This window comes from Jaculus jaculus, chromosome 3 (assembly GCF_020740685.1).
Source record: "Jaculus jaculus isolate mJacJac1 chromosome 3, mJacJac1.mat.Y.cur, whole genome shotgun sequence".
NCBI lineage: Eukaryota > Metazoa > Chordata > Mammalia > Rodentia > Dipodidae > Jaculus > Jaculus jaculus.
Window position 1 is genome coordinate 178,769,204 of NC_059104.1, and position 406,976 is coordinate 179,176,179.

Genomic DNA, 406,976 nt, shown 5'->3' on the forward strand with positions numbered 1-406,976 from the left:
AGGCGAACAGGCCAGAGAGAGCCCCACTTCAGGAGCCCCTCCACATTCCACGTCAAACGCTTATGCCCACCTGCACGCGAATGAGATGTGAATCTCAGCGAAGTGTTCTCAAAGCCACCGGTGGTGTCCTCATACCTGGTGACCAGGACAAAGCAAGCAATATCACCAGCACAGGATCTTCAGGAGCAGACCTTAGGTTTATCTCCTCTACCACTGTCTCTCTGGCACCTAACACGGGCCTCACATATGCTAAGTACTAGACATGTCTTTGGGAGAGGGGATGGATGAAGTCATTTCCAGCCTCAAGCGTACCTGACCCTCTTCTAGTCAGTATGAATTATTTACCATTTCCTTGAATGACACCCATACTTCTCACCCCTCTCCTTCTGCCTGTGGCCCAGGATGTCTTTACAGTTCCCTCTGGCTTCCTGGTACAGCCCCCACCAGCCTTCAAAGTGTTCCCGTGCCAGCTCTCTAAGGCACATGCTGTACGCATGCTGGAACTTCTGTCACACTCCAATCCTGGGTTTCTGTGTCACTGCCTGGCTTAGATGTGTCCCTCTTATTGAGATGTATTTAGGGTAGGGACTGTTATCTGGGCCAACTTGGCACCCCAGCAGCACATCACGGCCCGAGCTGGCTCTCAGCACATAGCGGTTGTGTGATCTGTACGGATGGACAATGGCCTGGTGGGGACACCTTTAGAGAACACCCCCATAGCTGATGATAAAATTCTGTATGAGATACTGTTTGCATGTGGGGGGAAAAAAATCTCATGGGATTGAGCGAAGGTGAAATGAGTTAATTAATAGAGGTCCACTGCTGCCCTCAGTATATAGCGGTTTAATTACTAGCGATTTAATTTCTATAGTCCTCACGTGCTGTGTCACAGCTTTGCTGTGGACGGCAGAGCATCCTGCCCCACCCCCGGCCAAGGCCCATTTGCCAAAGGCCTGTCTCTAGTATGGCACCACTGAGAGATCCTGACGGTTCATCTCGTCAACCCGACTGGGCTTAGCATCTCAGAGACACACCTCGGGACGTGTGTGTGAGGGGAGGAAGTTCTGGGTGTGGATTAATTGAAGAGGGAAAACCAACCCTGAATGTGGGTAGCACCATCCCATGGGTTTTGTGGTGCCAGACTAAATAAAGCAAAAATTCAGCGGAGTCCCAAGTGCTATCTGCTTCTCTTGCTTTCGGATTCCCCGAAGTGTGAACCAGCAGCCTCGTGCCTGGCCGCCATGACGGACCTGGACCACGAGCCAAGGTGAGTCTTTTCTCCCCCGACCTGCTGCATTCTAGACGTGCGGTTACACCAGCCAGAGACGTAGTTCATCCAGAGGTGCGGAAACCTCTGCCCTTACGAGGTGGGTCCTTGTCAGAAGGCCCTACATCTCAGGAAAGGGGGGCACCTTTAAGGGGGGTTCTTTCCCTCTCTTCTATCTTCTGGGTCTTGAAGTGAGCAGCTTCCCACCATGCTATGCTATGTCGCCTCAGAATCAGAGCAGCAGAATTCTATGCTGAAACCACCAAAATTATAAACCAAACTAAACCTTTTCTCTTCATAAGTTACTTTTCTCAGGTATTTTGTTACAGTGACAACATGGACTGGCAGAGGCCCAGAACTGCATTTGATTACAAAGCAATTCCAAGACAAGACTCATTTACTCCACTTGTCCTTCCGTGTGACAGGGAAGTGTTTTTCTGAATATTTTGATGCTGAAAGAGTTGTGCTTTTAATGTCTAGAATTTTTACTTCAATTGAAATCTCATTTCTTTACTGTATGGGTCATTTCTTCTTTTTTTTTTTTTTTCCTGGCTGAAGAGGGTTTTGTATTTTAGAAAATCCGAAAGAAAAAATCCAAGAAACTATGAGTAGTAGAAGTGATTTATGCCTGATTTCTAAATGCTACATGTGTTTATACATGTTAATTAAAAGTCAAAGAAAGCATGCTTACACAACCACGTATAACTTTAAGATATAATAACTCTGGATGAATGAATACACGATGGAAACCGTTTCTTGCACCTGGAAATGTCATTTGTGGAGTGACACCCTGCTCAGTGTCCTGGGTCGGGATATTACAGCCATGTTTCATAGAGCTTGCTTTTACTTTCTCCACAAAGTTGCCAACGGTCTTTAGTTTCTGTAAAGCGATCTTGCAAATTTCATTTACACTCCTGGTCCTACAATGACCTAACTATATATTTCCTGCAAATTAATTTATACACTATGCTCCAAATGGCGGGGGGGGGGGGGCGACGTCTATCCACACCAGCAGTCTCCCCTAAAATGACGGACATCCACCCGGCTACTTCTCACCTCAGAGACGTGTGAACTAGCTTCACCTTAATCACAGGCATGTCTCCAAAGGAGAAGAAGGATTCACTTTCCCCTCCTTTGGGCAGGCCCTGAGACTGGTGCGGGGTGAAGCGGGAGAACTCTGGGCTTGGCAAGCAGCTTACAGCCTCGGAAAGTCCTTGGCAGGAAGGAGAAGGGCATCTCCCCAAGGCTGCGGTGAGTGCACTGGGGGTGGCTGCTGCGAGGTGCTGTGCCCACAACGAGGTAGGAGCCGAGTGAAGAGCTGAGGGACGAATGCCCACAAGGGCGTGAGCAAGCTCGCCTGCGGCTGCTGTGTGGCATGCCAGGTTGGCGTTTGCAAAGCAGGCACCCTCCTCGACACTTCCCCCACAGCCCATCACGGGCAGTTAGAATACCTTCCTTCTCATCTCCTCCCCTCAGGTCTCTAATCGATGGAGAAGAAAACCATGGAGGCATGGGGGCATGAGGCTCCACCCTCAGTTGCCCATGTCTGTCTGTCTTTTGCCAGCCCCCTAGTAGCAGGGCATTGCAGTGGCAGTCGGGGCCTGGGTAGGACAAAGCCCAGCACGCACCTTGTCAAGCTGGAGGGGACATTTACTGGGAAGGGGGCACGGGGAGCGCCTGGCCAGCCCACACCCAGGGGACACTCGTGGGGAAATAAGTTAGCCATCTCTATTGCCTGTCTAGTGGCAGCGCGCCTGGGCCGGGCTAAATCTCCTCCCCAGCCAGCATCTCCGCTGCAGCCGCAGCAGCAGCGGGCTCTCCGAGCGCCAGCTCCTGGGCCAGGCTCCGCTCCAGGTCCTCCAGCTCCTGGCGCATTTCCTCGATGAAGCCACCTTCTTCGTACTCATCAGGGGCCTCCCTGGGCAGCAGACTCCCCTCATCCTGGTCAGGGCTGCCAACGAAGGCTGGCTTGCACACATACACCAGGCTGTGGCTGGGGAAAATATAAGGGCTGAGAGTCGGTGAAGATTCCAGCAGGCCGGGCTACCTGTGCATTCTGCAGGCCTTCCTTCCAGCCTCACCTGCGCGTTCCTTCCCCTCACTCAGCTCCCCAGTGTTCTCCATTTCCTGCCAACCTCTTACTGAATGGTCAATCGGGAGACTGTCCTCCAGGGGCGGCCACCGCTTTCTGGCTGCGGGCCTGTCTTTCCATGGCTAACGCTTAGCTTGGTAGGACCAGGGTGGGCACTGAGGGCATGGATGCGGGAGTTCACAGCTGCACAGAGCCCCCTCAGCCACATGCCCATCTGGGCTCCAGGCAAGAGGCAACAGTGAGGAACAGTGTCATCCCTTTACCTGTTGCAAACACGGGGGAGGAGGGGACATTGGCCTCCATGGAGAATAGGGGAATTCTGCCTGCCCCGTGGCCCTGGGCTCTGCGGGGACACAAGGCTCTGACAGGACAAAGATGGGTACGGACGCTGGCCGTGGCGAGATCTGAAGCTTTGATCTTGGCAGACTGGGATCAGTGGCATGCCCCTTCCCCCAAGCCTCTCCCCTCCCGCCTTTTCCTGCTCGTTCATCACAGGAGTGGGCTCCTCCTCAGTCTCTCTCCTCCGTCCATACCCTCTCCCTGAGACACCCTGAGGAAGTTTCAGTCACCCTCCAGATGCGCCCCCAACCTGCAGATCCGATGCTAACTGGTGACCTGGCATCCCCTGCCCTCGTGCCTGCCGTAGCTACACCGTGTCCACGTCTCCTCCTTTGTATGCCCTCTGCGTCATGTTAGGGACAGCGGGGGAGGTCCCTCACCTGTGCGGCTGGCAGAGGAGGCCGCTGGCACACGGGCATCTGTCCAAAGCACCCTCGGGTTCTAGCTCCCAGGTGATGAGGTCCAGCAGCCGGCCAGCAGGATCATGGCACAGCTCGTCCTCCACGGGCAGAGGCGTGCAGACGGGGAACAGCAGACCTGGAACCGGACGAGAGTCCCCGTGAGTGGAGGCAGAGAAATGGACACAGCCGCCCTCTGGTCCCTCAGCCCCCAGGTGAGGTTACCATGGACCCATAAGGGAGCTGGGCCACTGCAGACTGCAGTCGTGTTGGGGGAGGGGCTCTGCCTAAAGAAGGGAGCCGGGTTCTGAGGGCCAAAATGCCTTGAGGAATGATCGGTGGGACTGAAAGGGAAATAGGAGGACACAAGCTCCTTTTAGGCAGTTTTAATTAGGATCAGAGAGACCCAAAGAGAACTGAGGCCCCTGCCCCCACGCCCCAGCCCTCGCCACCTTGGCATGAGTGACAGCTGATCTAGACTCATCTACAACAGCTGCAGTGCCCTCCTGCCCACAGTCTAAAGTGCTACCCACGTGGGCTTGGCCCTGGAGCCCACCCTTCAGATCTACAAACCAATCGGGTCTTTCCCCGTGACGCTCCTGAATCTGATGAAAGAATGCATTTACAATGGCCTGTTTTGCCAGCCTCTTTCTCTGTGTGGGTGCCTCCTGGCCCTACCCTGTGCTGCTTGGATACACGTGAGCGTGGCTCCCCACCAGCCTGTCTGTGTGTGGCGGGGGCAGGGGGAAACAGAATACTGTTTCTTCAGCTTTTCTGCTGGCCCCTGCTTCATACTTTGGGGTAACTTCTCACTTCAGTTACATCTCTGATTCTCCTCTGGCCTCTGAATCCACCACGCGCATCTTTCCCCTACACTCTAGATCTGCCTGGTGTGTGCCTTCCCTGACTCTGGGCCTGCTACCTGCGTAATTTCTCCAAACTCGAGGTAACCACGGGCATAACTCTCTTTACTATTCACTTCTCATCAGGATGTCTCGCTCTCTGCTTTGATGTTTTCCCTCTGCTCTTCCTTAAGCCCCCACCATTTGCCCTCCTAACTTCCTTCCATGGGGGGGGGGGTGAAGCTCAGGGTGGGCACTTCGCGTTCCCTCTAACTCGCCCACACAGGCTCCTAGGCTCTGTCCTGTGCGAGCTTGCGGCCCCACTCCGGTCTTTCCCCCAAATCTCAATTTCTCTTAAACAGATCTCAGGAGCTACGCTGTTCCTTCCACATGAACGTGTTTCCCACTCTCCACATGCTTGTGACTCGGCTCTAGCCTTCTTCCTAGATCCCAGTTTCCCTTAAGGAAACCCCACGACTTGTGATTTCACCCTAAATAAACTCAATAATTCATGATTTACTCTTCTTGGGTCCGTTTTTATCAATTCTTTCTTCAAACAGGACAGGACCCAAACTTGGAATTCATAAATTTAGGGGAACCCTCCTGAACCTCCATCAAGTGAGGGTACAGCAACAAAAGGTCAGTGAGCCCCATGAGAGGAGCTGGGCCAGGGAGTGGAGGAAAAGGGGAGGAGGAGAGCTGGTGGGGGGGTGGTGAGGCCTTGGCAGGATTTCACCCTTCAGGAAAATCACCCAGGAAGAAGGTGGGGGAGCACCAGTGGGGTGGGGAAGGTTGAGCTAGGGAGGCGGCTGAGGGGGCCTTCCAGACACACGGGGAGAAAGGGGGTCTGTGGCAGCTCACCAGCAGGAGGCAGCGAGGACGGAGGAAGCGGGGAGCAAAAGGGGCAACTTGGAAAGATGCAAAGTGGGATGGGGGGATAGCTACAGTCCCACCCATCTGGGGGGTTTTCTTCCTGCCCTGGATTCATGCAGCCTTAAAAGAACTTTTATAGATGGTCTTCCCACCCAAAAGGAGATGCTGCGGTGCTGGGACCCACACTGAGCACCGGAGGCAGGAGTTGGCAAAGGTGTGGGTGGCACGCTGTGTGGCCCAACAGACCTGGCTTTGGAGCTTGGGATGGGCCTCCCCTGCAGCCACAGGGGAGTCAACACACCTTTCTGGAAGGCGCAGCACAGCCCAGGCTGGCAATCCCTCTGGTTGTCACAGATGGTCCCGTTGCTGCCTCGGATAGCCTTACTGGTGCAGTGACCCCAGACACACAGCTGGTCTCCACAGCACTCACTGTCCCGCGTGCAGAGCTGTGGGGAAGCAGGAAGAAACAAGACCCTGGAGCTGGAGGCATGTGTGTTTGCTTGCAAAGCCAAAGGACCCAGGTTCGATTCCCCAGAAGCCACGTAAGCCAGATGCACAAGGTGGCCTATGCATCTGGAGTTTGTCTGCAGTGGCTGGAGGCCCTGATGCACTCATTCTCTCCCTCTCTCTTTCTCTCTAACAAATAAATAAACATTTAAAAAAGAGGGCTGGAGAAATGGCTTAGTAGTTAAGCACTTGCCTGTGAAGCCTAAGGACCCCAGTTCAAGGCTCGATTCCCCAGGACCCACATTAGCCAGATGTACAAGGGGGCGCACACATCTGGAGTTTGTTTGCAGTGGCTGGAGGTCCTGACATGCCCATTCTCCTCTCTCTCTGCCTCTTTCTCTGTCTGTTGCTCTCAAATAAATAAATGAAAATTAAAAAATTAAAATAGAAAACGAGATCCTGACGCTTAAAGGCCTGCAAGCCTGGCCAGAGCCCAGCCTGCCATGGTGCCCAGTATGATGACTTGGTCGTCAACCTGCTCGCTGCAGGAATTAAGTAAGGACTGAGGGGGCACAACCTTCCTCCACAGTAGGCAATCCTGCCTGGTGGCAGCATCTAAAGCGATTCCACAGAGCCCAAGAAACAGGGACCCTTTTTCCCTGCCTGCCTTTGCCCCTTGCTAATGAAGGCATCTACCCTTTGGCTGCCATCATTACTGATGTCAGAACCCAGCTTCCTCCTCCTTCCAGCGTGGACTAAAGACTAAGAACTAAGGTGCTCCAGAAACCTCCAGACCTTCTGCGTCACAGAGGGCTGCTGATGCATCTATCTGCCTGGTCCTCAGGCTCTCCAGCCTGCAGCCTGGCTCATACCATCTAAGACAGTCTAATCCCTTTCTAGTATATTCACTCTATGAGTCTAGTTTCTAAAGAACCCCAATTAACACAGTCTGGCCCGCCCACCATGAAGATGGCTCACCCACCCCTCCCCAGCAGAGAACAGCTCTAGGGGGTGGGGTATTAGTGGGAACTGAAGAGGCCAACATGAGAAGAGACAGGTCACACCGAAAAAGAGCAGCTAATGAGATAAGTGCCCAAGCCTCTCCACCCTGCTCAAGAGTTTGAGAAGGATGGTGTGGTGGTTTGATCCAGCTGTCCCCCATAAACTTAGGTGTTCAGAATGCTAGGTTCCCAGCTGATGGAGATTTGGGAATTAATGCCACCTGGAGGCAGCATATTGGGAGAGGCGGGATTATGGGTGTTATAGCCAGCTCCCCCTTTGCTAGTATTTGGCATACTCTTCTGTTCCTATTGTCCACCTTATGTTGGCCAGGGGGTGATGTCCACCTTCTGCTCATGCCATCGTTTCCCCCTGCCATCATGGAGCTTCCCCTCGAGCCTGTAAGCCAAAATAAACCTCATTTTCTCGCCCAAGCTGCTCTTGGTTGAGTGATTTCTACCAGCAACGCAAATCTGAATGCAACAGATAGCTTGAAGGGTTTGCTCAATGGTTAAGGCTCTTGCCTGCAAAGCCAGACAACCCGGGTTCAATGCCCCAGTACCCACCAGTACCCATGTAAAGCCAGATGCACAACGAAGCATGTGCATCTGGAGTTCGTTTGTAGCAGCTGGAGGCCTGGCAAACCCATTTTCTCTGTGTCTGTCTGTCTTTCTGCCTCTCTCTCTCTGCTTGAAAACAAATAAAAATAATTTTTCACAAAGGAGTTTGCGGCCTGGACTAGAGCGAAAACCTACCTTGGGAAAAAAAAAAAGTGTGCGAAGGATACTTGGGTGTCTTTGATGTTCCTTCCCATCTCACACTTGTACCTTTCCTACTTCCAATCTGGTCAGGAAGGAAGGTGGCTCAGGCCACTGGGAGAGGCAGCAACATTACTGTGACAAGCTGGTATGCCAAGTTGGAGCTGGGAAGGCCCAGGATGGGGCTGGCATCCTGGTGCCTGGGGCCCAGAACCACATGGGCAATGAGATCAAGGGGAGCAGCAAGGGGTCCGCTGGGCTGTGCCCAGTGATGAGGGGTGGGCTGGAAGTATCATAGCAGCTGCCTCACCAAAGATGCTGGCAAGCAGGAAGAAGAGAATCTCTTTATGCTTCAAGTTAGGATCATGCTGTTATCTTCACTAAAAGCAAAAATGTCAAGAGCCTGTGGGCCTCCAGTTTTGTCCCAGATGCTGCTGGGCAAAGGGAAGAGTGTCCTTTACTCAGTGGCCTCATATTTCTCAGGGCAACCTCCACTGGGGAGGGCTCCAGTCTCCTCCGGACTACTTCCTGTGCCCTCTTACTGGGCAGATGTAGAAAAAGATCTGGGAAGTGGGCGGAGGAGGAGGAAAGAGGGGAGCCTCTGCCCCACCTGGGGGCTAGAGATGCATAGCACTGTGCTTACTATGATGGCTACCCCAGGACGGGGTAAGCGGAGGACCCCCAGTTCTCTCCTTCCTCCCCTTCTCTGCCATCCATGAGGAAGATGGTGTGACCAGAGATCATGGGATGAGGGGCCAGCAGGTTTGCAGATGGGTTCCTGATGTGTCCGCTGGGATGCTCCTGGTCAAGCTATGAGTCAGCCCTCTGTGGTCTCTCCCCATCATTAAAGGGTTCTTTTAACAGCCTAGCTCTGGACCCCTGGGGCAGTCTAGAGACCCCTGGCATCCTCACCGTCTGCTGGTCCCGGCACGGCTGGCAGGTGTACTGGAAGTTGGCGAACTGGCAGTACCTGGCGGGTCCACAGTCCTCGTCAATGATGCACTCCTGAAATGGCAGGAGGGGCAATTGTTATTGAAATGCAGCTGCTCGGACCCTCGGTGCCCAGGACACTTGGGGCTGGTGCCTTCTGCGTCTTCTTCACTCACAGCACAGGCCTCATCAGTTTGTCTCTGGCACTTCCAGAGGATCCCGTGCCCACCAAACAAACACAGCCTGCGTGTCATCTCTGCCACCGCCAGGGCCAGGAGCGTGACGACTGGAGTTGATCCTTCACACGGAGCAGCCGGTTTAATTTTTTTTGTTTATTTTTATTTATTTATTTGAAAGTAACAGAGAGAGAAAGAGGCAGATAGAGAGAGAATGGGTATTTATTTGAAAGTGACAAGAGAGAGAAAGAGGCAGAGAGAGAGAGAGACAGAGAGAGAGAGAATAGGCATGCCAGGGCCTCCAGCCACTGCAAATGAACTCCAGATGCGTGCGCCCCCTTGTGCATCTGACTTACGTGGGTCCTGGGGAATCGAGCCTTAAATCGGGGTTCTTAGGCTTCATAGGCAAGCGCTTAACCACTAAGCCACCTCTCCAGCCCAGCAGCTGGGTTTAATAAAAGGTGCTGGCAAGTCGCGAGCCCTGTGTGACTCACAGGAACAGGGGGAGCCCAGGCAGGGAAGCCAGCACAGGCTGTCCCATCGGCCTGTGGCCCTAGAAGCCACACCCTACCTGCCAAGAGCCCTTCACTGAGTCCTGGGGTCGAGGGTACAGCCAAGAGGCAACGTGAGTTTTGAGGTTAATAGTGGGACGGCTGGGTTCCCGCCCTCCCAGCCGAGGCCATCATCTCCTGGCCATCCGCTCCACTCAGCTTAGGAAGGAAGGCCATAGGTCAGTCCCCGACTCGGACTGAGGGCTAGGAAGGAGGGCAAGAGAAGAGGGTTAGCAAGGACAAGAGCAGTCACGCATCCTCCCCTTTCCCCTGGCTTCACTCTCCATCCCACCCGCCAGCAGGGGGCAGCTAGGGGTGGCCTTCCCCATACTGCCAGCTAGAAATGGAGGCAAAGAGAAGTCAAGGGGTCTCCTCCCCGCCCGCGATCCCAAAGAGAATATAGGTAGCTCAGAGTAGAAGGACACTTTCCACCAAAGCCCTTAAGCGCAGCTGAGAAGGGCCTCCCAGAAGGCTGATGTCCTGGAGCCCCAGCAGATCTTCTGGAAGGGTCCAGGGAAGAGAGGGACGTGCTCCCTCCGGCCCCTCCTTCCTGAGAACAGACGTGAAGCCTGACAGTCAGGTGGACCCTCAGTGCCTGGGGCTGGTCCCTGCCTCCACTCTGATGTGAGGGGACTCTACCAGTGGATAAAAGAATCTCTGGGGGACCTACGGCCCTAAGTAAGTGTGAGCTGGGGTTAGGCAGACAGGCCCTGACTAAGGGACAGAGGAGATGGGGCTCTGACACTGGGGGTAAGTGGCGTTTCTCATGTAGGTCCAAGTGCCCGTTGACCAACCCAACAGCTCCAAGAATACAGGGTGTTTGGTTCAGTGTGACTGCAGGCAGGGCACGGACCCACCAGTGTGGCACACTTCAGAACCTGGCCTTGCTCTGTTCACCACCCAGACAGACATTTGCACCACAGGCCCCATCTTCCCACAGAGCCTCTTGGAAGAGTGACAGGAGACCAGAGGAAAGGCACCTATGCTGGGCACACACATGTCACCCTCATACATCAGCTCAGGGCACATGAGGAACTTCAAACTGATGCCCAGAGTAGTCCAAAAGCAACTTGGGCAGGAGGAATGGCTTAGTGGTTAAGGTGCTTGCCTGTGAAACGTAAGGACCCAGGTTCGATTCTCCAGGTCCCACATAAGCCAGATGCACAAGGTGGCACATGTGTTTGGAGTTCATTTGCAGTGGATAGAGTCCCTGGCATGCTCTCCCTCTCTCTCTCATAAGTAAATAAAAATAAAAAATCTTTAAAAAGAAAAAAAGCTCCTTGACTCTGCTGTGAATTGTCAGTGAAATGTCAAAGGAGACCACACCTAAAAATGACATGAGATTACTCTCCTGCAGTTTTCCAAGAGTCCTGGTCATCTTGAGAGGGAGTGAGGTCGCATTGCTAGGTAGCTTAGGGTGCCTGGGCCCCTGAAAGTAGAGAACAGGAATGTCTTTGGGTCTATTCTTATCTCTTCCCTAGTTTTGTTTGTCCACAAACAATCTGAGCCCCTCCTGGGAGGGAGGTTCCTTTTCCTAGACTTTAAATCTAATCCTGACATTGTGGCTGACCAAGTTTAGCCCCCAGTTCCACGTCATGGCTGGCCTCCTCATGAGCCAGCCCTAGCCTAGAGCAGTCAACTGGTACTCTGGCTCCCCTGAGCTGGAAAGTGGGGCCCAATACCACAAGGTTATAAATATACTTACCAGGGGAGGGCAAGCCTCTCTGGGCTGGCCCCTGGTAAGGTTCCTTCGTCTTGGCCCAGGCGGGCCCTAGATGAGGCGAGCCCCCCCCACCCCGCCCCACACCTTACTCCCTCCACCTGGCAGGAACTCTCTGCATTTTCTTTTCCTTCCCTGTCTTAATCTAATAAAGTCTCTCTAAACCTTACCCTCTGGTCTATGGACTTTAATTATTTAAATTTATACGACAAAGATCTGGAGTACTTTAGATTTACTGGTGCGTTGGTGTACTGGTATTGTGGCAAGGAACCCCAAGGTTCCTGTTGCAATCTCAGCCCCTCCTGGCGGTCCTGCGAGATCAACACCACGGGGGGGGGGGGAGGGGGGCGATGACAGCCCAGCCCAGGTCTCCCCTCCCCCACGCAGCAGGGGATGCTTTTGCTTGTCACTTGCTCAGCAGCCCTGAAATGTCGGGAGTGATGCCATCGTTGATTTTCCCAGCAAGAAGACAGATGGGCTCAAGTCAAGGGGTTAGCTGAGGCCTGGCCCCTCTGTCCTGGCCCCAGGCCCCCACGACTGGTAAGAGAAGTCCACAAGGCTGCAAGCCAATCGTCCTTTGGTATCCACTGGGGATCGAGTCCAAGACCCCAGATACCAAAATCCATAGCTGCGCACGCTCTTCTATAAAGGGCACAGGATTTGCACCCAGGCTGCGCACAGCCTCCCGGACACCGAACACCACCTCTGGCCTTCAGCCCTAATGCAGTGCGGATGCTATGGAAATTGGGACACTGCGCTCCTGGGGACTTCATGACAAGGAAGGGGTCGGTACATGTTCAATATAGAGGCTGTTTAAAAAAATTTTTTTTCTCATCCAAGATTGGTTGAATCTGTGGGCGTGGAACTGGTGGCTAGAGGGCCAGTGGAAACTCACAGGCACCCTTCAATTCAGCCCTCCCTGCTCTCCCAAAGCAGACAGCTTGTCCTGCACAGCCAAAAGAAGCTCCTGGCTTTCGGAAACAGCAAGAGAACACAGTGGGAGGGAGGGCTGTCAGGCACTGAATTCCTTCTCTGACTCAGGCCACATTTTGAGGGGACACAGAGTGACTATGAGCCTTTAAAAGAAATTCATAATTCAGAACTGGAGAGATGGCTCAGTGGTTAACGCACTTAACCTGCAAAGCCTAAGGATTTGAATTTGATTTCCCAGTGCCCATGTAAAGCCTGATGCACAAGGTGGCACGCGTGTCTGGGGTTCGTTTGCAGTAGCCAGAAGCCCTGGCACGCCCATTCTCTCTCTCTCCGTCTGCCTCTTTCTTTCTCACTCTCTCTCTCAAATTAATAAGTAAACTCCTAATTCAGCTAGTAGAGTGCTTATAAATGCCTTAATCCCTGCACTTGGGAGGAGGATCAGGAGTTCAAGGTCATCCTTGGATATCTATGGAGTTCAAGGCCAGGCTGGGCTGCATGAGATCCTGTGTGGAAGGAAGGAGAGAGGGAGGAAGGGAGGGAAGGAGGGAATGGTAAGTCAACATGGGGGGAGGGAAAGAGGTCGCCTGCCAGGGGAGCAAACAGACCATTTGTAATGGTGTTGCCTCAAGACAGTGAAGAAGACATTCAACCTATCAATAGTCAAAATGCAGTCTTAGAGGATGAACTATCCTGTTTTCACCCAGGTGGGAAAAGCACTAAAGATGCTCTCCATGGTAGGCGTGGCGATGTCCACCCCACCTCCCCAAACCTGTGGATATGGGGGGCCATGCAGTAAGGGGAAAGCTGGAATTAAGGGTGCCGGTGGTAGTGATTACTTTTCTCTTCATTGTGATGAAATTCTGAAATAAGTAACCTAATAAAGGAAGAATGCATTTGTTATTTTCTTTTAAAAAATACATTTTATTTATGAGAGAGAGAGGAACAAAGCACAGGGAGACAGAATGGGCGCACCAGGGCCTCCAGCCACTGCAAATGGACCCCAGGCGCAGGCGTCACCATGTGCATCTGGCTTCCGTGGGTCCTTGAGAGTCGAACCAGGATCCTTTGGATTTGCAGGCAAATGCCTTAATATCTAAGCCATCTCTCCGGCCCCACATTTGATATTTTCCTCCCCCTCATGGTAGGGAACAGGCAGCTCCACAGAGGTGGGGCAGGAAGTGATAAGGACAAGAAGTTGTGGGGTGTTGGACCCTGTGCCTCAAAGCTGACCCCCAACACCCTGTGCCTCTCTTCCTCCAGCTAGGTCCAACTTCCTGAAGGTTCAACAACCTCCCAAAACAGAGGGGATTAAGCGCTCAGCCTGTGAGGTGAGGGACATCTCATATCCAAGCTATGACGGGTGCTAAGCCAGCAGCCTGAGACAGGGAGGTGACCGTGGGTAATTGAGGAGGGCCTGATGTCATTAAAAGGGCTTTAAAAATGGAGACGGTACATCAAAGACATCCAAGTAACGTTACGTGAGACATCACCAAGGATGGTCAGCTCTGGTTCTGCATACGGAAGGACCAAGGGACAGATTGTCCCCAGAGCCTCCCATAAGAACTCAGCCTGCCCACACTTTGACTCAGTGAGACCTGTGGTCAACTTCTGACTCATAAGAACATAATAAATTCATGTTGCTTTAAACCACCAAAGTTGTGGTGCTTTGTTACAACAGTAATAGCAAACTAAGGTGATGTCCAGCATGGGTTAGGTGTTGGGAAAACGGCATCACAAGGGGGCTTGGAGGGAATCAAGTTGAGCTGGGCTTTTTTAGTTTGAGGCCTGCCTGGGAATAGAGACTGAATTCTAAGTCAGCCTGGGCTATAGTGAGACCCTGCTGTGAAAACAAAGAAAGGCAGAATAGTACCATCTATGTGTGTGAGTGTACACAACAGATACATGTTGGATGCATGAAGTCACTTACATGTTCCTGTGGCTAAGCACTGGTCGTTAGCTGTGACTCAGGACCAAAGCAAAGAGCACACATCCCATAGATGTGACTTCTTGTTTCCCAAAAGCCCTTGTGGATCTAGATGCTCCACTGTGCGCTTCCTCTCCCACACGATCGATGAGCTTCCTGCCCCTGTGCCCAGGAGAGCTCACTGTTTATGACTCCCCATCATGAAAAGCACCCCCACCTCACCCCCACTACATGACAAAGCCTTCCCTGCAAAGTCAGAGTTACAGTTCATTTTTTTTTTTTTCAAAGAATGAATAAACTGAAGGAGGAGGAGCAGGAAAACTTGTGAAAAACCTCTGACAAGGGCTATAGAGATGGCTCAGCAGTTAAGGTGCTTGCCTCCAAAGCTTCTCGTGTTTGACTCTCCAGATCCCACGAAAACCAGACACACAAAGGTGAGGCAATCACAAGGTTGCACATGCCCACTAGGTGGTGCAAGCACCTTTATTTCTATTAGTGGCTGAGGCCCTGGTGCACCAATTCTCTCTCTTTCTCTCTCTCTAAAAAATAATAAAAGAAATTTCATATGATGATGAGCTATTAAAGAAAAAAAAACTCTGGGCTGGAGAGATGGCTTAGCGGTTAAGCACTTGCCTGTGAAGCCTAAGGACCCCGGTTTGAGGCTCGGTTCCCCAGGTCCCACGTTAGCCAGATGCACAAGGGGGCACACACATCTGGAGTTCATTTACAGTGGCTGGAGGCCCTGATGTACCCATTATCTATCTGCCTCTTTCTCTGTCTGTCACTCTCAAATAAATAAATAAAAATGAACAAATTTTTTTTTTTAAAAAGAAAAAATCTCTGACAAACTGGCACTAAAACTCTTCGCTTCCCTTGCTAACATGTTTTTGTTGTTAATTTTTGGTTTTATGAGAGACAAGATTTCAATATGCTATCCAGGCTGGCCTCAAACTCATGATCTTCCTGCCTCTACCTCCTGTGGCCTGGGATTATAGGCATATACTTCCATACCTGGCTTGTGGGCATGGTTATTTCTTCTTGACAATTTTTGTTTGTTTGTTTTTCAAGGTAGGGTCTTGCTATAGCCCAGGCTGACCAGGAATTCTCTATGTAGTCTCAGGCAGGGCTAGAACTCATGGTGATCCTCGTACCTCTAACTCCCAAGTGCTTGGGATTAAGGGTGTGTGCCACCATACCTGGCTTTGACAATTTTGATATAAGTACATAATGTATTCTGATCATAGTCCTTTCCCATCACTTTCTCTCGCCCCCCACTTCCTGCATCCCCCTTCCACTGACTCCATTTCTCCCTCAACCATGGTCCATTTTATGCAGCCCTAGCTGGCCTCCAACTCACTATATAGACAAGGTTGACCTTGAGCCTTTGGTCCTCCTGCCTCTACCTCTCAAGTGCTGAGATTACAGGCATAAGCCACCACGCTGGGTGGATATCAAACCCAGGGCTTCACGCATGCTAGACAAGTACACGTGGTTTGGATTATCTCCAAGAGTCGGTGAGCTCCTTACAACATTCTGAGGAGACCCAGCAATGTCGTTGCAATGGATCCAACAGCCCAGCTGGTGAGGGTGCGCAGCTGGCATCATTCTTGGCAGGTCCTGGGAGCGTCACCTTTAAAGACGTGTGCTCATACCAGAAGCCACAGATGCACAGCTGAGGTCTGCTGTTGTCATGAGACTGACAGAGGTGTGACTTTGGGCTGTTGGTTCCATTTCTATAAAGAAACAAGGTCAACAGAAGAAACTATTTGCAGGGCTGCCGTGTTGAGCCTGAAGTTGGAAGTGGTGGCCATAGCAACAGACAGTTCCCAGCCTGTTCCTTAACCCTCCACTGCCTGATTTCCATACTTCCCTGCCTGGGACCACCTTGCCAACAAAAAGGCAGGTCTTGGATTGGAGACATGGCTTAGTGGTTAAGGCACTTGCCTGCAAAGCCAAAGGACCCAGGTTTGATTCCCCAGGACCCATGTAAGCCAGATGCACAAGGTACTGCATGCATTTGGAGTTTGTTTGCAGAGGCTAGAGGCTCTGGCACACCCATTCTCTCTATCTGCCTCTTTCTCTGTCTTTGTCTGTCTAACTCGCTTGCAAGAAAATAAATAAAAATATTTTTTAAAACAGACAAGTCTCAACAACAGGGGTTCATGTTGCCACCAACTCTGCATCTCTGTCCCTGTGGTCATGAGGACTGATCACTGGTCCTGACTTACACAAAGAGGGTTCACTCATGAGCCGGAAGTACTGTGGAAAGGCTGTTGTCCTCACCAGAGAACCCCTTAGTGTAGGGGTGTGTACTGCCTTGCTACCTAGGTGAGAGATGAGACTCTTCAACTTTAAAGGACAGAGTAGAAGGGTAAGTCACGTGGCTGATGGCCCTTCAACAGAGCCGGCCCAGATCTGAGAAATCCAGCTTTTCTTTCCCTGCAACAATGCCAGTTTCCTCTTTCCTATGCTCAAGGGACACGTCCCCAGGTGGGTCAGTGTCCTGTAGCATCCCCCGTACTCATCCGGGTCCAGGCTGAGAAGCTGGAAACTGAGGCAAGAGGCCTAAGATCTGACAGGTGGGGAGCGGGGAAGCATAGGTGCTTTTTTGTTTGAAGCCACCGAGTGAGACCCGGCGTATTGAGCTGATTTCTGAGGAGTGGGGGCCTCACGGGCCTCCCACTTCTTGGGACCTAAGACGAGATACGGGGCTACACTCAGACGCACACCGAGGGCAGGACACAGGGCCCGCGTCTCCAGAGGCCGCAGTGTCCCGTCAGGCAGAGCAGGGCCAGGAATGCCCACCAAGGGGCGCGAACTCTCTCAATCCCCTCAACATGAACTGAAGTTCCCAGAGAAAAAAAGTCACATTCATGTTGAACATTCTACAAGGCCGACTGATCAGAACTTCAGTAATGAGAAGCTGGAATGTTGCAGATTCAGAGCCAAACTGTCTCGGGCTATGTGAGCCCTTTAATAGCCATTTGTGTGACCTAAAGGCCTTCGGACTATTAGATAAATCCTTCAGGAATGTACAAACTGACCCCAGCTTCCACTAACCCCAGGCTAAGAATATCATCCGAGGCCTATGACAGTTTGCTAAAACCAACCTGCCTGATTCTGATCTGTTACTATAAAAGCTTCGTGACACTGTTACTGTGTTGGAACATGGCACTTTGGGTAACATAAATCTATGCTTCCGGGGCCATGGTCACTCGCATTTGGCTCCAGATGAACTCTTATTCCCTTTGGTGGGAGAGCTGTGTTTCTCCACTGACATCCCCACGTCAGGTATGGAAACTGGCCTTGAAGGCTTTGGAGGATCGGCCCTCAATCACCCCTTGTCAGAGGTAGCATCGGGCATCCCTAAAGACACGCTCTCCCCAACTCCCAGGACACGTCAAGGGTTCTGGCCTCTCCGTATCAGCCTGTCTCCTCTAGCTCAGTCACAGCTTAGCCCCGCCTGCCTGGAGCACGTGTGGGACAGAAGGTCAAGACCACAGGCCCTGGACATCTGGACCCACGTGTTCCTGGGCAGTGACCCGGGCAGTGCAGGGCTCCAGGGCTTCACTGTCCTTGCGATCGCTCTCTGTCTGTCCCCCTCCCCACCACCACCACCTCCATATCACGACAGATAGCACAGAAGCTGGTCACGCGCTGCAGCCACTCCAAGGGGCCTGCTTTGTTGTCTCAGACAGAGGGAGTTATATTTAGAAAGCTCAGCAGGAGGCCAGGAAGCAGGGCTAAGAACAGCACGCATTTGGCTGGGACTCTTGGCTGGGACCTGCCCCAGTGTCTCAACACGATCGTGAAATAGTGGAAAATGGCAGAGGAGTTGCTCTGTGCCTGCGATTTTTCCAGTTCGCTGTTTATCTGACAAAAGATCCAAGGGAAGTAGAAGCCCAAAGCCCAATTGTGAGGGGACAGCAAGGTTCTCCGAGACATCCATGTGCAATTAGTGGAACGGCTCCCAACGGCCCGGCTCTGTGGTGGTCAGTATTGTCCACTTGAAAGTATTTAGAATCACCTAGGAGATGCACCCTTGATGTAAATAAGAGAGTTTCTAGCTGGGTTAACAGAGGTGAGAAGACCCACCCTACATGTGGACAGCACCATCCCATAAGACCTGGAGTCCCAAACTGAAAAAGGAGAAAGTGAGCTGAGCACCAGCTTTCACCTCTCTGCCTCCTGACTGTGGACTCAATGTGACGAGCTGCCTCACACGCCTGCCGCCACGCCTTCACCTCCACAGTGGACCACGCCCTCAAGTGGGAGGAGCCACACTAGACTCTTCCTCCCTTAGGTCCCTTCGTCAGGCGTCTTCTCACAGCATTGAGGAAATGTAGCTGATGCAGGCTGCATTTTGCAGGGAAGAAAGTGAGCCTCGGAGCCCACAGTCATGGGTGGGGAGAAAGCTAAAGTTTAAACACAAGTCCACCAGGCCCAAAAGGACTCATTCTTTCCACTGTTTCCTCTGGCCTCAAAATGACCCATTATGGCTTGCCCTGCCCAAAACTCCCATGTGGATGTCCTAACTCCTAGCATTTCAAAATGTGACCTAATTTAGATAGCAGATAACTGCAAGTTCAATTAGCTAGATGATCTGTGAACTGAGGTTCCCAGAAGAAAAAAAAAGTTGCATCTGTATTGAAAATTCTATAAGTCTAGAACTTTCTGACTGGGAAGAGCTGGAAGGGTGCAGATCCAGAGCCAAATTGTCTTGGTCCATCTTAAAAGGCCACTCATTGCCCCCCTCTGAGTCTAAACTGACATCCTTGTGGTTATCAGGTAAAACCTCTTTAGAATGTATTAACACAGGTTGAGGAGATTGCTCAGTGGTTAAAGGCACTTGTTTATAAACCTGCCGACCTGGGTTCAAGTCCCCAGGAACCAGGTTAAGCCACATGCACAAAGTGTTGGGTGCATACGTCTGGAGTTCATTTGCAGTGGCAAGAGACCTTGGCATACCCATTCTCTGTCTGTTTCTGTCTCTCTCTTTGCTATAACCACCTATCTGATATTCTCACCAGTGTATCTGAAAAGTGTTTTGATTTATAATTTTTTTTTCTGTAACTATAAAATCTTCATGAAGTTGTTACCACATTGGAACATGATATTCAGGGCAAGCTGAATCCATGTTCCCAGGCCATAGGCACTCATATTTGGCTCTGTGGTGGTTTGAATGGAATATGCCCCACAGGCACCTGTGTCTGGAATGCTTGGTTCCCAGCTGGCAAATCTGCAAGAGTTGCAGGGCTTTTGGGAGATGGAGCCTTGGAGAAGGTGTGTCACTGGGACCTTATAGTCTAAGTTCCCTTTCCAGGGACAGTAGTTCATTCAGACTCTTTCCTTCCCGCTGCGGTGGAGAGGTGACACTTACCTTGCTCTTTGCTCTTGCCATGCTTTCCCCTCTGTGCTGGCTAATGTGAATGTATGCCCCCCATAGCCTTAGGGATTTCTTTTTAAGGTTAAGCTTCCTACGTAAGTGTCCAGCAGCCTGCTGAAGGTGGTGTCGCTGCAGGTGGATCTTTTAGTCCAGCCCTACTTGGTGTGTGAAGAGCCAGTCGGAGCTCCGGCTGTTGGAGTTTGCTGGCTGTTGGTGGTGTCTCTCTGCTGTGGATGTAAGGAAGTGAGCCGGATTCTGCCACGATGAAGCTTCCCCTGAAATCTCTAAGCCTGACATGAACCCTTTTCTCCATAAGCTGCTCCTGGTCGGGTGTTTTGCCCCAGCAACCAGAAGGTAATTGCTACAGGCTGCAAGATAAACTACCTCTGACACCGTTTAAGATGACAGGTGTGGTTTTTATGTACATTAAGCCATTAGAATGGGTCTCAATCTAATATGGCTGCTGTCCTTGCAAAAGGTAGAAATTCTGACAGGACACATACAGAAGGAACACATATGAAAGGGCACCAAAAAATACACAATCTCTACACGCCAAGGGAGAGGCTGAGAACACACCCTTCCCCCAGAGCCGTAAGAGAGTGCCCACAGACATCTTGTTGCTGGGCTCTAGGCTTCCCAAACTCAGAGAGGAGAGAGCTCTGTTAATTGAGCCAGTCTGTGGCATATTGGCACCACAACCTCTACTCCAAACCCCTCCCTTCAAATGAGCTGACAGCCCACATCACCTGTCTGCTGGCAAGCGCCGGGCGGCCACAGTGCAGCTCTGCACGTTCTGAAGGAATGTAGACTTTGCGGACCAGAATAGTGTCGCCTGTCTGTGACCATAGTTAACAGGAGGTCGTAGGCTTTGCACCCAGCCTGTTAAGAATTCTGGAGTCTGGATGAGGCTTGTACTCTGTGGTTGGCTATCTTCTGATCCTTGGAGTGGAAAAGTAGTACTGGGTCCTAAATGACCCCCCCCCCCAAGATGAGTAGCTAGCCTTGGGGATGGAGTGAAAAAAATCCAGATCCTCTGAGCACCAGGGATGCATGCTAGGACGGGGGACTTGAAGCACCAATATCTTGAAGCCGGGTCCCAACAGGCCCTCTGCAAGCTCTATTGCTGCACTTGCCACACTGCTGGGCCACTCAAGACCACCAGGGCACTTGGGGCTCCACAGGTCTGACAGTCTCACTCCGGGACCCATGTCTGAGTTGAATTCAGGTTCACTTATGAGCTGGGCGATCCAGGGGGAAATTGCTAAGCCCCTCCGTGCCTCTGTTTCCTTATCTGTAACACGGGGAATCCCAGGAGACTGACGGATAGGCTAAAAGTGATGCTATGCACAGGGAGCCTTGATAGCAAACCTCACAGCAGGAGGAGCAAGGCAGCTCCGGAAGATTCTAGATACCTGCCAAGCCTCAGTAAGCTGATGGATCTTATTCTAGCAATGAATACTTTTTTTCTTTTATTTATTTTCAAGCAGAGAGAGATAGACGTAGAAGAGAGACAGACAGAGAAAGAGAGAGAGAATGGGCAAGCCAGGGCCTCCAGCCATTGCAAACGAACTCCAGATGTGTGTGCCACCTTGTGCATCTGGCTTACATGGGTCCTGGGGGATCGAACCTGGGTTCTCTGGCTTCGCAGGCAAACACCTTAACTGCTAAGCCATTTCTCCAGCCCTCTTTCTTTCCTTTAATGTTCAGATACACACATACACACACCCAGGACTGGTTAGCCAATGCAAGAGAAGCAGGCGGCAGAGAGAAAGTGTAAACGACCCACTGTGGCCTCCTCTCGTCATCACACCTGAGTGGAGAAGCACTTTATAGACAAGAAGAAATGGAAGCAGACAGACAAGGCCATGAGTAAGTTCTCTTGCCAAGGCCATGCATATGTGGCTGGGCGGCACTTGACTCCAGCCTCCAGCTCTGGAGGTGAGTGCAGATGTGGGAGGTGAGGAGGGCTGGCAGAGGGGAGTGTGAGGCAGGAGGACCTCTGGAGCTCTCAAAGAGAACAAGCCCAGGGGTTAAGCCACTTGCCTTCAAAGCCTAATGACCCAAGTCCAATTTTCCAGTACCCACGTAAAGCCAGCTGCACAAAGAGGCGCCTGCATCTGGAGTTGATTTTGAAGCAGCTGGAGGCCCCGACACACCCATTTTCTCTCTCTCTCTCCCTCCTCCCTCTCTCTTCTCCTGTTTCTCTCTGCTTGCAAATAAGTAAGTTTTAAAAAGAGAGAGGGCTGGAAAGGTTGATCAGTGGTTAAGGTGCTTTTCTGCAAAATCTAACAACTTGAGTTCGATTTCCCAGTACCCACATAAAGCCAGATGCACAAAAGGGGCACATGCATCTGGAGTTCGTTTGCAACATACACCCATTCTCTCTCTCTCTTATAAAAAGAGAAGGAGCCTATAAAAGGCACATCTGTCTGGGCCACAGTGGAATACCCCCAGCCTTAATGGGAGGAAGGACTGCAAAGTATCTGCCAGCTCAGGGCTGTGGGGCAACCTCACCCAGGGTTCTGGCCTGACCCATGCTGCAAAGATGTCCCAGTGGAAAACCCCAGGCAGGAGCCAGAGGAGGAGGCCAGCCATTATTATCCTGAAGTGCAGTGTTTGCCAAAGCTTGGGCTGACTAGGGCCACCCCTGCAATCCCACCTGCCTCACACACAGCAGGTGGTAGGCTTAACATCCCCACGGTTGAGGCTCCACACCCCAAGATTTGGGGCACATCCTGCTCCCAACCCTAGTCACACCTCTCTACTCCCCCTATCCTGTCCCACAGCCCCACAATGGGGCTCCTCTCTCGGGCTCCTCTGCATCAGGGGCAGGTCCTCAGGCAGAGAGAGGGTGTCCCAAAGAACAGCCCGGCCCTCCTCCTCCAGAACTTTGTCCCATGGCCAAGCCACAGAGCCCCACACCCCACGCCCACGCCCATACCCACGGGGCTTCCAAGAGCATTCTTCCAGCCTGAGGACTCCTGCTCAGCACTTTGAGAGAGAGCTTCAGCCTTCAGGAAGTTTCCCTGCCCAACTCTAATCAGGAGAGGGCCTGTTGCCCTGCCTGAGCTGGAAGCGGAGCCAGCTGTTTCCAGGGTGTTTGGATCTGCCCAGCCACTGCCCCTCCCCCAACCCTGCAAAGGCACATACACGGGTCTTGCCCGGGTCTGTCTGTCCTTCCCAGGCACCCTGCCGTGCTCCTCCTGCAGGAGGCCAGGATGCAGAGGGACTTCAATAAGGCCCATGTTACCCCTGCCCCAGCCAATGTCTCCTCATCCCTAGGGCACTGAATAGTATTTTACTAGACTGCATCCCCATCGCTTCATGGGACAGACTTATACTCAATACTGTTAGCATTACACAGAATTTGACCTGACAATCTGGCCCATGGAGAAAGGCTCCACAGGTATTTCTGGGAAAGCAGGAGCTCTGCACATGAGGATGAGGAGGAGAGCTAGTGGCCACGGGGGTGACTTCAAAAATAGCAATGAGGGCTGGAGAGATGGCTTAGCAGTTAAGGCGCTTGCCTGCAAACCCTAATGACCTGGGTTCGATCCCCAGTGCCCACATAAAGCCAGATGCACAAGGTGACACATACAGCTGGAGTTCATTTACAGGGCCTAGAGGCCCTGGTGGCCCATTCTGTCTCTCTTCTCTCTCTGCCTGCAAATAAATAAATAAATAAACAAACAAATAAATAAATAAAATATTTTTTAAATACATAAAAATTAAATAAATATTTTTAAAATTTATTTTTATTTTTATTTATTTATTTTGTTTTTCGAGGTAGGGTTTCACTCTAGCTCAGGCTGACCTGGAATTCACTATGTAGTCTCAGGGTGGCCTCGAATTCACGACGATCTGCCTCCTGAGTGCTGGGATTAAAGGCGTGCACCACCACGCCTGGCTAAAAAAATATTTTAATGGGCTAGAGAGATGGCTTAGCTGTTAAGTCCCTTGCCTACAAAGCCAAAGGACCCAGGTTCGATTTCCCCACGACCTACATAAGTCAGATGCACAAGGCGGGACGTGTGTCGGGAGCTTGTTTGCAGTGACTGAAGGCTCTGGTGTACCCATTCTCTCTCTCTCACTATTAAGTAAAAATAAAATAAAATTTAAAAATACATAAAAGTTAAAAGAAAACAGCCATGAAAGTAGCCAACAAGGGCAGCACAGTTTCTCCTGAGCACAGGTCAGAGCTAGGTGCAGAAGACCTGCCTTTCCTAGGCAGGAGGCTGACAGGGATCGCCCAAGCCCTGCACCCCGGGTCCTGGCCTGGGCTCCAGGAGCTCCTGAGGCAGGTGTGGTCATGGAGAAAGGTTCTCTGGTTCTGTGAAGAAACAGTCATGGTCATAGCAGCCCATGTGGACAGTTGGCCCACACGCCAGGGCAGCGTGACACCCCAGCATCGGTTCTCGTCACCTCCCCCACCTGCTGATACAGGATACAGGGCTGACGGCACTGACGCAGCTCAGCAATACCGTTGACATTCCTTCCCGTTGTACAGGCGAGGAAACGGAGACTCAGGCGGGCTGAGTAACTGGCCCAAAGTCACACAGCTAATGAGGAATACATGTGACAGTATGGCCCAGGCTGAATGTCCCTTGTAGCCCTGCCTTTCCTAGCCAGCCAGACCTCTGCCCACAAGCCCTTTCCATGAGGAAAAAGAACAGGAACAGAAGTGGGGAGCAGACAACCCGCCCCATGCAAAGTACCATAATTTGTATCTGAGCTCCCTTAAAGGTCCATATGCTAAAGGCTTGGGTGCCAATCTGTGATATTACTTGGAGGTAGTGGAACCTTTAAGAGGTGAGGCCTAGAGACAGAAAGTAAGGCCATGAGGGTGGGGGTGACTCCCAAGGGATCCACGATGCCTCCCCCTCCTCTCTGCTTTCCCACAGCCATGATGGGAATAGCTCTCCCCACCACATGCTGCCCACCATGATGTCTTTTTTTTCTTCTTCTCCAGATTGCCCAAAACAAAGGAGCCAAACTCACCACAGACCAAAACCTGAAAAACCACAAGCCAAAATAAACTTTGCCTCCATTAGAGTTGATTTCCAGCGACAGAAAGCTGATTGACCAGCCCCCACCCCCACGCTGGGAAAGCCACGAACGGCGAAAGGAGATCCCCTTCACCAGCCACCCACCTCTGCCATGCGCCATCCCCCCACCTTCCCCTGGCTCACCCAAGTGGAGGCGGGTAAGGCGGGACCTTGGAGGGCATGGCCTCTCCACTTATTGCTGCCTCTGCCCAGGCCCCTCCGGCCTACGGTCTTGCCCACTCCAGGTTGCAAGCCCCACAGGTGACTTGAGCACAAAGGCTTCTGGAAATGGCAGACAGCCAGACTGCTGCCAGGTTCCCGGGAGCCGAATCCAGACCTGAGTCCCTGGAGAGCAGTTGAGCACCAGACAGAAGCAGAGCCGCTGCGTGCTGCACCCCTTACCCTGCCCAAGGGGCTCTGCTGAGGCCGGACAGACAGGGCCAGGGGAGGGGGCTCTGATGGCAGGTTCTCGAGCTCAGACAGAAGGTGGGGGGGTTTCCTCACATGCAGCAGAAAGTTTTGCCGCCCTCACACGAGGGGTCCCCACTTCCCCCTCTGGGTTATGCCTCCTCCCCACAACTCAGCACAGAGAGGTCACTCTTTAGCCACCGGCCACCCTCTTTGCGCTGCAGCCCCAGGTGCCCGTCCTAAAACACAAAACGAACTGCACACGTCCTGATCATAACTGTTCTGAAAGCCGTGTCGCCCGAGGGCCCCCGGAGGAGGCTGAGGATTGGACTAATTCAATCAGCACATAATCGGAGGAGACAGTCCACCTTCCGGGCCCTGGAAACAGCCTGCATCTGCGATGCTGCGTAATAAAATAATGTGACAAGGAGGACGTGAGTGGAAAAACAGGCGCACGTCCCCTGGAAAGCAGGGAGTTAGAGGACTGGAAGCTGGAGCTGGGCAGCTCGAGGGCCGTCTCCCCTGACTGTACCAGGCCGAGGCTGGAACCCACAAAGCATGCTTCAACAACTGTGCCCTCGCGTGGCTTTAATCCTCTCACCAGCAAGCTCTGGACACCCAGCCTGGCTTCTTCCTACAGCAGATAGGGGGTAACATCGCTGCCCCTGGAAAGAGATGCTCCTAAGCCCAGCAAATGAATGAGCCGGCTCTCTGGCTGCGCCTGAGTGATGTCTCAGTTTAAACACCGAAGATGTCCAGTCTCTGGATGTGCTCTTTTCCTGTATTCCTGCCCTCTGACCCCAGCCATCGTGTGAGGAATTCCAGCTATGTGAACATGCTGGCGGCAGCAGCTGGGGTCCTGCATGGAAGGCATCTCTAGAATATCCCAGCATTAGACTTGAGTGCCCCCCCCCCCCCGCACCAAGATCTCGGTCACGGTGGGGCACAGGCAAACTGTCCATGACACCTTGTCCACGGAGCAGCTACCAAACCACAGAGGTAGAGGAGGGGCAAGAGTTAACAGGAACACAGTGCATCTGAATGTGCCCTGTGTGTACCCATCTTCCTGCTCAGCCCCACAAATGGGGTGCTCTCAGGGCTGGGTGGGGACTAACAGGGCCTGTGAGCAGATATGTTGGGTCTTGCAGGAGGGCTCAATAAAAGGGACCCCCCCCCCGGGCTGGAGCATGGTGGGCTTGTGTCCTCAGCAATCTCAGGTACCAACTCACAGAGACCAGTCTTCAGCTCCCTCTGCTTAGTGGTGAACTGTTCTTTTCCACTTTGACCCTCCTTGGCCTCCGTAGCTGCTCTCCGGGCCAAACCAGTGCCATGTTGGTTTCTGTCCAGGAGCCGCTTTGATAAAGGAAGCTGACATCTCCTTGAACCCACGAGTGTTTCCTAAGGTATCAGTCCCTAGACTGGGTCAACTGTTGATGCCCCGTGACCCTGGATGATCTCTGTCTGAGGCACAGACCGGCCATCAAGTCTGGCCAGAAGCTGCGGGTACACAGTGAGGGTCTTTGTGCTTGCTCTCTTAAAACTAACCTCCCAGGCAATAGACAGTGGAGACATTTGGGGACTCTGCATATCAGGAGTCACAGCACCCTTTCATCATCTCAGGGATAGGCTGACAGCCCCGCTGAAAGGAGACCTGTCCTAGGAATGTGACGGACCATCCTGGTGGAGCTGAAAGGCCCTTCAGGGCGGAGAGGCCCAGGGTGGCATGGGCCCTCCTTGAGCTGTCTCCCCAGGGTACAAAAGGAATGTCTCCCACAGGCTTCCATGCAGCCCTGGTCTGAGGGGCTCCCCCTTCCCACCCCACTTCCAGTCTCTCACCCATCCATGGCTGCCTCTGGCTGCTCTCATCTCCTTTCCCTTCCCCTCATCCTGCTTTGGGGGGATCTAGCAGCCGGGCTCACGTTTCCACCCGGAGCCTGCATGCCCCCACCTCCCGTCCTGCTGGCCCCGGCCACTTGGGCAACAGTTGCACCCAGATCTGCTGGTGCCACCAGCGTGGTCATCTGTCCTAGAGCAGAAACACTTAGCTTGTGAGAGGGGCAGAGCTACTGTCTGGGCAGCAGTGTCTAAGACGTTCTAAGACCAGGGCCAGGTCACAATGACACTCCACTATGACCATAGTCAGGGGCCACTGGCTCTCCCCTATGTCTCTCCCTTCAGAAAACTCCACACAGTGGCTTAATCAATCACCTTCCTTTTATCTGCAGCAGTCTAGAGGATTAAGCTTCATCGCATGCAAATGACCAAGCTGCACCCCGAGAGACTAGCACTGTCCATGGTGTCTTCATCCAGTCAAGGAGAGAGCAACGGGGGATTGAAGGCCCCAAACTTGGCAAGAGCTGGGCCCTCAGGGGCCGTTTGTGCTCAGCCACCCCAGGCTTGGCCTGCAGGACTCCACCAGGTGGGGGACAGAATTTCTCCTGTCACTCAGCTGCTTTCTGCCTCACTCATTGTGCCTGAGTCAGAGAGCTGACGGGGCCTGACTTCACTCCCTTTAAGGCTGCTTTGCCCTTGCCTTAGGAAGAAAATAATAAACGTGAGCTGCCCCTGCACCTCTTAGCACTTAGGCCTACACACCTCGCTTCCAGTTATCCCTAGACTCAGTCTCAAGGCACAAGGAACCAGAAGGACCCGGAAGGCATGGAGACTAAGTCGTCTGTTTTACGCACGCCGAAGGCTTGGGCACTGAGGACTTCATTAGGCAGCTGAGGTCGCCTCTAAGGCAGAACAAGATTCTAGGAGAGGCCACAGGGCTCCTCGGAGGAAGGTTACTTGACAGAAGCTGGGGAGCAGCAACTGGGCTACCTGGGGGCCCAGACCTGAGACACCTCTACATCAGAGATGGACCTCAACCCTGGCGTTTTCCAGAACCTGCACAAGTTAAGAATGTTCCCAGACTTCGTTTTCATGAATGTGGTTCCTCACCATCCTTAGGATTCAATCCACCTGAATGGGAAGTGAGCATTACTCGGGCGAACAGGGGTCAAGTCCCACACACAGGAGTGGGTACACCACTCCAGTGGAAGAAACAGATGGGGGCTGGAGGGATGGCTTAGCAGTTAAGGCATTTGCCTGCAAAGCCAAAGGACCCAGGTTCGATTCCCCAGAAGACATGTAAGCCAAATGCACAAGGTGGTGCATGCATCTAGAGTTTGTGTGCCATGGCTAGAGGCCCTGGTGCACCCATTCTCATTCTCTCTCTCTCTCTCTCTCTCTCTAACAAATAAACACAAATAAAAAAAGAGGGCCAGAGAAATGGCTTAGCAGTTAAGCGCTTGCCTGTGAAGCCTAAGGACCCTAGTTTGGGGCTCAATTCTCTAGTACCCATGTAAGCCAGATACACAAGGTGGCACATGCATCTGGAGTTCGTTTGCAGTGGCTGGAGGCCCTGGTGTGCCCATTCTCTCTCTCTATCACTCTCAAATAAGTAAATAAAAATAAACAAAAAATTAAAACAAAACAAAAACTCATTAAAGAAAAAGTAAGCAAAGATGCTGGGAAGTGGCTTAACTGGTAGAATGTTTGCCTAGTCATGCGCAAAGCCCTGGGTTAGGTCCTCAGCACTGCATGAACCTCGGTCGTGCATGCCTGTAACCCCAGTACTTGGGAAGTGGAGGAGCATCAGCAGTTCGAGGTTATCTTCAACTACAGAACCATAGTCCAAGGCCAGCCTGAGGCACATGAGACCCTATCTCAGAAAGCAAAATAAACGTAAAAATAGTAAAAATAACGATGTATTTCTTCTTCATGAGTTGAGCAGGTCAGGAAGGTAATTTCTATGCATACCCACGATTAAGAACCTCTGCTTCCAAGCTGCCAGTCTTATCACTCCTCTTTAAAAATACATCACAAGGGACTGGAGAGATGGCTTAGCACCAAAGGCGTTTGCCTGCAAAGCCAAAGGATCCCAGTTCAACTCTCCAGGACCCACATAAGCCAGATGCACAAGGGGGTGCATGCATATGGAGTTCGTTTGCAGTGGCTGGTGGCCCCGGTGCACCCATTCTCTCTCTGTCTCTCTCTCTCTCTGGTTCTTTCTTTCTCTTTCAAATATATATATATTTATATATATATATATATAATATATATATATATTTATATTTATATATATAAAATTAGTAATATATATATATCACATGTATGTATATATATCGCAAAAGGGGCTGGGTTGGCTCAGCAGTTAAAGGTGCTTGCTTGCTTGCAAGCCTGCTGGCCCAAGATCAATTCCCCAGCATTCAGCTAAAAAGCCAGACCTGAAACCAAGTGATATAAATGTTTGTGATCCCAACACATCTATGGCAACAGGAGGTGGAGTCAGGAGCATCCAGGAGCTCACGAACCAGCTGAGACTGGCACACACGCAATGGCCAAAACAGGGGAGAGCCTGTGTCAAGCAAGTAAGGCGGAAGGAGAGGAGAAACACCGGCTGTTGTCCTCAGACCTCCACGTGAGCTCTGTGGTACGCAGGATGCTCATGTGTGCACACGCGCGCGCACACACACACACACACACACACAGAATTATCTCAGCTTCCTTTAAAAGCAAAAAAAAAAAAGCAGGGAAAGGTAAAGAAAATGTAAAGCCATACAACACAAAACAAAGCTGTTTATCTATGTATAAAAGAAAAGCTGCTTTCAAATTCCCCCGGCTTTTCCCCTCGGCAATTACTCTTCCTCCCCCTGCCTTCCCCCAGCACTGCCCACAGAATTCTTCCACAGCAAGGATGCAAAAGGGGCTTCTGGAATTTTCGGCTTTTCAACTTGAGCCATCTACATTACAAGCCTGGAAAATGCCTTAATAAGTTTCAGCAGTGGAAAAACTGCGCCGGCCTCCTTTGGCTCTGAAGTGGCCACGATTTACTTTGTCTCCCCTTCAGGCGCCGGCAGAGAACACAGGGACCTTCAGCTCTAGGGGAAGGCCAAGTGCAGGTGGCCGAGGGCACATGGGGTCCTGCCCAGTGCCACATCCATGCCTGCTTTCCTGACAGCTCTGTGGGGCTGGCAAGAGTGAAGGAATGTAGCGAGTATGATCCAGTCACACAGGGCCTGGCACATGGTAGGTGGCCCCCAAATGAGTTTTCTTTCATTGCTCGTGACTTCTGAATTGTAGACAAGCTGCGGGGGCAGGGAGCCGTTCTGCCTCTGAGGCTGACTTAAGCCTTCTGCTACAAGACACATGTCCCCTGGGGAAGGAGGTCCCCAAAGACATCCCTGGAGGTCCCTGGAAGCAATGGAAACAGCCAAGGCTGGGAGGGGACTTGTGTCTGTGGGGCCCAAACTACCTCTGCTTGGCCCAGACAGCCAGAATCTCTGCCCGTCTCAGCCCTGGGGTTCTCCTGGCGCCAGGACGCTGGCTCACCTCTATCTTGAAACTTGGATGTTCCTTCTTTCAAATTGCTGCTCTATCTGCCTCCTCGTCTGAGAGGCCCTGATGATGGCACTAGGGAAAGTCCAGGCTGTCCTCCCTGCGGCTGCATTTGCCACGTCACACCACTGAAAGGTGTCGGCGGTCAACGCCTGCAGATGTCGCATGCCACCCGCTGTAAGCGCAGAAAATGCACCCCTGAGGAACCAGCAAGCATCTCCCACCAAGGGTAAGGACAGGAGTGTGAGTGAGAGAGAACACAGTTTGACCATCATTCTCCCCTGTGGTCCCCGCCCCTGACCCAAGGGCTCTGCCATCCCACGGAGAACACAGCCAGTGTGTGCCCGGCCACAGCTTATCCTTCTGTGAACCTGGCTTTCTGTTTCCAGCATGCGAGGGGTCAGAGCCCAGTGACATTTCGTGCACAGGACAGGGACTCACGCTGCAACTTTGGGGAACTTTTCAAAACAACCCTATGCCTGCCATCTCCCATGACTTTTTTCTTTTTTTTTTTTCTCAGAACTACATATTTTTACTGAGACGGTCAAGTTTGTATACACATTCATAATTGCGTTATCCTAGTTCTACCATTGAACCCATCTAGCATGCCTTCGGAATCTGACCTCTCCGAATGTCAGTGTCCTCTTTCTAAAATAATATCCACTTCACAGTGTGATGACGAGGATCAGAACACAGAGCACGAAATGGACTGGAGAGGTGGCACAGTGGTGAGCGCGCTTCCTGCCCAAAGCATGAGGGTCTGAGAGGGCTTGAGACTGCCAGAGTTCAAATCTCCAGAGCCCGTGACAACAGCTGGCAGTGGCCTCATGCACCTGTAACCCCAGTCCCCCAAGGGAGCAGTGACCGCAGGAGAATCCCCCAGGATCCTGCCAGCTCTGAATGAGAAAATAAAGGGTGTAAAGCACCAGCCTAGCCAGTAGTGGGGGTTAAGGAATGTAGATGAACAAATGCAGGCATGGAAAACATTCACCCAGACCATCTCACGACAATAAAACTCACTTATGCCCTTGCAGCTCTGTGCTCATAGCCCCAGGGATTCTTACTTCTGTTTGTATTTCCCAATGTGTTCACTCAACTACCCCAGGCCAAGCAGAGACCCAGGTAGTAACATGACAAATGAAGTCCTTAACTTCCTGGAGTGCACAGTATTCTAGAAAATTCCCTCGTCTTCACTCAATGAACTTTTTAATTTAATTTAATTTTAATTTTTTGTTGTTTTCTGAGGTAGGGTTTCACTCTAGCTCAGTCTGACCTGGAATTCACTATGTAGTCTCAGAGTGGCCTCGAACTCACGGTGATCCTCCTACTTCTGCCTCCTGAGTGCTGGATTAAAAGCATGTGTCACCATGTCCAGCTTCAATGAACTTAAATTTTAGACACACACAGAGAGAGAGAGAGAGAGAGAGAGAGAGAGAGAGAGAGAGAGAGAGAGAGAGGCAGAGAGTCAGCATGCCAGGACCTCTGGCCACTGAAAACAAACTCCAGATGCATGCACCACCTTGTATATCTGGCTTACGTGGGTCCTGGGGAATGGAACGTGGGTCCTTAAGTTTCACAGGCAAGTGCCTTAACCACTAAGTCATTCCTCTAGCCCTCAATTAACGGGTGTGGGTGTGAAGGTGCACATGTGTGCACATGCATGTGGAGGTGTGACATCAGGTGTCTTGTATCACTGCTCACGTTATTATTATTTTTTAATTTTTATTTATTTATTTGAGAGTGACAGACACAGAGAGAAAGACAGATAGAGGGAGAGAGAGAGAGAATGGGTGTGCCAGGGCTTCCAGCCTTTGCAAACGAACTCCAGACGTGTGCGCCCCCTTGTGCATCTGGCTAACGTGGGACCTGGGGAACCGAGCCTCGAACCGGGGTCCTTAGGCTTCACAGGCAAGCGCTTAACCGCTAAGCCATCTCTCCAGCCCTGCTCACGTTATTTTTGAGATTCTCTCACTCATCAATTCAGCTAGACAAGCTAGTCAGCAAGTCCCGGGAAGCCTCCTGTCTCTACCTCCATGTGGATCCACACTCAGGTCGTCATGCTTGCAAAGCAAGCACTTTACCAACTGAACCCTCTCCCAGGCTCCATAGCTAACGAACTTCTTTTTTTTTTAATATTTTTTTGGTTTATTTATTTATTTGAGAGTGACAGAGAGAGAGGCAGAGAGAGAGAGAATGGGCTCGCCAGAGCTTCCAGCCACTGCAAATGAACTCCAGATGTGTGCGCCCCTTGTGCATTTGGCTAATGTGGGTCCTGGGGAATCAAGCCTTGAACGGGGGTCCTTAAGCTTCACAGGCAAGTGCTTAACCGCTAAGCCATCTCTCCAGCCTGCAAACGAACTTCTGATTCCCCCACCTGGGACCTGTGAAGAGTCTTTCCCTCTGTCTTCATCATCTCCCTCAGCATCAGGCAGCCCATCTTCCTGCTCACTAACCCCCAGAGGCACAACATGTCAGAGGCTCCTACAACAGGAAATTCCCGGCACTCAGGGGCTTAAACTCTGAACTAAACTGGAAATGAGGTCCCAGATATGATCACTGTGTGATCTGGAGAAAAAATTACATCTCCTCGTCTGTATCATCGCATCGATACTTGGGAAGTTCACTCTCAAGAATAGGTGAAAAACGGGTTTCAAATACGTGGTGGTTGGCCGGGCGTGGTGGCACAGGCCTTTAATCCCAGCACTCAGGAGGCAGAGGTAGGAGGATCGCAGTGAGTTCGAGGCCACCCTGAGACGACATAGTGAATTCCAGGTCAGCCTGAACTAGATTGAGACCCTACCTTGGTGGGGGAGGGGGTTGAAATATGTGGTGGTTTGAAGCAGGTGTCCCCTATACACTCATGTGTTCTGAATGCTTGGCCCCCAGCTGGTGGCAATTTGGGAGGTGTCATCTTGCTGCAGGAGGTGTGTTGTTGGGGGGCAGGCTTAAAGGTAAGCCCACTCCCTTGCTAAATAGAGCTCAGCTCATTCTCTTGCTGCTGTTTTCCACCTGCTATGGCAGATATCTGCTTGGTTCTGCTCATGCCATGCTTTCCCCTGCCATCATGGAGCTTCCCCTTCAGACAGTAAGCCACAATACTTTCCTCCCATAAGCTGGTAACAACAGCAATTATCATTCTTTCTTAGTTCACTGTAAAGGTGCTATGTTGAGCTGCCTCAGTTTATGACTAAACAACTCTGCAATGGATTAGCAATGTCTGCCACAGGGGTGGAGGTGGTGGATGGTGCCACGTGCTTTCATTACAGGTTTTTAGAACCAGGGTCTCATGTAGCTCAGGATGACCTTGAACCCGCATCATAGCCAGGACTGCTAAGCGCTGGGGTTGCAGACATGTGACACCATGTCCATTCTCTATAGTGCTAGGCTTCACGCATGCTAGGCAAGCACTCTAACAACTGAGCTACATTCCCCAGGCCCGTGTGTGTGTGTGTGTGTGTGTGTGTGTGTGTGTGTGTGATGTGCCTCTAAACTTGGAGTTGCCATTTTCAGTCGCACTGGCTGGCTGGTTAGCCCCAGTAATTTGCCTGTCTCTGCTCCCCACAGGACAGGTTACAGGTGTGTTGCAGTTGGGTTTGTGTTGCTGGAAGAAAACACCAGACCAAGAGTAGGTTATGGGGGGAAAAAGGTTTATTTTGGCTTACCATCTTGAGGGGAAGCTCCATGATGGCAGGGGAAAATGATGGCGGGGGAAAATGATGGCATGATCAGAGGGTGTACATCACCTCCTTGCCAACATCGGGTAGACAACAGCAACAGGAGAGTGTGCCAAACATTGGCAAGGGGACACTGGCTATAACACCCATAAGCCCGCCCCCAACAATACTCCACCTCCAGGAGGTTTCAATTCCTAAATTGCTATCAGCTGAGGACCTAGCATTTGGAACACCTAAGTTTATGGGGAACACCTGAATCAGACCACCACAGGGTGTGGATGGCCACGTCTAGTTTTTTATGTGATTTTATGTGATTCTACAATTTTATGAGATTTTTTGGGATTGAACTCACGTTCGGGCCCTCACGTGTGAGCAGAAAGTACTCTAACCCGCTGAGCCATTTCCCTCCCCTCTTCATTATTTCTTTAAGTGAGCTCAACATGGCCATGTGAATTCTCCAATTTAGAATTGCTTGCCTCCATAAAATCCTTCGTTTTCTTTGGCACCAAGCCTGTCTCCACACATAACAGCTTTTCATCTGTTTGGTCTGGCACCTTGGTCACTGTCACCTTGCAGAAAATCACAGTTACTGCATTAGAAGCCATGGTAAACTTACAGCCGAATAAACATCGCCACTGATTTATCACATTCATAGTCCGTAAACTACTGCTTCCTACCCCTTGGGGTGCAGGAAATAAAGTCAGTCAGGGGGAGAATTTCCATTTATTTGGCATGCTTTGGGGTGGGGGGGTCATGTTATATACAGTCCAGTCTATCTTCTAATTCCTGATTCTCATGCCTTGGACTCCCCAGTGCTGGGATTATGGTGCATGCCATCATGCCTGGCTCATTGCCTCCTGCTTCTGCCATGACCTTCTCACAGTCACTGCATCCTTATCCCACAGAGCAGGACCCAGCACTGGTGCAGATCCCACCCCCTGCACGCCTCATGTGCCAAGCCCCACTGCCCGGTGCTCCCCAAAATCACACCCCAATGTTTGTTATCCTTTCTTCTCCAGGAGGTAGAGGTGAAAATGAACCTGAAACAGAGCAATGAGACTTCAGCCAACCTTTAGGGGGCTCATCTCCATCCATCATCTTCCCTTCTCCTTGCTGGGGCTGTGACCAGAGGACAGGCCTCCTGCTTGATGCGGGAAACCAGCTCAGCTCGTTGAGTTAAGGCACCGCGGGGGATTCTGTGGGCATGCAGACGGCCTCTGCCACCCCGGGCTGACCAGCTCTCTACTACTGCCCCCGTGTCCAGCCATGGGAAAGGAGCGGGCATGACCAGGGCCTCTGCTGGCACTGTGTGGACCCACTGCCCAGGAGGCCACCACTGACAAAGAGTCAAGACGCCATTAGCCACCTCAAAACCTCCTTGGAGACCTGTCACAAAAGACAAATATTGGGCTGGAGAGATGGCTTAGCGGTTAAGTGCTTGCCTGTGAAGCCTAAGGACCCCGGTTCGAGGCTCGGTTCCCCAGGTCCCACGTTAGCCAGATGTACAAGAGGGCGCACGCGTCTGGAGTTCGTTTGCAGAGGCTGGAAACCCTGGCGCGCCCATTCTCTCTCTCTCCCTCTATCTGTCTTTCTCTGTGTGTCTGTCACTCTCAAATAAATAAATAAATAAAAACTTAAAAAAAAAAAAAGACAAATATCACATGATTCCATTTACAGGAGGGAGCTGAGGTTGTCTGAGTGTGAATGGCTCCCATACCCTCGGGTGTTTATTTTGTTTTGTTTTTCGAGGTAGGGTCTCACTCTAGCCCAGGCTGATGTGAAATTCACTATGTAGTCTCAGGCCAGCCTGGAGCTTCCTGTGTGCTGGGATTAAAGGCACGAGCCACCACGCCCAACCCAGGTGTTTGAGATTAAGCTTCCCACTTACTCCCCAGCTGGTGGAGTCTTTGGGCGGTGGAGGCTTGCTGTGGAAGGTATTTCACTGGGGCCAGGCCTCGGGTGGATGACTCTAGCCTACCGTGTGTTCAGAGACAGCTCGAAACTGCTGCTCTGTCGTGGATGGATGATGTTGTGAGCCCGTTACATTCCTCCACCATGGTAAAGCTTCCACTCAAAACCGTAAGGATGAAAGTAAATCCTGCCCTCTCATAAGCTGGAGCTGCTCATTTGCTCTGTCCCAGCAATGAGAAGCCAGCTACTGAAAACCCAGAGCAGCCCGATTTGTGGAGACTGAAGGTAGAATTTTGGCTGTCAGAAGCTGGAGGGAGTTGATGCCTCCCACGTATGTTTTACAAATGAAGTATTGTGGGAAATGGTTGCACAGCACTCTGAATGTACTTTACTGTTGAACTTCACATTTGATAACGATTAAGATAATAAACTTGGGGCTAGAGAGATGGCTCAGCAGTTAAAGGTGCTTCCATAGCCCGACGTAAGGCCAGATGCTCAAAGTGGTGTATGTGTCTATAGTTCATTTGTAGAGGCAGGAGGCCCCTGAACACCTTTCTCTCTCTCTCTCAAATAAATAAATAAATAAAAATATTTTAAAAGATAGTGAATTTTGTTAAATATAATTTACTATAACGTAAAGTCCACTAAGGAAACAGGTTTTGGAGTCAGTAAATCCTCCTTTGCCAAGGACTAAAGTCCTGTTAGTGCTGGCTCTGATGCCTATCGGCTTGTGCTATTTCTCTGTGCCCCAGTTATCCATCTGTAAAGTGGGCTCTGTGGGTGCCCTTGTCACACAGGTTGTGGGAGGGCACTAGAGCTCCCCTGCACGGTACCTGACCCACGGCAGCACCGACTGTCGCCGTCTATGACACCAAGTGTCGGTCACAGCGCATCAGAACAAATAGGTGGACTTGGAGACGGACAGATGAATCGTGTCTCTTTCTGCGTCGCAATGACTGTTGTGGCTTGAAAGTGAAATGTACCTGTGAACTCATGTGTTTAAACACTTGGTCCCCAGCTGCTCCTGCCATTTGGAAAAGTTGTGAAAGCTATAGGAGGTCGGAGTCTTGCTGGAGGAAGTGGGTGACTGGGGATAGGCCTTGAAGCTATCCAGCTCAGCCCCACTTCCTGTTCATCCTCTGCTTCCTCACGATGCTGCAACGTGGTGTCTTGCCTTCCCACCACAGCGGACGGTATCCCCTCAAAACATAAGCCAAAATCACCCCCTTTCCTTCCTGAAGCTGCTTCTGGTCAGGTATTGTTCGCACAATGACAAAGTGACTGTTAGAATGACTACTGGGGAATGTGGAATGACTTAATATTGTTGTATTATTGATTTTTTTTTTTTTTTACACAAAACAAGATGAGCTCAAGTTTTGTGAGTGTTTCTGCTGGATGCTGTGGGCAAGGCAGGGCAAAGCTGCCCATGTCTGATGGTGGGCAGGGCGTAAGGCTGTTCACTTCTGGTGGTGGGCAGGAAGCAAAGCCCCCAGGTCAAGGCCTGGGAGGAGCCTCAGGTCCCCAGGCACAGTCAGCCACAGGCCTGCGGGAAGAAGCTGTCCTGTCCTAACATACCAGGAACCACAGAACTGGCTGCTTCTGAAGTCAATGCTATCGTCTAATACGCAAATCCAGCCGCTGTCACTTATCTGGCTTGGCCCTGGCAATGAGCAAAAGCAAAAAGTAAAAGTTTCATATTTCCAGGCCCAAAGCCAGGCTCTTGCGGAGCATGGGCTCTGCAATCCAAGGAGACTTGGGCTCTGAGCCTTACTAGGATCAATAAAGAGCCATCCCCAGGGACATCTCGTCCTCCTGGCTCCTGGCTCTGGGGAGTGTGTGCGGCAGCTCATTACCACATCCTGCACAGGAGGCGGTACGCAAAGCAGAGTCCGAGCTCAGCAGGTCCTCTCACTGCCCGGCCGGGCTCTCAAAGCCTCTCCTGATCCAACTCCCACCCCTCCGCAGCTTGACTGTTCCACAGACACACTCTCCTTTCTCCTTGACTTTGAACTAGTGATGCTTGTGGGAGGAACGCCGAGACAGACACCATTCCACCAAATACAGCTCTACTGCCCCCTCTTCCAGGCAGCCCATCAAGAAGTGGAAAGGCCTGTGTGGTGGTCTGAATTTAAGTAGCCCTGTAACCTCAGGGATTCTTGATTAAGCTTCCTACCTAGGCAGAGCCCTGCCGAAACAGGGGTATCACTGGGGGGGTGGATCCTGCGTCAAGCCTTAAGGTGTGGGTCCAGAGCCGCCGGTGTTTGCTGGAGCGGCCTGTTGTTTCTCTGCTATGGGTGCATGATAAAGTGAGCCAGCTTCCTCTGCCACATTGGAGCTTCCATTGGAATCTGCCAACCCGAAATAAACTCTTTCCTCCCATGAGCTGCTTCTGGTTGGGTGTTTGTGCCAGCAAGAAGGTAACTGCAAAAACCTGAGACTCCGCAAATTGCAAGGTGACATGAGACTGCCAGTCTTGCAAATACTGGCACAAGATATAATACTCCTGAGTCAGATGCCACAGTGATAGTCCTGGGCCAGCAGCACTGAAATAGCCCAAGTTTGTGTGCCAGGCCCTTGTTCCCAATGCCCCCCACTTGCACAAGGAAAAGTCCCAGGAGATAACACCTGGGTACATTCTGTCACACCCAAAGAATAAGAAGCTTAGAGAATCTCACCTGTCCTGATGGAATGGGAGCTCACTGCTATCTTCCATGGAGGGACAGCGTTTGTTTCTCTGCCTCCCAAGGCTGCTGGCTACACAGAAGCCTTAAAAAGACAGGCTGGGGCTGGAGAGATGGCTTAGTGACTAAGGCGCTTGCCTGCGAAGCCTAAGGACCCATGTTCGACTCTCCAGGTCCCACATAAGCCAGTCACGTGAAGGCGAGGCAGGCACAAGGTCACACACTCCCACTAGGTGGTGCAAGCGCCTGGAGTTCGATTGCAGTGGCTGAGGCCCTGGCACACCAATTCTCCCGCCCTCTCTCTCTCTCTCTCTCAAAATAAAAAGACAGGCTGGAATAAAAGGGTGGTAATGCCTCAGATGACCAAAAGAACAGAAAATATGACAGACCTTGCAGAAGTCTCTTTAGCAGAGTCCTCTCAGGCCACCTTGCCTTAGAAAGTATGTATCTATCCATGCACATGCCTGTAATCCCAGAGCTCAGGAGCACTTAGGAGGCTGAGGCAGGCAGATCAGACGTTGCAGTCCAGCCAGGACTACATACTGAGTTTGAGACCAGCCTGAGCTACATTGCAAGATCCTGTCTTGACAAAAGGGTGGATCTTGGGAGACAATGCAGTGGGTAAAGCGTTTGCCATGCAAGAAGGAGGCCCTGAACTTGATAACCAGTACCCAACAGAGAGGAGGTAGAGACAGAAAGATTCCTGGGGCTCCCTGGCCTGCCAGTCTGCCCTACTTGGTGATATCCAGGCTAATGAGAGAGCTCACAGGATTTATACAGCATTTCTGAAGAACAGTACTGGGAGTTCTCCTCGGGTACACACACATACCCCCATGACTGACTGAGAAATCGATTCGTTGATTTGGTTTACCACTAGCCTGGGTACCCTTGGATGTTAGAAACTACCTTTACCTGCAGGTCACATGGTAGGTAGTCAAAAGAATATACTAGTTAATGCCTTATATTCCAGGCACTATATAGTGGCCTTCACCTTAATTGTTATTTTTTTAAATTTTATTTATTTATTTGAGAGAGCAAGAGAGGGAAAGAGGCAGACACACACACACACACACACACACACACACACACACACAGAGAGAGGGGGGGGGAAGAGAGAGAGAGAATGGGCATGCCAGGGCCTCCAGCCACTGCAAACGAACTCTAGACGTATGTGCCCCCTTGTGCATCTGGCTTACGTGGGTCCTGGGGAATCAAACCAAGGTCCTTTGGCTTTGCAGGCAAACGCTTTAACTGCCAAGCCATCTCTCCAGCCCCAACTTATTTTTATCTTCATTACAACAGCATATGAAAGGGGAGTGTGTGTGTTTGAAACAGGGTCTCATGTAGCCCAGGGTGGCCTTGAACATAGTATGTAGCCAAGGATGACCTTGAATTCTTGATCTTCCTGCCTCCACCTCCCCAGTGTTGAGATTCCAGGTGTGTACCACCATGCTCAGATTTAAGGAACTTCTATTAACCTGTTTTACACGTGGGAAACTAAAAGGCACACAGCATGTAAGACATTTAACCCAAACCAGACAGCTAGCTAGCATCAGGGGTGCCATTTGAGCTGCCCATGCCCAGCCCTTCCCTGTGTCACTGAAGAGTTTCCCCTGCCAGGGTGGAGAGATGGAAGGAGGGAATGCCTGCCTTCCTCTTCCAGAGATGGAGGCAGTGACCCACAAGTGGTATCGCCTCGGCGTGACTCAGCCCATCAGTTCATACAGACTGATCACACCCAAGCCCTGCTGCGACTTCCCACCTCTTTATCTGCCCTTCGCGGGGTGGGAAGGTCAGGGGTGGATGGCATTTGGTTTTAGAAACAGCCTGGAAGGCAAAACTGACTTTTCTCCCTGACACCGAGCAAAAGGAAGGCATGAAAGCAACTTCAGAGGACTCTGTATTTATTACATTTCCCAAGCAGCCCTCTGCTTGGCTTTGCCCATAACCCATATAGAAGTGCCAGTCTTCAGGTGGATTTGCCAGGACCTCTGAGAACATTCTATGTGCCCAGCCCACAAGTCAGAGTTCATACAATGAAATTACAAAATCACTCAAAGATATAGACAGATGTTTAGACCAAAATTATAATTTACAAGGTCCTTTAAAAACTTTTATTTTTTGCAAGCAGCAACACAGAAAGAGAATGGGCATGCCAAGGCCTCCAGCCACTGCAAATGAACTCCAGATGCATGTGCCACTTTTGTACAGCTGGCTTTACGTGGGTACTGGGGAATCGAACTTGGTCAGTGCCTTAATAGCTGAGCCATCTCCAAGACCTAAAAACATTGTATATTGCAATTTATGGGGCTGGAGAGATGGCTTAGTGGTTAAGGCATTTGCCTGCAAAGCCAAAGGGTCCTGGTTTGATTCTCCAGGACCCACGTAGGCCAGATGCACATGCATCTGAAGTTCATTTGCAGTGGTTGGAGGCCCTGGCATGCCCATTCTCTCCCTCTCCCTCCCTCTCTCTCTCTCTCTCTCCATCTTTCTCGCTCTCAAATAAATAATGAAAACATTTAAAATATAACAATTTATTTTTTAAAAAGAAGTACTGAGAATAAATGACTAGTGTGTGCTGAACCCTAAGTGGGATGATACCGCCTCCTCCAGAGCTCAAGGAACAGGGAGGAGGAAGAGCAGGATGAGGAGGCGTGCTATAGAAGGCCCTTGCACTTGCGAACTCCCAGGAACTGTGGTTTGCTGCCAAGAATGAGCCTGTCAACATTCCATCCTTCAGAAGCTCACAAGACTCTTCCAAGAGTGACTACTGGCCCTTGATGCTCTCCAGTGGCCGGAAGTGGCCCACACGCCACTCAGTAACACCCCTCTCTCAGCCATGCTCAATCAAGCAACCCTCATTTAACACAGCGGGTCACAAAAAGAGACAGAAACAAGAAAGGAGGAGATGGGGGTTGTTAGAAGGGTTGGGAGAGGAATAAGAGAGGGTAAGGGGGGAATGGAATGGTCACATACATTACATGTATGCATGAAATTCTCAAAAGTGAAATTTAAAAAGGAAAACAAGACTGTAAGGTGAAACTCCTCTGAAGATTTATACTGTTAGCAGCTTGGTATGAATTTTGACAAACTTTTTCTGTGTTTTTTTCTAACCATATAAAAAAGATATTTTTATACACTATGTTGCATATTTCATATAACTTATATATGTTGTACTCTGAAATTGCTTTTCTTATCATTTTGTAGATGACATCCAATTATATTTTCCCTCCAGCTTATAGTATCTTAATATGGGATGTGGACTCATTTATAGTTGACAAATCCTTTTGTTGTTGTTGTTTGGTGTTTTTTGTTTGTTTGGGTTTTTTGGTTCTTTTTTTTTAGTTAGGGTCTCACTCTAGTCCAGGCTGACCTCAAATTCACAATGATCCTCCCACCTCTGCCTCCACGTGCTGAGATTCAAGGCATGCACCATCATGCCTGGCTGACAAATTCTTTTGGAAGGATATTTAGGGTGAGGAGAGTCACATGGTCACAAGTAACCTCTCAAGAACACATATCCACCCCATAAATATTGTTCACCCACATAGCTTGATTTGGGGAGAAGGTACCATTTCTCAGAATGACAGAGTTCCTTAGTTTTCCTAATAATTTTTTTCCTACTAGATTAAGGCATGAGGGTCTTATATTTGAAGAGACATCACAAAAGTAATTCAAAATATTAATCAAAAAACATAAAAGTGCCACATCCTTTGTATGTTTAGGAGGCAGAACAAGACTAAGTCATTGGCCTTAGAACAACAGGTCTGTTTTTCTCTATCGGAGTGGGCACACACCTGCCATCTGGGACCTCAGCCACTCTAACACCTGTCCCCGCCACATGGGACAGAACCAGAGGAACAGGGACAGGCGGACTCCCCCAGTGGCAAAACCCTTACTCAGGAGTTCCATAAGGAAATTAGCCCAGGGCTACACCTTCCCAGAGGCCAGAGGAGACCTCGCACACAGCTCAGCTTCCTGTCTAATTCCATTCTTTTCTCTGTAAACTGTCGCTGGGGAGGAAGCCAACTGCACCCCATCTTTAATTACTTTTCAGTCATGATGAGCATTCCACAAAGTGCTCTGTCAGCCTTGCCACACTGATGTTCACTCAGTCTTGTGATGGGAGATTGTCCCACAAAGAGCTTTTGTCAACTCTGCCACACTGATTCCCGCTCAGTCTGGTGAAGGGAGACTATTTGGCCCCATTTGATGAGGAAACAGCCACGGCGGGGCCAGGTGGGGCCCAAACACAGGCCTGCCTTCCACCTTGCTCAGACTTTACGCTACTTCCGGACTGACAGCTGTGAAGGGCTGTGTTTTGCAGGACTCCATCATTCAAGCTCTCCTGGTCCAGCAGAACTTCCCAGGAGGCAAGATCCCCTGGGAATGACCTCAGACTCCCTAAGAGGTCTGCACCCCCCCACCCCAACCCCCGTCAGGGACTAGCTTCTTGCTACTGCTAACGTTCCATTAACTTGACAGACAGCAGCAGAAATCGGGGTAGGGAAGGATCTACGTTGGAGGCGGGCTTTCCCCTCCACATTTCATTTTGATACCTGTGCTCCCAGAGGATGGGATTCCTACTGTCCCATGGGAAGCGAACAAAACGCCTTCCAAAAGCTGGGCCAGGATTTAACATGCCATTCCCTATCCTCCCCCGCCCCTCATCACCCTGCAAGACTCCAACACAAACAGCAAGCAAGGCAGTCTCCCAACACCCTCTTCAGCCCACCGTCCCCAATCAGAAAGCCAACACCGGTCACTGCACTCAACTGTCTAGTGGTTTTGCTGATGAAATCCGTCTCAGACGTGTGGACCAGTATCTCAGAGCTGGCTAGACACGAGTGAACCTGTAGCTTCCCAACTAGGTGTGTCCAGGTGGGAAAACAAACAGGGCTCACTGTTGTGTCACCTCAAAAAGTAAAACCCGAAAAACCAGCGCACACGTGCTGAGCTGCGTTGCCGCGAGCTGGGGTTTTAATCGGCGACACGGCTTTTCAAGTTGGCCACTTGGCTAACTGGACCGGACTCTGATAAATAAAAGCGTCCTATTGAAGTGTGACAGCTTGTCCGCTCTCTCACTTCCAACTGTCCCCTAATCCCCTGCACAATAGTCAGCCTGCCCACTGGCCCGTGAAGAGGCCCAGCACAAAAGCCCCCTTCGAGGATGCCAGACCATGTCACCATGAGCCAAAGCGCTCGGGTGAAATCACATCCCAGGGAGGGCTTCTCCCCCACCTCACACTTGAGTGTAAAAACAGACCCAAGCTTTGCATAGACTGTGGGCTTTCTAGACAGGCATATAGCGTTACTGCCTGTAACTTTACGTGAGCCTCCTCAGATTACCGTGCATATTAATACACGCACCACGTTTAAAGAAAGGAACCCACAGTGTGCTTGGTGATTGTTTTTAATTTGAATTCATTTGGGAGTTTTAAATCCAGAAAATTTAGACCCTGCTTAGAGTGTGTTGAGCTTAGATCCATTTATGATTTTGCCCTTTGGAACGGGAAACGCTCCTTTAAGGACGGTTTCTACAGCCTGAAGTGTGATATTCAGAACCAACTGTAAAAACCTGCTGATTTGCAGAACTATGGAGTGGCAGGTGACAGAGGTGACAGGCAGAGGCAGCACTGCATTTCTCTGAAGGCAGCCTGGTCTCCATGGCTTCCTGCGAAAAGCCGCAAGTTTCTATAGAAAGGGTCGCTTAAGACCTAGGTGTGGGGCTGGAGAGATGGCTTAGCGGTTAAGGCATTTGCCTGCGGAAGTCTAGGGACACCGATTCGATTCCCCAGGACCCACGTGAGCCAGATGCACAAGGGAGTTGGTTTGCAAAGGCTAGAGGCCCTGGCATACCCATTCTCTTTCTATCTGCCTGTTTCTTTCTCTCAAAAGAAAAAGAAAAAAGACCTAGGTGTGATAGCACATATTTGGGGCGGGGGGCGGGGGGGGGCAGGGGTAGGAAGACTTGGAGTTCAAGGACCAGCCTGAACTACACAGTGAAACTTTACCTCAGATAAAACCAAGATGGCAACTACATAGTTAATTCCCAGGTCAGCCTGGACCAGAGTGAGACCCTACCTCAAAAAAATTAATAATAATAATAAATAAAAGAAAAAAAACCAAGATGGTGCCTGAAACTGCTGGACCCCAGCTCAGTGTCAGGACAATGGTGAACGGCCTGGGACACAGAGGTAGTTGAGTGAGGAGGGCTGTGGCCACTGGAAACTAAAGCTCCCTTCCCTGAGGCTTGACAGGCTACTGGGACCCTAGTAAGGCAGTGAAATCGTCATGCCACCTTGGGCCCATGACACCCCCTCAGTGGCAGGTTGAAAAGCCCCAGTCTGCGGTCAAAAGCCCTGTGGGACCAGCCAGACGCTGGCCATGGGGACACTGGTTCACAGGTTCCCCTTCTTGCCAATCAAAGCGACATTTATTCTCACAGAGAAACTCAGTGAGCTCAGCTCTCCTGGACCTGAGTGGAAACCGAGAAGAACCTGAGGAAGTGAGGTGTGTGGTGGTACACCTTTAAATCCCAGCACAGCACTGGGGAGGCCCAGGTAGGAGAATCGCAGTGAGTTTGGCCAGCCTGGACTACAGAGTGAGGTCCAGGTAAGCCTGGACTACAGTGAGACCCGGCCTCAAATAAAAAGGAGAGAGGGCTGGAGAGATGGCTTAGCGGTTAAGCGCTTGCCTGTGAAGCCTAAGGACCCCGGTTCGAGGCTAGGTTCCCCAGGTCCCACGTTAGCCAGATGCACAAGGGGGCGCACGCGTCTGGAGTTCGTTTGCAGAGGCTGGAGGCCCTGGCGCGCCCATTCTCTCTCTCTCCCTCTATCTGTCTTTCTCTCTGTGTCTGTCACTCTCAAATAAATAAATTAAAAAAAAAATTTTTTTAAAAAGGAGAGGAAAAAAAACACCTTGAAGAAAACATGACCAGCCTCCCCCTCGTGGGACTCGTTGCTGCACTGCAGTCTACTGCCTTGTGGGACCACCACAGAGGGGTTCACGTTACATACCACACAAAGGTGCCCTGTTTACGTCCCCTGCCATTCGATGAACATGTCACTCACTATGTGGGCTTCCCGCATGGGACCCCCGAGCAGAGCCACCCACACTAGGAAAAGTCGGCACAAGTGACGACACCCAGCACTTGAACGCGGACAGCTGGCCCGTGTCCTAGGCGCGCTCTTGGCTCCACGGAGGTCTTGTGCCTTACCCACCCGCTGCTCTTAAGACAAGCATTCAGACCTGCCAGGATGGCCTCCCTCAGGACCAGAGGGGAGCAGAGTGCAGACTGTAGAGGCTGTGTTTGAATATACATCTTGCATCTCGTGTGTACCTGGATTCCCATCACCCACTAGGGAAGCATCCCTAAGCCAACCCGAATCATCAGGCTATAATATACTTCTCCCCGGCCCCCCCGTGGAAACTAAAGTCTTTTGTTTTGTTTTCCTGATTCACAGCTTTGGGAATGCTGTGGGTCTTTTCCAGTCCATGGCTTGGGCTGGCTCAGGCCGTCTGTCCCCCTTAACTCTCCCTCTAGGAAGCCAGCCCGTGCCTTGTGGCTGGTTTTTGGTTTCTCTTCCCGCCTTGGAAAACTGGCTTCCTGTCGTTCCTTGAGTAACCCTGTCTTTGCTTCTGAAGCTTCTGTCTTTTCAGGGATAAGAAAGATTGGAAACAAGACACCAAGCAGCCCCTCTCTCTCCAGCTCAGAAGGAAATGATGAACTTGTGCTTCTAGCTCGGAGCCAGGCAAACTCCCTCCCTCTCCCACCAGACCTCTTTGAAAGGCGGGTCACCATCACCACAGAGCCAGCTCCCCTTCCCTAGCCTGTGGTTAATGTTGGCCAGTTCACCATCGTGGAGCAGCAAGCCAAAACAAGCAGCAAAGCAAAGAAAGTTCTGGCTGCTAAGCAAAACGTTACCACCTTCTCATTAACAAGATCCTAGCTCTCTTCCAGCAGTAAGCTCGAAAGAGTGGGCATGCATCACAGATGCCCTTGGAAAGCTTAGGGGTGCTTCAGGCAGCAGCTGGGGAGAGGCCAGGTCCTGCTGCTCCTCTAGGAAGACACCCCGTTACTGAGGACCACATGTGCAATGGAACCTCCTCCAGCGATTTCCACCAGGTCAGCCCCAACCTGCGCTACATAGCACACCCCAGTCAACTTTACCAAATCTATCCCACCCTTGGAACAAGGCGCAGATAAATGCAGCGGCAGTTAAAGGAACCGGAGCCTGGAAGGCCTGGCTCCCTTCTTCCCGTTACACTACTGAGTTCCTAACACACTTCTGTTTTCAAACCAGCTGGCAAGGGCGATCCCAGGGGTTCTCGTCGGCTGATGAGTCTGTCCTCAGAGGCCCCAGTCAATGCACCTGGCACTTGTTTTCCTCTCAGAGCAGAGGTGAAAATGATAAGTGGATTTAATGTCTCTTATTTCTGCTGCCTGGCACCTGAGGCATGGACTGCCATCAGACTGCCTGGCACAGTCAGGAATGGAGCAGTGGAGCAAGTTGGCAGTAACAAATTGAGAGAGGAGAGGCAGGTTTGTGGGCACCCCCCCCCCCCACAGCCTGCAGACTGGGTCCCAGAGACACGTGTGCCACAAGGTGTGAGCTCAGAGAAATGAGGACTTACGTGGCTCCTCTTGCCTTCGTCCCCCACAGACGTGACAACCACCTCAGAGAACACCGTCTGTCCAGTCTGATTGTCGGTTACCTGCAGACAGAAAGGTATAAGAAGAATGAAATGAAGGAATTCAGGGGAAATGTCTGCCTGAAGTAAGGACATAGCCAGATTCTCCAGCTGACAGACAGCCGCCCAGGCTGTCATGCTAGAAGATGTTCACAATGCAGAGGGAACAAGGTGACGGAGGACAGCTCACAGAGTGGTACCCGACACCTAGCAAGCACTCCACAGTGCCAGCTATTTTTATCATCCTTAGGGCTCATCACTCGGCACTCAATGTCAACTTTCCCCCATGACAAAATTCCAGGCCGGGTGCCCCATCAGACAAATGCTTCCGTGGGAGGCGAGCAGGTTCCAGCCACAGTGGCCATGCTCCCGATTCTAGAGAGCTGCTTCCTCTCTCCAGGACAGCGCCTGCCTGGCATCTGTCCCTACTTCCACACCCAAGGGACAAGCATCTCAAGCCGGGCCTGGCACAGGACCGAGGCCTCTCCTGCCCCTCAGAGCCCAGGTGGAGAGAGATCTGTTCTTGGAGTCCTGGCTCCATTGCTGGCAGCTGTCTAGTCATTTCTTTCTCTGATTTGCTGTTCCAGCCTCCTTCAAGAACCCTGAATATCTACATGGCTGGCTCTTCAAGAGAACACAGGCTGATATAGTTTGTCCTCTAAGTGCTGCTAAAAATCACTCCTGCGCTATCTATCTCACACCAAGAAAGGCTGTGGCTACATCCTCTAGCTTGGCAATGACCTTATCAGGCCAGATGGGAAATGACCCTGCCTACTCCCCATGCAAGATAGCAACAGATCAAGGCACACCTAGACAGGCGGCAGACTGGGGGAAAAAAGTCTGCACAGAATTTTGGATGGACAACCAGCAAGTGAATGAATATTTAATCTCATGACAACAGAGGCTTCCTTTTTTTCCTCTTTCTTTTCTTTGGCATGTGTCTGTGTGTGTGGTGTACACATTTGTGCGCATGCATGTTGTTATGTGTGTGGGCACACACATGCGTGGAGGCCAGAGGTCAATGTTGGGTTTCCTCAGTCACTCTCCAACTTGGTTTTCCAACAGGCTCTCTCACTGAGCCCAGAGTTATTGCTTTGGCTAGGCTAGCTATCCCGAAAGCCCTAGAGAGATCCTCCTGTCTCCACCTCCCCAGTGCTGGGCTTATAGACGTATCACACCACATCCGACTGTTATGAGGTTCTCAAGATCTAAATTCAAGTTCTCAAGCTTGTGTGGCAAGCACTTTACCCACTGACTTACCTCTTCAGCCCAGAGGTTCCCTTTTTTTTGTCTTTCTTTTTTTTTTATTATTAGATATGGACATATTTTGTATGTAAACATCACATGTTGGTACAATCCTTCCCCTGCTTCTTGCCCCTTTTCTGAAGAGGCCTTCCTCATTGGGGATGCAGGTCAACCCCATGGGGACTGTGGGTCATGCATTATGGGGGCAGCAGTCAGTTATGGGGGAGAGGCAATGTCTCTGTCACAGGTTCCCTTCTTAAGACAGGGGCAATCACAGCTGTGTGCGCCTCAGGTAACAGTGAGGGCTCACTCACCATAATGGCCTCTATCGCAACCCTGACAGAAACACACATAAAACCCCAAGGGATGAGAGCCTCCCTCTGGACCAGCAGGAAGCCTCAAGTTAAATACAGGGCTTAAATGCAAAAGCAGTTTGTTCCTGACTCACCTCTTCACCTTACACAAGGCTCTCACTCCTTCTATTTTTGTTTTGTTTTGATTTCAAGGTAGGGCCTCACTCTAGCCCAGGCTGACCTGGAATTCACTATGTAGTCTCAAGCTGGCCTGGAACTCACGGCGATCCACCTACCTCTGCCTCCCCAGTGCTGGGATTAAAGGCGTGCGCCACCGGCCTTCTACTTTTAAAAATATTTTATTAAGCTACTTATTTGAGAGAGGGAGAAAGAGGGGAAATGGGCGTGCCAGGGCCTTAGACACTGCAAACGAACTCCAGAGGCATGTGCCACCTTCCGCATTTGGCCTTACATGGGTATTGGGAAAAGGGACCTGGGTCCTTCGGCTTTGCCGGCAAGCACCTTAACCGTGAAGCCTCCCTTTTTGGTTTTAATATGAATTTGTCATTCTCATTTACATTTTCTTTCTTTCTTTCTTTTGGTTTTTTCAAAGTAGAGTTTTGCTTTAGCCCAGGCTAACCTGGAATTCACTATGTAGTCTCAAGCTGGCCTCGAACTCACGGTGATCCTCCTACCTCTGCCTCCTGAGCGCTGGGATTAAAGGCAACAGCCACTGTGTAGTACAGATGTCAACAGGGCGGCAGTTCTCTCCAGGGACCTCCCTGTGAACTTACCTTGTGAAGTTCTCGGTGCACGTGGACGGTGTTGTTCCCCACGGTGGCGTCCGAGTTGGTCTCGTTGTGGTAGCTGGCAGGTAACCCTGACAGGCTCACTTCCGAGGACGTTTTCAAAGCTGCTTCTTCCGCCTCCATCTGTGGGTCAAAGAAGTGAATGAGCAAAAGCATCTTCTCCCGTGACAGCTGGGAGGAGACGTTCCCCCTTCTGCAATGACAAGGACCAATGACGACAGGGCGCGCCCACTAGGACAAGACGTTCTGCGGCACGCTTGGCATGGTAACTGGTTCTATTGGCTCTGAAATCTCACAACCTGCCTAGGAGATGAGCGCGAATGTCGCCACTTTGCCAATGGGGAGACTGAGGCTCTGAGAAGCAAGATAAATTCCCGAGACTCCCAGTGAAGGGTGCAGTTGGAATTTGATCACGTACCCTTGAGACAGTATTGGCCTCTGGACTGATGATGCTGGTGACGTGCCCCGCCCTTGGCAGCCTATCCTCAAGGTCACCAGCATTCAGGTCACCCCCCCCCCCCCAGCAAACACCACCGACTCTCTGGAGCATTCTCTGGCCACAGGAATGGACTCAGCCTTCAGAGATCCTAATAAACGAATGTCCCCAATGAACAACAGGCTAAGGGGAGAGGTAAGTACCTCAACTTCTCCTCTCGCAAGACAACATTTTTTGTTTTGTTTTGTTTTCCAAGGTAGGGTCTCACTCTGGCCCAGGCTGACCTGGAATTCACTATGGAGTCTCAGGGTGGCCTCGAACTCCTACCTCTGCCTCCCAAGTGCTGGGATTATAGGTATGTGCCATCAAGCATCACTCCCATCCCTTTAAGATCTAGATGACCACTCTTCCCACTGACCGGCGTGACCAAGCCAGCATGGGCAAGAGCAAAGACTCCTCAGATTTTGATGCAGCTCAAACACACTGAGCTAGAAGTGAGATGAAACCTTCTGGACTTTTACAAAAGCTCAATTCTGGGCCTGGAGAGATGACTTAGCAGTTAAGGCGCTTGCCTGCAAAGCCAAAGGACCCATGGAAGCCAGATGCGCAAGGTGGTGCATGCATCTGGAGTTCATTTGCAATGGCTAGAGGCCCTGGCACACCCATACTCTCTCTTTCTCCTTTTTTTCTCTCTCCTCTCCAACAAATAAATAATTTTTTAAGCTCAATTCAGATGATGTGCATTTCCTTTTATTGGGAGATAGCCCTACACAGCTCAGTCTGAACACCTTTGCAGGCGATAGTCTCTACCAGCTAGGCAGGAATTCAGAGAAGAAAGCAGCAAGGTTTCCAGAAGGAGGGAGAGGCAGGACAGGGCCGGTCCCAGGTGATGAAAGGATAGGGGCAGAAAGGGGTTGGAGCACACGCAGAACGCACGGGCAGAGTCAAGGCAGTCCGTACAAGCGTGGTGTGAGCCATGAGCTGAAGCACAGGGTACCTGCTGGCCCAGGAGGAAATGGTGGCCGAGAGAGGAGTCGTCAACTAGATGAGAGCACAGGAAGTTGGCCTGTTTGGTTCTCAACCAAACGGGGGCATCAGAGTCATGGCCAAACACCTTAAAATAAGCACACCTGAATCACTTCCCAGACCTGCCAGTCACTTCCAGAGCCGGGACCACAAGCATCAGTGAGTTTCTCAGAAGACAGGGAGGATTCCTTTCCTGCCCACCTCTCCACTGAAGAACCTCTGCTCCAGGTAACCGGGAGCTATGGCACGTGCGACACTGGTTGGGAAACAATTTAGACACTGGGAGAGGGAGAGGTTGAAGTCGGGGCACTGGCTAGAATCAGGTCTAGGAGAAGAGTGACGTCTGGAAGGACCAAGCCACTGAAGGTGGCCACAGGGTTAGGCAAGCAGCTGCCACCCCCAGCATCGTCACAGGGGAAGCACAGGGGGGTTCTGGACTCAGACAAAGTACATCCCAGCTCTGTCCCTAAGCGGCTGTGTGACCTTGGGCAAGATGCCAGATCCCTCTAAACCTTGGCTCGGTTTCTGCACAAAGAGGCAGATTCTGCCTTGCAGAGCAGACGTGAGATTGTAAGGATCATGAAATCTGAGTGCCATACCTGTCACGTGGTGACCACATGAAAGCAACGACTCTCCTAACACTGTCCTGTGGGAAAGCCATTTTGGAAGAACCTAGGTGGGGAGTTGCGGGGAGAGAGGGAGCCACGGCCATGTCTGAAGAGCCACATTACAACAACGTGGAGAAGAAAGAGGAAATGAGGATAGAGACAGGATGGGCAAGAAATGACTGACGTCTTCTAAGTGCGGGCACCTGGCATGTTTCGAGTGAGGAAAGATAGAGCTGGACGACAGAAGGAGAGGAGATTGTTTTAATGTTTTCCACACTCCCGCTGGAATCTGAAATATACAGCTTGGCTCTCTAATAACTAACAAGTTCCAAAATCTCCAGTGTGCTGGGGACTGGGGAGTCCGTCACTCCCCGCTCTCGGCCAAAGGCTGCTTCAGCTGAAGAAGCTGACGGTTCTTGAATGGCATTATGAGCTAAAAGTACAGTTTATAAGGGAAATTTCAACCACAACTATGACTACCACTAGCAAGAGAAACTCAAGCCTGAAGCAACAGTTGTTTCACAGAGGAGGAATGTGAATGCAGCTAAAAATGCCATTTATGGGATGGAGAGCTGGCTTAGTGGTTAAGGCGCTTGCCTGGAAAGCCAAAGGACCCAGGTTCAATCCCACGTAAACTGGATGTACAAGGTGGCAGGTGTCTGGAGTTCATTTGTAGTGGCTGGAGGCCCTGGCCTGCCCATTCCTTCTCTCTGTTTCTCCCTCTCTCTCTCTCTCTCTCTCTGTCTCTTTCTCCATCAAATAAATAAAATTTAAAAAATTTCAATGCCGTTTACAATTGGTTGGATCTGCATCTGTTAAAGGGGCACAGTAGGAAAACTGGGTACATACATCCAGACTGGATTGGGGTTCTACCTAGGACTCGGTGAAACACTCTGAAACGCACCAGCTGCAGGCATGGCAGGGAGGGATGGAGAGGTGAAGCACCTGTCCCCAACATGCTAATCACACACAGAGCAACAGAACAGGAGGACAGGAGCACCCCAGCTTGAGGCTGTCTGAGACTTGCTAGTAACGATCACAGAAGTTGAGCTACTTTGTCCCTTAAGAAACATCAGCAGCTTGTGGCAGCTGGAATAAATAAAATGCCAGGAAGTTACTTGAAAGCAGACTCATGATGTAACTATGTAAACGATGGATGCATCTGGCCCAGGTCCTTTCTGTCTGGTCCCCTTGGACAACTAAACAGCAACTATCCTGTGTTTATGAGATTTAAGCAGCTTTCTGGAAGTTTCTTTTTTTAAAAAAAAAATTAAAAAGCCAGTAGCAACAATCTATTAAAGACATATTCTATTCTAAGTTTGATTTTTTTTAATTCTTTGAATTTTTTTTTTCTTCTTTCTTCTGCAGTGCTGAGGATCGAAACTAGAGGCTTAAGCATGTTAGGCAAGTGCTCTAGTGCTGAGCTACATCCCTGCCAAAGACATTGCAGGGCTGGAGGGATGGCTTAGTGGTTAAGGTGCTTGCGCACTAAGCCAAAGGACCCAGGTTCGATTCCCCAGGACCCACATAAGCCAAATACACAAGGGGACGCATGTGTCTGGAGTTCGTTTGCAGTGGCTGGAGGCCCTGGCGCACTCTCTCTCTCTCTCTCTCTCTCTCTCTCTACCTCTGTCACTCTCCACTGCCCGGCGTCTATTTAATTCCAGCACAGTTCCCATGTCACTGTTCCTGGGTCAATGTCCCCTTCACTGTAAGCCCCAGCAGGCTGGCTTTTGTGGGATGGAAGGGGAAATATACCCCAATTACTCTCTCAGCAATTAATAGCCAGCTAAATGGCTCTATCCAAGGCGGGGGGCTATCAAGATGAAGAAGGGTGACCTAGCCACCTGGACATGTGGCCTCTCACTGGCTCCTTCGCAGGGATAAGCCAGGTCCTCTCCTACGCCAGGCTGCAGTCGCAGCTGGACTCAGAGTGAGCAAGCTTGCCCAGCCCAGTGTGAAACAGTGACCCCAGCCTGGGCCAGGAGAACAGGTAGCTTTCTCTATGTTGGGGTTCTCCTTAGGGGACAGAAGAGGATGCCAGCTAGTGTTTGGACCCCCAGAGATGGGAGAAGAAAGGAGGCAAGCAAAGTTGACCACAAGACGGGCTGGAGAGATAGATGGCTTTGGCATTAAATGCTTGCCTGTGAATCCTAAGGACCCGGGTTCGAGGCTCCATTTCCCAGGGCCCACGTTAGCCAGATGAACAAGGGGGTGCACGCGCCGCCTGGAGTTTGTTTGCAGTGGCTGGAGGCCCTGGCGCGCCCATTCTCTCTTTCTCTCTGTTGCTCTCAAATAAGTAAAAAGAAAAAGAAAAGAGTATACTTAATTTTTTTTTTTAAGTTGACCACAAGACCTGGTGCATACCTATTGCTTGACAAGTGCCCACAATTCTGTCACGGCACTTAATCCTCACAGGACCCTGAGGTTCTGGGTGTTAACCCTAGTAGTGAGTGAGTGAGTCAGGGGACCTCAAGCCTGAACTTCCAGACACTCGGGCAGACACCCGGGCTGCCCCTCTCGTCCGCATCCATTGCCCCTTGTGACTCGTTGCCCGGTTAGGATTTTAAGATTCTGGTTTTCTTTTCTGCACCACATAGATTTGAGGCGCAGGACAGACTGCAGCGCAGACTGGTGCCTTTTAGCTCTTCTTCCTCTACCAGCATCCCGACCGCATCTTGAGGAAGATGACACGGGCTCAGAGCCCACGGGACATGCTAGAACTTTTGACACGGGCTCAGTGCCCAGGGACATGCTGGAACTTGGAGCTTCCTCCCGCTGCGCCCCCAACACCCCGCCCCCCACCCCGTACCAGCCTCTTGGCAAATCCACAGAGCAGGAACACCAGACAGCCAGCAAGCCTGGCCCCAAGCGGGGAAGGCTGTTCCAACTGCAGCATGGTGGCCTCGAACCCCTAGGGGGGATCCGCACAAGACTGTCTTCATGGACAGGCTCGGACCCAGACCTTGGGGTTCAGGATCACCCCCCCGTGTCAGCGTCGGGTCACTACGCATCTGCTGTCAGGCTCTTCTCGGGCTCTCGTCTGCGGGACGCCAGGTCCCAGGCGAGCTCTGGGAGCGGGGTCGCCCTGGCCTCCCCCAGGCCTGCTCCCCTCCCGCTCCCCGCTCCGCAAGCCCCGCGCCCCGGCCGGCGCCCACCTCCTCCACGGCGCTGCGCAGCTTGTACTGCGTGTCCTCCATCAGCTCCCCCACCTCGCGGAACATCTCGTTGAGCGTCGCTTCCTCCTGCGGGTAGCCGAGAGCCGGAGCCGGCTCCGCGGGGGCCGTGGACGTCGCGGTGGGAGCGGGCGCGCCGGGCACCGCCGCGGCCAGCAGCAGGCACAGCAGCGCAGCCCCGAGCCGCCGCATGTCTGCTCCGCGCCCGCCGCCCGCGCGGCCCCGAGCGCGCTCAGCGCCGCGGGAGGACCACCTCCCCGCGGCCCGCCCCGCCTCCCGGCCCGCCCCCGCCTCCGCCTCCCCGACGCGGCTCCCGCGGGGGTGCAGGGGCGCCCCGACCCGGCCCCAGCCCCCTCCGCACCCCTATTCCGCTCTCGGGGAGAAGCTCCGCTCCGCGCGCCCCCTTCCAGCTCCGGGACTCCAAAAGCTAACAGCTGCAGCCACGGCTCAGCGCAGCTGAGCCCCGGGTTCGAATCCCCACCCTTCCCTCCACTAGCTCCGAGGGCAGCTCCAAGGCCAACAGCCCCACCCCCGCCCCAGCCTCTCCCAGCCCCCATCCGAGGGGAGCAGAACGCAGGGCAGCATCCTCCCCGTCGCCGTGGAAGCCCCACGAGAGGGGTCCTCCACCCCAGAGAGACCGAGCTGGGCCATCTCCCCCCACCCCACCCGCGCCGTCCCCGCCGACGCTCACCCACCCCGACTGGACCGAGCTGCACCGTGGGCTGGATCTGGCCGAGGGGCTGCGGGAGCGCGACCGGAGCGCGGAGATGCCAGGGCCCCGCGCCCCCGCCGCCAGGGAGGGGCTGTTGCCTAGCGGATAGCCTGCCTGGCCGCGGGGGACCTTCCAGCCTGCCTCTCGGGCCGCAGGTACCCTCCATTCTTCCGGGAGTCATGGCATTCCCTGCATCCCCTCCCCCCAAGCCCTCGGATTTTTCAGCAGCCTTTCCTGAGTCGTACCTTGCTGGCTCCAGGCCAACCTCCGCCCTAGGTCAGTCCTGCAAGGTGGAATGCCACACAACCTCTGGGCCCTCACTGGCTGGCCTTAGTTTGCATTGATTGACGCCATCCTCCAGCCAGGACAGCCCACTTGTGGCTGTAGGAATGGGTCACCTGAATGTTAGCAAGCTCGGTGTAGCCGAGCGCCCAGCGCCAGACACCTGCGGCCCTCCAAGGTCCACGACGGTGCACAGCCAGAGTCGTCTGGGCCGCAGGCAGATGGGAAAATGGAGATTCACATTGTACGCGTGTCTCCTAGTGGACAACGTGATGCAGGAGGGGTGTGTTGCACCTGGCGCTCGGATGTGTCCCTCACAAGATTCCACCTTTGTGTTATTGCCAGTCTCCTGAGTACCTGGAGCGAGGACGCTCGTTTCCTTTCCTTTTTAAATAAGTGCTTCGATTCTGTCATGGACAGTGGAGGAATTATCGGCAGTTAATGGGTGCTGGGGGAGGGGCGACATAGTCTTCAGTGGACTGTCCACTGGTAGGTTTCTCACAGTCCTTCAATACCCCCCTCCACCTATATTTATGTAAGCAACTCCAGTTAAGCTCAGTGGGTTACAAAGAAAAATATTGAAGTGGAAGTGGGACTAGCTGGAAAGAAAAAGGGGCCCAGCGGGAGGAGGAGAGGGGCAACCGAAGGTAATGGGAGGTGAATACGATCAAAATACACCACATAAGTGTCTAAATATCATCAATGAGGGCTGGAGAGATGGCTTAGCAGTTAAACACTTGCCTGAGAAGCCTAAGGACCCCGGTTCGAGGCTTGATTCCCCAGGACCCAGCCAGATACACTGTGTCTGGAGTTCCTTTGAAGTGGCTGGAGACCCTGGTGTGCCCTCCCCCCCTTTCTCTCTCTGTCTGACACTCTCAAATAAATACACAAAATAATTATCAATGAATAAAACAATCGTTTTAAAAGTTGACCAAAGAAGAAAGAAACAAGTGTTTTGGACACCTTTTCTCACTCCTCTGATTATTCTGCCTAGATACTCCTTGCTACCCCCTCCCACCTCCCTCAGTTTAGCTGTGGTCTCCTCCCCTTCCCCTTCTCCTCCCATCTCCTGTCTGGGTGACTAGCACCCTGTACTTCAGCATCACCGATTTTCCCTCCGGGATCAGCAGCTCCTCAGAGGCAGCAACTATGTCAAAGCAACTTTGAGTGAGTGGCTAATAGAGACCAATTCATCTTGGTGTGACCAGGCCTTCAGCCTTATATGCACATGGGCTCTGAGAAATGAAGGGGTGCTCATTTTATCCATAGCTGCTGATATATCAATATATTGAGTCATTATTAAGTCTGCACTATGCGCCAAGCACAGGAAATTAACCCATTGAGCTCTCAACAGCTTTGACCAAAATACCCAGCAAGAGGGCTGGAGAGATGGCTTAGCGGTTAAGCGCTTGCCTGTGAAGCCTAAGAACCCCGGTTCGAGGCTCAGTTCGCCAGGTCCCACGTTAGCCAGATGCACAAGGGGGCGCACGCGTCTGGAGTTCGTTTGCAGAGGCTGGAAGCCCTGGCGCGCCCATTCTCTCTCTCTCCCTCTATCTGTCTTTCTCTCTGTGTCTGTCGCTCTCAAATAAATAAATAAAAATTTAAAAAATTTATACCCAGCAAGAAGCAGTTTAAAGAAAGAAGTGTGACAGGGTGTTGGGGGTTCAGGAAAGTCCTTGAACCCTAAACCCTAGGTCCATGTCTACTTTTCTTTTATTTTTTTTTCAAGGTAGGACCTTGCTTTGGCCCAGGCTGACCTGGAATTCACTGCATAGTTCTCATAGTCTCAGGCTGGTCTCGAACTCACAGCAGCAGTGCTCCTACCTCTGCCTCCCAAGTGCTGGGATCAAAGGCATGTGCCACCACGCCCAGCTATGTCTAATTTTTAATCAAAGAACTGAATAAAATAAAACCGAGAAGAATAGTTATTAAGTTATTATATATATATATATAATATATATATTGGTTTTTCGAGGTAGGGTCTCACTCTAGCCCAGGCTGACCTGGAATTCACTATGGAGTCTCAGGGTGGCCTTGAACTCACAGCGATCCTCCTACCTCTGCCTCCCGAGTGCTGGGATTAAAGGCGTGCGCCACCACGCCCGGCAAGTTATTATATTTATTGAGGGAAGAGCCAAGGCACCCATGTGGCTAGAGATTCCCACATGGAGTGTCTGGGAAAGCCATGGGGAGAAAAGAAAGTCAAGGAGTCCTGCCACGTGGGGAGCTGGAGGGGTAAAGAGCCCATGTGGAGAGTAAGGGCTGGGGAGGGGCACCCCACCCCACCCCAAGCTCAGCCAAACTCAGCCCAGTTGATTGGTTAGGCTAGGGGCTGTCTCCGGAAGAGGCTAGCCAAGTTCTGGGGTCTAAGCTTGACCACCGACAAAGTTAGGATTAGATTTAAATCCTAGGAGAGACCTCCCTCCCAGGAGGGGCCCAGGTTGTTTGTGGGAAAACAGGTCTGGGGAACCAGACAAAGAGATAAGAAGTCACATCATCCTTTGATCTCTAGCAAGTGCAGACCACCCTGCCTTTTTACTTTCAGGGGTCACCCTAAATGCCTAAAAGAGCTGCCTGACTCCCTCGCACAGTACCACGGTGGGGAAGGAATGGCCGCGGGAGCTGGTGCTAACTGCCACACCACATCCGCAGTCAGGAAGGAGGGAGAAGAGCAGTAAGCGGACAGAGCTAGAAAACTTTAAAGCCCACCTAAAATGACCTACCTTCCTCCAGCAAGGCTTCACTTCCTAAAGGTTCCATCATCATCTTCCCAAACAATATCCCAACGGGGGACAGGAGGCTCAAATACCTATGCCATTTCACATCTGGACCACAACATGATTCCACTCCTAACTGCTGCGTATCTGCTACATCCCCCTGGAAGGGTCTGAGGTGACTTTGGAGCAATCATGTAGAAAACAAGCCTTTGGGGATGGAGAGATGGCTTAGTGATTAAGGTGTTGCTTGCAAAGGCAAAGGACCATTCAGTTCCCCTGGACCCACGTAAGCCAGATGCACAAGATGGCTCATGCATCTGGAGTTCATTTCAGCAGCTGGAGGTTCTGGTGTGCCCATTTTCTTTCTATCTGCCTCTCTCTCTCTCTCGTAAATAAATAAATAAAATATTAAAAAACAAGCCTGCAGGATCATGGTCATTTGGTAGAAATCACCCAACTAAGAGTAGTTTGTGGGAAAAGAAGTTTATTTTGGCTTACAGGCTCAAGGGGAAGCTCCATGATAGCAGGGGAAAACGATGGCATTAGCAGAAGATGAACATCACCCCCTAGCCCACATAAGGTAGACAATAGCAACAGGAGAGTATGCCAAACACTGGCAGGGGAAACTGGCTATAACTTCCATAAACCCGCCCCTAACAATACACTTCGTCCAGGAAGCATTAATCTCCAAATCTCCATCAGCTGGGAACCTAGCATTCAGAACACCTAAGTTTATGGGAGACACCTAAATCAAACCACCACATTCTGCCCCTGGCTCCTAGAAACTAATAACCATACATGAGGTAAAATATAATGCATTCAGTAAAACTTTAAAACTCCCCATAATTTTTATCAATTCCAATGATATTCATACATCCTCATAGTCCAAGGTCTTTTAACTGAGCCATAAAAAAGAAATCCCCCCCAAAACCCATAATGGCACAAAATAAATATTCACACTGCAAAAAATGGCATTGGGTAAAACAAAGAAATATTCAACCAATACAAGATTTAAAACAACCAGGGAAAACATCAAACTCTGGAGCTTCAAGTCCAACAACTGTAGCCAGTGACAAATCTCCAAGTCCAATAATTCTAACCAGCAAAGAAGTCTCTGGCATTCCAATTCTGCCCCTCCAGCTAGACTACTCACAGTTCTGGAAAACTTCATGGGGCCGGCAGCTCTCCTTAGGAGCCATCTTGTGGTCTCGGCATCTCCACTGGGTCTCCGCTGCAACCCACAGTTCATCCTTTATGGCCCCATGGGGTCTCCATGCAGGCATCCAGAAAACCTGCTTCACACTGCCCATGGCCATTTCCAAAACACAAGAAACACAAGACCGTGTTGCAAACTCAATGATCCTCTCTTCCCTGCATTTCTTATACTCCACAATACCAGATAGGATGCCAATTTGTTAATCCAGGGGGTCGGGATCATAAAGCAGACTTTGAAGAACAGGACACTCCTAGAGCACTCAGGCCCCTTCACAAGAGTCGACATTCTTCCTGTTGTCTCAGTGCAGGTCAGCTGGCCCAATCTCAAAGCTTGTAATCTCTCAATTGCAGCTAAACAGACAGCAGTTTTGGACTAAATATTTCTTTCTGTGTCATATCCCTCTGCTCACACCAGTTCATTTCTATGCAAAGCAACCCTGCACAACTTCTCAGGACATGGGCATAACAGCAAGCTTCTCACACAAACTGCCTTTAGCCCAATCCAAGCAAAGCTCTTTCTCACCCTCATAAGCCAAACCTCACAGTCCATAGTTACTACTGCATTCAGATCTTTTTTTTTTTTAATTTTTATTTATTTATTTGAGAGCGACAGACACAGAGAGAAAGACAGATAGAGGGAGAGAGAGAGAATGGGCGCACCAGGGCTTCCAGCCTCTGCAAATGAACTCCAGACGCGTGCGCCCCCTTGTGCATTTGGCTAATGTGGGACCTGGGGAACTGAGCCTCGAACCGGGGTTCTTAGGCTTCACAGGCAAGCGCTTAGCCGCTAAGCCATCTCTCCAGCCCTGCATTTAGATCTTTTGACTCTGACCAGACTACTCCATCAAGCTGTACTTACAGCACTGCAAGGCATCTCTTAGGCCAAGGTTTCAAATCCTCCCACAATCCTCTTGAAAATCAGCTGCAAAAGGCCAAAGCCACACAGTCAGGTGTCTAGCAGCAACCCCACTTCTGGTACCACTTTACTGTTGCAGTCATGTTTGCATTGCTGGTAGGAATCACCCAACCAAGAGCAGCTTGTGGGAAAAATAGGTTTATTTTGGCTTACGGGCTCAGGGGGAAGCTCCACAATGGCAGAGGGAAACAATAGCATAAGCAGAGGGTGGACATCACCCCCTGGCCCATATATGGTGGACAACAGGAATAGGAGAGTGTGTCAAACACTTGCAAGGGGAAGCTGGCTATAACACCCATAAGCCCACCCCCAACAATACACTGCCTCTAGGAGGCTTTAATTTCCAATTGCTATCATCTGGGGAGACCAGCATTCAGAACACCTAAGTTTATGGGGGACACCTGAATCAAATCACCACACTGACTCGACAGCAGTGCTCACTGGAATGGAAGCTTGTCTGGTGCCTTCTTTACACCAGCCACTCTTCTACAGGCCAGAGTACAGAGACTCTGAGAAGTCAGGGAAAACACCTGTTTTCTCGATGCTGGGGCAAAATACCCAACCAGAAGCAACTAATGGGAGAAAGAGGGTTGATTTTGGCTTACAGTCTCAAGGGGAAGTTTCACCGGGGTGTCACATCTTGTCACGGCAACAGTGTGAGCTGTGAACCGGGTGGTCTGGACTAATAAGCCTTGAGACCTGCCCCCTAGTGACATGCCACCTCCAGCAAGGCTCCACCTCCCAAAGGTGCCACCAGCTGGGGACTAAACAAGAAGGTTCATCATAAACGCTTGTGGCTATAGGGGACATTGTCCATTCAGACAATCACAGTGGGCAACCAGCCCCACGGGCAGTGAGTGTGTGCTTGGTTCTCACCAAGTTAGGACTTCCAGCCACTCTCTTCAACGTCTGGGCCTCCAAGCCCTGAAAAAGCCAAGGAAAATCCCCATCCCAGCATGCTTGGCGCTGCTCCCTGGGTAGTCGGCAACTTCTGCTTAGCCACGTCTTAGCTGTCTGGGGTGGATGGGCATGTGCGAGGGGCCTGGAGCTGCGTCTAGCGACACCGCCCGACTTGTCACTCGCTGTAGCAGACAGCAAAGCCGAACTGCAGGCCATGGGGCGTGTGAGGAACAGCGGAGGGCAGATCTGCAGAGCTCGCAGGCGCTTCCAGGCCTTTGCCTTAAAATGCTAGAGATCATCTCAGATGAGCCTTCTCTTTCACTGACTGAACTGCTGAGCTGTCCCACGTGTCACGTGAAGTACTGTGCCTTCTCCTACGGGCTCTCAGTGTGGTGAGGCCCATCCTTTGCAGCTAAATAGCCCCAATACCCATGAATCTACTGCAAAAAGAAAAGAAAGAAAACAATGGGCCTCAAGTAAAAATGCTCTCCCTGTCCAATTCGAAGGCAAACTTACCTACAGCCCCAGACTGGCAGGAAAAATTCCGGGCCACCTGTGGAGATGGGCACAAGTCGGGTCCAAACATGGTGTGGACTCCAAAGAGCTTGCATGAGGATGCAGAGGGCCCAGTGGGTGAGGGCGTGACAGAGCTGCTCCTGTCTAGATGGCTGTTATGCGATGGGGGAGCCTGGGCCAGAGCAGGGAGGGGCTGGATCTGCCCAGGGCCTATCTGTCTTATCCAGAGGAAAGGAACATTCTAGTATCCACAGTCCTCACTATTATTAGCTTTGGTGGTTTGAATGGCTGACCCCAATAGATTCAGGAGTTTTTAAATGCTTTAGATCTCTAGCTGCCTGGCTGGAGGAGGTAGCACTGGGGCCAGAGCCTAGGGTCTGGAATTCCATCCTAAAGATAGGCAGAGGGTCTGAGTTCTGCCAGAGTTCCTGGGGTGTGCTGGCTTCTGGTGGTATCTCTCTCTCTACATAAACCAGTGAAAGGGGACAGCCTCTTCCACCACTACGGAACTTGCCCTGGATCTGTAGGCTTCAATAAAGCCCTTCCTCCCATACCTTGCGCCTGGTTTGGAAGTTCATTCCAGCGAGGCAAAGCTGTCCACATTCACTAAACGCTGTGTCTACTAGGAACCCCTGGGAGAGAGGGTTGTTATTTTGTTAGTTTCGTGTGTTTGTTTTCTTTTAGTGTTGGAAGCACTTCCTGGAATAATTATTTAAAATTCTAAGCTGTCACATTTTCTCTATGAGGTCACTCTGGGTCATAAACTGGAATTCTGTTTCACGGGTGCAGAAACGGCAAGAGACTGGTGGTCACTTTTGAGACATTTCCTCGAAAGCGGCCACACAGCAATTTCACATCTAGCTGTCCACCCCTCTGGAACTGCGCCTGGAGAGGCATGGAAAATGGTGCTCTTAAAGCAATATTTGCAGTGGTAAAAAAGGTGAAGATCAGTTATCCGTGTTTTTCAGCACAAGAATGGATAAACTAGGGCTCTTAAAAACATCAGAATGCTGTGTGGCAGAAAAAATAATAGGTGACAATGATATCACTAAGCCTCAGAAAGTTGTGGAGTGGAAGAGGCAACTTGCCAAATGAAATGTATATGTGTTTGTATTTTTATAACAGAAAACACTAGAATATACATATTTTTTTGAGGTAGGGTCTCACTCTAGCTCAGGCTGACATGGAATTCACTATGTAGTCTCAGGGTGGCCTTGAACTCATGACGATCCTCCTACCTCTGCCTCCCGAGTCCTGGGATTAAAGGTGTGCGCCACCATGCCCAGCAGCACTAGAATATTTTGTTGATGGATGCTACATATAGATTTAAAAAAATGCAGTCATGTACAGCCTGCTTCTGAGTGGGAGGCAAAGGAAGACATGAGGACTTTCCCCCTTGGTTTTCTGAGACAGGTTCTTATGTAACCTAGAATGGCTTCATATTTGCTATGTAGCTGAGGCTGGCTTTGAACTTCTGGTCCTCCTGCCTCTACCTTTCAAGTATGAGGATTATAGATGTGTAACACCGGGCCTCACAAGACTTACAGCTTTTTGCAGTTGCATTTATGGTGTTTTATTTCTTTAAGAAATAGGGCATACCAGCATCGAGAAATTATGAAAAAGAATATTCAAATATTCAGATTTTCTTAACTGTGTCGGATGATTAATTACATGTAGATATATGGGCATATCAGTTTTATTATTTTCAGTGTGTTAGAAATATTTTATGAATAAATTGAAAAGAAGAAAAAGGCAGTTCCCTCACATGACAAACAAAAGTAAAAATAACAAAACTGAAAAGCCTTAGTGCCTAGCAGACATTTCTTAGCTCTGTTCTTTTATTTTTTTTAAAAAAATTATTTATTTATTTATTTATTTGCATTCAGAGAGAGACAGAGAGAAGAGAGACAATGGCACTCCAGAGCCTCTAGCCACTGCAAATGAATTCCAGATGAATGTGCCACTTTGCTCATCTGGCTTTACTAGGGAATTGAACCTGGGTTGTTAGGCCTGGCAGGAAAGCACCTTAACCACAGAGCCATCTCTCCAGCCCCGCTAGCTCTGTTATTAATGGAAATAATGACCTTTCAAGGCCCAGCACTGACCACCCTCGCTGAAGTATGGGGTCCACATGGAGCCAGTGTTGGAGAATTTTTTTTTTAATTATTATTATTTTTTTTTGAGAGTGACAGACACAGAGAGAAAGACAGATAGAGGGAGAGAGAGAAAGAATGGGTGCACCAGGGCTTCCAGCCTCTGCAAACAAACTCCAGACGCGTGCGCCCCCTTGTGCATCTGGCTAACGTGGGACCTGGGGAACCGAGCCTCGAACTGGGATCCTTAGGCTTCACAGGCAAGCGTTTAACCACTAAGCCATCTCTCCAGCCCAAGTGTTGGAGAATTTTTATTTTCCTGTATAAGAAACTCTTTCATCTGCCTAGCTGGTCAGGAGACTTCCTTTTCATATATGGTTGTCCCCCCAAGTCCTCAGGGGATTGTTCTAGGATACCCCCAGATATCAACACCCAAGAATGCTCGTCTCATATATAAAATGACTCATAGTAATTATACATAAACCATGAACATTTCCTTCCTGCCTTCCTTCCTCCTTTCCTTCCTTTTTATAATTGTATTAACTTTGGGTGTTTTAATTCTTTTTGAGACAGGTCTCATGTAGCCCAGGCTGGCCTCAAACTCACTTTGTAGCTGAGACTAACCTTGAACTCGTGATCCCCCTGGTCTCTTTCATTTTAATAAGAAAGTTCTCTTCAAGGTAGTCTGGCTTTAGAGAAAGTTATCCTCCTCCCTCATTGCAGACCCCTAAGAAATAAGACCAGCAGGCATGGCTCCCCTTTACTAGTAAACTCCTGACCCACAGTGCCAGGCCCTGATTTCTCAGAGCCGTCTCAGGTCCTGCTGGTAACTTGCAATTGTTCTGAAGAAATTGGTGCCAAGATTTGTCTCCATGGAAACTCCGTCTGCCTTTGGAAAGAGTGTCCACGTGGACTCAGGGTTTCCATGAGTAACAGCCACTGAATATCCAAAGCATACATTCATTTTGCCAAGTTTCTGTGGGTCGGTGCAAAGAGACCCACAGGACTTGATTACTGGCCAGTGAACCTTGGACTGGAGCTCGATAGGACAGCCTGGGCCTGGAGACTTGCTTCTTTACTTAGCAGGTGGATCCCCGTGTCTGATGCAAAGAAGGACTGAAAACCAAGAGAATTTGGTGGAACGAGACCAAGAAAAGAAAAATGAAGGCTTGGAGTTAGCAGATCACCGAAAGAAAGAAAATCTACAACGCAGTTCTACCCAGACCTCTCCACTGCTTTGGGTCTGAATGATGTGTTTGTTTCTTCTTTGGGAGCAATTAAAATATTTTTTTATTCATTTGAGAGAGAGAGAAAGAAAGGCAGATAGAAAGAATGGGTGTGCCTGGGCTTCTAGCCACTGCAAACAAACTACAGACACATGCACAAACTTGTACATCTGGCTTACATGGGTACTAGGGAGTTGAACCTGGGTCATCAGGCTTCATAGGCAAATTAAGGCGTTACCACTAAGCCATCTCTCCAGCCCCACGGGGCATTTATTTTTTAATACTAGCCACATAGGAAATCTTATTTTAGAAGCCCACTGAGAAAGCACAGGTGCCTAAGTGCTGTGTTCCAAGGCACTGATTCAGTAGGTGAGCTGGGATTCCCCCTAATACTGCAACCCATTTTGTTCTGCACAGCACATGGGAGGATCTTGGACAAGATCGTGTGGTCATCAGCCCCGCTCTCCACAAATCTTGCATGCCCTCCCTTTCCCTTCGTCTCTTGCCTGCAGCGCAGCGTGGCCAGGTCCGGTGGTGCAGGCTTTCCTTCAGCCTGGTCGGAAGCTCTAGAGTAGTGGGAAGTCAGCGGGACTGGGAGTGAGGCAGTGCTGGGTTCGGGTCTGGCTGGGACCGTAACCCCGCCATCCAGGGTTAGCGCTCCAATCACTGGGCCAGGAGCCATCACTCACTCACATTCCATGGGGACTCCCCAGGAGATGTTGAGTACCTGAGATTCAATCCCGGTTTCTAGGCACATGTCTGCCACTATTTGTAGGATAGATGTGCTCTCCTGAAGCTAGCAAGGCAAGACCCACCAGGTGCTGCCCTCAATGGCCTGTAGTTGTTGCAGGGAAGTAGGGGAGCTCTGTGGTGTTTTGCTACTTTAAGATCCTTGCGGGTTGGAGAGATGGCTTAGTGGTTAAGCACTTGCCTGTGAAGCCTAAGGACCCCAGTTCGAGGCTTGATTCCCCAGGACCCATGTTAGCCAGATGCGCAAGGGGGTGCACGTATCTGGAGTTCATTTGCAGTGGCTGGAGGCCCTGGTGCATCCATTCTCTCTCTCTCTCTCTCTCTCTCTCTACCTCTTTCTCTCTCTGTCTGTCGCTCTCGAATTAAAAAGAAAAATCCTTGCTTAAGGTCTTTCAGTGAAAAGGAATGAACAGAGGGGCTGGATTTACAGCTCAGTTGGTAAATGGCCTGCGTTCCGTTCTCAACTCTGCACAAAGCAGGTGTGGTGGTACACATCTGTAATCCCAGCACATAAGGAGGGGAAAGCAGAAGCAAAAAATCAGGCATTCAAGATTATCTTCTGGGCTGGGTGTGGTCATGCACATCTTAAATCCCAGCACTTGGGAAGCTGAGATAGGAGGATCGCTGTAAGTTCGAGGCTAGCCTGAGACTACATAGTGAATTTCAGGTCAGTCTGGGCAAGACCCTACCTCAAAACAACAACAACAAAAAAATTCTATATACCAATTTCATGACCAGCCTGGGCTACATGAGACCTGTCTCAAAAACAAAACAAACAACAATAAAAAAAAAAATGTGAAGGATAAACTACTAATATTATATACCCAACATTAAATGCACCTCAGAAGCATTATGCTAAGCAAAAGAAACTGTATTCAAAAGTCTCCTTGCTGATTCCATTTATAGAATATTCTAGAAAAGGAAAATCTATCAAGCCTGCAGACAGATCCTTCTTTGCAGAGGCTAGGACGGGGAGGGGTCAACAAAGGAGCTGGAAGAGACTTAGAAGCTTCTGTGCTTTGATCATGGTGATGGCTCATAACTAGTGTCTATTTATTGAAACTCATAGCACTTGTCACTAAAAGACTTAATTTAATGGATGTAAGTAATATTCAATTTAAAAAAAATAAGAGGAAAAAGACAAAGTAATCTGGGCAGCGTCAAGGCCAAGGATCCAAGTAGATGTATTTCATTCCTGATTCCTGACTTTTAAGTACATGTGATCTAATACAGCCACTCCAAACCTCAGTCAGCTCCCGAGGAAGAAGGGGACATTTTCAGGAAAGAGACTTCATGGCCAGATCCCAGCTATGGGTCTGCTTCCTTAAAGGTTCATAAGCTTGAATAAGCCAGCATTTCTCTCTATACTTTCCTTCTTTTTTATTTCTTGGTTTTTCGTGATAAGGTCTCACTCTAGCCCAGTCTGACTGGGAATTTACTATGGAGTCTCAGGATGGCCTCAAACTCACAGTGATCCTCCTACCTCTGCCTCCCAGTGCTGGGATTAAAAGCGTGTGCCACCATGCCCCGCTACTTTCCGTCTTTTTAATGTAGGTTCTCCTCTGTTATGACTGAGTACCAAAAACTTATGTTTAAAAAAAAAATCCTTGCTTAAAACAATCTGCAATTTAATTGTAAAATCAGGACCTTTAAGGTAGCTCTGTATCTCTTCTGTATCCCTGGTGACCTGGACGCCCGTTTCTCTACTTCTTTGAGCTCCGCTGTCCCCCTTGATAAAAGGAGGGCAGGAATGGCATTTATCTCATGGGACTTTTGGAGAAATAGTTCCTCCAAGTACCCCACAAAATGCCTGGCACACAGCAACCCCAGGGAATGTTGGCTGTGACAATGCGACCATCATCAACATCATTACCCAGCCTAGCTGGCAGCCTTTGAGCCTCTTATAAGCAGGGACAGAGCCCCTTTGTGTTAACCTACATGGGGTCCAGGGAAGACAGGGTGAGGGGAGTGACCACGGCAAATGTGCTCGGACCACAAAGGACTATGAGGGGTCCAGTAGACTGCTGGTTCCTCTTAGGCAGGCAAACTCTTTATCTGCCTCAGGCTCAGAGCTGCCAGGAGGACCAGGTCAGAAGTTCACGTAATGAGTATGTCCTGTGTCCAGGACATGCTCCCCACCATCCCTGAGTCTTGTCACTGGGGCTCTTACACTTTAAAACCGTTATTCTTTTTTTTAATTTATTTCTTATTGACAACTTCCATGATTGTAAACAGTATCCCATGGTAATTCTCTCCTTCCCTCCACTTTCCCCTTTGAAACTCCATATTAAAAAAATATATATTTTTGGAGCCGGCTGTGATGGCGCACGCCTTTAGTCCCAGCACTCGGGAGGCAGAGGTAGGAGGATCACCATGAGTTCGAGGCCACCCTGAGACTACATAGTGAATTCTAGGTCAGCCTGGACCAGAGTGTGACCCTACCTTGAAAAACCAAAAAAAAAAAAAAAAAAAAAAAAATGGGGCTAGGGAAATGGCTTAGTGGTTACCTGTAAAGCCTAAGGACCCAGGTTCAATTCCCCAGGACCCACATAAGCCAGATGCACAAGGGGGCACATGTGTCTGGAGTTTGTTTGCAGTGGCTGGAGGCCCTGGCACATCCATTCTGTCTTTCTCTGCCTCTTCCTCTCTCTCAAATAAGAGAGAGAGAGAATCTGTGTGGACATGCCAGAGCCTCTTACCACTACATGTGTCCAGTGGGCTTTGCAAGCAAGCAACTTTAACTGCTGAGCCATCTCCCTAGCCCCAAACTACTATCCTTGAACTGGGCATGCTAATGTATGCCTGTAATCCCAACACTTGGGTGAAGGCAGAGGCTCAGGAATTCAAGGACATACTTGGCTACATAGCGAGTTGAAGCTAGTCTGGGCTGTGTGAGATCCTGCCTTAAAGCGTCTCCAAATTAAAAAAAATAAAAGACTAGTATTCATTTCTTAACATTAAGGTCTAGATGTACTCTCCTGCATTAGGACACTCACCTCATCCTCACTGTGATGAAATGTGCACAGGATTCAAACAAATGAATCAGATGAACCCACAGTGATGTTGCCTAGACCTTGCGGAAGCCATGTCTGTTCATTGTGATTCCTCTATCTCTGTCTTGCTCTGCGATTCCTTCTGGGTCAGTGGCAGGCTCTAGCGGTGAGTCCATGTGCTTAACACCATGGCAACACCGTAACCCCTTGCCTGTTCAGCTGGGAAGCTCTGGGGGCTTCAGCCACTGGCCTGAGCTGGCCATTTCTGCCAGGAGCAGACATCTGGAATCTTCCAGGCTGGTGGCTGTCCAACTTCAGCAGGATCACCCTGGTGCTCAGCACAGGCTTCAGAGGGGACCCCAGACTTGGCAGCGCTGGGAACCTCCCGTGTGGTGCTTCCAATAGGATCAAGTACAGGGACAAAACCTGCAGAGCCCCTGTTCTTAACTGCTGGAGAGACGACAAGCGTCACCTGGTGACGAGAAGTGACAGATGGCCCGGTCAGCAGCACCCCAGCCTACATGAGAGAGATGGGGACTCTGAAAACACAAAGGCAAACTGGGATGCTTTCCAAGTTTCGCACTGCTTCTGGCCAGCAGTGACTTCTGAGTATTCATGATTGGGTTCAAATTACAGGATCAAGAGAGGAGGTTGGTTCAAAAGGCACTATCATGGGCTGGAGAGATGGCTTAGCGGTTAAGCACTTGCCTGTGACTCCTAAGGACTCCGGTTCAAGGCTCTATTCCCCAGGACCCACGTTGGCCAGATGCACAAGGGGGCACATGCATCTGGAGTTCGTCTGCAGTGGCTGGAGGCCCTAGTGCATCCATTCTCCCTCCCTCTCTCTCTCTCTCTCTCTCTCTCTCTGCCTCTTTCTCTCTGTCGCTCTCAAATAAATAAATAAATAAATAAATAATTTTTTTAAAAATGCACTATTACGGACCAGCACAGAGGACCCTCAGAGCTGGTGGGCCAAAGCGGTGTTTACAGAGCACAAGTGACAAAAGAAAGCAGAGCTAAAGAAACCAGTCTGAGGGCCACATCCAATGTGAGGTGGGGTCAGAAACACCGAGACCAGAAAACATCAGGTTGGAGATATTTCCTGGCCAGGTTGGAATGAGCAGTCAAAGTCCGAGTGTGCAAGAGGGGTGGGGGTGGGGACAGAAGAGAGTGGGCCACCCTCTCAAGCTAGGCACACCCAAGAGAGGGAGCTGATGACTCACAGGATCAAGCAGAACTGAGCATGTCTTGGAGTTTAAACAGGGAGGAGGGTGTGGTGGCATGCCAAGATCAGAAGTTCAAGATCATCCTCAATTGCATAGAAAGTTTGAGACCAGCCTGGGCTACGTGAGACTCTTGTCTAAAAAACGAAAACAAAATCTTAAATGTTAAATGAACATTAATTAGGCTTCAGGATTCACAATGACACGTTCGTTATCTTTGCCTATTAAAAGAATTAGGCAATTTTTTGTTTGTTTGTTTGTGATAGGGTCTCATGTAGCTCATGCTGGCCTCGAACCTATTTCACTGATGATGAACTTCATGTCTGATTCTGTTTCCACTTCTTGAAGCTAAAATTATAGGTGTGCCTGACCATGCTGGTTTACACAATGCTGGGGGTCAAAGCCAGGACTTTTTTGTTGTTGTTGTTGTTTTCCGAGGTAGTGTCTCACTCTATCTATCTCAAGCTGGCCTGGAATTCACTATGTAGTCTCAGCTACGTAGTCTTAGGGTGGCCTCGAACCCTCGGCGATCCTCCTACCTCTGCCTCCCGAGTGCTGGGATTAAAGGCGTGCGCCACCACACTAGGCTTTCAGGACTTCTTGAACGCTAAGCAAATCCTCTAAGAACTGACAGCGCTGCCCTGCGTTTTCACTTGTGATGGTAGAAAAGCCCTTGGGGTTTCTCATACTGAAGGCTGTACGTCAGATACATCCTGCCCATGCCCTCCAAGGCTGAGGGACGGGCCAGCTAGTCCCAGTCGCCAGTGTTCACTGGACCAAAGCCAGACCACTGCCAGGTGGATGTGAAATCCCTTCGATGAGACGCTGAGAAAAGAGCCAACTTTGCTCTGCAACCAACTGGAGGGCAAAGGGCGTGCCCCTTACTGCTGCTAGCCTGGCGACATTCCCCAAGTCCAAGGAGGGGGCAGGCCAGCCTGGACGTGCAGCAAGGGTCTTCAGGGAGCACCCTTCCTGCTCCAGCCGCCCACAGCCCTCACGAGATGAGATGGTCCACGGCTTTCCCAGCCACCTGCATTCTCCTCTCCGAGCTGTGACAAGTTTCCCAGCAGGGAGTCCCTGCAAAGACAGAGGTGCGAAATTTGGGAGCAGCCTTGTAGCCAGCCCGCCTGTCTCCTGCTGCCCTCCGTGTGTCTCCACAGTGGCCACTCATGTCTCCATGTTGCTGTGCTAAGTAAGCTCCCTGAAATTCTTTTGTACACCCCCCCCCCAATAACGCACTGAGCTCCCTAGGGGCAGGCACCTTGTCCCCTTGCTGAGTTCTAGCACCCGGTCTCTCCCAGTCTCCCACGCTGTTATCTCTCCGCCAATCACTTCAATGAGCTCATCTGATCCTGGATTGGTGGACTCCTAACCCCCAGGGGAAGTATTCCATGCCCAGCCAGGGGCTGCAGCCCTAGGTCCAATGCTGACTTCATGTGCCAGGATCACATTTCTCTGAGGAGCCACCTCAACCCTCGCTGGCTGGTAGTCCCTCCTCTGAATCCAGCCCCACAGAAGCCAGGAGAAGAACCTCTAGCCAGAACTCTCTCGACAAGGCTTCTTAGCGGTTTCTCAAAATAAGTAACAATGGGGCTGGAGAGATGGCTCAGTGGTTAAGGGCACTTGCTTACAAAGCCTGATGGCCTGGATTTGATTCCCCAGGACCCATTAAGGCCAGATGCACATGTGGCGTGAGCTTCTCGTATTTGTTTACAGAGGGAGGAGGCCTTGGCCTACCCATTCTCTCTCTCACTCAGATAAATTAATATTTACAAAAGTAAAATGGGGCTGGAGAGATGGCTTAGCAGTTAAGCGTTTGCCTGTGAAGCCTAAGGACCCCGGTTCGAGGCTCGATTTCCCAGGACCCACGTTAGCAAGATGCACAAGGGGCGCACGCATCCGGAGTTTGTTTGCAGTGGCTGGAGGCCCTGGTGCACCCATTCTCTCTCTCTGCCTCTTTCTCTATCACTCTCAAAAAAAATTTTTTTTAAGTAAAATGTATCTGTTATATGACTGCAGCGCTTTCCAAAGATCGACTTTGAGAGGCAGAGCTGGCAGCACAGAGGAGTCTGAAGCAGGAGGACTGTGACCTGGAGGCCAGCATGGACTTGTTACACAGCGGACCTGATCTCAACAAAACAAAAACAAAACAGGCCTATGAGCAAGCTATTTAAAGATGAGAACTGGGAGCTGGGGAGATGGGTTAGTCATTAAAAGTACTTGCTTACAAAGCCTGCTGGCCCAGGTTCAATTCCCCAACACCCATGTAAAGCCAGTCACAAAAGATGGTGTGTGTGTTTGCCATTTGTTTGCAGTGGCAAGAGACCCTGGCACACCCATGCATATATACACACATATGCAAATAACTAAAATTTAAAAATTAAATGACATATGAGGGCTGCGCATATGGCTCAGTGGTTAAAGGTACTTACTTGCCAAGCATGCCAACCCATGTTTGATTCCCCAGGATCCACATAAAGCCAATCACACAAAGTGGCGCATGTATCTGGAATTCGTTTGCAGTGGCAGGAGGTCCTGGCGTGCCCATATACTCTGTCTGCGTCTCTCACTCTCAAATAAATAAATGCATAAGTAAATAAATAAATGTAATTAAAAAAAATCAGAAGCCAGGCATGGTGGCACACACCTTTAATCCCAGCACTCAAGAGGCAGAGGCAGGAGGATCGCCATGAGTTCGAGGCCACCCTGAGACTACATAGTGAATTCCAGGTCAGCCTGGGCTAGAGTGAGACTCTACCTCGAAAATAAATAAAAAAATAAATAAAATGGGCTGGGCGTGGTGGCACACGCCTTTAACTCCAGCACTCAAGAGACAGAGGTAGGATGATCACCATGTGTTCAAAACCACCCTGAGACTACAGAATGAATTCTAGGCAGGTCAGCCTGAGCTAGAGTGAGACCCTACCTCAAAAACCCCAAAATAAATAAATACATAAAAATAAAATAAAATGGCATTTATATGAAGATGAACCCATTATTTTATGTGCTGACCTAAAAAATTAAAAAATAAATTTAAAGAAAAATAAGCGAGGGATAGGGATCTGGGGAGATTGGCACCATGGTTAAAAGCCCTTGGTACACAAGCAGCAGAGTTCAGATCCCCAGACTCCACAGAAAGCCAGACCAGAGTCACGCATGTGTCTGTAATCCCCATGTACCTACAGAGGGGCGAGTCAGCAGATGCCCAGCCAGCTAGTCTGGTTCATTATGGAAGACCCATAATCTGAGGTTGCCCTCTCATCTGTACGTGTGCAACCACACACACTTTATAAAAACTGGATGGGGGTGAGGAGGCCTGGAGACATGGCTTAGCAGTTAAGGCGCTTGCCTGTGAAGCCTAAGGACCCAGGTTCGATTCCCCAGTTCCCACGTAAGCTAGATGCACAAGGTGGTGCATGTGTCTGGAGTTCATTTGCAGTGGCTGGAGGCTCTGATATGCCCTTCCTCTCTCTCTCTCTCTCTCGTTCTCTTGCTGAAATAAATAAATAAATATTTTAGAAAAGCAGGGTAGGGTACAGAAGTTTTGGCTTCTTTCCATGATACCACTCATAAAGCTTATTTGTTTGACCTTTCTGGTACTTTCCTTGGCCCGTCTGGTCTCCCTCCTGTTCTGGGCTGGGAGCCCCCGGGTCCGCTCTCACAGCACCCAGGCCTGACGTAGCCGCCTTCCTTGGCTGTCTCATAACCCAGTCCTTGTCTGAGCGCTTCCAGACGTGCTGCGCGCCGTGTAATTAATCTCCACGGAGCTGGCATCCGGCAGGAGGCTGGGCCCTCGGCGCTGCCCGCTGACTGGAATAAATGAAGCAATCTGGTTCTGGGCTCCATCAGTCCGTGTCAGAGCTCGAGCAAAACAACTGGCATCTGCAGGCTGGCTCTGTCACGCGTCCCTCTGTGCCATGCCGCCCTGGCTTCTGCCAATCACAGTCTCAGATGTGGCGCTAAGAGGTGACTTGGGTTGCGGGAGAGAAAGTGAGCTGATCTCTATCTTTGTCCCCACCCAGGGATGGGTCCCTGGGCTGGGTTCAGCAAGAAACCTGGCTGATAGCTGTGGTAGTTTGAATAGATGTCCCCCAATAGATTCAGGAGTTTTATTAAAGCTCCTTGGATTTCCAGCTACCTGGCGGGAGGAGGTATCACTGTGGGCAAATCTGAATTCCAGTCTAAAGATATACAGAGTGCTTGAGCTCTGCCATTATGGAATTCCTGAAGTGTGCTTGCTGGCTTTTTGGTGATGGTTTTTCTCCCTGTCTGGGCCTGTGAAAGGGGGCCAGCTTCTTCTGCCATTATGGAACTTCCCCTGGATCTGTGAGCTTCAAATCAAACCCTTCTTCCTCTCATAAACTCTGTCTGGTCTGGACGTTCATCCCAGTGATGTGAGGCTGGCTGCTACAATAGCTTTCAACAGAATCTTCCCTTTTTAAAAAAAAAAAAAACTTTATTTTATTTATTTGACAGAGAGAGGGGGGCGGGGGGTGGGGGGAGAATGGGAATGCCAGGGCTTCCAGCCACTGCAAACAAACTCCAGATATGTGTGCCCCCTTGTCCATCTGGCTAACATGGATCCTGGGGAATCAAACCTGGGTGCTTTGGCTTTGCAGGTAAACTCTCAACCTCTAAGCCATCCCTCCAGCCCTCAACAGAATCTTCTTAACCCTAGATGTTCTTTATTTGTTTGGCTGGTTGGTGGAGGCAGGATTTTACTCTGTACCCAGTGTCGTGATTTGAATGTGAATTGTTCTTGGCAAGCTCCTGTGGTTGACCATTTGAACCCTAGCTAGTGTTGCTGCTTTGGAGGGTTTGGAACCTCTAGAACGTAGACCCTTGCTGGAGGAAGCGTGCCACTGGGGGTGAGCTGTGGGGTTTTGTAGCCAGGTTCCACTGCCTGTCTGTTCACTGATTGCTGACTACAGATACCATGTGACCAGCCACCTCCTCTCCTGACACCTGGCCTTCCCCACTGGGACGGATTATGGCTCTTCTCAACCTATAAGTTAAACATTAACCCCTCCCTGCTTAAGTTGCTTCTTGTCAGGTATTTGGTCACAGCACCAAGAAAAGTAACTAGTACACCCAGACTGGCTTCCAACGTGGGATCTTCCTGCCTCCACCTTCCGAGTGCTGAAATTATTGACATGTACACCCTCAAGGTCTCTTCCTGGTAATTTCTCATTCGTTCACTGGCAGCCCCTCCCCCCAGCTGCCCGCGCTGTATCAGAACTGTGTCCTGTCTCCACATCTCGCCGTAAGACGCCGCCGGCCCTGGGCGTCGTTGCAATAGCTCCACTACATGAGGTCTGCCTCGCGTTCCCCACAGATGTCATGAAGGGCATCTTTCTTTACTGCCCCTGTAAGTCCTTCCCAGATCAAAATCATGCTCTTATGTAGAGGCTACTGACCTTCCCATAGTCTCAAAGGGTAAAGAAGGCCAGGGTTGGGCTAGAGAGATGGCTTAGCGGTTAAGTGCTTGCCTGAAGAGCATAAGGACTCCAGTTCGAGGCTCGGTTCCCCAGGTCCCACGTTAGCCAGATGCACAAGGGGGTGCACGCGTCTGGAGTTCGTTTGCAGCGGCTGAAAGCCCTGACGCGTCCATTCTCCCACTCTCTCTCAATCTCTCTGCCTCTTTCTCTCTCTGTCTGTTGCTCTCAAACAAATAAATAAAAATTAACAAAAAGTTAAAAAAAAAAAAAGAAGGTCAGGGTTTTCTAGAGGAACAAACTAGTGACAGATAAATAGATAAATGATAGGTAGATAAATAGATGATAGACAGATAGATGGGATTTAATAGAATAGCTTACGGCTGGGAGGAACCAAGTACTCCAGCAATGGCTGCCTGCGTGCTGGGGAGGTTGGCTGACAATCCCCGTAGTGGAGTCCATGGGGCTGGATATCTTAGAAGCCCTAGTCGGGTGCTGAAGTTCTGGAGCATTCTGTGAGAGCCACTGGTCTCGAGTCTCCTTTGGACCCAAAGAAGCTGGAGTTTGATGTCAGCAATGGAGAGTAACAGTGGCAGCAGCTGAGACCGGCTCACTCACCTTCAGGGAGGTCCCGCTGCCCACTGGCAGCGATGGCCCTCTCAGGGGACGGTTCTCCCCTGCCCAGCTAATCCTCCCTGGAAATGTCTCACAGACCTGCCCAGAGACGCGTCTTCGAGAATCCAGATCCCATCAGGCTGACAAATCACGACTGTCCACCACAAATGGTCTTCCTGCTTTTGTCGCTCTGAAGCCTGTGACGTGTCTCTTAGCACCAATTGAATGAAGCCTGCCACAAGATGGCAGCTAGCATCCTTTCCTGCTTCCTGTGCCACCCTGAGAGCACTGGCCATGCCACTTGGCGGTGGGGGTACTGATCACAACGCGCGGACAGTCCTCCTGAGGAGAAGTGCCCTTTAAAGCTGCTTTTCTTTGTCTTGGATACATCAGCATCTCCCTGTGAGCTCGAAAGACCATTTGGAGCCATTCCACTTGGTGTCTAGAACTTGGTGGAATGCTGGGCGCCTGCCTGTCCTTCTGTCTGGAGGAGCTGACTCCTGCCAACAGCAGAACCGTGTGCAGTCTCCTGGCTGTTCGTGGCTTGTCCGGCTCCTGGGTGGTCACAGTAAGGCCTTGACAAAGGAAGGCACCCCTGCTCCAACAGAAGCGTAGAACCCAGACCCAGTAGAGGGCAACTCGATGGATTCCAGATTGTTCATGGCACCAGAGTCCCGCCTCAGTTTGTGTGTGTCCAGCGAATACAGCAAATGAGAGCGTGATGCTACCATGGGTGTATCACGGGTAGACCCAGCCTGTGCTTCCGAAACAGACAGATGGAATGAGTGGGGAAGGCCATGCTTCACTGGAGTTTTCCTGAAAAGAGAGAAATAAAAGGCCACTTAGGTTATCTAGTCTTCATTCTATAGTCACAGATGGAGCAAAAAAAAAAAAACAAAAAACAGGACTCTTTTTTCCCATGGAAGTTTTTTATTTGTTTATTTATTTGAGAGAGAGATATAGACATATATATATATAATAAAAACTTTAATAAAAGAGAGAATGTCTGATTATGTAGCCACAGTTAAAAAATGGGAAATAGCCAGGCATAGTGGTGCATGCCTTTAATCCTAGCACTCAGGAGGCAGAGGTAGGAGGATCGCCGTGAGTTCGAGGCCACCCTGAGACTACATAGTGAATTCCAGGTTAGCCTGGGCTAGAGTGAAACCCTACCTTGAAAAACAAAACAAAAAAAAGAGAGAGAGCGAGAGAGAGAGAAATATCCCAGACTGTGAATGGCTCTGAACACAAAGGCGTGTGACATTCCTGTCATCTGCCATGGATGCAGTTATTCATTACTAGTCTTGTCCACCTGCCTGTCACATTCCCCTGGGTGTCTCATCCATCCCTGTCTCTCCGCTGGCTCAGTGTATTTTTGTGTTTCTGAAACAGAATACTTAAGGCTAGGCACTTTATAGATGAGAGATTTACTTGGCTGACAATCTGGTGGCAAAAGGATGACAACAGCCTGGCACTGTCATCTTGGCAAGAGCTCACTGGCTGCGTCACAACAAGGGGTGGGGAGAGATGGGGTCAGGCTGTGTGCAGAAGGGACCAGCCCCATGGGGAAGCCTCACTTTATAACAGATTCCCCTGAGGCCTAACTCACCCCCAAAGACTCACATTAGTCCTTCCCGACTACTCCCACTTCTTTTTAAAAAAATTATTTATTTATTTATTTATTTGACAGAGAAAGAGGAAAAGAGAGAGAGAGAGAGAGAGAGAGAATGGGTGCACCAGGGCCTCCAGGCACTGCAAGTGAACTCCAGACACGTGCATCCCCTTGTGCATCTGGCTAACGTGGGTCCTGGGGAATCGAACCTGAGTCCTTTGGCTTTGCAGGCGAGTGCATTAAGTGCTAAGCCATCCCTCCAGCCCACAACCCACTTCTTAAGCAGCCACTGACTCGGTGTGCTGGGGTTTAGTAAAGGTTGCTGCATTGAATGGCCCACCTATACTTGCAATAAGCTCCTGTTAGCCTCAAACTCATGATCCTCCTGCCTCAGCCTCAAGAGTGCTGGGGTTTCAGGGTGTGCCACCACCATATTTGGCTGAACGCTCTCGTTTTCAGTTGCAGTTTTGAAATGCTGTGTGATTACACCTGCTGCCCACACTGTCACCCGCTGAGCTGAGTCACCACGTTGCATGCAGGAAGCGGTCCTGTTCCAAGCCTGCCATTCCCTGGGGTCGCTGTTCCCCAGGACACGAGAGGCCAAATGACAGCTCCCCAAGCCATGGGAGTCTCCCCTCAAGGCATCAGGGGAAGGCGGCTGTCAGTGTGGGCTGCGGAAATACAGGTGGCGTGGGCAGAGTCTTACTCACATGTCTCAGGAACCATATGTACTTGTTGACCGTGGACGTTTATTCACTCTGTGAATGTGGGAGGCCAGCAATGCTGTGGCCATTCTCTCTCTCTCTCTCTCTCTCTCTCTCTCCATATATATATATATATGTGTGTGTGTGTGTGTGTGTGTGTGTATATGCCTCTTTCTATCCCTCTCAAATAAATAAAAAATAATATTAAAAAAAAGACTGGGTCAAGGCTGTGGAAATTGTTTAGTGGTTAAGTCATTTGTCTGTGAAGCCTAAGGACCCCAGTTCGATTCCCCAGGACCCATGTAAGCCAAATGCACAAGGGGCCACATGCGTCTAGAGTTCATTTGCAGTGGCTGGAGGCCCTGGCACACCCATCCTCTCTTTCTGCCTCTTCCTCCCTCCTTTCTCTCAAGTAAATAAATTAATTAAATAAATAAAGGCAAGAGCTACCATTCCTGCCTAAAAGAAAAAGAAAGACTGGGCCAATATTTCTCAAACCATTCTCCAGAAAGATCTGTAGTAGGAAGAGATCCTCTTAATCCCACACCTTAACCAGAGCAGCTATCCGTTTTTATTCTCCATTTGATAAATCTGGCTTCTATGTAAGACTTAAAATTTTGAAAATAAATATCTAAAACTAAGTGGGGTACATGCCTATAATGCAGGCATATCAGAAGCTGAGACAGGAAGATCACGAATTTAAGGCCAGCCTGAACTACATAGCAAGTCCCTGCCTCAGACAAACAGCATCATGTGGTAAGAAAAACCACTGCTGAAAAATCTGTGAGGTCATCTTTCCTCCACCCTCCCTTCATGTTTATATAATGCAGATGTGCTGGGCAAGGCCTCTAAATGCGGAATTCCCTTGGACAGGAATATTGCCCCGAGTCTATAACCTGCTTGGCATTTAAGTGTGTATGCAGAAACGACCGTTTTTCACAGCAGAATTTCTTAGTCTGAACACGTTTGGCAGCTGAAGGCTAAGAAAGAAATCCAACAACCATCCAGAGAAAACCTCTTCTCTCAAACACTGTAGTATTTTTGTTGGCGGCAGCTGCAGCCTGAGGCCCCGCGAGTGGGTTTGGGGCGCTGGGGTGGAGGACTGTGGGAACAGCGCCATCTCTGGGTCCCGGCGTTACTCTCCCCAGTGCTCAAGAAACTGGGGCTTTGATTCTAGGGCCAGGAAGGGACCTGGAGACCCACTGAGATCAGAACCCAGGCCTGCGCCCCGCAGCAGGGCCACCTGTCTCATTCAGGAGCCTTCTGTAAAAGCCACCATACTCCTGGGGTCCGTGAAGTCCCTGGAGGCGTCAGGTTCTGTCTCCCCGCTTTCCTAGCGAGTAGGAACTTACAGGCAGGATGGGCAGCCTGAAAAAGGAAAGACGATGCCTCCGCCGGTGTGCCCCCCCCCCCCACTTAAATAGTGTGTACTTTTCTGATAGCCACATTAGCAGAAATAAGAAGGAGACAAAAATAATTTTTTAAGGTTTGGTGAAATGGCCGCTTGTCTGCAAAGCCTGATGACTGGGGTTTGATCCCCCACTGCCCATGAAAATCCAGGTGCAGAATGGGACAAGTAACTGAGGTTCGCTTGCAGCAACTGGAGGCTCTGGTATCTCTCTTACTCCACTGCTTCTCTTTTATGTATCTCTCTGATTTACAAATGAATGTCTATAAATATGTATATTAAATAGTTGATACAATTAATCTTGATAATATATTTTATTTAACACAACATACCCAGATAACAGGTAATTGAAATAAAACTCAGCTAGGCTTGGTGGCGCACACCAGGATCTAAGAGGCTGTGAATTGGAGAGCAGCCTGGACTACATAGACTGTTTCAAAAAAAAAAAAAAGGTAAATAAAAAAATTAGTAACAAGATATTTTAACCCAGTATTTTTTTCTTGGGGGGAGGAGAGGGCCACACTATTTATACATGGCCCAGAAGAATCGGAATAGCTAAGTGACCCTCTCAAACAAAACCCCAGTCCTACCCTGACACCTGATTCTATGCGATCAAACGGTGAAGAGTAATTTATGATTAAACAGTTGAAAAAATAATCATAAAGTGAACATTTCTTGGCATGTGAAAAATAATAGGCTATTCTTAATCCACTGCGCAGAGCCTAAAGTTCTATTGAAACACAACCAATATCCCCCAATCACCCACCTTGAGGCCGTAGAGAAATGGTGTGCGGCTCAAATCTGACCCAGTGACTCCTACCCCATTGCCTTTGGGGTCTGGTCACATGACAAACCTTCCACCAGGCCTGTGCCCTGCTGCTCTTCACGGGAGAACCCCAGATCCTGCAGCTGAAGAAGCCACTGGACATGGGCATGTCACTGGAACCTGGTGGGACAGTCCCTGTCTCTCACCTCTGGAGAGGGGATATCCCATAAAGCCAAGCACCTCCACATTGCGCTTTTTCCTGTCAGCCCCAGCCTGGTTAAGGCCCAATTGATATAGACCATGGTTCCGTTCTCCATGGATGGGGAAACTGAGGTTGGGAAAGGGAAGGAACACTGCTAAGTTATGAAGCAAGAATCCCATTGGCCACTCTTCCAGCTGGGGAGATGGTTCAGCGGGCCAAGTGTTTGCCAAGCAGGCATGACTACTTGACTTCAACCCCTAGAAATGGGGGGCACACTTGTAGTCCTAGCTCTAGGAAGTGGAGACAGAGGGATCCCTGGAACTCACTGGCCTACAGATCTAGTCTCATTGGGGACCCCTCTCCCCCACATAGCCCATCTTCCTCCAGTCAACCCCAGGGATTCTTTCTACTGCCTATGACAGGGCCAGAGCAGCCAGCAGATGCTGCAGATGGGCATGAAACAGTTGGCACGGAGCACGAGATTTGGGGGAGCACAGAGATCAAGAAGCCCGGGGTGGCTGGGGCTGTGAAAAGCAAGGCCCTAGTGACCTGATGGGCATGGCTCGTGCCACCCCACACATGTCTCCATGTTCTGGCCACTCCAGGTGCATAATCTCCAGGTGACTGCCGTTCTGCTCACTCCTGGGCCTTCATCCTCATGGAGAAGGGCTGTTCCTGCTCAGACACGCTGTCTCCACTCTTCACACCGCCCAAAACACATGGTCGTCACCTGCTGCTATCCACACCTCTATGCTGGCCACCACCACGGTTCAGGAACACGTCTGGCTTCTCCCTGTAAACAGGCCTGCATGGTTTATGTGAGAGCAGGAGCCAAAGACCTGGACTCTGGAGTGTTCCAATCCAGATTCTCACAGTGCCAGAGTTGCCACCCCTGGCCCCTCTTCAGCACTGCTGGTAAAGTGTCTTTCCTATGTAGGAGAAGAGGCTGATGCTGCTGAGCCACTGCAGGGCCGGTCAGATCAATCCACATACAGCTGGGTACTCAAAGCTCATTTTGTACACAACTGCACTCTGCAAGATGGCCAGGAGGGGGCGCCAAAGCACCACTCACAAAAATAGTCTGGCCCGAGTGGAAGTCAGGTGGGCGCCCCTGCCCAGCTGGTCTGAATTCCGCTGCTGTGACAAGGGGCCCTGTTCTCCAGCAGGGATTGGTCAAGGTCAAGCAATTTGAGAAACATGGTCTCACCTATTCCAGCTCCCTATGTAGCCCAGGGTGACTGCGAACTTGTGATCCTTCTGGGTCTACCTCCACAGCACTGGGATTCACACAATGTATATGGTGCTAGACCTGGATTTCAGGGCGTCGTGTGTCCTAAGCAAACACCCACCAACTAAGCTACACCCCCCCAGCTCTGATGAAATTTGAAATCTACTTCCTGCCAGGTGTGGCAGTACATGCCTCCGCAGGAGGGCTGTTAGGAGTTTGAAGCCAGTAGGGGCTACAGAACGAGACCTCTTCCCAAAATAAACAAATAAATACATGAATTATCCAGTAGTGTGGACACTGTAACTTGCCCGTGCTCTGATAAATAACTCCCAGCCACGCCCATGTAAGTAATCCTAATTAAACCCAGTGGGTCACACACACACACAAAAGACATCAAAGGGGGTCTGGAGAGATGGCTCAGCAGTTATAGAGCTTGTCTGCAAAGCTTACAGGCCCTGGTTTGACTCCCCAGTACCCATGCAAAGGCAGGTGGCCCATGCATCTGGAGTTTGTTTGTTTGCAGTGGCTAGAGGCCCTGGCGCACCCATTCTCTCTCTATCTGCCCCTCTCTCTCATAAATAAATAAATAGCCAGGCATGGTAATCCCAGAGCTTGGGAGGCAGAGGTAAGAAGATCACTGTGAGCTTGAGACCAGCCTGAGACTACATAGTGAATTCCAAGTCAGACCCTATATAGAAGAACAAAACAAAACCAACAAACAAAAAGACATCGAAAAGTGGAAATGGCACAATCTGGGAAGATGAAGGGGTTCGGAGGGAAAGGGTAAGGAATAAGCAAAGGTAAAAGGAGGCGAGCATGATCAAACGATATTATATACATATACAAAAAGCTAATAACTAAAAAAAGAGTCATTTTAAGGAAATGAACATTTCTGTCACAGGAAGTTCTGTCAGACAGCACAAATCCAGAGCTTAGCTGTCCTCTTATGGATAGGACATCAGGACACAGGGGACTGCTCTGTGCTTGAGCAAGCGCGCTGTTCCCCATGGATATGGTCTCCGGGAAGTTCTGAGACATAGGGACAGACCTAGGCTCAACCCTGAGACTGCTGTGTACTTGACCTTTACAAAAAGCCCTTGATTGGGCTGTTAGCTCGCCTGTGGAAGGGGGTAGGCCTGCCTGGCTGCCACGGTCATTGTTCATAGATGAGTTAGAGGGGCCCCTGGCTCGGTTTTGTGGTCTTTGCTGCACCACGCCAGCTTGGCATCACCCGTATTGGGCTCCTCAGCTGGCTCATGGGACGCACAGGGGGGGTGTCCAGAAGGAGATGGCCGTGCAGGTAGGAGGGTAAGATGCCCACCATGACCTGTCTGGAGACACTCCTCGGCCACACATGGGGAAGTGTGTGGTCACATAGTTCAAGACCCCAGAGAGGCACCGTGTTTGTGAGACCTGTGAGAGAGGGCCTCAGAGAGGAGCGGCGGGAAGCCATCTGCTCTGGAGGCAGCATAGGGTTTGGCCCTGCGGAGACCATGAGAGGAGCAACAGCAGGGAACAGTCCCGGGGCAGAGGAACGTCATGAAGGAGGGAGGGAGACTCAGAGGGCCTGAGCTATCGCAGTGAGGGGTGGCCCAGCAGGAATTCCTGGAGGGAAGAATTGGGAGTGTAAGATGTGTTGAGGAAATTACTCAGGTCTCAGAAACCAAGTCATGATACTGGAGTTGAAAGAGGTAGACGGTGGCCAAACAGAGGGGAAGCAGACATGGAAAAGGCGACAACTCAGGGGTGACCACGCTGGGCTCACAGGAGGAAGGAGAGGCGACACTCAGGGGTGACCACGCTGGGCTCACAGGAGGAAGGAGAGGCGACACTCAGGGGTGACCACGCTGGGCTCAAAGGAGGAAGGAGAGGCGACACTCAGGGGTGACCACGCTGGGCTCACAGGAAGAAGGCTTAGTGGGGGTGGATTCTGCAGTGAGGGTATCACATGGCCATGCTCACTGGGGGCTGTTAATGTACCCTGAGCTCCTAGGTTCATATGCTGGTCCCAGTGCAGGCACCAGAAATAGACATAATTGGTCCATGAGAAGGGTCCACATGGAATTAGGAGGGTCTAGGTAAGCACCAAGATGAGACAGGGAGAAGTCATGTGCGTCGCAGCCTATCAAGATCTGATAGTGGCAGCACATACCTGCAATCGTAGCACCCAGGAGGCCGAGGCAGGAAGATCAAGAGTTTAAAAATCAAGCGGGAGAGATGGCTTAGTGGTTAAGGTGCTTGCCTGCGAAGCCCAAGGACCCATGTTCTACTCTCCAGATCCCACGTAAGCCAGACACATAAAGGTGAGGCAAGTGCAAGGTTGCACATGCCCACTACGTGGCGCAAGCATCCATAGTTTGATTGCAGTGGCTGAGGCCCTGGTGAGCCAATTCTCTCTCTTTAAAAAAAAAATGGGCTGGAGAGATGGCTTAGTGGTTAAGCACTTGCCTGTGAAGCCTAAGGACCCCAGTTGGAGGCTTGGTTCCCCAGGTCCCACGTTAGCCAGATGCACAAGGGGGCGCACGCGTCTGGAGTTCGTTTGCAGAGGCTGGAAGCCCTGGTGTGCCCATTCTCTCTCTCTCCCTCTATCTGTCTTTCTCTGTATGTCTGTTGCTCTCAAATAAATAAATAAATAAATTAAATGAAAAAGTTTAAGGTTATCCTTAGTTACCTAGTGAATTTGAGACAGCTTGGGGTGCATGAGACCCTGTCTCAAAAAAAAAAAAAAACCCAACAACAACAGCAACAAAACTCCGAGCTGTGGCTCCTCCATCATCAAGATAGGAACAGGTTGAAAGCTGTTGAAGGTTGAGCAGGAGAGGAGCATGATGGGTAATCTCGGGTTGTCAACTTGACAGGATTTTGAATCACCTCTGGTCAAGTCTACGGGAGAGTTTCAAGATTACATCAGTCGAGGTGGGAAGAGCCGGTGACACCATCCCATGGGCTGGGTTCCTGGGCTGTGTGAAAGGAGAGAGCTGACTGGGCAACCATTGCTCTCGCTGCTTCCTCCCTGTTGATGTGATGTTGCTTCCGGCCCCTGCCACCCTGGGCTCTGCCTCCTGGCACTGCAAGCTGAAACAAACCCTTACCTTCCTTCCACGAGCTGCTTCTGGTCAGCTATTTTGTCCAGCAACGAGAAAGTAACTGGCAAAGAAAGTGTCTGGACAAAGGACTCAGTGCTCATGAAACAAGGCTGGCGTGAATTCACTCACACACACACACACACACACACGCACATTTGTATGCACAATACACTTGTGTAAACTCGTGCTAGCCTCTCTGAGGTCAGAGCCGGGCCTGGCTCTGGGTTTGCAGCCAACTAGCCAGGAAGTGCCTGTTCTCTCTGGGTTCTGAGTTCGTTTCTGATGGAGGCTTCTTCCAAAGGCCTTGCTTGTAAACACTATTTATTTTGGAAAGCAACTTCTCTGTTTTCAAATCAAACGTCGGGACATGCAGTATTGGATTTCCCTGATCTGACATTGACCTAGAAAAATGTGCTGGCGGGAACAGAAAATGCTGTGCCCGCTGTGCTGGCTGGGGTAGGAAAGTGTCACTGCTCTTGGCTGTGACTACAAAGGTTGAGATGTGAGTGAGGGGTGGGACCTTCTCCCTGGCTGGCTGAGTTTCCCAGTGGTTGGCCACCGTATTGGGAAGCTTGAGTGTCCTGCCTGGGGCTTCAGGCAGCTTCAGTGAGATTGCAAAGAACCTAAGATGAGCTGGGGGGGGGGCGGGGACCCAGAAGGGCAGCTTGGGAGCAGGGCTGGAGGGCCTCAGCCAGCATTCAGACCAGGGAGAAGCTGCGGGACAGGCCAGCACTGGGACCTGCATATTGTCGTCAGGGAAATGGGCAGTGTGTCCCTGGCTGGGTCTGGAGCTGGCTCCTGTCTCTCTGAGGGTCAGTGTTCCAGGGGGCACAGTGACTTCCAGGTGAAGGTCATCGTCCACTGCAGGAGGCAGGGGCCTGAGCACTAGTGTAAGAGAAGGGAGCCGGCCTGGGGGTGCGGTCCCGTGCAGGAGGCCTGCTTCATAGTGGGGACATGAACACTGTGGGTCTTCTGGGGCCACAGGGTATTGGGCTCATTGACAGCAAGGAGACCCAGAGCCACAACTGCTCTACTGGCCCCCATTAGGCGGCTGCATCTCCCAGAACCACCCCCCCACCCACTCAGCTGAGCTTTATTCTGTTCCAGTCCTTGTACCCCACCTTCCTGGCCTCCCATAGAGAAAAATGAGACCAGACCTACAGTAAGGACCCAGTAACCGAAGACCAGCTCCTGGCTTTATCGCTTGCTAGCAGAGCTGCCCAAGGGCATCTCCAGTTCCTCACTGATATAATACACATAACATAAAAACCCTTACAGAAATGCTGGGGAGAGGGCTGGAGAGATGGCTTAACGGTTAAGTGCTTGTCTGTGAAGCCTAAGGACCCCGGTTCTAGGCTCGATTCCCCAGAACCCACATTAGCCAGATGCACAAGGGGGTGCATGCATCTGGAGTTCGTTTGCAGTGGCTGGAGGCCCTGGCGTGCCCATTCTCTCTCTCTCTCTGTAATCTCTCAAATAAATAAATAAAAATGAAAAAAAATTTAAAAAAAAAGAAATGCTGGGGAGAGCTGGGGACGTGGCTCATTGACAGAGTGCTTGCTTAGCATGTGCAAAGTTCTGGGTTCAATCCTCAGCACTGTTGAAAATCTGGGTGTGGTGGCACCTATAATGCCAGTCCCTGGGAGGTAGAGGTAGGAAGGAGGATCAGAAGTCCAAAGTCATCTTCCATTAGAAATTGAGCTCAGGGCCAGCCTGGACTACATAAGACCCAACCTCAAAAAGTTGACACATGCATTTTTTTTGATAGTGCCTGTATGGAGTACCTGTAACTGTTTTCAGTATTGAATATTATTCTCAATGATGTCTTCACTTCAGCATTGGATGTGTGTTTATTGAGAGTTTGCTGTGTGCCAGGCCCCAGGGACACAGCCCAGAACGAGGCCCTAGCAGCAGGTAGCACGTATCTCATGCTTGTTGCTTTGCTTGTCACCATGACAGAAGGACCTTAAGGGGGCTGGAGAGATGGCTTAGTGGTTAAGGCATTTGCCTGCAAAGCCAAAGGATCCCGGTTCAACTCTCCAGGATTCCCGTTAGCCAGATACACAAGGGAGTGCACGCATCTGGAGTTCATTTGCAGTGGCTTGAGGCCCTAGCACACCCATTCTCTCTCTCCTTCTCTCTGCCTCTTTTTTTCTCTCTCAAATAAATAAAATATAAATAAAGTTTTTTAATAGAAAAGAAGGAGCTTAAGAAAGGATTTTCTTGGCTCACAGCCTCAGCGGGCTCAGTCTATTGTGGCAAGGAAGGCCCAGAGGCAGGAGCATGATGCAGCTGGTGACTGGACCATGAAGCAAAGAATGGACTGGAAGCCAGGCCAGGTCTGTCGTCCTCAAAGGCCTGCCCACCTCTGCCAGCTATGCCTCTGGTCCTGAAGGTTCCACAACCTTTCAAAACATCACCACCAGCCAGAGTCCAAGTGTCCAAACACATGAGCCTACAGGGGACATTTCACTCTCAAACCATAACAATCCTCAAGCCACACCCATGTCCTCGCCTCTGGAGTCACCACACTTTGTCACCGAGCTAGGGAGCTAAGGTTGTACATTGAGACAGGGAGGCCCAGCTTGCGGTTTTCCAGGTGTGTGTCAGCTCCTTACCAAGTCCCTTATAAGGAGAAAGGTGCAGGGGAAACAGAGCCCAGGCTGGGGACACAGTGGCGGAGGAGGCAGAAGTCTAAGCAAGGTGACTATGGCAAGGGGCCCTGGGCCAAGGCAGAAGGTGGCCTCTGGATCCAGAAAGGGCCAGGAGACTGAAGACGGCAGCCTGCTCTTTGTGTCAGCAGCAGCAGGGTGAGACTTGATCTGTCAGAACTCTGCACATCTGTGTTGCTTGAGCTACGACTTTTTGGAGAATTTGTCCTAGCAACCATCGGGACATAAACTCTTCCGCTTGGGATTACATCTTTTTTGTTTTAATTTTTTGTTCATTTTTATTTATTTGAAAGCGACAGACAGAGAGAGAAAGAGGCGGGGGGGGGGGGGGAGAATGGGCGCGCCAGGGCCTCCAGCCACTGCAAACGAACTCCAGACGCGTGCGCCCCCTTGTGCATCTGGCTAACGTGGGACCTGGGGAACCGAGCCTCAAACCAGGGTCCTTAGGCTTCACAGGCAAGTGCTTAACCGCTAAGCCATCTCTCAAGCCTGGATTACATCTTTTTAAAGGGAGATAGACAATAAGGAAATAAAACAGAGAGCCTGGAGCCCAAGCGTTGCAGCCGGGAGCCAGGACAGCTGGACTTGTTAGTTGGCTGTCACCCCAACTGTGGCCACGCCCAGGCCTATGCCCCTGCGCTTGCACTGGGCTCAAGGGTGGGGCTGGACTATGTAGAGTTAAATGTCTCTGGCCCAGACGGGCTAGGGGAGGCCCAAGGGTGTGCAGCTTCTGGGTCAGGAGGGGATGGGGCCTGAGGCCAAGGTCTGGGGCAATTAGCCTGCCCCCCAGGGTCCTAAGGGTGGGGAGCTGTGAAACTGCGAGTTGTCAAGGGCAGTCTGAGAAGGTCAAAGCTGGCAGGCGGCCGGTGTCTCGGGTCTCTGTAATTACAAGGTCCTTGATTGGCTGTAATGAAGCGCACCTAGGACCCTCCCATTAGGCAGCTGTAAAACACCACCTGGCCTTGACTTTCATCCTGCCAGGCTGCTGGTCTGCTGACAGAAGCCTTCCCCTTTCATCTTCTCAGCCTTTAATTGGCAGGTCTGAGTCCAGAGAGCCGCCTTGGAAGAAGATCGAAGCCTAAGTTGCGTCTACCATCTTCCCTGCCTCCTGCTGTTCAAGTCAGCGAGGGGTCCGCGCGCCCTTGAGCTGGGGGAGAGGGAGAGAGGAGCCACGGTCACGAGCGGGCTCAGGAGCCGGGCAGGCTTGTGGCCAAGGTCTGGGATAATTGATTCCAAATCTCAGAAGTGGGGAGACCCCTCTTATTACTTGATACCTTGTGGCCCACGTTTAGGAACTCGGGTCCTGCTCCAGGATACTATGTGGAAAGGAGCCCCATCCACCTGCTAGATCTTTTAACTTGGAAGGTGGCGGGGACATTAGGCCTCTGGGTAGTCAGCTTGGCAGAGCTCCTTTTGACCTATATTCCTAGTGGCACTCAGGTGTGTGTGTGCGCAAACTCGGGCATACCCGTGTGTATCCTGTCCTTCTGGGTGAGAGGGGTGAGGGGGCCAGGGGCAGGCTGATCCCGGGCAGGGCTGCCACTCCTGGAGAATGGAGACACTGAGATGGAGAGACTGAGAATGCTTGATGCCATTTCAGGCCTGTTTCCCGAGCCTTGTGGACTTTGAACCTGTCTGCCTCACCCTGGAGGCTGCTGGTGGTGGGGAGGATGGCATCCGGCCCACGGGCAGGTGCGCATGTGCACGGGTGTGTGTGTGTGTGTGTGTGTGTGTGTGTGTGTGTGTGTGTGTGTGTGTGTTCAAGCCAGGGCTATGTGTGCTATTTCAACCCTGCTTTTTGAACTTGTAAAGCATTTTTCCTAATTTGCACAAAGGTGCCTGGTGGTCAGCCAAGGCTGCCCTGCTTCCCAAGAGGCGGCCCAAGAAACGGCTGTCCATGCCTCCATTTCTCCAGTAAAATCTACCTCCTCCCCCCTCTCTCTACCTGCCTATTTCTCTCTCCTCTCCCTCTCTCAAATAAATAAATAAGAAATAAATAAAATATTTTTTTAAAAATTAAAAGGGGCTTAGCCATTAAGGCGCTTGCCTGCAAAGCCAAAAGGTCTCAGGTTTGATTCCCCAGAACCCCTGAAAGCCAGATGCACAAGGAGATGCAAGCATCTGGAGTTCATTTGCAGTGGCTGGAAGCCCTGGTATGCTCATTCTCTCTCTCTCTCTCTCTCTCTCTCTCTTTACCTGCCTATTTCTGTCTCTCGCTCAAATAAATACACAAAAAATAAATAAAATATTTTGCAAAAATCCACCTGCTCCAGGAGTGACAGCATGTTCTCAGGGTCCCCCAACACATAATTCCTGACTCCTCTCATATCAGTCTCCTACCCCAGGGGCTAAGTCCGGACTTGTGACTTGTGAACCAGCTGGGTGTCTCTTGCCACCAGAGGCATGGGGGTGGAAGCGGGAGAGAGAGAGAGAGAAGCAAGTCCTCTCTGGGTAGGCCTGGCCTGGGACAGCTGGCCTCGACAAGCCTGCATCTCTGTCTCCCGCAGTCGCTGCCCTTCAAGGAATCTGTGAGGATCTGGACTCTGGAGGCTGAGGCGGGGGGTCTTCCACTAGTTACAGGCCAACCTGAGCTCTAGAACAAGAGCCTGTCTCAAAACCAGCAAACAAATCCGTGCGTGATGGGCTTCTGCAGGGTGGATGCGCTGCTGAAAGTCACCCAGTGTCCCTTCAAAGAAACAGCGGCTGATGTCCTACGCTGCCCTCCGCCCTCACAGAGGCATATTCCTAGAAACCCATCCACAAACTAATGTGGGTTATTTTTAAAAACTGAATAGCTTTTGAAGTTGTGGGCAATGTTTATATCTTATCTCCAGAAATAAAAATACTCTCAAATCACTGGTTGGGTTTTTCAGCTGTAGTGGAGTACAATCAGCAAATAAAAGTTACATATACAGATGTGCACACTGTCTGTGATCCCAGCACTGGGAGGGGGGTGCAGGAGGATTAGAAATTCAAGTTCACCCTTGGCTACATAGTGAGCTTGAGGCCAGCCTGGGCTGCATGAGACCCTATCTCAAAGGAATAAAAAGAAATCAACTAGTAAACTCAGTAAATTTCAAGAACACAACACAGTGTTATTAACTGTGGTCAGCATGGCTACAGAGATGTGCACAGATCCTTTAAAAAGTAACTTACTTGCACGTGTGTGTGGGGGGGGGGCAGCGCAACAGAGTCTTTTGCTGCTGTGTAGGTTACATGTACCCCTGCCCATCCAGCTGTATGTGGGTGCTGGGGAGTCAAACCCGGCCCAGCAGACTTTGCAAGGAAGCACCGTCAGCTCTAACCACTGAGCCACCTCCCCAGCCTGGTTTCTTCTTCCTGCCAAACTGAAACTTTGTGTCCTTTGGCAGCCCTCTCCTGGTTCCCCCACCACACACAGGACCTCCATTCTACCTCTTGTTTTTGTGGCTCTGACTGCTTATTTATTGTGTGCATGCCTGTTCATGAGTGTGCCAGTTCGTGTGTGTACAAGGTCCTGTGTGTGCATCCCCCGCGCTGAGATTACAAAGCAGGGATTGACACTTTTAAGAATTCACATATTCTTATGAAGTATTTGTGCCCGGGTTAGTTCACTGAGCATAATGTCCTTAGGGTTAATTTGTACTGATGCAGATGGTAGGTTGAAATGACCAATGGTCCTTCTAACCTTTAGTTATTTACTATTTATGTATTTATATTCATTTATTTTCTTGCATCTATAATTTTTAATTTTTTATTTATTTTCAAGCAGAGAGAGAGAGTGAGACAGTGTCAGAGAATGAGTGTGCTAGGTCCTCTAGCCACTTCAAACAAACTCCAGATGCATGCACCAGTTTGTGCATCTGGCTTTACGTGGGTACTGGGAATTTGAACTCAGGTCATTAGCCTTTGCAGGCAAGTGTCTTAATTGCTGAGCCATCACTCCAGCTCTTGCTCTCTCTCTCTCTCTCTCTCTCTCTCTCTCTCTCTCACACACACACACACACACACACACACACACATATTTTTTTTTGTTTGTTTATATTTATTTGAGAGTGATAGAGAGAGAAAGAGGCAGGGGGGCACACCAGGGCTTCCAGCCTCTGCAAACGAACTCCAGACACGTGCGCCCCCTTGTGCATCTGGCTAACGTGGGACCTGGGGAACCGAGCCTCGAACCGGGGTCCTTAGGCTTCACAGGCAAGCGCTTAACCGCTAAGCCATCTCTCCAGCCCATTCATTGTCATCTTTTTTTTTTAATTTTTTTTTTTAATTTTGAATTTATTTATTTGAGAGCAACAGACACAGAGAGAAAGACAGACAGAGGGAGAGAGAGAGAATGGGCGCGCCAGGGCTTCCAGCCTCTGCAAACGAACTCCAGACGCGTGCGCCCCCTTGTGCATCTGGCTAATGTGGGACCTGGGGAACCGAGCCTCGAACCGGGGTCCTTAGGCTTCACAGGCAAGCGCTTAACTGCTAAGCCATCTCTCCAGCTCATTCATTGTCATCTTTATAAGGTGTGGAACCATCTAGATATGCCTCTGGGAGTTTCCAGCGGTATTTAACTGAGGAGGGAAGACCTGTCCCGCCTGTGAGTGGCGCCATCCCGTGGGGTGCTCCTCCCTGGATTCAAGAAAAGGAATAAAGGAGAAAGTGAGCTGAGCACCATTCATTCCCACTCTCTGCCTCCTGGTCCTCCCGAACGTGAGGTGTTCTCTGCCAAACGTGCCTGCCACCTCGGCCGTGAGCTCTGCCATGCCTTCTGTGCTGTGATTGACACTGCCCTCCCAAACCACGAGGTGAATTAAATCCTTCTTCTCTACCTTGTTTTCTGCCAGGAACTTGGTCACAGCAGTGAGAAGTCACCAGTACACTGTCCCACTTTATAGACATGGAGGAATGGGAGCTTGCCTGGGCCCAAAGCGTCGCTTCTATCGCAGGGACCAAACACAGAACCAGGCTTCCCCCACCTTCCCGCTCTAGGCGGTCACAGCTGCACCCAACGGACCTGTGTTTCCAGAACTTTCTACTGGATCTCCTGCATCTGCTTTCAGTCATTGTTCCTTTCTTCCCGGGGCCTCCTGAGTGACAAAGCAGCCAGCCGTAGAGGTTTCTCCATGGCTGCAGCCCCTCTTGCTCTTGAGAACAGAGAGGACTAGGGGATAGATAAGGTCCTGTCTTTGTGTTAACTCCCCCACCGCGTTCCTCCTGCATCCGTCATGGGAGACAAGGTTCTGGGCAGCTGTTTCCAGGCGTGCTCACTGTACCCCGGGAGACGAGAGCAGCTGCCCCCACCCGTCATTTCTTTGACTCTCAGCCATGCCCCAGGCTAGAGAGGGGGACTTCACACACACGCACGAACACACACACACACACACACATACACACACACACACACACACACACACACACACACACACACGCATGCGCGTACACATGCACGTGGAGGCCAGAGGACAAATTCAGGTGTCATTTGGGGTGCCATCCCCTTTTTTGGGAGAGGGTCCCTCATTAGCCCTCACCAAGTAGCTAAACTGGGTGGCCAGGGAGCCCCAGAGGTGTGCTACGACCGTGCCCAGCTTTAAATATTTTCTTTTTTCTTTATTTATTTGAGAGAGAGGAATAGACAGGGGGAGGAAGAGAGAGAGAGCATGCGCATGCAAGGGATTCCAGCCACCAAATGAATTCTAGATGTGTGTACCCCTTATGCATCTGGCTTACTTGGGTACTGGGAAGTTAAACCTGGGTCTGTTGGCTTTGCAGGCAAGTGCCTTGACCACTAAGCCATCCTTCCAGCCCTATGCCCAGCTTTTAAAAAGCGGGTTCTGGGCTGGAGAGATGGCTTAGCGGTTAAGCGCTTGCCTGTGAAGCCTAAGGACCCCGGTTCGAGGCTCGGTTCCCCAGGTCCCACGTTAGCCAGATGCATAAGGGGGCGCACGTGTCTGGAGTTCGTTTGCAGTGGCTGGAAGCCCTGGCGCGCCCATTCTCTCTCTCTCCCTCTATCTGTGTCTGTCGCTCTCAAATAAATAAATAAATAAATAAGTAAATAATTAAAAAATAAAAATAAAAAATAAAAAGCAGGTTCTGGGGTCAATCTCGGGCCCTGTGTTTGCAAGGTAAACACTTTATTGGCGGAATCATCTCCCTAGCCCCGACTCTGATTTTATATATATAATTTCTGATTTAAAAGTACATGCTTTTTGAAAATAAATCAAAGGATAATAAAGGGCAAAGAAAACAGATTACTTTTGTAGCCACCAATAGTGTACTATTCACAGAGGCCCAAATGGACAAAAAACAAAACAAAACAAAAACCTGTGTTCATATGTACATCTGGTTGATTCATACATTCACAGCACAAGTCCAATTATGTTTAAAAATGAAGATTTTTATATGAACTCATTTTACTATTGATAAAAGCTGGCCAAAAGAACAAGTTTATACTCTGTCCTAAGCAATGACCCAGGACACTAGAAAATATTTGTAATTTTGTAAAAAAAAAAAAAATACCTTTTTTTTTTTTTTTTTTTTTTGGTTTTTCGAGGTAGGCTCTCACTGTAGCCCAGGCTGACCTGGAATTTACTATGGAGTCTCAGGGTGGCCTCGAACTCATGGTGATCCTCCTACCTCTGCCTCCCAAGTGCTGGGATTAAAGGCGTGTGTCACCATGCCCGGCTGTAAATATCATTTTTAATGACTGTATATCAGTGTATCAGGTGGCATCCCTTAATAATTCATTCTTCTACTCCTAAGCATTCAGGTTGATTCTGGTTTTTCACTGACTCTTATTTATTTATTTATTGTTTCCTAAGGCAGAGTCTCGCTCTAGCCCAGGCTGACCTGGAATTTACTATGTAGTCTCAGGCTGGTCTCAAACTCACGGTGATCCTCCTACCTCAGCCTCCCAAGTGTTGGAATTAAAAGCATGAGCCACCTCGCCCAGCTTCCATTAACTCTTTGAAAAACACTGTTGTGAGTATATAGACAGAAGTCTTTGTGTATATTTACAAAGAATTATTTGCAATCAGAGAGAGAGAGAAGAGAGACAGACAGAAAGGGCATGCCAAGGGCTCTAGCCACTGTAAATAAACTCCAGATGCATGTATTACTTTGTGCATCTGGGTTCACATGGGTCCTGGAGAATTGAACCCATGTCGTTAGGCTTCGAGGTGAATCTCCTACTGTTTTCTGGCTGAATGCACATCTTATGCCCATCAAACTGCCCTCTAAATACTTATGTTTATGCCATATATTAATGTCACTCTTAGGTTTGGTTAGAGAAGTTTCTCTTTTCAGATGGTGGTGACCACTGGGGTGACTCAAAAGCTCACCAGAGTGCTGAGAAGTGACAGAGGCGTGCTCAGCACTAACTGAGGCATCTCTCTCACACCCTCCAAGGCTCAGGGACCATTGCAGAATAGGTGGTGGAACGAACGTAAGAGCCAAAGGAAGGAGAGGACTGCTTATAATACTGACGTCCAGACAAATGGCCAGTGGTAGTCATGACCTCACAGCGGCTGACGCACCTATACAAGGACTGCATAACAGGAGAAAAAAAAATGATGGCATCGTAATAGAAGAGAGACCTTTGGAAAAAAGAGATTCAGTGGAAGGGGACTCAGGGAGGGGAAAAAATGGAGGGTGGTGGGAGGAAATCCTTAACATGGTATATTGTCTCTCTCTATATGGATGTTATCAATAAGAAGTTGAAAAAGTTTTAATTTCGATAAAATCCAGTTCATTCTTTTTTTTATGGCAGGGTCTCATTCTAGCCCAGGCTTACCTGGAATTCACTATGTAGTCTCAGGGTGGCCTTGAACTCATGGCAATCCTCCTACCTCTGCCTCCTGAGTGTTGGGATTAAAGGCATGAGCCACCATGCCTGGTAAATCCAGCTTCTTTTATTTTGTGACAGGGTCTATTTGGCCCTCACTGGCCTCAAAATTGTAGTAATCCTCCTGCCTCAGCCTACCAAGTGCTAGGGCCACAGATATATGCTACCACACCATGTTTGGGAAAGTAATTTTTATTTTATTTTATTTTTTACTAATGTAAGTAAGACAAAAGTAATAGAAAATATAGTTAAGCAGCAGGAAGGGCCTGCAGATCACCCTAGCCCACCATCCAAGGACAGGGCATTCTTAATGCTTGTTGCAGGTGTCGGCTAGTGCTGTGTAAACCAGCACCCCACAGATGTCTCGGTTTAAACCAACTGTGGTTGACTAGATGACCCACAATATATTCAGTGGTTTATTAGTTTGTAATTTGCATCTGCAGTCACCTGGCTGGAGGCTGTGTCACTGGGTGGATCTTAAGGTGTGGTGGTGGGTTTCAGATTTCAATCTAAAGATTTGCAAAGTGTGCCTACCTGGAGTTCCTGAAGTGTGTTGTGCTGTGTGGCTTTTGCCTTTTTGCTTTTTGGCTTGTGCTTCTCTGTATGCGTTTGGGCCTGTGAAGGGAGACCAGCTTCTTCTGCCTTTATAGAACTTCCCCTGAATCTGTAAGCTTCCATAAATCCCTTCCTCCATAACTGTGCCTGGTCTGGAAGTTCATCCCAGTGGACCTGAAGCCATCTGCTACACCAACACTTGGCATCTTCACATTTCCATGGGCCAGGAATCAGGAGTGCGTCTCTGGATGCTTTTAGCTCACAACCGCTCACAAGGCTGTGGACCCAGGGTTGGCTGGAAGATCAACTATCTCCAGGGTGTCCCGGGAAAGGACATGCCCAGGTTCATATGCGTGGCTGCACACATTGGTTCCTAGCTATGTGGCCTATTCCTCAGACCAGGACTCATCTGCAAGCTGGTTAGAGAAGGTAAGTTAGTGTGCCCAAAGAGAAGCAACTGTCTTTTTAAATATGTTATTTTTATTTATTTATTTATTTGAGAGAGAAAGAGGTGGGTGGGGGAAGAGAGAGAGAGAATGGGCACGCCAGGGCCTCTAGCTGCTGCAAATGAACTCCAGATGTGTGCACCCCTTGTACATCTGGCTTACATGGGTCCTGGGGAAGCGAGCCTGGATCCTTTGGCTTTGTAGGCAAGCACCTTAACCGCTAAGAAATCTCTCCAGGCCACCACTGTGATTTTATAATATAACCTAGTATTGGAAGTGACTGTACCCTGTGTTATTCCTAGACGTTGGACACAAAGTCCAGCCCACTGTCAAGGGACAGAGATGACACACTGTGAATCACAAGGGGTGGAGATCACTGGGGACCATATCAGGAGGCTGCCCCAAGCCCTTCCTCTTGGTCTGTTTGTGTTCTTATGAATCAGGTGCTGGCTCTAAACCTGTGGAATGTCAGGCAGATGCAAGTGTCCCTGGGTGATTCTAGAGTCTACTGTTCTGTCTTCCCAGAGAATCTCCCCTTCAGAATCTCTATGGGTCATTCTAGTGGGTGCTGGGTAAAAGTCACGGTAAGTGGGTAGTTCTCATATGGACCTTACATTTTGTTTAGAAGTATGTTATTCTCCACACCAAGCCTCACCAACAATGTTGACTACCACTGTGGTCTAGCCTCTTGGTTCCCAGGGTGGGGGTCACCATTTCTGTGCTCCTGGTCAGCGAGTCTCAATAGGGGGTCCCTCTGGCAGGCACAGCCCTGAGTGTCTTGGCTAGTGATCAGGCACTTCCCTCCCGAGGACCCAGAGCTTGGCGCAAGCCCGGAGGCTGCCTGCCCCGCGTTTGGCTCCTGGGCAGCTCTGACATCAATCTCCCTGTTCCAGAGGCCACTTTTAGATGCAAGTCTGCTGGTGTGGGGACTTTATGAGAACAGGAATCCCTGGCTGTGAAATTGCTGGCATTTCATGATGTGAGAGAAGATTTACAAGCTCTACGCTGAGCTGGGCTCCAAATGCTGGCCAGGAAGTTTTGTAATTAAGCCCAGGAGATTGGCAGCACGTGCCAGGGATAGGTGGAGGGAAGGAAGAGCCCCCATTTCACCGTGCCCAGGGACCCCTGGCCCCATCTAAACACCATTCAACCATATTCCCCTGTGGGAGGGGTCACTGGAAGTCGTTTACAAGTTTATGGCATAAAGCAGGACGGGGTAGTGCAGACTTGGGATGGAGGGGATGTTGAGGTCACTCACTCCTTCCTCCCCTGGCCCTCCCCTGCCACACTGTTTGCTAAAAACACATTTGCTTATGTCCAACATACCGTCCCGCCCCCTGCTCCAAAGGAGACACCGCATCCTTACTTGGCCAATTCGCATCACCTGATTTCTATTACATATATATTGTCTTGTTTATACCTGTTGTTTTCTTTCTTTCTCTTATGGTTCATCTCTGCTAAAATAAAAGTTCTTAGACTGGGAAGATGGCTCAGCATGAGAAGTCCAGAGACTGCCTGAGTTCGATTCCTCAGCACCCAAGTCAACGGTTGGGCATGGCCATACGTGCCTGTCCTGTGGGGGACGGAGACCGTAGAATCATCAGGGCTCATGAAAACCATAGCTGTGAGCCCAGGTGTGGTGGCGCATGCCTTTAATCCCAACACTCAGGAGGCAGAGGTAGGAGGATCGCCGTGAGTTCGAGGCCACCTTGGTAACTTCAGGTCAGCCTGAGCTAGTGTGAAAAAAGAAACAAAACAAACAAACAAACAAACAAAAAACCATAGTTGTGGGTTCAGAGGGAGGCTCTGTCTTTAGGAAATATGCAAATGAGTGTTAGAAGAAGGACAGCTGACAGTTTCCTCTGGCCTCCATGAGCTGCTGCAGTTTCGAATGAGGGACTGAAAGGTCCTGAGCTTTCTGGTTCTGTAAATCTCCATTGAATTAATCTGACCAGTGTGAACACTCAGGTCTCCTGAGCTCAGCAGTGGCCTCACCACACTCATGTCCGCCTTGATCATTGATTCAGTGACCAGAGGGTCACCTGGATACATCCGAGGCAGGGCCCAGAGCCTTCCGTGGCAGCCCAGCCTGTCCGTTGGCTCTTCCCTGGACCCAGCCGCCATGACTCCGTGGGCCTGCCTTCTTCTGCGCTGATCCTGCACCCTCTCTGCACATTCCTACCCTTCTTGTTACCACCTTGGGATGAGTGCCCCGTGTCTCTCAGCTGTCTCGTGTGTCATTGCCACCCTTTCCCTGTCCTCACAAAGGCTCCAGTGAGTCACCGTCCCTCACTAAGTGAGGTGCATCTTTGAGAACTCAGTGAATCTTGGCACTCTGTGGACGGGAGACAGCACCCCACCCCTGCACAAACATTTAGGTCACATTTTCACACTCAGAGGTTCTATAGAAATAGAGCCAGTAGAGGAACGTTGTCTTTTTTCTTTCTCCCTGTTTTTTCTTTCTCCCTTCCTTTCAGCAGGGTTCTATGCAGCCCAGGACTTAATATGTAGTCCAGGCTAGCCTTGAACTCTTTAAATAGCCCTGAATGTCCTCAAACTCTCCGTCCTTTCTGTCTCAGTCTCCTGAGTGCTGGGGTTACATAAACCGCCAAGCCTGGCTCAGGAGCAGTGATCAGGGCGGGAGGCGCGGGAGCAAAGGTAGAGTGTCGGAGAGGGTGCCAGCGCCCATCTCAGGCGAGGGCAGTGCTCCTGGGGGGGTGGAGGATGTGGGGCTCAGACCCCTGGGGTGTGCTAGCAGAGTCTCAGATAAAGGGGATACATTGCTTGCAAGTGGATTGCAGTATTCTTATTCTCATAAACTGCAAAATTAATGCAATTTTCTTGCTTGGTGGGGAGAGACAATAGAGTGTCCAGGTTTATAAAGGCCAGGACATTGGCTGGGACTCTGTACTTGCTCAGGTCTCCTATACTTGGAGGTGACATCAGCCCCTGGTGCCCAACTGGACGTGGTGACGGCCCTCAGCTCCTCCAACAGGGCACAGTGGTTCTTTTGGCTCGGGCTCAGGGTTGACCAGTACCTGCTGGGTTAGTTACTTGTCTGTCACTGTGACCAGATGACCTGACAGAAGAACTCAAACAAGGAAGGGCTTGTTTGGGGCTCATGGTTTCAGAGACTCCAGCCCACTGAGGTGGATCAACCACACCAGCAGCTCAGTACCTATGATGGCCGGCCAGGAAGCAGAGAGCCCGCAACGCCAACATTCCCTGATTTTCTCCCTTCTCCTGTTATTATTATTTTTTTTTCAAGATAGGGTCTTGCTCTAGTCCAAACTGACCTTGAACTCACAGTGATCCTCCTACCTCTGCCTCCCAAGTGCTGGTACTAAAGGTGTGCGCCATCATACCCGGCTTCCACTCGGTTTTACTTATTTATTTATTTTGGTTTTTCGAGGTAGGGTCTCACTCTGGCCCAGGCTGACCTGAGATTCACTATGAAGTCTCAGGGTGGCCTCGAACTCACGGTGATCCTCCTGCCTCTGCCTCCCGAGTGCTGGGACTAAAGGTGTGCACCACCACGCCCAGCTCCTGTTCTACTTACTTTGAGCATGCCATCCCATGGGCTGCCTTTGGAGGGGTGCTCTGAGGACACCAAGATGGACACCAACATGGGACATCTTGACCCCCGCAACCGCTACTCCAGCCTGGTTTCCAGGTGGTTCAGAGCCCTCCACATGGGCCTGTGTGGCAGGTATGGGAGAGGCACGTGCGGCTTGTAGTGACAGTTTTGTCGATGACAGGGAGGGGAGGGAGGGTCACGTAGACCTCCTGCTTGCTAATAATTGTTCCAGAGTCACGGTGACAGGTCCAGGTCATCATAAATGTCCAGACAGCCAACCTTTATAAAGTTTTTGACAGTAACTAGCTTTGTGACAGTAAATGGGTATAAGTCACTTTTGTCTCCTAAGTGACCGGCAGTCACGTACATCCCAGCCACCCAACTCAGCTGACCCAAGCTCTGGGTCCAGTGTGGTCTGGTGTGGCCAGGCCCTATGCTGGTTTCTTCACCACTCTTCTAGAAGTTCTACTGCTTCACACCAAAGATTTATGGAGGGTTACTTTTTTAATGCAAGGTCTTATAGGATAGCCCAGGCTAGTCCTAAAGTCCCTGCACAGCCAAGAATGACCTTGAACTTTGACTATTTCTATCTCCACTTTCTGAGTGCTGGGATTACAGGCTTGCACCATGACACGTAGCTGCATTGTGGAAAACTTTAAATGAAGGCAGGGGATTGCCAAGAATATGAGGCCAGTCTAAGCAACAGATTGAGATCATGTCTCAAAAAAAAAAAGAAAGAAAGAAAAAAGAAGTAAGGGAGGGAGGTAGAAAGGGAACAAGGGAGAGAAGAAAAGAAAGGAGAAAGAAAAATATACCCAAATCAGAGTTTTGTAGAAAAGTCCACATTTCTACCAATCTCTGGTTTAATAAAACATCCCTAGTTAATTTGTCACTACAAAACCCCACCCATTAGTGTCCTCTCCAAAACATTCATGAATTGATACTGTATATAATGGAGAGAAAGGGGAAGGGAAATGGGTGATAGCTTTAAAATATATATACATGGCTGGAAAGATGGCCCTTGCCTGGGAAGCCTAAGGACCCTCGATTCCTCAAGACCCACGTAATCCAGACGCACAAGGTGGCCTATGTGTCTGGAGTTCGCTTGCAGTGACTGGAGGCCATGATGTGCCCATTCTCTCTCTCCCAAATAAATAATGTGTACACACACACACACACACACACACACACACACACACACACATACACACACACAACGCACAACGAGAGGGAGAGAGAGAGACAGAGAGAGCTTCCGTGGGACCCTAGCTGGGCATGGGATCCAGGTAACTCTCAGTCACTAAGAATGTTGCTGGGATGAGCAGTTTAGAGGAGGAAGACGTTATGTCAGGTTTGCATATCAAGTGTTGGGGGGAGTTCTATCAGTGGCTGAATCGGCTTCCATACACCCGAGTAGAGAGAAGCCATCACCGGCCAGCAGACACGTGATGTGTCAGGCACAAACCCACTGGCCAGCAGCACCTCCCCCCTCCCAGCTCAGACTGCTCTGTTCACCCTTGGGCTGGACATCAACCACAACTTAGGGCTGGACCCCAGGATCCACCCCCAGCGACCCCTCCTCCAGCCAGGCGCCTGGAGATCCAAGTTCAAAGTTTAATAAAACACATGAGCCTATGGGGGGCAGGACATACATTCAAACTACCACAACCCTGGTTGGGTGGTTGGGATTCAGGTAACTGTCCGACACTTAGAAAGTAAAGGTGACTTTCAACCACACACCGTCACGAGGAAAACCTATAGTAAAACTTGAATAGGCCAGTTGTTTGGGCATTGAGGATGGGGTGCAAGCCTACCGTAGACATATGCCAGGCAGGGACTCAGGGGTCCATTCTGACAGCTTCTGCCCCTGCCAGCTCTTGGCATCCAGAACCCGGCTCATGCGGTCCTCATATAGACTAAATCGAAGTTTTCTTTGGGGATATTTACTTCCACCCTCCCTCTAGCCAAGCGTGGTGGCCCGTGCCTGGAAATCCCAATGCTTCGAGAGGACTGAGGCAGGAGGATTGTCGTTTTGAAGCCAACCTGAGCTTTATATCAAGACCCTACCTGAAAAACAAAACAAAACAAAACTGGATTCTATAATCGAAGCCTCAAACACTTAATGGGCATGCTTGAGGGCCCCATTGCACAATGTCCGCCCCATATGATGAACCCCGGTTAAGGTACAAGCCTTTTGGTACCTCAGTCTTCCCTCTTCTCCCAGGTTGGTTGGGCAAAGACTCACCCGGGAGGCTCATGGCAGCCACTGTTGTATAAACAATTGTAGGTTCAGAGTGTTCTGAGGGCCCTGGTGCCGTTCCAGAAGGGCTGTGTCCTGGAGCTCATGAAATCTGAGGACTAGGGGTGACAACGGCGTCCCTTGTCCCCTGCCGTCCTGCCACGCACGCCATGTGCCCTGGCTCCTTTGCTCCTTGAGATGTCGCACTTGGTTCCAGCCAAGGTCGGCGGTTTCACATGGCACCATTATAGCTTTAATTGTGGCCCTGGGGACCATGGTGACTGTCCCCTGTGGTCTATTTCAGGCAGAGCTGAGTCAGGAATGGGGATCCAACTGTCGTGAAGTGGGCAGTCTGAACGGTGTCCCCTCGGCAGGTGGCGGAGCGCAGGGCAGCCTGGGCTCAAATCCCAGTTCAGCTGGGAACAGCAGCGGCTCTTTGGGCAGACTTTTCAAGTGTTCCGAGATTCAATTCCCCCTTCTCTAAACTGGGGTCAAAAAATGTACACCCCGAGGGGCTGGGAATCTGGCTCAGTCAGTAAAGTGCTTGCCTTGCAAGCGTGAGGACTAGAGTCCAAACCTCCACATCAGAAAAGGCAGGTGCTAGCCGGGTGAGGTGGTGCACGCCCTTAATCCCAGCACTCAGGGAGCAGAGTTAGGAGGATCCCTGTGAGTTTGAGACCAGCCTGAGACTACAGAGTGTGTTTCAGGTGAGTCTGGGCTACAGCGAGACCCTACCTCAAAAAAAAAAAAAAAAGAAAGAAAGAAAGAAAGAAAAGAAAATAGGAAGGAAGAAAGACAGGTATGGTAGCACACTTGGAACCCTAAAATTGGGAAAGTGGGGACAGGAGGCTCCCCGGGGCTCATTGACCCACTAGTCAAGCCCAATCAGCAAACTCCAAGTCAATAAGAGATCTTGTCTCAAAAAGAAAAAAAGTTGGGCTGGAGAGGTGTTTTAGCAGTTAAGCGCTTGCCTATGAAGCCTAAGGACCCTGGTTCGAGGCTCCATTCCCCAGGACCCATGTTAGCCAGATGCACAAGGGGCGCACACATCTGGAATTCTTCTGCAGTGGCTGAAGCCCTGGCGTGCCCGTTCTCTCTCTCTCTCTCTTTCTGTCTTTGTCACTCTCAAATCAATAAATAAAAATAAAAGAAATAAAGTAAACAGCATTCCTGAGGAATGACACTCAAAGTTGTTCTCTGCCCTTCCCATGCATCCACGTGTACTTGCACACACACACACACACACACACACGTACACATACACACATGCATAACAATGTCTATCCCCCACACAGGATCGTCATGAAGGGCAGCACACCATGCTTGGAGAAGAAGAGGGCTCCGTCCACCAGCCTGTCTTGTCTTCTCCACCTGTCCTCTCCACGGGAAGGACTGGGGTCCTGCCCCGCATGGCAGAGACTGGCAGGCATGGGCCGTTCTGCGTTCCACAAAACAGCCCCTCCTTAGACTCGTCTGGCCCCACGATTGGCTGGTCTTCCCGAGCCTTCTACTATTTCTGGTACCAGAGGGAATGGGGACTATTTCAGATTCCCCTTCTACACAATCCCTTTGCTAACCCTCCCGCCTACTGGGAGGCAGCAGGTTCTCTCCAGCCTTCCTTTGGTCACTGTGCACACCAGCCCGGGGCCAGGTTCTGTTCCCCCAGGTTCTGTTCTCCGAGAGCAATCGCAGACTGTTGCCTTGGTTTGAGCCAAGTACATGGTCTTATAGGTCAGGGCTGATTTAACTTCTTCCGTTCTTAACCCCTTTTCAAGGAATTTTCACATGATCCCAAACCTATAGGGATATAAGAAAGGCATATAAATCAAACTTTTATTGATGAAAATCATAAAGCAACTGATTGTATAACAATACTTTGGAGGCTGAGGATGTGGCTCAGTTGGCAGAGTGTTCGCCTAGCATGTGAGAAGCGCTGGGTTCGAGTCCTGGCATCACATAAACTAGGTGCGGTGGTGAATGCCTGTAACCCTAGTGCTAGGGAGGTGGAGGCAGGAGGATCAGCAGATCAACTTTATTGTCAGATACATGATGAATTTAAGGCCAACCTAGGATACAACCTGTCTAAAAAAACCTCACAAAACCCCATTCTTTCGTACATGTCCTATTACCATTACAGATAAAAGTAAATTTGCATAAGGGGGATGGATGGACAAATAGAGAATTAAATATTCTGGCTGAATATTTGAAACTGTAGGACATGAGCCTCTTCAATGTTTTTCAGAGGTGGTTGATATTTTGATTTTATAACCACCAATGCTGAGAACGCTGTACATAGTACAAGATGGCACACATATGCTTAGGACTATTTCAGAAATTACTGGAAATTCTGTACTAATCTCAAGCCAAAATTCATTTAATGAATATTTTATGAAACTCAAGTCAGTAATTCAAAAACAACTTTAAAAAATACTTTGTTTTTATTTATTTATTTGAAAGAGAGGGAGAGATTGAGAATGGGCATGCCAGGGCCTCCAGCCACTACAAACGACCTCCAGATGCATACACCACCATATGCATCTGGCTAAACGTGGGTAGGTACTAGGGAATCAAACCTGGATCCTTAGGCTTTACAGACAAATGCATTAACCACCTCTTAGCCTCTAGCCACCTCTCCAGCCGCTCAAAAATGACTTTTAAAATCAAGCATTTTAACACAATACCACACAAAGGTATACTAACTCGATACATGTGTGGCATAATGGTAGGGAAACATTTAAAGTGTTTGCCATAATTAAACTCTTGTGTTTCTGTAAGAACAGACAATGCACACATACAGGAAAAACACTGCCGTATGAGTAACAAATGATACTTCCAAATCTCAGCAGAGGGATTTCAGGCAGTGCTCATCCCCAGCCTTGACGACATTAAAATCACCGAAGAGATACCCCTCTTGGTTTGTCTTTTTTTTTATTATTAGATATGGACATATTTTGTATGTAAACATCACATGTTAGTACCATCCCTTCCCTCCTCTCTGCCCCTTTTCTGAAGAGGCCTTCCTCATTGGGGATGCAGGTCAACTCCATGGGGATTGTGGGTCATGCATTATGGGGGCAGCAGTCAGTTATGGGGAGAGGTAATGTCTCTGTGCAACGTGTCCCAACTTGTGGCTCTAACAATCTTTCTGCCCCCTCTTCCACAAAAATCCCTTAGCCATTCTGGGAGCATTTTAAGTCACTTCAGTGATGGGCACTTAGGAGCCTCTGGATCTCTGGTTTGGTAGGTGTTGAGTGTCCTCAGTGTCTATCTCCTTCACCCTTGTGCTGGTATCAGCTTAACTATGAGAGCAGAATTCTTGCTCATTTCCCCAATTCCTCTGTGGTTTCAGCTGGGGCCGGGGTGGAGTGTGTGGGTCGTTTATCTCCTCCAGTCCAGTTCCCGTCTGAAAAAGAGAAGCAGATTCTCCAGTGGAGAGTGAAGTCAGCACCAGTTAAATGGGATAACCATTCTTAAGTTAGAGAGAATTATAAAGGTTTAGATACATTTATAGTCTAAGGTTAGTGGGAGTTTGACAAAAGAAAGCAGAATCATTATCTGGATATGATTCTGACTTGTTTCCAAGTTCCAGATATGGTTTCCTTTCCACTGAGCAGATCTGTTAGCCAATCCAAGAGTGGTTGGTTACTCACCATGAGCATCACTTCAGTCCCTTAGACTTTGAGTTGCTTGGACAGATGTTGGCCACTTTCCCTTGGTAGCTTATGTAGCACCTTCCAGCTCTAGATGGGCTAATTATCTGAGGACTGGTTCTCTTCCAGGTTCCAACCAGGTTCCTCCATGGTCTGTGCCGACAGCAGTTGGTGCCTTTAGCAGTGGAGTCTTACCCTTAACCTCTGGTGGGTCATCAAGTGCTCTGACAGAAGTCTGTCTTGTTTGTTTTGGGAGATCTAGTAGTCTCTCTGATCAACAGCTCATTGTGGATGGAGACCACATCCTGTTACAGGGAATTACAGGCCAGTGCCAAGGGAAAAGAAAAATGAAAAAGCCAGAGAAGAAAGAGAAACAGGAGAAATTTGAGGTTAGGTTTCGTTTCACCCTCTCTAGGGCTGTTCAATTCAGGTGCTCCCTGTAAGGTCCTCTTGAGGGTTCCACCTTTTAGTCTGATTTCCAGATTTTGGTCTGTCTTTAAGCAAGTTTCCAGGGACGATTAACAAGGCGGGAAGACCCCACCCTGAACATTGGTGGCGCTATCCCATAGGCTGAGGATGAATTAAAAGAGAAAACGAGGAAGGCTGCAGAATACCAGCATTCTCCTCTGTTTCCTGACTGCAGATACGTCGGGACCAGCTGTCTTACTCCCCTACAGGCCTGCCTTCTGCCCACAGTGGGCTGTGTCCCCCAAACCACGAGTCCAAAGAAACCCTTCCTTAGCTTGCTTTTGTCAAGACGGAGTCACAGCAGAGGAGCAACTGGTCCGCTGACCACTGGGCTCATAGCATGTTCTTATTTGTCTCGTTTCGGTTTCTTTTTCTTTTTCTTTTTTTCCTACAGATTTCGGGGCATCACAGATCTTTTTTCAAGTTAACAGTGAGAAAGTGAATTTTTGTAGGAACTCTCCAGGGCATGAACTTCAGTTGTTCAGCTCTGGTGTTTCTGCGTGGAAGGGTTTATTTTGGCTCAAGGCATGACCAGAAAGTGAGGCAGCTTGGCCACGGTTCTTCTTCTTCTTCAGTCAGGAAGCAGACAGATGAACGCAGGTGCTAAGGTAGCTTTCTGGCTTTGCTGCTGTTGTTGGGTCTTGGACCCTACCCCAGTGGGTGCTGCTGACCTCATTTAGTACGTCTTCCCTCCTTCCCTCTCAGGCCTGTCCCCTGGTGCGTCTCCTAAGTGACTCATTTAGTTATTTATTGATTTGCAAGCAGAGGGAGATGGAGCCAGTCAGAGGGACTGGGTACATCAGGGACTCTGGGCACTGTAAATGAAATCCAGACGCATGTGCCCCTTTGCGCATCTGGCTTTACGTAAGTACCAGGGAATTGAACCCAGGTCACTAGGCTTTGCAGCCAAGCACCTTAACTGCTGAGCCATCCTCTAGCCCATCCTAGGTGACTCTAAATTTCACCAGTTGACTATCAAGATTAACCCTGGTGCTCGTCCTCAATACCATGCAACTAGCCAATGCCGAACCCAGAAACAACTCTCATGCAAAGGACTGGCTACGGCTGAGTGAGCATCAAATAGCCATGTTGACACAGAATTGTGTCACAGACCTACTAGTTCGTATAAATGAAGCTACGTTTGCTTATGAGATAAATCTACAGAAGTTCTTTTAAAGTCCATTTTCAAAGATAAATGTTATCTGTGGACACTAACTTATATATTCAGCAACCATCAACTTTAAATTACATATATTTTAAAGACATGTCGTCATGTAGTACAGGCCAACCTAGAAACCCCTGTAGCCGAGCCTGACCTCCAGCCTCGACCTCCCCAGTGCTTAGGCTCACAGAAGGGTGCCATCATGCCTGCTTTAGGTGGTGCTGGGGGTCCAACCCAGGGCCCCATCCATGCCAGGCAAGCACTCTGCCCACCGAGCTACACCACCAGCCCACATTAAACATCCAAGTGAAGAGATGCCTAGAAATGAGATCCAGAAAGATCCTGAACCCAGACTCTCCCATCCACAGGGAGTTGGGGTATATGAGGAGGGGTTCTCACTGATTTTCCTTCGAGCCTCCAGTGTTTGCTGCCCAGAACTCCTTTGGGTTTTCACAGAGACCTCACCACACCAGCGTGACAGAAGGGTTTGGTCTCAGGTGCACAGGCTGAGTGGGAAGCCCAGCCAGGCCCTTCTGCCCAGCTCCCTGGCCTCTCAGCAGCTCGTGGTGCGAGGCAAAAGCCCCCTTCTCCTGAGGTGGGCTTGAGAGCTATGGGCAGACCAGACAGGTGGGCGAACCTCTGTGGGGCCCACTCCAAGACCAAGGTGGGCCGATTAGGGCCTTGTACTTTCAAAGACCTGCTGTGAGAAAGAGAAACAACGGGTTCCTGTGGCTTGCCTGGGGGAATGAAAAGGAGCACGTGGGAGGACAGGAGGTCTGTGTCCCAAAGCACCCCACAGTTCCACTCCAGCACCCTTCACCTCCCGGCTCGCACATCACCCAGAATCTGCCTCAGGAGTAAAGGGCCCAGGGCTGGAGATGGGCCTATTGTCTGGGGCACTTCGGGGAGCTTTGAACCAGGAACCACGGGCAAAACTGAAAGCGTCTGTGTATCACAGCGTCACCAGGAGTGTGGCCGACCCAGCGGGAAGGGAGCTGTGCAGGGTGGAGGTCTGGAAGCAGGATCCAAAGCCAGCCACGGGTGGAAGAGTGCCTCCCCGAGACCCTCAGGTGGGGGGCAAAGTGCTTCCAGACTTTTTAAAACCCTACTTATCTTATTGTGTGTTTGGAAGGGAGCATGTGCCATGGTGCACGTGTGGGAATCACAGGACAGGCTCGAAACGTCTGTGCTCCACCTTCTCTTGCTACTGGACTTGGGTTGTTCAGGCTCCACCACCCACTGCTGTAGGCAGGGTTGGGGTCACAGATGCATGCACGTGCCACTTTGCATCCGGCTTGTGTGGGTGCTGGGAAATGGAACCCAGACAGGCAGACTTTCAAGCAACTGCCTTTAACCACTGAGCCATCTCCCCAGTCCTGAAGTGTTTCCCTCTTACAGGAAGCCGAGAGTGTGCATGTGTACACATGTGTTTGTGTGTCTTGGCGGGTGGGGGTGTGTGGGAGGCGTTCAGGCTCAGGAGTCAACCTCTCAGGGTTTAGGGTCTGACCGCACCCAGTTCTAATCATCCACACGTGTAACACAGCGTTTCATGCTCAGCAGTGTAATTAACAGTCCTGAAACTCAGTGGGAAACACCTTTTCTGTGCACTATGCTATCTGGGGCTCATGGGGAGATCAGAAGTCTGGGGAAACCAAACACCTAGGGCCTGCGATCATCTGGAATTCCATGCCTGCATGGTAACCTCAGGTGGTCAGAGTCCCTGACTGAAAGTTGGGTGTCACTGGCACGTGCCCCCTCTCGGAACATAGAACCAGTAGCTTCCTTTGTGACTTGTCTCAGGACCCACATCAAAGCTCACCAGCTCCTGGCAGAGCGCATCAGAAGGCAGACATAGTGGCAGCCATCTTCGGAAAATAGAGCCTGCCACTTCTGGCAATCTCCTTCCTGAAAGATTCGGGTTCCTCATGAGCTGGTGATGGTGATAGCTATAACCCCATTGCCGGGGTTCATGCGCCAGAAGCCCATCATGTGATTGTATTACAAGTGCTCTAGAAAGCCAGGTATGTAGGCACACGCCCAGGATGCCAGCCTCTGTGAAGCTGGAATAGGAGGATCACAAGAGTGAAGCAAGTCTGAGCTAGATAGCAAGTTCCAGGCCAGCCTAGAGTGAGACCCTGTCTCAAAAAGTAACAAAACAGGGCTGCAGAAATGACTTCACAGTTAAGGTGCTTACCTGCAAAGCCAAAAGACCTCGATTTGATTCCCCAGGACCCATGTAAGCCAGATGCACAAGGGGGTGCTTGCGTCTGGAGTTTGTTTACAGTGGCTATAGGCTGTGATGTGCCCATTCTCTCCCTCTTTCCGTAATAAGTAAATTAATTAATTAATAAAAATAACAAGACAAAACAGTGAGTGAGTGCTCCGGATGTGGCACAGAGCATGTCTGCTTTTTCTCTGGTTGCCTCCACAGGCCTGGCACGTGAGTGATCCTGACGCTTGTGCCAGATCCTCAGGTTATCTGTGAGCTGTTGCTGTGTAACAAGCACCCCCCAACTCTCAGCTTAGTGGCTTAAAACAACAGCTATTTCATTTGCCTGTGATTATGTGGGTCTTGCCATTTGGCTCTACTGGGGAACCTCACCTGGGCCTATTCACACACAGCTGGCTGTCAACTGGCGTGTCTGGACCCCCTGTGTGGCCTTTCTGGCAAGCTAGCTCAGGGCCCACCTGTATCATGTTCTCAGGGTTCTAGCTGCAGCCAAAATAACAAATCCCGATGAGTAAGTGTTCTCACACTTATTCCCACTTCCTGTTGGCAAGGAGTCTTGGTTGGCTTTGTGCTGGTATAACGGAATACCACATCCTGTGTGCTGCATGACAGTTCTCGGGCTAAGCAGTTCAATATCTGGGAAGGGCCCTTTTTATTTTTATTTATTTATTTGAGGGAGAGAGAGAGGATGGGCTCGCCAGGGCTACAGCCACTGTAATGAACAAACTCCAGACATAGGCACCACCTTGTACAGCTGGCTTTATGTGGGCCCTAGGGAATCAGACCAGGGTCCTTAGGCCCTGCAGGCAAGCCCCGTAACCAGTGACTCATCTCCCTGACTCTGGGAAGAGCCTTTTTTGCTACATCATCACATGGTCAAAGTGTTCTACGGGTGACAAAAGGGAGAAGGTGGAGCCCAACCTTTATGGAGACCCCGCTGCGGCCTTAATGAAGGCGCTCTATGATTGTGACATCAGTGTGTCACTCCCGAGGGCAGACATCTCACAGCCTGATCATCGCGAGTGGTCCCGTGGCTCAGACGGCTGTGCTGGGGATTCCATTTCCAACACATGGTCGCTGCTGATTCAGTCGAAGCCCCAGAGCAGGCCCACGCTCAGGGATGGAGAATGGACTTGTGGTCTTCGTGAGAGAAGTGGCCAAGTCACGTTGCAATTGCTTAAGGGTGCAGGGGGCCCTGCAGCTGTCCTAGCAAGCAACGCGACACAGACCATGCCGGAGAGGCAGGAGACAGGTCAGGCTGGCTGGAGGCTCGGGAAGTAGAAAAGGAAGTGACAGGGGGAAGCGTACAAAGCACACCCGCCTGGTTGGTGATGGACACACGGAGGACACGTTGTTTCTAATAAGAGGGCTTTAAAGGCCACATGCACAATGTGGCACATGTGTCTGGAGTTTGGTTGCAGTGACAAGAGATCCTGGCATGCCCATTTTTTAAAAATTTATTTATTTGAGAGCGACAGACACAGAGAGAAAGACAGATAGAGGGAGAGAGAGAGAGAATGGGCGCGCCAGGGCTTCCAGCCTCTGCAAACGAACTCCAGACGCGTGCGCCCCCTTGTGCATCTGGCTAACGTGGGACCTGGGGAACTGAGCCTCGAACCGGGGTCCTTAGGCTTCATAGGCGAGCGCTTAACCGCTAAGCCATCTCTCCAGCCCCTGGCATGCCCATTTTGCCTCCCTCTCCTTACAAATAGATAATTACAAACATTTAAAATTTTTACTTATTTATTTATTTGCAAGAAGAAAGAGATAGAGAGAAGGGAGACAGACAGAGAGAGAATGGACATAGCAGGGCCTCCAGCCACTGTGAATGAACTCCGGATGCATGTGTTCCTTGTGCATCTGGCTTACGTGGGTCCTGGGGAATTGAACCTGGGTCCTTTGGCTTCACAGGCAAATGCCTTAATCACTAAGCCATCTCTCCAGCCCTGAAAACTTTTGTTTTTAAGGGGGCTTTGCTCCCATAGCTGAGCTAGACAGTAGGAAGACAGCCTGTTTCGCACGACAGAGACTAGCAAATGCCAGGCGGAAATAGCAGGTTGTCTGGGACTAGATTCTGTCCACTATTTCTCCTTCCCTTTTAATTAGTTTGGTTTTCCCAGGGAGGGTCTCACTCTAGTGCAGGCCGATCTGGAATTCACTGTGTTGTCTCAGGGTGGCCTAGAACTCACGGCGACCCTCCTACCTCTGCCTCCTGAGGGCTGGGATTAAAGGCGCGTGCCACCATGCCTGGCTTTCCCCTTCCTTCTGGGTACAGGTGTAACACTCAGTCTTTTGCTGTGATGAAACACTTGGCAAAGGCAACTTAAGGAAGGTTTTATTTCAGCTCACAATTTGGGGACATGGCCCATCATGGTGGGGAAGGCACGTGGGCAGGAACTTGAAGCAGCTGGTCATGTGCCATCCACAGTTGGGAACAGAGATGAATGCCAGCACACTTAACCTGCTTTTTTCTTTTTATTCAGTCTGGGACCCAAACCCATAGGATGGCCACCCATAGTTAGATTGGGCTGTCCCACCTCAGTTCAACCAATCTAGAAATTCTCTCCGACTCCCAGGAGCCCTAGATACTGCCAAATGGCGAGTCAAGATCAGCCATCCACACAGGATGACCTCGGCAGCTCACAGTGGCACCCAGGCGCAGGTGGAGAGAAAAGGGGCAGCCTCGTACAACTCTGGGGCAGGGAGTGACCGGGGCCTTTGGGGCTGTTGCAGTCAGCCCTGTTCACTTCCCGTGCTGCACCCTGGGTGACGTGAAGGCACTCAAGTGTGTCTTCTCACAGTTCCGGAGGCTGGGGGTCCACAGTGAAGCTGTGGCGGTACCAGGCGCCCTCCCGCCACTGGAAGGGCATCCTTTGTCTCTCGCCAGCGTCTGGTACCTTGCAGGCCACAGCTGGCCAATGTTGGCCGGTACAGGAATTATCCTAGTCCTCCTCCGTCTTCAAGTGACACCCTGTGGCTTCTTATCTACCCTTTGTACAGTCATCAGTATCCCAGCATCCCTTTTTATAAAGATTCCAGTCATATGAGATTGTGTTCCACTTTAATGACCTCATTTCAAGTTGATAACTTGTGTAAACCTGTATTTCCAAATAAGATTCTATTCAGTAATAGTCATTTTTCTTGTTGCTATGACCAAGTACCTGACATGAAGCAGTTCAAGGGAGGCAGTGGTGACTTTGGCTCACAGTTCTAGAGAACATAGTTCCTTGTGGCAGGAAAGGCAAGGCAGCAGGAGGTGAGGAAGCTGGTCACATGATGTCCGACCTTAGGAAGCAGAGGGTGGGCATGAAGCGGGGTCAGGCTATAAATCCTCAAGGCCTGCCTTGCAGAGATACTCGTCCTCCAACAGGGCTCCACCCTCTAAAGGTTTCACAACCTTGCAAAGCATCCCCATTTGGAGACAAGTGTTTTAACATATGGTCCTAGGAGGACATTTTACATTCAGACTACAGAGTCTATGAGTAAGGATACAGACATATCGTTTGGGGATACCACAATTTAGCCTATGACCTTTGCTTAGAAGATGAAGCCTTGGAAATGGGTTAGATGTTTGAGTAAGCCACAGTGACCCCTAGAGCCCTCAAATGGACGGATGGATGGGTTGGTGGGTGGATGAATGTATGAATGAGTGGATGGCTAGGTGGACAGATGAATGGGTGGGTGGGTGGGTGGATGGATGGATGGATAAATGTATGAATGGATGGATGACTAGGTGGATAGATGAATGGATGGCTAGGTGGATGGATGGATGGACGGAAAGATGAATGGGTGGGTGGATGAATGTATGAATGAGTGGATGACTAGGTGGATAGATGAATGGGTGGGTGGGTGGGTGGATGGATGGACAGATGAATGGGTGGATGGATGGATGGATGGATGGATAAATGTATGAATGAATGGATGACTAGGTGGATAGATGAATGGATGGCTAGGTGGTTGGATGGATGGGTGGGTGAGTGGGTGGATGGATGGATGGACGGAAAGATGAATGGGTGGGTGGATGGATGGATGAATGAGTGGATGACTAGGTGGATGGATGGATGGGTAGGTGGGTGGGTGGATGGATGGGTGGACGGACAGATGAATGGGTGGATGGATGGATGGATGAATGAATGGATGGCTAGGTGGATGGATGGATGGACAGATGGATGAATGGGTGGGTGGATGGATGGATGGATGGACGGATGGATGAATGAGTGGGTAGATGGATGGATGGGTGGATGGCTAGGTGGATGAAAGGATGGGTGGGTAGATGGGTGGTTGAATGGATAGATGGGTGGATGGATGAGTGGTGGGTAAAAGTGAATGAACATGGCACACAATGCTTGCATGGAGTCCAGTGCCAGCTCTGTGGCGAGGCTGGAGTGTAATTTTAGCCCTGGGCCTCACCGAGCTTGTTGGGCACTCGCGCTTTCTGCTTATGGCAGATTGTTGCTCACAGTTATGACTTATTTCCAGCCGCACCTTTGGTCAGGCACAAAGCTCTTCAAGGAGGACAGATGCTCTTCCTGTGGGAAGGATTGGCCGCCCATGGCATGGTTTCAAGGACCATGGCACACTGAAAAAGTCCAGCCTGCTTATACAGAAGCCGGGCAGGGAACCAGCAGCACCCTCTTTGTACACACAAACCATCACCAGGGCAACTGCAGGACAGCACCCGGCTACCTAGCAACCATGCCTCCCTTCTCCCACATGAAACGTCTTCCTGTGCCAGTGTGCTTACAGACCTCACTCCCTTTTAAGGCAGCTCTGTGGGTGAGATCTTGGCGGTTCCTGAGGAAGATACAGGCCCCTGCTCTCGGAGCTCAGTGAGGTTGCTGTTCTGTTTAATTCCTGTATTTTGTTTCTAATGCCAACTAGATGTGACCACAGTTTAGATCAAGCACTAAGCTGCTCATGGGCCAGATGCAGTGGGGCTTCCAAGTGTTCCAGGAAAGACCTCATAGACTTTTGAGTCTCTAATTACAAGTTTGCATCCACAGATCTTTTGAAGATTTGTAGTTATCTCCACAGACAGCAGTAGACAGTCACTTACTTTGCATGTTTGTATGCATGTTCACATGTATGCGGACATACATGGATGTGAGTGAGCATGCACTTGTGTGGGTGGCATGTGGAGGCCAGAGGTTGACATTGGGTGTCTTCCTCCATCATTTTACCTTTTCCTTGCTGAGGCAGGGTCACTTGAGCCCAGAGCTCACAAGTCTAGCCAGCGTGTCCCAGAGATTCCCCTGTCTCCGCCTCCTGAGTTTTGGAATTACAGGGGTTTGCCACATCCACCCGGCATTTACATGAGTGGTGGGGGCCCCAAATCTCATGTTTTATCTACTGAGCCATCACCTCAGGTCTGACAGTCACTTTTTATTGTGGTTTTAAGGACCACCTCTTTTTGTTTGTTTGTTTTTTTAAGGTAGGGTCTCACTGTAGCGCAGGCTGACCTGAAATTCACTATATTGTCTCAGGGTGGCCTTGAAATCGCAGTGATCCTCTTACCTTTGCCCCATGAGTGCTGGAATTAAAGACATGTGCCACCACACCAGGCTGGGACTGCCTTTTTGACTAGTGGGCTTCGTTCTGTAGTGACCCTGTTGTTGCTAGGACAAAACCCACAACCAAAAGCAGCTGATGGGGAGTGGAGAGATGGCTTAGCAGTTAAGGCAGTTGCCTGTGAAGCCTAAGAACCCAGGTTTGATTCTCCAGAACCCACATAAGCCAGATGCATAAGATGATGCATGTGTCTGGAGTATGCTGTGGCTAGAGGCCCTGGAGTGTACATTCTCTCTTTTAAATAAATAAATAAAAATTTAAAAGTAGCTGATGGGAGGAAAAGTTTTGATTTTGCCTCATAGTCTTGAGGGGAAGCTTCATGATAGCAGGGGAAGGCATGACATGGGCGGAGGCTGGACGTCACGTCTGCCACAGCAAATAGAAATCAGTGCGAGGGCTGGAGAGATGCCTCAGCGGTTAAGCGCTTGCCTGTGAAGCCTAAGGACCCCGGTTTGAGGCTCGGTTCCCCAGGTCCCACGTTAGCCAGATGCACAAGGGGGTGCACGCGTCTGGAGTTCGTTTGCAGAGGCTGGAGGCCCTGGCGCGCCCATTCTCTCTCTTCTCTCCCTGTCTGCCTCTTTCTCTCTCTCTCTGTCACTATCAAATAAATAAATAAAAATTAAAAAAAAAAAAAAGAAAACAGTGCAAGAAGGTAAACAAATTCTGGCATGGGGGAGCTGGACATAACGCTCCTAAGCCAGCCCCCAATGACACCCCTCCTCCAGCAAGGCTCCGCCTCCCAGAACGCTAGCAGGTGAGGACCAAGTTGCTCATAGCACACGAATTCCTGTGGGACACACGATTCAAACCACCACACCGGGCACGGAAGTGGAAATAGAGATCATGCTATTCTGAGGTGGGCCTGCTCCCAGGGACGTGGTATTCGGGGCTGCGAAGTGGTAGAAAACACCAGACCTGCTGCTACGATTCTGTCCAGAGTGGGAACGTGGAGGCTCCCTGGGCTCCCAGCCATGGGAAGTACTGGGCCTGGGAAAGAACCATTTCTTTCTTTCCAGTAGACTCATTGTCTCCTAGTTCACGGAGTCACCACTTGCCCTTCCCATGGCCCCCAGACTCATGTGCTTGAGTACATACTTAATCCCCAGGTTGCACCGTATGGGAAGGCTGCGGAGCCTTTTGGAGGTGGAGCCTTGCTGGGAGAAGTGTGGGCTGGGCCTGGGCCTTGAGGTGTTATCGTCCTGCGCTGCTTGGCGTCTCCCCTACTTCCTTCCTGCTGACAGGAATGTGTGATACAGGCTTCCTGCCCAGGTCCACCAAGATGGATGCTTCCCCTCAAAACTGTGAGCCAAAAATAAACCCTTTCCTTCCCTAAGCTGCTTCTGGTTGGTTTTGCTTGTTTTGTTTTGCTTTTCAAGGTAAGGTCTCACTCTAGTTCAGGGTGCCCTGGAATTCACTATGTAGTCTCAGGGTGGCCTCGAACTTGTGGCAATCCTCCTACCTCTGCCTCCCAAGGGCTGGCATTAAAGGCGTGCGCCACCACACCCTACTGGGGTTTTTTCTTGTTGTTCCAGCAACACGAAAGGAACTGATACTGTGACCTTCACCTGATCTCCATCAACTGGTCCCTCCCCTCCACTTCTCCCTGGCTGGCTGTCCCTGTGTCACTTGCTCGGTAGGTGTTTTTCCATCGTGCTGCACAGGCCCCAGCCGATAGTCCTTCGCTGGCCACGCCCCCAGATGCCCCAGTCACACATGCCATCCCTGTGCGCTGGTCCCCCCACGATTTAACTCCTGAGCCGGTTACCCCCGTGGTTCTGTTGCAATCACTCTCGCACGGCTGGCTCACATCACCTGACCAAAAGCAGCTTATGGAAGGAAAGGGTTTATGTTGAGGGGAAGATTCATGATGGCAGGCTGAAAACGTGGCATGACAGAGGCTGGACATCACATCCTGGCCAGTATCAGGTGGACAACAGCAGCAGGAGAGCGTGCTGAACACTGGTAAGGAGAAGCTGACTGCAACACCCATTAGCCCACTCCCGGCAACACGCTTCTTCCTCCAGTAAGGATCCAATTCCCAAATGCCATCAGCTGGGCACCTAGCACTTAAAACACATGAGTCCATGGGGGCACCTAATTCAAACCACTCCAGGCTTCCACAGTTGTTTTCTTTCCTTTTTTTAAAAAACAAATTCCTTCATCCTACGGTCCCACCTGACCTTGCCAGCCTTGAGTTTGCCCCTGGCCAGAGCTCCCTGGAGAACCCAGTCACCCTGAGTCACTTGCAATTCTCAGAGAGCCCCTCTTCCTTGGCTGCAGGAAGGCATGGCTGTGTTTTAAGGCCCGATGCAAAAGTGTTAACTCTGTAGTGCAGTTCCAAGGACTGAGAAATACTCAGTAAATACAGGGTGAATGACTGATACTTGGTACAGTTAGTTGAGAGTTTTTTTTAATTAATTAATTTGAGAGGGGAGGGAGAGACAGAGAGAAAATGGGTGTGCCAGGGCCTCCAGCTGCTGCAAACAAACTCCAGACGCATGCGCCCCCTTGTGCATCTGGCTTATGTTGGGAGCTGGGGAAGTGAACCTGGGTTCTTAGGCTTTACAGGCAAGCACCTTACCTGTGAAGCCATCTCTCAGGCCCAGTTGAGAGAATTTTTAAGAGTCTTGCACTTTTCTTCAAGGTCCAAGACCACCTAAAGTCATGTTTATGGGTACTTAAGATTGAATGCCTTTCTCTCTCTCTCTCTCTCTCTTTTTTTTCCCCCCCAGAGTAGGGTCTCACTCTAGCCCAGGCTGATCTGGAATTTACTGTGTAGTCTCAGGGTGGCCTTGAACTCACAGCGATCCTCCTACCTCTGCCTCTCAAGTGCTGGGATTAAAGACATGCGTCACCACGCCCAGCTCTTTCTCTCTCTCTTTTTTTTTTTTGAGACAGGATCTCTTCATATAGCCTTGGCCAGTCCAGAACTTACTATGTAGACCAGGTTGGTCTTGAACTTGTGGCAATCCACTTGCCTCTCTACCTCTCTTCTGAGGGCTAGGATTACAGTCTGACTGGAATGCTAACGGCACCCCAGGCTCTGCACAGTCTTCTCTTCTGGGTTCTGAGAGGAATGGCAAATGGAGCGGCAGGCTTCTCAGCAGGAACCATCACCAGGTTACGTAACCTTGATCAAAGCGAGGGAGGGAAGTCAGGCATGGTCCCCATCTGCCTCTGATGACTCCTCATGAATCCCGATTGGAAAACAGAGCTATGCAATCAGAGAGAAGATCCTTCCTGCGGGGCATGGGCCCTGGTGAACAGTTTCCTGCTCTGGCCTCTGCACAGCTGTGAGGCTATGAGGAGCTTCTGGCCTCGTGCTCTCATCCTTCCTGGCTCCCCCCTCATGCAGGGAGCGTGAACCCAAGAGCATCCCCACCTTCCTTTGCGCAGCGCTGCTCTGACCGCAGAGAGGAACTTCCAGGAAAGAAACTACATGTAAGAAGTTCTGATGCGTGGGGGTCCCAGGAGGAAGGGGACCAAGGAAGAGAGTTTGCTGTTTTCCTTTTGGGCTCTTCCATGTCAATGAAGTGCAGAGATGTGATCTGCAAAGATGCTAAAGGGGCTGGGCTAGGTGGGACACACCTGTGATCTCAGCACTTGGGGGACAGAGGCAGGAGAATCAGGAGTTCAAGACCATCCTCAGCTGCACAGTGAGTTTGAAGCCAGCCTGGGCTACATGAGACCTGGTCTCAAAAACCCAAAAATCCAAAAAACAGAGCTGGGGAGATGGTTCAGTGGTTAAGGTGCTTGCCTGCAAAGCCCAACGACTGGGGTTGATGCTGCAGCAACCACATAAAGCCGGATGCACAAAGTGGCGCGTGCATCTGGAGTTTATTTGCAGTGGCTAGAGGCCCTGGCACACCCATTCTCTCCCTCCCTCCCCACCCCCTCTCCCTCTTTCTCTCTCTTTGTCTCTCCCTGCTTGCAAATAAATAAATCAATAGAAATCATACAATACCTTCCTCCCAAAATGCAAAAAGGACGAGGGGATGGGAAACTGAGTTCTGATTTAAGTTTTAGGTGTCGAAGTAGGTAGAGAAGTCATTGCTTTGATCTCTTTCTTTCCCTCTCCCTCCTCACACTTCTCACCCTTCTAATCTCCTCACACTCATTGCTTTCTTTCTCTCTCTCTTCCCACCCTCCAGGGCTTTTTTTTTTTTTTGACTCAGGGTCTCATTCTATAGCCCAGACTGCCTTCCTATCCACTGGGTAGCCAAGGTTGACCTCAAAACCATGGCAGTCCTCCTGCCTCAGCCTCCTAGGTGCTGGGATCACAAGTGTGGACCACCAGGCTCAGCTCCATGTCATTCACCCGATGAATGTGGGAGCCACAGTGAGCTGATCCCAAGATCTGGAGAGCACTGGGCTTGTGCTGGGGAGCTGCAGTGGGGTACACTGAACCCCCAGGCAGAGGCTTGTGGGCCCCACAAAGGAGACAGGGAGAGGAGGCAAGGCAAGGTACCGATACTCACTAGCCCTTTGTCCGCCAGCAGCACCTCTGTGGATCAGGTCTCTGCCCAGCACAGCCTACTCACTGGTCCAGCAGAGGAAGCATGGTACCAACCACCAGAGAACCGTTTCTTAACTGGATGGCACAGCAACTCCAGGCTTACACCTACATCCTGGAGAAATCCACGTGTAGGAGCACAGGGACACCAACGCCCACCAAGCTGTCCGCATCCCAGTCACCACCTGGAAACACCCCAGATGTTTACCAACTGCAGTGCGGCTCAGTGAACTGGCTTGGAATGTATAGTGGACTACTAGACAGGCACAGAAACTAACCGGCTGTGCTGCGGTCATGCACAGGACGTGGATGAGTCTCTCAGGCATGAATGGAGCGCGGCGCAGAAATCCACCACACGACTGTCTTCATACAAAGCTCTAATCAGGCAAAAGCGAACCATTGGCTTTTGAGATGCAAACCCAGCCGTCGACAGAAGCAAAAGGAAGCGGATATCACAGAAGGCGCTGGCAGCATTTCATTTCCTTATGCACGCAGGGCCCACGGCCGTTTGCTGTTATGAGAACGCGGACAGCTCTATGCGCTTTGCTGTGGGGTCCATTGTCAAAATCCAAGGTGCAACGGATGAGGGCTTGCTCAAAGAGCAGCTGGGGCTGGGCCTGGTGAATCTTACCCATCACCCAGCACTCAGGAAGCAGAGACAGGGCCATCCTGAGTCTGTGGTCAGTCTGGGCAACATATTGAGGTCAAGCTAAACCTGAGCTGCAGAGTGAGACACTGTCTAAAAAAAAAAGAAAGGAGGAAAAAAAAATAAAAGAAAAGAAAGGAAGAAACAGAGAGAGAGGAATAAAAGAAAAAGCCTGGAGAGATGGCTCAGTCAGGAAAGTACTTGCCACTCAAACCTAAGAGCTTGACTTTGGAATCCCTGCACCCACATAAAAGCCAGTCATGGCAGTGGGCACTATAATCCCAGAACTGGGGACGTGGAGACATATGGATCTCTGGGGCGTACTGGCCAGCTAGTCTAGCCCAGTTGGTAAGCTCGAGGTTCAGCAAGAAACACTGTCTCAAAAAAAAAAAAAAAATTGCAGGCTGGAGATTTAAGGTACTTGGTTGCAAAGCCTGTGGCCTGGGTTCGATTCCCCAGTACCCATGTAAAGGCAGATGCACAAAGTGGTGTGTGCATCTGGAACTCATCTGCAGTGCCAAGAGGCTCTGGTGTACCCATTCCCCCCTTTCTCTCCTTGCAAATAAATAAATGAAAAAAAGTTGAATTAACGAAGGAAAAGAAAGATTGAGGAAGACACCTGGCATTGACCTCTGACTACTACTGCTGTTACACACACACACACACACACACACACACACACACTTGCACCCTCACATACACATGCAGGAAAAAAATAGTCCAAGGTTGAAAATGGTGGTGGTGGACGGGGCAGAGGCAGGGGGAGAGGAGCTTGGATAAGTGTTTCTCTCTCAGATCCTCTCTGCTTCAAAAGCCACCATCTCAGGCATAGCTGTCTCCGCTGGTGCATCCTGGCTCTCGCCCCCCCCGCCCAAGGATGTCATTGCGTATGCTATGTGGGAAGACAGTCTGTAATGAACCTCTGAGGATGAAAACCAAATGGAAATAAAAATAGTTGGGCCAGATTGTCAGTGTACATCACTGCTCAGAGTAGCCCAGGACTCCTGGCATATGTTTCTCATGCCCACTTCCCTCCACCTCCTCCACTCTAGGTGCCCGCATGCGTGCCAGCTCTGAGTGGGAGGCGAGGGTGGCTTTAACTCACTTGTTTCTCACCAGGCTCTTCCTGAGGCTTTGTTTCCACAGAAGCCAGTAAGCCACCTGGCACAGAGCAGGTGATCCCTAACCACCTGGCATGAAGTGACCCTCCCTGCTCGGAGGTGGCAAGCCTGAAGCTGGAACTTCGAAGGCTGTTGCTCTCAAGGGCGTCCTGGCATGAGCCGTTTCGTGTGTGTGTGTGTGTGTGTGTGTGTGTATGTTATGCACATGCGTGTGCAGGTGTGTGTGTCACATGTGCATGCACTGGGAGGCCAGACGACCTCAGAAGTCTTCCTCTGTCACTCCTCCACCTCATGTTCTTGTGACAGGTCTCTCTGAGCCTGGAGCTTGCCATTTTCCAGTTAGGCTGGCTGACCAGGCGTCCTCAGTGACCCTCCTGTCTATGCCTTGGTGATGGACCACACCGGCTTTTTACCTGGGGCTTGGGCCTTGAACTCAGGTCCTCATGTTTTCACTGAGCCAGTTCCCTAGCCCAGAATGAGTCATTTCTCAGGCCCTCAGAAGCTTTGTTCAAGGGCCAGTCCCCTTGTGTGGGGCCTGGGGAGAGGCAGGGACAGTCTGGAAAGGTCCCTGGGATGCTGGCCACCAAAGGACATGCTTTTCTAACCCAGCTTCCTCCATCTTTCTCTCCTTTGTCTCCAGACTGCTCAGACCTGTACTCTACCCCTTCCCCAGTGTGGACCAACGCATTCAAGGTTTCCAAGAGCCACCAGGAGACGTGGATGGCATTCAGGGGACTTCTGGCAATGGGCCCAATGATGTTCTCTGTGGAACAGGGTTGGCATGAACACACAAACAGGCAAAGGGCCTGGAGGCATGATGGAAGGTGCTGCTCCCTTCAGCATTTCTTGGCTCAAATTTATCTCTTCCTCCTCCTGGGTACAGAGATCACTACTCACGGGCCTGTGGGCACAAGAACTCAGTTTAGGCTGGGCGTGGTGGTGCACGCCTTTAATCCCAGCACTCGAGAGACAGAGGTAGGAAGATCGCTCTGAGTTTGAGGCCGGCCTGAGACTACATAGTGAATTCCAGGTTAGCTAGAGCCAGACCCTACCTCAAAACAAACAAACAAAAAAACCCTCACTGGAAAGGAGCTCCCACCAGATGGAGCTGGTCAGTTCCTAGGAGCCACGTGTGGGAAGGAGTGTGGAGGGGTCCCTGAGCAACCCAAGGGGAAGGGTAGACTCGAGGTATGGCTGGAGCCGGGCTGGAGGAAGGCAGGAAGGAGCCTGGGCTGGTGCTGCAGCTGGAAGTCTGGGTTTGTGGTGAGTGAAATCACCGTATATGGCATGGCCCAGGAGAAGACTCTGCAAGGCGCCACATGCAAACAGGTCATCAAGTAATAGCAAAAATATGCAGCCAGCCCAATGGAGGTGTCTCTGCAGTCTCCAAGGGCTGAGCAATCTCCAGGACTTTGGGCTACATGTCATAGAGGGTGTGGGATAAGAGACTCTGTCCTCTGTCCCCCAACTTAGCCTCTGGTGTCCTCTTTGTACTTCCCCACTGGGATCTGTCCCTCATCTGACCAGCATCCATATGTCCCCTGTGGCTGGGATCAGGAAGGGATGGGAGATTGCCAAAGACGCTTTCTGATGACTAATCCAATACTCGAACAGGAAACAGACTGCAAAAAACTTAGCAGGGACTATAATTAGCCTGTGTCCTAAAATCACTCACTTGGGAAGCAATGGAATTAACACACTTGGGAGGAAAACAAGCCAGGCCAGGCCTCCTCCCGAGAAGCAGCTTCCTCCCAGCAGGAGCCCTTGGGGAACCAGTCAGCCCAGCCTGCTGCTAACACGCTACCCCTGAATTGTCCCTAGCTGTGAGGAATCAAACTTCACAGGGACCATGATGTGAGTGAGGGTGTATATGTGAGGGATGGGGGCTCACTGAGGATTGGGGTTCAAGGGCTATGAAAGTTCTTGCCTGGTGGGTGTTAAGGTTTAGATAGAAAATGTCCCCCATGGACTCGTGCCTCTGAACACTAGGTTCGCAGCTGGTCGGCACTGTTTTGGGAGGTCATGGAAGCTTTCAGAGGCGGGGCCTAGCTGGAGGAAGTGGGTAGTGGGTGAAGGGCCTTGAGGCCATAGTCCCGGCCCACACTCTGCTTCCATGTGCCAAGCAACTGCTGGGTGCTCCAGCTACCATCTGCCATTCCTTCCCCACCATGGTAGACTGTTTCCTCTCAAACCCTGAGCTCCAAGAAACCCTTCCTTCCTTCTGTCCTCCCTCCCTCCTTCCTTCCTAAGTTGCTTCTGTCCAGGCATTTTGTCACAACAATGAGAAAAGTAATTAATATTCAAATTCCACTGAGTATCAAAGCGACTTGTATGTTCATCGCCCACCATCCTGGGCACTGATAGTTTTCAGCTGGACAGTGCCCACTTGGGGTCTTCCATGTGACTCCAGGCATGTATCTACTGGAGCTTTGATAGACAGGAATCTGAGATAGCTCATTCAGCCTTCTGATACTTAATTCTGTCTCTCATCTGCCCACAGCCTCTCCGTGTGGCATGAGTTTGCCATAACATAGTGGCTGAGCTCCAAGAGGCAGGGAGAGAAGCTGCCAGGCCAGTGAAGGCTATGGTACCACATGCCATTGGTCAGATGATTATAGCACACTGTCTTTTTTAACAGGGAGGGAAGCAGAAGTCACCTCTTGATTGTCACATGGCAAGATCACTGGGACCATCTTTGGGAACTAAAACTCTGCCCCATTCCAGGCATGGTGGCACATACCTGTAATCCCAGCACTTGGGAGGTGGAGACGGGAGGATCGGGAGTTCAAGGACAGCCTCTGTTACATGAGACCTTGTCTGGAAAACAACAACAATAAACAAACACCAGCCACAGCTGTGCAGCATTACGGAGAGACACTGTCTTCCAGAGACCTTTCCTCTCTAACACTGCTCTATCCTCCTAGTCCATCCTCCCTGGTTCCTCACTCAGCCACAGAGGGAAATGGCCAACACTGAAGGGCTGGAGGGCAAGGCCTGCAGGGTTCTGCTGAGCTCTGGGCTGGGGTGGAGAGAACACAGTGACGGAACAGAGTCACTGTCAAGGCTGAGGAGAGGAGGCCCACGTGGTACGCGTTAACTGGTACCCTTTACTTCATGTGTGCTTTGGCCCCCTTAATCCCCCTAAGGGCTCTGTGGTTTGGGCATGTCTAGCTTCAAGCAAGCACCTTTAACCACTGACTCATCTCTCCAGCCCCACACGTCTAACTTCAAAAGTAACCTGATGTCATGGTTGGCTCCCCCCAAGTGCTTTGCCAAGACTGCAGGGGTGGGGGGAAAATCAGACTTTCAGCAGCAGGTTCAAGTTGAGATTTGCACCGGATTATTATTTTCCAGTGAGAATGAAGGCATGGGCCTGTTAGCCGCAGCCCGACCCAGGACCCAGCTGCAAAGGCTGGGGATAGCCAACGGTCCTGTTCATGGACCAGTGAAAGCAGATGGGCTCCTGCTGTGGAGCCCCGCCCCCTCCCCACCCAATCGGAACAGTAGGAAGGAGAATATGAAGATCAAGCGTTCCTGACAAAGGTTCCCCTTGGGTGTCCACCCATATTGTCTTGACCAGCCCAATCTGGGGACTAAGCGTCAGCTCCAGTTCTCACAGGTTTCTCAATGACAGGGGAGTCCCCCTGGATAGCATTGGCTGGGACCTTCAAGTCTTGCTAACTTCCCCCATTTTCCCTTATTGGCTAGACCTGGTTCCTGAATCTAAAACCACTTCCTGTTTCAAACAGGAAGTTCTCTCTGAAGTGAGATGCTGCCCACCTGGGAACCAATATCCTTGGCAAATGCCAGAGTCTTTTCCTATCAGAGGTCCACTCACCCACCCACGATTCACTGCCAGGTTGGGAAGCAGTCTGTTAACTCCCCCAAGAGCCTGAATGCCCAGTATTCCTGTCCTGGCGGGCCTTGGACTGAGCACAGAGAGTTTGCACAGGAAGCTGGTGAATTACTCCCGTACTGACTCTGGTTTTGGCTTGCTTTGGCACCGGCATCCTGTCTGCCCTGTTTCCGATGGAGGGGCAAGTGAGTGAATTTTAATTAAGCCCACACACCACAGAGTTTGAGGGAGTGCTGGCCTCATGGAACTCCTTCGGCAGCTGTCAGGAGAGAAATACCCAAGAGCTGGGGCAGGGAAGTAAAGTTAGAAATCTAGAAGCTTCCTTCCCAGTTGAGGTAACGCCCCAGCAATATATGTTCCGTAATAAGTGCCTCACGTGAACCTGTGAGCTCAGGAGCTGCGGTCCCTCCCTGGGTGTGGCCTCTCCACACCCAGCTTCTCTCTGTGCCCAGACACCCCTGGTCCCATCGATTCACTGAGTGGAAAATGACCTATGACCCTTGACAAATGCCCTGCAATCGACCAAGATGATGGGCATTGCATTCATGATCGTTCATGCACACAAGGGAACACATGAGCAGAAGACACCCCGAGTTCCTCTAGGATGGATCCGTGGTTTCTGCAGCCTGGGGAAGAGCTTGCATTTATATCTATTACGTCATCACTCTGGCTTTTTCCTGTGCCACTTTCTTTGGAGAGGAGTCCCTCTTCTAGGTTCCGCACAAAGCTTGGAGGCCCAAGGTCTTAGGGTTCTCTCTCATACCTACCAGGCCTCGAAGAAGTCTGCCTTCAGAATGTCCCTCCTCATCCTCCTCCGGCAGACACACAACATTACCCTGGACAGATAAAATCACTCCGGAATGGGTGCTCAATGACCTGGGCTTAGGCCCTGAGGGGAAAAAAGGCTATCTTCAGGGCTGGAGAGATGGCTTAGCGGTTAAGGCGCTTGCCTGTGAAACCTAAGGACCCAGGTTAGATTCCCCATTACCCATGTAAGCCAGATGCACAAGGTGGCACGTACATCTGGACTTCATTTGCAGTGGCTAGAGGTCCTGGCACACGTGTGAGCACACACACACACACACACACACACACACACACATTCTCTCTCTCTCTCTCCTCCCCTCAAATAAATAACTTTTTTTTTTTTTAAGAGAAAGGCTATTTTCCTTTCCAGGACGGGCCAGGGGCCCTCCAGAACCCACGACTTCCCTCCTTCCTATTACACTCTGTCTTTCAGCTTCCTCTTGCCATTGACTCTCTTGTCTCTCTTTCTCCTCCCTCCCTCTCTCTCTCTCTCTGTCTCTCTCTCTGTCTCCCTTCTTCCTTTCTATCCTCCCTTCCATAAGAGGCAGTAACAGGCTTAGGTTCTAGACACAGGTTCCATCATCATAGTCATGGATCCCAGCTCACAGTCCCACCAGGGGCTGGCTGTGTGACTCCGATGGGTAATGGTAACCTGAGTCTTCGTTTCTCCTGTGCAAAGCAGGGACTTTCTGTGCTGCCCCTGCAGACTCTCTGTAGCGTTCATGGACTGACTCTGACCCACATGGCATCACCCTGTAAACCGTACAGAAGGCTCAAACAGTCCAGCAGGGAGCCAGGCAGAGATCTGTAAACAAAACTCGGTTGTCATCTCTGTCATAATACATGTTAATCGTTTGTTTCCATCAGCAGTAGGAGATATAAATAGGTCCTCTGCTAAGCCCTCAAGGGCAATTTTAAAGGGCTTCTGCAATTGAAGTCAGAGTAGCATGGTGGCTGCAAGGAAAAGTCACATCTAGATCCTTCATGAAATACTTTTGTGGGCTGAGGAAAAGGCTCAGTGGGTGAAGGGCTTGCTATACAAGTTCAGATTTCTAGAACTCATGTACAAGCTGGGCTCTGCGGAGGGCATCTGTCTGTCTACAGTGAGAAGGGAGGAAAAGACAGGAGAATTTTCTGGAAGCTTATGGGCCAGCTAGCTTGGAGAATGCAGCAGTGGACAAGGAAAGAGCCTATCTGAAGCAAGGTGAGAAGTGAGGAGAGGTGCTCAAAACAGTCCTCTGACCTCCAAACGTCACTGTGGCATGTGTGTACCTGAGCTCATGCTTGATTATGTGGGCACACACATCACCCCTCCCATCCAAAAGACCTTTCCTTGCAGTCTGTGGGGCTCATCGATTTACCTAAAATATCTCTTTCCTGCCCCTCTGGGAAACCTTGAACATGGCAGGAGGTTCCACGTCAGAGGTGGATACCCTCTGTCTTCAGAGCAGGGCAGGCTCAGAGCCACACACACTGGGTCATCGTAGGGTCCCCGCAAGAACCTGTCTGTTTGGAGAGATTTGGACTGGGTTGTGGAGTGTGTACACCAGCTCTGACTGACGTACGGCTGTCCATAGTGCCTGGTTAGGGAGGAAACAGAGCCATGGGGCAGGGGGAAGAGGGTACCATCCCAGGTGCCTTTAGGAACCAGAGCGGGCCAGCATCTCGATATTGCATGAGGTACCTTTCGGGGCTGAGGAAAAGGCTCAGTGGATAAAGCACTCGCTATGCAAGTGTGAATACCTCAGTTCAGATCCGTAGAACTCATGTGAAAGCTGGGCTCTGTAGTGGGCATCTGTCTGCAGTGAGAAAGGAGGCAGAGGCAGGAAAAGTTTTCTGGAAGCTTATGGGCCAGCTAGCTGGGAGAATGCAGCACTGCACAGGGCGTAGGCCATCTCCAGGTTAGCTGACCTTGGTCATCGGTATACGAGCCTGCATAACCTCCCTGCAGGCCAGACTCTGCCAGCCTGGCGATGGCTCTCGGGTGCCCTTTGCTCTGCCACTGGTGTTCCTGTGGGAGGACGTTTAGGTACATGACCGCATCCCATATAGACAGAGTCCTGCGCAGTGTCCACGGATGGCAAGACCATGCAGATAGACCCGCTCTCAAGGGAGTATGTGAACTTGAATAAGGGACTTCCTTATGAGCTGAGACCAAAACTCACATGAAAGAGAAAAGGCCAAAGGACAGCTTATGTGGTTTGGAAGAACAGGGGAGAGGGATTTGTGCTGTTGGCTACAAAGACCTACTGTCAGGGCCCTGACGTTAAGACATTAGTCAGCTACAGATGAGTCGACTGGGGTACGGACTAGACAGCCAGAAGTAAGCCCCAACCTACCAGGATAATGGTGAGAGGAAGTTAAGGTTGTGATGTCATGCTTGGAGTCTAAGCCTAGATGAAGCTTGTATGTTTAAAAACCTGAAAGATGGTATAAATCACTGTGTTCAGAGACAACGATTTTACAGGCAATGTTAAAACATGAGTCCAAATGCCAAACACCTAGGTCCAAAGGAATGGATACCCCTGTGATTCAGAGTGTGCACTAACTACATGGTTTATGTCTCTGTTTTATTTCATTCATTAATTTTTTTTTATTTATTTGAGAGCAACAGACACAGAGAGAAAGACAGATAGAGGGGGAGAGAGAGAATGGGCGCGCCAGGGCTTCCAGCCTCTGCAAACAAACTCCAGATGCGTGCACCCCCTTGTGCATCTGGGTAACGTGGGACCTGGGGAACCGAGCCTCTAACCGGGATCCTTAGGCTTCACAGGCAAGCGCTTAACCGCTAAGCCATCTCTCCTGCCCTCATTCATTAATTTTTAAAGGCAGGGTTTCATATGGCTGACTTTGAACTCACTATGTAGTCGAGGATGACCTCGAACTTCTTAAACTTACTGCCTCTACCTTCAAGCACTGGGCTTATAGATGTGAGCCACCAGGAGGGGTGCTTTTGTGTCTGCTCCGCAAGCACTCTTGTTTGGGTGTATGTCTTTTTCTTTCTTTCTTTTTTTTTTAATTTAGTTTCTCTTTTATTATTTATTTTGGTTTTTTGAGATAGTGTCTCACTGTAGCCCAGGCTGACCTGGAATTCACTATGTTGTCTCAGGGTGGCCTTGAATTCGCAGTGATCCTCCTACCTCTGCCTCCCCAGTGCTGGGATTAAATCAAGCACCTCCCTGGCTTTATGTGGGTACTGGGGAATCAAAGCTGAGCCACCAGATTTTCTAAGCAAGTGCCTTTCTTTGACTGCTGAACCATTTCCCCAGCCCCCTGTCAGTGTTTCTTGAACAATACAGAATAGCTATTATTTGGGCTGGAGAGGTGGCTTAGCCGTTAAGGTGCTTGCCTGTAAAGCCAAAGGACCTCGATTCAGTTCCCCAGGACCCACATAAGCCAGAAGCACAAGGTGGTACATGCATCTGGAGTTTGTTTGCAGTGGCTGGAAGCCCTGACGCATCCATTCTCTCTCTCAAATAAATAAAAATAAAATATAAGAAAGAATAGCTATGATTTACTTCGCAGTGGGTCTTACGAGCGATATAGAGATGACTAATGTGCATTAGAGAACTAGCAAACTGAGCCAGGAAGACTGCTGAAGTTCAATGCTAGCCTGGGCTATGTAACATGTTCTAAAAAAAACCTAATAAGTGAACAAATAAATGCATGAAAAAAATAAACTAAGGCTAGGTGTGTAATCCTGACAGTTGGTGAATGCAGGACCATCAGGAGTTCAAGGTCATCCTCAGCTATGTAGGAAGATTGAGGCTAGTCTGGGCTATATGAGACCCTGTCTCAAGAACAATGAGTGATTGAATGAGTAAATGAATAAATGATGTATGCAGAAAGATGCTCACAGTCCATGCAACTATGACAGCACCATTTTATATATAAGAGAGTTGAGTGTCCATCGACTTTGGTATCAATAGAGTTCTTGGACTCCATCCCAGGGGATAGCTATCGTTTTCCTGAAGGACCACACAACAGCTGAACTCGGGATAAGGTTTGGTTTGCCTGTACTGGTTTGTTTTAATCAAGCTTTGTTTATCTCCCACAGCACCCATAGGCCTCCCTGCCTGCCACAGGAGGTTAGGAAATACATGGGTTGATGGCTGGGAGGGAGAGAGGGGAGGAGTGAGGGAGAAAGCAAGGAGGCAGGTTCAAAATGAACTGAAGATGTTCTCAAGAATATCCTCAAAGCCGGCGTGGTGGCGCACGCCTTTAATCCCAGCACTGGGGAGGAGGATCACCATGAGTTTGAGGTCACCCTGAGATTACATAGCAAATTCCAGGTCAGCCTGCACTAGAGTAAGACCCTACCTCGAAAAACCAACCAACCAACAAAGAAAAAGCAAACCCTTAACTACCTCGCTGGCTAAGTAAGAAAGTAAGGGAGCCTCTAAGCCATCTAGTCAATCAGCCAAGTCTATGAGTACATGAACTTTCAATGAGATTGAAATGGAGTTGTCCCGTTATGACGAATGAATCTTATTACAAGATAGTGATGTTGCATGGCACCCACACCTGTCATCCAAGCACTTGGGAAGCTGAGGCAGGAGGACAGCTGTCAGTTTTAAGCAGGCCTGGACTGCTACATAGTGAAACTGCTTTAAAAAAAAAAAAAAAAAGCAGAGGTTAGGGAGGTGCTGGGGCGCCACCCCACAAGCATGAGGGCCTGCTTGGCAATCCCCGACACCTATGTAAAATGCCAGGCATGGTAATGTGTACCTATAATCTCAGTGCTAGAAAGACAGGAAGATCTCTAAGACTTACTGCCTAGCTAGTCCGGTATAGCTGACAAGCTGTAGGCTCAGTGAGAGACCTTGTCTCAAAAAGTAAGGTGGAGGGCTGGAGAGATGGCTTAGCAGTTAAGGCGCTTGCCTACATAGCCTAAGGACCCAGGTTCGATTCCCCATATCCACATAAGCCAGATGCACAAGATGGAACATGCGTCTGGGGTGCGTTTGCAGTGGTTAGAGGCCCCTGGTAGGCCCATTCTCTCTCTTTCTCTCAAATAAATAAATAATAATAAAATACATATTTTAACAAGTAAGGTGGAGAGTGATTGAGGAAGATACATGACATCAATATCTTGCCCCACACACATGTGCACACACACATGTAAACATACACATACACATACACAAACGGTGATGGTGTTTATAAGGAAGTACTTTCCTTTCCCCTGGGCAAAAAGACCTCACTGTAAAGCAACCGTGTCCTGTGGTGAATAATACAAAACAATAAGCGTCACCTGGCTCAGGTCCAGCTCCCAGGCTCCGTGGGGTGGCTGAAGGCACCTGACCCTGTGCTGATGGCACTGTGGGAGGGCAGGACCAGCCGAAACGTTCCAGGTCTTTTGTTCCACGACCAAGCAGCAAAGCATTCTCCACTCCCTTGGGCAAACTCCAGATGGTAAACAACATTCATCTACATTAACAAACTGTCTCCCAAGGCAAGCCAGCGCTGCCCACCGCCCCCCCACCCCAAGGATGCCCAGAGGAGAACATCTGCCTGTCCATTCTCTTCACCTTTTCTTCATTCCCCAAGGAGACCCAGCACCTCTGGTCCAAGGCTCCTCCTGTCCCCTGGGCTCCAGCTGCATCTCCTCCCATCCCCTCGGGGGTCCAGCTCTGCCTGGTGTTGTCTCTGCCCTCTCCACCCTTCACTGCTCCTGCACCCCGCTATTTCTCTACGGAACATGCTCAAGGCTGGAGGTCTAAGACGCGACCCCTCACAGCCGCTCTGGGCTCCACCGCTTCCCTCCCTCCGTGGCAGAGTCTCCGGAGCCTCAGGTCTCATGGAGTGTCATGTCACTTCCTGTTTGTGTCTCAGCCTGCGCAGGCAGCCCGTGAGTCAGCCTCCTCTGGTGATATATGAAGGAACAGGGATCCTGCCTGTCCTTTGTGCATACATGCTGAGTTCAGGCAGCCTTCTAAGCATGTGTGTGCTTGCGTGTGTGCGTGCGTGTGCGTGATCACGGCTCTGCTGCACATGCGTCAGGAAGTGAGGCAAGGTCAGCGGGAGCAGCTCACTCTGCTTGTGGCAAGGGTTCCAAACTCTGCTCTACCCTGGAGTTGCCCGAAGCCTTCAAAAATCACCAGTACCATCCAGGTGAGGTGGCTCACGGCTGTCACTTCAGTACTTGGGCGGTAGAGGCAGGAGGATCAGGAGGTCAAGGTGATCCTTGGCCACCCACAGTGAGTTCAGTCCTAGCCTGGGCTATATGTGAGCCTCTGCTTCAAACACATACACACACGCGCACACACACACACACACACACACACACACACATCTATTCCCCATCCCCAAAATGTTATGATTGATTGACAGTGGAGGGTTTTTTAAATCCTCCAGGTGGGGCAGGAGACATGGCTTAGCAGTTAAGGCACTTGCCTGAGAAGCCCAAGGATTCAATTCCCCAGTACCCACGTAAGCTAGATCATATGGCACATGCATATGGAGTTTGTTTGCAGTGGCTAGAGGCTCTGGTGCACCCATTCTCTCTCTATTAAATAAATAAATAAATAATATTTTTTAAATTCCCCAGTTTTAGCAACATTGGGCAAACATTGCCTTAAACACTGAGAATGAATAAGGAGTGGGGTTTACAGAAACACAAAACCAGTCTGGTGCACACCTGCCATCCCGGCACGTGGAAGGCTGAGGCAGGAGAATCACCAAAAGTTCCAGAACAGCCTGGCCTCCATAGCAGGACCCTATCTTAAAAAAAAAAAAAAAAAAGAGGAACAGAAAACACAACTCAAAAATATCTTTAGGAATAAAAGGAAAGAGGGGGTGCTATGTATTGGATCACAATAAAAAGCAAGGGGGGAAGGTGGAGAGATGGTGGTTAAGGCACTTGCCTGTGAAGCCTAATGATCCATGTTCAACTCTCCGGGTTCCACGTAAGCCAGATGCACATGGTGATGCAAGCGTGTTAGGTCACACATGTGCACAAGGTGGCACATGCATCTGGAGTTGGATTGCAGTGGCTGAAGGCCCTGGTGCACAAATTCTCTCTCTCACACACTCTCTCATAAAAAAATAAATAAATACAAATAAAGCAAGGGCTATTGAGACAGCTCAGTGGTTAAAGGCACTTGCTTGCAAAGCTGACAACCCAGGTTCGGTTCCCCAGTCCTCATAGCACTGCTCACTCTCTCTCTCAAATAATCATAATAATAACAAAATCCAACAAAACAAACAAACAAAAGGGCCTCTGGCTCTGGATAGACTTTGATGAACTTCTCAAAAGATGCCACGAGGGGGAGGGGGAAGGGGGAGGGCTTCCTCTAGCCCTGGGCTCCCTTGTTAGCTAGAGGCAGCAATCCAGTCTCTGTGCCTTCTTTTCGTCTTCCTTAACATCCTGTGCAGAAGTCTGATGTCCGGCAGAGTCCAAGCAAAAGCCCAGAACTGTTCTCATTGGATCTGAACTAATTCCTGGGCTGAACAGAGATTGCTGATTGGCTTAGCTTATGTCATGGCCCTCCTTTGGGCTGGGAGTATTTTCCAGGAGAGGTAGACATTTGAATAGAATGACATGATTGCACATTTACTTTTACCTTTTTTTTTGGTTTTTCGAGGTAGGGTCTCACTCTAGCCCAGGCTGACCTGGAATTTACTATGGAGTCTCAGGCTGGCCTCAAACTCACGGCGATCCTCCTACCTCTTGCTGGGACTAAAGGCATGCGCCACCACGCCTGGCTGCCTTTTTTTTTTTTTTTGAGATAGGATCTCATGAAGCCCAGGCTGACCTCAACTCACTATATAGCTCAAGCTGGCCTTGAACCCCTGATCCTCCTGCTTCCTCACTGCTAAGGTTATTGGCCTGTTCCACTACACCCAAACCCTTTTACATTTCAAGATGTAACTCTTGACAGTTGCAGGAAGGGCATATATGAATAAGAATAGAGGCGATTAAGGTCATTTGCAGATCTAATTAAGACAGTGGAAAAAGGAGTAGAGGCATTTGGGAGGTGGCTGTCAGAAGATGAAGAGTTAAGGGTTATCCTGGGCTATGTAGTAAGTTGGAGGCTAGCCTGAATTACACAAACCTTATGGGGCTAAGAAGGTGGCAAGCATAAGGTCCTGAGTTCAATCCCAGCACCCATGAAAAGAAATCCATGCATGGCCCCACATGCTTGTAACCCCAGAAGTCCCCAGGACGATCACTAGAGCTCTGTGGTCAGCCAGCCTCATTGAAAAACAGTGCAAGATCCGGGTTCAGTGAGAGACTCAAAGACATAAGGTGGAAAAGTCATGGTAGGGGGCACTTGTTGCTCTCCTCTGGCCTGCATACACATATGCGTACTCACACATAACACACACACACACACACACACACACACACACACACACACAGGCAAAGTGAGATGGTAAGAGGCAGGGCAGTCTGCCCAGGAGATATGTTAAACAATGTCTGTGTATATGTATATAATTTGTTTATTTGATATAGATAGAAAGTGTAGGGGTAGAGAGAGAACTGGCATGTCATGGCCTCTAGCAACTGCAAATGAACTCCAGATGTACGTGCCACCTTGTGCATCTGGCTTACATGGGTACTGGGGAATCAAACCTGGGTCCTAAGGCTTTGCAGGCAATCGTCTTAACTGTTAAGCCATCTCTCCAGCTTTTTTTTTTTTATTTACTTGTTTCCTTTTTAAAGTTTGATTTGATTTGTTTGATGAAAGAAATGTGAACATGATGAAAGTTGCCAAACAGCTAAGAGGGAGAGAGAAAGGCTGAGGGTCAAGGGCACTGATCATCCCCGGAGGCAGAAGGCAGACTGGCAGATTCCAGAGGCCATGAGGAAGACAGAATGGGAACGACTGATTTGTGGGGTGGAGTTCCCTTTGGGGAGATAAAAGTGTTCTGAAATAGGCAGTAGTGCTGGGTGGACAACCTCGTAAAGTTATTAGATGTCTAGAAGTCACTAGAGTTTATGTTTCAACATGATTGAAATGGTGACTTTATTTTAACATGTATTTTAGCACACATATTCACACAAATCATGGTCACATTACATCCCACACTTGGCAGATGTTATGTGCGTCATTTTTAATTTAATCCTCACAGGGTTAGGTCACATCCATTTTACATGAAAGAAAACTGAGGTTTCATGAGATTAATTCCCAAGTAATACAATTTGATTCGAGATTCCAAGACAAGCTGATTTACCCACAAAGCCCCAATTTTTAATTTTTTATTTTTTTTTATTAGTTTTGTACTCAGTGAATACAGTCAAGTTGGTGCCATTGTTAGCCTCCTCCCTGTCCTCCCCTCTCTGCAGGGTCCCTTCTAGTTGGGGAACATGGGTCATGCATTGTGGGGTTAGCCATCAGTTATGGGTAGGAGGCAATGTCTCTGTGTATCATGACCCAATGTGTGGCTCTGACATTCTTTCTGCTCCCTCTTCCACGAATTTCCCTGAGCCATGTTGGGTTTATTTTAGGTCTGCTTCAGTGATGAGGTCTTGGGAGCCTCTGAGTCTCTGGATATCTAGTTTGGTAGTTGACTGTTCTCTGTGTCTCTCTCCTTCACCCTTGTGCTGGTACCAGGTTCACCACAAAAATAGCAGCCTTTCTTGTTTCCCCACTTATTGTTAGTTTCAGCTAAGGCCCCTTTGAGATATGATGGGATGGTTCTGTCCTTAGGATCTGAGTCTATCTGAAAAAGAGAAGCAAATTCTCCGATGGAAAGTAAAGTTAGCACCAGATAAATGGGATAGCCATTGTTTAATTTTTTAGAGAGAATTGAATAGATAGCCCACAATTGGTAGGAGCTTGATAATGAAGAGCAGGCTCATCTTTGGATATGATTCTGACTTATTTCCCAGCTCCAGCTATGGGTTCCATTCCATGAGCAGATCAGTTAGCCAAATCAAGAGCAGTTGGTTTTCCCCCATGGCTGTGAGCCACTATTGCACTTGTGTGAGCGTCACATCAGGTTGTTTGCTGTTAAGTAGGTTAGCCATAAATTGCTTGGACAGATATTGGTCATTTTTCCCCAGCTGCTCATGTAGCACCTTCCAGCACTAGATGTGCTAAAACTGCCTGCAGACTGACTCTCTTCCAGCTTCCAGCCATGTCACTCAGTGTTACATGCCAACAGCATATGGTGTGTTCAGCAGCAGAGTCTTACCGCTAACCTTTGGTGGGTCATCAAATACTCTGACAGAAATCTGTCTTCTTTTGGAAAACCTTATAGGTCTCTCTGATCAAAAGCTCCTTGTGGATGATAACCACATGCTGGTACTGGGAGTTACAGGTCAGTGCCCAAGAAGAGAAGGAAGAAAAATGTAAGTAATATGAAAGAGATAGAGAGAAGAGGGAGGGAGAGAGAGAGAGAGAGGGAGAGAGAGAGAAAGAAAGGAAGAAAGAAAGAAAGAAAGAAAGAGGAGAAGATTAAGGTCAGTCTTCATTGTACCCTCTCCAGGGCTTGTGATTCAGGTGTTTCCTGGAAGGGACTGGTGAAGGGTCAACCATTTGGTCTGTCTTTCACAAAGCCCAAACTTTAACCATTCTCTTACACTGTCTCCGTAGCTACAAGATTCCACAGGTGCCTATATTTATAATGTGAATTTATTCCTATCTACTGGTGAGATGGTCAGCTTTGGGTTACTGTAACAAAACACCTGAGATAACTTGAAAGGAGAAAATGGTGCTTTGGCTCACAGTTGTGGAGGTTTTAGCCCCTGCTTGCTTGGTCCTGTGGACCCTGGTGTGAGGTGAAGCAGGGCGTTGTGGCTGCAGTACGTGGCAAAAGAAACTGTTCATGGCAGCCGGGCAGCAAAGAGGAAGAGAGAGGAGGGAGCTGGTTCCCGGTCTCTCATCAAGGGCATGCTCCCACTGACCTAAGCCTTTCTACTTGGCCCACCTCTTGAAGGTTCTACCACCTCCTAATAGCATCTTGCTGAGGACCAAGCCTTTTCCATGTGGGGGACATTCTCCATCCTAACTATAGAAACTAAGGTTGGTGGTCCACACTGCAATTGAGGAGACAGATCAGTTAGTAAACTACTTGCCTGGCAAATATGAGGACCTGAGTTCAATACCTAGAACCACAGTAAAGAAAAGGGGGGGTTGGCTGGAGAGATGGCTTGGTAGTTAAGGTGCTTGCCTGGGAAGCCTAAGGACCCATGCTTGATCTCTCCAGATCCCACGTCAGCCAGACGCACAAAGGTGAGGCAAGCACAAGGTCACACATGCCCACTAGGTGGCGCAAACATCTGTTGTTCGATTGCAGTGGCTGAGAGGCCTTGGCATGCCAAATCTCTCCCTCTTCCTCTCCCCCTCCCCTCCCCCTCCCCCTCCCCCTCCACCCCCTCTCTCGTGCACAAAAAAAAAAGCCAAGTGTGGTGGTGGTGGTACCCTCTTACCATCTCAGCACTGTACTGGGAAGGCAGAGACAGCAGATACACACACACACACACACACACACACACACACACACACACACGTAATGTGATAAAGTTTAACGTTAATACAAGGAGGGTGGTTTTACAGGCTGCCACTCCTCTGAACAAGGAATTACTGGTGTGCAAGCAACAAGTAGAGAAAGGTGTGTTTACAGATGGTAAAGGCACAACAAGCACCATGGAAATCCTTTCCAGGTGGTGACCACAGCATGGTCTGAGGGGGTGTGACCCTGGGTACTGGGTTGGAAGGAGGAGGGTGGCTCTCAAGGAGGGGACTCACTTAGCAGGAATGCAGGCTCACAGGGGTGGGGAGCAGTGAGGGCCAGGTTGGGCCCAGAGGGGTCCTCTCCAAGCTGTCTCTTTCCTGGTCCTCCTCTTTACTCATCCTCCAAATCACATTCTTTCTTCTCTTGTCCAGGGCGAGCCATGGCACGTGCCTCTTTCTTGGCCCCTGCTGCGCATGGGACAGCCACAGCCTTGTCCCAGACTCTCCGTGAGTCCTCAGGGAAATGGCCAGCCTCGTGGCATGGCCTCTCACATTCTCAGAAGGCCGCTGGGGCCTTGGGCCTCCTGTTTTGTTCTGGGATTTTCTGACGCCCAGGCACACTCCCAGAGCCATCCTCACTCAATCGCTTCTTTGAGGTTTGTTTTTTTTTTCTTTGTCCCCAATTGGACTGTCTGGGATTGCTGGCCAAGGGAGGGCAAACGTGTGGAGAAGCAGCGACGATTGTATTTCATTGTGCCTGAAGACAAAGTTCTTTCCAGATCTGCCTGTACACCTAGGAATCAGCCCCTTGATTTGAGACATTGCCCAAACAGTTTGCCAATGAGCCACTTGCCTGAGGACCACAGAGGGGCCTTCCATTTGCCAAGGGAGGGTGGGGGGAAAGCTGTCAAACGGTCATGGTTTGAATGTGAAATGTCCCCCGCAGGGGCATGGGTGTGAACGCTTGTTCCTCAGCTGTTTTGGAAGGCTTGGAACCTGCAGGAGACATCAGAGGAGGTACATTGCTGGGGTGCTCGGCCTTGAGGTGCTCCAGCCAGGCACCACTTCCTGTCTGTCTTCTGGCTGTGCATGCGCGGTGGCCACGGCCCTCCACCCCGGCTGCCATGTCTTCCCTGCCAGGAAGGCCACTCTCCCTTCTTGGAGTGTGAGCTCTAGAACCCAGGGCCTCAGACGCGCAGGGTACGCATCCCGCCGCTGAGCTCCATTTCCCGTCCCAAACCTGAGCTTTTCTAGTTGACAACTTGGCTTTATGAGGAAATGCTTGGAAATACCAGGCCGGGGTGATCTGACCAGCGGCAACCCCCTCTGCAGGGTGTGGGCGGCCCCAGTGGTCTCTTGTCATCTGAACACCACCTAAGAGAGAGGCTTTAAAAGCCAAGGAACCAGGCAGGACTTTAATTTAAACGTAGTTATCAGGGCTGGAGAGATGGCTTAGCAGCTAAGGCATTTGCCTGTGAAGGCTTAGGACCCTAGTTCGATTCTCCAGTACATATGTAAGCCAGATGCACAAGGGGGTGCAAACGTGTGGAATACACTTGCAGTGGCTGGAGGCCCTCGTACGCCCATTCTCTGTCTTTATCTGCCCCTCTCTCTTTCTCTTTCTTTCTCAAAATAAATAAATAAAAACTTTTTTTTTTTAAAAAGTATTCATTACAAAATTCACTGAAAGCTTACTGGAGTGGGGGGGGGGAGTGTGGGGATCCCAGCAGAGGATGTCAAAATGACATAAGTTTCTGAGATGTTAGAAGCATAAATTCCTTCTGAGAGTCTACCTGGGCCAGGGATATAGATAGAATCCAGAACAGTAGAGAAACAGTGGATGGGTGCAACACACACCTTGCTTAGTAGTTTGTTAATTTACCTGTGGCACTGGGGATTCGAGCTAGGGCCCTGTTTGTTCATGCTAGGCAAACACTCTACCCGTGAGCTACATCCTTAGCCCTGTTTGAACTTTGAGATAGAGTCTTGCTACGTTTCTCAGGCTGGCTTTGAACTTGCAACAGCTTTTCCCATCCTTTGAATTACAGACCTAAACCAGCAGTCTGGGCTCAGTAGATTTTTGTTTGCTTATTTAAAAAAAAAAAAAGTTTTCTCTTTTCTCCCTCCAGAAACCATTTACTCTTCTTTCCGACGTGCTGGTCACTGTTGAAGCAATGTGCTCCAAGGTAATGACCTTGACACTGTGCTGCAGTTCCTCTCAAGGGGCCTCATTTATTTGAGGAGCTCAGATGAGCTGTGTGACAGTCAGCCTTCTGTAAGCAAGTACCTTTAACCACCGAGCCCAAGCTTTCAGTAGCTGTGAGAAAACGCCCGAGACAGTCAACTTACAAGGAGGAAAGGTTTGCTTTGACCTCAGGTTTCAATCCACCATTGCTTGGCCTTGTTACCTTGGGCCTGTGGCTCTGCAGTATGTGATGGAGGGAGCGCCCAGCACCAGAGGCCCATTCATCCCCTGGCAGCTGGGAGGCAAAGAGAATGAGACAGGGCCCAGTCCCTAGACACAAAGATTACAAAAACATTTCCAAGGTACTGTGAGGGGTGAGAAATGTGGGGTGTGTGCTGGAGCTATTCCTGGTGGTGTTAAGTCCCCAGCACATCTAAGTGTCCTTGTGCATTGACTGAGTGGTCTTCAGAGGTCAGACCTAGGCACACAGGCAGAGAGTCACTCCCGGCATGCATGCAAACCCGCAGCACCTGCTGTATCTATGTGACATGCATCCATTTATTCCCCCATCCCCCTTCTTAACCATCCTTGACTTTCATTCAGGTATCTACCTCCCTCCCACAGCCAGCATGCACCAGGCCAAGCTGAGGCTGCCCCAGCTCCTGGAGGACCCTGACTGCATGGACAATCAGCACATTCCTTTCCTCCGGTGGTGGCATGGGCTCAAGTGGGCCTGTGACTTAAGCCAACCAGTGTGGATCTCAGGACTCCTGTCTGGAATGCTGGGTCAGAATGCTGTTTTAGATAAGGAAGCTAGGGTAGTGGCAGCAGTTGGCACTTGTTACAGTGAGGAAAGGCGGTTATAGGTGAAGCCCGGTACGTGGAGGGTAGAGCCAAGGGACTTCAGACAAAGATAGCTGGAGCTTTGTGACCCTCCGCCCTTGGTGGTGATGGAGACTCTGGAGTTCGACCCTCTGCCCTCGGTGGTGCCTCTGTCTCTCCCAGTTTTCCAGGCCTGGCTATCGTAGAAAGAATGAGATTTTCCCACTGCACATTGACGTGCTGGTCCTGACGAACAGCGCTTGGACCAAATGCACATTGGTTAGACTGATCACTATTGCTGCTGCATGCTCAGCCAGGCCTGGGAGCTGCGTCCAGTCCTATAATCAGGTATGCCAGAAAAAGGAGGAATGGAGAGGTTAGCCAGTGACCCTGTACCCCCACAACATTAGCTACTGTCTCCCTCCCCAGTGTGGTTCTTGTCCCCCCTCCCGGCTTCACCTGGCCTATTTCTATGTTTTTGGTGCTTCCCCCCATCCAGAACCGAGTACGGACCAGGGCAGGCACTCAATACAGTCCCACTCAACAAACCGAGGCAGAGCCCCTGCAGGCCCAGGCCCCACGGGTCATCTCCGATTCCATGTTGCTGCTGGTTCCTGTCCTGAATCTTCCCACCCTATCACCTCCCCCTTCCTGCCATTCATCTCTCAGGGCTCAGCTGAAGGACTGCTTCCTAAAGAGAGACTTCACGAGGACTTCTTCAGTCCCCAGAGACTGGGGCCACTCTCTTCCTGTGGTCTCATCGCTCCCTGGGTAGGTTCGGGGAGGCAGTGCCGGGAGGGGTAAAGAGCGAACACTTTGCTGCGAACCTGGTGGTACTTGCCGATAACCCTAGCATGCATGAAGCCCTGGGTTGGATCCCCATCACTGCATAAACCAGGTGTGGTGGTGCACATCTCTAATCCTGTCATTCAGGGGGTGGAGGCAGGAGGATTGCGAATCCAAGGTCCTTCTTAGCTGAATAGTGAGTCTGAGGCTAGCCTGGGTTAAAGGACACTGTGTGTGTGTGTGTGTGTGTGTGCGTGAATCTCTCCAGTGTATTGGGGAGTCTCCTCGCAAGGTCTTGCTCCCCTCTCTTCAGCACACCCATGCTATCTGTGTGCTCTGGTTGGGATATCTGGTTAGAATGGCACCTCCTGTCTATATCTGATCTTGTACACACATAACCAAAAGTTCTATTGAGCCTCTGGGGCCATTCTTTTTTTTAAATATTTTTGTTGATTTTTATTTATCTGAGGGCAACAGACAAAGAGGAAAAGAGGCAGAGAGAGAGAGAGAGAGAGAGAGAGAGAGAGAAAGGGCAGGCCAGGTCCTCCAGCCACTGCAAATGAACTCCAGACACGTGAGCCCCCTTGTGCATCTGGCTAACGTGGGTCCTGGGGAATCGAGCCTCAAATCGGGGTCCTTAGGCTTCACAGGCAAGCACTTAACCACTAAGCTATCTCTCCAGCCCTCTGGGGCCATTCTTGACTTTGAAAGTTTCCAGATAGGTGACATTTCTTCCTGTAAACTGTACATGGAAAATCTGCTGAAGGTGTGGTGGGTCTGACAAGCTTCTTGTGACCTTGGAAACTTTTACATGTATCTAGGAACAACGGTCCCTCCCTCATCCTGTGGGAATGATAAGAGGTCGGAACAAGGCCCCATCCATCATTCTCACACACTCCCCAGGGAGGTAGGCACCACTGTATCTACTTTCTGGCTTACAGAGTCCTCCCAAGATAGCCACCAAGATGACCTGAGGTCAATCAGCCTCTTTTCATCACTTGACAAGGGCACTGAGCTCTGTACTAGACACCAGCTTTCCTCCTCCTGAAACACCAAGGCCCTTTGATGACAGCTCTGGCAGAAGCCTGAGCTACACACTCACTGTATTAGCCCTGTTGGGAATACTTTGAAGCGAGGAGGAAGCCAGAGCACCCTGGGGAAATCTCCCCAAGGGGAGATCCCCTCCGTTCCACACTGGCTTTGGCCTCACACACAATGCTAGGCTGGGAACAGAGGAGAGCCAGACCTGACGTCCCACCGTCCTCTTGGAACGCCATCAGGTGGACGGTGACAGGGCCCACCAACTGGACTTGCTTCACAGGCACGTGTCCATGGTGCAGCCGAGGCCCGCTGCTTCTGTCTGAGATGAAGATATTTTTAGGGATGAATCTAGGCCTTCCTTCTCTCGCTTCCTCCAATGCGAAGTAGCCACCTGCATCTCCCAGGCAACCTCCACAGGCTGCGTCCTAGAAAATCAGGCAGGGGAGGTTATTCTTAAATATAGAGTATGGAGCTGCTGCGTCAGATTCCATTCATTCATCCATTCATCTGCTATGAAGCTAGCTAGTTAATAGTTCTTCCTAACACAGTGTAATGTTTTCTTGGATGAGCTAGTGGCATACAGTCCAGGACACAGGCCCAGTTCAGCAGGCCACCCCAATGGTGAATGCTTTGAGTCCTGACATTCTGAACCCATTCTCAGCTCCTCCCCCCACCCGGTCCCCAGGAAATGTTCAGTAATGGTGGCCTGTATGAAGAGAGACTCCAGCCCAAGAAGTCCCAAGCCTTTTCCTCTTCTAGCCTGTGAGTTCCCCAGCTTGCCCTGTACCCAAGGAAAATCTCAATCCCCCATGCCTACCTAGCCAGGGTCTCCCTCACCCGAGCCTTGTGAGAGAAAGGATGGGAACAGGGGAGGGAAGACTGTAGGAATGTATAGACAGGTTTTTGTTTTTGAGCCGTGAGAATTTCTGTGTTAGCTGGACATGGTGGCACATGCTTATAATCCCAGCACTTGGGGGCTGAGGCAGGAGGACTGCTATGAGTGTGAAGTCAGCCTGCCCTACATAATAATGAATACAAGGCCAACCTGATTCACAGTGAGACCTTTTCTCAAAAACAAACAAAAATTTCCTCAGCTGTGCTGAGCAGCGCTGTCTTTGTTAACCTTGGTTGGTCTGCAGCGTTCCCGAAAGAGACATATTTGTTTAAATCCACAGGGGAACATTGTGTTATCGATAAGGCCCTGGCATCGAGGGTAGCGTGTTACAGCTCCCACGGCCACGTGTACTGATTTTTCATCTTGCTACTGCACCCCAGGAGACAAGGAACTACAGTGAGCTCTCAACTGGATAAATGACTGACTGCATCTTCATCCTCTACCTGGCATCAAGCTATGGGCACGGGTAATGGGGTTCCCTAAAGCTCCCCACTGTCTTGAGTTTCCTACGTCCCTCTACAAGTAAGGCGGGACCAGACCAGTTGGGTCTCCTGTCTCGGGCAGCAGGCAGATCTGAGCTCCACAAGATGTTCAGATGGATTGACAGTTCTTTCAGAACCAGATCTGTCCAGGGTTCCCAGGGGTCCAGGCACAGCTGTAGAGTGCCCTCCCCAACACACACAGTGGCAACGCTCGCCAATTCTGGGATTGGTTCTGTGGGCAAATGCAGACACATACTCACAGACCTTACAAAGCGGCACTTCATCAATGTCAGTTTTCACAGCTGTAAAAGGGGATAATAAAAATGCCCACCTCTAGATCCAGGCTTAAATGAGATACTCATGGAGGGCACTCACAGGCTAGTGCCACAGGTGAATTCCCATCAGAGCAGAGTACTTCCCTCTGAGAGTCCTTGTTGACTGAGCTTGCAAACTGAGCTGGGGGTGGGGGATGGAGAATTCATCTACAGGAAATGGATTTAATTCTGAGCATGGGACAGTCCCTGGGAAATCCTAAAAGGCTGAGGGTAGGAACACACAGTCGGGAGTGTAAAAAAATAGGCCCCAGGTTAAAGGCGGGGGACGACAAACGGCTGCCTGCATTTGCCTGGCACAGAGATGTGTCTTTCCAGAGGGTGGTACCAGGGAATTCCAGCAGGCTGGAGCCACGGTACTATTTACTTGCTGCCCAAACTTGCCTGGTTTTCCTGCCTCCAGGCCAGCTCCATTCCAAGAACATTTACGATGCTGCATTGGGCCAAACCCCGTGCTGGGCTCTGGTGTCCAGAGGCAGCCATGGGTGCCTGCCCACCAGGACCCCCTTTCCCTCACCATCACCACCAGGGCCATCCGCACAGGTGTCTGGTCATCTAAATCGCTTCCTGTCCCTTCCTAGGGTTCACATCGCTCACACTGTTTCCTGTGAATGATCCTCTCGAAGGCTGTGGGGGGCACGGGCATCCAGATAGGTGGGCAGAGCAGAACTTAGCCAAGAGAGACCACCCTCTTTCCCACAAGTCTAACCAAAGCGAACTCGGTCCAGGGGAGAACCCCACCGGGCGGTCTGCCTGAAGCCAAGCGAGGAAGGAGGGCCACAGAGACGTAGCCGTCGGGTCTCGAAGCCCCATGCAGCTCTCTCACGTCCAAATGCGGAAGGTGAGGCTTGCTTTCCAGCTGCCTAGGCCAAGGAGCGCGGAGGCCCAGCCCTGGACACCGGAGTCCCCAACGCCAAACTTTTCATCTCGCAGCGCCACCACGCCCCACTCCCATCAGCCCTCGGCCGCTCGGCGACCTGCGTCGGTCGGGGTGGCTGGGAGGGCCAGGCCGCTGCCGGAGCCCCGGGGCCGGGCTTCGGCCCACGTGCGCCAGCGGCCGCAGCGGTGACAGCCGGCCCCACGGGGGCGAGGCGGGGCGCGCGCGCGCGGGCGGGGGGGGGCGGGGAGGAGCGGGTCCCTCGCCGCGTCGCCATTGGCCACGCGTCCCAGGCTCGGGGCGGGGCCTCGCCGCGAGCGGCCCCGTCATTGGTCAAACCTCCTATGGGGGCGTTTCCCAGCCGGGTCCACCGCGCACGGCCGCAGACCTGCAGGCACCCGGCCGGCTCAGCCTGCGCGGGGCCGCCTCGCTCGCAGGCTCGCTCGCTCGCTCCACCGGGCTCGGCTGGCGGCCCGCAGGCTCCCCGAACCCCCGATCCGAGGCCCGGCGGCCCGCGACACGTCTCGGTAAGACGCGGGTGGCGTGGAGCTCGCGGGGGAGGGCTGGCGCGGGTGGGGACCGTGCCGGTCCCGGCTGGACTCTGCGCCCTGCCCGGCGCGCCCGGGAGGGTCAGGTGCGGCTGCGGCATCTCGCCACGCAGACCCGTGCGCGGGGCGCGCGACGAGCAGGTGGCGCCCGCCGCGGGTTTCAGCCCAATTGGAACGTGATGAGAAGCCTCCTAGTGGCACCCGGATACCCAAACCCTGCCGTTCTAACCCCAAAGGGGAGAGGGGGACAAAAAACCAAAAATAAATTCCCATGCGCCCTAGTGGGCCGCCTGCAGGGTCGCCAGTCATTGCGCGGAAGACTGTCGCCGAAGTTCGCGTCCCGGGGCTTGGGGTTCCACGCCTTACTGGTCCTTTCACCGGGCGCCTTATTTGTTTCCTTCCCTCCTTGATAACAGGAAGTTCGGTTGGGCCAAATGTCAATAGCCTGGCCGGTGGCGCGCGCGGCGACCTGGGCTGATGCCTGGGACGTGGCGGAGCCCCGGGGGCCCCGCGTCTAGCTCTCCTTTCTGCAACAAGCACCCCACGGGGCATCAACCCCCGTCCGCCGCTCGCCCCTCCGCTCCGCTCGCTGGCCCGGGGTTGGGGAATCTCTCTAAGCGGCCCCCCCCACCCCCGTGCCCGCTGGTTGGCACAGGTGGGGTTAAATTCATCACCTGGCCAGCCTCACCGGGCAGAGATGGGCACGGCCTTTAACTGGACCGGGAAGAGGCGTGTTGAAACCAGAGGACGCGCGTGTGTCTCCCTCCACATTGTTTATTCTGGGTCTGGTTTTCCCAAGGCGGAAAAAGCTTTCTTTTGAAAGCGCCACCGTGGCTTCTTTAAATCAGTCACTTAGGGGGAAGAAGTCTTTACAACTAGCCCCCCTGTGAGCCTGTGATTGACTGGGTTCCCTGGCACCTGCACCTATCTTGTGCCAGTATCCCCTCGGCAGGGGTAGTGGGCCCGACAAATGGGCTTGGAGTCCCCAGGCCGCCTTCACTGATGGCCTGGGGGATTTTAACTGCCCTAAGAGAGGACCCTTCTTCAAGGTGTAGGCAAGAGAACACAGGTTGGATCTCGTAGTTACTTTCCAAAAAGTCTGCGTTTTACATTCCCTGTTTTAGAAATGGGGAATGGACACCTGTCTGAGCCAGGTCCTGACTCTGTCCCTGTGACATGCAGCTGCCCGAGGCTGTAGGAAGCAGTGTTCCGTGGCCCCACGACAGGTTCACCGGAGCCACGGGGCCTGCGGGAGCTACTTTGTGCAAAGCCTATAGTTGGTGGCCCCAGCTGTTCACTTCAAACCTGTCACTCACCCTGTCCTCCAGTGGAGGGGCACGGCCAGGCAAGGCTTGTGATAAGACCTGGAGGGGCTGACTGCTGGTGTTGGGGTGTTGAGTCAGGAGAAGCCTCCTCCTCTTGTTCTCTTGTTGGTGACATGGCCTTACCTCTGATAGTTCGCCTTTTCCATCATCCAGGATCGCATTCATTGAAATAACTTCGATCTCTAGGATGTATTCTAGTTTTGTAAGTTTTCCACTTTTTTCTTTGGAGGTGGGAGACAGGAGTTGGGATATGCTTGTTGGGGTTGCAGGCACTGAACATACCTTTATAAAAATGTTTCATCGCTCCTCCTCCGTCAGGCCCAGAGCTTGGATTTTATTCTTTCTTCCAAAAGAAAACATGGTTAGCCCAACACCAGCCAATGACACTTTAATTTAAATTAGCCACAGGCTGCGCCCATTCCTAGGAGTTGCAACAAACAGCCAGGAAATCCCCGTTGTTCCTTGTCACCCTGTGATAGGGGTGTTTCTCTCTTCTCTCCACCAATGCCCACACACCCACCTGGGTCTACCTCCCCTCCACAGGAAGCCACTTCCCACTGCTAAAGCATAGAAGTCCTGCCTTCTTGGTGGGGAGCTTGGCCCCGGCTGGAGGGGGCTGAGCATTGCTAAGCTGAGACATCCAGGGAGGGCTAACCGACCCCGCCTTTAAAGAGTGTGGGAAGAGGCTCTGGCATTCACCATGCCAGGGCTTAGGCTTTATAGCACGAGGGCCCCACCTTGGCCCTTTAAGAAGGCAGTGGGGCTCTGTTCATCTTACAGACAAGGAAACAGATTGTGAAAGATTATAGCTGGCTCTCATCACATGGAAAGGAGAGGATTCCAGCCTAGGGGATGCTGGGGGAGGGGAGGAAACACCACTGCCCGCAGGAAGAGCAGTGGCTGTCCTGTGGGCTCTGGAGGCTTTTGCTGACTCTCCTGGGTCGACTACAGTGGTGGCCTGCCAGCAGCTCCTGTCGCCCCACATGAACGGCAGTTACCGCACGGCCCTTATATGTCTGGTTCTCACATATTCTCCTCAGTTTGGCTGTGAGCAGCTGGCCCATTAGCATATCTGCCATGATGTAGTGCAGTCTTCTAATTAAAAAGTCCTATGAGGATGGTTAACATGGAAAGATCGAGAGTTCACGGCCAGCCCTGGCCATAGAGTGAGTTTGAAGCTAACTTGGGCTACGTAGCCAGCCCTTGTCTAAAGCAACAACAACATAGCATTGGGCATGATGGCTCAGGTCTATAATCTTAGCACTCGGGAGACAGAGGAAGAGGCAGGAGGGTCACAGAAAGGTCCGGGCCAGCTTGGTCTACATAGTGAGTTCAAGGTCAGCCAAGGGGGCATAGTAAGACCCTGTCTCCAAACAAACAAACAAACAACAACAACAAAAAAACCATGTAATGTATGATACATGTCTCTATCTAACCACATGTTACATATAATTGAACATTTTTTAAAAAAAATATTTATTTATTTGAGAGAGAGAGAGAGAGAGAAAGAGGCAGATAGAGAGAAAGCAAGAATGGGCACGCCAGGGCCTTTAGCCACTGCAAATGAACTCCAGACGCGTGAGCCCCCTTGTGCTTCTGGCTGACATGGGTTCTGGGGAATTGAACCGGGGTCCTTAGGCAAACGCCTTAACCGCTAAGCCATTTCCCCAGCCCTAACTGGACATTTTCAACCTCACACAAATGGAATCTGATGAGCCTCATATGCTCACTGTTCACCTTGACCAGCCACGTTCATTATGCCATGTCATGCCAGCCCGTGGCACTCTCTTTCTCCTTTCCCTCTTCTTTCTCTCTGAAGAATTTTATATCTGATCTCCAGTGTCACGCCATCTTTGCCCCTACACAATCCAGTATGCATCTTTTAAATAGAGCATTCTTTTGAAAGCCACAAGCCGTTATTGCAGAGGACAGAAACAGCGGTAACCCTTTGGCTTCACTCCTCTGTGCCCGGACACGCAGGCAGGCTTGGATGTGTGAGCGCCTGCTGGCCGGTCTGCTGGAGTGAGGACCGGTGTGCGTTTGGCTGTCAGAGCTCCGCTGTCTGCTTCAGTCTGGAGGACTTTCCTTTCCTTTGCGTCAGAAGTTGCCCTCCGTTTTAAGTTCCCTGGGAGTGCATCAAGCCCCTTGAGACTGGAATCCACTTCTGTGTTGCCCTAGATCCTCAGAGTCCAGCCCTGTTCCCCCACACGGGAGGGAAGCGGCAGAGGGTTCTGAATGAAGGGCCCTGCCAGGGGCTTGTGTGACTAACTGCTGCGCGCGTGCTGGGCTTTGATGACTTGTTCATGCACGTGCGGACGTCTGAGCAGCGAGCGTCAGTCTGTAAACATCCTGAAATAATGGCACAACTATTTGCTGCGCTCACTCTTACCACTTTGGTTTGTGGTGTGGAGCCCAGACGGCCTCATTTGTGCCCTGGTCAGCGGCTGGCCTCTCATATCACACGTGGCTGACAGTGATGAGGTCATTCTACCCAAACTTTTAGTCCCCACACTGTGACTCCCCCCCAACAACATACACTTGCACGGGGTTTAGTGCCACAACACCTGGCTCATCTTTTGTATTATATTGGTTTTTTTTTGTTTGTTTTAAAGCCTTTTCTCATAGGAACAACATTCTGTCATGGTAGTATTCAAGATGTTTCTTTCCCCTCATTCTTGCTTACCACTTATTTATTTTTGTGGTACTGGGGATTAAACCCTGGGCCCTGTCACTTGTGCTAGACAAGAATTCTACCACTGAGTTCCAGCTACAACCCTTTTATATTTTGAGACAGGATCTTGCCCAGGCTGGCCTTGAATTCGCTCTGTAGCACATACAGGCCTTGAATGTTTCGTCATCCTGCCATAGCCTCCCAAGTAACTGGAATTCTAAGCCTGTACCACCGGGTTCTATATTACTTTTTCTCTCCAAATTTTTTTTAAATGTTGTTTTGTTCATTTATCTATTTATTTGAGAGTGACACACAGAGAAAGAGGCAGATAGGTAGAGAGAGAGAGAGAGAGAATGGGCGCACCAGGGCTTCCAGCTACTGCAAACGAACTCCAGACACGTACACCCCCTTGTACATCTGGCTAACGTGGGTCCTGGGGAGTTGAGCCTTGAACCGGGATCCTTAGGCTTCACAGGCAAGCGCTTAACTGCTAAGCCATCTCTCCAGCCCCTGACCAAATTTTTTATGGCAAACTTTTATCCTTGCAACAGGAAATTAAAATATATGTATTTCTGTCTTAAGCAAGAAAGCTCTGAGAGATTGGAAATAGGCAGACAGATTTGTTACATGTCCTGGGCACAGGTGCTTGTGTAGACAAAGCTGCAGAGTGACTGGGTCATTTATGTACTTATTTGTTTGTGCATTTATTCAAAACAGGGTCTTACCTAGTAGCCCAGGCTGGCCTGGAACTCCCAAGCTGGTCTCAAGCTCATGGCAGTCCCCCAGCCTTGGCCTCTTAGGAGCTGGGATTGCAGCCATGGGCCTCCACACCCGGCTGCATCACAGTTTTGAAGACCAACCCTGGCCTTGGTGAATGCTATAGAATAAGGAAAGAAAGCTGGGCTTGGAGGAGGGAGAGGGGGAGCTAGGAAAGACCAGTGAGGCCTCACCCTCTCAATTCCTTTGAGGTAGGGTCTCACTCTAGTCCAGGCTGACCTGGAGTTCACTATGTAGTCTCAGAGTAGCCTCAAACTCACAGTGATCTTCCTACTTCTGCCTCCCGAGTGCTGGGATTAGAGACGTGCACCACCATGCCTGGCCAGGTGACACCTTCTTAGGGTTGGCACTGAGGTTGTAATGTGCTACCCAGGGAGGCTGTGCCATTGGCAATGGCAGACGGACGTCAACTCCAGGCTCCGCTGGCCTCTGCTGTCTCTTGGGAAAATCCCGATGAAGAATATTGACCTGTACACCCCGTTTTGGGGTGCCCCACACTTCCCAGCACCGGCTTCTCCTCTCCTCCTTGCACCCGCTCCAGAGGGAGCACACAGGGCTGGTTGGGCCTGATAAGGTGCCTCCCATCAAGCATCAGTCCTCTGGGGGCCAGCCACGAAAGCTGTCGGGGCTGATAGTGATGGGGACCCTCTGGTCACACACCCACGGTCACTGTGAGATCTCGTCCCCTGTGAGTTGGGTTTCGAGACGCTTCTTCTCCGTCGGCTGTTGAGGCAAAGCCACCCCAGTGTCCTCCAGGCAGAGCCTTTTGTGACCACAGGGGTACTGTGTTCCTGCACGTGCGCTTGGGCGCTGCTGGGCCTCACAGGAAAAGCCCTGGGTCAGGGAGACGAGCCGGGGATACGCCTAGTACAGTGTTTGCTGTGTCTTTGAAGGTGACCTTGAACTCCTGCTCCTCCTGCCTCCGCTTTGGGAGTGCAGGGACTACAGGTACACACCACTGTGCCTGGCTTATTGTTGGTGATTGAGCTGTGCCCATGTGGCACGCACTGTCCTAACAGAGCCACATCCTCTGCGTTCGTTATTGGACCAGTGCCTCTCCCTGGTGAGGGTCTTTCCCCTCTCCCCCCAAATCTTCACCTCTTCATGGCTGGCTGGACATCTTGAGTCCCCTGCCTTCCTCCCATGGCTAGTGGACATCGCTTATGAGGGAGGAAGAAGTGAGGGCAGACCATTCTCTGGGCAGCGGGGCATGACCAGTGCCCGTTCCCTGTGGGCTGGCAGGAAGAAGTATTGCTGGGGGGAGCTGGACGAGGCCCCCCACGTTTGTACCTGCTGCTCCTTCCACAGGTTGGTGGAACATTCACAGGCCCGAGTTCCCGACACACCCAGACCAGAAGCCCAGCACATGCCAGACAGGAGCTGGCATTTTTTCTGTCCTGGCCTGGCCCACTGCATGGCCAGCCTGCTGAGGAGGAGGGCCGACTTCTCTGTTCCCGGGCATGGAACTGTGCCCCAAGGACTGACTGTACCTGAGGACAGACCGTCTTGCTGAGTCTCGGGTGCCGCTTGTGCTGGGGAGTCAGGCACACGAGGTGCAGGGGAGGGTGGTGACGTAAGTGCCTGAAGAACAGCCACTTGGACTTCTTGGTCACGTAGGAGAGCTGCTCCCTGGGACGGAGTAAGCCCAGGTCGGCAGAGGACCTGGCCGCCGTTGACCCCTGTGCCGGATACCTGCTCATCCTGAGGTGCCGTGTGCAGTGCTCGTGGCTTCTGAGAAGTGGGACATTGGCAGCTCCGTGTGCTGGGACAGCCGGGCTTTGCGCATGCTGAGGTGAAGCTGGCCAGGGACCTGAGCTTCCTCCTGGAAGAAGTGAGTGAGTGACAGCTAAATGGCAAGGGCACGTGCAGTCCTTACCCCCCACGTACACACAGATGGTGGCCCTTGTCCCTTACGCCTGCACGGGCCATAGTGCCTGTCTTTATCCACGTATGTAGATTCCTGGTCTTGACCTGTGCACACATACATGCATGGCATTCATTCCTACAGACGCACATAGATGCATAGTACTCACCGCTTCACACACACTTGGACTGTGGGGCTCGCCCTGTACACACATATAGATGTGCAGAGCTTACCTCTATCACTGTATACACACACACACACACACACACACACTGCACACGGATACATGGTACTCCCTCCCTCCCCACATGTACGTGCTAGGTAGTTGCCCCACACATGTACATAGATGTATGGTTCTCCACCCCTACACACACACATGCATGTCGTACATGCACATATATGCAGTCACCATTACATGTGTCTACATGCACAGAACAAACTCACATACATCAGGACATGGCAAAACACCTGAAAGCCAGGCATGGTGGCTCACGCCTACCATCTCAGCACTTGGGAGGTAGCAGCAGGAGGATCAGAAGTTCGAAGCCAGCCTCAACTATATACAGCTAGTTTGAGGCCAGCCTCGGTTACATAAGGCCTCGTCTCACAACAGACAAAACATTCAGTTGATACAAAGAGAAATCAGTGAACACCTGTCTCCTTCCTTCATCCTGCAGCCTTCAGTTCCTCTCGTGGGTGGCTGCTGTCCCCAGTCTCCTGCGGCTCCTTCCAGACAGACTGTGGGCAAAATCTGCCGTGTTTCAACCCCTGCTTCTCCTCCGGCTTGCTGGCAAATGAACAGCATGTGAAGGAACAGGCCCCACAGGTCTTTGGAGGCCCAGAAGTTATTTGAATGAGCTAAAACCTAACTAGCACCCTTCGATGCTACCTGCCATATCTCCCTTTTAAAAAAATTAATTTAATTTATTTGAGAGAGAGGTAGAAAGAGGGAGGGAGGGGGAGAGGAAGAGAGATGGAATGGGTGCGCCCGGGCTTTCAGCCACTGTAAATGAACTCCAGATGCATCTGGCTTCGGTGGGTCCTGGGGAATTGAACCTGGGCCTTTTGGCTTCACAGGCAAACGCCTTAGCCACTAAGCCATCTCTTCAGCCACTTCCTCTCCTTTTTAGGTATACCCTTGTGTCAAAGCTGGGTGTTCAGAGGATCTGGGCACTGAGAACAAACTCCAGGGCGAGTTCTCCATGGAGGCCGTATGGTCAAAAACAACCAAGTAAACAGAGCAGGTTAAAACAGCCCGGGTTGAGTCCTAGTCACAGAGCCCTGGAGATTCAATGAACCCTCGTGTTGAGTCTGTAAAACAGACTGAGGGATTGATGTGAGGAAGAAATTAAGGTATTTGCAAAGTGTCTTGCATAGGTATACATTCAATCTGTCATTTTTCTGCCTTTTACTTTTCATGTGTACACAGTGTGGGGTGTGATGTATGGTGCATGCACGAGTGTGTAGACGCACATTTGTGTAGATGTATGTGCCCTGTATTGCAGAGCATGGAAGAATGTCCGGTATCTTTGATCACTTATGCATATGTTTTCCTCCAGATAGGGTTTCTTCCCCAATCTGGAGCTAGTGAACCCTAGTGATCCTCTGGTCTCCACCACCAGGGGACTGGCGTTCCAGGAGTGTGTGGCCTTTTATGTGGGTTCTGGGGAGGCTGAAGAAGCCCCCATGTTTAAGCAACGAGTCTGGTTCACCATGGAGCCCATCTCCCCAGCCCCTACTTTTTGGCTACTTTTGAAGGGTAGCTCATTACTGATGAAGATGAAGAGCCCTGGCATCCGCTCCCCTGGGTGGCTTCCTGAACGTCCTGCCCACGGGTGCTGAACTTTGACCCCTGCTCTCCCATTTCCTACCAAGCTGAGCTCCCCCTGCCTGCCCACTTTCTCCTGCTGCTCCTGGGGAGCCCGCCTTGCCTCCATCCACCCAGCCTCTCAGAGCTGTGTCCTTTTCTCTGTCTTTCACACTTGCAGCCTCCTCCTCCTCCTCATGTCCATGGGCTGATGGGGGGAGAGGCTCCCCTCCTTCCCATCCACTGTTTATAGCTGCTCCCTGGGGTGTTTATGTCGCATGCTTTCAGAATCGCCTAGCAGATGTGTCTTTATTGCTGCAACTCTGTCTTCTGCTTGCGAGAAGAGAGGCTATTTTTAAAGATGTCTAATTGACGTGGTTGCATAGCCCTGATTCGATTGCCTCCAAGTCTAACTCCTCATCCCTTCCAGCTCCACCCATTATGAAACCCTTCAGATCCAGGCTGAGAGACCTTATATGTCCTGATTTCAGAGAGGCACTTAAATTTAGCAGCCAGTTGTAATCGCTTGAAAAGGTAGGCCAGGAGAGTGAAGGCAATCAACAGTCTTTAAATTTCTTTCTTTTTTTTCTTTTCTGGGCCTCAGACAGATGGTGTGAATGAGAGGGAGCATTTCTGCATCCATAGCAACCAGAGCCCTCCTCCGTTCCTGTCCCTCCCTCCACCTGTAGGGCGGGGCGCACACTAAAAGGACACCCTTGGATTGGCTGGGACTTGGGATCTGTAACTTTCCCTTTGAACTCAGGTGGGGCTTGAAGTGCTGAGGGACGGGAGCTAGGGTGGCTTCAAATGATATGGACCGTCTTTGGTGGATCATGGAGCCATGGATGTCAAGTGGGAGACCTCTCACCAAGCAGCCTAGGCTGGCTTGAACTCACAATCCTCTTGCCTCAGCCTCCTGAGTTTTGGATTTACAAGCCTGAGCCCAGCTCCAGCCTTCCTTGAGGAATGTATTATAGCAACTGGCCAGTCTTAAACGCTTTCCTTCTCAGAACACCTCTCTACTCCTCGGGGGCCTGAATTCTCACCTTTATCTGCAAAGGGCCTCTGCTGACAAGCGACTCCTATAAGCTTGGGGATGGGGGACAAAAGAAAATAACAGGAGGAGCTTACAATCAGAATACATGGTGTACATATATGAAGATTATACAGGTGATACTAAGGCTGGAGAGGTGGCTTCATGGTTAAGGCACTTGCTTGCGAACTGTAAGGACCCAGGCTGGATTCCCTAGTACCCACATAAGCCACACACATAAGGTGGTGCATCTATTTGGAGTTTGTTTGCAGTGATTAGAGACCCTGGCACACCTATTTTCTCCCTCAACCTGCCTCTTTCTCAAATAAACAAATAATTTTAAAAATAAACAAAATCAAGAGAATTTCACTGGAAAAGGTGACTGTGGGTATACTTGTGCATCTCCACGTGGCTGCAATGCCAACTTTGGGTATGGAGTGCACACAGTTGCAAAGTGGGGTCCGCCAGGGGACTTCCCCCAGGGGGAAGAGGAAGAGGAAGCAGAAGAGGAGGAAAAGCAAGGGGAAGAGGAGGAGGAGTTTGTTGGTTGAGAAGGATCTTGGAAGATGGGTAGGATTGCCCTGGGTGAGAGATGAGCAGAAGTGTGGGCAAATCGGGGGTGAGAGGATCAGGCGGGGTGCGGACAAGTCCAACTGGCACGGGGACGTCACTGGAGAGGGCTGGTGGCAGCTAATCCTCAGGTGAGTGACTTCATGAGGCCTGTAGTGCCCTCTCAGTGCCATGGGGAAGGTGTCCATGCAGACCTGAGGGCTTCCATGTGCGTGGAGGAGTGAGGGCCCTGAAGAATGGGGTGGGGCCTGGAGGCTTCCCGTGTGCCCTGGGTTTGACCTACAGCCTCCTTCATGGGAGGAAAACCCTGTGGACAGACATGTCTTGGGTTTCTAAGGATGACAGTCCGATTTGGAACTCCCCAGCTGTCTTTTCTGCAGAAATCAGTAAGTGTCCCACCTTCGGTCCTCCTGCACGGGTCATTCCTCTCCCCAGGTCAGGTTGAGCAGAGGAAATGACAGAATGGGGAGGACTGGTCTGATTCCCAGAGGTCAGGAGGTTCCTGCCCACAAAGCTGGGGTGGGCAAGATCCCAGAAGATTGCCCTCTCCTCCAAGGGAACAGCCTGCGTGAGAATCAGTTCTATAGGGGTCAGCTGCTCCCATCACCTGAGAGGCTGCTGGCTCTCCCTTTGTGGCCTGACAGTCACCTGAATCTCCTCTCAGGTGGGCCCTGGATGGAAGAAGGGAAGTAAAGGCTGAGCTCAGCCCTCCCTCCTCCTCCCTGGCTCCAGCGGGAACCTGACAGGTGGGCAGCCTGGCAGCATGGTATGTTCACAGCTTTGACATTTGAGGATGTCTGCTGGCACCTGTCTCTGCCATGTATGTCTCACAGATACCCTGGCTTTATGTCATGGAATAAATTGCTTCTGCAAGTGGCGGGTGGAATGAGTTGAGTTCTCCTGGGGGCTGTTGAGGGAGGCTGTGGTCAGGGTACTGAAGTTGTCTTTTCTTGTCTTTTTATTTCCTTTCCTTTTTCCTCTCCCCCCCCCCTCCCCCCCGCACATGTGTGCATGACACTTCTCCCAACAGAAGTCCAGGTTGATTCCTTATTGATTGACCAGTCGATCACTTGGCTCATTCATTCCGCCAACCCAGGCTTCTGGAAGTACCCTCCGTTGAAGGCAGGTTGTCACCAAAAACACCTGGGTCTTCAGAAGCAAGTTAAGTGACACCATGTACCCCACAGGATGCTTGTGAGGGGTCAAATGGGGTAATGGGCACAGCATGCCCATGAGTGCCTGGCATGCAATGGACACTCAGGTAGGCTCTTCCTCTGTCCATTCCTGGGTTGGCCCACCAGAGAGAGAGTCTTAGAGCATAGATCTGGGAAAGGTTATTTTTTCCCCACAGGCTTCCCATTGAAACCGTCCCCAGAGTGACTTTTGCTCTTAAGTAGTGGCATTTAAAGAGCAACCCAACTGGAGCACCTTCATATGCATCAGAGCATCCCGGGGCCCCCGTCTTCATGGCGAGAAGAGCCCCTCGTAGAATTCAGAGCTACCCTGAGCTCTCACCGCCCTGCTTCCTGACACCCCACCCCTCCTTATGCAGCCCAAGGCTGCCGCCGCTCTTCTGACAGCTCCCGCTCCTGCATGGACGTTTTTACTGAGCAGGGCTTTGCCATACGTGTTCTTGCCAAGTTGCTTTCCTTCAGGCTTCAAGGGTGTGGCTTGAGGAGTTCAGTCCAGACCTCCTATTTTGTTACCAGAACAATCATCCTTGTTAATATTTGACTTTTTGCTTATTTTTGGTTCTGAGACAGGCTCTTACGGTGTAGCCCAGGCTGGTCTTGAGCTCTCAATCCAGAGTGCTGGGCTTGCAGGCATGTACCAACACACTGAGGGTTCACTTGTTCAGTTCAGTGCAGCCTTGCTCCCCTGAGCTCGTTAGGAGTCTGTGTAGTGACCACAGCACCACCCAGAAACTCCTTCTCAGGAGAGAAGCCCTTTGGCATACTGTTGGAGATCTCCCTGCAGGGGACCTTAGACTTTTATCAGCTTGCTTTGGGGACACTGAGTCCAGCTGCCCCATTGCCTGGCCTCCACACCTTTTCTCTGATCTGTGAGCAAATGTCTACCAGGAGCCAGATATAGCAGGCCTCTTCAGTTCTCCATCTACCATCACTACCCTGTCAGAGAAAGAACCGAACCGACCTCGACATCCTGTGTCCCAGGTATCCACAGGGCTGCAGGACTGCCCCGGTGACCCTGGAGCCCTCAGTATCTCCTCCGAAGATATGTGTGCAGTGCTCGGGGACAGTGCTTCCTTGGGGACTTGAATGCATTGACAGGGTTTAGACATCCTTTAAAAATACCACTGGGGGTTGAAGAAATGGCTTAGCAGTTAAGGCGCTAGCCTGCAAAGGTAAAGGACCCAGTTCGATTCCCCAGGACCAGATGCACAAGGTGACACATGCTTCTGGAGTTTGTTTGCAGCAGCTGAAGGCCCTGTGTGCCCATTCTCTGTCGCTGTCTCTCTCTCTCTCTCTCTCTCTCTCTCTCTCTCTCTTTCTCTCTCTCTCTGCCTCTTTCTCTCTCAAATATACATTAATAAAAAGTAAAAATAAAAACACTAGGCTGGGGATGTGGCTCGGTGGCAGAGTGCTTTTCCCCCATGCTCAAGGCCCTGGGTTCAATCCCTAGCACTGAAAAGCTGCAACAAACAAGAAGAAAACTACAGGAAACCAGACAGAGCTCCAGTCTCCTGTGCGCGCCCCGTGCGCTCTCAGGCCCGTCCTTCCCGCTCTCCTCCATCTCTCTCTTCCGCTTCTCTCCCCAGCCTGGAGGCTGGAATTGCGTTGCTGAGACCGAGTCACTGGCTTCCCTTCCTCATCTCTGCTCCACGAGCTCTTCTCTTCCCAGCTGTTGAAGCCTGTGTTCTTAGAGTCTCTGACACCAACAACACCCCTTTCTCTGGCTCACAGATTTCACAGGAAGTGGTGGTTTTCCCTCCCCAGTTCCTGTGTCCTGCTGACTAGCCGGTGCTATCACTGGAGTGGGAATTAGGGAATTGGGTTAGTCGTGTTTCCAGGGACAAGTCTTCCTACTTCTAAAAGAGGAGCGTCTCAGAGAGGCCAGGCAGCCCTGCCATTAGCGTCTGCAGCCCACAACCCCTTGTGACTCTCAGCCTTCTGGGGCCAGCCGCGTCGAAGCCAGGGGTAGATCCAGGGGTTTCTACTGCGTGGGCCCTCCTCTGCCCTGTGTTCCGTAGGCTTGTCACACGCTGGCACATCTCTGTTCCATCCACGGCCCACGCACACAGTTTCCAAGGCACAAGTGGCCACCACAGTGTGTGCGGTCAGCTGTGAGTCACACAAGGTAAAGGACCCACATTTCTGCTAGCATGTGCATACGTACCATGGTCAGGCGGCTAGGACTCTCTGAACTATGCAAGCGTGGGGTGCACTGGCCAGGGACCAGCAGGGGAACGTAACAGGGGACTTGTGGGCTTTGGGATTTGGGAATCTGGTAAGCGTGCTTCCTATCCAAGATGAAATTTACAGCCCCAGGTCACCTGTGAATCTGTCAGCTCATTTGGGCCTGGTGAGGCCTTGTGGGAAGAATGCAGCTGACCAGCCTGAGGCAGGGCGCAGTCACTCTGCTCACCTGAGCCTCAGCTGGGGGGTGACTGCTCTCAGCCTTCTGGCCTCCTAACTCAGGGCAGGGCAAGAAGGCCTTTCTCACCCACTCCCCCAGCCTGGCCCAGGCACAGCACACAAAAGGGTCCTTCACATCTGACTCTCATCATCCCCAAAGAGCAGAAGTTACCAGAGAGTAAGGTGCGCCCATAATCCCCGTGCCGGGGAGGCTGAGACAGGAGAATTCTGGGCTAGTCTGGATTACAGAGTGAGTTCTAGCCCAGCCTGGGATAAATGTGAGATCCTTTCTCAAAAATTGACCCCAAAAAAGAGAAAATGAGATTTTCCTGCCGTTTGCCATCATCTGTGTTTACAGGGAGCTGATGTTCAGTGGGGGAGCCTCCCTTGTGGTCTGGTGCCGTGAGTCACCTATACCACCACCCTGGCATTTCTATCTCGTAGACTCCCGTGTCCCAGAGGGTCAGAGTGTCGGAACCTCTGGTTTGCCTGGGAGAGCTGCCCACTTTCCTGTGAGCTTTGACAAACCATCTGGTTGGCCCTGCACAGGGGGTAAGATTTTAATGGGCCCAAGAGCCTTTGAAGACACAGGCTGGAGGCTGGGTGCGCAGATAGGCAAGCACCAAGCAGGGTCTGAGGAAGAATGCAGGCCGCAGGAGAGGCAGCCAGGGAAGGCGGCTTGTTTACGTTGGGAAGGGAGTTGGGAAGCATTTATTAAGCACTTACTGTGTGCCCTGTACTAGGAGGACATTACCATGGATAAGGCTCAGCAGCTCTTCCCAAAAGCCTAGAGTGTGAGGAACACAAGACGTGTGTGTGTATGTGTAACCTGGTGAAGCTGGAGGAGAGCTGGGTACCTGTTCGGCTCCGTCATGGAAGATGGGTCATGAGGAAGGTCCTGATCGTGTCTGGAAAGTGGAGGGGAGAGGCAGCAGGTGTGAGGACTCCTGGAAGGCTTCCTGGAAGAGGGGGAGAGTGTGCAGAGGGCGTCTGATGTGGATCTGGAAGGGTACGTGATGTGTGGATGGCAAGTGGGAGGAAGCAGAGAGCATCTCCCCTGGCATCAGGACTCAGAGGAAGAGAGGAGCGGGCTGGTGGGAAGATGGGAACAGGGAGATGAGGTGAGCTGGGCAGATGAGTGGCCCAGGAGGCAGGCAGTTTTCATGTCCGTTTCATTTGGCTGTTGCAGTCTTCTGTGGGCCATTGGTTCTCATCCCACGCACCAATTTACATTTTTTAAAATATTTTTATTCAAGGCTGGAGAGATGGCTTAGCAGTTACGGTGCTTGCCTGTGAAGCCTAAGGACTGATGTTCAACTCTCCAGGTCCCATGTAAACCAGATGCACAAAGGGATGCAAGCCTATAAGGTTGCACGTGTGCACAAGATGGCGCATGTGTGCCTGGTGCTTGGGTGCAGTGGCTGGAGGCCCCGGGGTGCCAATTCTCTCTCCCTTTCAGTCTCACTCTTGCATTAAAAAAAAAAAATAAAAAGGCCCAGTCTGTTGGGCTTGCCTCAAAAAAAAATTGTGAGCAAGTTCGCATGGGCGCACCAGGACCTCCAGCCACTACAAACGAATTCCAGATGCATGTGCCACCTTGTGTGTCTGGCTTATGTGGGTCCTGGGGATTGAACCTGGGCCCTTAGGCTTCATGGGCAAGCCCTTAACTGCTAAGCCATCCCTCCAGCCCCGCTTAGCCGTGTACAGAGTGAAGTAATTAGTTCAAAGACACAGGTGTAGGGCCATGAGTCAGATATCCCCTCTCATTACAGGAGACTCCAGTTGCCCGTGCGCTCCCCTCAAGGCGTTTTTGGGAGGCGGAATGTGTGTGTGTAGTGTGCATGGCACGCATGGGGGGGTAGGCCAGTGCGCGTGCCGCTTGCACCTGGGTGTGGATGCTGAACGTCCTGCTCTATTACTTCCCTGAGACAGAGTCGCGCGCTGACCCTGGAGCTGCCGTTTTCCAGTTAGGCCGGCTGACCAGGCGACCCCAGTGACCCTCCTGTCTCCCTCCTGCCTCAGTCCTGGGGTTAAGGGCACGCGCGGCCATGCCCAGCTTTTTCTCGTGCTTGTTAAAGATTGAACTCAGATCTTCATACCCACTGGGCTGTCCTTCCCGCTCCCCTCAAAAGCGTCTCATTCTGTCCTTGTCGCCTTTCCCTAGAGGGGGTGGGGAAGAGCCTGTGTAACCTACATGCCTTGACGTCGCCTTACTCGTAGCCGCCAGCTCCCGGCACTTCCACACGAGGCGCATGAAGGTGGCCTGGCGTGAGCTGCTCATGTAGTGCTTGTCACCACCACTGCTGCGTCCCCCTGTGACCTGAGATCAGGGCTGTGACCCAAGAGGAATAAATACTGGGGAGAGCATGGAGCTTTGAGGGACGCTGCGGTTGGAAGTGATGGGGACCAGGAGGGAGTCTAGACTTCATCAAAGGGGGGAGACTGGTATGAGCGTGAGACCCAGGACCATGCCCAGGGCCAGAGGATGCTAGGGTGGAAGCAGAGGCTTCAGGGGTCCGTCTCCCTGCGAGGCAAATGGGCAGTAATGCAGGTAGCCTTTGCCAGTCTTTAACCCAGATTCCTTTGTTGTTATTTGATTTTTTGGTTTGTTTGTTTGTTTTTTGAGGTAGACTTTTCTCTGACCCAGGCTGACTATGTAGTCACTATGTAGTCTCAGGGTAGCCTTGAACTCACAGCTATCCTCCTACCTCTGCCTCCCAGGGCTGGGATTAAAGGTGGCCGCCACCACACCTGGCTTTTTAACCTAGGTTTCTCAGACTTCATAGACAGACGGAGCATGATAAAAACCTTAGGCCGAAGAATCTTTTCAGCTCAGTTCATCCAAAGGTTCCTGAGGAAGTGCTTTTAATGTCCCAGCCTGGAGGAGGGATTCAGGAAGCTGGACCCTCCCTCCTGCTGTGACAACGTAGGTCGTTCAAGTATGCGTGTACCGGCATTGGGCCTTGGGGATCAGCGGGCATAGAGGTGGCAAACACACTTACTTACTGCATTGTCGGTCTCAGCCTGCTGTGGACAGAGTGAGGTCACTGGGCTCCGATGCAGACAGGGCCTCCTGATGCCCTCCCTGACTGTGTGTGGTTAAGGCCCTCTGCAGCGTGGGTGATGGAAGTGCCAATAGAGCTGCCCCCAGGGGCATGGCTCGGCCCCCCACTCCGAGGCGGGTTCCCCTTTCTCCAGCCTCCACCATTGCCTGCCCTGTTGGCACCCTCAGCCCTGCCACCTGCAACGCCCCTGCCTTAGCTCTCTTCTCTAGCTCGACACCTCTCCCCTCTTCATCCTTCTCTTCCCAGGCTTGGCTCCAGCCCTGCCTACTTCCGAGGGGCTTCCTACACTCTCTCCACCCCCTCTCCATCTGCCTGCTGGGTAGGTGCCAGCAGCCCCCAGCTTGGCGTCGTTCGCCATCTTCCGGGGCAGAACATTTCTCCCTCATTCCTGGAGGGAAGTTGGGGAGCGTGTTCTGAACCCCTGCCCTTCCGAGCAGACACGGGGACTCTGGCGCATGCTCTAGCCCAGTTTCTTCTGTGTGTGTGTTCATGGTTTGAGCACGCTCGTGCGCGCACAGGTGTGTGAGGGCAAATGTGGGCATGCTCGTGCCATGGCTCGTGTGTGCACAAAGGACAGCTTTCGACTTGGTCCTCACCCTCCTCCTCGCTTTTGCCTCAGTGCCTCTTGCTCTCATTCTCGTTCAGTGCTGGGCATGGCAGGCCATGTAGTCTGACAGTGCCCCGTGCCCCATCTCTCTTGTCAGTGCAGTACCCCCCCACCACCAACCACCGTGGCTTCCGGCTTTTACACGGTTGTGGGGATCTGAACTAAGGGATTTCAGCTTGATTGGCAAGCGTTTTATCTACCGAGCCATCTCTTCCAGCCCAGGCAGGTGCGGGCTCTTCCTGGTCTCCGTGTCCTCATGTGGAGTTGAGGATGTGGTGGTTGCTCACAGGTCAGAAGGACTGAATGAAATGACCCGGGCATTGTACATTGTGCCCAGTTCCGGGCTCGTTGGAAATGATTGACAGGCAGCAGTCTTTGATGTCATGTGTTAGTTGGATGTGACATGTCCCTCACGGGCTCATGTGGTGTTTGAACACTTGCTGCCTCGCTGGTGGCACTGTATTGGTAGGTTGTACCACCTTTTGGGCATGTGACCTAGCTGATAGACACACGGCAGTAGAGGCGAGGCCTGAGGGTTCTAGGCCAGTTCCATTTCTGGTCCAAGCTCTCTGCTTCCTGGCCTGCTGAGGTTTCACAGAGCCGCAGCCACCTTGTCTTCCCACAGTGAGGAACTGTATCCCTTTAAACTGTAAGCCAAGACAAATCTTCCTTCCATATGTTGCTTCTGTAAGGTATTTGGTCATAGTGATGAGAAAAGTAACTAATTAATTCATTAGATCATTTAATCTTCACCCTGGCTTTGTTTTATTTTATTTATTTATTTTTGAGATAGGGTCTCACGCTAGCCCAGGCTGAGCTGGAATTCACTTGGTAGTCCCAGGGTGGCCTCGAACTCATGGTGATCTTCCTACCTGTGCCTCCCAAGTGCTGGAATTAAAGGCGTGTGCCGCCACGCTTGGCTTTATAAGTAGACACCATCACCCCAGAGCTGCTATGAATTGCCCAAGGGGTGACTTTCTTTCTGCTGCCTCTGCTTTCTGAATTGGACACCACCCAGCCACCCCTTCCTTGCTTTAAAAAAATATTTATTTAGGGCTGGAGATAATGGCTGAGCAGTTAAGATGCTTGCCTGCAAGGCCTAACAACTCGGGTTTCTTTCCCCAGTACCTATGTAAGTGGCATATGCATCTGGAGTTTGCAGTGGCTGGAGACCCTGGTGCACTCATTTTCTCTCTGTCTGTCTGTCCCTCCCTGCATGCAAATAAGTAAACAAAATATTTAAAAAATTTATTTAGGGCTGTAGAGATGGCTTAGTAGTTAAGGCATTTGCCTGGGAAGACAAAGGACCCAGGTTTGATTCCCCAGGACCCACATAAACCAGATGTACAAAGTGGCATATGCAGCTGGAGTTCATTTACAGCAGTTGAAGGCCCTGGCATGCCCATTCACTGCCTTTCTCTCTCCCCTGAATAAATAAAAGAAATAAATAAAAATATAAAAAATTAATATATTATTTATCATTTTTATCTGAGAGAGGGAAAGAATATGAATATGATTGTGCCAGCTCCTCTAGCGAGTGCAAACATACTCCAGATGCATATGCCACTTTGTGCATGTCTTTGTGTGGGTACTGGGGAATTGAACCAGGCCAGTAGGCTTTGTAAGCAAGTGCCTTTAACCACTGAGTCATCTCCCCAGACCCTCATGGATAGTTTAAGAGGATTGGAATGGAGACAGGAAAGGGACCCCGTGAGCAGTCAGTCGACCCTCTTGCAGTCCTGGGTCCCTGTGGTATCCGCTACCACCACCCCCTGGCAGAGCAACCCACTGTGGCACCATCTCATAGAGGCCACAGGAGTGAACCAGATCAGGCCACGAGGAAAGATCAGTCAGTTCCTTTTTGTTTTCATTAGCAGAGAATGAAGAAAACAGGCGATGGTGGCGGGGGGTGGGGGGATACCTGCCTTAGAATCCTTGTGAAGTGTGGGGGGCAGCAGCGAGCCAGTGCTGGAAACCAGTGACAAGGTTGCCAGCGGGTCTCCTGTGCCCTGTGGGGGCCAGTGGGCGAGAGGCCCTTGGAGTGGCTTCCTGGGCTCTCTCTGCACTGGTGCACTCCGGGCCGGCTGACTGTTGTGCTGGGAAGGATCCTCTCATCTTTCCAAACCGTGGCTTCCAATCTTATTATTCCACAAACGTTGGAAGCTATTGCTTCCAGCTCGGTGGCTCAGCCCCTTTTGTGACAGGTGATGTTTGTGTGGACAGGGCCTGTCCTGTATGCTGCGCGGGTCCCCTGGGAACTGGGAGGCAAGTGGCTGGGTGTGCTGGCCTTATGGCCCCTGAGGTGACAGAGTGGGTTTTGGCTCTTAGCTTTTGCTGTCTGGGCAGAGATTTTACTATTTTCCTTTTTCTCTGATGTCCCTTAAAAATACATCTGAGGGCAGAACTTCCTTCCCTGGAGGGAGACTGCACTGGAAGGCCCCAGTCTATCTACAGATAGATTAGCTTTGGGTGCTGGCCTGGAAGGTGGTGAGAAAATGAGACCAGGTGAAGATAACTTGTGGAGCGCAGTGCAGGGTGCCAGGTACTGAAGTCTCCACTGGTTAGGTCAGAGGCTCCTGGGGCAGGTAACAAAGCAAAACAAAACACCCCCAACTCCCCATGGGGTTCTGACAAGTACATCCTGATTAAAATACAGCCTCCTGAAAATCCCAGAGCGCTCTCTGTCACCGAGATTACAGACCCTCAGGTGGAGGCCTGGGAAGCAAAGGGCTTGAAAGATAAAACCTGAGGGCCTGCGTTTGGTCTCCAGGGCCCACGTAAGGGTGCCAGGCATGGTGGCACAAGCTTGTAATCCCAGTTCTGGGGAGGCAGAGGTAGAGGATTCTTGGGACTCACTGGCCAGCCTGTCTAGCCTGCTTTGCGAGTTCCAGACCAGCCAGAGACCCAGTCTCAGGAAAGGCGGATAACACCTAAGAAACAACACCTGAGGTTGTCCTCTGGTTTACACACACACACACACACACACATTCTTAACATATTCTTATACTCTAAGATGGGGAGAATGGGTCTTGCCTTCTGAAAGGCCAAGGTGCTGCGTGTCCTGTCCCCTCCCCTGGGAGGTCGTCTCTTCCTGTGACTGCTGGTGAAGGCTGAGGAGCATTGCCATGGTCCAGTGGCAGGTCTGAGCACCTAGGTGAGTGACAGCTGAAGTGGCCCCCTGTGAAGAGGCGTTAGAGTGAGGCCAGGACCTGTGGTGGGAGAGTCCTGAGGCCTTAGTGCTGCGACCTTGGGGAGTGAAGCAAGTGAACTCTGGGATCCTCAGTCTCCACACCTGGAAAAGGGACTGTGTGGTCACGCAGCTCTCAGGGTTGTGCCATAGGTTGGGGAAAGAGTCTGTCCTGAGTCAAAGGCTCCCTCTTTATCCCCTTTAACCCCTTACTTTCTCCTCTAAAAGGAGTTTGATTAAATATCTGTCTGGGTTGTTTTTCTACCACTTTGAAGTCAGTGAAAAGCAACTCCAGCCAGCTGCCTCTCTTCTGTTCATCTTCCTTCCCTCCCTCCCTCTCTTCTTTCCTCCCTCCCTCTCTCTCTCCTTCCTTCCCTCCCTTCTTCCTCCCTCCCTCTTTTCCTTCCTTTTTACATCTCTCCCTCTTCTTCCCCCTCCTAACGCTCACGGCAAGGAGCTCAGTGCGAGGGCAGCTCCCTGCCAGGCTGGCAGAACTGGGCAGCTTGCTCTTGGTTCCAGCGTCTTCCTGGGCAGGCAGGGTGCTGACCAGGTCGCAGCATTCCGCACCCTGCAGCGCGCAGACACCCTGCTTGCTTCGCCCCGGCAGCCTGGGTCTCACCGAGGGCGGATCGCTATCTCTTCTTCCTGGCAGACTTGTGGTGACAAAGCAGCCATCTGTTCAGGGCTGTTCATCATGAGCCTTGGTTTTAAGGAACAGGAACCAAACTCGAACAAGCTTGTTCAAAGATGGGAAGACTTAGAGTCAAGGGAGGTATTGAAGAGTCCAGCCTCAGGAAGAAACCGCCAGTCTCTGCATCACAGTGCCCTGACCAGTGGTCCCAGCCAGCCCTCCGTGTGACTCAAAAGGACAGGGCCTCCAACAGACACTTCAGGGAAGAGCATGGGCACACACTCTGTACCAATGGATGTGACCAAGGAGGAAAGGCATGCCCAGGAGCCTACCTTGAGTCTAGTGCCCACCTCTTTGGCTAAGGAGAGGGAGGTGGGGCGGCACCTGCTATCAGAAGACAGGAGAACGCCCACAGACTTACCTAGTGCTTACTTTGTGCTGGCTGTTACTTGAAGTATTTCTTTAAAATATTTGATTATTTATTTACTTGACAGAGTGAGAGAGAGAGAGAACTGGCACAGCAGGGCGTCCTGATGTTACAAATGAACTCTAGACACATGTGCCACTTTGTGCATCTGGCTTTACATAGGTCCTGGGAAATTGAACCCAGGCCATCAGGCTTTGCAAGAAAGTGCCTTTAACTACTGAGCTATATGTCCCCAGCCCTTTAAATATTTCTTTTCCTACATAACTCACTTAGTCTTCATAATGGACTTCATTTTATGCATCAGGAAACAGACGCAGAGTGATTAAACAGCTTGCCCAAAGTAATTTGGCTGCTTAGGAGGAGCCCAGACAGAGAACACCAGGTGTGCTCCTCACCACCCGCTCTCCTAACGCACTCAGAAACCACAGTGTCTCCTTCCAAGCGCATGCTGTGAACTCACACTGGGCTCAGTCTTTATTAAAAAATATATTTTATTTATTTATTTATTTGCGGGGGGGGGGGATGAGAAGGGATGAACCAGGATCTCCAGCCGCTGCATATGAACTCCAGATATACGCACCACTTTGTGCATCTGGCTTTACGTAGGTCCTGGAGAATAGAACCCTGGTTGTTAGGCTTTGCAGGCACGTGTCTTACCACTGAGCCATCTCTCCAGCCCATGGGCCCATGCTTGTGTGGCATCAGCTCAGTTAAACTTCATGCACTGCTATGGTGTGAGAGCCAACTTCATCTCCGTGTGCAGACAAGGCGCTCAAGCTCAGACGCGGATTTACCCAGGTCCGCTCAAGTATTTTGAAGGGATGAAGCTGGCCTAGGAAGCTTGGGTTACCCGACGGTGATGAGCCGCAGAGGTTCACCGTCCCACCGGGGGTCTTGAAATGGAGACGGAAGTTCTTGGAGTGCCGGCACGAATCACAGACCTGGCTGACTTAGCATCCAGCAGAGCCCGTCTCCACGGAGGGGCCGAGGGCAGCAGACCTCCTGGCTCACTGTGTGTTGCATTGTGGTTTGAGCTGGTCTTAGTGTGTCTTCCACCAACTCACGCCAAGCAGATCCTGAATCAGACCACAGTAATCCAGGTTCTGGATTCATTCTTTAAAAATATATATATATATATATATATATATCTCCACATACATACATATATATATACATGTACATATATGTATATATATGTGTGTATATATATATGAGAGACAGAATCAGAGGCAGGGAGAGAGAGACAGAGAGAATGGGCACATCAGGGCCTCCATCCACTGCAAACGAACTCCAGATGCATGTGCCCCTTGTGCATCTGGCTTACTTGGGCCCTGGGGAAACGATCCAGGGTCCTTCTTTGGCTTTGCAGGCAACGCTTGAACCACTAAGGCATTTCTCAGCCCTAATTTGTGTGTGTGTGTGGAGCTGGAATTGAATGCAGGACCTTGGATGTGCCAGGCAAGCACTACCCTACTGAGCCCCATCCCCGGCCTTCATTCATTCATTGCTGTACCCAGCAACGTTTCCTGAGTGCTGAGTGGTGCCAGGCCCCGTCTAAGTGCATCATATCCACAAGGAAGACTTTTAACTCGATGCAGCTAGGCATGGAGCGTGTCAGCGGAACCCCTCACTCACGTCAGGTTTCTCTCTCTTTTGGACCTCATATTCTTGGGATCCATGCTGCCACTTTTACCACCCAAATCAGGCTCACGCATGACGGGACGCCTGCTTTCTTTTTCTTGAGTTTTTTCTTTTGCCTGGTTTTCTTGAGATAGGGTTTCACTCTAGCCCAGGCTGACCTGGAATTTACTATTTAGTCTCAGGGTGGACTGGAACTCATGGCAGTCCTCCTAACCTCTGCCTCCCTAGTGCTGGGATTAAAGGCGTGTGCCCCCACATCAGGCCTCCTGCTTCTTGGGTCAAGATTGGCATGAGGGCAAGTCCCTGGCAAGCTTGCGTCTCCTCATCCTGACATGATGAGAACAGTCGTCACGTCTGAGAACCAGCGTGGGCCTGGCTTCAGGTTGCTCCGCTATGAGTTCTGTGGTTAGTGCTGACAGGGACTCTGGGTGAGGCACTTAGCTGTGCCATGCCTCAGTTTCCCCCTCAGTAATGTAATATAGTAAGTGCTGCCTCCTGCCAGGGCTGCAGCAGAGAACACCATACCCAGAACAAAGCTGGTTCTACAGGCAATTCCTTGCCTGACCTTTGAACCAGTCACTCGTAGGTGTCTCTAAAAGTCAGGGTCTGGGGCTGGAGAGATGGCTTAGCGGTTAAGCGCTCGCCTGTGAAGCCTAAGGACCCCGGTTCGAGGCTCGGTTCCCCAGGTCCCACGTTAGCCAGATGCACAAGGGGGCACATGCGTCTGGAGTTCGTTTGCAGAGGCTGGAAGCCCTGGCGCGCCCATTCTCTCTCTCTCTCCCTCTATCTGTCTTTCTCTCTGTCTCTGTCGCTCTCAAATAAACAAATAAAAAATATTTTAAAAAATATTAAAAGTCAGGGTCTGTGGTAGCAGAAAGGGCTGTTAGAGAAAAAGTCACCAAATCTGTCATGCTCCTTTAAAAAAAAAAAAAAAGAAACAAAACAAAACAAGTAGACAATAAAGAGGCCCCTGGTATGCTGGGCTCCAAGACCAGGTAGATGTGACAGGTAGCTGTTGGTCAGACTGGGTATACGCATTGGTTGGTCTTTTGGGTGGTTAAATCACAATGTGCCCAGGCTCCTGGAGGCGTGTGACCAGTGAGAGCCTTGTCAGGCTCGTCCTCAGCCATCCATGAAGGCAGAACTCCAGGGTCTTCTTGTCTTCATAAGAAAAATACAACTTAATTCTTTATTTATTTAGGAGAGAGAGGAATAAAGAGAAGGGAGAGAAATAGCTAGGGAAAACGGGCATGCCAGGGCCTCCAGCCACTGCAAACAAACTCCAGATGCATGTGCCGCCTTGTGCCTCTGCCTTACGTGGGTAGTGGGGAATTGAACTCAGGTCCTTAGGCTTCACAGGCAAGTGCCTTAACCATGAAGCCATCTTTCCAGCCTCTCCTCTTGTCCTCTTGATGCCGGCCTCAGGAATGCCACAGGGTGAAATCTGGAGAGCAAGAGGGAGGTAAACCTTGAGCCAACACTAGTTAGACTGTCAACAGTAACAAGCTGACTTCAAGTTCAGAGTGCCTGGCTTTCCCACTCACAGATGCTGGAAGCTTCCTTTGAGAAGCTGGGTGGATGTCTTGAGGCCTTGGGCCGTCCTGTCCTCTGGCACGAGGCAGTGGCACAGAACCCACATACATTTCGGGCTGATAGAATGTGGCCAAGGCGGGCCAGCCTGTTTGTCAGCTGGCACAGGCCCTGAGGGCTGTGGGCGTGTTGAGAATGGTGGCAGGCAGACTGGTAGCTCCTGACAGGTAGACTGTTCTAGAAGGGTGTGTGAGCCATCACAGCTGTACCAGGGATTCACACCCAGGGCACCTGAGCCCTGGCTCAGCGCAGCCTGGGCTTGCACCCTGCGTGCCGTGGGGCCGTGGCAAGTGCCTGTACACCGCTGCCTCTCCTCTGCGAGGAGCTGCTGAGAGAAAGCATGCTTGGTCCTCATGGTGCCCACTCCAGGCATGGGCCTGTGCTCAGCAGACAGTGACTTTTCACCCATTAGTGGTCTGCACATCTGGCCAAGGGTTTCTGCCTCCCACAGTCTAAACAGAGCTCTGTGCGCTTCAGAGAACGTCTGTGCGCACGCGTTTGTGAGGACAAGCAGGTCCTCTGCTGCGTTGGGCCAAGTGTGTGTGCTGCCCCCCAAACATGGGTATCGTCTCTTACGGATGTCAGATTTCACATCTGTGTCCCTTGTGTTTTTGAAACTGTCTCTCCGACATGTGGGTTTTTCTTTTTTTGTGCACATCTGTGTATGTGTTTGTATGGAGAGTGTATGCGGGGGCACACGCACGTCATGGAGTGTGTGTGAAGGTCAGAAGACAACCTCAGAGCGGTGAGCTTCCTCTTCCATTCTTGTTTGAGACCGGCTTTGTCTTGTTTGCTGCTGTGACGCCGGATCATCGGGCCTGCAGGCTTCTCACTGCGGCCCCCAGTGCCGCCGGCATGTTGGGATTGCAGTCGTACGTGCTGCTTTTCCTCGGCTTTATGTGGGCTCTGGGGATCGGAACTCTGGCCGTCAGGCTTGTACGGCAAGTACTTTTAACCATGAGCCATCAACTCCTCAGCCCCTGGATTTTCTTCTATTAAAAAAATTTTTGAATCCATTTATTTATTTGACAGAGAAGGAGAAAGAGAGAATGGGCGCACCAGGGCCTCCAGCCATTGCAAACGAACTCCAGATGTGTGCGCCCCTTTGTGCATCTGGCTAACGTGGGTCCTGGAGAAGCAAATGTGGATTCTTTGGCTTTGCAGGCAAATGCCTTAACTGCTAAGCCATCCCTCCAGCCTTTCTTCTATTTTTTAATACCATATATATATATATATATGTATATATATATATATGTGTATATATATATATATGTATATATATAAAATTTTTATGAGAAAGAACGAGAGTGAGTGAGTGAAAAAGAGAAAGAATCGGCACACCAGGGTCTCCAGCCATGCACTCGAACTCCAGATGCTTGCGCCATCTTATATGCATGTGCGCCCTTATGTCACCTTGTGCATCCAGCTTATGAGGGATCTGGAGAGTTGAACACAGGTCCTTAGGCTTCTCAGGCAAGTGCCTTAACTGCTAAGCCATCTCTCCAGGCCTAAAAATATTTTTTTTAAATATTTGTTTTGAGGTACGGTCTCACTCAAGCCCAGGCTGACCTGGAACTCACTCTATAGTCCCAGACTGGCATCAAACTTACAGTGATCTTCCTACCTCTGCCTCCCGAGTATCGAGATCAAAAGCATGCACCTCGACACCCAGCTGGATTCCCTTTTCAATGTGAAGTTTTATAATTCTGACACTTACTTTCCGAACAGGTGTTGAGGCATTTTCTGCAGCAGCAATAGGATGTCGCCAATTCATGTGGGCACCGGAAGCCAACCTCATAATTTGTTCAGGAAAACCGCCATGAACTTCTGTCTCGTTTGTATAGCTTCCTAGGTTAGGTAGCAGTTTTGACTTTTCCTTCGTAGGCAGTGTGAAAGATCACATACTAGTGATGTGTTGACAAGTTTTACAGTAGCTTGGTTTACTTTCATTTTGTCTCCAACTAAGAAATCCTGGCACTTTATTATTTTGTTGTTGTTTTGAGGTAGGGTCTCATTCTAGCCTAGGCTGACCTGGAATTCATTATGTAATCTCAGGGTGGCCTTGAACTCACAGCGATCCACCTACCTCTGCCTACCAAATGCTGGGATTAAAAGCGTGCACCACCATGACTGGCTTGATCTTTAATTAAAAAAAAAAATGCCAGAGTCTTCACATTAAGATAGAAAGGCCTTAGGGTGCCCAGTGTCAGATAGCAGAAGTGATTCAGCCATCTCTCTTCACATGCTAAACTCGGAACACACACAGAGAGTCTCTGTGGCTTTCTTCTTGCTGGGTCAGGTGTTCTTATGGGACAATGCACACAAAATAATCATGCACTCAGATACTCCACTGTGTCCAGAGCTGTGTGTGACCTCTTGGACAGAGGAAAGAGGTACAGGATCATGAAACTAACATTCACAATTGGATTTTTGTTTTTACAGGAACATGGCCATCTGTGTGGGCCTTGCCATGGAAGGAGACTTGAGCCCGTGCCATGCCTGAGAATCAAGTGAGTCACAGTGGTGGGTCCCTTTTATGTTGATGTCTCCAGGGAACTGGTTCCAAATTTAGAAGGGTATGAGGGCTAATGGACTTCATGCCCAGGTGTGTGTGACTCCATAGAGAGATGTTACCGGTGGAACCATTTTTCCCCTCCTCAGCCTTCTGATTTTACCCACAGTGCCAAGGCCACACAGCTGCCCAAGGCTATTGGCAGAGGTGGGTTGAGCCCGAGATTTGTGTTAGGAGGTGAGAGTTTTGTTGACTTGGTAGCATGTGACAGGGCAGGATCTCAGCCCATCATTCCCTAAGTAAGACCAGTTCTTCTTCTTTTTAAATGTATTTTATTTATTTGAAAGAGGAGAGAAAGAGGCAGAAGGAGAGAGAGAGACAGAGAATGGGTGCGCCAGGGCCTCCAGCCACTGCAAATGAACTCCAGATGCGTGCGCCTCCTTGTGCATCTGGCTAACGTGGGTCCTGGAGAGATGAACCTGGGTCCTTTGGATTTGCAGGCAAATGCCTTAACGGCTAAGCCACCTCTCCAGCCCAAGACCAGTTCCTCTGACCCCCACCTGGCTCCGAGGAGGTTCCAGCCTCTTGGCTGTAGAGGTCTGTACAAGGCAGCGACCCAGTCAGGCAGCCCGTATAGGCGGTGACTTCCGAGCACCCTGGACCACTAGTTGGAGGTTTGAAAAAGTGACCGCAGCACCTTCACGTGTGGGGGCTGTTTACATCTTTCCAAAGGCCCGTGGAGGCTTAGGGTCTGAAAGGCTGCTGTGGGCAGAAGTCGACCCCTCCCCCCTCCCCCTCCCCCCCCCCCCCGTGCACTGTCGTATGAGCCTTCCCACTGCTGTCCCACTGACCCCTCTACTCTGTCCTCTGCAGTGCTGCCCCAGACCCTGCTTGGCACCACGCCCTTCCAGTCTCACTGTCTTCCTTCATTTGCCCCCCTCTCCACCCTGGCTTCCTTCCCATCATCCCAGAGCCACTCTCGAGACGCTTGCCCTGCCCGCCCAGGGAGGGCTGGCCCCGCTCCTCTGCCCCTCCATGGGGCTTTGTGGGGACCTCAGAACCTCCATCAGCTGAGGTGCAGTGCCTTCATTTGCTCTCGCCACCAGCTGAGGGCGGCCCAGTGATGGGGAGCCACCCTCCGGCTTCCCTGTCTGTGGGGGGACAGCACAGTGAAGGTGTGTGGCAGCTCCTTGTTGACTCAAGGAGTCTGGACCCTCACTTCAGTCGGGCCTTCATGGTCCCCAAAGCGCTGTCCCACAGTGCCTCATAGGAGTCGGACATCCTGGGGCAGGCTGTTTCTTACCGCCTTGTTTAATGGACATGGAAGAAAGAGGTCTTGGAGCAGTCAGGGTTGCCTCAGGTTGTAGCTGCATCAAGAACAGGCATTCCATCCAGTGTGTGCCAGGCTTGTCTGGTTTCTGTAATGGTAAACTTCATGATGGGAGAGGTTATTTAGAGCAAACCCCTCATTACCAAACAGAGAAACTGAGGCTTGGCCTGAAGAGACTTTCTCAACAAAGGGAAAATTGGACCACGAGTCCTGGACAAGCTCTCTTCCCTTCTTTCTTCTCCCCTGCCTCTCCCCCTGACTCCTCTGTGCACCTCATTCTGAGACCCTCCATCTGCTTTTGCTCGAGGGGGAGGAACTTCTAGAATGCCTTGACTTGGAGGCACACAGAGGGCAAGAGACTTGGGCCTTCTACCCAGGGGTGCCCAGGATCGTGAGCCCAGGCAGACCTTGTAGGAGCGCGGGTTAGGTGCAGGAGGAAGGGGCTTGTGGGTTAGGAAAGAGTCCTGTCCAAGAGACGTGGGCTCCGGGTGGCAGCTGGTGACATGACTGGGTATTCAGAGGCTGGCCTGGTGGGTGCTGGGAACACGACGTGGAGACAGGAGACAGGAGGAGTGGGAGGTGACTGGACCCAGGGGAAGCGGCCCCAGCTTTGCAGTTCTTGGTGTCAGAGTGGCCAGTGTGCTCCGTCCCGAGCGTCTCTCTCCTGCGCTCAGGCTGTGCCTGCGGAGGACGGTCGGCGGGCAGCGAGTAGGGAATGCCAGCCTGGTTTCAGCATGCGTGGGGAGGGCACGTGTGTAGTGCTGGCTGGTTCGCTCCTGTTGTGCCAAGATGACCTGTCCTCTTTTATTTCGGAGTGACCGCATGTCCAGCTGTCCTTTTCCCTGTTGGGTCGTGGCTGTGTCCTGGCTCACTGGCACTCACTCCAGGCTCGACACGAGGCCAGGCGAGCTCCGGCATGAATGCTCCACCCCGGATGGGGCCTGACCACCAGATCGTCCCCATTGCCAAGCAGAAACATACAATTTGCCCAAATTACAGAGAATGTGATGTTTGCCAACTAGCTACCTTGGATTGTTTTCCAAAGCATTTTCCGGATTACACACTTCTCTAGGGCAGGGAAAGTGTGCCCTGTTAATCATTATGGTGGAAACCATGTGTTCATACTGTACCTCACAGCCAGGTGGGTGCACGAACCCCCATTTCCTGGATGAGAAATGTGCTTTAGACAAGCTGCAACCCACCCAAGGCACCCAAGGCCCCGGCTGTCTGAGGGCAGAGCTGGGGCGTGCTCCAGCCTCCTATGTGTAGGTTCCCCTCTTGCTCTGCTGCTGGCCTCCAGTTGTATCTAAGCCCTGGAGGGCCTGGGGCACAAGGAGAGATCTAAAAATATTTGTTGAATGACTGAACTTTGGCTTCTTTCTTTCTTTCTTTTTTTTTCTTGGCCACTTAACCATACATGGATCCTCTCAGGTAGCCAAGAGGTCACTGCCCCATCAAGTGTTTGAGTTTCTGACTGTGACGGGGAACTGGTGATCTCTCCTCTCACCAGCCTCACCTGCAGGAACTGGGTCATGCCCCTGAATAATTGATCCCTTGACTCTTTACCACAGACCTTCTTACTCCTTTTGCTGAGATGGTCTGCCAGATGCTGGTCTTTAAAGGTCACAGGCACAAGCACATTCTCACAAACCTTGAGACTCACCCACCAATGACACTCTTGGTCTGAACAGGTCACCCCTCTAATGGGTTCAGTTGGTCTTCCCGTGCCACTCTGCCCCCACCAACCTTCTCTAGCCCAGAGAAGAGGGACAGTGGGACTATCTTATTTATTTAGGATTCTGAGGAGACAGGGGGATTCCACTTCTCCCCAGTCTCTGAACTCCCCCATGAACTTGAGGCGAGCACTGGAGAATGAACGGAGGAAGCCATGCCAAGCCAGGAAGGACTGCATGGGTAGGGAGGCAGTTATCGTAGCATCTACCTGACTGCTCTCTCCCTAAGTGGTGGCGGGTTGTATTTCTCTGAGTCTGCAGTGAGTCGGCTGACCTTATTAGACTCTTAAGGTCAGTGGAGTTCAGTGGGGGAAAAGAAAAGAGTGGTCAGAGACCCACTTGCTAGTGTTGACTGATCCCAGCTGGGCTGTGTGTCCTTGGGCAAGTCACAGAACTTCTGCTGTGATTTCTTAGGAAGGAAATAAGGGGAGGGTCTGGGGAGCTTCCTAAACTTCAGCAGTCATCAGTGCCCACTCTCATTTGGGCCTGATGATTAGCCCTCCCATGGCCCTGTCACCTACTCCTTCTATGGCCAGTGCTTGCCTCATAAGCCTTTCCCTCCTGACCCGTGTATCGCTCTGTCACCTCTCCAAGCCACACGCTGGGATGGGCCTGAGCTCAGATAAGAGCACCCAGTCGAGTGCTCAGCACTGCAGTATCTCTATCACACCTTCCGAGGCTCAGGGTCCATTGTGGAAGAGGTGGCAGAAAGAATGTAAGAGCCAAAGGAAGGGTAGGACTCCTGACATCAAAATAAAAGAGAGACTGATTGAGATGGGGAGAATGGAGTTTCAAAGGGGAAAGTAGAGGTTGGGAGGGTATTACCATGGGATTTTTTTTATAATCATGGAAATTGTTAGTAAAAAAATTAAAACAATAAGAGCACCCGGTCGTTGCTGTCAGCTCCTGCCAAACTGCACCACAGAGTCTAACTTAGAAGAGGTATTGGAGCTCCAAGGAAGACATACCAGTTAGAACTGGGAGATAATGTTGGGATAGTTAAGTTCTCGGCGTCCCAAGGTTCCTGGACTCTGCTGAGTTATTGGCCAGAGGGTAGTCTATATGTTCTTAAAAATATAGCTCCAAAGCTGGACCTAGTGGCACAGGCTAGTAATCCCAGCTACTCGGCACCCAGAAGTAGGAGAATTGCAAGTCTAAAACCTCCCTGGGTTGCAGAGGGACTGAAGGAAACTTAATGAGACCCCTGTCTCAAAATAAGAAGTAAGGGCTAGACAGATGGCTTAGCAGTTAAGGTGCCTGTCTGTGTGGCCTAAGGACCCATGTTCGACTCTCCAGATCCCATGTAAGCCTGATGCGCAAAGGCGAGGCAAGAACAAGGTTGCACGTGCCCACTAGGGGGAATTCACTTGCAGTGACTGAAGCCCTGGCACACCAGTTCTCTTTCTCTCTCTAAAATAAAGAATAATAATTTTAAAAGTAAGAGGTGAAAAACAGGCTGGAGATAAAGCTCAGTGGGAGAATGTTTGCCTAGCATGCACAAGGTCCTACAGTGGCTTTGTGCTAAGGGCTGGGGCTTAGGAATTACTTTTCTCCCCTAGCAGTAAGGTGGGAGCAATGGTGGAACAGCGGGTGGCTGAGAAAGCTTATATGGGCTTGGGAAGGTGGATCTGTCACTAAGACTTGTAGTTGAGGACTCTTCAAGCTGTCAGGCTGGAGAGAATTGACAGATGGTCTAATCTGCCTAGTCCAGCCCTCACATTTGTGAATCAGATCCAGAGACCAGACTCAAGTAGACCAGCAGCAGCAGTGAGAGAGAGTCCAAGTCTCCTGGTTACCTCAAAATAGCTTTTCCTGGGCTGGAGAGATGGCTTAGAAGTTAAGGCACTTGCCGGCAAAGCCAAAGGACCCAGGTTTGATTCCCCAGAGCCCACATAAGCCAGATGCACAAGGTGGTGCATACGGCTGGAGTCTGTTGCAGTGGCTGGAAGCCCTGGCGTGCCCATTCTCTCTTTCTCTCTCAATAAACAAATAAGTAAATAAATAAAATGTTTAAAAGTCGTTTTTCCCCCAGTACCATGTGCTTCCTTACATAGATTCAGCCCTCACACTTTCCACTTCCCTCTGACCCTGAACTTGGCCACCTAAGGTGTTAGCAGGGCCCCACCTGGTTGTTTATCAAGGTTCAATAAAATCTGGGCGCAGCAGTGTGGCGGGGTTGAGTCGCTCCCCAATGCGGCCATTTGACTCGCACTTAGTACCTAACAGCGTTGAGTCAGCAGTTATTCTGGTTCATGGTGTGTGTTGGGGTGAAAGGTCCATTCAAGACAGGAAGTGAAATGGCCCAACCTCAGCCCTGGTGACCTCGTAATGGGTTTGTCATTCAGGTAACAACTGCATGGCTTGGCTGTGAGGCAGGCCTTATAGGACAGGACTAAATTTAGCCCACAGAGAACCCCAGCTCACAGAAAGGCACTGGGGTTCGGGGGCTGATGAGTACCGCATCGCTGTGAGGCTGTGTGTAAACTGGACAGGTGGCCACTCGCTCTCCTCTGTGGCCTCTTTTTGGGCTCTGCCCTTCTGCTTGAGTTTCCAGATTTCTGGGCTAGGTAGGCTCAGGGTTTTGTTAGGGTCTGGTTTGTAGCTCCATTTCCTGAGAGGAGCTGGGGCTGAGCCCAGTTAAACCACTTGTGCAGGTTCCACATGGCCAGGGCTCAGACAGAAGGTCCGACTGCGGGCCCTTCCTCAGCCCCCAGCTCACCTGGCTGCTCTTTGCAGAGAGAGAAGGGAGAATGGGGGTTCACAATAGTCCTGGCATTGCTGAGGCTTTGGGAATTTATCATAGGACTTCCTAGTGGCCAGACTGGACTTGATTCTTGAGATGCACCAATAAGACCTCATTCCTTACACAGAAGTTTGAGGTCATCCTCAGTTGTACAGTGAGTTGGAAACCAGCCTGGGATATATGAGATCACACCTCTAAAAAAAATGATATAGTATTAGAAAACTATTGCTCATGGTGGCAGACACAACAGTGCAAGATTTTAATTTCGACTTGGAAGTTCAGAGGTTCCAGATTTACTTATCAAAATGCTTTTGGTCATTTTCCCGGAGGCTTTAGAATTTATGTATTTATTTACTTATTTACTCTTCATTTATTTACCTTTCTGTCTTTTCCTTCCCTCCTCTTTTCTGCTTTGCTTTTCCTTTTTTGGAGACAGAGTCCATGTAACTCAGGCTATAATTCCCTTTATAGCTGAGGATGACCTTGAACTCCTGGTCCTCCTGCCTTCAAGCCTCATGTGCTGGGATTATAGACATATAACATTGCATGTAGTTTCAGAATTTCTTCATTTTAAAGAAAATATTGGGGTCTGGAGATGCAATTCAGTTGCTAGAGTGTTTGCCTAGCATGTCTGAGGCCCTGGGTTTGATGCCCTGCCCCACATAAACCAGGACTGGGCAGAGTGACACACGTCTGTATTCCTTTTACTCAGGAGGTAGAGCCAGGAGGAATTCAAGGCCATCCTCAGCTATAAAGAGTGTTCAGTGCCAGGCCGGGCTATATGAGACCCTGTATCACATACATATATACATATATGAGACCCTGTGTCACATGCATACATACATACATGAGACCCAATATCACATGCATGTATACATAAATAAATAAACAAGTTCCTTTTCTCCCAGGAGTCATGGCTGTGCTGAGTGGCTGTAATCCTATCCATCTAAATTTTGTCATAGAGAGATTACCCCAAGCCCTCTGCTTCTCCTGAGAAGAGGCCCCATCTGGAGGAGACTGAGCCACCGAGGTCTTGGGGGAGCAGAGGTGTTGAAGAATGAATAAAAGAATACCAGGCAGGGAAGGGCAGAGGGTTGTCCAAGGAAAAATGAAGTAGTGAGTGATGGAGAGGGGTTTGCGCGTGTTTTCTTCTTAGCCGAGAGGGCAAGGGATGGGGTATGTCAGCTGTGCCCTGCTGGGGTTCGAATTAGACTGTTTAAGGCCTTTGCAAAGCTCTTGCCACCATGGGAAACCTTAGAGACCAGCAAAGGCCCTCCAGATACAGCGGTTCTCGGGGCCTCCGAAGCTCTGCACACTGGGGTGCAGGGCGCGTCGCCTTCGGGCACTTTCTGTCCAGTTTGTACTTTCTGCGTCTCCTGCTCCAGTGGAGAGGGTTGTTGGTGGTGCAGAGAGAGTTGGGTGGGACCGGCCCTGCTGACAGCTCATATTTAACATGTCTCAGATTCTTAGTGCCAAACAGGCTGAGAGCAAACATCCTTGTGAGTTCATGGGCAGACTGTCCCTCTGGGGACGGTTGCATTCCAGACAGGGCCACACAGCCATCCTGCAGGGGCCGGGTGTGGAATGAGAAAGCTACTTTAAAAAAGGTGGTGGTGGGGGGGAACAATAAAAATACGTGGCTCTTTTCAAGCATGATGTTTGCAAGACAGAAGTATCCAGGGAGTAGATTGTCATGTGGGAAAGCCAGAAATGGGAAAAAAAAAAAAAATCAAGTAGAGAGAAAAATGGCGAGAAATCCTCCAGGAGCTCCTGTCTCTTGGACATGCTTGTTCCCTTTGAATGAACAGCTTGTTGACAACGGCCCCAGGACACCAGTGTTAGACCCTGTGCTTTGGGTCTTGAACGTCCTCTTGGAGAAGAGTGAGCAAACTGAAGAACTGTTTGGAGTCAAAAGCTTCTTGGTCTCTTCTCAGCACACCTCATTGGTTTGTTTTTAGGTTTTGTTTTGTGTTCTGTTGTGGGGATGGAACCCAGGGCCTCCCGCATGTTGCCCAAGCTCCTTACCCCGAGTCTTCGGTGTTTTGGAGACAAGGTCTCACTATGAAGTCTAAGTTGGCTTTCAACTTGGCAGTCTGAGTGGTGGCATCCCAGGCAAGCACCGCCATGCCCAGTTCACTGGCTCCTGGGCTTTGTAACTTCTTATCAGGTATGGTGTGTGTGTGTGTGTGTGTGTGTGTGTGTGTGTAAGTACGCACGCGCATATGTGTGAGGGGCACACGAAGACCAGAGGTCAGCGTTACGGGTCTTCAATTGTTTTCCACTTTCTTTGAGGCAGGGTCTCTTGCAGAACCTAAAGTTCACTGATACAGCTAGAATAAACTGGATAGCCAGTGGTCCCTGGAGATTCCCTGCCTCAGGCTCTCCTGGTATTATAGGCATGTGCCACAATGCCTGGCATTTTATGTGTGTGCTGGGGATCCTCATGTTTGTGCAGCAAGCACCTTATGCACTGATCCATCTCCTTGGCCCTGGGTTTTGTATCTTTCTAAAAACTTTTTGAGGGTCTGGAGAGATGGCTTAGTGGTTAAGGTGTTATGCGTGTGAAGCCTAAGGACTCAGGTTCGATTCTCCAGGTCCCATGTAAGCCAGATGCACGTGGTGGCACATGCATCTGGAGTTTGTTTGCAGTGGCTGGAGGCCCCAGCACGCCCATTCTCACACACTCTCTCTAAAATAAGTAAATAAAATAGATAAATAAAATGTTTAAAGATTTCTTTTTTAAAATATTGTATTTATTTATTTGAGGGAGAAGAGAGAGAGAGAGAGAGAGAGAAACCTGGGTCCTTTGGCTTTGCAGGCAAGCACCTTAACCACTAAGCCATCTCTCCAGACCTTTAAAAAAATTATGTATTTGAGCAAGAGAAAGAGTCAGAGAGAAAGAGAGAGGGAGGGAGGGAAAGAATGGGCACACCAGGGCCTCCAACCACTGCAAATGAACTCCAGCTGCATGTACCACCTTGTGCATCTGGCTTACGTGAGTCCTGGAGAATTGAACCTATGTCCTTTGGCTTTTCAGGCAAGTGCCTTAACTGCTAAGCTATCTCTCCTGCCCTTGGGTTTTGGAAAAAAGGTAGACTTGTTTCTGAGACAGTTACTGCTTGCTTTGGCACCTGTGTCTTTCAGAGCATGAGCCCCAAAACCAAGGAGAGAGATCAGCATCTTCTCTCTGCCAACAAAAAATTTTCCACCATGGAAAATTTATCACTTGGTCACGCCTCTGTGGTCCCCCACCTTGGGGCTGTGAAGGTTGAAGTTTGAGGCTACCAAGGAGTCCTTCCAGCCAGTGAAATGTCAAGACAACTGCTGAGTCCTGAATATTTGTCTTAGCATTTCTGGGCTCAAGGGGCATGGCCTTTAAGCAACATCCCAAGACCACTGCCCTCCTGTGTAGTCTGAATTGCTCTCAGCAGTGAGCTGCATGGCCATTACCAAGTGGGCAAATGCTACTGAAATTAAAAACCCCAGTGGTCGGACATCCAGCCTTGGAAGATAAAACCAACCTGTTGAGGCAGTAATCTCTTCCCGACTCATCAGGAGAATGTATTTTGGGATAGATTTTATATCATCTGATCAGAGAGCACTTACTATATACAATCTTCATTGGCTTCATAGATCTCTAAGGAAAATAGTCCCTGAGGACTTTGGACCCTCTGCCCAGGAGGAGAGTGGGCCAGTGCAATCTTTGTCTCTCCCTTCTGCTCACAACTCTGAAACACCTGCTGATAGCAGTGTATTTTCTGTGGGCATGGGGTCCCTCTTGGGGGTCCTCCGAGCTTGTTCTGTCCATACCTGGTCTGCTCGCTCTACTGAGGTCGTGTCTGGGATGTTAACTATGTTCATTGAACACACTGCCTGGCATGGCGTCATCAGTGTCTGCAGGATGGATGGATGAATGAATGAATGAATGAAAGGCCATGTGAATGATAGATGATGGCTGCATGGGTGAACAAGCAAAGCCCTCTGCCTTCCGGGAGAAAGAGAAAGGAAATGCACAGACTTAGACCGAGTTGGCTGCCTGATGTCTAGGGTCTAACATGCATTTCAGAAAAGACCTCTTTGGGGCTGGAGAGGTGGCTTAGTGGTTAAGCGCTTGCCTGTGAAGCCTAAGGACCATGGTTCAAGGCTTGATTCCCCAGGACCTACGTAAGCCGGATGTACAAGGTGACGCAACATCTGGAGTTCATTTGCAGTGGCTAGAGGCCCTGGTGCACCCATTCTCTCTCTCTCTCTGCCTCTTTCTCTCTGTGTCTGTTTGTCAAATAAATAAATAAACTAAAACAAAAAAAGACTTCTTTGGTACTGGGAGCAAAGGTTGTTATTTGATAAAGCTATCTTTGAGGCAGGGCTAACCTTTGATCCACAGCACCTCACAACTGTAAGTCTCATTTCCAGGGCTTACAATAAACAGTGGTAGTAATAACAAGATGCAGAAACGGGGTAGAGTCCATTGTGGTGGTTCCCTCTGCTTGCCCAGCCCACTGCTGGACATGTCTCCCAAGAATCTCCCTGTGTGGGGGTGTGGTTTCTCAGACTGCTTCTCTGCAGCATGGGGAATCTTGCACTGGAACCCCAAATCCTGCCCAAATCTCGATCTGCTTACGCCTTGTTTCTGACTCATGCCAGGCTCACCTGTCCATGCAGATGACCACACCTGCTCATAAAAGCCAGATACCATGTCCAGGCCGTCCTGTGGAGAGAGAGAGAGAGTGGGTGTGATCAGCAGAACAGCTGGCTGGGTGGACACTTAATGGAAAGAGCAGACAGGTGCCTCCCTTCCCATGGCCTCTGCATGATCACAGAGGATGGCCACCTGCCAAGATCCAAGAAGGCATTACTTACATCATCCATGACATCAATGACAAGATAAACAGCAAAGTGTGGAACTGTATGTCAGGAAATTAAGCATCTAGAATCCAAATTTTAAAAATTTAGAAGTGGAAGTAGTCCTACCCCTCTTGGGAGAGGTCTTCACTGGTAAACATTCAGTGTGGTGGGTTGAATGTAAAATGTTCGCTGTAGGCCAGGCGTGGTGGTGCATGCCTTTAATCCCTGCACTTGTGAGACTGAGGTAGGAGGATCGATGTGAGTTTGAGGCCATCCTGAGACTATGTAGTGGATTCCAGGTTAGCCTGAACTAGATCAAGATCCTACCTCCAAAAACCAAATAAAATAAAATAAAAAATAAATAAAATGTCCCTTGTAATAGTCATCTTCTTGTTGCTGGTACAAAACACCAGTCAGAAGTAGTTTATGGAAGAAAAGGGTTTATTTCAGCTTGGAGTTTTTAAAATTTTTAAAATTTATTTATTTTTATTTATTTTTATTTTTTTTTATTTATTTGAGAGTGACAGACACAGAGAGAAAGACAGATAGAGGGAGAGAGAGAGAGACAGAGAGAGAATGGGCGCGCCAGGGCTTCCAGCCTCTGCAAACGAACTCCAGACGCGTGCGCCCCCTTGTGCATCTGGCTAACGTGGGACCTGGGGAACCGAGCCTCGAACCGGGGTCCTTAGGCTTCACAGGCAAGTGCTTAACCGCTAAGCCATCTCTCCAGCCCTTAAATTTATTTATTACAGACAGAGAGAGGGAGGGAGAGAGGGAGAGAGAGAGGAGAAAGGAGAGAGAGAATGGGCATGCCAAGGCCTCTAGCCACTGCAAACAAATGCCATATGCATGTGCTACCTTGTGCATCTGGCTTACATGGGGCCTGTAGAATTGAACCTGGGTCCTTAGGCTTTGCAGGCAAATGTCTTAACTACTAAGCCATCTCTCCAGCCCTCAGCTTGGAGTTTTGAGGGGGAAGTTTCATCGCGGCAGGGAAATCATATCAGCCCTGAGCAGGAAGCCTGGGTCACATCTCCCCAGCAGCAGGGAGGAAGTAGTCTGAGTACCAAGCTAGGAGCTGGGCTGTATCACCCCAAAGCCCACTCCCCAATGACACAGTTCTTTGAGTGAGGCGCTATTTATTCCCCACAAGGCTGCATCGTTTTTTCCAGGTTGCTACCAGCTGGAGACCAAACATTCAAAACCCAGGAGCCTATGGGGAACAGTTCATTAAAATCAGCACTATCCCATAGCGTCATGTGTTTGTGATTAAGTCTTATACCTAATCCCTATCTAGTAGAGCCCTTGGGAGGTAGCCTTACTGGAGGAGGTGTGTTGCTGGGAACAGGCTTTGGGATGTTAAAGCTCAGCCCCACTTTCCGCACTTAGCTTACCCTCTCTGATTCCTCCTTGTTGATGTGAAGATGTGATGCCCAGGGGTCTTCCCCACAATAGCAACATTTCTCTTTGAAACTGTATGCTTAAGTAAACCCTTTCCTTTTATAAGATGCTTCTTATCAGATGCTCTGTCCCAGCAGTGAGAAGGTAACTGCTCTGTTCAAATACTTAGTTGGAACAAGGCCAGCCCTGACCCTGAGACTACAAAGATAAAATGATGGCATAACTCATCAATGGGTGAAGCGATTTAAAAAAAAAGTAGCCCATGAAGCTAGAGTATTTGCATTGTAAATATTGAGTGAATACCAACAGGGCACCCAGCACTGAAGTGAATGCTCTGGGGAATAGCAGTAGAAGACACTGACCTTTTCCTTAAGAAGTTTACATGTTTTCTGTGTGTCAGTTCTGCCTAGACAGCTGACATGGTGAGTTCAAGGCTAAATGAAGGCTGGGTGGCTTGGTCTGCTCTTGTGACACTTGTATTGTGACTGATCCCAGTCCTCAGACGAGGGTGTGGCAGTACCTTGGCCACCTGATATCCACTGGCCACCAAGGCACCAGGCACAGTGCAGGCTCTCAGTAAGTGGATGGGATGGCACTGAGTGTTGCTGCTGGTTTCCATACCTGGCTGGGGAACAGGATTCCCTAGAGAGTGAAAGCGTGGTGCTTATTGGAGCCCAGGCTGCAGAGTCTGTGCTTGGGAGTGGTCCTGAGTGCTGAATCCGGGGACACTTCCTGGGGAAGCTACTGCAGGTTGGATAGGTTTGCTGACCTCTGGCGTAGAGGTCAGGGGTCAGAAGGATGTAGAAGGAAGAAAGGAGGGTTAGGGCCAGGAAGCCTTGCCCCCGCACACTGCAGCTCTCCCCTGAGATCTCGTCGTGGCTTCCTCCGGGACCCTCCTTCCACGTCTCGGAAACTCGGTCTCCCCCTCATCACCCGAGTTGTATTGTCACGTCTGTGACCGCTCTTGCCGGGGAACCAAAGAGTCTGGTTTCCTGCAGACTGTGCATATCCTGCAGCTTACAACTCCTGGCAGCTCTGACTTTGCCCCACTGGGTGGGTGGACTGTATGCTGGATTGTCAAAGAGAGGCAGGCAGAGGCCCAGCAAGGTGACGGTTTGCTGCTGGAAGTCCCGAGGCCTCTTGAGCAGTCACACCACAACAGAGCCTATATCCTCACTGTCATGGGATGCTCTGGATTTGATTTACCTACCCCCGTTGTCACCAAGCATCTGCCTGAGGCACAGGGGCTGGGACAGGTAGCCTCTGGCCTTGGAGAATTCAACTTGATGGGCCACAAGTGGATCACTGTGTGTGGGAAACTGCCCTGAGAACCTTCACAGCAAATGGTGTGGGAAAAGGGATGAAGGTTGGTGGCGGGGGTGGGGGGGCAGGGCAAAGTAAGTCTTCAAAGAACAATGTTGCTAAGAATACCACCTGGCTAGGTACCATTTTATATTATCCTCAAGGGGCCCAGCAGGCAGGACTGTTATTATACCCACTTTATGGATGAGAAAACTGAGGTTCAAAGAGGTTCGGTAACTCGCCTTGGCTCCCACACCTAGTAAGTGGTAGGTTAGTGTGTGCAGCCAGTCTGTCTGTCTAGCTTCAGACTCCAGAATCCACACTGGAGCCCACGGTTCTCTGCTGCCTTGGAGGTTTCTGCTGTAAAAACAGCTGATGGATTTGTGACTTTTCTTACTGCTGTTACCAAGTACCTGACAGGAAGAAAGTTACAGGAAGAGGGGTTTATTTTGGCTCTCAGTTTGAGGGACACAGGCCACCATGGTGGGGAAAAGCAAGTGGCTCTGTGGTGAGAGGAGCATGCCACAGCCATTTGTTCACGTCTCAGCGGACCAGGGAGCAGGGAGTAGAGACCTGGCTGTCGACCTCAGGGTCTTCCCCCCAGGGACTCACTTAGCTCTAGGCCCAATTCTGGAAAGTTCTACTACCTCCCACAACAGCACACAAGCCATGGACCACGCTCACTGTAAGAGCCTGTGGGGGACAGTTCGTATCTGAACCATTAACAGGTGGGTTTTATTGTATTTTACTTATTAAAGAGAGAAATAGAGAAAGAGACTGGGGCCGGGGAGGGAAGGAGAGAATGGGCACACCAGGGCCTCCAGCCACTGCAAATCAACTCCAGTTGCATGTACCACCTTGAGCATCTGTCTTATGTGGGTACTGAGGAATCGAACCTGTGTCCTTAGGCTTAGCAGGCAAATGCCTTTACCACTAAGCTATCTCTGCAGCCCAACAGATGGGTGTTACCAAGCGATCAGAGCCTGGGACGGGCATTGTAGATGAAAGGTCCCTTGCTAGCAAGGAGCAGTGACGGGGGCGTGGAGAAGCCCAGTGGTCAGGGTATGGGGTTGGGGACAGCAGGGAGTGGCGAAGACAGGCTGGAGGGACAGACAGGGGCTGGACAGTGCTCGTGGGTTTTGTTCGGTTGTTCTCGATGTTCAGCATACTAGATGGTCACCCTGTGGACTGTCAGGAAGTACTGAGGGACAGTAAGCAGGGGCAGGACATGAGCCCCGAGCGTTCTCTCCAGCGGCAGTTTGACGGGGGCTTGGCCAGAAATGAAGGTGGAGACTGGGAAGGTGCTGATGATATTTCCGAGTCCCGGTGAAGAGATGGTACCTGAACCAGACTCCAAACGCACGCGTCACTTTGTGTATCTAACTTTCTGTGGACAGGGCTCTCGAGGAGGCAGGCCACTTCAAGATGAGGGAGAAGGGGCCGAGAATTCTGACAGCGAGGGCTGGTACCGTCTGGTACAAAAGAAGCTGTCCCCTGAGGCCGGGGCTGCAGGAGGAGGCAGGTGTTTGGGGTGGTGAACAGTTTTCTCTGGAAGTCTCTGGAGCGAGCGGCGAGGATTGCCGTTGACAAGCAGGGTGGGGGGAGAGAGGGATGAGACGCAGCTATAGCCGGCGAGTCACCAGGACAGTGACATGGAGGAGGGCTGAGGTCCTGGAGGGAAAGGTCAGAATCTTCACTTTCAGGGGCAGATCGAGAAGGAATGAACTGCAAAAGATGGAGATCACATAGAGCCCACAAAGGAGATAAGGCTAATAGGTGGTGACTGATCAATGGGATGAGAGTAGAAACCTGAATGTGGAGGAGGAAGGCTGAGGAGAAGGGGAGAAGTGTCTTTCAAGGCTAGACAGTTCTTTTGGGGACCTTGGCTGTAAAGGGAAGAAAAAGTACAATGTTTAATGTTTTTTTAAAATTTTTATTTATTTGAGAGTGACAGAGAGAGAGAGAGAGAATGGGTGCGCCAGGGCCTCCAGCTACTGCAAATGAACTCCAGACGCGTGCGCCCCCTTGTGCACCTGGCTAACGTGGGACCTGGAGAAACGAGCCTCAAACTGGGGTCCTTAGGCTTCACAGGCAAGCGCTTAACCGCTAAGCCATTTCTCTAGCCCAAGTCCAATTTTTAAAATACTTCTTTGCAAGGGTTGAGAGAGAGAGAGAGAGAGAGAGAGAGAGAGAGAGGAAGAATGGGCATGCCAGGACCTCTAGCCACTGTAAATAAACCCCAGATATATGTACCACCTTGTGCATCTGGCCCTATATGGGGACTGGGGAATCCAGTCCGGATTGTTAGGCTTTATAGGCAAGTGCCTTAACCACTGAGCAAACTCTCTAGCTCAGAAAGTCCAATTAAAAATATATATTTATTTATTTGAGAGAGAGAATGAGAATATGGGTGTGCCAATGTATACTGCCATTTCAAACAGACTGCAAACGCACGCGTCACTTTGTGTATCTGACTTTCCGTGGGTGCTGGGAAATTGCCTTTAACAGCTGATCCATCTCCAGCCTGAGAGTCCAATTTCGTTTTCTCTTAAGTCTAATTGCACTGTGGTTGAATTTGGGCACATTGGGGGGGGGGTGACTGAAGGGGTTATGTGGGTAGCCAAGGATACTGGGGCGATAATAGTGCAGTCAGTGAAATGCTTGCTTTCTGAGCAGGAGAACCTGCGTTCACATTCCCAGCACCCATGGAAATGCCGCTGGGTGTGCTGACCCACCTGTAGTCCTAGACTTGGGAGGTAGAGGCGAGATCCCTGAGTGGAACTGGCTGCTGGGCTTGCCAAATCAGCGCTCCGTTCAAGGGAGAGAGCGATTAGGGAAGACATCAGGCCCAACGTTAACCTCTGTCCTCCACGTGCATGCGCACACACATACACCCGCGCACACGTGCACTTGTACTCAAACACACGTGTGCCCACACATGGGAACATGCATACACACACATGCATCACACACTCCCGTGAAACAGCTAAAAACCTCGTTGTGCAGTGAAAGTATGATCAAGTGGCACAATTCTGCCAATGGGGACCTTCCAAACCTGAGCGGTGAGCCTGCAGCTGGGGGCCTTCTGGTCACAGTGCTGTGCACATGGTGAGCGGGTGAGGGCCTCCCCGGCACCCCTCAGGGCCTTCAGACACAGGATGAGCATCTCAGTCCCTGAGGCCCGACTGCACGAGGCAGGAGAGGAGCATCCAAACGCACGAGGTCACCTGGGAGGAGGTGACTTTGCCGGGACGCCAGGCGGAGCCCACAGGCAAGATGTGTTTCTGGCTGTCGCACCGCAGCAGAGGCTGGTTACAGAGAGAGCGAGCCCTTCCCCCCATGAGAAGGCGCCCAGCATCTGAAGCCTGGCACACACACAGACACTTAGCAGACTTACATGCTGGGCGCTGTAAGAGACCCCTCCGTTTCGTTTTCAGAGGAACTCTGCCTTGTTTGTGACTTCAAGGGGGAGCTTAGTGACTCAGAGATCCAGGTTCTTCCTGCTGTGTCACACATGCTTTCAGCATCACAGCAGAGACCAAGGAAATGAACGAGCTTCTCTGTCCCAGACTCCTTAGGCCATTTAAGCCTATATATATGTATTTGCAAGGAGAGAGAGGAAGCGAGCGACAGATGAACTCCAGGTATATGCATCACTTTGTACATCTGGTTTGACATGGCTACTGGAGAATTGAACCTGGGTCATTAGGCTTTGCAGGCAAGTGCCATAACCATTTCAACGGGAGAAAGGATGTGTCATTGCAAGAGGGGGTGTGTATACTATGGTGCCTAAGTAGAGGGGTAGGTAGACTTATTTCTGGGGCTCAAACAACTTTTTCCAGACACCAGAGTCCTCACGGAAGATTAGGACACAAAGTGACTGAACTGGTGGTCGTTGGAAGTTGACCGTGGTATCAGTTGCCTTTGAGTTACTGTAATCACAGTAACAACTTGTGTCCTCAAAAGGTTGTAGCCGGGCTGGAGAGATGGCTTAGCGGTTAAGCGCTTGCCTGTGAAGCCTAAGGACCCCGGTTCGAGGCTCGGTTCTCCAGGTCCCACGTTAGCCAGATGCACAAGGAGGCGCACGCGTCTGGAGTTCATTTGCAGAGGCTGGAGGCCCTGGCGCGCTCATTCTCTCTCTCTCCCTCTATCTGTCTTTCTCTCTAAATAAATAAAAAATTAAAAAAAAAAAAAAGGTTGTAGCCCATCATAGGAATAGGTGAGCGGTGGAGACGTGGAGTAATGAAGAGCTAGCTTAGCCTTTGGCAATGGGCAAGTGTGGCAGTGGCTGTTCACATTATGGGACCAGAACCAGAGGCCGTCTAACCTGCAAAGGCCAGGTCCATCTCCTAAAAGCTCCACAGCCCAAGAACAAGAACAAGCATTTCCACAGCCCAAGAACAAGAACAAGCATTTCAAACATGAGGCCGTGGGGGACATGTTAGATTCAGACTGTAACTTCTTACAGCAATGGTGGTATAGGAGGGGTATGGATTTCCACATGATCAACCTTCTTTTGGTTTTTGTTTTTTCCAGGTAGGGTTTCACTCTAGTCTAGGCTGACCTGGAATTCACTATATGGCCTCGAACTCACGGTGATCCTTCTACCTCTGCCTCCTGAGTGCTGGGATTAAAGGTGTGCACCACCATGCCCGGCTATGATCAACCTTCCTGTTGGAGGGACTGCCTACTGAGGGCACAGGTCAAATTTAACATGCTCACCACTAATATTTACTATATTTGTAAAGGTGATATTGACTGTCTATAACAGATAAGCTCCGATTTTCAGTGACTTCAAGACTATAAGTTTGCTTATCACATATGTAAAGACTAAAATGTAATCTGGTTGTAAACAGGCTTTCCTCCCAGAGGTCACCAGGGAACTGGCTCCTTTCTAACTGGGGCTTTGCCACCTAAATTTCCCACCTGCTTCCCAGGGCTGCTGTGCTCTGGAAGGTGCTGTGGGGATGTGGTAGAGGGGTAAGGGAGAGGGGTTCTTGTGTATCAGTCCTCGAAGTGGCGTATGTCCCTCCTGCTCACGTTCATGAGCAAGTAACTGGTCACTAGGACTGAATAGCGCCGCAGGGAAAGGGTTAGAGGATGGGGCCACCAGGCTACAGGTCAGCTCGCCTAACTTGGCCGTGCCCAGCAAGACTAAAAAGGGCCTCTCTTTCTTAGCTCTCTCTCTCTCTGTGTGTGTGTGTGTGTGTGTTACTGGCGTCATTTAACAGGAAGATATCCTTAGTCCAGATTCTGGTGTTCTGGGATTGATGAAAGCAGGGTGGGTGGAGAGCATCGTGAATCTCAGGCCTAGACCCAAGCCTGTCTCTGACTTGGGCATAAGGCAGCCTTCATAGCTGTCACTACCCACTCTGTGCGGGCATGGTGGTTAAGGCTGTGCCTTTGAACTTTGGTTGTGGAGACTCCAACCAGAGCTTCCCTACTCTGCCTCGTGACCTTGGGCAAGTTGCTACCTTGTATAACTCTTTGAAAAATGAGGATGATACAAGTCTAACAATGACATGGTTCATTATAATAATTAAACTAACCTCAATATGCATGGAAGCTTTTAACACATTGCGAGACTTCATAGATACTTATTAAATGTCAATAATTATGTTCTTAGAGTCAGCGCTCATTCATTCATTCCTATGGCATGTACTATCGTAGGGGGTGAGGGCCTTGTACTAAGCTGGAAGCCAGAGAGTAAAAATGTGATTTCAACACATAGTAAGTGATTCCAATCAAGGTCCAAAAGTGCTGTGGAGGCGCCGTGGGAGGCGTCCAACCCACTTAGTAAAGGGGTCGGGGTGTGACCGGAGGAGAAGAGGCAGGGAGGACCAGCAGCTATGGGATGCCCATGGTTGTTGCCCGACTGAAGAGCAGAAGATGTGGTGTGGGCCAGAGGCCACTGTTTTATGAATGAAGAAGCTTCCTTGCGTGGCATTGAGGGGGTGAATCCCATGGACTCAGAGCTTGTGTCTTTAAAGTGGATATTAGTTAATGAAAAGCATGCCATTCCTTGACTGAGGGACAGAGCTCTTCCAGTTACACAGCCAGTTTTCCCACTCACTCAAGATGATGTGTAGCCCTGGGCTCGCCTGGACCCGTCTCCACGGTGGTCTCAGGGACCTGCTTGCCAGGGGAACAATGTTCCCTCCATGCAGGGAGCAGCTATCCAGTAGTGACACTGTACCAGGGGCCTCGGGAACCAAAAGGAGGAGTGCTGTCTCTGGTTCATCCGCTGGTTAGGCTCGTGGGTGGTGATTCTAGAAGATCAAGGAGTGGGTCCCCAAGTTTCCCTGGGGGTACTGAAGGGGTCTCGTGGGTGCCACATCGGAGGAAGTGTGTTAGGAGTAGAGAGCCTGGGGAAGTCGAATAAGAGAGAACAATGGGAACTTGGCAAGGCTGAGCTTCTGGAGGCTTCCTGGACTCAATTAAGATTTGAAAGGAAGAATGAGCGAAGCCTAGAGAAGTTTGAAAACAGAAGTTAAAAATCGTCGCACTTCACCAAATAAAGCCAGTTAAGTTTTTTCTACTAGTGGAATGATTGGTTTTGCTTACTTGTTTTTTTTTTTTTGTTTTTTGTTTTATTTTTCGAGGTAGGGTTTCACTCTAGCTCAGGCTGACCTGGAACTCACTATGTTGTCTCAGGGTGGCCTCGAACTCACAGCGATCCTCCTACCTCTGCCTCCCAAGTGCTGGGATTAAAGGCGTGCGCCACCACGCCCGGTGTTTACTTGTGTTTTTAACCCAAGTGTTTCAGCAGTTAAGTTCACTGACAAGGACACCATGCATCCTGGGCTCTGGCCTTGGGCCGTTCCTATTCCTGGGGCGTCAGTGTTGGTTTTGTACACACTTTCTTGTTTCGTGGTAAAGTATGCATAACACGAGATTTACCATTTTAACTATGTTTAAGCGTGCAGCTCAGCAGCACGGGCGTCGTTCGTGTTGTGGTACAGCCATGACCGCTGTCACTGCGGTCCGTCTGGGCTCTTGCCATCATCCCTCTCTGAGCCGGTTCCCATGGAGCACTGACCGCCCGCGCCTTTTCCTTCCACCCCAGAGACCTGCATGCTCACGCGCATGTCCTCTCTCCTTTTCCCCCCCTCTCTCTCCTTTTAATTTAATTAGGTTTTTTAAAAAATGTTTTATTTACTTATTAGAGAGAGAGATAGAAGCAGAGAGAATGAGTGTGCCAGGGCCTCTAGCCACTGCAAATGAGCTCCAGATGCGTGTGTCTCCCTGTGCATCTGGCTTTACGTGGGTCCTGGAGAATCGAACCCGTCCTTAGGCTGTGCAGGCAAGCGCCTTAACTGCGAAGCCGTTCTCTCCAGCCCTGCTTTTGATTTTTGAGACAGGGTCTCACTGTGTAGTCCAGGCTGGCCTCCAAGCAGGCTCCTCCTGCCCGGGGTGACAGGCATGCCCCAGCATAGCCAGCACTATCCGCTTTTCTGTCTGAAAGGTCTTGCTCACTGGGGGTATTGCCAACTGTCACTCTTGGAAACTGGAATTTTGAGGTCACAGTGTTCTTGGGTGCTCAGTGTGTGATTGATCACCAGCCCATGCATGTGCCAAGCATTGGTAGAAAAGATGGGCTTTGTGTGTAATGAGATGTGTATGCTCTTTGGCTAACCGATTTCCCTGGGGAGAGAGCCCACTGAAGGGGTCCTGCAGCCCAGGTAGTGAGGACAGCACCATCATGCCCGTTCCATACCGACAGAGGAAGGATGTGACACTTGTTTTTTTGGGGTTTTTTTTTTTGTCTGTTTGTTTTTGTTTGTTTCTTTGAGACATAGGCTTACTGTGTAGCCCAGGCTGGCCACAAACTTGTAGCAATCCTCCTGCTTCGGCTTCCTGAGTACTAAGATTACAGACCTGCACCACCATGCCCACCTAAGAACATTTTGTTTTGGGAGGGTACTGTGACCTGCCACACTGGCCTGAGTGCTCTGTGTCTGGGGAGGAAACTTGTCCTGTTACTTGCTGGTTAGCATCTGTGCAGAATGACCCTTTCCTGTCTGGGAGAAGTAGCTAGGGTTATGAAGCCAGGCCGATCTAGGAGGTCAAGCCCTGGTGAGTTCTGAGCGAGGCAGAGGAAGATGAGGTTTAGCCGACTCAGCTCCTGGGCTCAGACGAATAGACAGACAGACAGATGGGTCTCCTAGACGTGGGGCATTTCCACAGGAGGGAGTTACACAAACTGAACAGGCACTAGACAGAAAGTTCTGAAAATGCAGACAAGGGCTGCTGAATGCTTTCTCGTTACATTTCTTTTATTTATTTAGTTAGTTATGACAGACAGAGAGAGGGAGAGATAGAGAATGGGCACACCAGGGCCTCTAGCCACTGCAAACGAACTCCAGACGCATGCATCACCATGTGCATCTGGCTTACATGGGACCTGGAGAATCGAACCTGGGTCCTTAAGGCTTCGCAGGCAAGTGCCTTAACCACTGAGCAATCCCTCCAGCCCTCTCGTTACATTTCTTGTTGGGCTTCCATAACTTAGGAAGCTGTGCCCTGAAGTGGAGACTCACTAGGCCTGAGGATATCACAGACAAGAACTATATGATGGTTGCGCTATTTCCGTTACATTGTGCCTGAGAGTGTTTCTTCTGCGGTGTGACAGAGTTGGCCTCAGCTCATAGCATCCCATCACTGCCAATGTGACACTGAGGATGATTCTTAGCCCGGAACCTCTGTCTTCCTTGTCGAACACAGGTGTCTCAATGAGGATACGGATGTGATGGGACTGTCACAGGCATGCCCCAGAGCTCTTGAACACCCCAGCGGTCCTGAGGGAGAGGTGCAGGCAGGGACTGGAGCCCAGCTCTCCTCACCCCAGGCCAGAGTTCTTGATGTCTTCTAATAGGCCCTCAATAGAGGCTTGGTGCTACAAACTGGAGATGCTGGCCATAGTTAGGACTTCTTAAGGCTTAAGGACACATTTAAAAATATATGCATATATACATAATATACACACAGTTAACACACATACACACATATATTTATGGATACATGCACACACATATTTATCCACACATATTAAAAAAACTCATACTGGAAATCCATAGTTACATCACAGAGGACAGAGATAGATGAGTTCTGTGTGTGTGTGTGTGTGTGTGTGTGTGTGTGTGTGTGTGTGTGCCTGCACACGGACATGCTGTGGCATGTTAGAGGTCACAGGACAACTTCATCTTCCAGCTTGTTTGAGGCAGGGTCTTGGTATTCACTGCTGAGTGCGCCAAGCTAGCCTGGAGCATTCTCCTCTCTCTGCTTTTCACATCACCATATGAGGAACAGGTGAGACGCACTCTCTGCCGTGTCTGGATCTCACACAGTTCATGGAGACCCGAATATAGGTCGTTGCATTTGCACAGCAAGCGCTTGTACCCACTGAGCCATCTCTGCAGCCCCTACCTTTTTAAGATCCATGAGGAGAGGGGAGGGGAAAGGTGGGGAGGGCAGAGGAGAGGGAAGAGGGAGGGGAGGGAATATGAATGCCAGGACACGGGCTTGTTATAGGGACTCTAGAATAATGCCTGTGAAGGTGCCCAGTGGGCAGTGACCTCTGATGACACCGGCTGCCTTCCTCTCTTCCTGGCATTAGGTAGCATCATCCAGGTGTCTCCTGACACCGGACACAGGCAGTGAGACCCTAGAGCATGGAGATTGACTCCCTGGCTCATCCCAGGGCTTAGTACTGTATGTGGCTCCAAAAGGGGTGGGTGGAGGCCAGGAAATGGGGAGGTGTGAGGCCCCTTCAAGCCAGGCCACTGGCATCATCGAAGAGGGAGACAGCTGGATGGAAGGACAGGAACAAGTGACAGGCTCACAGGTCACAGACATTGAAGGTCAGAGCCCACAGTGGACGCGGCATCCTCCCGTGCTCCTGCCTGGGGCAGTAGAGTGGCAGGGAATGTCCGGGCCATGCTGCAGTCGGGGTATCTCGTAGGGCTTTCGCAGCATCTCTCTTGTGTCTCCATCGGCCCTTTCTAGAGGGGTTCAGGCTGGGTTAGTGGAAAGGCCTTTGCCTTCTGCCGGCCATCTGCAGACTGAGACCAGGCGGCAGAGAGAGCCCCAGGGACATGGTGTGATGAGAAGAGCCCCCGAGGCTCCTTCAAAGACCAGTGGCCAGTGCAGTGGGCAGCCTAGAGGGCAACGCTTGCATCACTGTGGAGGTGACCAAGGCTGGAGGGAGAACACAAGAAACACAGGTAACCCTGGTAGTCCCTTCCCAACCCCAGAACTGACCTGTTTGTTTAATTTTAGATTTTAATTTAATTTAATTTATTTACTTGAGAGCGACAAAGAGGCAGAGAGAGAGAGAGAATGGGCATACCAAGGCCTTTAGCCACTGCAAACGAACTCCAGATGCGTGCGTCCCCTCGTGCATCTGACTTCCGTGGGTACCGGGGGTGGGGAACCGAGCATCGAACCGGGGTCCTTAGGCTTCACAGGCAAGCGCCTAACCGCTAAGTCTTCTCTCCAGCTCCTGACCTGGATTTTTTAAAAAATATTTATTTTCAAGGAGAGAGTAAAAGAGGGAATAAGTGAAAGAGAATGGGTGTGCCAAGGCCTCCAGTTGCTGCAAATGAACTTCAGATGCGTACGCCATCCTGCATTTGGCTCTCTGTGGGTACTGGGGAATTGAACCCGGGTTGTTGGGCTTTTCAGTAGGCTCCTTAACCCCTGAGCCATCTCTCCAGCCCAATCTTGTTTTTCTGTTTGTTCATTTGTTTTGCGGTAGTAGGGATTGAATCTGGGGCCTCACGGATCCTAGGCAAGTGCTGTACCACTGAGCCATATCCGGAGCCTTCTTTACTTCTTGTTTTGAGCCAGAGTATCACTAAATTGTCTAGGCTATCCTTAAAGTCCAGGCAAGCTTCTAATTCGCCATTCTCCTTCCTCATCTTTTGAAGTAGCTGGGATTATAGGCCTGATCTGAGAGTTCAGCTTAAAGTAACAACTTTTGGATCAAGTTGACTGCCCAGGGCCCTGAGAGATGGAAAGCTATATGGGAAGCCGGAGTCTCCAGGCCCACCTGTGAAACAAGGGCTCCTGCCCGTGCTGGGCTCTGCAGAGCTGTAATGTCTGCAGGAGATGTTTCTTACCCCCACATCCCTGGCGGGCTCCTGTGTTATCCCAGGAGTTCTGCTCAGGACAGCTGTCTTCCGGGGGCGAGGCTCAGGGCAGGACAAAGTCCAGGGCAAAGCTGAGCCCACCCGGTGGCTCCTCACCAAGGCACTGGAGGAAGACGGCTCAGGCAGCGCGGCAGTGAAAGTGACATGGAGGTTTCGTCCTCAGGTTGCATTGACCTTGCAACAGATCTTGTCTGTGGGTGCCAAGGTTTGGGGTTGTGGGTGAACTTTCCTCTTGGACGGAAGGCTACCCAGTACTCCCTTCCCACGCTTCTTTGAGACTGTAGAAACTCTACCTTTTCCTCAAGGCCTGACCGTGCTGTGTGCTGCCGTTGGGCGGGTGGAAGCTATGAAGACCCTGAATGGGGGTGCACAGGCAGCGGGGCTCAGGAGACCCCATCTGTCACATAGGGAGGGGTTCAGGGACGCTGTGCAAACCTTGACCTTGGCTCCAGATGCTGTGGGATGAGTCCATCACCAGTGCTGCCTCCTGCAATCCAAGGTCCTAAATGTTCATTTTTGGCAGTCAGACATGGGGCAGGGAAATGCCTTGTGACTCATGAAGTCACCCAGGCAGGAGAGCTGCAAGCCCACAAACAAGGGGCACAGACTGACAAAACCCAAACCACCTCAAGGCTATTCTTGGAACCGTCCACATCACATTTTGTTTCTTCCCAGAAAATGCAGAACCATTCGCATTTCCGGCTACTTAGTTCTCTTTCTATTACATCGCAAACTCCAGAGAGTCAGCAGCTGCGTGGTGGTTTAAGAGGCAAACTTTTTTTTTTTTTTTTTTTTAACAGTCAGCCACTCAGGAAGCTCTGATTTAACATATTCTCTTTACTGGTGTTTGAAACAGAGTTTCATGTAGCTCAGGCTGGCTTTGAACTCACTGGTTAGCAGAAGATGACTTTGAACTCCTGATCTTCCTGCTACCACTTTGCCCAACTCTGACACATTCTTGAGCTTCATTTTTTGGGCCAGGCAAGGGTGTCCATCAGAGGTGATTCATCCCAGTCTCTAGAAACAGAGAGACTTGTAACGAAAAAAAAAATCCTTACTAGCCTAGCTTTCTATGTCTCGGAATCATATACACATTAAAACTAGAGGGCAAGAGCTGAGTGGATATTGAGCTCACGGCTCAGTTCTGCATGCCCAAATTCAATCTTCTCCAGATGTTACATAAGCATCCTAGCATCCTGAAGCTGTGATGGGCTTCTGTAACCCCAGCAGGCTGATGGCAAGATGGGAGGCAGATACAGAAGAATATTCCAGAAGATCATGGTGAGAACAACAGCAGAGTGAAACTTAACAGTGGGACAAGACCCAGAGACCTTCTGCCCCATAAAATGAGGTGGAAAGGCGAGAACTGACCTGAAAGTTGTCTTCTGACTTCCTCACATGAATGAACCATTGCACATGCTCGCTGTCTCTCTCTCTCTCTCTATCACTCTCTCTCTCTCTCTCTATCTCTCTCTCTCTCTCTCTCTCTCTCTCTCTTTCACACACACATACACACACACACACAGTAGGATAAGAGGTTGAGGCATCTGCCAGTAATCAGCTTTCATTGTTCCGCTATGTAGCCCAGGCTGGCCTTAAAAATCATGACCCTCCAGAGAGTTGGAACTTCTCAAGTGCCTCTAGTTTTGAGGGGTACATGATTTCTTGACATAGGGAGCGAGTGGATTAGGCTTCTTTTTTCAGCACTGAGGATTGAACCCAAGACTGTTCATTGTAGACAAATGCTCTACCACTGAGCTACACCCCCACCCCTTTGGGGAGAGAGTTTTAAGTGGTCTTGAAGCATCTCCCCTTCCCCACTTCTTTTTTGGCGTGATGATATCTGAGTCATTCAAAGTCCAGCAGTGAATACTGGCTCTATAGTTTACAAGCAACTATTTATTTATTTATTTATTCCGTATGACTCTATTGTGTGAGTCATATTGCCCCCGTCTTACAGATGGGAAAACTGAGGCTGACCGATGAGGGAAGTTGCCTCAGGTCACACAGCCAGCAAGTGCTGACCTGACTCCCCTGGTTTTCCTGACTGAATATTTCTCCCTTCTCCCACGAGGAGTGCCAGCTACCACGGGTCTCCCATGACAAGCCCTGCCCACTGGTGTCAGCATCCTCTTAAAGTGATGTGATTTGGCAAGTGGGTTTTAAAGGTGGAGACGTAATTGTTAAGCCTGGTACAGCAGGAGAACCCATCCAAGTTCCTGCTTGCCTCCTGCTGGCCCTCTCCCTCCACCTTCCTTATCGCACCCTGATAAGAGCCCAGAGCCTGGTTCCTGGTGCTCTTGCCCACCCACCCCCACCCCTGGCCTTTGCTTCTTTTGCAACTGGAGCCCAACATTAAGTGATTCTTTTTTTTTCCCTGTGGAGAGAGGAGACGAGTTCTTCCAGTTTGTAAATTAGCCTCTGGGAGGCAGGTCTGGCTTGATACCTCCAAAAGGTGCATGATTTTAGATAAGGAGGAGTTGGCAATTGGAGAGTTGATTTGCAATTTTCAATGTGGCACATTCCTCCAGATGCAATCTGCGGGTGTGATGGACGCTCCAGGCATTTTAGCATGCCTGGCCAGACGTCCCAGGGCCAGCCTCCACTTCGTCCAGGGGCTGCTTCTCTTGACAGCCTGCAAGGTGGAGCCTACGCATCCCTCAGGAAGGGAGAAACCAAGTCTTGGGTGTGCGTGGCATGCATGAGGCCATGTGGGCAGTTAAGGGGTTTGGACTCCAGCTGGTGTAGCTCCAAGGTCATCCTCCAAGGTCACCGGCTCATCTGCAGGAGGGAATGTGGGGTAGAGTCAAGTCGTCTAAGCTGGGCTTGTCATATAGCCACCCTACACCTGGTTCAGCACTGGCACCGAAATCACTCCAAAGGTAGATAAGGTCTGGGACTGTTCATGCGCTCAGAAAAGCCCACGAGGGCTGCTTTCCATCTATGCTGCCTGGGTGGCAGGCACAACCCACCCGTGGGGAAAGTGGAGACACTGGAGGCTGCAGTGTTTATGAGAAGGATGCCAGAGTGAGCGCGGGGTCGGTACAGGAGCCGAGGGAGCAGCCTTGAAGGTCTCTGTGTCTCGTTCGGGCCAGGCAGGGCCCTGGCAGAACCAGCCTTCCCGGCCCGTGGAGATGGTTAGGTGGCATGGGCACCCAGGTAGAGCTCCTGGAGGACGGGCGTGGCTGAGGGGTGCAGGCCAGCGAGTCCTGCAGAGGGCTGCAGCTACATGGGGCACAGTGCCCAGCACCACAGGAGGGAGGCCAGTGTCCTAAAGGAGCCATTCATGCCTCTTGGCCTGCAGGGGACACTTTCTACCTGGATCCCCACCTCTCTGCTCTGTATATGTGTGTCTGGGTGTGTGTCTATCTGTCTGTCTCTGCTTCTCCCTCTTGCTGTGGTGTGCTGCGTGCTCACCTGTGTGAACTTACCTCGATCCTCCTACCTCTGCCTCCTGAGTGCTATGATGAAAGGTGTGTGCCACCATTTCCACCTCCACCCAGGTTTTGAGACAGAGTCTCCCTCTCTCTCTGTCTCTCTCTCTCTCTCTCTCTCTAGCTGGCCAGCGAACCCTCCTATATCTACCTCCCAGCCCTGGGATCCTAGGTGCACACCGCCATGCCCTGCTTTTCCGTGGGTGCTAGGCTTCGAACTCAGGTCCTCTTGCTTGCTTGTGCATGCAACAAACACTTTACCCACTGATTAATTGCCCCAGCCCATCGGTACCATTTATGCGGGGATACTAAGCCTCTGCTGGTACCTTGAACTTGCTGCCGCTGCAACGGTACCAGTTCTTTCTAGACTCATGCCTCTGAGTGGAGCCTTCCTGGTCTCTTCTGGCATTTCCCCCTTAGAGACCATTGGACTCCTTCAGACTGTCACATCAGCTTTCCTGTCCCCTTCCCCAAGACACTTGATCCATGTGCCATCGTACTTTTCCATCGCGTGTCATCAGCTCCACCACTCTGACTCTCTCTGCGCCGGCCATCTTTGTATGCCCAGCATCGAATGTGATGCCCAAAGCATGCCCAGGCACCAGTGACTGTTGTAGGAGAGCCAGAGATTTGAGGAAAAGATACTCCTCCTCCTTGTATATTATGAAACCAGCCTACGATCCAGATGTGCCCATGATAAATGATCCCATCTGGGGAGTGGGAAGTTGTGGGGGGGGGCTTTGCTCCCTTTGCCAAGCCCCGCCAGGGAGCTCAGTTGGCCGAGCCCTCCTGTCTGAAGACCCCTCAGCACTCCATTAACTGGACTAGCCAGCGCCAGTCTCACTGCCTTCTGAGGCCAGCATAGCATTCTGGAAAAAACAGCTAGTGCTCTGGGGAATCAGCTCTTCTTTATTTTTGTTCCTTTGAAACGTAAGTGACTTCGCTAAGGAATGCCTGAGGTTAGCATGGCATGGAGAAAGGGCCGCGGCCAAAACCCAGGCGAGCTATTTCTGTGATTCGATGTACACCCATCGCAGCCGGCCTTCCGTCGGCCCGGGCACTTGTTCCCAACAGCTCCCTCCCCTTGTGCGTGGGGAGGAGAACTCCACGTGACTCTGCCTGTGGGTATCTGATTGAGGTAGCTGGTATACCTCCAGCAGATGCCAGGAGCAGAAGTCTTGAGAAGTTGTCATTGGTCACCTGTGTAGAGGAAAGACCTGTCCTATGGTGACCACTGAAGAAAGACTTCCCAGGGTTTTGTCCAAAGACAGCAGGAAGGTCTTGAAGCCAGAGACAGGGCCATGGGGGTTGTCTTCCCTGACAGATGGGACTAGGTGGCATTCATTAGTCCAACCAATTGGAACACCAAGAATGGGAGCGGTTTAACAAGGCTAAATCCAGGGTTTTTTTTTTTTTTTTTTCTTTTTTTCTTTTACTAGTCACTGTTTCCAGAGCCATCTGGTTGGAAGCATGACTGCCCAGGTCTTGTTGACATTAGCCAGGGTACATATAGCTTTGCACAGCCGGTGGTTTTCCAGCCAGGGAGGAGAGGGGGCTGGGGAGAAAGTTGCGAGCAAGGCATGATGCCAGGTTAGAAGGTACATTGCACCCGTGCCAAGGATGGCCCAGGTGTAGTTGTGAGACCGGGGTTCAAGATGAATCCCTGCTTTAGAGTGCTCAGGGATACGAAACTCACCCCTGTCACCGCTTCCCCCTGCAGGTGTGACGCCTCCTCTCGGTACCTCATGGTGACCCCCTCTGGCCCCTCCACACCCCAGCTCCACGTGACTCCTGAACCATGGGGGAAAATGAGGGTGAGAAGCAAGCCCAGGCGGGCCAGGTCTTCGAGAACTTCGTGCAGGCCTCCACGTGCAAGGGTACTCTGCAGGCCTTCAACATCCTCACCCGGCTCCTGGACCTAGACCCTCTGGACCACCGAAACTTCTACTCCCAGCTCAAGTCCAAAGTGACCACGTGGAAGGCCAAAGCCCTGTGGTACAAGCTGGACAAGCGCGGATCCCACAAAGAGTACAAGCGAGGGAAGTCGTGTATGAACACCAAGGTAAGGGCGCCCGGCGGGACAGGTGGGGACGAGGCGTTTGGGAGCCCGTGTTGGTTGGCCATGTCAAGGCTCTTACTGGCTGCGGGGCTGACTGCTGTATTGTTCTGCTCAGCTGAATGTTGCCTTTGTCTGGATGTGCTGAGCAAGCCCCAGCCTGGCTGGGAGTGTTCACCCAAACATGGTGGCCACAGTCGCCCTTCTCTACCTCCTTCAAGGGAGGGGAGCCAACACTTGCCATCTCCCTCCATCTACCATGGCTACTGCCATTCTGAGAAACTGCTGTGCACTAGGTGGCACTTCCCAGCTGCTCTAGAGATGCGGAACCTGAGAAGTCAGTTGTTGTGGCCAGAGCCATGCATACAGGAGACAAGCTGGCTCTATCTGATTCCAGAGCTTAGTGCCTCGAGAGGCAGCATTAAAGTGGTGATCCTCGGGCTGGAGAGATGGCGTAGCGGTTAAGCACTTGCCTGTGAAGCCTAAGGACCCCGGTTCGAGGCTCAGTTCCCCAGGACCCACGTTAGCCAGATGCACAAGGGGGCGCACGCATTTGGAGCTTGTTTGCAGTGGCTGGAAGCCCTGGCGCACCCATTCTCTCTCTCTCTCTCTGCCTCTTTCTCTCTGTCTGTCACTCTCAAATAAATAAATAATTAAAAAAAAATGGTGATCCTCTGGGAGCAGACCTTTGAGGAAGACCTCCCCACTGCCCCCGGTTTTTAACTCACAGGCTAAGAAGCAGACCTCAGCCTTTTATTTCCTCTTCTTGCTGATGCCCCTTCCTTCTCCACCTCCCCGCCCTCCCCTGGGACGCGTCCCTCTGCTCAGGACTATGTTTACAGTGAGCCCTCGGCAAGCTGGTTGTATCCCATGAGAGCTGATGTTGGTGACATCAGTAAACCCAGAGCTGTCCAGAGCATCTCATATCTGACATTTCTGACATGTCACCTGGAAGGCAGGACTCGCTCCTGGAACTGAGAGGTGCTGTTGCTGGGCACAGGGCCAGGCTGTGTGTTTAGGTTAGTGGTGAATGTGTGGCTTTTAGACCTCTCAGGAGGTAACTCTGCAGAGCCCTTGGAATTCCAGTCGGTGCCAATCCCTGAACAAGAGGATTGAACTCTCCATGGCAATCGGGCCTGTTGTGTTTTTGTTTTGGTGATGGGGAGCGGCTGAGGCCACCGTGGGATAGGCGGCCTTCCATGGCCCCAGGGGAGACAGCTGCCAAGCTCCAGAGTGCACCGACCGACCGTGGGGGGAAGGCCGTAGGAGGGGCGTTCCACCGCACCCAAACAGATGTGCTCTGCAGCCCCAAGTGGACAAGCCCCCTCCCATGTCTCCCCAAAACCTGTCCATGATCCAACCTCAGGCAGTGGACACAGGGGAGACAGGAGAAAGGGGGAGGCCAGTGTTCTGAGTGACACTCCTGCCAAATCGTTACAGCTTCTTGGATCATAACCCCCCAGGACAGTTTAAAGAGTTACGGGGGGGGGGGGGCACCTAGCTTTCAGAGTCACTCTTCTCATTATATATGATGACTTTATTTAAAAAAAATAAAAAGAGGCTCCTGGGCTGGGGAGATCACTCAGTCAGTAATACGCTTGTGTTGCAAGCATGAGAACCGGGAATTGGTATCCAGCACCGATGTAAACAGATGCCCATCACAGTGGCACCGGCCTATAATCGCAGCACTGTGGAGTTAGATAGCTAGTCTAGCCTAATTGAGGAGCTCAAGGCCAATGAGAGATTCTATCTCAGAGGTAGATAGTATTCCAGAGGATGAAACACATGTTGTCTTCTGGCCTTTGTAGGCATGCATGCACATACAAACACACACACACACACACACATACACACACACACACACACACACACACGACCCCACGTACAACCTTTTCCTCCCAACAAGTCATGAAAAGGCACCATAGTAAGAAATCAGGTGGTCGCTATACTCCTCTCTGTCACGGAGGGTTCAGGCTGGCCTTGAGCTTGAGGAAGTCCTCCTGCTTCTGCCTCTCAGATGTTAGGGTGCCAGGCGTGAGTCACTGTGCCCAGCAGAATTGTTTTATTAAGAAGTCGTACCACCCCCCCCCCACACACACACCTTGTTGCACTCTGTGGGTGATCCGAAGTTGACTCCCAAGTCAGCCAGGGAGGGTGAGGGGATGGCTGGTCCGCATGAAGACCACCTTTCTTTGGTTTTCAGACAGGGTCTCATATGGCCCAGGCTGGCCTGGAATTCACCACGTATTGGAGCCTGCCTTGGAACTCCTGAGCCCATTGCCTCCATATAGTAACTGCTGAAATGGGCTGCAGGGTCACGCCTGGCTCTAAAGGTGTCCTTTCAAAAGCCTCCAGCCAGGTGGTGACAGAGCTGGTCTGAGGAGCCCCATTTTTCCAAGTGGGGGGCTTACAATAGCGGAGTCTTCACATCTTGCAGCTGGCAGGTCTCTGTGGGCATGTGGAACGCAAGGACAGTGGAGGCCTCTCTGGTCGGAGGCACCCTTGCTCGGGAAGCTATTCCTTGTAAGGAAACAAGGGTTTCCGATGTGCGATGACAGCCCACCCGACACGCGCTGCCTGGGTGCGGAGGGGTGGAAGGGGTCGGAAAATGCGCTGATGGGCCAGATCACAACGGTGTGGGGTCACTGGAGCTGCTCGCTTCAGAAATCCAGCTTCAGCCAACCAAACCAAACAGGGCAAGTCACTAGGTCATGGACGCAGGATGGTCCAGGCCTCAGTCGTTTCCACCTTCCCTCCTTCCCCGTTGCCAAGATTTTACTCTCTGATGACTGCACTCCCCACTTCTGATGATAAGCTTCTACTGTCTTATTCACATCTCGATATCGCCATGCCCCCAAAGCCTAGATCTTTCTTTTCCAGCTCAATAGTGAAAAAATGGCACCTTAGGAAAGGATTTGGTTGGCCCACCTCTGAATTTATGATGCTCAAAGCCAGGGGAGCTGGTTACGGTGACTGTCAGCCCCCTTCAAGCATCACATGGTTGACGGGAGATGAGTGAGGGTGGAGCAGCTCCCCAAGAATGTGAGGGTGCAGACAGGCAAGGGTGGCTTATACTGCTGCCGGGCACTTTCATTCGGGCTAGGTTCTCCCATACATGGGTGGTTCGTGCTCAGCTCTAAGAGGTCACGTTATGCTCCTTACTGTGAGTCAAGCAAAGTGACAGGACATGGGAGGACCCTGTCCTGTTCCTACGCCATGTTTACATTTCCTTTGGAACAATGGTTTACGCTTAGCATTAGCCAGAGAAGCAATACTAGGCATTAGCAAACATGTGGCTGATCATAAATGCTCCTCCAGATAATGTGGGTGGATCAGGTGCCAGCATAAATCCAAGCTCCTGACCAGCCACAGGCTCCGTGCAATTCAGCTAGCTCCCCTTTTGTGCACGCTTGGGGACACAATTCAACCATCTGGAGTGGAGTTGGGCTTCAGCATTTCCAAAGCATTTGCCAGGCCCTCGGCAGGTGCCAAGCACTGTGGTGTTATATCGAGACCTCCAGTGAGTGTGTGTGTGTGTGTGTGTGTGTGTGTGCGCGCGCGCATGTGCGTGTGCGTGCACGCCTGTACATGCTGGTGGTAGCGGCAAGAGACTGGGCCAAGACCTTCTCTGAGAAGAAGGGCTGCGGTGGAGATGCCAGGAGACAGCAATGGCCTAGAAGGCCTCCAGAGCATTGGCTCAGGTGTCTGTTGCGAGATAGAACCCGAGATGACTGTTTATTAAGTGTTCTGATTTATGAGAGTTTCGTCAGGCGCTGAGTACTCGTTCCCTGGGTGTGACTCTGGATGAGGATGGGATGAGCCACGGATCATGCCAAATGAAGTCTTCAGATACCGATACTGCCTTGGCTTTCAGGCAATACCTGGCTCAGGTGTGACAGGCAGTGTTACCTGGCCCACAGAACCTGCGATGCATAATTCCGTGTGGGGCAGCCACAATCCCAGTCACGGACCTTGTCATTTTTCACCTGAGCCTTTAATGCTAGAAGGGACGACTGCTCAGTGCCATCTCTGGTCATAACTTGACAGGTCGCCCTTGGGGCCCATGAAGGGGAGGCTGTTTAGCTAGAGCCAGAGAGTGGGAGCAGAGATGCGGGCTCTTGTTCTGGTTCTGTCTCGCCAGCTCTTGTTCCTGTTTCAGGTATTTCTGGGACCTTACACCTAGCTAGCAAGTAAGTAGTCAGATGGTTTAAAAGCTGAATAAGAAGACTATCTTTGGCTTCATAGAGTTCAAGGCCAGTCTGGGCTACATTAGACCCTGTCTTAAAACTAGCAATTAAGGGCTGGAGAGATGGCTTAGCGGTTAAGTGCTTGCCTGTGAAGCCTAAGGACCCCAGTTTGAGGCTCAATTCCCCAGGACCCACATTAGCCAGATGCACAAGGGGGCGCATGCGTCTGGAGTTCGTTTGCAGAGGCTGGAGGCCCTAGCGTGCCCATTCTCTCTCTCTCTCTCTGCCTTTCTCGCTCTGTCTGTTGCTCTCAAATAAATTAAAAAATGGACAAAAATTTTTTTTAACCTACTAGCAATTAAGAGCTAGAGAGATTGCTCAATGGTTAAGGTGCTTGCCTGCAAAGCCTATGGACCCGGGTTTGATTCCCCAGGACCCACATAAAGTCAGATTCACAAGGTGGTGCATGCATCTATAGTTCGTTTGCAGTAGCTGGAGGCCCTGCTGACCCATTCTCTCTCTCTTTCTCTCTCTCTATCTGCCTCTTTCTTTCTCTCCCTCTCTCAAATAAATAAACTATTTCAAAGTATAGCAATTGAAGGTAAGTAAAAGAAATCATTCTCACTCCAGCCTTCTGTAGTGGAGACAACTGTTTTCACTTGCATGTTTGTTCACTTACTTAATTATTCATGGCAGAGAAACAGCTGGCGGCTGCTTTGCAGCAGGCTGTCACCTAGGTGCCCACCCGCCACCGCCTTGTGCTGTAGCCTTGGGCAGGCTACTTACTGTCCCTGCAGCATTTTCTGTAAAATCCGGGGAGTAATGGCATCTACTTCATGGAGTTACTGTGAGGATTAAATAAGGTAATTCTTGTAAAGCCCTCCGAATGTTGTTTGGTGCATACGAAAATATTAGGCCATTATAATCATTAGCATGCTAAGGGCTATGAGAGAGGCGTATACGCTGGCGACCATAGAAGTATTAGGAAAACAAGTGAGTAACTGTGACTAGGGAATGTTTCCTGGAAGAGGAGAAATAGTGTGGGGTTTAATAGGTGAGCAGGAGTTTGTCTTGAAGAGCTGAGGGGATGGATAGAAGGAATGTCGGCAGAAAGATTCTCCAGGAAGAGGGTGTTGCTTGTGAATGGAAAAAAAGGAATGCACGTGAATGGGGAGATGGTGAGAGTCCAGGAAGCAAAAGGAATCAGTGAAGGGAAGGAGGAGACCATAGGTTCTTGAGTTCAGAGAGGACCTGGGTGACCATGGGCCAAGTGTCCCCATCCTCTCTGGACTGGACACCTCCACCAGTTCAGCCCAGAGTTCGTTCCACCATCTTCTGCAGGTTACTCCATAATCTCAGGTGATGATGATGTTGTGGACCAACAAACATTTGTCCATCTTACCACAAAAACATGCCGGCAGGAAATGACTCAGGGACTCTTGTCGCTAGCAGGGACAGAGCCGGCTGACATGGTGAAGACTCTTACACTGCATTTCTTTAGGATGTGTGTGTGTGTATGTTTGGGTAGCATCCAGCAAGGTCAGCCCACACCCTTTTCTTACCACACAGCCCCTGCCCACCATTGCCTGTCCACCGCCTCCCAGCGCAGAGCCCAAGCCCTGGTTCATGCCCATATGGTCCAATTTGCTGTGTGGTTGTGCACTCCTCAGAGAAGCCCAGTGGGAAGGCTGGCTGAGAGGTAGGTGAGAAAGGGTTAACGGTGGAAGGGGCGAAGCTTAGAGCGCCAGGCTGCTATCTATCTCCTGCCTGGATAAGCCTATCTGACATTCTTGGCATCTGAAGTCACCCACCGAGGCTGTAGCAGGTCAAATACCTCTTTTCCTAATATAGACAGCCATGGGCAGCTGATAAGGCAGAGGTGGGTCTCTGGGATATCAAATTCTGTACTTGTGAAGAAAAGCTGAGATGAACTTCGGGTCTGCCCACTCACCTGGCCATGCCCTGCCCGCCCTGCTGCGGGAAATGCTGTTTAAAGCCTGGAGACCAAAGTCGGGGGGGGGTGCTAACTGCCACCCCTCGCTCTTTGCGGTGGAGTGTGTGAGGGCTACCTGAACGTGTGCACAGCATGGTTTGGGAGTATGATCAAGTCCACTGCCTAGCAACGTTATGCTAAGAAGGAAGCCCTCTCCAGTGCTGGAGAGATGGTCCATCAGTAAAGTGCTTGCCATTGAGTTTGATCCCCAGAACCCATTAACAACACTGAACATGGTGGCACAGGCTTGTAATCCCCGTGTGGGGAGGCAGAGGCTGGAAGATCCCCGGGGCTCACTGGCTAGCCTAGTAGGTGAGTTGCAGAGAGCAGTGAGAAGCCTTGTCTTGACAGGATGGATAGTTCCTTGGAAGCAACACTTGAGGCTGACCCCTGGCCTCTATGCACATACACATGCATGCATCCTTCCCCGCCTGAACCCGCACACACACACATTTTTAAACAGCCCTCCCTTTTGGCTGGCTTCGTACAAAGTAGTTAATCTAGGCCTGGAGAGATGGCTTGACGATTAAACACTTGCCTGTGAAGCCTGAGGACCCCGGTTCGAGGCTCAATTCCCCAGGACCCACGTTAGCCAGATGCATAAGGGGGCACACACATCTGGAATTCCTTTGCAGTGGCTGGAGGCCCTGGTGCACCCATTCTCTCTCTCGCTCTCTATCTGCCTCTTTCTCTCTCTGACGCTCTCAAATAAATAAATAAAAATAAACAAAAAAAATTTTTAAGTAGTTAATCAAGTCCACCATGGTTCATTTCATGAACGAACCATCAGTCAGTCCTGTGTATGCACAAGTTTCGTGTCTATGGACTAAAAAAAAAAATTCTGTCTTGCACATGTACAGACTCTTACCATTCCCTAAATGATACAACATAACAACTATTTGCATACTCTTTCCACCTCATTAGACATGATAAATAATCTAGCGATGATCTAAAGTGCGTGGGAGATGTGTTGAGGGTCTACACAAACACTACAGACTGTTTCATTGAGTGGACTTGACCATCCGCATTTGGTATCTGGGATGGGGGGATGAGGGATTCTTGGGATCCAGCTCCCCAGGGACACTGAGTGATGACCATTTTTATAAATGCTTCTTCGTCTTTTAAAGAAAAAGCTAACTGGGGTGGGAGTAAAGCTCAGCTGGTAAAATGCTTACGTCGCGTGCACGGAGCCCTGGGCTCACTCTCCAGCACCACGTAAAGTAGCCATGGTGGAGATCACCATGGACATCAGAGGTTGAAGGTCATCCTTGACCACATAGTGAGTTCAGCTGGGGCTACATGAGACTTTGTCTCAAGAAAAGCTGGCTTTTGTTAATTTAATTTTTAAGAAATGAATGTTTAGAGCTGGAGAGATGGCTTAGCCATTAAGGCACTACAAAGCCTAATGACCTGGGTTCGATTCCCCAGTGCCCACGTACAACCAGATTCATAAAGTGGTGCACACATCTGGAGTTTGTTTGCAGCAGTTAGAGGCCCTGGCATGCCCATTCTCTCTATCTCTCTTCTTGCAAATAAATAAATAAAATTTTAAAAATGAATATTTAAGTAGCATATGCGATTAGTAAAAAAAAAAAAAAAAAAAAAAAAAGTCTTTTTCCCCATTCTCCAAGGTTCCCTCTTTAATGGCAATCTCTATCAATTCCTGTGTGCCTTCCTGACCATCCCTGCAGGGTGTAGACATAGACAGGTGTGTCCCACCTGTCCCTTTTTTCAAGGTAAGTTCTCATTACTTTGCAGAGTGGGCCTTGATGGACACCTCTGAGGCCTGGAGCCCAGACTGAGTGGCCTTGGATGGGGCTCCTGGGTGAAGATCAGGGTGGCGGCAGCAGCGTGGCCGAGGCTTGCTGCTCCAGTATCAACCAGCACGGCATGATGACTGCTGTCCCCACCTGCCCTTTGCATCACGCTTTACAGTTCACTAAATGGTTTGGTTTAAAACTGAACACCTGGTTTCACGAAGGTTGCAAGGCCGGCGAGTCCTGCTTGAAAGCAGAACATGGTTGGATGTGGTGGTGTGTGTCTGTAACTCCGGCACTCATGAACTGAGGCAGGAGGATTAGGAGGTTGAGGCCAGCCTGGCCTGCAGAGTGGGACCTGTTTCAAAAAGCAGCATACAAGAAGAAAGGAAGGAAGGAGGGAAGGGAGAAAGAAAGAGAAGGAAAGAGACAGGGAAGGCCGGGCGTGGTGGCGCACTGCTTTAATCCCAGCATTCGGGAGGCAGAGGTAGGTGGATCACTGTGAGTTCAAGGCCACCCTGAGACTACATAGTTAATTCCTGGTCAGCCTGGGCCAGAGTGAGACCCTGCCTCAGAAAACCAAAAAGAGAGAGAGAGAAGGAGGGAGGGAGAGGGAGAGAACGCAAGAGTGAGCAATGAATACATTCTATTCCTTTTGCCATCTTTATCAAGTAGCAGGATCCCTTAGGGTACTGGTCCACAGACAGGCCGTGCAGTCTGGCCTGGCTCCCTTGATCTCTTTGATTCAGCTTCAGCAAGGCGACCTCCTTCCTCCACCCCGTGGTCTCCGTCCCTTTAGAGTCAGGATTTGGTACTGCCTTGAGCTCCCATGCTCCCGGCCCCGCTGGCTTTCATTCTGATCAACATCCCACAGGCATGGCTTTGTCTCGCCTCCTTGCTGTCCGTTCCCTAGGACAGGGACCGGATTGTGTCCAACTCATCCGGTGCAGGGTGTGGCCCGAGGAAGACACTCCGGGCTTGGATGGGTCAACTATATGCCAAAGGGCTTCTTTCTGGAGCTGTTCTGGGCGAGCCCTGGCATTTCCAGGGCTCAGTAGTGGGTTTGCAGAAGCTGGTCCCTCCGTCTGCTATGGCAGCACCTGTCCACACCATCCTCTGAGCACCTTTGGCCCGGGGTGTTTCTTCCCTGTGCACTGGCAATGGCATCTACACTCTTGTCTGGTCTTGGCCAGCATTTGGTGACTCACAGAACTCCCAGGGGGGAGTGGGAAAGGAGCCAACAGGTCTGAGAGGCTGGGGAGTTGACTTTCCTTTGCATGGAGAAGAACAAAACTCGTTTTGTAGTCCCTGGCCCACCCAAGACTACACAAGGCCCTAGGGAATCTCTGGCCAGATTGTTCAAATAAATGAGCCACTGGACAGGGAAGAGGGCACGGAGCTGTTGAGCACTGTGCTCCCCACATCGCATTCCCCCCCACCCCCGGGGTTTCCTCTTTCCTGCTCCTTGAAGTACTTATTCAATGTTGGTTTTTGTTGTAATAAAAAATATCTTGGGGGCTGAGAGATGACTCAGCAGGAAGAGCTCTTGCCACACCAGCATAAGCGCCTGAGTTTGAGCCCCAGCACCCCCATAAAAAGCCAAGTGTGGCCCCACAAACCTGTGACCCCAGTCCCACGGGGGACAGGGATAGAAGACAGGAGAATTGTTGGGGCTTGCTGGTCAGCAGGGGTGACTGAGCCCGGGGTCAGAGAGAGAGTCCGTCTCAAGGAACTCTGTGGAAGAGCAGTGGGGGCGGATCGCTGACGTTTTCCTCTGAGCTCCATGCACATGCACACCGAGTGCACACATCTACACACACCATTTACTATACACACACACACACACACCACATACACTCACTAAAAAAAAAAAATCTTGGGGGCTGGAGAGATGCCTTAGTGGTTAAGTACTTGCCGGTGAAGCCTAAGGACCTTGGGTCAAGGCTCAATTCCCCCAGGACCCACGTTAGCCAGATGCACAAGGGGGCACACACATCTGGAGTTTGTTTGCAGTGGCTGGAGGCCCTGGCGTGCCCATTCTCTCTCTCTCTCTGCCTCTTTCTCTCTCTTTCGCTCTCAAAAATAAATAAAAATAAACAAAAAATTTTTAAAAATCTTGGGAGGTGGGTGTTTTCTGTGGCAGGAAATTCTCCAGTAATGTGACATCCTCAGCAGGTGGGGTGTCAGGCTAAGGGCAGAGACAGGCAGGTCTCCAGAAGTTCATCAGGCCCAACTCCTAAGTTGTTCTCTTTCACTGAGTCAGCGAGGATTATGTTTAGCTGCAAGTAATTCCAAACAGCCAGAGACTGAAACAGAGAAGGACTCACCTTAAACAAGTCAGAGTGGAAGCGGTCCCTGGAGGGCCAGTTTCTAAGCTTTTCGGCCAGCACTGCCCAAGAGAAAGATGTAAAAAAGGTACAAGGAAGCGGTGAAATAAATGCTAACAATGCATTATATGTAAGCTAATATATCTATAATATTATATTTCTACAAGTTCCAAATATTTTCTTATATAATAAGATAATAATAAATAATTACCTCCCTCCCTTCCGGGGGGTCTCTCTAGGTAGCCCACACTGGCCTCGAACTCTCAAACTCACAATCTTCCAGCCTTGGCCTCTTGCATGCTGATAGTACATGTATTACCAACATGCTCTTGCTAGGGAGACATCCGTGTGCACGAGACAGTGAGCCAGCTCAGGCTTGCTCTCAGATTTTTGACTTAAAGACATTTTTTTCAGGTACATTTCTGTCCCCTGGAGAGACCCCTTCAGCAGGACTCCCAAGGAGAGGTAGGAGGTAGAAGGGGTTACTCCAGCTATAAGCAGTTATTCCCAGAAACGCCCTAAAACACAAGCGACAGAGTGAGTGTGTGTGTGTGTGTGTGTGTGTGTGTGTGTACGGCCTAGTTAACTTCCCGGCATTCCCTAGGGTAATGCCCCAGGCTGAGTTCTTCAGGGGGTGCCTGGAAGGTGTTTGGGCTACACAGTGATGTTCCTTTGTCACCCATGCCTGTGCGAGGAATGGGAGGAAGCAGGAAGGGCCCTGGAGGAAGTCACGCTGCAGGACAGCCAGATGCGTGTGGGTTCTAACAGCTGCATCGCTTCCTACTTGGCCTGTCAGCAAGCAAGATTTCTGTTTGTGTTTATTTTTCTTGTGGTGTTGGGGACTGAACCAAGGCCCTATGGATGCTAAGCAAACACTTTAACACTGAGCTATATCCTATCCCGCTTAAAAAAAAAAAAATCTTGTGGTAGGGAGATGGCTCAGAGGCTTCACCTGCAAAGCTTAACAATCCTAGTTCAGTTCCCCAGGACTCACGTAGAGCCAAATGCACAAAGTGACACATGTGTCTGGAGTTCATTTGCAGTGGCCAGAGGCCCTGATGCACCCATTCTCTCTCCCTCTCCCGCCCTCTGTCCCCCACTCTCTCTGCTGGGTGTGGTGAATCTTTAATCCCAGCACTTTGAAGGCAGAGGTAGGAGGCTGGCCTGAGACTACATAGTGAAATTCCAGGTCAGCCTGGGCTAGAGCGAGACCCTACCTCAACTTACATACATCTATGTCTATGCAGGAAGTTACAGGACAACCTCAGGGGTCAGTCCTTTCTTTCTAGCATTTTGAGACAGGGTCTCTTTTTAAAATATTTTTATTTATTTATTTGACAGAGAAAGAGGGTGAGAGAGAGAAAATGGGAGTGCCAGGGCCTCCAGCCATTGCAAATGAACTCCAGATGCGTGCGCCCCCTTGTGCAGCTGGCTGATGTGGGTCCTAGGGAATTGAACCTGGGTCCTTTGGCTTTGCCGGCCAATGCCTTAACTGCTAAATCATCTTCTCCAGTCCAAGACAGGGTCTCTTGTTCACTGCTATGTATTGCAGGCTACCTGGCCTACAGTTTTCTGGGAATTCTCTTGATTCTAACCTCTCACTTGCTGTACATGCGCTGAGACTAGAAATGTATGTTTCTGCGTCCCAGAATCCCGCTTCACATGGATTCTGGAGAGAGAAATTCGGGCTTTCAGGCTCATATAAGCACTGCCGCTGCTGTCTCCCAGCCTAGCAAATGAAGATGAGGCGCGTTCTCCCTGTGGTTAGCTGTAAGCTACTAGCTGTCTCTACAGAGGGGTTTATGCGTACACCAGTAACCAAAACCTTGGCGTCTATAACATGAATGTGTATGTGTACCTATGTAAGCACATGCTTCGGGGGGGACTTGTAAACCCAATAGCACAGATGCTCCTCAATTTTGATACATTTGCCCCCCACTGAACCCACAGTTAATTATCATAAGTGGGAAATGAGCTTTATGATCAATGTGGCAAGGAATATAGTCTTTCTGTGTGTTATATGAAAAATTACATGAGATAAGAGAGTTACCACAAGCCTCCATGCAGCTTCTTAGAAAGTTAAACCAAGAACGTTGGGACCCTGATCTGCTCACAGCCTTCTGCCTAGGGCCATCTGCCCTGCGGCCTGGTGACTCCAGGTCTTCCGTTTGCACTGGACCTAAGACATGTAGACCCAGGGTAGGACGCTAGCCCACAGGCCTGTCCTTAGGAATTCTGTCGAGGGAAGATCTTAGTCTCAGGACCCTTTGTCCAGGGGACAGGAACGTAGCTGAGAAAATGTCTTTAAGTCCAAATCTGAGAGTGGGCCTGAGACGTTTCACGGTCCCTTCCATGCTGATGTCTACCCGGTTGCCATCAGTCACCTCTCTCCAGCTTCAAGGATGGGGAGATGGCTCTGCAAATGTAAAATGCTGGGCGTGGTGGTGTGTGCCTGCAATCCTAGAAACAGAGAGGCAAAAATGGGAAAATCTTTAGGATTCACTGGCCAGCCAGTCTAGCCTAATTGGTGAGCTCCAGGCCAGTGGGAGACCCTGTCTCACAAAGAGGAATATAGCATTCTTGGACATCCAAAGTTGTCCTCTGGCCTCTACACAGATATACACATGTGTGTATATGCATCTACATACATGTGTACCCCACACACACATGCGTGTACATATGCATGGGCATACATACATACATACAAGGAAAATGATCTTTTGCATAAACTCTTTTTTTTGTTTTTACACTTTTGGTGCTTTTCAATTGCGGTAAAATATATGTAATACTGGGGCTGGAGAGGTTACTCAGTGGTTAAAGGCACTTGCTTGCAAAGCCTGATGGCCTGGGTTTGATTCCCCAGTACTCACATAAAGCCAGATGCACAAAGTGGTACAAGTGTCTGGAGTTTATTTGCAGCAGCCAGAGGGTCTGGCATGCCCATTCTCTCCATATCTCTTTCCTCACAAATAAATAATGCTTTTTAAAGTATACAACATAAGATTTGTCATCTTGACCTGTTTGGGTGTACAATTTGGTGGCATTAGTTACATGCATCATATTATACAACCATCACCACTTTGTTTGGTTTGGCTTTTTTGAGGCTGAGTCCTGTGTAGATCAAGTTAGCCTTGAACCCCCTATGTAGCCAAGGCTAGCCTTGAACACCTGATTCTCCTGCTTCCACCTTCCAACTGCTGGAACTACGGGGATGCACTGCCACACCCAGCACCACTTTCTATTTTTAAAAATGCTATCACTGCAAATAGAAACCCAGTACCCACTAAGGGCAACTCCCTGTCCTCCTCCAGCACCAGCCCTGTCTCTCTTTATAATCTTGCCTATTTTAGACATTTTATACAAGGTTTTTTTTCAATTAGTATAATGACTTCAAGATTCATTCACATAGTGGCACACATCATAGACTATGCCTTTTCCTCTATTTTATTTTATTTTCTTCAATTTTAACTCAACATATCTAAAATATTATCATTTTAGCATATAATCATGATAAAATCTTTACATGATACATTTTCGAACTGTCTTCAAAATTGCTATTTTACCCTTATAGGACATGTCAACTCAGATGCTAAATTTTAGAGATCCTTAGCATATGTTGTTGTTTAAGAAGTAGATTAATATATACAAGCTATTTGAATCATACACTTAAAGATTTGCCAATAACTGAACTGGCCATAAACATTCAAAATTACATCATAGAAAATGCATCATATACCATTTTAAATACATAGTTCAGTGTCATTAAGTAATACAGCCATATTGTTGTACAATCACTGCCAGTGTTCATTTCTAGAACTTTCTTCATCTCGCCACAGTGAAACTCTGTACTCATTAAACACAACCCCACCCCGTGCCTGGTTTGTCCTCACTTCCTGCCCCTGGTGACCACTATTTTCCTTCTGTCTGTGGGTCTGGCTGCTCTTAGCACCTCCTGAAAGTGGCACTGGGTGGCATCTGTCGTTTTGTGACAGACGCAGCGTCGCTGATGAGCAGGTGTGCCCCAGATGTTCTTGAAATGTCTGGAAGGAGCCGGGAGTGCAGAGCTGGGCACGGGGAGTAGATGCCCATGTGGCATTAGCCCTGGAGCTCACTGAATAAAATAAAAACTAAAAAAAAGAAAAAAAAAAAACGGCAGAATGAGCGGCAAAGCCACAGGGGGGCTTCTGAGTGGTGTGTCACGTGATCTGACTTCCTCCTGGAAGGAACTGTGACACCTCAGAACAGAGGTACACTGGGGTGACTCGGTCCCTGAATAACATCCCGTCCAGCCGGAAGCGTCAGTGTGGCCTGTGCTGTCGTGTCCCGGCTGGGAGCTGGTGCTTCCCCCGCACACTGGCAGGCGGGACAGGAGGATGCCAGCCCTGTTACAGAGAGAGCTCGGGCCTGGCTCCCCGACTGCAGGCCATCGTGAACAGAAGGGCACTCCTGAACATTCACGGTGCCCGCCACTGGCCTGTTGCGGGACACTCAGCTCTGTGTTCACGATACAGTGGTGCGTTGCCCAAGTGCCAAGTGTCTGTCTGGGCATCGAACCTAGAAACAACAGGAAGGCCCCTGTTCTCATGGAGTTTCCCTTCTCAGCAGGAGAGAACGGCATGGGAGCAATTTTATAACAGTGTCTCTGGAAAGCCCTCCTTGGGGGAGCTGTGCGGCAGAAGTAGTCCACTGTAGCCAAGGTGTCAGGGAAGGACTTTGGGGAGCGAGGAGCAGCCATCCAGACCAAGAGCTGGCCGTTCAGGGAGAGCTGTGAGCACACAAGCTCTTTGTCGGTTGTGGGGAGTCTCAAGGGAGCCAAATGGGGCTGGAGGGAAGGGAGTAAAGGGACATTGGCGTGGGGCAAAGGGGGGACGGGAGGCAGGAGCCAGCTCATCGGGCCTTTGAACTCTATCAACGACAGGCCCTGCTTATAACTAGGAACCTGCTTCTTGGAGCTTCTGTTCCTTCCTCTGAAATGGACTGTAGTGATAACTGGCACCTCACAGAAATGCATGGCAAGCACTTGACCATCCTGGGCTGCCAGGCTCCACCTCCTCTTTGGAACTGGCATCTTTGGTGGTAGCATGCTTGTTTTCCTCGGCATAACATTTTCCATGTTAGCTACATTCAAGTGTACACTTTGGTGATATTAAGTAAGCCACAGTTTGGGGCAGCTGTCATTACCATTCTTGCTCAGAATTTTTTTTTTTCTGGCTTTGGTTTTGGCTTTTTGAGACAGAATCTCACTTTATAGCCCAGGCTGGACTGAAACTCACCATTTAGTTCAGGCCAGACTTGAACTCGCTGTCACCTCCTTATCTGTGCACCCCAAGTGCTGCGACCAGGTCAGGCTTGGGACTTTCTTAAGTTCATTATTGACAGTTTTCGTACAGGTACCTGATGTAATTTGGTCAGAGTCCCCCTCCGGTGACCTTTTCTTGTCTCCTGCCCATCCTTCTTCCACTAAGCTTCCTGTTTCCAGCTAGTCTCTCTTCTGCTTTGATGTGTTTTTTCCCCTCTACCATCCGTGATGCCAGTGGGTCCAGTGTTGTGCAGGTGAGGGCAGCTGCTGTGAGATCACAGCTGCAATGGCTACTTAATGTCTGGAAGATATTGTTCTAAGTCATTCCTTCCCATTCTCTGGCTCTTACATTTTTTTTCCAGCCCTCTTGTCCCCTGAGGCCCTTGGAGGGGTGATATAATGTCTTATTTAGCACTGAGCACTTAGTAGTCACTTATTCTCAGCACATTGAGGAGTTTTGAGCTCGTCCCTCACTCCTCAGTAGTCACCGCCATCTGCAAGAAGGAAATTCTCTAACCAGCAGTGGGATCAGCACTAACCTATAGGCATAAACGTAAATATTTGGAGGCAATTTGATGAGCACCACATATCCATTGAGCCACAGAACAGTAGTAGCTTCTCCCCTTAATGCCCATGACCTTTCCAGCCATAGCTTTTGACTAAGTTTTCAGTACCAACGTGAATTCCCTCCCATGGAGCAGGCCTCAAATCCAATCAGACGGGTTGGTTGCCTCCAAAGCAGTCATGCCACTCTTGTGCCAGTGAGCGCCTCTTGCCTGGCTGGATGTTTTTTTTTTTTTTATATTTTTTGTTCATTTTTTATTTATTTGAGAGCGACAGACACAGAGAGAAAGACAGATAGAGGGAGAGAGAGAGAATGGGCGCACCAGGGCTGCCAGCCTCTGCAAACGAACTGCAGACGCGTGCGCCCCCTCGTGCATCTGGCTAACGTGGGACCTGGGGAACCGAGCCTCGAACCGGGGTCCTTAGGCTTCACAGGCAAGCGCTTAGCCGCTAAGCCATCTCTCCAGCCCTGGCTGGATGTTTGTGTAGCTGACAGGGTCCACTGCTGGGTAAGACTGTTGATGGCTTGTCTCCCCCAGCAGCCTGCAGGGTCCTCTCCAGCCTTGAGGTGCTTAGCCAGTAGGGAGGAGACTGCCAGCTATTTAGCTTGATTTCTCGATGTCCTGTAACAACTGAAGCCTGTGGTATCTCCAGCAGTAGGTTTTTACCATCTAGTTCTGGTGGGCATCTAGGAGCACTGGCAATAGCTCATATTATTTGGGGTCCTCGGGGGGTCCCCTGACCAACAACTCCCGGAGAAGCGTCCCACCCTTGGCACTGAGGTTTTCCTATACCAACTATGGCTTCTGAGAATATCAGAACTTTTATCATCTTGCACAACCAATTGTCTGTTTTCACTGTGCAGTGATTTCCCACCCTGCCCCCCGCCCCTGGTAGTCTCCATTCAACTTCCTGGCTCTCAGAATTTGGTGACCCTAAGCACCCCACGTGACTGGAATCACAGTATTTGTGGGTTTTTTTTTTTATGTGCTTGGCTACCTTATTTCACTTAGCCTGATGCCCTCAAGATTCCCCCACGTGTGACATATGTCAGAATTGCCTTCCATCTGGACCTACCGCACCTCTGCTGATCTCTTCAGTCATGAGGAGGAAGAGGTCGATGGCTGTGTGAAGTGCTGCTCTGAACACGGGCGCATAGATACCTCTTCCCGGCTCCTTCCTGACTGCAGAGGTGGGGAAGTAAACACACATGCACCCGCGTGCATGTTAACATGCGTGCACGTGCACTCATCATACAAACACATGCAGAACAAAATATCGTGCCAGCTTTCATTTGGGCATGAAGAAGCAACGGCAGGCCTTCAGAAACACGGGATCCTCTTAACCCGCCCTCTGTGGTTACTGGCATGGACAAACGGCCTCTACCTAGGGCATGCCTTCAGCGTGCCTCAGGCTCTCTCTCCTTGCACGAAGGCCCCCTGGACAGTCCGTTATTGGGTGAGGCTGTCATGGATGGCCTGCCTGCCTTCCAACAGCAGCAGCGGCAGCATCGAGAACCGGCCTCCCGCTGTCCACCTTGGCTCTCGTCGCCCGCTCCTGCCTGGGCTCAGGGCTTGGGAATGTGTAGGCAGGTCGTCCGCTCCCTCGGGGCCTGGGAGAGGGCATTGAGGGCAGACCGGTTCTTTCACTCAGTATCGGAACCGGCTGACAGCAGGCCTGGGAGACCCATTAATCATTGTCCTTGGGGGACGTGCCGAGCCACGTCCACTCGCCGCCTCTCTGTCTGCTGTCCGTAGCCAACAGTTCCTAGATGGAAAAAGCTGCAGCCTATTGTCTCGGTGAAAGGTGCTAAAATGACGGGATGCTTTCTTTGTACAGGACGTGGGAGCTCGCGGGTGGGGCGAGGGCTCTGGGCTGTCAGGAAACCATACCCTGACTCTGTTTTTTGTTTTTCTTAATGAAGCCTTGAATCAGAAGAAGACCTTGCGACCGTGGGTTTGGTTGACACGTAGAGTGGTTTTGTTGGACTGCCTTGGCCTTTGGGAGACAAGGCCATTTCAACTTGACTTTCTGAGTCCATGAGCATGTATGGTGTGGCCGGTGTGAGCCATTCCTTAAAAGGACATCTAGCATCTTGGCCTCATGAGTATCTTCCCATACCCTATTTGTGCCCCTCCCTGGCCTAGCCTAGACGTACAGCCCTCCCTCCAGTTCCCCACTTAGACCCTCACCTCCTCCTGGGCTTATAAAACAATGGAGTGTGAAGAAGCCAATGTTTCTGGGACAGAGTTGAGCCAAGAGAGGCTGACAGTGCACCTAGTGTCCTAAGTATCACGGGGACGATGCTGGCTGGGCTCTGTTGAGGTGAGAGGAACCTTTCTGCATCAGGATAAAAAGAGGGCGGTGCACTAAGGACTCCATTGAGTAGACTGTCAAAGCTGTCGCTTCCACATGCCAGGAAGGGGGAAGCCGAGCAGCTGTGGGTCTAGGGCCAAGCACAGGGTCTTGGGGCTCCCGTTAGCCAGGATTTGCATTGTGCTCACAGTGGTGTGAGCTTAGGCCTGTGCTTACAACTTCTGTGTGTCTTGAGAATCAACTAGGGGTAATAATAGAGCCCAACTCAGAGGGGATCACGAGGCCCGGAAAACTGATACATATGTAAGACACTGCAAGGTTTATTGTCACCCAGGCTACACAGTGGGGCTGTCTGTCTTGGCTTTGTCCCCGACTGACAGCCACTTTGAGGGGTGAAAGGTAGGAATCTGTCCCCCGGGCAAGGCGTCACCACATACCCTCACGGCCCTGTCTCTACAGGTGTCGGTAAGGGGCTTAAAGTAATTAATAGCTTTCATTCAACAAAGATGGTGGATGCTTAGATGCTGGCTGGACAGATGGGTAGAAATAGTCATGACTGCTCTATTGCGGATGCTGGTAGTAAAGTAGTAAATGGGCAGGAAGAAGCCGCTGGAGGAGTAGAACCCGTCACTGTTGTTCAGGGCTCAAGAGAACGCTGGTGGGCTGCCAAGATGGCTTGAGCATTTGCCTGCGAAGCCTAAGGACTCAGGTTCGATTTCCAAGGACCCATGTAAGCCAGATGCGCAAGGTCTGGATTTGCAGTGGCTGGAGGCCCTGGTGTGCCCATTTCTTTAGCTCTCTCTCTCTTTCTGTCTCTCTTTCAAATAAATAAAATAAAATAAGATAAAAATGTTTAGAAAGACAGAACAATGGAGAAAGGTTCTCCATTCTGGAGTTGCCTTCCCCGAGGGTGGGACCACTTGGCCCGCGCGGGGTCTTCCTGGTCCGAGCAGTTCAAGCTTACGTCTCTCCCCCCCCAGTGGCTCTGCCTCGTCCAAGCCGTTACACGCTCGCTGCTCTGGCCACAGCTGAAGACGGACTCCTGGCAACTGTGCCATGAAAATGTTCCACGAGCATCCCTCAGGGGGCAGACTGAAGCCACCGGAGGCCAGAGCCCGAAGTGGAGGAGCGCCCTGCTGGCATTCTTAGTCGGGTGATCGGGGCTCACCCTTGGGGCTGTCTTTACCGTAATGCCCATCTCGACTCCCCAGAGCAAGGAAATGATGTCCCAGCCAGCAAGCAGAATGCCAAAGAGGAGACTCCTCGGGCGCCTCAAGTTCAGGAAGAAACCCAGTCAACATGGCTCTGCACACGGTCTCTCTGTGCCTCAGTGAACTGCCTGAGAGCAAATCTCAGCCCCATGATTGTTTCCAAACTACAAAGGAAGCCTTTGAAATCTTCTCTGTGGGTCACATGCCCCCCTGGCACACAGTGGGTGCTCAGCAGCACAGTCCTGGGCCTCGTTGGTTGGTCTAATTCTCTACTTAGGATCCCTGGTCCCTGGTGCTGTGAGGGCTCCAGTTCTCCCATGCAGAAAGCCCTGCAGCCAGCTGGAGGCAAGGCCCTCCTTGTGGGATGACTGGGGCCTGCGCCCTTGCTGGAATGCTTTGGAAGTGGCTGAGTGTGCCCAGTGCTTAAGAAGTGGGCTGCAAAGCAAACACGGCAAAGCAGACCTGCCCACGCAGGGCCCGAGTGCAGGTCAGATGTGGCTCTGGGAGCTGTTTTCTTTTTTCTTCTGGTGTACTTCAGAACAGCCTAGAAGGAGCTCTCTAAGTGGGCCACCATCCCTTTGAAAGTAGGCCCACAGGCTTGTTTAGAGGACACCCCGTTCTCTGTATCAAGAGTAAATGTGGGCTGGGGAGATGGCTTAGTGGTTAAGTGCTTGCCTGTGAAGCCTAAGGACCCTGGTTTGAGGCTCGATTCCCCAGGACCCATGTTAGCCAGATGTACAAGGGGGCACGCGCATCTGGAGTTCATTTGCGGTGGCTGGAGGCCCTGGCATGCCCATTCTCTCTCTCTCTCTCTTTCTTTCTCTCTCTGCCTCTTTCTCTCTCTGTCTGCTGCTTTCAAATAAATTTAAAAAAAAAAGAGTAAATGTGTGTGTGTGCGCATTCATGTAAGTGCAGGTGCGTGTGCATGCATGCACAGGCCAGAGAACCACCTTGGTAGTGTGCCTCAGGTACTTTCCACTTTAAAACAAAACAAAACAAAAAAACAAAACAAAACAGTTTCTCATCAGACTGGAGCTCACAAAGTTCGGTAGTCTGGCCGGCCAGCAGGCCCGGGGGTCCTCCTGTCTCTGCCTCCTAGTGTTGGGATTGCAAGCTTAGACAGGGCAAACGCGTAATAGCGCTCATTTGTAAAGAGGAGGATGGGAGGTGGTCTGACTGAGATGTCCTCACCACACTGATTGTCCAGGGTTGATTCATTTTTGTCAAAAGCACTGTAATGGACAAAGCCCTTTCACACGCATTGTGTGTGTGTGTGTGTGTGTGTGTAAATATTGTATGACCCCTTCTGCTTTAAAATTTAAAATAAACACGGACTCTTCATTCTGCCTGTATGTAATAGGACAGAAAGAGCGTAGGCAGACTTTCAGTCTCGGGTTTATTTTACCCGTCTCTAACGGAGAGCCGTAGAAGATGACGTGAGGAAAAGGGCCTCTCCCAGCGCACGTGCCCTCTGGAAGGGTTGAGAACAGCGCTGAGGCGCCTTGTGAAGGGCGACAGGTCAGGGGGCAGCAAGGGTGCTGTGGGCAGCAGCTGAGAGCAAGTTTTCTCCAGGGGCAGCCAAACTGGACGTGGGGAGTTGCCTTTCTCTGGGGTCACCAGCCGGCCAGTTCTCACTAGAAACCTCTGAACAGTAAGCAGTGTTTCTGCCTGTGATTGGATAGTCCCTTTCTGGAATCTTCCTTCAGCTCAAGCAAGAGAGCGCTCTGCTCCTGGGAGACCTTGTTTCTGAAGGGATGGCCTGTCTTCCCTCCTATGGTCTTTTCTTCTCTTTTTGGTTTTTTGATTTTATTCATTTAGCTGAGAGAGAGAGAGGGGGGGGGGGAGAAAGAAGCAGAGAGAATGGGCATGCCAAGGCTTCTAACCACTGAGCTCTAGACGCATGTGCCACCTTGTGTATTGGGCTTTATGGATGTGGGGTGGAGGGGGTGATAGAACCTGGGTCCTTAGGTTTTTTCAGGCAAGTGCCTTAACCACTGAGCCATCTCTCCAGCACCTCCTCTTTTTGCTCACCCCTTCCTTCCTCTCCCTCCTCCCCTCCTCTTCCTATTCCTCTCCCTCTTCCCTTCTTCCTCCTCTTCTCCCTCCTCCCCTCCTCTTCCTGCTTCCTCTTCGCTTCTCCCCCCCCCCCTCCCGTTTCTCCTCCTCTCCCTTTTGCAGGGCCCTGGATGAAACCAGTGCAGGACAAGGGCTGTAACCCTGAGCTACACCCCAGCCCTTCCCTCTGTCTTCTTCCCACTTTGTTTGGGTTTTATTAGCAGAGGTTTTATTTTTCTTGTTCTGAATGTAAAACATGGGTTCATGAGACAATTTTATAATCAAGGTGGAACATCTCTGAGATGCTAATTTTTGAATTATGTGCTTCACTGAAGCCCTTTCTCCCTCACCGTACCCCCATACTGCTGCCCTCCTTGAATCATCTAACCGTCCTGGCTGGCGCACTTCCTAAGGGCGTGGACGGCTCCCATCTGTACCAGGGAATACCCTCCTCCCCACCCCCCCTTGGGATAGCAGCACGAACCCCTAGCCTTCCACTGAATATCTCCAAAGCATGCTGCTTATGGCCACTGGTCCCAGACACCCTGTTGACTCAGATGTTGTGGTTCCTGGGGTGGGGCTCACAGCTGCCGGTGGAGGGCCTGGGTGTGTCCTGCCTGGCGGAGTCTTCTGTATGTCTGACTCCTCTCCCCTCCCTGGAATCTGGGGGCTGGCTCCCATTGTGCGCTTGGGTCGCTTCCCAAAGCCTCCTGGGCCCCTCCTGGCCTGAAATTCGCTATGTAGTCTCAGGGTGGCCTCGAACTCACAGCGATCCTCCTACCTCTGCCTCCCAAGTGCTGGGGTTAAAGGTGGGTGTCATCACGCCCGGCTTCCTATTTTTTTTTTTTTTTTTCAGGAAAGTATGACTGTTAGAAAGTATAAAACCGCAGTTTCAGCTCACATTATATTTTGTTTGCAGTAGTTCTTCACTGGTAGAGTTCCACCTCTCAGGTACATTTGGCAATATTTGGAGACTTTTAAAAAATATTTTATTTTTATTTATGTGTTTGAGAGAAGGAAAGAGTGAGGAAGGGAGGGAAGGAGGGAGGGAGGGAGAATGGCTGCACGCCAGGGCTTCCAGCCACTGCAAACGAACTCCAGATGCATGTACCACCTTGTGCTTCTGGCTTATGTGGGTCATGAAGAGTTGAACCTAGGTCTTTAGGCTTCCCAGGCAAGTGCCTTAACTGCTAAACCATCTCTCCAGCCCATCTCTCTCTCTTTTTTTGACAATCTCTCATATGTAGCCCAAGTTGGTCTTGAATTCCCAGTCTTCCTTCCTCAGCCTCCTGAGTGTTGGAATTACAGATAAGCACCACCATGTCCAGCTCTGGCTGATCATTTCTGTGCTTCTTCTAGATTTCTGTGACGGAGAAAGGCCCTCACAATACAGAACCAAATCTCCAAATTGATAGTAGGACTCAAGGACCTCAGGACACTTAGCTACTACTTGGCTGTCATTTTGCGTATTTGTTTGTTTGTTTGTTTTTCAAGGTATGGTCTCATTCTAGTCCAGGCTGACCTGGAATTCACTATGTAGTCTCACGGTGGCCTCGAACTCATGGTGATCCTCCTACCTCTGCCTTCCGAGTGCTGGGATTAAGGGCATGCACTACCACACTAAATTTCATGTTGTGTATTTTTAAGTATTTATTTATCAGAGAGAGAGAGAGAGGAAGAAGAGGGGAGGGAGAGGGAGAAGGGATACACCAAGGCCTCTAGCCACTGTAAACAAACTCCAAATGCATGTGCCATCGTTGCATCTGGCTGATATGGGTCCTGGGGAATCAAACCAAGGTCTTTTGGCTTTGCAGGCAAGTGCCTTAGCTGCTAAGCCATCTCCCCACCCTGGAGATATTTTTGATGGTCATTTGTGGAGGAGTGGCTACTGGTATTGCTTTGGTAAAGGCCAGGAATGCCTAAACATCTCAAAGTGCATGGGACAGCCCTCCATTACAGAATGTCTCAAAGCGTCCCTGGTGCCAAGGTGGAGAAACCAAATATTATACTGTGGGTGAGTTCCTCTGCTGTCAAGGACAGTGACTCCACTGGAAGTCTGAGGGCAGAGTAGAAGGTGCATAATGGCCTGGCAGACCACCTGTGACCATGGGTTAGAGCCCCATGTCATCTGTGAGATGGGCATCATGATAGGCTCTTTATCGGATTCTAGGTAGGAGTACGTGAGAATGGCCTGTAGCCTGTATTACTGTGGTTGAAAGTAAGAGTTTCTTACTCTCTTCGTTCTCTCTACCAACCACTAGGGATTCTGCGTGCCACTCGTGAATATTCTGTGTGTGAGGTGGTGGGGGGAAGGGACAAGTATCACTGTAACCCAGGCTGGCCTCAAACTCACAGTGGTCCTCCTAGTCCCCAGTGCTAGGGTCATGGGTGTGGACCACCATGCCCAGCTGTGTTTGGCTTTAAGATGGGGTCACACTGTGTAGACAATATTGGCCTCAAATTCATGATTCTCCTGCCTTTCAACCTTCCCAGTACAGGGACTACAGGTGTGCGCTACCACACCTGGCCTCCATGAGTGTCTTGACAGTTGACCAAATTGGAAACCCAAGCTTACAGTTCTGTGTCCCCCCATCTCTGAATGTTCCCTCCTTCCTGACTTTCAGCTCACAGAGCCACATCCCCACTCTGAGGCTCTATGTGATTTTTACTTCCTCCGTCTGTTTACCCTGATGCAGGCATTTGTAAACTCAGCCTATGTAGGTTGGATCTCCTGGATTTCTTTCCTGCTTCCATTCCCACCCACAGAGATCCCTTTACCTACCGAGAGTGGCCCACCTCTGGGCCCTGGCCTCAGCTTACTCACAGCCCCTGCATGTGTGAGGTTGGCAGGCTTTATCTTGCGTGGGTACCTGCCATGTGTTTGCCAAAGGTGGGCAGGACATGTGATGTGTGGGTCTTTATTTCCCATCATCCAACACGATGCCTGGAAGTAAGATGGTCACAGGAGTGTTTCTGGAATGAATAAACAAGGGAGTGTTGGCTCTCCCTTTCAAAACCTTTGCCTGGTGGGAGAACCGGAGAACTGAGAGGGTGTCTGTATGACTTATTTTTCTTTAATAGTCCAGGAGAGCTTGACCTATTCCCTCACCTGCCTAATGAACCCATCACTTCCACCTCCATGCTTGAGCTGGAGAAGCAGTTTGTCTGCCTGGGATGGTTATGGCAATGATGCAGCAGACTGGGGATGCAGGAAGTCCTGCCTTCCTTGTGAGGACATCCTCAGCCTGCCTGGGGGGGAGGGGGAATGCCAGGGCATCCTACTGGCCTAGGCCTGCCCCCGGAGTGCAGATGTTCTGGATGCCCAGGCATGCCTTTCTCTGGATGGTAGCATAGTTGCAGGCAGCTTCCAGCAGACCATAAGAGGAGGTCTTGCAAAAATGTGCCCTTAACGATGCTCTGATAAAACATGCTGTGGGCTGGAGAGATGGCGTAGCGGTTAAGCACTTGCCTGTGAAGCCTAAGGACCCGGGTTCGAGGCTTGATTCCCCAGTACCCATGTTACCCAGATGCACAAGGGGGCCCACACATCTGGAGTTCGTTTGCATTGGCTGGAGGCCGTGGCGCGCCCATTCTCCCTCTCTCTCTCTCTCTCTCTCTCTCTCTCTGCCTCTTTCTCTCTCTATCACTCTCAAATAAATAAATAAAATTGAACAAAAAAATTTTTTTAAAAAGTGCTGTGTTCTTTGGCAGGCAGTCGGTGTGTGTCACAGGATTATCACGGGTTTAAAGAATGGTATACAATTGGTATCTCCTGATGTCTGGACAGCCTGGTCTAGTCATATCTTCAAACACATTTTAATGACAAAATGCTAAGCTGACCCACTCAGGGTTATCATGAACTTCTGAGTAAATTTGCTTACTACTTCTGTAGCAGACACAACTTGGGTCAAGACTACATCCCACTAGTGGGGATGGGTTCTCCGCTGGGAAAGTGTTGTGAGATGTGCGCAGGGCCTCCTTGTCTTGCCCCTCCTGTCTGCAGGCCCTCCAGCTTCTCTGCTGCAGAAGGTGTCTCTGTTCAGACACCCTGGGGTGAGCCTGCCAAGGCAGCAGGATTCTGGGCTCTCCCAAGCAGTTGACCTCTGCCTCCCAAGTGCTGGGATTAAAGGCGTGCACCATGACACCTGGCTCTTCTGCTTCTTGTAAAGTCTAGAGACACGTCTTTGTCCAGCAGCCCTCCCAGTCAGCCTTGGATAATCTGTAATTACACTACACTGACAGACTCCAGACTCCCTGAAGAAGAATGCTATCTTGTGCTGTGAGTCCAGAATGGGACAGATTTGCGTTAGAAACTCAGTTCTTTGAATGCTAGGACCTTCCCTGCAGTGACCTCACCTGAAGAAAGGAGATAAGCCAGTTCCTATCTCAGTTTCTTTTTCATCCAATAAGGTAATATCTATCTTCCTAAATACCGGCCATTGTATTCCATTTGGACTCTGCCTCTGTCCTGACTTGGACTTGAAGATCTGATTTGATTTGGTTCATTGATTCACTTTAAAAATATGTAGGGATCTCTGTTAAGGATCAGGGACAATCTGTCCTCTGGGGCAAGGCCGGGGTATTAGTGGACCTTACGTTCTCTGGGGAGAACCCCGAGAGAAGCTCAGGGAGACTGGGGGCTGTGATAAGCATCACGCAGGGTGAGGGCGGGGACAGTGGCAATCAGCCTGCCGGCCTCCTGGGCTCTCAGACTCGCTGAGACTCCTATGCCACCCGGAAGATGGCCCCATAAAGGCATCTACTCAAAGCACTGTGGCCATTGCGGCCACAGTGTCCATGGCCCCAGATGAGAAGGCCTGGGCCACCAATCGCTAGGGGAGAGTGTGCTGATTTCACTGCTGAAAAGGGACTCCTTTTTCAGGAAAAAAGGAGGGAGAAGGAGGAAACTTTGTCTTTGCTATCGTTGGCAGAGTGCGTGCCATGCGCTGTTCACAACACCTGTGTGAGTAATTCTGTAGCGTTTCCACTCCTTCCCACAAAAGCTCTCGCTGGTAGGGGCCATCCTTATTCCCCAAACTGTCAGCAAGCTCTCAAGCCACACAGTGACCAAAGACTTGCCTATCATTTTATTTTTACTTATTAGAGAGAGAGAGAGAGAGAGAGAGAATGAGCACACTAGAGCCTCCAGCCACTGCAAACTGACTCCAGACACATGTGCCACTTTGTGCATCTGTCTTACATGGGTCCTGGGGAATCGAACCTGGGTCCTCTGGCTTTGCAGCCAAGCTCCTTAACCACTAGGCTAGCTCTCCAGTCCCACTTCCCTATCTTGACTGCTGTCTGTGGGGTGATCAGGCCTGTGGTGCATGCCTACATGAAGTCAGGCAGGTACCCCTGAGCCATGCTCCTGCTCTGCGGAGAGGACGTGAGCGAGGAGATGGTGGGGAAGGAAGCGTGTTCTCATGGTAGGCCCACACAGCTCCCACCTCCTCCTTGGACATGTTAGGGCTGTTGGTGGGTGGTCAGATGTGGACTCACCACTGTGGGCTGGCAGGCCCGAGCTTGCTCTGCTTGGCTCCAGCTCTGGGCTGGATGTAGGAAGAGCCGCTGGGCACAGGTAAATGGTCTCTCCTTTGCTGACCTCAGGCATCAGATGAGCTGACACAGCAGTGGCTGGCTTTGTCTCATGCAGATCCATTACGGGGTCTTCTCGCGGCCTTTTTACTGAGGCCAGGCTGGGTGAGGCTGCTGACCATGGAGAGAGTCAGCCTTGTTTGTGGCCATGGTGGTCATGTCATGAGGTGGCATGAGGAGAGGTTCAAGTCCCCATGAGAGAGAGGAAAGCAAAAGAAACGTGAGCCCTAAGTCTTTAGAGTGGTGGCTGCGCAGACAATGAGAGGCGTGGGCCAGATTCTGATGTCAGAAAGACTTGGGAGGCTGGGGAGGTAAGTGTGAGTTCAGAGCCCACATAAAAAGCCAGGCACTGTGGCTTTTTTTTTAAAATTATTTATTTATTTATTTGAGAGCGACAGACACAGAGAGAAAGACAGATAGAGGGAGAGAGAGAATGGGCGCGCCAGGGCTTCCAGCCTCTGCAAACGAACTCCAGATGCGTGCGCCCCCTTGTGCATCTGGCTAATGTGGGACCTGGGGAACCGAGCCTCGAACCGGGGTCCTTAGGCTTCACAGGCAAGCGCTTAACCGCTAAGCCATCTCTCCAGCCCCACTGTGGCATTTTTAATCCCAGCATACCTATAGTGAGATGGAAGGTGGATACAGCATAATTTACCTGGAAGCTCACGGGTCAGCCTCAAAGAAGGTAGAAAGCAAGGGCCAATGCTCAGAGTAAATATAACACACACATATACACAACACACACACATATACCACATACACATATAACACACACACAACACACAATATAGCACACACATACAACACACACATGTGACACACATATACACAACACATACATAAACACTCACACATATAACACACACACAGCGCACACACACAATGCACACACAACGCACACATATAACACACACACACGAAGAAGAAGGAGGTCTTGGGTGACTCCACCTCTGTCCACCATTAGCTTGTGATCTTGGGCAAGTCAATTTGTGTTTCAAACCAGACCAGCCAAGTTCAAATGCCACTCCTTTTACTTACGGGATACCACGACCTTGAGCTTGCTGCTTTGCCATCTTCTTCCTCAGTTTCCTGGTCTTGGGTGGTTGTGAGGTCTGCCCATGGTGCACACTTGTAACTGTGCTTGACACAGATCGGAGTTTAAACACCAGCTGTGTGGTTTCATGTCTGAGCCCCAGTTTCTCTAGTATAATGTAGGACCCCACTGCCATGCTCACACTGGCTGCATGGTGGGCCCCATAAGGACCAACTGCGTATCCTTAAAGCAGGACTGGCAGCAGACATGCAAGACACTCAGAGCTCCTCCCTTGACCTCAAGTGGCCCTGGCTATGGCAGCTGTTGAGTGGAAATGTTTGTCATTAGCTTGGTTGAACAGCTGCTGGTTGCAGTCCTGGCTGGACTTCTCTCAACTGGGCAAAGTGTAGGTGCTGATGCCCAGCTTGTGTTCTGCCTTTAACACTGGATTAAGTGCCCCATGTCGCTGGCTCCTTCAAGAACCCACCAAGTTAGGCAGGCAACGGATGTCTGCCATTACTGTGATTTGCACGTGGGAACCTATGAGTGGTGGACACTTCCCCAGCCACCAAGTCAGGCTGGCCCCAGGACCCACTGAAGTCTCCCTGAGCAGTCTTCTCCCTCCCTTCCTGCCTCCTTGTCCCTTCTCCCCATCTCTTTCTCAGCATTTTGGCACCATTTAATAGTTGGAAACCTCCTTACCTAATAAGACCATTTCAAAACACTGTCTGGTAGAATCTCTTAAGTGTGAAAGCAATAGCTATGAGCGTGTGCAGTATTCAAGTGCAGGGAAGAGTCAAGCTGATGATAGAGAATGCTGAGGAATTCAGGACTCTGGTCCCAGCTGTTACTGATTCTCAGCCCCCTTCTGATGCGGAGTGTTGCAAAACCTTCCACGATCCTTCCTTGCTTTTTGTGTTTTATTAGTTTGTTTTGTTTTTCCCAAGCCAGTTTGAGTTAGAGCCCCGTGACTTGCCGAGAATCCTAACAAAAGACAAAGTTGTCTTCTCGGGGTAGAGGGAGGAGGTGAAAGGTCCCCTCAATAGCCAGTGAAGGAAAAAGAATAGAGACAAGGAGTGTATTGGTCACGGTTCTCCAGAAGCCAAGACTGGGAGACAAGGATTCAGAAATGTTGCACGAAAGGTCCCACAAATGTGAAGTCCCCCTTTGTTACTTGCTCATTGACAATTTTCAGAAATGTATATAACGTATTTTGATCATAACCCCTGCCTGTTGCCTTCTCTTACTCCTTTCTTTTCTCTAATGGCCACAGAGCATTTTCCTGGGCCAGACTTAGGGCTTGGGATGCATCTCCCAAAGAGGCCACAGGAGGAGACAGACCTGAAAAAGAAATTCAACTGCACCAAGTTGTGGGGCCATGGAAACTGTGTGGGCTTCTGGCTCTCCGCGCTGGTCTGTACGCACAGAGGTTGGGGGCATGTTCTTGGGACCAGATGCTTGGCTTAAATGCATGGTCTTGGTCTGTGCACAGTGGTTATACAGCCTGGTTTATGCACAGTGGTTATACATGTATGGTTATCCGTACATACATCTACATTTGGTTTTTCAAGGTAGGGTCTTGCTCTAGCCTAGGCTGACCTGGAATTCACTAGGTAGTCTCAGGCTGGCCTCAACTTCACAGCAATCCTGCATGGGCTCTGGCCTGCCATCTGGCTCTCTGTGTTAGTCTTTTATTTTTTTCAAGGTAGGGTCTCACCCTACCTCAGGCTGACCTGGAATTCACTATGTAATCTCAGGGTGGCCTTGAACTCATGGTGATCCTCCTACCTCTGCCTCCCCAGTGCTGGGATTAAAGGCATGCACTACCACACCTGGCTTGTGTTAGTCTTTTAAAGAACCTAAACAAATATATTGAACTTTGAACTTTATTCAGTGATACACAACTGAGAATTATTGTACTGATTTTGCGATTCAGTTGGTATGCACCAAAATAGGATAATTTGATAATGATAAGATAAATTGATAGATGGAGGAATACAGATATTTTATACATATGTGTGCATGTTGGTATGTATGTGGCTAAACCTAAACCTGCATGTATGTGTGCATGCATGCATGGAGCCAGAGGACAGCTTTGAGTGTTATTCTTCAGTAGCACCAATCACCTTTTTTTTATATAAAAAAATTATTTTTATTTATTTATTTGACAGAGAAAGTGACTGGGCATGCCAGGACCTCCGGCCACTGCACATGAACTCCAGACACAGGGTTCCCCTTGTGCATCTGGCTAACATGGGTCCTGGGGAATCGAACCTGGGTCCTTTGGCTTTGCAGGCAGATGCCTTAACTGCTAAGCCATTCCGCTCGCCCCCAACTGCCTTTTTTTGAAGCAAGCTCTTTCATTGAGGTAGAGCCATTCTACAGCTCATATCAAGTCCTTCCTTCCTCCCCCGCTCCAGTTGTCTCAGCTTCCAAATGGCCCAAATAAACCTTGAACTTCATGTGCTCTTCCTAAGCACTAGGGGTACAGGTGTGTGCTCACCATGCCTGATTTATGTGGCAGGCACTGTACGGGCTGAGCTACATCGTCGCAGCCATCCGTTGTTATTGTGTTATTATTATGATTACCACTGTTGCCATTGCTCCTCTCACGAAGAATTTATGAGCAGCAGCACAGGGGCAGATGAACTCCGCCACCAGGAGAGCCCCTGTCCCAGGAATCTCTTGCATGAGGCAGGGGGATCCCAGGAGTCACGAATAGCCCCCGTGACATTGTAGGCCTAAGGACTGCACTCATACCTTGTAAACCGGTGTGAGGCTAAGCCAATTTGAGCGTTCTCCTGAGGCCACTGAAACCGTCTGTCCCCACATCCAGACCCTGCGGTCCCCAGCTACATTGCTCACAAGAGGAGACTAGCGTCCAGAGGGAGGGTCAGAGCGGAGTGGAATGTTTCTCGGAGGAATTGGAGTTATTTTCTTGGGGGGGCGACAAGATAAGAGGGTATCTGTTTTCATTTCCTTTCTGTAAATCCCTGAGTGTAGGTGGCATGTCTTTATTACCCAGGAATAACTAGGTGTGATTGAGATACAAGAGAGTGCTGGATGGGGAAGGGTTCTGTCAATCAGATGAGACTTAGCGCCCCACCCAGAGTGGCACTTAAATGTTCATGAAGCCCCTCTTGTCGACTCCTCGATGCCCAGACCCTCAGAGGCAGCTTCTTCCATGAGTTCCCCTCCACACTGTCCTGCAGGTGGGGCTGAACACACTCTCCCTCCATGGTCACCCTCACTTCAGGCACCTCGGATTTGATGCTCTGAGCAGGCTGCCTTTGCCTGGTGGTGACCCAGTGACAGCCGGGGACTTCCTGCCTGGCCTTTGATAAGTTGCTCATCCTAACAACAGCAGCCTGTGAAGCCACCTCAGGAAGTTTGGTGGCATGCCTCTGGCACCCGAATGGTGCTTATGAGAACTGGCCCCTCAGGGCAGCTCTGCGGCCGACCTCCTCGGGCCCAGCCACCCGCTCACCACGCAAGGCCTGAGCTGCCGGAGCCGGGCTCCGCTGCCACCCTGGCTTCCCCGGACTTGCCCGGGTTTAAGCTCCATCCGGCCCGTGAACTTCTACTGCAGAAGCACATGCAACTCAGTTGGGGCCCAGCTCCGTCCTGTCCAGCGCCCCATGAACTCGGGTTGAACTCTGTGCTCCATTCAGCGGCCGCTATGGCCTTCATGAAGGGAACAAGGGAAATGACCTCAACTAATCCTTACCACGTCCCCTCAACTCAGACGCGCCGTGGAGGGCACAGATCCTGGACCCATACTGCCTAGGTTTCAGTGCGCATTTGACCACTTGCCTGTCACATGACCTTGGAGAATTTCTTACCCTCTTATGTCCATTTCTGATTTTGTTTTCTCCTTCCTCCCTCCCTCCCCGCTCTCCTCCCTTCTCTTCTTCTCCCCTCCCTAATTCTTTCTTTGTTGTTGTTGTTGTTTTTTTTCTTTTTTGGGTTTTTGAGGTAGGGTCTTGCTCTAGTCCAGGCTGACCTGGAATTCACTATGTAGTCTCAGGGTGGCCTCGAACTCATGGCGACCCTCCTACCTCTGCCTCCCCAGTGCTGGGACTAAAGGCGTGCGCCACCATGCCCAGCTCTGTCTTTTTTGCTCTCGGTGTAACTGTGTATGCATGGTAATAAGCAAGTATAGGCACATGCATTCTACAGACCCATGTGGAGGATAGAGGACACCTTAGGTGCCAGTCCTCAACCTTCACCTTATTTGAGGCAGGATCTCTTGGTAGTCACCACTGTATCGGCCAGGCTAGCTGGCCCACAGGCTTGGGGGATGTGTGCCCTCTGCCTCCCGTCTCCCCGCGGACGTGCCGGGAACACAGACCCAGGCACTACTGGATCGGGCTTTCCATGGAATCTCGGCTCCCACCTTCCTTGCTTGCCAAGTAAGTGTTTTATCCACTGAGCCTGTCTCCATGTCTTAATCCTAAAATATTGAGGACTGTTCCAGACCAGGCCTTAGTGTGGAGATCACTCACGTGAGGCAGGATGCTTGCAGATGAAACTGTCCCCAGCTCCAGGCCTTGTAGCCCATGGTCACACTGCTCACAAGAGGCAGCACCTTGAGTCTCTCGCTTTTCTATGAACACGGTCCTCACTCATAAGGCCCGGACAGCGCTCACCTTTCCAAGGGCCGGGAGGGTGTGGTGAGCACAGGTACAGCTGAGATGTTCTCAGATCTTTTTTTTAAACTTTTATCTTTTTTATTTTTTTATTTTTTTATTTATTTGAGAGAGAGAAAGGGAGGGGGGGAGCATACTAGGACCTGAGCCACTGCAAATAAACCCCAGACGCATGTGCCACCTTGTACATCTGGCTTACGTGGGTCCTGAGGAATCGAACTGAGGTCCTTTGGTTTTACAGGCAAACACCTTAACCACTAAGCCATCTCTCCAGCCCTGTTCTCAGATCTTTTCAGCTGAGGCGCAGACCAGTGATAAGCAGGACATCAACGGCAAACCCCTGTCTCATGGCCAATTTTATGGGCTGGCTTTTCATTCCACTGGTAGCCTCTGCCCACACAGTGCCCAAGGAGAGTGGAGGCAGAAAGCAAAAACATATCCTGTAGACACACCCTGAGTTCTGGCCCAGTCCCTTGTCCCCTTATCTCCCTCTGGGACTTGAGACCCCAGCACACCCGTTTACTTATGAGCTTGGAAGAGGGGTGACTGGGAGATGTACTGTGTCAATAAGAAGTGGGCCATGCTTACAAGGTCCCTCTGAAACAGAGCAAGAGTTCCTGTGAGAATTGGGGCCACCCTAACTCTCAAGTCCCGCCTGGGTACATTAACTATGCCCTCTCCCATCCTTGATCAATAAAGAGCTGGTTTGTCCCCACAGTGTCTCTCCCCTTGGAGAGTGTGGTGGCTTCACCTCTGCCAAGCTTATCTTTACAGTGGATTTCCTGCTGGTGTTGGATCTACTTGCTCCCCAGTGACTAGCAATTCACGTCACCCCAGCACACAGATATGCTGACATCTGTGATGCTGGCGGCCTCAGCAGACCCCACTCCCTCTGTCTGCGTGGGAATCTGTAGAATTAACCCCTCTGACACACACCAAACACCACCCCGGGGGACAGAGCCAGGACCATGTGGGCGGAGAGTGGGTGCAAAGTTCGGTCATCACTCGGCTGTGTTGGGCTTCCCACCTCCCAGGCCTGGCTCTGGGCTCTGGCCACACAGGTGACACCCGGATGAAGCATCTCTTGAGGTGTGTGCCGCAGAAGGCTGCAGGTCAGACCGAGCGGATGCCTTGCAGGGTCAGTTCTGCAGTCAGCTGAGCTGGGGAGAGGGCAGGGGAAGAGCATGCAGTTGGATCTGGGGGCTTGAGGAAGGCCTGGGGCTGAGGAAGTCAGTCCTCAGCAATGACGGCTGGCTGGGTCTTTGGGTTGAATTGGCCCAACTCTTTGTCTCTGTGGCTGATCTATTTGAGGCCAGTGTCCAAAGCATACACTGACCAGGGATAGCCCAGGAAGCCTTCTCTGCTGCTCCTCTGTTCTGGCTCATGGCTCCATGGTGTCCAGCCTTTTGTCAGGACACCAAGTCCCCACACTGATCCTATTCCGGGGGTGGTGGGGTGATCTGTCCTGGCTCCCCACCCATAGGCCCTTTTGCCAGCCTGAACTTTCTCCCTTGCTATAAGTAAGCCCACTGGTATTTGCTTTGATTTTCAGATTATGGTATGCTTGGCATCTCTGAGATTTCAGGCCCAAACTATGTACTGGAGCTTAGGAATGCGGGAGGCTGCTCTCTCACGGATGGGATTGCAGGTGCTGCCAAGAGAAACAGACCCTGGACCCCGCTACCGTTCGCGCATGAAGCGCCCAGCAGCCCCGGCCGGTGGGGAAGGGCACTCTGTTGTGCCCGGGGAGTAGTGATGGATCTGTCCTGGTGGAAAGAGAGCTACAGGGGGCTGCTTTCTCTTGCCTGCCCTTCATTACCCTGCATCCTCTAGGCCACCCTGGAGTGACCGATCTCACCAACAGGAAAAGATACAGGAACTGCCAAGGCATGTGATAGGCCCAGACTTCGCCCGAGGCAGACCTCACAGGCCTGGGGCTTGGAGCGCACTCCCAAATGACCATCACTGTCTGGCTATGCGGAGCCGAGCAAGTTGGAGCTTGGGGGGTGGGGGCTGGAGTGAGATAAGAGCTGGGAGGTGGGGGAGGGGCTGGTGCTCTCCAGGCCCCTCTGTCCAGAGAGGAAGCCAGGCCCTCACACACCCACCCACTCCCCGATGTCTCTGGGGTGTGTTAGATCTTAGCAGTGACTTCATTTCCTCTAATCGGGTATCTTCAAACTCCCTGGAAGGTTCCAGCCAGTAAGCCTCACTGATTGCATTTGTGGGAGCTTGTGATGTGCTTGGTCGCACTCTTCCTTTGGGGTCCCAGCAGAGTGATAACCGCAAGGTTGGGGTAATTACTCAGGAAGGGGAATGTGTATTCTTAAGATAAGGTTCGATTCCAGCATGGGAAGGTTTCCAGATGCCTCTGTGATGTCAGGGAGTGAAGACTGGGTGTCGGTCTTGCCTGCTGCCTTGCTGAGCAGTGTCAGCCAACTGGGGTACCCCCCTGCCTCACTTGGGGTGGGTTGGGGGGGCGCTTGGCTGAACTGCTGTTGTGCTCCTGAACCTTACACAGCATCGGACTCTGCAGAAGCCTCCACCGAGATGGACGCTATTGCTCGGGGCAGACAGCTAGGTCGCCATCACCACGTGTCCTCCGTTCCGTCCTGTGTCTTCTCTGGGGAGGGAGCTGGTCTTCAACATGCACAACCAGAGTGGGACCTTGCACAGAGGCGTGGTGTCACTTCTGCCTGCACGGCCCACTTGCCAGCAGAACCAGGACATTTAAGGCCTTCATTGTCTGGAGAGCAGACTGAAAACTAACTCCTCCCGTTTCTCTCCTTCCACCATGCGTTGCTTTCTCTTCGAATGGGCTACACCCTCACCTGAAATGTGCCTTTTTCTTTTTATTCCTGGCAAACCCAAATCAGTACACTGTGATGGGCTTGGGAGTAGGAACATTTGGGTTCAGTTCCCCCCCGACCCACCAACCACTCTGTTTTGAGACAAGAGTCCATGTAGTGCAGGCTGGCCTTGAACTCACTGTGCAACCAGAGAGGACCTTGAACTTCTGGTCCTCCTGCTCCACTTCCTAAGTGGCTCTCCGGCATGCGCTGCCATGCCCAGTTTATGGAGCGCTGGGATTGAAGCCAGGGTCTCTTGCCTCCTCAAGTAGCCTATCAACTAAGCTATGTCCCCCATGTGCCCTGCCCCTTTCCATCTGTGAAGCTACCAGCCAGTTTCCTCGTTGCTTTGTGGTTCCATTTCCCACTTGTGACATGTTCACAGTAGCAGTTCCTTAGAGGAGTATGAGTTAAAATACTTCACAGTGTCTGATACGTAGTGAGTGAGTACGATGATTTATAAAATCTCTCCTTTGTGAAGTCATTTCTAGTCTACCAGGCAGGAATACCTATTCACCTTTTGGGCACCAAATAGAATGGGTCACATGAAGTTCTACATATTATTTCAGAGTCTGGATTCACCTGTGGCCTGAGAGTTCCTAGAAGGCAGGTTTGGGATTTCAGCAGTAAGAATGCAGCATTCCCAGCGGCTGAGGAGATGGTTCCGTGGGTCAAGTGCCTGCCTTGCAAGCATGAGGATCTGAGTTCAGATTTCCAGAACTCACATGAAAGCTAGGCACAGCAGCGCACGCCTTTAACCCCAGCACTGGGGAGGTAAAGACAGTTCACACTAGATTAGTGAGTTCTGGGTTCAGTGAGATATCCTGGCTCAAAACATACACCTATAACATTCACACTAGGTGTGCCAAGCTCTGTACCATTTGCTTTTTCTCATACAATTTTTTATTTATTTGTAGAGCTTGGCCTGAGATACCTAATCCTCCTGCCTCGGTTTCCTGGGTGCTAGAATTACAAGCATGCTGGGCTTTCCTTCATTTAAAATTTTTTTTTGTTTATTTTATTTATTTATTTGAGAGCAACAGAGAGAAAGAGGGGGGAGAGAGAGAGAGGGAGAGAGAGAGAGAGAGAGAAAGGGAGAGAGAATGGATGTGCCAGGGCCTCCAGCCACTGCAATGAACTCCAGAAGCATGCGCCCCCTTGTGCATCTGGCTAATGTTGGTCCTGGGGAATCGAGTCTCGAACTGGGATCCTTAGGCTTCACAGGCAAGTGTTTAACTGCTAAGCCATCTCTCCAGCCCAACTTTCCTACATTTTTTTTATTAAGACATAATTTACATACTATAAGATTTACCCAACTGAAGTATTCAGTTCAGTTATTTTTAGTATAGTTCCAAAGTTGTGCAACCGTCATCTGTTTAATTCCAGAAAATTCCAATTAAAAAAAAACAACCTGTAATGGCAGTCACTTCCCAATCCTCCCTTCTGTATAACTGCCTCAACCAATCTCTATTTTTTTGGACATTTTGTGAAAATAGAAACACGTAGTATACCTGTGTTTGTTTATGGTATCTTTACCTCATGTTTTTAAAATTCACCCAAATATTACTTTATCTCTTTTTAACATTTTAATTTCAGTTTTCAATACATAATGTATTCTGATCATAAACCCCCAATTCCTTTCTTTTGTGGCCCCTCCCTGCCCCCTTTCCACGAAATTCCTTCTTCCCAACTAGCATCACTTCTATTTTCACGTCTTTTTTTTTTTTTTGCCCTCCTCCATCATCCGTGATGACATGTCGACCCAATATTGTGCAGGTAGTAACAGTGGCTGTAAGGTCATAGATGCAATCACCGCCACGTGTATGGAACACACTGTTCCCAAGCACTCTTCCCCTTTCTTTGGCTCATATGGTCTTTTCACCACGTCTCCCGCTGTAGTTCCTGAGCCATTGGAGGGCATACACACGGTGGGGCGGTGGGGGGGAGAAACTGAATGACAGTTTATTGTATCAGTATATCATACTTTATTTGTTCATAAGTTCCTAAGCATGTTTCCACTTTGGGGCTATTGTGTGTAATGTTGTCTTCGAAGTTCATGTAGAGGTTTTAGTGTGGACATATGTTTTCAATTCCCTTGGGCACATATACCTAGGAGTAGAATTGCTGGCCTGTGTGATATCTCTGTGCTTAACTAAGGAGTTAACCAGCCTATTTGGAAGCATTCGTGTCATTCCTACTAGCAACGAATGAGGGCTTGAATTCTTTGCCTCCGACTCTTGTTCTGTTTCTTGTTACAACCATCCTTATGGAAAGAAGGGCCAGATCACTGTCCTTGTTTAGTATGTCTCTGATGGTGAATGGTGTTGGGCCCTTCTCATGTGATGTCTGACCACGTGTGTGTGTATGTTTCTTTTATTTTCTTTCTTTCTTTCTTTTTCTTTTTCTTTTCTTTTTTTTTTTTTTTTTTTTTTTGGTCTTTCTAGGTAGGGTCTTACTCTAGCCTAGCCCAGGCTGACCTGGAATTCACTATGTAGTCTCAGGGTGGCCTCGAACTCACAGTGATTCTCCTCCCTCTGCCTCCCACGTGCTGGGATCAAAGGCATGGCTATACTTGTATATCTTAATGAAGAAATAATCCATTCAGATCCTTTGCCCCATCTTGGATTGGGAAATTGTTTATAAGCTGCCAAAATTATTTGCATATATTGGATACAAGTACTGTATCAGATCTTACTGGATATATGATTTGTGAATTATTCTCCTGACAATGGGGCTGTTTTTAACCTTTCTTCCTCCCTCGTTTTAGGGGTTGAGTGGGGACGAGATGGGCTGGTCTATGCTCACAGGCATGCGCCGTCCTGTCTAGCTTCTTTTTACTTTCACTAGTTTCCTTTGAAGGACCAGAAGTTTTAATTTCAGTGAAGTCCAATTTATTTATTTATTTTTTGTCTTATACTTTTGGCGATATATCTAAGAAACTGTTACCTAATCCAGTATCACAAAGATACTTCCTTCAGGATGTGGGAAAACATTATTATTTTTACTATTCATTTATTTCCTTACTTATTTGTCTAATGGTGCTGGGAATGTGACCCAGGGCCTTGCAAATGCTAGTGAGGGCTCTACCACTAAGCTATGACTCTACAGTGGTCTTATTTTGTGATAACCCTATGAGGTAGGCAGTTCTCTGGAGACTGTTCACCAATGCGGAAACTAAGCCGTCCCGCATCAGGACTGGATTGGAGCCCAGCTCCTTTCCTCCTGAAGCTCCTGTACAGCTCACGATGGCTTCTCCCAGAGTCCCTTTGCCTGTGAGTCCTTCGGGGACTCTCACGGTGGCCCGCAGGGAGCGTGCGTCAGCTGGATGAGTGACAGGGTCCAGCGGGTGTATCATGCGCCCCCGCTTGGGAGGGGTGCCCCTCAGCGGCACTGCTTCCAGGATGCTCCAGGTGTCTTTCTCCTGCCCTCCCTCAGTGTCTCATCGTCGGGGGAGGACCGTGTGGTCTGCGCACTGCCATTGAACTTGCCTACCTGGGAGCCAAGGTGGTCGTGGTGGAGAAGAGGGACACGTTCTCCCGGAACAATGTGCTGCACCTCTGGCCTTTCACCATCCACGACCTGCGGGGCCTAGGAGCCAAGAAGTTCTACGGGAAGTTCTGCGCTGGCTCCATCGACCACATCAGTGAGTAGAGCCTGTGCAGGGACCTCCCGAGGGTCAAGGTTTGACCATGGGTGGGACACATCTGCCACATCTAGGAGTCCCGGATGATGTTGGGGCTCCACATCCGGCTAACAGATAGTAACCGAATGTCTGTCTAGCTGATACTTTCCTCATCTCTGTCACCAGATACCTGACAAGAATCAGCTTAAGGGAGGATGGGTTTACTTTGGCTAATGGTTTGAGGGGATGCAGTCCATCATGCTTTTGGTGATAGATGGCAGGGGAGGCGTGCTATATAGTTCTCCCAGATATGCTTGCTCACACCTTGGAAGATCAGAAGACAGAGAAAAGTCCAGAAACAAGACCAGGCTCTGAATCTTAAGACCCTCTCCACAGTGACCCACTTCCTCCAAGTCATTCCCACCTCTCAATGATTCCATCATCTTCTGAAGATGCACCACCAGCTGGGGGTCAAACCTTAGCAGTCTGCTTTTTCTGACCTGTTCCGGGACCTGTGCTGTGCCCACTAAATGTTAGCATCAGGAGGTCAGGGCTGCTGGCACATCCCCTCTGCCACGGCGTAACAGTGCTGGATACAGGGTAGAATACAGCCCACACTGGCTGGTGAATGAATGAATTATAAAACCAGAGGCAAGTGGCCTGGCCTGTACCCTGAGGGAGCCGGCATGTGCTTTAATAGAGAGAGTCACACTGGCTGGAGGAAGACGGAGCACGGAGACCCACACAAAAGTGCTAACCAGGCTGCATGGTGAGACCTTATGCAAAGGAATTGGAACATTTTGCTGCAGTGCTGGGAGCCAAGGCAGGGTTTAGCTGAGAGGAGTGACATAACTAACTGGATGTGGACTCCCTGAACGATCTCGTCCCAAAGCTTCCCTGAGCTTTTCACAAGAGAGAGAAGGTACCATGGTGTGATTTCAGAGGCTAGAAAGGAAAGCAGAGACTTGGAACTCAGGGCCCGGTCCACCCCTGACTGCTCAATGGATCAAGGCTTCATCTGGGCATTCCTTATGCCTGGGCATCTAGAGACAAGACCTATGCATGCACACTTGAGGCAAGGGAACGTTCCTCCCCCTCACAGCTCTGCAGGAAAGAGGTCTTTCCCTTTTTTTTTTTTTTTTTTTTGGTTTTTCGACGTAGGGTCTCACTCTAGCTCAGGCTGACCGAGTGCTGGGATTAAAGGCGTATGCCACCACGCCCGGCTCGGAAGAGGTCTTTTTTTCTACATGGCAACCAAGACCTATGAAAGTCAGGGAAGTTGGCACTGTGGGAGAGTCCAAGAGTTTGCACTGAACTGAGTGCAAAGTATGTCTCTCCCATTTCTTTCTGACTTGAATCAAAAACTCTTCCTTCCTCAGACCTCAGCTTTGTTGTCTGTAAAATGTGGTCTCTGCTTGTCTCCCAGAATTGCTGAGATGGTACATGAGGTTAAGTTTGGACCACACTTCACCTCGTACCCACACGAAGTGAATGCTCAGGAAAATGCTCAGTATCCAGTGAAGGTGCAGTGTGCTCCCCAAAACCAAGAGCTGGGAGCCGGCTCTCAGCCTGTGCTTTTCCACAGGAATGAATGAGGGGCACCACACAGCTATGTGTGTATGGGACAAGGCTTACTGGGAACGGGAGGGGGAGTTTGGGTGGGAGTGACTGGAGAGAATTACCAGCTACACGGGGGTAATTTATTCAGACTCAGAAGAATTTACCAGCAATGGCCCCAGAGTTTATTCCCTCTTTGGGATGAGAAAATTCCAGGAGTCCAGTGGAAAGAAATTTGGATTTGCCCAGAAAGCTGCAGAGTCAGCTCACAGATGTTCTGTCCCACCCAGGGAAGAGGCGGCACCAGCTGTGATGTACAGGGGTGACACTGAGCACCGGCTGTCAGGAGAGGAAGCTCCTGGCCCCAGGAGGCCTTCTGATCAGGATGCTCATGGTCAGGGTTCACTTTAGTCCCACGACCAGGGAGGCAGGAGCTTTACTGAGCGCCTGCTGTATGCTGGGAGCAGACACTCAGAGGAGCGGGTGGGCCTCCTGTGGAAAGATTGTTCTGCAGTAGGTCATGGCCAAAGCTGTAAACCCAGCTGGCCGCCTTCCACTCAGATCAGCCCTGCTCCCAGCTGCACACTCAGGCGGGGTGCCACTCAGCAGCTCCCTGGGTCCTGTGTGAGAATCTTCCACGACCTGCCACTGGCCTCACAAGCCCAGCACAGCTCCTGGCTCTCAGCAGATGCCTGCCATCTGTGCCCAGAGAAGGGAGCTGGCCACGGTACCCTACCCTTTGCCTGAGGACCGACTCTTGCTTCGCGCCCCCCCCCCAGGCCAGAAGGAGAGCTGCCCACCTTCTCCCAAGTCCAATCCCTCCTGGGTTCCTCCTCCTTCCCTTTCTCCCACCACTAGTGTCCCTGCCCCTCACCCCGCGGTGCCCCCACCCCGGTCACCTGTGAATGTCTCAAAGCATTTCTTCTAGGAAGAGGAGGCGTGGCGTATGTTTGTCCCCACCTACCCCTTGCATGGCGGTCTACTTCCCCCCTACTGCATACCCTAGAGGCTTTGGGGTCCCACAGATGGCTCAGTGGGTGAGAGCACTTGCCACCTAAGCATGAGGGCCAGAGTTTCAATTCCCAGCACCCAGGTAAAAAGCCAGGCATGGCCATGATGCTCAGGACCCCAGAGCTGAAGGAGACAGAGAATGGAGGATTGTTGCAGCTCCCTGATCAGCCAGTCTAACTGTAAAACAGGGAATTCCACGTTCAGTGAGAGACTCTTCTGAGATTAATAAGGCAGAGGAGGGATAGGGGAAGACACCTCCCACCTTCCCCTGATCTCCACATGAAAATGCCCAGGGCCCACACATCCATGAGTACACCCTCCTGACCATCCCGCCCAGACACAAAACACTGCCCAGAAGTTTCCTGGCTCCCAGATGCCCTGGCCTCATTCTCAGTCTCCTCAAGGGCTTTTTTTTTTTTAATATTTTTTGTTCATTATTTATTTATTTGAGAGCGACAGACACAGAGAGAAAGACAGGTAGAGGGAGAGAGAAAGAATGGGCACGCCAGGGCTTCCAGCCTCGGCAAACGAACTCCAGACGCATGCGCCCCCTTGTGCATCTGGCTAACGTGGGATCTGGGGAACCGAGCCTCGAACCAGGGTCCTTAGGCTTCACAGGCAAGCGCTTAACCGCTAAGCCATCTCTCCAGCCCTCCTCAAGGGCTTTGATACTCTTGGCTTCCAAGCTCCCAGCTCAGGCCTGGGTCTATACCTGTCCCTTCCGTCTTCCATGCCCTGTCCCTCCTGATCATCTGGCTCCTCCATTGGAGGCCTATTCCTGTCTCCTTTACCCTCACGTGATATCAGGCACATGGTAGATGCTCAGTGAATGGGAAACGAGTCAAGCACACTCAGCACAGAGAACTAGAAAGTTTAAAACTTCCCACGCTTCGGGAAAATATTTGGAGGGACGCTTGTTTGTGCTGAACAGTAGGCAAAATGAGGTTCTGCTTGTTGGAGGAGTTGGGAAGGGGGGTGAGGGTAGCAAACCAGGAACCTGGCTTTGGAGGGAGAATCTCCCACCCTCCTTTTTTGCCACTGACAGGGAAGGGCTTTAGGTAGAGGCCCTGCCCATTCAGGTATTTGGTCTCTGACTTTCCTTGTAGCCCATTTCTCTTTCTCTCCCTTTCTCCTCCAACCCCCACCCCCGCCCTTCCCTAACTCCCTGTCTTCTTCCACCAAAAAATCTCACCAAATCCAGAACCTGCCTGGGGAAGGGGGCAGGAAAGACAGCGCCTCCTTCATTATGACGCCCTTGCATGGTGACGGCAGGGTCTTCAAATCAGGCTGACCTGGGTCTACAGCCTGGTTTTGCTGCTGTGTGATCTCAAGCAAGTCACGTAACCTTACATAAGCCTCAGTGTCTCCTGTATTAAATGAGAATAACAAGGGTCCCAAAGGGCCACTCTGTGGGTTACATAAGAAAACCCAGAGTGTTTGGCACAAACCCAGGCCTCAGTGGTGGCCATCAGCGGCCACGCTCCCCGGCCAGGGCGTGGGGCACAGCACGGGGCGTACAGGAGGCAGCCAAGCACCGCGCCTGACCGCGTCTCGCTTCCCTCCCTGGCAGGTATTCGCCAACTACAGCTCATCTTGTTCAAGGTGGCCCTGATGCTGGGGGTGGAAATCCATGTGAACGTGGAATTTGTGAAGGTTCTGGAGCCTCCTGAAGACCAGGAAAATCAAAGTACAGTATAACTGTGTAACGGTCTAACTGCCCTGTCTGTGCTGGGAGTCAGTTGCTGCAAACCGGCCGTTGCGTGTGTGACTCTCGAGGCTATCTCTGCAAGTTATTTTTGTTGGGAGCTATTTGGCATTCTTCCACTGGCAAATAGTTTACCTTTTTTGACCATTTCTGTGGCCTTAGGTTTGCTCTTCAGCTCCTGGGGGAAAGTATTATTAAGCCGTGAAGCTTACAGTTTGGATACGCAGTCCTACAGGCGGCGGCGTTGACAGGTGAAGTCCAGTCAGTAGCAGGCGAGGAGACATAGGCCTGTCACAGAGGTCACAGCACACAGTCCCATGTGTGTCAGGCTGTGTGAGAGACCACACCTGGTGTGCCCTGGAGAGATGCGGAGATGGCTCAGGGGTTAGAGCACACGTGAGGGCCTGGGAAGGCCTGAGCTCAATCCACGTGAAAGCTGTGTGTGGCCACACCTGTCAGTAAGCCCCGTCCTGCCGGGAGCAGAGACAGGAGTTCCTCACTGGTCAGCCGGTGCAAGTGAAAACATGACAGCTCTGGATTCAGTGATAGCGTCTGTCTCAAAGAAACAAAGAGGAAGAGCGGACGAGGAGCATTCTCGACATCCTCCTCTGGTCTGCACATGCATGCTTACAGGTGTGCACATCTGCACATGCATGCACCATACACACACATACTATACGCACGCTATACAGATCATACACACACGCCAAAGCAAACAGGGCTCAGTGGTTAAGGCTCTTGCCTGCAAAGCGTAAGGACCCAAGTTCGCTTCCCTAGTGCCCATGTAAGCCAGATGCACAAGGTGGCACATGATTCTGGAGTTCATTTGCAGTGGCTAGAGGCCCTGACATGCCCATTCTCTCCCCCTCTCTCTCTCAAATAAATACAATATTTTTTTAAATCTAGTAAAGAAAGCAAGACTTCTAGAGCAGTTGGTAAACGATCTCTCCACCCACTTCTGCCACCTCTTCTTGTCTTCCTGTCCTCGTAGAAATCGGCTGGCGGGCAGAGTTCCTTCCTGCAGACCACGCCCTGTCTGACTTTGAGTTTGATGTCATCATTGGTGCAGACGGCCGCCGGAATACCCTGGAAGGTGAGAATTCTTCTTGGGGCTGGGGTTCAGAGGTGATGGGAGTGGAGCTGGTGAAGAGTGGGCAAGACAGCTGACTATCAGCTGGGGTGGCAGGGGTCTCACAGAAAGGCAGACTGCTCGGTCCTGCCTGAGGCCAAGCAGCCCTTCCTCCCAGGAGACTGAGCACGTAACAAGAGCCGTCTCCTTCCCTCTGGACCTCCGCTTCCTTGACAGAGGAAGGTGGACAGCAGATGCTGCTCAGCATTGAGACGAGGGCTAAGGAAGGACTCATGGAGGAGTGCCTTGGAAGGGTGCAAGGCCAGGAGAAAAGTCAACACACACTTATCAAACACCTGCTGTCGTGTGGGCGCAGTGTGAGGGCTCCCTACTAGTCATCTAAGAGAAACACCCCTTGCTTTTAAGGGTAGTTAGTCATGTCCAAGGGCACCGGTTCCTGAAGGAAGAGCCCCTCTCTCCGTGAGTCTTAAGTTAGGTGCAGTGTCAGGGTACAGAATCACACTTCTCTGGTCCCCGAAGCTAGAAGCATAACGTGCTTTCTCAGGGTAAGAGCCTGTCAAGTTGAGCGTGGAACCCCCATTGCCAAAAACTGCATAGGTCATCTCGACCTCAAATTCATTAGCCCACAGGCTGCGTGTACTCATTTTTGCTAATGGTGCCGCCTGAGACCATGGGTTGAAAACAGTGTGGCACCCAGTGGCATCTCTTAGAATATGGAAAGCTTTACTTTTGGGGCCTGCCCTCCTCATGGTCACATGCTGTGAATAGTGGACATGCTCCAAGCATAGGACATAAATGCCAGGCGGATGTGGCAGCCCGCCTCTAATCCCAGCATGTGGAAGGTAGAGACAGGCAGATCCCCAGGGCAAGCTGGCTAGCTAGACTGGCTGCCTTGGCAAGCTTGGGTTCAGGTGAGAGGCCCAGCTCTGTAAGTCAGGTAAGGAATGATCAAGGCAGCTGCCAGTTTCAACTTGTGGCCTCCACATGCGCACACATGCACACCCCCCCAACACATGCGTGCATGCCACACACACATACACATACAAAAAAAGGGTTAGCAGAATTTTACTAAAATGGAGCCATTTGCTGTGGTCCACTGTGTCACCACACATTCAGGAGAAATTTTCTGATCCCACTGAAAACCAAGAATTTCAGGACCCCTTCCGAGACTCTGTAGTTGTATAGTAGGATGACCATAATTAACACTAATATAATGCTCATTTCAAAATAGCTAGAGGAGGGCATTTTGAATGGACCAGCAGTTGAAAGGATGGGCATGCTAATTACCCTGACTTGATCATTGCTTAATATGCACATGTATCAAAGTATTATATTGTATGCTGTAAATATGTACAGTTACTATAAGTCAATTAAAAATTAAAATGGTCGGGTGTGGTGGCGCACACCTTTAATCTCAGCACTAGGGAGGCAGAGGTAGGAGGATTGCTGTGAGTTTGAGGCCACCCTGAGACTACATAGTGATTTCCAGGTCAGCCTGGGCTAGAGTGAGATCCTATCTCAAAAAACCAAAAAGAAAAAAATTAAAATGTTCCCTGAAGAACTAGAAGACTAGGGCTGCAGAGCTGGCTTAGTGGATAAGGCACTTGACCTATAAAGCCAAAGAACCCAGGTTCAATTCTCCAGGACCCACGTAAGCCAGATGCACAAGGTAGTGCATGCATCTGGAGTTTATTCACAGTGGCTGGAGGCCCTGGTGCACCCATTGTCTCTCTTACCTGCCTCAATATAAAAAAAAATGAATTAGAATACTAAATTAATTGCAAGCAATTACTGTGTCTATTTATTATATGTTCATTAGATGTGTCCCAAGTACCAGACACTGGGCATTAGTGCTAGTTTCCTGGAGCCACCCTGACCGAGCAGCAGCAGCTGAGAGGCGTGCACAATGGGGATCTGTTGCCTTGTAGTTTGGTGGGTGAAAGCGTTCTGTGAGAGGAGTCTGCCCGGCCCCTCTCCTAGCCTCTGCTGCTTGCTATACTCCCTGGCTTAGCATCAACCCATCCTGTGCACAGCTTCGCTCAGCCGTATTCCCTGTGTCCAACTTTCCCCGTGAATAAGGACTCAGTCATCTAGCGTAGAGGCCTGGTCCTCCACCTGTCAATCTCTCGACTGATGACATCTACAGTAACGCCCATCTCCAGAATAGTCACAACCTGAGGCTGAGCATTAGGACCTTACCATGTACGGATACTAGGCATGTGGGAGGATGACACACTATAAGTGACAACAATTGAGGCATAAAGACAATTTGTGAATATCCCTGACCTATAAGATTTCAGTCTAATAACTCAAGAAAAGAAAAAAAAAATTCATGAAAAATGCTAGCAGAAACAAAAATGTTTGGGGGCTGGAGAGATGGCTTAGCGGTTAAGGCACTTGCCTGTGAAACCTTAGGACCCAGGTTCGAGTCTCCAGGTCCCACGTTAGCCAGATGCACACGATGGCACATGCATCTAGAGTTCGTTTGCAGTGGCTAGAGGCCCTGGTGTATGCATTTTCACTCTCTCTCTCTCTCCCTTTCTCTGTCTCTAATAAATAAATTAAAATAAAATTTTTTTTTGAAAAATGTTTGGGTCACATAGGTTCCCAGGCTGGCGGGTCCCACATGCCAAGCAACTCCGTACAGGAAGAGCTGCTTGACCCCCACCAGAGCAGGTCATTGAGGCCACTCGTCTGGGACAGTGCGAGCAGGGCGTTGGGCTAACGCAGCGCAGCCCAGGACATAACCCGCTCACTCCCCAAGGCCTGAGGTGCCGGGTTTCCTCCGAGGGCACAGGCCTGGTGCCCCTGCCTGCACGGCCACCTCCAGGTCCAGAGCCTCAGGCTCACTGGCGGGACAGTCGCTTTCTCAGCGACATTTTCAGAGCCGTCCCGCAGCGCATCCAGGGGACTGAGGCAGCTGCCGCTTCCCTCTTGCAGGGTTCCGCAGGAAAGAATTCCGCGGGAAGCTGGCCATCGCCATCACCGCCAACTTCATCAACAGGAACAGCACAGCCGAGGCCAAGGTGGAGGAGATCAGCGGTGTGGCCTTCATCTTCAACCAGAAGTTCTTTCAAGATCTGAGGGAAGAAACAGGTGGGGCCCTCGCTTCTCTGAGCCAGACCCTTGACCAGGATTGCTAGGCACGCTGGCCGCCCTAGGGTCCCGAGAGCATGGAAGCAAGAGACTTCCCTTAAGATATTCAGTGTACAGATGTCCTTTCAAGAACAAGAGGGATTCCTCTGATGTTGGCACTGGTGCATGTGTGTGGGGGCATGTGTCTGTGCATGTTCGCATGCGTGTGAGTGCACACGGATGTGAGGATACGTGCACATATGGAGACCAGAGATCAACATCAGCTGTCTCCCTTCCTCAGTCACCCACTACCTTGTTTTTTGAGACAAGGCCTTGCTCTGCACCTAGCTCACTGATTTGGCTAGCTAGCCAGCAAGTCCCAGGGACCTGACAAGAGGGATTCTTGAAGGAATGTTCTGGATTCCATGCGGGGAAATCAGTCATAGACCTTGATGGTGTTTCTCAGCACCCATTATGTGTGAGTGCTCAGTACTGTGCCAAAGCCAAGGTTTTCAGAGCCACCCCTCCTGAAGGAGCTTGCTGTCCTGTAAGGCACCCACATAAAGCACTATGATGCAGGGTGCTCGAGCTGGCTGTGCCCACATCAGCATGCCATGCAAGGGTCGCTCTGTGGCATCACCCACAGAAGTGCAGATATATTTGTTGTATGTCATAGAAGCTGTCTCTTCCCCATGAGCCATGGCAGGGACGTCCCCTCCCCGGGGTGGGGGGCAGTTGTCGCTCAACCTTGGGACAAGAGGACAGAAGGTATTGACTCAGTCCCTCAGCATCTCCGTGTGTGTGTGTGTGTGTGTGTGTGTGTGTGTCTGTCTGTCTGTCTCTGCATGAGTGTGTGTATGTGCATGCATGCATGTAGAGATCTGGAAGCTAGAGAACAGTCTCAGGTGTCATCCCTGAGCCACCATCCACCTTTTCTTTTTAAAGCAAGACCTGTTATTGGTCTAGAACTTACCAGTTAGGCCAGACTGGCTACCTGGTAAGCTTCCAGGGACCCTCCTGTCCCCACCTCCTTAGTACTGTAATACAGACGTGTGCCACCATATCCAACCTTTTTATTTTATTTTATTTTTTTAACATGGATTCTAGGAATCAAACTCAGGTCCTGATGCTTACAAGGTAAGCACTCCACCAACTGAGCACCTCCCCAGCCCTCAATAGATATTCTTTGGCAGGCTTACCACTGAGCACCAAATGCTGGGTCCAGGGCCTGAGCTAGATCAGTGAACTCGGCCTTACAGTCTGTGGGGCCGGATGTCCAATAGGCAGATCAACAAGGGATGTCAGGCAGTGATAATGGTAGAGGGGAAGCACAGCAGGTGGAAACAAAGACAGGGAAGAATGGCCTCTTTGCACTCAAGTAAATTCTAGGCCTTTTTTTTCTTTAACCTGACTTTAAAAAGTAGCCATTTTCTTGTTTCTTGAAGAGCCAATGTAATGACAAGGTTAAGGGCCAAGAAGATGGCTCAGTGGTTAAAAGTACTTTTTGCCTAATTCTGACAGCCAGAGTTTGTCAGGACACACAAAGTGGCTCGTGAGTGTGTAATCCCAGTGTCCCTACAGTAACGGCTGCTGAAGCCTGAAGAATTCCTAAGCTGTTGGCCAGATAGCTTGGACTTCCCCGCAGCCAGCGAAACAATGAGAGAAACCCTGTCTCAGACAAGGTGGAGAGGCCCAGCACCCCGAGGTCGTCCCTGACCTCCATGTGTGTGCCTGCCTGCACACAAATAATCCAATAATAATAATAATGTTAGCTCAAGTCGTTCCTGCCCTGGTCGTGGTGGTTCATGCTACATGATGAGTTCAAGGTCAGTCTAGACCCCACCTCAAAAAGGCAAAAAACTAAGTAAATAAATAAATAAGTGTTACAAGGAAAGATAAATAAAATCTCTATACTGAAAGTCATCTTCTCTTAGTGCCTCGTCTTCACTGCCATGTCAATATTTTCAGTGATTTCCACCTTTTTACGTAGGTTCTAGAATGCACATGCACCTGTGGTGACACACGCACGCGCACACACATGTGCACGCGCACACGAGTGGCTCCTGAGTGAAAGAGTCAGTCCTGCTCTCCAGGCCCACAGCTGCGCGTCACGGTTCTGAGCGCTCCCTGATCTTTGCCTTCTCTCACTGGAGCTTTTTTCAATTCTGTCCGCGTTTCTCATTTTCTCACTCAGCTTCACACTTTAAACACAGTCCTTAAACGCTGCAGGATGCTTCTGTGTCTAAGACCAGGAGATTAGCAAACTGGGCCTGACTACATGCTCAGGTTTTGCCCGCGAGAGAAGAGCAGTTTCTCATTTTCAAAAGTCCTAAGGAGCCAGGCGTGGCAACGCATGCCTTTAATCCCAGCCCAAGGGAGGCAGAGGTAGGAGGATCACCGTGAGTTCGAGGCCACCCTGAGACTCCAAAATGAATTCCAGACTAGCCTGGGCTAGAGTGAAACCATACCTCAAAAAAAAAAAAAAAGTCCTAAGAAAAAAAAGGGAAAGTATAGTATTTTGTGATGAAATCATAGGCAGTTCAGTTTCTAATATTCATAAATAAAGGTGTGTGATAGCCCCAAACAGCCACAGTGTTTATTTACATTGTTGCTGATGGCTGAATCCCCCAGGCATGTTTGTGACAGAGACCATATGGTCTATAAATCAGAAATGTTTACTGTCTGGCCTTTTACCCAAAACCTTGGCCTCTGGTTTAGACCTTCCTGAATTTACGCTACAGATAAAACTCGTTTCCTTAAGCTCATTTTCTAGGAATGGGGTGAGTCGCTGAGCATCCCATGGTGCCTGCTGTGGGTCACAGTGATGTCTAGCCTGTCTCCACGACTGCACGGCTTTATGAAGACGTTTAATATTTCCTTCCAGCGTCTTATATCCTGAATGATTTAAGCATTCTCCAACCCTTCCTTCCCCTCAAAAGCCACGAAAATAAATACTGAAATCAGTAAGAATTATGGCCGGAAACTGAGTATGTTTTTCCAGATATTTCAATGAGCTTCCTTTAAACTTGGCTGTACTTGTCACCTCGGGCACGGTTTCATTGGTGCCTTCACACCGAGACAGCTGTGAATTTCCTCCGATTCTCTTGGGGGCTGTTCACACTGATGGCTATTTCCTGTTTAACTAAGAGGGGTGTTGCTATGGTTACCCAGTACACCTTGTGCAGGGTGCATTTGGGTCACTGTGTGTCTGCTCCTTCCCCTTCTCAGGTTATCCAGCACGGGTGTGTAGCAAACCCACCCAGGGTGCTTGCTCAGAAACAGGGTGCTGGGGCTGGGGTCACGGCTCAGTGGGTAAAGCGCCTGACATAGCATCATGAGGACCAGAGTTCCAATCCCCAGAACCCACATAGAAGCCAGGTGAGGAGCAATCTAATCCCAGTGCTGAGGAGGCAGAGACAGGAGGGTCCACAGGGCTTTCTGCCTCGCTTGTCTGTTGAATTGATGAGCTCCAGATTCAGCGAGAGACCCTGTCTCATGAAAATGCACTGTAGAAGTGGGAGTCACTCACCATCAACCTCTGGCCTCCACATCCACGTGCATACACATGTATGTACACCCATAAGCACATGAATACATGTGTACACCAGACACACGCATGCAGAAAGAAACACAAGAACAACACAGCACTGGCCCTGATTGAGCAGGTCAGGTGGAGCACAGGTAACCTGCTGGCGCACTCAGTTCTCAGGTGAAGCCAATGGACCTGGCCACGCCTCCTGTTGGAGCACGCCTGCTCCACGCTACAGCCTGGCTTTCAGTGCAGGAACTGGCTATGTCAATGTTTCGCACATGCTGGAAAGGGCACAGAGAGGCGGGGTAGACTCTAACCTGAATCCCGGCTACCATTGCCCCTGTCCTCTCCCATGCAAGCCAGGATGCGGTCGACACAGTCTGTGGGAGATTGCCAGAGCCCTGTGGAGCTCACAGTGGGCGAGACAGGGAGCCCCACAGTCCTGGGCTCGTTTCGGGCTGTATCATTGCTTAACTTCCATGGTCCTGTCTGCGTTTCCTGGAATGCTTCTTACCCAACTCTTGTTTGATTTGTCACGTGTATGTGTGTGTGGCATGTGTGTATATGGATGTGTGTGCATGTGTGGGTACATAAATACCACAGCGTGTGTGTGGAGGTCAGAGGACAACCTCAGGATATTGGTACTCTCCTTAAACCGTGTCAGAGACCATGGTTCTCTTCTTGTTACTTTCTGCCACTGAGAAGGCCAGTCTAGCTGGCCTGTGAGCTTCGCCATGCTCCCAGCGCAGCCTCCCATAGCCGTAGGTGTGTAGGCATTACAGACAGGTGCACCGCTTTAGGCCTGGCTTTGTGTGGATGCTGGGAATGGGAATCAGGTTGGCAGGCTTGCAGAGCAGATTCCCCAGCCCTCATAACCAATCTTAGCTTAGAAATATTGGGTGCCTGTGGTTGTTCTAAGCAAGCAAGTGAAAGGAAGAGAGGAAGGGACGGAGGGAAAAAGGAAGGGAGGGAGGAGGAAGGAAAGAAGGAAGGAAGGAAGATGGATAGATGACACCTTTGTGCGACGTTTGGTCCTCTTTCATCTTTCTTAGCCCTGTATATCTCTAGTACTTGTCTCACCAGAATGTTCTCCACATAAGTAATGCCGCCCATCATGAAGCAAGACGCTGTGCAGTCAACCTACGTCCAAACCCTTTCTTTTCAGGGATTGATCTGGAAAACATCGTTTACTACAAGGACAGCACCCACTACTTCGTCATGACAGCCAAGAAGCAGAGCCTGCTCGACAAAGGAGTCATCGTCAACGTACGTACCTCTCGGCTATGATTTCTCACCTGTCTTTCCCTGGGCCACCTGGGCCGGCAGCCCCAGCAGGGGTGGGAGAAAGAAGACCTGGTCCTGCAGAAGCTGACCAAGGGGAGGAGAGGGCAGGAAGGAGCCCCACCCTCACCACCGTCCTTGCCCGTGGCAGTGCGTGAGAGCTGGGCGAAGGAGCCCACGTGTGCCCTGGTGGATGTGCTCTGCAGTTGTGTGAGCGTGGATTGGCCAAATCTGTCTCCCCAGGCCTCACTCAGCCCAGCCCTACACATGCCACTTGGAGACAGATGAGGGCTTTGGTTGGGGTGGAAAACAGAGATGCCCGTCACTTGCCAATTTCATGGTGTGCCAAAGCTTCCTGTTCATGCTGTCCAAAAGATGAGCTGATACTGGGCCACATGCTGGCCGCACCAGTGAAAGGATTGGGCTTGGGTCACCAGCACCCATGGGTATAAGTGCCAGGTAGTACACACACACCCATAATCCTACTGTTTGAGAGGAGGACACAGGGTCCCCAAGGCAAGCTGGCCAGATAGATAGGGCAAGCTGGTGAGTTCTGGGCTCCCATTCGAGACCCTGCCTCAGTGAAGTGAGAGGAGAGTAATGGAGGAGAACATCTGAGAGCAACCTGTGGCCTCCATGTGCACGTGCATCTGCGCGCACACACACGACCACATGCATGTACACATGCATGCATACCATGCACTCACACAGACACAAAAAGCAAAAAATAAAACAAGAGCCAAAGCTTGGCTTGCCATGTTCTAATGGGATGTAGACAAGCTGCTTATTTGTTTCCTGACTCAGTCTTCACGTCTATAAAATGGGAGTCTTAATTCCTGTCCGAAAAGGATACTTGAGAAGATTGTGCATGTGGATGGTACAAGGGTAAGTTCATGCACACACACATATGCACACACACACGTGCACACACGTGCACACAGCACATAACACAATGCCTGGCAGATGGTGGTTTCAAGATTCCTTCCATAACTGCTCAGCCCTATTTAGACGTGTGTTCTTTGTCCTGTCAGCTTCCTCGCTTCTGCTTTGTGACTTTGCATCTTTTTTTTTTCCCTTTACTTGTTGGTGTGTGTGTATGTGTTTGTGTGTGTGTGGCACATGAACATGTATGTGCCTACGCAGTACCCTGTGTGCTTGCCTGCAATGGGATGCACTCACCTGGAGTGTCCAGCTCAGAATAATGTGGGGTGTCCCCCTCCATTGCTCTTGTACCCGTTCTTGTTTGAGCTGGAGTCTCTTACTGATCCCAAAGCTTGCTGGGTTGTTTTCTTGTTTTCCCATGAGGTCCAGCGGTTCTCAGGTCTCTGCTCCTTTCTGGGAGTGAGGCTCTAGACATGTGTGCCCATTCTTGGCTATTTATGTGGGTGCTGCTGGGAATCAAACTCACGTGGTCTCTCGGGCCTCCTCAGGCCCTCATCCTTGCACAGGAAGTGTTCTTAACTGCTGAGCCAGCTCTCCAGCCCCATGCTTTGCTTTTGAGACAGGGTCTTGCTGTGTGGTTGAAGCCTGGCCTCAAACATGTCATCCTCCTGCCTTAGCCTCCTGACTGTTGGGATTATAAGAATGTACCCTCAGGCCCAGCATCCTCATATAGATCAGGGTTAGGAACAGAAACACTGGAGTGAAGGTAATCCCCAGTCTAGCAGCTCCTGTGGTCAGGCCCCCACCCTTCCAGAGACCCTATCTGCTCACTGCTGCAAGATGGGAACCGCAGGTCAGCCTGCTCAATGGACACCAGCTGCTGCCTGGGCAGCATGAATGATCCGTCCCTCCCCTGGGTCTCCTCCACCTCGGCTCAAGCCTGTGCTGGGAACCTGAGTCATGGCAGAGGCTATGGCCAGGGCCAGGTAGGCTGACCAAGATACCAGCGGCAGTGTGGACGCCAGCAACTCATCTGCTGCTCATTGTCGACTGGTCACTCGGGGGCACGGTGCCCCCTCTTCCCTGAACCACACAGGCATCCGTCCTGAGGTAGCCTCAGTCTCCAGTTGACTTCCTGGACAGTGTAGAACCTTCTGAAAGTGGGAAGCAGAAGCAGAGGGCTTGAGCCAGAAGAGGGCCTCGCCACGTAGGCAAAGCATGACCTGAGTTTTTTGGGCCGAGTACCCCAGTCTCCTGAGATGTTAAGAGCCCCTTCGGGATCTTATTCCCTGGCTATACGCCCTGACTATATGTTGCTTGTGTTGGCCTGATTTCTCAGAAGGTGTCACAGCCCCTCCACTTTGCCATCTCAGGCACTCCACCATAACACGGTGGGGGGGGGGGGTCTAGGGAGGGGCTGGGAGAGGCCCTTGTTATCCTTGCGAAAGTCTTTCCTTCTCCTCAGAGGACTCTGGCAGCAACTCCTAAGCTGGTACTGAGGGGGTGTAAGGAACAGGAGTCTCTCTTAGAACTGGAGCCATGGGCCAGACCTGGAAGAGCTGGATCAGCAGCTGCGACCGGGGCTCCCAGGGACCTAGCCGCATGCTGCGGCCTTCTCCCGAGCCGCTGTTCATTTCTTGCTCTCGGGAATGACAAGGCCTTGCCATTGTCCTCTGTCTAAACGTATCTTGCTATTGGTAAAGAAGGTGCTGAGTACATATTTGGGGGAGCTGGCCTCTGGAGATGCGCCCATCTCCCCCATCTGCCTTTGCTGACCTCAGGTCCCTCAGTACCCCAGTTTCTCCTCTAGAAACCACGCCTCTGCCTCCCACCTGTGGCTAGGTTTCTCTTCCCCACAAAGAGCACGCGTTGTCCTAGAGTCCTGTGGCGCCCTTTTGGCCCACACTCTTGCAGGCCTGGACTGCTGGCCACTGAAGGCTGTTCTCCCCACTGCAGGGGGGAGCTGGGCTCTCAGGTGTGGGCAGCCACACTCTCGGAGTCAGGTCCAAGGTCACTGGAGCCTTTGGAGAAGCATCTGCCGCAGCCTTTTACAGCTAAGCACGATAGTGGCCATTTTTCCTACTGAGTCTGCGCTCTGTTTTTCTTAGTGCGTCACTCCCTGCTGTGTCCCTAGTAGAATGCAGTCTCCCTTCAGCACCAGAGAGCTGTGCAAAGTGGGGCCCAAATTCATCCTTTGGCCCTACTTGTGTCTGAATTCAGAGCTGCTTCCCCAGACTGGCTCCCTTCATATCTTATTTTTTTTTTATTTTTTATTTCTTTTTGTTTTTCGAGGTAGGGTCTCACTCTAGCCCAGGCTGACCTGGAATTTACTATGGAGTCTCAGGGTGGCCTCGAACTCAGGGCAATCCTCCTACCTCTGCCTCCCGAGTGCTGGGATTAAAGGCATGTACCACCACGCTTGGCTTCCATATTTTCTTGATTTATATATTTGTTTGTTTTTGAGGCAGAATCTGACTCTAGCCCAGGTTGGCCTTAAACTCACGGTGATTCTCCTTCAGCCTTGGTAGTGCTGGAATTAAGGGCCTGCGCCCCCCGCCCCACCCAGCGTGCCCATGTCAGGCAGAGCCCTGCTCCCTGGCTCTTTCCTTACTCTTTCCTCTCATTCCCTTCAGACCTCCTCTCAATGATTCTACTCCCTTTGCTCTCTCCATCACTGACCTGGGCCCTCTGTGGCCACGGTGGCCAGCTGGGTTCTCATCCAAGTTCATCCCGGGGCTCCTCACGCTCCTGCCAAGGGCGCCCACCTCAAGCAACGTCTTTGATGGACACTATCTCTATTCTTCAGCTCTCATCTGGCTCAGGGGACAAGGCCCTGTTCTACAGAGGAAGGATGTGGGAGACCTCTCCAGTCACTCCCTCCCCTACCTCATCCCTATACTTTCTAAGGAAGCCAGGGGTCACGTGACCGTAGGGAACGATACCAGGAAGGTCACGTGACCGTAGGGAACGATACCAGGAAGGACACTGGCTAACAGTAACCACATGCTGACGCCCGACTCATCGGTCAGTCAGTGCTGGGTACAATTTGGAGGAATATGGTTTGAATGTGGAAAATACTAGAATTTCACAAACATGGTGTTTGAACTCATAGCACTCCAGGAAACAGAGACAGGAGGCCACTCTGGGTACAGCAGAGACTGTGCCTCTTTGAGAACTGTGTGAATGCCCTTGTTGGTGCCTTGGTGGGTCCAGGAGGCACCTCACTGCATACCACCGTTAGTGGGGCAGGTCTTCCCATCCACTGGGCAGTTCCCACATGCCAGGCATGGCGTCGGGGTTAAGAAGTTTGTGTCCGAGGGTCACTCAGTCTCCTTGGGGCTGTGAGGAGTATGTTTGGCTGTTAGCACTTGACAAATTAGAAAATGGAGACTCTGAACCAAGACAAATATCTTGCCCACATTGAGAGTTGGTGGCCAGTGAGGATAGAATTCAACCCATTGTGCTTGCTGACCCCTGACTGAGCCTGTGCTTGTCTTTCGCGATAATCCCACCTCAACCCCTGTGGGATGAGGGCCTTTCGTGTTCTCTTTGGCAAAGGTGGACTTTTCATTTCCTTGCCACATGATGAACAGATTAAACTCTGGGAATATTCCCGACGTTCTTCCTTGTCTTCCTTATCTGACACTGTGTGGTTACATCATCAGAATGGAGTCTCTAGTCCACGGTTCAGAAGTCTCCACCCCAGCAGGGCGGTAAAACAGTGAGCACTTTCAGAGCAAAGCTTTGCAGGAAAAGCAGCAACTGGGTCTGGGAAGAAAGTGCCAGCGTTAGGTGGCACAGCCACGTCTTCGCCCACCCCTGCATCCTGTTTGACCACTACCCGAAGCATCTCTGGACCCCGGCAGCTCAGCTCCATCCATGACTAAATCTCACCCGCTGGCTTGTTCCTTTGTGTTGTAATTGTATCGGAAGTGCTCGAGAGCCAGCCGTGTGAAATGCGCTCCTTGTTTGCTTCCAGACCCTTATCAAGTACACTGCTGGTTAAGACGCCCAGTGTTCTCTGTCGAAATTCCAACCTGAGATAGATCTTAGAGACTCCAGTGCCAGGAAAAACCTGCCTCCCCTGGGCAAATGCTAGACCTCATTCTTCCTGATAAGGAAGCTCGTTATCACATTTCCTTTTTGCCTTGGATGCCAGGAAGCGTAGAGCCAAATTTGATGCTTCATTACAACTGGGTTGACCCCTGCAGCTGGCCGAATGCTTCTGCGTCCCCTTGGCTCTCGATGTCTGTTTCTGTTTTGATTCTCCTCCCTGGAGAGGTCCGAGTTCCTGAAGGGCGTCTGAGTGCGAGGGACCGCCGGGCCAGTGGGTCACCGCGTGTGCTTTCATCTTCCCAGGACTACGTCGACACAGAGATGCTGCTGTGCGCCGAGAACGTGAACCAGGACAACCTGCTGTCCTACGCCCGCGAAGCCGCCGACTTTGCCACCCACTACCAGCTGCCGTCCTTGGACTTCGCCATGAACCACTACGGGCAGCCCGACGTCGCCATGTTCGATTTCACGTCCATGTATGCCTCCGAGAATGCGGCCCTGGTGCGCGAGCGCCAGGCCCACCAGCTGCTGGTGGCCCTTGTGGGTGACAGCCTGCTTGAGGTACCGCCTGCGTGCCTTCCCCAGGTTCTCAGGGCATCTGTGCTTTGGCCGGTAGCCCCCGCTGCCCAATCTGCCCGGAAGGGCAGGCACTCAGCCAGTGGGCCGATTTCTGCCAAGGCTGCCCTGGCCCCGGAGCCTGCCCTTTCACTGAATTCTGAGGTGCCTGTTGGCCTGCCTGTAGATAGGAGCTTTCTCTCCCATCTCCAGCTTCTGCCAGACCACTGCCTCATTGAAACACAAAACCAGTTGGCCCTTTTCTGGAGCCCAGGCCATCCTTTTCAAAACATGCAGACACAGACCCTGGGATGGCCTGGGACCTTTATTTATTTATTACTTATTTATTTAAGGCAAACCCAACAGACTGGCCTTTTATTTATTATTATTTTTTTTTATGTGCACACACGTGCATGGCAGAGAGAGAATTGGCATGCCAGGGCCTCCAACCACTGCAGTCGAGCTCCAGATGCGTGTACTACCCTGTGCACATGTCACCTTGTGCGCTTTGTATCACCTGGGATGTCTGCCTTGCATGGAAGCCAGAGAGTCAAACATGAATCCTTAGGCTTTGCAGGCAAGCACCTTAACTAACCACTAAGCCATCTCTCCAGCCTGGCCTGAGACTTTTTGCACATAGCCTTTCAGTATCAAGATTTTCCAGGGTCGATCTAGGAGGGGAGATGGGAGAGGGTTAATAATGTCAATGTTGTAGCCATGGCCTCCCCTCACCAACCTGGAAGCACAAGGATCCTTAGATAAATGCCCATGTTCAGAAGGGATAGCATTTGATGTTTTTTTTTTTAGATTTATTTTTATTTATTTATTTGAGAGACAGAGAGAGAGAGGGAGAGGGAGGGAGAGAATGGGTGCACTAGGGCCTCTAGCCACTGCACAAGAACTCCAGACACATGCACCACTGTGTGCATCTGGCTTAAGTGGGAGCTGGAGAATCGAACCTGGGTCCTTAGGCTCCGCAGGCATGCACCTTGACCACTAAGCTGTCTCTCCAGCCCAGCATTTGATCTTAATGTGAGCATTGACCAGTTGTGTATGCATTTATCCAATGCTGAGAGCCAAATTCCAAAGCCCAGCGCTGGGTGCCCCATGGAGAAAGCTAGTCGCCCTCCGCTTGGCATGACTGGTCCTTGCTTACCATCGCCCTGGACCTTGGCTCCCTGGCTGAGTGCTGGGCGCCCACCCTGCCTCTCTGCCAGCCACTGAGCCTTTGTCTACCTCCTGAACGGGTGGAGCCAGAATCCTGTCCCTGCTTTCTCATGGCATAAAGGCAGCTCTTGAGGCATTTCCTCATCCACTTCTTGTTCTCCCAGAGCCATGAAGCAGATCGGCTGCACATGGCCACAGCACCCTTTGTGTTTGAGCTACCCCTGCCATGATTATGGTGAGCTGTGGGCAAAAAGGTTCCAGCCTCACCCCCTCCCAGTCCTGCCATGGCGTCGCTTAGAACTGGCCATCAGACAGGGTTGGGTAGAGTGGGCAGGGGGGCACTACAATCAATGAGGATTCTGCATGTGTTCTTTCATAGCCATTTTGGCCCATGGGCACAGGCTGTGCCCGTGGCTTCCTGGCAGCCTTTGACACAGCGTGGATGGTGAAGAGCTGGGACCAGGGCACCCCGCCCCTGGAGCTGCTGGCCGAAAGGTGAGCTTTGAAAGCAGAGTTCCTAGCTAGTGGGGGCTGGCTGAAAGGCTGAATAGGAGCTGGGGCAAGGCTAGCTATGCCGTCCCACGCGGGCCCTGGACACTCTGCATTCGCTGACTTTCTCTGGAGCCCAGGGGCTTAGGTGCTGGATGCCCAAGGTCATTTTTCATGTGGCCTAGTCCCAAGTTAGGAATCCCCAACATTACTCATCCACCCAAGGCCCAGAGGCGTTTACTTAAGGAGTCGTCACACTGCTCAGTGTCCCCTGAGCAGGGTTCTGTGACTTGCCTGGCCTCCACCACCAGCTGAGAGCCTGCGCTTCCTCCCAGACCACTGCTGCTGGCCACGTGGCCATGACAAATGACAGCCCAGGAGGCTGATGGGGGAGACAGGCTTCTGATGGCCCTGGGTGTGGACGCCTGTGGCTTGGGGGACAGGCCACAGGAGGCCGCGTGGTTGTTTGTGGTTTTAGCTTATCCCCAGAATGCTGTGCAGTCAGACCTGTGTCCCTGCCTCCTGCCCCAAGAACAGATGCCAAGTCCCACCATCCCGATGCCCTTTCTGCTCCCCGCTCTGATCCTTCCCTCGCTCTGCAGCTAGCTCTCAGGATTATGTGTGCCAGGCGTTTCAGAGGGGCGCTGTTCCAACACACCCAGAAGCCTGAATCCAGGGAGACCAGGAAGGATGGGAGGGTGGGGGCCAAGGGCCTGAGAGGGTGAGAGCCGTCCTGACCTCTGGGCTCCGCCTCCCTCCAGAGAGAGTCTTTACCGGCTGTTACCTCAGACGACCCCGGAGAACATCCACAAGAACTTTGAGCAGTACACGTTGGACCCAGGGACACGTTACCCAAACCTCAACTCTCACTGCGTCAGGCCCCACCAGGTGAGCCCATTTCCAGGCCTGTCTGAGCCCCCCCAGACAGTGGAGGGAAGGAAACAGTCTCGTAAGATCTTCACCCATTCCTGGGACTGAGGCCAGAAATCCTTGTTGGCCCAAAAGCAGTACCAGTTCTTCTCCCTGGGAGACAGTCAGCATTCTTTCTAGCCCCCAGGAGGGCACTGGAATACATATGGGGCCTGTGTATGTGCACACCCACTTGCATTGATTGATTTGTCACTGCATATGCAGCACTGATTATACTTCTGTCGAAATGTCTACTTACATCGATCTCCTCTTTAGTTACCAGAACAGAACGGCATAGGATTTTGTTTCTTTCTTTGTTTTTGTTTTTTCGAGGTAGGGTTTCACTGTAGCTCAGGCTGACCTGGAAATCACTCTAGTCTCAGGGTGGCCTTGAACTCACAGCAAATCCTCCTACCTCTGCCTCCCAAGTGCTGGGATTAAAGGCGTGTGCCACCACGCCCGGCTTTGGCATGGGGTTTTTAATTAGCCCATTAAATATTTACCATCAGTCCTTTGCATCTGGGCGGGCAGTTGCGGCCTCTTGTCTGCGGCTGGTTTGCCTGGTTCCTTGGCAACATCAGCAACAGAAAGAAGCGCTGACCAGCAGCGAGCCGGGAGACACACACGAGCGGCCCTGGGTCCTCCGGAGAGCGTGGTGGGCAAGGAGGTGTTCTTTCTCACTCGTAGGTGAGACACTTGTACATCACCAAGGAGCTGGACCGCTTCCCTCTGGAGAGATGGAACTCAGTGAGGAGATCTGTGAGCCTTTCCCGGCGGGGTGAGTGGCCCTTCCGAGATCCTGGGACAGGCCCCGTGGGGAGGCAGCTGGTATGGTGACATAGACCCTACAGCCAGCCATGGGGCAGATGCTAGTCCGCCTTGTCCGAAAACTTCCCCCATCTATCAGACCCAGAGCAACGCAAGATCAGAGTCACTGCCGCTGCCACAGGCCGGATGCAGCACAGGAGAGGGAACTGCACGGTTGCCGGGGGCTGCTCTCTGTTTCCCTTTTGTCCTGGTCTGAGAGGCTGGTCTCCATACCTGGACAGTGAGCTCCACGGCTTCCTCCTCCTTTTGGTCTTCTGGGACCTGACACAGCTCTGAGCCTGGAACCAGTGCTCAGTGGCAGGGGAAGGCACGAATCCATGAGTAACTGGCCCAGCATTGAGCTTAGCTCGGGTCTCTCACCTACGGGGAGACGTGCTGGCCACCTTTGGCTGTCCAGCCCTCCTCCCTCCTCCCTGCACAAAGCAGCTTCCCGCTGCCGTCATGCACTGTTTACGTAGTAAACTCTTTTCCTGTTACACATATGAGGCAGGCTTTCCACATTCTTTGCGGCCACACTTTCCTGTTTTCCTGGAATGACTTTTGTCCAGTGAATTCCTAAATGCAAAAGCCAGCTCAAAACATGCACATCTCCAGCCTGGCGTGGTGGCGCACGCCTTTAATCCCAGCACTCGGGAGGCAGAGGTAGGAGGATCACCGTGAGTTTGAGGCCACCCTGACACGACATAGTGAATTTCAGGTCAGCCTGAGCTAAAGTGAGACCCTACCTCAGAAAAAAAAAAAATCTGCACACACTTTCTTTAGAGTTCCTCTCCCTGGGCCAGCTGGGGACAGACTGGTTCACGAGTGCCTCCTCCCCACTGAAGTCCCTTGTCACTGTGTTGCCCACTACATGCAGGATCTGTGTTCCTAGCCCCTCACCCTGGTCCTAACCATAACCATAGTGTTGGATCACAAACTTCCTGACTCAGCATCGTGCTCTCTAGCAGTTCTGGTGACCCAGTCTCCTTGCGGCAGCCCTCAAGGGTTCATGCTCCCCCCCCCACCTTGATCCCCCTGGTGCCCAGTCTTGGTGGCACTGGGTCCTGCCTGAGATTCCCGCAGAGCCTCACTGCCCGATGCTCCCTCCCCAGAGTCAGACATCCGGCCCAACAAGCTCTTAACCTGGTGCCAGCAGCAGACCGAGGGTTACCAGCACGTCAACGTCACGGACCTGACTACGTCCTGGCGCAGTGGCCTGGCCCTGTGTGCTATCATCCACCGCTTCCGGCCAGAGCTGATGTGAGTGGGGGGCTGGGACTCTGGGAGCAAGGTGTGCCAAGGCCCCTCTGCTGGATTCAGACTCTTACAGACTCAGTAGTTCTCCCTGCATATCCACTTGTGCTTTTCTTAAAGTTGCCTTTTTTCCTTAGCACTGAGTTTGAGTCGTATTCTCAACACACAATGGTAACCGTAAGCACAGGCCATTTTGTTTCCCTGTGCTCCTGGGCCTTCACTTATATGTTGAGAATAAAGTCAGGGTCCACGGGAAGCTGAGGTGGCGTCATGGAGTCACTTTGGGATGACCTTAACATGAAGCACACTGACACGTGCAGCTGCACTACCCTCATGCAGATCCTTGAGAAAAAGCTGGCGGAGGGGCTGGGGAGACCGCTCAGTGGCTAAGAGCTCTTGCCGCACCAGCGTGGGGACCTGAGTTCAAGCCCCGTAACCTACATAAAAAGCCAAGCAGGGTCACACGTGTCTTTAATCCCAGTGCCAAGGGGGGCAGAGACAGGAGGATCACTGGGGCTCCCTGGCCAGCCAGTCTAACCGAAAAATGGTGAGCTCCAGGTTCAGTGAGAGCCCCTGCCTCAAGGAGATGAGACAGAAGAGCTAGGGAGGACAGCTGACACCCTCTTCTGGCCTCCTTGTGTGTGCGCACGGGGTGTGCACATCTGCCCAAATGCGTGTACAACATACGCATCGCACATAGGCGCACACTAATTTAAAAACAAGAGCTAATGCAAACCTACTGAAGTCACCAGTTGGTACTTACATAAAGTAAGGCCACCGTGAGAGGAGGATGGGACATAGTAAATGTTGTTTGATTTGTGAGAATCCCATGTTACTGTTTGTTGCAGTCAGGTCCGCATTGCTGGTAGAAATCCCCCAACTAAGAGCAGCTTGTGGGAAAAAGAGGATTATTTTGGCTTACAGGCTCGAGGGGAAGCTCCACGATGGCAGGGCAAAATGACGGCATGAGCAGAGGGTGGACATCACCCCCTGGCCAACATAAAGTGGACAATAGCAATAGGAGAGTGTGCCAAACACTGGCAAGGGGACACCAGCTATACCCATAAGCCTGCCCCCAACAGGACACCACCTCCAGGAGGCGTTAATTTCCAATTGCCATCTGGAATCCAGAACACCTGAGTTTATGGGGGTCACCTGAATCAAACCACCACATTCTGCCCTGGCCCCCATAAACTGACAACCATACATGATACAAAATGCAATATATTCATCCAACTTTAAAAGTGCCCATAGTTTTTACCAATTCCAATGATGTTCATACATCCCCATAATCCAAGGTCTTTCAACTGAGCCATAATAGCAAAAAAATCCCCCCCAAAAAAATGGCACAGAATAAACATACTGAAAAAGATGGCATTGGGCATAGCAAAGAAATATTCAACCAATACAAAATTCAAACAGGGCAAACATCAAACTTTAGCTCCAAGCCCAACAACGCTAGCCAGTGACAGATCTCCAAGTCTGATAATTCTAACCAGCAACAAGTCTCTGGAGTTCCAATTACCTTTGCCAGTGGGTGGCACACTCTCCTGCTGCTATTGTCCACCTGATGTTGGCCAAAGGATGATGTCCACCCTTTACTCATGCCATCGTTTTCCCCTGCCATCACGGAGCTTCCCCCTTGAGCCTGTAAGCCAAAATAAACCTTTTTCCCACAAGCTGCTCTTGGTTGGGTGATTTCTACCAGCAATGCGAACCTGACTGCAATACTATTGTTATTAAAAAGAAATGACAGGGCTGGGGAGATGGTTTCATGGTTAAGGCGCTTGTCTGCAAAGCCTAAGAACTGAGGTTTGGTTCCCCAGGACCCATGTAAGCCAGATGCACAAGGTGGAACAGGTATATGGAGTTCATTTGCAGTGGCTGGAGGCCATGGAGCACCTATATTCTCTCTCCCCCCACACCTTTCTTGCAAATAATAAATGAAATTTAAAATAATCAGGGAGGTATTTAAAGTAGCTCCTCTGTTTCCCAAAGAGGTTTTTATCATTTTCTGATGGCTTCAGCCCAGGACTGGTGGTGTGATGGGGCCCTTGCTTAGTCCCTTTCTGAGCGAGGCACGTTCCTGAGACTGAGGTTCCTGGAAGTGGGTCTGGGCAGGGCTGGCGGAGCATCAGCCCACCGTGGGCCCTGAACCTGCCCTGGTACTGATCCTCCAGCAACTTTGACTCGCTGAACGAAGACGACAGTGTACAGAATAATCAGCTGGCGTTTGACGTGGCCGAGCGTGAGTTCGGGATCCCACCCGTGACCACCGGCAAAGAGATGGCGTCAGCCCAGGAGCCCGACAAGCTCAGCATGGTCATGTACCTGTCCAAGTTCTATGAGCTCTTCCGGGGCACCCCGCTGAGGCCTGTGGGTAAGTGCCTGAATGAGTCTTGCCCAGCCCCATGCTGTCTCCGTCCTCCTGATCCTGGCTGGTCTTTACGGTCATGCCATCGGCTCTGAGCTGCCTGGCCCCTTCCCTTCGACCTGGAGGCCAAACTGGGGTGATAGCCCCTGTAGAGATACAGCAGCCTCCCCATACCCATCACCCATTTAAAGATTTTTTTTGTTTGTTTGTTTTTTCAGGGTATTGTTTCACTATAGCCCAGGCTAATCTGGAATTCACTAATGTAGTAGTGTCAGGGTGGCCTTGAACACACAGCAATCCACCTGCCTGTGCCTCCCGAGTGCTGGGATTAAAGGCATGCACCACCATGCCCAGCTCCCGTTTGAAGTTGTAATCCAAGACAGAGGGATGATTCTAGAAGGACCCTGCTATCATGATGACCACCCCTCACAAACACACAGGTTACAACTCCACCCTCTGGGCCCAGGGTTCACATCCCGATGGTGCGTTTATCTCCTAACAGATTCCTGGGGCAAAAACCATGGAGAAGTTGACGACCTCAACTTGGCCAAATCATCCCTCTCCAATAGCTATCTCAATCTCACGTTTCCGAGGAAGAGGACTCCTCGAGTAAGTTCTGGGCCGGGCTTGCTTGCTTTTCCATGGCACAAAGAAGGGGCGAGGGAAGGAGAACTGCTTGCCCATCATCTGTCTATGCAGCTCCAAAGCAGCCACCCCTGGGAAGTTGGCAGCCCACCAGCCAGGCTCCTGGCTATGTGGCTCCTTCCAGGGATTCAGAGTGCTATGCCCAGTTCTCGGCGTCCCCAGTGACCACCAAGGAGAACCAACCACACATGCAAAGGCAAAGAGCTTTATTTCGGCTTAATCTCAGACTCTTGACTTCACCAGTGCAGCGGATCCGTGCAAGAGCCCCGAGCGGCGGGAGGGCGGGGTTTTTATAGGGATTTGAACAAAGAAGTAGGGGCGGTTACCTGATTGGTTGGTTTACACAGTAACTGTACTTGTCTTCTTTTGATTGGCTGGGGCAGAGAGGCAGAAGGGACAAGTCTCGGGTATGCCTGGACATGTCTAGGGGCTGACTCAGGTCCTCGGCGGAAGCGGGAATTTGAAACTTAGGCCGAGCTGGGGCCGCACCTTACTGAAGCCTGTCATGGCGCCAGTCTGGTTTCCGGGTCTTTCAGGAGCCGATCTACTGATTGGAAAAACAGTGTGAAGCCAGGTAGCCCAGTGCACAGTTAGCCTGCCCAGTGTCTGCCACGTGGGGGCCGTGACAACACACGATCTAGTAAGCGGTGCAGGCGGCAGGTCCAGCACATGCAGGGGCTCCACCGGTGACCGCTGCGCTCCCCCCACATCAGGGTCCTTCTCTGACGAGACGAATGGAGCTATTTGGATGAACACTTGGTTCTGTCGAGCAACTGGGCTGGACACAGCACTTCGCAGTGACAGATCACTTTCTTCCGGTCTCATTTTTAAGCTTTCACTTCACTTTTTATTTGTTTATTTTTACTTATTTATTTGAGAGTGACAGACAGAGAGAGCAAGGCAGATAGAGAGAGAGAATGGGCGCGCCAGGGCCTCCAGCCACTGCAAACGAACTCCAGACGCGTGCGCCCCCTTGTGCATCTGGCTAACGTGGGTCCTGGGGAATGGAGCCTCGAACCAGGGTCCTTGGACTTCATAGGCAAGTGCCTAACTGCTAAGCCATCTCTCTAGCCCCTCATTATCTTTTTTAATTAAATATTTCATTTACTTATTCATTCACTAGAGAGACAGAGAGAGAGAGAATAGATGAACCAGGACCTCCTGCCACTGAAAATGAGCTCCAGATGCCTGTACCACCCTGTGCATCTGGCTTTATATGGGTACTGGGGAATTGAACTGGGGTTGTTAGGCTTTGCAGGCAAGTGCCTTAACCACTGAGCCATCTCTCCAGCCCTTCTTGTATTATCCTTGAGGGAAGAACATAGTCTCTTCACAGTTGTATAGGTGAGGGGCTTAGAGAGATTAAATTTTAATAAGTGATGCAAGTAGTATCAAGCCAGTACTAGAATTCAGATGTTTATAATTCTGTACTAATAATCCCACTAAAGAGTTAACATTCATATAGAAGTTTATAGTTTCAGAAGGGATTTCCCACTCTGTGAGTTCATCAACCCTTATGTCACTATAGATTCTTTCTTATAGGTTGGGAAACTGCAAAGGTAGCAAAATGATTTTCCTAAGGTTACACAGCCAGGAAGTGATTAGCCTGTGACTCCTTGACAAAGGAGCTTCACTGTCCCTCTTTATAAACATCAAAGATGTCACCCATCCCAACCGGGCCCTACCCTGGAATAGCCTCTCTCTTTTCCTATGAACTAGATCTAAATTTCTCCAGGGTTACACTATACTAGAGAACTCAATATAAAGGCTGTTTGCTTTAAGTCAAAATACCCCAGTGTAGCGGACAGCTTCAGGTTTGCTGAGATGAACTAGACCAGGCACAGTTATGGAGGAAGGGATATTTATTGAAGCTAACAGATCCAGGGGAAGTTCCATAATGGCAGAAGAAGCTGGCCTGCCTTCACAGGCCCAAGCAGAGAGAGAGAAACACAAGCCTAAAAGTCAAAAGCCACACTGCACAGCACACTTCAGGAACTCCTGCTAGGCACACTTTGCATATCTTTAGATTGAAATCTGAAACCCACCACTGCACCTAAAGATCCAACAGTGACATTGCCTCCAGCCCGGTGGCTGCAGATACAAACTACAAACAAATAAACAACTGAATATATTGGGGGCCATCTATTCAACCCACCACACCCAGGATGTATGGGAAAGTGGTTATCTTCTAGTCAAATAAATAATCAGATTGGCAGATAAATCCCTTGGATTTTTTTTTTTAAGCAGGGAAACCAATTATTTTAATAAATGCCTTTTGGCATATCAGCTCTTTTGAATCCTTGGGAAATCATGATAAGAAAGTATTCTTAGGGGGAACGAGCTTGAAACATTAATAGGAAAGAAGTAAGTCATTTATTTATTCTCACATCCTCTCTGACCAGGCATGATAAATATTGGCTTCCTCCTTGTACTTCCAGTTCTCTGCAGAGCATAATAAGGTTAAGAGGGATGAGGCCCCGTCAGCTTCACCTTCCGAAGTATATGTGTAAATGAGGAGGGGTAACTGCACAAATCTCTACATTTAAATTTTCTTAACCCTATTTTGCTTTAGCCTACACGTCTGCGTAGCCGATGTTCCAATGATAAATCTAGAACAGAAAGTAAACCTCATCTGGACACGTGCATGGCTAGCCTTTCCATGTAGGTGACATCTCACTGTCCCAGGCCAGGAAGGAGGGATCCAAGCAGCCGATGTTGTCCCTTCGTATTTCCTTAACTCTCCCTGGAGGTTCTGGGCTCTTCTTAGACATGCTCTCTAGACTCACTGCCCATAGAGCATCCTGTGTGAGCCCAGGGGGTCGCATAGGCTCTATGTGTCTGGACAGTCCCACCCCAGGCTGCCAAGTGTACAAGACAGGGTAAGATACATTGCTCTTTGTGAGAAAAGCAAAGTCCTCACTGAAGGTGGAAACAAACAACAGCAAAACGAGAACCCTGAGGTCATGCACAAAGTGTCCTTCTTACGGGACATTCTGTTCTCCCACAGCCTCAGTCTCGGGGCCAGAGTGGCATTCACAGTGATTGGAGCTGGGAACCCAGGCCTCCCTGTGCCTCTGAGACCCAGCATTGTTGAAAATAAGTCGTCTGTTTCTCTTGGTGTCTGCCCAAGCGTTGGGGCTGAAATTATTTCCATTCACAAAACTGATTTATGAGATGCTGCCGGAGCTGTGGAAGGGAGGCAGGGCCCTTTGATCTGTGATTCTGTGGCTCCTGGGTCAAATTTTTGAACAAATATTAGTAAATACATTGTGGCTGATATTTAAAAAAAAACAATTATTCTGGTAAGCATGTTGGGGGCAGGGGGTGGTGAGAATGTTTGCCAGAGGCAAGTGGTGCACTGTGGTCTACCTGAAAGCAGACATGCCTTACAGGAGCCCCTGGAGCCAGACAGAACTAGGACAGGTGGGCCTGGGTGAGCTGGAAGCCTGGGTGTGCAGGAAGCTGGTGGCCTCCAGCCCTGCCAGTGCATCCACGGTGTTAGGAAGGCCGGTCTGACATAGAGAGTCTCGGAGTATAGAAGACCCCCCCCCACACACACACAGAAGGGACACATGCTCTGTGGCACCTGAATCCAGGCTGCTGAGGAGGCTAGCCTTTGGGAGAAGGCCCCAGAGACTGGAGGCTAGTAGCTAAGAGGAATCACTCTGGGAAATGGGCCTGTGGTGGTGCCAAGGACAGAGAGGAGGGGCTGAACTCAGCCGCCACCCCACGGCAGCCCAGGGTAACAGCTCAGCCTGTTCGCCCCTCCTCATCCCCTGACAGTGGTGTGTCCTTCAGAAGCCCTTGCAAGAGTGATGTTAGGGTTTGGGTAGAGTGGAACTTTCCAGATGTAAATGTTCAGGCTCAGGCAGCAGAGTAGATTGCGAGGGGCCTGAAGGGCAGCTGGGTAATGTTTTGTGCAAATTGGGGTCGTTTTGAGAGTAAAAGGAGACACAATTAATATAGTGAAAGGGGGCGTCAGTAACACAGAGCTGTCCTGGGTAAACTGGGTGTGTGGTCACTCTAGTCCTCGGGCTATATCTAATGCTTATTTGAAAGCAATTGCATCTTGTCATGGTGGCTGCATTGCAGGCTTAACTTGTGACCTCACTGGAGTCACGAGAACAGTCCCAGCAAAACGATTCTGTGTCATCTCTCGCAAGTTGCAGAGAGGTCCCAGCACACCAAGGTCATCCGCAGACCTGGTTTTGACCTTGGCTACAGTGTTAAGCCCCCTCCGAGCCCAAGGTCACGTGGCGGTGGAGATAGCCCGTGTCCCGCCTGAGTTGTAGGGATTCTGTTTGCTTTGGGATGTCCCATCATGTGCCTCTGGGATGTAGTCCACAGCTCTTCCTGGCGACCCCCTGGCTCCCTGGGTAGAATAGGGCTCCCTTCACTGTGCCTGAGCCTAGCCTGATGACAGCATTTGTCATAATAAATGTAAATAAAGGGAATAAATGATCATTCCTACATTAGCTGGAAGCACACAGACATCCATTTCTGTGTGCTTCTGGTTCAGGGGGTCACCTTGTGGGCTCAAGAACATTGACAGCTCATGCTTTAAAAATATATATATTTGGGGTGCTAGAGAGATGGCACAATAGTTAAGGCACTTGCCAGAAAAGCTTAATGATCCAGGTTCAATTCCTCCAGTACCCACATGGAGACAGATGCCCAAAGTAGTGCATGCAGCTGAAATTCATGCCCATTCTCTCTTCTTCTCCCTGTCTGTCTCTGTCCTCACAAATAAATAAGTAAAATATGTTTTGAATTAAAATTTTTTTATTTATTTATTTGAAAGAAAAAGACCGAGAGAGGGAGTATGGCCATGCCAAGGCCTCCTTTCACTACAAATGAACTCCAGATGCACGTGCCACTTTGTGCATCTGGCTTTTCATGGGTGTTGGGGAATCGAACTTGGGCCGAACGGTTTTGCAAGCAAGTTCCTTTACCACCAAGCCATCTCCCCAGCGCTCACCATGTTTTCTTGGCCATTACAGGTCGATGCCCAGACCGAAGAGAAAGACATGAACAAACGGAGGCGGAGAGGCCATAGCAACTTGGAAGAGGTACGAGTGCCCAGGGTCAGTTTCTGTAACAGAGGCCTGTTAGCTGACACCAAAGCTCCAGCATCCTACTGTGGCGGCTGCCTTGGCCTTTCTTCTTTTTCCTTTTTCTACAAGATTACTGGGTTCCAGGCTTGGCTTTATAGGAAAACAAAGGGTTGAGCCTTACGTGGCTGCATCCTAGCTTTGTCACTTAGAGAGACATGACCCCCCAGGGTGTGGACCACGTCTGTCTAATGTGATAATACCTTGGAAATGTCTGAGACTCTGCAGGATTTTTAGATTAATAAGATAACCTGTATAATACAGTCCATCGAGTGATAAGTAGGGAAGAGACATCAACAGGCAGTAAGGCAGATATCTGGTGCCTACGAGTGCCACCTTCTGGTGAAAGGAGGAAATTGCAGGCAACTTTGTCCAAAGAGAAAACTTCACCTGCTCTTGAAACGTTGCTCAGCAGAAAGGAGGGAGACACGGGGGAGATGGCTCACTAAGTGAGCGCACTTGCTGCACAAGCACGAGGGCCCGTCTTGATCCAGCACCCGCTTGGAAAAGTCCGGGCATGGCCGCACATGCCTGTTACCCCCACACTGAGCTGGGTGGGGAAGACAGGATCTCTGGGGCTTAAGGCGACCTCCAGCCTCAGTGAGCGACTCTTGTCTCAGGGAAAGTAGGTAGGAGAGCGAGTTTGAAGGACACCCAGTGTCCTCCTCTGGCCGCTGAAGCCATGAGCACACACACGCATACACCATGCATACACACGCCACATGTACCAAAACGGTTGTGGAAAATCCATTCTGATTCCACAAACTGAAGGGTACATATGCGGGGTGGGTGCCAGCGTGTGCTCTGCAGTCTGCTGGCTGACGTCAGAGCTGGCTCAGAACCATATGGGGTAGTTTGTGTACAACACTGATACTTGATTCACAGGGCTTAGACCTCTTGATGTGGTGGAAGAGGCTGAATTGCTGTGTTTCTTTAGGACTTTGTTGTTCATATCTGTGACTCGCTCCCTCTCCTAGCAGTAAACTACGTCATCAGTAGAACCAGGAACCTGTCCTCAGGGAGTTCAGCTGCCCAAGACTCATTCCGTTTTCTGATCAAAGAAGCCTGGGCTTCAATTCACATCTCACAATGTAAACACGCTCATTCTGCCCGCAGAGTGCAAACCGCCCCATCTGAAGTGTTTCCAGAGCATCTTTGGGAATCCCATCGAAGTTCTGCTTTCCTTGCCCTTGCAAGCCTCCCTCGGGTTCACATTGTCCCCTGGGGGTGTCTTGTCTGGCTTTTCACCACTGAGTGATGTGTGTTGCTGGTAGAAACCCACGACCTGGCGTACAAGAATCTGATTTGCATCTTCTCCTCTGCGGTGCCCCTGGCTTCTTTTCTGGAACAGCTGTCATGCTTAAAGTCAGCTTTAGCATGATGATAATTCTAAGCTCTTGCCTACCCAGTGTGGTCCAAAAGCCAGCAGCATCAGTATTACCCAGAGCTTGTTAGAAATGCAGACTCTGGGTGCCAAGGTTGTGCCTTGGTTGGGAGAATACTTGTCTCGTGTGCACCAAGCCCTGGGTTCAGCCCTCAGCACTGCATAAACCAGACACAGCAGTGTGCAGCCCATAGTCCCAGCCCTTCGAAGGTAGAGGCGGGAAGGCCAGAAACTCAATGCCTTCCTTGCCATGTACAGAGTTGGAGGCCAGCCTGGGCTCCCTGAGACCCCATCTCAGAAAAAAGAAAGGAAAAGAAAGTAGGTGGCTAGCCAGCATAACCGTCCATCTGACATCCCAGCACTCAGGTGGCAGAAGCAGAAGGATCAGAAATTCAAGGCCAGCCTAGGCTACACAGTGAGGGAGCTCAAGGCCAGCTGTATGAGACTCTGTCTCACCGACAGAGCCAGGAGGGGCTGGGGAGATGGCTTAGCAGTTCAGGCGCTTGCCTGCAAAGCCTAAGGACCCAGCAGGTTCTGCTCCCCAGAACCCACGTAAGCCACACACATAAGATGGCACATGCACACAAGCTGGTGTGTGGCAGGAGTCCGACCGCAGTGGTTAGAGGCCCTGGTGTGCCAATTCTCTCTCATAAATAAAAGAAAAGATCATTTAAAAAAAAGAGAGAGAAAAGAAAAAAAAAAAAGGAAAAGCAAAGAAGTGCAGGCTGCAGGGCCCTGACCTGCTAAACATGTGTGGTTTTGCAGATGAATCACAGATTACTCATGTGCCCGTTAGTGTCTGAGCACCGGCCTGTGTGGTCCCCTGTGGGACTGGCTTTGGTCTTGTGCAAACAGTGGTCGCCTGGGGAGCGGCCCTCCTCCTCCTCCACCCAAAGCCCGAGTCACTGTCACACTTTGCTTTGCAGCCGGAGCAGCTCTCCGCTGTGTGTCTGTCGAGCGCCTCACGGTGCTCTGCACACACCCTTTCCTGGGGTGCCAGTGCTCTCTGGGGGCTTATTTAAGAGCAGTGCACTCTAGCTCACCTCGTCCTGTGTCTCTTCTGAATGGAAGGACACATCCTCGTCACCTTGAGCTGCCGCTACCTGCGCCCCTGCTTATGCTCCGAGGCGTGTGGGAGGAGACCCTGTCCGGGGCGAGAAGGCAGTCTTAAGAAAAATGCTAGTAATTTTCAAGTTTGTCTCAGCACATGAGCAACTCCATGAACTCCATGTTATAAACCATCCTGACCAAGTCATCACGGCCCACAGCCAATTACAAAACTTGTCACCATCATGTCTCCGGACAGGGTGGGTGAGAAGGACACTTCACCCCTGTGGCATCCTTCCCAGAATTCTTAGTTCCAGAAGAATCGTGAGAAAGCATCAGATTAGCCCAGCTTGAGGATCTTGTTCTAAAAGAGTTTCCCAGTGTACTTTGAAAGTATCCGGGCCAGGAAAGACAGAGGAGTGGTCGGAGATTAGAGGAGACGAACGAGGCCTGACGACTGACTGCGGCGTGGGATCCTGGACTGACGCCGGGAACAAAAGGGGCGTTAGTGGAAAAGCTGATGCAATCTAAACAGAGCCTGCACCCAGCACTCTGTGCCGGGCCAACGTGGACGTCCTAGCTTTGATAACCGCGTCCTCATTGGTCCTGATGCCGCGCTGAAGGCAGCCGGGGAGGGGGCGCAGAGAAAAGCCACGCTACCCTGTGCAAATCTAAAAGTATTTCATTTGCTTAAAGATAGCAAACCGAGCCGTGCTGGCTGCAGCTGGGAACAATGGAGACAGGTGAAGGGAGCCTAGAACCCGTGCCCTGTCTGACTGACACCCCCACACATATACTCCTTCTCAGCCACATGATATGTTTTGGAAACCATTTTGGGTAATACTATAATGAACATTCTTTTTTTTTTTTTTTTTTTTTTTTTTTTGCAATAAAAAATTAACTCCTCCTATCTTACAGATGAGGAAATGCCAGGGAATTAAATTGCTGAGGTCACAAGACTGCTAGCAAAAGAGTTAGGATTCAAACCCTACTGCCTGGCCCCTAAGCCTGGTGTACCCTTCCTTTGGGCAAACGTATCATCTTGTGAGCACCATCTCTAGTGGGTGGCCCATAACAAGAGTGCCATGTCCTGAGTCCCCAGGGCCCTTCCCTGGCACCTGGATTCCCGGATCTAGTCTCCACTGCCCTGTTTTGTCCTTTGCAGCTGTCAACCTTCTCCAGCCGTAGCTTGGGCACCAATCAAGAGGGCAGTGGCAGTAAGGAAGGCGGAAATCAGAACAAAGTCAAATCCATGGCCAACCAGCTGCTGGCCAAGTTTGAGGAGAGCACTCGGAACCCCTCGGCTCTGAAGCAGGTAAGTGGTATCAGATGCTTCACCACAGCCACCTTGCTTGCTGGTGCCAAGGCCTGCTGGGCAGTGGGCAGAAACACCCGGGCTAGAGCTGGACTGAGATTCACCAGCAGGGGGACCGGAACTCCTTGGGAAACAGCGGGCTCTTCCAGAAGGCCAGGAGCAACGATCTTCTACTTTAGAGACCACGCTATCCTGCCGCAGTGACAGAGCCCTGCTTTGGGGAGAGCCCATGTAAAGGGTACCTAAACAAATGAGCGGGACAGGGTTCCAATAAAACTTTATTTACAAAGACAGGCCAGATTAGGCATGTGGGCCAGAGTTTGTTGATGCCCATCCCGAGAGAAATGTGTTTCCTAATTTGGTTTGTTTCGCTTTCAAACCTTGACTCGGCTTGTATCCAGCCCGAGGGAGTTTTGAGAGACTAGCTGTGGGGGCGAGCACCGTCCCAAGTTCAAATTCACGGCGAGGTGATTCATCCAGACCAGAGGAGGTTGACTCGGATAGCAGCAGGGATGCGCACTGACCTCCCAAGTGTTCTCTGGCGCTCTCCCCATCCCCTGGCACTCTCCCTCCCCCCCCCCCCGCCCCGTTCAATCCAGTGGAGCTACTGAGTCTGACCAGGGCAGGGTACATGCTGTGGCACAGTCTGCTCGTGGCTCAGTTGGCTCCACTGAGTTCCCTTTGGGCTGCTGGAGTTACAGTACACAAGCTTGGAGAGTGGCTCACTCTGTCCTGTCTCGTGACAGTGTTGGGCCCCTTTGGCTAGTGAGCTTTAGAGGAAACCATGATGGACAGTTTCTTGATCTAGATCTGAGCCAAACCCTGTTGGACTAGTGAACCTTCCCCAGGAAGGGATTTCCTTCCAAGAGGGGCATTATCCTGAGAACTGTAATTCTCTTCACATAGACTGACTTCCTGCTGTCCCCAGTGTTGGTGAGAGCCCTGTTCCTTCAGGTCTGGACATTCCTTTCCTGGAATAGGCACGAAGCGCTCTGTTTCCGGGAGGACTTCAGGGCTGGCCACCCTGGCCTGGCGTGGGCTGGCAGTGCTGGCCCAGGGCCCTGGGGCTGGGCCAAAATCAAGGCCTGTGGGATTCACACATTGTCCCAGAGCCGGGATGGCAGGACTTGGTGTCCACATGGTTAGAGAGCCGGGGCTCTGGTTCCCCAGCTGGGGCCGGCTTGCAGGAGCCCAGCCAGCCCTCTCTGCTCTTGCACACGGCATCTCTTCCCTCTCCTCTCTGCTCCCCCACGTGCCTCCTCCTCGCCTCTTCTTCCTGTGTCCTGCGGCTTCCCTGATGGACTTGCCTCGGCCCCCGCCAGGACCGCCGTGTCTCAGGGACAGGTGAGCCTGACCGGTGCTCTTCCTCTCTCCCTCCTGGCGCCTCTCGCTGCCCTAAGCTGGAGCAGCTGCCTCCTCTGAAAAGGCAGGTAGGACGCCTTCCAGTGGATGCTATTTTGGTGAAGCCTGAGGGTGGGGGGTGTCTTTGAGCCAAAGGATGGGCTCGGTGGTTTCCTGCACTCCCCCACATAGAACTGAATGTAAAATCCCCTTGCATGCGGACACAGCTTGGGATGTCCACCTGAGGAGTAAAAATGGTCAGTAGTCCACACTCTTAGTGCATGCTCTTGGCCCTGTTGGACACACCACAGGGATTCCCCAAGCAACCACTGAAGGGTGATTGCCACTGCCTGTGGGAGACCAGACCTCCATGTGGGGCACTTTGGGTGGTGGTGCCCCTGTGGCAGAGAGCTCTGTGTACAGTCAGACCTTGTGAATGGGATCAATGGGGAAGCAATGCTGGGATAGGCTCAGGTGGCCTCAATGATGCAGTCAATGGAGGGGGTGAGGCTGGGGTGTGGGAAAGGCCCTTCTAGATGCCCAAGTAGCTAGGACCTATAGGGGGACTGTGGCTTATCCCAGTCTCTGTCTGTCTCGAAGTTTGGAATTTGAACAAAATCAGAATGAGTGACCACAAATTCATGGGACATCTGGTCAACATTAGGTCTTGTGAATTAACACTGGTTCTGGAGCTGAAACAAGGATAGGGGAAGTCTTTGTTTCTCTGTGTATATTAATTACAAGGGCAGCTTTTTTTAAAAAAAAAAATAATTACCAATGTTTCATGTAGATTTAGACCAATCACATCTTCCAGACTTTGAGTGTTTTCTTAATAGATTCTGGATGATCTCAGGGTCCAGCTAGGAATGGGGACCAGAGTTGTACAGGTTTGTCTTGGGTGGGCTCAGGACTGTTAATGGGGTGCCCGGAGATCCCCATGTGCTTGCAGAAGCCCCCCTCACCCCCAGGCCAGTTCACATCTGTCTCAGGGTGGAGCCCGCCATGCCCTCTGCTTCTGGTCTCTGCGGGCTTGCGTGCAGGCACTCTGTGGAGGGAAGGAGGCTGATGGCCTTTCTCTCCCAGTTCCCCTCCGCCGTGGTGACGGGGCAGGTGCTCCGAGAGCTCAATCAAGTGCCTGCTGGCGGGGAGTACCCGAGCAGGCCCTGGAGAGCCAGAGCCAAGTCAGACCTGCAGCTGGGGGGATCAGAAAACCTCGCCACCCTGCCTCCCAACAGCCAGGGCGCACTGGCTCTATCCGGGGTTCTACGGCGGCTGCAGCTGGTGGAAGAAAAGATTCTGCAGGTGAAAGTCCCCTGTCTGCCCATCTGTCCTCCCTGGCCCTCAGCCGGCCTACGGCAGACCCCCTTCCTCCTGTCCCCTCCCTGTCTCCTGCATGTGACAAGACAAGCCGCAGACTGCTTCTTCCTCGCTTCGGGCTCTGTCACCATCTCTCTCTCTTCCTTCTTCTTTCTCACTTTGACTGCAGAAGAGGGCCCAGAACTTGGCTAACAGGGAATTTCACAAAAAGAACATCAAGGAGAAAGCAGGTCACCTGGCCTCCATGCTTGGATACGGGGATTTCCCACAGGTAAACCGAGGCCTTCAGAGCCCCCAGGGAGCCCCGGGCTGGACATCCAGCCAGGCAGCCATGAGCCAGCTGATGGGGCTTGGTTCCTGCCTCCCTCTTCCCTCGTTCACGGAGCTGCTCAATTCTCCAAGCCACTGATGAGCTTCAGGTGTCATCTTATGAGATCCAAATGCAAAGACTCAAAAATAAGTTGATGCATCATGAAAAAGGGAAACCGAGGCAGGAAAGCAAGTCCAACCCCCCCCCCAAAAAAAACCTGTTACCCACCAGAAACTTGAGCTATAAACCCCTGGATTGTTCCTTAGTAGACTCTGAGCTGTCTCTAAGGGCCATTGCAAAGAGGGGGGCTAGTCATTTGCAAGAGCCAGCTAATTGCTTGTGCTGTTTCGGGGCCCTGAACAGAGAGGCACTGAATGATGAGGGGCAAAGCTGGGCCATGTCCCAGCCTGCGTTGAGCAGAGGAGGACTGTCAAGCCAAGGCACGGAACCTCGCCTTAGCCTAGGAAGCGCGGCTCCCTCCAGGCCAGCCAGTTATTTAGAAACTTGCAGACATGGGAGACGGTGAAGCCCACAGTGGGTGTCCTGGTAAGGCCCCCTGTCTAGAACAGTTCTCCTGGGCTACTTTCACTCAGCTTCCTCCAGGCCTGTGTCTTCCATTACTGGAACTGTGGTCCTGAGGGATGCTCTGCGTTTAGCTCACTGTCACGGTTCCAGCAGCCTCCAGGAGGCCAGCACAGGTGTCTGCCCACAGCTGCGGAGGCCCCCCGCAGTGGCCTTCTGCCCCATTTGGCACAGGCTTCTCCCCTTCTAGGCCTGCAGCAGCTGCTTTCATACCACACCTCGGAGTAAGGGCTTTCCATTGGCGCTGGAGCACAGGGCAGATCTAAGCATGAACAGAACGGATCTGCTCGAGCTGATTAGGGAGCTGGAATGGAAGCCGGATCCAGTGTAACCAGAAGTTACACAATCCTGCTTGGCTCCAAAGACAGGCTTCTGTGCTGTCCTGAGACATGAGCCTCGGAGTTTGCTCCCCGAGGGGTCTGAGGCTGCGTCGTGAAGGCCCACGTCGCTGGGACTGTCACTGGGTTAACCCTCCTTTCCCCTGTCTCTGTTCTGTGCAGAATAAGCTCCTGTCTAAAGGCCTGCCCCACACTCATCCTCCATCTCCTCCCTCTTGCCTTCCATCTCCTGATCCAGCTGCTCCTTCCTCTCCACCAGCTGCTGATTCTACTTCTCCTGCCAGAAAGGTAGTCGCCCTGAATCGCGGCCACCCCTCCCCCCGCATGTGCTGAGATGCTCTCATGCTATGCTTGGCCCGCGCAGGCCAACATCTGGAGCTTGGCTTGGCTGGGATAAAAACTTTGTCAGATATTGGACAACAGTCCTGGGTCCAGGTTTGATTCTATGCTAGAGCACGTAAGGAACAGACAGGCAGCCTACTCCGCCAGTGCCCATTCATCCAGCAAGCATTCACCAGGCACCGGGGTGCCAAGCCCTCTGCCACACACTGGGAAAACAAGCTTTGGAGTCCTTATTGGGTTTTTTGTTTGTTTATTTTTTATTTACTTGAGAGTGACAGACAGAGAGAGAAAGAGGCAGATAGAGAGAGAGAGAGAGAGAGAGAATGGGTACGCCAGGGCCTCCAGCCACTGCAAACTCCAGACGCGTGCGCCCCCTTGTGCATCTGGCTAATGTGGGTCCTGGGGAATTCAAGCCTCGAACCGGGGTCTTTAGGCTTCACAGGCAAGCGCTTAACTGCTAAGCCATCCCTCCAGCCCTTGGAGTCCTTATTGTTACTGAGCCATGGGAGCTCTAACAAGCTAGACTTGGCCCACACATCCTCAATAGAAACGGACAAGGAGTAGTGAAGAGCGGAGAAGAGGCACATTAGTGTGGCCACGCTGGGAAGAGGAACAAACAGGTCCAGTGACACCCCCCCCCAAGTCCATCACTGGGGTCCTGAGCCAAGGTTTCGGTTTAACTAGAGGGCAAGAGGCATGCATGTCAAAGCAGTCCCCGTTAAGGGGTGGTCCTGCCCATCCTCACTGTCAGGTCTGCAGCCTGTCCTACGAGGCGGTCTGGAAAACTGTCAGAACTATGCGACCACTCTGTCTGAGAGGCAGGTTCCTCCTCTGGCTGGTGTGAGCCTTTTCCTCCACCCCGCATGAGATTCCTTGGGGAAGCTCCAGTTTCCTGGAGACCATTGTTACAATAATCAGACAGCCACAGGGAGGGGTACCGGTGTCTCTTCGAAGATCTTTCCTCCTGCCAGGATGGCTGCATCGCCACAGCTTGAGAGAAAATACCACATCACCACAGGAAGAAGTCACATGTTTATGATGAGGCGTTGCTGGTGTTTTTGCTGGCTTGAAGTGAGCAATTGGCCACTTCGTGCAGTAAACCTGATGCAGTACTATTGCTAAGCCCTATAAGACGTGTGACTGGCTGCGGGAACAGGGAGAATTCTGGGAAGGGTTCTGGGAAGGGAGGTAAGGAGCGCCGAGCTTGAGGTTCCAGAGGGAGAGGTGTCGGGCTGGGGGCTGTAGAGAGTGGCGGGTGTGTGCATTTACAGCAGGGCTGCCAGAATGTCTGCTGTGACCCGCATTTGGGGACAAAGTATTTACGGGAGCGCAGAGCATGAGGGTGGACCACACACAGCACTGTGCGCATGAAGGAATTTCATCTGATCCACTGGGTTCTTGTGAGCCGCAGAGGAATCCGCCCTGTGTCCTCGAAGGTTCATTTGGGTGGCAGTGCAGAGGTTCCCTGGCAGGGAGACGTGGGCAGGACGCTGCTAGCTGTGGTTCGGTACAGAATGAATGGCTTCCTGGGTGATCACATTTATATCTGGGGCACCGTTTCACCTCTGGAATGAGTCCCCAGCCCAGACTGTTTTACACGGAATGAACCCTATCAGCCTGGTGCCCACGAAGGCTCAGCAGATGGGGCAGAGGTCCCTGGGCCTGGCAGGACTCCTCATGTGCCTCTGCTGCCGGGCTGGGGTCCAAGCAGCTTCGTGTGATCATACAAGTCCCAGGTTGTGTCTTTTATAGCTGCAGGTCCCACTCCCCGTGGCCCCCCTACCCTCATGTGGAGAAGCTAAGGGTCCTTTAGAGAGGAGGGTCCTAGCCAAGCCCCTTCAAGGTTCCCCACATGACGGTTAAGCACCCCCCAGAGAGCTGTAGGTGGTGACTCAAGCCTTTCTGACCTTCAGAGTTCTTGAAAATAGCAGTGGCTGTGATATCAAGACAGCCGGCGTGGCCGCTGTCGGCCTCTGGGCATCCAGTTGCCCTTCATGTCCTCTGGCCTGCTGGGCCACTGATTTCCCACGATAAAAGGGGGCCCCCGGCTCACGTTAATAGTGAGCTGTGTGAGTGAAGATGGCATTTCTGTTGTCACCATGAGCAAGGTCTCAGGACAGTCTTATAAATTCTTATCAATTGGTTTTTTATTTATTTGCAAGAAGAGAGAGAGTGAAGACAGGTGTGCCAGGGCCTCTAGCCACTGCAGACGAGCGCCAGACACACGCGCCACTTGGTGCGTCTGGCTTCCCGTGGGTCCTGGGGAATGGAACTCAGACCGTTAGGCTTTGCAAGCAAGTGCCTTAACCGCTGAGCCGTCTCCCCAGCCCCCCCCAGGACAGTCTTTTTGCCCAGTTAAGGAGATTCTTCCACTGTAGAAAGGCCACTGGTACCCCAACGGGTGATGGGAGGGACAAAGGCACTGTGCTTTGGGCAGCCAGGCCCACACGTTTCACCCCAACCAGCGCCTTTCCTCCCTGTCTTTAGAGAGGGGCCTCTCAAACCTCTTTTGTCCCTGTTTTTCGTCATCCTCAAGAATCTGCTGTCTTCTCATCAAGGGCAGGAGAGGGCCTTGAAAAGCTGCCATTCCTCAAGCCCCAGGGCTCACTTTCTAGTGTGTTAGTTCCTGTACGTGGTGACAGGAAGCAGCTCCTAGAGTCTGCATGGAGCCCCTCCCTGCAAGGAGAAGGCCACAGGCTCTCAGGGAGCTTTAAGCCAGTGCATGTCCTTTCATTCATTCAACGCATTTTTATTAAAGGGCAACACGGTATTGTATACTTTGGGCTCTTGGCATATATGCCAATGAATCAGAATTGAATCCCTTCCTTAAGGAGGCTTGCACTCTGTAGGGCATGCAAGGGGGAAGTAACCAACAAAAGTATGCTGTGTAGGGCTGGAGAGATGGCTTAGTGGTTAAGTGCTTGCCAGTGAAGCCTAGGAATCCCGGTTCGAGGTTTGATTCCCCTGTACCCACGGAAGCCAGATGCGCAAGGTGGCACACGCATCTGGAGTTCGTTTGCAGTGTCTGGAGGCCCTGATGTGCCCATTCTCTCCCTCTCTCTCTCTCCCCCTTCTTCCCTCTTTCTCTCTCTGTCTGTCCGTTGCTCTCAAATAAACAAAAATTTTAAAAGTATGTTATGTAAGTAAATTATATAATGTTAGAAGACAAGACATCCTATGGAATATTTAAAGTCGGTAGCAAGGGTACTGAGGGTGCTGAGGAAGAGAAGTAATTTGAAATGGAGGGGTCGGGGTAGTCCTGTGAAAGTAAGAGCTGAGCAGGGACAGAGCTCAGATAAGGAAGCAAAGATGTGCAGTGGCCGGGGGCTCGGGGCTCCCACCTCTCAGTCTAGTGGTCACTGGAGCTGAGCGGTACTTGCCCATTCATCGTGTCCAGGTGAAGTCTCACGCCCAGGGCCAGGGAGGAGGTGAATGGGACTGGGTGTGGGATGGCCAATCCCACATCCTCTGGCCCCACCTCTGTAGCTTTTCTTCCTCATTTCTTCCAGGTGGTAGTGGTTAAACACACCCTGCTTTTTCTTACCCTGTCTCCCAATCCAGCTTGGTCATTAGATGGCAATGTAATTTGGTGGTTTTACCAAGCTCCCAGCTTGTTGATTACAGGCCGGTGTGCCTTTCAAGTGTGGCTGGGAATGATCTGGAAGCCCTTAGAAGGAGCCAGCTGTGGCATACTGGACACGTTGCCTGCAGCTCTCACTGTGAGTTCATGATGGGCAGTTAGTGCTGGAGCTGTGTTTTCAGTGGCAAGGTATCTTGGAAAAGATCTTGCCAGCCTTGCCCCCCTCCACCCTATATTTCCTCCCTCTCTTGCCCTCCGCTACCTTTGATTTGCCACCGCCACGCTTTGCATGCATAGGGTGGCGGAACCAGCCTCCTCCTCCGGGAAAACTAGCTGCCTCTTAAAGTAGATGTTCCCCTGGTGAGAAACAGCTCCGTTCCTCCCTGAGGGCGCTCAGGAAGACTTTGCCAGGAGAGATCCTGGAGCCTTGGTGCTTCTTCTCCACAGGTGGTGGATTGCCCAGTCCAAGATGCCACATAGGAGCCCAAGGAACACACACACACACACACACACACACACACACCTGGATTGATCTTAATCCTTAGGAGCCTCCCAGGAGGGAGTGGGTTTTGTCCCTGTACCCACCTCTCCATGTCCAGGAGTGATTGCTGCCTCCAGGGAACATGTTTGGCCACACTTATCATGTGGTACATGTTACCCAAAGGGATAAAAGTTTCGTCACCAGTGCTAAAAGATGCAGCCAGAGCTCTTTTCTTCTGAGTTACACCTGCCTCCGTGGCTTGTAAATTCAGAGTGGTTCTGCTGGGTTTGGTCTGGAATAGTCCCAGGTCACAGAGTGCCAAGGCCCTTGGATTTGTGGCTCGGGGGCTTAGACTGCGGGATTTGCATCCAGTCTTCTGTCCCCGGCGCTGTTCTTCGGTTCACGTGTTCCATCACATCAGCCTTCTCTGGTGGTATCTACTTCCTGTCAACCATTCATCTCTGACTTGAAGAAGGGAGGCCGCATGGATTTGGTCCCTAGTTGACTACTGACATTTTCCAAGGCTATTGAGCTCTTGTAAGACCAAGATGGCAGTGAGTGTTTGCCCGTCCAGGCCAACGGGCTGCTTCGTTGGGCTGGGAACTGGGCTTTGTCTCCTTGGGTTAGAAGAGCAAAGAGCATTGGGAAAGGATCTCTCTCTACTCTCCCCCATGGGTATTTGTTTTAAAACCAGAATTGTAGGGTTTACTCTAGAGATTTCCATATTAGAATAAAACTCAGCCACTGGGAAAGTTTCGGCTAGGCAAGTCTGTCTTTGTGTCGTCTGGTGCAGGATAGCTCTTAAGGCCACTCCAGCCTCCTGGTCCTCCCTCTGTTCCAAGGATGGAGCTAAGTAATGGAGATGCCCCCCGTGTGCTCCCAGCCCGAGGGATTTGAGGACGCAGAAACCTCGTATGCACCAGGGAGACAGGACAAGAATATGAGCCAGAAATCAGAGGAGCTCGGAGCACCAGTTGCTCACTGTGCAGCTCTGGACAAGGTAGTGGGTCTCTCTGAGCCTCAGCTTCCCAACCTACATGCTGGAGCTGCCATCAATGACTCCTCAGGGTGACTGGCATGTTGCAGTGTTCCAAAACAGGCAAAATGCCTAAAGTGCCCAGGAAACCATCTTTTCCCACTGGAAGACACTTCTGGTAGAAAGTTAATTGCTTAAAATGCATGCATAGCAGTTACTGTCAGATTTCCATTTCCACTACAGCCACTTAAGGACAGGTGCCACTCTGAGTGAATTAGACCCTCCCTGATGCTCAGCTGCCTCAATTGCCAAAAGGTTCTGAGACCTACCTTCAAGGGCTGAAAGGGTGAAAGTAGGCAGATCTGAACTCCCCCAGAAGGCCACAGCCTCAAAGGCTTCCCTACACTCAGCTCTGAATAAGTCATTTCCAGCATCCTTAAGTGATACGGTCTCGATTTCTTCCCTCCCCTCAGCTCACCTCGAGCAGAGAGCTGAAAAACTAGGTGCAACAGGCTGTCCTCTGACGTTCTCTCATCTAGAAACACCTCAGTGAGCTTGTCCTCGGTCCCCAGGACCCAGAAGACCTCCCCTGGCACGTCTTGTTGAATCTTTCCCAGGAGGCCTCAGTGGTTAGTGCCTAGGAACTCAAGTCTTGCCTATGACTAACCCGTGCAGGCCTCCCTGGTGCTCACAACTACTACCTAGCCACAGGTGACCCAACGCTACAGGGAGGTGCTGGGAGACACCTGTTAGTCTGGCTGAGCTCCTGGCCCAAGGAGGAAGTTCCACAGTTTAGCCACAAAGGTCCCAGGAGCCTGCTTCCTCATTTGCTCTGTGCACCTTGGCTGCTACGCAGGAACCAAGAGCTGGCTAAGACGAGGCCGCCAGCATCGTGAGATGCAGGCTGTGGGAGGACCAGCTCAGTGCGGTGTGAGAAACACTCCCAAGTCCAGGCAGGGGCCTCAGCTGGAGGAGTAACGCTGTGTGAGGAATGGCTCTTGGTGGAGGGCCAGCTGTCCCTGCAGCCTCTGGCATTGGTGCTTGGGACAACAGTTGCGTCACCATGCTTGAATGGAAGCTGGCTCAGAGAAAAGCAGGCACCGTGCTTGTCTCAGATGGGCCACATGGTTCTTGGTCATGCAGCTGCAAGCAAGAGTCATTTTAGAGTGAACTGCAGGGGGGGCGCCGGAGAGATGGCTTAGCAGTTAAAGCGCTTGCCTACAAAGCCTAAGAACTCATGTTCAAATCTCCAGGTCCCACATAGCCAGATGCACAGTGATGCAAGTGCACGATGTCACACGTGTCTAGAGTTCATTCGCAGTGGCTGGAGGCCCTAGTGCACCCGTTCTGTCTCTATATCTCTCTATGTATATCTCTCTCTGCCTACTGTTCTTCTTTTAAAGTAAATAACAAAAAGAAAAGAGTGAGTCTGTGGAGATGGCTCAGTGGTTAAAGCACTCGCCCCACAAGAGTAAGGGCCAGGACCCAGGCACCTGTAACCCTCCAAGCCCACATATATGTATACACACACACACACACACACACACACACACACACACACACACACACATATATACACACACACACGCACACAGCTGCTGTCTCAAAGTGGAAGGTGAACCTGACATGCAAGGTTGTCCTCTGACCTCCACATTACTCTATGAAATGTGTGTAGCCACACTCACACGTGAGCATATGCATGAGCGTGTGCACACACATGCACACTCACGCCCAAAAAGAAATCAGAGTGAAAAGTCTCAGAACCCGGAAGTGCAGAGTAGTGCGCATGGCGGTGCCCTGGCCTCACTGGCTGCCTGCCAAGGGCCTTCTGGGTGCCTGGCACCAAGCACGGCAAGCTTGGGGGGCTCTCCGTGTTTACCGCTGGGAGAGCCGCGGCCAACAGAAGGGAAATGGAGTATGTAAGGCTAACCTAAAGTCATATGAAATCATGGCCCGCCCAAAATGTCCAACCACTCTATAGTTCATGCTAATTAACTACGGCTGAATTTGAATTCAAAATGGAAAACAAGTAATAAAAAAAATTCAAATTCCTAAAAATTACAAGACAATTGAAAGTTACATAAAAAGTTGCAAATGCAACCCCAGAAGACTCTACAATTGCTAATTCTTTTTTAAAAACCCACTAGAATAAATTTTTGGCCATGTCATTGAATGGTCCAATCCCACATTTGTATCACTTGTTCCCAACCAAGTCACCGTGGCCTGGCCCTCCCTGGGAGCATGTGTGCCTGGCCTTCCAGAGGAATGACCCTCCTGGCTGGACTATGTGGCTTTTTGACCAATGTCGCCACCAGGATGAGTTTTCTGGAAGTTTCTCCACAGATGTCGCATTTCTTCATTGCTCAGAAGACAGAGTGCCTGGTAATTCCCCAGGTGATGAGTGTGGCCCATAGTTGGAGACAGATCTGTGATCTAGGGAGTTCAGCCAGGAGAGCAAGCATGAGACACAGGTAACAGCAGTTGGACATTGCTACACATCTATACGTCTAGTACTTTATTTGTATGGAATTCAGAAGTGTCACACTCAGGGCTGGAGAGATGGCTTAGTGCTTAAGGCACTTGCCTGCGAAGCCTAAGGACCCATGTTCAACTCTCCAGGTTCCATGTAAGCCAGACGCACAAGATGGTGCAAGCGTGCAAAGTCACACATGCCCACAAGATGGCACACATGTCTGGACTTCAGTTGCAGTGGCTGAAGGCCCTGGCATGCCAACTTTCTCTCATTCTCCCTCTCGTACTAAAAAGAAAGAAAGAAAGAGAAAAAGAAAAAGAAGTACCTCACTCAAGAGATCTGAAACTACAAAAGCAAACACTGGAGTTGGATGGAGGATGGTTTGGTGAATAAACTGCTTTCTATGTAAGCATGAGGACCTGAGTCTGTCTCCCAAGCCCCCGTTTAAGCCCTGGATGGAGATGGCAGACTGCTTGTAACCCCAGTATTCAAGAGGCAGAACCAAGGAAGCCCCAGCCCCAGGGAAAGCCAGCCAGCTAGCTAGCTAGACTGGCTTAATCAGCGAGCTCTGGGTTCGAGTGAGAGACCCTGCCCCAGTAAATAAGATGAAGAGTAGTTAAGGAAGACACCTGATGTCACCCTGTGGCCTCGAAACGCATGCACTCCCACCATGCAGCCACATGCGGGGCCAATGTAGCCATCCTTCTGTCAGGAAATAGCAGAGACCATCATTCCTCAAAGCCACTGTGGCCTTCGTGATGGTCTCTGGGGTGGACTTCACGGGCTGTCTCATCCTCTGGGCTACTTGTGACTTCTCCAGGAAGTCCCAGTCTATGCCTTGCTGATTCTGGGATGGCTCCCAGCAGATGGGAAGGGCAGGTGGGAGGCCCACTGCCCATTTTCTTGGTTCATAACGGAAGGGCTGAGCGTGGTCTTCGTTCGAGACTCCCTAGTCGGGTGCCCTGCCTCACTCGCTGATAGAACAGCGGAGCAGGCCACATCCACATGTGGTGGTGCCTCTGGCAACCTCACAGCCCTCTGCAAGCTGCAGAAATTGCTCCCTAAGTAAGACAGGGTTGCTAGCGGCTCAGTGGCACAGGGTGCTTATTAGCTAAGTAGTTAATAAGGTCTCATTAAAGTCTCAGAACAGTCTCGATCCCACTCCATTAGAGGCGAGGTACGTGGGTGTTGTGGCACCTCCTGCTTCCTTTCTGGGAGAGTGCCAGGCAGCCAGATCACACACTGGACCGCGGCTGCGCGGACAGTACCAGGGGACATCTGCCCTCCCTCTCGTCATCATGTTCATCCGCACCCCGAACAGACTCTGTACACCACAACCCTTACCTGAGGGGCAGAGTTGGAGGCCCCACCGGGGGATGGATCAGACAGACAATGGATTATGGTCCAGCGCCAACACACCTGAACCCTCCTGGAAGAAGGAGCCAGGTTTCTTGGCACACGCAGCTTCCTGAAAGTGGCAGAGAGCTTGTTCGGAAGCAGAATTCTAATCTCTCCTAAGCTGGGCCTGTGGGGGCAAAGGGAGACGGAGCGGGTGCCTGGCCCGGCTGCCGCTGCTTCCAGGATGTGGAGGTTTTACACACACGTAGAGGACCCCGCGTGTCTAAGCCAGGGGATCAGAGCACCCCCATCCCCAGCAGCCTGCAGCCACATACTCTCCCGTCCTCACGAGCCCCACACGTGGTGTGGCGTCATGGTCCCAAAGCTGCTCTCAGTGTTGGGGCTTCCGGAATGAAATGAACAAAGGAGTGAGGCACTCTGGGGCCTTGTTCCCTCCCGGGTGCTCAGCACCCCTTCCCCCTGCCCACTCCACAGTATCTGCATTGCTGGAACCCAGAGGGCACGGAGGGCTCTTCTACCAGGAGTTGGGAGCGGGGCCTGTGCTTGACTTGGCTTCCCCAAACCTCTGTTTTTGAAGCTGTTGCCAGATGACACGTGGCCTTGGGTCTGGCTGGAGGGTGACTTTTGCCCCCTCAGGTCACCCGAGTACTTGACACCCTGATAACCGTCAGCCTTTGCCAGAGGCCCTGCATCTCAAAGAGTTGCTGATTCTGGCCACGCAGCCTAGAAGCTGCACTTGAACTGGGGAAGCCCCTTCTCTTCCCTCCCTTAAGAGTTTGGGGATCAGTAGCCGTCCTTCAGGCTTCAGAGACAGAAGTGCTCCCAGTATAGCCCTTCAGAGCTGCCGGGGAGAAGGGGAGCCCTCTGGGATTTGCTGGACTTGGATTTGGGATCAGGCCACACCCTATTTGGACTGACTGACACATTGGTGAGGCATTTGTGGGCACCCACAGGAGCACAGCGCCCACCGCCGCATCAGGAGGTGCTCCGGGGCCCGTGTGGGTTTGCCACCTCACCTTCTGTGGACTGGCTTTGCTGCGGGACTGACCATGGCCTGCCACAGAGCTCCTGTTGACCAGCCCCGTGTGGCTCGGCTGCCCATTCCAATCCAGCCGCTGCCTGATGCTCTGTGGTCCTGCTGGGGGGATCTTAGTTCAGACGTGTTTGCTCCTCAAGGAACCAGGAAGTGAAGGATAGGTGGAGAGGGCTGGGTTTGGAGGAAAAAGAGATTTTTTTTTTAAGTCCATTTCTTGTTGGACCAGCGCCCATTAGTCACCACGCACTTGGATGCCCCCTCTCTTACTCGGTCCTGCCCACAAACACACCCATGAGGCAGGAACGACTGTCCTCATCTTCCGAACTGAGGAAGCCAAGCTCAGAAGCTCAGGGCTTTGTGTCGCATCTCAGAACTGGTCTGTGGAGCAACTGGGTCCTCGCTGTGACCCTCAGCTCCCACAGGAGCTCCCACAGCCCGCCAGGCAGGCAGCTTTCTGGATCAGAAAGCCCGCTTTGCTTTCCGGCAGTGAAGCTTGGCTCTGGGTTTCTCCCTGTCGGCGGTACACTCCTCCATCTCACAGTTTTGCAGGCTGTGGTGGCACGGCTGTGATACAGGTCCTTGTGGGGTTCCCTTGAGCACTGCTGTGAAGGCCTGGGCCCTGAAACTTCTGGTCACCCGCTAAGTGGCCTCAGGCAGAGCCATTTCCTCCTGGGGACTCACTTAGCTCATCTGTGCAACCTGAATGCTCCCGTCCTCTGTGAATAGGCCTCTGCCATTTACCAGGCCCAGGGCAATGGGGACCTTTGCTTCTGAATGTCTTTTTAATTGTGTTACATGCGCTTAACTAAAACCTAATTTTGTTTGGTTTGGGTTTTTTTTTTCCTTGCTTCCTTGCTTGGCTATTGAGTATCCTGCTAGCCCAGGCTGGCTTCACAGAGAGCCTCCTGACTCAGCCTCCCCAGTATGTGGATTATAGGTGTGTGCCACCACACTTGACTCATTTTAATGGTTTTTAAGTGAACACTTCAGTGGTGTTATGTATATGCAGTGTTGGAAAGCTGTCACCGCAGTCCATCTCCAGACCCTTTTCACCTGGAAGAACGGAAGCTCTGGACCACTAAACAATAACTCTCACCCCCTCCCCCAGCCCCCAGCTACAAGTCTGTGGACTGTCTCTATTATCTTCAGTTTAATCTTTTTTTGTTTTGTTTTTGAGGCAGAATCTCATGTTACAGCTCAGGCTGGCCTCCAATAGCAATTCTCCTATCCCTGCCTCCTGAGTGCTGGTGCCGTGACTTTACAGATCTAGGTATTGCTCAGAAGTAGAATTGTACAAGTGTTATCTCTTTTTTTTTTTTTTTCCCCTTTTGGTTCCACCGGCTTTGATTTCCTTCCTCCTGTTCATTTCTAGAACTCCGTGTCTCTTCCTGGTGGTTTGGTTAGCCTCTCAGGGACGTGAGGTGCTGTTTTCACACGCGTGTGGAGCCCTCTCCCACACCTCACTTGCCTGGTCTTCCTGCTGGGTGCTAATGGCCTTTCCTTTTGTCTCTGTCTCCTTCGTCTCTGCTCTTGGCTAGCTGACGGTAGGGAAGGTGTCCAGCGGCATAGGGGCTGCGGCTGAAGTTCTGGTCAATCTGTACTTGAATGATCACAGACCTAAGACCCAGGCCGCCTCTCCAGACCTGGTAAGGACATGCGCCCGCCGCCTCTGATGCTGCTCTCCTCAGCCTCCGCTGCTGAGCGTGGGAGGCTCCGAAGGCCTCCCTTCTCAGGGACCAAGAGGCACTGAGAGGGGATTGTCCCCAGACGGAGTTTGGGAGGGGGGTGGTTGTACTTACATTCTTTTTTTTTTTTTTGAGGTAGGGTTTCACTCTAGCTCAGGCTGACCTGGAATTCTCTCTGTAGTCTCAGGGTAGCCTCGAACTCACAGCGATCTTCCTACCTCTGCCCCCAAGTGCTGGGATTAAAGGCATGCTGCTCCACCACTCCCAGCTACATGTCAGGGTGGTCAAACTGACAGCCATCTTCCTACCTCTACCCCTGACTTCTGGGATTAAAGGTGTACTCCACCACGCCCAGCTACACTCTTGATGATATAAAACACCCAACCAGAAGCAGCTGATGGAAGGAAAAGGCTTACTTAAGCCAGCAGTCTAAAGGGGAGGCTTCATCATAGTGGGGAGAAGATGGTGTGTCTGAGCATGAAGCCTGGATCGCATCTCCACCTTAGTGGGAAGGAAGTAGTCTAAAAGAGCCATCTTAGAGCTGAGCTTTTACTTTTTTTACCCCAAAGCTCACTCCCAGTGGCACAGTTCCTCCAGCTAGGCTCTATCTCCCAAGGGCCCCCACAACTCTCTAAGTGGCCACCAGCTGGGGATCAAGTATTCAAAACACAAGAGCCCACGGGGTACATTTCGATCAAACCTCAACAGGGGATGTCGGGTTCGGGGGGTGATAATTTCCAGGGCCCTGCATGTGCCCTGCTATCGGTGTCTCCCAGGAAGTCCTCAGCCTCAGGTGCTGTGAGGACGTTCCACTGATGGGTGGCCCTTACCTTCTGTAAGAAGCCCTGTGCGTGGGCTGAGAAATGGGTGGTGGGGAGAGGAAGTCTTCTGTCTGGGTCTTCCCTCTCATTCTGGGCCCTCACTGCTATCAGCAGCAGTGGGCATTAGTGGTTGGTCTGCTTTCCCCTGGCTGATAGCTGTGAAACTGCCCAAGACGAGCCTTGCCTGGCCCATGCCTCCCCCTTGGCAAATGGGCAAAGTGCCCGCAGTCCTGAGGACTGGAGACACAAGCCCCCATTTTCTGCACACTGTTGAGCGGATTGGAGGCCACACGCCTCCCTCCCTGCCCCCAATCACACTGCAGGGAGGAGCAGGGGCGTGTGACGTGTCCTCACTGTAGTGCCCAGTGACACCCCCCCAAGCATGATACCCACCCTTTCAGAGCAGCCGGGGAGACCCTGCAGGCCTGGGGGCCGGGCGGGGAACCAGGCTTCCCACGGGACCCCATTGTTCTGTTTGGCCTTTGAAATCTCATCAGCCCTAACGCAGCGCTCCCCTCCTGCCCCCAGGACTGTGTGCGGAAGGCGTTTCCCCTGAACCTGGGCGGCAGTGACACCTGCTACTTCTGCCAGAAGCGCGTGTACGTGATGGAGCGGCTGAGCGCCGAGGGCCACTTCTTCCACCGGGAGTGCTTCCGCTGCAGCGTCTGCGCCGGCACCCTGCGCCTGGCCGCCTACGCCTTCGACCTCGATGAAGGTAACGCCCGGGACTGGGGTGCAGCCGGCCCCCGCCCCCATCTCACATGCGGCCTTGCCCTACTGTCCCAGCCCCCGGGAGAAGCTGAGACATCCAGCACTGCCAGACAGGACGCACGATGGCGTGGGGGAGGCTGTGTAGGGGAACTTGGAGCTCCTGCTACAGAAAGCTGAAGCCGTTGGGAGCCGCTGTCCACTGGGCACAATGACGTCTGCTGTAGAAAGAGGGCATCTGTCTGCTCTGGCGCAGCCCCACCTCCTTCCACGTCCTGTGAAACAGCCCGATAAGCTATGTGGCCACCCCAGACCACCACTGCCATGTAACTGACGGCATGTCAATAATATTAACATTAAAACTGCATGATGATAGGACTGGAGAGATGGCTTAATGGTTAAGGCGCTTGCCTACAAAGCCAAAGGACCCAGGTTCAATTCCCCAGGACCCATGTAAGCCAGAAGCACAAGGGGGTTCCTATGTCTGGAGATGGTTTGCATAACCTAGAGGCCCTGGCACATCCATATTCTCTCTCTCTATCTCTATCTCTATCTCTATCTCTCTCTCTGTCTGTCTCTATCTGCCTTTCTCTCTCTCTTAAATAAATTTAAAAATAATAATAACATCTCCTCTGCTAAATGACCTGCCAGAGATCATCAGGGAAGGAAGTGTACTTGCTAGAAAAAGTAATTGTTTTCTACTTTGCAGCCTCTGACACTCCGTCATCATAGAGGATGAGAGGCAGTGTACCATAGCCTGGTCGGACCCACCTAACCTTGGACCCATTACTTAACGTCTTGGTCCCTCAGTTTCCTCTCCTGAAAAATGAGGATAATGGGCTGGAGAGATGGCTTAGCGGTTAAACGCTTGCCTGTGAAGCCTAAGGACCCCGGTTCAAGGCTCGGTTCCCCAGGTCCCACGTTAGCCAGATGCACAAAGGGGCGCACGCGTCTGGAGTTCGTTTGCAGGGGCTGGAAGCCCTGGCGCGCCCATTCTCTCTCTCTCCCTCTATCTGTCTTTCTCTCTCTGTCTGTCGCTCTCAAATAAATAAATAAATAAATTTTTTGAAAAATGAGGATAATAACCAGGTGTGGTGGCATACACTGTTAACCCCAGGACTGAGGAGGTATAGACAGAAATACTGTGAGTTTGAGGTAAGAGTAGGAGATATATAGATATAGAGATGTATAGTCAGTGTCTCAAAAGAAAAACAAAACAAAGACATGATTGTACTTAGCTCATGAGGCTATTAGGGGCTCATAAATTAATCTGTGTGCAGTGTGCGGATCGTTACTGACGCGCCGTAGGCAGGGAAGGCCACGTTGTATTTCCATATTGTGTCACTACTACGACATTTTTACTGCTGAAGAAATGAGCAGGAAAGGCTGCTCTAGAAGGTGCCCAGTGGTCCTGGGCATTTACCCAGCGTACACCCTGCCCGCACCTTTAATTTGCCATCGCTGCCACCATTTGCTTCCAGCCTCCCCCACCCCAGAGTCCTGGGAGGAAGAGCTGAGGGGCTGATGCTCAGAGCTGCCCATCTTCCTCCCTGGAAACTTGCCTTATGAAGAAACGTGGCCTCCGTGTTTGAGTCTGGGGTCCCCGGGGGAGTTCAGGTGCCACCGGGGCGTTGTCCCCACCGTACTGCCACAGAGCATGGCCGCCTCATCACAGAGCCGTGGTCACGGCCGCGACATCCCGGGCTCGGTTCCGAGGCTGTGTGCTCAGGCTGAACAGGAACCGGTGTTTGCACCCTGTGTGCCGTGGCTCTGGTTTACAGAAGAAAAACTGTATGCAATGTGTCTTCCTACAGGCAAATTTTACTGCAAGCCTCATTTCATCCACTGTAAAGCCAGCAGCAAACAACGAAAAAGGCGAGCGGAGTTGAAGCAACAAAGAGAGGTATGTTGGGGACAGCAGGGAAGACCCCCCTCCCGGGGAAGAGTCCCTAAGGACACCTCTTCAAAGCTAGACTTCTCTGGCCCTGGAGGGATGGAGACTGCTCCCCACATAACCATGAGCTCCCACTTCCGCCTGGGGTGCTCCTTGGCCTCCATCTGTTCAGTTTCCTCCAGAATTGGCCCCGTTTCAGGTGCCCACTCCCAGGGGAATGGGTGACCAGCTTTTCCTAAAAAGTCCAGAACTGTTCATATGCCAGGGATGGGACAGTATGCTGAGCTGGACAAAAGCTATGTGATCCCTCTGTGCCTGGAACCCACCTCGCCACAGGACATTGCTCACAAGAGGCAGCTGGGTTACTTAAGTCCTTTCCCAGGCTCTTGGATCAGCCCCTGAATTTATAGGTGGTTTGTGGTAGCCCCCCACCCTCGCCCCCGGCAGCTCTCGGTAAGTACCTCCCTCTGGTTGGATGAATCAGCCACCGCAGGCCTCACAGCTCAGTGCTTTTATTTCCCCCCGAGGACACAAATCATACACTCGGTGCAGAAACATTGGAAAATAAGAAAGTTAAATCACCTATAATCACTCTCCTTGAGAAAACTCCAACTGACATTGTGTCACCACTGATCTATGGAGCAATTAATATTTTCATAGCCTCCCGTGGTATCTTTCGGTTGCTGGGGAAGTATGCCTGACCTACCTCAGCACAGAGGAGAAAGGGTTCGTTTCAGCTCGCAGTTCCAGGTTACAGTCATGGCAGGGAAGGCCCGGAGGCAGGCGCTCAAGGCCGCGCGGGTCAGACTCAGCCCACGCGAGGAAGCGGAGTGTGGGTGCCTGTCCTCGGCTAGTTCTCCCCTCTTTGCACAGCCCAAGACCTCAGCTCACAAAGTGGTGCAGCCGCCACTAAAGCAGGTCTTCCCACCTCCATGAACCTAATAAAGATGACCCTTCCCAGGCAGACCCAGAGGCTAACCGGATCTAGATACTCCTTCCCTGGTGATTCTGCATTCTGTCAGGCGGTTTAAGCCATCACACCTCCCCTCCCAGATATTCGCCTATGTGAATATATTTTAACTCAGTTAGAACCCTATCTCTACAGCTTGATAGTTTTCTTTTTCACTGGCAGTATATCAAAAGCGGTTTTTCCATGGTATTAAAAATCCTTGGCCTAAAATCCAAACACTTGGGAGGTTGAGGCAGGTGAATTGTGAGTTCAAGATTGGCTTGGGCTACATAGAAGGTTCAAGGCTGGTCAATAAGAAAGAGAAGGGAGGGGCTGGAGAGATGGCTTAGTGGTTAAGGCACTTGCCTGTGAAGCCTAAGGGCCCAGGTTCAATTCTCCCGATCCCATTTAAGCCAGATGCACATGGTGGCACATGCATCTAGAGTTCATTTGCAGTGGCTAGAGGCCCTGGTGTGTGCGCATGCTCTTTCTCTCTCTCTCTCTGCCTCTGATAAATAAATACAAATAAATTTTTTTTAAATTTAAAAAGTAAGGAAAGGGAAGAGAAAAATTTCTTCAGGAGTGTATCTTTAAATGCTTATGTACGATTCTATTTTATACATTGCCAAAAATCTATTTCACAATTCCTAACATGTTGGACTATTGTACTGTGTGAGTTTTTTTTATTTTCATTTATTTGAGAGAGAGAGAGATAGAATGGGTGCACCAGGTCCTCCAGCCACTGCAAACAACCTCCAGACGCATGCACCACCTTGTGTATCTGGCTATATGTGGGTCCTGGAGAATCGAACCTGGGTCCTTTGGCTTCGCAGGCAAGTGCCTTAACCACTAAGCCATCTCTCCAGCCCCCTGTGTGATGTTTTTATCTTGCAAATATTTTTATAATGAACATCTTTGTATGCAAACCTTAATCCAGATTTCAAGTCATTTACTTAGTATGTATCATTCTAAGGAGGGTTGCTACAAAAAGGAAATGTATAGCTTGAGAGTGAGTGACCTGTATGGTTAGTCTGCCCCTCTAATGAAAGTGACATTCAGAAGCAAGAATTGGGGGCCGTGGCTATTTAGGCCACCAGCCTCGGAACTCGGGATCTTCCTCCAAACCCTGTTTCTGCTGACTTCCTCACTCTGCTTCATTAGCAACATCCTCTGAGGCTCGTGGACTCAATGCCCTTCCTTGGATCTCGTTCTCAGGAGGAGGAGACGTGGCAGGAGAAAGAAGCCCCCCGGAGAGACACTCCCACGGAAAGTTCTTGCGCAGTGGCCGCCATCAGCACCCCGGAAGGCAGCCCCCCAGGTATCTCCACCTCCTTCTTTCGGAAGGCACTGAGCTGGCCTCCCCGGCTGCCGAGAGGCCTGCTCGCCCTTCCTCGGAACACGCTTGGCTGGATGCAGGGAGTCCTCCATGCGGTCAGCCTCCATGTCAGGGACAATGCTTACAACTACTGCTACACGTACGAGCTCCTGAGCCTCGGGCTGCCGCTGCTCTGGGCCTTCTCTGAGGTCCTGGCCTCCATGTGCAGGGAGTCTGAGGAGTCCCTGGAGAGCATCCGCAGCTGGCTGCTCTGGTGCGTCCCAGCCAAGCTCCAGTGAAGTGCCCAGCCTTAACATTTCTGAGCTAGACGACCATTCTTTGTAGCTGGCCAAGGCTCTGGCCAGGAAGTGTGTCACCTATAACCAGTTAGCTCCAAGCCAAAGAGTCCCACGTCTGCCACCTCTGCCTGGCTTTGACAAAACGAACGTCTACTCACGGTGCTAAGGCCAGGGACGACATGAAGGATTTTTTTATATATATATATATATATATATATATATAACTTTGTACTGTTTTTTCATACCAAAGTGAGCCATATTTCCAGGTTTACATTTCAATTTTTAACTTTCCATAATGCAAAAGAAAGCATTATTTTTCTACGAGTATCAATGGTTTCTAAGCGTTCGAAGTTTATCGCCAGTTTTATAAACTCCCCCACCCCAACGTGACAACGGTGAGCTGAGGTCCCCGCCGCCTGCAGTGTCCAGACACATGTCGGTACCTTTGGTTTGCGCAACCAGATACTAGCAGCAGTGGGCGTGATTTTTTTTTTTTTTTTGAGATCTGCAAGCACAGTGATTTTAGATGTGAATACAGAGTGAGCCCTGCCAAAGTGCACAGCAGCGTGTCACTGACTGTCCTGGAGGGAGGAGGACTGTTGTGCCCACTTCTTTTGAAGCCAAATAGCAACTTAAGGGTTTTTCCCCACCACCTCCCTCCCCATAGCACACACTCCAAATCACAGCCAAAAGACACAGAACCACAGGGTTCAGTCGCATTTTCCTTCCCACTAACGGGCACTGGCAATGAATGCCCATTGCCACTTGACCCTGGAACGCTCCGTCAGGCTGATGCCGTGCTGAGGGTGAGCGATTTCAGTGGGTGAGATTCATTATTATTTTTATTTTTTCCTCATCAGGTCCTCAGCCCAGGCTCTAGGCTAAGCCGGAGCTGCTCAGGTCAGGCTGAGGAGAGGGGACAGGGAACAGTCGCCTCTCCCCGAGTGTCCTGTGAGTCTGAGGGTGTTTACTGGCCTCTGGAGAGCCAGGGCCTACTCAGTGAGCCTTGCCTGCCACAAGGAAGCCATGCCACCGCCCCCAAAAAACCGAGAGCATCTTAACTCTTGCTGCCTCTCTTGTATCTGGCTGGCAGCTAAGGCCAGGCGGGAGTGGAGGCTGCTTATCAGCTGATTGTAGGAAATAGGCTCTGTCCAGGGTAAAAACTGAGAGCCTCGGACCCACGTCCATTCTCTCCACTGGGTGTCTGGAAGAGCCCTGGGCTGGCTGTTCCCACCACACTGCCAGCGAGGAACCGAACCGCTCCCCAGGCAGGTTGAGCCATCCAAGAGCCCATCAAGGCCTGTTAGAAGACTCAGCCTATCCCGAGTGGCAGGAGAGCACCCTCTAGAGGTGAGGTCAGGAGCTGCAGCGGGTGAGGAGCCAGAGCCCTGGGCTGGACGTGACCAGTTCCTATAGAGCGACCATGGCCAAGTCTATGGGTACCTTCCCCCTTGTTGGAACCGTTCTGAGTGTGATGACTTTCATTTCATTTTGTTCCCTTTTTGTTTTTGGCCAAGATTTGAATGTTCCGCATGAGGGGAGGAGCTCTTGAGTCCTTTCATGTTTAATTATACAGAGTGAATTCTTGAGGTCATGTGAACAACCATGTCCTTGCGACTACCGACCACCGTCAGTCAGCTTGGGGTGGCCCGAGACACTTTGTGGGGCACCCCAGTAAGCCAGGGCAGACTCTCAAAGAATGTCACTAATGGCCTTAAAGAGGCTGGTTTGAATTACTCAGATAAGTGGAGGGCATCAGTCACATGCTGAGATGTTCTGAGACCTTGAACCTTCCTGGTGGGCAATACCAACACATGGGGGGGGCAGGCACCTCAAAGATGAACTTACCTCTAGGATTGCTGTGAGACCCCAGAGTGAAAATAGAGGCAGGTGGGATGGGGGGCAGAGGGTTCTGGGTAGGGTTTGTGGCTCTGAGCGAGTGGGCTGTTGACAGTGCGTGGGCCCTGAGTGTCCACTTCGTAAATAAGTAGCTGGTCACCACCAGGAAGGTTCGTGGCTTGTCGGGGAGATGTTCCCCACGTTTTAACGGTTACTTTGTTTTCACTTTCTAGTGCCTTTTCTGATTGCCACCCGTGGTCCTCTTTCCCTCCGCACTAAGTTCTCTTTTCTGTCTTTCTCTCTTTCCAACCTCACACTTGTGGCCGTCAGTGCATTTCAGCCTTCCAATGCTACACCCACTTCTTGGCTGACACTCTTCTGCTCTGAGGTGATTGATTTCCTTGGCAATTTTCAAAGTGGTACTAACACCTGACCCGCTTCCCGCGCCGCACGGTACTGGTGACTCGGAGGGGCCTTGCGTACTAACGGACCGGCCGGGGGCATGAGTGGTCCACAGCATGGGGTGGGCTCCGCTTCAAAGCCGCGCTCCGCCCTGGAGCTGGCAGCCTGGGTCCGCACCAAGTGCATGCCCTGCCCTCTCCTGGCCCCTCGGCTGGCCTCCACGCATGCTTTGTGTCGGCTAAGCTGTTTGCCTTCTTGGGAGGGTTCACCCTGATCGTGAGGTAGAACCATGTGGGCGGCCTCTGCCACCTTTGAAAACAACACTTGTGCTTAGCAACCTGACAAAGGTCACGTCTAGCAATATCTTCTTAAATTGGTTCTAAGATAAAAATTACTAGTGCCTTGGACCAGAATCCTGGGTGATTCACTTTGGAGAAACTTTTAAAAAAAACAAACAAAACTTCATTTAATGGCCAGCTTGGCCCATGCTCTGTGTTGTGAACGCAGCGGGAGTAGCAAGCCCTTCCTCTATGTCAGCCTACTCCATTGGCCCAAGGGCTTTGTTGTCTTATCCCCCAGGGCTCCTAAAGCCCTGAGATTCAGGAGCTCCACCCAGAGCAGTCATGGTCATAGGAGAGGGGACTCAGCTCAGCCCCAGGCCTGGAGTCACCACTTCAGATATTCACGTTGCTTGGTCTAAAGCGTATGTGTTCTCTGCCCACTTACTTGAGGTCTGGTACTCCTGCCAAAAAAGACAAACAGTCAACACAACCAGGGCAAGGAGGTGGTGTGGGTCAGGCCCCACCCCTCGGACTCCAGGCAGTGTCCATCCTGCATGTGGCCACAGCTGCCCCGCCTCTCAGCCTCAATCCAGCCTGCATGCTGTACCTCCTCACTGCACAGGGGCAGAGGCTGGCCAGTACGAAGTCCTTGCTCTTCTGTTCTCTTCTCTTGCAGAGTCTCTCCCTCCCCCCCGCCCTGCTTTCTAGAATGGCAACCAAAGAGAGCCCTCTTCCCTCTCGGCCTCTCTTTAGCTAGCCCCCCATCTCATGGCAAGGCATGTCTGTGACCCTTGGGAATCATTTACAGTGCCACATGGAACCCTGTATTTTGCACACAGCAAACAATGTTTAGCTTTATTTATGATATTTGATGCTGTAAATGAAAATAAATATGGTTCTTTATAAAGCTCATTGTTTCTTCTCTTCTTTGCCGTGGAAGCTTCTAGAGCCTCAAACACAAGGATCAGTTTAGAGGATCTGTCTTCTCTAAACTGTTGGCAGGACTTGCACTTGTGGTGACCCGGGACTCTGTGGGGCTGCGCTGGGACACTGTGAAATATTACCCAGGGGTAATATTTGGAAAATGTCACCAATACTCCGGGGACAGGCTTTGGGGCATCTTTTCTTAAAAGCTCATGGTCCTTTGCTGTTCTAACAGGCGTGTCCAACCTGTGCCCAAGGGCCACAAGCAGAAGCTGTGAATGTTATACAACACAAAATTATAAACTTAACTAAAACACTGTAAGATGATTTTTTTTTTTTTTTTTTGCAATTTTGCAATTTGTTTTTCTAACTCTACTGGGATTCTCAAGTGTGAACTTTGTAGGTGATTCTGTCTTTTCGCAGTATCAAAAGGTTGGACATGCCTGCCAGATGCTGGGTACAGTAAGTGCAGACCCATGTCACCTCAGCTGTCAGGGACAGACTAGCTCACAGCTGTCTGCACCCACTTACGCCATGCTTCCAAGCCGTGTCCCGGTAGGAAAGCTTTATGAAAAGTCCCAGTGTGATTTCAGCTCCTACAGAGCAGAAGTAAGTCCTTCATGGTTCACGCTGGTCCAGCGAGTGCTGGGTGAGAGGCAAGGAGGAGGGACTGGATGGCAGTCTCGGGCTGGCCGTGAATCCAGCTGCTGTGCTCATCAGATGGGGAGCCGTCAGGCCACTCAGCACCAAAGACTCTGAGGCTCTCCCCACATGCCAGGCACCCAGGGCAGCTCTGCCCAGATCCAGGCTGTTCAGGGGAAGGACTTGAATCTCACTCGGCTGGGCTGGGCAATGCCAAAGCAATCTGGTCTTCGGCCTCTCAATGGAGGACCACCATTAACAGGCCAGCGCAGGTTTGAAAAGCCACCTATGATCTAGCATCTCCAAGGGTCCCCGAACTCCAGCTCGGTGGCAGGAGCCTGTGTCTACCTTCTGTCAGCTCGGGTCATGACCAGGGTCCTGCACCCTTCCTTATAAGAAAAAAAAAGATTGTTTATTTATATTTATTTACTTATTAGAGACAGAGAGGGAGAGAGAGAACGTGTGTGTGAGAGAGAGAGAGAATGGGCATGCCAGGGCCTCTCGCCACTGCAAATGAACTCCAGATATACATGCCACCTTGTTAAAGATTTTTTTTAATTTATTTATTTATTAGAGACAGAGAGAGGGAGAGAGAAAGAGAGAGCTATACCCTTTCTCTTCCATTCAAGGAAGGATATGAGAGACTGGAAGTCAGGTGTGAGGATGATAAATGACTGCGCCCCTCATTTATATGAGCTAGAATTCAAGCCCAGTGTTTTACATGTGCTGGGCAAGCGCTAAGCTACACCCCAAACCCTAAGACATAACACTATAAAATTAGACTAATAAAATATGTAAGGTCTTATCCATGTGGGTTTGATTACAAAAACCAACAAAGTATTTTCTAAATGTAAAAAAAAAAAAAATAAGACTAATACAATTGAATATCAAATTGAAATTCCTGGTATTAGCCAGGCATGATGGTTCATAGGTGGAAGCCAGCTCTGTGGAGGGAGTGGAGTGGTCACCTTCAGCAACAGAGCAAGTTCCTATCTCAAAACCAAACCAATATTGTAATATTTATGTTATCTAGGCATATTGGATGGAATTAAATATTGACTAGATCATGAGGTAATAATTCTGTTTTAAACCTCTAACAGGAAAAAAAAAACCTGTTGGAAAGACATGAGACAAATCTGACCATCTACATTTTTAAAAGCATCGTGTAATAGTAAAAATAAAGCATCATGAAAGACTAAAAATTAAAATATTAAATAGGCAGTCAGGCTGGAGAAAATCTGAATCAAATGTCATCGAAAAGTCCAGTGCCGTGTTAAGGAGCTCATCATAAGCATTCCTGGAGCCTCCCGCACTCTGAGTGATGGAGTTAGTGTTTTATTGCATCACGGCCCAGTGACAACGTGGAAAGGCTGTGGACAGATACTTTCCACTTCGGCAAATGTAAACTTAGCACTAAAGGGAGAGAGGAAAAGAAGTATTCACAAAAGTGTTCTTTCTTGGCTTCCAGAGAAATGTGGATTACTCTTGTTAATGGAAAAAGTGTGGTGGATGGTAAGGGGAAATGGGAACTTAGTATTGAGAAAACATACACTGGGACAAGCCAAGACACCTTCTGCAGAGAAACACGGCCACAGTGGTTGGGGTTGGGAAGACAGGGCTGGGGAGATGGCGCAGTGGGTAAACTAGTTTTTGTGCAAGCGTGAGGACCTGAGTTCTAATCCCTGGCGCCCACATAAAGCTAGGCAAAGGGTGTGCATGTGTGATCCCAGTACTAGGGAGGTAGAGACAGGTGGAGCTTACTGGTCAACTAATCTAGCAGAGGTGAATTCCAGGTTCAGTGACAGACATTGTCACAACAAGTAAGGTGGAGAGGGCTGGAGAGATGGCTTCGCAGGTAAAACACTTGCCTGCAAAGTCAAAAGACCCAGGTTCGATTCCCCAGGACCCATGTAAGCCAGATGCAGAAGGGGGCACACCCATCTAGGGTTCTTCGTTTGTAGTGGCTGGAGGCCCTGGCATGACATCTCTCTCTCTCTCTCTCCCTCTCTCTCTCTCTCTCTCTCTCCTTTCCTATTTCTCTTTCTCTCAAATAAGTAAGAATAAATATATTTTTAAAAATTAAGGTGGAGAGTGGTTGAGGAAGATACTCAGTGTTGACCTCTGGCCTCCAAACACATGTGCACGTGCACCTGCACACACGTGTGCACACATGCACACAACGATTGAGAGGAAGGCTCTGACCTCTTTGCCGGTAAAGTTCTTCCCTGGGAAGTTGATCCTCAGAAATAACAGAGCGGAAGGGGTAACTCTCTGTGCAGCTGGGATAGCAAGTAGAGTAAGTGGGACATCTAGAGCACGTGCGCCGTTCCTCATGCCCGTGAACGCTCAGACTGTTTACCAAAAACAAGAACAAACACCTAAGTCAATGCAGTTTCTGCCTCATTTACTGCTCTTGGAACCGCGGTTACATTTCTAGCACTTTCTCTGTGCCTGGCTCTGGACCAAGCACCTCATTAACTCTCTGGCTCCTGATAGCAGCCTGGAGGTTAAACATTAAATATTAGTATTAAATTAGTACCATTATTAAAGTGGATGCTGGGACAGCGGCTGGCTGATGCTAGGCAGGCAAGTTACAGGACCATTCACTGTGAGTGAGCAGAGAAGCTTGAGGCCAGAGGCCTGCTCTGAAGGGAATCTTGCTGGGTGGAGGGAGCTCTGGACTTGACCCAAGCCCCATCTTTGACTTCAGGCCCTTTGTTCTTAGTCGGTGGCATGGGCAAGTCTGCGTTATGCAGTGGGCTGACAAAGCCTGTGGCTTTTGCGAAAGTGAGGCCCGAGCACTTTGCTGGCTTCCGGATGGTTCTTCTCTGCCTACCCAGAGGGAATGCTCGCAGAAGACTTCCTTTCGGTGAGCTAGATTAGCCGAGGCTCAGAACGCCAGGCAGGATGGTGAACCGCTGAACCAAAGTCCCAGGGCCTGCTGGGTGGCACCATCTTTGCTCTCTAGCTCTCTCATTCTCTGGAGCTCCCGCTCTTCCCACCTCCTGCCAGAGGCCTTGCTTTGCCTCGAGAGCCTCAGCTGAGTGGAGGGGGCACGGGCCCTGGCTGTGTGTGTTTCTAGCTGCCCCTGGCCGCTTCTACCTGGATACCTGCTGGGCATCTCCAACTCAGAGGCCCATCTCCAAGCCCAGTTTCCCCCAGGAAATTTCCCCAGCCTCTGCCCTTGGCCTGCTCTGTTACTGGAACCAACAGTTTGCTCTCTTCCTGTTGCTCATTTCAGCAACCTCAGAGCCATTCTTGAGTCTGCTTTCTCTCGACTTCATGCCCATTCCATGCAGAATCTGCCCCTCTCTCCCAGGCCATGCTGCCTGGCCTTGGTCGCTGCATGGTCACAGATACGAGGCCTGCTCCAGCCTGCTCCCTTCAGCCTGGTCTCAACTCACGGCTGGAGAGATCCTTTGAGTTAGATCTGACACCAGCTCGTGCAATGCTGCCTGGCCTTGGTCGCTGCATGGTCACAGATACGAGGCCTGCTCCAGCCTGCTCCCTTCAGCCTGGTCTCAACTCACGGCTGGAGAGATCCTTTGAGTTAGATCTGACACCAGCTCGTGCAACGTAAACACCAAAGGCGCCAAGTGGATTCAGAGGTTCCAGATATGATCTGGCCACTTGCTCAGACCTCCAGATACAGTTGGCCTTTCAGCCTTCGCTGTGGCTGTTCTCTGCGCCAGGTCGTTCATTCAGGTCGCCTCCTTCCAGTACCACACCTGCATTCCCTGACCAGGGCGCTCTCCCAGCCCTCCCTGGGCAGTTTGACTTAGCATTTGCCTCCCCTGGATGGTGGGATTCTCCCACTGGCCATGGGTGTTTGCCTCTGTGTTAGACCAGAAGCTTGGTGAGGGCAGGAACACATACATAGGCCACACAGTAAACCCTCAATAATACTGATGATATGCCCTGTGGCCTGGGCCTCAAACCAGGGAGCGAGCTTGAGCCGGGAAGCTCTCTCTGGCATCCCGCTGTGGTTCAGGGGGGACGCCCTGGAGAAACACAAGGTGGACATTTGTGTCCTGCCACCCCCACAAAGCCTTTTGGCTTGTCTCCCATGCTGCTTTCTGAGGGTATCCCCTTCACACACACCGCCTAGCAGAGAAGGGGCCACACAGTGGCAGGCAGGCTCAGGCGGCGCCCCTCAGAGACATGCCTAAGGTTGGAAGGCGACAGCGATCCCCGTGGGAACCGTGACAATGAGTGCCAGCTTGGGGTGCCACAAGGCCACAGCAGGTCACATCCACCCTTTCCTCCCTCTCGTTGCCACAGGAAACCAGGTGACACATCGTGACCAGGGCTCAGGTGGGGACTGTCCCACCCCAACAACCTGGGCTTGGGGTGAAGCTGACCAAGGCGGTTCCAGCTGGGATCTGTCCCCTGCCCAGCACAGTCGCTTGCCCCAGTAGCCGAGACCAGGTGCAGCTGCCTAGCCTGGGGGTGTGAACAAAAGGGTAGGATGTGAGCCCCAAGGGCTGCTTCTCTGTCTTCCTGAGTTGCTGAGGACGGTGAAGAGCTACCTTCTAGAAATACTTGGTTCTCCTCACCCACCTCTCTCACAGAAATCCAGGCATACGTCCTGGCTAAGCCCAGAGCTCAAGGCTGATGGCTGGCCAGGCAGGATGCATATTAGCGGCCGGGCAGAAGTGCCAAAAGAAAGAGAGCCAGGGTCCAAGACTAAATCCCCAGTCCTTCAGCCTAGCCTGCTTTATAGGGAAGACTCTGTACCCCACACTTCAGCCAATGATAGGGGCCCAGTGTCCTGAGGGAGTCTTCTTTGGGGCTCTGATACCTAATTATTGGAGCCCATGTGAGGCTGGCATTTTCTTGGTGCCGGTCCCAGGGTTAGGATGGGGGCTTGAGGGTGGTTGGGAGCAAGTTGGCTCCGCCTTCATCAGTGCTTGGCAACGGTGTGGCTTCCCTCGGTTTTGCGTTTAGTTGAACGGGTTGGTTGGTGCACTCACGCTGTTGCTATAGGACCCTGGCCCAGGAGTGACCCTGCCTTCAGGGCAATGGAAGTCTGCCCGTGTATCCACAGGCCCACTCTCTGGGCCTGCCCCAGGGCAGGGGCAGGGGCAGGGCCAGCAGCCTGGGTCAGCCCATCAGTGTATTCATGTCCCAAACTCTCTGGGTTTTCTGTTTCCATCAGGAGCAATGGGGCGTCAGTGTGGGAAACCCCCAAAGCTGACAGTGTCATTCTGAGGGCACCGATGGGCCCTAGGGACGGCTGGAGGCTTCCCAGAGGAAATGGCAGCTTCTAGCTGCCTTACCCAAGCCTGTCCCCTGATGTCCAGGCCTCACTTTGAGGACATGAATCTTGTCCCTCTGATGGGGTGGGACCATGGGGCAACTATGCCCATCCCGCCCTGCTCCAGGAGCCCGAGGGAGCCCTTGGCTGCCACTCTGGAAGGGACGCAGAGAAGCAGACTCAAGCGCTCCTGCAGGTCTGGTCTGGAATCACCACATCCTGGCGCCGTCCACCCCAACCTCTGCAGCCACGGCATGCGGCCCCTGTCACTCTCCCCTATTCCTTGTGGGGTCCTCAGGCCATCTTCCACTCCGCCCTAGAGGGATAGTCTTATAATGTAACAGTGCTGGCCCCTCTTCAACCCACAATGGTTGTACTTGTGAGATCCTACTCTTTAAGAGTGTGTGTGTGTGTGTGTGTGTGTGTGTGTGGTGCCCTCCAGCCATGGGAACTCATTTTGGTTTCCATGAGAACGCTAGTTTCCCAACCTTGCCTTTGTTGAGAGGCCACCCCTTGGTGGACCCCGTGCTCTGGTTATCAAATCCTGTTCATCTTTAAACTCAGTTAAGATGGTGCCTTCAACCCAGAAGTCTACTGTGTAGACTTCCCTTCTCTCCTGCCTCTTCATTGCCTGACTCTGGGGTGTTTTACTTTTTAGTGTAGATATCTGTGCATATGTCATAGCTCCCCTGTGGGGCAGGAAGGGATTCATGGCTGTAGGCACAATGAGGGTCATTCACCTCCCAGCCCCCCACTTAGACTTGGATGTCTGGAGGGTACCTTCTGTGTAAGCAATGAATGTGTGCTTGCACACACACATGACCAGACACAGAATTGGGGCTCCCCAAATCTCACTGGCATGTAACCTCTCTCTCTTCTTCTCAAGTCTGGGTGTTGGTTGGGTGGGCCCTTCAGGCCGCAAGTCTGAGTGGGGCTGGGCTCCAGGCCACAGGGGTTTCCAGATCTGTCCCATGCACCTTCAACCAGGGAGTCACACTGCAGGAATGGCAGCCATTGGGAACAAGTTCTTTAGTGGTAACCCAGAAACATGAGTAACAAGACAAGCCAGCAAGTCTGCTGAAAGCCCCCCCCTCGCCCCCCGCTTACACCACAGCCACGAATTTCCACTGGCCTAAGCAAGGCTGTCAGACAAGCCTCCTGTCACTGGAGCAGGGGGTGTGAACCACCGGCTTGAGTAAGAAGGACTTCAAAGCCACAGGACAGAATGTAGCTATCACAGGAAGCAAGTAAAAAACCAGGGTCCTATTTCAGACAGAACTCAAGCTCACAAGCACACCTACTGGGACAGTGGTGTCTTATTTCTCCATGCTTCCGTTGTTTCATCAGGAAAATGGGGATCAACAAAATGCTTTCCCAGATAACGGTGCGAGTGACTGTGTTGATGCTCAAACCATTCCTGGCATACATGGAGCCACAGGATTGATGAAAGTAAGCTACTACCGTCCTTTGGCCACCTCCACCATCACAAATCCCACCATTCCCACCTCCACCATTGCAAATACCACCACCAATCACACCTGCCACAACCACTGTCACCACCACCATCCCCATCACCACCACCATCATCAGCATCATCACCATCACCCCCATCACCCCCATCACCATCACCACCACCACCACCATCAGCAGCATCATCACCATCACCCCCATCACCCCCATCACCATCACCACCACCACCATCACCACCACCATCACCATCATCACCACCATCACCACCACCATCACCACCATCACCATCACCACCACCATCATCACCATCATCACCACCATCAACACCACCATCATCACCACCATCACCACCACCATCACCACCATCACCATCACCACCACCATCATCACCATCACCCCCATCACCACCACCACCATCACCACCACCATCACCACCATCACCATCATCACCACCACCATCACCATCATCACCACCATCACCACCACCATCATCACCACCATCATCACCATTACCACCATCATCACCATCACCACCATCATCACCACCACCATCACCACCACCATCATCACCACCACCACCCCCATCACCATCACCACCATCACCACCACCATCACCATCACCACCACCATCACCATCATCACCACCACCATCACCACCATCATCACCATCACCATCACCACCATCACCACCATCACCACCGTCATCACCACCATCACCACCACCATCACCACCACCATCACCACCACCATCATCACCACCACCATCATCACCACCATCACCACCATCACCACCACCACCACCACCACCATCACCACCATCACCACCACCATCACCACCATCACCACCACCATCATCACCACCACCATCATCACCACCACCACCATCACCACCACCACCACCATCACCACCATCACCACCACCATCACCACCACCATCACCACCATCACCACCACCATCATCACCACCACCATCATCACCACCACCACCACCATCACCACCACCACCATCACCATCATCACCACCATCACCACCACCATCACCACCACCACCATCACCACCACCATCACCACCACCATCATCACCACCATCACCACCACCACCATCACCACCATCACCACCACCATCATCACCATCACCACCACCACCATCACCACCATCATCACCACCACCATCATCACCATCACCACCATCATCACCACCATCATCACCACCATAATCACCACTATCACCACCATCATCACCATCATCAGCAACATCACCATCACCATCATCATCACCACCACCATCACGACCATCACCACCCCATCATCACAACTACCATGATCACCACCAGATAGAAGAGTGAATGGACTGGAAGTGGGGGCATTGAAAGGGTTTCTTCATGCAGAACAGCCTTCTACATATTAAATAGGATGGACCCAGCACAGTAGGTGATAGAGTCGAGAACATAGCAAAGGGAGGCATCATTCACCCACACTTAGGGGCCAGGGGCTAGAGGGAGCGGAGGGCAGCTTAGAGAAGTAGACCAGCCCTTGCTCCCCCATGACCTGAGGAGCTTGCCCACGCGCTGGTGGCCAGCATGTTGCTGGGGCTCACGTGCACACGACCCAAGAGGCACTTAGCGAGCACCTGGATTGCAAGGAATAATGCTAACAACAGGCGGATTGTCGCATCTACTCCAAGCCCGGGAAAGAGATGAGAGACAGAAGAAGATTACACAGTTTATTAGAAGGTGGGGCTGGGGAGCTGGCTCAGTGGATAAAGTGCTTGCTGTGCACGTGTGGGGACCTAAGTTCAGATCCCCAGAACCCAGTAAAGCTGGGCGCTGTAGTGCAAGCATCTGTCACCCCAGTGCACGAGAGCTGGGGGCAGGAGGGTCAGCCTGGAGGCTGGAGGCCGATGGTGAATGACAAGAGACCCTGCATCAAACAAGGGGGGCGGTACAAGCCACACCCAAAGTTGTCCTCTGACCTCCACACAAGCACCGCGGCACACGTGTGCCTGCCCGATCTCATACACGAACACACACGCACAAAGAAGACAAGGGGTGCCTGGAGGGGTGCCTTAGCGGGCAAGGCGTTTGCCTGCAAAGCCAAAGGACCCAGGTTCAATTCCCCAGGACCCATGTAAGCCAGATGCACGAGGGGGCACATGCATCTGGAGTTCATTTGCGGTGGCTGGAGGCCCATGTGACATGCCCATTCTCTCTGTCTCTCTGTCTCTCTCTCTGCCTATTTCTCTCTCTCTCTCTCAAATAAATAAATAAAAATAAAATATTGTTTTTAAAAAAAGAAGGCAAAGGGAAGAGAGTGTTGGACACGTGAATGGCATTTAACAGGACCAGGGAAGGTGACGTTTGGCCAGAGCCTTACAGAGTAAGGGAGGGAGGCTGGCTCAAAAGCGTCTAGGGAGAGCATTGCGTAGCTGATCAAGAGCAACATGAGGTAGAGCCCAGACCTGCCCCAGCATCCCCCCGGATGCCGGGAAGAGAAGGTGCCCTGCTGGGCCATCTGTTCCGCCATCTCTGTAGACACTGTTTTCCCAGCAGATGAGCCTACCTCCCCCAAGAAACCGAAGAGTGTCTCGGAGCCACCGCCCAGCGACACGGAAGGGGGCGTCACCTCCCCTCTGCCCTCTGAATGGACCTCGGTGAGGATCAGCCCCGGAGAGGACGCGGCCGGGCAGGACGTGCTGGCTGTGCGTGTGCTGGTCACCAGCGAGGACAGCAGGTATGTCCATCCCGCTGAAGGCTGGGGCAGCGGTCGGCGGGGACGGGGGCTGCCCCTGGGATCTCTCCACTCGCTCTCTTCATCTATCCAATGGGGACAGTCATAGTGCCCGCCTCTGAGGGAGTTGTAAAGGCTCAAAAAACTCACATCTATCCATCAAGTGCGTAGAGCAGTGTGTGGGGCATAGTAAATCCTATAAGGATTAGTAATCATTATTTCTCACAGAAGGGAAAGGCTGGAGAGATTGCCTAGTAGTTAAGGCATTTGCCTGCCAATCCTAAGGACCCCAAGTTCAATTCCCCATGACGCATGTAAGCCAAATGCGTAAGGTGGTACATGCATCTGGAGTTCATTTGCAGTGTCTTGACGCCCTGGTGCTCCATGCCTTTTCCTCATTCTCTCTCAAGTAAATACAACATTAAACAAAGAACTTTGGGGCTGGAGAGATGGCTTAGTGGTTAAGGCATTTGCCTGCAAAGCTAAAGGACCCTGGTTCGATTCCCCAGGACCCATGTAAGCCAGATGCACAAGGGACACATGTGTCCGGAGTTTGTTTACAGTGGCTGGAGGCCCTGGTGCATCCCTTCTCTCTATACATCTGCCTCTCTCTCTGCTTCTTTCTGTCTCTCTCTTAAATAAATAAAAATTTTAAAAAAAAAAGAACTTTAAAGAAATGCAGTGTCTGCCCCCACTAAGGCACACAGGGTTCATTCAGAAAGTCAGTCAACAAGTATCAATTGTTTATTAATTCCCAGACTCTGAGTGTATAGCACCCTTGCTGTCTGTCACACGCTGTTCATCAAACCAGTCAGACAACCAGTACATGAGAAGACTCCTGCTGTGAAAACCCTCATGTATGTGCCAGCAGGCGAGATGGCCGGGGAAGGGCCCTGTGTCCGTTACCCACCCCCACGGGCTGGGGACCAGCAGCTGGGCGAACCCCTCTCCCCAGGGCAGCCCTGGGCGTGCTGGGCTCTGCATCTGCACCCCACCTGGCTGTCAGATGGGGTGACAGAGGTCCACTGGACCGTGTGTTGACATCTTCGTCCAACAGCCAGGCTGGTTTAAGCGTAGAACCCTTCTGGTCTTTGGAAGCACCAGCATGGCATTGCCCAGCTCCATTCCCATACCATCTGATTGCCTGCTGCAAGTCACATGGCCAGCCCAGACTCAACAGGGTGGGAAGCAGGCCCCAGTTTTTGTGGGAGGGGCTGCAGAGTTTAATTGTTGTGGGTGGGTGTGGATCCGAGGTGACGATATCCCAGCCTCCCTAAGGTAAGGTGACATTTCAGCTGAGGATGGGCTGCCAAGAAAGGACGGACAAGAGAGAAGGGGAGTCCACGTAGTGGCAGCGGCTCGTGACAGGCCCCAGCTGGGAGGCAGCGTGGTGTGTGAGAGAGAATGGAAGGCTGGAAAGGCTGAACTCAGTGATGGGGAGAAGACGACACAGGGTCACGGGTCACTGTTCAGCAGTAGAGCATTTACCCAGCATGCACCAGGCCTGCTGCCTTGGTTGAATCCCCAGTACCAGGGAGGAAAGAAGGGAGAGAAAAAGAAAGAAGGAAAGAAGGAAGCCAGCTTAGAAAGTGAGGGAAGAGCCCAGTGGGGTGGCTCACACCTTTAATCCCAGCACAAGGGAGGCAGAGGTAGGAGGATCACCATGAGTTCAAGGCCTCCCTGAGACTACATAGTGAATTCCAGGACAGCCTGAGCTAGAGTGAGACCCTACCTCAAAGAAAAAAAAATAAGAATAAAAAGGGAGGAAAAGAGGAAGGGCGAAAGGGAAGAAGAAAGAAGGAAAGGGCTGGAGAGATGGCTTATGGTTTAGCAGTTAAGGCGCTGGCCTGCAAAGCCAAAGGACCCAAGTTCAATCCCCCAGGACCCATGTTACCAGATACGGAAGGTGGCACATGCATCTGGAATTCACTTGCAGTGGCTGGAGGCCCTGTCACACTATTCTCTCTCTCTTCCTCTTTCTCTCTGTCAAATAAATAAATACTTATAAAAATAATTTTTTTAAAAAAAGAAAGAAGGAAGGAAAGCAGCAGACAGAAAGGGAGGGAAAGAGGGAAGAAAGGGGGAAAGGAAGGAAAAAAGGGAGAGAAGGGAGGCAGGCAGCTTAGGAAGGGTAAGGAGTTCCCATCTTACTCTGGGGATAATCAAAAGAGAATTGGGGGGTATCTGTGGATAAAACACTTGCTTTGCAAGTGTGAGGACCTGAGTTTAGATTCCCAACAACCTCGTAAATGCAAGGTGACTATAGTGCATAGTGCTCTGCGTCTAATCCCAATGCTCAGGAAGTGTAGACAGAGGACCCCCCCCCCCGCGACACGCGTGCGCACACACACACACACACACACACACACACACACACACACACACAAGCTGTCTAGCTGGCCTAGTGGAATTAGCAAGTTCAGGTTCAAGTGAGAGAGTTTACCTGAGTAAATGAAGTGGAGATAATTAAGGAAGACATGACTTCAGCCTCTGACCTTTACATGCATGCATATACCCATGCAAACATGCAAACATGCATACACTGTGTACATATGCAAAAAAAATTAAATTCCACGGGATATGTCCTTCACAGTTTTTTCATATCCTTTTGCTGATTTATTTGCCAGCAGAGAGAGAGGCAAGAGAGACAGAGAGAATGGGCAGCTAGAAATCCAAGTTACAGCTTGAATAAAACACTTGAGCTGGACGTGGTGGCGCCTTTAATCCCAGCAAAGGTGGGAGAATCACCGTGAGCTCAAGGCCACCCTGAGAAGACATAGTAAATTCCAGGTCAGCCTGGGCTAGAGCCAGACCTTATCTTAAGAAACCAAAAATAAATTAAAAATTAAAAGCATTTGAGTCGATTGGGGGACATAAATTCAAACTCCCACAGGCCACATCTCTAAACATCCAAACACAGTCCCAAGCTGGGCCCTGAGGCTATCATTTTAACATATGTTTCTGAGGGACATAATGCAGCCATGGCCAAGCTAAGGCTGGAGTGGGGCAAAGAGGTGACAGCCACCGGTCTTGCCCAGACCCCTGAAGTCTACAGAAGGGGCAGTGGGGGGCAATAGGTCGCCATGTTATGACTGGAGCTCACCTTCCTGTCCCTCCCTCCAGCTCTGATACTGAGTCGGACCATGGTGGCAACCAGGCCTGTGAAGAGAGACACTGGCGGACAGAGTCCCCACCTCTGCCAAGGTCCCTAGCTCGGCACACTTCCCTGAGGGAGCCGCTGACCGGAGCAGTCTCTCCACTGCGACCTGAGGAGCCTCACATTGTGACTGGTGAGCAGAGGGTCCACTGGGGTCCATTCTGGGACACTAAAAGAGGGCAGGGGCACTCCTAGCCAGGGGCTGGAACCTTTGTAGATTCAAGTGGGGACGGGGACAGAACCAGGCCTGGCTGTCACTCCATGAGAAGTTTTGGAGCCCCTTGTGGGAATTTGTCTGAAAGCCTCCTCCGCTGTGGGATGTGTCGGTGTGCCAGAGATGGATGCTCCGGGTCCCTCTTGCCTACAGCAACCTTCCTCGTGCTTCCTGTGTAGGAGTTACTTCAAGGGCACATCCAGTACCCCGTAGTCCCCAAGGGAAGGGACGGGAGCCTGTCTGTTTTGGACATCATGGCTCTGGGAAACATGGACTCCTGAGACCACCTTAGCATGTGCCCTTCAGGGCTGCACACATGTCACTGATCCGTGGGGTTCATGAGATGCACCCAGATTTATCTACGCAGTAATAAACACTTTTCCCACACATGGCCACTTTTCATTAGCAGGTGAGGTAAGCAGTATGCAGTTTTATGGGATGTCCCAAGAGCAAGTGTCCCAATGCTACCCCTGGGCCTGCTTAAAAGCACTTATCTTGGGCTGGAGAGATGACTTAGCAGTTAAGGCACTTGCCTAGGAAGCCCATGGAGCCATGTTCGACTCTCCAGATTCCGCGTTAGCCAGGTGCACAAAGGTGAGGCAAGCACAAGATCACACATGCCCACTAGATGGCGCAAGCATCTGCAGTTTGGTTGTAGTGGCTGAGGCCCTGGCGTGCCAATTCTCTCTCCCTCTCCTTTTCTCTCTCTATTTAAAAAAAAAAAAATTAAGGCCAGTCTGTTGGGCTTGCCTCAAAATAAAAAAAGTGCTTATCTTGCCAAGCATGGTGGCTCACACCTTTAATCCCAGCAGAGGTAGGAGGATCGCTGTGAGTTCAAGTCCATCCTGACATCACATAGTGAATACCAGGTTGGCCTGGGCTAGAGCGAGACCCTACCTCAGTAGAACGGGGGGGGGGGGGGGCTCGTCTTTAGCAGGACCAGCTTATTTTAGTAAAGGTGTTCTGGAATGGAGTATGCTTGATTCAATCAGCAGCAGTGTGGGAGCAAGTCAGCAAAATGTCTGACTTCCAGGGACTCTGGGAACGCCTGGAGAGAACTGAGACTTGCCACCTTCCAGCCCACACTGGGAGCTGGAACTCAGATTGTCCTGCATCGCCCTCTGGTGGTGGAGATCAGAATCTGCACCCGGAGGACAGGACCGTCCAGATTTGACTTTCCCTGTGGGCTTTTAAAAGGCATGGTGGCTCAGGTTTATAATCCCAGAATTCTGGAAGCTGAGACAGGAGAATTATTTGTGGGCAGGCTGGGATACAAAGTGAGATCTATCTCAAAAAGAAAGAAGAAGAGGAGAAGACAATGAGGAGGAAAAGGAAGAGGCAAGAAAGGTGTAGGGATGAGGAGGAGGGGAAAAGGGAGGACAAATTGTTATCAGAATTTATATTTTAGGGCTGGAGAGATGGCTTAGCGGTTACGGCACTTGCCTGAAAAGCCTAACAACCTAAGTTCAATTCCCCAGGACCCACATAAAGCCAGATGCATGAAGTGGCACCTATGGCTGGAGTTCGTTTGCAGTGCTTAGAGGCCCTGGCATACCCATTCTCTCTCTCCTTGAAATTAATATTTTAAAAAAAAATTCATGGCCTGGAGAAATGGCTTAGTGGTTAAGGCAATTCCTTGTAAAGCCTAAGGACCCAGGTTCAATTCCCTAGGACCCAAGTAAGCCAGATGCACATGGTGGCGCATGTGTGTGGAGTTCATTAGCAGTGGCTAGTGGTCCTGGTGCACCAATTCTACCTGTCTGTCCCTCTCTCTCTCTCATAAGTAAGTAGATAAAATTAAATATTTTTTTCTTTTCTTTTTTTTTAATTTTTAATTTATTTATTTGAGAGCGACAGACACAGAGAGAAAGACAGAGAGGGAGAGAGAGAGAATTGGGCGCACCAGGGCTTCCAGCCTCTGCAAACGAACTCCAGACGCGTGCGCCCCCTTGTGCATCTGGCTAACGTGGGACCTGGGGAACCGAGCCTCAAACTGGGGTCCTTAGGCTTCACAGGCAAGCGCTTAACCGCTAAGCCATCTCTCCAGCCCGAAAATTAAATATTTTTTAAAAATAATTTCTATGTTACCATTTTCAGGGCTGCTCAGAGAAGCTCAGCATGGACAGTACCTAACTGCCCATGGGGACCAGATCCCTTCCATCTTCCAGCTTCAGTTTTCCCTTCACAACACATAGCTCAATTGGTAGAGGGCTTGCCTGTCATGCACAAGGCCCTGGGTTTGAGCCCCAGTAACACATAAATTGGGTATGGTTAGTTCAAGACCAGCCTGGGATGCATGAGATCCTGCCTGAAAAAGAAGGAAGGAAGAAATAAAGGGAAGGAGGGCTGGAGAGAAGGGGACAGAGGGAAGGAGGGAGGAAAGAAGGAAGGAAAGACAGACGTCTTTTCCAAAAAACCACTGAATCTTACTTGGGGCCCACAATGCCTGGCATCCTGCCTCCGCCTGGCATCGTCTCCTTTATTTAAACCTCCGGTCAGTCTACTGCTGAATTCCACACGCAGGCATGCTGGTGACTCAGTGACCCCTGACCCCTCATCCCCTGCAGAGCCGAAGGCACCAAAATGAAAGTAACTAAGGCTTCGTAGCCTTCATTGATGTCCCTTCCAAATGAGGCTGTCAGCCTTGGGACAGGCGCGGTTCTGTGGCATGGCAGTTTTCTGGAAAGGTTCCCGAGCACGCACTGTGCTAAGCTGCAGCGCCACGTCTCCAGGAGGGCCCTGCTCAGGGCTGCTCTGAGCAGCGCAGGGGACATGGGCTCCTCGTGAGCCCACGCAGTCCGCTGCTGCTGGTCACACCTTGTCCCACCAGAACTGGGCTCCTGCTAGGCCACTTGTCTGTCTCAAAGGCAGCTGTGTACCCCAGGCTAACGCTCAGCTTGGTGACGGCTGCGCTGCCACCGAGGAGGCCGAAGCCCCTGGCCTGCTGTGCCGGCTCCTGTGGATCAACAGCACACGTGGGCGGGGGAAGAAGCTCAGCTGGAGGCACGGACCTGACAGTGGGTATCGGGCTTAGTCCTTGTAGTGCAGGTCAGCACTTGCATGTGCTAAGGGTTCCTGCTACCTGCGAGGGAGTCCCTGGGGCCTGGGACATCCTGGGGAGCTCCTGGGCATCCGATCCAGGCAGCAGACACGGGAGATATTCAATCTTTGTAGATCTTTCTGTTTTATTAAGTGTGTATAGGGGTGTGTGTGTGTGTTCGTGTGCATGCATGTGTGTGTGGAGACCAGAGGACACCCTTGCGTGTCATTCCTCAGAAATGCTACACGCCTCTTTTTTGAGACAAGGATTCTAATCAGCCTGGCCAGCAAGCCCTGGGGATCCTTCCATCTCCATCTCCCTAGCACTAGGGTGACAGGTGCGTGCCACCATGCCTGGCATTTTTACGTGGGTCCCGTGGATCAAATTCAGGTCCTCGTGCATGGGACAAAGCCCTCTCCCACCTGAGCTGCGTCCCCAGACCCCGTCCACAAATCTGCGACTTGTATGGGTGAAGACGTTTTTCAGTTCTGTCTGCACCAAAGATCATAGATAGTGGGAACTGGACTCAGGTGATTGTGCCATGGCAGCACTCCAATTAAAGAAGATGGCTTTGTGCCACCTTCCACAGTGGGCTCAGATTTGTGGGTGCCAGGGGCCATTGGGCTGGCTTTCACTAGCAGCTTCTGCACCATGCATGAGCTCGGGTGTCTTGCTCTGCCCTTCATGTTCTGGGTCAGGTATGACCCTCCTGAGGCCAGCAGCACTGGGTCCACCTGTCTGCTTTGACCTCACTTCCTTTAGAGGTCACAGCCAGCACGCGGGATTTGGGAGTGCTGGTAGGAGCTAGAGTGACTTCATGAGCTGTCAGAAGTATGTCGCTGTGTCCACTGGCTCGTCCGCCCGGGAACCTGGAAGCGCTTAGTGGACTATTCACAGGGTAATTAAGAGGTGGGAAGACTTTGCGCCCACTCCCAAGCCTCCTCTGCAGACCCCTGGGCATGATGATCCTGAGAGCAGACCTGGGGGGTTGGAAGCTGCCAGACTGAGCAGGCACAAGCATGTCTCCATGGAGTATGGGAGGGAGGAGAGCCAGCGAGCTAAGGAGCTGAATGCTCTAGTCCCGAGAAAGGAAGTGTGGGGTGGTGGGAGGCGCCTTTGATCCTCAGCCCAGCTGGCATGACAGACCCAAAACACAGCTCACACAAGCAGGGGGCTGAAAAAGAACGCGCTCGCCGGCCCAGCCTTGGGTCCAAGGAGCTCTGGGTTAAATGTTCCCATGCACGCTCCCACACCCGGATCACTCCCATGGGCTCCTTCTCCTTCCATGTCTCCTGGCTGTTCCCCTCTCCCCGCAATTCAGAGGTGCATCCATGCCCCTCCATTTTCTCTAGCTACGAGGCACAAACAGGAGCCTGAACATCAGGGGTCCAGCATGGGAACACGGCACCTATGGGTCTCACTGCCTATTCGCGTGCCCGGAGTGCCGGCGTCCGTTTTCTTCTGCGTGCACCGTGCATCCTGCTGAGCTCATGCCTGAGGCCCTTCAGTAGGAACTAGGGTCCTGACAAATGTGTTTCCATTGGGACCATGCCTCCAGGAGCGGTCTGTGGAGGAGCTTAATTAAAACTGGTTTCCAGGGGCTGGAGAGATGGCTTAGTGGTTAAGATGCTTGCCTGCAAAGCCTAAGGACCCATGTTCAACTCCCCAGATCTCACATAAGCCGTATGTACAGGTGGCGCATATGTCTGGAGTTCGACTGAAAGTGGCTGGAGGCCCTGGCGTGCCAACTCTTTGTCTCTCTCTTGCATTAAAAAATAAATAAATAAACCTGGTTTCCAGAGTGGGGGGTGTCACGGTTACCCCCTTATGGCTGAGACAAAACACCCTACTAGAAGGAGCTGGGAGGAGGAAAGGGTTCACTTCAGCATTTGGTTTTGAGGGGAATCTGTATCACAGTGGAGAAAGCCTGGCAGAGCAGTCGGGCATCACATCTCCACAGCAACAGGGAGACAGGAGAGAGAATGAGCTCACTGTGGCAAGAGGGCGGGTGGCCTGGCAAGGCTCCGCCTCCCAAAGGCTGCCCCAGGTGGAGGAGGCTTAATCCCAAATACATGAGTCCATGGGGGACACTGTACATTTAAATCACCACAGAAGAGATCAGAAGGGAACAGGAAAATGGGAGCTAGAACTTTCTGCAGCTTCCTGGCTCCCTGCAGTCAGAACCCTCCAGGTATTATCTCTTACATACATCGATGTGAGGCCTCAGCTTCACAGAACTGATTTGTTATCAATCAATCAATCAATGAGTGGATACACTTATGTAGACATATAAATAAATAAACGAACGTGTGGGGTGGGTGTTGTTAATGATCCTTGACTTAGAATGATAGCTCATACTTTGAGGAATTTTCGTTTTCTTTCTTCTTTATTTTTTGCATGTATGTGTGGTGTGCCTGTGTGGGTGTGGGTCATGTATGTATGTAGAGACCAGAGGTCAATATAAGATTTCTCTGTTGGGAGTGAAATTCTGCTGCTCAACTTTTGGGAGGCAGATAACTGGGGCCTGCTGAGAACAAGACTTCTAAAAGGCATAAATATATCTGGAAGGCTCTGGTGCAAGGCCATTTTTGCTGGCTATAAGTGGGGGTCTCTAAAACCAAAGGGAGCACGTGGCTCTTCTTAAACTTGAAGGTGTTTATGCCTGAGATGAAACTGAATTCTACTTGGGCAAGAGATGTGCTTGTGTGTACAAAGCAGAAACAACACAGTGACTCCCAGTGGCAAACCTAATAAAACAAGAGTCATCCAGGAAAAGGCAACTCGGGCCCAGGGAAACAGTGGCCTGGCTCGAGCCAAATTCCAAAGCAAGCTTCCTGCCAAGGCCACTGCACACAGAATGCATATGATGCTGCACCCTTCCAGGATTTAAGAAAAGTCAATAAATAAAAGTGTGCTGGTACTCTTGTATTTCCGAGTGCCTTTAAAAACTTTCTGTCCTTGGGCTGGAGGGATGGTGCCGCGGTTAAAGGTGCTTTCCTGCACAGCCTGAAGGTCTGGGTCCAGTCTTCCGGTACCCAAGTAAAGCCAGATACACACACACACACACACACACACACACAGATTTCTCTATTGCTCTCCACCCCCATTTATTGGCACAGGCTCTCATAGAGAGGTTACCAATTTGGCCAGTCTAGCAATGCCCTGGAAATCTGCCTAACCACCTCCAGCGAGCCAGGTGTGTGTGGAGGTTGTGGATCTGAACCCAGACCTCACGTCTGTACGGCAAGCCCTTGGCCAGCTGAGCCATCCACTTAGCTCACTTTGCGGAGTTTTCTGAGAGGGCCGCATCCGTTTTAAAGCAGGTTCTCTGTAAACGTTGCATGAGTGGACGAGCGAGCGCACCGTGGACCAGGTCAGGGACACGCATTGCGATGGGCGGTGCAGTCAGCGTAAGCGTACAGCTAGTAAATAGACGCTAGGAGAAAACCTTCTCTTCTGTGCATCTGACGAACTCCTCTCTCCCCCCACCTTCCCTGTCCCCCACCCCCTCCTTCCCCCACCACAGCTTTGCAAAGAGCCAACAGCTTCCAGTCTCCTACTCCAAGCAAACAGCAGAACTGGAGAAGAAAATTCCAGTCCAGTGAGTCATGAGCTGGGAGCAGGGCCGGCTAGGGGGTAGCTCTGCTTGACTCGTGGGCAGCTGTTCTCATTCCTTACATGGTGTCTTCTCTGCTATGAGGGCCTCCAGGACCCGAGGCGCAAGGGAGGGAAAAAAATAGCTTGACTGGACTTCCACTGTGCTCTCTGAAGGACTTGGTGCCTTTCCTCCCTCCTGTGCCCTCTACTCTGGAACCCTGGTGCCTTAAGAGTCTATAATTGTACCAGAAAGGGCCTTATGGACTATAAGCTCCAAGGCTTTTGGAATGGAAATGAGGAAGCGGAAGCCCAAGCTCTCTTCTTGACTTGATTCTGTGCACAGAACCTGGACCGTGATGCCAGCTTGTTGTTGGCATCATGTAACCGTAGGCAAAATGATGAGACGCAAGGTGCATACTCTTGTGAGAGCAGAGAGAGAGAGTAAAAAAAGAGCAAGCTCAAGACAGCGCTGCTTCTGTCTCTAGAGCAAGCCTTGGTCCCAGACAAGAGCGGGAGGGCTGGGTGAGTTCTGGGGTCCCCACAGGAGGCACTGTGACCCCACAGTCGCATAGCCGTATTTCCCTTTGGAGCTCCTGGGTGGGGGGCTGGGACCTCACCCTGCCCCGAGTCTCTTGCTCGCTTCTGCTCCTCCCTGCGTCACACCCATCTCCAGCCTCATTCTGGGGGAGGCTGACCTGGGAACCCTGGCTCTCCTTCCTCTGAGTCAGCCTGATTCCTGGCCAGTGAGTCATTCTCCACCCAGACTGGCCACCCCTCACTGTGTCTAGCTGGGACAGGGGCTACCTTTAGAGCTGGACCAGGCCTGCATGTCCAGGCAAGCTTCATTTGGGGACACTCTAAAATGATGTCTTAGTCATCTTAGCGACTCTAGGCAGTAAGAACGAGGTGGGGGGGGGGAGTGGAGGGAACTAACGTTTTCCATGAGTCCCTCTTCTCACTGGCTGCCCAGAACCTCCCAAGGGGCTGGGATCACACCGCCGTTGGTCTGGTCCTTCTGCATGCCAAGTCCATTTCAGTACTTCTGAGCGACACCGGGGTGAGGGACATGCTCTCTGGGAGCTCCCAGCGAAGAGACTGATGGTCACTTTCATAGCAGGGACGGGGTCTCAGCAGAGGCAGACGGCACTGTCACAGGGGGCAAGAGTTAGGGCTGACCCTGCACACGTCAGCTTTTCCACAGCAGTCCTAAAGCCGGACACAGGCAGAGCTCAAGACTGTCATTTTAATACAGGAATTCGGGGTGTCTTTGAGAGCAACGGAGCCATCCTTGGCTGTTGGCTGGACATTAGCACAGGAGTGATGGTGCCAGACAGTTATGGTCACATAAAACTTCTATTCAGTCCCTCCCTCCAGGTTCTTATCTTAGGAATTTCAAAGAATGAAATCCTCAGCCCATAGAGGGTCAAGTTTAGAAAGATTTTAATGTAGAGACTAAGAGAAGGCGAGATGACAGAGCTCCTGCTATGAGGGGGACCCCAGAAATGGAAAACCCCACCCCGTGTCTCTGACTGGGGTCTCCAATGGGAATTACTGGATGGGGGCCGAGCTGGTCAGTCCAACCCTCCTGCCAGGGGCTGCTGCTTCTTTTTTTTTGGGGGGGGGGGGTTCGAGGTAGGGTCTCACTCTAGCCCAGGCTGTCCTGGAATTCACTATGGAGTCTCAGGGTGGCCTCGAACTCATGGCAATCCTTCTACCTCTGCCTCCCGAGTGCTGGGATTAAAGGCATGAGCCACCACGTCCAGCAAGGTGCTGCTTCTTGAAGGGGGAAGATTAGGGATGAAGAGATAAGGAAAGACCAGACCCTTGGGACGTTTCTGTCCTCAGCGAGCTGGGGGCTGTGAGGACTCCTTCAGGGAAAATAGAGAGGCGGTGGAACCAGCGTCCCCCTTACAGGCTCAAGATCATTTCCTGCTTTTAGTTTACTTTCAGGAACCCTGTTCACCCTAACCTGCCTCAGTTTCTATGGCCTAGTACCTAACGTGGTCTTGGCCCTGAGGCTTGCTTGTCTGTGGAAGGAAGGAATGAAGGAAGGGAGGAAGGGAGGGAAAGGAAGGGAAGAAGGAACATTAGGCGGAGGTGTGATGGAAGTGCTTATGCGTTCAGCTCGTAAGATGCTGCCACTAGAGGGCACTCCAGGACCTCGAGCGGAATCTGTCCTGCAGAGCCTCAAATTCTAGGCAGTGGCGTTCTGTCATCCCAACCCTCATGGGGGGAAAAAAACCCTAAAGTCAAGAAAACAAGAACCACCCTTTCATTTACCTTCATTCCACCCTAAGGAAATCCCAATAGGTAGGATTTGTCCTACAGTACAAAACAGAACATTGGGCACGCGTGCCCAGCTGAGCATGCTCAGAATGGCCTCTAACATCTGGGAAAAGATCATCATTGCCAGAAAACCCAAGAGGAGGGAGCACACCCCGAGGGTCCAGCAGCACCAAAGTCCTCATAACCCACAGGGGACAGGGGACAGGGGACCCTGGCTGACCCATGCCAGTTTCCAGAAAAGCATTTCGGAGGAGGATCTGAGTTGGCAAAGGAAGAGTTCTTGAGCCCAACGCTTCAGGGAACCCTGATGGGGTGGGTGTGCCACTGCATCTGGAACAGGTCTGGGTCCAGCTGGGCCTTTGCTGGATGCTACTTGTGCATATAAGAGGAAGCAAGGGGGGCTGGAGCAATGGCTTAGCAGTTAAGGCACTTGCCTGCGGAGCCTAAGGATCCAGGTTCATCTCCCTAGAACCCACTTAAGCCAGATGCACAAGGGGGCGCATACATCTGGAGTTCCACTGCAGTGACTGGAGGCTCTGGGGCACCAATTCTCTCCCACGCTCATAAATAAAATAACTAAATAAAGGGGATGGAGTTCATCTTCAGTGAACACATAGCATTTATGTCCTGCCCCATTTCAGTTCGCACCCAGCCCATGCACCAGACTTCTTGTTTCTTGTATGAAGGGTTAAGTAACTTGCTTATGTCAGGCCCCTGGTGTGAGGGCGGAGAGGTTGGGGTCCTGAGCTCCCTTTTACCACCTTCTGGGGCTCTCATAGATATCACCAGCCCTGCAAGGGAGATTACCCATCATCCCTCAGCTTGGATGCAGCCTCACCTTACTTTGCCCCCCCCCCCCCCCGCCGACTTTGCCTCTCACCGGGACAGGACCTTCAGTGGCAGCCCAGGGACAAGGGCTTGGCCTGAGTAGGGACTCTGCTTCCCCATCTCTCAAGCCCTCAAGACGTGAAGAGTTTTGTCTCTAACAGGGCATGGGGCCCGTGCGTGGAGACAGCCCGTAGTCAGGGTAGGAGCAGGGATTGGAGGAAGGACAGGAAGCAGGTTCCATGTCAGGAGCTCCGAGGGCTGGCTGGCTGTCCAGCTGGTGGACCCAGGTGGACCTGGCTCTGTGTCACAAGGTCACCCGTGACTGAATCCTTAGAGGAACAAAGAGGGAGTGTGGAGCCAAGGGGACCTTTGAGGCAAGTTAAGACGCTAGATTCAGAAGACGGAGAGGAGAATGAGGGGGCGAGCAGGGGAGGAGAAGGAATTTGGCATCAGAGACCAGGAAGCAAGGCAACAACGGACTTTCAGCTTTTGCCTTTTTAGGCTCGAACCATCTCATTGTGAGCTGAGACTGGGCACGGGTGATGGGCACAGGCCGGTGCCCCTTTCTCCCGGCAGCTCCTTCTTGCCCACTTTCCCATCAGCTCCGACCCCAAAGAAGCATCCTGGGTGTGTGTATGGGGGCGCGGGGTGTCCTCTTAGGATGATACGTGCACAACAGCCTGAGTCTGAGGTGCCCTGTCCCGTGTTGGCCTTTGCGTGTGAAAAAAGTAGGATAGAACGCCAAAAACCTACCATATTCCCCCGTAAGGAGGGTAGAACTCTTCCTGGGTGGGGAGAATTGGGGTTTGGCTTTTCCATTAGTTATTTGTGTCCCACAGTGTCCCTGACTGTGTGTCATGAGGTCCCTGAGACTGACTGCTCAGAGGATCCAAGGAACAAAAGCAGTCTGGGGTCTGGGGAGATGGCCCAGTGGTTAAAGACACCTGCGTGAAAAGCCTGCTGGCCAAGGTTTAAGTCCCCAGCACCCAGGTAAAGCCAGGTACACAAAGCAGTGAAAGTGTCTGGGGTTCATTTTCAGGGGCAGGAGGCCCTGGCATACCTGGTCATATCCCTCCCCCTCATATAAACAAACAAATAAACAATTTTTTAAATATTCTATTTTTATTTGCTTATTTGAGAGAGGGAAAGAGGCAGAGAGAGAGAGAGAATGGATGTACCAGGGCCTCTAGCCCTGCAAACAAACTTCAGACACATGCACCTCCTTGTGCATCTGGCTTACTTGGGTCCTAGAGAATCGAACCAGGATCCTTTGGCTTTGCAGGCAAACTGCTAAGCCGTCTCTCCAGCCCCAATAAAGATTAAAAAAAATAGTCTGTGTCCCTGAGGAAAAGCCTCTCACCCAGAGCTTTGAGGAAATTGAGGCCTAAGTATTTTGTTGAGCTCAGAAGTAAGCTAAAACTTAAAGACTCGGTACCTTAATGGGAAATTCAAATGGGCCAGCCTAACAGCAGGAACGGGGACATCAGACAAGAAAATGAGCTAGACAGGCCGGGCAAAAATGTCATAGAAGTGTCTGAGGGATGCCATTACGTGCCACAGTCATTCACAGTGGCCTCAGGAAGAAGTTCAAATCATCTGAAATGGTTCCTCTGCACACACACACACAAAAAAAAAAACTTTGAGATTTCAGGCTGGAGAGATAGTTTAGCCGTTAAGGCACTTGCCCACAAAGCCTAAGGACCCTAGTTCAATTCCCCAGGACCCACAAGCCAGATGCACAAGGTAGCGCATGCGTCTGGAGTTCATTTGCGGCGGCTGGAGGCTCTGGTGTGCCCATTCCCTCTCTCTCTCTCCACCCCTCTCTGTGCCCCTTTCTTTCTCTCAAATAAATACAAATCTTGGCCATATTGGAGGGGGTGGAGGGACAGGGAGAGAGGACGTATGTGAGTATGAAGGACTATGCAGGCTGGGCTGTCAGGGTTCTCTTCTCGCAGGACCAGATGATCGTGGGTGCCCATGGGTCAGCACGGGCTCCTCCCCAAGCCCAGCTTCTCTCCTGTCTCACGAGTCTCTGAGCAGATACACTGCTTCCAATCCACTCCCTGGCCAACAGGAGCTTGGCAGTGACCCGTTGCATGAGCTTCCAGTGGCTGAAAGCTGCCTCCAAGACTAAAGCTAACCACTTGAGGGCCCCGGGGCACACACCTGAGAGGAAGAGCCCGTTTGGTTAGGAGTGAGCTTCTACCCTGTCAGTGCCCACGGCTGATGACCCAGCCTCTTATGAAAAGAAACCTCACATGGTTTATTGAGGGAGAGATTTAATCCAGTCTTGGCTCCTAACCATCAAGACTTTAGGGAAACATTAGCAGTAGACGTCCATCTTCACAAAGCACTCCAGGGGGCTGCAGAGATGGCTTAGCGGTTAAGGAGTTTGCCTGCAAAGCCAAAGGACCCAGGTTCGATTCCCCAGGACCCACATAAGCCAGATGCGCAAGGGGGCGCATGCATCTGGAGTTCGTTTGCAGCGGCTGGAGGCCCTGGCATGCCCATTCTCTCTTTCTCTCTCTCCCTATCTAACTCTTCACCCCTTTCTCTTTCCCTTTCTCTGTTTCAAATAAATAAACAAGCACACAAATAAATAAATGTACTTCAGGGACTCTAGATGCATAACCCGGGACATTCCCACAGGAATCTGAAGCACATGGGGATTGACTTCCCACCCCGAGGCATCATTTCTCCCACGAGACCCTGCCTCCAAGACCCACGCTGTAGGTACTGGGGCTCTGAGTTCCTCTCCAGGATCTTCATCTTCCTAGAGCAAGAGTTTCATGCACGGCATCTCTTTATATGGTAAAATGAGGCCACAGCAGCTCTGTGATCGGATGTGTTCCTTCCCGGCTAGATTTCATGCCAGCGAACAAAACAGCACTGCCACCTCCACGGGAACCTTCTCCTCTTCCTCCTGCTTCGAGGTCTCCTTCCTCTGCCCCTCCGTCTTCCTCTTCTCCAGCCGGTGTCCCTGGGTACACTCCAGATGGCTCCTCTCCTCCGCAGGTAAGTGCCCCTATGGGTTCCACTCAGGAGGTGGGAAGCCAGTGGCCCGTGGCCCTTCCGCCCTCCACATCTTAACTCTGGAGTCCAGGTGCTCATGAGTCCTCCCGAGTGCAAGGCCAGGATCTCTCTGAGCCTCCTCACAGACACCTTGCTTTCCTTTATTATATTTTTTTTGCATGTGTATATGTTTCAGTGTGTGTCCATGTGTAGGTGGGTGCATGTGTGTATGTACACATGTGTACGTGTGTGTAAAGACCAGAAGACACCCATGAGTACCATTTCTCAGAAACAGCACCCACCTTTTTTGAGGCGGGGTCTCTGACTGGCCTACAGGTCACCGACAGGCTGGATTAGCTGGCCCATGAAGCCACGAGGACCTGCCTGTCTCAGCCTCCCCGGCACTGGGATGACAGGTGTGGGTTTGGGGGACTGAACTCGGGTTCACAAGCGTTTTCCCTACTAAGCTATCTCCCCAGACTTGCACATGTTATAAACACTGAACCTCTCCTTCTAGACCACCTGGAGGACACAGCCGTCCCCCTTCCCCGCTGGCAGTTTTTAGAGGTGCGGGTTCTGTCTGGTGGGCAGCGCTGCAGGAGACAAAGATGCTAGCGTATGTGCCCTGCCCCTGAGGAACTTGCAGGGGGCACGAGCTGCCCTCACAGATGCAGAAGTGAGGGTATTTTAAATAGTCTCCAGGGAGCCATGCGTAAAATGGCACACGACTTTAATCACAATGCTCGGGAAGCCAAGGTAGGAGGATCGCTGTGAGTTTGAGGCCAGCCTGGGACTTCAGAGTGAATTCCAGGTCAGCCTGGTCTAGAGTGAGATCCTACCTCAAAAAAAAAAAAAAAAGTAGTCTCCCAGGAAAATCCCTCTGGATTAGAAAGCATCCTCATGAATATTCATGACTAGGCTCTTCCTTTCCATGCATATATCAAGTCTCTACGACCAGCCCGGCCTCTTTCCAGGCTCTGGGAAGTCAAGTCCTCAGGCTTGAAAGGGTGCGTGCTTCTGAAACCCTCCGTCCTGTGGCCTGCCTGCTCCCAGGGCACCAGAGCTCAGCAGGGCACAGCTACCCTTGTCTACGTACAGTCTTCCTTTTACAAAAGACCAAGTTCCAACAAACTATAAAAAGATGCAAGGTATGACTTTTAGAAGGGTCATCAGAAGGTCCCACAGGTCTTCCATCTGCCACCGCAGCTCCAGTCCAGAAGGGTAACTGTCATCCGTTGCCTTGATAACCTGCAAACTATGATTGAAGAAACAATGATGGATTTTTGAAATCTAAAGAGACAGGTCTGTGGGAACAAGGTGGCCCTTAGTAGGGACTGTGTTGGCCAGACCACAGGGTGATCTTATATTTTCTTAGTGTCTGGACCCTGGGCTCACTGGCTGAGGAGCTTGTCATGAGTAATAGCCATACATTGCCTACCCTTCTGGCTTTCTGACCACCTCATTCCAGAGCCCAGATCTGAGAATTGCAGGTAGATGCTCGCAGGATCCAATCATCCAAGGACAAATTTCCTTCTGACTTTGGGTATCTGAGATTTGGAGAAAGGAAGTTAGATATGGATTGAAAGATGGATAAGGGGCTAGAGAGATGGCTTAGCAGTTAAGGTGTTTGCTTGCAAAGCCAAACGGTCCTGGTTCAACTCTCCAGGACCTACATAAGCCAGAGGCACAAGGGGGCACATGCACTTGAAATTCATTTGCAGTGGTTGGAGGCCCTGGTGTGCCCATTCTCTCTCTCTCTCTCTCTCTCTCTCTCTCTTTGAAATAAATAAAATATATTTTTTGAAAACGATGGCTTAGCAGATAAGGTGCTTGCCTACAAAGCCAAAGGACCCAGGTTCGATTCCCCAGGACCCATGTCAGATGCACAAGGTGGCCCATAAGCCTGGAGTTGTTCATTTGCAGTGACTGAAGGCCCTGGCACACCCATTCTCTCTCTGTCTCTCTCTCACTAAATAAATAAATAAATAAATTTAAAAAAAATAAATGCTACATCTTTAAATCATTGCTATTTCTTCCTGTCCCCTCTAGGTGACAGCCTACACCCCCCATCCAGAGATCTCCAGATGCAATTTCAGTGTCTCTACTCCAATCTATCTGAGGAGAGCCAGAGCCCAAGGCAGGCCCAGGGACATGCCCCTCTCTCTGCCTCATGGCCCGGCGCTGGAGCAAGAAGACTCTGTGGCGGTGTGCCCTGGCGGAGCTGACCTCACCTGCTCCCCTGAGATGCCTTCTAAGAAGTGTCCCAAAGTAGAGACTCTTCGTGGGAGTACCAGAAGCAGCCACCAAGACCCACACCCCATCAAAGTGCAAAACTGGTGCTTGCCTGACCGAAACATTGCACTCAGCTCTGCAGAGAACCCAGGAGTCAGGAATGACGGAGCCAGAAGGGGACAGGCGAGTGGCCCCGAGCTGATGGAGGAAAGGAAGTCTGGCTTGAAGAGGTTAGTTCTCACTCAGGAACAGAAGAGCATGCTGCTGGATTGGAACGACGCCAACCCCGAGAAGATGCCCAGCAAGACCGGGGAGCCCTTCTCTCGGGAAAGTCATGTGCTGACACCGGGCCAGCCCTTGACCACCTCTCAGGGGGCGAAAAAGACGCTGCCAGGCCAGCCGGAGGCCTGGGAGGAGAGGCGCTCTCCAGCTGCACGAGCTCCAGGGGAGCGAAGTGTGCCTCCCCCCAAGTCCCCCCTGAGGCTCATAGCAAATGCCATCCGAAGGTCCCTGCTCCCCAGTTCTGAAGGTGGGAAGAAAGCCTGCCCCAAACCTGAATCGAAAACATTATCCCCAGGCCAGCCGCATGCGCCTACTCGCTCCTTTAGCCTTCGGAAACTCAGTCCCAGTAAAGATGGGGACCAGCAGTCCCCAGGAAGACTCATGACAAAGAAGGCTTCAGCTTTCTTCTCCCTGGCGTCCCCAACCGCCAGGACTTGCCCAGATGTGGACCTGAGCCTTCCTGACCCTTCCTTCCGTACCAGGAGTTTGCCCAACCGGCCATCCAAGATGTCCCCTGCACTTGCATTCCTACCCAGCAGCAAGGTTGAAGATGTCCCCACGCTCCTGGAGAAGGTGAGCTTGCAAGAGACGCTACCAGATGCCTCTAAGGTTCCAAAGAGAAAACCTTCCATTTTTTCCTCCCTTGGATTCAAAGACAAGTCCTTTGAGAGTTTACTCCGAGAACCCAAACAACGAAAGGACATCGGGAACCTCTTTAGCAGCCTCAAAGGGAAGGGGCTGGCAGGAAACAGTGTCCCATCCCCGGAGAAGCTGGGAAGGACCCCCCTGGCGCAGGCGGCATACCCTGTGCCTGCGGCCGAGCACGCAAGTAAGTGGTCCTCTCCTAATGGTCCTGGATCCGGGCCGGGCAGTGGGTGTGCCTGTGGGGCTTAGCAGGCAAGCATCCTTCACTTTGATTTGTGTCTCCAATTGAACTTGAAGAATTTGAAAAAAAATCTCAAAAAATTCAAAATTCAAAATTATGTTATAGGTATTGAACCAACCGTAATTCTTCCACTTTAAAAAAAATTATTTTATTTGATTGGTGTGTGTGTATAATGTAGTGTGTATGTGATGTGTGTCTGGCATGAGCATGTGCACGGGACACCCCACGTGCTTGCCTGTGGCAGGGCCGAGAATGTACGCACTTGCTAGGGCTGGAGGAGAATGTGGGGGTCCCCTCCATCTCTGGTCCACCCACCTGTGCTTACTTAAGCTGGAGTCTGTCTCTCTCTCTCTCTCTCTTTCTCTCTCTCTCTCAGAGGTTTCAAGGTAGGGTAGCGCTCTAGCCCAGGCTGACCTGGAATTCACTATGTAGTCTCAGGGTGGCCTCGAACTCATGGCGATCCTCCTACCTCTGCCTCCTAAGTGCTGGGACTAAAGGTGTTCACCGCCATGAGGAGCTTGGAGTCTCTTACTGATCACAAAGCTTGTTGTTTTTTATCCGGGAGCCACAAGGATTCTCCAGGCTCTGTTCCCCCTCAAGACTAAGGTGAGAGACTTGCGTGGCCACACCCAGCTGTTTATGTGAGGCCTGGGGAATTTAAGTGGCCTCTGGGGCCCCCATGTTTACACAGGAAGTTCTCTTACTTGCTGGGCCATCTTTCTAGCCTTCTAATGCTTTCTTACTCATTGACTATGTGACTAATTTTTACTAGTGAATACATAAACTTGAATATCTTTTAAAAATGAGCTTTAATAATAGATATCACACTTGTAATCCCACCACTCAGAAAGCTGAGAAGACTGAGGCAACCCAGGCTCTTAGGAGAGCGGGACAGAGAGACTAAGAGAGGTAACCCAGGCCCAGAAAGACAAAATTTGCATATTCTGTCTTACATATGGTTCCTAACTCCTTTTTTTTTTTTTTTTTTTGAGGCAAGACCAACAGGCTGCTCATTTTTTTATGCTAGAGAATGAGAGAGAGAGAGAGAATTGGCATTCCAGGGCTTCCAGCACTGTAATCGAGCTCCAGACATGTGCGCCACCTTGTGTGCATGTGCATCCTTGCACACTTGCATCTGGCTTGCGTGGGACCGGGAGAGTTGAACATGGGTCCTTAGGCTTCAAAAGCAAGCACCTTAACAACTAAGCCATCTCTCCATCCCAGTTCCTAACTTTTAATATTTGTGCACACACATGCATGTGTATGTGTGTATATGTGTGTGTGTGTGTGTGTGTGTGTATGTATGTATGTATATGTATGTATGGAAAGGGCAGAAAGACAAAAGGAAAAATGTTGAAGTAAAGCTGAAAAGAGGCTAGGGCAGGGGGAGGCACAGCAGGGGAGGAGAGAGAACAGGGGGAAAGGGAAACAAAACCCATAATTTGTTTAAAATGCAACATAGGGCTGGAGAGGTGGCTTAGCAGTTAAGGCACTTGCCTGTGAATCCTAAGGACCCAGGTTCAGTCCCCAGATCCCACATAAGCCAGGTGCACGTGCATTTGGAGTTCATTTGCAGTGGTGCACCCATTCTCTCTCTCTCTCCCCCCCCAATAAAAAACAAAAATAAAATTCTTTAAAATGTAGCATAATAGAACATATTTCTTCACATGTTAATAATAAAATACATTTTTAAAAGAAAAATAAATTTCAAAAATAGTTTTTTAATTTATTTGAGAGAGAAAGTGGCAGATAGAAAGAAAGAATAGGCATGCCAGGGCCTCTAGTCACTGCAAACTCTAGACACATGTGCCACTTTGTGTAGCTGGTTTATGTGGGTCCTGGGGAATTGAACCTGGGTCCTTTGGCTTTGCAGGCAAGTGCTTTAACTGCTAAGCCATCTCTCCATCCCCCCCCCAGAAAAATGAACTTTAAAACTTACAATGATCAAAATGTTGTTTTTTTTTTTAATTTTTTATTTATTTATTTGAGAGCGACAGACACAGAGAGAAAGACAGATAGAGGGAGAGAGAGAGAATGGGCGCGCCAGGGCTTCCAGCCTCTGCAAACGAACTCCAGACGCGTGCGCCCCCTTGTGCATCTGGCTAACGTGGGACCTGGGGAACCGAGCCTCGAACCGGGGTCCTTAGGCTTCACAGGCAAGCGCTTAACCGCTAAGCCATCTCTCCAGCCCCAAAATGTTTTTTAAGTACAAAAGGGATACAGTTATACAAACCTTATCTCTAATGATAGAGATTGCTACCAGCTTCTTGTAGTAATTTACCTCAAAAAATTTACACATGCAAAGAGCAACTCAGAAGCTACATCCTCACTCTTTGACACAGTACTATTCCATGAATATTTTCCAATTATTATTTGGTTTAATTTTTTTATTTTGGTTTTTCGAGGTAAGGTTTCAATCTAGTCCAGGCTGTCCTAGAATTCCTTATGTAGTCTCAGGATGGCCTCAAACTCATGGCAATCCTCCTACCTCTGCCTCCTGAGTGCTGGGATTAAAGGCATGTGCCATCTCACTCAACCTTTAATATTTTATATTTTATTTTTCTTTATTTAATTTTTTATTTAGAGAGAGAATGGATGAGCCAGGGCCTCCAGCCACCGCTTGGTCACAGGAACTCCAGCCTCGGCTGGGATGAGAAGGCAAGGCCCTCATTCACACGTGGAGAGGCTCCAAGGAATGGGAGCTCCTCTGGGCGCAGAGAGATGACCCTGGTTGATTTTTGGTTTGTTTTTGTTTGTTTTGAGGTAGGGTCTCGCTCTAGCCCAGGCTGACTTGGAATTCACTATGCAGTCTTAGACTCAAACCCACAGTGATCCTCCTACCTCAGCCTTCTGAGTGCTGGGGTTCAAGGCGTGCACCACCCCACCTGACCCTGTCTGCCACCTGTATGCACCAAGGTGGGCAGTCCAGGGGGCCAGTAGCAAGGACATACAGCGAGAAGAGGAAAACTGGCTAGCTGTAATTTGTTGTTTGTGTGTATATGTGCAGTGCACGTGTGTAAGCGTGTGTGTGGAGGCCAGAGGACATCCTTGCAGGTCACGGAGACCCTGTGAATTTTTTTTTTTTTTTTTGTCTACTGTGCTCACTTTTTCCTCTGTTACTCCTTTTGGGTAGTTCTTGTCACTATTACGAAATTTTGCTGATTTTTCTTCCTTTGCAGCATTTACTCTACTGTTAACATGATCCAGTAGAATTTTGTTTCAAACTTAGATTTTTTTCTTTTTCTTTTTCTTTCTTTTTTTTTTTTGAGGTAGGGTCTCACTCTAGCCTATGCTGACCTGGAATTCACTATGGAGTCTCAGGATAGCCTCAAACTCACTGCAATCCTCCTACCTCTGCCTCTTGAGTGCTGCAATTAAAGGCATGTGCCACCACACCTGGCAGATTTTTCTTCATATATATATATATATATATATATATATATATATATATATATTATACATATGTATATGTATATATATATGCACACACATACACATACATATATATGTGTGTATATATATATATATTATATATATGTATATATGTATGTATATCTAATTTATTTATTTGACAGCAAGAAGAGGGGAGAGAGAATGGGTGCACTAGGGCCTCCAGCCACTGCAAACAAACCCCAGACGTATGTGCCCCGTTGTGCACTTGGCTTACATGGGTCCTGGGGAATTGAACCGAGGTCCTTTGGCTTTGCAGACAAATGCTTTAACCGCTAAGCCATCTCTCCAGCCCCAGAGTTTTCATTTTTGTAAGTTCTATTTTCACATCTTCTACTTTCATCTTCATTAAGCCCGCGTATTATTGTTAAATTCACTTTTAAAGATTACTGATTTTTTCTTTTCTTGTATTTTTTTGTGTGTGTGTGCTCGTGTGTGAATGCTTTTGTGGGTGTGAGAGTGTACCATGGCACACATGTGGCCGTCAGAGGACAGATTTCAGGTCATTCTTCACCATTCTACCTCATTGGGGTCAGGGTTTCCTTCTCTGGATGGATCTCAGTCTGCTGTTGAGATTTAGCCCAGCTGTTATTGTTTTTTGTTTGTTTGTTGAGGTAAGGTCTCTCTAGCCCAGGCTGACCTGGAATTCACTCTATTGTCTCAGGCTGGCATCGGGCACTCAGCGATCCTCCCACCTCTGCCTCCCAAGTGCTGGGATTAAAGGTGTGCGCCACCACGCCAGCTCTGCTGTTATTTCTTGCTGCACTCACTTCAAGCTCCTGGGACATTTCCTGTCTCCACCTCTCGTCTCATCTTGCCATCAGCTGGGATTACAGAAGCCCATCATGGCTTCTTGCCTTTATGTGGGGTCTCAGGAGGATCCAACTCAGGTAGTCAGGTTTGAGCAGTAAGCCCTTTACTCATTGAGCATCTTCCCAGCCCAGTTACTTATTTTTTATTTTTATTTGCAAGTAGAGAGAGAGGTAGAGAGAAGAGAGACAGACAGAGAGACTGGGCATACCAGGGCCTCCAGCCGTTGCAAAGGGACTCCAGATGCATGTGATAGTTTGTGCACATGGCTTTCCACGGGGACTGGAGCATCAAACCCAGGTTGTTAGTCTTTGTGTCTCGAGGTCTGCATCGCAGCTTGGACTTCGCCTTCAAAGCTCCACACACAGCCCGCTCAGGGGCTTCATGAAGGGCATCCAGGATAGTGGCCTTCACAGCTTTCTGGCACTTCAGTGCCAGTTCCCTGTGACCCCATAAGTCTTAACATCCTGCAAAACCAGCGCACATGGATGAAGCTACCAGGTTTTGCTGCCAGCTTGAGACACTGCTTGTGCCACAGCCATAGTGCCCTCAGAGCATCTTGCCAGCTCCCTGGGAGAACACTTCTCTTTGCAGGCCTGCTCCAACAGGATGCCCTGGACGCTTGCTTTCTTTGGGCACTTTCTTTTTAGATGAGAATTTTTTTTTCAAGTGAATTTGCATTATTACACCCTGGAACTTTTAATTTTTTTCAAATTTTAAAAAATTTTATTTTGTTATTTTTGTTTTATTTATTTGAGAGGGACAGAAAGAGGCAGATAGAGAGAGGGAGAGAGAATGGGCGTGCCAGGGCTTCCAGCCACTGCAAACGAACTCCAGATGCATGCACCCCCTTGTGCATCTGGCTAACGTGGGTCCTGGTGAGTCGAGCCTCGAACCGGGGTCCTTAGGCTTCACAGGCAAGCGCTTAACCGCTAAGCCATCTCTCCAGCCCCACCCTGGAACTTTTGACGATGGGGTCTTTCCTATTGTCCCTATGCAGAATGTAAGCTTTCTCTTTAACCGAGGTAATCTCTTTACCACATGCCACAAATAACTCTTATCTGCAACTCTAACCACCTTTCACTTTAACAATCTTTTTTTCCCTTGGCCCAAATGTACATTTTGTACAGCTTTCTGCTCCGCTTTCATCTCTGGATTCTCACTGTGAACCCGGCTAGAGGCAGTGAGCAATCACCATGTGACAGCCCGAAAGCTGCTGTGCCTTGAAATTTCCTCTGCCAGATAAACTAGTGCGTCACTTTTACTTTCAGCCTGTGACGCAGACAGAACACAGCCTGAGTGCCATAGAATGCAAGTCCAGGCAGACTTTTGCTCCCCTCTGAAATACCACGAGCTCGGACTTCACCGCCAGCATCCTGGTCTTCCTCACTCCCACAACACCCCAGGGCATCGCTGGTCCACAGCTCCAGACTCCACCACACTCCAGCAAAGCACATAGTCAGGTTTATCACAGCAAAAACCCCATTTCTTGGTAGCAGTTTTCTGTATGAATTACTTTTCTTTTTTTTTTTTTTTTATTTATTTGAGAGCGACAGACACAGAGAGAAAGACAGATAGAGGGAGAGAGAGAATGGGTGTACCAGGGCTTCCAGCCTCTGCAAACGAACTCCAGATGCGTGCGCCCCCTTGTGCATCTGGCTAACGTGGGACCTGGGGAACCGAGCCTCGAACCAGGGTTTTTAGGCTTCACAGGCAAGCGCTTAACCGCTAAGCCATCTCTCCAGCCCTGTATGAATTACTTTTCTTATCACCGTGCGCTGAACCAAACACTGGACACAAACTAAACTTAAGGAAGGATTTATTTCTGTTCACAGTTTGAGGACAAGGCAGGGGAAAACGTGACCAGAGCCTGTCCAACGCAGTGGGAAGCTAGAGACTCCTGGTTACGTGTCAGCAGTCAGGAATCAGAGGGACCAGGCAGTGTAACCTTCAAAGTTCATCCCCCAGCATCCCACTTCCTCTACCTAAAGCCCCGTCTCCCAAAGATTTCGTAACCTCGTTACCCAGCTCTGTCATCCGGGGAGCAGCTGTTCAAACACACAGGCCGACGGGGGGGGGGGGATGTTTACACTCTGACAATAGCCATCACCATGTTACATGCGAGATCTCTTACACTTCTGTTTAACTGAAAGTGTGTAACTTGTGACCCACACCTCCCTGATGTCCGCCGCCTAGTCCCAGCCAGCACCATTACACTTGCTGTTCCTATGAGTTTTGATGATTTCCTTTTCAAATACTTCGTTGTGGGAGATGTTCGGCTGTAGCTCTGCCTGAGCCTCGTGTGTACAGTTCCCTGGGGAAAAGGAAGGGACGGGGTGGCGGGGAGAGAAGGAAGAACGGCTACTAATTTCCATTTGGGACTTTTGTACCCTCCTACTTTTCTAAATGTGTTTATACTAAAAGGTTTTCGGTGGCATTTTTTTTTTAACTATTGAGCCTATTTTTTTATTAGGTATAGACATATTTAGTGTGTAAACACCACATGTTGGTACCATCCTTTCCCTCCTCCCTGCCCCTTTTCTGAAGAGTCTTGCTTTGTTGGGGATGCAGGCTGACCCCATGGGGATTGTGGGTCATGCATTATGGGGGTCTTGAGGCCATTTTTGTTTTAAATCTTTATCTGCAAATTCCATGTGTAACTTATGAGTCTATTTAAAAAAAAACACATTTTTACTTATTTATTTGGGAGAAAAAGAAGAATGAGTGCACCAGGGCCTTGCCACTGCAAACGAACTCCAGACCCATGTGCCCCTTCACATTTGGCTTTATGTGAGTCCTGGGGAATCAAGCCCAGGCAAGTGCCTTAACCACTGAGCCATCTCCCTAGCTCTGAGTCTTTTGTTGTTGTTGTTGTTGTTTGGTTTTAGGATTTGTTTGTTTGGTTTGGTTTTTGTTTTTCGAGGTAGGGTCTCGCTGTAGTCTAGGCTGATCTGGAATTCAATCTGTAGTCTCAGGGTGGCCTGGAATTCATGATGACCCTCCAGCCTCCTGAGTGCTGGGATTAAAGGCATGCACCACCATGCCTGGCCCTGAGTCTATTTTTATTGCTTGGTTTTTCTCTTTATTATCAGACTTATCCTGCATCTGTCTGTCTGTCTATCTATCTATCTATCTATCTATCTATCTATCTATCTATCTATCATCTATCTATCTTTTCAAGGTAGGGTATTACTATAGCCCAGACTGACCTAGAATTCACTATGTAGTCTCAGACTGGCCTCAAACTCATAGTGATCCTCCTACCTCAGTGTCCCCAGTACTGGGATTAAAGATGTGTACCACCATGCCTGGCTCCATCCTGCTTTTTAGAACTATGCTTAATCATAATTTTCTAGCTGGTTGGCCTTATCAGTATTTCACTGTAGAGTGTTTAGGTGTTACTGTAAAAGTGTTAAGAATGTTCTGAAAGTGCTAGTCACATTTGCTTCTTTCAAGGGTTGTCTTTGAGTTTTGTCTCAGTGTGTCTATCAGAAGTTATGCTCTATAGCTAAGTTGTCCCCAGTGATAAAGTACGACTTTCCTGTGATCTGCACTGCAATCTGCTTCCCCGAACAGCTCCCAGGCCTGTGCAAATGTGAGACGGTTTAGCCCGCGACTTCGCGGCGGAAACCTCATAGTTTCTCTCCATACGCCTCTAGTTTACTCTTGAGCGACAGATGCAGAAGGCCTGTGTGCTCATTTCTAAAGCTCTGTTTACAGAGCTCCCTCCCCTCTTCACACACACACACACACACACACACACACACACACACACACACACACACACACACACAGAAACTGTCTTGGCCTGGCCAAACTCTCAACTGCCTTTTCAAGTCGGCGAATGTGCTGTGCTCATGTTGCTTCCTCCTGCCTGCGCTGTAAGGAGCCCTTGGACAGAAAGCTTCTGAGCCTATAGGATGGACTGACTGCGTGAGCTTCTGTTCTGGTCTTTGGGAAACGCGCTTCATATGCTTGTCCTGATTTCCATGCTTTCTGGTAGGAAACCCATCCTAAAGTCAGGCGCTCCACCATAACCAGAGTGGGGCAGGGCTGCAGGGGTCTGAAAATGTTACAGATGAAAAGCGCTCTCCCAGGCTGGAGAGATGACTTAGCGGTTAAGACGTTTGCCTGCAAAGCCAAAGGACCCAGGTCCGACTCCCCAGGACCCACATTAGGCAGATGCACAAGGGGTCTCATGCATCTGGATTCTTTTGCAGTGGCTGGAAGCCCTGGCACACCCATTCTCTCTCTCTCTCTCTCTCTCTCTCTCTACCTGGCTATTTCTGTATCTCTCTCAAATAAATAAATAAAAATAAAATATTTAAAAAAAAAGAAAAGTGCTTTCCTGAATGGCTGGTTCCGTGCTGGGCAGAGCAAAATAGAGAGAGACTCCAGGGCACCTATGGAACATCCTTCTTATCAGAGGCTGGAGACATGCATTATATTTGGAAGCGTTCCCCTCTCCAGTTCAAAATGGAATTCAACTAAACTGTTTATTTTTTTATGAGAAAGAGAGAGAGAGAACTGTGTGCCAGGGCCTCAGCCACTGCAATTGAACTCCAGACATGTGTGCCACCTTGTGCGCATACATGACCTTACGCATGCATCACCTTGTGCATCTGCCGTGTGTGGGATCTGGGGAGTCACACATGGGTCCTTAGGCTTCACAGGCAAGCGCCCTAACTGCTAAGCTGCCTCACCAGCCCTATTTACTTTTTCAAAATTACCAAGAGTTCTGGCTTCAGGTTGATACTTCTTCCATGAGTAAAAGTTAATTAGACAGTTTTAGTAATACTGTGCTATTGTTAATTGGGTTGATAATGGTGACAACTATGAAGACAAATGCTCATTGTCAACTGAACTAGACTTAGAACCACCCTAGGAGACACACCTTTGGGTGGGTCTCTGAGGGAAAGGTTTAACTGAAAGGAAAGACCACCCTGAGTGTTGCTACATCTCATGGGCTGGGGTGGTGGATTGAATGAAAAGGACGAAGGGGCTGGAGAAATGGCTTAGTGGCTAAGGCACTTGTCTGCGAAGCCTAGAGACCCAGGTTCAGTTCCCCAGAACCTACGTAAGCCAGATGTACAAGGTGGTGCATGCGTGTGGAATTCATTTGCAGTGAGTAGAGAGGTCCTGGCATGCCCATTCTCTCTCTCTTTCTCTCTCTCAAATAAATAAATGAAAACGAAAATAAAAGAAGGAAGAAGGATGGAAATGCCAGCATTCAGCTCTCTGTGCCACACGATGCACCCTCATGTGAGCAGGCCACCTCCTTCCGTGCTGCTGTAGCGCGCTGTGCTCACAAAGGGGGAGCTTGGATAACCCTTCCTCCCAAACGCGCTGCTTCTTGAGACAGGTTCTCTAGCCCAGGCTCCTCAAACTCCCTTAACAGCCAAAAAAGAAAAAAAAAATGACCTTAAACTTCTGATCTTCCTGCCTCTACCTTCCAAATGCTAGAATTATAATTATACATGTGCTGCCCCACCAGGTTTAAATGGAGCTGGGATATGAACCCCGGGCTTTGTGCATACTAGGCAAGCACTCTGCCCGCTGAGCGACATCCCCAGCCCCTGAGCTGCCTCTTGTCAGGTATTTGATTACAGCAATAAGAAAAATAGCTACAGGTGTGGTAGCACACACCTTTCCTCTCAACACTTGTGGGCAGAGGTAGGAGGGTCACTGTGAGTTCAAGGCCACCCTGAGACTTCATAGTGAATTCCAGGTCAGCCTGGGCTAGAGTGAGACCCTCCCTCAAAATACAAACAAAAGAGAGAAAGAGAGAGGGGGATGGAGGGATGTCTTTGTGGTTAAGGTGTTTGCCTGCCAAGCCAACGGACCCTGGTTTGATTGCCCAGGACCCACGTAAGCCAGATGCACAAGGGGGCACACACATCTGGAGTTCGTTTGCAGTGGCTGGAGGCCCTGGTGCACCCATCCTCTCTCTTTCTCTCTCTCTCCCTCTTCCTCTGTCAAATAAATAAAAATAAAAATTTTTTTAAAGAGAGAGAGAAGAAAGAAAAGTAACTAATTCAAATAACGTAAGCACCTCCAGTGGGTGTCTCTCGTGCACTGGGTGCCGTGCTCAGCACTCAGCGCGCTCACCGTCTTGCCCATGGCACAGTACAAGTTAGAGATCACAGAAGCCCAAGGGTGTGAATTGCTTCCTCCAGCTCCCACACAAGTGAGCGCTGGGAGACTTCTCCCCTCCACGCTAATTTAGCAGGAACAAGCTCTGCTCAGAACTAACAGCAGCTCCTCTCTGCTTCCCTCTTACCTGGGCTTTCGCATCTGGCAAATTAAAGTGGAAAACGGCGCCCTCCCTCCCCAGGGAGGCCCCATGATTATAAACATGCTTTGCATTATTTTGGTCTGAACAACAGCACATGTAAATGTGTTGCTGGAGGCTAAAATTACCCTTATTTTGTAGAACTTGGCCGCTCCCACTGGGGTGAATAGTTGAAAATTATGGGGAGGAGAAACCAGGAAGCGTCCCTTTCTCCCTTCCCACCGGTCACACCGTCACACCGGTTACACCAGTGTAGGCGCAAGCTCCCAGCGCCCGCCCGCGTTCCTTCTCCAAGTCCTGGCCAGTTCTGACGTGTGGCATCTGGCATGGGCTAACCCAGACACCAGCATGGACTCTGTCAGGTGCATGCACAAGGACAGATGTTCCTGCCGGGCAGAATGAATGTCTTCACCTGGAAACCTTGTTACTCCTGGTCCCCAGGCAGACCACAGAGAGATTTTGGCTAACATGGACACAATGCTGTCCCCAGCCCTCTTGTTTAGAGGTTGGCATGGGCCCTTGGCTTCAGCTTTCCCGTGGGCCCTGCTTTGTTGGGCCATCCTTGTCTTAAATTGTCTTTCCTGGCACTTGAGTCATCTCTTCGATGATGTGATAATATCTGCAAGTTGGGAAAATAAAAGTGGCATTTGTTTAGCCATAATTAATGAAATATTTATGTTGCATGAGACTATGTGATAAAACCTTAGGCTTAGAGTCCTTTTGCTTCTGATTACATTTGGGATTTTTTTTTCCCTGTGACCAGACATTCTGACGCCAGCTCTTTTACACTGAGCACATGTCATGTAGTAAAAATGGGTGCCAGATGCTGTGAGCCGCAGAAGGGTGATTTGTTTAGGGGCTGGCTCTGACTTTAAAAAATTTTTTTTTTGTTTTTGTCTACAGAGCAAACCTTGCACAAGCGTTTAGGTAACGCAGCTAACTTCAGACATGTATTTTAACCATAGATTTCATCTCAGTGTATTGTAAGCAACACCCCATGTTCAGAGAGTTTGAGGAATTGATTGATTTCTGCATAATACCTTGTTTTGGTGTGTGTGTGTGTGTGTGTGTGTGTGTGTGTGTTTCAGTGTGAGAAGAGAGCTGAAAGCTCCTGGCAGGGATCCAGAAATGTAATTAAAGTGAAAGGCCAAATTTTCAGTTGCCCTTAGGTGCTGCGCAAGCTCTGGGCAGGTGCAGTGAGGGATGGGCGGTGGGGGGGAGGGGTGACGGGGTGAGTGGGAAGGGGGACAGCCTCGGGATGGGCATGAAGCAGAAAAAGAGGCCAGGCCTTCCCTGAGCGCTCCTCTTCCCTTTCCAGGCTTCAGGTACACCCCTTTCGGAACGTGCATGACAGAGGCTGCCCCTTCTACCTCCTCCTCCTCCTCTGCAGATGAAGAGATGGAGCCCCACCTTCCTGCAAGGCTAAAGGTAACATCACTTGTGAAAAATAACAGTAATAATCCAACAGGGCGTTCTCCTGTTTTCAGAGCCAATGTGGACTCCAGCTGCAGCCCGTGTCAGTGCAGGGATCATGTTACATGACGGCAGGCCTTTTCATCTGGAACACCCCAAGATTTGTCTTCAAAAAAACTTTCAGAGACTCAAATTGGGGAAGGGATGAAAAGAGAGAGAGAGGCATATTTACTCAAAACCATTTGGTGACGGGAACTCTTAAAGTGGGCTTAATATGTGCTCCAACAAGCAAACCATTGAAAACTTACAGCAAGCAGATGCGTAGTTCCCCGAGGGAGGCCCAGCTTCACTCAGGAAGCAGTAGGGGCAGATTGCATGGAAAATGTTATGTTTATTCTCATCAGAACTATGCAGTGAGCCACGCAGTTGCATGGAGCCACATATATACCAAGGTTCCTACTGTGGGAGGGATGACCCTCCGGCCCATGGAGGAGGCAGCCCACTTTCCACAGCTCTCATACCCATTCATAGAAACACCTTGTCACATGCACAGAGACAAGTGTTCACTACCAAAGCCCACTATTATTTCCTTCATACACTGGGACTGCAGCCTGTCCGTTGGGACTTAGGGGCATGGGGTGCTGAATGTCTGGCCCTAACACATTTCCTGGGAACACAGAGGACAGACTCACTGCTCTGGTAATGTTTATTTTTATATTTATTTATTATTTTGGGCAGAGAGGATCTGGGGAGGAAGGAAGAAAACCAAATGTATTTACTTAGACGTGACTTTTCCATATCTGTCATGACGAGTTTGGGCTCTGCGTCAAGATACTGAGGGATTACAATTCTCCAAGGCCCAGCTTGGAGCAAGTCAGGAGGGGGATGGAAAGAGAAAGAGAGAGAAGATGAGAATGCTTGGATCTCTCATTTCTTTTTTTTTAAATTTTTTAAATTTTTATTTATTTATTTGAGAGCGACAGACAGAGAAAGAGGCAGAGAGAGAGAGAGAATGGGCGTGCCAGGGCCTCCAGCCACTGCAGACAAATTCCAGATGCGTGCGCCCCCTTGTGCAGCTGGCTAACGTGGGTCCTGGGGAATCGAGCCTCGAACCGGGGTCCTTAGGCTTCACAGGCAAGCGCTTAACTGCTAAACCATCTCTCCAGCCCAAGATCTCTCATTTCTGAATGGGGTCTTCATCTTCTGGTTAGTTCAACACTCAACAGAAACAAATTGGATGGATTTCTGGGGTCTCCTTGCTCTTCCCTCACCCCCTCAAGTGACCCTAAGCTAATTCTGTATTCAGATGAGATTGACCTCAATCAGTTTTCCCAATACTCATGGAAAAATAAAAGAATGGCATATCAGTTACTTTTTTGTTTCTGAGAACAAATACCTAGCCAGAAGCAACCTATTTGAAAGGATTTAGTTTCCCCTTAGAGTTTTGAAGGGAAGTTTTAAAGTGGGGAAGGCACGGTGCCAGCTGGGTGAGGCAGAGGAAGACGGGGCGGGACTGGACTCCAGAGCTTCAAGGCCCGCCCTCAGTGACCCACTTCCTCCAACAAGGCTCTGCTTCCTAACGGCTCCACAACCTTCCCAGCCAGCGCCACCAGCCGAAGACCAGCGATTTAAACACATGAGCCGATGCCGGCTGGTGTTTTACATTCAAACCACAATAATGGATTGGGGATAGCATGCCAACAATCTCAAACCAATGTCATGAGAGCTCCTGGGTCCCTGCACAGCACTTAGGCGTCACATCAGCTTGCTCAGTGGCAAAGTATGCCCGCTCCCCTGGCTTTCAGACAGGCCTGTTCTCCCAGGACGAGAAGCTGGCGAGCGGAAAAGACCCACCCTGCAAGAACAGAGAGAGGCATGGGGAGACGGCTCAGGGGGTCAGGCACTGGCCACTCGAGCATGAGAACCCAAGTTTGGACCCTCAGAGCCCAGGAAAAGCTGTCTAGGGCAGCATAGGTCTGTAGTCCCAGCCCGTCTATGGAAAGGTATAAGGCAGGCACAGCTAGCCTGGCGAACACACGAGATCCTGCTTCAAACAAGGTAGAAGGAAAGACCGTCTCCTCAGGTTGTCCTCTGACCTCCACACATGTGCCTACATTCACCCACACAAGCACACCTATCACACACACAAAACTTGAAAAAGAGGGCTGGGGAAATGGCTTAGCGGTTAAGGCGTTTGCCTGCGAAGCATAAGGACACCGGTTCAATTCCCCAAGACCCATGTAAGCCAGATGCACAAGGGGGCGCACGTGTCTGGAGTTCGTTTGCAGTGGCTGGAGGCCCTGACGTGCCCATTCTCTCTCTCTGCCTCTTTTTTTCTCTCTCTCTCAAATTAATAAACAAATTAATTTTTTTTTAAAAAAGAACTGAGCCTGGTGTGTAAGGCTATGTAGTATTTGCTAATAAACTTTTCTGTTACATATCAATATCTTTTTTAAAATTTCATTTATTATTTATTTTAAAAAGAGAGAGAGGCAGATAGAGAAAATGAGCATGCCAAAGCCACCAACCACTGCAGATGAACTCCAGATGCATGTGCCACCTTGTGCATCTAGCTTATGTCGGTACTGGGGAATCAAACCTGGGACCCTAGGCTTCATAGGCAAATGCCTTAAGTGCTAAGCCATCTCTCCAGCCCCCTACATCAGTATATTTTATGATTTTTGTTGTTGTTGTTTCGTTTTGTTTTTTGAGGTAGGGTCTTACTCTAGCTGAGGTCTCAGGGTGTCCTCAAACTCACAGCAATTCTCCTACTTCTGCCTCCCAAGTGCTGGGATTAAAGGAGTGCACCACCATGCCAGACCTCAGTATTTTTAAATAAAAGACAATTAAAAAAAAAGACAATAAATGTTTTTCTTCCCCCAACCCTGGGCTCCATTTTTCTGACTTTTAGCACTTGGAGTGTGTGTGTGTGTATTGCTGAGGATCAAATCCAGGGCTTCACACATGTTCAATAAATGTACCACTAAGCTATACTCTCAGCCCTGGGGTGATAGCTTGGCTGTTGGGCAAGACTACACGGTACTGTTGAGACGCCCTTCCTGCCCCCCCCCACTTCAGTTATATTAAAGTCTCCATTTAAAAGAAAATGACATCTCTTTTCTTTAAGACCCACCATAGACCAGGGGTCCTTGGTATCCTGAAAGGTATTTGGCAGTATAAACCAGAGGGAAGTGTGCATGCTGGATTTAGTCTACCTGGGCTTAACTCCTGGCTCTACCAATTAATAATGGTGTCAGTTTGGGCAAGGTATTTCATCCTCCCCTGTTTTTTTAAAGAATATTTTAGTTTCATTTATGTACTTGAAAGAGAGAGAAGCAGATAGAGAAAGAGTGAGAACAGGCGCAACAAAGCCTCTAGCCGCTGCAAATGAGCTCCAGTTGCATGCATGTGTTACCTTGTGCATTTATGTGGGTCCTGGGGAATCAAACCTGGGTCCTTTGGCTCTGCAGGCAAGCACTTTAAACTTTAAGCCAGCTCTCCAGCTCCCCATGTTTTTTTAAAGATTATTTATTTATTTATTTATTTATTTGAGAATGACAGAGAGAGAAAGAGGCAGAGAGAGAGAGAGAGAGAGAGAGAGAGAGAGAGAGAGAGAATATGGATGTGCCAGGGCTTCCAGCCACTGCAAACGAACTCCAGATACATGCACCCCCTTGTGCATTTGGCTAATGTGGGTCCTGGAGAATTGAGCCCCGAACTGGGGTCCTTAGGCTTCATGGGCAAGTACATAACCACTAAGCCATCTCTCCAGCCCTTTAAAGATTTTTATTTATTTATATATTGGAGGGGGAGAAAGAGAGAGGATGGGCACACTGGAGCCTCCAGCCACTGCAGACTAAGTCCAGAGGCATGCACCACCTTGTGCATCTGGCTTATGTGGGTCCTGGGGAATTGAACTTGGGTCTTTAGGCTTTCCAGGTAAATGCCTTAACCACTAAGCCATCTCTCCAGCCCCTTCCCATGTGTTGATTTCCATACTTGTAAGATAAATCTGATCTGAGGAAGAAATGCAGCAAGGTGTATGAAGTATCCGTCTCCGTGTCTGGCATGTGGTACTTTATATACGCCAGGATTTCTGACATGAGTTTGCATGACGGGAATCAAAGACAGTAATAAGATTCATAAACTGGGTCTCTGTGTGGGCTCGTTAGATAACCTGTGGACAGCAAGCACCATTGGTCCCTAGCACCTCTCACCCTACCCCAGATCCTGGCTGCCTGATGTAGGGCTCCCCCATGCTCAAGGCTGGGACCGCACTCCAGAGTGCTGGTAATCCACCTGGAGTCCCTCTGTAGAAAGCAAGGCGAAGCACCGTGGAACAAGTTGAGGTCTAAGAGCCAGAAGTAACTTCCTAAGATGATCTTTAGGATGGCAGGAGTCAGGGAGAGTTTGAGAGAAATGAGCATTCCACCTCTGCGCCAGGTGCTTTCGTTAGTGAACTGCACACGCTCCGAGGCCTTGGAGCTGGATGCTTTTCTAAGCAAAGTGACTGGGTGTCACCATCTGTATCTGCAGCATCCCAGGACAGAGCGAGAACAGTCCACGGAGTCGTCCTGAAGCAGAAGAGCTTTCTGGTTTTGTTTTATTTTTCTTTTCTTTTCTTGAGAGAAGGATTTCAAGTAACTCAAGCTGGCCTTGAACTCGCTATGTAGCCAAAGATGATCTTGACCTTCCGACCCTCCTGCTTGGCTGCCTGGGTATTAGGGTTACAGGCATGGGCCCCCATTGACGTTGTGCTGGGGATTGAACCGGGGTCTCATGCATGCGAGGCAAGTACTTTACCAGCTGGGCCACATCCCAAGCCTAAGCTTTCCAGTCTCTGGCCTTTGGCATAGAATGATGTGGTAAAAGATCTTCTAGGGTTCCATTCTCCACGCTATGAACTTATAAGCGAGGCCCAGCAAGTGCAGGAAAATGGCTTAGCAGCTTGGTACATTTCTTGGCTTGGGCAGTAAACAAACCCTTTCTTCACAATGCACTTGAGCAGCCTGAGACCCCCACCTATAACAGCTTGCACATGCATCCCGCTCCAACAACGAGATAGGGCTCCCCTCCCCTGGTGACTATCATTCGTGGTCAGTTCCTATTCAAATATACTTGTAGACATAGCTAGGAGGGAAACTGCAGTGGGTGGGGAATCCAGCCTCAACTGGTGAAGACAGACTGTGTCCTCCAAGTGAACTTTTAGGGGGGAAAGAAAAACATATCCATAACTGGGTGTGCATATGATTAAAATCAGATGCATCATGGGAATAGACATGGACGGTGGAGAAGCAGTTAGGTAACCTAAATCAATCAAACTGGAGGACCACCCAAACCACACCTTGAGCCCTTGACCCCTTCTGCTCATGGACTCCTTAAGACTGCCCAGGGCTATCACTGGGGCCCCCGAGTGCTTTCTCCCTGGATGTTCCACTGCCTCTCTTGGCAGCACAGTATGGCTTTGCTCTTAATAAAGTTTGTGGCTGTTCTGCTTTCTGTTGTGTGCCTTTTCCAACTTTTTGAATAAGGAGCCAAGAACCTGGAAGCACCCAGAGACCACCAGTAAGGTTAGCATGACAGATCTATAATACATTTCACTTAGGGATTTACAAGCACGTAATGAACCAGACATTGAGTGCCCAGCATAGCCACCACAATACTTGAATTCCATATCTATTTGTGCAGGTGTTGCCAGACCTCTAACGTGCTGTAATCCTTATTCTAGTGTACAGTGAGTTGATGTGTGCACCCACAGAGGACAAATCTAGCGAAGGCAGGTCAAGGTACAAATGCATTTTGTACATACAGGATGTATGTGCGTCTAAAATGTATATTTCAGGCTGGAGAGGTGGCTTAGTGGTTAAGGCATTTGCCTGCAAATCCTGAGCACCCAGGTTCGATTCTCCAGGACCCACGTAAGCCAGATGCACAAGGTGGTGCATACGTCTAGAGTTCTTTTGCAGTAGCTAGGGCTCTGGCACACCCATTCTCATTCTCTCTCTATCTGCCTCTTTCTCTCAAATTAATAAATAATAGTTTTTAAAAATTGTATATTTCTACATAGAACATGTATTTTCTTTCTTTTCTTTTTGTGGTTTTTCAAGGTAGGGTCTCACTCTGGCCCAGGCTGACCTGGAATTCACTATGTAGTCTCAGGGTGACCTTGAACTCACGGCGATCCTCCTACCTCTGCCTCCCAAGTGCTGGGATTAAAGGCGTGTACCACCACGCCCGGCACAACATATATTTTCTCCATGCAATGATTCACAGTGTAATACTTTACGATAAAAGGCATAGATGATAGGAAACACCTTGCTGTTTGCTGAACATTTAACTCTGCTTCAAGCTTTCTGCCAAGGGCGTGGCTTGTCACCTCATCTAATGGTCCTTGCATCTCTGTGTTGTAGACATTGAGGTTTTCATCACTCAGAAGTGCAGAAGGCTGCGGGGCTCTGGAGCTCACAGCTCAGCTGGATGGGGTGAAAGCACTCCTTGCCGAGCTGCCCAGGGCTCTACCCTTCCCCTCTCCTCCTGGGCTCAGAAGTCACCTGAACTTTCCAACTGGTGGAGCTGGTCCCACCCCCTGGCTTGTTGGAGAAAGAGACACATTAGGATCCAGGCATCTGTTTGATGTGTATTAATGCCTGGAGACCAGAGGTTGCTGCCAGATGTCTCCCTCCATCACTCTCCCCTTTGTTTGACTGGGGTGGGGGTTGCTCACTTGAGCCCAGGGCTCTGACTAGGCCAGCTTGCCCAGCAGGGTCCCTGTCTCTCGGCCTCCCATACACTGGGGTTATAGGTGGCCGCCAAACCCAGTATTTACATGCGTGCTGGGGACCTTCACTTAGCTCTCCCACATGGTCAGCAAGTGGTTTATCCTCTGAGTCATCTCCCCAGCCCCATGTGTATAGTTTCGAATGCTTTTTAAAGTTAATTTTACCAAGCCTACATGTGCACGCAAAGCTGGTGATGGTACTCCATGCTCATGTCAACAATGTGAGGTAGGGGCCGGAAGTGGTCTTATGCCTGCCTCAAACCAAGAAATGTGCTGGATGAGCCTGGTGCATGCCATTAATCCCAGCACTCTGAAGGCAGAGGTAGGAGGATCACTGCGAGTTCAAGGCCACCCTGGGACTACAAAGTGAATTCCATGTCAGCCTGTGCTAGAGCGAGACCCTGCCTCAAAAAAAAAAGGTGGGGGGGAATGTTCTGGATTAAGATATACTTCCCCCATTTATAAGTAGAGTTAGATATTTAGATCCAACCTAAGCAATATTTAAAGTTAACTAGGTTTCATGGAAAGAATGATAATTTGTTTGTCTGTCTGTCTGTCTGTCATCTGTCTGTGTGCCTATATCTCCCAGCCCATCATCATCTCTGGGAAGCTTGGTAAGGAAACATGGAGAGGATCCAGTCAATAGTGCATAAAGCTATGTGCCCGTGCACACACACACACCAGCTTCCCATTTCAGCACCTAGTAGCCACAGGAGGCTACTTCAATTTACATTTAAAAAATCATTAAAATTAATAAAACCTACAACTGAATTATTTATTCACAGCCTGTTCCCAGTGCCCACATAGCCACATGGGGCTAGTGACGTCCATATTTCATAGGGCACAGATATAGATAATTTCCATCAAAAGTTCTCTTGGATGTCATTATTCTAGAAGCTGTGCGGTGCCTGGGAACCTTTAGATGGAAAGGGCAGAAGGCTGTGCAGCTCTTTTGTAAATTTCAAGTACATTTTTCTTTCCGTCATTTATTTACTTATTTTTATTGAGAACTTCATTGTGTGTATACAGTTATTTGGTCATGTTCCCGCCCTTGATCCTTTTTCTGTCCCCTCTCCCCTGCCTCCTCTCCCCTCCTCTTTCAAGGCAGTCCTTCCTCTGTCCAATTATTTCATTCTTCTCCATCCTCCAGATCAGAATGTTGGTAAGCACAGAGCAGGTCTTGTGGGGCGTCAGTGACCACTGTGGTGTCATGAACGCAACAGTCAGTTTGTGTTAGGAGGACACACACCAAGGCATACACAGCCTGTGGTTCTCACATCTCTCCACGGCGCCTTCAACAATGTTCCCTGAGCCTTAGAGGGCATGGTAGAAATCTCCTTTAGTACTGAGCTCCTAACAGCCTCTTACTTTCTACTTTGATGAGGTTTTTTAAATTAAGATTTATTTATTTATGGGAGAGAGAAACACAGAGAGAATGGGCATGCCAGGGCCTCTACGCCCTGCAAATGAACTCCAGACGCATGTGCTACTATGTCCATCTGGCTTGTGTGGGTTCTGGGGAGTCTGACCTGGGTCCTTAGGCTTCACAGACAAGTACTTTAATTGCTGAGCCATCTCTCCAATCTTCGGATGAGTCTTGAGTCTCCTCGGTGTCTACCACCATCTCCATAGAGACAGTTCTCTGTCTAGCAGTGAGAGTAGCACTCATATTCTTTCTGCAACCACCTACAATGTTCCCTGAGCCCTGGATGGTTGTGACAGAGGTGACTCGTCCTGCACGAAGCCCTGAGCTTTCTCTTCTTCTTGTCACATTGATGAGTCTTGGGGCCCCGTCTGTAAAAAGAAGGTTCTCTAACCAAAAGCTAGAATAGAACTAATCAAAGGACTTAAACACACACAGCTTTTGATGGGCCTAACATCTCCATTTAGCCAAAGAACAATGGACGCTCTCCTCTAGAGTCTATGGCCTTCCAAGTCATTGGCTCTTGACTCAGGTCTCTGGCAGGAATTCCCTCCCACTGGACAGGCCTCATATCCAATCAGAGAGCAGTTTGATTGCACCCATAACTCATGTGCCACTATTGCACCCATGGGTATATCCTGCCTGGCTGTCAGCTCCATTTTTTTCTCAGTCCTATTTTTCTTCTTCTCCATTTGTTTTAGAAGACGGCGACGCTCAGAAGTAGAAAGAGGCTGGAGAGAGCAACGAAGCAGTTGATGAAGCAAGAAGAACTGAAAAGACTCTACAAGGCTCAGGTCAGAAAGCAGACGAGTGTGTGGCCGAGACCTGGCGTCTGGGTGGGGGCCCTTGGGAGGTTTGTAATGTGCTGGGAGAGGCAGGCCAGGGGCAGGCCAGCCTTCCTTCTTTGGGGAACCAGACCTGTGGACATTCTAAAGGTCCTGGCTCAATCCCTAGCGAGGCTCTGGAGCCTGCAGAGTCCAGGCGTTGAGCTGTCCCACACCCAGCCACCTTCCCGTCTACACACACACCATGCAGAGTGACCCCTGACTCCCTGGTGACAGTGACCTTAGTTTTGTCCTCTGTGAGGATACAAGTCATCCACCACCTCCCTGACCGTGTCTTTGCTGAGCTGAGAGCTAGTGGAGAGCATCTCCATTTCAGGAGGGCACCCAGCATGTAGGGGTCAGCTTCCTGACCTGGGGAGTTACCCCCCACATTTTGGTCCCAGGTGAAGTTCTAGGCATTCTCCCCCTCCCTGAGCACGCCAAGCGTCATCTTGAAGAACTCTCGGACACTTGCAATGACCCCTTATGTTGACCCGCGCACCTTCCATTGCTTTGTCCACTAGGCCCTTCACCTAGCCAGATACTCTTGTGTGCTAGGTTCCTGTAACTGAAACAAAATGCTTGAGAAGATAAACTGCAGAAGAGGAAAGGTTTATTTTGGCTCATAGCACCAGAGGTGGTAGTCCATGGCCAGCTGGTCCTGTAGGGGAAGCACGTCGTGGTGGGAATATGTGGTAGAGCAACCTGCTCCGCTCAAAGCACCCCAGAAGCAGAGAGAAAGAGTGGGATAGGGTCCTCTTATCCCCAGTGACCCAACAGCCTTCTCCTAGGCCCCACTTCCTAAAGGTTCCACTACCACCTGCAAATAACATCCTGAGGACCAAGCCCTTAACACATGAGTCTCGGGGGACATCACAGATCCAAATTGTGAGGTGTTTCTGACAAGAATGAAGTCATTTAACCCAAACTCCTTGATCCTCAAGTCCCAGACACTCACTCAGAAGCCACCTTCATGGCAGGGACAGGGTGACTCCCACATCCTCACCTGTTTCCTTCTAAGAACAACACAAGTCTTTATGATACCTATTGGCAAATCCGGCTCTTTCTCACTGCAGGCTGGAGGTGTTCCTAAGAGGAGAGTTACAGCGGCCTGCCAAGCCCCTAGCAACCCTTTTTAACCTTGGAGAGTCTCACCCTAGTTTGTAAAGAATGAGCACTGTGTTTGTCTGCTGGGCCTGCCATGGCCAAGTACCACAGACTGGGGTTAAACAACAGATGTTTGTTTTCTGGAGGCTAAAAGACCAAGTTCAAGGTGCCATCAGGCTCAGAGTCTGCTGAGGCCTCTGTTCCTGGCATGGAGACAGCGCCTTCCCGCTGTGTCCTCACATGGTCTTCTTGTGTGCATGGGGAGGGAGAGAGAGAATATGAACCCGATGTCTCTTTCCCCTTCCTAAAGGACCGAGGCCTCACCCTTCAGTTAACCTTAATTATCTCCTCAAAGGCCCTGTCTCTGAATGCAATCATACTGGGACTTAAGGCCTCCACATATTTATTTGGGGCCAACAGTAAATCCATAGCAACCACATGGCAGTAACTGCACGGTGATTGCTAATCCGTTTCCCTTCTCCAACAGCTCTACACCACACTGGCAAGAGGCAGGTCTAGCAAGATGCAACTGTCTTTAAAAGCAAGAGAAGAGCCGGGCGTGGTGGCATACGCCTCTAGTCCCAACACTCAGGAGGCAGAAGTAGGAGGATCGCTGTGAGTTCAAGGCTAACCTGAGACTCCATAGTGAATTCCAGGTCAGTCTGGGCTAGAGTGAGACCGTACATCAACCCCCCCTCCAAAAAAAAAAGCAACGGAGAGGAGGGGATAAATTACAAGCAGTTACAAGTAGAATTCCCATCTGTTTTACTTATTTTGGTTTTTCAAGGTAGGGTCTCACTCTAGCTCAGGCTGACCTGGAGTTCACTATATAGTCTCAGGGTGGCCTCAAACTCATGGTGATCCTCCTACCTCTGCCTCCAGAGTGCACCACCATACCTGGCTCCATCTCTTTGAGATCTCCTGTTTTGAGCTTAAATACTCACAGCGGAGGGAGGTCCTGGGCAGATGGCTCAAGTGCTTGAGTGAGGACCTGAGCTTGGGCCCCAGAATTCACATTTTAAAGTCAAACATGGTGGTTCGTGCTGATAATCCTAACACTGCTGGTAGAGATAGGTGGATCCCTGGGGTTCCATTGCCAGCCAGTCTAACCTAACTGGCAATCAGAGACCCTGCTTCCAAAAAAATAAAATAAAAAGTGGGAATTGACTCAGTGGGTAATGCATGCAAATATGAAGACTTGACACTGTAACCCTAGCACCCATGTGAGCTGGGCATAGTGGTACGTACCAATAATCCCAGCACTGGGGAGGTGGAGGCATGCGGGCGCCTAGGGTTTACTGGCTAGCTAATCTAGCCAAATCAGTGAGCAAGAGGTTCAGTGACAGGCCCTGTTTCATGACCACAGCCCAGGGCGGTAAGCTCCCAGGAGGCCATGAAGACCACCTAACCAGGGTACGAGCCCCAGGCTCGCCACATCCTTGAACGTCTCCTTGGGGCCGATTGCACACACAGGTGCTGCCCTGGGCTCATCCCAATGAGGGAAGCACCAAGATCCAGGCCTGGGACTCTCAGAGGGGCCTGCTTAGTGCCGTCTCGTCTGCGGCAGCCTCAGCCTTCTCCTGGGCCTCCACACGTGCGGTCTCCTTGTAATACTCAGTTCCGCTCTTGCAGGCCATCCAGAGGCAGCTGGAGGAGGTGGAGGAGCAGCAGAGGGCATCCGAGATCCGGGGCGTGAGGCTGGAGAAGGCGCTGAGGGGAGAAGCAGGTACGGGGAGGCAGGTCCACAGCCATGGGCTCAGTGTGGATCCAGGAATTGCACTGGGGCGAAGCAAAGAGAACAGGGCCCCTGCTGGGCATCTGTCAACATGGACGTGTGGCGCCAAATCTGTAAAAATTAAGCTCCTGGTTCTACCTGAAATTCCTCTGGGCTTTGGGCTCCTGTCACCTTGGGCTTTGTCACTGGGGTTCCTCTTCACATGAATGATCTTCATAACTCAAAGGTTAGGGGAAAAATCCAGAAGGAATAGTTGAGTGTTCAAGCAATACTAGTTATGAGGCAGAGCCCGGTGTTAGTCTGTCTCTATTACCTGTATGACCTTGGACCAGTCCCATGATAAGCCTTTATAAACTGTATTTCTTTTTTTTTTAATTTTTGTTTGTTTGTTTGTTCATTTTTTATTTATTTGAGAGCGACAGACACAGGGAGAAAGATAGATAGAGGGAGAGAGAGAGAATGGGCGCGCCAGGGCCTCCAGCCTCTGCAAACGAACTCCAGACACGTACGCCCCCTTGTGCATCTGGCTAACGTGGGTCCTGGGGAACCGAGCCTTGAACCGGGGTCCTTAGGCTTCACAGGCAAGCGCTTAACCACTGAGCCATCTCTCCAGCCCATAAACTGTATTGCTTATCTAACGTGGGCTGCATCATAGCCGTTTCCTACCGTACACAGCTGATAGATAGAAGGGCACAAGGAAAAGTCCGGTCAGTGGGCACAGTAGCTGACCCAAAGTGAAGCAATGTGTGGCAGGGGCTCAGATCCAAGGCAAGTTCCCCCAGCAGAGGCCGCCGTGGGCTGGACTGTCAGGACCCTGGGTCTAGAGAGTGACCATGACAGGCTGGAAAGATTGCTCAGTGGTTAGTTACGTGCTCGATTGCAAAGCCTGTCGGCCCAGGTTCCATTCCCAAGGCACCCACCCATGCAAAGCAGGACGGGGGTATGCATTTGCAGCACTCGCAGCAGATCTTGGCTTTCCCTGACACGCACGCACGCGTACGCACACATACACGCACACATAAATGAAACCCTGTCATGGTCTGCTGAGGGATATATACATATCACCAGACACATCCCAGTACAGTCCAAGTGTTGACGCAGGACCAGCACCAAGTGTGACTCAAACAGAACTGAGACGGGCGTGGTGGCGCACGCCTTTAATTCCAGCACTCGGGAGGCAGAGGTAGGAAGATTGCCATGAGTTCCAAGCCACCCTGAGACTATATAGTGAATTTCAGGTCAGCCTGAGCTAGAGCAAGACCCTGCCTTGAAAAGCAAAACAAAAAAACAGAACGGAGATTGTGGGGAGAAGGGAGGGGCAGGCCAGGCCTCCTGGCAAGAGGGATCTTTGAGATGAGCATGGGCAGTTTGCCAGCAAGGTGAGAGAAGGTTCTGGCAGAGGGAATGGCATCGGCAAAGGTCATGACATGAACGCCTGTAACAGAGAAACCCACAAAGACTCCTCATGCCTCAGAGACATCCCAGTAGCCATGTGGCTTGGGGCAGAGGATGCTTGGGGTCTGTCATCTGTTTTGTGATGTGATGCCTTCAGCCTTCAGTGCTAGGGACATAAAAGGTGAAAAAACAAGTAATGGGGCTTGAGAGATGACTTTGTATTTAAGGCACTTGCCTGAGAAGCCTAAGGACCCAGGTTCGATTCCCTAGTACCCACATAAGCCAGATGCACAAGGTGGCACGTATATCCAGAATTCGTTTGCAGTGGCTAGAGGCCCTGGAGTGCCCATTCTCTCTCTGTCTGCCTTTCTCTCTCTCTCTCTCTCTCTCTCTTAAATAAATAAAATTTTTAAAAAGGCACACACCTTTATCCCAGCACTCAGGAGGCAGAGGTAGGAGGATTGCCATGAGTTTGAGTCCACCCTGACACTACATAGTGAATTCCAGGTCAGCCTGGACTAAAGTGAGACCCTACCTTGAAAAACCAAAAAATAATTTTTTCTTTAATAGTTATAAATAAAAGAAAAACCAAATACTGGAAACATCTCTATGTGCACTCAGGTAAATGACAGGTGACTGGTTAGGCAATGTTGCAGTCAGCTTCACACTTCTGAGATAAAGCACCAGACCAAAAGCAGCTTGTGAGATGAAAGGGTTTATTTTGGCTTACAGACTCGAGGGGAAGCTCCGTGATGACAGGGGAAATGTAGCATAAGCAGAGGGTGGACATCACCTCCTCGCCAACATCAAGCGGACAACAGCAGCAGGAATGTGTGCCAAACACTGGAGAAGGGAAGCTGGTTGTAACTCCATAAGCCCACCCCAACAATACTCCCCCTCCAGCAAGGCTCCAGTTACCAAATTATCACCAGCCAGGGACCCAACACTCAGAACATGTGAGTTTATGGGGACGCCTGACCCCGGCCATCACCTTCTATCCCTGATCCCCGTACACGGATGTAAGTGCAATGCATTCAGTTCCCATAGTTTTTTTTTAATCAATCCTAGTACTGCTCAAACATCCCTGTAGTCCAAGGTCTCTTACCAGATCCATCACACCAAACAACGACGACAGAAAACATAATGTCAGAAAATGAACATTCACACTGCAAAAGATGGCACTGGGCATAACAAGGGAAGATTGGATTGAACCAATACAAGATCTAAAACAAACAGGGCAAGTAGTTAAGTTCCTCAGCTCCAAGTCTGGCACATCTAAGCAGTATCTGGAGTTCAAATTCCTCCCTCCAGATGGGCTGCTCCCAAGCCAGCGGCTCTCCTTGGTGTGCATCTCATAGTCCCGGCATTTCAAAAAGTCCTCCAGTTTCTAGTGCAACCCACAGTTCATCCTTGTGGTTCCATCCACAGGGACTTTCAGTCACCCTGCTTCACCTTGCCCATAGCCATTTCCATAGAGCAAAACCACCTGATAAATTCAATAACCCTCTTTCCTGAATTTGTTATATACTCCATAGTACCAGGTGGGCTAATAACTTGTTAATCTGGGGGAAATAAAGCCAACTCTGAAAAACAGAACATTCCTTTAGCATTCAGGTCCTCTACTTCCAAAAGAGTCAGCATTGTTCCTCTTGTTCCAATGCAGAACAGCTGGCCTGATCTCAATAGTTGTAATATTCTCCGTTACAGTTGACCTGAGCCGTTGTCTTGAGCCCAAAGCTTTCATTTCTTTCTGTGCCATGTCCTTCTGCTCATACCAGTCCATTTCTACACAATGCAGCCCTGCACAATTCCTCAAGACCCAGATAGACAGAATGCAGCAACCCTCTCAAACTGCTTCTATCCCAGTCCTGACAAAGCTCTTTCTCACCCTCATAATCCAAACTTCACAGTTCATAGTTCTTTCTGCATGCAGACCTTTCAACACTGACCACAGTGGTCCGTCAAGCTGTACTTACAGGACTGCAAGTTGTCTCTTAGGCCAAGGTTTGAAATACTTCCACACTCCTCCCATAAATCGGTTCCAAAAGGCTCAAAGCCACACAGTCAGTTTTCTAGCAGTAACGACCCCACATCACTGGTACCAATTTTCTGTTGCAGTTAGATTTGTGTTGTTGAGATAAAGCATCTTACCAAAAGCAGTTTGTGGGAGAAAAGGGTTTATTCTGGCTCATGGACTTGAGGGGAAACTCCATGATGGCAGGGGTCACATGAGGAGAGACTGGACTTCATCTTCTGGCCAACATCAGGTAGTCAACAGCAGCAAGAATGTGAGTCAAACACTGGCAAGGAGGAACTGGATATAATACCCATATACCTGCCCCTGGTAATACACCCCCTCCAGCCAGGCTTCAATTACAAATCATCAGCAGCTGGGGATCCATCACTCAGCACACACAAGTTTATGGGGGACACCTGCCTTAAGCCATCACAAGCAACCAAGAGGAGGTTAGGATCTCAACTCACCACAAGTTCAGTTATCTAGATTGGGGATGTAGCTCAGTTGATAGTGTTTGCCTAGCATGCATGAACCCCTAAGTTATGTCTTCAGCACCTCATAAACCAGGTAGTGCATGCCTGTAATGCCAGCACTTGGGAGGTAGAGGCAGGAGACTCAGAAGTTCAAGGTCCTCCTCAGCTACGTAGTGAATTTGAGGCCAGCCTAAGCTACACGAGACCATGTTCAAATAATAAACAAGGTTGATCATCAGAGAGTGTGGACACAGGCCCAGGTTGCTCAGCCTCGAGCTCACACTCACAAACACAAGCAGATCCTCACAGGACCCTCTAAGTCTGCCAGCCAGAGACTTTGGCTCTGGAGCCACTTGGTCCATTTGCCACTAGCTAGCAGGGACGGTCAAGATGGACTTTAGCCCTCCTTGCCTGTTTCCTTGTTTCTGAAGTGGGAGGGACAGTTTCTTAAACTTGTGCCGAGGGCTAGTCCGAACACGGGACTGGCAGGGAGCAGACGACCTCAGCGTAGACTGCCTTGTACAGACAGCCATTTGCTGACCAGAGGAAGGCTTCATTACAGATAGGACGGCTGTCCCTTGATGTTGAAGTAGGAGAGCCACCGCTCCTTAGCCGCTCCTGGGAGCTTGGTTGGAGTGTGCAACCCTTGTTGGGTGTCTGGTGACATTTTCATGAGGGAAGCCCCTGTGCCTGCCTGGAGAAATCCAAATGCAGCAGGAACCCAAGAAATGAAAGGGATGGGCTGGAGAGATGGCTCAGTGGTTGAGGTGTTTGCCTGTGAAGCCTAACGACCCGAGTTTAATTCCCCAATACACACATAAAGCCAGACTACAAAGTGGCACATGCATCTGTTTGTTTTCAGTGATAAGATGCCCTAGCATGCCCAGTCTCTCTCTCTCTCTTTCTCTCTTTCTTTCTTTCTTTCTTTCTTTCTTTCTTTCTTTCTTTCTTTCTTTCTCTCTCTCTCTCTCTGTCTCTCTCTGCTTGCACATAAGTAAATAAAATATTTTATGAAAAAAAAAAGGAAGGGATAAATCAGAAAACCAAGGGCACCTTTCCACGTCGTGCTGGTAGGCACACATGCTGACCTGGGCGTGGTGGGGAGGTAGACATGTACATATCTGCACGCCCTGCGTCTAGATCTTTTGCTCTCTTTGCAGGGTGGGCAGTGAGGGGATGGGGATGTGCTCAGTGAGTAGAATGCTTGCCTAGTCTGCGTGAGGACCTGGGTTTGGTTGCTGGCACCACACACGAAACATCAGCCCTATTGTCCTTTTAGACTGGGCAGTCTTAGAAAAGTCACTTGACCCCCTCAGATTCCTTACCTGAAAAATAGACGTAAGCCCTTCGTGACTGGGTCATTGTGAGAACTAGGGTATTGGTGGCATCTCTTACACACAGATATTCAATGAGCACTACCAGATAGGAGATAGAAAGACATTAAGCCCAGAAGGCTCTGGGGCTGGGGCCATTGCTTCGGTAAGTAAAGTGCTTGCTGCACCTGCAGAAGCTTGAGAACCGAGTCTGGATCCCCACTCCCATGCAAATGCCGGACACGGTCGCCTGGGCCTGTAACGCCAGCCCTGGGCATGGGGCGATGAACCACCCAAGTCTCGCTGGCTGCTCTCACCAAATCGGTAAGCTCTGGGTTCAGTGAGAGCGGCTGTCTCAAAGAATAAGGTAGAGAGAGCAGTCGAGAAAGACAGCCAGTGCCAACCTCTGGCCTCTGCACCCATGCACACAGAGGCAAGTGTACACACGTGCATGTACAACACACACACACACACACACACACACACACACACACAAAGAAGGCTGTCTCTGAAAGTCCTTACTGCTGGGCATTTAAATTATGATGTCAAGGGCTGGAGAGATGGCTTAGCAGTTAAGCGCTTGCCTGTGAAGCCTAAGGACCCAGGTTCGAGGCTCGGTTCCCCAGGTCCCACGTTAGCCAGATGCACAAGGGGGCGCACGCGTCTGGAGCTCGTTTGCAGAGGCTGGAGGCCCTGGCGCGCCCATTCTCTCTCTCTCCCTCTACCTGTCTTTCTGTCTGTGTCTGTCACTCTCAAATAAATAAATAAATAAATTATGATGTCAAATGTGAAAATTCTGAACACCCCCTTCAGCTCTCGAAGTCAGAGAGAGGAAGCTATTTCGAGTCAGATCTAAAGAAGTCTGGTCAGCTGTCAGGGTTTGCAAAGGTGGGCCAAGCCAGCCAAAAGATGGAAACCGTTCCTTCCCTTTATATCCTCTGGTAAATTTAATTCCCCTGTTCAGTTTGTAGTCCTTTTTCTTCCTGACTGCCCCTGTGAGGGTGACAGATGCAAATCAGCAAGGGGCAAAAGAGTCAAGTGGCAGAAAGTGGCCTCAAAGGAAGCCACATGGAGGATTGGCAAGGCAGGCCATCAGAATTAATACACTGCAACCCTTAATAACATTTACGCAATAACAGTACTCCGCTGCGGTTCAATATTCTATCTAGTCCCTTTACGAGATTGCCCTGCCGCTTAATGAATGACCGATGCTTATTGGGTTAAATTGTATTTGAGCTGGCCTGTGCAGCTCCGGTTCAAGTGACTTAATGGGAATTATTTAATAGGTATTATTAGGATAATTAGAAAATGATCGCAGTTAGGCAATAATATTGAGTTATAAAGGTTGTGAATAACCAAATTTAGAGACAGGTCTGGAGCAGGAGCAGCCTGCGACTGTAGGGCGAGGCCCCATAATAATTATGTGAGGCAGCCTGAAAGGGTCCTTTGTTCCTGGGGTTATTCATTGGGTGGCCATTGAATTAGAAGACCATGCGGGGGTGCGGGGTGAACACTGAGGGCCACGATGGCCGATGAGTAAAATGAGGCTTTGATGAGCTCCTCATTGTCTTGATAACAATTCCTGCTTTCTTCCCCTCCCCCAACAGTCAGGAATAAGTGCTTCCACCCCCAAGCATAAGATTTTTCCCCATTTTGTTCAGTGAAGGAAAACAAAGCACCCCAGATGACAAATGAAGTCTCTCAGAACGTCTGAGTGGGGTGAGTGTCTTTGACCAAGGCCATGGAGAGCCCTTGGGGTCCTGGTTACCCAGAAGATGGCGCAGCACAGGTGGTGACCTGATAGCCCTGGGTCCCTAAGCAGCCAGGTCCAGCTATGCCAGTCTCTTATGACCGCTCTCGGCCTAGGCACTGTTTGCTACCCACCAGTCTGTCGGCCGTCCTGATGGGCAGCAGGACACACGAGGGTCATTGTCATGGTCAGCTCGACGCTGCTGGGATGAACTTCCAAACTGACGCAGTTTATGGGAGGAAAGGATTTATTTGCAGCTCGCAGATCCAAGGGAGCTTCCACAAAGGTGGAAGAAGCTGGCCCCCTTTTGCAGATCCATGCGGAGAGAGACCACACGCTGGGACCTTCCGGCTGGAAACAGACCAGCCCCAGTAGCACCTTAAGGCTGGACCCCATGATCCACCCACAGTGACACCTCCTCCAGCCAGGCAGCTTGGAATCCAAATTACAAGCTTTCAAAAAACATGTGAGTCAGCTGGGGGACATAAATTCAAACTATCACAGTATATAGCATGTCTCATTTTATGGAGACCACTATTCTAACTTAGGTGGCTGGGTTAGTCAAATATGGGCTTTCTTTCCATGCATGGAGACAGGCGAAACTAGAAGCAAACAGAACAGCTGCAAAGGAAAAAGGATGCTCTCCCAGGGAAGCTACATGAGAACTCTCCCTCCCTTGACTCACTCCTTCAGCTAGCTGGCTTTCAAAGACAAGGAAGATAAGGGAGGCCGCCAGCAGGTGGCAGCAGAAACACGCGTTACAATGAGAAATTTGCAGGACCCGCTAGGTTCCTCCTCTGTGGTCTGCTTCTTGCTGGCTGCTGAGGAACATACAGCTTCCTGGCTGTGTGCCAGTGAGCTCTGGAAAGAACACAGGTGTGGGTCAGGTACTCCTGGATGAATCTTGATGTCACCATTACACAGCAATTACTATGTTGCCAAATTTCTCATCTGTAAAATGGGACCCTCCTCCTACAGATGGTAGAGACAAAAGAAGAAATGAGAGAATGTTCGTACAACACTAAATAAAAGGGTATGGCATATAACATATCTTCAAAAACAAGATCAGTTCCTCCTCTTTCCTTTCACCTCCCTATCATAAAACCCAATCGGGTGGCCAGTAATTTCTGATTTTATTCATTTTGCTTGCTCATTCATTTGCGTTCATTTACAGTTAGATTCTCTAGGCAAGGCTTAAGATACTTCCTATGTGCGTATATACCTAATTTCACATGGTTGTTGCATGTAAGAATCTCGAAGTGAGCTAGGCTTGTTGTACATGCCTGTAATCCTAGCACTCAGGAGGCTGAGGCGGGATGATGGTGAATGTGAGATCAGCTTGGCAAGACCCTGTCTCAGAAAGGAGAGGAAGAGGGAGAAGAAATAGGAAGGAGGAGGAAGGAAGGAAGGGGAAGAAAAAGAAAGGAAAAGATGGAGGGACGAACAGAGGGAAGGAGGGAGGGAAGGAGGAAGAGAGGGAGGAAGAGCAACAACTGCTGCTCAGTGTTGACCTACCATTACCTCCCAACACAACAACAGTTTGGTCAAAGCCATCCACCAAAGCAGAGTCCTGTGATCGTCTGCCACACGTTGAGAACGGATTTTGGAGGGTGAATATCCTTTCCATGATCTTCCATAACGCTCTGTTCTCTAAATGAATGGAAAGGCACTGTGCTCCTGGTCACACATAGAGCCATCTCTGTGCTGGCACAGGTCAGCAGAGCCAGGGCAGGGAGGGGACCTCCCTGTGTCTGTCTAGTACAGGTGACCAGAAGACCAGAGCCATGGGGCTGGGGAGGTGATTCAGTGCTTCAAGGGCTTGATGCACAAACAGGGGGACTTGACTTTAGATCCCCAGTACTCAAGTAAAATGCCAGATGTGGGAGTGCACATCTGTATCCTAGCCCTGGGAATCCCTGACGCTCACTGGCTGGTTAATGTAAGCAAACCCATGAGTTCTAAGTTCACCAGCAGGAGACCCTGAGGAAAGACATGCAACATTGACCTCTGGTCTCCACAAACACGCACACAAATACACATACACCCAGGAACACACACACACACGCATACACGCATGCAAACACACATGCACATACCAAAAATAAATGTGTGGTGCCACAGATAATTTTAATCCGGATATTGTTCAAAAAGAACTCTGTTCTTATAGAGAACTGCCCGGAATAACCTGAAGCCAAAGTTAATGAAGACAGTGAGCAGTCAGGGCTGGTTTTCCACAAATCTATAGTGGCAATTGGTGAGATTCCGGGCATCAGAGGGAGTTTGTGACTCATAGCACAGCAAACAGCAGGAGCAGCAGGATGGTGGCACAGGTGGCCTGTCCCCAGCTCCAAGGGGATGACGCCATAGGCTCAGATGGTTCCGCAAAGGCTGGGTCACAGCTAAGGAAGCCAGGAGGAAGGATTCCTCAGTGTTTCGCGCAAGTGGTCAATGTGCCCACCCCCTTCCCAGGCAACACGTTCCTTGGACTGACCTACCTGATGAGTCACAGGCATGACTCGGGCCTGGGATGGTTAGCTGAGGCGTGGCACCCTCAGCCTAGGCATGCGGGTGCATTCACACCCCCAGAAGACGGTGTATCAGTTCCTTCCTCATTGCTGGGACAAAATACCTGACCAGAGGAAATTTAAGAAGGAAAAGAATTGGGGGGGGGGAGAGATGGCTTAGCAGTTAAGGCGTTTGCCTGCAAAGCCAAAGGATCCTGGTTCGACTCTCCAGGACCCATATTAGCCAGATGCACAATGGGGCGCACATGTTTGGAGTTCATTTGCAGTGGCTAGAGGCCCTGGCGCACTCATTCTCTTTCTCTCTCTCTCTCTCTCTCTCTCTCTCTCTCTCTGCCTCTTTCTCCCTCTCAGATAAATAAATAAATAAACATAATTTGTGCTGAAGAGATGGCTTAGCAGTTAAGGCATTTGCCTGCAAAGCCAAAGGACCTAGGGTTTGATTCTCCAGGGCCCACGTTAGCCAGATGCACAAGGGGGCGCATGCGTCTGGAGTTCATTTGCAATGGCTGGAGGTCCTAGCGTGCCCATTCTCTCTCTGTCTGCTTCTCTTCTCTCTCTCTCTCTCTCTCTGCTTGCAAATAAATAAATAAAATAAAATAAGAAGAAAAAGAATTTAATTTGTCTTACAGTTTTGAGGTTGGGAAGGCATGTTAGGCTGGCGCAGGAAGCCAGCATCACATTCCAGCATAGGAAGGAGAGAGAGAAGAGGAAGTGGCTCTGGGCTACACAATCTCACATGCCATTCAGGCCTCAGCAGGTGGGAGTACCTGCCCCCAGTGAGCACATGCACTGTCTCAAGGGCACATACATTACATACCACACACACACAGAGAGAGCACATATACCTACATGCCACACACACACACATATACTCACGCACATGTGTGCAAAAATAATAAAAGGAAGAAAAGAGAAAGACAACCCAGTATGGTGGCACACACCTTTAATCCCAGCACTCACAAAACCAAGGGAGAATTGTCGTGAGTTCAAGGCTGTATACCCTGACGTGCCATTCTCTCTCTCCCTTTCTCTTTCCCTCTCTCTGCCTCTCTCTCAAATAAATAAATAAAAATTTTAAAAAAATTAACCAGGCTTGGTAGCACACACCTTTAAGCCCAGTACTTGAGAGACAGAGGTAGGAGGATCACCGTGAGTTCAAGGCCACCCTGAGACTATACAGTGAATTCCAGGTCTGCCTGAGCTAGAGTGAGACCCTACCTCAGCAAACCAATAATTAACTAATTAATTAATTTTTAAAAGTCCTCCAAAGTGATTTTGTCTACTAAAGAAAGGCTTAAGGGCTGGTGAGATGGCTCAGTGGTTAAGGTGCTTGCCTGTAATACAGGTTCGATTCCCCAGTACCCACATAAAGCCAGGTGCACAAAGTAGCACATGCATTTGGGGTTCATTTGCTGGAAGCCCTGATGTGCCTATTCTCTCTCTCTCTCTCTCTCTCTCTCTCTCTCTCTCTCTCTCTCTCTCTCTCTGTCTACTTACAAATAAATAGATAAGATTTTTTTTTTAAAAAAAAAGGCTTAAAAATGAATGGAAGCCAATAAAATTGCAAATTTATTCCACTGAGAAAAAAAAATTGGAAGGATTCATTTCCTTGTGGGTTTGTTCTGCACGTGTCAGTGGGAGTCACTGTGACAGCCCGGAGAAGTCTCTCGTGGGCCAGGTTTTAGAAGGACACATCAGATGGGAACAGGGACCTTTCATGCAGATATGAGTCTGGCTAGATCCGGCGGGTGTGATGCAGCAAAGAGGCTGAACTTGAAAAACAACAGCAAGAAAATTCTCTAAAGACAGCAACATGTGGCTTTAAAGCTGTTTCTTTTGGATTGGGAACAAGGGAAGCATAGGCCCAGGGCTCGTGGCAGATGGTACAACGTTAGATGATGAGAAGAGACAGAATCTCCAGCTCTCAGCTTTTCTGTTTACTCTAGCATGGAAAACAGGCCTTAATCTAGAAACATTCAACAAATAGCTAGAAGAAGTTAACTCTGGATGGATGATAAATGGTAGAGTGTGAACTTGAGCTCAGATTCTTATCCTTGGGCTGAAAGATGGTCCGCAAAAGAGGGGCTCGGGTCACCGGCAGTCAGGCTTGGTTGAATAAACCCAATGCAGTCCGTGCTGCTCAGAGACGACCTTAGTATTGAACTAATGGAGGCACTAAGACACAAAGACTAGCCATGAGTACGTTGTCCTCTTTAAAAAATAATTTATTGGGCTAGAAAGATGGCTTAGTGGTTAAATGCTTGCCTGTGAACCCTGAGGACCCCGGTTCAAGGCTCGATTCCCTAGGACCCACGTAAGCCAGATGCACAAGGGGGTGCATGCATCTGGAGTTCGTTTGCAGTGGCTGGAGGCCCTGGCATGCCCATTCTCTCCCCCCCACCCCCGCTCTCTCTCTGCCTCTTACTCTCTCTGTCACTCTCAAATAAATAAATAAAAATAAACAAAAAATTAAAAAAAATAATTTATTTATGTATTTAAGAGAGGAGAGAGGGAGATAAGAGACATGTCAGGGCCTCCTGCCACTGCATACAAACTCTAGACACATACACCACTTTGTGCATCTGGCTTTTCATGGGTACTAGGGAATCAAATCCAGGCCATCAGGCTTTACAAGCAAGCACCTTTAACCACTGAACCATTTCTCCAACCCTTTACTTTTTTTTCCACTTTTTAAAAAAATTTTTTTTGTTCATTTTTTATTTATTTGAGAATGACAGACACAGAGAGAAAGGCAGACAGAGAGAGACAGAATGGGCGCGCCAGGGCCTCCAGCTGCTGCAAATGAACTCCAGACGCGTGCACCCCCTTGTGCATCTGGCTAACATGGGTCCCGGGGAATCAAGCCTCGAACGGGGGTCCTTAGGCATCACAGGCAAGCGCTTAACCACTAAGCCATCTCTCCAGCCCTCCCCTTTTTTTTTAACACTTAAAAAAAAGGGCTGGAAGCCAGACGTGGTGGCACACGCCTTTAATCCCAGCACTAGCGTGCCAGAGGTAGGAGGATCGCTGTGAGTTCAAGGCCACCCTGAGACTACATAGTGAATTTCAGGTCAGCCTGGACTAGAGTGAGACTCTACCTTGAAAAACAAAAAATAAATAAAATAAAGGGGCTGGAGAGATGGCTCAGCAGTTAAAACGCTTGCCTGCAAAGCCTAATGACCAGAGTTCAATTCCCCAGTATCCATGTAAAGCCAGATGCACAAAGTGGCGCATGCATCTGGAGTTTGTTTGCAGTGGCTGAAGGCCCTGCTTACAAATATATATATATATATATATATATATATATATATATATATATATATATATATATATTTTTTTTTTTTTTGGGGGGGGGTTTTCGAGGTAGGGTCTCACTCTGGTCCAGGCTGACCTGGAATTAACTCTGTCATCTCAGGGTGGCCTTGAACTCATGGCAATCCTCCTACCTCTGCCTCCCGAGTGCTGGGATTAAAGGCGTGCGCCACCACGCCCAGCTAAATAAAATATTTTTTTAAAAATGATTTGCCTGGAGAGGGAGGAAGAAGAGTAAGACCTCTTGCCACTGCAAACAAACGCCAGACTCTTGCACCACTTTTTTTTTTTCACCACTGGACAAGATTTTATTAAGACCCACCAACTGGGGACTGTGCTGATATTAAGCACCCTCCTCCTTGGCAATCCAGCCTTTCTTGAGTGGTCCCATGAATGCTTTCTTCTCTTCCATGTTCTGGAAACAGCCATAGCCAAACTTAGTTCACATATCAATAAACTTCAAGTCGATCTTCTCCAGAGACCGCCGTTTCCGTTTGGTCTGCACCAGCAAGGGCTTGGGGAGGGTGAGCACCCACTTCTTGGCTCCTACCACACAGCCTTTCAGCGTGACAAAGTCACTGGTCACTTCACCGTAATGGACAAAACCACCCAGTGGGTTGATGCTCTTTTCACACAGTCATAGTCAGTGGAGGCATTGTTCTTGATCAGCCTGCCATCCTTGATAAGGTAACCCTGACCAATCTTGTAGATCTTCTTGTTGATCTCAGTGCGGTGATGGTAGCCCTTCTGGCCAGCTCGAGCCACAGAGAAAGCACGCAGGCAGGGTGCCAGGCTCCAGTACAGGCAACCTTGCGCAGCCCTCAGTGGGTCTTGCGGGGCAGCTTGTTGCTGTGCCAGCGGCTGGTGACGCCTTTGTAGCCTTTGCCTTCGGTCACCCCAGGGACATCAATCATCTCGTCCTGGTTCATGGGGATGTGCTGCGCCAGCCTGTCCCGGGCACAGTCTAGCTTCTCGGCCACAGTGCCCCGGTTCACCTGGATCTCCATCAAGTGGGCCTTCTTTTGGCAAAGGGGAAGCAGGCACATCTGGGTGTGGGTAGTCATTCGGATGACCTGACAGTACTTCTTCACGCTGCTGAAGTCCTTGTCCAGCTGCTTCTTGCCCATATCATCCTGCCATTTCTTGCAATATTTAGCGAAGGCCTTCTTCTCAGATTTGTGCCAGTTCTTACAGAAGCGCCTTTTGCACCCATCACTGATGTGCTCAGCGAAAACTGTCTTGAAGGTCCAGAGGCCTCAAGGGCTTTCCACATAGCCCGCGATGCCTACAACCACCACGGGTGGAGTCTCGATGGTGACAGCCTCCACTTCGTCCTCCTTCTTCACCTTGGATCCTGACCTGTCGACTTCTCGGACAATGTGGGTCATGCCCGCCTTGTAGCCCAAAAAGGCTGTGAGGTGGGCCGGCTTGGAAGGGTCATCCTTGGGGAAGCTCTTTGCTTTGCTCCATGTCTGCTGCTGCGTTTCCGAGGCGAGAAGCCCAAGGACCCACGTCTGGGGGCGGAAAATTTCCTGTGACACATCTCGCCGTCAGATCCCGCCTGTAGAGCTCTTGCATCACTTTTTGTGTCAGGCTTTTGCAAGTGCTTGGGAATTGAATTCCTGGCTGGTCAGCTTTGATAGCAAGTCCCTTTGACTTCTGAGCCGTCATTGCAGCTTCCCCCTATTTGCTATTTATCATATGGCAAAAAGAAAAGAAAGAAAAAAAAAACATGATTCTGGCCCTTGACAGAATTCTAGAACAAAGAACTACAGGCAGTGGAAAGAAATGTGGGAAATCCTGGGAGCCACGGTGTTTTCTGAGGGGTTGTGACAAACAAGCACCTCCTCTTTCTCGCAGTGGAGTTTGGAGGCTGGTAGTGGTGATGACGGTGGCCTCAGGGGGCTTGATTGCGGGACATTACTTTGAGGTCAGTTTCCTGGGACAGCAACACAGATAAGATAGGTTCAGACCCGTGGCCTGGGCCGGATGACAACATTCGCTGTTTCCAGTCGGCTCCAGCACAGGCCGAAAGGACAGCGGTGACGGCTCCAAAGTGTGCTCTTGGGTCTGTTTGCAATGTCACATAAAACTGTAGGATATCTATGTTCAGTTCTGTAAAAGTGCACAGAAATGTGTCCGCTGACCAGGGAGAAGACTCGGTGGATAGAGAGCTTGCTGTGAAAACATGAGTCTCTGGTTTGGATCCCCAGCACCCACGTAAAAGCGGGGTGCTGTAATCTGGGCTCCCAGAGCCCCAGAACCTACATAAATAAAGCCACATACTGTGGCACCAGCAGCTGCAATCCCAGCATGCCTCTGGGGTGGAGGAAGGCTGAGGCAGGAGAATTTCCAGAAGCTCACAGGCCAGCTAGCCTAGTCAATGCAGCGGTGAGCCATGAGAGACCTTGCTTCGAACAAGGTGGGAGGTGGAAACCAATTCCCAGTGTTGTTCTCTGACCTCCACACTCTGCCCACACTCACACACATGAACACGAACCCACGTAAACACACCAAAGACGACTGCAAAAAGCAAACATAAATGAAAGGGTAAAAGAACAGCGAAAATAAAATCAGCACAGTGTTTCAAAATAAAAGATTTCAAGCCAGGTATGGCAGTTCATGCATTTAATTCCAGCACTCCACAGGTTGAAGTAAGAGGATTGCCTTAAAAGTTCAAGGCCAGGGCTGGCTTAGCAATTAAGCATTTGTCTGTGAAGCCTAAGAACCCCCTTCGAGGCTCGATTCCCCAGGACCCACATTAGCCAGATGCACAAGGGGGTGCACGTGTCTGGAGTTCGTTTGCAGTGGCAGGAGGCCCTGGTGTACCCATTCTCTCCCTCTCTCTCTCTCTCTCATTCTCTCTCTCTCTCTCTCTCTCTCTCTCTCTGCTTCTTTCTCTCTGTTGCTCTCAAATAAATAAATAGATTTTTTTTTTAAAGTTTGGGCTAGAGAGATGGCTTAGCGGTTAAATGCTTGCCTGTGGAGCCTAAGGAGCCCAGTTCGAGGCTTGATTCCTCAGGACCCACTTTAGCCAGATGCACAAGGGGGTACACGTGTCTGGAGTTTGTTTACAGTGGCTGTAGGCCCTGGCACAATCATTCATTCTCTTTCTCTCTCTCTCTCTCTCTGCCTCTTTGTCTGTTGCTCTAAAATAAATAAATAAAAATAAACAAAAATAAATTTAAAAAAAAGTTCAAGGCCAGCCAGGGCTACAGAGTGAATTCCAGGTCAGCTTGGGCTAGTGAGACACTACCTCAACAAAATTATTTTTGTTATATGGGACCAAAAAAAAGAAGAAGAAGAAAAAGATGCTAGTTAGTTTTTTTGAGACATGAATTTGCTGCATAAGCCAGGATGGTCTGGAATTTACTGGGCAGGCTGGGCAGGCCTTGAACTCATGGTGGTCTTTCTGCCTTAGCCTTGCAAGTGCTAGAATTATAGTTGTGCACCATTACATCACATTCAGCTCGACAAGATGCGCATAGAGTCTTGAATTAGGCTAAGAAAAAGATGAGTTAGAGGTGGGGAGATGGCTCAGTGGCTAAAGGAGCTTGCTTGCAAAGCCTGGTGGCCTGGGTTCAATTCCCCAGTACCTAAGTGAAGCCAGATGCACAAAGTGGTGCACGCGTCTGGTGTTTGCTTGCAGTGGCTAGAGGCCCTTGTGTGCCCATTCTCTCTCTCTTTCTCTCTCTCTCTCTCTCTCACTTACTCACTTTCTCTCTCTCTTCTTGCAAGTAAATAAATAAAAATTTTTTTTAAAAGATGAGTTGCCCAAATAAAACATGATGCACTGTACCACCGTCACTACTGTGGAAAGATAGGAAGGAAGGAAGGAAGGAGGGAGGGAGGGAGGGAGGGAAGGGAGGGAGGGAGGGAGGGAAGGGAGGGAGGGAAGGAAGGAAGGGAGGGAGGAAGGAAGGAAGGAAAGGAGGGAGGAAGGGAGGTTAGGAAGAAAGTAATGAAAAGATCTACATTCTAGCACCAGTTTTTCCATTAAAATATATCATTTGGAACATACATATCAATCTCTTTGGACCCCAGGTTCCTCATCAGTAAGAAGGTTCTCAAAGAGGAAGGGAAAGACTCTTATTCTCATGGGTCACCTGCTACAGGCAAAGCAATGAGCTAGGAACATAGTGTACAGGACCACTAGACGGGAGGGAGGAGACACAGCAGTACAGAGCACAAGCTGAGGCTGGGCAAAGTGCGGCTCCAGTGCAGCTCCACCTGCTGGCTGGGGCACGTTCCCTCATCCTTAAGCTTCCATTTCTTCAGCTTCCCACGTAGCGACAAGACAGTTTATTGGTGAGTCAATGGCGACGGTTTAAATGAGATATGAAGCACACAGCCCATCAATTGCCACATAATCGTTGCATAATAAATAACGGGTCATTATTATTGCATGACACATGTGACTTATTATTCCAATTTAGCCAGTGAAGAGACAGAGGGCACACAACTTGCCCAAGGGTACACACGCAAATCTTTCCTGCTTTATTCTCTGCCTACAGGGCCCTCCAGCACATCCTGCTAGAATGGTCAAGAACCTTGTCATTATTCTCACACTGAAAACTAGCACCACGTTGCTATTTCTGAACGCGCCCAGCTTTAACATTTCAGTATCTGAACACATCCTACCTAACACTGGGCAGTGCCAACAGGATCGTCCGTCTGTTGAACAGAGGTCATAGTCTAAGCTGTGAGAGCATATGTTGCAGAAGAGGTGATGGAAAGCACATAGGAGCCAAAGGATGCGGAGGAGTTCTTTTGGAATGCTGTCTTCCAGGCACAAAAGAGTGGTCACGTTCATGATCTCACGGGGCTATTGCTACCTGCACAAGACCTGCATGATATTGGACCCAGGAAGAAATAGTTTAGAAAGGAAAGGGATTTATTTGGTGGAGAGGGATGAGAGGGGAAGCAAAGGAGGGTGGTGGAAGGGGGTTATATAAATTTTGAAAAATGCTAGGCATGGTGGCACACACCTTTAATCCCAGCACTCAGGAAGCCAAGGTAAGAGGATTGCTGTGAGTTCAAGGCCAGCCTGAGACTACATAGTGAATTCCAGGCCAGGCTGGGCTAGAACAAGACTCTACCTTGAAAAAAAATAATAAGTTTTGAACAACGTTTTTAATTAAAACTTAATTTTTTTTTAAATATTTTTTGTTCATTTTTTATTTATTTATTTGAGAGTGACAGACAGAGAGAAAGACAGATAGAGGGAGAGAGAGAGAATGGGCGCGCCAGGGCTTCCAGCCACTGCAAACGAACTCCAGACGCGTGTGCCCCCTTGTGCATCTGGCTAACATGGGACCTGGGGAACCGAGCCTCAAACCGGGGTCCTTAGGCTTCACAGGCAAGCGCTTAACCACTAAGCCATCTCTCCAGCCCTAAAACTTAAAGTTTTAAAAGCTTATATAAATATAACTTTTTCCCCCATGAGATGCAATTCTAATTGCATTTCTTATACTTTGGCTTTTCTTTGGGCAAAAGTACACAAATGCATATACGTGCATCTATACATGAATTTAAAAAATACCAGTCACTATCCTGTGGTCAACTGTGGCACGCACTTTGCTGTCCTGTGAGGGGAGTACACACCCCAGGCACCATACACAGGTGATGGGTGAGGAGCCAAGGTGAAAGATGGCAGCAAACAGCAGGGCACCTGTGGTGGAAGATGATGGGCAAACCCCTAAGTTTTACAGAGGACAGACAAGTGGGCAGGAGTGAGTGTCCTTTGTGGAGAATGTTGCCATGGGCATGTGACCTCGGAGCTGAAGAGGTCATGTCCATCATGCCCGGGAGATATCCCCTAGAGCAGGCACAGGTGGGTTTTATTTCTGATGCCCATGACCTCGAGGCGTCCACAGGGTGCCAAGAACTGCTTCCTGCCGAGCCCTCTCGCCACAAACATCCCCCACTTAATGTGGCTTCAAAGCAGTTTGATCATGGGGAGAGAAACGCCAATCTAACCCATTTGCCATTGATTTCTTAAGCAGATTCAGGGACACAGGACGAAGCACAGCTTTTGCAGGAATGGTTTAAGCTGGTTCTGGAGAAGAATAAATTAATGCGATATGAGTCGGAGCTACTGATCATGTAAGTAAGCCAACACTGACACCAGAGAGTCCCGACAGCCCAGGGGCAGGTGGTGGGGGTGGCTCGCGGTCCCCGGCTGAAGTCCTGGGAGCTTTCCTCGTTGTGCATGCGGAACGATGATTGAGGCAAATTGGTACTTTGTGTCTTGCATATCATGCTGGCATTAGTGGGAAGAATCTTCTCTCTGTGGAGTCCAATAGCTGAAATAGATTTCAGGTAACAGACCGAGAGCTGGAGGGTGGCCAGTCCCTTCCTGGCCCCCAGGTGTATGTTAAAGAGCAGTCACGCACTGGCAGGGAGGAAGCTATCTGTCCCTGGTGTGTGACTCCTGAGGTCTGCCTGGCCATTTCCTGGTGGATGGGATGAAAGAAGGGCAAGTTCTCACTGAAATCTGTCTCAGTCTCTGAGTAAGTAAGAGCTGGCAGTCTGGTTGGGAATTCAGAAAGTGGACACAAAGCTCCCCCCGGTCTTCCGGACACTTTGAGGGACACCGTGTCTGTCACCATGGTGGAGGTGAGAAAGGAACATTCACCATAACCCTAACTGAGCTCCATAAATTGTGCTGCCTAGTTTCATTTCTTCACCCCCAACTCTGCCTGAAAGGCCATTTGAGGGGGTGCCTTTAAAGGGGTGTAGTAAATATTACCACCGGGCACCTAACCAAGTGAGAAGTGAGACAGCCGTCAATAGATGGGACAGCAAGGGATAGCTTAGCGGTTAAGGCATTTGCCTGCAAAGCCAGAGGACACAGGTTCGAGTCCCCAGGACCCATGTTAGCCAGGTGCACAAGGGAGCACACACATCTGGAGTTCGTTTGCAGTGGCTGAAGCCCCTGGTGTGCCCATTCTCTCTCTCTCTCTCTCTCTCTCTCTCTCTCTCTCTCTCTCTCTCTCCCTCTTTCTCTGTCAAATAAATAAATATAAAATAGTTTTTAAAAAGATATGTGTATGGGCATGGGAGATAGCTCAGTCTAGCCAAGTTGATGAGCTTCAGGTTCAGAAAGTCCCCGTCTCAAGAAATAGTGAAAAGTGACCAAAGACACCTGGCATCAACCTCTACACACACACACACACACACACACACACACACACACACACACACTTGCCTCCCCCACACACGTGCCCACACACATACAAATACACATACACATGCTAAAAAATAGAGACATCCCCTTTACTACTGATAATAGCTCATGAACCTAAGAGCCCGGGTAGGCTTGCAACTTTACTGAATCCCTTAGAGCTGCAGACCGTTACCACAGAATGAATGGCTTAGAGCAATGGAATCGTCTGCCACAGTTCTGGAAGCTGGAGGTCCTCAGGAACGAATGAGGGCACATGTCCCCTCCAGAGGCTCTCGGGGGAGAACTTTCCTTGCCTCTTCCTGTCCTTGTGACTCCTGGCTGTCCTGGACCGTGGCTGTCTCTCTCCAGCCTCTGCCTGTCTCCACCTCGTCTTATGAAGATTGTTGAGATAATCCAGAATGTAATGTTCCAAGGTCTTTAATTATTTCTGCAGAGACCCCTTTTTTTAAAATGCCACATTCACCATGTAGCAGACAGCTTCAGTTGCAGGGAGGGACTTCCAAACTAGGCACAGTTATGGAGGAAGGGAATTTATTTGACGCTCACAGATGCAGGGAAAGTTCCATAATGGCAGAAGAAGCTGGCCGGCTTTCAGAGGTCCACAGAGAGAGAGAGAAGCACAGGCCAAAGCCATACAACACAGCCCACTTCAGGAACCCCAGACAAAGGTCCAGCGATCTGCATATCTTTAGATTGGAATTCCAGGTCCACCCCCACACCTTGGGGCTGGGCCCTAGGACCAGCCTACAGTGACACCAAGTGACCAGCTTGAACCAAACTCTGGAATTCAGGGGCTGGAAGAGTGGTTTAACGTAAGCCAGATTCATAAGGTGGTGCCTGCATCTGGACTTCATTTACAGTGGCTGGAAGCCACTGGTGCACTCATTCTTTAAAAAGTAAAAATTTAAAAAAAAAAAAACAAAACCTCCTAATAAAATAAATAAACTCCTGAATTGTTTGGGAGACATCCATTCAAACTACCACACACCAGTTCCAGGGATTAGGATGTAGGCATATCTTATAAAGCATGTACTTCCTGTGTCTGTCTATAACCCTTTGCTTAAGGGTCATGTGACTTCCACTGTCACCTCTGAACTGAGTCCTTATTTCTCTGGAGAACTCCAGAGTGGCATTTGTGCCGCATTGGTGGGCGCCTGGGGAGCTACGCTCTGGGCACTGTCAGGCTTGTTCCCTGGCCCAGAGAAGCTAAGTGCCCAGCCAGCCTTCTCCAAGGCTCCGCCCTGCGCCGTCGGTCCTCGTGATGGACGCAGGCAGTGAGTGCTCGGCACTGGACACTGGAGTTGACCCTTCTATCCACAACGTCAAGGGCAAGATAGAGGGGCCCTAAGTGTCGCTGTCCTCTCCTGAACAGAATGTGTCCCTTATTCCCCTCCTTTCTGTCTTCTTGACCACAGTGAGAGTTTGGGGAATTTTAAGACTTGACTTGTGTGTGTGTGCATACGCGTGCATGTGTGAGAGCCCTGTGTGCACACACGCAGAAGCTAAAGGAGGCCCCCGAGTGTCCTCTACCCATGTTCCACCTTACTTCTCTGAGACAGAGTCTGTCACTGAACCTGGAGATGGTCTATTTTTTGTTTTTGTGGTTTTTTAAAGTTTATTTCTAGTTATTTGAGAGAGAATGAGGCAGAGGAAGAGAGAAAGAATGGGCATGCCAAGACCTCCAGCCACTGCAAATGAACTCCAGATGCATGTACCACCTTGTGCATCTGGTTTACATGGGTCCTGGGGAATTGAACCGAGGTCCTCTGGCTGTGCAGGCAAGCACCCTAACTGCTAAGCCATCTCTCCAGCCCCCCAATCTTTTTTGATAGACTAGCTGATCAAGGACCCCTAGCGATCTTTTCTTTGATTCCCCCTCAGCACTAGAGTTACGGACATGGTCACGCTTGGCATTTTACATGGTCCCTGGGAATTGAACTTAGGTCCTAAATGCTTGTACAAGCACTGAACCATCTCTATGGCCCAGAAATGACTAGAAGTCATGTTGTACCTAAAAGATGAGTTTCCAGTGGTCATGGCTTCCTCCCCAAGAGTTATTTCTTCCCTAGTTTCCCCAACTCCAGCCTGTCCCTAGACAGCGGCCTGGATAGCTTGCCTTCCACTCCACAGTCCCGTCGTCTCTGGAGCCCAGCGTGCCTTAGTCGTCTTTCTAGGCACCTCTGGGGATCTCAACATCAGCAAGGCCTTTCATTGCGAAACGTTCAGAGGCCCCAGCTTTACTAACGAAGCATGTCTGTGGTGGGGCTGTCAAAGCGCGTCTTCTCAGCATCTCTGCACACACGCCTCAGCTCATGGTCTGAACCTTCTCTCCCATCCAGGGCCCAAGAACTGGAACTGGAAGACCACCAGAGCAGACTGGAGCAGAAATTAAGAGAGAAGATGCTTAAGGACGGTGGGTTCGGTGACACTGACATGTCAAAGACACCCCACTGCCCCCCAGAAGGACACTTGCAGGGTGTGCTGTAGATCCTAAAATGACCTATTTTTCCTGTCTTGCACAGCCAACCAGCCTGAGATCCTACCTCTTGCCACCTGTGAGAATGGCAGATCTTTCTCTGGGTTAGCACCATTTCTTTAAGAGGGCCGTATTTCTTCCACCCCATGTTTCAGTGGAAACAGAAACTATTTGTTTACTTTTATTTTAAGTTTTTGAACTGTATTTATTTATTTAAGAGATACAGGCAGAAAGAGAGAGAATGGGCAAGCTAGGGCCTCCAACCACTGCAAACGAACTCCAGACATATGCACCACCGTGTGCTTATGTGGGTCCTGGGGAATCAAACCTGGGTTCTTAGGCCTTGCAGGCAAGTGCCCTAACCACTAAGCCATCTCTCCATCCCCTGTTTACTTTTCTTTTTGTATTCATTTCGATTGAGCAGGGTCTTGCTGTGTATCTCAAGCTGAGCTTAAACTCTACATATTCCTGTAGCAGTGTATAAATTGCTTTTCTCATTGCAGTGACTAAACACCTGACTTAAGGGGGTGGGATGGTTTATTTTAGCAGTTTAACAGGATACAGCCCATGTTGGCTTACTGTTTAATAGGACACAGTCCATCATGGCAGGGAAGTTTTGGTGGTGATGGTAGGCTGCTCTGTGGTGGGGGTGTAATGTGGTGTTACGGGGGTCCAAGGAAGTCCTTGAACCCCAAACCCTAGGTTCATTTCTAATTTTAATCAAACAATTGAATCTAAAAAAGACCAAGAAAAATAATTATTAAATTATATTTATTGAGGAAAGTACAGAGCCTAAGAAATTACCAACATGGCTAGAGATCCCATATGGAAGGCCTGGAAAAATTGCAGAAAGAGAGAAAAGAAAGTTCAAGGAACTCCTGCCATGTGGGAAGCTGGAGGGGATAAAGGAGCCCATGTGGAAAGTCAGGGCTGGGGGGCCCTCCTGACTGGGCCTGGGCCTGAGCCTGGGCCAAGCCAGCCCAGGCACAGCTGAGGGAAAACCTCACTCACAGCTGGAAGTTGCCAAGTGGTCAGAGAGCCTGCCCTCTCCTTGCAAAGGTATTTATAGCCTTATAGTGTGGGCTTTCTTCCAGCTCAGGTGAACCAGAGGGACGGTGGGTTGGTTAGGGGCTGTCTCAGGAAGAGGCTAGCCCTAACACCAAGTTCCAGGGGCTGGACTTAATCAACCACAATGTTCACCTCCTTCCCGGGAGGGGTCCTGGTTGTTTGTGGAAGAACAGGTCTGGGGAACTAGGAAAAAGGTAAGAAGTCAGATCATGGGCTGGAGAGATGGCTTAGCGGTTAAGCACTTGCCTGTGAAGCCTAAGGATCCCAGTTTGAGGCTCGATTCCCAGGTCCCACATTAGCCAGATGCACAAGGGGCCCACATGTCTGGAGTTCATTTGCAGTGGCTGGAGGCTCCGGGCGCACCCATTCTCTCTCACTCTCTCTCTATCTGCCTCTTTGTCTGTGGCTCTTAAATAAATAAAAATACACAAAAATATTAAAAAAAATAAGTCAGATCATCTTTGATTTCTAGCAAGTGCAGGCTTTCCTGCCTTTTTCTTACTTCCAGGGGTCCAGTCACCCTAACTGTAGCCCCTTTCAGGGAGAGGTGGAAGGGAGATGGCTGCCTGCTCACATCACAGCAGACTAGGAAACAAAGGCAGGACTGGAATCCCAGGTCCCAGCTCTATGTTTCCAGGCCTGCCCCTCCTCCCAGAGAACCGTTTTCTTCAGCTTGACCTAAGGCAGCTTCTATATTTGTCTTCAGCCGAGCTCATCTTGCACACAAGCTTCCTCCCACTAGTTGTCCCAGAAAACAGGAGCACTTGACCTTTCCCGGTAAAGTTGATCGGATGCAGTCATTTGCACAGTCCTTGTAGGAAATGCTCAATTCTCTCTGGGGTGTCTTAAAAATGGTTTTCTTCTGTTCTCCCTAGAGTGACTGACAGGTTAAGGAGAGAGGCAGCTGAGAAATGCCCACCTGCTATAAAAGTGCCACGGGTACCCCGTAATTCACTGCCCGTGCAAGCAAGGGAGCAGCCATCTGATGATGGGACACGGCTGCGGCGCACCCGGCAAGTCAGAACACCCCCCTCCCATGAGCTCCTTATGCCGCCAGGAGGAGTGAGGAGAGAGAGCCATGGGTTTGAGGCCAGCCTGGCCTGCACAGTCTCAAAACAGCAGAGACTGCATTCCATACAATCAGGGTCTCAGGTGATGGCTCAGTGGTTAAAGGTACATATTTATAAAGAAACCCTGGTGCCCCGTCCCTCTCTCTCACACATACACACATATGCAAATAAATAATTTTAAAAAACAAACAATCTGTCATACAAATGACAATGAAATAGGAGCTACTGCTATAGATAGAAGCCTGTCAGATTGCCTTGCTGTGAGTCCTCAGATATCCTTATGGAAAACATCCTTTTGTTTGGTTTCTTTCTTGTGGGAAAGGTAAGTTGGGGGGGGGGGGGGTATCAAGGTGTGCCTTTATTATTTTTCTCACAAATGTCACCCCCCCCACACACACACACTGAACACATATTCTCCAGGTGAAATCCAAGCTGACCACTCCACAAAGCTTCCCCTTTGTCCTCTAGGGTTTTAGGGGTAGTTCCTGGGTGTTAAATTCGCTTCCCGGAAATCATAGGGCAGAACAAGCCCCAAACATTGGCAAACGCCCACACCAGGAACTCCCTGGGGCCCAATCTTACCTGAGGTCTGATGGTTTTCTTTCTTTCCTTTTTTTTTTTTTTTTTTTTTTTTAGAGAGCCAGAAAGATGAGAAAGACCTGAACGAGGAGCAAGAAATCCTCACAGAGATGATGCACGTGATTGAACAGAGAGACAGACTAGTGGACTCCTTAGAGAAGCAACGCATCCGGGAGAAGGCTGAAGACCAGAGCTTCGAGAACTTCCTCTTCTCCAGGGCCCCTCAGCTGAGCAGGACGTGAGGAACCCATCCTCTCGGGAGCCCAGAACATCCCACTTGCTCACCCAGGCACTGAATGTAGACCCTACTACATTTTTTTTTAATTAAAAATCTCTTCTATGAGTTGGGCATGGTATTTCATGCTATAATCCTAGAACTCAGAAGGCTGAGGCAGGAGGATTATATTGAGTTTGAGGACAGCCTAGGCTACGTGGTGAGTCCTAGACCAGCCCCGAATCCAGAAACAACAACAAAAACCTCTTATGTTTCTCACGCGCACTACAGTTTCCCAAGATTTTTCCAGAGACTAATGAATGGGCTTGGCGGTGTGTGCCGTCGGACAGGCTCTCAGGCTGGAGGTGTTCTTGGCAGGTGACCAGCATTGTTTTCCCTGGAAAGTTCCACCAGGACTCTATTTTCCCACTGCTCATCATCTGCCTTTGCAATTCATTGAGTTACATGTTGTAAGACTAAAGAGCTGCCTTTTCATTAATACATTCTTATTTGTCTTTTTTTTTTTTCCATGGGTGACTGGTTTCCAAATGTCAGAAAGCAGCAGCAGCAGTTTAAAGATTAGGTTAATATTTAAATTGTGTTTCCAGAGAAACAAGAGAAACCTTGAGATTACTGATGACATAAAGCAAATAACTCATATAGCAGGTGTTAATTCAGTCTAGGATGGATTTAATTTACCAGGTGTATTTATGACCCTTAATATAATATTCATAAGCAATGAGAGTTTAATAGAACATGTGAGCCTTAATTTAATTTTATTTTTTTGAAAAAAATAAAACTTTCATTTCATGCCGACAGGGCTATTAGTTTTCACCAAATCCTGTTGGCTTAGAAAAGCTTTTTGTTCCCACAGTGTTCTGTTATAGCCCTGGAATATAATGATAAATGCTGTCAGAAAATGAATGACTTTGAAGTGCTTTTTGAGTAAGTGTCCGTGGTGGCCAAAAGGGGAACCTGCATTTGTTGACAAAACATTGGCAAAGTGGTGCAGCTATAGTGCGGAACCACAGCGAAGTACCAGGCGAGCTGCGTTTGTCAAATGGCTTCTCCTCTTGTGCCCATGACCTCTCTGGAGCAAGGACAAGACCAGGTCTGACTTCCAGGTAATGCTGAGAGCAGAGACTCCATTTATCCAACTCCAAACTGGGCCGTGGATTTTCCTTTTGTGCTGTTTTCAATCCATAAGGAAGGCTGATGGGTGGGGTTGGTGCTCCAGGAGGCTGGGCTTCCTTAGGGCTGTGGATAGTGGAAAGGGGCCCAAAGATGAGAGTATTTTAAATGGCGTGTGTTTACCATTAGAGTTGAAGTTCTCCTTCAGTAGGATTCTGAGCTTGAGCCTGCTATTGACAAGAGACTGAAGAACTGTTTGTTACATCTGGCCACTCTTTTCTGCAAGTGTCTAAATGTGTCATTGGACAAAGATGCTTTGCAGCACTTGGCTCAGACTTGAGACCCTTGGATTTTGTTGTTAGGGAACATGCAGAGGCTTTTTCCTATCTTCCAACAAAAAAACTAGGCCACTTCTGTTTATTTATTTATTTTTATTTATTTGTATATTTGATGGAACTAGGGAATGCAATTTTCTTGTAATTCTGGTTCTCCTGTGCTAGAATTTGGAGAGGAACTTTGAAAATGAAAATATTCGTATATCAGCAGCTTCATGTCTTAGATGCTTGAGGCAGTGAGATGTATCGTATTAAAGATGTAAGAGGCAGCCCGGAGAGATGGCTCTGTGGTTGAAGCCTGATGACTGGAGTTCCCACTCCGACACCCACATAAAGCCAAACACAATTAACACACATGTACCTAATCCCACTGTGTCTACAACGATGGAAGAACTATAAAAATACTGAAGCTCAGGCTGGAGAGATGGCTTAGTGGTTAAGCGCTTGCCTGTGAAGCCTTAGGACCCCCGTTCGAGGCTCGATTTCCCAGGACCCACGAAAGCCAGATGCACCAGGGGGCACATGCATCTGAGGTTCATTTGCAGTGGCTGGAGGCCCTAGCATGCCCATTCTCTCTGCGTCACTCTCAAATAAATAAAATAAACAAAAAAAAAAATTGAACTTGATCATAAAAAGAATCCTGAAGCTCGTGGGTCAGCTAGTCTGGCCTTCCCAGTGGCAAATAACAGGAGACACTCTGTTTCAAAGAAGTTGTCTTCTGACCCTCACATACATGTCATGATGCGCACACATGCCCACACCCCCCACACATACTATACACACATGTAAACACACACACACCAAGATGTATGGAGATCAAAATAATATTTTCAAGCTGGGAATGGTGGCACACACCTTAAATCCCAGCACTCGGGGCAGAAGTAGGAAACTTCTGAGTCTGAGGCCTCCTGAGACGACATACTGAATTCCAAGTCAGCCTGGGCTAGAGCAAGACCCTACCTTGAAAAACCAAAAATAATAATAATATTTTTAGCCACCAGGCATTTAGAAACATGGATACTCAGGAATTAACTTATTGGAAAACACATGTGTAAGTTTAGTTTTCATTCTAGAACAGATAGCCCACCTTTTCTACCAGTTAGGTAAAGTGTACTGTTTGATGACTGCATTTATTCAAAGGAGAATGAGTAAGTGAGAAGCACCCGGGTTGCTATTGTGCAACGGAATTGCCACTTGTCTTAACTTATACTCCCATTTAGAGAGGAAAAAAAAGATTCTTTCAAAAAGGCCAAGAAAGATGGCGATTCTTGGTCCCACTCTTGTGTTGATGTAAGAAGAAAGCAGTTTGTTCACTTTTCCTACAGAGACTTCTGTGTGGTTTAAGGGTTAACCTTATGCAGCCATGTTTAAAACACAAACCTGGTCCTTACCAGTTTCCAGCTCAAGCTGCCTTTCTTTTTTATAGAATATCAATGACTTTCTCAAAAGGATCCAAATCTCGTGACTATCAAACTACTTAAAATGATTTCACTCCTTGCTCATAACAGAGACTATCCCAAAGGACCCTCAGAATGTAAAATATACATTTTGTTGTTGCTGCTTTGTTTTTCGTTTTGATTTTTTTGATGTAGTCTTACTTTAACTCAGGCTGACCCAGAACTCACTGTGTAGCCCAGGCTGGCCTCAAACTCATAGCAATCCTCCTACCTCAGCCTCTTGAGTGCTGAGATTATATAAGCATGAGGCACCCTGCCCTGCTGCTCATCTGCAGTTTGAAGATCGTTTCTATTTTTTTTTTTTATTATTTATTTATTTGAGAGCAACAGACACAGAGAGAAAGACAGAGGGAGAGGGAGAGAGAGAGAATGGGCGCGCCAGGGCTTCCAGCCACTGCAAACGAACTCCAGACGCGTGCGCCCCCTTGTGCATCTGGCTAACGTGGGACCTGGGGAACCGAGCCTCGAACCAGGGTTCATAGGCTTCATAGGCGAGCGCTTAACCGCTAAGCCATCTCTCCAGCCCCGTTTCTATTTTTTTAAATTTATTTATTTATTTATTTGAGAGCTACAGACACAGAGAGAAAGACAGATAGAGGGAGAGAGAGAGAATGGGCGCGCCAGGGCTTCCAGCCTCTGCAAACGAACTCCAGACGCATGCGCCCCCTTGTGCATCTGGCTAACGTGGGACCTGGGGAACCGAGCCTTGAACTGGGGTCCTTAGGCTTCACAGGCAAGCACTTAACCTCTAAGCCATCTCTCCAGCCCTGAAGATCATTTCTATATAGGAAGCATGGACAGGGTTTTGAAGAAAGTACAAAGGGCCTCCCCTGCCCCAGAGGAGCGCGAGGGAAGACAGTCAAGAAATAATGGGAGCAGGGTGTGGTGGCGCACATCTTTAGTCCCAGCACCCAGGAGGCAGAGGTAGGAGGATCACCATGAGTTCGAGGCCACCCTGAGACTATGCAGTGAACTCCAGGTCAGCCTGATCTGGAGTGAGACCCAACTTCCAAAGAAAAAATAAAAATAAAAAGAAGAAAAAAAAAAACAAAAAACATAGGACCCTGAACGGGACAAAATCCAACCTCAGGCTATAGCTCACGATCTCTCACAGATTCAAAACCAAGCCACAGGGCCTATGATTGTTATAAACTCAGAACTTTACCTACGTTGAACTCAGAGCACTGTTCTTAAACGTGCTGTCTCCAGCCACTCCCTCACAGATTTCCCTATTTAGCATTCTCTGAATAACCACGGGGTTCTCCAGCTCTCGGCTGGATGCTGGGATCCACAATGGATTCATCTTCCTCTTCATCTCCAAAGACATACGAAGATCAAGATTAATTGCCACTCCCAAACACAAGGATAAAGGACTCTTTTTTATTTTATTTTATTTTTTTCTTATAAGCACCAGCCTCCTCGCAAAGCCTCATCTCTGCCACTATTGTAGTGTTCCTTCGGCAATAAGAACAAGTTCGTGTTGCTAAAACTGTGAGAAAAATCATATCAGGTTGTACCGATTCATTTAGACCTCGACTTTGGCGGTGTCAGGCCGCCTGGAATCAATCAATGGTGGGATGCAGCATGTTAATTTCAACTGAGAAAGGAAGTGGCAGGTGTTTCCAACTCTGACTGGGCTGCAATGAAATTGATGTTTTCTGTGTCAGGGAGGCGAGCGACAATTCAGTAATGTCTCTCTTCCCAGGAAGCAGATTCACAGGCTTTTCCTTCCAAACTGAAAATGGCAGCATGCCCCGCCCAGGTGGCTGATCAGAAAACGACCTCAGCAGGGCAGAGGTGGCAGGGGGCGGCTGGCACCGCCACCCGACTGCAGAGAATGGCAGTCCTGGATGTGGGGGGCTCCGTGGTTGGGGTTCATTGTCCTGGGAGGCTCACACTCGGGGGAGGGTGTACCGTTTCACCCCACTGTTCGCCATCACTCCTGGCCGCTGAGAACCTTGTAAGAGATTAATTGGCTCCAACAATTGGTAACCATTCACACCAATGGAAACGTGTAATGTGCACAGTGCTCTAAATACTGAAATGAACCAAAAATAAATGGTTTTGTGTCTCGGGAATGAAAACATGTTCACGTGGGCTTGGCCTGGCCCCTCTGCCCCTCTTGAGGGAGCATTCATTTCAGCTCTTTCTTCTTGGTGAACGGGCCTAGACAAAGCCTTCATTTTGTGGGGAGTTGATTTAATGTAGGCGGCTTATTAATTACACCGTGGCACCTGGAAGGGCTTACCTTGCCTCCCTTCCCATTGGCTCTGCGTGGGAGGAGTGGCGTCGGCGGCGGCTCACCTCAAATGCATTCTCTCAACAAAGAAAGCTATTTTCAGGGCTGGGGAAGGGGAAGGACAAGGCTGTCCTTGCCCGGCCTTCCCCGGCTTTGAATCATCTTACCTGGAGAAAGCTGGTTTTGAATTCCACTCACTAACCAGGAACACTCAGAGCTGGCCTCGTCCCTCAGTTCACTCTCTTTTAGGATCAGCCTTGTTTTCCCTCTTCCCGAACCCCAGCACGTTGCAAATCTACAGACTATTCCATACAACACACCAGAGTTGCCACCTCGGGAAGTGAAATGAGTCCTGGGAGGGAGCTCTCACCATCCCACGCGGTAGTCCCCCAATGTGTGAAAGCTTTTGTCTGATTCCCGTGTTTTCATTGACTGTGGAGGAAACATGCATAGTCACCCGTGTGTTGCAAGCACTGACCTACCGAGTAAAGAGCTCCGCCAGTGTTCCCCGGGCACTTTCTGGGGCTCGGCGGACCTCACGCCTCGAGCGGCACGGTCAGCCTTTCTATACCTTGTTAGCGGCAGCTCGCCACCCCTGAGCCTTCGGGGAAGTCTGGGTAGCTTCTAGTTCACTTCTCGAAGAAGGAGGAGGAAGAAGAGGTAGAAACAAACAAAACCCAGCAACATCAACAGAACAGGTGCAAAGCCCTGGATTTGATCATCCCCAGCACCACAAATCAAAGTGAAAACCAAACAAAAAGCATAGCATCCCAGCTCTCTTCAGAGCTCCCCCCCCCCCCCATCACAGTGGCACTTGTGAATTAAGCTGGGCCCAGCTGTCAGGTGCGATCATAATCTCTGCCTGTTTATTATCCCCATCTAATCCTGAAAGCAAAATCCTTAAGGTAAGCATTAGCCACATTTTCAGAGGATGAGACTGAGACACGGAGAGATCCAGGAACTCACCTTGGGTAGTTCAGGGACAAAGAAAGGACCAGACCCAGCTGTGGCCTGGAGAGCCTCAGCCCCTGACCTCCGGGCTGCACAGCCTGGCTCCGCACCCCATGGAGCCCTCTGCTTTATGTTACCAGCTTCTTCCCTTCCTGTCTGGGGTGGGATTCCATCGCAACCCCTTTAAGAAAGCTCTCGGGCCCCCTCTGCGAGGGGCCGTCTGGGAACAGAAGCCCACTCTGCTACTTTAACACAGGATTTTATTTCTATGCTGCTTCCAAATACTCACTCTAACATGTAAATGATGGTTCAAAACGGTTAAGAAACCAGACTCTGGGGCTGGAGGGATGGTTTAGCAGTTAGGTGCTTGCCTGTGAAGCCTAAGGACCCTGGTTCGAGTCTCGATTCCCCAGGACCCATGTAAGCCAGGTGCACAAGGTGGCATATATGTTTGGAGTTAGTTTGCAGTGGCTGAGGGCCCTGGCGTGCCCATTCTCTCTCTGTCTGCCTCTTTCTCTGTCACTCTCAAATAAAAATCAACAACAACAAAAAAGAAACCAAACATTGTCACATCTCCTGGTGTGAATGAATATGAGTATGATCTTCTTGGGAGATGACTCCTTTATCCCTGGTGGCCAAATGCTCATGACACAGTAGTAAACCCTGAGAGATGCTTTCACCTAAGATTAACATACAAGATCAGGCTGTGCATGGTGGCGCATTCCTTTAATCCCAGCACTTGGGGAGGCAGAGGTAGAAGGACCGCCATGAGTTCGAAGCCACCCTGAGACTACATAGTGAATTCCAGGTCAGCCTGGGCTAGAGTGAGACCCTACCTCGAAAAAACCAGCAAAAAAAAAAAGGAAGAAAAAAAGATCAGGGCTAGAAAGATCACTTAGCAGTTGAAGTGTTTGTCTGCAAAGCCAAAGGACCCAGGTTTGATTCCCTAGGTGTGCTGGTTTGACTCAGCTGTCTCCCATAAACTTAGGTGTTCTGAATGCTAGGTTCCCAGCTGATGGAGATTTGGGAATTAATGCCTCCTGGAGGCAGTGTATTGTTGGGGGCGGGCTTATGGGTGTTATAGCCAGTTTCCCCTTGCCAGTGTTTTGCACACTCTCCTGTTGCTATTGTCCACCTTATGTTTGCCAGGGGGTGATGTTCACCCTCTGCTCATGCCATCGTTTTCCCCTGCCACAGTGGAGCTTCCCCACAAGCCTGTAAGTCAAAATAAACCTTGTTTTTCCCACAAGCTGCTCTTGATTGGGTGATTTCTACCAGCAATGCAAACCTGACTGCAACAATAAAGTGGTACCAGGAATGGAGCTGTTGCTAGACACCTGACCGTGTGGCTTTGGCCTTTTGGAGCTGATTTTCAAGAGGAATGTGGAAGAATTTGAAACGTTGGCCTAAGAGATGTCTTGCAGTATTGTAAGTACAGCTTGATGGACTATTCTGAACAGGGTTTAAAGATCTGAATGCAGTAAGAACTATGGACAGTGATGTTTGGCTTATGAGGGTAAAAAAGAGCTTTGCTTAGACTGGGCTAGAGGCAGTTTGTGTGAAAAGTTTGCTGTTAGGCCTGTGTCCTGAGAAGATTTGCGGGTTGTTTTGCATAGAAATGAACTGGTGTGAGGAGAGGGATATGGCACAGAAAGAAAAATCTTTGGGTGAATTGATGCCTGTTCAGCTACAATTGAGAGATTACAGCCTTTGAGATTGGGCCAGTTGACCTGCACTGGGGCAACAGAAAGAATGTCAACTCTTTTGAAGGGGCCTGAGTGCTCAAGGAATGTCCTGTTCTTCAAAGTCTGCTTTATTCCCCCCCGCTGAATTAACAAATTGGCACCCTACTTGGCGTTGTGGAGTATAAGAAATGCAGGAAAGAGAGGATCATTGAGTTTGCAACACAGTCTTATGTTTTGGAAATGGCCACGGGCAGAGTGAAGCAGGTTTGCTGGATGCCTGCATGGAGATCCCATGGGGCCATGAGGATGAACCATGGATTGCAATGGAGACACAGTGGAGATGCCAGGACCATGAGATGACTGCTAAGGAGAGCTGCTGGGCCCAATGAAGTTTTCCAGGATGGTGAGTAGCCTAGCTGGAGGGACGGAATTGGAACTCCAGAGACTTGTTGCTGGTTAGAATTATTGGACTTGGGGACTTGTCACTGACTAGAGTTGTTGGACTTGGAGCTACAGAGTTTGGTGTTTGCCCTGCTTAAATCATGTATTGCTTGAGTATTTCTTTGCTATGCCCAATGCCATCTTTTGCAATGTGAATGTTTATTCTGTGCCATTATGGGTTTTTTGAGTTAAAAGATCTTGGACTATGGGGATGTATGAATATCATTGGAATTGATTTAAAAAAAAAACAACTATGGGGACTTTTAAATTTGGATGAATGCATTGTATTTTATATCATGTATGGTTATCAGTTTATGGAGGCCAGGGGTGGAATGTGGTGGTTTGATTCAGGTGTCCCCCATAAACTTAGGTGCTCTGAATGCTAGATTCCCAGCTGATGGAGATTTGAGAATTAATGCCTCCTGGAGGCAGTGTATTACTGGGGGCGGGCTTATGGGTGTTATAGCCAGTCTCCCCATGCCAGTGTTTGGAACACTCTCCTGTTTCTATTGTCTACTTTATGTTGTTCAGGGGTGATGTCCACCCTCTGCTCAGGCCATCGTTTTCTATGTCATCGTGGAGCTTCCCCTTTGAGCCTGTAAGCCAAAATACACCTCTTTTTTTCCCCACAAGCTGCTCTTGGTTGGGTGGTTTCTACCAGCAATGTGAACCTCACTGTAGCACCAGGACCCATGTAAGCACAAGGTGGCACATGTGCCTGGAGCTCAGTTGCTGCACCTGAAGGCCTTGGTGCACCCATTCTCTCTCTCCAACAAATAAAATAAATAAATTTTTAAATAAACATACAGGATCACACCATGGTCCTAAGAGAACATGGTGATGCATGCCTATAATTCCAGTGCTTGGGAGGTAGAGGAGGAGGTGGAGAAGCAGGAAGGTCAGGAGTTCAAAGTCATCCTTAGCTATATAATGAGTTCAAGACCAGCCTTGGTAACATGAGAGTCTGTCTCAAAATTGGAGGCTGGAGAGATGGCTCAGTAGTTAAAGATGTTTGCTTGCAAAACCTGTTGGCCCCAGTTTGATTTTCCAGTACCCCTGTAAGGTCAAATTCTCAAAGTGGCTCATGCAGTTGGAGTTTGTTTGCAATGGTAAGAGACTCTGGTGTGCCCATTTCTCTCTCTCTCTCTCTCTCTCTCTCTCTCTCTCTCTCTCTCTGTTTGCAAATAAATAAAAATATTTTTCAAATGTAGGAGGGGCTAGGTAGATGGTTGAACAGTTGAAGGTGCTTGCTTACAAAGCCTGAGGCCCTGGGTTTGAATCCTCAGCACCCACATTAAGCCAGATGTACAAAGTAGCACATGTGTCTAGAGTTCATCTGCAGTGGTAGGATGGCCTGGCATGCCCATTGTTTCTCTCTAACTGCTTCTTTCTCTTTCTTCTACACTGAAATAAATAAATAAAATACCTTTAAAATATGACAGCTTAGTCAGCACTGCAATATCTCTATCACACCTTCCAAGGCCTAGGGCCCATTGCAGAAGAGGTGGTGGAAAGAATGTAAGAGCCAAAGGAAGGGTAGGACTCCTTACAATGTGCTCCTCCAGACACAAAATGGCCTGGATATCCATGACCTCACAGTGCCTGACACTGCCTACACCAGACCTTCATAATAGGAGGAAAAGATGATGACATCAAAATAAAAGAGAGACTGATTGAGCCAGGCATGGTGGCGCACGCCTTTAATCCCAGTACTGGGAGGCAGAGAGAGGAGGATCACTGTGAGTTCGAGGCCACCCTGTGACTCCATAGTGAACTCCAGGTCAGCCGTCAGCCAGGGCTAGAGTGAGACCCTACCTTGAAAAAGAAAAACAAACAAACAAACAAACAAATAAAAAAGACTGATTGAGGGGGGCAGGGATATGATGAAGAGTGGAGTTTCAAAGGGACAAGTTGGGGGGAAGGGAGGGAATTACCATGGGATATTGTTCACAATCATGGAAGTTGCCAATAAAAAATAATAAATTAAAAAATAGGAGCTTAGAAGATGTCAATTGGTAAAGTGCTCGCTGTATAAGCATGATTCCCTGATTCAGCTTCCTAGCACCCACAGAAGAAAAAGGAGGTGTGGCAGAATCATCTTAGTACTAGGGAGGCAGAGACAGGAGAATCCCTGTGGCTTACTGGCTAGCTAGACTAGCCAAATGGGTAATCACTGAGAGATCCTGTCTCAAAAAAAAAAAAAAAAATGAGGTCCGGAAAAATGGCTTAGCGGTTAAGGTGCTTGCCTACAAAGCCAAAGGACCTTGGTTCAATTCCCCAGCACCCACATAAGCCAGATGCACAAGGTGGTGCATGTATCTGGAGTTGGTTTGCAGTGACTAAAAGCCCTGAAGTGCCCATTCTCTCTTTCTCAAATAAATAATAAAATATTTTTTTAAATGAGGTGGAGAGTGATTGAGGAAGACACCCAGACTTGACCTCTGACCTCCACAGGCTCTTGCACATGCCTGTGCCTGCACACGCACCCACACACATCCATGCACTTACACCACACACATAAGAACTAAAAGTAAACAAATAAATAGAAAACTAAAAGGGTACTAGACGCCAGGACAGCCAAGAGCACAGGAGCAAGGGAAAAGAAAGGGACTGGCGAGTGTTCAGGACATCACCAATGATGCGGGAATTGCTCTCAGGCCTCTCCACTGTGCACAGGAGCAGGAAGAGCCAGGAGAAAGAGGTGGGCAGCAGCCTGTGTGGCATCAGAACGAACAGTTGGGCATCAGTAACATGTAACTTCAGCATCCTCACCCCTACAATAGAAAATTATATAAATATATATATATGTATATATATGTACGTATATAATTATATACATATGTATGTCTTTATATAATCTTCAGTGAATAATTAGAAATCAGCAATTGGAGAAGAAACGATGAGCACCCTCATTCAAAACACAGTGACCAGGGGTAAGTGTCAGTCATTCAGGACTCTAGTTCTAGGTCTGTCACTGTCCACTAGATGCCACTGAGCAACTCAGTTGTGCCTCGAGGTTTTCACCTGTGAACTGAGGCCAATCGCCCCTCCAGCCTCCCTCCAGGGCTCTTAGCAAGAGACAGTCTGCAACGCAGAGTCTCGAGTTTGAAACCGGAAATGGCTCATGTCTAACTCTGTAATTGGGAGGTCGGCTCACATTCCAGCAGAGCCAGAGAGCCACGTGTTTGACCTCAGCAGAACGGGCAGTTTCCTCCACGGGAGCTGTAAGCGGTCACCAGGCCAAGGTGCAGACGCCTTCCAGAACTCTCCTCTCTCCAGGGTCACCTGACTCACTGACATGCCTGTGACTATCTCTCTGGATTGGCCTGTGCTGATCAGCTGTCCAGCCTCTTGCCGGCTCACATTTGGTGGCCGTCACTTTCTCAGTGCTGGGACAGATGCCTCACCAGACACAGTTTATGGGAGAAAAGTGGTTTATTTCAGGCTTACAGAATCTAGGGGAAGCTTCCTCATGGTGGCAGAAGCCGGCTGTCTTCCATACATCCACAGCACAGGAACAGCCAGAGCTCAAACTCACTGTGTACACACCTCAGGGCTGGACTGCAGGGTCCCCCGCTAAGTAACACCTCCTCTGCCGGCTTGGAGACAAGTCACAAGCTTAACCTTAATCAAAATTCCCCTAGAAAAAGCCGGACGTGGTGGCGCACGCCTTTGATCCCAGCACTTGGGAGGCAGAGGTAGGAGGATCGCCGTGAGTTCTAGGCCACCCTGAGACTGCATAGTGAATTCCAGGTCAGCCTGGGCTAGGGTGAGACCCTACCTCGAAAAACAAACAAACAAACAAAAATCCCTGAGAAAAATAAAGTCTGTTTTTTTTTTTTTTTAAGGAAGGAAGGAAGGAAGGAAGGAAGGAAGGAAGGAAGGAAGGAAGGAAGGAAGGAAGGAAGGAAGGAAGGAAGGAAAAAAAAAAAGGGCTGGAGAGATGGCTTAGCAGTTAAGGCATTTATGTGCAAAGCCAAAGGACCATGGTTCGCCTCTCCAGGACCTATATAAGCCAGATACATATGGGGGCGCACGAGTCTGGAGTTTGTTTGCAGTGGCTGGAGGCCCTGGCGCGCCCATTCTCTTTCTCCCTCTCTCTCTCAAATAAATAAATAAAAATAATATATAAAAATATATATTATATGACATATAATATATAAAAAATATTTTTTTTTAATTCCCTGAGGCTGTGGTAGACATACATTCACATCCAAACCACCAGGTTAGCCAACAGTGCTTCAAGTCTGCCCCTCTGTTTCCTGAAGATGCCATCTGGAGATTGAATTCCCTCTTACTCCTAGAACTAAGGTTTCCCGCGTCCCCCCTGAGCGGAAGCGGCTGGGGCCTGAACAGTTTTATGTCTCTCGCAGCAAAGGTGGATGCAGGCGCGCTTCCTGGCTGGCCCCACCTAGCTGCAGCTGGGTGTGGGAGGGAGCGGTGACAATGGCAGTGAGTTGGAGATCAGATCTCCCGTGTGCCCTCAGTGGCCTGCGTCATGGGCCACGCGCCAAGAGCAGCGCCGGCGTCCCAGATGTTCTCGCTCGCCCAGCTGCGGCTTGGGTGGCTCACCCCTACTTTGATTTGTCCTAAAAGCGTCAGCTTGTCTGCTGCTCCCAAACGTGTTCTCAGTGGCGTGGCAGCTCTGGATTTCAGAGCTCTGCCTCTGCGACTGGCAGTACTCAGAGAAGGAAATCCCTCCGCCAGCCCACTAGGAGAGTGCTGGAGGCTAGATCAGAACATCATCTGCTTTCAGGAACTTGGGACACGGGCTGGAGAGATGGCTCAGCGGTTAAGCACTTGCCTATGAAGCCTAAGGACCCCAGTTTGAGGCTTGATTCCCCAGGTCCCACGTTAGCCAGATGCACAAGGGGGCGCACACGTCTGGAGTTCGTTTGCAATGGCTGGAGGCCCTGGCGTGCCCATTCTCTCTCTCTCTCTCTCTCTCTCTCTCTCTCTCTCTGCCTCTTTCTGTTGTCTGTTGCTCTTTCTGTTGTCTGTTGCTCCCAAATAAATAAATGAATAAAATAAAATAAAAAAAGAACTTGTGACTCCATCAGCCATTTGTGTAGTGTGTCCTCAAAAACATCCCACCACGCCTTTAATCTTGAGGCAGAGGTAGGAAGATGGCCATGAGTTCGAGGCCACCCTGAGACTACAGGCCACCCTGAGACGACATAGTGAATTGCAGATCAGCCTAGGCTACAGCAAGACCCTACCTCGAGGAAACAAACAAAAAAAAACCAAACCAAACCAAACAAAATCCCACCCTTGGGCTGGAGAGATGGCTCAGGGGTTAAAAGTGCTTGCTTGCAAAGCCCAGTGACCTGGGCTCAAGACCCCAATACCCAAGTAAAGACAGATGCACAATGTGGAGCATGCATCTTGAGTTCCTTTACATTGGTAAAAGGGGAGGGGGAGGCTTAGACCTAAAGAAAAGGAAATGGCTTAGCCAGTGAAGGCACTTGCCTGAAAAGCCTAAGGACCCAGGTTCACTTCCCCAGAACCCACATAAGCCAGATGCAACAAGTAGCACATGTGTCTGGAGGCTCAGGTGCACCCATATTCATTTTTTCTCTCTCCCCCCACTTTTTCTCTCCCTCCTTTCTCTCTGTCTCTGAAATAACTAGATAAATAAAAAAAAAAGAAATTCAGAGCTCCTGCCCTGTTGGGAAGGAGTGGGGTTCCTAGAAAATGGGAAAGCCTACCCTGAGACCCATGGGCTTGGGGCTGAACTGGTCATTTTAGTGCTGTGTTTAGGTGGGATGGGGGAGTGTGTCGAGATCTCTGGGAGGGGCAGTCACCCCAGGAATCTTAATCTGCCAGGAATGGGGTGGTGGTCTCTCCTAGAAAAGGGGAGCTCCTCTGGGGCAGAAGGGAGAAGAAAGGCTAGATCCTTCTGACATTTCTGACCCCTCCTGTGAAATGACCCTGACTCTCCCCCACAGACCCAGGGACACTCCTCACTGTTACCCTAAACTTCCTCATCATCCAGGTCTACAGAGACACCCACGTGACATCACAGGTGTGTTAGTGCCCCTAGGACTGTTGTCACAAAGGACCACAAATTGGATGGCTCAGAAGAGTGGAAGTTAAATTTTTTCTCCCCCAGGGGGGAAAGGTCAGAAGTGCAAAAACCAGGAGTCTGTCAAGCTTAGTTCCTTTGAGATTCTAGATGAAGATCCTTCCTTGCTCTTGCCAAGCAATCCTGAGCTTGTAGACAGGTGATGCCAGGAGCCTTCTTCCTGGGGTTCTCATTATCCCCCTCTGGGTGTTTCTACATCTACACCCTCCTCTTTCCATAAAGACATGTCTTCCTAGATTAGGTACCCGCTGTACCTCACAGAGGACATGCTCACTGGCAGACTGACCTTCAGAGACCATCACTAAACATCCCAGTCTCTATAGACCTGAGGTCACACTGATTCTATCGTCAATGACCCTATTTCCAAATAAAGTCCTCTTCTGATGTACTAGGACTTAAAGCATTTTTAAAATATATATATTTTTAATTTTTTTAGGTAGTCTCAGGCTGGCTGTGAATTTATGGTGGTCCTCCTACCTCTGCCTTCCGAGTGCTAGGATTAAATGTGTGGGCTACCACGCCCAGCTGGACTTCAGCATCTTTTTGTTCAGGGGCCACTATTCACCCATTCACATTTAGGAAAACCTTTCTCCAATGAAAACCTTTTGAGTTTGCCCTTCATTCGTTTTGAGGTGACTGGTTTACCTCCACCCTGAGCTCCTAAGCATACAATAGAAACTAACATTGCAATAAAAAGAAAACAGTGTAACAGAGAAGCCGACAGATACATGACAAATGGAGATTACATACACAGTTTATGACATCTGCATGAATGGAGTGCGCCCATGCCAATTTTCTCTCCATTGTCTTGATACTTACAGCTTGCTTTTGTAATAGTTACCATGTAATGATTACATGGTCACCCATTTATCAAAGTCTAATGTCAATTGTTTACTTCTTACCAAATAATGACGTATTGCAATTTGATTTATATGTTTTTTAAACCCTAGCAATACACTATTTTATATAGCGACTCTGATTTCAAATTTCCCATATCTTCTCTCTCTCTGACAATCTCACTGGCTAGCCTGGGACCCAGTGTGGAGATGGTGCAGAGATTACAGGTGTGTGGGACCATGGCTGAATTATTCTTTCGTTCCTCATTCTTCCCTTTAACATCATGATTCTCTCTGGGGTGATGAGTAAAATAAAAACAAAGCAATGTAAATGAAAACTCTAGTTAGAGAGATGTTTTTGTGCTTAAGGCTCCTGCCTGCAAAGCCAAAGTACCTCAATTCAATTCCCCAGGACCCACGTAAGCCAGATGCACAAGGGGGCGCATGCGTCTGGAGTTGGTTTGCAGTGGCTGGAGGCCTTGGCACACTCATTCTCTTCCTCTCTCCCTCCCTCTCTCTCTTTTTTCCTCATTCTCTCTCAAATAAAGAAATAAAAATAAAATATGAAAAAAGAGAAAAAGAAACTTGATTTCCCTTTTGCCATAGTCTTTCTTTGTACTTGAATCAGCTACTGACTTTGTCTCAGTGGGTTTTTTTTTTTTTTTTGCATGTGTAGTATATGTGTGTGCATGATAGGTGTAGGTAAACATATTTGTATACTTGTGTGTATACATGCACATGCATGTGGAGGTCAGAGGTTGATGTTGGGTGCCTTCCTCTATCACTTCCCCTCCTCATCTTTATGAGACATGGCCTCTCACTGAACCTGCAACTCTCTGATTTGGTTGACCAGATAGCCTACAAGCCCCAGGGATCTCTTTCCTCCTCCTCCCCAGCACTGGGATTATAGGCACATGCCGCCAGACCCTGGCTGTTATGCGGGTACTGATAATGCAAACTCAGGTCCTCATGCTTCTGCAGCAAGCACTGTGCCCACCGAACCATCTCTCCATCCCCACGAGCCTGTGGATTTTTCTAGTGCCATGGGACTAAGAAGAAGATGACAGTCAAAGGGATCCTGCAGAGCGTGTAGCCCCATGGCTTCATGTTAGAAATTAACCATTGTGCGATAAATGTTCATTGGAGTACAGTATACACACATAAAGATGTTCAAAACCTCAAGTGTAAAGTACATTGATTGTGGTAATTTGAATGTGATGCCCCCCCCATAAACTCATGTGTTCTGAATGCTAGGCTCCTAGCTGGTGGCAGTTTGGGAACCGGAGCCTCCTGGAGGAGATGTGTTGTTGGGGGTGGGCTTATGGGTGTTATAGCCAGTTCCCCCTTGTCAGTGTTTGGCACACCCTCCTGCTGATGTTGTCCACTCGATGTTGGTCAGGAGGTGATGTCCAGCCTCTGCTCATGCCATCTTTTCCCCTGGCATCTGAGAGCTTCTCCTGAAGTTTGTAAACCAGAATAAACCCTTTCCTCCTACAAGCTGCTTTTGGTTGGGTGTTTTGTACCAGTAATGAGAAGGTAACCATAACATTGATTTTTTAAAAATGGACATGTACTGTACGCAGTACTCAGGTCAGGAAAGAACATTGGTTCCAGCTGTTTCTTTTTTTTCTTCCTTTTCTTTTCTTTTTTTTTTTTTTTTTTTTGGTTTCTCAAGGTAGGGTTTCACTACAGCCCAGGCTGACCTGGAATTCACTATGGAGTCTCAGGGTGGCCTTGAACTCACGGCGATCCTCCTACCTCTGCCTCCCAAGTGCTGGGATTAAAGGCGTGTGCCACCACACCTGGCTCTTCCATTCTTTTATAAAATATTTAATTATTTATTTGAGAGAGAGAGAGAGAGAAAGAAAGGCAGAGAGGGAGAGAGAGAAAATATGAGCGCATCAGGGCTTCTAGCCACTGCAAACATACTCCAGACGCATATGCCACCTTGTGCATATGGCTTACATGGGTTCTAGGGAATCAAACCTGGATCTTTTCGCTTCACAGGCAAGCACCTTAATGGCTGAGCCATCTCTCCAACCCTTGCTTTTTATGTTACTAACAACATATTTTGTTTGTTTATTTATTTATTTAGTTAGTTAGTTATTTGAGAGCAACAGGCACAGAGAGAAGGACAGATAGGGGGAGAGAGAGAGAATGGGCGCGCCAGGGCCTCCAGCCACTGCAGACGTACTCCAGACACATGCGCCCCTTTATGCATCTGGCTAACGTGGACCTGGGGAACCAAGCCTCGAACTGGGGTCCTTAGGCTTCACAGGCAAGCGCTTAACCACTAAGCCATCTCTCCAGCCCAACAACATGTTTTGTATGGATGCATTATGTGTTGGTACCCTCTTTTCCCTTGCCCCTGCCCCCATTTTGTTGAGGACGCTCCTCAGTGGGGTTGCAGGTATTCCCTATGGGGCTATAGTTTATGCGTTGTGGGAGCAACAGTCAGTTATTTTGAGGGAGGGCATGCATCTGGGCATAATTTCTCAACCTATGGCTCTTACAATCTTTCTGCCCCCTTTTCGGCAAAATTCCCTGAGCAGAGGTGGGTGAGTCTTAAGCGTACGTCAGTGATGAGCTCTTAGGAGCCTCTGGATGTCTGCTTTGGTAGGCATTGAGTATCCTCAGGGTCTTTCTCCTCACCCTGGCGCTGATTATCAGGTTCAACATGGAAGCAGCGCTCATGCTTGTCTCCCCGATTCCTCTGTGGTTTCAGCTGTGGCTTGGCTGCATTGCGAGAGGTAGTTTATCTTGAGGCAGGATCACATTCTAGTCCATACTTACCTGGAACTCATTCTGTAACCTAGGCAAGCCTTGAACTCACAGCAACCCTCCTACCTCAACTTCGAGAGTGCTTGGAATAAAGGAATGAGCCGTCAGGCCCAGCTGTTGTTTTTTGTTTGTTTGTTTTTGTTTCTACTCAGCATTATGTTGTGAGCTGCATTCCTACTGCTGCTTCTGGTGGCCAGTTACTCCTTCTTTCTGTGATTGTCACAATTTACTGAACTGTTACTAGGCATTCGAATGGTGCTGCTAGGAATCTAGAACGTGTGTCCGGATGTGGCCATGAACCCTTGTGTGGGTATAATTTACACTCAAAGCTGCTGACCGTGAGGAACGCGTGACGTCAGCTTTGGCGGTGACAGCCTTGGCTTCACCTTATGGGTGTGGAAGATACCAAAGGGAAAGTGCTTTATCTCACATCATCTAAAGTGGTGGTTACCTTCTCCTTGCTGTGACCAAATACCTGACAAAGGCCAGTTTCCGTCAGGAAAGTCTTATTTGTCTCACAGTTTGAGGCGACAGTCCATAATGGTGGGACGGCATAGCAGCAGGAGCTTGAGGCAGCGGGTCCCATTCAGTCCATAGTGAGGAAGCAGAGAGCGAGAGCTAGAGAGAGAGAGAGAGAGAGAGAGATGAATGCTGCTGCTCAGCTTTCTTCCTTCTTTTTTTATGAGGTAGGGTCTCACTCTAGCCCAAGCTGACCTGGAATTCACTCTGGAGTCTCAGGGTGGTCTCGAACTCATGGCGATCCTCCTACCTCTGCCTCCCAAGTGCTGGGATTAAAGGTGACCATCAACACGCCCTGCTCTTTCTCCTTTTTTATCTGGTCTGGGATCCCATCCTGTGGAATGGTGCTACTCACAGTTAAAGTGGATCTGCCCACCTCAGCCTCATCAATAGAACCCCTCACGGGCATGCCCAAAGACTTGTTTCCTAGGTGATTTTAGGTGCTGTTGAGTTGGCAATCCATGTAAGCCATCAAGTGTAGCTTCTGAGGGCTGGAGGGGCAGCTCAACAGTTAAAGTGTTTGCTTGCAAACCTTAATGACCTGAGCTGGATTCTCCAGTATCCACATAAAGCCAGATGCACAAAGTGGCGCATATGTCTGGAGTTCATCTGCAGTGGCTAGAGGCCCTGGAGTGCTCATTCTCTCTCTCTCTCTCTGCTTTTCTCTCTTGCAAATAAAATAAGATGAAAAAAATAAAAAGCTAGTTTCCGAGCCAGAACTGGAACCTGGGTTGTTTTGCTCCAGCTTGACCAGACCTGGAGCTCAAGGGGAGCTCTGCCTGGATCTCAGAGAGTCCTACAGCACACACATTCAGTCCCTGAGCGTCCTGGCTGGACAGAGCCAATGACAGTTGTTCTGTGCGGCCATCACTGTGAACACGGACCTAGAGTGCCTTGAGCTCTAGCGGGCTGTCCTTTGCAGCCATGTAGGACCGTGCACAGCACGCTGTCTCTTGACAAGCATAACTTGGAACTCGAGTGCCGCACCCCTGGGTGAGGAGCTTGCTCTTGTGTTATCTCACCCTCCAGCCCCAGATCTGCGCACGCCTGCAAGATTCTAAAAGCATCACGGCAAAGGAGAGGGGCTGGACTCTAAGTGAGCAAGGGGGATGAAGAATAAATGCTTCTTGAAGGATCCATGGAAATGGATGACTCCAGCACCGATCCATAGTTTTCTTCTTAATTTTTTTGTTTATTTTTATTTATTTATTTCAGAACAACAGAGAGAGAGAGAGAAAGAGGCAGATAGAGAGAGAGAGAATGGGCACGCCAGGGCCTTCAGCCATTGCAAGTGAACTCCAAACATGTGCGCCCCCTTGTGCGTCTCTGGGGAATCGAGCCTCGTACCGAGGTCCTTAGGCTTCATGGGCAAGCGCGTAACCACAAAGCCATCTCCCCAGCCCCCGACCCATAGTTTTGTAGAATACAAGTAAAAGAAAGGCAAGAAAAATAAAATACACATGCATTCAAAATATAAACTGGCTGTTTTCGTACAAAACGGGCACCAAATTACATTGTAGAGTGTTTACCCAGCATGGTATGAAGCCCTGGGTTTGAATCCCAGCACCACATAAACCAGGTACTGGCAGCACATGCCTGTGATCCCAGCATGTGGGAGGAAAAGGTAGGAGGATCAGGAATTCTAGGTGATCCTTGCATTGCATAGCCAGTTTGAAGCCAATTTAGGATTCACCAGACCTTGTCTCAACAAGTAAAATTTAAAACTGCATTACTAAGTTGCCAGTAAATATTTTTAAAGTTATTTATTTAGTTGTGTGTGTGCGCACATCAAGGTCTTTTGCTGCTGCAAATGAACGCCTGTCTGACTTTCATGTGGGTGGGTGGATCCTTGGGCTGACAGGCTTTGTAAGTAAGTGCCTTTAACTGCTGAGCCATCTCGCAGTCCCTAATATTAACATTTCTAATAGCACAATTTCTATATCCCTATCTTCACAGATTAATAACAAGATCAGGGTTGGTGCTGGTTTATGGACTACACATTAAGTGGCACCAGTTTATAATCCACCACTCATTCCCCAGTGGCCTTTCTAGAGATTGATGATTAACCCAGAGAGCGGTTTGTGGAACAGTGAGGCCCCAGGAACCATTCACACCCATACAGGTTTGCTGCCTGCACTAAAAGGCTTTTGTTTTTCTGTCTTCATTTCAAAAGACTCTCATCCAAGACAAGAAGAGCTGCAAACAATTTTATTCTTCTTTTTAAGAACTCCCCTCCCAATTGCATTGAGGTGAACACAAAACCCTTTTCAGAGACAGAGTTGCATATGTCTTAGGCTGGCTTTGCACTCACTATGTAGCTGAGAAAGATCTTGGAATTGTGACCCTCTTGCCTCTGCCTTGTGGGATGAGATTAGGGCATGTACCGCCGCTCCAAGTTTATGTGGTGCTGCAGATTGAACCAGGCCTTCGTGCGTGCTGGGCAAGCACTCTACCAACTGAACTACGTCCTCAGTTCCACCTACTTTCCAACTGTTAGTATTAAAGACTTTCCTCTCAGGCTGGAGAGATGGCTCAGCAATTGAGGCACTTCTCTGTAAAGCCTAAAGACCGTGGTTCCATTCCCCGGTACCCACATAAAGCCAGATGTACAATGTGGCACACACATCTGAAGTTCGTTTGCAGGGGCTAGAGGCCCTGGCATTCCCATTCTCTCTCTCTCTCTCTCTCTCTCTCTCTCTTTCTCTCTCTCTCTCTCGCTCTCTCTCTCAGCCTGTCTCTCTTCACTCTGTCTCCCTCTGCTTACAAATAAATAAATAAGTAATAAAGGTCTTCTTCTCCCAGATGCTCTGGAAGCTTCACCTTGTGTTCCCCAATCTTAAACCACTGTATCAAGATCTTTAGACAAATTTAAATACCTCCCCATTGAAAAGACCTACCTTCACCCAGACTCTGCAGCCTGGTGAGTTTCCATGTTTATCCTTCCATCCCAAGACTCTGCCAAGGAAGAGCCTCCTTACCACAGCACAGGCTCAGCTTTGCCTTCCACACAGCTGGTTTGCTGGAACATTCTGCAAACCAACATTCAATGAAGACTGTTCTTCCTTTGAGCTTTGCTTGGTGGTTTTCAAAGTTCAGTGAAATCCAAAATTTTCCAAGGGGAGTTTTATAGATCAAAGTATGCTGGACTGGGGAGATGACTCAGCCCTCACTTGCATAGCCTGATGGCCTGGGTTTGATTCACCAGTACCCAGCTAAAGCCAGATACACGAAGCAGGATATGCGTCTGGAATTGGTTTGCAGTGGTTGGGAGGTCCTGGCATGCATTTTCCCTCCCTCTCCCTCTCTCTCTCTCTCTCTCTTTTTCTGCCTCTCTCAAATAAATAAGTTTTTTTTTTTTTAAGTGCACATGGAAGGGACCCAGGGCGTAGTGGCGTATGCCTTTGATCCTAGAACTTGGGAGGCAGAGATATAGGAGGATTACCGTGTGTTCAAGGCCACCTGAGACTACACAGTGAACTCCAGGTTAGCCTGGGCTAGAGTGAGACCTCAAAAAAAAAAAAAAAAAACAACCCAAATCAAACAAACAACTAAAAAAATACACATGGACAACTTGAGTGGTCTCTCTGGGTAAATCTGACTATGTGTGTCCAGGACCTATGCCCAGCACCCCGACAGATCTCAGCAATTTGTGAAAGAGAACCACAGAGTGCTGAAGCCAGACGTAGCCGTGGATGCACAGACACCCGCTGTGCATTGGTTACGCTGAAATCACTTGACGTGGTGTTTTAACAATGTCAACTCCGTGCTAACAAATGCTGAATCCGAATGTCTGGAGATGGACCGGTTAGTGTTCACAGCAAGCCCCTGGGGGTCTGGGATGCCCAGTGGGACCCGAGAGCCACTGTCCTGTTGTAAGCACTTCAGTTCATAGATAACCAAATGGCTTTCCTTCCCTCCTTCCTTCCTTCCTATCTTTCTTTCTTTCTTCCTTCCTTCCTTCCTACTTCCTTTCTTCCTTCCTTCCTTTCTTTGTTTCTTTCCTCCTTCCTTCCTTCCTTTTTTCCTTCCTTCCTTCCTTCCTTCCTTCCTTCCTTCCTTCCTTCCTTCCTTCCTCCCTCCCTCCCTCCCTCCCTCCCTTCCTCTTTATCTCTTTCTTCCTTCCTTTCTTTCTTTCATCTTGCCCCCATTACTCCTTTATGCCCCTCCCAGTCCCACGAGACGGTTTCTTCTTCCCAGCAATCCTCCTCCTAGCTCACGACTTGGTGTGTGTGTGGGTGTGAGGCCAACCAGGGTTACTGGCATGGGCAGCTACTCGCTCGCATATAGGCGACCAACCAGTGGTTTCACCACCGAAGCACGCGGCAGCCCCTCGGCCAGCAAGCACTGACTGCCGCTGACCACCGTGGGAGGAGGGAGGTCTCGTGAGCCCCTCTCCATCCACGACGGAATGTTCGCTCACGGGCTCAAGCTTGTGCAAGAGATCACAGCTGCTGTGAGCTCACGAGTGCAATGGCTGGGTGTCTCCAGAAGACAGCGTCCACAGCACTCTTACCCGCTCTCCGTCCCCGCTTCCACAGTATTCCCTGAGCCTTGGAGGGAGTGATCCAGCTGTCCCATTCACCTCTGCCCACTGCAAAAAGAAGTGCCTGTGACTGAGGCTGAGAGAAGCACCAATCTATGGGCATAAACGTAAATATTTAGAGGACAGACTTAAAAAAATGCATATGGGTGGGTGGGCATGGGGAGAACAGAGGACAACCCACCCATGGGTGTCATTCTCAGGAACGCTGTCCACTCCCCCACCCCCCCGCCACAAGTAGGGTCTCACTGTAGCCCAGGCTGACCTGGAATTCACTATGCAGTCTCAAGGTGGCCTCAAACTCACAACAACCCTCCTACCTCTGCCTCCCAAATGCTGGGATTAAAGGTATGTGCCACCATGACCAGCTCCAGCTTTAATTTTTTTTTTTTTTTTATCGGAGAGACAGAGAAAGAGGGAGACACAGAGAGAATTGGTGTGCCAGGGCCTCTACCCACTGAAATAGAGCCCCAGATGCGTGCGCCATCTTGTGCACATGTGCAACCTTGCACGCTTGCATCACCTTGTGCGTCTGGCTTATGTGGGACCTGGAGAGTCGCATACCAGTCCTTAGGCTTCACAGGCAAGCACCTTAACCACTAAGCAATCTCTCTAGCTCCCCATCTTTTTAAAATAAAAAAATATTATTTATTTATTTGCAAATAGAGATAGAGAGAAGAGAGACAGAGATGTGTGGAGAGAGGGAGAGAGAATGGGTGCACCAGGGCCTCCAGCCACTGCAAATGAACTCCAGATGCACATGCCACCTTGAGCATCTGGCTTACATGGGTACTAGGGAGCTGAACCTGGGTCCTTCGGCTTTGCAGGCAAGCGCCTTAACCACTAAGTCATCACTCCAGCCCCACCCACCTTTTTTTGTGAGACAAGGTCTCTTATTGGCCCAAAGCCCACCAATTAGGCTAGATGAGGCTGGCCAGGGATCTATACGCCCACTTCCTCAGCACTGAGATTACAAAGGTGTGCCACTGCAGGAGCATTTTTACCTCGGTACTGGGGATCAAACTCAGGATGTCACACTTAGAGATAAGCACTTTGCCAATTGAGCTGTCTCCTGGGCCCTATCACGTGGCTGTTGATCATACAATATCCTGATCAGAGCTCTAGGACTAGAGGTCACATTTGTAAGATGTCATTATGCACCTGATGTTGGCACAAGAATGATTGGTGACATAATCAAAGTACATCTACATTGTGGCTTCTCACCGTCTCTTTAAGATTTATGGGAGTGGTGGTGGTATAGGAGTCTTCCCAGGCTAGCTGTCATCTTGACTTCTCTTTTGCTGGGTAAGACACACTAAGAAAAGTAGAATGTGGGCTGGAGAGATGGTTTAGCCCTTAAGGCACTTGACTGCAAAGCCAAAGGACCCAGGTTCAATCCTCCAGGACCTACGTAAGCCAGATGCACATGGTGCATGCGTCTGGAGTTCCTCTCCCCCTCTAGCTCTCTGCCTCTTTCTCACTCTCTAGTAAAATAAATAAATATACTATTAAAAAAAAACAAAAGAACAATGTTCCAAAAAGGTAAAATGATGTATCTCTTTTGTT

At 50.4% G+C, this 406,976-nt stretch overlaps 2 protein-coding genes and 1 pseudogene across 12 annotated transcripts; 1 reads left to right on the forward strand and 2 right to left on the reverse strand.

The window, feature by feature from the left end:
• Positions 1 to 1,870: 1,870 nt before the first annotated feature.
• Dkk3 (dickkopf WNT signaling pathway inhibitor 3) lies at positions 1,871 to 55,230 on the reverse strand. Its single transcript, XM_004650675.2, has 7 exons — positions 55,006 to 55,230; positions 49,763 to 49,900; positions 47,374 to 47,454; positions 8,928 to 9,020; positions 6,113 to 6,257; positions 4,079 to 4,235; positions 1,871 to 3,260 (listed from the first exon to the last, which is right to left on the reverse strand). The coding sequence occupies exons 1-7, from the start codon at positions 55,213 to 55,215 to the stop codon at positions 3,032 to 3,034; spliced, it is 1,053 nt and encodes a 350-aa protein (XP_004650732.2). The 5' UTR covers positions 55,216 to 55,230; the 3' UTR covers positions 1,871 to 3,031.
• A 90,995-nt stretch (positions 55,231 to 146,225) lies between these two features.
• Mical2 (microtubule associated monooxygenase, calponin and LIM domain containing 2) lies at positions 146,226 to 382,915 on the forward strand. Of its 11 annotated transcripts, none has more exons than XM_045144944.1 (36): positions 146,226 to 146,297; positions 173,552 to 173,619; positions 203,280 to 203,621; positions 242,883 to 243,090; positions 247,208 to 247,324; positions 248,334 to 248,435; positions 251,373 to 251,528; positions 256,205 to 256,305; positions 261,562 to 261,819; positions 263,360 to 263,475; positions 264,231 to 264,357; positions 265,066 to 265,156; positions 266,298 to 266,445; positions 268,620 to 268,819; positions 269,316 to 269,422; positions 274,459 to 274,527; positions 278,166 to 278,315; positions 279,638 to 279,745; positions 280,740 to 280,958; positions 281,143 to 281,244; positions 282,366 to 282,491; positions 293,989 to 294,096; positions 295,485 to 295,671; positions 297,479 to 297,567; positions 299,723 to 299,825; positions 313,486 to 313,666; positions 316,787 to 316,953; positions 323,601 to 323,675; positions 329,649 to 329,800; positions 331,847 to 333,140; positions 345,068 to 345,177; positions 354,065 to 354,157; positions 356,927 to 357,020; positions 375,817 to 375,919; positions 379,343 to 379,416; positions 382,254 to 382,915. In XM_045144944.1, exons 3-36 carry the CDS (start codon positions 203,358 to 203,360, stop codon positions 382,436 to 382,438), a joined length of 5,784 nt encoding a protein of 1,927 aa, XP_045000879.1. In that variant the 5' UTR covers positions 146,226 to 146,297; positions 173,552 to 173,619; positions 203,280 to 203,357; the 3' UTR covers positions 382,439 to 382,915. The 11 variants fall into 11 exon arrangements, 10 of the variants coding, with proteins under 10 accessions (XP_045000879.1, XP_045000880.1, XP_045000881.1 ...); XM_045144945.1 differs by having other exon boundaries at positions 375,820 to 375,919; XM_045144946.1 differs by having other exon boundaries at positions 354,068 to 354,157.
• LOC101595783 lies at positions 370,158 to 371,357 on the reverse strand (annotated as a pseudogene).
• Positions 382,916 to 406,976: the final 24,061 nt, after the last annotated feature.

What these genes read in the sequence shown, in the direction of transcription:
- Dkk3 (XM_004650675.2), bottom strand. Translation starts at nt 55,215, where the DNA reads ATGCGGCGGCTCGGGGCTGCGCTGCTGTGCCTGCTGCTGGCCGCGGCG. An exon ending in ACGAAGGCAAGAGGAGCCAC is followed by an intron (nt 9,021 to 47,373) that starts GTAAGTCCTCAT and finishes CTGCCATTTCAG; the next exon opens with GAGTGCATCATTGACGAGGA. An exon ending in CTCCTCTGCCAGCCGCACAG is followed by an intron (nt 3,261 to 4,078) that starts GTGAGGGACCTC and finishes TATTTTCCCCAG; the next exon opens with CCACAGCCTGGTGTATGTGT.
- Mical2 (XM_045144944.1), top strand. Translation starts at nt 203,358, where the DNA reads ATGGGGGAAAATGAGGGTGAGAAGCAAGCCCAGGCGGGCCAGGTCTTC. An exon ending in ACCCCTCGGCTCTGAAGCAG is followed by an intron (nt 278,316 to 279,637) that starts GTAAGTGGTATC and finishes GGCCCCCGCCAG; the next exon opens with GACCGCCGTGTCTCAGGGAC. An exon ending in TGGAAGAAAAGATTCTGCAG is followed by an intron (nt 280,959 to 281,142) that starts GTGAAAGTCCCC and finishes CTTTGACTGCAG; the next exon opens with AAGAGGGCCCAGAACTTGGC.